The sequence below is a fragment of the Rhinoraja longicauda genome, chromosome 23 (genome assembly GCF_053455715.1).
Source record: "Rhinoraja longicauda isolate Sanriku21f chromosome 23, sRhiLon1.1, whole genome shotgun sequence".
Taxonomy (NCBI): Eukaryota; Metazoa; Chordata; class Chondrichthyes; order Rajiformes; family Arhynchobatidae; genus Rhinoraja; species Rhinoraja longicauda.
Window position 1 is genome coordinate 23,296,915 of NC_135975.1, and position 546,953 is coordinate 23,843,867.

The window sequence follows — 546,953 nt, forward strand, 5'->3', positions numbered from 1 at the left end:
CTGGCTTTCCACTTATCTTTGCTTTGTAATATGTCTTTTTTATTTTTATACTGTCCTTAACTTCCCTTGTCAGCCATGGTCACCTCTTACTCCCCTTAGAATCTTTCTTCCTCTTTGGAATGAAATTACCCTTCTGGATTATTCCCAGAAGCACCTGCCATTGCTGTTCCACCGTCATCCCTGCTAGGGTCCCTTTCCAGTCAACTTTGGCCAGCTCCTCCCTCATCCCTTTGTTCAACTGCAATACTGACATTTCCGATTTTACCTTCTTTCTCTCAAATTGCAGATTAAAACTTATCATGTTATGGTCATTACCTCCTAATGGTTCCTTTACCTTGAGTTCCCTTATCAAATCCGGTTCGTTACACAACACTAAATCCAGAATTGCCTTCTCCCTGGTGGGCTCCAGTACAAGCTGCTCTAAGAATCCATCTCGGAGGCACTCTACAAACTCCCTTTCTTGGGGTCTAGTACCAACTGATTTTCCCATTCTACCTGCATGTTGAAATCTCCCATAACCACCGTAGCATTACCTTTGTTACATGCTAATTTTAACTCCTGATGCAACTTGCACCCTATCTTCAGACTACTGTTTGGGAATCTGTAGATAACTCTCATTAGGGTCTTTTTACCCTTACAATTTCTCAGTTCTATCCACAATAGCTCTACATCTTCTGATTCTATGTCACCCCTCGCAAGGGACTGAATTTCATTCCTCACCAACAGAGCCACCCCACCCTCTCTGCCCACCTGTCTGTCTTTTCGATGGGACGTATACCCCTGAATATTCAGTTACCAGCTCCGATCCTCTTGCAGCCATGTCGCTGTAATTCTCACAACATCATACTTACCAACTTCTAACTGAGCCTCTAGCTCATATACTTTCTTATACTTTGCACATTCATATAAAACACTTTTGATTCGGTATTCACCTTCCCTCTCACGCCGGTTTCGCCTGACCTTACTCTCTTATCCCTTCTTGAACTTTCCATCCCATTAATTCAGGTGTCCTTCGTAACTTTTCCTGCACTCTCTTCCCCTTTAACTCCATCTTTATACTCCCAATTTGTCAACTCCTCCCCCCCCCCCCCCCCGCTATTCAGTTTAAACCCACCCGTGTAGCACTAGCAAACCTGCCTGTCAGTGTCATAGTGTCAAAGAACCAAGGATAGTCACTGAACCTGAAACATTAAACAGCAAACTATTGAGGTTACGTCATCTCATTAATTTATTTTGATCAATTCCCCCATTTTTTTCCCTCTGAACTCTTCAGTGTTCTCTCTATGCTCCTCTGAACCAGTTGCTAGGAGGCAGACAGCATGTGGTAGTAACCAGCCAATAACATGTGATTAATTTCTTTCCTGCCTATCCCTGTAGCTTTTCCTTCCAAGCAGTGTGGAGAGCAGAAAAAAAAGTGGTAAGAATCCAATCCCATGGTGTTGAATTCAGATAACATTTAGATGAATGAGGTGTTGCATATTAATTGTGAGTTGGTAAGAACCTATTTTCACCAAGTATGGGTCTGGCAATTGCTCTCTCATCAGTAATAATCAGTGACTATTTGATCTTTTGATATATTGGATCACACAGTGCCAAGAATATGTGAAACAAGGCTAGCCAATCAATGATTGCTCTTGGACTGAAGTAATTGGCTGTGATTATTGATCATTCACTTACATTATCCAGTCAATATGAGGCAAACATCTTACGATTACTCAATACAATCCAGTTTACTTCTGTGAAACTGATAAAAACACATTCTAAACATTCACCTGAATTTTCCTGTCATTAATACTATTCAGGTTCAAGGAGAGTGGGGCTGCTGGGGCTGTGGATAACTAGGTACTGGGTACAGAATGGGGTGGACATGAAAGAAACCCCCTGCCTGATATAAACGGACCTTTAACGGAATATAGTCAGGCAGTGATGTAATTCTTGTGTAAAGAAAGAGTACTCATCGGGTCAGGCAGCATCCCTGGAGAACATGGATAGGTTGACATTTCGGCGCAAGACCTTTCTTCAGACCAATTGGGCGTGGGGAGGAAACTGAAAGAGAGGAGGGGCAGGACATAGCTTGGCAGGTGTTTGATAGGCAGAGGTTTAGACAGAGGGGCAGGACATAGCTTGGCAGGTGTTTGATAGGCAGAGGTTTAGACAGAGGGGCAGGACATAGCTTGGCAGGTGTTTGATAGGCAGAGGTTTAGACAGAGGCCAGAGATGGAAAAAAACAGAAGGTGTGAGAAGAGGATTGAAGAGTTGCGACTTGGGAAGCTAGAGGAAGAAATGTAGTGGGAGGGGTGAAATTGGTGCAAGTTCAGGGGGGGACAAGGAAGAGGGGTCTTGGGTGAGAAATGGAAGGGGACATTGTTAGAGGTTACCTAAAATTGGATAATTCAACTGTCATACCGCTGGTTTGTTAGCTACCCAAGAAGAATATTAGATTATGTTCCTCCAGTTTGCTCGTGGCCTCACACCTGGCAGTGGAGGAGGCCAGGACAGAAATCTATATACTAAAACTCTCGTTTGTTTGTTCCTGAACTACAGCCAAATTGGTACACGATAGTGCGACAATTTTAGGCCCACCTTACTCACCGTCGCCCCTTTGGTGCTAATGGATGAAGTTTCATTGAAATCGGTGTTATAGTTTTAAAGTTATTCACATTTTAAAGTTTAAATCTATCTCCTAGGGAGGGAGGGGGAGGAAAGGTGGGGGGAGGAGGGAGGATAAGGGGGGTTGAGGGGGATGGAGTGGAGTGGGGGAGGAGGGAGCATGAAGGTGGGAGGAGGGAGGGTGGAGGGAGGAGGGAGGGAGGGGGTGGAAGGAGGGGATGGAAGGAGGGGGGTGGAGGGAGGGGGGAGGGGGAAGGGGGAGGGGGAAGGGGGAAGGGGGAGGGGAGGGGGGAGGAGAGGGTGTTGCACCAATGCAGGTTTGGGCCCAACTGGTCCACTTGGTCTAGTATGATTTTAAGAATAGGAAGGGGAGTTAAAATGGTTAGCAACTGGGAGATATGGTAGGCCTTGGCAGACTGAGTGCAAGTTTCCAGCACTTTGTGCCTTTTTATGGAAAACCAGCAACAGTTCCTTGTTTGTGTAATGCTGCTTTTTCAAACAAAATGATCATCTAAGATTGTGTGAAAATTGTAGACATAAATGTATTTAACTAGCAATTGAGGATAATTATTTTTCAATATTTTAAGTCATTTCTCAACTTATTTCCTTGTGTTTCTCTAATTATCACTCTTGTCCACTGCTGTTAATTGAGGATTGCCGGTTGAATCTCCTCCATAGAAATACATCATTTGTAGGGGCAGTTCCACTCCTTCCCTTTGAATGTTTGGCCATTTGCTATACATTACGGTCGATTAATCTGGAATGCTGTGCCTTAAAGGTGATAAAAAACAGATTCAGTGATAACAGTAAATGAAAAAGAAATTGTGGATACTAGACATCTGAAATAAAAACAATATACTGGAAGCTTTCAGTATATCCATGAAAAGATAAACTGAGTTAATGTCAGATTATATCAGATTGAAGACCCTTTATCAGAACTGGGAAAGCAAAAATAAGTATTAAATTGCAGAGGGGATAGATAGGACATGGAATATCTCCAATAGGTGGGGCCAGGGTGGTCATGATGTTAAGATGTTGATAAAGCCATCGGGTTGATTAGAAAATTATGGTGGTTAGAGTGATGTGGCACAGTGGCATAGCGGTAGAATTACTGCCTTACAGTGCCTGAGACCCAGGTTCAACCCTAATTATGGGTGATGTCGACAAGAGTTCGTACGTTCTCCCTGTAACCGCATGAGTTTTCTCCGGTTTCCTCCTATACTCCAAAGGCATACAGGTTTGTAGGTTAATAGGGCCCGTTTCTGCATTGTATCTCTGAAGTCTAATGTGACAATAAACTAAATGAAACTTTAAAAATGTAATTATTGAGGACATGTTAAAACGAGCACTGCTTATGAAGCAGCGGAAAAATCTTTAATAACTGCCAAAGCCTTAAAGTCCCTCAAAATTTGTCAGCAAAGCTATAAAAGATTATAAACAGTTAAACTCATTAATGGAACTCAAATAAATAAGAAGTGAATTATCTCACACTGTTGACAGCCATTCTTCTCGTTCAAACATATGGGTTCACAAGGCAGATTTCTTGGTGTACACAAAACAATAACTACAGATGTATGAAGCCCATTGCTGGATTATCAGAGGAGTCTAAAGTCAGAGTGGAATTTGGATCTGGCCAGTGATTGGCAGTGGATTTTTGGTCCATTCGTAGTTGCTCACGAGTCCTAAACTTCTGTGTGGTTTGGGATGTAGTTGTTGGAAGTTCCACTTGGAACGGTCTGCATTTCCCAGGCAGATTCAGAAATGTGTACAGATCTCTGGTGGCAGCTGCAGGCTGGAGAGAGATATGTTCCAAAGGGAGAGTAGATTTAATCAGGGAATTAATTTTTCACGTAGATTGGGATAAGGCAGTAAATTTCACGTGGGCATTCATATTAAATTTTGTATTAATTTATCATAGAACCAACAAAGGTGGAGAGCATATTCAATTTCCCAATGAGCCAGATTTAATAAACAGGCTAATGGTGCATGAAAATTTAATAAATTGTGACTAATGTGATTGATTTCATTGGAATACCCAAAGGGGAAAAATACAAAATGACCACCAAGATTTCAGATTAAAATTGGGCAGTTTTCTGTGTGATAACTCAGAGATTGTTCATGGAAAAATTGAGAAATTTGTTCAGGTGACAAAGGGACTGGAAAAAAAAGATGGGAGAAAATCAAGGATCATCTATAATCTCAGCAAATGTTGGAACTTGCAGGGCCAAATGAACTACTCCTATTGTCATGTTCATATATAAAAATACATATTAACTGTTTAATTATCACCAGCAGATTGGCAGAAAGTATAAACCCCTTTGGAACTTCTTATCTTAATTTTTTTGCACCCTACTGAAGGTGAGGGAGGTCTGAAAATGTTCATATATATTTTATTACACACTATTTAGATATATATTAAACTGTAATGCTATAGAAAATATTTCAGGCAGTTCACGTCATTAGTACAACTTGCAGATGAAACAGTGCCTCTCGATCTCTGGGTATTGGAAATGTGGATTGCAATTTGAAAATCCTCTGAAGAAAATTTGCATGCAATGACAATCATTCAGCTCCAACTGGAAACAGCAAATTCCTGCAATTCATTTACTATGACAGTGTGCTTAAATTCAAATGTTATGTAAGGAACTCTTTGACTCTAATTTACATTTCCAGACAAGATCACATTTACTGAGACAATTACTCAGAGATAAGGAGAGGCAGAAGTAGCAAGTGTAGATGAAAATATTATGAACGTTTGTACTGTGTGCCATAAAATAATGGACAGTTGCTATAAGTTAATAATATTGAATAATGATGTATGTACATTTTTGATTGGGTGTTATGAAGATGATGCTCAGGTTTCTGATTTACTATTTCTCAAGAAAATAAATTAACATTTGTGTTGTGAATAATGTATTATAACAAGCTGTTTATACAGGAACAAATTAAATTTATACCAGGATGCTGACACACATCTTCATAAATAAGTTATTTTAAACAGAAAATAGATACTTAAAGTTAAATTCTGTTTTCTAAGGGTTGTGAAATTGCCAGAGGTTGTATAAAATTCTCAGCTAAAACAATTAAAATATATCAATTTCAATCTGAACTGAAAAATTAGAATAAGTATGATAGAAGCTGAAATGTGAAATTATTTATAAATGTTGCTGACTCTAATCAGAATGGTACAGTGTTAAAGAGCTTAGGTTCCTTTTAAAAGAAACCGTGCCTCGATAAATTGAGAATTTCCATGAGCTGTCACATTTGTCAGTAGATACTATCAGCTTTTCATGCTGTCTATGCATGGCTTAGTTCATTTGCATTTTTCTCCATTCACATTTCCTGCACAATTTTTAACCTTACTGTCAATAAACTTCTGCAATAACAAATTCAATACATTTTTATTTTGCTCGGTGTGTGAAGGCTGAAAAAAGCACACAGAGCCTACATTACTTCTGTGTGTTTGGGATGCTAATCTTCATTTGATTAAATCAGATCTGATAACATGGCTATTGGATGCTTTATAATAGCTATTCCTTTCCATGTTCAATTAATAAATAGTGTTTTTGGAAATCGTAGGTGTTCATGGCATAAAGGGGCATTGTTTTCATGTCAGTCAAAAAAGAGCTATTGGAACCAACAGCTCCTTTCAGCCCTGGCCTATGGAATTGCAGGGTTTGGCATTTCAAGAGAACAAGCAATTATATTTTAAAGGCTTTTTTAGACCTTCATCACCTTTCAGCGAATGAGGTCCAAATCCCACCATTTAGGTAATGGTATCCCCTAGTTATTGACCACTATGCTGAGGCATATCCTATCTATCCCACTCTTAATATTTTACGTGCCATTCAATCTCCCCTCAGCTTTAACTGCCCTGAAGGAAATAACGCCAACATAGCCCATCTCTCCCCATTACTAAAACGTCCATAACCAGATAATATACTATTAAAAATCCCTTCTGCACTCTCTATGTTCTATCCTAGCCTACTTGTGATTTGATGACCATTGCAGCATTAATGGTATTTTCTGTGATGGTGTTAATGGAATGATCATTAACTTTTTATTGTCTAAATTCTTCAAATTTCTAAGGTGTACTGAGCTCTTATGTTTTTCGTTGTCTGTTGACTGCTTACAAATCAGCAATTACTGTGAAGTGTGCTGATTTACTTCATCTCAATGTTGCATTAATTTCTCTAAATTGAAACTACTACTGAAACACCACAGGGAACTAGCAATGATAAAAAGAGTATGAGGCAATCATACATCTTACCCAGAGAAGGTCAATAAACTCAGCACTGTAGGTGCTGACAGCGTATGCCTTTTTTAAGATGCTTTAATCTGGATAATGGGGTTCAACTTAAATTGAAATAGTATTATCAATATCAACACTCATTTTGGTGTAGAATGGTTGAGCGAGCAATATATTGTTCAGCCTTTGGCCAATTGAGCAAAAGAAATTTGAAGATTCAGGCCACGGCGTTGGAGTATCTTGTTCAGTTTTGGTCTCCCTGCTATAAGAAAAATGTCATTAAGCTGGAAAGTGTGCAGAGACAATTTATGAGGATGTTGCCAGGACTTGAGGGGCTGAGCTACAGGGAGAATTGGGCAGGCTAGGATTTTATTCCTTGGAGCACAGAGGTGAGGGGTGATCTTTAGAGGTGTATAAAATCATAAGGGGAGTAGATAGGGTGAACTTTTACCCAGGGTAGGGAAATAAAGAACAAAAGTACATAAGTTTAAGGTGAGAGGGTCAAGATTTAACACAAACCTGAGAGGCAGCTTTTTGACGTAGAAGATGGTGGGTATATGGAACAAGCTGCCAGAGGAGGTAATTGAGGTAAGTACTATGACAGCATTTAAAAGACATTTGACAGATATATCGATAGGAAGGTTTTAGAGGGATATGGACCAAACGTAGGCAAATGGCTTAGATGGAGCATCTTTTTTGGCATGGACAAGTAGAGCCATAGGGCCTGGTTCCATGCTGTATGACTCGTGTCCAATGGGCAGTAGTTACCCTTGCCCTCCAATATGCTGCTGAGACATGGACCACCTACAGGAACCATTACAGTAAAAATATATTCTCTGCAAAACCCTCAAATCATTTTCCTCTCCCAGACAAACATTACCAGCATTGAGGCCCTGATTCCTCTCAGTTGGCTACATTGACTGGCCATGCCATTTGCATGCCCAACACCACACCTTTGAAACAGGTGTTTCTATTCTAATCTCTGTCATGGGAGAAGATTACCAGGCAGACAGAAAAGAAGAGGAAAGAAGTCGGTCCCTGAAAACATTAAGAGACCATAAAATGTAGTGGGTGTCAGACGTGTTTAGCAATGTTCAAGAGATTCTGAGGAAGGAATATTAAATAATTGTATGGTTTGTGTGGGATGCAAAGAAAGGATCAACTAAAATCAGGAATTATCACAAATTAATAACAATCTTGTAATTCATGGCACACATGAATTTCAAAGCATCAAACATTTTGATAGATTAAGTGGATAGATTAAAATAAGTCCTTCCTGCAGCCTTGGGCACTATAAATGTTTAAGAGAGGTGAATGGCAGAGGATCACATTGAACGTTGAAAGAATCACGACAGTTAAGGAGAAATCTTAGGAGACCTGCAGATACACTGCCACCAAGCATTCAGATTGATCTGACCTGTTGACACCATTAATGCTTGGCTAGTAAACTTATTTTAAGTTTCCCTTAAGACGTTTGTTTGCACTGCAAATTATTTAAACCCATGCTGGATAAAGTCACCTCATGCTGCTCCCTCGGGAAGAGAAGGAACGTGCATTGGACCCAGACCCGCAGAAACATTTGCATGTATTTCATCAACATCTCAACCGAAAAAGTGTACATGGAGGCTCTACAAAGATACATAAACATGGGCGGCACGGTGGTGCAGCGGTAGAGTTGCTGCCTTACAGCGAATGCAGCGCCGGAGACTCGGGTTCGATCCTGACTACGGGTGCTGTCTGTACGGAGTTTGTACGTTCTCCTCGTGACTTTCGTGGGTTTTCTCCGAGATCTTTGGTTTCCTCCCACACTCCAAAGACGTTCAGGTATGTAGGTTAATTGGCTGGGCAAATGTTTTAAAAAATTGTCCCTATTGGGTGTAGGATAGTGTTAATGTGTGGGGATCGCTGGGCGGCGCGGACCCGGTGGGCTGAAGGGCCTGTTTCTGCGCTGTATCTCTAAATCTAAATAAACACTGACATTTGTCAGCTTCTAGATGACAATTACAAAGCAATATATAGCTGACACCTGCTTCACCTCTGTGCAGTATTGAGTGGTTATTTGGTGCCCCAGATGTATTCTCAGGCATGCAGGGAAATGTTTATGATATGAGCCTGCATAACAGTGTTTAATATCGGGATAGAGCAGCAGCTGTACTGGATAGTGCATTGTTTTCCAAGGATGGTGGTTGATCTCATGCACATGGCACGATTGATTCTAACAACAACATCAAAAGGTTTCCAGAAGAAAGCTCACAACATGAGTGAAGTAGGGCATTCTAAATTTAGTGTAATTGATGCTGGGTCACTTGGTTAATGCATTAGAAAAATCTGAGTTTGGGTTTAGTTTATTGCCACGCGTACTGCGAAAATGCTCTGTTTTGTACTAACCAGTCAGTGGAAAGACAGAATATGATTACAATCGAACCATCCACAGAGTACAGATACATGATAAGGATATAACGTGAATAACATTTAGTGCAAGTCCAGTAAAGTCCGATCAAGGATAGTCTGGCGGTCTCCATTGAAGTAGATAGTAGCTCAGAACTGCTCTCTAGTTGTTATAGGATGGTTCAGTTGCCTGATAACAGCTGGGAAGACACTGTCCCTGAATCTGGAGGTTTGCATTTTTCACACTTCTGTATCTCTTGCCTGATGGGAATGTGGAGAAGAGGGAATGGCTGGGGTGCAACTCGTCCTTGATTGTACTGGTGGCCTTGCCGAGGCACCGTGAGGTGTAAATTGAGTCAATGGAAGGGAGGTCAGTCTGTGTGATGGTCTGGGCCATGTCCACAATTCTCTGCAATTTCTTAGGATCTTGGATGTAGCTGTTACCAAACCTTGCTGTGATGCATAAGCAATTACATTTGTCAGCTCCTAGGTGACACTCCCAATCACAAAGCAATGTATAGCTGCCACCTGCTTTACCTCCTTCACCTCTGTACAGTATTGGGTGGTTACCTGGTCCCCCAAATCTGACTGATAACGTTCACCCTGAAATCGGAAGTAAAAATGCGTTAGACCTTTAACTTAAAACATTTCACTTGCTTCCATTGGTGCCTTACAGTTTGTATTTAATAGAGCATTATTAGTACAGAAAACATTTTATATTTCTAATGGGTTATGGTTTACTGAACAGTAGCACCCATCCTGGGAGCCTTTCTGAACTATAGGTTATCTGTATTTACAACATACAATCACCTACCTATTCCCAATTTTAAAGTAGCTTCTCCAAGAAGGCCTTGTGGTCAAATTACCAATGGCAATTCAATAAAGAGGCCATTGCTTGGACACTAAGTTGTGGAGTAACTCAGTGAGTCAGACAGCATCTCTGGAGAACATGGATAGGTGATATTTCGTGTCAGAACCCTTCTTCAAATTGATTGCGGGGGGGAGTGTAAAAAAGCTGGGAGAAAGGGGAGGCAAGGCAAAGCGTGGCAATTAATGGGTGGACACAGGCGAGGGGGGGGGGTTTGGATAGGCAGATGGTTGGAACAAGGCTCACAGATTAAAGCAGAAGGTGCACGTGAATCTCCTTTGACCTCATCTACTGCATCTGTTGTTCCTGATCTGGTCTCCTGTTCATCGGTGAGTCCAAGCATTAACTCGGCAACTCTTTTGTTGATTACTTGCTGTTGGTCCGCAAAGGTGTACAGGATCTCCTGGTTCCTAACCATTTTAACTCCCCTTCCCCTCACCCCATCTCCCTCCACCTCCCCTGCCCTGGACAGACAACTATTTCCTCCCTCCCCCTAAATTTCTTTTTCTGGCTTTACAATTTGCAACTCTTCAATCCTTCAGTATCATAACTTCTGCTTTATTCTCTGGCCTTTGTTCCAACCATCTACCCCCCCCCCCCTTCCCTGTGTCAATCTATTACCTAGCGCTCTCTGTCCTATAGCTCACACCCTATAGTCCTGGCAACATCCTCGTAAAATTTTTCTGAACCCTTTCAAGCTTGACAATATCTTTCTTATAACATGGTGCCCAGAACTGAACACAATATTCTAAATGCAGTCTCACCAACGTCTTATACAACTGCAACATGACCTCCCAACCTCTCTACTCAATACTCTGACTGAAGGCCACAGTGCCAAAAGCCTTTTTGATCATCCTATCTACCTGCGACTCATCCTTCAAGGAACCATGCATCTGTGCTCCTAGATCCCTTTGCTTTACAACACTACCCAGAGGCCTACCATTTACTGTGTAGGTCCTGCCCTTGTTCGAGGTCCAAAAATGCAACACCTCACACTTCTCTGTATTAAATCCCATCAACCATTCCTCCGCCCACCTATGGCCAATCGATCCAAATCCTGCTGCAATCTTTCACAACCGTCTTCACTATCTGCAAAACTACTCACTTTTGTATCATTAGCAAACTTGCTAATCTTGCCCTGTGTGGTCTCATCCAAATCATTGATGTAGATGACAAACAGTAACGGGCCCAGCACCGAACCCTGAGGCACACCATTAGTAACCTTCCACCATCACCCTCTGCTTCCTTCTATGGAGCCAATTTGCTATCCATTCAGCTATCTCTCCTTGGATCCCATGTGATCCAATGTTACAGAGCAGCCTACCATGCGGAACCTTGTCGGATGCCTTACTGAAAACCATGTACACAACATCGACAGCTCTGCCCTCATCGACCTTTTTGGTTACGTCTTCAAAAAAATCAACCCGATTTGGGAGACATGACCTCCCATGTACAAAACCATGCTGACCATCCCCAATCAGCCCTTGCCCATCAAAATGCCTGTATAACCTATCCCTCAGAATACTCTCCAGATAGTTCCAAGTATAGTGGAGAAAATAAGAAATTAAATTTTCACACCTAGATTGTGTCATTTATTTCCTCAGGAAATTGTTTTGAAGTGTGAGAAATTGAACAGACCTATTTGACTTCGAGGCAATCTTCTCCCATGTCCTCTTTCCATCTAATGCATGACTGTCAAAATATTTAATAGGGTGTTGATGAGGTACATTGATTTGTTATTCTTGAAAACATGATTTATTTTTTTCTTGTACATATCACCTTAAAACATCTCAACTGGCTTCACACAATTATATTTGATGTGTTGGTGGCAGCAATGTGAAGAAATTGTCCATTCTTGGAATATGTCATAAAAAATCTGAGACCCATCTCATTTCGACTAGTTCCTTTGTAAATACATCTCTGTATGGAACTTGTTCCTATAATGGCTGCTGATTCCATCTTAAGAGGTCAGAACGTGAATAGACAGGTGTCCTTCTGCATGCTATCTGTAAAATTCTCCTCACTCTCGGGCATCATATTTTTTAGTGTGCAGCACGGTGGCGCAGCGGTAGTGTTGCTGCCTTACAGCAAATGCCGGAGACCCAGGTTCGATTCCGACTATGGTTGCTGTCTGTACGGAGTTTGTACGTTTTCCCTGCGACTGCGTGGGTTTTCTCCGAGATCTTCGGTTTCCTCCCGCACTCCAAAGACATACAGGTTTGTAGGTTGATTGGCTTGGGTAAATGTGTTAAAAAAATTGTCCCTAGTGGGTATAGGATAATAATAATAATAATAATCCATTTATTTTATATAGCGCCTTATCACATGCTCAAAGCGCTTTACAAAAACAATTAACATAGAAACAAACAGACAAACTATCCTGACGGAAAAGCGGCGAATACTCATAGTGATAGTGTTAATGTGCGGGAATCGCTGGTCGGCGTGGACCCGGTGGGCCAAAAGGGCCTGTTTCCGCGCTGTATCTCTAAACTAAACTAAACTCAACTAATATTGTGTACCTGTTTTTTGGGCTTTAAAGGTTATTTCAGTGCTGTAGGCTTCAAGATAAACTCTCCAAAGTGATTCAAACACTTTAGCAAAGTGGGTACAGATTTATAAAACAAGTGTGTCAGAAAACTTAGGACAGGATGGTCGGTAAACGTCATTTGGCTATTGGTACGGCATTCTCGCAATCCCAGATGCAACACAAATCTACAGGTGCTAAAACCAATTACAAAGGCTGCGATCAGCTGACTTTGCAGAGACTGGTATTTCTGTTCCTTGTGGCTTAATGATGTACCAGGCCCACTCAGGCAACAAAGGAGTTCAAATGAGATGTCTGATTATAACAAAAAAAGTGTGTTCACTGCTGTGATAATGCATGGATAATGAACTCTGATGGATGGTAGAAGTATTTAATCTAAAATACCATGCATTTACTTTTAAAACTAAAAGTAACCAAAGGGGCTGAAAACAACATAAAAATTTAATAATTTCTTTTGTTAAAAAATAACCAAGTCTGAGTTGAAGTAACCTGCTTTGCAGCCTTCATTAAAATGTAATCAACCTCCACAATAAATAATCAAACTGTTATGTGAAGACACTTATAGCTGATTAAAGCATGGAGCAATGGAATGTTCATTCCCCGCATGCTCATTAGTGAAATCTGGTGCGGGATATCGGGAGCTAATTAATGAAAATTAGTTTTAAGGTTACATGTTCAGAGGGAGGCTGCATTTAACAGAAATCTTTCAAAATATCCCTCAGCCTTTCCTGAACATAAAGTGACAAACTTATACAAAACTTATTTCATTGCTATTGCAGTTTTAAAATAACCCAAGTTGATGTATATCATAGGTAATGAATTGATAATAATATCGAATTATGTAATTCAAATGAATTCCTCAAGTCAGTAAGTTTGAAAATGTTAGCTAATTCCCCCTCCCCCCCCAAATTTGTTTATTATTTGAGAATTCTTCATTCACAATTAAATGATTATGACTTTGCTTCTTGATTGACCGTAGAATTGTGAATGTTCTTGATATGACACCAAGTTTCAAAACTCCCACAAAATGTAGCATTGCAAAATTGTGCTCCAATATCAGTGCCCTCTCCCCAGGCAACAAAGCTCCAAATTACACTCATTCAGATCCACTGGCCTCAATGCTCACATCAAAACCCACAGAACTGGGGTGAAAGCAAGTCATGATAGATCCTAAGGGACCTCCTGACAAGAGGTATGCTGTAAGATTTGAGAAGTTTTCCCTCATTCTGAAAGCAACACCAAACCAAAGAGCTGCAGTTTGGACATTTTAAACGGGAGACTGGGGCTGATAGCGGAGAAAGGCTGCAGTCAGTTTACCAAGGGATGTCACAATCTGGGGTCCTAAAATGGCCGCAGGACCTCGTGAACAGCCACAAGAGCAAAAACCTTATAGCCCAGTCTCTAGGTTTCTGCAAAGCCACGGCCAGAACAATGGATGGGTATTGGCCATGCAGAAACCTGCGAAACCAGGTCGAAGTCCAGACACTGGGGCGCTGACATCAGCATACTCACAATGCCCCAAGCCGACCTACACAGTTAATCTCGTTAAGGGGGCACAATAGCCCATAGAAAACTACCTGGTAGGTGATGGGAAACCAGTTAAACCCATCACCTCGCAACGAAATACCAATTAACACCGTCTGGCCATCCCCGGTACCCCCGGACATAAGCGCAGATCAGAGAGAAAACTCAATACATATCTTTTAAACAAAGAGATCCCGAGATCTGGCGGGAGATAGGACGGGCCAGAATTAGTATAACTGGCCACGACTTTTGGGTTTTAAATGCAATGCAAGAAAGAAGTCAAACGGATGCAGGAGGAAGAAAAGACAGGCAAGAAGAAGCGAAGTGCAAGAGAGAGGAACCGGCACACAACTCGAGAAGAAATACTGCAAGAAAACCTGCAAGGAACGCAAGAAACGGAAGGAAGAAACTCAGGGGACAAGCACGACCCTCACGGAAAGCAGCGGAGAAGCAGCACGAACAGCCAGTAACCCCAGTAATAGCCCCATGGTGAGCATGTACTCCGATCCTGCATATCCTGGACATAGTTTAGTGTAGAGGGGAGGGTGGTTTGAATAAACGTGGGTGTGTAAAGGAATATGTGTTGGTCAATTTTGCGATGTGTCGTACGTTCCCCATCTTACAGTCGTGTATATGTCTTGTAGAACTGTGTGTTTTAGAATTCAGAGTAAAAGGTATTCATGTATATGTCTTGTAGAACTGTGCGTTTTATGATTCATAGTCAAAGGTATTCATGTAATATAGATATGTCTTATAGAACTGTATAAGTATTCATGGACAATAGTCCCAAGCGCTCAATAAAAGCCATTTCCATTTAAACCCTGGTCTTCAAATCTGGTCTGGTTGAATTTTTCTGCACTATAAACGCTCCTGCATCTAAGTCCAGTGTCTAGAACCGTAGGGGGTGAGTGGGTCGAACCACTCACGGGGAACCAGTGTGCGCGGCCTGGTCAAGGGATCAGAGCAAGGCACGGGGACCTTAGGTCGGGCGAAAGCTCGGTGCAGAAACCCCTTACAATGCTGAGCAACAACCAAAGAGATAGCTGCAACGTAATGGTCTAAAAGGTAAAATGTTACAATGAGAGAACTCTTTGAAAAAGCCAGCTCAATCACGATGGTCCAACAGGCCTCCATCAATGAGGTATAATTTTTTTTTAAATTTGGAATTAAGTTCCGAGCAGTAACCTTGACAGCTTGAGATCAAAAAACAATAAAATAATATTAAGAACAACAAATCTTGAAGAAATAAATTCACAGTTGATTCAAATAATTCCATAACATGTACAGCCTTGAAAATGAAGATTTTTTTTTAATCACAGAAGTGAATGAGAACACACAATAAATTTGGTCAATTGAGGTAAAAAACCCTCTTTAATGTTTGCATATACTCAACAATTTATCATCTAATTTGCCTTTCTTGTGCACTCCATGGTGACTGAAACTGTCTGTTAAGTGTTTGACTGATTAGCAACATAAAAGATGCATTTTGAATGTCTTTTGTTTCTGTTGTACAATAATCCTAGCAGTTAAACTCGTGCCTAGAGAGCCTGGAATTATTCCTCTACAGCAGAGTTGATTTCCTGTGTGGTTCTTTCTGCAGGTTTAACAGGAGGCCTATTTGACATTATATCTGAAAAATGATGAGGGTACATAATATCCAAACTGTACATTATAATAATGAGTTACAAAGTTAAGACCGGTGGAAGTAATTAGTGCAAGATGGGCTTCTATATTTGAATTTCCTTTATGTATCCAATTTGCAGACATTACAGTTCTTTAGCTCAGGGATTTCTTTAGAGCTGTTTGCTTCCCAACTACGCACCAAGCCCATACTTGCCTAGATTCCCCAGCAAGAACTTCCTCAAGGAAGCACACGGGGACCCAATCAGCAAGACTCTTGTAATTATGAAATGCATGGGTAAACCATCGACAGGTAGTGAAACCGCACCCCAGGCCAACATTGTTTTTAACCTTACTTTCAAAAGAATCGTAGCAGAATCTGGAGGATTGTGGTTAATTAAAATCAACACGTCAGCTAACACACGAGCCACAATTTAACTTACTCAGCTGAAGTTCACCAGGACCGTGATGTATTCGCCTACAGCCCTTTCCCTGCTGGCTAATATTTCAGAGTTCCTCCCTTCCAAATCTTAATTTAGATTTTTTTCCTAATATTAAGTAAACTGGAAAACATTCCATGCACTCTAGGTCTGCTGATTGATATAAATGGTTTTGTTCATGTTATTTATAATTTCAGGATGAAATACAAATATTACATATTTTCCCACATAATTAAAGCACATCAAACTCAGTACATTATGGTTCCTACTCCAAAGAGTAACGTGGTTTAATGGCCTGAATGATTTACAATTTTAAACATTTAAACCACTTTACTAGTTTAAAAGAACTCAACCAATCTTGTAGGATCTCACAACCTTTGAAAAATAGATATGACACCATTCCATGTAATGTTAAATCCAAATGCTGTAAGGTCATTGCCCCTAGTGATCCTAAAACTTATTTTTGAGCTGAATCAATTTAACTGCCTTAGTCATACAGCGTGGAAACAGGCCCTTCGGCCCAACTTGTCCATGCTGACCAACACGTCCATCTACTAATCTCACCTGCTTGTTTGGCCCGTATCCTTACAAACCTATCCTATCCAGGTATCTGTCCAAATGTTTTTTAAATGTTGTGATAGAACCTTCCTCAAGCAGCTCATTCTGTATACCTACCACCCTTTTTGGAAAAATGCTACCCCTCAGGTTCCAATGACATCTTTTCCCTCACACACGCTTGGTGTATATACCACCAAAATTGCCATATAAATACCAATGAATTGAACCTTGTGCATGATTAATTTGTTTAAAAAGAGGCCATACCAGAAATACCAACTGTGGAATCAGTTTCTTCCTTGCTTATCTACACGCAGGGAATCGGTATTTCATTGTGCTAATTTCAATTACGTATGTTCAGCCATGACATCTTATATGCACAGTTGTTTGGGAAGCAAGGGGAGGCGGTTTCTGGAATGCTTTGAGCATTTATGCCTGCAGTGACCCACCATACACAAGCTTCCATGGGGCAATGATGGGAAGGTGTCCAGTCTTTATGGCATGAGTGATCCAGAGTCAGTCCATTGTCCCTAATAAACTGATAGTTTCCAGAAATCTATGGTAATTCTCAAGTTTCAAGGTATCCTGAATTCTCCTGTACAATAAGCTTTTCCCATTAAGTACTGTAAAACATTAGACTGCCCCGACGGATGAGGGTCCCCTCAGACAGTACATGTGGTCAATTCTCCCAAACTCACCATTAATCCATATTAATCTCTACTTTGACAGCTCCATCTTGACAATTATTTTGTGCAACTGGTAAACTGAAAAGTTTGCAAGCCAGGTATGTGGGGGTTATAGACTTAGGCTATAATGTCACTCCAAAGACATACAGGTATGTAGGTTAATTGACTGGGTAAATGTAAAAATTGTCCCTAGTGTGTGTAGGATAGTGTTAATGTGCGGGGATCGCTGGGCGGCGCGTACTCGGTGGGCCGAAGGGCCCATTTCCACGCTGTATCTCTAAATCTAAATCTAAAAAGTCACACTGTAATGTCCCTTTCACCCAGAATCTACCATTCAGGCTAACACTAGATTGGGAAGACACTTCCCATCATCATATGATTTAATATACCAATGCACAAAAAGTACTAACCAGCTTAAACAATACTGATCTTCAGTATAGACAAAAATAAAAGCATAAAGTATTCTCTATAATATTTTCACAAATACAGAAAACAAATATTTTAAATAATCATGAAAATTTTAATAGCGTGAATTATGAAAATAAGAAATGGTAGAAAACAGAAACTGTACTTGAACATTTTTACAATCATAATTCTTCAACTAAGAATTTTGTTCATGTCTGGTCACACCTCATAACATGTTCGATCTGAACACTGTTCCTGAAATCTTCATTTTAAAAAATCTTAAGATATCAAATAGAATATCTTGCCTTATCAAATGAAAAGCTGCAACTTGAACAGCACCAAGTACATATTGCAAACGGATCAGGTAGTCTAGATCTTTATAACCTGGTCACGTACTTTAAGCCTCTGTAACTGCTCACTGTGCTTCAAATCTCAATGCGTTCAGCCACAGTGTCTCACAGCAATAAAATACCAGCAGTGGAGTCACTGGATGCAAGAGGTGTGAATAACAGAAAATATTATACACACTGTTTTGGCATGTGATACTCAGTCCCTGTGTTGGTGAAATCACTATTAAATTTCAATGGCTCAGTAACAATTTTTGTGTAAGAAAAAATTAGAAGATTTGCATAATGGCTCACATTCCATAGCTTGCTTTGTCCAAAGGTTCAAAGAAAGCAATTTTAATTGCAATAGATGTAACCACTCCCAGCAGCAACTGCAAAAGCTTTTTCTTGTTTCTTCACAGCAAGGAGTTTCAGTTTATCATTTTCAAGATATAGAGGATTCCAATATTGTCAATAGTCACATAGGTCTTGAAGTCAGATGAAACATGTATGGACTTCAAGTTTGTCCCATTGGTGTAGAATGTCTGCAGAGATTCTCCAGAATTCACATCCCACCACTGTAAAAGAAAAATAATGTCATTGTAGCTTTTACTATTCATTAATATCACCCCATGTTATCTCCAACTATCCAAACTTGTAAATTTGTGTTTCATTTTGATGTGAATACCTCTCATTGACATTGAGAAAGTGAGGTAAAAGGCTACATTCTACAGACCACAATGGCGTACCTGTCCCCATGCAGTAAGCTGTCCATAGTGCACCATGAGCAAAAGGAAAACCAACTTTAGAATCTCAATTTGATAACAGGCCAAAGAAAACATCATCACTACACGTACCTTGTCAAGTTCCCTCAGAACTCAATATGTTTCAGTACTTTTCAAACTCCAGAAAATATAGGCCTACTTTACTCAATCCTTTCTCATAATGTAATGCATCATTCCAAAAAATGTTGTAACACGCCGCTCATATCAAGTTACAATTCAGGCATACACAGTAAAGATTGTCCCTGCTAACAGCATAACACAGGAACACTTATCTTAATCCATAACAAAAACAATAAATGCTGGAAATACTCAGGTCAGGCCACATCTGATGATATAGAAACGTTATCAACATTTCAAGTCAGAGATCACTCTTAGAACTGAAAATGAGACAATACCAGCTTGCAAAGTGGCTGAGAGGAAGGGGGAATGGGATACATCTGTTCCTTTTGCCCACACTATCAGCGTGTTGTGTAGAAAGGAACTGCAGATGCTGGTATATATCGGAGATAGACTCAAAGTGCTGAAGTAATTCAGCGGGTCAGGCAGCATCTCTGGAGAAAAAGGATGGGTGGTGTTTCAGGTTGGGACCCTTCTTCAGACTGTCCAAAGAAGGATCCTGACCCGAAATGTCATCTGTCCTTTTTATCCAGAGATGCTGCCTGATCCGCTGAATTACTATAGCACTCTGTGTCTATACCCAGTGTGTTGCTAAATTAACACACACTGGTCTACTCTGGCTCCAGATTAAATATGTCTTGATTTTTAAATTGCTTTCAAATTCTTCCATGCATTTAGGTCTCTGAATTTCAATGGGAAATCCCATGTAATAATGCCAGGATAGGCAGTTCTTAAAAAAAGTATTCTTGCAGCAGGTAGGAATTGCTACAAAAAAGCTAATGTACATGTCATTTACAGTCCTGCCGAATCAGATGTTAAAGGAAACTAAAATTAGAATTGGACAGAGTAAAAGATGAGGAGACTGAATGTGAGTTGTAAGTTTGTAATGAACACTCTATATCATGTTCGCCATCTCTGTACTTATGAGTTTCTATTCAAACTGTTATGTTCATTGTCTTGCAGCGTCCACTGAAATTGAAGCATATGGAACCAGGTGCAGAGGAGGTAGTTGAGGCAGGTTCTATAACAGCATTGAAAAGATACTTGGATAGGTACATGAATAGGAAAAAAATAAGGGATATTGGCCAAAGGTAGGCAAGTGAGTAGCTTAATGGGGCATCCTGGTTAGCGTGAACAAGTTGGGCCGAAGATTCCGTTTCTGTGCTGTATGACTCTATAATCAGGATGGCCGTATATGCATACTTTCCATGAACTTTTCAAAAATTTGACTCATCCTAGAACAGACTGACAGTGAATTACAAAGTAGATTTCAGTAGTTTTTCAAATCCGACGTCTTTGTTAACTTCTGAGTTCCTGTACAAAACTATTAATTAATTTAGAACAATACATTGGTACATTATTTAGTTACCAATCTCACTCAGGCAGCGAGACGGGTATTCTGAAGGTTCAGGCTAAAGGATAATGCAGGTGCAGATTAAATGCAGCTTTGGCCTCAAGATGGTCAAATTAGATCTGACATGGGAATGCTTGATAGACAATAGACAATAGGTGCAGGAGTAGGCCATTCAGCCCTTCGAGCCAGCACTGCCATTCAATGCGATCATGGCTGATCACTCTCAATCAGTACCCCGTTCCTGCCTTCTCCCCATACCCCCTCACTCCGCTATCCTTAAGAGCTCTATCCAGCTCTCTCTTGAAAACATCCAACGAACTGGCCTCCACTGCCTTCTGAGGCAGAGAATTCCACACCTTCACCACTATCTGACTGAAAAAGTTCTTCCTCATCTCCGTTCTAAATGGCCTACCCCTTATTCTTAAACTGTGGCCCCTTGTTCTGGACTCCCCCAACATTGGGAACATGTTTCCTGCCTCTAATGTGTCCAATCCCCTAATTATCTTATATGTTTCAACAAGATCCCCCCTCATCCTTCTAAATTCCAGTGTATACAAGCCCAATCGCTCCAGCCTTTCAACATACGACAGTCCCGCCATTCCGGGAATTAACCTAGTGAACCTACGCTGCACGCCCTCCATAGCAAGAATATCCTTCCTCAAATTTGGAGACCAAAACTGCACACAGTACTCCAGGTGCGGTCTCACCAGGGCCCGGTACAACTGTAGAAGGACCTCTTTGCTCCTATACTCAACTCCTCTTGTTATGAAGGCCAACATTCCATTGGCTTTCTTCACTGCCTGCTGTACCTGCATGCTTCCTTTCATTGACTGATGCACTAGGACACCCAGATCTCGTTGAACTCCCCCTCCTCCTAACTTGACACCATTCAGATAATAATCTGCCTTTCTATTCTTACTTCCAAAGTGAATAACCTCACACTTATCTACATTAAACTGCATCTGCCATGTATCCGCCCACTCACACAACCTGTCCAAGTCACCCTGCAGCCTTATTGCATCTTCCTCACAATTCACACTACCCCCCCAGCTTAGTATCATCTGCAAATTTGCTAATGGTACTTTTAATCCCTTCGTCTAAGTCATTAATGTATATCGTAAATAGCTGTGGAGGAAAATATGTGCAAAATTATTCCATTATAAATAACTTCAAAAAAGTGACACAGTATGACAATTTCACACCTTAGTAAGTAGCCAACAATGCAAAAATGCAAATATCAGAAATTGGATGATTCTTTTTGCTTTAAGACGTAATAAAATGGGGTAATGCCCAATCATGAAAATTAGAATTGACATTATCCCTTTATTATTTAATTATGAAATGCCCTTTTCTCTGCCATAACTATAGCTGCATGATCATATCAACAGAGACTGTTGAGTTCCTTATAGTAAAAGGAATCTTCGAGTCCTGGAAAGTGTTTGATATTTTAAATTACTTATCGTAAAATATTTGTGTTCCTCTTATTCTCATGAGTGTAATATATACAGGTGCTGTAAATATAGCTGGGATACAACTTTGAATTATAATTGATTTAATTCCAAAAAATGCAGATGTTGGAAATCTGAAATAAAAACAGAGCACTCAACAAGTCAGAAATGAGAAACAGAGTTAATGTTAGAGGGATGAGACTCTTCATCAGAAATAGCAGTAGTTCTAACATTTTCTGTTTTTATAAAATGACTTTTAACACTATAAAATCAAGTTTGACATTATTAATGTCCACTCCCATGAAGGATTTTCAAAATTTATAGCTAATTTAGCATAACCGATGACAGAAGTTAGTCAGACCTACTGAAATGCATTAACATTAATGTTCTTTTAGGATTGGCTCCTTCAATCCAAAGATCATTTATCCAGAGAAGACAGAATCATCCTCTCAGAGTGAAAACTGCTCTACATGTCACAGTAGCCCAAGTCATCCATCAAAAAATATGCCAAACTGAATCTATCAAAACTCAAAAACTTGGCCATTATTTCCACAAACTCAACTGCTAGTTTCTTTTTACAGTGGTGGATGTCACACTTAGTGACCCAACGGATGCATCAACTTTGTGTGCAATTCCCTATTTAGCTGAGTGGGTTTCAAAAAAGACATTCTGTCTGCAGTATGGAACCAACATCGTACTAGGATCTTAAAGATTTCTATTTGTGACAGCGAATCCTTGGCCGGGTTATTCATTATTCGCTACCTTATAATGATATACAATAACATGACCACAGAAAGGGAGAAATATTGAGAGATAATTCACTCCCCCTATGAAACACTTATTGAGTATTATTCCAACATCTGGAAAAGCCAGAGGGATTCGTAATCATCATAATTTAACAAATTAAGAAACTGCACGCTGTGCAAAAAATATATAAACATTACTAAAATGCATTAATTATTGCGATCTATCAAAATCTTCCAGTTAAAAGGTGACTGAATGCTTTCTTTGCTGACTATTGTGCTTTCCCATGATTAAAGTCAGAGTCAGCAGAAAGAAATGTGGTATGAAGAACATCAGAAAATGAAACGTAAATTAGTAGGAAAGAACTACAGATGCTGGTTTAAATCGAAGGTAGACACTTCTTGAAGGGTCTCGACACAAAATGTCACCCATTCCTTCTCTCCGGAGATGCTGCCTGTCCTACTGAGTTACTCCAGCATTTTATGTCGACCTTAAATGAATGTAAACTACAGGCCAGTTGTTCAGGGTTCATTTTAGTACACTCACTGGACCTCAAGATCTATTATCATGCAACCAAGTAGTTAATATAGTACTGTACATCAAATAATAACATTCTATTTGAACTTTAACATAGTACAGGTGACACCCACATTACAGAGGTTGGGTTTACGTTCCTAAAAAAAGGTTTGCATCATCATTTTCGTAACTCAAAGCCACGTCACCCATGAAAGCTTGAAGAAAATCAATTTGAATAATAAAATTTGTTATTTATTTGCAATTTTATTCCCTATCTCAAATTATTAGGTAGTAATTTGGGAATTCTGAGAAGGTGAATTTATGTTACCCGAACAGCTGTAACATGGGGATCATCTTTATTTTTATAAACCATTTTGATACAATTTTGTAGAATTCTGCAGGTGAAGCCCTAAACAACTAAATTAAATTAGATAATTTTAACCACACAAAATTAGAGTACTAGTTTACAATGTAAAATTTAGTTACCATTCCTATTAACACCAACCACTGAGATTATTGATCACGATAAAAAAAATGATAGAACTATATACATGTATTTTCAAATTAGATTTGACAACATCCTTCATCATGTACTTCCGATAAAGGAAATGTTCTATTCTCAACTATTCTTTCTTTTTGAGTCACAGTTGTACAGCACAGTAATGGGCCTTTTTGGTTGGCATGGATGAGTTGGGCTGAAGGACCTGTTTCCATGCTGCATAACCTATGATTCTACTGTCTACCACATTCACACTGACTGTTTTGCCAACATTTAGAATAATGGCCCGCTGCGGACCTTTCACCGTCCGGCGCGGCCTGGAACGTGGCAACGACACCAGCCTGACCGCGGGAGAAGATGGCAGGGGAAAAGAAAAGACATTCTGGCCTTCCATCACAGTGAGGAGGTGACTGGAGGAGACTCACTGTGATGGATGTTTGTGTTTTTTGTTTTGTGTTGTGTAATTTGCTCATTTTACTGCTTTTATTGTTGGACTGTGGGTGACTAAATTTCGTCCAAAAAACTTGTTTTTTGACAAATAAAGATATCCTGAATCCTGAAAACCATCTGTCTGCTTTAGAACTATATGATTCTATGCCTTGCCTATGTCAAGATGTGCACTGTACAAGAAGGCAAGTATGATCTCTGCAAGTTTTTCAGGGATGCCAGGGGAGACCTCCAAAACAAAGAGGCTCAATTCAAACTAACTGGAAGCTCGATTCAATCAAACGGATGCCAATGTCAGGACCTGAATACCATCACGAGCTACATGCTGAAATCAGGGGTTCTCTCTGGTATGGATGCATCTCTACCGGATGAGGTTAGTGCCTTTCCACTTGTTTTGACAGGCAAACCCTGGCACAGTCCCCATGCCCCACAGGCTCTGTCCCATACTTCTCGGTCGCAGAAATTAAATTTGCTTTCACGAAGGTAAACTCTTGGACAACTGACAGCTGGGATGGAGTTGCTGGATGAGTTGTTTGGGTTTCAGAGATACAGCATGGAAACAAGCCCTTCAACCCACTGAGTCCCCCCAGACTCCTACACTCGTTATATCCTAATCCCAATTTACAGAAGCCAATTGACCTACAAACCTGTGCATCTTTGGAATGTGGGATGAAACTGAAGCATCTGGAGAAAATCCACGCGGTCACAGAGAGAACGTACAAACTCCATATGGACAGCACCCACAGTAAGGCTCGAAGCCGGGTCTTTGGCACTGGTAGGCAGCAACTCTGCTCTGAAATTGTGTGCCAATCAACTGCCACAGTCTTTACTAACATCTTCAATCTCTTACTTCAACAGTCTTCTGTTCAAATCTGTTTCAAGGAAACATCCATCATTCTAGTCCCCAAGAAAAGTGAAGTGACTAGTCTTAATGATTATGCCCAGTAGTTCTGACATCAGCCATACTGAAGTGCCTCGGTTGCCTGGCAATGGCCCAAATCCACGCAGTCTTTCTGACAAATTATGCCCCGTGCAATTTGCACACAGGAAAAATATGTCTACATAGGACCACATTCAGCCCAGGATCACCATGACAATAAGATCATCTATGTCAGCATGCTATTTGTTGATAACAGTTTGTTTCTTCCATTGAATTCAATTGTATTCCTGAACTGCTGAATCTTGGCCTTATGCCTCCATCCGCAATTCGTTGTGGGATTTATTGAGTGGCAGACCTCAGTCAGCTAGAATTAGTCATAATATTTCTCCCACCATGACCCTAAACACTGGTGCTCCTCAGGTTTCTGTGTTAAGGCCTTGTTCTTTTCCCTGTACACCCATGGCTGTGTGGCCAAGTGCAACGCCAACTCGATCTTTAAGTTTGCCAACTATTGTCGACCAGATCAACGATAATAGGAAGACAATAACTAAATTCTTTATATTAACAAGACAAAAGAGTTCTTCAGACTGAAGAAGGGTCTCGACCCGAAACGTCACCCATTCCTTCTCTCCTGAGATGCTGCCTGACCTGCTGAGTTACTCCAGCATTTTGTGAATAAATACTTTCGTTTTGCATATATGTATATATGCATACATATATATGGATATATACATATGTATATATACATATATATCCATAGGCAGATATACGTATATCTGCTATAGGCAGAATAAAGTAATCCTTTACTTTATAAGGAAATATAAAGTATTTTTTATATTTAGGCGGAATAAAGAAGTCCTTCTTAACAGCTTAATAAGAGCAGTGATCCAATTTACATAAAAGCAATTTTTTTGATAAAGAGCATTTGCCAAGAAGACAAAACTAAGAATTGCCATAAAAAAATGAAATTACTATGATTTAATTGAACAGACACTTTCATTTCTGGCAACTACAGGTAATAGCACTAATATGCGACACTTCACAGGGAGCAATTTCTCAGAGTGATGGGTCTCATACTATGGACTCAAATATGGATGAAATCAATAGATTAGCAACATTCACAACTATCCAAAAATTGATTTAAGTAATCTCTAAAGACATGGAAGATTACATGGGCCATCATTGAATTGATCGATATGCCTCTTGCATCTCTACAGACAAATAATCAATATTTAAGTTTTAAAAGGCTGATATGTTTGCTTCAGTCTTTTTCTGTACTTTCTAAGTAGTTACTAGGCTTTGCAAAGAATATCATGTGAAATTGGAAACAATATTCAAGCATTATGTTGAAGGTGAAAAATCTTGATGTTTATCAGGTTTTAAAATCAAAAGCCAAATACATTAATTGCACTAAATAACAGAAAATATGCAACAATACCTGAAAAACAAATGATAGGTTTCATCAGTACCACAGCAAGCAAAGCAAGTTAATAGCTTTTAAGGTATCACAAAATGCTGGAGTAATTCAGCGGGTCAGGCAGCATCTCTGGAGAGAAGGTATGGGTAACGTTTCGGGTTGAGACCCTTCTTCAGTCTGAGGAAAGGTCTCGACCCGAAACATCACCCATTCCTTCTCTCCAGAGATGCTGCCTGACCCGCTGAGTTACTCCAGCATTTTGTGATACCTTCGATTTGTACCAGCAACTGCAGTTATTTTCCTACACTCCTTAGTAGCTTTTAAGTTCATGAGCTATGTTTTACTTCTATTTACTTTCTCTGCCCTCTGCATTCCTGGACTGTTTTGTGTTAAACAATCAATTAGCAAATAAACGGCTAATTTGATTGCAGACCAAAAATACTGGATAATGAATTATCTCTTATTGATGAAATGAAACATAAAATAAATTTGTGAACTTATATAATTAAAATGTGATCCTTATCAAATAAAATTGGAATAAGCGGATAAAAATTGGGAATGCCCAGTTATTATCATCAACTTTATAAAGAGTTGATTCCCTAGATCAGACATAACATTAGAATCTCAAAGCACAGAAACAGCCCCTTGGCCCAACTCGTCCATGCTGACAAAGATGTCCCATCTAAGATAGTTACATTTGCCCTAGTTTGGCCTATATCCCTCCAAAACCATTCCTATCCATGTACTATCCAAATCTCTTTCCAATATTACTGTACCTGCCACAATTACTGGAAGGCCAATGTATCGAAAACCTTCGTGAACACCCTACCCACCTGCACGACTTTCAGGGAACTATCTACCTAGATTCCTCTACAACACTTCCAGGCACTGTGAAGATATCCCCCTGGTTTGACTTCCCAAAATGCAACACCACGCACCTATCTGCATTAAACTCCATCAGCCGTTCCTCAGCCCACTTGCCTGGCTGATCGAGATTCTGGTGCAAATTTCACTATCTACGATACCACGTACTTCAGTGTCAATCTGCAAACTTACTAATAATCATGCCTTGTGCATTCTCATCAAAATCGTTGATATATACCACAAACAGCCATGGGCCCAGCACTGATCTCAGAGGCACACGATTCGTCACAGGCCTCCAGTCTGAAAAACAACCTTCCACTATGGCATAGCAATTGAAAGAAAAGAAACTAAAGCAAATTGAAACATAGCAATATTTCTTTTTTTAAAGAAAGTCGAAACATCCCTATTTAATGTAAAGATTAAGACACAGGAGGTATAAAATATTTATAAATAATCATGATTTTTTCCCCAATAATTTTACTCTGTGATCATTTGTAAAGTACCTTCGTGTTTATAGCTTATTGCAGTCATTAGGTTTAGTAAAATTACTTTCATTTGCAAGAAAGCAAGTAAATTATGTTTGAAGTATAAATTACACATGATCAGAAATACCAACTTGAAATTAATAGACTTGAATCATTCTCAATTATAATACCATAATTGCAACTGCATGCCAGGGGATAAATAGAAAATTGATTTATAAACATGAATTAAATAATTTATTTGGTTACCCTACTGTGAAAATATCCCTCTAATTCAGCAGTGAGTGAGCAGTTGAGAGGAGCAGCAGTAGTCATTCGTGTCTGGCATTGACTGCTCCTCGTGGTTTTAAAAGGAAGGCAAGCACCAGCACGGCACCTATTGGGAGCGACCATGTTGGGAGAGACTTTGCATTGAGGTGCAAGTGATGAGGCAAAGTGTAGAGGCTCTAACTTGTGAGGCTTCCGCAAGGAGGCTGAGCGGTGGATGACGATAAGATAAGGAAAGATCTGTTTTTCTTTTTATGACTATTCCTTATTCTGGGTGCAGTATAGATGGCAGTTAGGGTACCTATTTGCTCCTCCTGCAGAATGTGGGAACTCAGGGAAATTTCCAGTGTCCCTGAGGATAAGATTCTATGTGAGATTCTAATTTTATGTCTGATCTAGGGCATCAACTCTTTATAAAGTTGATAATAATAACAGAGCATTCTCAGATTCTATCTGTGTTGAGCTGCAGCTGCAGACTGACTATGTGAGGGAACTCAAGCTGGATATCCTCAGTATAATTTGGGAGAATGAGAACATCATAGATAGAAGTTATAGAGAGGTGGTGACATCCAAGGTACAGGCAGAAAATAGATGGGTGACATCCAGGAAAGGGAGTAGGCAGACACTACTAAACTAAACATTTGTAAGGATATCACTAGAACTGTGAAGGTTGAACAAAACTAAGCAGAAAATGGCCCCTTCTCTGAAAAAAAGATTAAGGGTCCTGATGGGGACTTTCACAACTATCAGGCCATTTGGGGGCAGATACGGATAAATCATTTCCACTGGTGGATGAGTCCAGGCAAAGAGGCACAAATATTAGACAGTTACCATTACGTTACGCTTTGGACGAACCTACCATCATCACATGGAATGGTTGAAAGAGCAACACAAGAAGTTGATGCCAACAAGACAGAAAGAGGGTGGGGATAAACAGGCAAAAGATAGAAGAGATTAAAGTGAGAGGACACATGATTAGGAAAACACTAGCATTAATCAATTATGCTGACTACCTGTTCCTGTGTTGTCATTTTGTCATTCTATACACGCTAAACCACAGAAGTTAGAAGTTCACATATTCATTTGCTAACTGGGATTTTACTGTGAGAAAACTAGCTGCAACAGAATTAAAATAAGTATATTGTGATGTTTCTAAAACAATGCCATATATCAAAACATGATTTTTTTAAATGCATCTTAAGATTTGTTATTTAGAAGGGTGAGCTTTACCAGTTCTCAATGAACTCACCAGTTCACCGTGTATTGCCTATCTTCTAATTTCTCCTACCTCAACATATTTTAGAAAGCCTTCATTTCTCACTGTTAACTGGATAGGTAAAATATCATTCAAGATACCTCAGGTGGAAAAGAATGGCATCACTTCTATATCAGATCCAACATTAAATCAATGTTTACCAAGTTATGTGCTCAGGGATATTAAGATTCAGGGAGCAGTGGCACACACATCATTCTACTACAAATAAAGAACAACCACAAGTTAAAAATAAGTTGGTGAGTGAAGGTTCCTTGGCTGAATAGTTTCAAACTGATTTACAAGTACACCAACTGAGTAGCATCAATTGCATTGTCCAAAAATACTGTTCACAATAGTCAGAGCAAGACGCAAGCAACCCTTCTTTGTAACTGATGCCACTGGTTAAAGCAAACTCAAAACAGGGATCTCTGGGATGCTGTGAAATGAACAAATATTTTCTTTCATATTGTCGGTTTAATCCCTGGTGCTGAATGGTATGGCCACCTCCCTAGGCTTTCAGAACGTGGGGTCCTGCTGCTAGAAATCATGTGGTACACATTAGGTGAAAACAGAAATGCACTCAACTGCTGTGACACTGTGGTTGAAGAGCCTGACAGATCGATAACCTGTGCTGACAATAAAGGAAGGACTGCTTGGACAAGACACCAAAAATTAAATTTCAGGATGAGTCACGATACACATTTATGATTATACTAATGCTCAGTTCCAGCTGTATTCCAAGACTATGCCTTGGGCTTTACTTCTACAAAGATACCAGAATACACAAAAAAAACCCCAATGAACTCTAAAAAAAAAACTGCTTCCTTGAGCTACAGGTTTAATGCTTGAAACACAATCAATGATAAAACAATTGCATAAGTTAGTTAGAACTGTGGTTCATGTGTGTTCATATTTTATATTGTAGTAAGAGTGCAAGGACTAAAATAAATGACAAGATCATATAGGTAAAGAACTAATGAATGAGTTCATAAATATGTTTAAGCAGAGAGGCATGTTTAAAGACTGAGGCACTGTGTCTTTAAAGCTGCATGGAATGCTTGAAAGATTTTATATTCATAACTTGTAACTGAGAACTAGTTTCTTTCTGTCCCAGTGCAATACTAAATATAAATCATTAATTAGAGGTGACTTGGTTTTGCAGTCTTACAGAAGAAATTGTGCCCATTTAAAAACAGTGAAGTGGAATATTCTTTTGTCAGTCTCCAATAAATCTTGCTGAGTGCTGTGCTGTCCCCTGCATTAACTTATTTGAAAAGCTAAAAGCATCTACACAATATGATAAAAGAAACAAAGACTTCACCACTAAGCATGTTAGACTGTGTTATATGTGAAACCTGTAAAATTGCAGGAGATAGTATTGAACTGTGCCTTTCAACAGAAATGCATATGTACTTTTCCAAAATTAGCTTCAAGAAATTAGCTTACATTTAATTAAACAATAATATCAAATTCACAGAATGCTTCATTCTGGGTCACATTGCTGCACTTGCTAAAAAGAAGCAGCCTTAAGGATTAATTTAAACATTTTAATTTTCATTAGTCCTCATCTAAGTAGTACTGCAATAGATGCAACCAATAGAGAAACAATTCAACCATTATTACAATCACAACAGAAACAATTCAATCATTAATACTCTTTAATTCTTATTAGGGAACCAAAAGACGAGGAAATCATTCCACCTGATGTACCAGACTGAACAAAATGCACCTTTGAAACAGTATCCAAACAATTGTTATATTGTGCATCATAAAGTGATGTACATCATATAGCAAGGTAGACACAAAATGCTGGAGTAACTCAGCGGGTCAGGCAGCATCTCAGGAGAGAAGGAATGGGTGGCGTTTCGGGTCGAGACCCTTCTTTTCCTATACATCATATAGCATATTCTGATCTATTTCAAGCAACACGAGTTTAAGATATAAACATGACATTGTTGCTCACTGCAGTAAGAGAAAGTGAAAAACTGCCAAGGATTATTCCAAACCAAAATGGTGAGCTCAACAGTAATATTGTCATATGGGTGGGTTGGAACAAATTCCATCCCTCCCAAAAAAATCAGCTTGAGATTTACAATATAAATCAAGTAATATTACTGTCCTTTGCAGTTTACACAATAATTTATTCATTCACTTTCCCTCCATCTGTAAGAATACCAATGGTATTTAACCTTAAAACGACTGAATTGATCACATAACAAGGAATCACACTGTAAGAAATCTTGTTTCAACACTAAATATCTGTTTCTGCTGATTGACAACATACCTAACCACATCTTAAATTTGTTATTTAACCTGATACCAGACTAAGACAGACAGTATACTGCATGGCAGCACAGCTGTTTGTGCTACTGCCTTGCTACACCAGACACATGGGTTCCATCCTGACCTCAGTTGTTGAATGCATGAGGTTTGCATGTTCTCTCTGTGGTTGCATGGGTTTCCTCTTGGTACTTCGATTTCCTCCCACATCCCAAGGACATGAGGCTTTGTCGTTAATTGACCCCTGTGAATTGTCCCCATTTTGTAGACAAGTGGTAAATAGACAGTGGGTAAGATTATAGAAAAAAATTGGATTAACATGGAATTGGTGTAAAAGGGTGGTTGATGACAGGTGTGGACTCAGTGGACCCAGGGGCCCATTTCTTTAAAAGGACCCAAATTGCTGGAGTAACTCAGCAAGTCAAGCAGCACGTCTGGAGAACATGGATAGGCAACATTTTGGGTCGGGACTTCTTCAGAGTCTTGATCTGTTTGCATGCATGCACCAATATCAAATGATAAACTGGACAAATCTACTCTCTAGCTTCTGACTTGATCAAGCCTATGAACAATGCTTACAGCAATAAATCGCAACAGTCCCTTCAATAAACATTTCTTATCTATGAGGATCCAGGAAGTGGGTGGGGAAGCATTCAGATGATCCAATCCATTCTGGCTCCCATCAGTCCCATTTCTCTCTTAATTTCTGGTGGCTTGCAATTTATTTTCTTTCACATTTGCACAATACTGTATTAAAAAAAGGTTCAAGTTAACCTACTGCCTAAATGGAAACAGTTTTTTAGAGTAAGAAACAGGAGATGTTATTGGCGAATAACCTCCATTTAAAAAAACTTGCAAAATAATGATCTCATCTGGTGAAGATGACTACATAGTTCTGCAATGATACAATACTTTTGGCTGTTGTGGGTTTCAATGATTAGTGCAGCATATGCTTCATTTTTAAATAATGTTTTCATGCAAACAAATCATCTGATTTCATGACAATTATTATCCTCACTATCATATATCATTGGTAGATAATTGCAAAGCAAAGCTCATGTATTGAGCGCAAAAATTGCTTGGAAACGGTTCTATGTGGAACGACTAGGATTTCTCAGTGTAAGCCACCAGGTTTGAGATTCTCATGTGAAAGTGTAAGCCTTTTTCGAAAGGAGGCAATTTTCCACAATTTCTCCTACTTCCTATTCTGAAAAATTATGTCTACTATTAATGCAGCTGGTTATATTAAACGTTTTTGTACATTATCTTGTAAACTTGAGAGAAAATAAGTTGCAGGACCACAGGGAATTAAGCGAGAATAGGAGTGACCCAAACTTGCTGGCTGCCCTTCAATAGCAACTCCCTGGCTGCTCTCAGTGTTGCACTCCTCGTGGACCACTACCCAATGCAGCTCCTCAGCAAATCACTCCAGGGAATTTTCCTCCTGACCGGGTGCAAGAACAGCCAGTTCATGAATCAGGTTTGTGTATGTTCTGAAGCAATTTTAAAATTATTTTTGTGTTTTATTCCTTTAAATTTGTTGCAGTTTATTTTTTTTTAATAGTTTTGAAGGATTCTGAATATTGCCATTAAAAACATTCTAAATCATGGCTTAGAAGGCCGTCAAACTTTTTTTTCTGTGTTTCATGGCTTGTATGGGCCATTCTATTTGACAGCATTACTTGTACAAGAGCCTCCCCATCTTGGATCAAGACTTCAAAAGATGTGGATTGTTAAATATATACCTACAGTGTAGCTAATCAGAGAGTGTTGGTGTGTAATTGTTGATACAGACCAAGTCTAATAATTAACCAATTGTAATAATGCTTACTTAAGAACGTGTGGGATGTCCATCACATTATCCCTTCATCTTGGAGGACAGAAACTTGGCATGATATACACGGTGACGTTACCCGACTATCATTATTCTATGCAAAATAATCTGCAAAACCAGATTAACAAAGCAGTTAAGTACAATAATTACTCATGCATTTCATAAGAACTATACTGTGAGTTTAAAAAAAGGAGACTAGGCTACACTTTGAACAGATCATCTCTTTCATACGGTGTTTTTATTATCCCCTTACACCAAGGACAAATATGGATGAACAATAAACGTGGCCCTTATCAGCCATGCCCAAATATTTGCATCTAAAAAACAAGGCCTGATTAATCACACAGCTGTCCATAATTTCAAAATCACATCTGACTGTTCAATGAAAACAAGTTGAGTATTCTAATTCCTCTGCTTAATCTAATGAGTTCTTAATATTTTGGTACTGGCAGTTAAAATGCATAATCTTGTTATAGGCTCGCATCTGACTAAGTTATTCTCTTGGGTATAGTCAGGCTCACGGTTACTTCAATTGCTCCTATCCAGGAGCCTGCAGGATACAGAATTTAAATATGTACTATTATAATACATGTCACAGCGTGGCTATCTTAGAGACCAGACTAAAACACATTTTTGAGACCAAAACAGTTAGATGTTATCAAGTTGCCTTCGATCATACACAACAAACAAGCAGGGGAAGCATTAAAAACAAATTCCACTTACTGTGCTCAACATGAATGAATGAATGTTTGTTGGCCAAGTATGTACACATACAAGGAATGTGCCTTGGTACTCTGCTCACAAGTAACAACACGAACATACAGTAAACAATTAAGAATAAAGCATAAAACATTAAAACATTAAGAATACAACATTACGGTTTAAACATATGAGTGAAATAAACCAGAGCAAAAAGATACTACAGACTTTTGGTTATTAAGTAGAGCTACTATTCACGGGAAAAGTCTGTTTTTATGTCTGGCTGTGGCTGCTTTAACAGTCCGGAGTCGCCTTCCAGAGGGAAGTGCTTCAAAGAGTTAGTGGCCAGGGTGAGAGGGGTCAGAATGGCCAGGGTGAGAGAGGTCAGTGATCTTGCCCGCTCGCTTCCTGGCCCTTGCAGTGTACAGTTCATCAATGGGGGGAAGATTGCAGCCAACAACCTTCTCAGCTGATTGAACGATTCGGTGCAGCCTCCGGATGTTGTGCTTGGTGGCTGAGCCAAACCAGACCATGATGGAGAAGGTGAGGGCGGACTCAACGATGGCAGTATAGAATTGGACCATCATTGCCTGTGGCAGATTGTGTTTCCTCAGCTGCCGCAGGAAGTACATCCCCTGTTGGTCCTTTTTCTCTGTGGAGTCGATGGTGGCCCCCCATTTAAGGTCCTTGGAGATGATGGTTCCAAGGAACTTAAATGACTCCACAGATGTGACTGTGGTGTGGTTGATGGTGAGTGGGGGGAGGGGGAGCTCTCCTAGAGTGTACAATTAGTTCCACTGTCTTAAGAGCATTGAGCTCCAGGTTGTTGCCATGGCACCAGGACACCAGCTACATCACTTCCTGTCTGTAGGCAGATTCCACCCCATCCTGGATCAGTCCAATCAGGGTTGTGTCATCCGCAAACTTGAGAAGCTTGACAGGAGTCTGTGGAGGTGCAGTCGTTGGTGTAGAGAGAGCAGAGGGGAGAGTACGCAGTCTTGCGGTACTCCTATGCTGAGGGTCTGCGGGTCCGACATGTGCTTTCCCAGCCTCATATGCTGCTTCCTGTCTGTCAGGAAGTTGATGATCCACTGATGGAGGGGTTCAGGAAGAGTCAACTGGGAGAGTTAACATAAATTAACACTATGAAAATATGTCTGATCAGCCTCTTGTTGACATTATCTTTGAGTTCTGATTTTGAGCCCAGCTAAAGGAAAGATGTCGTTAAATTGGGAAAAGGGTGCAGAAAAGATTCATAAGAATATTATTGGGACTGGAGGGTATAAGTTATAAGGAGAAGCTGAATAGGCTGGGGCGCTTTTCCCTGGAGCAGAGGAAGCTATGGGGTGACCTTATAGAGGTACATAAAATTATGAGGGGCATAATCACAATCTTTTTCCCAGGATAGGGGAGTCCAAAATGAGAAGACATAAATTTAAAGTGAGAGGGGAAAAAGTTAACACAGTCCAGAGGGGTAACTTTTTCAGAAGGTGGTGGGTATATGGAACGAGCTACTCGAGAAAGCTGTAGAGGAGATACAACTACACTGTTTAAAAGGCTTTAGTTAGGTACATGGATAAAAATGGTTTCGAGGGATATGGGTAAAATGCAGCCAAATGTAACTAGCTTGGTTGACATGGACAAGTTTTGCTGAAAGGCCCATTTGTTGAAAGGCCCATTGTACTGTATATCTCCATGGCTGTTATTTCTGGCTGTAATGTTTAATCATAACAATAACTTAAGCAAACAATCTGCTCTACAAAAGGAAACATTAAAAATACCAGGCACACATCAGTTCACTAGTCTTCAACCAATGTTGTACCTCTTTTGATAGACAAAATGCTGGAGTAACAGTGGAACAGGCAGCATCTCTGGAGATAAGGAATCGGTGACATTTTGGGTCAAGACCCTTCTTCGGACTCTCTTTTGTTTACTTCCTTTACTGCTACTGTGTATTAATGTGCTCAGCGTGCTATCTGCAGATCACCAAGTCCTCCTTCAAATGGACCCTGCGGTCTACTCTACATTTTAACTTTCCATTGATATTTCCTCTCCATCTTTACAATTGTAATCATCTTTCAGCATGCATGTGGGATTATCTATTACTTGCTTAGATTTAGTCCTTTTCTGATCCAACCCATCTCAGGGAGATCAAAGTTAATTTTCCAACTACAGCATGCGCTTCCCTTTCAGATCCTAACTCAGTTCTCAAAGATCAAACAACCTAATTTATGAAGATGATGATCTTTAGAAAGTGCAGTGAAAATGTTCTTTTATAACTAGTGAAGTCGGTATCTGCAGCACTAATGATGCCATGATAAAAAACATCTTGAATTCCTTGATGAAATAAATGAACAGAGGCAAAAATACCCGTTTCCAGAGCTATGTGTATGGCTATCTCAGTTTAATGGGAAATGTGAAAAAACTCTCAGGAAGCCTGGTAAAATGGCAGATTATGCTGGACAAATAATGTAAACATATTATGCATGCAATTTGGATTGCTTGGGCACAGTATACACAAAGATAGCACAGAATTTAAACTTTGAATGCCAGATTCATTATTAATTTACAATCAAGTAGAAAAGCCAAAAAAAAACAAAGCTGTGAAATATTACTTCACTGGTTGATAAGCTTTTAGAGTCCAGTATTAAGGATGCGGTTTCTGTGTACTTAGAAGCATATGATAAAATAAGCCAATGTCAGCATGGTTTTGTGAACGGGATATCTTGCTTGACAAATCTGTTGGATTCTTTGAGGAAGTAAATGACAGGATAAACAAAGAGTCAGCGGATGTTGTTTACTTCGATTTTTAGAAGCCCTTTGATAAAGTGCCGCACGTGAGGCTTCCAGACAAGATGAGAGCCTATGGTATCAGGGAAGAGACTAGCATGGATAAAAGGTTGAATGGCAGAAGACAAAGATTGGGAATAAAAGGTTTTTTTTTTCTGGTTGGTTACCGTTGATTAATGTTGTTATGCAGGAGTCGGTGTTGGGTCCGCTGCACTTCACGTTGTAGATTAATGATTTGGATGATGGAATTGATAGCTTTGTGGTCAAGTTTGCGAATTATATGAAGATAGGTGGAGGGCAGCTAGCGTAGAGTAAGCAGGGAGTCTGCAGAAGGGCAGAGAGCGGGTAAAAAAGTGGCACTGCAATACAGCATAACAAAGTGTGCGGTCATGCACTTTGGTAGTAGGATACAGTTTTGTAAATCGGGAGAGGATTCAGAAATTGGATCTTGGGAGTACTAGTGCAAGATTCCCAAAAGGTTAATTTATTGATTGAATCAGTCGTAAGGAAAGCAAATGCAATATTGGCATTCATTTCGGTACAGAAGATATAACTTTCATAAATTGAAATTGCACTGAATTTTTATAAGTTCTCAAAGAGATAACCAAGTACAACCAAGCACAATAGGAAAGAAGAACACTGGACAGTGTCAAGGAAGGGGGAGAGCATTTTAGAGGCACCTTCATATTTCAGTTATGAAGTAGCACAGCTATTGGAAAGATGAGAGACAGGAGTAAAAGTTTTTAAATTGTACAAGGCAAATTTTATCTAGCTAAGTTGCAATGGACTTCAAATAGTTGCTTATTCACAAAATGCTGGAGTAACTCAGCAGGTCAGGCAGCATCTCAGGAGAGAAGGAATGGGTGACGTTTCGGGTCGAGACCCTTCTTCAGACTGATCAGAACAAGTTGTGACCAGACTTTCTAAAAGCTTTTAGCTATGGTCATGGTGGCTGAGGAATGGAAGACTACCAATCGGAAGAAAGAATTAGTAGATTAACAGAATTAGTAGTCAGCTTAGTACCAATAAAATTGTCCTGGTTATCACGGACAGTTATGCATCGATTTGTTAAGGGATGGCTGTGTTGGACAATTAATTGGCTGAATTTTCTGAAGATGACGAGTACTCTCCATGATTTTTGGTGTGATTTAAAAAAATGTCCGAAATGACAAATTAATCAGGAAGGCAATGGCCTTGAGATACAATGGATTGTGGCAAGTTGGATTTGAAATTGGCTCAGTGTGAAAAATCATAGGGAAGCACTTTAGAGGAGTTAAAGTTTCTGGGGGGTTGTATGCCCAGCAGAAATCCCTTGCTTTTGGTCGTTTGTATCAATCATCTGGCCTTAAATGTATGCACCATGATTGAGAAATCAGCAAAAGTTATCATATTCCGCAGAGTGGTTGATGGCAATGAAGAAAGATGCAGGCTATGTGAAGACATCAATGGGCTGGTTAGAAGGGTACAGAAATGGCAAATTATGTCAAGTCAAGTTTATTGTCAGATGCATAAGTACATTGAGCTACAGGTACAATTAAATATCTTGCTTGCAGTAGCACAGGCACACAGACTCAGAAAAACACACAATACAAAATATGCAGAAATTATCATAACATTTCTAAACGAAAGCTGTGCAAAACAAAAAAGACAATAGTGCAAAAATATAATTAGAACAAAAATGGTAGTGGACCATAGTGTTCCATTACCAATGTAAAATTAGTGTAGTGCAGGTTAGTTCAAAAAACCTGATGGTTGCAGGAAAGCAGCTGATCCTGGTTTACAAAAGAAGAGCTGGAGAAACTCAGAGGGTCAGGAAGCATCTCTGAAGAACATGGACAGATGGTGGCATGGATAGCTGACAGGCATCAGTCTGAAGAAGAGTCCCAACCTGAAAGGACTCCTCTCCATGTTCTCTAGAGATACTACCTGACCCGCTGGGTTATTCCAGCACATTGTCTCTTTTTTTTTTTAGCAGTTCCTGAACGAGGACCTGAATCAGAAGAGTGTGATAATGGGGAGGTCAAAAGAGGCAAGGGAACATACAATAAACCCAGAAGAATAGAGGAAAATAATGGGTTTGGAGTGCATAGCATCATAGAAAAATTTATAAAACTTGCCATTCAACTCATCAAGTCCACACTGGTGGAAGAGGAGAACTTGGCCTATTCCCAACTTCCATCACCTGATCCATAGCCTCATAGCTCAGCAAGTGCACAGCCATGTATTATTTAACTGTAAAGAAGCTTTCTGCCTCTACCATCTTCTCAGGCAACAAGTTCATAGAGCCTGGTCCCTGGTGCGGGGTGCTATAATCATCTTATCAATGAGCCCTGCTATAATTATCTTATCAATGTGGCCTGCCTTAATCATCTTATCAATGTGTGCAGTTACCTTTAAGGTTCTTTGGACATACATTATAAGTTCCTATTTCTCAGAATAATTGTGGATTTGCTTGCTTATTACACTTCCCCAAATGCATTCTCCACATGTCCCTGAATTAAATTCAATTTGCCACTTTTCCACCCAACTTCTCAGAGTCTGAAGCTTCTCTTCTCACCGTCAAGCAATGGAGTGCAAGATTGGATAAATCATGTTATAAAACCCCAGGCAGATGACAGCTAAACTGCCTTATACAGATCAGGTCGCCACGCCACATGAAAGATGTGAGGCATGAGGGGAGGCAGAGAACAGGCACAAGGATATAACAAGGCACTGAAGATTTTAATACAAGAAGGGATCGGCTTGGTTCAGGTTAGCAGAAGGATTAGAGAGGAGTTGAGAAAAAACATGCAAAGAGTTGTATGGGTCTGCCTGAAAGGGCAAAATCCCTCAACATTGAATAAGCCCTTAAAGAGCAGCAAACTACAAGATTGCAGACTAAAAGCTGGGTTAAGGCTACATTGATCCTTTCTTGGTTGACAAGGATATGATAGATGATTGGCCTCCTTTCACTGCTCAAGATTTCCATGATTTTATACACAGTTATTTCCAGTTGCCAGATCTCCCAAAGGGAAAACAGAATTGGATGCAGCACCTCTTGATCCTGCTTCCAATTACTGCCCTGCTAGATAGTGCAAGTACACGTGCAGCTGCAGGGAAGGGTTAGACTCCAGTAAGGATCCTTCATAGATGAATAACCTGGTGAAATATGGTTACTCTGGCAAATTTTAAGAATATGATTGATTACAAAGAGCCATGTCCATTAATAAAGGTATTGCCATTTTTTCCCCCGAAAATAATTGCAACAAAACATGAACATCTGGAGATTCAATGTTACTCAAAATCTGCAAACAGAATATTGAAAAAAATGCAAGCAGACTGCAGTTCCTTAATAAAAATTTGCATGCAAACGTTTTCTAGTCAGATTTTTCCTGGAGTGTTGCTATAGTAACGGTGATTACACAGTATCTGTCCAGACCACACTACTAGCATGATAACCACTGTTAGGATAATTCTCAGGCATGACTCCAGCAAAGTCTTAATTAAAATCTTAACAGGACATAAAGCAGTGTGCACAAATAGCATGGACTCTACAGGGTGGCCTGAGACCTTTACACAGGTTGACTGCCTCAATGCAAAGCATTTATTCAAAAGCTAATTAGGTGATTAATGGACAAGAATAGTCTATTAACAATATCCTATCCACAAAGTATTAATTATCCCAAAGGGCCATGTTTTACAATTGCCTGTTGTAGATTTAAGATTTCTCTTAATTGATATAAATTTTAATTCTTCCCACTGAAAAACAGGAATAGACAATGGATTACAATTTCTTTCAGGAAACAACTTTAATTTCCCTTCAAGCGTTTCGCGTTTAAAAATAACGAAGATGTTTCACAGAAGCCAGAGGTAAAGGAGAGAAGGAAGGGCAAATGAGAAGTAGACAAAGTAGAACATTTCAAGGAGAAAGAGAGGGGTTAAGAAGGAAGTTTGATGGAACTTTGATTATAAAAAGGAAGGCCACCAATGGTGAATCCGAAGAGGTGTGACGCACAAGAGACCAAAGCAAAAGAACAGTAATAATGGACTCAGAAACGGAATAGGGAGGGAGGGTGGGGGGTTGGTGGGTTATAGGCTGGAGGAAGATACTTGAATGTGTTTTCTTGGGTTGAGGCATGATGAAAAAAAAAATGGAAGTAATCAGAGTCAGAGAGCACAGAAACTGGCCCTTCAGCCCATCCCTACCATCAAGTCCCCATCTATACTAATTCCATTTGTCAGAACTCAATCTGAAGCCTTCTTTGCTGTGGCAATTGAAGTGCTTATGTCGATACTTTTTACAGTTGTCAGAGTGGCTGCCTCTATCACTTACTGAGGTAGTACATTCCAAACGCCAACTATCCTCTGGGTGAAAAAAAAAATCAGCTATCCTGTAAACCTCTCACACTTACCCTAAACCCACACACTTTAGCTAGGGGGAAATGTTTATTCTACCCTCAATGTTCCTTCATGATTTCATTTTTCTCTCTCCCCCCTCAGCCTTCAGCTCTCCAAGGAAAATAAAACTATATTATCCTGTCTCTCCTCATAATCAAAAACTTTCCACACTTGGCAACGTCCTGGTAACGCTCCTCTGCACCTTTTGAGTGCAATTATGTCCTTCCTAAAATTGGGGGGCTTTGTAGTTTATAGACGATGGCTGTTTGTGACACTAAAAACCATGGCAGTGATAATGCACCAGTAATAATACAGAACTACTGGTGCTAACTGATACCTAACATTTATGTGGAAATCACAAAATTGTTGTCTATTAACCAGCTTCTTCACAGGTTGCATTGTTTATAGCACTTCCATGCAATAAATGAAAATTGCTTGAAATTATGTGAATTTCAGATATTATGGAAGTAGTTCTGTCAAAGAAAATGCTGAAAAACTGACACCGTTGCATTTGGTGAAAATATGCTTTCAATTTTGTATTAAAGTCAAAGTGTTTGCTTTGTAAACAATTATGCTCTGAGGAATGAAGTTTCTGATGACATGAATAATTCAAAGTGGGGGATTTTGAGATAAATATATTATAATAAAAGTGATAATACTGCAGCTATTTTAATTCAATGGGTCGAGGCGAGAGTTGGCCAAGATAGGTTGGAGGACGTTACCTGTAGGGTTGGCGGTGGATTGGCAATTGCAAACTTTAAAGGAGTGCATGGATGAACCACAACAATAGCACAGTCTGACACATATGCTAAATAGGAAGAATGGCTCAACTATGGTTAACAAGGGAAATTTGGGATAATATCTGAATAGGCCTGGAAAAGCAGTGGACCTGAGGATTGTAAACAATTTGGACTATATGGTTTTTGTCTATACAAAGGAGAACCTTCCAGGAATGGTTGGAAATGTAACATCTACTGAAAGAGAAGAGCTAAAGAAAATCCACATTAATAAGGAAATAGGGTTAGAGAAATTAACGGGATTGAAAGGCACCAATTCCCCAGAATGCAAAATGCATTCCTGCGTACTAAAGGAAATGGCTCCAGAAATAGTGAATGGTTATTTTATAACGTTCTTTGCATTCTGTTATGGTTCCCACAGATTGGAAGGTTGTTAAGGTAACCTCACTGCACAAAAAAAAGGAGAACAAAGAAACAAGGAACTATAGACTGGTGATAGACACAAAAAGCTGGAGTAACTCAGCAGGACAGGCAGCATCTCTGGAGAGAAGGAATGGGTGACGTTTTGGGTCAAGACCCTTCTTCCTTCACAAAAAGCTGGAGTAACTCAACGGGACAGGCAGCATCTCTGGAGAGAGGGAATGGGTGACTTATCAGGTCTCGAAACGTCACCCATTCCTTCTCATCAGAGATGCTGCCTGTCCCGCTGCGTTACTCTAGCTTTTTGTGTCTATCTTCGGTTTAAACCAGCATCTGCAGTTCCTTCTTACACAATTATAGACTGGTGTTGGTTCATTGCTCGTGGAGAAAAATGTTAGAGGGCATTATTAAAGATGCAATAGCAGAATGTTTGTTAAACGGTGAGAATATTTTAGCCAATGTGGGCAGGAAGTTATAATAAGGAAATCGTGCTTGACAAATTTACTGAAAATGTTCAAGAATATAACCAATAGAGTGGATGGGGAGAACCAATAAATCTAGTTACAATGAATCTAGGACTATCGGAAGGTTTTTGTCAAGGTTCCCATTAACAGATTAATGTGCATATAGGATCAAGGGTAATGTATTGACATGATTAATGAACTGGTTGGCAAGACAGGAAACAAAGAACATGCATAAATAGGGTCTAGGCAGTGACTCATAGGATACTACAGGGATACGTTACATGGACTAGAGCCATTCACGATTATTTTTTAATATATTTTCTATATATTTTCTGTTAATTCTGTCTAAATCACCCACACACACACATATACAAATATATATTATATGTATGTAAGTGTGATTTAGATGGAATTAACAGAATACAAATTTTAGGTTTTAATTAACTATTTTCAAAAGTGCAAGCTCAAAATTCTAGAAAAAATGCATTTTCCAAAAGGAATCATGTATTTGACACTCATCGTAATTCATCAGTTTTGACAGTCACTTAAAGACTAAATTATTTTTGATTCCCCTTTTTCCTTCAATTCTTTTAGAGTATTTTGATTTGTTACTGCTTAGTTCTGATTGTATGAATGTGAGCATTTATCAGCAGTTTCTCTAGATTTCCTTCACATTGATTGGAACTTTTCCATCAGAACTAAATTAAAATGTATTAAAAAAATGTGATTAAGGTTTAAATCGACTGATGATACTGGTGCAGCCAAAGGCATGGACTGCATTGATGAATTTGCTTAGGGATTAATAGGGCAAGTAGTTTCATACGTAACCACTGCTCTTTAGAGGTACTATTAACAAGCTGCCAGAGATTATTGGCAGGATTTGTGATGTTGAAAAATCATCACATTATTAAGATTTATAAAGAGAAAGTTCAACAGATTTATGAACAACAATACAACAGACTTAAGTAATTAAAATAGTAGAGTTCTCAGTTTTGTACCATTGAAACCAAATATTAAACTTACCTCAGAATTTACCATCGGCTAATGAGGAAGTCTTTGCTTCTAAAGATCTTTTGAGATGCTTCGAAGCATCGCAAAATTCTTAAAACAGTGGCTATTTATTTGCGCTTACCTTTATGTAACCTCCAGTAGAGACCAAAATCTTGCTGTTGGGAGAGAAGCGAAGATCTGTGACCCAACCTCCATGTTTGGAATCCTTGATATCCACATCATTCGGACAAATATGAAGTACAGAACCATCTCTCACCCTCCAGATCTATTCAAAGAAAAATAAACCTTTTTGAATATGAACCAACTGTGGGTCTTCCACCAGCCAAGGCCGTTCCATGGGTAACTGAGATAATCTACTTTGCCACTCATTCTGCTTCAACACCTTTCACTGCACTTCCATTGAACATGTTTGGAATGAGTGTGATATGCACGTCAAACATTCAGTTCTACAGGGAGCTAGAGGATGGGGTGGAACAGATAATTAGGGGACCAGGATGGTGAAGTAGGCGACAGATGCAATAGATAATTGTGACCACTGTACATTACTGTGAGAGATGCATGGAATTGCTGGCAACAGTTTTTGTCCACAGACCTCGGAAGTGACCCAACATTGATTTAAATTAATAAAAATCAATGACTGCTGGAGATGGTCTTTTTGTGAATTAATGCAGACCGTGTACTAATGCCAAGAAATTACAAGACCAATCTATATGAAGTTATTCATCCTTTTGTTACAAAAATTCTGTCCTCCCAAATCCATCCAATCATTCCTGAAACTTGAAACTAATCAGTCAGGTCTCTTCCCATGCCAACATCAAGAAGGCAATCAAATTGTATATAATATGTTATAGAGTCATACAGCACAGAAACAGGTCCCATGGCCCAACTTGCCCATGTTGACAAAGATGCCCCATCTACACTAGTCCCACCAGCCCCCATGTGTCCCATATCCCTCAACCTTTTCGATCCATGTACCTGTCCAAATGTCTTAAATGTTGCAATACTACCTCCTCTGGCAGTTCATTCCACATAATCACTGCCGTCTGGGTGAAAATATTGCCCCTCAGGTTCTTATTCAATTTTTCCCCTCTCACTTTAAACCTATGTACCCTGGTTCTTGATTCCCCTACTCAAGGTAATGGAATGAAGTCTCAGCCTGTGCTCCTCTCCCTACAGCGCAGGCTCTCAGGCCCGGGCATCTTGTCCTTGTAAATCTTCTCTGCACTCTTTCCAGCTTAACAACATCCTTCCTATAGGAGGGTGACCAAAAATGAATGGAATACTCCAAATACAGCTTCACCAACATCTTGCACACTGTAACATAACATCCAACAAATGTTATGTGACCAACAAATGGGAATGAATTTTCTTTGCACTTCTTGACCAGTCTATTACCTTGAATTAAATTATCTAACCCAATACTTTCATGATTCATTCAGTCATTGTAAAAGACTTATGTGCAGTGCTTCTCTTCCCACTTCCATACCAGATATACTTCAAGTTTCCTTCATTGCCACCTCCTATTTCACATTTACATGCAGCTCCTCATCAGCATCATCGGGAAAGAGCTGACGGCCATTGACGACATTCAGTTCACCAAAACCACCATCTCATTCAACCTGTCCACTGCCCCTAAATAGTCACACCGTCTGCCAGATATCGAGTAAAAGATAATGAGAAACATCATTTGACTTAATAAATGGAAAACCAATACCTTTAATCCCCGTTTCAAATGGCTTTCCCAAGCCAATATCCTACCCACCCCCAGTCAAGTGTGAGACTAAATGTGATCATGGCTGATCATTCTCAATCAGTACCCCGTTCCTGCCTTCTCCCCATACCCCCTGACTCTGCTATCCTTAAGTGCTCTATCTAGCTCTCTCTTAAATGCATTCAGAGAATTGGCCTCCACTGCCTTCTGAGGCAGAGAATTCCACAGATTCACAACTCTCTGACTGAAAAAGTTTTCCCTCATCTCAGCTCTAAATGGTCTACCCCTTATTCTTAAACTGTGGCCCCTTGTTCTGGACTCCCCCAACATTGAGAACATGTTTCCTGCCTCTAACGTGTCCAACCCCTTAATAATCTTATACGTTTCGATAAGATCTCCTCACATCCTTCTAAATTCCAGTGTATACAAGCCTAGTCGCTCCAACATATGACAGTCCCGCCATTCCGGGAATTAACTTAGCAAACCTACGCTGCACGCCCTCAATAGCAAGAATATACTTCCTCAAATTTGGAGACCAAAACTGCACACAGTACTCCAGGTGCGGTCTCACTAGGGCCCTGTACAACTGCAGAAGGACCTCTTTGCTCCTATACTCAACTCCTCTTGTTATGAAGGCCAACATTCCATTGGCTTTCTTCACTGCCTGCTGTACCTGCATGCTTCCTTTCAGTGACTGATGCACTAGGACACCCAGATCTCGTTGTATGTCCCCTTTTCCTAACTTGACACCATTCAGATAATACTCTGCCTTCCTATTCTTACCACCAAAGTGGATAACCTCACACTTATCCACATTAAACTGCATCTGCCATGCATCCGCCCACTCACACAACCTGTCCAAGTCACCCTGCAACCTCATAGGATCTTCCTCACAGTTCACACTACCACCCAGCTTTGTATCATCTGCAAATTTGCTAATGATACTTTTAATCCCTTCATCCAAGTCATTAATGTATATTGTAAATAGCTGCGGTCCCAGCACCGAGCCTTGTGGTACCCCACTAGTTACTGCCTGCCATTCTGAAAAGGGCCCCATTTATCCCCACTCTTTGCTTTCTGTCTGTCAACCAATTTTCTATCCATGTCAGTACCCTACCTCCAATACCATGTGCTCTAATTTTGCCCACTAATCTCCTATGTGGAACCTTGTCAATGGCTTTCTGAAAGTCAAGGTACACCACATCCACCGGCTCTCCCCTGTCAATTTTCCTAGTTACATCCTCAAAGAATTCCAGAAGATTAGTCAAGCATGATTTCCCCTTCGTAAATCCATGCTGACTCGGAACAATCCTGTTACTGCTATCCAAATGCTCCGCAATTTCGTCTTTTATAATTGACTCCAGCATCTTCCCCACCACTGATGTACCATCAGATCACAGACTAGTCTGCTCCACCCAATATTTAAAAACAATCTTCTGGAGGAACTTAGCGTGTCAAGCAGCATCTGTGGAGGTAAATGGATAGGTGATGTTTCGGGACAAGATCCTGCACCGATTTGTCCTGTGACTCCAAAGTTGTAAATAACATGATATGATTGATATATATAAACTGTCCTGATGCAGAGTTTCAACTGAAATGTCAAACATGCTTTTGCTTCCGGAGATGCTGCCTGACGTGCTGAGTTCCTCCAGCAGTGTTTTGCTCCTGATTACAGCATATGTGACCTCATGTCTTGCCATACGATCACCTTCTCCAATCTCCTACTATTTACTCCTGGGTCTTCTACTTACCTGCAGCCGAAACTTTAAAAAAATTATTTGGTGTTACATTGTGAGCCAGATGCAACGGAATTTCGTTCAAATATGCACTCGTCTGGTGATAGTTTTGAATGACAATAAAGTGAAATTTGATTTTATTTGATTATATTCGAACTACAGATTTGCGTTGCCCACACACACCGTTTCATCCCTCGAGCAACTAGTGTACATATAAAACACTGTGACACTGCTGACACTTGTATCCTAACTCGAACCAAGTTCTGTTCATCTATTACCCCTGTTCTTGGTCGCATACACTAAATTCCTATTAAACCAGGTCTCAAATTTAAAAATCTCATGTTCGTTTTCATATCCCTTTATGGATTTGTCTCTTCCCAGCAACCTCCCACAGCCTTATAAATCTGCACCCTCAGCTTTCTATCTCTTCTTCCCCTTTCAAAGAGCTTCATGAAAGCTACTTCTAAAGTCAAAGAATTGCCCCAATATCTCCAAATGTGAGTATTTACCTCAGCAATGAACTTTGGACTAGCTGTAGGTTGCACTACGTACTTTGGTTTACATTGTTATGGTCTGGTTACCAAGTACAATTTATAAGTTATTGCATTATTGATTATTGATTTTTTTTGCTGTATTGTGCTGGTAAAGCTGCAGCAAGTAAGAATTTCAGTGCTCCTTTCCCAGTGTGTATGACAATTAAACACTCTTGACTCTTACATAGTAACCTAGAAAATAGGTGCAGGAGTAGGCCATTCGGCCCTTTAAGCCAGCACCGCCATTCAATATGATCATGGCTGATCATCCAGAATCAGTATCTCGTTCCTACTTTCTCCTCATATCCCTAGATTCCATTAGCCCTATGAGCGAAATCCAACTCTCTCTTGAATACATCCAGTGAATTGGCCTCCACTGCCTTCTATGGCAGAGAATTCCACAGATTCACAACACTCTGGGTGAAAAAGTTTTTCCTCATCTCAGTCCTAAATGGCCTACCCCTTATTCTTAAAGCATGACCTCTGGTTCTGGACTCCCCCAACATCGGGAACATTTTTCCTGCATCAAATATTATTACTTATTAAATATTGTTTCATTTACTTCCCTGTAAAGTGCATTGGAAAGTTTTATTGATTACAAGTGCACAATAAATGCAAGTAGTTGTCAGTGTTATAGGCTTTGCATTTTTCTGTTGCCGACCTGAATATGTTCATCTTTACTCATATACAGTATCTGTGCACCATTTATGAAGTGTGGTGACTGGCCAATTATACAAGTTCGGGAAACAATCTGATTTCCTTAAATATAACGATTTAATTTATCAAAGTAAACTTAGCAACCAAATAAAAAGATACTGGTACATTTTGAGTTAAGTGATGATTACCCTGATTTCACCATTGTCGTCTCCGGTTGCCAAGTATTCGTTATCCCAAGTGAATCTGCAGCTCCGAACACAGGCATTGTGGCCAGCCAGAACAAGAGGAGGCATGCTGTCCCTCAGACTCCAAATCTTAAAATAAAGGTCATATGATTAACAGTTAGGTAACACAATCTTTAAAAAAATGTACAAACAAAACAGAAAATATACTTCCCAGATTCATTCAAATAATACTTTCTGCATTTTGTCAAAAATGAATGCTACCAGAAAATGGTTGACATGGAGTTAGGATAGGTGATCAAAGCGTTGGGTTTGGAGAGCATACTTAAATAAAGACAGAGAGAGAGAAAGAGATAGGAATTAAATTCTAGAGCTGAATTAACTCTCCACAAGGTTCCAGTGGCACCTTTGTGTATGCTGTAAAGCATGGGCAGATCGCATCAGATAACATCACAGTGCTATTATGCAGTTGCTAAGCATGTACTCTGTTGTGAAGTGTAAGATGTAGATTTTCTACTTCACACCTCAACACGATGGAATAGTAAAAATTATCTACGCGAACAATATCAGATGCACAGTTAGATAATTTTTTAATCATCGGCTGTATTGCCGACAATAAAAGATAAAGATGCGTTTTATCATTTCTGAGTTGATTACAGAAGGCCAAGGAGAGATACTAGGGGAAACCAAAAGGGTAAGACCAGAACATTTATATTCAGTATGAGCCATCTTAAACTAGAGCCAAAGCCTGTAAATTTTGGCAAGGCATTTGAGGATTAAAGTATGAGATATGCATACATCTGCCATTCTCAGATTTAACATTAAGAATGCAAACGATGTTACGCAAATTCTTGACTTTAGATCTGAGGTTGGCAGATTTTTGTTAAAGAAGAATAGAAAGGAATATTGGTTAAAGGCAGTGTGCAGATAAGCTAATATCTTACTGAAGACAGAAAGGGTTCTAGGATCCAGGATCTGTTCCCATGCCCACATCAATAAGTTTTGTCACAGCAAAATTAAAAGAAAGAAAGTCAAGGCGTGGCATATTCCACATCAGTAATGGTTCTTGAAGGATTTTAAATGAATCTTATTCATTTTGAATTTGTACGATGGACAAGTTGTATTAACATATATAGCCAGAATATTTTTAACCCCAATTCTTCAACAGCTAATAATAGTTTAAATTTCTGATGCACATTGAAGATCTAAAAGATTAGAATAATTTTGCATATTTTAAAAAAACTATAACAATCCTCTCTGTGCAACTGCTGACTCTTGTAATGGTTCCAATTTATTTCAAGCAAATTGACACAATGCTATATTCTTCGTTGACTGTTTTTACGATAAAATGTTGTGACTTTGTTGCTTCCAAAGTGAATTTTCTGACATATAAAACAGAAGGCAGCAAGAAAAACTCCACTGGTCATCTCAGTTAAAACAAGTCATAAATGATAGAGGTCAAAGAAGAGGAAATACAAATTCTTTGTATCCTCAACACCTTCCAGAGCGAAGTAGCCTGTGTAAATGGCACACCATCCACCACACCAAACATTCAATCTCTCTAACACTAGCTTGCACCATTTACTTCCCAAGTATAACCAACATATCACAAACATGTAGCTTCCATGCTAAGAATGATAAAGTGAGTAGGAATTCATTGCCACAGAAGGCTGTGGAGTCCAAGTCAATAGATATTTTTAAGATGGAGATTGACAGATTCTTGATTAGTAAGGGTGTCAGGGGTTCTGGGGGGGGGGGAGGCAATGAATAGGGTTGAGAGGGAAAGATAGATCAGCCATGATTGAATGGCGGAGTATATTTGATGGCCCGAATGGCCTAATTCTGCTCGAACTTGTGAACACGAGTAAGAGTTTGAGGAAATCACCACCTGCAGATTCCCCTTCAAGTTGTACACCACCATACATATATCACTGGTCCTTCGTTGTCACCCTGGTCTTACTTCTGGCAACTCCCTGACCAAAAAAATGTGGGAGTACCAACTGGTGGTTCAGGACGACAACTCACCAACACCTTTTTAAAGGTAATAAAGGATGGGCAATAATTCTAGCCTTGTTGATGACGGTCATCACCACCTCCCCCCCCCCCCCCAAAAAAGACTGAAAAGGAGTCAGATACATGGATTATTCTATGTTCAATGAATGCACCATTTTTGAAGTTGCCTAAAACAAACGTATTGATCGTACAACATAATCTCAAACATTTTATAATGATTTCCCTCATTAAACTAAACAATGCAGAACAGATTTTTCCTGTTGTTCGACACTTGCCTCCAATGAGTATATAAATAGCCTTCACAAGGCTTCAGAAAAAGCTTCACAAGTAGGCACAGATCTGTCAATAGGTAAGAATAAGGAATATTTATCTTTAGGCATTGTAATTAATAAATCATTACAAGGGTAAGACAGTAATCAATAATGGCAGAAACACAAATGTCTTGGTAAAAGGATTTGGATGTGATCAAAGGGTTCATCCTATGAAAAAGGTCATGCTAAATAAATTGTTCCATCAATGCCACCTTTCGCACATACAGTTTGAGAGGCACGGTTGTGCGGCAATTAATAGCTCTGCCTCTCACATTCGGGAAACTGAACTCAATTCAGTTTTCACTCACATTGGCTATTTCAAATTATCCTTTGTCTAGATTGGTGGCAAAATAAGCAAAGAGGTGCTGCTGGCATGGGAAAGCGAATAGGCTGTGAGGGTATAAGGAAAGTATGATGGTGTGGGGGCGAGCAATTGGATTGATCGAACTGCTCTACTATGAGTTGGCACAGATTTAATGAGCCGCTTTCTGTGTCAGGGAAATAAGTAGGTTTAATTTATTTATTTATTCAAGCAACACGGCAGTTTTCCAATGAATTATAGTTCAACAGTTCAACAGAGCTTTATTTGTCATTCGGTACCAAGGTACCGAACGAAACTACATAGCAGTCATACACAAAAAAGAACATAAGACACATGACCTCAACACAAACGTCCATCACAGTGACTCCAAACACCCCCTCACTGTGATGGAGGCAACAAAACTTCCACTCTCTTCCCCACGCCCACGGACAGACAGCTCGACCGACCCGCACAGTCCCCGCAAGGGGATGGAAGTCCCCGCGGCCGAGTCGCACCAGGCGCTGAAACGTCTCGCGGCCGAGCCGGGCGATGGAAGTCCCGCGACCGAGCCTTGCGCAGCTAAGTCCCGCGGCCGAGCCGCACCGGGCGATGGAAGGCCCCGTGGCCAAGCCGCACCGGGCGATGTTAAGTCCAGCGGCCGAGCCGCACCAGCGATGAAAAGTCCCGCGGCCGAGCCGTGCCGGGCGATGTAAAGTCCCGCAGCCGAGCCGCACCGGGCGATGTAAAGTCCCGTGGCCGAGCCGCACCGGGCGATGTAAAGTCCCACGGCCGAGCCGCACCGGGCACTGTTAAGTCCAGCGGCCGAGCCGCACCAGCGATGTTAGGCCCCGCGGCCGAGCCGCACCGGGCGATGGAAGGCCCCGCGGCCAAGCCGGACCGGGCACTGTTAAGTCCAGCGGCCGAGCCGCACCGGGCGATGTTAAGTCCAGCGGCCGAGCCGCACCGGGCGATGGAAGGCCCCGCAGCCGAGCCGCACCCCGCGCCGTGAGGAAGAGACCTAAAAGAGAAAGGTTTCCCCACCCCCACCCACACCACCACCCCACACATACACAACCAAAAAAAACCAAAAACCATCCCAACACCGACACACAACAAAAAAAGGAAAAAAGACGAACAGACTGCTAGCGCCGTTAGGCGCCGCCACTTCCACCTTGGCTGTCAAGGGTTTTTAACCCTTGATAAATGAATTGAATTGAATCTAAATATTGTGAAAGGCAAGAAATCAATTTTACTCACATAATTGTGTGAATAAAAGACTATGGGTAATGATCAGACAAACAAGAAAAGATTAGGCAGGTTCTTCAATAGACTTAGAGCACACCTTGCTCTCCAATCAATGGTCACTGTGAATACTTATGCTGTATGGCCACTGTTTGGTTTTATTTCAAATTTCCAGCTTGTGCACTGCTCAATATCACAATTTTGGCATCTCTCACTTCAGTTCTCTTTGTCTACTATATACATCTCCCCACAACTGATCAGCAATACAGGAACCTTCACTACTCGCCTTCAGGTAGCTTCATCCCCCACTTATGTCATCTCCTGTGGTCTCCACAGACACTCCCTTAGTTCTCTCTGTCCCTCTCCTCTCCTGCAATTTGAAACATGTTTGATTTCTAATTTTTGCCAGTTCTGCTGAAAGGTCATTGGCCAGAAACATTGGCAGTTTCTTTTTCCACAGATGCTCCCTTAAAATAAATTTCCATGGCAACTAATCTGTAACAAGGCATGCAGTCAGAAAAGTCTGGGTTTGTGATTTGTCCCTCACTCAGATAAGTTAAATTCACAAATGGTCAAAAGTTGCCGGAAACTTTTAGCAAGTGAGGCAGAATATGTAGAATTGGAATCGTTAGGGAATTAGTTAGGAGATTAAACATATGGTTTATGATTTGAGGGCATCAAGTTGACAGGGTTAAGGGTGTCACTAAGTGGCTCTAGAAATGTGTGGAGAGCAGAGGGCTTAGCCCAAAGTGATGAAGTCTTACAGAGCAGAGCTAGGAAAATGAGTAGAAGCAGGACTTAGTTTAGTTTACAGAGCTCCATTATTATTTCAGAGGTAATAATTTCTAAATTACTCTTTGAGAGTTTAGAAATCGAAATGTACTGCAGATTAATTCATGATGGTGTAGATGGTTTATGCAGAGGGTTGAAGATCCTTATATTGGGACGGGTTCTGTGGAAGGTGTGACATAGTAGAGACTGATCAGATTGCACCTCCACAGATGTGAGAACAACATCTTCAAAAGAGAGGTTTACTCCTGCTACAGAAGAACTTTAAACTAGTTTGGCAGAGGGCAGACAAAGGGAAGTGGCAGTGAAGAGGGGAAAATAAGTGTGGCAGAACAGGAAACAAAGATTTTAGACAGGACCAGGTTAACAGAGAATGCAGAAAATCTAAGATAGGTTTACATATGTGCACTGTAAATCTAAGAAATGTATTTAACAATTTTGCTGTGCTCCAGTTACACTTAACCACATGGAATATAATGTTCATATCAACAATGGAGACCCATCTTAAAAAAGGACTAGGATGGATAGGATGGGGAATAGAAGAAAGGATGAGTAGTGGGAGCACTGAGTAAGGATAACATTGCTGTTCTGAAGAGAGAGGGTGCTCTGAAAGGTTGGAGGAAAACATGTGTCTGTTTTGAATTACTATTCAATCACACTGTGAATCTGGTGGGAAGAATGCTGAAGAATAAATTTACCAGAAAATTGCAGAGATGTACAAAAACCATATTGAGTAATAATGAGGGAAAACTATCCGCAACAGAATGGATCGCAATAAGATATGTGGCAAGAGGGGTTGAAGATCCTTCAGTGATCCAGGATAACGTTCTGGATCAGCACATTTCTGGCCCTGTGGATAGTAACAATTGTTTGACTTAATTCTAGGAAATAAGCCAAGCCAAATGAAGTATAAGTGGGGGAACATCAAGGAAACATCAGTCATATTACAATAAAATTAAAATATACTGAACAATCCAAGCAGAAAACAGTCAAATTAGAAGGGTCAAATTAAATGGACAAACACACATCAGCCTTGGTAAATTAGAATTCAAAAACATAATTGAACGTATTTAGAGGTGGCCTAACAGTAAATATTTCAGCTACATTCTCATGAGAAGGTAAAAAGTCTAAAGCTATGGTTGAGCAAAAATTTCAAACATATAAAGCAAAATAGAGCAGATTGCAGCAATAAAAGGTTGCCTTTGGGTCTGGAGAAGTGTGCAATGGTGTTTTCCAGGGATTCGTACAAAGACCACTTCTTTTCTAAAGAAATAAAAGCTGCTCCCAATGGAAGAGGCCAAAGAACATGGGGAGATGTAAAGGACTAGCAAAAGTAGCAGAAATGACCAAACAAAAAAGTTTGGACACAGCAAGTGATTAGCACTGCCAGAGATGGTATTGGGTGTAGACTCGATAAGCTCAATATGTATTTGACAGTAAGACTTTGTCTGCTTTCTAGGGAGTGGTATTTTCAGAACTGCTCTTACAGCAGGCCACAGGCTGAATTGGCACCTCGTTTGTCATCACCATTCCATAACTGTTATTGACTCCTTTTCTGAAAAGATGGCAAAGCCTCAATTTGCTTGAAAGAATTTTTAGGCAGTAGATGCATTAAATGTTTGTAAACTATGGATACCAAAATGATCCCATAGGGAACATTTTGATTACCCTTTGAGAGGATGTAGAAGAGATTTAGTGGAATAGTATAAGACATGGAAGTTATGTAAAATACTAAAAAAAAACGAAAATACATTTGAGTTGTGTGAAAAGACTAAAGAAACTGGAGGCATTACCTTCGGAAGGAATATAATATAAATGTTTAATAGAATGAATGATTTTCGTTAAATAATAGGACTAAACCATTTCAGTAATGCTGTAGGTGGAGAATTTAGATAACAGTCAATAAAAAACAGCAACAACATATGGAAAATATTTTTCAAGCAACAACTTAAGATCTGCAATGCATAGCCTGAAAAGGAACCAGATGGAATAGAAACTGTCAAAATAAATGTGGTATGTGGTAAGGAATTTAAAAAAACTTTGCTTGCAGAGTTATGGAACTCATTGGCATTTCTCACCAACGAGCCAGCTCTCTGTGCAGAGAGCCTTTCTGTATTGTGTCGGCCTATGTGACTACTCTAAAATCTTTCTTGTTCAAATATCTTTGCATTAAAATTGAACCAAAACAGACATATATTTCTGGAAAGTTTCCCAGTAAATTAAACTACAGACTGTTACTTCATAAAAAAATTCCATCTTCAACAATGTGTTCACCACATCAACTGGACAAATGTCTCGGTGATTTCACATTGAAACCTGAGGCACAAACCACCAAATCTTGTGGGTATGTTATCAAAGATCCATCAGACAAGTTCCCCTGCAGTTGAAATTCTGAAGATGTGAAATAGAGGAAATATTCAAAATCATAAAAGAGTTTCTGCTGACTACACTAGAACCTCCCAAAAACATAACTTTAGTCTGACCAACAAATGATTGAGAGGGATTTAATTCAGAAACTCAACATATGTTCAGTCCCAGGAATTCCAGTCTTGGATGCTAATAACTGAACTGTCACTTACTTAATGTACTTAATACTTAACGTGATCCCTGTTAATGGAGAATAATGAATATCCAATTAAGCTTAAATCCACCATGATGTTGAGTTCTTCTTCCATCACCTCTGCCTCCATGCCTTGTTCTCTGGCAAGGAGATGTCACCTCCCAGTGACAATCCTTCTGTCTTCAACACTCCTCCTGCTCATGACCTACCCCTGCCAGCCTTCTATTCTCTCTGGGCCTTTTTATTTCCAGCTGCCATTACAACATCAACTGTCTTGACTTCTCTGCACCCCTTACCTTCTCCAAACTCACCCCCTGAATGCAAGCTCGGTAACAACCCAAACATCGCCATCAAACCCACCGATAAGGAAGGTGCCTTTGTGGTTTGGCAGGCTGACCTCCACCATGCTGAGGCCATGCACCAGCTCTCACACTTCCACATACTTATTATATATATCATATCATATCTATACAGCCGGAAACAGGCCTTTTCGACCCACCAAGTCCGTGCCGCCCAGCGATCCCCGTACATTAACACTAGTCCTACACCCACTAGGGACAATTTTTACATTTACCCAGCCAATTAACCTACATACCTTATTGCTTGACCATGACCCCACAGCCGAACACCTGGCCACCATCTCTCACACCGATACTAATCTCATCTCCCCTCCACATCCTCCAACCTTATAGTTCCCCAACCCCGTGCTGCCCACAGCCATCTCCTTCCCAAAATCCACAAACAGAACTGTCCTGACAGACTCATTGTTTCTGCATGCCCTTGCCCCACAGAACTCACCCCCAAATACCTTGATTCCATCTTATCCTCTTGTCCAGTCCCTTCCAACCTTTATCTGAGACACCTCACACATCCTTCAACTCTTCACTGATTTTCACTTCTTAGGCCAATAAAGTCTCATCTCTGCCATGAACGTCCAGTCCCTTTACACCTCCATTCCCCACCAGGAAGATCTTAGGCCCTCCTGTTCTTCCTTGAACAGAGACCCAATCAATTTCCTTCTACTAACACTCTTTTCCGCCTGGCAGAACTTGTCCTCACCCTCAACAACCTTTCTTTTGACTCCTCTCACTTGCTTCTAATTAAAGGTTCAGCCATTGGCACTTGCATGGGCCCCAGCTATGTCCGCCTTTTTGTTGGTTAAGTCGAATTGCCATTGTTCCAAATGTACACTGGCACCATCCCCCAACTCTTTCTCCGCTACATCAACGACTGCATTGGAGCTGCCTCCTGCACCCATGCAGAACTTATTGATTTCATTAACTTCACTCTGCCCTCAAAGACACCTCTCTCCCCTTCCTTGATCACTGTCTCCGTCACAGGAGACAGACTATGGACTGACATCTACTATAAATCCACTGACTCCCACAATTATCTACACCTCCTCCTACACCATCTCTGACAAAGATGCCATCCCCTACTCTCAATTTCACTGTCTCCACCACATCTGCTCTCAAGTTGAGACTCTCCATTCTCGGAAACAGCTTTTCAGTTCATGTCAGTAGAAAACAGAAATCGTCATGTAGAGAACACTCAACCGCTGCCTAAATTGTCAAGTGCTTCTAAATATTTTGATGGTTCCAAAAGATGTACTTGCACCCTTAATTGCTAAATGTAAAAATCAATTTATATTTTAATTAAGATCAAATGTGTTATTATTTTTAACATGCAAGACAAATTGTAATGTTGGTATGTCACTGAAAATGCTTTAGCTGAAGGACAGATGGCAAGTGGAGAAAGGGCATGAGGCCCAATAATTCGCTGGCATTGTGACATGAACAAGCTCGGCAATCCTGGAAAAAGCATCTACAATTCAAGCTTTCAAGTACCTGCACCACTGACAACCAAGATTGGAGGTGATTTTTATTTTTAAGGACAGAGAGGAAGTCTGCACCCACGACAAAGAACAGTTCAAAGACCCCCTCAAAAGCTGCTCTGACTTTGACTACTTCATCCCATAGCAGCCTTTTTGGTACAGCCTCCCTGCCACTCCTGACCAACAAGTCATCAAAAAGCCACAGTCTAACTAAAGAAACAAGGCATTGAGGCAGACCCTCTCAGCAGTGTTGCTGCTGAAACTCCTCACTGCCATAACCTGGTGGTAAAAAGCTTCAATCACAAATCCAGTCTCATCGCCCAGCTCAGGCAAGAGGAGGATATACCAGGAGATCTCAGAGGCGCTGCAATCGTGACAATCTTCAAAAAAAGGAGTCAGCTCTGACTGTGATAACTGTAGGAGGGTCGTCTGCCAGGGTCATTGCCAGGGTTCTTCTCAACTGCCTCCCAGCAGCCAAGGAGCTGCTGCCTGAATTGTAATGTGTGTAGGAAAGAACTGAAGATGCTAGTTTAAATCGAAGATAAACACAAAATGCTGGAGTAACTCAATGGGAAAGGCAGCATCTCTGGAGAGAAGGAATGGTGATATTTCGGGTTGGGTCTGAAGAAGGGTCTCGACCCGAAACGTCACCATCTCTCCAGTGATGCTGCCTGTGCCGCTGAGTTACTTCATGTTCATTTCATCATCCAGGCATGACGTGATCAGGCATGATCTTCACTGCCAGATATCTTCAGGAGACATGCAGGGATCAGCACCAACCCTGGCCTTTTTCAACGCCACTCAAAGCTTTAACTCCATCAACCATGTGGAATATTGTCCTTAAATTTAGGTGCTTTACGATGCCATTCAGGACGTAGGTCAACAATAGAGCCAATCTCAGTGATGGAAGTATCAATTGAAGCTATGTCATTTTCAATCTCACCTCCAACATACACCTCACTTCCAACATACTTCCTGCAGACGTATTCCGAGGCTGAGCTCCAAGCCATTGTTGATTTGTTCACTGAAGTTAATGGAAGAATGGGTTCTACACGCAACATCTGCAAAGTAAGCACCTCTACATACAACATAACACAGAACAGCATTGGAACAGGCCCTTCAGCCCACCATGTCTCCGCTGATTACAATTCCGATATAATTTAATCCCATCAGCCTGCAACTGGACCATGTTCTTCTATCCCCTGCCTGTTCACATGTCTGTCTAAATGCGGCTGAAACATTGCCAGTGCATCTGATTCTTCTATCTCCTCTGGGAACGTCCTCCAGGCATGTAACACTGTGTAAAAATATCTGGTTTACAAATCTCCTTTGAACATTTCCCCCATCTATCCCCACCCAAAGTGGTATCTGACATTTCAACTTTGGAAGAAAAAAAACTGATTATGTATCCTACCTTTGCCTCTCATAATTTTATATACTTCTGTCAAATCGTCCCCCGGTTCCCTATGCTTCAGAGAAAACAAGACTAGTTTATCCAACCTCTCTTTATAGCAAAGAGCCAATATACTTCAATTAAGGTAACATCCTGGTAAACCTCTTTTATCCTTCCTATATAGTTTGGCAAGCAGAACTGCATGTTACCTCAAATGTAGCCCAACCAAAGTTTTACCAGTGGCAACAAGACACAGCAACCTTTACATTCAACATCCAACTGATGAAGACATTCTTTGCCATCCTATCCATGTGTTGTCACTTCCAAAGAACTATGTTGTACCTCATGATCCCACTGTACATCAATATTCTCAGGGGACCTGCTATTTACTGTATACTTTCCTCTTCCTTATAAAATGCATCACCTCACACTTTTTAATTCAGTTTAGATTAGAGATACAACATGGAAACAAGCCCTTCTTTAGTCACTGGGTGGCGAATCTGTGAAATTCATTGCAACAGACAGCTGTGGAGGCCAAGTTATTGGGTATATTTTAGTTGGAGATTGACAGATTCTTGATTAGTAAGGGTGTCAAGCTAAGGGGATAAAGCTGGAGAATGGGGTGAGAGAGAAAGATAGATTAGTCATAATTGAATGGTGGAGTAGACTTGATGGGCCAAATGGCCTACTTCTGCACCTATGCTTTATGAACATACAAAACAAATAGTATTGTGTGCACCAGTGATTTTTTTGCCTGTCAATGCCCAATTTCTTATTTATGAACATACAGAATATATCAATACAATTATGAATTGCTCATATTAAAATCTGTGAAAAAATGATTTTTGACCATAGTCAGATGATCTGATTAAGATAGCATCACACACAAATCAATAGATTTATTTCCCTTCTGAATTACAGTCCCAGCCTTACGAAGAAAGCAGATTCATTATTTTTTAGTACAATGATAGATATTTAGTTCACTGACTTGATGGCTCATGCTCGATTTAAGTCTGAATCAGCACAATTAAACTGCAACTTAGCTGAACCTCCTCAATTCAATAAAACCTGATATTAATGCTTTAAATATCAAACACCCACTTCATTTCAAAGAGGAAGACCAATTCATATTTTAGAAGGAAAATAGACACCAACCTTGGCACTTTTATCAGCAGAAGCAGAAACAACTTTACTGCCATCAGGTGACACATCGCACGATAGAACCGCTCCATCATGGCAATCAAAGTTCTTCACCAACTCGCCAGTTGCAAAGTTCCACACCTGAATTGTTAAAGCAATTTTTTTGGTGAGATTTAGGGCACGTCTGAACGAAGACTAAAGAAGAGAGTCATTGTAAAACTGTAACACCAAATGTGTATTGATCACATAATCTGTATTTGCATGAGCTATGATTGATTTTTCTTTATCAACACTTGATGTCTCAAGTTAGATTTAAGTCTGAATCAGCACAGTTAAACCCCAACTTAGCTGAACTTCCTTAATTCAATAAAACCTGAGATTAAAGCTTAAAATATCCAACACCCAATATATTTTAAACAGGAAGACCAATTCATAATTTGCAAGTATGCTGGTACCACACTGAGGATCACTTTGCAGAGCACTGATTCCTTACAGCATTCTTAGTTCTACTTTAAACACTCAAGTACATAAGTCCTTGAAGTTCAAAATAATGTATCCATTGTGCCAGGAATGAAATGTGAACCTCTGCCCTCCCTGCTTTTGCACCCTCATGTCTGGGAATCTGGGCATGATACCTGACCTTCACTGATGCTTTCACAACAATGATGGGACTGGTATGGAGAGACTGGTGTGAGGGCTGGTGTTAGATGAGCAGTTTGCCATTCAGAGCTAAGAGGCGAGGATGGGGCTGCACCCTGTCCAACACAGTAAGCCATGGCTGGGGTCTGGCAACATCTATTCCATGAGTTGACATGCCACTCTCTCCTCACCTCTCTGTTATTATGTTAGAAGCTGCTGTCTACCTCACACTGTTTGGCTGAACAGCTCCCCACAGCCCAGGCACTCCACTGTAGTAACAAGCTCAACAATGTTGCGAGAGAAATCTTCAGGCTAGGGAGAGCTGTGCAACCAAACAAATGTAGGGGAAGACAGCACTTGCGTGATGTGATGTCCAACAGGATGTGTCAATAGAGTGGATGTGGAGAGGATGTTTCCACTAGTGGGAGAGCCTAGGGCCTCAGAAGTAAAGGACGTTCCTTCAGCAAGGAGATGAGAAGGAATTTCTTTAGTCAGAGGGGAATCTGTGGAATTATTTGCCACAGAAAGCTGTGGTGGCTAAGTCAATGGATATTTTTTTAGTTACAGGTGTCAGGGGTTATGGGGAGAAGGCAGGAGAATGGGTTAGGAGGAGAGATACATCAGCCATGATTGAATGGCGGAGTAGACTTGATGGGCCTAATTCTGCTCCTATGAACGTATGAATGGGGCGCTGTGTCAACACCTGGAGCCAATCCCCATCATCCCCTTGGGCTGCGACCAAGGTGTAGTCTAGAGTCTCATATCGCAGTGCCTCATATCAGAGTCTCATATCTCAATATGGCTGTTCACATTGCTCACCCCAGACTGCCCAACAACAACCCTCACAACAAGCCCTGGGTTGATTCACAACTACATTTGCTTCAGGTTCTTGGCACAGCAGTACCACCAATAATACAAATGACCTAATTTAGACTGGATTTTGCACTGATTTGTGATGGCATCCTGAATGCTAAACAAAATGTCCATGTAAAACTTGTTAGAAATTATTACTAACACAGTAATTACATTGTTGTTATGAAGAATAAATAGAATTCTGATCCTGCAAAAAGGTCTCGAACAAATTAAAAAATGGGTAGTTAATTAATGCATCTATACACACAAGCAGAATTGATGGAGGCCAAAATCCAGTTTAGGTATCTGAAACCCAATATTCTTTATGAAGTTTAATGCTCCTTGAGCATTAAAATATTTTTCGTTGGTCAACGCGGTATTCAGAGATAAAGTTATTCACACCTTAGCTGAGGGTTAGCCTACAAACTGCAGCTAAATAATATTTGTTATACATTTATGCATGCACCTGAAAACTCTCAGTAAGAAATGAGACTTGTAATGATTCCAGAGAAGAATGACAATTTGAACATCATCTTTTTGCATTTAATGGAGGCTATGAAGACACTTGACGTTTAAGTCCGATTTATTTATTAGGTATAATGAATACTGATGATCACACCTACCTCAAAATCTGAGCACGAACTTATGAAACTAACCCAAATAGTACCCACCTAACCTGTCAGAAAAAGTTGGAGATCGACCATTTTCAAATGCCTTTTAACGCTTTATAGTGTGATGTCTTCATTAATGCAAACAATGCCCCTGGCACTGGAAAATTACTTTTACAAATATGGAGTCTCATTCCATCAAATTTTAATTATTGTTGGAGCTAATGAAGCAAAGGTTTTTTAAAAATAAATATTTTTCCCCTCTTGCATTTCTCTCTTTCAAGCCCATTCTTCCTTATCAATGTGCACGGTGCAGTTTTATATTGAATTCACCAATATAACTTACACATCCAGGTTGTCTCCATGCATTCCGCAGACCTTTAGAGGGAGCACCCAGCTGCTTGCCCTGTGTACACTGGTCCTAACTCTCCTCATTTTCGTGTGTTTGCAAGAATCGGCTGGTACTTTTTGTTCATCTCTAGCACCAAAATCTGAGCCAATTATACTGGGCATTCAAAACAAAAATCTTACATAGCCACAGATCCCCTCCCAAACATGGTTATTGGGTTTTTCCTAGATAGAAGCACGTTGCCAGCCAGTTTCAATTCCTGTTAATTAGCAGACCTCACCAATACCAAACTAGCATTTCAATTTGCTGCAACTCTGAGATGATAATCTACCAATTGGAATTCTATGTACCACTTCCACTTGAGTCATAGATTTCATATTTTAATTTAATGAATATAAGCAAGCCATTGTTGAGATGAATATTCCAGAAATTGCGTGTTATTTCTTTCTTAAGAAACAGATTCATGAAATTATCTTTAAAAGTCCTGATGCTAATGTACATAATTCTGGGCAGAGCTTTGCTATCTATAAAATGTCCTTAACTTTCTGTTTATGTTATCAGGATAACACATGCACTTTCAATATTTATCATTCATGAACACATTTTGAAATAATTTCTTTACTTTATTTACACATTCTAAGCTGACTTTTTCATAGCCAAGCACAACCCTTGACTTACAGGTGCCGAATAAAATCTTGTCCGGCAAATCAGAATAGAGCTGCTTGTTACAACCTTATGTCATCAGATATTATACACACATTGCTTACTCTAATATGTAAAATTATATATTCATGCAACTAATATGAAGCGAAGGAAATAAAGTGAAAAAATATAAATAATTAAGGATAAGAACATCCCAGTTGAACCGAATAAAGAAATGGGAGTTGCACATTTATCCTGATTAGCATTTCAGCACATCTATTTATCACATCTCCTCTGTTCTCTATAGTCAACCAACACATTCGTCCATATCAGATAGCAGCAAAGTAGCTTTACTCTCAAGGCCTTTGCTACTGCTGCTTTTGACAGTTAGTATTGCCTTTGCTGGTACTGGTCCCTCAAATATACAATAATAATACAATAATAAGTAAATAATAATGTGGAAATCTATTATAAAATATCAATTTGGTTTTGCATGGTGTTATCACCAGCAGTACACATCAGTTCTCAATCTGTTTGCCAATGATATGCAGAGCCAATATTCAGACAACAAAATTGTTGTCACCATCAAAAAGGTCATAGGCACTTGTGTTTTCTTTCTCTCTCTGCTCAAAGACAGAGTGCAAAATGGCCTAGAACTGCGTAACAAATAAAAAGGTTGTGCCGTTTACTTAAAAGATAGTAAAAAGTAACATTTATCTTCATAAATGATTCACTAAACTGGGAATTTTACTAAATGGTTTCGTAGAAATTAAATCATCTGTAAGATATTTACTTTGGAGAGTAAAATACTTGTGTGCCGAGCTTATAAAGACTACAAAGAAAAATGAGAACATAAAATGTGGATAACATTGAACAAATATCATTGCAAGGAAATGAGTGGATACCATTGTATCACTTATGCACATGAAGATAATCACAGAAATGTATTTTGTAGATTAAGGTGGTCTGCATAAAGGATTATGAATCACTGAGGGTTATTTCAATAATCCAGGAACAAAGAAAGTAAAACTACAGCAGAAAAATGGAAAATTGAGTTTTAACAGATGCTGTAAAATTGCTTCCTTTCTCAGTTTGCCAAGAGCTTATCTTTTGCAGTTGTCCTATTATTGTGCACAAGATAGCGGAGGGCTTTAGATTGAGTGATGGTATCTTGAAAATGGAACACTTATAGGGAGAAAGGCAAGAAATAATAATAACACATAAATATTGCAGTTTCACGGCAAACTTGGTAGGTTGGAAAAAATGGCACAGAATGTACCGAGTCGGGCCAGCCTGCCATCCATGCTCATCCTTCCATCTCCCCAACACTTACAAACTTGTAAAACAAAATGCTCAAAGAATTCAGAGGGTCAAGCAGCATCCGTGGAGGGAAAAGGTGTAAAGAGGGATGTTGTCAGAGCAGATATGTGGGAAATGGAGGAAATGAGTGTGAGGGCTCCATCAACAATGGCAAAGGGGAAGCTACACTTGGGGAAGCCGCATTTCTGGAGGGAGGAGTTCAGTGCAGAAAGCCTCAACTTAAGAACAGATATGATGCAGATGGGGAAATGAAGACATAGGAATGGCACCCTTACAAGATTCGGGTGGGAGATGGTATGGTGGATGAAATTGGTGAGTTCTCGAAAAGTGCAGGGGGCAGCATCAATGGGTCATCAATGTAGCAATGGGAGAGCTGGAGGGGTGGGATGACAGAATGGACTTGGAACAAGGACTGCTGCATACAACCAAAGGACAAACATACCCATGCGAATGCCCTTGGCTACCCCCTTGATCTGTGCAAAGTGAGAGGAATCAATAGTGATGTTGTTGAGGGTAAGGACAGGTTCTGCCAAGTGTTAGTGGGGAGAATTGGTTGGGTCTTTGTTCAAGAAAGAAACAGATGGTCCTGAGACCTCCCTGATGTAACGGAGGGGTATAGAGACTCGACGTCCATTATAAAGGTAAACCATTTGGAACCAGGGAATTGGAAGTTATCACAATGATGGAGGGCAAGAGAAATGTTCCACATGGAAGTGCGAAGGGACTGCACAAGGGAGATAGCATAGAGTCCAGATGTGAAGAAAATAGTTCACTGGGAAAAGAACAGGCAGAAACAATGAGCTTACCAGAGTAATCCTGTTTATATCTTTGGTAAGAGATGGAAACAGACAATGCAGAATTGGTGCACTATGAGATTGAAGGTTGTGGATGGGAGATCCCCTTATGTGATGTTATCTGTAAAGGTCAGAGAGGTGGTGGCCCAATGTTTTGTCCAGAGAGAGGCATGAGGAAGTGCCAGAAAGACGCCATCTGGCTTCTGCAAAGTAGAGGTCAGTGCACCAGAATATAACAGCGCTATTCTTATCTGCGGGGCTGATGTCGAAGTGGGGATTGGTCTGAATGAGTTTGTGTTTGGAGGAGTGAGGATGGAGTGGGTGAGGAGAGAAGTCAAGGTGGTCAACGTTGTGTTAGTAAATGTAATAGATAAAGAGAAGGTAAAAGGCCCGATGGGGACGTCTAAGAGGAAGGGGAGTGCTGAAGACTGGAGAAGGGGTTGTCAGTTAGGAGTGAGGAATCCCCACTGAGAAATCGGGCCTGGAGTTGGAAGAGGATGGATTCGACATCATGTGGACCACAGATCTCACTATGTTGCAGGCATAAGGGTCCAAGGTGAGACCTCTGCTGAAGACAGTCTGCTCAGCGTCAGAGAGGGTTCAGGAGGAATGGTAAAGACCCCGTGAGAGATAGATTTCAGCATCTTCCATCTTCTTGATACCCATATACACCGACCTGCCTCATCCAAATGTAGTAGACTGATGTTGCTGAACTGAATCCTCTTGGTGCCATGTGCTAAAGGCTTCAGTGACAAACTAGCCCAACAGCAAAAATATCTTGCTCAAAAACAAAAGTGACAGAGGGCCAGGACATCCTAAAGCCTGACTTGTCGGCATCAGCCCTGAATTTGCACATCATGGCTAACGTATCTGATTGTCCTATAGGAGAAACTATGAGACAAATCTGGAAACAGTGTATGTTTCACATCTGACGAGTGTCAGATTTACATACAACTCAGGGTTACATTAATGATTGTATCCAAAAATAGATACAGTTTAAGTTTATGTTTTACTACTTGCCCTTGTAGAGTTTCAAAAAACTCAGATTGCACTCTACAAAAATAAAACAATGATCTTTAATTCAAGTCTTCACAAAACAACTCTGCAGCATTCCATAGCTGAAAATTATTAGGTGCTGAAATTCTGAAACAAAGGCAGAACTTGTGGCAAAAACTCAAGAGATCAGGCAACAGCTCTGAAAAGAAAGACAGTCAACGAAGAACACAGAACAAAAGCATTGAGCATTTCTCTTTCCACTCAGCCTGACTTGCTGAATCTTTCTGTCTTTGTTTCCTGGAGCTGGTTTGGCTAGAATATGTCTTACATGACATTTGTTTCCTTCAAATGTTCACCATGGATTAAAAAACGCAGCTCCTCAGCTACAGATTTTTCACTCCTGGCTTTCTTTCAAATTGAACTTATCAGGAAGCCTGCCATTAGAATTATGGGAGTTTGATACGAGCCAAGAAACAACAAAGTCTCCCCTTGCTGCGTCACCCTGCTGACTGCACCAATGCTGCAGCTGCAGGTGGACCTAGGCCCAAAGGGAGGGCACTTCCTAACATCTGACACCCCACATCGCCACAGCGTGCATTCAGGCAGGCCTCAAAACCCCACTAAGCATTGCTAGAAGAAAAGCATGCTATTACTTTCTTTTGGAAAGTAATAGGTCATATTTTTTTGCAACAAGCAGATTTCAAAGATAGATGTGAGCATGTTTTATCTAACTTTCTGATACGATGGCATCATTGGGTTTAAAAAAACAAATACAAAAATCCTCCAAATGATGATGTTAGTTTCAAAAATAATCAAATTATATCAATTCAATTTATTTCTCCACACCTAACTTTTGTGTGTAATTTTGCCACAAACCAAAATTGCAAAATAACTATGACTTAATATATTCAACTCTAATTAAAATAACAAATTCCTTACCTTCATGGTGCCATCAAAGGACCAGGACAGAAGCTGGGATCCTCTCAACAGCTTAAAGTTTTTCACTTGTTCAGTGTGCCCTTCAAGGACTTTGCATTCTCCTGTGTGCCAATTCCAAACCTATGTTTAAAAAGCATGCAAAATTAAATATGAAATTTTCAGCATGCCTCCTGGTTTCCTGTGCTGCAATCTGATTCACAATTGGGTCACTTAAGAACTCTCTTGTGACATCCACAGAATACAGACAGTGCAATATAAATGCAGAAAAAAAATCCTTATTACCTCTGCAAAAACAAGAATCTAAAAATATAAGAACTAGGCACAGAAAGAGGCACTTTCACGTAATTTATGTGATAAGAAGTAATTAAACATTTTTTTTTTATAACCAAGTTTCTTGACACATGCACAGATGCTGAGGCTTCCTGGTACAGAAAATCAGGATGCAAACTGTTTCCTACAAACATAACCCATCCCTCCCTCATCAGGGGATGACTACTGTTTTCAATGCAAGAATATCATTTTTTAAATAATAACAAAACTGTGTACAATACTCCAGGTGCAATGTCATCACCACCTTGTAAAGTTGCATCCAAATATCCCTATTTGCACAGCTCATACCCCTTTCAACAAAGGCCAATATTCCACAGCCTTCCACAAATACCTGGTGTATCTGATGCTAACTTTTTTTTTGGTTCATTTACTAGGATCCCAAGATCACCACATTGTGCAACATTTTGTCATCTCACACAATTTAAATAATAGTTTTCTTTTTCATTCCAAAATCATAAATGGATAACCTCACATTTTCCAACATGATACTCTAAATGCCAATATTTTTGTGTTTATTTATTTACTTTTTTTACATGAATTCCATGAAAGTGAATCTTATTCCATGTCTCAAATTTTTGAGTATTGAATTCTGTAAAGGCAAATTTCTGTTAACTGAATAACCATAATGAACAAATTACTCTATTAATCTCTAATAGATTCAGATTGCTTCATTTGCGAAAAAAGATCGGTATTTGAAAGTCATAATCACTTTCAAAAGTGTACCTGATTGAGAACGTACAAAATTATTTTGAATTAACCTTGATAAAAACTCATGCTTGTACTTAAAATGCAATAAAGCCACTTTTGTGGATAATTAATCTAATTCAATGTTTGTGCACTCCGATTTGCAATGAATTGCATACATCCTTCAGATACCTGGCACACATGCATCATGCTAAGTTCTGATGCAGCAAATACTTTTGGCCAATATTAGTAAAAGTATGTTTTTACAGCTAATCTGGAGCCATAAATATACATTTATAACAGAAAACTACATTTACTTACACCAAATGACAATAGAAACAAATAAAATTGTATACAATGCAGGTTTTTTTTGGTAAATGTCATTTTCTTTCAATTAATCTGTGACCTAGGTCTATAATCCAGAATCAACACAGGCTACAATCTGCTAAATGCCTTATTTCTCTTTTTTTTTCTGGCACACGTGTATATTGTTCCTTTCAGCCACAGTGTATACATGCACAGGGGAATCTCACACATGTCAGGCCAGCTGTTGCTGAAGTGTATGCAGGGAGAAATATGCTGGCTCAAAAGAGATACAGTTGCCACTGCCAAATTACTCAGTTAGGCATCCACACCAGCAGCACTATGAAGTCATGTACATCGAATTTGCCCAGATGTTAATTCAAAAAGGTCCTAGTAGCAAGCAGCAGCTGGACTCTGAAATGAATCAGAGCTCCATCTGTTAATAACAAATACGTTTCTGTATCCTGAGGCAAGAGACACAAAAGCATAGATACATAGACAATAAGTGCAGGAGTAGGCCATTCGGCCCTTCGAGCCAGCACCGCCATTCAATGTGATCATGGCTGATCAACCAGAATCAGTACGCTGTTCCTGCCTTCTCCCCCTATCCCTTGATTCCACTAGCCCTAAGAGCTCTACCTAGCTCTCCAGTGAATCGGCCTCCATTGGCTTCTGAGGCTGAGAATTCCACAAATTCACAACTCTCTGGATGAAAAAGTTCTGCCTCATCTCAGTTCTAAATGGCCTACTCTTTATTCTTAAACTATGGGTCCTGGTTCTGGACTTCCCCAACATCGGAAACATGTTTCCTGCATCTAGCGCGTCCAATCCGTTAATAATTTTATATGTTTCTATAAGATCCCCTCTCATCCTTCTAAATTCCAGTGAATACAAGCCCAGTCGTTCCATTCTTTCATCATATGACAGTCCTGCCATCCCGGGAATTAACCTCGTGAATCTACGCTGCACTCCCTCACGAGCAAGAATGTCCTTCCTCGAATTAGGAGACCAAAACGGCACACAAGATGTCTCACCAGGGCCCTGTACAACTGCAGAAAGATCTCTTTGCTCCTCTACTAAACACCTCTCGTTATGAGCTTTCTTCACTGCCTGCTGTACCTGCATGCTTACATTCAGTGACTGATGTACAAGGACACCCAGGTCTCATTGTACATCCCATTTTCTGAAACTGACACCATTCAGATAATAATCTGCCTTCCTGTTCTTGCCACCAAAGTGGATAACCTCACATTTATCCACATTATACTGCATCTGTCATGCATCTGCCCACTCACCCAACCTGTCCAAGTCACCCTGCATCCTCATAGCATCCTCTTCACAGTTCACCCCGCCACCCAGCTTTGTGTCATCAGCAAATTTGCTAATGTTAATTTTAATTCCTTCATCTAAATCATTAATGTATATTGTAAATAGCTGGGTCCCAGCACTGAGCTTTGCAGCACCCCACTCGTCACTGCCTACCATTCTGAAAGGGAAACGTTAATCCCTACTCTTTGTTTCCTGTCTGCCAACCAATTCTCTATCCATGTCAATACCCTACCCCCAATACCATGTGCTCTAATTTTGTCCACTAATCTCCTGTGTGGGACCTTATCAAAGGCTTCTGAAAGTCGAGGTACACCACATCCACCATCCTTGGTCCATTTTACTTGTTACATCCTCAAATATTCCAGAAGAATAGTCAAGCATGATTTCCCCTTCATAAATCCATGTTGACTTGGACCAATCCTATTACTGCTATCCAAATGTGTCACCATTGCATCTTTAATAATTGACTCAAGCATCTTGACTGACTGATGTCAGGCTAACTGAACTATAATTCTCTGCTTTCTCTCTCCCTCCTTTCTTAAAAAGTGGGATAACTTTTCTGGAACTGATCCAGAATCTATAGAACATTGGAAAATGATCACCAATGTGTCCACAATTTCTAGAGCCACCTCCTTGAGTACCCTGGGATGCAAACCATCAGGCCCTGGGGATTTATCTGCCTTCAGTCCCATCAGTCTACCCAACACCATTTCCTGAATTCCCTTCAGATCCTCCATCACCCTAGGTCCTCTGTCCCCTAGTATATCTGGGAGATTATGTCTTCCTTAATGAAGACAGAACCAAAGTACCTGTACAACTCATCTGCCATTTCCTTGTTCCCCATAATAAATTCACCTGCTTCTGTCTTCAAGGGACCTACACTTGCCTTACCTAATTTTTTCCTCTTCACATATCTAAAGAAGCTTTTACTATCCCCCTTTATATTCTTGGCTAGCTTACCTTCATACTTCATCTTTTCTCCCCATATTGCCTTTTTAGTTACCTTCTGTTGATCTTTAAAAGTTTTCCAATCCTCAGGCTTCCCGCTCATCTTTGCTATGTTATACATCTGCTCTTTTATTTTGAAAAGCTCTTGACTTCACTTGTCAGCCACGGTCGCCCTTTACTCCCCTGAGAATCTTTCTTCTCTTTTAAATGAAATGATCCTGCATCTTCTGGATTATTCCCAGAAATACCTGCCATTGCTGTTGCACCGTCATCCCTGCTAGTGTCCCTTTCCAGTCAATTTTGGCCAGCTCCTCCCTCATGCCTCCATAGTCCCCTTTGTTCAACTGCGATACTGACACTTCCGATTTTACCTTCTCCCTCTCAAATTGCAGATTAAAACATCATATTATGGTCACTACCTCCTAATGGTTCCTTTACCTTGAGTTCCCTTATCAAATCTGATTAATTACACAACACTAAATCCAGAATTGCCTTCTCCCTGGTAGGCTCCAGTATAAGCTGCTCTAAGAATCCATCTTGGAGGCACTCTACAAACGCCCCTTCTTGGGGTCCAGTACCAACCTGATTTTTCCCAGTCTACCTGCATGTTGAAATTTCCCATAACCACTGTAGCATTACCTTTGTTAGATGCCAATTTTAACTCCTGATGCAACTTGCACCCTATATCCAGGCTACTGTTTGCGGGCCTGTAGATAACTCCCATTAGGGTCTTTTTACCCCTACAATTTCTCAGTTCTATCTACAATGACTCTACATGTTCTGATTCGATGTCAGTAAAGCTGAACTTCTTAGGCCACTCAGAAAATTATGAAATAGTTAATCAGGTATCACGGATCCTTGTTATAAGGAGGAATGTTAGCATGGTACATAAAGCAGAGCACTCATCGTTCATCTAAGGTTACTTTGAGTGTTTGTTCAGCTTCCCACTGCTTAGATTCTCATTCCACATGGCTGGAGGTCAATCTAGACAAAACACTTTTCGTGCCCTTTTTGGCAATAATCATTGAAATAGGGTTAGACATTTCCAGGAGTAGACTGGCGATGCAAATATAGATGTACACTTTGTAGTTTGGTGCCAATTTCTCCAAGTTATGGCTCATATAAGACTCGTACACAAAATCTCAGGTTGTGGTTTTCAAGTCCATGATTCTGGTGCGACTTGCATGAAGTGTTTCTGTGCCTCATAACGATGGGGATAACGACTTGATCGTCCCATCGCAGACACCCGTGACTCGTTGTAGAAACAAGGAACTGCAGATGCTTGCTTACACAAAAGGACATAAAGTGCTGGATTAACTCAGCAGGTCAGGCAGCATCTCTGGGGAACATGGAGAGGTGACATTTCGGGTAAGGACACTTTTTCAAACAGATTGTGTAGAGGGGAAGAAATCTGGAAGCGAGGAGAGGCAGGTCAAAGCGTGGCAGGTAATTGATGAACACATGGAAGTGGTCTTTTTTTAAAATAGGCAGATGGTTAGAACAAAGCCCAGAGATTAAAGCAGGTGGTATGAGACAGGTGGATTTGAAAAGTTGCAAATTGTGAAGCCAGAGGAAGAACTGATGGAAGGGGAGGAGAGAAATAGATGCAAGTCCAATTAGAGCACAGGAGAGGAGGGTGGGGGGGGGGGGGGAGGAAAGGGAGTGTGGAAGAGATGGGGGAGAAGATTATTAGAGGTTACCTAAAATTGGAGAACTCAATGATCATACTATTGGGTTGTAAGCCACCCTCGCAGAATAGGACTCATTGGAAGCTAAAATTGATGTATCCAGTGTTCTCGACATTGAATGGATCTAAGTGCCCCATCATCCAGCCAATCCACCAGGCCATGTCACCAGACCAGATCCATGTTTTGAGACACTCTATCCCAACTTGATTGCTCTACTGAAGTCGACCTGTTCATTCTGAGAAACTTCTTGCAAACCTCAATATCTTTCTGCTGGACGTAATTAAAGCAATGTTTTGATTGCAGGCATCTGTCAATTCCCTGTAACATCTGATTCACTGAAATATCCTGGGAGCTGAATATTTGAGAGCACCACAATGGATGTAGGCAGGTCTTCATGGACACACCTTTCTTCATATGCTTAGCCTGCTCTTCTGTCTGTGTTTTTAAAAAGTACAGGACTAAGCTTATTTTTCAGTACCAGGACTAGCACCCATTTCTCACCTCCCACTACATTGCTTCCTCTAGCTTCATAATTCACAACTCTTCGATCCTCTCATCTCACGCCTTCTGTTTTTAAAATCTCTGGCCTTATTCCAACCGTCTGCCTATACAAAAACCTCCCTCGCCTGTGTTCACCTTTTACTTGTCACGCTTTGTCCGGCCCCTCCTCTTTTCCAGCTTTCTCTCTTCTCCACCCCCCCCTTCCCCCCCCACCCTACAATGTCTGAAGAAGGGTACCGACCTGAAACGTTACCCAGGCTCGCCAGGTATGTCTGACCTGCTGAGTTACTCCAGCAGTTTGTGTCTTTTTCCAGTACATAACGTTAGAGTCCAATGAGGTTTTTAAAGTATTTTCTTCTCTAATAGGAATGCTAAAAAATGTCGGGATATCTAGCAATCAAGTTTGAGCTGGTGTTGACGCCTGGACGCAGGAGATTTCTCTCCATTTAATTTTACAGCCAATCCTTGCCAACTGACTAGATCATTCTGTAAATAATGTTAAACTAAGCGAGTTGGATCTTTCTCCTCTGATATTTTCTTGTGCTCTCCACTTTCTCTAGATTGTAGCTTATAAACGTGGTGTAGGAAATCTCATAGTTACATGTTAAAGTATCAGTACTAGGGATTCCAGCATATAATTCACCAGTCAGCAGCAAAGCCCACATGTTTGTATGTGCAGACCTCGCAACATTTGATTTTACAAATTCATCATTTTGATGTCCAAAATTCAGAATTTTACATCAAAATTCTAAATATGGCGCGTAATGTAGCTTTTCAGCAAAAAAAAGTATGCACGCCAAATGAGCATACGCGTTGCGCTACATTCATGTGTGAAAAACGACTATTATTTCCAATAGTCTGTAGGACTATATGTACAATGTCAGGCCTGTCATGAGTATATTCTGCTATTTATAGAAAGGTTATTGAGGTACCTTTTGCAGCACCAAGAAAAAATTGTTTTGTTTTATTTTTTCTATTTTGCTTTTTCCTTACACATCCCAATTCTCTTAGTATTGAATGATCATAACATGTATGACTAAGTTATGAAGAAAGAGTTGATATATGCGACTCGACTAAGCATACGGAAGTACTTGTTGAAGTAAATTTGCACATTAATTGATAATCAGCCCAAAAAGGTGGTAATTGGCTTTTCTGCTGTGTTTTATATTTTAATTCTGTCTTAATTAATTAATTTAGATATATAATCTTGCACTTAAATTTAATATTTACTCATTACAGTTCCACCACTGATTTTCTGGCACTCTTTGTTCCAGAGCTTTGCTGGTTTATCCAGCTGGCCAAGGAAGTCGGTTATGGGGATAGATGTGCTGGCTCCAGCTGGGCTAGAGTTCCAGAGCCCCGGCCACAGGTTGCAAATTCAACCCACCGATCAGCCATGGAAGTTCCGATGAGGTCGAGATTTGCTGCCTTGCCCAGCCTAGGTGCCACATTATCGGGGAGATTTCCAGGGCGGGGGGTATTTCCCACGGAACCCCTAGTGGCCGATTGACAAATTGCAATTACCGACTGTTTTGCTGAAAAATGTGAGGCGAAATCGGAATGGCGGAAATAAGAAAGCGGAAACTTTCCGCCAAATTCGGAGGGTTGGGAGGGGAATATGTACCTTGAGAATAACCTTCAACTTCACTATAAATAATCTATACACATACATAATGGACAGATTATTTCCAACAATAAAACAAATGATACTAAAAAAATGCAAGTCCCATTTATAAGAGTTTGGTCTGTTGCAAATTACTTCACTTCACAGAAAGGAGCGAGAAGATCATTCACATAATTCAATTCTCTGAACAATCTGTAACAGCACTTGTGACAGGAACATAGCTCATGTTCAGTCCAAGAGCATCTGCTGTTCAAATGAGGCAAGATGCAGTCTGTTACAAAATTTGATGCATAGGGGTCAATTCTTATTTGAATTTTGGTATGATCTGAAGGACAGAAAAGTGAAAGAATCCAAAGGATGACTACAAATTCCAAATAAGAAGAATTAAGGTATCAAAATTACAACCAAAAGGTCGATTAGTCACACACACAAGTAATATTTCATCTAAAAACCAGATTCAGATACAATGAAACAATTTGACACACATCTTGTAAGCAGCTAAGAAGCGTCACAACAATACAGAAAATGAGTGACAGTGAAAGCAATTAACTGCAGAAGCTGGAAATAATCAACGTAAGTAGCTATAAACATTACAAAATGTTCTTGTTTTGTTAATTTTTCCAAATCTTCAGGTATGCCTTCAAAATAGGAATTTTATCTCGTCAACCTACAATTATATTGTAAAAAAAGGATATAAATTTAGAAGCCAAAGCTCTCATTAGTGTCATAGGATACCTACACCAAGCCCAGCTTGTTAGCTGATGACTGCAATTTAAAAGAGCATGGGTAAAGATGAAGATACTATACTGAGCTGACTCCCTGAGATGCATCATTTGAGAATATCTCCTCACTGGAAGCAGACAATTGGTGACTTTATCTTACACAAGAGGAGGGAGACACAAGTCTTCCCGATGCTAAGAATATATTTCATATCAGTGCTTATGGAAAAGCCCCAGGATAGTAGGGAAAAATGTATTGAAGAATCAGGCAAAATCCAAGAGATTCTATCTCTACAAGGGCAGAGGAGTGTTCAAATACAGACTGCAATTTTTTTTTAAATACCCTGTATTTCTCCTGTGTGGAGATGTAATTTTCAGCAAACTATTTGTCTCTTTCTGTGAAGATCTTTACAAATCTCAAGATCTTTACAAACCTCATGTGACATTTTCTCAGCTGATTCGTTATGTCCTGATAATAGTTAATACTACAAGACCCACAGGATGAGGTATTCCCACAAAATATTAATAGCTAACTTGTTGACCTCCAAGGATCCATGGTCTCACTTCCTACCCCAGCCCGTACCAATCGTTTCACAACTTATTTACGGAATTGTAGTAAAACGGGCACAAACAGTACTTCTACCATCCCAAAGCATAATCAGCCAAGATGCGAATTGATAAACTGGTCTGAAACATTAACATCTCTCTGATGGTGAACAGCACCTCCCCAAGTTTCAAACTCTTGCATCGCACATGGAAATTAGAGCTGAGCGGAGTCAGAAATCAGGTGCACCTGACTCTCCCATTTTCCACATGCACATTTAATGTTGTTGGAACCAGAGTCTTCTGTACATAAAATATGCTTCATGAAAATTTAAAATATCTGTAATTTTCCAACATTCTCTTGAATTATCTAAGAATCTTTGCTGTACGTTTAGAAATATTAAAATTCCTCTGAGGTGAAAAACTAAATACTAGTCCCTGCATGAGATCATTTTCTCCTGTTCAGGAACACAATGTACTCATTTTTATTGTCTGGATAATAATCCAACTTCAGATAGATGTCTTTTTCTATTCAGTCTTTAAGTTCAATCCCTTTCTTTACCTGCTCTTTTCTCATCACGTAACCTGTCAGCCAGAAAATAGTCCAAATCAGGCTGTAAAACTCTGCACAATGGCACACATGACAACCAACAAACCATTTGAAAAACACTCAATTAAAATCACACTCATCAAAGACAAGGAAAGAAGGAATGATCATAGGCCTGCATCTGAACTTAAATCTGTAACCTTTAATTCAGGAAACAAATGTTTTGTTTTTTGTGTTTGATGGTAAGATCAAAATCAATTCTAAGTGTCATCCTAGCACTTTTCTCCATCAAAAGGTGGCAAATGGTGATGTTTGCTAAAGATAGTAAATTATCCCGCTTGTAACTCTTCAGATAAGAAGGAACCTCTGACTGCATGCAGTAAGATCCAAGCAAAATTCAGGCAAGGGCAGGTAAATGGCAAGGAGCATTCATGGCGTAGAGGTGTCAATATCAGAGTGTAATCAGGCTGGATATCCATCGTGCCCTAACTCTTCAAAGCTCTCCCATAATCTAGAAGGTACTATTCAGAAGAATGGTGAAATAATTTTCACTTGCTTGGTGGGTGAAACTCCATTGATGCTCAAAATTTCAATTCCACCCTGGACACTTGAATGACGCTGCATCCAAATCCTGCAAATTCCCACCCAACAGCACAGTATTTATATGTTCACTAGGCAGGCAGCAGAGGCTCAATGCAGCAGCTCTGTGTCGTTTTTGCAAGGACAATTAAGTTTGGGCAATGAAGCTGGCCTTGCCGGTGATGCCCATATCCCATTAACTGCAGTAATACAAATTCTTGGCAGACTGATTGCAAGGTACTTGTATGCATCTTGCAATATTTAAAACTAACATTCTAATTCACCTTTTTCAAGAGCACCTAAGTAGATTGCACGATTTATCGGGCTTATCCCATAAATCTCCACACGCAGTAAACTAATTGCCTCCTGAATTATCCTAAAGCTCCACTTTCACTACATTTTCCAAAATACTAATCCAAGTACTGATCACTTTATGTAAGGGACTGCTTGAACACATAATTTTCCACTGGAAGGCTAAGCAGCTACATGGGAGACAGAATGGTTTTTTTTTGTTACAGATCAGGAAAAGACTTCCAAGATAAACTTTACCCTTATTGTCGCATCATCAGAACTAGAAATAAGTGTCAGCTCATGATGTGTAAATTGACATCGTTGAACGCCTTTCGTGTGGCCTGTTAATGTCCTGATAATTTTACCACTGGGAAGTTCCAGGACCTAGATAGAAAGGAAAATAAATATGTCAGCACTTTTTAAATCACCAAATGAGAGAAGGCTTTGAAAAAACAATGACAAGTAGAACTCAGTGGGCCAAAGGGCCTCATTTTTTATTCCTCCAAATATTTAACATTATTTATGCTACGAGTGCTTTTGCTAGAGGTCTAAAAATGTTTAAAATCTACTTGAGTTTTGTAAATTATACCAGTGAGAAATTTATCCGCAAATCTGTTCAATTTCATATCCAGTGTTTCCTGATTTTAATCCTTTGTTATTCTTATTATTACTGACCTCACTGAATCGACTGAACTGTGTCGAGCAGCTTCACGGAAATGAACATTTGAACGTTAAGTTAACCCAAACCACTGAGATATCATTCTCAGCAACAGAAACTACACTAATGACGTTGCTTTTTGTAAAAATCCAGTGTTATTATAATTGTTAGGTGCTTAAATTAGACCTGCACCTTTACTATGCCTTTTTCTAGCCCTATCGCCATCAACAGGCTCTTCTGGACTTGTTGCCTCTTCCACCCAATGTTCTGTAGTACGAACTTGGCCGACTTCATGCCTACCTACAACATCAACAATATGAGAAAAACATTGAAACCATTAACAAAAACAACTCAACATTAAGTACCACTGTGCATGCAAAAATAAACATACACAAAGCTTAGGTACTGAACATTTTTGCATTCTGATATCACTCTACATCAATCCCATGTAAATTGATCATTGCTATGGCGGAATTAATTCTGCCTGCATTGAGTGGTGCTAGCTCATTATTCCCTTTGTTTGATCCGCTTTGATTTCCCAGGCTCTTGTGATACCTGGCAGCATTGTTGTTTTTTCTGCAAGCACTCTCGCCCACACATACTTTCTCACCAATTTGTTGCTGTTGCTAAAATCTTATGCGAATTACATATTAATTTCTATTTTTCTGTTGGATAGAAATGTAATCAATGCAGCTTTCAAAACCATTTTCAACAGTTCTATAACTCAAATATTCTTGGGCAAAACACGAAGTGCTAGAAGATCACAGCAGGTTAGACAGCGTACATGGACGGCTTGGATAGATGATGATTCAGGTCGGAACCGTTCAACAGATTGATAGAGTAGGGAGAAAGCTGGAAAAAAATGGATTGGGGCAAAGTTTGGCAAGTGATAGGTGGATACAGATGAAGTGGAGAAATTGATAGATGGGTGGAGATCCAATGGGGTGGCATTATTTGAAATTGGAGAATTCAATGATCATACTATTGCTACCCAAGTGGAATTTGGTGCTGTTCCTCCAGTTTGTGTGTTGCCTTACTCTGGAAATGAAGGAGGCCCAGGACAGAAAGATTGGTACGGGAATGAGAAGGCAAGTTAAAATGGTTAAATACCGGGAGTGCCAGTAGGCCTTGGCAGATAAAGCACAGGGGTTCAGCAAAACGCAAGAGTCACCGAAGGTTTTAAGTTATGAACGTTAGCTGCAATTTATCAGGCTATTAGATAATGTGGCTTTTTTTTAACTCCTTATTTAAGAAAATGACCAATAGAATATTCAAGATGCATGAACAGCACGGTTTCCTGTGCCAAAGAGGAGGAAAAGTTTTAATTCCAAATCTCAGAGAGAATACTTGTTATACATTTCTTCAATGCTTCTCCTAACTGTGCTGGTTTACATAAGCAAGAAAATCCATTTGCTTTCGAGTAATTTTCACTTAAAGGAAAATGTTTCACACCTCATTTACAGGATGTGAGCATTGCTGGCAAACCAGAATTTACTCTCCATCCATCTTCACCTTCAAGGAAGAGTGATATTGACAATTTGGATGAGAATATACACGGCATGATTAATATGTTTACAGATGACACTAAAGTGGGTTGAATCATCAACAGTGAAGTTGCTTATTAAAACTCACAGCAAGATCTTAATTAGCTGGGCACCTGGGCCGAGGAGTGGCTAAGGGAGTTTAATGCAGATAACCTTCACAATGAATGGTAGGGCTCTGGGAGTGTTGTAGAGCCAATGGATCTTGGAGTACAGATACATAGTTCCCTGAAAGTGGCGTTACGGGAAGATATTGGATGGTAGGGCGGCTTTTGATGCACTGACCTTCACTAGGTAAGGAATTGAGTATAGAAGTTGGGACGTTATGTAACAGTTGTACAAGACATTGGTGAGGCCACATTTGGAGTACTATGTTCAGTTTTGGTCACCCTGCTATGGGAAGGATGTCATTAAGGTGGAAAGAGTGCAGAGAAGAGTTATGAGGAGGTTGCCAGGACTTGAGGGGGTATGCTATTGGGAGAGGTTGGGCCGACTAGGTTGTCCTACAGTCTTACAGGTTGTCCGACTGTTGTCTTACACTCTTGACAACAATGTAATATTCTTCTTTTAAAATACTTTCCTTAACCTCCTCAATTAATTATTTGTGGAGTTTTTTGTAGAGTTTTTATTCAACAGAATACAATAATTCTGAATCTTTCTCCAACTGCTCCAACGTTTATCAACTGATAAATATTTTTATCTAATTTCCCAATGTACCATAGCCACGCACTGCTCACAGTTTTGTGGTCTTATTATGCAAAATAGCCTCCTGCCATTGTTTTTCAACGCACTATTCAAGAAAGCTTTCTGGAATGGATCTGCAAAGTACTTAAGGCAATTTGATTTGACCAGTGTTTACAAACCTTATTTCTTACTTCCCTCTGCGTTATGGAGGGAATGGATATGCAACATTTCAGGTTGGGATCCTTCTTCTGACTGGATCTAGAGAAGGGTCCTGATCCAAAACATTGCTTATCCATTCCCTCCATTGATGCTGCCTGACCCACTGAGTTACTCCAAGACTTTGTATTTTGCTCAAGATTCCAGCATCTGCAGTTCCTTGTGTCTCAATAGTTTGTCTTTAACTGATTAGATTTCTATAAAACTGAGTGACTTTTTATTCATTGCAACCACCTTTGTCAAGAGTCAGGAGTGTTTAAATGTATTGAAATGCAATAATGAAATTCGGACTTGTTTTTTATTAGGTTGTTGTAAGCCATTATAGGACAAAGTAAAGTTGGTTTTTCCCCTTGATCTGATTCTCTCACTACCTGCTGCAGATCCAGTTCATGACCGACATCATTCAGGAATCAGTCAGCTCAGTCAGTGATGACACTGCCGAGCAACTCCTGCTGAACTCCCATCCAGGATCCATTCTGTGCCTTTGCCACCCAGAGTGCTCCTTCCAAAAGCCACGACCAGGCTATTTCAGAGCCAAGAAAACTGCTGACAGTCTGTCATCCTTCTTGAACAATAAAATATTATTCACTCAAGGCCTTTACTGTGAAAGGGCAGTGGTCAGACATCTCATGTCACAGAAACGGACAAGCGACAAATTACACACCAACAACCACTCCTGGTGTTGTGCACTGAAGCTTCTGATATAAAGTTAGCTCCCAATGGCAATTACAGAATGCAAGACCAAATTTATTTTTATGCCTCTTGCATCGAGGTCCAGGGAGACATTTGCAAGGGACTTCAGCTGAGAACCATTTGACCATAAAACTATTTTAAGATCTAGTCCTGAAATTTAAGGTAACTTTTTCCATGAGAATAATAAAAGCCTCATATTTACATATCTGGCATAAATATTTACATTTTTATTTAGGTTTTATCACTTCATATTACAGATGTCATGGTGTTATATCTGGAAGCAAGTAGAACTAACAAAACAGCCAAAAGCTGAATTTGTAAAATCTATATTTACTAAATATTTACACTGAAAAATATTGAAAATTTACATTTCAAAAATATAGTTTTCCCCTTTGCTTTGTTCTGCTGCTATGTTTATGTTGAGTACATTGAAATGACAGCACGGCAAACCTGCCTTTAGAGCTCCAAGCCCTGAACACTTGACTATTCTATGTGTTGCCCTTGTGAGAATAATAGCAGGCTATTCAGTCTCTCACACCAGATCTGTCACTAAGCTGCTTTAGCTCCACATTGCTTGACACCCATAATAAAACATATTTGTACCCACCACAGCCTTACAAGATAGTTTAGTTTTTCCATATCTAACCAATCAGATTCCTTCATGTTTTAAAGAGCTTAATTAAATCACTGAATCTTTCATCTTTAAAACAATACAAGTTGGGTTTATGCAAACTGTTCTCACCACTTTAACTTTTAAGCTGCCAAATTCATGCTGCCACCTTGTCAAGTCCCATACATCCTTCCTGCTGTATACTGTCCAAAACAGAATTCAGTACTCGGAATGCGGTTTGATCAAGACTATATAGAACCAGTCCTGTCCAATGTATCTGCTTGAAATAATGGTCAACCTACCATAACCCTTTTTTTTTGCTTTTAGCACCTTGTTATAATTGGAATGAATGAAATCATTAAGGCTATCCCCACCCACCTTCAGAATATTGTCTAATCTTGTTCAGCCTCAGCTGACCTGCCACTTAAACTTAATTTGCTAGTGTCCCTTTACAACCTGCTCCCATTTGCTTTACTTATTACTAATTCTGTGTAAATCGCAAACTAGGATATATACTAATATTCTTTCATCTTAGTCATTAATAAATGGCATGAAAAAAACTGAGGTTCCAGAACAGATCTCTGGAGTAAACTACCCAAATTATTTTCCCATTCGTTATTGCCTTTCTCTGACTCCTCATTGCCAAGCCAAATCCAAAAATACAAAATTCACTGGAATTTTGAAGGATGAGAGGGGATCTTATAGAAACGTATAAAATTATAAAGGAACTGGACAAGCTAGATGCAGGAAAAATGTTCCCAATGTTGTGAGAGTCCAGAACCAGGGCCACAGTCTAAGAAAAAAGGGGAGGCCATTTAAAACTAAGATGAGAAAAAACTTTTTCAACCAGAGAGTTGTGAATTTATGGAATTCTCTGCCACAGCAGGCAGTGGAGGCCAATTCACTAGATGGAATTTAAAAGCGAGTTAGATAGAGCTCTACGGGCTAGCGGAATCAAGGGATATGGGGAGAAGGCAAGTACAGGTTACTGATTGTGGATGGTTAGCCACGATCACAATGAATGGCGGTGCTGGCTCAAAGGGCCAAATGGCCTCCTCCTGCACCTATTTTCTATGTCTATGTTTCTATGTTAAAAAAATCCTTTAATTCCATGCAGACACACTTTTGCCAATAATACTTGTGGAATATTACCAATTACCAACTACCACCTGGAAATCTATTTAGGTAAGTACCATCTGTGGATACATCTTTGCACTCACTGAAAGTAAATTCAAAATAATTATCTGTGCCAGATTGGTGTAACAGGGTTTGCTGGCTTTCTCTATTCAGCTCATATTATCCTAATGGCTCATTCACAATACGTTTACTGATAATGGCTTGACCACCACTGACACTAAAATTAAATCAATAGGTGACAGTTCAGTTCATTTACAGCCATAAAGTCACACAACATTGAAACAGCTTATTCGGCCCCAATTATCCATACCAATCAAGACGACCATTTATAGTAGTTTAAAGCCCATTTGCCTGCATTAGGCCCATATCCCTCAAAACCATTCCTATCCGTTTATGTGAGCAAATGTCTTTTTAAATGTTGTTATTATACTTGCCTCAACTTCTTTTTCTGACAGGTTGTTCCATATACATATCACTCTCTGTGTGAAAAAAATGCCCTTCTGGTCCCTTTTAAAACTTTCCCTTCTCACCTTAAACACTATACGTGTGTTTTTGATCCCCTTTCTCTGAAAATAAACTCTGCATTCACCACATCTATGCTCCTTATGGGTTTTTTCCACCTCTAGTCCCGGCCGGATTCTTGGTGATCTTCTCTGCACTCTTTCCAGCTTAAAGAAATATTTCCGATAGCAGGGTAACCAAAACAGTCCACAATATTCAAAGTATGGCCTCACCAATATCTTGTTGAGCTGCAACTTAAATGCCCAACTCCTGTACTCATTACCCCAACTGATGGAAGACCAGCATGCTTAATGCATACTTCACCACTGTCTTCCTGCAACACCACTTTTAGGGAACTATGTACTTCTAGGTCCCTCTGTTGTACAACAGTCCACTGGGCCCTACTGCTCACTGTGAAAGACCTACCTTGGTTTGACTTCCCAAAATGCAACAGCTTACACGAAGCTGACTTAAACACCATTTGCTATTCCTCAGCTCACTTATCTGGCTGATCCAAGATCCCACAGTAATTGTAGACAACCTTCTTAACTGTCTACCATACATCCTATTTAAGCATTACCTACAAACGTACCAATTTAATATGATAAGAAAATTACATAAATGCATATATGTGCATTCTCATCCAAATAGTTTAAATAACTGATGAACAACTTTGGGTCCCAACACCAATCCCTGTGGCAAACCACTACTCACAGGCCTTCCGTCTGAAAATTAACCTACTGCCATCACCCAGCCAATTATGCATCCATTTAGCTAGGTCTCTCTGGAACCCATGAGGTCCTATTAAAATGAGACAACTAGCCTCAAACCTACCTTTCCCACTACTTTGTACACGTAAACATGAACGGTTACATAACAGGAATGACAGAATGAAGACAACGTGCTCTGTTGTATTCTGTCATTCCTATTTGTAACACGAAGGGAAAAATATGATTCTAAAATAATTATATGAATTAATATTTAATTTGCACATAAAACTTTACAAAGTAGATTCTGTCTGTTGGATAATGTCGACTTTCACGGTACAGATGTGCATAAATATTCAATAAAGCTGTATAATTAATCAATACTGAGTTAACAGAAAAACATATTGGATGCAAGATTAAATTGTAAAAAATCAATCTGTGACTGTTACAGATTTAATGAAGGTGTTTTATTTGATTACACTGAATGATTGTTAATCAGTTAATGTTTTGGTGCCTGTCATCTGGTTTGTGACTTGTGTCCTACTGGTTTTATTTCTTATTTGGACAAAACATCTGTGGAAATTCATTTTATATTTTATTGATAGAATTCTGACTTAAACCAAAAAAAGACCACAATCCTGTTTTTTTTTTCTAAATCTAAATCAGTCTATCATTATGAGATCCAACAAAACAACAGGTCACCAAGCAGGCCTAAGAACTTCAATTCTAATTATAGGAGAATATGAACCATTTGGCACTGAACAAGTGTAAACACACTGGACCACATGGGGTGGGCTCACACTTATTTATCAGAGTAAACCCACAGAGAGGGTTTGGCATGTCAGCATCTTGCCCATTGGAGCAGAATGATGTCAACCTGGGTTGGTTATGAGCACATCTCAGCAGCTGGCAAAACAACAGGAGCAGATTGCTTGCCTCTCTTGTTGACAGGGGTATGGGAAGTAGAAGGAAAAGTCACAGGAGGCGATAAAATGTGGTTAAAAAATGAAAACTCATTATAAAGTAGAAAACAGCACAGTTAGCTTTTTTTTAATAAGCAAAACAACACATATTGCTTTAAAGCTTAAAATGTCTAGTCTCTTTTTGCTCTGGTTTATTTTCACCCACATGTTTAGACCGTAATGTTGTATCCTTATTGTTTTGATGTGGTTATGCTTTAGTCTTAATTGTTATCTGTATGTTTGTGTTGTCATTTGTAAGCGGAGCACCAAGGCACATTCCTTGTATATGCACAGACTTGGCCAATAAACTTATTCATTCATTCATTCATTGAGTGCCATGGTTATATGCATTTATGTCATTTTCTTATCATATTAAATGTTTTTAGAAAATAAGAATGTGGAGCGGAGGTCGCTCCGGAGCAGCAGCTAGACCAGCGAGGGAGTGGATTGGCTGAAGGAAGGCTTTCTCCTTTTGGTCGAGTAAAGTTCGGGAGCTTTAAAAAGAGCGCCAAATGTGCAATTACCTTGAAGGTCGCAATTACCTTGAAGGTCGCAGAGGAGCAGCAGCCAGACCAGCGAGGGAGAGGATTGGCTGAGGCATCCTAATTAGTTGAGTGGATAGTTGTCTTGATTAGATAAAATTAAGTGCAGGTGTAGCGGAGGGGCCTTGTTGAGGCACAGTGCCTTGGAGAGGTAATGTGTGAGTCTTTGTCTCAAGAGACATTGGCGAGGCGGCTACATTTATTCGGTTATAAATATTTAAACTTATTGACGTGATGGCAGGAATATTTCTGCAGTGCATTTGCTGCAGGATGTGGGAAGTCAGGGGCACTGCTGGTGTCACTGACCACTACACCTGCGGGAACTGTGTCCAGGTGCAGCTCCACAAGGACCGAGTTAGAGAACTGGAGCAGCATCTGGATGACTTGCTGTCCCATCTGGGAAGTACAATGACTTTGAATGTTATCAAATTTCCCGATTCACTCAGATCTAACATCATCATCTAGGACTTAAGGCCAGCCACATTGTACGTGTAAGTAAAGACACCAATATTAACGCCACACCTATGAATACAGAAGGCACATTTTCCAAAATTCAATAAAAAGGTTTTGACACTAAGTCTAGAATCATACCTTCAAGATTCCATCTCCACATCCAAATGCAGCCAAATTAACGTGTTGATTAAGGCAGCAACAATAGATACAAGAGTCCTGAACATTACTCTGGTGCATCACATTGCCAGTTTTTCCATTTATCAGCTGTTTTGAATGCAAAATAAGTGAATTAACACTATTATCTTGGCAAAGTTAAACATAAAATTACGTTATTAATTACACTCAAAATTATAAGAGGCATCAATAAAGTCGGAAAACAGAAGCCCCTAGCAAAATAAGAGCACTGCGACAGATTCTACAGACAGGTATTTAACGGGAAGCCTCCAACAGATTAGATTGCTGAAGTAAATAGTGACACAATACTAATTTTATATGACAGATTGTGATGGTAACATGACAGGAGAATGAAAAATAAAGATTGATGGACCTGACGGGCTTTAAAAGGATGGGAAAAATATCACACCATGCATCATGTGTTACAGACAGGTTTATTTACCATACTATTTTATATTCCCACTGACTGAAAGAATTCAAAAATGCTCATTTCGACTCGTATACAAGTTTTCTATCCTCAAGGCCCAAAAACTAGCTAATGTAAAATTCTTCTCCAATTTGTTGCAACATTGTGTTGAATATCCTTGATCTTCATACCTAGAGGTACCATAAATGATGCTGGGAATTAATATAGCCTCAGTAGCATGTTTCTGGCTTATGGACTCTTCTTTCCTCTAGAGCAGTGTCCTAGGTTCATAGACAACCTACTTTTACTACAGTTCTGTGGGTTCAGAGGTGCCTAATAAGTCATTTGCAGGATCTACAAACCCTATTGCAAGCAGGGTAGGTGGGGCTTGATTTGTTTGGGGGTAGAGGGCACTGGATTATTTATGTTACTTTTTGTTTTTGCACTCTGCCTCAGCGGGTCCCCAGTTTGAATTGATAATTCAGCCTGTTTGTAGGACAATTGGCTTTGGCAAGTTGTAAAATTGTCGCTACTGTGTGCAGATTAATGTATGGTGTGATCGCTGGTCAGCGCAGATTCGGTGGGCCGAAAGACATGTTTCTGCTCTGTATCTCTAAAACCTAAAGCAAGCATGTTGGATATTTTAAAGTATGCTTTGAAGGTCTTTAAAATTCCTTCCTAGAAAAGTTGAATGCAAGTTTTGCAGTCTGGTACGGATGCATTGAAACGAGGCCCGCCAACCAATGATTGTTGGGTATAATCAGAGCCTTGGTGCCAGGGAGGGTGGTCTGGTTTGTCTATTTGAGCAAAGGATTTGTGATGGTATACTTATGCACTGAAGTGCTGACTGTAAGCTGACCAGGTTTGCACAGCAAACAACAGAGCAGGGATCAACGTTGTCTGAATTTCAGCTCATTTCCTCAGATATCCAAGGAGCACTGTAAGCAGTACTAGATCTTCATCAATATCTACCCTCAGAGGTTGTTCCCCAGAAATGGGAAATAACCCATAATGACGAATGTCTTGATCATCTTTTTATGAGACCTTTATGATCCCTGCTTCCAGCCACCTCTTCCAGGGAAAATATTCCATTTACTCTGTCAGGCAAAGTAGGAATTTTGAATTTATCAAAGAGATCACTTCTCAGAGAACAAAGAATCCAAACCGCATCATCCAAATAATTAATGCAGTGAATCTTCAATGCACACCCTTCACCACAAATATACTCCAACTTCAGTGCAGAGACTTTGACACAGTGTTCCATATGTGGTCTTATGTGATCTATAATTCCAATGGAATCTTTTTATTCCTGCAATAAAAGCCTGCAGTCCATTTACCCTCCTGCATATATGCAATGCCTGTATGTCATCTATCAGTGATCCCTGCACAAGGATGACCAACACACTCTGAACACCAACACTATTCAACCTCTTACCCTTTGAAAAATACTCTGCATTTCTATTTATCCACCTTCTCATTCCATCAACCACGTCCGTGTCCATTCACTTTGCCTATCTATATTTCCCTTAAGTCTTACTGTATCCGCTTCACATTTAGCACTAACATCATTAGCAAATTTATGTACTATTTTACACCTTGCTTCCTCCCCCATCCAAAATGATATGGACCATCTGGAGCCCCAGCACCAATCTCTCTGGTATCCTATTAGTCACTGGCTTAAACATAAAACTGATCTATTTGGTCCTACTTTCAGTCCTCAATCCACGAACACTAACTTTGTACGTATTAAGTTTTCACCACTCTGGGATAACAAAACTCACCCCGATTATCTATAAATTTTGTCCCTCTGACCTTAGTGCTATTACCCCTAGTTTTTGACATTTCTATCCTGGTTTAATAATATCAAATGTGGCACCTTATTACTATCTCCATCCTGTACTCCGTCTCAACATTGTTTCCATCCAACGCATTATAGTGTCATCTGCAAACTTGTAGTTAGAGTAGAATTTAGCCACTCAACTGTGAGTGCATAGTAAGTTTAGCAAGGGGCTGAGAATGCAGTCACGTAGATGCAAGTTCAGAGGTCTTCTTAATGTCCAAACACATATCGGCTTTTTCTACCACATCTATCCCAACTCAAAAATCACAGATTTGTCATAAACAAAAGTCTCTTTCATAAATCCATGCTAACCTTTCACAATCAGATTACAGCCACCTCTTCGTTAGTAATAATGTCTGGCATTTTGCCTCCACCTGATGCCCAGGGTAACTTGTCCACAGTTCACCATTTTCTCTCTTCTTTCCTGTAAATATCCAGGTAAAGTTGCTCCCTTCTAACCTATGGGAACCATTTTAGGTCATATAGAATTTTGGAATGTAATAACCAATAAATTAATCCACCTCTTTCAAATCTTGAAATGCAGATTATTGAAATGTCCTGATCATTTAGTTTCTCCATTACATTCTTTTTTAACGCTAATTTCTTTCAGCACCTCGTTTACTCCTATCTGGTGTTCTCCATTACTGCTGTGTTTTTTTGTGAAAGGCAAAATGATTAATTTCACTACCATTTCCTTATTCCCTAATATAATTTTTCTTATTTCATCTTGTTACGGAGCCTCGTTGTCTTTTGGTAATCCTCTTCATATAAGCATAGAATCTATTACAATGTCTTTAGTTTCTCACTAAATTACTCTAATATTCTAGTTTTCCTTTCCTTCACAATTTTTGTTCCCATTTTGCTGAATGCCAAAAATGTTCTCAGAACCCTGGGGAATTTTTATAACATCATAAGCCTTTTCTGTTGATCTAATACAATCTTTCATCTTTATTTTAGTTTAGGGATACAGCATGGAAACTTGCCCTTCAGCCCAACGATTACTCGTACATTAGTTCCGCGTCATCCACTTTCACATCATACACACTAGGGACAATTGCAGAAGCCAAATAGCATGCAAACCTACACTTCATTGGAATGTGGGAGGAAACCGGAGCACCCGGAGAAAACCCACGCAGTCACAGGGAAAATGTACAAACTCCACACAGACAGCAGCCGTACTCAGGATTGAACCCGGGTCTCTGGCGCTGTGAGGTAGCAGCTCTTACAGCTGCACCACTGTGCTGCCTGCCCATTGATGAGGGAAGGGCAGTGGATCTTTGGCTACATGGACCTCAGTAAGGCATTTTATAAAGTTCCTCATGGTATGCTGATCAAGAAGACCAGATGCATGGGATTCAGAACTCGCTTCCTCTTCTTATGGGGTACCTCAAGATCAGGATCCTGCTTCATTCCAGTTTTTTTAGCTTTAAGGTGACTAATGAGGCCAGTGTAGGAACTGCAGACTCTTCCCACAGATCCACAGGACCGATGGAAGGATAGTTTATGAGGTGCTGAACTCCTATGCAATTACGCAAGGCTTCTGTGTGCTCTCCAAGCTAGAACTCAAGTATCTTAATACCACCCCAAATGCCGCATCTCCACTTTGAGAAGTCCTGGGTCAGGGATTCCAATAGTCAGTGGGGTTGCTGAGGTTTTTCCCAAGGAGGCTTCAAGCACACCCTTCAATGTCTTACTGTGTGTTCAATTGATAATCTCTTCCCGTTCCAGAGCTCAAAATACCTTAGACACATGGAACTGCCAATGCTGATTTACAAAAATAGATACAAAGTACTGGAGTGACTTAGCAGGTCAGCCAGCATCTCTGGAGAACATGGATAGATGATGTCTCAGGTCGGGAGCCTTCTTCAGACTGAATCTGATGCTGGGCAAGTGAACATGTCCTTCCCAATAAGATTGACCGGATATAATTTGGGCCTTCATGTTAGCCCGGGTGATGATAGACATGGGCTCATTTGTCTGCCAAGTAAATTTGAAGGATTTTGCAGAGGCAGCATTGGTGCTATTTTCCCTGTGCCTTGACCTGTTTTGCTGTAATTAATCCAAATCTCAAGAGCATAGAGAAGGGCATAGATCACAGCTGGTTTCAGATATTTGATATATGTATGTGTTTGATATAAATTTTATCACAGCATAATTTTTAAGTCAAATGTAAAGTTACATGACAAATATGAGCTGTCCAGATACAGTATCGATTTTATAGATTTGTAGCTTTGTGCATACGTCTAACATTCTGTACATCAGTCCTTAGAGCAAATCAAAATATGATCTGACCTTCACATTAACCTTGCTTATTTACACATCAGCTTTTCTTTCATGGCTTAAGTTTTTTCTGTTTTCCTAAAGTTTAAATGCCAACTAATTGAAGTGTACAGAGTGCAGAGAACAAAGCCACTGAAACACATGGAATTGGTTATTTTTGTTTGAAACTATGCTATGCTCGCTTTTCTTTTCAGCAAGTGGAAAACATCGCTCAATATGTAGAGTATCTGCTCAAATTTAATATAGTGCTTCCTTCCAATACGTGGTGCTACTGGAACACCAAAACATAACCTATCCATTAGAAAAAAAAGCTTACCTGTAAACATTTTTTATTATCAGATACGAGAACAACAATGTCACTCTGTTGGAAGATTGCATCCATGCACTGTACCAAAGAAACAGCAGAGGAACTGTGCACTTTATTGATCTCCCATAGCTGTCAAAACAAAATACAATATACAGTGCCCTCCATAATCATATCATATCATATATCATATATCATATATATACAGCGCGGAAACAGGCCTTTTCGGCCCACCAAGTCCGCGCCGCCCAGCGATCCCCGCACATTAACACTATCCTACACCCACTAGGGACAATTTTTTACATTTACCCAGTCAATTAACCTACATACCTGTACGTCTTTGGAGACAAAGTCTTTGGAGATAATGTTTGGGACAAAGACCCATCATTTATTTATTTGCCTCTGTACTCCACAATTTGCGATTTGTAATAGAAACAATCACATGTGGTTAAAGTGCACATTGTCAGATTTTAATAAAGGCCATTTTTATACATGTTGGTTTTACCATGTAGAAATTACAGCAGTGTTTGTACATAGTCCTTCCATTTCAGGGCACCATAATGTTTGGGAAACAGCAATGTCATGTAAATAATAGTAGTCATATTTAGTATTTTGTTGCATATCTTTTGCATGCAATGACTGCTTGAAGTCCGTGATTCATGGACATCACCAGTTGCTGGGTGTCTTTTCTGGTGATGCTCTGCCAGGCCTGTATTGCAGCCATCTTTAGCTTATGCTTGTTTGGGGGCTAGTCCCCTTCAGTTTTCTCTTCAGCATATAAAAGGCATGCTCAATTGGGTTCAGATCGGGTGATTGACTTGGCTACTCAAGATTTGACAATTTTTTAGCTTTGAAAAACTCCTTTGTTGCTTTAGCAGTATGTTTGGGATCATTGTCTTGCTGTAGAATGAACCGCCGGCCAATGAGTTTTGAGGCATTTGTTTGAACTTTAGCAGATAGGATGTGTCTATACACTTCAGAATTAATTATGCTACTACCATCAGCAGTTCTATCATCAATGAAGATAAGTGAGCCAGTACCGTCAGCAGCCATACATGCCCAGGCCATAACACCCCCACCACCGTGTTTCACAGATGAGGAGATATGCTTTGGATCTTGGGCAGTTCCTTCTCTCCTCCATACTTTGCTCTTGCCATCACTCTGATATAAGTTAATCTTCGTCTCATCTGTCCACAAGACCTTTTTCCAGAACTGTGGTTGCTCTTTTAAGTACTTCTTGGCAAACTGTAACCAGGCTGTCCTATTTTTGCAGCCAACCAGTGGTTTGTATCTAAAAGTGTAGCCTCTGGATTTCTGTTCATGAAGTCTTCTGCTGACAGTGGTCATTAACAAATCCACTCCTGACTCCTGAAGAGTGTTTCTGATCTGTCGGACAGGTGTTTGGGGATTTTTCTTTATTATAGAGAGAATTATTCTGTCATCAGCTGTGGAAGTCTTCCTTGGCCTGCCAGTCCCTTTGCGATTAGTAAGCTCACCAGTGCTCTTTCTTCTTAATGAGGTTCCATACAGTTGATTTTGGTAAGCCTAATGTTTGGCTGATGTCTCTAACAGTTTTATCCTTGTTTCTCAGTCTCATAATGACTTTCATTGGCACAGCCTTGGTCCTCATGATGATAAACAGCAATAAAAGTTTCCAAAGGTGATCGAAAGACTGGATGAAAGACTAGGTGCTGAGAGCTCTCTTATACCTGCATTAAGGAGGCAATTAAACACCACAGAGTAATTACAAACACCTGTGAAGCCATGTGTCCCAAACATTACGGTGCCCTGAAATGGGGGGACTATGTATAAACACAGCTGTAATCTCTACATGGTGAAACCAAAATGTATAAAAATACCCTTTAATCAAATCTGACAGTGCACTTTAACCACATGTGATATTTTCTATTACAAATCTCAAATTGTGGAGTACAGAGGCAAATAAATAAATGATGGGTCTTTGTCCCAAACATTATGGAGGGCACTGGAGGTGTCATAACCAGGAGATTTGTGCATTTTTCACTCCAATTGCCTATTATCCATACAATACAACCAATTCACCGAAACAAAATGATATTAAGTCTCACAACAAATCTCAAATGATATAAAAGTGATATTGCAAAGACTTAGCACCATCTCGCTGGTGTGTAATCTATTTCACATCAACAAAAGGTTTTTGTATTTTGTGTAATCTCAAAAGTTACAATGGCTCACCATGAAAAATATAGAAGGATGTATGCTGTTACGAGGAAATTAATGATGTACAAGAGTTCAAAACTGATGAATTTCTGTACTAAAAAAAACATCTGGAAACTAATTACAATGGTCATTTGAAGATTAGTGAACACTACCATTAATCAGCAAGTTTGAGCATTTTACTAACTTGGAAATATAAGAAGGAAGCTCATTCACTTAATTAAGTTGTTGCAAACTGTGTTCCCTCCCCACTCCTCCAATACTTTGAAATGTAAATATCTCATAATAAAATAATATCCATTAATGCTGATAATAAATTTAGTCCATCTATAACAAAGTACATGACTAGACCTGTCCACAATTTGTCAGAAGAGGAAAAAAAGTAGTCTTGACGTTGAATAGAATTTACTCAGTAACGAACGCCATTCAACGAGTTAACTTTTCTCAAAAAGTTAAACCAAGGTAGAGGAAATATAATGAAGTTGTCATCAGAATACAATCTTTCACAAAAAAAGCAGCAGCATCTATTATCACTGGAAATCTGCTGCATTGCAGATCCCCTTTCAGAAAAGATGAAGCGTTCATGCTTACAAGACTGAAAATGTAATAAGAATGCTGTCTCTTTTATCTTATAGTCAATATATTCAAAAGTCGAATGAGACAGTGTACATCTATGCAACTGAATAGTTTGCATAACCCTCCTTTTAAATTGATGTGTTAATTTAAATGAAGACAGTCAAAAATACCTTACATCATTGTCTTTGAAAGTCATGTGGAAATGAAGAGGGCAAGCACAATTTTTTTTTCTCTCTTCTGAAATACTGTGGACAGGTCTAGTCATAGACTTGAGATACAGGGGAGAAGGATTACCAGACAGATTTCTAAAGTGGAAACACAAGAGATTGCAGATGCTGCAAGTTTGAGCAAAAAAGCAAATTACTGGAGGAATTCAACAGACGAGGCAGCATCTGTGAAGGGGAATGGATAGACGATGTTTTGGCTCAGGACCCTTCATGCTCAGAGAGCAGGTTAGTCTAATGTGAAAGTAAACAGATTTGGACAATACTGTCTCAAGTTTGGAAGAATGCAAGGTGATCCCATTGAAATATACAAAATTCTTATAGGGGTCATCAGGGTAGATGTTGAGCTGATGTTTCTTCTGAAACATGGATCACTGAAGGGGAAAAAAAGAGGTCAGCCATTCTTAGCAACAGAGGAGAAACCTCTTCACTCATGGGGAACTGAATCGTTGAAATCCTCTACCTTAGAGAGTTGTGGCGATTCACCAGTTGTGTATATTCATCAGACCCTGATAGGTTTTTAGGTTATCGAGGGATCAAGGGTCAGTGTCAGAAAATAATGCTAAGGCAAGCTCATTCATCTTATTGCATGGGAGAGCAGGCACAATGAGGAATGAAAACTTCAACAATATTTGGCTAGAGGCAGGTGTAAAGAATGTATTTCTATTCCTGTGATATACAGGATTGATTGGAATCAATTGAATTGGACAGAGGGGCTGCAAACTCAACTTATTTAGTATGAGACAATGAGAGGGAAAGGACAACGATACATGGAGTAGGAGGGGAAGCTATTAATCTGAAAGGAGCAATTGATAGCGAATAGTCAATGTTCCATAGAAACAAAGTTTGAACTGCAAATTAATGGCAAAATCTAATACAATAATAAATAACATTTTAAAGTCATATCATATCCACAGATTTGATGCAACTGCAAAAATTGCATATCATTTACAAGTGATTGTAGTTTCGACTGATTAATATTGGACATTTTTCTTGTGGTTTCCCAATGCTAGTAAACGCTACATGGAGATCACTGTTTTCCTTAAAAAGAAAAAGAAAAATGTTTTGCCTCAAACTCACTAGGAGGGGCGGATTGTAAGTTGTACCATTTGATATGAATCTCTTTCCAAAATCTTTAAACCAGTGACAAATATAGCGGATTCTCTCATACATACCAGATAATAGATTAAACCACAGATTGATTTACTGCTCATCACTGGAAAACTGGAGCATTACATTAAAGGCAAGTGAAGCAAATAGTAATCAATCTGAGGGGATGTAGAGCAAGTGCCATTTGAAACATTTAAAAAATGTTAAAATATAGAGATATAGAACTCTTCGTTCTGTAATCTTGTTTCTGCAGTAACTGACATTATACAAAACAACTCTGTGTAGTTCTCACAGTGTCCTTTCATCCACAGAATAATTTCAGGAAACCATACATACCCTAACGGTTTGGTCATCTGAAGAAGACAATAATTTTGAACCTTCAGGCGAAAATTGAACACAATGAACCCAGCTTAGATGTCCACTGCAGTCAGCCACTCTCTTGTGCAATTCCATATCCCACAACTAGGAGAAATTGAACAAAAATCCAACTAAATTAATTGGTTGAATATTTTCATATCCCAAGTACATTAAATAGTAAGTTGTTGACAATGATCTGAATCTAAAAGTGGGATGTTGATGGGCTTCATTAAATCAGCTAAAGGATTGCAATTGGAATTCAGTTTTAAATTTCACTATAACACAGATCTCTCATCCCGATATCGGGATGCAAAGGGGAAGCAAGAGCAGACATTTCACACAGCAGTTGCCTTTTAGGGAGTGCAGGTACATGCCCCATGATCCCTCGGACAAACATGGCCTCTCCCTCGCTGTAATTGGCGACCTTTTCCCCCTCTTACTTACACATTAGTATCCCATCCCCAGCTCGCCAATCCCCTCCTGAGAGAATTGTTTCTAAGTATCCCCAGCCTTATGCTGCTGCTGGCTTTCCAGCAGGCAACTGACTGTTTGGTAGATGGAGGATGAGATCATGCCATTAACTTCAGGAGGGAATTTTGATGTTTGGCATTGATTACAGGACTGCTTTATGTGTGTACGTGTGAGTATGTGTATATCTACACACTGAACCTTTTTTCTCTCTCGTTTATCATATTGTTTACAGTGTACTATGTTTACATATTCTGTTGTGCTGCAGCAAGTAGGAATTTCATTGTTTTATCAGGGACACATGACAATAAAACACTCTTGACTCATTCCCCCTCCTCCACCTCTATCCTCTCCTTAAATGCTCAGTTTATTAGATTGAGAAATGCTGCTGACATCATATACATGTATTTACAGAAAATATTTTGATAGTTCGGTATGTGCTCTCATGAGAAATCATGGGATACAAGATAACAAACAGGTTCACTGCAAAAGTAGGTTAGGCAAAGGAATCGGAGTGCAGATCTAAACTAATAAATTATATAGACTGGAAAGCACATAAAAGAGGGGAACATCACGAGCCTTAATGAGGGAAAGTACAATGTAATTCAGAAGTATCTGGATATTTTAGGTATCATGATGACTAGAGGCAGATGATTTAAAGTAGAAAAGTAGGAAATTACTGAGCAGTGTGCAACAAAATAAAAGGAAGCATCGAATCATTACAGACAAAGAAAACTGGAGAGTTAATGTACAAATGTACTAAGCTATAAGCATGCTACTTACAATGTGGTAATGATGATGAGATACTGGGTTTTATTACAAAGGAATAATGGATCACGTGATGATCAGATGCAGTCAAAAAGATCTAAAAGTGGGATGTTCATTAACTTAATTAAATCAGCTACAGGATTGCAATTGGGATTCTGTTTTAAATTTAGCTGTAACACAGCTTGATCTTCCACTGTGTTGGGGACAGAGGGGCCACAATTGCCGGAGGGCTTCCTTGAGGGATGATGAAGTGTGCGCCTGCTATTCGTAATGATCTTATCATTTTAATATTTATTTACTTAGTTCATTGTGTTTAGTTTCGGTCATCCTCCAGCCATGAAGCTGGAGAAAAAAATGCAGAGATTTACGAGGATATTGCCAGGACTTGAGGGCCTGATCTAGAGGGGGTGATTGGACATACCAGGACTTAGTTGTTGGCGCGCAGGAGGCTGAGGGATGCTCTTATTGAGGTGTGTTAAATCATGAGGGGTAGGGTGAATGCATGGTCTTTTACCCAGGGCAGGAAAATCAAGATCGAGTGAGCACAGGTTTAAGTTGAGAGGGGAAAGATTTCATAGGAATCTAACCTCAGGAGCAACGTTTTCACACAGAGTGTTGGGATATGAAACAAGCTGCCAGAGATAGTAATTGAGGCAGGCACAATAATATTAAAAAAACATTTGGACAGGTAAATGAATAGCAAAGGTTTTGAGGGATATGATCCAAACACAAGCAAATGGGACTAGCTTCGATGGTGACATCTTGGTCAACATGGATGAGGAGCCAAAACGCCTGTTTCCATGTTGTATGATTCTATAACTATTATTTTTCTCGATACACATAATTTTTCTCTGATTCTATAAAAACACGCTTGGTGCAGAGGTCCTGCAGAGCTCCAGTGACTTAGTTTAATACCGACTTTCGATAGCTTCGATGTTGGATGCATGGAATTTCCATTCTCCCTATGACCCTGCTGGTATCACCTGTGTGCTGCCGTTTCCCCTCTCATCACATGGACATACTGGTTGGTACATTAATTGGTTGCTGTAAATTATCTCTACTGTTGGTGAACGATATAGGACTCAAGGGGTTTTGACAGACATGTGAGAGAGAAGAGGTGGGAAATAGGTGGGGGAATGGGATTGATCCAAAAATCAGCATAGTGTAGGGACATACGGATTGGCCAGGTAGTCTAGAATCCTCGGATTGGTTTACGGATCACGTGGTGCGGGAGCGCGAGGTATTTGAGTGTCTGGCGCCAAACTCGGGTTAGAGATTAGATTAGCGAGCGAAGTTAGTGTGTGTCCAAAAGTAAGTGCGTTGCGTTTGTCACGGGTTTTATCGACAATAAAGTCTTTGGATAATATCGCTCGTTTGGACTCAGTACATTGGTGACCTCGAACGTAGGAATTGAAGCAGCAGCATGTCGCAGGCGGGAGCGAGCGCGGGCGAGATTCATCCACCGCCGTTCTGGGCCCATCAGCCGCACCTGTGGTTTGTGCTGTCCTAGCGGACTTCCCGCAGCTCCTCGTTCAGCGGTTCGATGCACCTTCCGAGAAGCATGGGGTCGTGCATTTCATTCCGACCGAGGGGCCGCCGGTTTTTGCCCGGGCACGGCGCCTCCTACCCGACAAGCTGGCCATGGCTCGAGAGGAGTTCCTGAACTTGGAGAGGCTGGGAATTGTGCGGCCTTCGAGTAGTCCGTGGGCCTCCCCCTCGCATATGGTTTCCAAAGCATCTGGGGGGTGGAGACCATTTGGGGATTTCTGACGACTTAACGCGGCAACACGGCCGGACCGCTACCCGATTCCGCACATACAGGACTTCTCAGCCAGCCTGGAGGGGGCTACAATTTTTTCTAAGATCGATTTGGTGCGGGGATATCATCAGATCCCGGTCCACCCGCCGGACATCCCAAAGACGGCTACCATTACTCCGTTCGGGTTGTTTGAGTGGTTGCGCATGCCTTTCGGCCTTAAAAACGCAGCTCAGGCATTCGAGCGTCTGATGGACCGTGTGGGTCGAGGTTTGCCGTTCGTGTTTATTTACCTCGATGACATTTTGATTGCCAGCCGTTCGGTCCAGGAGCACTTAGTCCACCTCCGCACTGTATTCCAGAGGCTGCAAGACCACGGCCTGATTCTCCATCCGTCCAAATGCCAATTCGGCCTGTCGGCGGTAGATCTTTTGGGTCACCGGGTTACACCGGCCGGTGCCACTCCTTTGCCAGCTAAGGTGGACGCGGTCCGCTCTTTTCCACGCCCTACGACCATCAAGGGTTTACAGGAATTCGTGGGCATTTATCACCGGTTCGTGCCTGCAGCAGCTCGGGTCATGCGCCCCCTTTTTCAATGCCTCGTGGGTAACCCCGCTGAGTTGGTATGGTCCGCAGCTGCAGAGACGGCTTTTGTCGCGGTCAAACAGGCCCTCGCCAACGCCACCATGCTGGTGCACCCGCGCTCCTCCGCCCCCACGGCTCTGACGGTGGACGCCTCAGACGTGGCGGTGGGTGGGGTTTTGGAGCAGCAGGTCGAAGGTCGCTGGCAGCCCCTGGCGTTTTTCAGCCGGCAGCTCTCGCGAGCCGAGCTCAAATATAGTGCGTTTGATAGGGAGCTCCTGGCCCTCTATTTAGCAGTCCGCCACTTCCGTTATTTTTTGGAAGGCCGCTCTTTTGTGGCCTACACGGATCACAAACCTCTGACATTCGCTTTTGCTAAGGTTTCTGATCCGTGGTCGGCTCGCCAGCAGCGGCACCTCACCCTGATTTCGGAGTTTACCACCGATGTCCGTCATATTGCGGGTAGGCTTAATGCTGTTGCTGATGCCCTGTCCCGGCCGGCCATTCCCTCCGTAGCCGTGGTAGGCGGACAGGTGGATTTCCAGGAGCTAGCGGAGGCTCAGCGCCTGGAAGGAACTGCCGCGGTGTACGCCTCCACAGCCTCGGGACTGCGTTTGGAACAGGTGGCATGTGGCCCCACAGGTACCAAGTTGTGGTGTGACGTTTTCCTTCCACGCCCTTGCCCGGTGGTGCCTGCCGCCCTGCGGCATAAGGTTTTTGAGGCCATTCATGGCCTGGCACATCCGTCCATCAGGGCGACTTCAGCAATGGTGGCCGCCCGGTTTGTCTGGCACGGCCTGCGGAAGCAGGTGGCAGCCTGGGCACGTGCCTGCATTCCGTGCCAGACCTCCAAAGTTCATCGCCATGTCCAGCCCCCATACCAGAGATTCGAGGTTCCCCCCGTCCGTTTTTTCCACATCCATGTGGATTCGGTGGGTCCATTGCCCTATTCCAGGGGTTATACTCATCTGCTGACGGTGGTTGATCGGTTTACACGTTGGCCGGAGGCGCTCCTGTGGTCGGACACCTCGGCGGCCTCCTGTGCACGGGCCCTGGCGTTGCATTGGGTGGCCCGTTTCGGCGTCCCGGCTATCATCACCACGGATCGGGGGGCCCAGTTCACCTCGTCCCTCTGGGCCGCGTTGACACAGCTGTATGGGTCTCGCTTACAGCAGACCACCGCCTATCATCCCCAGGCCAACGGGATGGTTGAGCACTTCCATCGGCAGCTGAAGGCGTCCCTCTGTGCTCGCCTGACCGGCCACGATTGGGCTGACCAGCTGCCTTGTGTCCTCCTTGGCATTCGTACGGCACCAAAGGCTGAGCTAGGCACATCCTCAGCCGAGCTCGTCTACGGTTCGCCCCTGCGGGTGCCGGGTGACATTCTCCCTTCCGCTCCCGCCTTGCCGCCGTCCGTCACGTCGGTTTTGGGTTCCCTCCGGGCGCGGGTGGGTTCTCTGGCTCCAGTCCCGACCTCCAGGCACGGAAGTCCACGTCCCGTCGGACTTGCGGGACTGCGATTACGTGTTCCTTCGGAAAGATTCCCACCGCCCCCCTCTTCGGCCGGTTTACCAGGGCCCGTTCCAGGTGCTTAAAAGAGGGGCTGTCACCTTCACCTTGCAGGTGGGAAATCGCCAGGAGCTTGTTTCGGTATCCCGGCTCAAGCCGGCCCATTTGGACCAGGACCTCCCCATGTCGGTGGCTCAGCCTCCGCGCCGGGGCCGGCCTGTGGCTGCCCCACTGGTCCCGCCAGCGGCGCCCTGTTTGCCACCTCTCGGCCCCCCGCCGCCTATGGTTGGGCCGGGGCCGCCGTTGCCGATCAAGCGCTCTCCGTCACCTACACCCTCCGCTCCCGTGGCCCCTCCATCGCCTCTGGCGGCGGCGCCCTCCCCGCCTCCTGTCACGTTGGCGGTGTCGGTTTCCCCCCGTACGCGTTCCGGGAGGGAGGTCCGGGCGCCCGTGAGGTATGGTCTCGAGGGTTCTGGGTCATGTAGGGACATACGGATTGGCCAGGTAGTCTAGAACCCTCGGATTGGTTTACGGATCACGTGGTGCGGGAGCGCGAGGTATTTGAGTGTCTGGCGCCAAACTCGGGTTAGAGATTAGATTAGCGAGCGAAGTTAGTGTGTGTCCAAAAGTAAGTGCGTTGCGTTTGTCACGGGTTTTATCGACAATAAGGTCTTTGGATAATATCGCTCGTTTGGACTCACTACAATTGATTCCATGGTCCATTTGGCCTTCTATGCCAGTATAAAATATGAAACACATGTTGTTGTTGGGCAGGGAGTTTCAAGAGTTAAACCCAGCAATAATTCAGGAAAAGCAATATATTTTTGAGCAGGCAGTGTGACACTGAGGGTAATCTGCAGGTAATGCCCCTGGTATTGTGTGTAGTTCTAATCATCTAGTCAAGACGAATAGTATTGCCGCTCTAAAACAAGTGAAAGCCAATATAAAAGGCAATTCAAGGCAATAGAAATTTATATTGCAAGGAAATAGAAAGGACACAATGGGCCTGTCTTTAGAAATGGGAATCTGAGGTTACTTTCAAATTTACAATGGGTATTGTTAAAACTCTTTCGTGTATGTTGTGAAATAATTATGACTGAAATTGCAGAGGACTGAGCTAAAGTAAAATTAAGTTGCAGAAAATAAAATGATTTTCACCCTAAGAACTGGACCACAATGAGAAAGTGGATCAGTCAGGTTGATTCAGTAGGAAAATAAGAGATTTGCTGATGGAAATAATATTTTTCATGATATAGTGCTAGTTAGAATGATAGCAATAGATAGATAAAAAAGACAAGTTATAGAATTCTGCTCAATGATATCTAAAATGCCCCTTCCCAAGTTTGCAGCCCTTTCTTTCTGGTGCTGAGTCCATCTCTCTCCTCAATATGTGTCCAAGCCTTTCACTGCCTCTGACCTGCAACACCCTTCTGAACATTCATCCTATGGTCAACTCATGGTGGTGTTTAGTTCTTCAAGTTTTCAACCACCCAACTTAGTTTGGTGTCACTTTCTTCTATAAAAGCCGTGCGTGGATGCATGTTCCTCAGGGCCATCCACTTACCTCTACAGAATTGTGAGACAAAGCCACTGCCAGTAATGGTCTGGTAGGAGAAATATCACAAGACTGAATAGTGCTGTAGCGACTAATCGCTAATTCAGTTATCATGTCCCCAGTTGATACATCATAAATCTGAAAAATAAAATAAAATATTCTGGGAGCAACTTAGGGAAAATGTGTTAATATTAAAAGTAAAAATATATCATCATTTAGAAGGCAAGAGAGAAACCAAAATTCCACCACTCCAAAAATTCTTCAAACACATACATTGTGAGAAAGGGAAAGTAACAAAGCCAAGAAAATGGTACTTTAAATAAGGAGAGCACTCGTCAAAAAATATATTTCTAGTGCAGGACCAATTTCCCTTCAGTAGTTTTTCTTAAAAGAATGTGCAACAACCATGTCCAAATTTATGATTCTCCACAAAATGTTTTCAATCCCAGTTTAAAAATCTAATCTCACTGATTCACACACATATTTACTTGGAAACCAAAGTACAAAATATTATTGAAATAAATAGGTTAACAGTAATCAACCTTGAAACTGTGATCAACTGATGCTTCATCATACTCTCTGTGCATTGTCTACAATGATATGCACAGCCTCAATGCCAAGGGACTAGTTCTAGGTCTAGTTCTTTTATTTGAAAGCATGTTGCCTTTGTTTACCTTAATAATTCATTGGCTTAATTTAGATTGTCAAGCTCCTTTAGGCAGGTGTTTCAATGATTTTGATATTTAAGATGAATAAGTGCAGACTTGAAGCAAAGTATTTTGTTTGAATTTTTCTCACCATTAGAACCAAGGAAATGGGAGAAAGTAAATTTTGTGATAGGAAAAACTGGTTGGTTCAAATGAATTTCTGTGATTTTAGCTTACCATCAAAGGTCAGTATTTTAACATAGGAAAAATACATCATAAACACATTAGAAATTAATTATTAATCAGTTGCATTTTGCTTTTGAAATGAAATTAGGTGTGTTGCTTTACAAAAGGAGCAAATAATTTAAATGATGAGGGAAGAGCTGTTTAATTTCCAAGCCTTGATAGGTCTGTGTTCAATTCCATTGAATTTTGAATCTACCCAGAAGTTCCTTTGATTACTAATGACTTTTTTTCTATGCATCTTATATAACCCCATTTCTGCTGATAACATATTTCACGTACACAATTTTATATCATAACCCTTACTTTTTATATTGTGCAACCAATCAGCTGTTGAACACGCCGTATTTGCTTATTTATCAAGAAAGGTCTTTCGGCTCATGTTTGCTTGCCACAGATGATGGAATGAAACTGGGACTAAGTCTACTGGACTGGTGGAGAGTACATGAATTTATAGGGAACCCCAGGGGAAAGTGCAGCTCAAAAGAATTTGTGTCAATGGGAACACAAGGCCAAGAGAAGAAAATGAGTTTTGTGGAAATGAAGAAAAAAATGATAGTAAGCAGCAATAGTTCATGAAACCATTCTACTGTATTGAAAGGAAAGGATTTCATGTATGTTCAACATGTAGATGAGGGTGCCAAAGGAAATCAACTTAAAAAACATTACAATGCTAAACATTCTGCTTTTAATGAATTAATTGGACAACAATTCAAACAAAAGTCCGAAATATAAAACAGGAGTTATCTGTCCAGTAATTATGTTCCAGAAAGTCCAGAAACCAGAAATTGTGATGGAGGTAGGCAATGAGATTAATAATCAAAGCAGTAAATGCCAATGAAGATTATGAGGATGATTGTTTGTTATTAGCACAGAAATGTATTCCACTATAGTTCTGAACTTCCTAAAAAATAATAATTTTGAACTGTATAACTTAGTCATGCATGCCAGGTCTGAGAAGTCACATTTAATGACAACTGAAAGGAAAGAGGAAAAAGTTAATGTGCCGCCTGGTGTCATTTCAAACTTTTACTCAGCTAAGTAGGCAGGGCTTTTGTGTGGTGTGATAGATGTCTTTCAGGTTGATGATGAACTTGTGGTACTGGCATAATTCCATGGAAAAACATTATGCATGGAGTTATTTATCAACCCTGGAGATAAAGTTTAGTCTTTGTGATGGTAATGGATAATTGATGACATTTCAACAGATGGTCCACCAATAATGACACGGGAGCATAACACAATAATCATAGGTAGCAAGCAGCATCTGAAACTAAACAAAAAATGCTGGAAGGTCTCAGCAGGTAAGCAGCATCTGTGGAAAGAGAAAACTAGTTAATGTTTCAGGTTGAAAATCCTACATCAGTACTGAGAGCGGTATCTGGATGATTGAGGAATACCTTTCCTTGTTTCAATGCATTATGTAGCACCAAGACCTGTGTGTGACACATGATGGATGCTGTTGTCTCCTTGGTCAACTACATAACGTCTCTTAGACTCAGCTATTGTCAATGTAAAGTGCCTTCATGAGAAATGATTGTTGAGAGTGGTTATGCCTTTAGCACGCAGAAGGTGGGTGGCTCAGCTAGATATTGAGAAGGTTTGGAGCAATGCTGTTGGAATTCAATGTTTTCATTTGAAAAGAAATAATTTATGCATGGAGTCGCAATCTAAATCAGATCTTTCTGGTCTAATCTGAAACTGTTCTTAAAGCACTTGCTACGAGGTGATTTCTCTCAGTTATATATTTGACAAGTTATTATTTTGTGCACAATAGCATCTCACAGAAAACTTTGATATTCAATATCAATATTCTACATTCAGACAGAGAAATTGAAGTTATTTGATGTTCCATTTTCAGCCATCTCAGAGATAATAAAACTGGTCATTCTCATTGAAAATATCAACCAGCAATGATTCAGCAAATCCCAACAAAACCTATGCTATTTCTGCAATTGCCTGGATTTTATTATTTTCAAAAAACATTTCAAATAGTGCAAAGCATAAAGTCAAGTGTGTTCACACGCAAGTTACTGTTCTTTCTGTTGAGACTCAACAAATCAATGCAGTGCAATCATATTACAGATCCAAAGTCTGAGCGATATGTCCATTAAAATGGAAAATAAAACCTGATATTCCCAGGAAGGTCTCTAAGATGCAGTGCAACGCCTTATATTAATCCTTCGATGTAATCAACTGATTGTGTACTGCTTTCATTTAATTTGTAAAGTAATGAATATTTAAAAGTCTCAGATTCTCTATCAAAAACACACCTTGTCACCGAGACTCCAAGATTGATAAAGGATGTAAAAAAACTATTTCATGCAAATTAATATATCAAACATCCAACAGTGCCATTCATAATGCCCATCACTTTAAGCATCCAAACTGTTATTAGCTGTTTGTTGTTTGGTAGAAATCTTAACATACTTTTCAACGTACTATGTCTAGGAAGGAACTGCAGATGCTGGACTGAAGATAGACACAAAATGCTGGAGTAACTCAGGCAGCATCTCTGGATAGAAGGATCATGTCCTCATGTGCATGATCAAAAATATCAGATTCTGGTTACACATATATATATATTTTTTATGGTTTGTAAATGGCCCTCAATAGTGATTCAAAATTTCTGGTTCTCCTCCAAAAACATTGTGGATCCCTCATGCAATTGCTCAGTAGTTGTGACAACAAATACGCAATTTAAAGCGTATTGTGTATTATAATGTTAAACCAGCGTACAGACGTTAATCAATAAACTAAGGAACAAATTTTAGGTTGTATATGTTTCTCTCCTCTTAAAGAAACAATGGATTAAAATGGAAGCTGTTCATATAAATGTTTAGAGAGAATTGGGCCAATTGAGTACAAGTATACATTTATGTACAAAACAATGACTCCAAAATCTGGAATTTAAAAAAACCATTTTAGGTATAGTCCAGCTAAACACTATCACCCTTAAAGAAGATGGATTCTCTAATTAGCTAATTACTTTGTGAATTATAGATTGCCTACTTCCAACTGTAATTACAATTTAACCAATTCAGTGATTGATATCTTCTATATTCTAATACTCTCGTCTGTTCGCTTGTTCCTGAACTACTGCCAAAACAGTCACGATGGCGCAACAAATTTAGGCCCACCTTACTCACCGTCATCCCGTGGTCCTATGGAAGAAGTTTCATTGAAGTCGGTGTTATATTTTTTAAGTTATTCACATTTTAAAGTTTTAAAAACCGCTCTTGCGCAGTTGGGGCTCCATTGATCTGGTACTTACGTAAGATGGTCGCCGCATCCGCGCGTGCGCAGAACAAACGCGTCCGCGCCTGCGCAGTTGGGGCCCGTTGAGCAGGGCTGCCGGCTCCTTAGCGGCGGGAGAGCCAGGCCTGGTGCCGGAGGAAGCAGCAGGAGACTGGGCCTGGGCGCGACCAGGTAACCGCGAGCCTGAGGTGCGCCAAGGAGAAAGGTGGCAGCAGCCGCAGCGGTGAGGCCAGGCGTTGGTGGAGGCCGTGGACTGGGCCAGGCACTGGGCCTGCCCTCGACTCCCCATCCCCCCATCTCTCCCCAGCCGGATCAACGCCTTCGGCACGCCACCCAGAGTACAGCGGCTCAGCAACAGTGGGAGAGCCACCGCCGTCTACCACTGAACATCCCCACATGTGGACGGGACAGGACTCTTCTCCCCCCACCCACTCCACCAATGGTGGCTGCCCGGGCCGGGAGGCTGGTTGCTATGGCAACCACGGGTTGGTCCCGGGAGGGAGGGAAGGAGGGAGTGAGGGAGGGGAGTGGAAGAGGGGAGGGAAAGGGAGGAGGGCGGAGGGGAGGGGAAGGCGGAGGGGAAGGGGAGGGAGGAGGAGGAGAGTGGGGAGGAGGGGAGGGGTTAGGAGGGGAGAAGGGTAGGAGGGGGAGGGAGGGGTGAGGGAGGGGGGGAGAAGGAGAGGCGAGGGGGGAGTGGGGAGGAGAGGGGAGTGGTGTAGGAGAGTATGCTGCACTAATGCAGGAGAGGCAACACTAGGGGGGAGGGGGCAAGAGGGGGGGAGGGGGCAAGAGGGAGGGAGGGGGGAGGGGGAGGGGGTGGGGGGGGGTGGGGAGGGAGGGAGGTGAGGGGGAGTGGGAATGAGAGGAGGGGGAGGGGACGAGGGGAAGGGGAGGGGGCGAGAGGAAGGGGAGGGGGCGAGAGGAGGGGGAGGGGGCGAGGGGAGAGGGAAGGTCCACTTGGTCTAGTTTACCATTGAAATTGTTTAATAAGCTCAATAAGGGACTTGCATATGAGGAAAGACTGGATAGACTGGGCTTGTACTCGCTGGAATTTAGAAGACTGAGGGGGAATCTTATAGAAACATATAAAATTCTTAAGGGGTTGGAGAGGTTAGATGCGGGAAGATTGTTCCCGATGTTGGGGGAGTCCAGAACCAGGGGTCACAGCTTAAGGATAAGGGGGAAGTCTTTTAGGACCGAGATGAGAAAACATTTCTTCACACAGAGAGTGGTGAGTCTGTGGAATTCTCTGCCACAGAAGGTAGTTGAGGCCAGTTCATTGGTTATATTTAAGAGGGAGTTAGACGTGGCCCTTTTTGCTAAAGGGATCAGGGGGTATGGAGAGAAGGCAGGTACAGGCTACTGAGCTGGATGATCAGCCATGATCATATTGAATGGCGGTGCAGGCTCGAAGGGCCGAATGGCCTACTCCTGCACCTATTTTCTATGTTTCTATGTTTCTAACCTTCTATTAGACACTGTTTCTCTGTGTTAAACTCAAAACTACTTTTAAACAATTGCCTTATTACTAATCATTGTACGTCAAATGGCATGATGACATGAAACTAAGTTGTTTTGTTTGCTGCAAGAGATTTTTTTAAATCGTGACAGCTTTCCCTCATCTCCTATTTGGAGCTTACTGGTGTACAAAAGGAAGCAAAATGATACATCCCAAAATTAGGATAACATGAAAATAAAATAATATTTTTAAATGGTTACGTTCATTTTAGGAGCTCCACCCTCTCCCAATTTAAGATTGACATCAAAATGTAGATCAGGTTTACGTGAACCTGGCTCCATTCTCAGTCCTTACTGTGTCTATACTGGAGAGAAGCAGAGCTGTGCAAACTGCACACGGGAGATAACAAGCATGGGTGGTCTGTAGTGAAGGAAATGACAAAGCAAGTGATAGCTTTCTACAAGACAGGGTCACAGAATTAGTCATGGTGTTGTACAGTACAGAAATGAGTCTTCCCACCAACCACGCCCCTGCCAACCACTTTGCCCATCTGCGCTAATCTCATTTGCCCGTAGGTTTGTATTCCTCTACTATTTAACTGTCTGTCTAAATGTCTCTTAAATGTAGTAATTGTATCTGACTTCATCACCTCCTCTGGCAGTGAGTTCTAGGCATCAATCACTCTGTTTCAAACAACGTACTTGTCAAATCCCCTATAAAACTCCTTCCTCTCAACTATGTCCTCGTGTTTTTATACCACAGACATGGGAAAAGAATTCTGAGTGTCCACCCTATCTATTCTGAGTATCCACCCTCTCAACATTTCATCTCGCTCTATCTAGTCACCCCTCAGCCTGCTTTCTTCCAGAATAAACAAGTCCAGCCTATCTAATTTCTGTTCATCATCGAAGTCCTCCAATCCAGGACAATTTTTGGTGAATCTCCTCTGCACTCTCTTCAGCACAACTACATCCTTCCTATGATACACACAAAGTGCTGGAGTAACTCAGCGGGACAGGCAACATCACTGGAAAAAAAGGAATATGTAACGTTTCGGGTCGGAACCCTTCATCAGCCTATTCATCCTTCCTGTAGTGCGGTGACCAGAACAGCACATAAGCGTGATCTACAAGTGGAAACTACAGCTTGTAGATCACGCTTATGATTCATCAATGGATGAAATGCTGGAATCCATTCTTAAGGAGGTAACAGCAACATAGTTAGAAAAACATTAGGCAATCCAGTAGTCAGCATGGTTTTAGTTTAGTTTAGAGATACAGCACTGAAACAGGCCCTTTGGTCCACCGAGTCCATGCTGACCAGCAATCCCCGCACATTAACACTATCTGACACACACGAGGGACGATTTACACTTATACCAAGCCAATTAACCTACAAACATGTAGGTCTTTGGAGTGTGGGAAGAAACCAAAGATCTCAGAGAAAACCCACGCGGTCATGGGGAGAACGTACAAACACTGTACAGTCAGCACCCAGAGTCAGGATCAAACCAGGGTCTCCGGTGCTGCAAGTGCTGTAAGGCAACCACTCTACTGCTGGGCCACTGTGCCACCCTTTTTGCGGAAGGAAAACTAGTAGATACAGCATCTTAATCCTCGACACACTGTGGCTGCTAAAATTCAGATGAAATCCTTGTGCTTTGTGAAGAGATAATGGCTCTGTAGAAGTTCAGCAGCAGCTGAAATATAGTCCATCTGATCTCCAGGGCAAGTTCATTGCAATCTCCAGCAAAATACAGTCTCTCCTCACCACCAGCTCTAGTTCATGAGCTGACTCCATGTGCCCAGATATCAGGACTCACCCTCTCCTGATACACGCGTAAACTAATCAATTTACCCCGATACGTTGTGGTGCAGAAGTTTCCATACATTTACAAACCTACATTGGTAGGTTACAAAACATTTGGAAATTAGCCAATTAACTCTGTTTCGCATCTTATCGTTTTGTGGTGGGTATGTGGAATGAGCTGCCAGAGGAAGAGGTAAAGGTAAAATTACAACATTTAAAAGACATTTGGACAGGTACATGGATAGAGAAGGTTGAGAGGGACATGGGCCAAATGCAGGTAAATGGGATTAGCTCAGGTAGGCTTGGCCAGCATAAATAAGTCAGGCCTTATTCTTCACATAACTGTATGACTCTATTTTTTAAGGATGTTGTTGAAGGATCGGACAAAAAAAGCAGACAAACAAGGTAAAATTATGGAATTGTGGAGCAAATCTGCCCACACACCACTGTGGAACTATCGGTAAAGATAAATTACAAAGAAACAAACCAGAGAAAAAGGAGATTAATTCAAAAAACAAGAACATGATGCTGTGCTGGAAAGAGAAAACAGCTCCACCTCCCTTCCTGACATATTGAACAGCACACATCCTCAACTGGTAAGGTCTCCAACCCAGATATAATATCACAAAAGCCACTGAGTTTAGTCTCTTTAAACTTAGCAATATGTGTTGTCAAATTTTTAAAATCGCTTCAAATCTGATGAATCGCATCATTATTAGCAAACCTGACTTTTAGAAAACACTTACAAAGAGAGTACTTTTTGCAGCTGCCAGGATTTGGGCGCCATCAGATGACCACAAACAGTGCTTTACTAGGACCTCCTCATCATCATCTGATTTCTGGCATTGTTCATTTACATCAAAGGACTTCCACTCATTACCAGATCTTGTGTCCCATAGCTGTGACAAGAGAAAATAACATTACTTCATCAGTCATGGACATTGAACATAAACATGTATCGCCAGAATTAATGATAATTTGTAATACATTATTAAGAACAAAGGCGAGTTACTTTGCTACGCAATGAATTCCACAGTTCCACCACCCTCTGGCTGAAGACTTTCCTCCTCATCTCCTTCCTAAACATACGTCCACTTATTCTCAGGGTCTCCTTGACTATCTTAAAAATGTATACCCTGTTTTCAGTTTCCACCAATTACTCAGAGCATCAACGTTATATTTACAAACTGCCTATGAAACAGCAAAACATCCCAGTCCACTAGACTGCAAAAACAAAATATGACTTCAAGCTCCATAAAGAGAAATTAGGGCAAATTAACCAAAAGTTGTTCAATGAGGAAGGCTTTTAGGAATTTCTTGAAAGAGGAAACTGAGGCAGATTTAGAATTGAAACTGCTGAACTCAGGGGTTTGGTATCTGAAGGTGTAACTAACAATAGTGAAGAAATCAAGAATGTTCAAGAGACCTGGGATGTTATCCCTGCCGTCCCAGCAATCTGTCCAGTAGACAATACAATACAATACAAATTTATTGTCATTGTACAGGGGTACAACGAGATTGGGAATGTGACTTCCATTCGATGCAATAAATTAATTAGCTAATCAACAGAAATTTAGACAACCCAGAGAAACAAAATTAGAAACAGTTAAAACAGTATAAAGTGCAAATAGGTCTGTGCCGGGTCGATGTGCGACATGACCATCCGGAGGAGACAGTTCATGGGGGAGCCCTCAGCAGGACCGGTTCAGAGCAGCTATGGCTCTGGGGATGAAACTGTTCCTAAGTCTGGAGGTGCGGGCGTAGAAGGCCTTGTAACGTCTGCCGGATAATAGAAGTTCAAACAGACTATTGCAAGGGTGTGAGGAGTCTTTATGAATGCTGGTGGCTTTCCTGAGGCATCGTGTATTGTAGATGCCCTCCAAGGCTGGTAGCTGTGTCCCGATAAGCTTCTGAGATCTGTAGACTACCCGCTGAAGAACACTCCTCTCCGCCTCCATGCAGCTTAGATACCACACAGAGATGCCATATGTTAGGATGCTCTCTGTGGTGCAGCGGTAGAAGGTCATCAGCAGCTGTTGGGGCAGACCAGTCTTTTTCAGTGTTCTCAGGAAAAAACAGTCGTGCTGTGTCTTCGTGACCAGCGCAGCGGTGTTAGTGGACCATGTGAAGTCCTCCGAAATGCGTGTGCCCAGAAACCTGAAGCTGGACACTCTCTCCACACTGTCCCCGTTGATAAAAATCGGAGCGTATTCCCCATTATGTGACCTTCTGAAGTTGATGATCAGCTCCTTGGTCTTAGAAATGTTTGGGGACAGGTTGTTATCTGAGCACCAGTCTGCCAGGTTCTGCACCTCCGCTCTGTAGTGTGTTTCATCACCGTTGATGATCAGCCCAATCACCGTTTGTGTCGTCTGCAAACTTGACAATGGTGTTGGTGGTGAATGCAGGAACACAGTCGTGTGTGAAGAGGGAGTAGAGCATGGGGCTCAATACACAGCCCTGTGGTGTGCCGGTACTCAGGGTGATAGTGGAGGACAGGTGTGGGCCCAGTCTCACTGCCTGCTGTTGCTCCGTCAGGAAATTCAGGATCCAGTCGCATAACGACGAGCTGAGGCCTAGCTGGTAGAGTTTGGTGGTGAGCTTGGTGGGGATGACCGTGTTGAAGGCAGAGCTATAGTCTATGAATAGCATCCTCACGCATGTGCCCTGTCTCTCCAGGTGAGTCAGGACAGTGTGAGGAGCCAGAGAGATGGCGTCCTCTGTGGATCTGTTTGCCCTGTATGCGAATTGATGCGTCCAGTGAGGCAGGGATGCTGGATTTGATGTGTGAGAGGACCAGCCTATCAAAGCACTTCATGATTATTGGTGTTAGGGCAACCGGACGGTTATCGTTCAGATTGGTGATTTTTGTTTTTTTCGGCACGGGCACTATGGTAGCTGACTTTAGGCACTTGGAGACCGTTGCCAGAGATAAAGACAGGTTAAAGATCCTGGTGAATACCTCAGCCAGCTGTTCAGCACTGTCCCCAAGTACCCTTCCTTGAACTCCATCCGGGCCTGCAGCCTTCCTTGCGTGGGTTGACCCTTCGCAGAGCACGCTGTACATCCTGTGTGCTCAATGTTAAGACCTGTCCCTCCGCCATGGCCGGGGTTATTCCACTCATGGTGGTGTTGCCAGTTTCTAAGCGGGCAAAGAAGGTATTAAGCTCGTTGGCCAGTGTGGCATCACTGTGGGGGCTGGTAGGGCTGCTCTTGTAGTCAGTGATGTCCCTGTTGATTTGTTGATTTGTTGATTGTTGATTTCATCAATGTTAAGACATTTGTTGATTTCATCCCTGGGCAAAACTGAACACAAAACTCCAGATAAGTTCTCACCAAGGCCCTGTTCAACTACAGCAGTTGATTGACACACAATTTCAGAACCCTTCCAGAGTCTCCATCCCGACCAACAGCTTGCCATGAGTCCAACACCTGCATTGGGCAGGGAACATGCAGATGGTATTTGGGCAGTACCTTCCTGCCATAAATGTGCAGCATAGAAGGGAGAGTGGTTTAAGAGTATTGTCTGCAGTACCAGAACATGTTAGAGATTATTTTTCACTGCAGGATGTAGAGAATAGTGAGCAGCTTTGTGATATCGTTGATTTACCAGCCAAGAATGAGCTGGTAAAGAAGAAAATCATTAAATAACATTTTCCTGCAGCACCCCCCAGTGAAATGAACCGGGGAATTGAATGAAAATAAACAAAAACTGCAAAACAGTCTGCAGAGGCGAGAAGAAAAACAGAGCTAATGTTTCATATACCTTCACTGTCCCATCATTGGAGCAGCTGGCTACATACTGGTCATCAGGAGAAAACCTGCAATGGTTAACAGGTTCCGTGTGGCCAAATAGAGTGTTCTTACAGTTGCTTCCTTTCAGGTCCCATGTCTACAAAATACAGAACAGAATTACCAGTGATGGGATTGAACATGAAAAAAAAGTATATATAGGTCTCATTCGTACATGGCAGTACATCCCTCAATCTTGGAACAATGCCGAAATTGACATCCATTTTACCCTCAATCATTTTTCCTTGTTGAAATAAAATGGTCAGGCTTGCACATGACTCGAGGTAAATTTCATGACAGCTTTACAACTGCAGAATACAATTGCAGAAAATAAATGTAATGTAGCACACTACGATGACTCAAATGGCAAACTTCTCAATCCAAAATTAAATTTAATAACTTGAAAAATGTACAATGCGTTGGAAACACAATCTACTTTGAATAGCAAAGACTGCATGGTAACAGCTACAACTACAAGTCATATGCTTGCATTACATGTGAATATACAACCCACCATCTCCCATCCAAAAATTAACTTAAATAACCAACTGCAGACCATCTGATCACAAGGGCTGAATGTGGCAGGACCCTGCTGAAATAAACTCCATGAAAAGCTGAAGCGACAATGAACGAAGTAATTTAAATGTATGCTACTAAAATACTCTTTTGAGCATGATTTACCAAAGGTATTGCCCTATCAATCAAAGGCATTGTACTTCTTAATGCCTCTCTCTTGATCTATTAATTCAAACAAAAGCACTGCTGGCTTTTATGTCTTTCTATTACTCCATTTCAATTTGAATATCCATCTTGTCTGTTTAATGTCAACAGCAACTATAATAATGGAATACCTCAGGGCAAACTTAAGTCAAGGTTGATGACAACATAAAAACAGCTAGTCAAAACGAGTTTAGAATGGATAGATCCAAATGTAAATCTCTGATTATTTTTTGAAAAGTGATATCCCAAGGGGATGTCATTTGGTATATTCTGGGTCCTTCCGCTGCTGAACATTGAGGAGCTGAGTCGGATGGGGCTATCCCGCTGAGAAGGGAAGGGACATCACCACAGGGGGCCACAAGTGGCAAGGGTGTTATGTGTAAAGACAGGTCCTAACACCATTGAGTAGAACACTATGATATTTGATGCATAGACAAAAGACTAAGAATGTATTTGCACAGTTTTTGTTCTGTATATATTTTTGAGTAAAATAACGGGTTTTTTTTAAAAAAGAGGATGCACTCCAAGTCACACTGTGGTTTTGAGAAGCATCACAACAAGATTTGCACAGCCAAGCTGATCCTGGAAGCATTTCTAACACAGATGAAGTTGTACAGGGCCTTCACTTATTTGACCAAAGCACCTGATCTCTACAGATCCTCACGAAGATATCAGATTCTGGCTATCCATATGGATTTACCACTGCTGTAAAATTCCTCCAAGATGACTCTCCATCTTGGACAGTAAATTAACCTCAGTCATTTGTAACCTGAACAGGTACCAGATCGTGTTTTGGTACCCAACATTTTCTCTAGCTATGAAAACATTAATGCAAGACCATCTGTCATAGGGCAAAAGCATTCAAGAGCAACAATTTTCATCTCTATGCTAGAACTAAAGTAATCTTGGCAATAATAATAGAACACCAGGTTGTAAATGATTATACTGTTGTAGCACAAGGATGACCTACAAGCAACACATAACTACTGCTCAGAAGCTTATAAAAGCCCATGGCTAATACTGAACATCAGCAAAACAGAAATCCATGGTCGGCCTGTTCCATGTCAATCATCACATCCTAAAAAACAAGAATTGGAAAGTATAGATCACTTGGTCTATTCTTGCTACCATCACTCACCCAGGGCACTATTGACGTTGATATTCTGTTGCACCAACCTTGCCTTTAGCAGTGCCTCACGCCAAGCATTCAATAACTACACATACTGTACATCTGACTTTTAGTTTACAAGGATTCTCCCTGATGGCTGCAAGGCTTGGGTGACCGAAAGAACATACCTGAAAAACCTGGAATGTTAACTTCTTCAGAAGATCCTCAATAGGAACTGGAAGGATAGTGTGCATTGATGTCAGTGTGATCACAGAGCCCGACAACTACTGTGTTATGCCACTGATTACCATAAGATCATGTGATAGGAGCAGAATTCGGCCATTCAGCCCGTCAAGTCTACTCTGCCATTCAATCATGGCTGATCTATCTCCCTCCTAACCCCATTCTCCTGCCTTCTCCCCATAACCTCTGACACCTGTACTAAGGTTTTAAGATTATCCAGCATCTACTGAGATGGAGTCCCTAATGTCTGGTTGCCCACAACAACCGCTGTACACCCAACTGACCAATGGATAAAGGAAATAGAGAAGCCAATTGAGAAGCTCCCAAGATGAACTCCTGGAGCACAGACATTGCAAAATTGGAGACAGCAGCCTCTACATGTCAGATATGTCAGGAAAGGAGTGACTCACTCTGGTTGCAGATAAACATCAGAAAAGAAAGGAAAGATATCTAACTTCTGCCCTAATTCTGCCTTCTGACAACTTTTGCCAATGCGCCTACCTTTGTGACACCTTTAGGCCCGTAAAAAAATGCAAGAGAAATGATCCTCTGGCCCAACCGATTCATTGTTTGGTTGCAAATCAGTTGATTGTTGAGCAAGTGGTTCACAGAACAACATGAAACAACATATTACAATAGGGCAATGTTTGTGCATTCCATGTCAAAGTACTATTACTACAAATCAGTATCATTTGGCTTAGCATGAGTAATGCTATCAACAGCACAGGTATTTAAAGTATTTATGTGTCTTCTATGTAAAAAACACCAAATTCAGCAAAGACTTACTTTTACAAGAGTATCATTGGAGCATGTTACTAACATCACGTTATGCTGTGAATGTGAAAACTGACAACAATTGACTTGTTCTTCATGTTCACGGTATGTGTGAATCAGCTGCCCAGTTATGGAATTCCAGATCTACAGAGAAAGAACTTTCATTAGCTATTAAGTAGAGAAAATAACGGAATTAAGATTAATATGTGCCAATCTTATTGGCATTACTAATTGAAGATGTAACAGAGAAAACACATCACCCGGTTCTGCCAATACCTCCTACCTTAACTTTTGTATCTGATGAACATGTGACAACAAATTTGTCATCTGGTGAAAATGCACAGCACAGCACTTCATCATCATGTGCATTAATCTCCAAAAGTTTCTCGCCTGTCTCACTTTTGAAAATCTGTAAATAAAAAAGTTTGAAAAGTTTTGAAATAAAAGGTTCACTTCCCAGTACTTGTTTTAAGAACTTGAGTATTCATCGCCCAAATGATATTTAAAATATTCTTTGAACAACTTGTAGAAGGCAGTTTCAAATCGTTCCAAGAATAGTTTTGAATTTAAAATTACCAATATCTGACTGAAAGGATTAACGCTCCCTGAACTAGTCGTAGCTTTTGAGTACTCCTGTGGAAATGTGAAGTACTGTACTGATCTCACTGTAGACACAAAATGCTGGAGTAACCCAGTGGATCAGGCAGCATCTCTGGAGGAAAGGATTTTATTTTCCTTTTCTTACCTATTCCTTTTCTCCAGAGCCTGACCCACTGAGTTACTCCATGCATTTTGTCTGCTGTACTGTCTGTTCTCAGCAATGCAGCTGTGATGGGTTGCCTTTTATTCTGCTACCTCTTCATGAAGGCAAAAAAAAAATCTTTTTTAAAACTCGGTCAATGCTAAATCATCAGTGAGTTTGTTAGTTTGGTGGTACTAGTAATGTATGCAGAGTGATCCAACAAAACAGAAAAAATAAGATTATTTTTAAGAGCAGAATTGGAAGCGTAATTCCCTTTCTGCTTTTCTTTTCTATTCTGTCAGAGTTATAAATGTGGATGGTAATTACACTAAACGTGATCATGATTAAAACAGCACAAAATAATAACAGATTTAATATACTGCTATACTTTGCAGCACAATGCTGGCATAATTTATAGTTCTCGCATCTTTATTTACCTGTAATGTTTTGTCTGCTCCACAAGAAGCTATCTTCAAACCATCACGAGAAAAACAGGCATGAAAAACAGCATCACAATGCAGCTGAACAACAAGGCTTGATGAATTTTGCAAGGTGGTCTTGTTTCTATTATGTGAAAATACTTGTTAACCTACAGCCATGAAGAATAATGCTTAAACATATTGTTCCAGTTATATCTATATATTACAAAATTACAAACATTCAGCTCAGTAACAGAGAATAAATGCTTATGAAAGTTGGCTGGTTCGGATGCATATAAAAAAGGGTAAATGGCCAGCGAAGAATAACTCAGCATGTGCTCCAGAGTTTATAAAAATTCTGGATCTAAAGCAATGGAGATGGGGGATGAGGGAGAAGAATGTGAACATTTTGAAAAAGCAGAGGGTAGGTATCAGTACTGAGGATGAAGAGTGATTGCAGCGATGATCAGGAGTAACTGCACAGCAGATTTGTAGAAGAATGCTGTGTTGGAGAGAAGCTAATGGGGTTTGCCAAGGTTGGAGTAATGGGAGCAAGACCCAGGGTGAGACAAAACAATCGTGAAAGAGTTTTAGAAATTGGAATTTGAAAATCTGGCAAATGAAACATTGTAGACCTAGGAATTTCATGATTCAACAGTAAATGATTCTTTCTGGGGTTTTTTTCCAGGTGTGTTGGTATATTTTCATTGTTTAAAAAATATTCACATTGATTTCAACAATTTTTAAATACCAGGCATTTAAAAACTATTAAAATTGGTTAAGGTCTTTAACATGAGGCAGGATCCGTTCCAGATCCACCTTTTATCATTTGTCCATCTGTGGGGCTTTTGAGCTCAGCTGCCTGAGGTTTACTCATGGCGAGACCTGGCCACTCGGCTTGAAGACGCAGATGTTCAGCAAGTTTGGCCGAATGCATCGGGACCAGGTAAGCCAGTCCAGGAAGATTCAGTCCAATGTTAAGGCCAAAAAGCTGCAAAATTCCAGGAAAAAAGATAAAGTTCTCTGGGTGCTCAAAATGTAATTGAAACAGTGTATAAAGCCAGAAAGAGAATAAGAATAGTAGAACAGCAATCTTAAGTAATACACATCTGGGCTGAACATATCAACTAAAATACCTGATCCCTGTTACATGTACATCTACAGAGAAAATGCAGATTAAGCTACTTGTCCAGACAGTCATGTCAATGCTAATCTTTCATATGTGCAATTGTACTAATTTTGTTCAATGGGACTGTTCAATCAACCAGCTAATCTATTTTTAATTATTCACATATCTGTTTATTTCACCAAAAATGCATTATTCTCCACACATACTGTCCTATTCCCCCATATCTATCAAAACATCGTGTTCTTAGGCCCCCTCGGTCATGGCTGACCAAGGGTGATGCATCCTAGTTGGCTGCTTGCTCCACACCTCGGCTAGAGCAGCGTCGCTTGTGGCTGAAGAGACCAATGCGGGAGTGACAGTCCCTGTCGCAAAGGTCACATTTGTGTGTGGTCTCTGGTTTGTTGAAGTTGCTGCGCTCTCTTCTGCGTGCCCGCTTGTCTGCCGCTGCGTTCATCAGTTTCTCTTCCCCCGTTTTGAGATGTTGGTTCAGGCTACCTCCACCTTGTACGGTCAGCTGCAAGGCTCTCCCAGGACTCCACATCGATGTTGAGCGCCTTCAAATCTCTCTTGCAGACATCCTTGTAACGTAGGTGGGGGCGGCCGATGGTTCTCCTCCCGGATGTCAGCTCTCCATAGAGGATGTCTTTTGGAATACGGCCATCCTCCATGCGGTGGACATGGCCCAGCCACCGCAGCCTGCGCTGCCTGAGTAGAGTGTACATACTCGGAAGGCCAGTGCGAGACAGAATCTTGGCGTTGGACACTCTGTCTTGCCAGGATATACCCAGGATACGGCGGATGCTTCTAAGGTGGAAGGTGTTGAGTCTTCTCTCCAGTCTGGCATATGTAGTCCATGTCTCACTGCCGTACAGCAGTGTGCTGTTGACACAGGCGTTGTAGACTGCTATCTTTGTCTTCACTGTCAGCTTTGGATTGGTCTACACTCGAGTTGTGAGCCGAGCGAGAGTTGTAGCTGCTTTCCCGATCCTCTTGTCAATCTCTGTGCCCAAGGAGAGGTTGTCGGTGATGGTGGAGCCGAGGTACGTGAACTGATGGACGGCATCGAGTTTGTAGTCGTCGATGGTGATGACAGGCGGTGCCTCGGTATCCTGCCCCAGGACGTTCGTCTTCTTCAGGCTGATGGTCAGCCCAAAGTCCTTGCAAGCCCGATAGAAGCGGTCCATCAGTGACTGTAGTTCCTGCTAGGTGTGGGACACAACTGCTGCGTCATTTCTTTCACCAAAAATGCATTATTCTCCACACATACTGTCCTATTCCCCCACATCTATCAAAACATCGTGTAATCTCAAACTATTTGCTACAAAGTCAATTTGGCTGAGATCGTGCAATTCAATCATGGGAGATGATGATAAAGAACAGATGTCAGGTTCAACATATTACAACCACTTTAGGTCAGCTCTAGCAATATCCGATGACATATCAACACTCAATGTGTTACTGGGTTTAACACCCTCCAGCAAATGTGCTATTTATATAAACATACATGCCAGACAACAACTGTTGAATGGAAAGGTGCCAGTGTATTGTATCACAATTTTTCCAAATCGTAACAGCAGAGTCAAAAACTGCAGTATATTTAAAAATAATTGCAGAGATATCTGCAGATGATAAGATTTCAAAATTACAACTCATGGCAAAACTATTATATATATCAATAGAGAGGGTAATCGGTGTTTCCGATTCAGCAAATGGATTTCATAAATAGAATAGTTAACCTGATCTTAACCAAATTGAAAATGAATTATTTCCATTGACATTGTTTTACACTATTATATAATTTACAATAGATTAAAGAGGAATGACTCGATGTTTTAACGTTAATTGTAGACAAAATGTAATAAAATTAAAGTTGTGTTCGCTTATATGCATGTTAAAGATAAATAAGGAGCAAACAAATATAGTAAATTCAAATCCATTGGAAGAATACAAAGGTGAGATTACAATGATATTTATTCAGACTTTCTGACACGGTACCACTTCTGAATACTAACATCCATTCCAAGTATACAGCTCCATTCTGGGCTTTTTCCACAGCCTTCAGCTTTGCCTGTCGATATACTTCAGAGGAGTCTGGCTGACAAAGACCCAACTGCACAATATCTGGGAAGGGTTTCTGCACCAGGAGATGGCCTTTCAGAGACAGGAATTCTTGAAAATTCTCCCGCACTGTACTGTTCTGTAAAATAAATAGTACGACTTTCACTTGCAGTTCACATAGTGTTGGATGATAGACCTAGGAGCAGATAGCTACTATTGCAACTGCCCGCGCTTGCCCCTTCAGGTCATGAGGTATGGAGAGCAGCAAGATCCTTTGGTAATCACTGAACGATTGACTTACTGACTACCACTAAAGTGCCATGCTAATGGAACGGAATTTCCTGCTCCCTACGTCAGTAGGTAGCCTCCTCTTCAAGCCATCCCATGTTCACCGAGATTTGTCAGTGCACAAGTCACTGAGGCACCTCAGAACAGTAGGCACGGGTCTCCACCTGAAAGGATAAGCACTTGCACTGCAGAATGCAGGAGGCCAGTGCCAAAAGTTATTTTATAAAGCATTTTAAAAACTCAGCCAAAACATAAATTTGAGAGACCTTAAAGAGGCACAGTTGCACAATCTAATACGATTCCACACACATATCTTCAATTTTCATGAAGATGGACTACTACAAAAATACCTAAACATAACATTGACAAAGAACTTGAAATGTCAGTTATCTTATAGTGTATTTAAATGCGATCTTTTTTAATAGATGCACAGAATAATTTTCTACTAAGTTATCAATATACTGTTAAACTCTGAAAAACAGGCTAAATATATAGTTAAGAATGTGACTGGCATTTAAGTACTGCAAATACTGACTGCAGAGGAAAAGTGATCTCGTTAATTGATATATTAGTTTTCATCTTTCAGATCCTAGCTCAAATCCTGACAAGCCTGAGAAAATCTTTTATTTTATTATGTCATTGTGAAATAAATTAAGATTCTATTCAACTAAATTCTTAATGAGCTAGGGCCCACGTCATAACGTAACAGAAAATTACTCCCACCCGTCAGTGATAATCAATTATGAACTGGTCCTTTGGATCTGTCTTCACTAAGGAAGATACAAACAATCTCCCAGATAGTCTAGTGGCCAGAGATCCTAGGGTGACGGAGGAACTGAAGAAAATTCACATTAGGCAGGAAATGGTGTTGGGTAGACTGATGGGTCTGAAGGCTGATAAATCCCCAGGGCCTGGTGGTCTGCATCCCAGGGTACTAAGGAAGTGGCTCTAGAAATCGTGGTCGCATTGGTGATCATTTTCCAATGTTCTATAGATTCAGGATCAGTTCCTGTGGATTGGAGGGTAGCTAATGTTATCCCACTTTTTAAGAAAGGAGGGAGAGAGAAAACGGGAAATTATAGACCAGTTAGTCTGACATCAGTGGTGGGGAAGATGCTGGAGTCAATTATAAAAGACGAAATAGCAGAGCATTTGGATAGCAGTAACAGGATCGTTCCGAGTCAGCGTGGATTTACGAAGGGGAAATCATGCTTGACTAATCTTCTGGAATTTTTTGAGGATGTAACTAGGAAAATTGACAGGGGAGAGCTGGTGGATGTAGTGTACCTTGACATTCGGAAAGCCTTCAACAAGGTCCCACATAGGAGATTAGTGGGCAAAATTAGAGCACATGGTATTGGGGGTATGGTACTGACATGGATAGAAAATTGGTTGACAGACAGAAAGCAAAGAGTGGGGATAAATGGGTCCCTTTCAGTATGGCAGGCAGTGACTAGTGGGGTACTGCAAGGCTCGGTGATGGGACCGCAGCTATTTACAATATACATTAATGACCTGGATTAAGGGATTAAAAGTACCATTAGCAAATTTGCAGATGATACAAAGCTGGGTGGCAGTGTGAACTGTGAGGAAGATGCTATGAGGTTGCAGGGTGACTTGGACAGGTTGTGTGAGTGGGCGGATGCATGGCAGATGCAGTTTAATGTGGATAAGTGTGAGGTTATCCACTTTGGTGATAAGAATAGGAAGGCAGATTATTATCTGAATGGTGTCAGTTAGATTACTATCTGAATGGCCACAATTTAAGAATAAGGGGTAGGCCATTTAGAACGGATGAGGAAAAACGTTTTCAGTCAGAGAGTTGTGAATCTGTGGAATTCTCTGCCTCAGAAGGCAGTGGAGGCCAATTCTCTGAATGCATTCAAGAGAGAATTAGATAGAGCTCTTAAGGATAGTGGAGTCAGGGGGTATGGGGGAAGGCAGGAACGGGGTACTGATTGAGAATGATCAGCCATGATCACATTGAATGGCGGTGCTGGCTCGAAGGGCCGAATGGCCTACTCCTGCACCTATTGTCTATTGTGTCAAGTTAGGAAAAGGGGACGTACAACGAGATCTGGGTGTCCTAGTGCATCAGTCACTGAAAGGAAGCATGCAGGTACAGCAGACAGTGAAGAAGGCCAATGGAATGTTGGCCTTCATAACAAGAGGAGTTGAGTATAGGAGCAAAGAGGTCCTTCTGCAGTTGTACAGGGCCCTAGTGAGACCGCACCTGGAGTACTGTGTGCAGTTTTGGTCTCCAAATTTGAGGAAGGATATTCTTGCTATTGAGGGCGTGCAGCGTAGGTTTACTAGGTTAATTCCAGGAATGGCGGGACTGTCATATGTTAAAAGACTGGAGCGACTAGGCATGTATACACTGGAAATTATAAGGATGAGAGGGGATCTTATCAAAACATATAAGATTATTAAGGGGTTGGACACGTTAGAGGCAGGAAACATGTTCCCAATGTTGGGGGAGTCCAGAACCAGGGGCCACAGTTTAAGAATAAGGGGTAGGCCATTTAGAACGGAGATGAGGAAAAACTTTTTCAGTCAGAGTTGTAAATCTGCGGAATTCTTTGCCTCAGAAGGCAGTGGAGGCCAATTCTCTGAATGCATTCAAGAGAGAGCTAGATAGAGCTCAAGGATAGCGGAGTCAGGGGGTATGGGGAGAAGGCAGGAACGGGGTACTGATTGAGAATGATCAGCCATGATCACATTGAATGGTGGTGCTGGCTCGAAGGACCGAATGGCCTACTCCTGCACCTATTGTCTATTGTCTATAATTTCAGTCAGGAAAGCCAAAAGTCGTCACGAACAGAGAGAAAGAAAATACAGTTCATAAGGAAGTCTAATTTGGGTACCTATAGACAGAATACAAGAGATAAACTCACAATAACTGACAATAAAGCACTCGTGAATGGCAATAGGCGCAAATAAATGAGGAAACTATCTCAATACTAATATCTTAAATTTACACAAAATATACATCATTAAATGCTGTGTAGCAGTGGTGTTCAGCTTGCTCTTGAACCACTTGATATTCAAACTATCCGTATGGACCTTGAGACCAATTTATGCCAATACTTACTGGTTTGTTTGACTCATTTTGGATTTAAATGACATTACTCTTTGCTTTGCAGGCAAATAAATACCAAATCAAAACAGAGATGTATTAACATGTGCAATCTGGGAGTTAAGTAAATCTAGAGGAATATTGGTATATGCCATTCGTCTTGGGAGAGAGAGGGGGAGGGAGGGGGAGAGAGGGAGAGGGAGAGGGAGAGAGGGAGAGAGGGAGAGGGAGAGGGAGAGGGAGAGGGAGAGGGAGAGGGAGAGGGAGAGGGAGAGGGAGAGGGAGAGGGAGAGGGAGAGGGAGAGGGAGAGGGAGAGGGAGAGGGAGAGGGAGAGGGAGAGGGAGAGGGAGAGGGAGAGGGAGAGGGAGAGGGAGAGGGAGAGGGAGAAATGCAAATTCACAACAATTTTGGTTAATTGTGCTCAATGCTTTGGAAATAAAACCACACCATAGTTCCAGAAGCATTTGTTTGTGGTGGATTATCACTCTTCGGGCAGAAAAGGAACTAATTGAACATGACCCATGAGAGAATGCAATTGGATGGCTGAAATGTTTTCTTTGTTTCATATGTTATTCTTATTGTACAAATGATAAAGCAAATACTTCCCTAATTCTTGGATGAATGAGAAATGAAAGCATAATGCCGCCCATTCAATTAAGAATTAATGTTTTTAAATGACTAAGCCAGATCTTTAAAAAAAACATCTAGAGCAAGAGAGCCCCCCCTCAAATCCTCCACTGGGGAAGTAATCACAGACAAATGGCAGCAGATGGAGAGATGGGTGGAACACTACTCCGACCTCTACTTGAGAGAGAACACTGGGTCCTCCTCACCCCTTGACGCCATCGAGTGCCTGCCGACCATGGATGAGTTAGATGGAGAACCGACGGTAGAAGAGCTCAGCAAGGCCATTGACAGCTTGGCCTCAGGCAAGGCCCCAGGCAGCCACGGGATTCCCCCTGACCTGATCAAGCACTGCAAGACTACCTTACTGCTTCCTTTACATGAAGTCCTCTTCCAGTACTGGCAAGAAGGAGCTGTACCGCAGGACATGAGGGATGCCACGATCATTACCCTCTACAAGAACGAGGGCGAGAGAAGCGACTGCAACAACTACAGAGGCATCTCCCTCCTCAACATCGTCGGCAAGGTCTTTGCTCGGGTCATCTTGATCCGCCTGCAGAAGCTGGCAGAGCGCGTCTACCCAGAGTCACAGTGACCTTCCAAGCTGGAAGGTTACCAGTAGACATGGTCTTCTCCCTTCACCAGCTCCAGGAGAAGTGCAGAGAACAGCGGATGTCCCTGTATATGGGTTTCATTGACCTCACCAAGGCGTTTGACATCGTCAGTAGAGATGGCCTATTCAAGGTCTCTCCCAAAGATCGGCTGCCCACCAAAACTGCAGAGCATGATAGAATCCTTCCACATCAACACGAAGGGGACAGTCCCATTCAATGGCAGTTTCTCGGAGCCCTTCGACATCTGCAGTGGCATCAAACAAGGCTGTGTCCTTGCTCCCACACTCTTTGGAATTTTCTTCGCACCTGAAACATGCCTTCGGCACCGCAACAAAGGGGATCTACCTGCGTACTAGATCAGACGGCAAGCTCTTCAACCTCACCAGCCTCCGAGCCAAGACAAAATTACGTGAAGCTCTCATCAGAGACATGTTGTTCGCCGATGATGCAGCAGTTGTGTCCCACACCCAGCAGGAACTCCAGTCACTGATGGACCGCTTCTATCGGGCTTGCAAGGACTTTGGGCTGACCATCAGCCTGAAGAAGACGAACGTCCTGGGACAGGATACAGTGGCACCGCCTGTCATCACCATCGACGACTACAAACTCGATGCCGTCAATCAGTTCACGTACCTCGGCTCCACCATCACCGATAACCTCTCCTTGGACACAGAGATTGACAAGAGGATCGGGAAAGCAGCTACAACTCTCGCTCGCCTCACAACTCGAGTGTAGACCAATCCAAAGCTGGCAGTGAAGACAAAGATAGCAGTCTACAACGCCTGTGTCAACAGCACACTGCTGTACGGCAGTGAGACATGGACTACATATGCCAGACTGGAGAGAAGACTCAACACCTTCCACCTTAGAAGCATCCGCCGTATCCTGGGTATATCCTGGCAAGACAGAGTGTCCAACGCCAAGATTCTGTCTCGCGCTGGCCTTCCGAGTATGTACACTCTACTCAGGCAGCGCAGGCTGCGGTGGCTGGGCCATGTCCACTGCATGGAGGATGGCCGTATTCCAAAAGACATCCTCTATGGAGAGCTGACATCTGGGAGGAGAACCATTGGCCGCCCCCATCTACGTTACAAGGATGTCTGCAAGAGAGATTTGAAGGCGCTCGACATCGATGCGGAGTCCTGGGAGAGCCTTGCAGCTGACCGTACAAGGTGGAGAGGTACCCTGGACCAACATCTCAAAACGGGGGAAGAGAAACTGATGAACGCAGCGGCAGACAAGCGGGCACGCAGAAAGGAGCGCAGCAACTTCAACAAACCAGAGTCCACACACAAATGTGACCTTTGCGTCAGAGACTGTCACTCCTGCATTGGTCTCTTCAGCCACAAGCGACGCTGTTCTAGCCGAGGTGTGGAGCAAGCAGCCAACTAGGATGCATCACCCATGGTCAGCCATGGCCGAGGGGGCCTAAGAAGACAATCTACAAAATACAGGCAGCGCAGTGGCGCAGTGCCAGGACTGCTGCCTAACAGTGCCAGGACTGCTGCCTCACAGTGCCAGAGACCCGGGTTTGATCCTGTCCATATGGAATCTGCACATTCCCCCTGTGATTGAGTGGGTTCCTCCTTGTTATTTGATGTCATTTCATTACCGATCTCCCACCGATCTCAATGCCAGAGATGCGGCTTGGGAGGGGACGCTGATGCTGGTTTGCTTATCCTTCCAGTGAATCTCGATTTCGTGGAGATAGTACTGATGGTGTCTTCCCAGAGGCTTGAGGTATCTGCAATAAGTAGTCCAAGTCTCAGAAGCATGTCGGAAGACAGGTATTACTGCTTGCTGTAATACTACACCATGCTGCACCAAACGATTTGTGCCAGGTTTAAAGTCTTGATCATCAAACATCCTTTATCCATAGGGAACAAAAGAAACAAAATAGAAAGAAACTGCTGGACAAACTCAGTGGATTAAAGCAGCATCTGTGGAGGTACAGTCGTGGTTGACGCTCTGGGTCAAGACAAGAATCAGTTGTGAGAGTGTAAAGAGAAGATAGCCAGTATATAGAAGTGAGAAGGAGAGGTGAGGCAGAGGCTGGTCATGATAGTTGGAACCTAGATGTGGGGGGTGATGCAAAATAGGGTCAGGCAGGGGAAGAGGGTGAGCTGAAGCAAAGGCTAGAAGGCTAGAAGGTGATAGATGTATACACACAAAAGCATTTTTAGGCAGATGGAGCTGGGTGAGGGAGGGGAAGAGAAAGATAAAGACGTGATAGGTCAAAGCAGATGGGGAGGAGAGAGGAGAGGAAGGATGGAAAAGATGAACAATGTGTTCATTGAGGGAGAGAGACTCTGTGGAGAAGACAAGGACAGGTCAGTGTGGGAATGACATATAACCAGAAGCTCAAGATAGACCATTGCAGACTGAATACAAATACTCTACAAAATGGTTATCTCGTCTATGTTTTTATCTCGCCAATGTAGAGATCATACTGTGAGCACCAAGGACAATAGGCAAGGTTGTTAAGAGGTGCACATGAATTTGACTCAAATGGAAGAGGTGTTTAGATCCCTGGATAGTGATGATGGAGGTGGTGTTGGAAAAAATGTCACCTCCTACAGTTGCATAGGAAAGTGCCAGGAACAAAGAGAGGTGGGCTGGAACAGGTGAATGCACCCTGCAATCATGGATAAAATGGGCCCTGTAGAAAGTAGAGAGGGGAGCGAGATGCAACTGGTGGAAGTGGCAAAATGCTGGATATGGTGAGTAGTGGGCTGAAAGATGAAGAGCAGGGAAACTCTATCAGCGTTCTACCTAGGAAAGAGTCAGGGGAGGGGGTATTGAGAGCCAACATCCTTTTCCTTAGTTGGCCAAAGGCTGTGCTAGTACACTGAAGGCCATCATAAATTTCATCACCAATGTCCATCTCTGTTTAATGATAACTCCTGATACAGGGGAATGTCCACATTTGCCAGGATCTTATCGGGAAACTTTGTTGTCGGAGGACTACATTGTCCCACAAGGTTTAGGTTGAGGATGGAGTAATCCAAGTTCTTCAATAACGCCTGTTAAGCCAATGAAGTGCATGGAAATACAAATGTGATTTCAACGCCAAAACACACTCTTATTATTTAAAAATATATCTCTATTCCTTAGTCCTCATGAGCTAAAATCATGGAATTTAATACCATGGATTGTAGAAATACCTTCTCCAGGAGGGCTTCGGCAGTTCATTCAGTTAGCTCACCACCATATTCTCAAGAACAATAAATGATGGGCATCAAATGGCCTCCTTGCCAGCATATCTCACAGTCAATAAAAGAATATTAATGACTTAGACGAAGGGATTAAAAGTACCATTAGCAAATTTGCAGATGATACTAAGTTGGGGGGTAGTGTGAATTGTGAGGAAGATGCAATAAGGCTGCAGGGTGACTTGGACAGGTTGTGTGAGTGGGCGGATACATGGCAGATGCAGTTTAATGTAGATAAGTGTGAGGTTATTCACTTTGGAAGCAAGAATAGAAAGGCAGATTATTATCTGAATGGTGTCAAGTTAGGAGGAGGGGGAGTTCAACGAGATCTGGGTGTCCTAGTGCATCAGTCAATGAAAGGAAGCATGCAGGTACAGCAGGCAGTGAAGAAAGCCAATGGAATGTTGGCCTTCGTAACAAGAGGAGTTGAGTATAGGAGCAAAGAGGTCCTTCTACAGTTGTACCGGGCCCTGGTGAGACCGCACCTGGAGTACTGTGTGCAGTTTTGGTCTCCAAATTTGAGGAAGGATATTCTTGCTATGGAGGGCGTGCAGCGTAGGTTCACTAGGTTAATTCCCGGAATGGCGGGACTGTCGTATGTTGAAAGGCTGGAGCGATTGGGCTTGTATACACTGGAATTTAGAAGGATGAGGGGGGATCTTATTGAAACATATAAGATAATTAGGGGATTGGACACATTAGAGGCAGATAACATGTTCCCAATGTTGGGGGAGTCCAGAACAAGGGGCCACAGTTTAAGAATAAGGGGTAGGCCATTTAGAACGGAGATGAGGAAGAACTTTTTCAGTCAGAGGGTGGTGAAGGTGTGGAATTCTCTGCCTCAGAAGGCAGTGGAGGCCAGTTCGTTGGATGCTTTCAAGAGAGAGCTGGATAGAGCTCTTAAGGATAGCGGAGTTAGGGGGTATGGGGAGAAGGCAGGAACGGGGTACTGATTGAGAGTGATCAGCCATGATCGCATTGAATGGCGGTGCTGGCTCGAAGGGCTGAATGGCCTACTCCTGCACCTATTGTCTATTGTCTATTGTCTAATAAAGGTTTGAGGGTAAAGGTAAAAGATTGGTCTGGAGAACAATGGTGTAATCAAGCTGAGGGACAGCTTGGCCTAAATAGTAGCTCCTGAAACTGCCTGTCCTTCTCGATTGCATCATTTTATGTTTTCAATCAAAGTTCTCTTGGAATTTAATATAAGAAAGGAATCTGCTTCAATCTTTACAGCGACCTCAAATGCTTCTCTTGCTTAGGTGATATATGGTCAGAATTTCAAACCCCACTGTGTAAGGCTGCGAAAATAAAACCAATTACATGTGAGTTTGCACCAATAAAATAAGAAAAATGCAGGCACTCTGTCCTTTGGGAAAGGGAAGTCATCGCCCTCAATTGATCTACAAATGGCCATAGTCCACACTGCAAGGCTCATCCGCGACCTTTCTGAAGGAGTCTACCAAAGTGAGTTAATGTGCCTTTCCTGCTTGGACAATAAATATGGTGACATCAGTGCCATATACATCCTGAAAACATCAATAAGAAAAATGCTCCATGTGTAATTATTTCCTCTATCTTCTGCTGCTGAGAATTGCCCTCAAACAGTAAACTAAATTAACTGAAAGCCAATAAAAACACAGGTCCCAATGAACCCAGGTTCAAAAAACCCAGGTTCCACGTTTTTTGAAACAGCTGGCAAAGGAGCTAATGAATACACACGTTGTCATCCTCCAGAAAACCACAGATTGAAGATGGCAAATATACCCTCACTATTAAGAGAAGGAGCGAGAAAAGTAAAGAAACTAAACACCCAATAGCTTGACATCAGTAACATGGAAAATGCTAGAATATAACCGGATACTTGGAAAATAATTACTTGATTGGGGACACTATCATGGACTTATAAAAGAGAGATATTGTTTGATAAATCTATTAGAATTTTTGAAGTTGTTACAAACAGAATGTTTCAGGCTGAATGTCATAGAAGTCCTCAAGTAAAATTAAAATAAATGGAATTGAGAGTTATTCCTAGCGAGGACAGGTTAATAGACGTAAAATAGAGTAACAGAAGGTGGCAAAATGTAAAAAAAAACTGCAGGTACTGGGTACCTGAAAACAAAACAGAAATTGCTGGAAACTTAACAGTTCAGACTGGGACAAGAAACAGGGTCAACATTTCAGGTCAAAAACCACCAGAATTAAACTTCTCTGACTGCTGAATATTTCCAGCATTTTGTGTTTCGTTTTGGGAAGCTGTAATGATTTGGATGTCAGAGGAATCAATGTTTGGGCCCCAGCTATTCACAGAATGCACAATTGATTTGAATTCCCCATCAAGAGAGAACTGTGGGAGCTTTAAACATTCAGAATATTCATTGAAATTGACAGATTTTTGGATATTATCTTCCTCTACTAATGGGTTAGTAGAGAAAAATGGCAAGAGATGAAGGATAACATATGTAATTGAGTGGCAGAGCAGATGTGAAGGACCAAATGACCTACTAATCTTTCTTACCCTCTCTCAATGTTCATGTCTCTGCCTCGTCTACAGAGGTAATGAATAGGCTTGGTGTGTTGGATTGCAATCTAATATAGAAATCCAGACATCCTTGAAAAATCACCATGATGTAACCAATAATGTGTAGAACTATATCACATATTGCAATGCAGGTACTTGAGCATTACAAAAAATATTATATTAGAACATTTCTGTTTTTTAGTATGATTATTAAAATAGAAGAATATGGCAATGGTTTCAGGTTCAGATTTAAACCTGTGAAACTTATGAATATTTTACAGTAATATAAAAATTATATGGAAATATCCACATCCTAAGTTTAAGATCTTTTTAATTTAATACTAATGGTCTCATGATATGTTTGTTCCATTAAAGGGATCAAACACATTGTTGCTCTCTCAGCAAACTATTTATCTGTATATAGAACAATTAGCTGTGACCAAAAGCACACACATTGCACCTCACCAGCACAGTAGATTTCCCCATTTTTAATTAATTTGCCACTAAGATCGTTATTCTTGTTGCTAACTCTGAATTTAATAAGCAGGAAATGCCTTGAACATTACACCAAGTGACCAACGCAATCTGTATACTCAGTCATTGCACAATGCAAGTGAAGATGGAACATGAATGTAGTATCAAATATTTGTCAATAGTGTGATGATTGAATTGAATTGAATACATTTTATTAGCGAAGTATGTATACGTACAAGGAATTTGCCCTGGTGCTTTGCTTGCAAGTAACAACACGATATACAGTAAACAATTAAGAATAAAACATAATTTAAACATGTGCAGAATGAAATAAAATACCAGAGCAAAAGGAGGCTATAGACTTTTGGTTGTTTAGTGCCACTGCTCATGGAAAAAAGCACTAATAAACATTTGGTTGACTTGACTATCCCAAGGACTGTAAAATCACACTGGTTGAATTACTGTCATTGAAAACAAAGTTATTTGACTACTTCATATGGATACTTAATAACCAATATGCATCCTAGACATTTTTGTAAAATGCCCATAATTCAAGTATTACCACAGCACTTAATTTTGTGACTAAAATATTAAAAATTCAACCTAACAATACAGAGTGATCTTCATTCTAATATTTATACAATTATAAACATCAGAATTAAATTTAAATTTATGCATGTTTTAAACATAAATTTCAATTCCACATTCAGTTAGATGCAAGTTCTACTGGTAAATACATTTACCTGCATGTCAATAGTAGTAAGATCACAACTATTGCAAGTATAATTACTGTGGCCTTGTCAAACTGCACTGTTAGAATTGTTACAATCATCACAGTTTAAATGGAATCAAATCTGTGGTTGAAATATTTAGCTGCCTAATATTAAAGATTTCTTATTGAATGTTCAGGTAATGATTATCCCATATTCTGTGATATAATTTACCTTTCAACATTATACAAGGGCAAGTTTCATTACAACATAGCCCCAGGAGTTCTTTCCACTGACAACAACATTTTGTCTGTTCTCCCTAGTTACTGTACCAATTGTTGCAAGGAAAACTGCTTACAGGCAAAAGGAAGATGAAATATACGTACCAAAACTCTAATTAAGAAGGTTGGTTCTACAACAAATACATCATTCAATCTTTGCTGCTATCGATTTACTACGTGACGTTATTTCTGATGGGATTTTGGACTAGTTCACCATGTCTGAGAAACACAGAAATTTTAAGATCAAATGGCCATCCTGAAGCAACTCCAAATTTAACCACAATATTGAGCCACGGGCACCTGTCAAAGTTATGGCCACTTGGTAGTTCAACAAGTCTTAAATTACCACGACATTTAGAGAACACAAAGTCTTGTTAATCAATCGAATTAGGTCCAGAAAGGAAGGCAGCACTGACTTCATTAACAATTCACAAAGAATGTTGTTGATCCTAAATTTAAACTTTTGACAATCCCCAAATTCCACACTGCACAAGTGTCAATCCATCCTTTTTTGGTTGAATGCATTTACTGTATTAAATATCAATTGCAATCCCCACTCTCCCAGTCAGTCTGCCTCAAGGCAGCACCAAGCACTGCAGAGTCACGCTGATTACTCTGCCACAGACTTTGCTATGGTCTGTTCCTTAAAAAAATGACTTTTTGTCAATTCTTTCAAGAAAATAAATCAATAAGCAGCTATCTAACCTCCAAGAATCACAAAAGCATAGGGACAATGGTGTACTTAACCGCCCCCAGCATCAGTGCAGTCATTCCGTGGGATAATGAGTTAGAGTTAGCTGTTAGGACTAGAGGAATCAAGGGACATGGGGAAAAAGCAGGAACGGGGTACTGATTTTAAATGATGAGCCATGATCATATTGAATGGTGGTGCTAGCTCAAACTCAAAGGGCCGAACGGCCTACTTCTTCACTTCAAACTTGACAAATAATCTTTTGTGAAGAATGGTATTAAATATTTTTACTTGGAAATCCATTTAATGAACACCCTGGAATATTATTCGTCTACCTCTTTGAAAAAATCCAATCAGGAATGTCAGGCCTGACCCTCACTTCGGGAATTTTTTGCAAAACTGAAAATGTTTAAGGTGCTTTCTTCAATCATTGCATTATTAATTATGGACTGGAGTATTTGCCATATATTGCCAGTCATTAAACTAACTGGCCTACATTTCCTGGTTCCTCTCTCAACTTTCTTAAATTGCAGAGACGACCCACACAAATTTCACACTGAAACAGTGGCTGAATCAAGAGAACTTTGGAAAGTAATAACTGCGAGTAGTAACTGCGAGTAATAACTGCGAGTAATAACCGCGAGTAATAACTGCGAGCCACTGTCCTTCAGCCAGCAAAGTATAAGCTGTAACCTGCCATCAAGTGCAAATATGGGATTATGGCTAAGCATTTACTCATTTATTAAATTGTTGACATATTATAACAAAACTGATATAATGATCTACATATTTTACTTTAAAAAAAAGATTTGTGCATGTTTACTGAAAATAAACTTCCCCAGGCTTCTCCTAATACTCTCAAACTGTTTACTCACTGGACTTCATTATTCCACCCACCAACAAAAACGACTCCAGTAATGTAATTCATTTCTACTTGTTTGTCTCAGATAAATCTCCATTCTGTCCACATTTAAATTTGTGACAAATACAGAAAACCTGCAGAGCCCATGATCAATAAATAAGACGCACAAGAAACTAACCTTTAGAATCTATTGCAGATTATATTAGCATCCATGCAAATTCTATAATCTTTAATGCATAGATCATACCCATAACAAATGCCCTGGTATTCATACTTTGACCTTGATCTTAAATTTGGTCAATGTTAAGAGACCTCATCCTCCACAATGTTTTTGTTTAGTTTATTATTGTCAAGTGTACCGAAGTAGAGTGAAAATCTTTTGTTTGCAAGCTATCCAGTCAAAGAAAAGACTGTCCATGATTACAATCATGCCATCAACAGTGCACAGATAAAGCTAATGTCACAAACTGCATGAGGATGAAGTCACACACAATGAACCTATGGTGAAACCCCTCTGGCAGATAGCTCAATGTGAATTAACGTTTCATTGCAGATAAATTGAAAATACAATAAATTTAGGATCTGGTCTTGGCAACTAGTTCAACCTTATCAACACCAAAACCTGCAGTCTAGAAAACAATACCAATTAGGAATAAGATAACTGGCAAGGACCAGTATGGACAGCAATCCCTGCTAAAGGACCACTTCGTTTAATGTTTAAATAGGTTTGGTTTCCCAGAATGATGTGCATGTCATCCCAGCAAACATATTTTCTAAATGAACTGTCAAATGCAAAGAAAAATAAAAATCAGCATTTTGTTTTGCCCATTATCTTGGTGCCAAGTTACTGTCTTGAAGTTGCTGCCCCTGGGTACCCGGTTTAAAATAAACCAGAATCTGACAGGAAGAAGTCACTGATTAAATTCTGCAGAAATTCAACAAGGCATTTTAATTCTGTAAACAGAGAATGACGAAACTACCTTAACCCTTTGTAGCTTACTTCCCCGATGCCTCTCAAATCACTATTTTTAAACGGCAACATAATAGTACAAGTAAAACAAATTGGGGAATAATCCAATAAATCAGGAAGATTCATATCTTTCTGTATAATAATTACATTAATTGTATATATTCACAAAATGCTGGAGTAACTCAGCAGGTCAGGCAGCATCTCAGGAGAGAAGGAATGGGTGACGTTTCGGGTCGAGACCCTTCTTCAATCTGAAGAAGGGTCTCGACCCGAAAACGTCACCCATTCCTTTTCTCCTGAGATGCTGCCTGACCTGCTGAGATACTCCAGCATTTTGTGAATAAATACCTTCGATTTGTACCAGCATCTGCAGTTATTTTCTTATACATTCATTGTTAAATATCACAAAATAATAAAATTACTCCCAACCACACCAATTATATTTGAGAATGTATAATAATGCACCCCCATCTGGAACTGGATCCTCCACTTCCTAACCCATAGACCATAATGAGTAAGGATAGATGCTAACACCAGTTCCCTGCAAGGATGCGTTGTCAGCCATTTACTATACTCTCTCAACACTCCTAACTGTGCAGCCAAATTCTGCTCTAACTCCACCTGTAAGTTTGCAGATAACAGCACCATAGTGAGCAGTATCTGGAACAATTACGAAATGGAGCACAGGAAGGAGATAGAGAACTTAGTGACAGTGTCAAGACAACATCTTCTCCCTGAATGTCAGCAAAATGAAGGAGCGAGTCATTGACTTCAGGAAGTGGGGTGGAGCACATGCTCTAATCTGCATCAATGGTGCCGAAGTGAAGATGGTCAAGACAGTGCAGTTCATAGGTGTAAATATTACCAACGGGTTTGTGCTAGTCCAAACACATTGAAGCTACCGCCAAGAAAGCACACCGGCCTCTACTTCCTCAGAAGAATAACGATATTTGGCATATCCCAAATGACGTACAAATTTCTACAGATACACCACAGAAAGTATTTAGGCATCACAACTTGGATTGGCAACTGCTGTGTCCAAAACTGCGAGATATTTCTGGGCACATTGATCTTTGCAAATCAAGAAAAGCAACTGCATCCTGCGATGTTCTTATACCAGCAATGTTGCTTAATTTTTTTCAAATTAGGCATGAGATGGGCCTCACAGCAACAAGAAACAATTACATGTTAAACACTGCCTATGAAAGGGTAAAGGTGATAATATTAAGAAGCAAAATGAAGGACAAAAGAATGATGATGAATATAAGCCTTCTCACCAATATAAAGAAACATGGTACTGACAAACCTCCTCACTATATTCTCAGGCTTGTTAAGTCAACAACAAAATAGCGCTATAGAGTAATTGTCCAAAACAATGTCGTGATGAAGGCCAAAAATCTCAACTGCTGCTCTCTTACCATTGTAACCAAGTGAAAAAATAAGTATTCACAAATGCTCAGGCAAATCTCCAGATCCATGCAATATCATAAAATTACTAAGAAACCTGCAACAATGCAAATAATGCTAATTAGGGAATACTGTGTAGGGAATATCGTAATGAGTCAGAAAGATTCATAAGTGTGCAATAATTACATTAATGATATAAAACTACTTAACACGCTAAGAATTAAACAGCACCCCAAACCACGCCACTTATTTCAGAGAATATCATGTAATTAAGCTCAAGTCATTCAAATGAATGGAAAATCATTCCCGATGTGAACACATTTGTGAGTCTGCACTGTGACAATTCGCTGTGCGAGCTCTGCCACGTCTCCTTTTTATTGCAACACATTATCAATCATTTGTAAGAACCAATAATTTTCCATGGACCAATGCCGTGGAACATGAGTGCATCCCGACACACTCGGCAAAAGTCTGACTGAAACCAGAAACCACTGCGAATACAGCATGTCATTTAGGGTGGTGCTGTGCCCATCAGAAAGGGCAAAGAAACAGGCCATTCTACGCTGCCAGTCTACATTAGACAATAGACAATAGACAATAGGTGCAGGAGTAGGCCATTCAGCCCTTCGAGCCAGCACCGCCATTCAATGCGATCATGGCTGATCACTCTCAATCAGTACCCCGTTCCTGCCTTCTCCCCATACCCCCTCACTCCGCTATCCTTAAGAGCTCTATCCAGCTCTCTCTTGAAAGCATCCAACGAACTGGCCTCCACTGCCTTCTGAGGCAGAGAATTCCACACCTTCACCACTCTCTGACTGAAAAAGTTCTTCCTCATCTCCGTTCTAAATGGCCTACCCCTTATTCTTAAACTGTGGCCCCTTGTTCTGGACTCCCCCAACATTGGGAACATGTTTCCTGGCATGATCAAATCATAGTAACCACTTTATTGCCATCTATTCTTCAACTATCCAACCAAATCAATTTGGAATATTGTGACAATTTCTATTCCCTCCATTAACTCTTGAATTTAAAGGTTACTTATATCAGCAAATGTTATGATGTTCTGCCTTTTCATTTAGCACAAATGTACTCATCTTCTCAATCACACTCTTGCCTCCATCTCTGATTCTCTTGTGACTATTAAAACAATGACTCACCATCACCTTGGCATTTCTCATATAGCTTTCATCTCAAGCTATATTACAACTGGAGCAATTCAGCACTTCAGGCAGCATCTCTGGAAAACATAGACAATATTTTGAGTCAGGGCCCTTCTTCAGTCTCGAGAAGAAGAGTCCTAACCCAAAACGTCACCTATCCGGTCTGTATCAAAATTATTAACATACACCATATTAAAAGAATAGCACCCACAAATGAACCGCAGGGATACCACTATAATTTAAACTCAAACAGATTTTTAAAAACTTCCACTAAATAACTCATCCATTAACTGCTTTAGCCATGATCGACATCCAACATTATCCTTCACGAGAGGGGCAGGAAGTGCATCTCCCATGTCCCCAGTTCTGTTCTAGCACTGCAAGTCAATTACTTTTCTGTAACTTCATTAGTCAATTCCTCATAAATTTCAAGAAAGTGAAACATATTTATTCTATTTCTCATTGACAAATAATTTTGATATCATTCCTGGAAAGAAGGGTCTCGACCCGAAACGTCACCCATTCCTTCTCTCCCGAGATGCTGCCTGACCCGCTGAGTTACTCCAGCATTTTGTGTTTACCTTCGATTTTAACCAGCATCTGCAGTTTTTTTCCCTCGTCATTCAGCTGCTGATGTGTTAGATATTGATCGCAGCTAACCAACCATTAAAACTTAAGAGTTAAGATGTCATGGTTGCACTCTAAAGTCAAAATTGCATAGTGGAACATCAGAAGTAGTTCACGGTAAAAGTTCACAGTCCAATGATAAAAGTTATAAATCATAGAAATTTCAGCTCAGGAGATGGCTCATCGAGTCGGTCAATTCATCAGTTAGTGAATTCTACATGGAATAATACAAATACACATATTTTTTTTTACAATCAAAAATCTCTTAATGAGAAATGAATGTTCACTTTCAGTGTACCAGTAATAGTCATGATAACGTCCCTTCCTTCTTTTGTATCATGTGAATAGCTCTGATTTACATTTACATGACATTCCATTTGCTACAACCTAAATGGTTAAAATTTACCTGATCAGTAATATAGCTTATGCCTGTAGTTACAACTACAGCCATTAGCCTTAATGCCATGGTAATTTTATTTACTACAATTGCCAGTGCTTCCACTTGAAATATATATTGATGTAAAAGAAGCAAGAGGCCCAAACTAAACTTATACAAAACTCTTAGTTACAATCAAAGCTTTATTTGGGGTTTTTTAAAACACTTTAAAAACAAATTTGTGACTAATGGAAATACTGAAAGCAAAGGCCATTACACCTGTACTGATGCAGAGTTTCTTTCAGATGTTATTTACCCTAAATTTCTCCCCCTTTATCTCTTTTCAAAGATTTTGTTGAAAAAAAGAACTTGCACTTTTGTTTCTTTTCCTTTACAACCCCGAAACTTTCCAAGATACTGAAACACTTTTCAAATGTATTCATGGTCTTAACTGTATACATACAACATCTAATTTGTACACTTCAAGGTTCTACAAGTATCAATGAGGTAATCTGTTTAATAATATTGGTTGAAGGGCAAGTATTAGCCAGCATTCTGAAAGAATTGCAGTGCTATTCCTTATGTGTTGGGAGTTTTTCTGTTACAGCAGGGCTTTAATTTACTGCTTCATTTGAAATGTGGTACCTGACTGCAACATTCCTGTGGTATCAGTGTACATATGTGCTTACATCTTTAAAGTAGAACTCGAATGAAGTAAAAATATTTAAGAATGTTTTAGTTCAAACTTTCCAAATGTGTCCAATAAAGCCCCTGTTTTAAAACCGATCTTTTGTGACAACAGTTTATAAAATAAAGATTTCATAATTTAGTCCATAAACACAAATTTTACAAATATGCCACACATTAAGTCTCAAATGGTTGTTTCCCCATCTTCCATGCAAATGCTCAAACATAGAGGTGACCTTTTTAAGTCATTGTGAGACATACCTCCTCATCCAGCACCTGCCTATATTCCACAAAGTCATTTATTAAGTGGGCGGGACCCATCACTTCAGTCTTGGCCTTTATCCAATCCATTGAAAACATCAGTGAGCAGAGTTCCTATGAAAAATAATTTCGATGTTCAGTACTGAATTTTGAATTGAATTGTTGAAAGAGTAAATGTAAAATATAACCTGTCCATAAAACTAAAAGTTAAATTCATACTCTGGAAATTACAAGACAAGCAACAACATTCCTTCACAAGAATGTAACACATTAGCCACATGTTGCTATTGAAACTATCCAGAAAGTAAGTGTGCTCTTGACTAGAAGGGGTTAGAAGGAATTTGATACAGAATTGCTGCTCAAGCAGTACATTTATGCAATTAATTGAGTCTGCCTGTTTCATCTTCGGTGAGGTAAAAGCAGAGATTACAGACAAGTTTACCCAATCTTAGCCTGGCATATTACAACAATCTCAGAATGCTACTGACTTCAGTCATATACATTGCAGGTCATAGTCCAAGTGACTACATGCAAACAGTTAGAGAGTTACATGTGATGGCAAATGAAAAACAAAGATCGAAACAAAAGGTAAGCCACCAAGGTTGTATCCTATTCACTCATTATTTGCTATTTAAACTTGCCCTAATAAAAATACATATTCAAATTAATTAAACTAACTCTAAAGAACATGAAAAATGTTAGTAACATTCTACATTCTTACCCAATTTCAAAAGACTATCAGCCAGATCATATTCTTAATTATTTCAGTTATGGTTACTCGGGTAAAATTACAATGGTTCAACTGCATGTATTACATTTTAAGAGTGATGGGAAATGATGAAATATTTACAACGCAAGTCATTATGGACTCAACTCCTTTGTTGAAAAAAAACACATTATTAAATTCCTGATAATGAAAAAGCTAATTTATTAATCTATAAAATAAGAAATTTAATACACTGGCTTATCTGAAATACAAACTCAATTTCTAACAATTTTCTTACAAAAATTATTTTGTGATGTAATACTCATTACCATCCCTATGTGAAGCATGCAGATTAACTATTCCATTAGGAGATGGAATTTAAAAAGATTAATTATGTATAGAACGTAACTCAGTTAAAGATCCCACCCCCGATTAAATTACTTATTCTTTTCTTCAAAAGAAATATTTTATTCTTTCCTCGCCAAGTCACTCTGGCCATGAGAGAGAGGGAATGAAAATGTCACTTAGGAATATGTAAAAAATTGCTTGGCAGCACTTCATTATTTGATTATATCTATACCGGAAAGCAGAACAATTGCCTATGAATGAATGGAAGATTTAAATCCCAACTATTACTTTCAATAGTCAATAGTCAATAGTCAATTTATTTGTCACATACACATAAATGTGCAGTGAAATGAAAAATTACCCGCAGTTCAACAATAAGACCAATAAAAATAAGCAATAAAAATGCAATAACACATACAATCATAAACCAACATCAAACAAAAGAAGCATCCATCATAGTGAGTCGCCTCCAGTCACCTCCTCACTGTGATGGAAGGCCAGAATGTATTTTTCTCTTCTCTTGCCGTCTTCTCCCGTGGTCAGGCTGTTGGAGTTGCCACATCGGGGGGGGTCGGGGCTCCCGACATTGAAGCGCCGCGCCGGATGGTGAAAGGTTCGCAGCGGGCCGACCCAAGCCCCGCGATCCGGGGTGGGCGAAGACGCTGCCGCTGCTGGAGCTCCCGATGTCGGCCCCCACCCAGGGGCCTGCGGGCTTCCGACGTCCAGGCGTCCCGCGCCGAAGCCTCCGGAGACGAGTCGCAGCCGCTCCCGCAGCCTCTGAAGGCAGCCAACGCCGCAGGTGGTAAGTCCGGGCGCGGGCTCTGCGAACCAGAGCCCGGGTGGTCCCAGCTGGAGCCCGCCAGCTCCAGGTGCATGGCCGATGGTAGGCCGCAGCGGGAACGGAGACACGACACAGAAAACAAAGGTCGGGTCTCCGTTCGGGAGAGACAATGTTACAGTTCCCACCCCTCCCCCCCCCCCCCCCCACATAACACACAACCGCAAACACTATATCATATTTAAACTACTATTAAGACAAAAACAACAAAAAACACAAAAGACAACGGACTGCAGGCAAGCCGCAGCTGCGAGGGCAGCGCTGGCTCCAACTTTGTATCTTCATTTGTAATCAGCCGGAGATCTGAAAAGGTCAGTTGGTTTCCATATTCTCAACAATACAGCTATAATGAAATGTCTATTTACATGGTTGTTTTTGCAGCTAAACTGAATTTTACATAATTACAACTGTAACACACATCCATTAATTGTACAACATCCAAATATCTTTGCAATAAAATGGATTGGAACTTGTGAATGGAAAACAAAAAGCAACAGCTTTAACTTTCTTCTGTTAAATTTAAAACAATTCTTGAGATTAAATTCAGAGGTATCTCTGGTGCATTAATTCAAAGCCATCTGCATTCACGGGCCACCACCTCAAATGAATTAAAGGTATCACAAAATGCTGGAGTAACTCAGCAATCAGGCAGCATCTCAGGAGAGAAGGAATGGGTGACGTTTCGGGTCGAGACCCTTCTTCAGACCCATTCGTTCTCTCCTGAGATGCTGCCTGACCCGCTGAGTTACTCCAGCATTTTGTGATATCTTCGATTTGTCCCAGCATCTGCAGTTATTTTCCTACCTCAAATGAATTAATCACTACCGAGTGAAATTAATTTAAAAAAATCCAAGTTATTGTGCTACAAATTAAAAATACAAAAATATTACACAAAATCAATATCATCCATTTAAATATGCCCAAAATAGAAACAAAAATCCTTTTCCAGGATACTAACAGCAGAGTGCACAAAATCATGCAATTTTTAAAGTGATGCCACTGAAATATGTCTGGAACTAACTCATGAATCTACCATTTAAGAAATCCCAGATGACTTTGTCAAGCAAATGGCAACTAAAGCAAAACAAATTGAAAAGCAAGTAACAATTGGTAATTTGAATAGCAAGAGTCATGTTATAATGCAATAACTGTTTCATGACAAGGCTTAACCACCCACACAGTTAAAGCTATCTGCTTGTCAAATATAAAGTTTCTAATGCAATCAGGTAAAATAAATATCATCAGAATATTCAACCTTTCAAATGTATATAATGGAGTAATTAAACAAAGGAGACCTTATTAATTTATCTTCACCGCAGCATAAAAAAGAATTCCTAATAATAGCACAAGAAAAAAAATCTTAATTGTTTCTTCTGTGGTTACATTTATGGCTGCTTGAAAACTAAGTAAATATAAACGGTTTTTAAATATGACATTTTAAACATGAAATAGTTCATAAAATCAAGGAAGAAATGAACATTTATGGCCACACATAAGGTTATTAGCTCAATTGATCGAAAATTGTTTCTGGGTGTAAAAAAGCCATGATAACCTTGAGAGTGTTACACAATGGGCGGCACGGTAGCGCAGCGGTAGAGTTGCTGCTTTACAGCGAATGCAGCGCCGGAGACTCAGGTTCGATCCTGACTACGGGTGCTGCACTGTAAGGAGTTTGTACGTCCTCCCCGTGACCTGCGTGGGTTTTCTCCGAGATCTTCGGTTTCCTCCCACACTCCAAAGACGTACAGGTATGTAGGTTAATTGACTGGGTAAATATAAAAATTGTCCCTAGTGGGTGTAGGATAGTGTTAATGTGCGGGGATCGCTGGGCGGCGCGGACTTGGTGGGCCGAAAAGGCCTGTTTCTGCGCTGTATATATATGATATGATATGATAATTGTTTTCTTGCACTGTGGTCTTGGCAACAATAAATGGAAAGGCTATGACCAGATCAAGACAGGATTCTGTGGCCAGTATAAGTACATGTTCTACATGGTACAAGTACCAATAATTACATTTATTATGGTACAAGTACATTTTCTATTTCAATATAGTTATTTCAGCAATGGCAACCAGCATCTTTAAGGCAGGTTTTACTTTTTGAGACAATGTGTTCACAAAATGAGTACTGACCTTTTTCAAATTGGCTTTGGCCATGTGGTCTGCCAGAAAACTGTACCAATAAATACAATCCTCATCAGAAGGAGATGGAAACACATTTTTATATGTCTTCTGATACTGACGAACCATTTTGACATGTAAATCCTAAATAAAAAATAAAGTAATCCATTACTCTTCAAGTGTTCTAATAATATATAATGTGCATAAATTGGATAGTCTTGTACTCATTTATTTTTCTCAAATACACTGTTTAAAAATGAAAATTGGGAACTTGCTCCAATTGTAGGTCTCAACTACAATTTTGAAAATGGCAGAACATTCACTGCACATATTCTGACCATTGGTTTGTACATTGTGGGGATCTACAGATGGGTGGCGCAAAGGTACAGCTTGCTGAGCTTGGCATCAGCTCCAGTGACCAGCTTCAATCCAGACGTTGTGTGCCTATTTGTACATTCATTGTGTGGGTAATCCCTGGGAGTATTGGTCTATTCACACATCCTAAAGAGATTGGGATTGATAGATAAATAAGCCATTAAAAAATTGCCTTCGGTGAAGGTGAGGGGTGAAATCAAAGGAAGATTGTGGAGAATAGAATGCAGGAAAAATTATTGAGAATAGGATTAATCTATGAGCCTGCACAGATAGGCCAAAATACCATTGAAGATGATAATTCATTTGGAGTGTTCAGCGGATGCAGGGATTGAAGAGTATAAAGTAACTTCAGATGACCACCATTCAACAACACCCCACACACTATTGTATTCCAGACTTTACAAGAATTGTTAGCAAACAAGGCTCACACCAAGAGCACTCTGACCAGTACATGCTCGGTATAGATGGCACGGTATTTTTTTATTATTTTTCACCTTTGCTGCCTCTTGTCCATCAAACATAAATGATTGTAATCTCAAGTGACTTTGTAAACATTTTGTGAGTAATATCCAAAATATCTGGCACCTCTTTGGAAATGCAATATTTCTGTGCACATGCATTCGAATAGTTTAGTGATGCAGCATGAAAACAGGCCTTAGGCCCACTGAGTCCACGCCAACCATCACTAATCCCTTCAGACTAGTTCTATGTTATCCCACTTTACACTCTGGGGGCAATTTATGAAGGCCATTTAACCTACATCTGCATGTCATTGGGACGTGGGGGGATACCTTTACATCTGGAGGAAACCCATGTGGTCACAGGGAAAACAAGCAAACTCCCTGGTCACAGGGAGACAGCACCCGAGGTCACGATCGAACCTGGTTCTTTGGTGCTGAGGCAGCAACTCTAACAACTGTACAACAGTTCCACCCAGTTAGTTAATTAAAGTAAAACTAATGTAGACAAGAAGTCAAGCATGCAAAATGACGAACAGGACAAGATGTTTATAGAAATAAGATCTACCATAAGTTGATCTTGATTTTGTTCAGTCAGAAAGTCCAATTGTAAATCATGCAGGTAATACCGAAAGGATCTCTTGTTTCGGTCACAGAATAGTAAAGATTTGTTGACAAAAACTTGTAAAATATCTTCCACTTCTTCCACATCCATTTCCCACAGAATACACAGAACCTGTTCAAGATATGAAAGATCACAATAATAAATATCACAAGACATTTCAAAATTTTTATTCCTCTAAAGAAAATTAATTGCAAGCATCAATCAATATATATGCCCCACTTCCTTTGATCAAGACCTATACAAATTTTATCTGAAGTTCTAAGTGTTTAATATCCCAGATTCATACACCAAAATTCAAAACATCTTTGAAAACATATGGCAATATGTATTGTAAAGCAAAAAATGAGAACTCTTTGGCATTTGATTGGTATACTTGCAGGGATGGTTCTAGTTAGTTGAAAAACAAATTAAAAGGCAGACCTCACTCTAACAAATATAATGGATGAATCACGCTGAAAGATGTCAAAATATACAGCAAATTTGCATTCACCCAAGTCCACAAAAATGCAAGCAAAATGTATTTTGTCTTCTCGGTTCTTACTTTGATTGACCGCTATCAAACCACTTGCACACTGAGGCACCGCGCTAGAGTGAAAACGGTGTTATGTGAAAAGTTTTGATCCATCCAGGAGACAATTACTTCAGTTCAGTTAGATTATTGTAATATAAGGTGGCCAAATGTATCTCCACATCATCTTGACAGATTTATTGGTAATGTTTTATCAATGTATAAAATGAATCATATTATATGCAATTCCACAGTTTTCTTCAGAATAATTCATTTTCATTATGTTTAAGAACCAGTTTTCTTTGCACTATCCACAATTACCTATTTTCGAAAGGCTGTCAAAAGGATTGATGTAATCAAACTCCACTGCTCACTACAGGCAAGTTTCAAAATGGCCCATGACAGAAGTGATAAGTTTGAATAAATATAAACAGAAACTATTCTACAGATAATTCTGCTCATTCCACAATGCAGCAAATGAAATTACAATTAAATTTTCAGTGCGTCTTTTCAGTAACTTCATACCGCCATCTGTAAAGAACATTACAGAGTTTACTATTTACTCAGAGCTCCCAATTAAATAAACTTAATATCAGAAAGTGCCCTCCAGGTCACATAATAGAAATCAGCCGACTTATTCACATGTTTACACCTTGTCCAAAAGTGATAACTATCCATGGAAGTAGAGGGTCTGGTTTTCCAGCAGCATCTGCCAATTTACCAGTAGCTGAAAACCAACAAGACATGCTTGGCTGCATCACCACCCGTCTCCTTTTCTTGTGCCTACGGGATACTGGCATAACATACAATTGCCTGTAAACGTATATTAAAATGTCAATTATATTCTCCCACTTGCTTTGAATATAGTGGACCAAGAAGATGCATTATCTTATTTGGTACTAATAACACAAGATGCCATTCAACCCATGCCAGCTTCCAAAGAAGCTATCATCAGTACTATTTTCCCACTCTTTATTTCCCTATGACTTGTTCATACTTGTTCTCACGTGCTCATCAACTCACCTTTTTTCCTTTGACATTAATCCATATTACGGGATAATTTGTAGCAGCCAATTAACTTTTGGAACATGGAAGAGAAAATGCAGAATCTGAAGAATAGCAAAGGGGTCAAGATTGAACTCTGGAGCTGTGAGGCATTGGTGCTAACTAGCGTGCCATCTAAAATTCTAAGCCACTATAAGTGCCTTGAATGTTCATTTGCAGTCTGTGCACTCTCTCTGTGAGGAGATTTCAGGAACTGACTAGAATTTTATTTACAGCTTTAGAAATACTTAGATAGATCAAAGAATGTTCAGGCCTCTACGGCAAGTTTCCTGAGCCACTTTGGCCTAATAATTTGGCAAAGACCAAGAATCGCTTACAACTAGCAAATGATCCCAAGATGGATATAAACACAAGTCAACTCAATGCAGACTTCTCCCACATATTACCACCTGCTAATGAAAAATCACAGGTATCAAACTTTTAAATGCAAATTCACATATTATTAGAAGAGAGTAGAACTTGCCTTAGTTGGTACTTTCACATCTTTTTTAAGTATAGAGAGGTCCTTGTAGTATTCTCTATGGTCCTGCTCCAATACCTCAATGCTAATTGCCATAGCCTCATCGAGTGCCTCATAATCATAGGAGGATGACTTACGAATTCTTTTGAACTGTTTACTCTGCAGCTGTTTGAGGTAATAAGCCCAACGATTTGGAAATTCTCTCAACAAAGCACCAATAAGGGAGACAACCAGAGGAGAACCTGAAAAATATTAATACATGTTTCCAATTAAAGTATTTCCGAAAAATAGCTAGATTATTGGTATTGGTTTATTATTGCCACGTGCATCAAGATGCTGTGAAAAATTATGTTATATGTGCCATCCGGGCAAATAATACCGTAGGTGGTGCAAAATGGAAAATAAACAGAGAACAAAATGTGGTGTTATTTTATAAAGCTAGAGCCATGAAAAGGTCAGTTATTATGTTGGCAAACAATGTATCACATTATGATTAAAGCTAATTTTTAAACAAGCTCTGATCAATTAAATAATTTTTCCCATGATTATCAAAGCAAACTGAATCTTCCATGGCCTCTACTCCAAGTTTCCTAATCCAGTTTGGCTCAATAATTTGGCACAGACCAAGAATGCTTACGGCTAACAAAGGATTCCACGGAGAACAGAAATGCAAGAGCAACTCAAGCAGACTTCTCCCACATAGGGTTACCCACTGGGTTACCACAGCACTTTGTGTCTATTTTTGTATGCTGACCTTTAGCATTATGTTTTCTAATTGCGGATGGTGGGCATTTGGAATGAAATGACTACTAGATCTTAATCACTATATCTGGAAAAGACAATTTAAACTTTAATAATGTAAAATGCAGTTCTAGGAAAAACCATAACCAGCTTCAAAAAATTAAGGCCATTCAATCATTCATTCCCTTAATAGCCTATCCCCTTCCACATTATCTTCCTCCTCTGCTTCTCCAAACAATCTATTCAATAAACATTATAGCCCAGAAGTAAAATAATTTAAATCCCAACTCGTTCTCTAATCTCTGCTTAAACCTGCGATCCATGGTGATAATCTCAATCAGATCAGAATCTGTTTCATTTAGATTTCCGAATGTGAACACATACTCTGGCACTTCATCTCTTCAACCAAGCCATGACCTTTTACAAGATGCCAGCCAAGTTAACTTATCTTGAACCATTACCAAATACACCAGATAAAGTCTTACCCACACCCTTACTCAACAAGAATAGAGATTTAACACAATTCCCTTTCTTGATTCCACACTGTCGCCTGTACTGAGCTGCTAAAACCTCAAATTTAATATTATGCCCTGCAGTCCAAAAGTCTTTCCCTATTTGCCACGTAACGCAAACATCTGCTGTTCATTAATTTACCTGCCCAAACCATTCAGAGCTCCATGATTTTGATTTACCGTCTCCATTGCCTGAAATTCTCTCCTCCTTACTGCATCTCTGATACTTGAACCTCATCCCAAAACCTCAAGATGCCAAGAAGTTATAATAATTTGATTACAAACATAATGTAGACCAGCACTATGAAAGAAGCTTTACATTTTTAGTAGGAAAGAATGATTATTTTTGAATGAACCCGTTGACTGCAAAAGAGATTAGCACTGGGGCTGCAAAGTGTAAAAGGGAAGAGCAGTATAGGCAGGTACTTCTCTTTATAACTACATAAGAGCATTCAAGACTACAGTAAAACTCCGATAATCTGTCAAAGATTGTTCAAAATTCCCGATGGTTCAGCATCTGTTAACTGGGATCTAATTAGCATACTTCCTTTAAACTCCATTTTCCTCGCTACCTTTAAAATATACAGGTTCCGTATACCGTATTCCATTTAACGTCAATTGGCTCACTGGAAAACGTATTGTACATCAAAAAGTGAATTAAAAGTGTGTTGGGATTTTACTAAGAATAACATCCTACGTCTGGAAAATCTGCCCATTCAGTACCATTGAAGTGGTTAGGTGCTGTCTTATTGGAGTTTTACTGTAATTCGCTTCGGTGGTCATGTCACACATACTTCTAATTCAAATCCTTTTTTGGTGAACTTTACCTTGCATTTATCTCCCAATGTTATCTGGAGTCTCAACTCATTTTTTAAGTGAGAGTGTCTGCCACAATCGAATTTCAGTATTTGAGTCTTCAGCTCCTGAACTGTACTTCAGGAAAGAGTCATTGCCGATAGGAACAAGGCGAGGGAACAAGAGAAAATTGGAAAAGAGGGTGGGAAAATAATGTGAATCGTACTTCTTTGCAACAATCTGATTTTTGTTACAGGTGAATGATAGCCAAATGAAGGCTAGTGTGTTATTGCACATGTTTTTTTAAAAATTGTATATTTGTAAGCATTCCAATGTTAAAGGAAGAAAATAATTTGTGACATCTGAGTTTCTCAGGCTTAAAGCTTAAAGATGGATGCTCCAGGAAGCAGAGAATTTCCTGGAATTAACAACAACCAACAATTGAAACGAACAAATGTGAATAAATAAATCATACTCAGTGCCATAATTTAATATTGTTAGCTGAGCACTTTTACCATTTGTCCAGAAGAGTGTTTCTATTTAAAGAACTGGAATATGAACACATCGTAACATAATCTTCTCAAGGTGAAAATTATTATATTCACATCCAGAGAAAAAACTATGAAGGCCAAAACTCTGGCGTTCAATAATCTGAGGTGGCATTGGACACAATTCAAAGTGCCAAATTTCTTCATAGCTGGACCTCAAGGAAGAAAGAAAGGTATCACAAAAGTCCAATTAAATTATTGATTAAAACTCTGCAGCACCTCATCAAAATGTGTTTTACTCCAAGCAGTTTCACTTGTCAGTAAAAGATTTCAAACACATTGCCTTAGATATGTATCATAGTCCACAAAACAAATTCGATATTTTTATTGCCTTATTACTGACAGTAAAGACCACCACTGTCCTCAAGTTAATATCGCAAGAACTTTCTAATCATCCACAAGAGAGAGGCCCTTTGTTTTGCAGTTCTCCATTAAACATTGCTATGAAGCATTGCTATGTTCTCTGCATATACATCATGCTAAGCTCCTGCAGCACCATCTGTCACAAAAGGCTAGAAAACCGGTGCACTAGAATCTCATTGCTCCAGTTTATAGCTGTTTGAGAAAAGTCAAATGGACAAATTATGGAAGTGTGTCAAGGGCTATTTTCATTGTTGTTAACAAAATGGCTCTCAAATAAATAACAAACGAGAAAGTGAAATTGCTCCGGTGCTGTTTGATTCTGTTTTCTGTTCAGTGAACTGCTATTTGTTCCCCATGTGTAAGTGAAAATAAGAATGACATTACATGGCCTAGAGCAAGACTTTGGCGAGTTCTTGTATTTTCCTGGTCCTTTGACCTATTTTCAAACAATGCCAATTAATTCCAATTAGATGAAGTGGGAGAGAAAATATAGTACACGAAGGAATAAACAATTCCAATTACAATTCAAATCCTATTACAGCAATATTGAAAGATAATTTTTTTTGCCAAATTTGAATAAATGAGTCCATACGATGAAACAATAGTTTACTTGCTCAGGAGAGAGCAGTTAGAAATACTGCAACTGTCTCGGCAACCATTTGAAAGCTACTTCCTTCTACCTAGGGTAAAGCTTCTAAATGGAATGAAAATTAAAAATAATTTCAGATTATGAAAAGGCTGAAATAAAAACAGAAAATGCTGGAAAACCCAGCAGGTCAGGCAACATCTGTGGAAAAAAAGAAGTCAATGTTTCAGATCAGCAGTCTTTTGTCAGAACTGGGAAAGAGAGATGCATGGCAGTTTTCACTAGGAGAAAAGGTGGAGCAGATATATGAACGACAAGATGAATGGACTCAACAGATCAGTTAGCATCTGTGGAGGCAAAAGGTGTTGGTCAACGTTTCAGATTGAAATCTCTGCATCAGGGCTGCAATGAGATGAAAGGTTTATAGCACGGCAGTGTGTGTGTGCGTAGGCTGGTAACTGAGGGGACAATAGGTTGATAGAATCGAATTGGGGAGGGGATGGGAAAGTAAAACAACTACAGAAGAAAACAAGGTGGGCAGGTGAGTGTGTTTCGGAGAATGCCACGGCTGTGGGTTATGTGAAATTGGAAAATTCAATGTTCATACCATTAGGCAAGTGGAATGTGAGATGTTGTTCTTCCAATTTATATTTAAGAATGGAGAGGGCCGAGGATAGATAGCATGGTGTGGGAGTGGGAAGGAAAGTTAACAATGACATGTGATCGGTGGCTCAAGATGGCTACTGCTGAAGGAGTCCAGGCACTTTGCAAAAGAGTCACTTAGTCTACACTTGGTTTCATCAATGTGGAAGAGGCAACATCGCAACTACTGAATGTAATTGACCACGAAGAAGTGTAGGGATGGGTGTTGCATCCACTACAATTACTGGGATAAATGCCAGATGATAAGCAGCGGTGGTTGGGGAGCGATGAAGGGGTCACGAATAGAGTGGTGCCAGCGAAAAGCAGAAAGTGGGAGAAAGGGACAAGTGTGAACAATGGTGGGATCATGTTTGATAACCCGTATCACTTCCAACCTGGTCTACTGCGTTCAGTGCTTATAATGTGGCTTTCCAACATTGGAGAAACCAAGTATAGACTAGGCAACCACATTGCAGAGCACCAGCACATTCTGCCTCAGCCATCTTGAGCTTTTAACTCTCCATCCCAATCAGTCTGTCCTCGGCCTTCTCCATTGCTACAAAGAGGCCAAATACAAATTGGAAGAACAACATCTCATATTTCACTTGGGTAGCTTACAGCCCAATGGAATGAATATTGAATTTGCCAATTTGAAGTAACCCGCACCCCAGTCTTCTGCTCCCTAACACACTCACATGACCACCTTTTCTTGTTCACCTATCACATTCCCTTCCCCCACTGGATTCCATCTGTCCAACACCCCTCTCAGTCTGATTTCACTGATCACCTAACAATCTCCCACACACCCCTCCATCTAGTACTTCTATATATTAGCAATCGTTCTCCTTCCTGCTCAGACCTGACGCAGGGTCTCGGCCTAAAACTTGATTTATATCTTAGCCTCGAGAGATGCTGCTTAACCCACTGCATTCTTCCAGGATCTCATTTTTGGTCCAGATTCCAACATCTGCATTCTTTTTCATCTTCATACTTATGGTTTTCATCGTACTTCTTTTGAATTGTAACATGGAAATTTGAGTTTGTCAGCTTGAAGTGTGATTGGCAGAATATGTGGTATGAAGAATATTTTATATATACCAGAAAAGCAGGTCAGTGTTGATTAGCATAAAGTTGCACACTAGTTAATTATACACAAATTTACAAAGACAAGAACACGACATGACATAAAACATATTGGCCCAGTTTTTATTACAGATAGAAAGTTACTCACCATGGACCTCAATTAAAGCAATGCAAAATGTTTTAGCAGGCTCCAGAGCATAGATTTCCTTAAACACAATGTCACTTTGAGTTTGGAACTATTTTTAGGATATGTGTTGCATCTTGTACTGGGAGAGGCAGGAGGCAGGTGTGTCAGTCAACCATATTGAACATTTATCATCCACAGTAATGCAGCAGGTAAAAGGCGAGGATTATAATTCATACTATTAGAATTTGCAGAAATCCAAACAAAGATTGGAAATACGTATAGGATTAAGTGAGAAATTAAAATACCGCAAGCTTTGAAAAATGAAATCAACCAACTTTTAAAATCTTTTGAGAGAATGGTAGTCTTCACTTCAGCAGTAGGTTTTTTTAAAGACTAGTATATTGCTTAGCAGCACTTGGATTTAGTAAGCCACTAAAAACTCCTTTACTCATAATTGAGTAAAGCTTAACATTTTTTCTTTTTTTGATAGTGAAACAGTGCAGCTGATGGAAGAGATGGGTATCACTGACAGCATTTGCTGGATTCCAGGTTTAACTGCACAGATGTAAATACCAGATGTTGCTCTCAGTGAAAACTGGAGGTAAACATTTTCCAGTGTTACTCCACAAATTACAGGCCAGTATCTTTTTTCCCCAACTTACTTTAGAGATTGCTTCCTTTCTAACCCACAAAACCAAATGCATTTGTTTATAGTGCTCAATTAAGAAGCTGGAAAGATTCAGCTCCAGTAAATGTGATTCGATTACTTCTTTAAGCCCGCCCTGAACACGCGTTCAACACATAGGAAGTGTCTGTTCCGCATAACATTGTTATAATATTTGAAGTATGAATCAACTGACACTCCAAAGGTAGTATTCTGAATTTAACAATTTATTGCTTAAGTAAAAGGCACTTACATTATAAAGAAAATGGAATCGAGATGTATTCCTTAGAAAAATACATGAAACTAAATTCTCCTGCAAAATGCATTCAAATCATACAGCTGAAGTTATATAATTGGATCTCAATATCCATTAAACTGGCAATATTATTTGCCAAAGTTATAATGAAATTAAGAATGATAAGTTAATGCTAAAATTCAGTTTTTGATTGGCATGTATTTCAAAACTTCATCCTATGAGTGATTTAAATCATGCAACTTTGTCTTATGACACACAGTAGTTTCAATATTAATCTATATATATTATACTGATCTTCAGATACACAAGTACTGTGCAGGAAGTTATCATTTTACAATTCAACAAAATCCAACATTACCATAATTACGTATTGCTTTACGAAAAGAAACGAGCTTCAAAACTGTGTTACACTGCCATTCAGTGGTAAAGCTAAATACTGCAGCACCAATGCAAAATAACAACGTAGCAATGCAAGTAACTGAAGACAAACATAAACTGCTGGAGTAACTCAGCAGGACAGGCAGCATCTCTGGAGAGAAGGAATGGGGGACGTTTCGGGTCGGGACGTTTCGGGTCGGGACCCTTCGTCGGACTGCACCCGAAACATCCTTTCTATTCCTTTTCTCCAGACATGCTGCCTGTCCCACTGAGTTACTCCAGCATTTTGTGTCTATCTTCGGTGTAAACCAGCATCTGCAGTTCCTTCCTACACAATGCAAAATAACTGCTCCCATTTAGCTATTCTTGTAGCTAAAGAAAACGCAGGCATAATCTGTCTTTTTGGTTATAGCTTCTCTCCAATTCTATCCAGTGTTGTTTCTTACTTGCAAAGCAATCCATTTAGTTCCCATTCTCCTTTAGATGACTTACCTTTGCACTCCTGCACTATGGTGTGTGCTTCATCTGGCAAACAGGAGACCTTCAAATTAACAAAACGTGCTAGTATTTCCAATCCTTCATCATTGCTCAGGCCACTTTGCACCAAAATGAGGAATTTATTCCCTGCAAAACATTTTTTAAAGTTTAATGAGTGTTTATCTGTAGGATTTACTTATCTAATTCGTAAGGCTGATTGGAATCACGATTCAATAACAACCAAGATGATTTGAGATTTTCAGAGATAAACAGGAATCTGCCTATCCTATGTCATTTGAATGGTAATTGTCTGCTTGTATTCTCATTTCATCAGGCGAGAGAGGTACCTAATGGTGAGGCAGATTCGATCTTTGAATAGACTCTAGTCCTCAACAGAAAATCTTACCAAAAAACAGAAATAATAAATCAATTCCCCAAATACACCCACGGTAGTAGAAGATTGTGACTCTAATTTCACGTTCATGCAAGTTAACTGTATCTTTTATTTGCCAATTTTTAATTAACTTGAAATTCCTGCAAAGTAGTGCACAAAGTATCCACCTGCTTATTTCATTTGTACCTGTCGTGGGACCCAGCACAAACATCTGTGTCCTCTGGTCTTAGACCCTCCCACTAGTGGAAATACCTCTGCACATCCACTTTATCCAGTCCTTTCATTATTCAGTAAATGTCAATGAGGTCCCTCTCTCATCCTTCTAAACTCCAGCAAGTACAGGGCCAAAGCCGTCAAACATTAACCCAATCATCCCCGGGATAATTCTCGTAAACCTTCTCTGGGCCCTCTCCAATGCCAGCATAACCCTCCTCAGATATGTGGCCCAACACTGCCCACAATACAGCAAATATGGTCAGACCAGTACCCTATAAAGCCTCAACATTACATCCTTGCTTTTATATTCTAGTGCTAAAATGCTAAAATATAAAAGCAGGGATGTAATGCTGAGGCATTTTAGGGTATTGATCAGACAGCTTTTTGATTATTTGAAGTATACTCTCTCATGACCATAATTCTGTGCTGCATTACCTCCAAGCGGTTTGTTGCCCACATACTGAATATCTGAATAAAGTATCTCAAATGGAGTTTGATCACTAATAAATTCTAAATAGTTTGTTGTAATGGCTCAGAACTCATTGCTAAAATACATGACACTAACAGTATTTATAAATTTGAGGGCAACTCATTTTGGGTAAAAATAATAATTCAGACATTCTGATTTAAGATGCACGTTTTATTTGCTATACAATAACAAGTCGCTAAATGCTGGAGTAGCACAACAGGTGAAGCAACATGCCTGGAGAACATGGATAGATGATGTTTTGGGTCGGGACCCTTCGTCAGACTGATTGCAGGAGTGGGGAGTGGGGGGGGGGGAGAAGCTAGAACAATGGAGGGGTCTTCAGATTTCTTCCATTTAAGTATTTTAAACAAATAATACATTACAGCACTGAAAATTCTTAGAAATTTTGAGTTTCATCGATCAGGATTTAACTGCCGGAGACTTCTAAAAAATATTTTTAGTTGCTCGCTTTTAATCTCTCTGAACTCAACCTTCCATTCCTTTTTTGGACACAAATAGCTGGAGTAACTCAGCGGGTCGTACAACGTCTCTGGAGAAAAGGTGTCGTTTCGGGTCTGAGTTACTCAGCTACTCCAGCTTTTTGTGTCTATCTTCGGTGTAAAGCAGCATCTGCAGTTCCTTCCTGCACATTCCTTTTTTGGACTTGATTTCAGATTTCAAATCCACCACTTCAATACAAATTTTCTTGAACATCTCTGTGCAATTCACTTTTAAAAACATTAAAAAGACTAGACACTAGAAATCATTAACAGAAACATAAAGCGATGGAAACCATCAGCAGGTCAGGCAGCATCTAGGGAATGAAAATAAGAAAATTGTCACTTCGGATCAAAGACCCTTCATCAGAACTGCGAGAGAGATAAAAGCAAGTTCAGTGCAAGTTGAAGAGTGGGTGGGGAGGGGAGGGCAGTGGAGAACGATTAGAATCTCTGCTCTCATCCTCTCTCCTGGACAGAGCAAAGAGTTCCCCTTCCACTCCACCAGTCTCGGCAAAACATGGAACAATCTTTGACATTTCCACAAAGGATCCCCACCAGGGCAGCACAGTGCCGCAGCAATAGAGTTGCTGCTTCACAGCGCCAGTGACCCATGTTCGATCCCGACTACAGGAACTAACTGTGTGGAGTTTGTATGTTCTCCCTGTGATCATCTGGGTTTTCTCCGGGTGCTCCGATTTCCTGCGACATTCCAAAGATGTGCAGGTTAATTGACTTCTGCAAATTGCCCCAAGTGTGTAAAATAGAACTAGTGTATACTAGTGATCGCTAGTCGGCACGGATTTGATGGACTGAAGGGCCTGTTTCAACATTATATCTCCAAACTAAACTAAACATATGTGTACGAAGGAACTGCAGATGCTGGTTTAAACCGAAGATAGAACCAAAAAGTTGGATTAACTCAGCGGGTTAGGTAGCATCTCTGGAGAAAATCAATAGGTGACATTTTGGGTCGAGACCCTACTTCAGACTAAGAGTCAGGGTAAAGGTAAATAGAGATATGGATGGTGATATAAAGAGATATAGAACAAATCATTGAAAGATATGCAAAAAAATGTAACGATGATAAAGGGAACAGGCTGTGGCATAGGTGAAAACAAGTTACAGACAATGAGACTCAACAAGACAGCTTTGAAGCTAGTACAACGACTTGGGTGGGGTAGGGACGGAGAGAGGGAAGTTGCAAAGGTTATGTGAAGTTAGAGAAATCAATAGTCAGACTGCTGGGTTGTAAGCTGCCCAAACGAAATATGAGGTGCTGTTCATCCAAACTCAACATATCATCCCCCTAGGCATTCCCGGCGGACTGTTTCCATCACGTCTGCCTGGTTCACTCTTCTATCCCCATCAACTGTTAACCAACCACATTGATGCGAAGCCAAGATGGCACACCAATGCCTCAATTTCCTGAGGAGACTGAATAAATTTGGCATGTCTTCAATGACTCTTACAAGCTTCTACAGATGCACCACAAAAGGCATTCAGTTGGGTTGGATTACAGCTTGGTTTGGGAACAACTCTGCCCAATCCCGCAATAAATTGCAGAGAGTTGTAGATGTAGCCCAGTCCATCAAACACACCAGATTTCCCATCAATGAAACCATCGACATTTCACTCGCGCTCCCTCGGAAAAGCAGCCAACTAAATGACAGACTTGTCCCAACCTGATCATTCCTTCTGCTCTCTGCTCCCCTCCGGCAGAAGATACAGAAGCTTTAAATAATACAGCACCAGATTCACATGGTTACTCTTTTGTGGTGATCCATGGATTGCAGATTGGTGGAATGGAAGGAACTGCACCTATAATCCCTTAATCATAATTTCAACATTTTCTTTATTTAAACATTATCTTTAATCGTTGGAAATTTGGAGTGGACAAGCCAGAAGAAAAAGCGAGGCATTACATTTTTTTAATTTCTTAAAGGTTCCAGTTTAGAAGTGCTAGAAATTATAGGACACAAAAAACAATTACTTTAGGAATAAAATCTCATTACCTGCAACTGCTTCAGATATGCTCATATCTCTGCTGGTGATCAGAACACGACATTGAACATCAAAACACTTTAGCACCCAGTTGTCCCAAACATCATCAAGGACCAAAAGTGATCTGAATTAGAATAGAAATGGAGAACTTTAGGGCACGTAAAAGAGATTCATTGCCAATTAATTTCTTGAAGATGTGTCAATTATTAATTACAACATGAAAAGAGTTTTAACTAATGGACATTGACGTCTAGCTTCAGTAGTCGAAACAAAGAACTGCAGATGCTGGTTTACAAAAAAAGACACAAAGTGCTAGAGTGATGCAGGGGGCCAGGCAGCATCCCTGGAGGTGACACTTTGGGTCACAACCCTTCTTCAGACTGACCCATCGAACTGAAGAAGGGTCCCCCCCTGAAACATCACCAATCCAAGTGCTTGAGGGGTGCTGCCTGACTCGCTGAGTTACTCCAGCATGTTGTGCCTTGGTTTATATTTAATAACAGTATGAAACTGTTCTACATATTGAAATAGGCTAAGGCCACCCAATGCCCTGCAAAAAATCACATGCAACAAAAATTCAATATACTAAACCAAGAAAAGGCTTCCCAACTAAACCACAGAGACATGTTTACTTTTCATATGGTAATTTTCTAGGTCAGACTATTTCACACTGAGAATAAAAACTTTTACTTTGCTTACCGAGGATATTTACGTGCCATGAAGAAACGGAGTCGGTCCCTGGCTTCTTCGATGTTAAGAGGCGGATTTAGGTAAGTCTGGGATCCCTGATTAAATCGACTGCAAAGATTCTGTAGTTTAACCAGAATACCAGCGCGATCTTGCTTCCCAACTGCTACCCAGTGTACTCCTCCGGGAAAACATTCTGTCAAATTACAATCCAGAAAGAATGAATCAAACAGAGACACAGAGTCTACAGATGCTGTCAGTCCTGATGCAGGGTCTTGACCTGAAAAGTCGACCAAACCTTTGTCTCCACAGATGCTGCTTCCCAGCTGACTTCCTCATTCTACTTGCTTTTTGCTCAAAGTACTAACATATCAAAAAATCAATACAACAATGCTGAAGTATTGAAGTACAATTAATTAAAACTTCCATTTTGTATATTACAACAATTATAATGCATGTGTATTTAGCAAATAATTCTTCTTGCCGAAGTGTGATGCAACACTTCCCAGCATAACCAGCTATCCTGGGCCAGTGTGATGACATAGGCCAGGAGAAGCCAGCATGATAGTCCAACTGAAAAACATGTTGGCCCTGTCCTCACCCAGCACAACAAAGGCAGCTTTCTAAAAGTAAATAATACTTGAGCAGACTGTGGAACAAACTCCTCATCCCGGTAAATGATAGCTCCAGACTACAAACATCTACCAGTCAAGGCAGCTTCTGTCACATTTACTGACATTCAGAATTTGGGAGATCACATTGAGATAAAGATAGAGCCAAAGTTCAATTTACCCACAACAGTAGCTCAAAATGTTTAGAGGATACCGTAGTCATAGTTTCAGATAGCTCAAATAGACAATAGGTGCAGGAGGAGGCCATTCGGCCCTTCGAGCCAGCACCGCCATTCAATGTGATCATGGCTGATCATTCTCAATGTTCCTGCCTTCTCCCCATACCCCCTGACTCCGCTATCCCTAAGAGCTCTATCCAGCTCTCTCTTGAATGCATTCAGAGAATTGGCTTCCACTGCCTTCTGAGGCAGAGAATTCCACAGATTCACAACTCTCTGACTGAAAAATATTCCAGCACTACACAATGCAGCTTTCTGTACCCTGATAATCTCGCACTGGGTTAACAGGACAGTGCCTTAGTGGGCAGACAGAACCACAAGAGAAAAATTTGTGGTGATTTCATTCAGATGCCTGGAGAGGCGAGAGCAGGTGAGGAGAATCAGGTGGTTAAGGTGCAAAAATGCAGTCTCCTGAATCTGAGGCGCCATCAGATTTGAGAAAATGTTATCTTACAAGTGAACTATCAGCACAGGCATTCTGTGGCACTTAAAAGTGTAAAAAATGATAAAAGCAGAGCTAGAAATGTCCCTGGGATAACTGCCAAGGTGATATTTTTTTGTATTATATACCAGAACTTTATACACTTGTCAGAATCCATTAATCTGTATATTTTTCATCACTGTACAATAAACAGATAATAAAATTATTCATAAAATTATGAATATGTTTTGGTAGTTATAAACCTGAAGGACACAGCTTTAACAGAGGACCTGAAGGACACAGAGTCAAACAAAAGAACAGATATACCTGTGGGCACCAAGTGCCACATGAACAAATGTCGACAAGAAGTGAGCAGGTCTTTCTTGCAGTGTCCTGCTGATACAACTGCATCCTCCCTGTGTCCTTAGCCTCTGGCTCAATCATTTCACCACCTGCTATATCTCTTTCTCAATTAACAAAAAATTGTGGAAGAAACATACACTTAATCGAGCAGAGATAACTAGACACCAGAATCGGCCTTTCAATCTTCTTCTTTACTTCATTGATTCCTTCACAAAAATGAACGGAAATCCCCCTTTAGTGTTCTCTGGTTCATTAGTGTCAAGAGATGGGGAGCAATGACTAACCTTTAACATTAAAAAACATACCGTAATATAAAGGAATCATGGTAATTTCCACATACCTGGCATTAACACACGGTCTGCTCTTTTAATATACTGGAATATTCAAGAAATAAAATCATTTTGGATTAATTAAACAGCACGTATATAAATTTGGCTTGTTTTTACCACACGCATATTTTAAGTAAGCTTGGAAAACTTACAACTCTATCAAACATGTTCATTACCTGTTTGACAACATGGTTAAAGGAGATGAATTGAGTTTCTTTGATCAAAAAAGAACTGGTTATTTGCCTAATATAGCAATAACCACTAAATAAATTTCAGAACATTTTGAATACTTCTTATCCTGTCCTTAAGAGAGTATTAGAACAATTAACATCTCTTAATTTGAGATCTTCCATTGTCAAAACTATGAAATATGTAAATGAGGCTTCCATGCAGTCCCTCATTTTCATGGTGAAAAGGTTTTAAGTGACAAATTAAAATAATTGTCATTAACATGCCTCAGCTTGTACAGAACAAATTTGTGCATTAGTATCAATATATTAAAATCAATCTTGTACCAAGGAACCAATGTCAAAGCAAAGAATTGAACTTCCATTTCTAAGCTCTTTACTACTTGTGCGGGTATAAAGAACTGTATTTTTAACCACTCAATAATATGTGTTCGACCAATGCACAAGGACACAATGATCTAAGATTTGATGCATACATAATGTACAGGAGACTCAAAAAGGATGCTTACAATTTTGAATGTAAGATTAACCTACAGAGGAGAGTGACAAACAAAGAGTGTGAAAGTTCTCAGCAACAACAATACTGACCAGATATAACTCTGTGGTCCCGTAAAGATTCAGCTGCTAAGACTGACTTGCCACAACCTGCCATGCCACATAAGGTGATCCAGCCAGGCTCCACTTTCAAATTACACAATTCACTTCTGATAGTTTGCAGAAGCTCAGGACGATCAACAAACACCACAGGACGCTGGGGAACACCACCTTCACAAAGTACTGTTTGAACTGTGGGAAAAGAAAATTACAAGGCAATAAAAATTATTTGCATAAAATACTAATGAACAAAAATTAGCTGTTCAATTCAATCCATTGTTTTCACTTTTAGCAGTGGATAGAGTTTGCAAAATTAACCCCATAGTTACGTGGATAGTACAGATTCATAACACAATCTGGTTAATTAATAAATTACTTGAACAACAGAAATAGAAAGTCAGATGGTTACTTCTAAACCCAATATAAAAAGTATTATACGGAAGGTTCTAAAATAAAATTTCAGAAGCTTTATATGGGATTGTCAAGTCAAGTCAAGTCAATTTTATTTGTATAGCACATTTAAAAACAACCCACGTTGACCAAAGTGCTGTACATTTGATTAGGTTCCAATAGAAAAAAAAAAAAAAATGAAAACATACAGTAGTACGCAAACAGTTCACAGCGCCTCCTCAATGAGCCTCAAACGCTAGGGAGTAGAAATATGTTTTGAGCCTGGACTTAAAGGAGTCGATGGAGGGGGCAGTTCTGATCGGGAGAGGGATGCTGTTCCACAGTCTAGGAGCTGCAACCGCAAAAGCGCGGTCACCCCTGAGTTTAAGCCTAGACCGCGGGATAGTGAATAGCCCCAAGTCGGCCGATCTGAGGGACCTGGAGTTAGAGAGGGGGGTTAGAAGATTTTTGATGTAGGGGGGGGAGTGTCCATTTAGGGCTTTATACGTGAATAGGAGGAGCTTGAAGTTGATTCTGTACCGTACAGGGAGCCAGTGGAGAGAGGCCAGAATCGGGGTGATGTGGTCCCTTTTACGGGTACCCGTCAGGAGTCTCGCTGCGGCGTTTTGGACCAGTTGCAGGCGGGACAGGGAAGATTGGCTGATCCCAGTGTATAGGGAGTTGCAGTAGTCTAGGCGGGAGGAAATGAAAGCGTGAATGATTTTTTCTGTGTCGTCGAATTTGAGGAAAGGTTTGATTTTAGCTATGGTTCGAAGTTGGAAGAAGCTGGCTTTTACCACAGCGTTGACTGTGGTAACAAATCATTTAAGCTGAGAGGGATACTGATTCAAGGTACAATTTATTAAAGGTTAACTGACAGCGAAGAAAAGATGAATGAAAAATGAATGCAGGTAAAACTTTAAAGTTGGAAAGTGACACTGACATTATTTATCATGATGTTCAATGTACAAGTTGTTTCTTAAAAAGGAACCAAAATACATTTATGCAGAGTGCCTGCAGCCAAAAAAAAGTAGCAATAAAAATACCCAATATTGACTGATAAAACACTTTCACGTCAGAATATTTTTCTTCATTACATTTATATTTCCAAGACACCTTGGAGGCAATTGCTTCTGAGGCATGCAGACAAGTAATGTACCGGGGTTCAATCCTTGGTGTATAGAAAATTAAATAATTTCTACCAGGCTAACAGTGGGAGCACTGCAGTTGTACTTTTCTCTAAATCTACTCAGCCTTCAGGCAGAAATGGAAAAGCATCGCAGTTACTACAGATTCAAATGCATGACTCCCACTGAAGATCACCCGAGGACAGATCAGTCCACTGATTCTAATATTGTCGCTGATAATCACGGTTTCTACATGGATGCCTGCACATGAAACAAAGCACAGAAGAACTGGCTGCGTCAACAGATTAAGTCATAACTGCATAGTGCAAGGGAATGGGCCAGTCAGCCCTTCATGCGCGTGCAGACCAGCGTGTACCCATCCATATTAATCCTGTCTTCCAGCAATTGGCACTTTACATTCTATGCCTGGGCATGTGCTCATCTTCAATGCTCTCAGCAATTCTGCTTCTACCATCCTCCCAAGCAGTGTATTACAAGTACTCACACCCTCTGGGTAAAAAAGGTTCCCCTCCAATCTTCTCCAAATTTCTTAGCCCTTATCCTAAATCCATGTGCACTAGTTTTATCCAGCTCTGATATGGGAATGGTTTTCTGCTGTGAACCTATCTACACCCCTCAATTTTATGTACCTCAATCTAGTCCCCTCTAAACTCCTTCATTCTAGGGGAAAATGGCCCAGCCTCTCCTCATAATTGAAATGCTGTATCCCAGGCAACATCCAGGTGAACCTCCTCTGCACCCTATCCAGTGTCATCATATCTTTTCTCTGGTGTAGTGATTAGAACAACACATAGTATTCCAAGTGAAGTGTCAGGAAAGTTTTATAACATTGGAGCAGTACCTCCCTACCCTTGTAAGCAATGCCCAGACTTATGAAGACCAGAATTCCATATGCTATTTACTGTGCTGTCATCTTCAAGGATCTTTGGACGTAGACCAAAGACCCTCCAATTCTCAATATTCCTTAGAACCCTTCCATTATGGTATTTCCTAGCCTTATTAGTGCTCCTAGAAAACTATCACCTCATGTTTATCCCAATTAAACTGCATTATGCAATCTACTCTTCACGCTAATGCTAACGATCCTAGTTTCATCAGCGAACATACGGAATATACCTCCTACATCCACATCCAAATTATTCATGGATATTACAAACATAAAAATAACCCTCTACTTTCAATGATTTTGTAACATAATCCATTTTTAAGATACTAATTAAAAGTACACCACTCTTGGCCACTTGGAACGACCAAAGATAAAGAATTGTCAAAACAAGGCAAAAAAGGGCCCCTGCCAGTCAATTCTGTAAGTGCTGCACAATGGAATTCACCAAAAAATGAGAGACCCTGACATATAAGACATACTACACCCAAGTACAGTGAAGGAATGGCGAGAATAGCAAGCAATACAGATAGACTGTGAACCATGTTCCTTTCAGCACTTAATGCATATCCAAGACTAAAGCAACGCATTGCAGATTTCTCCTTCCACTACCCAGCGAGAAAACAATTTTCAATAACTTTCTAATCCACCTACACATCACTTAAAATCTATGGATATTAACCGATTGGTATTTTCCAAAACGTAAGGTTAGCACCCTAATGTAATAAAATTACTTGTTGCATGACCAAATTTAAAAGTAATACAATGCCCCGTTTGCATTTCACATTTTTCCTTTCTTTTACTTGTAGTTTCTCGACTGGTTTTTCCTTTTGTTTCTGACTCAAGCCATTGCTCACTATTTCCTGTTTTCTTGCGACTAACAATCTCTTAATGCAAACAAAAAAACCAAAGTCAAAAAAATTATGTTTGAATAACCTAACAAAATGTGGACTATTGTGTAGTGGCCACTGGTCAGATGCCATTTTATTTTCTCTGTAAGTCCACCTACCAGCCCAGCAGGGTGTCATTGTCATGGAGTGTAGAAAATAAAATTAAGTATTAAACAATGCTGGAATAGAAACCAACAATGACTGCAAAGCTGCAACTATATCCTCCAAGAGATGCCACTTTAGTGATAACTTCAGATCCATTTAGCAACTGCAATCATTAGCAAGTGCACTGAGAATTACATAGTCGTATTCAACGTAGCACTGAATATTAATCATCCTCCAAATAAATTGTGTTACCTCACCTCCTTGAAAGGATTGAGCAACTACAAGGTGGTTTCCAGAGATAAATATGTGGCCTAGCTAGGCAAACACAATTTTTAAATGTAACTGCACCACAGCAAAAGAATAATACAGGCAACTCCCACGTTGCAAGTGCTCAGGTAACAGAAATTTGACAATATAAAATTCACCGTCCACTACTCAATAGTTTGAGATATGGAATATAATTCACTCATGGAATTTATGTAAAAAAGAGTAAATAAATAAATATGAGTTTTCAACTCGCATCTCTTGATGCATATGCAGAAGATGTGGCTTTGTGTTACCAATAAATGTGATACGGAACATGTTCTAGTAATACAAGCCCCCCCCCCCCAACCCTTGTGACACAGGGGTCACCTGTAACTATTCAAGACACAAACTTTTACAAAAAATATGCTAACCATAAGGAGTCAAACCGTCTCTGGAACTTTTAATTGAGGTTGATATGATTGGAAGGCCATCTTGAAGAAGACCAGCAAGTTCCTTGTAGCCTTCATTCAGCAATGCATTGTAGAAAGATAAGACGGCATAATTATCCTTCTGAAGTATCAGGTCAATAAGCAAAGCAGCCCGTTCTTTCTGAGTGGCCTAAAAAAAAAGTGAAAATCATAACTAAGAATTTATACTCCATCAAAACATTTTCCATGGTCAGAGAAGCTTTAACTTACATCTCAGTATCAGTGCAACATTGATAAGGCACTTATTTATTGCCCATACAGAGTCACCTGAGATGGTGATGGGAACTGTACTTGAATAACTTTAGTCCATGTAGACAATCTGCTCCTACAAGTTGTTAGCTAAAGCATTCCAAGATCTTGACCATGCATCTATCATAGAATGATGATAGATGCCCGAGCTGAGGTCGCGGGAACCTGAGGTGATCGTATTCCATTGAAACAGAAATGCATAACAGCAGTCGTCCATTTGGGTTTGCTCTCCAATTCAACACAAACATGGCAGATCAATAGACAATAGGTGCAGGGATAGGCCATTTGGCCCTTCGAGCCAGCACCGCCATTCAATGTGATCATGGCTGATCATCCACAATCAGTACCCCGTTCCTGCCCTCTCCCCATACTCCGCTATCATTAAGAGCTCTATCTAACTCTCTCTTGAAAGCATCCAGAGAATTGGCCTACACTGCCTTCTGAGGCAGAGAATTCCACAGATTTACAATTATCTGAGTGAAAAAGTTTTTCCTCTTCTCCGTTGTAAATGGCTACCCCTTATTCTTAAACTGTGGCCCCTGTTTCTGGACTCCCCCAACATCAGGAACATGTTTCCTGCCTCAAGTGTGTCCAATCCCTTAAAAATCTTATATGTTTCAGTAAGATCCCCTCTCATCCTTCTAAATTCCAGTGTATACAAGGCCAGTCGCTCCTGTCTTTCAACATACGACAGTCCCGCCATTCCGGGAATTAACCTAGTGAACCTACGCTGCACTCCCTCAATAGCAAGAATGTCCTTCTCAAATCTGGAGACCAAAACCATGAATCAAGTCAATAATGTGCCAACCATGTGACTGCCATGTTCTCAACTTCTCTGCATATCCCTTCTTTCTTTTTGGTATTATGAAGTATATCTGTGTTCTTCTTGAAGTTATTTAATGATTTGATCTCCATGGCCTTCTGTGGTACAGTATTTCACAGGTTTATGAAATTTCTCCTGACCGAATTCTAAATGGTACACCCGTTTCCTGCAGCCGTGGTCTCTAATTCTGGACTTTTCAGCCATTGGGAGCGTCTTCCCTGTATCAGGTCTTTCCAGTTCTATTAGAATTTAATAGCTTTCTATGAGATCCCTTTCATTCTTCTAAACTCCAGTGCAATAATCAAACATTGGACACACCAGTGGGCAAATCCCTCAAGAACTTCTCTTTTAACTCCTCTCACTTTCTTCAAGTTAAAGGTATAGCCATGGATAGTCGCAAGAGCCCCAGTCCTTGTTCTATTTGAACACTGGCACGAAGTGCCAACTCTTTCTCCGCTACTTCAACAACTGCATCTGAGCTGTCTCCTGCATCCATGAGGAACTCATTGATTTCATTATTTTTACTTCCATCCTGCCCTCAAATTTACTTGGACTTTTTATTCATCTCTGATCCCTCTCTCCCCTTTCTTGGTCTGTCTGTCTCCATCATAGGGGAGACTATTGACTGATGTCTACTACAAACCCACTGACTCCCACAGTTATCTGGACTACACCTCCTCTCACCCTGCCTCTTGCAAAGGTACCATCCCCTACTCTTAATTTCTTAATCGCTGCTGCTCCCAAGATGAGATATCCAAAATGTACTTTTTTTTAGTTAACACGGTTTCTCCACTGCTGTCGTAGATGGATCCCTCATTTGTGTTTCCTCTGTGTCCCATAGTTCAATTCTCACTCCTCCTCCCCTCCCATTATGGAACAAGGAGAGTTCCCTGGTCCTTACCTTTCATCCATGAGCCTCTGTATCCAACACATCATTCTCCGACATTTCTATCTTCAACATGATCCCATCCCCGTCCCTTTACATATTCCCATCCCCACCCCTTTCTGCTTTTCTCCGCAAACCCTTGGTTCACTCATCACTTTCCACCTAAATCACCCACCGCCTTCCCTGGTACTTTCCCCTGCAATCACAGATGATGTAATACCCGTTCCTGTACCTCCTCCCTCACATCCATCCAGGGACACCAGCAGTTTTCCAGGTGAGAAAGAGATTCATGTGCACCTCCTCTAACCTTATCTGATGCATTCACTGCAATCGATGTGGTTCCTTAACATTGGCAAGACCAAGTGTAGAATTGGCAATCGTTTTGCCGAATACTTGCACTCCGTTCATAAAGGCCTCCTAGATCTCCCTGTTACTAACCATTTTAACTCCCTTTCCCATCCTGAGCTGGACTTCCTCCATTGCCAGTGTGAGGACACACACAATCTGGAGGAGCAATACATCATATTCTGCCAGGGTAACTTACAACCCAACAGTATGCATTGTCCAATTTTCGATAACCTAGAAACAAACATGACCCCTCCTTTCCCCCCTCTTTTGCCTGTGCCCCACTTGGATGAAAACTAATTTCTCCCTTTCACCTTCCCCCTGCCCACTTCCATCTACATTCCTTCCTCTGGCTTCACATTTCACGCATCTTGTATCTTTGTCTCACGTTTTTGTCTTTTCATCTCTAGCCTTTGCCCAACCATCTGCTATGAACCCCCCCCCCCCCTTCGCTGTATCCACCTATCACTTGCCAGGCTTTGTCCCACCCCCACTTCTCTCCAGCTTACTCACCCCTGCTAAAATCAGTTTGAAAAGGCTTCCCTAACTAATACTTCACCTATCCGTGTTTTCCAGAGATGCTGCCTGACCCACTGAATTACTTTCGCACTTTGTGTCTTTTAATGGCTAACATATCAGGCCCATCATTGAATACATCAGTGTACAGGCAATCACCTGAACTTTAACGTTCTGTTCATCTTCAAGATTCAAAACCTCTTCACTTATTAGGTGGTCCATAATGTACGAGGTCTTGATATCTTGCTCAAGTGCAGAGCGATTTCTTAACAAACAACTGCGGGTCCGTTCCTCCATGCTTGCTGGCTGGAACAGATTTAATGAAATCATGAATATTAAAATAGAAATGCTGAAATCTTCAATATTAAAATGAAACTTGGCAAATGGCAAATGGCAAATGTAATAATGTGTTATCTGCTAAAAAGATTGAACTATTTAATTAGTATTTTTCATGTTTCGTTTGAAGATTATTTCCTGAAAACGATGACACAATCATTAAGAGTCAGAAATATTCTTGGATTTTATTTTTTTATTTTTCCATTTAAAATGGAACTGGAACAAACTTTAGCGCCTTCTAACCGTCGTTTGAATGTGATTGTCAACTGTCGTTAAAAATGAAACTTTACACAGGATGTGAAACACACAGCATAGGAAAAGGCTCTTCTGCCCACCAAGTCTGTACCACAAATGATGTCTACTTAAATATATCCCTTCTGCCTGCATGTGCTCCATATTGCTCAATTTCCTGCATATTCCTAAGTCTATCTAAAAGCCTTTTCAATGCCACAATTGTATCTGCTTCCACCACCACCCCTGCAGCACGTTCCCGCACCCACCACTCACTGTGTAAAATAAAAACGCCTCACACATTTCCTTTGAAATCTTACCCTTTTGGCTTCATTGCCACACCCTCGAGTATGGGACAATTCCTTCTAAATTCCAGTGAATACAAGCCCAGTCGACCTATTCTTTCTTCATATGTCAGACCCGCCATCCCGGGAATTAACCTGGTGAACTTATGCTGCACTCCCTCAATAGCAAGAATGTCAAATTAGGGGACCAAAACTGCACACAATACTCCAGTGTTGTCTCACCAGGCTCCTGTCCAACTGCAGTTGGATCTCCTTGCTCCCAAACTAAAATCCTCTCACAATGAAGGCCAACATGCCATTAGCTTTCTTGAGTGCCCGCTGTACCTGCATGCTTACTTTCAGTGACTGAGGTAATGAGAAAAATAGCCAATTAACATTATGGAAAAATTTGGAAATAAAAGGAAGTTACAATATCAGTCTATTGGAAGTGGATAGAAAGGGTACTGAGTTACATCCATATCAGGAGTTCTCATGAAATTACCCCATTAATGTTGCCACAGATAACTGAACTGATCCACAACTAATGTATTCCAGTGGTCTGAGTGTTCCATAAGAGAGATATGTAGCACAATGACCCCAGACCAGTATTTGATGCTACTCATAATTAATCCTATAAACAATTCAGGAGAGGCTGAATTACTCACTCATTAGAACAGAGCAGCTGGATGCAGATGTCCAGTTACATTAACGATGTAGTCATTGGGAGGCTGTACAAGTACACAAGGAGAAATGTAAAGAGGGAATTACAGACAAAGTAAATGGCCGCTTACGTGAAGTAGCAAGTGAAGAAGTTAAAAAGCAGAAATATCCACATTAACCATAAGGCCAAATGGCCAGATTCTGTTCCATAAGTCCTGAGAAAGACTAAATCTATTTAAAGATACAAGTTGGGAATAGGAATAGGCCCTTTGAGCTCCTCCGACATTGAATAAGTACATGGCTGATTTGTCTGCAATTTCAACACCACATTCCTGCCTAACAACCTGTCACCATTTTGCTTATCGAGAAACTAAAGGGCCTGTCCCACTTAGCCGATTTTTTAAGCGTCTGTCGGCGACTATCGTAGTCGTAGCAGGTCGCTGAAAAATTGGCGACTGGACCCCCCCTATGACAATGTCTACGCAAGCTACAACAACCGACCACCTAGTCGACGTCAAGCTGCGGCATGCTGACAACCGGCGACCCAATCGTCGCCACTGGATGTCCACCTACGACAACCTACAACGACACCTACGACAACCTAGGACCACACAGGCGACAACCTAAGACAACCGAAGTCAACCTACGACCACCCGCGACAAGCTACGACAAGCCACGATCCTGTAGGCGACAACTGAAGACAATTCGCATCATTTTGGCCTTCAAAACAATGGAATCACCCAGTTTCTCTATAAAAGGGGATGTAGGGTAGGGTTTCCAATCATTCTGCATCTGCAACATCAGAGGCCATTGCTCTCACAAGAGGAAGAAGCCCTACTGCTTGCAGCGGCCCTCATGCTTAAAGATCAGCAAGACGGAAGGACAAGAAGAATGGGGAAGAAGAAGACCAAGAAGTGGTCTGTGTGGTTGAAGCCCTTGTCCGTGAAGAGTTCCAGGTTGGGCCAGTATGACAACCTGATGACTGAGCTCCAGCAAGAAGATACGGCTGCCTTCATAAACTTCACTAGGCTCCCCTCTGAGCTATTTCACGAGCTGAAGGAACGGGTGGGCCCTCTCCTGGAGAAAAAGGAGACCTTCATGAGGAGCCATGGAACCAGGCCTGCGCCTAGCCATCACCCTGGCTAGGCATCTTCCTACCTGGCATCAGGAGACTCTAAATCTGTCCAACCTTTCGTCATAGCCAATACCTTCTAATCCTGGCAACATTCTGGTAAACCTCTTCCGCACCCACTCCAAAGCCTACACCTCCTACCTGTAATAGGACGACCAGAATTGGACACAACACTCCAAATGTGGCCAAATCAAAATCGAATAAAGCCGCAACATGAGTGCCTGACCCTTGTACTCAATGCTCTAACCACATAGCTCCCTGAAAGTGGCAATTAGAGCAATGGGCTTCGACCCCAAGATCCCACTGTACATTTTTACTCTTCTAAACACCAGTGCATACAAGTCCACCCTTTTTACCCTTTTCTCAGAAGACAACCTAACCCTTCTGAGTAGCAACCTGGTAAACCAATTGTGAACTCTATCCAATGCATTAACATCCTACCTTCTGTAAGCAGACCATTACTGTACACAGTACTCTTAATATGGTCTCACTAACGTCCCATATAGTCAAAGCACAACTGCACTCATTTTGTATTCGTTTCCTCTAATAAAAGTAATATGCTGTTAGCTTTCCTATTTACTTGCTGAAATATAAATACCATTCCTTGCAAATCGTGCTCTGGAACGCACAGAACCCTCTTCATTCTCTCACCATTTAGACAATGTGTTTTTTAAATTCCTCGCTAATACATAAAACTTCACAATTTTCCACATTGTACTCCATTTACCAGATTTGTAGGAAAGAGCTGCAGATGCTGGGTTAAATCGAAGGTAGACGCAAAAAGCTGGAGTAACTCAGCGGGACAGGCAGCATCCCTGGAGAGAAGGAATGGCTGACGTTTCGGGTCGAGACCCTCTGAAGTAGGGAGCTGTGGGCTTCGACCGGTGAGAAGGGTCTCGACCCGAAACGTCACCCATTCCTTCTCTCCAGAGATGCTGCCTATCCGCTGGGTTACTCCAGCTTTTGGTGTCTACCTTCCATTTACCAGATCTTTGTCCACTCATTTATCTGTATCCCTTTGTAGCAAGATATGTGTGCTGTGATATTTATGGTGCGATATCTGATCTGACAGGATTGGACCCACGGTGTATTTGTGAACCTGCCATTTTTTACTTTAAAACTAAGAATTGGGAAAATCTCCCATTATTTAAATCATGTGGTAGACACAAAATGCTGGAGTAACTCAGCAGGACAGACAACATCTCTGGAGAGAAGGAATGAGTGACATTTCGGGTCGAGACCTTCTCATAGGTTCTTTATGTTCATCATTTTTAACATATCATCCAAATTTCCAACAGAGCAGCATTCTCTCACCATAACCGGTGGGTCATCCGTGACTATGGGATGTACAGCTGTCAAGCTTAATCCCTTAGCAAGCCAAATGAGAAGAAAGAGCTTAATTTAGTTTGTTGTCACATGTACCGAGGTACAGTGGAAAGATTTTCTGTTGCATGCTATGCAGTAAGGGAAAAGACTATACATGATTACAATCGAGCCGTCAACAGTGCACAGACACAGGATAGAGGGAAGCCAAGCTGTGTATTTTAAAGTCTCCATACTTGCATTAAAAGCCATAACATTCTAACAATGTTAATGCTGAAGCAACTTCTGTTCAAGTTTATCCACTAAAGCCACAGGTCTTTCCAATGACAGACATAATTTTATTCAGGGAAGAATAACAACAGAATTGGCTGTCAAAAAAGTTGTCTTCAACAGAGTCCCTGCTATGGTTCCTATCATTGAATAATGCGGCAACAGCTATAAGAATGTAAACCAATGTAGGTGCCTGATCTTGAGGCAGGAAAGTCCTTGATGACTACTTAAGCTACTATTCCCCAGTTGCAATAACTACTCAACTCTCTTAGTTGTTAGATCAAGTGAATAACTGTTCCAGAACCTGCTGTCTGTACAGAGCTTGTACATTCTCCCTGTGACCATATGGGATTTCTCCTGGTTCTAAAGACGTTCAGGTTTGTAGGTTAATTGGCTTCTGTAAATTGTCCCCTAGTGTGCAGGATGATCACTAATCGGAGTAGACTAGGTGGGCCGAAGGGCCTGTTTCTATGCTGTCTAAACTAAACTAAACATGATTTTCCACTGGAAGGCCAGCTCCCAGTCAACAACAAGCCTCGCTGAATATATGGCTGACAACAATGCCAGGAAGATTGCTGACTGTTGTGAGGTCTTGAATAATGTATCACCCTGACCTTATCTGTCTCCATGGCTTTCAAATCTACCTGTTCGCACTGCCTCCATAAGATCATAAAAAGACAGCACAAAACACCAATAGCTGCCCTTTGCTGAATACTGCAACCTCTGCGTATCATGAACTAGTTCTGAGCACAGGCAGGTGAATTGGGGGTAGAGGTTGAAGGATGATTTTCTGACTGAAGGTTTGTGACTAGTGATGTGCCTCAAAGATCAGTCTGGGATCTCCATTTCTGTATAATATAGATGAATGATTTGGATGAAAATGTCTGATTTGGTAATATTGCAGAGGAAACAAAAATTGGTGGACTTGAAGAAAGCCAGGAAGGTTGTCAAAGGATACAGCAGAATATATAAATCAGTTGTAAATTTGGGCAGAGAAATGGCAATTGGAGACAAATGTGAGGTGAAGCATTTTTGAATGTCAAACATAAGGAAAAAGCTACAGTAAATGGCAAGACACATGAGCATTAATGTACAGAGGGATCATGAGTGCAAGGTGTCTGAACGCAGAAGCACAAGTAACAAAGGTGGACGTATAAAAGTTGGGAACTCGTATTGCCTCTGTATAAAACTTTGGCTCGGTCATATATGGAGTACTGTGTGGTCACCACATTATAGCAAGTGGAGGTTTTTAAAGAGGATGCAAAAGAGGTTTACCTGGATGTTGCCCTGATGGAGTATATTAGTTACAAAAGGTGGCTAGAAAATTTTGGATTGTTTTCTCTGAAGCATTGGAGGCTTGATAGGGGTAGACAAGTTTATGAGAGGCATAAATAGGTGAATAGCTTGAGTCTTTTCTCCAAACTGGAAATGGGAAATGCTGCAAATCACATGTTTAAGGTGGGGTGGGCAAGTTAAGGATTTACAAGACAAGTTTTTGTTTTTACACGACAAGTTTTTGTTTTTACACAGAGTGGTAGACACTTGCTGCCAAGGGAAGTGGTAGGAGCAGATATAATAATGTTTAAGAGGCATTTTGCCATACACGTGAACAAGCAGGGAATAGAGAGGCATGGACGATGTGCAACCTGATGGGATTAGTTGAGATTGGCATAATGATTTGTGCTGATACTAGCATGCTGTGCTGATGCTGTGCTGTACGTTTTAAATAAAATGTACTTCAAAAAAGTTGGGGAAAGAATAACAGGAACGCAACTCTGGCATGACACCTGCATCCAAATTCAACATTCCGGAATGATCTAGGTCACCCCAAACAAAACAATACCCAGGAGGTTGCTTGAGAAGTGACAAAGATACAATCTGAAGAAGGGTCTCGACCTGAAACATCACCTATTCCTTTTCTCTGAAGATGCTGTCTGACCCACTGAGTTACTCTAGCTTTTTGTGTATAGGGGGATTGCACGGCAGGTGAGGTCACGGCCCCTGACCCGTACTGTTGCCACGCAAACCCAACTGGAGGGCACGCTGTGTACTGCAGGAAAGCACCCACTAGGGCTTTCAGTGCAGCGGGCCCGGCTGGTCTTCTCCCATCAGCGGGTCTCCGGCTCCCTCCCGGCGCTCCGAGTGTCCCGACACCTCTCCCCGTTCCTGCGCTCCTCCAGGCTCGGCGCCCCTGCTCCGCGCCTCACTTCCTGCGGCTCTATGGCCTCTTGCCGCTCCTGCTGGTCCTCCAGCCCCTTCTCCCCGATCGCCATCTCCATCAGCCGGGCTCCGCTTCCACCTGGCTGGCACTCAACACCTCGAGGCTGGGGCCGCCGAACAGAGCCGTGGCCTGGTCTGCCTTAGCACACAGCACCCGGCCCAGCTCTCGCTGCTGCTCCCAGCAATCGGCTTCCGCTGCCGATCGGCCTCTTCCCGGTCCTCTTCGGGCTCAACACCTCCTCGTCTTCCACCACCTCCTCCTCCAAGGCCGTCGAGCATTTCCTCCCTGGGCCCTTCGCCCTCAGGCGGGTCGCTGACCTCCAGCGCTCGCTGCTTCTGCCCCTGCAGACCCCTCGCTCAGGTTCTTCCTGCTGCTCCTCTCCCAGCTTGCTCAACCCAGTCCTTTCCTCCTCCTCCTTCTCCCCCCGCCGGCCGGTCGGCGGCCATCTGCTTCTCAGCCTTGCTCTCCTACCTCCCTTCTCCCGCCGGCTGGCCAGACGTCTTCCCAGCTGCTTCTTGGGTCCGCGGGCTTGGCAGCCCTTCTCCCGGTTCCTCCGCCGGATCCTCCAGCTTCTTCCCCATTTTTTACAGCACAAAAATTGGCCTTTCGGTGGCTTTTTTGAAGGTAAGAATGTACCTGTTGCATGTATTGATAGTGTATGCTGTAAACTGCCATGTCCTCCAGATGGCTTGAGCGACTCCGTGTGTCACGCACTTTGACCGTACAACCTTACGTCCAATTCCCTAATATCTTCGATGTAAACCAGCATCTGCCGTTCCTTCGTACATGCATTAGTAGTGGCTTTTTGTGCTCTGCCAACAACAATGGTGTATACTGACATCATAACACATCCAAAGGCAAGGTACTGATTGTGGATGATCAGCCATAATCACAATGAATGGCGGTGCTGGCTCGAAGGACCGAATGGCCTCCTCTTGCACCTATTTTCTATGTTTCTATGTAACTGCAAATCTCTCTGCCCTCCAAGCTGTTTGTGCCCGTCAATAATGTTGTGGGCATGGACTATACTTATAGACTTTGCCACATTATTGGAGTCTTCCAGGAAAAACACTAACATCCTCTTCATTCAGTATTACAAGATTATTCAATAAGAAAATAACTGCAGATGCTGGTACAAATCGAAGGTATTTATTCATAAAATGCTGGAGTAACTCAGCAGGTCAGGCAGCATCTCGGGAGAGAAAGAATGGGTGACGTTTCGGGTCGAGACCCTTCTTCAGACTGATTATTCTATGTTCACACACAACTCCAAACATTTAAATACTAATTCCGGGCACTCCACACTGCAGCACCAAAACAGGTTTGTATCATCACTAAAGAAACTCTCCGAGTGTTGTTTGCAAATGACCCGCGAGAGGCGACATTTAAAAGAACAGGCAGCTGGTTCAAATGCAAGTTTTCCTTGAATAAGGAGGTGGAGGAGGTTCCTCCCTTCCTACCGGGAGCAGCCCAGGCCCACGCTCACGCTGACCCTCCTCGTGATGCAATGCAAGAGGTGAATCCCGGGGTCGGGAAACTGACCCTCGGTGAGAGTCTCCCCACCAGGCGGGAGTGGCCTAGGGTAGCTTCAGCCCGAGCCGCGCCCAACCGACCCTGGTTCTTCCTGGTGCGTCCGTCTCTCCGCGCGCGTGCACGGGGCAGGGCGCGTCCCCTCTGAGACAGCGCGGGGGCGCGCACCCCGACCCGGTGCTGGCGCGTTGGGTACCGCGACCGAGACCAAAGATACTAGAGGAGCAAGATAGACCACTCGACTCTGAAAGCCGTAGTGGGGCATGGGTACATCTCAGCGCCATTTTAGTAGGCAGACTCTGTGTGCTGGACTGGGCATTGTGAGTGTTCACAACTCTCTGCGATTTCTTTGTGTATAAAATGTTTGCAAACAATTATTTTTGTTCAACTTCTTGGATAAGTTGGCAGTTGACATTTAAAACTATTTCTTGAAGAGTTGTTGTTTCGTGATCTTTAAACTTTGGATGTTACTGATTGAATATTTGCACCAGAGATCCACTCTGGCCAATTGATCATATTTAATGAACTGTTCTTCTTTGGTTTCTCTTTTAATTTTAATTTCACCTCCACGAGCTGTATCTCTTTTTGTTCTATTTTTAAAAGTCATGGAAGCAGAGATTAGGCATTTGCAAACAATAGAACTCTACTGTATCCACAATATAATTGAAAAGACATTTAACTATAGAGCCAAGAAAATTTCAATTGGTGAATTGATTAGTTTAAAACCCTTGACAGCCACTAAAATGACCAATGCTGCCTGACGTGGTGTAGAAGCATGAATCCAATTCAAATAGACAGTGTTGGAGTACTTCTACACCACGTCAGGCAGCACTTCCCTTGCCATTCACTCTAACAGGAACATAGAGAATTGAATTCTCATTGAGGCCCTTTTGTTGCATCATTGACTTTTGTTTTAGTGTGGAATTGTCAATCTTCCATTTGTTCTAAATGTTATCATCTTGACACCTCTTGTACCACAGGTTACTATTGATGCATAGACCCCTGCTATCGGATGAATGTGAAATCTCCCCACTTCACACCAATTGAAGTCTACAACCAGAACAGACCGTTCAATGCACAGGCCAGAGTTCAGTTGATTTAAAGTTTGCAACCAGATCTTGGACTAATTTGGATTTTTATGAGGGCTCCGTGTACATGACAATTTCTCTCGCATGGAAGTTCATAGCTCCCTGAAAATAGTGATATAGATGGATCTGGTGGCGAAGGCAACATTGAGCATGCTTGTCTTCATCAGGCAAAGAGATAGGATGTGTAAGAAGGAACTGCAGATGCTGATTTAAACCGAAGATAATACACAAAAAGCTGGAGTAACTCAGCGGGACAGGCAGCATCTCTGGAGAGAAGAATGGGTGATGTTTCGAGTCGAGACCCTTCTTCCAAACGTCACCCATTCTTTCTCTCCAGAGATGCTGCCTGTCCCGCTGAGTTACCCCATTTTGTGTGTCTATCAAAGAGATAGGATGTCTCATTTGAACTGTACAGAGGGATGATCGTACCAAGATTTACAAAAGCATGAGCAGTATATATATTGTAAATAGTTGGAGCCTTTTTCCTAGGCTGGTGGAGCCTAAATCTGAAATTTAAAGGCAGTGTTAGGGGCAATATTTTCACAAAGAGGGTGGTGATTGTATGGGATGAGCTGCTAGAGGAAGTTGAAGAGGCAGATACAATAATTATCTTTAAGAGGCATTTGGATAGATACTTGGATATGGAAGTAGAGAGATATTGACCAAATGTAGGCAAATGGGATTAGCATTGATGGGCATCAGGATTGGCACTGACAAGTTGGGTCGAGGGCCCAACTCTGTGCTGCATAACTTTATGACTCTTGGCAACTCATGGACAAACCTTTGATCTGAAGTTAGGATACATTTCTTCTGAACGAGTCTATTCCTGAACACTTCAAATTATCTTCTGTTATTTGTGACGAGACTTAAACCCCTGTCCCACTTAGGTGATTTTTTTAGGCGACTACAGGCGACTATGCTGTCGCCTGTATGGTCATGAATAGTCTCCAAAGTGTCGTAGCATCTTTCTGGTTTCCGCTGGATTTTCAGAATGTTGAAAAAATTTCAGCGATAGTGGGTTTGAAGCCAATGAGCCTAGCTTGACGTATCCTGATGTAGATGCTGTCGTAGGTTGTCACCAGGTGACGTAGGTTGTCACCGGTGCTGACTTCGGTGAATTCCATTGCCGACTACCTATGTCAACCTACGTCAACCAGCGACAGGGACCGGCGTCAAAACCGGAGGCCAAAATTACGTGAATTGTCTTTAGTTGTCTCTGACAGGGTCGTAGCTTGCCGCGGGTGGACGTAGGTTGACTTCGGTTGTCGCCTGTGTGGTCGTAGGTGCGGTCATAGGTGGACATCCGACTCGCGACGATTGGCTTGACGTCGACTAGGTGGTAGATTGTTGTAGCTTGTCGTAGACATGGTCATAGGGGGGTCCACTCGCCGGTTTTTCGGCGACCTGTTACAACTATGACAGTCGCTGGCAGTCGCCTAAAAGAATCGCCTATGTGGGACAGGGCCTTTAGTAATGCATTTTTTTTTTCTTGAGTATTGCCTACAGGAAGACTGTTTTTTTAAACTTGATATTGAAGTATCAGAAAATTCATAAATCACAAAGGTATGTCAGTGAATCTGAACAGTGTTCATTTCTGAAGAATGGTTATGTGAATGATCATAAAATGATGGCTGTGATGCATTTTATCAGAAAAGGTATGGAAAGTAGGTCAACAGGCAAATATCCCAGAGAGTGGAATGAACACAGAAGTGACCCTTATGGGCTGCGCAGGTAAAGCTTTACCTGTATTTGAAATTCTTGTTGAATGTTCAGGATAATGGCCAAGCAGTGATGTCTAAAGACCGGAAGAATGGAGTCATGCCGGATAGTAAGAAGGCAACGTAGAAATAGGGGTAAAAACTACTTGAAAAGAACCTGAACTAATGAAAGAGCTTCTGCCAGTGAAAGCAGAAGGCCTAGCTATAAATAATGCTTATGGACAAAGAAGTGTAAGTAGGGGGCATAATTTGATTAGGTTATGCAGTGGAGCAATGATCACAGAACAGTCGCCTAACAGAACAAGGATCAGAATTCCTCAGCATCAGGACAATTTAGTGGCAACTGGGAAAGAAAAAATAAATCAGTAAGGCAAAACAACTAATCCTTTCTGGTATGTTTTCAAATCTTTCATTCATTGCCAGCTCATGAAGCAATATATAGTGTAAAATCTAATGCAGGAGGAGTGTTAATTCAGTGCCAGTCAAACAAAAGTATGGTTGTCATTCAATATGTTCAAATTTAATTGGTTATGCCCTAGATATTAAATTCATTTATATCTATATACTAGGATTGAATGTTCTGTGACACAGCCTTATACATTTGTGTGCAGCAGCTATTATTTTATTGCACCAATTCATAAAAATAGTTTTCTTCTCACATACAGTCACTTGGCTGCTATGGGGGACATAGATATTGAATAGGATCAGTAGTAGCATTGGAAGAAGCAGAGGCCATACAAAAAACTTCCAAAGGTGATTACTCTTCTAAAGTAATGGACTTTAACAGAAGGCACATTTCAGATACCATTCAAAGCTGATGCTGGGAGGTTAATAGCAACATATTTATCTGATATCACAATGAAGAAGGGAATTATAATAAGATTCAGTTACAGCTTAAAATAACAATAAAAGATTATAGAAAATTTGGCAAAAAACAGAAACAAAAAATAACCTTAGAACATTTACTATGAAAATCATATTTTGTAAAAAGACAACTTAAAAGAAATTAACATAGTTAGAATTATTTTATATAGTATGTGGAATTAAAATATATTTCATTTATCAATCCATACAAAGATATGTGCTGGAGTTAACAATTGTACCTCAAAAACTGAAGAGGTAGATATAAAGGTTCCTTCAAAAGGTAACTAAGTTAACTGAAAATAAACCTTCATTACAAAATCTTAAAACGGCTCCTTCAGCGAATGACAGCTTGCTACAAGGATTAGGAAGAAAACACAGAATACAACAATAATTGACTCTCCCCTGTTTTCATGGCACCTCCATTTTATACCTTTCTGCAAGTTTTTTGGGGAAACTTTAAGACATTTTTAATAAACTATCAACGGAAGGGGTGGTGGATGGGGATAACTTTTCTCGAACATCAGATTTTTTTTCATATATCTGATGAGGCGCAGGAGTGAAGGACAGAACCTTTAGGTGTTACAGGTTCATCAGCTGAGATTTTCTGCAGAATACATTTCCGTCTTTCCTGCTGCAGCCAGAAGAGCATTTCCACTTTATCCCGTTGCATTTTCTCTACATACGGCCGGCCCTGTAAGCAAAGGTTGCATTGTTTGGTTGCAAATCATAGGCAAGTACACTCCTCACAAATTAGCAGGCAGCTCTAAAACGGAATAAAAACTAAGCAAAAGAATTTGTCTGCCCTATTTTATCAACTTGATGAGTTGCAAAGCACCAATTTGATATGGTGTTCTTGGTCCTAACATCCATTCACTCACAGATATGTAGCCCCCTTATACTTTAATGAAGACATTTGCTTGGGATACACACTGCAGTGATGGGAACGACCATTCTTTTGGTTGGTCCAGGAAACTGCACAAAACCATAATCTCCTCCAGGCACACCCACGGCATTAAAGTGTGGGGGCTGATGCTGGGCTGGGCGTGGTGAATGGTGCTGCTGCTTAATGCTGAGATGTGAGGCTCCGAGCTGCACCTGCTGTATAGAGTGATTGTGGGTCATTGCTGAGGACTGGTAACATGCGTGGACAGACTGCACATATCCTACAGTACCTGTTGGAGGTGATGAAACCTGTCATCTCTTCCGCTCTCCCAAATCTCAAGACATCAGTCTAGTAACAATTTAAATGGGGGTTGTTGACCTTTGCACTGTAGAAAAGTCTTCAGGTTGGAGAAAGATGTGTACCCACAAATAGAAAGGTTCAGCAGCTTCCATTGTGGAAAAGACAGAGCAGCCACTGCAGAAATGTTCTGCACTCACCGTGACAGCTGGGGTGCATCTATGACCCCCACATCCCAGGGCTGAACAACTGCACCACATTCCTCAGTCTAATCAATACCAGGTCTCACAGGTAGCCTTTCTACGACACCGAGCCATGGGTGATTGATTGATACAGGTGCTGTAGCAGAGGGTAGGAGGGATACATGCTCAGTTCCCAGCTCAGCAGCAAGAAGGGGAGGAGTCTACACCAGGTTCCTAGTGCACCAGCACTTCAGGAGAGAATCTTTCACGAAAGAATGCTAAAATGACCCCTGTTAGTTCCGATTCCATTTGCACTCTCAACATCCTGAGTGTTAAACAAAGTATCAGTACACATAAAATGCAGCCAAAACATTATGACCACCTGCCTAATATGCTGTTGGTCCTCTGTGTGCAACCCCATATGCAGCAGGGTGCGATGCACTGTGCATTGTGACACATTCCTCCCGTGACCACCATTAAAATTTTCTGTGACTTGTGCCACAGTAGACCTTCTGTCGCTTCGGACCAGACGGGATAGCCTTCGTTGCCCTCGCGCATCGATGACCAACACTCTGTTGCCGGTTTGTGATTTGTCCCTCCTTGGACCACTATCTGCTTACCGGCGAGCACCCCACAAGCCTTGCCGTTTCAGAGATGCTCTGACCCAGTCGTCTGGCCATAACAATTTGGCCCTTTCAAAGTCGCTCAGGTCTTTACTCCTGCCCATTTCTCCTGCATCCAACACATCAACTTCAAGAATTGACTGTTCACTTGCTGCCTAATATATCCCACCTCTTGACAGGTGCCATTGTAACAAGATAATCAATGTTATTCACTTCGCCTGTCAATGGTCATAATGTTTTTGCTGATCACTGTATCTAACCATATTGACAAAAGGTTGTGGCATTTCATGTACAAACATTCACATTCCCACAAAAATCACACTGGGAGCACAAATTTTACTACGATTGAACACCCTCACCTTGAAAGTAACAACATCCTTAAAACTGACTTTGATCTCCTTTATAATTTTAGACAATTGATTTTCAAGTTTTGTTAAGTCGGAATAAAACTTATCCCTCTTTCTGGACTCCTTTAATCTCACTGTTGAGGTACCCAAGTGACCTGTGAAACAAAACACAAAATATAGGATCACCACCAGTTTTCTCCAGGAAATTAGAAAATATTCCACATCCAAGGGAAGAGTTAATGTCATAAACAATATCCATGGACTTTCCCAGAACAGTAGGAAGATCAGTCAGCCAACACGTCTATGTTCACTGTTAGAACGATTTAAAATTAGTCACTACCACCTCCACCAGCCCTCTGCCAAGCCTAGCTCTGCCAGAGCCTCCTTTCTTCCTTGGCTTGAAATATTTATCCAATTAATTACATAAAAAGCGCAACAAATTCTGAATGGCTTTTCACGGGAACAAAGAATCCTTCAAAACTGTGTTTGTAATACACACGTGGGATGAATCCTATGTATAATGAACCTTCTTTATTTCCTTATCCCCATTTTTTCATCCTTAGTAAACATTCCAAATAATTGATCTTATCTTATAGATGTTCAATTCATGGTAAAATATTATTTTGTGAAAGTACCAGCTAACAAAAATCGTGTTAATTACTGAGACTGAAGAATCATTTTTGTTAAGCATATATAGGCACTAATTTTCAACATGCTGCCCTTAAGGGAAAAACTGTCCATGTAGAAATAATGTGATTTTCAGTTGCATTGATTGCATTAGCAAGCTGAAGAGGCCTCTGAAATTAGTAAAAGGTGTTTATGGTGAGAAACTGCCATTATTGCACGTATTTTTAATGTCCTATAAGCACCGAAGACCTTCAAAGTGATGTTTGTAATGCACACTCATGGAATGAATCAGACTAAAGGCCATGCTTCCAGAGATCCATTTAACTTCGTAATCCATTATTCACAAAACAATATTTCATCATTTAAAAGCAGAAACTGGAGCAAAGACGAAAAGCACTCAAGCTATCACACAGCATGCGATACTGACCTCATGTTAGCACAGACTTTTCAGGGCTCAGTTAAACAGGGCATAACTAAACATAACTTTCAGCCCCAGAGAAGATACCCAACTCACATCCTCTGCTAATAGCACTATTTAAAGGAATCATCCCACTCACAGGCAAAATGGCAGGCAAATTTTTCTACCTATTGTTAAAATTTGACAAGTATTTGATCCACTCTAGCTGTAAGAATTAGAAAACCAATAATAAATGTTCATGGACTTCTCACTGACTTCAAAGCTAATGACGCAACTTTGAAGGAATAGTAGGAAAATAACTGCAGATGCTGGTACAAATCAAAGGTATCACAAAAAGTTGGAGTAACTCAGCGGGTCAGGCAGCATCTCAGGAGAGAAGGAATGGGTGATGTTTCGGGTCGAGACCCTTCTTCAGACTGATGTCAGGGGAGGGGGCAGGACAAAGAAAGGATGTAGTTGGAGACAGGAAGACAATGGGAGAACTGGGAAGGAAGGGGGAGGGGAAAGAGAGGGACGGAGGAGCTATCTATTTTGAGGCCCACCGCAAATTGGAGGAACAGCACCTCATATTTCGCTTGGGCAGCTTATACCCCAGCAGTATGAACATTGATTTCTCTAACTTTAGATAGCTCCTCTGTCCCTCTCTTTCCCCTCCTCCTTCCTTCCCAGTTCTCCCACTGTCTTCCTGTCTCCAACTACATCCTTTCCTTGTCCCGCCCCCTCCCCTGACATCAGTCTGAAGAAGGGTCTACCCGAAATGTCACCCATTCCTTCTCTCCTGAGATGCTGCCTGACCCGCTGAGTTACTCCAGTTTTTTGTGATACCAACTTTGAAGGAATGATCGTTTATAGATTTGTCTATTTCCAGGTGAAAGTTGCATTATTGCAATCTCACAATTTGCTCATCAAAACTCAAATCAGCTACATTTCACTCTTGCCAGGAAGAGTAAATAGATTTAATTGGACTTGGAGTTCCCCCATGGTGCAAGGTGCCATTTATTGCACACGCAACACTGTCATTTTTGTCAAAATGGCTCTATAATGATATAAAAAGGGATTCCATAATGTCCTGATTGCTTAATACCTGTGTAAATACAGGCAAGAAATAATACAAGACCCTTCTTCAAAATTCCACAACAGGCCTTTGTTGCCAACAAGTGACTTCCTCATTCACTTACCTTTTTCAAAGAACCGGTTAGGGTCGGATGCAAATCTTTCAAAATTTTCAAGTTTGAACAAAACACATTCTCTTTCTTGAATCAGCGAAACAGCACTTTCCCAACTATCCAGAGCCTGAGGAGAACAGAAGAAATATTTTTCTGTTCTCACTATAACATTCCAGATGAACTTGATCTAAAAAATGTTTGGGCAATAAATGCATGCGTGTAGTCAAAAAGTCACTATGCAGAAAAAAACATTAGATCATCTTCATCACAAGGTAATCTAATAACTTCTACCATTTCCTACTATTAATTTAATTCACTCTTGTCAGTGAAGGGACTTTAAGGGTCTTATTCCAAGTGGCCTACTGAAGTTCAATAACAATCAAGTCTGTCCCTGGATTACTCTTCATCGTCTTGGCATGGTAATAATGATTTATGATGTTTGATAGAAGAGGAAGAGTTTCATAGAAATAGAGGCTGGGATGGAGAAGGGAAAAGGGAGAAAGAAGAGAATTAGAGACAGGGTGAAGAAACAGAAGGATTAGTAATCATAATTAGATGGGAGAGCACCGTCAGAAGTATCATGAGATAAGGAAATAGTGAGGCCACAGGTTGTTGATTTCTGAGTGGAATGCAGCAGCTGATTGGAAATGGAAAAGAAGTCAGGTCGTTTATGGAAAAGCAAGTCAAAGCTTTTGGATTTCAATAAACCAGCAAAGGGCCACTAGAGGCAGGCCTGTCCCACTTGCGAATCAAAAAGGATGACGAGATGAGACCACGCTAGGCAGGTGTGGGGAGAGATGTCAAACAAGGCATCCAGATCAGGGTCCTGGTTTGACTTGTAATCTCAAGGGGCAAGACTGAAGAAAGGCTTGATTTATGAAAGGGAATCTCCAGGAAACCAAATAAAGCAGCAAAACAATAAAATAATGTGTGTGAGTGTGAGTAATAGGTAGAGACAGAAAAGGGGGGGGGGGGGAGGCTGGTAGACAGATGGTTGGAACAAACGCCAGGAGAGCAGGTGTGAGACAGACTGATTCAAGAATTGAAAATTGTGAAGCCAGAGGAAGGAATGTAGGAGGGGGAATGGGGGGGGGGGGGGGAGAGAAAGGGGATGTATTAAAGATTATTAAAGATTATGTAAAATTGGAGAATTCAATGTTAATACCGAAGATATACACAAAAAGCTGGAGTAACTCAGTGGATCAGACAACATCATCTGGAGAAAAGGAATAGGTGATGCTTCGGATCAAGACCCTTCTTCAGACGTTCATACCGTTGGGTTAAAACGGTTGCTGAGTCCGCGTTTAGTCTTCCCAATGTACAAGAAGCGAGACCAAGCAAAATCTCCTCTACATTGGCAAGACCAAGCCTGGTCACCGAACATTTGTGCTGAGTCTGCCAGGGCCTTCTGGATCTCTCGGTGGCCAAATATTTAACTCCCCTTCCCATTCCCATATTGACATTATTGACCTGGGCCGCCTCCAATGCCTGAGTGAGGCGACATGCAAATTAGAGGAACAGTACCTCAATTCTACTTGGGTAGCTTACAACGCAACGGTATGAACATTGAATTCTCCAATTTTCGGTAAGCTCTAACAACCCCCCACTCCCTCCTTTTTCTCCCACACACTGTCCCTTTCTCCCCACTCCCTCCTTTGTGCCCCACCTGGACTCGCACCTATTCCTCTCTTTCCCCCTCCCACTACATTCTTTCCTCTGGCTTCACGATTTCCAACTCTTCAATCAGTCTGTTACACACATCTTGCTTTAATCTATGGCTTTTGTTCCACCCATCAGCCTATCAAATACCTTTTCAATTGTGCCCACCTATTACTGCCACGCTTTGTCTTCTCGTCCAGCTTTTTCTCCCCCCACTCCCTTTCAATCAGTCGGAGAAAGGCTCCCGATCCAAAATGTCACATATCCATGTTCTCCAGTGATGCTGTCTGACTCCCCAAGTTACTCCAGCACTTTGTGCAAACCAGCAACTGCAGTTCCTTGTTTCAACAAATAGTTTAACCTATTATTTTACAGAAAGCAAACATGGAAGTTTAAACTGCTCAAAAGTTTGGAGCTAGAGCTAGCAACTGCAATCAAATCCAATGCATTTATTTATTAATGGGTTGGAATGTTTTAGATAGACTGATAGTTCCTTCAATAGCAAAGTTATATTTGGTACAGTGTGATTCTTATGTCACAGGTATGTCTAAAGTCCTGGTCGAATTCAGCAACATATTTTATATACATACCATGTAAACTTGGTGCCAGTGTTTTTGTGAGCTGTACTTAATGGCCATATCAAGTCGTTCTTTATCAGGGACATGCAGTATAATCCAAATTCGTTGAAGTCTATCTTGTAGTTCCTCTATATCTTCCAAGTCCAGTCTTTTCCCAAGCAGTTTCTGAATCTTTATTTTTTCCTAATATCAGTGTTGGACAGTGAATAAACAAAAATATATGTATATTGTATGTGCTTTGTACAGATTTAAAATATATTACTTTCTAAAAAGGTGCATAGACTAGATCTACATTTAACCCTCCTTTCCAATCTATCAAGTTTTCTTCTACTTCCACACTGCTTGATTTTCTTCAAAAGGCTCCTGTGTGAATTTTTTACCATTTTCACATGATTTCCCACATCCATTGTTTGAGAAGGGCACATCAAAAGTTATGGCAGATGGGAAGAAAATAAAGTAGAAAACAAGATCAGATTAGCCATGATTTTATTAAATCTCAAAGAAGGTTCGAGAAGTTATATCACTTACTACTGCTCCTACATCCTCATTCTTATGTATGTTCTAATTTTCTCTTTCCCTTAGCCAGTTGACATGGTTTACCATTTCTCAAAAATCTCAATATAAATCTTGGCTATTCATTAAGAAAGATCCAACATCACTTAGGCAAGGACTCAAAGCTCTTGTGTTTCTCTCCTTCCAGCGAGGAAACACTCACACCAATTTGATCATAATTTGAACAAGTGACGGCAGAAACTAAGTTACCAACATCAAAATGACTGGGCAAGTTGGGCCGAAGGGCCTGTATCATTCTAAGACTCATAATTTGATTTTTTTTTTAAATCAATTCAATGGGTGAAAGAAATCCAATGTTTATGTGGAACTCTGTTGAAAAGCACTGACAGTTTAGGATTAGCAAATTGAAGAAATGCAGGTTGGAATGGAGAAAACTATTTTTCAATGTGCAAGATCACTGTAGTCCAAAAGATTATTTTCCAGACCACTTCTCATCGCTGTTTTATTAGAAACAATTTGGTGAGGTCATCCAAATTCGCAAGTCATAAAAACATACGAGATATTGTAAATATTTGTGAAAAGAATTGAAACACTAAGGTAATTTCATATGCTTGTGTTCTGGTTCAAATATTGTAGATGCAATGTAATTTCACTCAGAGTCAAGTGAATAATTTGGATTGAAAAGTAATAGCTGACTAACGTGGAAGAGCAGAATAATGTGTTTCATGTTTTCACAATTAAAATCAGATTTTTTTTTGTGGATAAGCCCTTAAGAAAAAAAACAAAGACATTACTGGGATTTACTGCAAACTATTGAAAAGATAAAAGTTGTGGTGCAAATCTGTAGATTACCTTGGATGTCTTGGTTGAAGGAATATGGGCTTCTTGTTAAAGGGATGATATTTATTCAATAGATTACAGTGCTGATTTAATTTATAATTGCTCAGTATTAAGAAAAATACTAAGACAGGCTTGAAACATTTATGCCATTTTTAACAGGATAAAAATTAATGAGTTTGTTGTAGATACTTTAAAATTACAAAAGACATGAGAAGGAGAATATAAAGACCGGCCACTTATAATGATTGAGCAGTTTAAAATAATGGGATGTAAATACAAGATTAAATGTAAAGTTTTCAGGACAGAGAGCACAAAAGCCTTTGGGTTGGTGATTGAAGCAATGATCTGACAAAATGCAATTGAAGGAAAGGGCAGTAAAATGATGTTAACAGAACAAAACTTTGCTATTTGGACAAGCCCTCACAATGATAATAAACATCAACAAGTATATGAACCAAGTTGTCTGTGGTATAATTTCCATATAAATAAAAAAGCACATAGACACACTGCAAAGATGATAATGGTGTTACAGGGTCATGAGAAACTTTTATCAAGTATGAAACATGAACAAAATTATTTTAACCTTTCTTGATTGTTTAAAACAATTGTTCCAGAAACTGAGTCCCTACAGAATCTGGCGTATACATTCAGCAATTAGATTAACTGATAACATTTTCAATTATCACTGAGTATAAGTTCATAAATTTATAAGATATAGGAGGAGAATTAGGCCATTTGGCCCATCAAGTCTACTCCGCCATTCAATAATGGCTGATCTATCTTTCCCTCTCAACCCCATTCAAAGGTTTCTAAGATCAGATAGGTTTAGGCGGACTGAGCGGAGGTGTTCAGCGAAACGATCGTCGAGCTTGCGCTTGGTCTCGCTGATATACAGGAGTTGACACCTGGAACAGCGGATATAGTAGATGAGGTACTGTAATGAGGCCTAGACCTACCTGATCTTCCGGTTGCTCAGCACTTTAATTCCCACTCCAATTCCAAATCTGACCTTTTTGTCCTGGGCCTCCTCTGTCGCCAGAGCAAATTGGAGGAACAGCACCTCACATTTCACTTGGGCAGCTTACACCCCAGCAGTATGAACATTGACTTCTCTAACTTCAAGTAGCCCTTGCTTTCTCTCTCTCCATCCCCTCCCCAGTTCTCCCACCAGTCTTACTGTCTCCGACTACATTTTATCTCTGTCCCGCCCACTCCTCTGACATCAGTCTGAAGAAGGGTCTCGACCCGAAACGTCACCCATTCCTTCTCTCCAGAGATGCTGGCTGGTCCGCTGAGTTACTCCAGCATTTTATGTCTACCTACAACTTTTTTTGGATTTTCCATTAACTGATCACAAACTTTAATGACCCTGCCTCCCCACAAATGCCAGACTGAATTAGAGAACGCATTCCATCCTGGAGGTTTCATTCAGCCATAAACTCCTGCCAGTCAACAGTCCAGGTGCACAAAGAAATTCACGGATGTCTGATTCACCACCAATGGAGACTTTCTCGTAACATAAGACTCAGGAGATTTCAAGCTCCAAGGGGATTCAGTGATGGACCAATTTGAACTATTTAGTTACAAAGATTGCTTTTCAATAATTGGCATGCATCTCAACCAAGTGACAACTACCTGTTGGTAAATTGTTTTTTGAGAAACCAAACCAAGATCAACCAATTTCACACAGATCAATATAAACCATGACATTGTGATCATCGATACAATCACAACAATCCCATGTCATTTCTGTACATATATGAAACAGTTCTTCAAATGCCACAGCTAATTAATATTTCATGTTTGTTCTGATTGTAATAAAGGCATCAATATCTAAAAGATGGTTGCAATATCAATAGCATACATTTCTAGATATGTTACTTCAAGGTGCTCAGATATTATAACAGAACCCAAAATATTACTTCATTACCTTTTCATCAGTCATCTTACCTGAGCAGCTGCAAAATATAAACAAAAGTACACCATTATTAATATAGGGAAATTACAATGAAAAAATGACAGCATTATTAAATATTACATTGAGGCAATAAGAAACAGATGTATCAGAACGTGTACCAAAATTGTCTGCAGTTTGGAAATACTCTCCAGAAATAAGCTGTTAATCATATTAAAAGTTTTAAAAAGGACTGAATTTGCAATTAAAATCATATTAATAAAAGCAGGCAATAATGCAAACTAGAGGAAAGTCTGGAAAGAAAATCGAAGCATGTTTCTGTTATAGCTTTAATATCCCAGTCCTGTGTATCTACCCATGCCCTGAATTCATCTGCCTTACCCATCAGACATTTTCCAATAAATGAATGCAGTTTAGGCTATCAGACCTTCCTCACTCTCTGTCCTGCTCCTGCCTGTCCTACCAACTGAATTTAAAGAGAAAGTACAAAATGGGTGGGATTGGTGGTATGGTTCAAACCAGAGGTATTTGCAGATTGACTGTAGGTGTGGCAGACCATGGGTGGGAGCCAGGAAACTGATATTTTGGCACAGCTCTGGACGAGATCCTCCACCCACAGTGGGAAAACTACTGAAGCAGGCACGTGGTAGTGTGATCATGAAAGAAAGAGCATTTGAAGTGAATCAGAGAAAGTACGTTTCCAACACAGATGCAATGTTGCAATAAAGTTTATTGTTCATTCTCGTCTGATCAAGATCAGTGAATACATCAACCAATCACGCCCTCCACTGCCAAACTTACAGACTGTAATATACTTCAAACATTTACCTACCAACAACTTTGTATGTCAGGATAATGATTTAGTATTGGAATGCCATGTGGCCTGCCTGTATTCACCATTCACCAGGCCACAAATGGCATCAGCCATGGACCTGTTGTGCTGGTAGGCTGGATTTAATGTACTCCATAACCAGCCCCTCAAAGCACTTCATGATGGTGGATGCCAAGGCCACTGGACGGTAGTCATTAAGGCATGATCTTGCTTTTCTTTGGCACCGGGATGGTAGTGGTCTTTTGAAGCAGGTGGGTACCTCAGAATAGAATAGGGAGAGATTAAAGGTGTCCGTGAACACTCCTGCTAGTTGGTCCACGCAGTTCCTAAAGTTGTGGCCAGGGACCCCGTCCAGGCCAATTGCATTCCATGGGTTCACTCTCATGAAAGCCGATCTAACTTCTGCAAGTGACCCTGGAAAAAAGGTACACCCGAGTCTGACGGGACGGATGCATCGCTCTGCTGGCCTTCTGCTCAAAACGAGCATAGAAGGCATTATGTTCATGAGAGGGCTGCACTATAGAAGGCATTATGCTTGAGCATAGAAGGCATTATGTTCACGAGAGAGCGATGCTGCCTGACTTTGCTTTGCAGCCAGTTATTGTATTCAGTCCTTGCCACAGTCTGCGGGTGTCCGAATGTTTATACTGGGACTGAAGTTTGTCCCAGCCTTGTCTCTTGGCATTCCTGATGGCTTTGCAAAGATCGTACCAAGCTTCCTAATACCAGTCGGGATGATTTGACTTGTATACAGTCCTGGCCTTCACCTGGATCTTCACAGTTCATCCGTGGTTTCCATTTGGGGAACACTCGGATTGTCTTCTTCAGCAAACAGTCCTCTATGAACTTGCTGATGAAGTCAGTCACGCCAGTAGCATACTAATTCAGGTTGGCCGCAGATTTTCTTAATATGGACCCGTGTCTCAGAGGCACAGTGGATCATCATGGAACGAATGATACCCACCTGCTTCGCTGATATCAAGCATTGACCATCACTGTTTTCTGCATATGGTTTAATGCACACAATTGATTGGTCCCTGCACTGCTGGAAATTCCTGGGATTTATAATAATTCACGTTCATGTGACCAATTGGCAGGTGCTCGTTTCCATGTGTGATGAATCTAGTCTTCTGAAGAGTGTTCACTCACTGTCTAATACACACGTGTTCTACATATTGAAACATATTGTTGATGAAGTACCCAGCAGCATCCCGGAGGTGAGAGAGAAATGTCTGCCCCGCATCACCTTCAAGTCTGTGTTGTGTCTGAGTGAGCATATCCTTAGAGAATCAAAGTTGTTTTACATTGTGTGTCACTGTGTTGCATATAGCACAGCTGTAACTAGAAGATCCTCAGTGGATAGGATCTCCTGCTTGACAGCAGCATAAAAAGAGAGAATGAGCAGGAAAAGATTTAGTGAGTGATAATCTCTCCATGGAAGAATGCTCCACGGAGTTTATTTCCCTCTTCCAATATACTCAAACTCTGCACTAGTTATCTTCTAACATAATCTAATTGCCTTCATATTGTTCAGATTAATACGCTACACCCAAACTGCAAAGGTGAACACTCACACCAAATGCAAAGTAACAAAATATCTCAGAAGTATTATTTGGGAGGAATGATTTCCAGGCTCCGTGCAAAGGTCTGAGTGGCTGGAAATGTATTCCTTTATACTTTGAGCATGGTACAGACTGCCCACTCCATCTATCACTTTCTAATATATATTAATCAGTTTTCTTTGGAAACCGAGACTTCATGTAAGATTTATCAGCACCAGGGAAATAATGTGATCTTCATGAGGTCCATGAATGATATTAATGAGGTCTGTGAGAAATGTGCACACAGGACACTCCAATTCCCATGTATTCAATTATTCAGGTTATTCTAGGAAGATAACTTTCAGGGTGTGTTAGCTAATTTAAAAAAAATAATAATTTAGTAAATAAAATGTTTTGTATAGATAGCAATATCACCTTCTGTAAGAGGTTCCTTTCCTAAGCCTCCAAGCATTATAGTATTGATATTCCAAGAACCAATGACAAATTCTTCTTTTATAGAGCGAATTTCTGCACGTTCCTCTTCTTCTTTCCTAGTCACGGAAAATAAATGATCAGATTGGATCTTTATTGATTGGAAAAACAAAATATAATTTGAACTATAATTTTTTTTTTTAAATTCTATTTAAGTTTACTGTTTCAGTTTGAATTCTTGAGCAACAAGTTCTCTTCTTTCCTCTTCATTCTCATCCTCACTCTCATAGAAGTGATAAATAACTCCCAAGTAGTCAGATCCCTGGGGACACAAAAACAAAAGTGAAAGCTCTGACCAAATCCTGAATTCCCGAATCTTAGCTGTGCTATATTTTACAAAAATAGAAAGTTCTTAAAATGCTCAGCAGGTCAAACATCACCTTTGCAGACAGAAACAAAGTTGATGATTTGGGATCTGTGGCCCAATAGCGGAACAATAATAACTGATTTATGTCATTCCTTTAACAAAGTATGCCAAGCTGCTTCAAAGAAATATTAGAAACTAATACAGGGATATTAGGACACATGACCAAAAGCTTGAACAGAAATGGGCTTTAAGGAGCATATTCAAAATGGAAAGAGAGGACAGGAAGAGGTAATGAGATGTAAAATTCCAAAGTTTAGAGCTTCAACAGCTAATGGCACAACAGCCAAAAGTGGAGCAATTGAACATAGAACTAATCATCAGAACAGAATCAGATGAGCACAAGTATGTCAGGGGATTGTACGGCTGGAAACAGGGAATGTTCAGATCATGGAGTATTTTAAAGACAATGGTGAGGATTTTAAATGAAAGCTGCTTCTTAACGAGGAGTTGTTATACCTCAGCAGACTCTTTGGGTAATAAGTGAATGGGAATTGGTACAATTTGAACATTACTCATATTCACAGAGTAGAATAGAAACATAGAAAATAGGTGCAGGAGTAGGCCATTCGGCCCTTCGAGCCTGCACCGCCATTCAATATGATCATGGCTGATCATCCAGCTCAGTCGCCTGTACCTGCCTTCTCTCCATACCCCCTGATCCCTTTAGCAAAAAGGGCCACATCTAACTCCCTCTTAAATATAGCCAATGAACTGGCCTCAACTACCTTCTGTGGCAGAGAATTCCACAGACTCACCACTCTCTGTGTGAAGAAATGTTTTCTCATCTCGGTCCTAAAAGACTTCCCCCTTATCCTTAAGCTGTGACCCCTGGTTCTGGACCCCCAACATCGGGAACAATCTTCCCGCATCTAGCCTCTCCAACCCCTTAAGAATTTTATATGTTTCTATAAGATCCCCCCTCAGTCTTCTAAATTCCAGCGAGTACAAGCCCAGTCTATCCAGTCTTTTCTCATATGAAAGTCCCGCCATCCCAGGGATCAATCTGGTGAACCTTCTCTGTACTCCCTCTAAGGCAAGAACGTCTTTCCTCAGGTTAGGAGACCAAAATTGCACACAATACTCCAGGTGCGGTCTCACCAAGGCCCTGTACAACTGCAGCAGAACCTCCCTGCTCCTAAACTCAAATCCTCTTGCTATGAATGCCAACATACCATTGGCTTTCTTCACTGCCTGCTGCACCTGCATGCTTGCTTTCAATGACTGGTGCACCATGACACCCAGGTCACGTTGCATCTCCCCTTCTCCCAATCGGTCACCATTCAGGTAATACTCTGCTTTCCTGTTCTTGCCGCCAAAGTGGATAACCTCACATTTATCCACATTATATTGCATCTGCCATGCATTTGCCCACTCGCCTAATCTATCCAAGTCACTCTGCAGCCTCCTAGCATCCCCCTCGCAGCTAACACTGCCACCCAGCTTCGTGTCATCCGCAAACTTAGAGATGTTGCATTCAATTCCCTCGTCCAAATCATTAATATACACTGTAAATAACTGGGGTCCCAACACTGAGCCTTGCGGTACCCCACTAGTCACTGCCTGCCATTCCGAAAAGGACCTGTTTATTCCTACTCTTTGCTTCCTGTCCGCCAACCAATTTTCTATCCACCTCAACACTGAACCCTCAATACCGTGTGCTTTAAGTTTGTACACCAATCTCCTATGTGGGACCTTGTCGAAGGCCTTCTGAAAGTCCAGATATAACACATCGACTGGTTCTCCCTTATCCACTCTACTAGTTACATCCTCGAAAAATTCTATAAGATTCGTCAGACATGATTTGCCTTTGGTAAATCCATGCTGACTTTGTCCGATGATTTCACCACTTTCCAAATGTGATGCTATCACATCTTTAATAACTGACTCTAGCATTTTCCCCATGAGGCCGGTTGACCAGTGCACTCTAGAGGTAACAAGTAATACTACAGGTGAAGGACATATTAAATCAACAGGGTATGCAGTAACAAGAGCACTATTATGCAGATGCTGAAATATCAGAAATAGAAAATGTTGGAAATAATTAGCTTGTTCAGCAGCCCCTGTGAAAAGAGAGTTTCTGTATCAGCAAAATGACCACATTACACATCTAATCAAAATGCAGGGGCAAAGAAAATGGGAAGGAGAAGGATGAACAGAAGGAAGGAACTTAGATTCAGTGAATGACACTTGCATTTCCGACTGATCCATATTTATTGTCTTCACTTGTTTAATTGCCACTTTCTGATCTTACATTCTATCCTCCTTTGCTGTCCCTTTTGCCTTTCCTTTTCATTCTGCACCTCCCTCCGTTTCTGCCTCTGCACTTGTTCTTTGCTCAAATCTTCAGTCTGAAATGTCATGTGTTTCTTTCTCCACAGTTGCTGCATGAACACTGATTATTTTCATAATTTTCGGGGTGTTACTTTAGATTTCCAACATCCAGAATGTTCTGCTTTTGTAAATGAGCACATACATTTCTGTTGTTTGCCTCTTCCTTGAGATTCCATGCCTGTGGGTTGGCAGTGGAAGGGGGGGGGGGACAGAGGGGGAGTTTATTTAGCCATGTGTTTGAACACCATGCTCCAAGAACTCTACGAATTAGATAGATGGGGATGGTGAGTAATCAGATATCTTTTCAGTTTGTGCTTTTCTTACATTTTCACAGTTCTCAAAGTATGAAATCAGATTCTAAAATGATGCTCCAACAATTCTTGGGCTCTTTCCTTCATTCCTAAGTAAAATCAATTACAGTAAACCCTCGTTATAATGGACCATCGGGGGGGGGGGGGGGAAGGGAGGAAGGGGTGGGGGGGGAGGTGGTGTCTGTTATTGCCGATTGTCCACTATAACCGAGTAATGGGTTATCATTATTTGTAGCAAAAACAAAGAACTGCAGATGCTGGTTAATGCACAAAAGGACACAAAGTGCTGGAGTAACTCAGCGGGTCAGGCACCATGGTTTTGGCCAGGAGTCTTCTTCAGCCTGATTTAGTCTGCTGAATTACTCAAGCATTTTGTATCATTTTGCATTAAAACTGGGCACCTTTGCTGCTGGTGTGCATTTGCACCAGCTGCCGCACGGTCCCATTGATGTGTGGCTCATGTTGTGGCCCCTTGCTGGCAGCATTTTCTTCAGGCCACCAACAGGAGTGATTGGCCACCCTGGGGCTCCCTCCCCTCTCACCAGCTACTGCTTCTTCCTGTCGACCCTAAACTAAACAGTGAGGGCGAGGGGGGGGGGGGGGGGGGAGTCAACAACGTGGAAGCGTATCCATGCAGCTAACGGGAAAGAGAGTGTAGGAAAGGTCATGTTTAAACTAACAGGGCAGGGGATGGGACCCAATGCAAGGAAGACAGAAGCAAAAGGTAGAAGGGAGATAAGAAAAACTAACCTGAAAGCTTTGTGCGTTAATGCGAGGAGCTTTCGAAATAAGGTGGATGAATTGAATACGCAGTTAGTAGTTAAGGGATATGATACGGTTGGAATTACAGAGACATGGCTCCAGGGTGACCAAGGATGGGAGCTAAACATACAGGGGTATTCAATATTCAGGAAGGATAGACAGAAAGGAAGAGGAGGTGGGGTGGCATTGCTGGTTAAAGAGGAGATTAATGCAATAGCAAGGAAAGACATTAGCTTGGAACCTGTAGATCGGTAAGGGTAGAACTGAGAAACAGCCAAGGGCAGAAAACACTTGGAGTTGTATACAGACCACAAAGCAGCAGTAGGGAGGTTGGGGATGGCATCACGCAGGAAATTAGGGATGCGTGTAGCAAAGGTACAGTGGTTATCATGGGTGACTTTAATCTACCTATAGATTGGGCCAACCAAATGGGTAACAGTGCTGAGGAGGATTTCCTGGAATGTATGCAGGATGGGTTTTTAAACCAATATAGCGAGGAACTGACTAGAGGGCAGGCCATCCTAGACTGGGTATTGTGTCATGAGGAAGGATTAGTTAGCGATCCTATTGTACAAGGCCCCTTGGGCAACAGTGACCATAATATGGTGAAATTCCGCATTTAGATGGAGAGTGACACAGTTAAGACACTAGGTTCCTAAACTTGAATAAAGGAGACTTTGAAGGTATGAAACAGGAATTGGCTGGGATAAACTGGAAAATTATACTTAAAGGGCTGACAGTGGAGATGCAATGTCAAAGATTTAAAGACCACATGGATGAATTCCAAAAATTGTTCATCCCTGTCTGGCGAAAAAATAAAACTGGGAAGACGGCTCAACCGTGGCTGACGAGGGAAGTCAAGGATAGTGTTAAATCCAAGAAAGAGGCAGATAAATTGGCCACAAGAAGTGGCAAACTGGAGGACTGGGAGAAATTTAGAACTCAGAGGAGGACAAAGAGGTTAATTAAGAGGGGGGTAAAAAAGAGCATGAAAGCTTGCGGGGAATATAAAAACTGACTAAAAGTTTCTTTAGGTGTGTAAAAAAGGAAAAGATTAGTGAAGACGAATGTAGGTCCTTTACACTCAGAGACAGGTGAATTTATAATGGGAGACAAGGAAATGGCAGAACAGTTAAATGACTACTTTGGTTCTATCTTCACTAAGGAAGACACAACCAATCTCTCCAAAATACTAGGGGACCGCGGATCTAGTGGAAGGGAGGAACTGAAGGGAATCCATATTAGTCATAAAATGGTGTTAGGTAAACTATTGTGACTAAAGGCAGATAAATCCCCAGGGCCTGATGATCTGCATCCTAGAGTACTCAAGGAGGTGGCCCGAGAAATCGTGGATGCATTGGTGATCATTTTCCAATGTGCTCCAGACTCTGGATCAGTTCCTGTGGACTTGAGGGTAGCAAATGTAACTCCACTTTAAGAAAGGAGGGAGAGAGAAAACAGCAAATTATAGACCAGTTAGCCTTACATCGGAGTGGGGAAGATGCTGGAGTTGATTATTAAAGATGGTATAGCAGCACATTTGGAAACCAGTGATGGGATCGGTCAAAGTCAGCATGGATTTATGAAGGGGCCATCATGCTTGACTAATTTTGGGGACATTTTTGAGGATGTAACAAGTAGAATGGATAAGGGAGAGCCAGTGAATGTGGTGTATCTGGACTTTCAAAAAGCCTTTGACAAGGTCCCACACAAGAGATTAGTGTGCAAAATTAGAGCACATGGTATTGGGGGTAGGGTATTGACATGGATAGAGAACTGGTTGGCAGACAGTAAGCAAAGAGTAGGAATTAATGGGTCCTTTTCAGAATAGCAGGCAGTGACTAGTGGGGTGCCGCAAGGCTCGGTGCTGGGACCCCAGTTGTTTACAATATATATTAATGATTTAGACGAGGGAATTAAATGTAACATCCCTAAGTTTGCAGATGACACAAAGCTGGGTGGCAGTGTGAGCTGCGAGGAGGATGCTATGAGGCTGCAGGTGATTTAGATAGGTTGGGTTAGTGGGCAGAAGCATGACAGATGCAGTATAATATGGATACATGTGAGGTTATCCTCTTCGGTGGCAAGAACAGGAAGGCAGATTATTGTCTGAATGGTGTCAGATTAGAAGGGGAAGGTGCAATAAGACCTGGGTGTGCTTGTACATCAGTCACTGAAAGTAAGCGTGCAGGTACAGCAGGCAGTGAGGAAACTCATGGCATATAGGCCTTCATTGCGAGAGGATTTCAGTTTAGGAGCAAGGAGGTTTTACCTACAGGGCCCTGGTGAGACCGCACCTGGAGTATTGTGTGTAATTTTGGTCTCCTAATTTGAGGAAGGACATTATTGTTATTGAGGGAGTGCAGCATAGGTTCACCAGGTTAATTCCAGGGGTGGCGGGACTTACATATGATGAAAGAATGAGTCGACTGGGCTTGTATTTGCTGGAATTTAGAAGGATAAGAGGGGATCTTACAGAAACATATAAAATTCTCAGAGGATTGGACAGGGTAGATGCAGGAAAGATATTTCAGATGTTGGGGAAGTCCTGAACCAGAGGTCACAGTTTAAGAATAAGGGGTAGGCCTTTTAGGACTGAGATGAGGAAAAACATTTTTCACCCAGAGAATTATGAATCTGTGGAATTCTTTGCCACAGAAGGCAGTGGAGGCCAAGTCATTGGATGTTTTTAAGAGAGAGTTCAATTTAGCTCTTAGGGCAAAGGGAATCAAGGGATATGGGGGAAAAAGCCAGAGCCGGGTACTGATTTTGGATGATCAGCCATGATCATATTGAATGGTGGTGGTGGCACGAAGGGCTGAATGTCCTACTGCTGCACCTATTTTCTATGTTTCTATGTCACTTTTTCCACTCCAGCCTCCACCGCTGCCTTCTTCTCCTTCTCTCGTTGCTTTGTCCACTCTGCCGCTCCCTCCTCCGTTGTCACTACCTCCTTCTCTCCCACAGCCGCCAACATCTCCCAAGGTGGAGTATGTTGGCGACTCCAGGGGAGAATGAAATGGTGGCGGCAGTGGAGGGGGAGGGGGCAAAGGTAATTCATTGGCTTCTCCTAAAGAATTAGAAAAAGGCTGCACAAATTGTACTGCATCTTTCTTCAGTATTATGTCTCATAGGGATGAATAAATAAATATAACCCAGGGAAATGATTCATTTTACTGAATGTCAAAGCAAACATCTGGCATTATTTTACCTTTTACCTAATTCTCACTGGGTAGATGAACAAGTTTCATGCATACCATCTTTACTGTAATGCTGCATATAAAGATGAAATTCCAATGTCATTTCATTATTATATCTACCGAACTTAAATAGCAATACTGAAATGTTGAGAATGCTTGGAAACAGAGCAAAAATTATCTATGAAAACACTCAATGCTTCATCATTAAAGACTTTTGACAACACAATCAGCATTCCAGCAACACACCTCCTGAAAGACATATTGTAGATAATCATCTAGATTTATATTTGAATCCTGTCGTGAAATATCATTTTGGAATAGATTCTTTGGTTCAGAATTTACTTCAATTTCTTTTGTCATCGATAAATATCTGCAAAACATTGAAAATCATGTTCAAATACGATTTTTCTCAAATGTGACTGCACTTTTATTCTATAATTTATTAACACATCAAACATATTTTTGTTCACATCATCTCTGGATCTTATGCTAATCACTTTCAACTTACTCCCTCTCATCCTTGACAGCCCCACCCCCCACCCACACTACAATTTCTCTCTAGTTACCCTATTCAAATCAGTCATCGTTTTGAACATCATGTTGAATCTCCTCCCAAATTTATCTTTTTAAGAAAACCAGACATCCTCGTCTCTCCTGGGAAAATAAATGCCTCACTCCTGTAGCCATTTTGGTAAATGCTTTAAAGATCTCTATAAGGCATCCATATCCGTAGTAAATTTTATACCAAATCAAGCTTGTAAGGACAACTGTACAAAGTCTACATATATGCTTTTAAGGTCATAAGGAATAGGAGTAGAAATAGGCCATTCGGCCCATCAAGTCTACTCCGCCATTCAATCATGGCTGATCTATCTCTTCCTCCTAACCCCATTCTCCTGCCTTCTCCCCATAACCTCTGACACCTGTACTAATCAAGAATCTATCTATCCCTGCCTTAAAAATATCCACTGACTTGGCCTCTACAGCCTTCTGTGGCAGAGAATTCCACAGATTCACCACCCTCTGACTAAATAAATTTCTCCTCATCTCCTTCATAAATGAACGTCCTTTAATTCTGAGGCTATGACCTCTAGTTCTAGACTCTCCCACTAATGGAAACATCCTCTCCACATCCACTCTATCCAAGCCTTTCACTATTCTGTATGTTTCAATGAGGTCCACTCCCCATTCTTCTAAACTCCAGCGAGTACAGGCCCAGTGCTGACAAATGCTCATCATAGGTTAACCTACTCATTCCTGGGATCATTCTTGTAAACCTCCTCGGGACCTTCTCCAGAGCCAGCACATCCTTCCTCAGATATGGTGCCCTAAATTGCTCACAATATTCCAAATGCTGCCTTACCATCGCCTGATAGAGCATCAACATTACATCCCTCTTTTTGTATACAAATCCTCTTGAAATAAATGCTAGCATTGAGTTTGCTTTCTTTACTACCGATTCGACTTGCAGATTAACTTTTTGGGAATTCTGCACCAGCACTCACAAGTCCCTTTGCACCTCCGATTTCTGGATTCTCACCCCATTTAGAATATTAATTTGAAATTATTCTTTTGTAAAACAACCTTGCAATCAAGAACACAACAGTGGGCCAGAATTTGCTGCAAGGAATGGGTCAATAGCACTTGCAACTGACATGCTTGGGTTTTCTGGACCCAATAACGGAGACTTGTGCTACTATACTGACCTTGGACAATGTGGAGGAAGATATCCACAAATGTCAGGCAGTTAGAGAAACCTCAACACCAACAAAGTCACGCAGTGCACCTCCGCTCAGTGTACCCACTCCCAGACATACACACACCAACTCTATCAATCTGTCAAAGCTACATAGGCCCTTCAGAAATCGCCAAACCTATAATCCAATTTACTCCAAAAAACTCTCTTAAAACATTTAAATTGGAAAAACATGAATGCAAACTTGATTTTAAAATGTCCATTACCTTATGCTTAGTCTTCTCTCTCACAGCCATTCCCTTCCATTCAAATCAATAACCTTGCTATAGTTACACCATGTCCATCAGGTAGAGTCCTCAGGTGCACTAGGTTTGTTCTGCACTATTGCACTGTACCTGATGTTTAACACGAGAGCACGGATGGAAAAACATGCTAGCAAAGCCAAGCTTGCAAATTTGGGAATTACATGTTCACACGAACATTCTGAACTTATTGACAGCTTTGGGAGGTAAATATTGACAAGTTTCTTTGCAACCTCTGGTCCATTCCTAAAATCATTCCCATGCCAATCTTCAAAGCCAACCCACGGCTTACCTTTCGGTCCCAAAGTCCGATTCCAATAATTTCAGATCAGGGTTAATAACACGGTACTTTAACCTCAGAGACAAAGTATCAGATGGAAAACATCCAGAAAGATCCACATCTGTTGCTGGAGGAGCTATTATTGGATCCTAACAAAAAGGAGTTCATAGTTAGAACATTATGTATTTTTGACCTGAATCCATTTTTTAAACTTCAAACTTCAAAACAGTTGACTTCTTACAAAGGAAGTATTAAGCCATATTAACAAACTACTGAGAATATAAATGTCCCCAGAAAGATTCAACCTTTCAACCACTATTCTAAGATACAACCGTGTGGTATAATTGAGCCCGAGGCAAATTTCCATGTGGTTTGTAGCTGGCTGCTTGAGAAATACTTTCTTCTGCACCTATGCCTCTCTCCCTCAACTTCTAATTCATGCCTATTTTAGTTTAGAGATACAGCGTGGAAACAGGCCCTTCAGACCAGTGATCCCTGCACACTAACACTATCCTACACATACTAGGGACAATTTCCAACGACACCAAGCCAATTAACCCGCAAACCTGTACGTCTTTGGAGTGTGGGAGGAAACCGGAGCCCCCGGAATAAAACCCCACACAGGTCACGGGGAGAATGTACAAACTCTGTGCAGACAGCACCCGCAGTCAAGATTGAAATCGGTCTCTGGCGCTAGAAGGCAGCAACTCTACTGCTGCACCATCATTATTATGGAGACAGGGTGATAGGAAGGCATGATCTTATTTCTCTCCTGATAATTAAAGAAATGAAGCCAAGGAGTGAATTGTGATAGCGTGGAACCAAGGTGGCAGAACAATACCAGTCTGTAGAGTGGAACACTGGGAAGGGAAAGGGAAGGAGCAGGAGAGCAGGATATAGCCGTAATGATCAGCAGATTAAAGAACTGACTCATTTAATGTATTGAGCAATCACACAGCTGGGATAGGAAAAATTAGTTTGTACTACTCCAAAAACATATACCAAAGCAGCAACTTGCAGTGTGTAGGAAGGAACTGCAGATGGTTTAAACTGAAGATAGAAATAAAATGCTGGAGTAACTCAGCAGGACAGGCAGCATCTCTGGATAGAAGGAATGGGTGATGTTTCGGGTCGAGACCCTTCTTCAGACTGAGAGGCAGGGGAGAGGGAGATACATAGATAAGGAGGTGTAAGGTGTGAAAATGAGCCATCAAAGGGGGTGCAGATCAAGGAAAATGTAGAATAGATCATTGTTAGCTAGGAGAAGGTAACAAAGCAAACAGATTCTCAACCCCCTTTGATGTCTCGTTTTTCCCACATTTTACTTCCTTATCTCTGTATCTGTATACAAAGACCACAATTGTGTAGTTCACAACAATTTAGAGCATTGTTTTAATTTACTGGTTAACACCTAAATAAAATGTTGTCTATGGACAAGTAAATAGAAAATCACATTAATGACATTGAAGGGATGTTGTGGGACATGGAGTGGAACCGCGGGTGGCATTGTTGTATACACTTGATCCCGTAGTCTTTCTTGGCACTGCAAGCTGCCGAAGATATACACAATATGCAGGAGTGACTTAGCAGGAGAGGTGGCATCTCTGGATAGGAATGGGTGACGTTTTGGGTCGAGACCCTTCTTCAGACTAAGTCAGGAGAGAGGGAAATCATAAGGTCATGTCATAAGTGATAGGGGTAGAATTAGGCCATTCAGCCCTTCAAATCTACTCTGCCGTTCAATCATGGCTGATCTATCTTTTTCTCCTTCCCATTCTCCTACCTTCTCCCCATAACGTCTGACACCTGCACTATTCAAAAATCTACAGTGCCTATCTCTGCCTTAAAAATATCCACTGACTTGGCCTCCACAGCCTTCTGTGGCAAAGAATTCCACGATTCACTACCCTCTGACTAAGGAAATTTCTCCTCATCTCCTTCCTAAAAAAACATCCTTTAATTCTGACCTCTAGTCCTAGACTCTCCTACTAGTGGAAACATCCTCTCCACATCGACTCTATCCAAGCCTTTCACTAGACTGTATGTTTCAATGAGGTCCCCACCCTCATTCTTCAGTGAGTACGGGCCCAGTGCCGACAAATGCTCTTCATAGGTTAACCTACTCATAAGCTAGCTCGTTCCCAAAACCTTAAATGTGCAATCACCTCAGTACCAATTTCTAGAAATGTTTTGGGTTGAAATGAACTGAGACTTTCACCAGTGTGCTGGTTGTAAATGAAACTAGTATAAAACTAGTCTGAGACAAGTATTATTTAACCATGAGATTATATACCTAGGCCATGTTCTGTCCTGGGAGTGGAGTTAGATTCATGGGAGGTGGTCTTGGAGGGGAGAATGCTCCTCAAACTGCAGAGCTTCTTAGACAATACAGCTCACCCTCTCCATGACACACTGGTCAACCTGAGGAGCACCTTGAGCAACAGATGTTCCACCAAAATGCAGCACAGAACGCCACAGGAGATCCTTTTTCCCTGTGCCTGTCAAGCTGTACAACTACTCTGCGTTCCGTCATGGGGTAGACTGACTCCTCGTCCCCCTCACCCCAATCTTTGCACATGCCCAGTCCTGGACTTCCCATTCGTCACTTTAATTTCATGTTTCATTTATCTTGTGTTTTATGACTGTGGCAGATCAATTTCGCTCCTGGGATAAATAAAGTTCTATCGTATCGTATCATAAATGTGCACAACAAAAGATGACTCGCAACACAAAATTATAATCTATTAACATATACTTTGATGCATTTACAGATAATTCCACAGAAGTCAACAAATACTACAAAATGATGCTTATGAATACTCAATAAGTAATCTATTCTAAACTAATCAAAAAATCCCAAATGTTAGCAATTTTTAACGGGGTTAAAACAGAAATTGGACGGTGACATTTTGTATCTCATTCTGGATGTTTCCGGTACTTTTTTATCCTTAGAAAGAGATAGGCTAGGGCTTTGCTTACCATCGGTTTTGAGGGGAAAAAAATCTTCAGCCTCTGGAACAAACATCATAACAAGCAAAGGTAGACACAAAATGCTGGAGTAACTCAGTGGGTCAGGCAGCATCTCTGGAGAGAAGGAATGGGTGACGTTTCATGTCGAGCTCCTTCATCAGACTGAAGAAGGGTCTCGACCCAAAACGTCACCCATTCCTTCTCTCCGGAAATGCTGCCTGACCCGCTGAGTTACTCCAGCATTTTATGTCTACCTTCGATTTAAACCAGCATCTGCAGTTTATTTTCCAACACATCATAACAAACAATGTAATTTGCCATCAAATTGCCAACTAGGCAGTGTTAGACTAGTACATTTCCTGTCAAATTGTTACTAGTAACACAAGATTATTTTATATTTTTCTGTACAATTACTTATTACTAACATAAACACAAATAAAAACAAATAAACTTCATTTCTTTAGCAAGAGCTTTGTATTGTAGCATGTGTATCTGTATAAAACTGCCAAAGTTTGAGAAAGCAACTTTAATAAATTAGTAAACATGAAGTTGCCTTTCAATTTTATTTTATTAGAAACCTAATTTTTCAAAACTATTTGAAAATGTTTCCACATATGAGAAATAATGCTTCTTACATCATCAAATACCAGGTGATCAATTGAAATCGTTTTCAGAAGGTGCTTGTAAATCCCGTGTAACTCTTCTTCAAAGGATAAGTTTTTATCCATTGTTTGTATCATTTCCTGGTCAACCTTCAACCAAATTACAAGAAATATAATTGTGTTAATTAACTCATCTTTCTTATTCTTTCAGCTTTAAACACAAAAGTCAAGGTATGTTCATCGGGGACAATGCACTGAGTTTCAATTTTGTTGAGTTGGAAGGTAACAATGTTTGTAACAGTTCAAGTGATGCTGCAACAGTATGAAAACTTTACTGACTGAAATTATAAATTTACAAGTTTTACTGGTTGTAAAACTATTTTAATATCGTAAATTTATCTTAACATAACATATGTGCATGCAATGCCAATGAGCACTCTCATGCCTCTGAAATAGAAGGTCCTGGATTCAAAACTTAGCTTGATAGTGTCTTTATAGGTGCACTGTACTCTCAAATATAGTCTTTCATACGAGATTTTAATCTAAAGAACCTTCTAACCTTAACTGGATGTAAAAAAGCAGAGAACCTCTTTCCCTATTAATAGTCATCTCTGCAAAATTATTTGTTTATTATCACATTGCCATTTGTGGGAATTTAAAGTGGGCAAATTGGACACTACATATTTTCTCTACAACAATGACTAAAGTTCAAAAATGGTTCATTGGTGATAAAGTACTTCGGCCGCAGGTATTGTAAACAAATGCAAATATTTATTCACAAAATAGGAAATTATTTTAAACCATAGAATAGATGCTATTGGAGCAGGAGATCTGACAGCAAAGACCATTGGTTAGACTCACATCTTTAACCTTCAGCTCAAAAATCATTAGCAACAGCTGGGGCCTTAGTGCTTAATAGGAACAACAACAAATCCCCTCGAACAATATGATTTAAGAAATGGAAAAGTAACATAGGTACAATGAGGAAGATGGCGAATTAGAGTAAAATCAGCAAAGGCGGAAGAGAGGGAAATAAATATTGGAATTAGAAAGGGAAAAATAATGTTGAAACAACAGGTTTCAAGTCTCTCCATAATTTGAAGAAACGAGATTTAAGAGCTTCAACTATTCATTTGGATCTGGCAGCTTAATTAACTTTGCATTTACAATCATCATAGTGAGGCAGTTCTGCTGTTCAATTCTAGAGATGAACTCAGCAGGAAACAACATGCAATTATTGTGCGAATCCAGCAAGCTCTCAAACATATTAGGGATGCCCAGGACAAATGATCATTTGTGCACACAGTAGAGCAGTGTAAACGCACCAGCACATCATGGAACCAAAACAGAAAAGCTGGAAGAACTCAGCCAGTTTAGCAACATCTGTGAAAAGAGAAACCTGTTGATGTTTGAAGTTGAAGACCCTTCATCAGAACTGAGGCCATACTTCTCCTTCCACAGATACTGCTTGACTGAGTTCTTCCAGCATTTTCTGTTTTTCCTTCAGATTCCAGCATCTGCAATATTGTGCATTTTCCAGCACATTGTGGTAATTTGCATCTCACACTAATCACTTCAATCGATAAAAATTGTTAAATAATTTGGCCATTAATGATGTCATGAATTGTTACCACATTAATATTTGTTGCCAGGAAGATCACGCCATGCTTTGGCTAAAGCCAACAATATTCTTACTATATTACAATACCTCTTCCTCTTGGGGATCATATATTGCTGGGTATATTTTGAGATAGACACAGTCAAAAAATTGTCTATCTGAAACTCGAACATCAGCTGTTCGTGCCATCAACCTGTGGGACAATCTGATGCTGACTGTAGCTGGCTGTGCATGTTCTGGCTTCTTTGGTTGTAATCTCTTCTTTAGCACTTTTTCCTCTTCTTCCTCAAGTTGCTAAAAAAAAAAAAACATTCCTTATGTACATTTTTTGAGATGCAAATCAGTCTTAGAAAATTTCAAAACACAGAGTTCAGTTTTGTTTAGCATTCGTTCACTCTAATTTGATCCCAGTTATTTATGCATATGGTTTAGTTAAGAAGTGCAAATATTTCCTGGGCAACCAACAGACAGCTGATGTACAAAGTATTACAAAGCTTGATGCAGGATCATTTATTGGAAATATAAACACAGAATATTAAAACCTTACTCAGTTTAAACCTTGATTTTGAAACATATATTTGAAACAGCACTTTGATGACTGAGAATCCATCTATAAAGATGCCTTATTAAATAACTCTGCTTTGCAGTTATTTTGCACATGGTTTGAATTTATTTTATTGCCAGAGACAATTGAAAATTTTACAAACCACAATAATTCTGTGATGCCAACATCTTTAAAAGTGGATAAGGTACAAGGACTGCGTAATGAAGTGTTAAATTTAATTTATTGTACTTAGTTAATTGGGTGTGCTGGCCAAAAGGGCTTCTCTCAATGATGATGGTTATTAATTCAGGGGAGCATGACACTTTAATCTTTCAATGTCAAGGTGAAACACAAAACGAGGCAAAACCCTCTACATTCCATGCCAACCTATCTCATCACAAATATACCACTATTATATCATTGACCCCTTCCTGAGAAAACATTGTCCAGAAAAATATACTAGTTGTCTTATTATAAACACAACTGCAGGAGGCGAAAAGCTCATATTTAATTCACTCTACCACTCAGTGTCCATTACGCCAGTCGTGCAATTGACTCATTTTGGCAATAAGTAAAAATCTGCCACAAAATGTCATGCAACGTGGTACACAGGATCTTATCACTTCTAAGCACTCCATTTTCAGTTCAACTCCAACCAGCACTGGTTGAATGAAACACTGATGCTTGCAAAAGCCCAATTAAACATAAGATAGACACAAAATGCTGGAGCAACTCAGCATGACAGGCAGCATCTCTGGAGAGAAGGAACGGGTGACGTTTCAGGTTGAGACCCTTCTTCCAATTAAACATGACTGTTGGTAGTCTCATCAATTTCCAGCCAACACAAGTATATGTTAAAATGTACTCCCTAACCTGCCACTTACTATTAATGTACATCGGGATGACCATTATAAACAAATGAGAAAAGAACAAATTATTCTTTTGAAACAAGAATCAAGCTACATTGAATCAGAATAGTGGAAACTTTATTATCCCTCTGGCCCCAGATTGGAGACCAATGTTAGCACGCGATAACATGTGATAAAATGTAATGGTTTATCTATTAATAAGGTACAGTAATATCATTGTTAGGATTAAAAAGTAAATTTCATTATTTGTAATAAATTGGTTCAAGCACGAAAGTAGACTAAATAAAGATAATAATGTCTAGTTGAGAAGTAGGCACTTTTCAATGGCTATTTATATAATCATGTTCGCCCAAATAATGGAAGAAACTATCCACTGAATCAGATCAGATTTTTTTTCACGCAAACTTAATGGGATTTATTCATTATGGACATGTGCATAATGAAATAGTCAAAGAAGTAAATCAGTCTGCTCTGCAACCTGGTGCAAGATTTAAAATAACAGAAAACACTGGAAACACTCAGCAGGTCAGCCGGCAAAGAGAAAAAGCAATAAGGTTTAGATCCAAGACTCTTCATCAGAAATGGGTAGGTGAGAGAACAAGTTAATTTTTAGTTGTAGAGAAGGTAGGAGATGCATGAGTAGAGCAAAGTGAATATTTCTGATCGGGCAAGAACAAATGGATTAATGAAACAAATCATTTTCTTCTGAAAAGTGCACGCATATTGAGAAATTTGATTGATGCATTTAAAATAATGAAGGAACTAAACCTGCTTTTTTTACATCCTTAATTGGACAAGGGCTTTTTTTCATAATAAAATATGATTTTTTTTTGGCTTCTTCTCGACTGTACGAATGCAGATGGATTGGAAGGCATTAACATTCATTTTTTCTCACAGCATCAATAAATGCAACAGGCTCTACTACAAATCATATCAAAAGGATATTTGGACAAGCATTTAATCAAAGAAAGTACCATTCAAAATATCCATTTGTAATTGTCGATGAAAGCGTTTCATTAGTTTTCATTAAGGGCAGATAATATAATGTTAATTTCTTTCACACTATGTACCTTCAGCATTTTCTTTATTTGCTGATTTTTAATTTCATTGCTCCTATCATACGTGATGGCTTCAATCAGGGGGGGAAGAGTTGCTTCAGGATCAGCATCGTACCCGTGATCAACAGTAGAAGTTTGCGACAAGCTAAAAACAAAAACATCATTGCTTTTCTGAGTGATGCAGGAAGTTTTGACAATTATGAAGATGAGTAGTTTGTAATCTGTTTAACCCAATACCTTACATACTGGGGATGCATGATGGGGAAAAATATCCAACAAAGAGAACATAAGGCTGTTAGTGAGGCAATAAATAGATTTATCATGGTATTTAGGTTACACAGCATTTAGTTAAAATGAACATTGGGAGTTGTAAACTTAGCTGAGGGCAATTAACACAAACCAGGGAGTAGTGAGTTTTATTGTGCCTATTTGTTAAACAAATGGGAGAGTGGTTTTCTAAATAACAGGGAACATAAGGTTGAAGATAACTCTGGGGAAAGACAAAGATGAACGGTTACAACGACATTGATCAATGATGAATTATTTTTAAAATGTAGAATCCACATGTAACCATTATGTCGTGAGAATATAAAAAAGCTGTGGGTGTTATGATTTGCTGAAAGACTTTGGGTTCTCTCAGTGTTTCTGAGTGCATACTGTTAAGGTGGAGTAAAATTATTTCTCTAACCTTGTACTACACAGGATGATTGACCATATTCTTGATGTCCTCACCCACAATTTTGCAATGTAAGTCTAACCATTTTTTTCTTGTGCAGAATTATCAAGGCAATATTTTGTGCCTCACCACTATCCCATCTAAAATTGAACTCTCAGCTCAGACCTGCATTTGCTTTACTCCCATACAGCAAAATCTGTATTCCAGTCATGTTCATTCATTGGTTAAATAATTCAAATGTCAACTGCAAAAACATAATTTATCAATTTAAACTATAAACTTCATAAAATGTTTAACATTCAGGGTTTTGATATTGCTCAACTTTAAACCGATTTAATGAGTTTTGTGGTGCTTACATCTGGAGATCATCAGCAATTGAAGGTTTATTTCCTTCATCTTGTGGAGCCTTGTACAAATCAAGCAAGGATTTCCATTTAGAAGTTACGGTGGAAGAATACCTCTGTTGCTTTGGTAATGAAAGAGTTTCCCCACTCAACATTTGACTTTGGCCTTTCTGAAATGGAGAAAACATAATTAATCATTCAAATTCCAGCAGACCCATTGAAGTATTTTTGCCCTGCTTACGTTCAAACTTGCAATCATGATGATTACGTCACTATGAGACACCAATTATACAACAAGATCAAGATCACACCTGAGCCCAACATGCAGTAACAGTCAAAGTGCTTCTGTCAAATCCTCAGCATGGAAATACAAGCCTACATGGAAATTTCCCTGTTTCTAACTAAGAGGGATCGCAAATATGATTTTGAAAAAGCCCTTCCCATTATTAACATTATCTTTATACTTACTGATAAAGATAACTCTGACTGTTGGCGTTTGTTTATGGCAACTTCTACAATTTGTTGTGCTTGTTGAAGGTTGAGATTTGGCACTGCAACAACTGAAGACAAAAGAGAATATTAAATACCTGTAAAGACTTATTTATAAACCATGTTTTCTTTAGTCCGTGAAGTTCTATCAGTCTGATACGGATCGAAATGATAGTCAATTTTCATACCATTGTTATTTCCCTCTAGATGTTGATTTCTTTAACTTGGACCTACAAATTTGTATAGAAACATAGAAAATAGGTGCAGGAGTAGGCCATTCGGCCCTTCGAGCCTGCACCCCCATTCAATATGATCATGGCTGATCATCCAACTCAGTATCCCGTACCTGCCTTCTCTCCATACCCCCTGATCCCTTTAGCCACAAGGGCCACATCTAACTCCCTCTTAAATATAGCCAATGAACTGGCCTCAACTACCCTCTGTGGCAGAGAATTCCACAGATTCACCACTCTCTGTGTGAAAAAAAACTTTCTCATCTCGGTCCTAAAAGACTTCCCCCTTATCCTTAAACTGTGACCCCTTGTTCTGGACTTCCCCAACATCGGGAACAATCTTCCTGCATCTAGCCTGTCCAACCCCTTAAGAATTTTGTACGTTTCTATAAGATCCCCCCTCAATCTTCTAAATTCCAGCGAGTACAAACCGAGTCTATCCAGTCTTTCTTCATATGAAAGTCCTGCCATCCCAGGAATCAATCTGATGAACCTTCTCTGTACTCCCTCTAAGGCAAGAATGTCTTTCCTCAGATTAGGAGACTAAAACTGTACGCAATATTCCAGGTGTGGTCTGCAGCAGAACCTCCCTGCTCCTATACTCAAATCCCCTCGCTATGAATGCCAACATACCATTCGCTTTCTTCACTGCCTGCTGCACCTGCATGCCTACTTTCAATGACTGGTGTACCACGACACCCAGGTCTCGTTGCATCTCCCCTTCTCCTAATCGGCACCATTCAGGTAATAGTCTGCTTTCCTGTTCTTGCCACCAAAGTGGATAACCTCACATTTATCCACATTATACTGCATCTGCCATGCCTTTGCCCACTCACCTAACCTATCCAAGTCACCTTGCAGCCTCCTAGCATCCTCCTCACAGCTAACACTGCCCCCCAGCTTCGTGTCATCCGCAAACTTGGAGATGTTGCATTCAATTCCCTCGTCCAAATCATTAATATATATTGTATATAGCTGGGGTCCCAGCACTGAGCCTTGCGGTACCCCACTAGTCACTGCCTGCCATTCTGAAAAGGACCCGTTTATTCCTACTCTTTGCTTCCTGTCTGCCAGCCAGTTCTCTATCCACATCAATACTGAACCCACAATACCGTGTGCTTTAAGTTTGCATACTAATCTCTTATGTGGGACCTTGTCGAAAGCCTTCTGGAAGTCCAGATGTAACACATCCACTGGTTCTCCCTTATCCACTCTACTAGTTACATCCTCGAAAAATTCTATAAGGTTCGTCAGACATGATTTACCTTTCATAAATGTATATAAGACTATCCTTATTCTACCTGATATAGATATTTAGTTTGCTGAATGCTTTGGCAATCTGGTCTGCACATTAAAGTGTATGTTGAGTTTTTCAAAATAATTTTATGGCTTCGGATGATGCCCTTCAAGAGGCATCATCCTTTAGCAAACTGCTGGTAAATCTGGACCCAAGGCAATGATTTATGACAATGGTTCAATTTAGCTTTCATAACCAGAGTAAAATGCAGAAGTAGATCATTATTTTCCAACCATGGAGGAAGTGGCAATTGGTACATCAATTGGAGCATATTCACTCACTAGCATCATGTGCGTTAAAGCATGTAATTAATAAAATATGCAGGTAGAATAATATCTTACTCTGCATTGGTTTGTGATCTTCAGCTGATTCATCTTCATGAAGTAACATCTTAAAACGCTGCGCTAGATGCAGATGTGGCATATTGTCATAGATCTACAAAGAAACATTCCACAACTGCTTGAGAAACAAAAAATCATCCATCATTCCTAAAGAGCAAATCTGTAGTTCACATTTTAAGATTTGACCAACCTCTTGAAGGTCACTTCCTATTGTTCTCAACTTTGGTTTTGGTGCTTTCTTGGGTCTGCTCAGGTTGATGAGTTGGTTAAATGTAAATGGAGCTCCAGGACACATTGATTTGCTGCCCAAAGGTTTATATTTGCCTAAATTTTCCAACTCAGAAATTCCATCATCAGCTTCTCCTGGTTTGCGTAAAGCCTTAATATCGGTAGAAACTTCACGTTTTATAGCTGGAATGTTCAAACTTTAAAAAAGCAACAAAAAAACATAACTAACCACTGATAATTCATTCACCCCTTCCACTCCTTCATTATTTCTCAGTTAACATCCATTTTTATATTCCTCTTCTCATAGGATTCTGTGTCCTTATTTCTAAACTAACCAGGTTAAGGCCTGCTGTCAAAATGTGAAGTTCTTGTTATTTCCGAGGCATAGATGGGATTCTTTCACCCCAGGATTTAGCCTGAAGTAAAATTTAGTTTAACTATGAGAATATTTAAAAGGTACAAATGGATTACATCATTTATACATGTTAACCCAAGGTATGGGAAAAATCACAGCATGTCAGTCAGCATCTGTGGAAAGGGAAATAGTGATAGTCAATCTTTTGAGTTTCATCAGAACTGGAGAGGGGTACAAGTTAGTTTTCAGTAGAAAAGGAGGGGAAGGGATATGTAGAACAAAGGGGATGTCTGTGCTAGTCCCAGTCACAATGGGTTTACAGCACATTCAGTTTCTTGATAGTGGGACCTGTCTGACAAGCCAAGCATATGAGTGAGACAAGAAGAACTGGACAACATGATATAAAAACAGAAAATGAAAAATTATGGAAAATCTAAGCAGGTCAAGCAGTATGTGTGGAGAAACAACCAGTTAACACCATTTAGTCTAGGTAGTGGTAAAGGTGGGGAAGGTGACAGGTGGAACAAATGATATATTTCTAATAAACCCAAGTCACGTGACAGGTGGAATCAGGTTAACATTGGGCAGTGGGCCAATGAATGGCAAATGGAGTTTAGTTCAGATAAGTGTGAGGTGTTTCATTTTGGGAAGTCAAACTGGGCCAGGACCTTCGCCGTGAATAGAAAGCCCCTGGAGTACATGCAGCGTCATAAGTAGATAGGGTGATGAAGTTGGCTTTTGGCTTATAGACCTTCATCAGTCAGGGAATTAAGTATAGAAGTCGGGACAGTTTTTCAAGACATTGACGAGGCTACACTTGAAGCATTGTATTCCAATAAAGCCAAGTCATGTGACAGGTGGAATCCTGAAGGCATATGCTATGCTAGCATTTATTTCAAGAAGGCTAGAATACAAAAACACGGGTGTAATGCTGAGGCTCTATAAGGCACTGGTCTAGCCACATTGTCTAGCCACATTTGAAGTATTGTGAGCAATTTTGGGCACCATATCTGAGAAGGATGTGTTGGCTCTGGAGAGGTCCAGAGGAGGTTTACAAGAATGATCCCAGGAATGAGAGTTAACATATGATGAGCGTTTGACGGCACTGGGCCTGTACTCGGTGGAATTCAGAAGGATGGGGTTGGACCTTATTGAAACTTAACGAATAGTGAAAGGCTTGGATAGAATAGATGTAGGGAGGATGTTTCCACTAGTGGGAGAGTCTAGGACTAGAGCTCATAGCCTCAGAATTAAAGGATGTTCCTTTAGGAAGGAATTTTGTTAGGTGATGAATCTGTGGAATTTTGTTAGGTGATGAATCTGTGGAATTCTTGGCCACAGAAGGCTGTGAAGACCGTCAATGGATATTTTAAAAGCAGAGATAGATAGATTCTTGATTAGTACGGGTGTCAGGAGTTATGGGGAAAAGTCAGGAGAATGGGGTTAGGAGGGAGAGATAGATCAACCATGATTGAATAGCGGAGCAGACTTGATGGGCCAAATGGCGTATTTCTACTCTAATCACTTATGACCTTAAAGACTAACTAGATTTCGAATTCTGTTGTTATCATCCACAACATGCAGAATTGCTAGTGAAAGTTAAGGGTTCTATTGTAACTCTTACTTATTTGAATTTTCACATAATGAAACGTTGTTTGGGAACCTAAACACTTCAACAACTGAAGAAGACCTGGAGTCATCAAGAAATTCATTTTGAAATTTAGAAGAAATGGCTTTACTCAGAGCATGAGTGAGAATGTGGAGGTTGTTACCAAGGAATGGTTATTGCAAATATTATGTACGTATTAAGAGAGGAGACTGGACAAGGAGGAAAAAGAAATTAACACTGTGTAGAAAGGAACTGCAGATGCTGGTATATATTGACAATAGACAAAAAACAAACTCAGCGGGTCAGGCAGCATCTCTGGAGAAAAAGGATGGGTGACGTTTCAGGTTGGGACCTCCTTCAGACACACTGATAGGCTTAGAGAGAGAAGTGATTGAGCACAGCACAAACCTCAGCATGGGACTGATTAGGCTGAATAGCTTGTTTCCATGCTGCATTTGCCTTGCAATTTAATACAAATCTATTGATTATGCACCTATTTTATATCAATCCATGTTGTTAACTTAATTTCCATAGACAGTTTCTTGAAAGAAAACTGAGAAGCAGAAAGGGATATTGCAAAACTTACAACTTCATGCAGTCATGAGTAAGCTGGGCCTTCAGTCTACTTAGGTTAGCCTCATCAGTGTAAACAGAGCGCTGTCTCACTCTGTCCACCATACGAAGATAGTGAAGGAATAGCTTTTCACACACTGTGATGATGTACGCTGTCATTCGTCGGTTAAGCTCTTTGTTCTCCGTTTTTGTCAAAGTTCTGTCATGAGAATGAAGTTTAAACTCCTCCCAGAGCATCTTAACGTCTGCTATAATGATTCCTCCCTAAAAATAGCAATTCCAGCTCAAAATTAGTAGACATAGAAATTAACCATTTTCCCATAAATAATACTGTACACAATTCAAATGGTTTTATTTTAAGTTATATTAAAAGTAGTTCCTTTCCAAAAGAGCAGTGAGTAGTTTTAGGTGCATTGTACTGACAGGTCCAACATTTTATCCTTGCACAATAATTTATTTATTTACAGATCTCAGTCACATAATCAGCTTTGCATTCTCTGCAGTGGCAGATTCTCAAACAAAACATTAAGTTTCTTCTCCTAAACATAAACAATGTTACGAGGAATTCATTTTGGGTTCAGCCTTGAGGCTCTCGAGTGGTCCATAGGCCTACCAACACTCACAATCTTGGAACTACCTCAAGCAACAATGGTATCATTTTTGATTAGGTCAGAGAGGTGAGGAGCTAAAGTTAGAAAACCAAAACACACTGATAAATGAAATCTTACATAATATCAAACATTAAGAAGTATGACGGGAGGATTGGTTCCATTATTTAAAAAGGGCGGCAGGGATAGGCTAGGTAGCTACTGCCAATCAGCATTGTGTTTGTGTTCGGGAAATTCTGCAGGATAAGATTTATGTGCATTTGAAAATGTAGGGCAATATCACCAATAATCCTGCTTGCTAACTTGATTATGTTTTTTGGCTAAGAAACCTGATGAAGGAAAGTGGTCTTAGGAATGAGCTTAGGGGGGGGGGGGGGGGGGCACTTGACAACATCCCACATGGCTGGTTGGCCCAAAAGATTAAGGCACATGATCTAAATGTGTCCAAAATTGGTTTACTGATAGGAGGCTGAAGGTAATGGTGGAACATTGCTTTCCGTTTGGAAGTCTTTGACCAGCGCTATACCACAGAGATCAGTGCTGGGATCTTTACTGTTTGTGATATATGTTGGATAGGAACACAGGGAGAATGTTTACTAAGTTTGCAGATGAGTTCACTAAAGTGGCAACACAGACAGATGTGCAGGTAAATGGGATGTGGAGATGGGCAAGAGGTTGGCATATGTACAGGGGGCTGAAGGGTCCATTTCTGTGCTGTGTGACTATGAAAATGAAAAATACTGAAAATCTGAAACTTATTGTGGATGGGAAACATACAACATGTTAATCATCACAAACAAGGACATTACACATCACATATCAGGCTCAATCTACTTCAGGGTTCTGATGGAAAGTAGTAGCCAAAAACATTTGGTGTTGTTAATTATCAGCCCTTTCACAAATTAAGTAAAACATCTCTTTAAAATAATTTACCTACCAGTTCTTGTTGGGCTTCTATAGAGACGGTTTCAACTTCTGATTTGGCAGCAATTCTTCTCTGAATCAATTGACAAAGATCTGAGACGGTTGTTGGGGCTATCTTCACGTCCTGATCAATAGGTGTTATTGGACGCTCCAGCTTTATTGCTTACAAACATAATTAATAATACATTCAGCTCAATTACCAAATCACTATGTACATTTTATATATATCCTTTTTTTTCATTTCAAATACTCGTATTACATCGTATTATTTTGAAGGTACTATGAAACAATGACATATTGTACTGCAGTTAGACACAAAATGCTGGAGTAACACAGTGGGACAGGCAACATTTCTGGAGAGAAGGAATGGGTGACATTTCGGGTCGAGACCCTTCTTCAGAGTGATGTCAGGGGAGTGGGCAGGACAAAGATAGAATGTAGTCAGAGACAGTAAGACTGATGGGAGAACTGGGGAGGGGGAGGGGATGGAGAGAGAGGGAAAGCAAGGGCTATTTGAAGTTAAAGAAGTCAAATGTTCATACCCCTGGGGTGTAGGCTACCCAAGCGAAATATGAGGTGCTGTTCCTCCAATTTACGCTGGGCCTCACTCTGACAATGGAGGAGGCCCAGGACAGAAAGGTCAGATTGGGAATGGGAGGGGGAGCTAAAGTGTTTAGCAACCGGGCGATCAGGTAGGTTAAGGCGGACTGAGCGGAGGTGTTCAGCGAAACAATCGTCGAGCCATATTATATAACATATTATACCGCCTTAACTAAACTGTTTTTTATTCAAGAAAAGAACTCTGCATACAAACATAGGACCCGATTTACCATACAAGAATGCAACTTAAACTTTGACATCCCTTTTCACTCGTTCTTTTCTAACATCTTCAAAACTTGATTCACAGTGGTCCCGGGTACCCCTTCTAATAAATCATTTCCTTTGAACAAGGAAAAAACATCACGGCATTCAGAAATGAATGCATACTCTCAGTTGGCCTGCAATTCATTTTAAAAAAAATATTGCTAACAATGTTAGTCATTGATTGGGCATTTTCCTAGACATTTCATCATTCAATCTCATATCTTCAACCCTGCTGAATTGCTGTCATGTTTTCAATATTACAGTGGCCACAGTACGCAAGATTTTCATTGGCCACAAAATGCTTTGGGATAGGTCAAAATCAAGAAAGGTGGTATATAAATGAAAATTGTTCATTTCCTGTCTCCTTCCTTCCTGCTGGATGAGGTTTTCTTCGTGTACTTCCAAAATATACTTCAAACACAATCACACACACTACTTTAATACAATTTTGATGCAATTCAATTATGAATTAACCACAACAAAAAAACATTATCGATGGTGCACAGAATTTTGTTTTGGAGGTACCTGGAATGTTCACAGCTTTGGTTTTGGGTGTGAACAAACTGATGGGATCAAGGAGGTCATTGTATCGCTGGTGTAGTTCCTTAGCTACTACAGTGCTTCTCATCGTAGAACATAAACCATTTCTATTTGGTAATCCGCTGCTTTCATTTTCCATAACTGCTATGTTAAAACCTTTAGTCATCATGGTAGGAAGTCACTGTAGAGAGGAAACATAACCAAAAAGTGCATTTCACATATAGCACAAATTCTACAAATTTAAAAATAATATTATACTGGACAAATAAATAATGGTTCAAATAACTTTGCATTCCCAAGAAATAACCAAAGCATCAAGGTGCACGAAGGCAGCTCACAAATGCAGAGACCTAGGTTTGCTCCGGACCTCAGGTGCTGTCTGTGTGAAGTTTGTATGTTCTCTCTGCAATTGCTTGGGTTTCCTGTGGGTGTTGCAGTTTCTTCCCTCATCCCAAAAAAAACATGCAGGTTTGTAGATGAATTGATCCCTGTCAAATTGGCCCTAGTGTGTAGGGAGTGGATGCGAAAGTCAGATAACATAAAGCTAGCGTGAGTGGATGATCAATGCTCAGGATGGAATCGGTGGGCCACAGCATTCATTTCCATCCTCTGCCTTTCAATCAATCAATTAACCTGTTTGATGCCAAATTATGATTCTTGCCTCTCCTCCCATTGGTCCAGATGGAAAGGGCAAGGGGGTAAGAGAGTGGAAGGAAAAGAAGGGCAGGATAGTGAGAGAAATGGGTGCACGTCAGGGTGGATGGGGCACAGGAAAGAGAGTGCAGGGAGGAAAGGTATGTGTTCAGTTTTGGTTACCCTGTTATGGGAAACATATTTTTAAACTAGAAAGGATACACAGAAGCTTTGAGGATGTTGCCAGGACTCGAGGGCCTGAGGTATAGAGAGAGGTTGAGCAGGCTAACACTTTATTCCTTGGAGTGCAGGAGGATGAGGGGATAACCCTATAGTGGTTTCCAAGATCATGAGAGAATTAGATAGAGTAAATGCAGTCTTTTACCCAGAATAGAGAAATCAAGAACCAGAGGACAAAGGTTTAAGGTGGGGGGAAAGATTTAATAGGAACCCGTGGGGTGACTTTTTTTCCCCCCACAAAGGGTAGTAGGTACATATCACAACATTTAAGAAACATTTGGACAGTCACATGAAAAAGAAAGGTTTGGTGGGATATGGGCCTAATGGAGGCAGGTGGACACAAAGAGTTGGGGCAATTCAGCTGGTCAGGCAGTATCTCTGGAGAAAAAGGGTAGGTGAGGTTTCGTGTTGGGAAACCTTCTTCAGGCAGGTGGGACTAGTGTAGAAGGGGCAAGCTGTGTGGCTGGGCAATTTGGGGCCAAATGCCTGGTTTCCACACTGAACAACACTTATGACTCCATTACAGAAGAAGGCAGCTGTGCGTGTCTTTGGATTTATTTAAACAGTCATTCCTAATGAGGCAGATTGACATGTACCTTCTCCAATCTGGTCTATTGCATTTGATGCTTATGTTGAGGCCTCCTCTGCATTGGTGAGACCAAGCATAGACTAAGTGATCACACATGCACTGTCTGCAACAGCCCCATCCTGAACTTCCAGTTACATGTTATTTCAACTCCCCTTCCCATTCCAAACAGCCAGTCCTGCCACTTTTCCACTGTCATGGTGAGAACAAAAGCAAACTACAAGAGCAACACCTCAAATCCACTTGGGTATCTAAATCAAATGATTAATATCACTAAATTTTCTGATTTCAGGTAACCCACCCCATGTTCTTTTCCCACTCTCACGAGCTCACCCAGATTCTCTCTACTGTTGTTCAACTTTTCTATTCCTCTCACCTTGTTAACAAGACTCCTTACCATCCCTACCTGGTTCGATCAGCTCATCACCCTTACACCTTAGTTCACTCATCATCTTTTCAAGAGAGAGTTAGACATAGCTCTTAGGACTAACGAAATCAAGGGATATGGGGACAAAGCAGGAACCGGGTACTGATTTTGGATGATCAGCCATGATCATATTGAATGGCAGTGCTGGTTCGAAGGGCTGAATGGCCTACTCCTGCACCTATATTCTGTGTTTCTATACACCCTATATCTAGCTCTGCCTATCACTTACCAGCATTGGTCTCACCCCACCCTCTCCCTTCGATATGCTGGATATCTTCCCTGGACACTTACAATCCTGATACAGGATTTCCAACTGAAAGGTTGAGCATTCCTTTGCCCCGCCCACAGGTGCTGTTCCAAGGTGAGTTCTTCCAGTTGCTTGTTTTTGGCTCCACATTCCAGCAACTGCAGTCTCTGGTGTCTTTCTCAATTGAGGATTCCGTGATGTGAATAATATACACAGGCTTCATTATCACCATTGACAAGTCATGAGTAAAAACGCTGCACAACGATGCTGGTTAATTCCCCCACCTGAGCAATAAAACAAGAAACATTAGCTCTGATTTCAAAACAAACCTTCCAATTACCACACAGAGTAACAGATAGAGAAGGTTGCCCGGCTTCCAGCTTGCTGTCCCTACACCAGAGCCAAAGAGGGTACCCAGGTTGCAGCGAGTTGAGCAGCAACATCCCCTCCCCATGCACATCTCCCCCGCCGTACTTCTTCAGATTACTCACACCGCTTTCAGGCACATCTTCCTCCGCACCCCATTGTCCGCAGAACGGCGGAAGGATCCCGGCGCGCCGCCAAGCCTGGTTGCCGGGAGACCGCGATACACGGAACTCGGCGAGGGCGTGGCAGCTCCCACCGCGCCCGCGTCGTGCATCAGCCCCCACCGCGTCCGCGTCCACGTCGTGCATCAGCCCCCACCGCGTCCGCATCTTGCATCAGCCCCCACCGCGTCCGCATTTGCATCAGCCCCCACCGCGTCCGCGTGACTCAGTCAATGCAAACCTGGACCCAATTGGTGGAGCCCAGATGCTCCACACTCTCAGTCTCCTCCACATTGAGGAGCCGCCTCCTCCTCCTCCTTCCCAATGCCCAGGCATCTCCACCCCCCTGGTCCAGAGCAAGATCCAAGACAGTTCTTTAAATCGCACAGCGCTGAAACGACCCCCCTTTGGCTCACCTGGTCTCTGCTGATTGCCTACATTAATCCCTTATCCCTCTACTCCTTTCCAGCTGTCCAAATTACATTCTTCCCTGCTCTGGCATCTCGTTTTATAATCTCACCACCCTTGTGTGGAAAAGCATGCTCAGATCCCTCATATTCCCTTTAAATTTCTCACCTTACACCAGTGCAAGGAACTGCAGATGCAGAATGACACAAAGTGCTGGAGTAACTCAGCAAGTTAGGCAGCATCTCTGAAGAACATAGATAGGCGATGTTTCTGGTTGAGACCCTTCTCAAATTGACCTAAAGGTGGGCAGATTTGTTCCTTTGCCGAGGTAGGATTAGGGTTGTGCAGAACCTGATGATTGCAGGGAAGTAGGTGCTCCTGAACCTGGTGGTGTGGTACTTAAGGCTTCTGTACCTCCTGTCAGTGCCAGCGAGAAGCGGGCACAGCCCAGACGATGGGGATCCTTGATGTTAGATCCCACCTTCTTTTAATTTTAGTTTTAGAGATACAGAGCAGAAACAAGTCCGCACCGACCAGCGATCCCCGCATATTAACACTATCCTCCACACTAGGAACATTTTGCCAAGCCAATTAACCTACAAACCTGTACGTCTTTGGAGTGTGGGGGAAATTAAAGATCTCAGGGAAAACCCATGCAGGTCACAAGGAGAACGTACAAACTCCGTACACAGATAGCACCCGTAGTTTTTTTTAAAGCTTTTTTTGTTTGTTGGAGTATTCGGTGCCATGCTGAATTCCATTATCCTGAGAAATCAGAGGCATCGATGCACCTTTTTGATTACTGTTAGGCCCAGGACAGGACAACTGAGAGATTACTGCCCAAAAATTTGAAGCTGCTCTCTCCACTACCAACCCATCAATGAACACCCTCTTTCATTTTGCCATTTTGGCCCACTGAACCCAAGCTAGCTCACAGAGCAAACCAATTCCACCCACTAATTTTCCCTGTAACCTAATCTCCACCCATTTTTTAAAAATCATTTTCCCCCTACTACCCCCTTTTCCCCAAGATACAACTATTCACCCACACACATACTGCAATCTATAGTGTCCAATTTGTCTACCAGCATAACTTTAGGATGTAACATACAGGAGGAATCCTATGTTGTCACTGGAACAAAGTGTAAATCCCACACTGATTCAATCCTGAAATCTGGGCCCCTAAATGTCTAGTGGATTCAGGATTCAAGATTCAAGATAGCTTTATTGTCATCCAAATTGGACGAAATTCAGTCACCCACAGTCCAACAACAAAAGCATCAAAATAGGCATTAAAATTACACAACCCCCAAAAGAAACATCCATCAAGAAAACATCCATCACAGTGAGTCTCCTCCAGTCCTCTCCTCACTGTGATGGAAGGCCACAATGTCTTTTCCCTTCTCCTGCTGTCCTCTCCCGCGGTCAGGTTGTTGTGGTTGCAGGCCGCGCTACTGTGCCCCCTATTTCCCCTTCTAGATACTATCTCACATCAACATTAACCAGAAATGGACATCAATTTTCACAAAGTGTACTGATGATACTCCACCACCATCTCTCTTTGCACTTGTAGTATCCCTCAATTGTCAGGTTAGGGTTGTCAACATCCAGCATTAGATTAGCATATGTCTACTGAATAATTATTTGGAAGAGCAAAGCAAACTTCTTCAATATCAATCACAACCTCTCTTCTCTCCATCTCCATCGACTCCATCTCTCTGTTAAAGACTATTCATAACTGTCATCTTGGATAGAATTCCACACCTTCTAACCATGCTGATGTCACAAATAAAGTGGATTTAATTTTAATCTTCCATACAGGGGATGTTCTATTATTGATGAATAATACTTCTGGTCTTGCTGGGCCCTGTTAAAATAATGTATTTAATATGTAATAATATTTACACATTCAATTCTTCAAAGGTTCTGTGAAATTTCGACAAGCAGGTAAACAAAGAGAATAAAAATGAAACCAATACCCACCCCCGAGTATTTTCTGAACTATATGAAATAAATTATAGCCACTGTATTTTGAGTTGCTTTGTTTGTGGTCTTTCTATCATAAACAGTTCTATGGGCACCAAGATCTCAGTTCACATTTAAGTGCATCTCAATTCTGTTCTGTAAGATTTGAGAAGTTTTCCCTCATTTGGAAAGCAACACAAAACCAAAGAGCTGCAGTTTGGACATTTTAAACGAGAGACTGGGGCTGATAGCGGAGAAAGGCTGCGGTCAGATTAACAAAGGATGTCACAATCCGTGGGTCCTAAAATGGCCGCAGGACCTCGTGACAAGCCACAAAAAGTAAAAACCTTACAACCCAGTCTCTAGGTTTCTGCAAAGCCACGGCCAGAACAAAGGATGGGTATTGGCCATGCAGAAACCTACGAAACCAGGTCGGAGTCCAGACACTGGGGCGCTGACATCAGCATACTCACAATGCCCCAAGCCGACCTAAACAGTTCATCTCGTTGAGGGGGCACAATAGCCCATAGAAAACTACCTGGTAGGTGATGGGAAACCAGTTAACACCCATCACCTCACAACGAAATACCAATTAGCACCGTCTGGCCATCCCCGGTATCCCCGAACATAAGCGCAGATCAGAAGAAAAACTCATACATATCTTTTTGAACAAAGAGATTCCAAGATCTGGCGGGAGATAGGACGGGTCAGAAATAGTATAACTGGCCACTATTTTTGGGTGAAAAAGTTAAGTCAAGAAGCGCAGAGAAAACTGGGTTCGAAGTCAATTGAAGTCGAGAAGAGAGTCGGAAGGAAGTCAAACGAATACAGGAGGAAGAAACGATTAGGAAAGACCCTCCAGATGGAGGGAGAACCCCCAAGAGTTTTTGCGGCGCGACTGTGGACAGTATATCAGAGCAGTTGCCCGCACGTCCCCGCGCGGGATGACCTGGCCGGGAATGGGAGAGCACAGTGGCTCCGATGCTTGGTGTCAAACAGCCTGGCAGCCGTCAGGAAACAGGCGAAAGCCTGGTTTGATCCCACAAATAGCACGGAGGAGGCAGTTTTAGACCGTCTCACGGTAGGGTATAGAAATACCCGGAGTACGACCACCCGGTTAGTAAAAGGGAAGGTGCACGTAGCGGAGGCTACTGCACCGGCCCAAAAGGGGTGGCGACAGGAGGGTAACCCTACCACACAGTCCAAGTGTTTTAAGTGCGGTAAGGTGGGGCACTGGCGAAAAGATTGCAGGGTCCACATTAAGGAAGATAGGGTTGGCACCACCCAGCGAGCCGATGTCCCAGTTAAGCCCGAGATCATCGAGATGATGATCGAGGTGATGCGGTCCCTCATGACAGCACAGGGGAAGGTGGCAGTCGCTACCGGCTCCCCGGGTACGGGAGGGACACTGGACATTCCCCAATGACATCAGCCCGCACAGCCCGCCTATCTGTGTCCTCTCCGCTACGATGCGTGGAAGAGGCCGCTTGTGGAGATGGTAGTGGAGAGGCAAAGGGGCAATTATCTGTTGGACACGGGGGCTTCATGCACCGTGGTCCACACAGAGGAACCCTTTGACTCTCCCCTGTCCACAGGGGTCCCTTTCGCACTGGCGGGGTTCACGGGGAAGGAACAGGCTGGCGCGTGTTCCATCCCGCTGTCCGTTCATTTGGGGACACTCCATACCACATGGGAGTGTATCCTGATGAAGTGGACAGAAGGGGGTGGGATGGGGGTCATTGGTTCCGATTTTCTAGTAAGCCATGGGATCCTCATGGACTTACGGAACCACTGCCTTTGGGTGGACAAGGGCGGTAAAGGGGAAATAATAGTGATTAGGGGAAAGGAGGGGAAAGGGACTCTGTGCACCATGAAGCCGCCCGAGGGTTACGATCTCGAGCGCATGGTGGCAGAGGTCCCGGCCGAACTACAAGAGTGTGTGGGAAGCAACCTGAACGCGTTTGCGACCCACAAACACGATTGTGGTAGGGTAGTGGGGTTCGAGGTCAGAATAGACGGGGACCCCATGATCAGACCCCAGAGGCAGTACAATTTCCCCAAGGAGGCAGAACCCGATTTGGAGATAGCCATATCTTCACTGGTGCAGCAGGGCGTACTGAGGCCGATAGCCACACACGTAAACTCTCCATTGTGGCCGGTTAGGAAACCGGATAACTCATGGAGGGCTATGGTGGACTACCGGGTCCTCAACAGTAACATCCCCGCCTGCGCACCCACGGTGGCAGCAGTTGCTGACCTCATCGGAAGTATCCCAGCATCCGCGACCACGTTCACGGTGCTGGATATTTCAAATGGGTTTTGGTCCATTCCGCTACGGCGGGAGGACCAGTACAAGTTTGCCTTTACTTTTAAAGGGCAACAGTATACCTGGAACTGCTTACCACAGGGTTTCCACAACAGCCCCAGCATTTTTCACCAATGTATGGCGGATAGCCTGAGGGAGTTTAGCCAGCGCCACCAGGTCGTGCAGTATGTGGACGACCTCCTTTTGTTCACAGACACAAAGGAGGAGCACGGTCCACTGCTGACCGAGTTGTTGGAGCTGCTGGCTAGGAAGAGTTTTAAAATAAATCCGAAAAAGGCACGGATCGGTCTGCCAGAAGTAAAATTCTTGGGTCTGACCATCCGCGCCGGGGAAAGGGCCATAGATCAGGCTAGGAGGGAGTCTGTGCAGGAGTTGCCAATTCCCTTTACAATCACGGGTGTGAGGTCTTTCCTGGGACTGACCGGGTATTGCAGAGACTTCATCGAGGACTACGCGGCCACCGCAGCCCCGCTACTCCGACTCCTACACAAGGGAGTGGAGTGGGCTTGGGATGAGGGTTGCCAGGCCGCGTTCGAGAAGTTGAAGGGGGATCTGCAAACCGCACCAGCCTTAGGAGCCATAGATGGGGAGAAAGGGTTTTCTCTGGAGGTGGCAGCCAGTGGGGACAGCCTGAGTGCCGTGCTGCTGCAGGAACGGCACGGTAGGCTGCGACCAGTGGTGTACTCCTCCAGGGTGCTTACCGATGTGGAGAGGAGTTTCTCCAATTGCGAGAGGCACCTTTTAGCCACGCATTAGGCTGTGAAGAGGGCTTTAATCTTCACAGGAACCTCTCCAATCACTCTCCTCACCCATCACACACCCACCCAGATGCTTTTGGATGGAAGGATCAAGGATGGGACTGTCAGCAGCGCCCGCATCGCGCGCTGGACCCTCCTCCTTACACAGATGAATCTAAAAATTGAAAGTCTGTGCGAGCCAAAGCTCGCGGCAAATTTAATATATCCCGGAACGGCCCATCGGTGTTCCGTGGAGGGGGTCTGGGACGTCGACATAGGTCTACGGGCTGGGATCCATCCCACAGGCCAGGAGATCTATGTGGACGGCTCCAGTACAGTGTCAGCTGGCGAACGACTCACGGGGTGTGGAGTTTATGACCCCAAGGCAGGCATTGCCTTGGCAATTAAGCTCCCCAGTCTCATGAGCGCACAGCAGGCCGAGCTGTCCGCGGTGGCGTACGTTATCACCCACCCAGAGAGGTTCCCAACCCCGTACACGATCTGCTCGGACAGTATGTTCACCTGCAATTCGTGTACAGAGTACCTGGCCATCTGGTCCCGTCGCGGATACACTTCCTCAGACGGGAGGCCTTTAACTGTTAAACCCCTGCTAGAGCAGATTTTAGCAGCAGTAGGGAAGAAAGGGGAGGTTTACATCCATAAGGTAAAGGCTCATTCCGCCACAGAGCCCCAGTGGGAGGGCAACAAGCAGGCGGACGCCCTGGCCAAGGAGGGCGCCCGCAGTGGCATTTTTTGGGACCCCTATGGGCACAGGCAGATAGCAGCGATCCAGGGTAAGGAGGGTAACGTCGGGACCCCAAAGGTCACATTGCCTCTGGACCTGAGGACCGTCCAAGCTCAGGATCCTGCTTTAAAAGCCGTCCTCAGAGCAGTTAGCGAGGGCAAGCAGGTAGAGGGTCTCTACGGTAAGGAGACCCTCTCTGTAAAAGAAGGCATGCTCTTCCATGCCGAACAGTGGGTTGTGCCACAGCAGCACAGGAGGGAGTTCCTCCAGCTGGCACATGAGGGTCCAGGGGCAGGGCACCCCGGACCGGAGGTTACGTGGCAGCGGGTAGAGCAGGCGGGATGGTGGCCGGGGCTTAGGGACGAGGTCCGTGAGTTCTGTGCCAGCTGCCTCGTCTGTGCTGCCAATAACCCAGACCCCCAGAAAAGGAAAGTGCCCATGGGACACGTCAGGAGGGTGGAGGGACCATGGCAGTCGATCCAGATCGACTACATCGGGCCCTTGCCCACCACCCAAGGAGGCTATAAGTACTGCCTCGTCCTCATTGACGTGTTCACAAAGTGGGTGGAGGCTTTCCCCTGTAAAGCAGCTACGGCACTGGGTACTGCTAAGATCCTGGTCCGGGAGGTGTTCTCACGGTGGGGGCTCCCTCGTTTTGTGGAGTCCAACCAAGGGAGTCATTTCACAGGGCAGGTAATGCAGAACACCCTCATGCTCCTGGGCATTGAGGGGAAGTGGCACGTAGCCCACAATCCCCAGTCATCAGGGATTGTGGAGCGCATGAACAGGACACTGAAAGAAAGGCTGAGGAAGGAGGCTACGGGCTCGCCCCAAAAATGGGCGGAGGTCCTGCCTCTAGTCCTCATGGGGATCAGGGCCAGCCAGTCTAAGAGCACGGGATATTCCCCGCACGAGCTGATGACTGGCAGGGTTATGCGCACTCCCACCCATGTTCTGGCCCCGGTGCTCACGGAGGATCAGCTCGAAGAGGTTAAGAGGGACAGGTTTGTCCAGAACCTCTTCGAACATCTAAAGCAGGTCCACAGGCAGGCGGCTGGGAACATGGGAAGGCAGCACCTGGGCAACAAGCTGTTGCTGGAGCCGCGCAAGCTGCAGGAGCGGGAGGTAGGAGAACTAGTGATGGTTCGGAACTACGCTAGGGTAGGTAGTTTCGAACCACTCTACACGGAGCCCTACAGCATTGTAGATAAAGCCAGCCCCATGGTCTACGCCGTGAAGATGCCCCGGCGGAGTAAGTGGTTCCATGTCAATCAATGTAAATTGTACAGGCCGGGAGCACAGGGGTCAACCACAGGGGCCAGCCCTGTGAGTGGGGACTCAGAGCCACGAATGAGGCAGGCCACGCAGACAGGTAAGGTTGCCTGCGTGAGGGGGGAGGACATTCTCCAGGAATGGAGAGTCTCGCGTTTTGGGTGGGATTCGGACGAGGAAGAGCCTGATCAGCTCGACCAGGGGCTGGATCCCATTATGGAGGAAGAGGAGTCGGAGGGGGACGACAGTAACGTCCCCGACTCAAGCACCAGGAAGGCGGGGGTAGCGAGCGAAGGCTCACCACCTGTAGATACAGGTAGAGTGAGGCCGGATGCCGCGGGTATACCCAGCACCAAGGGGGCAGAGCTGGATGAGGCGGGGCCAGGGTCGGCAGCTGCGGGGGGTACCCGAGCTGCGGCACGGCAGGAACCGGTCCTCAGCCAGGCTGTCCAGGGGGCAGTGTCTAAGGTGATCCTCCGTAGGTCCAGCAGGAAACCCCAACTTAGGAAGTTTTGGCCAGAGGTCAATCACGCCCCGAGGTACGGGAGCCAAGTAGGGAGGAGGGAGCTTACGTCCCGGAGGGGACCTAGCCCCCGCCAGGCAGCGACAGGCTGCGGAGGATCAAAGGTGGGAGACAGCGTGGTGCAGCCGCAGGAGATGAACCGCTGCAGCCCTGACAGGGATTAGCTGAGCCGCCCTGGGAAGGCGGCGCTGTATTATATTTTAGATAATATAAATAAGGATAGGTATTTTAGATAAGGATAAGCTATTTTAGATAAGGATAAGCTATTTAAGATACTTTAGGTAATATAGATAAGGATAGGTATTTTAGATAAGGATAAGCTATTTTTGATAAGGATAAGCTATTTAAGATAAGTTTTGTGGGGATAGTTAGCGTTTAAATAAAGTTGATGCGTCCAGGATGTGTGGGTGTGGGGTGCAGGCTGGGGGTCAAGAGACCCGCCCGCAGAGGCGTTTAACAAAGCCAAGCGCTCCCCAAGAGGCTGGTTATACCATTCTTCTTTATCTGTTTTCTGGAGTGGAAGGAGGCACTCGTATGGTGGATCTTTGCCACGGCGATCGGATGTGGGTGGGCCTATCGGGGCCACACCAAGGACATCATCGTCTACGGCTGCTCCGGGGACACGGCTCCCATCGCGACCGATGGGACTGGAAGGAGAGAAGCGGAGGAGACCGCAGTTTACTTCCATGAAGGCCGGTGGCCGGGGTGGCTGGGATCGAACTCTTCAGAGTATTCCAGCGCCCCAGGTTTTGCTTATCGGGACGCTTCATTATTGTGCCCGAGAATCAAGATCATCGCCCAAAAGATCAGCGCCACCGTTGGCAAAAGGATCTGCCTGGTATGCACGGGGAAGGTCCCCCCGCGAGCAGGCGGTGGTGGCTGAGGAAAACGAGCCGGACAATGGCCAACTCCACTGTAGAGTGGGAGAGACTTAACAACGACACTCACAGAACTATTTCTGGGACTAAAGAACAGTTGAGTGTGTGTTGGGACAAATGGTGGGAACCGGATGAGGGGATTTATATGTGTATGTGGGGTTCGAGGTATCGCTGCCCCATGGGCAACAGCATATCTTTTCCAGAGACAGTGGCAGGATGACGGTAAGGGGATGAGGTGGGATGTTAGCTCGCGGGCTTGTGGGGTCCCCCTTTCCCCGATCCCGGTAAACGCCACTGAACTCATCACACGATCACGCATAACACCTCCCACAGTTCCACTGGCAGTAGCACAGGAGGGTGAGTGCCCAAAAACCACTAAGGGGCCCGGGAATGGCCTGGTACTGATACCGACTGACCAGGTATTGTACCAGGGGGTGCACTACGCGGTAGCCTCGGTGATCTTAAACTTCACCGAGGTGCGATTGCCGGGGTGGTGCCCCAGGGAAACTGAAAGATTGTACCAGGTGCTACTGACCAACATGTTCCGGCAATTTTACGAGTTCGACCTTGCCAGTGTGGACAAGGAGAGCTTGTATAGCCAAGAGCCGGAGGACTGGGGTCAGACGGGAAGGCATAGGAGGGGTGTAGTAAATGATGTATTTATATCAAGGAGAATGGAGAGACCGTTACGTGCGGGTGGGCGAGCAGGACCCAGCCGCAAGCTGCTAGGAGGACGTGCCCCCTCCGCACCGAGTAGACTGTGTTTTATATTGTCCCCTTCAAATTTGTATAAACTGTGTTTTTGTATTGTCCTCTTCGAATTCTTATCAAGAGTGATTGTGTAGGAATGTACAAAATGTATCGTTTTGCTGTTGTGTTGTTTTCATGTCCTACATTAAAGCTGACACCAGTAGGAGGATGGCGGAGGCATCGGCCTGGGATGAGGTGTAGGTTTATATGTCTGACATGAAAATGTACATACTTGTAATATAGTTTTGCCCGGGACACGGGCAGTAAAGGTCAGCCTAAAAGATGGGGACTGTACGTTCGCAATGAAACACTAGTTTAGTTAAAACCTCAGGGGTCTGGATATGGAGAATCGGGAAAACATTGCTCAACCACATTATTTAATTGATTCGATAAGCTGGGGTTATGCAAATCAACAGGAGGGACTGTAAGATTTGAGAAGTTTTCCCTCATTTGGAAAGCAACACAAAACCAAAGAGCTGCAGTTTGGACATTTTAAACGAGAGACTGGGGCTGATAGCGGAGAAAGGCTGCGGTCAGATTAACAAAGGATGTCACAATCCGTGGGTCCTAAAATGGCCGCAGGACCTCGTGACCAGCCACAAAAAGTAAAAACCTTACAACCCAGTCTCTAGGTTTCTGCAAAGCCACGGCCAGAACAAAGGATGGGTATTGGCCATGCAGAAACCTACGAAACCAGGTCGGAGTCCAGACACTGGGGCGCTGACATCAGCATACTCACAATGCCCCAAGCCGACCTAAACAGTTCATCTCGTTGAGGGGGCACAATAGCCCATAGAAAACTACCTGGTAGGTGATGGGAAACCAGTTAACACCCATCACCTCACAACGAAATACCAATTAGCACCGTCTGGCCATCCCCGGTATCCCCGAACATAAGCGCAGATCAGAAGAAAAACTCATACATATCTTTTTGAACAAAGAGATTCCAAGATCTGGCGGGAGATAGGACGGGTCAGAAATAGTATAACTGGCCACTATTTTTGGGTGAAAAAGTTAAGTCAAGAAGCGCAGAGAAAACTGGGTTCGACGTCAATTGAAGTCGAGAAGAGAGTCGGAAGGAAGTCAAACGAATACAGGAGGAAGAAACGACAGGCAAGAAGAACGGATGCAAGAGAGAGAAACAGGCACGCAACTCGAGAAGAAATACTGCAAAACGAACAGCCAGTAACCCCAGTATAGCCCCATGGTGAGCATGTACTCCAAATCCTACATATCCTGGACATAGTTTAGTGTAGAGGGGAGGGTGGTTGTGAATAAACGTTGGGTGTGTATTAAAATATGTGTTGGTCAAGGTTGCGATGCGTCGTACGTTCCCCATCTTACAGTCGTGTGTATGTCTTGTAGAACTGTGTGTTTAAGAATTCATAAGTAAAAGGGTATTCGTGTATATGTTTTGTGGAACTGTGTGTTTCAAGAAATCAGTGAAAAAGGCATTCGGGCATCTGTCCTGTGGAACTGTGTGTGTTTAATGATTCATAGGTATAAGTATTCGTGTGATTCGGTACGTATTTAATAAGTATGTCATACAGCAATGTATAAATATTCGTGGACAATAGTCCCAAGCGCTGAATAAAAGCCTTTTCCATTTAAACCCTGGTTTTCAAATCTGGTCTGGTTGAATTTTTCTGCACTATAAGAGCTCCTGCATCTAAGTCCAGTGTCTAGAACCGTAAGGGGTGAGTGGGTCGAACCACTCACGGGGAACCAGTGTGCACGGCCTGGTCAAGGGATCAGAGCAAGGCACGGGGACCTTAGGTCGGGCGAAAGCTCGGCGCAGAAACCCCTTACAGTTCAGCAATGGGGAGTGGGAACTTTTAACAACTATGTAGGGTGACATTACTGAAACTGGGGTCTTGAGCAAAACACAAAGTGATGGAGGAACTCAGCGGGTTAGGTGTAGCATCCATAGATGGGATAAAGCTGGATAAGAGTGGTGGGGCTGTTCAAAGCAAGTAATACTTGCATGCAGGTGAGGGGGTGTGTGTGATAGAAACATAGAAAATAGGTGCCGGAGTAGGCCATTCAGCTGATCATCACCCCATTCCTGCTTTCTCCCCATATCCCTTAATTTGGTAGATGGTCCCATTTTCTCTTTTCCCCTCCCCCCCTAAATAGTAGGAGCTGAGATAAATTCTGGGAGTTTTGGGGGAATCGCTGGTTGGCGCGGGCCTGAAGGGCAGAAGGGCCTGTTTCCGCGCTGTATCTCTAAACTAAACTAAATGTAGAAAAACAAAATCTCCCAGTCTACGTCTATTTCAAAAATGGGCAAGAATGTCACTTTCAAGACGCTGAAATAAAAATAAAACAAGGACTTAATTCAGGATTTTATTTTACAAAACTTGAAACAAGACTTTTTAAAATACAGAATCTGAATGACAATTAAAGTATGGCAATTAGAATGGCAAAAACAAAAAAACTTTCCTCCCTTGCATTCAGAGTCAGATTTAGAATTGGTTTTATTTTTGTTCTCAATTTGGCCAAGGTTCAATGGTAACTTTCTTCCCCATTCACAGTATCCTCTAGATTAAACACATATTGCATTACCAATACAAATATCCACTTTACCCAGTCAACTTAATATCACGATCATCCAGAATATTCTCAGCTTCAAATGAGCAATAATGGATCATCCCATAGGAGCATAGGTCTCCAAAATGGACAGAAAGTCTGGGATACAATAGACAAAGCATATTTGTCCCCCCAACCCAGTATTTAGATTATTCAGGGAGAGTCTCAATTACTCAGAATAAAAAGTAATGTTGTTTTGGGACAAAGGGTGAGTATTAAAAATAGATGGATATGTCTGAATGCTATAATGAGATCATTATTCCAGTACAGCCATGCAATCTTGCAACCTAATTTTAATGTCTATATATTCCATAATGTTACTGCTTAATTTCCGAACAGTAAAGCTGAAAATGTGGCCAGTACAAACTGAAATGACTTCTAAATTGATTTGAACTTGCAAAACACAAAACTCCCTTCCCCATTCAAAGCACACTTTTTCAATGAATTGAGTAGCATGTATGTAGGGATGGAAAGCACACACACATTGTGCACTTTTTTGGAAAGTTAAGAAAAGCCACAGGTGAACAGCAGAAAAGTATTCTTCCAAATTATGTCAAATTAAGTATTTCAATATCTAAAGCTAGAAGCGGCAGATATTTTCTAAAGCTAGAAAATTACTGGCTTACAAACCTGCTACTTTAAAATTACAAAATAATTATTTTGATTTGAATACTACTATTCATGTCAATTAACATTAAACTTAACTCCAGTACACGTCAGCAGGCCTACAATGTAAATGTCAAGATACACATGTACAAAATACAGTTCTAACATGCTTAGGTCTCATGTTTAACAAATTAAGGAATCATCCTCCAACCTACTGAAATGATGAAAATGAAATACATGCAATTGGATTACAAACCCTCTTCCATGAAAATTAAACTAGAAACCATTTTATGCAGAATAAAAGTTTACACAATGAACCCAAACCAATTACATCTAACAATTAGCACCACTTTTTATGTTGAAACTACAATAGAATGGTGTTAACTAATAGAACCATTAGTTTCTAATGGTCATATAATACTTGCAAAAAAACCCCAGGTAAGTGAGCTGCTGATGACATATCAATAAACCCCAAATAAAAAAACAGAAAAAGAATGATACTAAATCACTCACAGATATACCGAGGATCACAAAAATGTTAAAGATTTTTGAAGGTGAGTGCGGAAAACAACCTAAGAATTTTCTTAGACTCCAAAGTTATCTCAACATAGATTCTTCTCAATATCAATACAATTAAAATATATTTACTTTTCTTCTTGTGTAAACTAAGGTCGCAACCAATCTGGTTCATCCTCAGATAATTAAAACCGATTCCATCCGGTTTTTTTTGTGTCACTGACTAAAGTGGAGTTTATTTTCAGTTTTTACAAACACCATATTACCGTTGGCATCACACGAGTATTAATGTACCTACCAAAAAGAGCTTTTGAATCTTAAATACTTAATAGAAAAATACTAAACAGCTTTATGATCAGGCTACAAGGTCAGACTTACAAACACAATGTATAAATTTAGGGTTCAAGTGATTTTATTATATATAAATTTATATAATTTGGTGACTTTGCGAAAGAATAATAAATGTTATATATATATGCAATTAGCCAAATATATTTAAGTAATATGCAGATAACACCATTCAATACAGCCAACGATGAAGATGCAATACAAAACACTACAAACCACACAGGCGTGCTCTCTTTTATTAACCCCCTTTCAAGGAGAATCCGATGATGTTGTGCCGGTTGTTGCAAGATTACTGAACAGTAATTTTCGCAGAATGCCAGAGTAAAATGGTCCATACACCTGTCTGTTGTATTTAATAATACAGACATACTGGGCTCCAATCTCTTCCAGTTCAGCTTGAATGGGTTCCAGACCTCCCAGAACAGGTACAGACTTCTGCTGATTCTCTACACTGAGCACGTTTTTCATGTATAGCTCAATCCGGTTATCTGAAAATTAAAGCATTTACATTAAATAGCTAAAATCTCAGTGGATCAATATCCCCTCACTGTTAGTGTGCAAGCACACAAACAGAAAGTCTCCAAACTCTCAACAACAGAACTAATTTTTGCCCATCTTCCCTCTCTCAATCCATCATTTTTTTCATCGCCGACTCTACCAAATGGCTTTAAAGCTATGTTCTATTATGAAAATCTACATATAAAGTATAAGCAACTTGTTATGCTTATTTTTTTAATCAATCTGCATCTTATTTGCTGTGCTAATTAATGCACCTTAAAACTGTTAATTGTCCAGAAAGATACCCGAGAATGGGCATTTACCAGGGGCTTTTTAGATGGCCCTTCAGATTCCACCATAGATTTCTTTGGACACCTATAACTCCCAGTGTCAAATAATTTTATGTTTAATTTCCATTCTTTGTGCAGTCTCTGTCACTGATATCCCTATTGACCTTGGAAAGCCATAAACAAATAGAGGAAAAATATTCCAAATGTTTACCAGGCAGGTAGTAAGGTGCATGCAATTGTTTTATTTCGTTGAATATTACCAAATTCTTTCAGGCATGTGTGAAGGTGAAGGAGTGATTTAAAAAAGCTTTTAAAATGATTAAAAGTATTGACAATTAAGGAGTCATGGTTTTTGAACCTTCTGCCAGTGGAATTTTGTTGTTTAAAATAGGAACTGTTTTTATCTGGAATATGGTGATTTAAAGCATGGTGGAAGTGAACTTAAAACAAATCTTCAGAGAACTGGATAAACAGATAAGGAAGAAAATTGCATGACTCTGCATCCAAGGAATGATAATTAGATAATTTTTCATGCTGACACTGCCATGAATCAAACTGTTGTCTTCAAATTTTATTTGTGCACTCCCTCATTGCACTATGGAAAGTTACCTTTAGTGAACCGGGTAGAGATATAAATTCAAAATGATTAAAAGTAGCAGCTAACTTAGTCAAATGTGTTAATGAAATTGATCTTCCCCAATCACAAAATGTGCTTTTGTTTTATCTGTTACCTTTTATGCTTCCATTAATACTAGGACACAACAAAGCTGGCTTGAAGGGAAAAGGCCATTTTAAACATTTCATAAAAAATCTTAACTTATTTTGCATAAATAAGCAGAAATAATAAATGACATAACAAGTCTAAATTTTCCACTTACTGATTAAGGTGCGGACAGGATTTCCCACCTCCTTTATGCTGCAAATTTGTCCTGTGAGGTTCCCTTGATTTTCATTATTAAGCTCAGGGTAACCACGTTCAACTAAGGCTTGGCTTATCTCAGAACAGACCTTTACACTTATGGTTTTAAGTGTTTCTTCGAGGTTGAAATTTCTTCATAGTATTATTAATAAAGAAAACAGTCAAATTAGGGCTTAGTGCATTGGATATCAAAATGAACCAACGATTTTGTATAGGAAAAATCGAAGGTAGACACAAAATGTTGGAGTAACTCAGTGGGACAGGCAGCATCTCTGGAGAGAAGGAATGGGTGGCGTTTCGGGTCGAGTCTGAAAAAGGGTCTTGATCTGAAATGTCACCCATTCCTTCTCTCCAGAGATGCTGCCTGTCTCGTTGAGTTACTCCAGCATTTTGTGTCTACCAACGATTTTGCATCGTGTAAAAAGTCAGATTAAAATATTATTTCAAGTGAAAATTAGTTATAAAGACCAGAGAATTATTGAAAGAAGGGGATAAGCGAATATAATTCAGTCTAATAATTGACCATAAAAAATAGAGAGAGCAATTGGCATGCAGCCTTTCATGTCTGGGCCACCATTCAAATGAAAGAGGCAAATATACAGTAAATGGCAGGAGCACTCATGTTAGAGGAATCTTGGGGTGCAAGTCCAGAGCAATGCAAGTAGATAGGGTAGTAAACAAGGAGTACATTACACATGCTTTCAATAGTCTGGTTATTGAGTACCAAGTCATTGCAGCTGTATAAAATTTTATTCGGGCATATTTTGAGGTGTTGTATGCAGTTCTGATCACCACATTACAGGAAGGATGTGGAGGCTTTGGAGAGGGCACAGAAGAGATTCACAAAGATGTTGCCTAGATTAGATAGTATTAGCTACAAAGGAGAGGATGGACAAAGTTGGATTGTTTTCTCTCGAGCACTGGAAGCCGAGGGGAGAACTGATAAAAAATAAAATTATGGGGGACATAATAAGGTAGATAGTCAAAGTCTCCCCCTCCTCCCTCCTCCCTCCTCCCTCCTCCCTCCTCCCTCCTCCCTCCTCCCTCCTCCCTCCTCCCTCCTCCCTGCCCCCCCCCCCCCGCCCCCGATAGAAATGTCAAATGAGAAATCAGCACAAAGACATGCACACAACCTGTCCCCCCCCCCCCCTCCCCCCCACCCACAGTCAGAAGTCAGTGCTGGAACACACTGCCCAAAAAAATGGAAGTAGAGAGCAACATTTAAGAGGTATTTAGGCAGACACATTTACAGTCTGCCTAAATACACGTGTTTTACAGACACATTTGTGAAGTAACGTTCTATGTTCTGATGGAGATAAAGTCATTATCTAGTGGATACTGTGCACTTTTTCAACATCCAACTCAAAAATGCAGAATGAGCTGAGACTCAGAAGTGTCTGACCCACAATAACAGAAGTCAAGCTTTTCCGATCTTTCAAATTTTTCCAATGTTTATTTTAAAGATCTGAATTTCAGATTTTGATTTGAATTTAATTCCAATGGTTTGCAAGCAGAGTGCAACCTGATAAACTAGTACCACTTCCTGATTGTGGTACCCTCTCTTAACTTTAACATCTCAAATTCCAAAACTATTACTACTTTAGCATGACAGAAAGGAAATCAAACTCACTTGTCGTTCATGCCTTCAAGCAGGACCATTATAACTCGCTTTACTTTGTCACAGAAGTCTGGTAGGCTTGAGAGAGTTGCACCCCCAATGTTGCAGATGATCAGCATTAGATATGCGACAAGTCTTTGCTGGTTAAGTCTTTGTTGGAGTTTTTGGAGACGTGATTGATCAGTCAAAAGAGTCTGAAAGGGAATTATAATTATAATTATAATTTGATAATGAAAGACGCTCAGTTTTTTTCCTTTGAAAAAAAGCATGTCTATTGTAGACATTTTGTCCATTAAAGATACATTCAAAAGAAACTCCAGTTTTCTTTCCCATGCACACAGCGCAATAGAAATCACCCCTTAACTCTTATCCACATCAAAGTCAATAGAACCCAAAGATGTTTAGATTGAACAAGTCAGATATCCATATTTCTTCAACTTTAGTTTAGTGAACTTGGAAAAAATATCTCCTTTATATACAAATTTACCTCAGGTATGGGCTTATTGTTGTAGTTCCACTGCAACAATTTCAAATAACCATTGTTTAATACAGAAGATGGGCTCAGAGAAAGACTGGAACTTCCATTGGTGCCAGAGGACGATGGTTCTGAGGAGGGCCACAATGCTGAAACATCGGCAACAGATTCCTTTAGCCACTGAGTTGTGTGATCAAGGGCATCTACAAACAGAAGCATTCATGTTTATCCAAGAGCTAAATGCAATCCTCCAGGAAAGCTCATTACAAAAGTGTTAATTTTCTGCAAAGATAGTCATCTTTTGATGCAAAAGTGATAACTCCAAATTCAGCCAGGACAATGATTATAATTAACATGGGATAAGGATGCAACCATCTTTACTGGACTACTGCAATGCATCAACAAAAAGGTACACAACAAGGAACAAAACACATTACATATTGTCCAAAAACAAACACATTACATATTGTTAGAATTAACCCCATTATTATCCTCGAATTTCCTTGATTCCCACACCATTAATAAAACTTGTTTTGCCATCCCTACCTCCTGGTCGCACATAAACCCATTTTATTGCACATCTTCCATTCCGATGATTATAAACTGACTAAAGCAGAGATATTTTTTTATACGATTCTGCATTCCTCAAAATGGCTATAAGAAATTAACTGCATTCCATTAGAGGGAGGTATCAAATATTTTGCTGAGGATTGCCTCCAGCTACATCAGAATCTCAGTCAAACAAACCTCTTCTCAGCCTCCCATGCAATGGAATATAAATTCTATATTCAACTAGACCAAACCTCTCCTGCAGCACCCTCTCCTCCCCCCCTCCCCTCTTCCCTCACCTCCTCCCCCCACCCTCCCCATTCATCCCCTCCCCTCCCCACTCCCTTTCCCCTCCACTCCATCCCCCTCAACCCCCCTTATCCTCCCTCCTTCCCCTCTCGCTCCCCCTCCCTCTCCCTCCCTAGGAGATAGATTTAAACTTTAAAATGTGAATAACTAAAAATATAACACCGATTTCAATGAAACTTCTTCCATTAGCACCAAAGGGATGACGGTGAGTAAGGTGGGCCTAAAATTGTCGCGCTATCATGCACCGTTTTGGCTGTAGTTCAGGAACAAACAAACGTTTTAGTATATAGATGTGCAATGATTAAAGGGGTAAACTGGAAGCCTTCTGACTTACAGCTTCGAAATAAAATTTTTGAATATGCACTTAGTCATCACATATCTATCAACTTACTGGGCTGTTTGTTCAGAAAATCCTGAAATTTGCTTCGTTCATAGTCTACAGAACATTGTTGAACGTGCGGCCGAATATATTGAATGGTGAAGTTGACCATATCCATAGTCATCAAATCAAGGACATGAAATATCTCTCTAACAAAGAAATACAAACCTCATTAAAGTTTTACTAGTGAAATATGCAAGAAATAGTAATGTTATGTATGTTCACAAAGATATAAAGAGTTATTCCTCATTTTAAAATCAGCTTCTAATATAAAGAGTAAAGTTGGTGTCCAAATTAAACAAAAACTTTAAAAGCAGCACCCTGTAACTGTCGCTCATCTCGACAAAGAATACTTATTTACCTGAAAAGTGGCACTATTTCTGTAAGCGATTTTAATTTTTTGACTTCATCATCCCGAACTGGGGCGCAAAACTTGCCCATTAGTGTGATTATATAGTCAGCCAGTTTATGAATATCAATAGCATTGTGTTCAGCCTGTTGTTGAATTAGATCCAAATCAAGGACCTCAGATATCTGGTTTCGAAGTCTATTTTGGCCAGGTATCAAAAATGATAGCAGTATCTAATAACAAGAAAAATAGTTACATAAATCAATGACCCTGCATTTAGTAACTGAATACATACAACATTGTATTCAATGGAGCGTTACATTTTAATAGTAATTTTGGAATAACATTTACAATATTTTTCCCCTTCACTTGGAGTATAGTTATTTATAATCCTCAACTAATTTACCACAGTACATTTTAAATTGTGCCCGATGAAAAAATTCTAAACTGTTCAGAACAAAATGAAAGCAGGTCAATGTGCAGATTAAATGGGTGATGAGGTCAGAGGATGTGTTACCGAACTGTAATATGGAGTTAACGGCTTATTTTAAAAAATGCATTAAAAAAGAGACGAGAATTCTGAAAATTCAGGGCAATGCATTAAACTGCTTCATCATATGGATCGCAAATAATTGAGTTACCGTCAATATTTTTCTTCTCAATGCCTTGTCACTGCATATAACTAATTATACTTGATCTTTTAAAAAAACAACATATTTTTCTCACTAAAATGAAACAGAAGAAAATTAGATCAGGGCAGTAGCTATCAGAAGTGCTGCCAGAACCTCTTACATATGAAACTTTTTTTTAATTTTCAAAAGTGAAAAATTCATTTAGAATGATGGGAATACTAAATGACAAACATATGGTAAACAACTCATTTATGCAAGAGTTATTTTACATATCAAAACTAAACACAGAAAAAACATTTAAAAATCACACTTCTTTGAAATTTTCCTCATCTTTAAACAGGACAATCCCCCAGACTAATTATAGTCAGAAAATATAACTCGGCTGATGATCTGAAGAAAATGAAACAGACGTTTCTTTACCTCTTTAATTTCTCCCAAAAGCAAGAGGGCATGATCATATTCAGGGGGGTCCTTGTTCAGCTGAGCCTCCAAGCAATCCCAGAATGCTCTGTGAACTATTTCTTTTACTCTCCTCTGTAAACTGTACACAGAATATGGTCCTGGGTGAATTAGTTAACACTGACAGTTTAATTATTCAATATTTCAAATATTTTGGGGGTTATAGTAAAAGGACTAAGGCTTTAATACTCAGTGTAAAATCTACACAAATTTAAAAAAAGAATGGGTCAGAAATTGGATAAGATAACATTAGAAGACAATCTGGCTCCAGTCCATATTGCTTAGAGAGAGTGTATGTGTGTGTAGGCGAGCACGAGAGATTGTGTACAAGCATGCTTTCTCACTTCCCATTCTCAACTGCTTTTAAGTAATAATGAATTGAAGAGTAAGCAGATGCTATCCAAAAGCAGGCATTGTAACCAATATCAGAAAGGAGACAATAATACATGGGTTTTTTTAAAGCACAGAAATATAATTAGAGCTATATTGAAAATAACTAAAATGAGGGGTGCATATCCTTCCTCTTTGTCAAGCACACAATTACAAGTTTTCATCTATCATGTGATCAGTAATCATGCCAGAGATGGTTTCTTTTTAAAAAACAAAACAGAATGCTATTACAGGAGGCATTAAAAGACAAAATAAATACACATTCTGGCAAGGAATTATTACACAATAATCAATATAATAAAATCCTATACCATATATATTTTTTAAAGTAAAGTTCATCTTGGAGGCTCGAGGGCATCTGAATGCCATCAAGAAACATCAATTCAATATTCTGGTATAATGCACAACTGTATTCAATTATCAGACAAATGTACTCACTAATATTTGAAGTTCTCTTCAATTGAGACTCAACTGAGCATTTGCCCCTTAAAAACATCTACGCAGCTCAGAATTTGATAGGCTTACATCTCTAGTCAAAACTGAAGTGGCATCAGTTCCCATGAAAAATAGACCACTTATTTAATGTCTTTAATTACACAGTGACTTACAATGAAGCATGATCATCTACTGCTCTTCACAATTTTCTGTAAAAACTCTGGATCAAACCACAAGGAGTCAAACCATACAAGATTAAAAAGGACAATTAAAATCCCAAGCAAAATTTGCCTATGGACATGGCAAAGGAAAACATTTTAAAGAGAGATATCTGAATTCTCAGTGTATTTACATTCTAATGAGAAATAAAATCTCTACAGAGCTATTCATCCACATTTGTGGAAAACCATAGATGTTCCATATGATATTGATTTTATTATAATGTTGTCAAGCACAGTATTAATCTTTGGGATTGGGAGGAGTTTTAGGAACCAAGAACAAAAAAAGAAAATATCATAAAGAAGGTATGCAAAATTTAGCTATCAAGAATATGAAAACAATGACAGCAAGAGCAATGTTTAAGAGGAAATTAAATGTATGAACAGGCAGGGAATTGATGGATATGAATTATGTACAGGCAAATAAGATTGATTTGATCTGGCATTAGGAATCCGACTGTCAGTAACTAATGTCTTAATTCCTCAGAAATGTCCATCATCTGCAAGGCTCAAGTCACAAGCATGGTGGAAAATTGAGTACTATCTACTTGCCTGAATGTGTGCAGTTTCAACAACAGTCGAGAAGATCGACACCATTCAAGGCGGCACCCCAATACAATCTTTCACTCACTCCAGCACAGAAGCAGCAGATTGTACCATTTGGAGTAAGCACTGCAGTAAACTCACCAACAATCCCCAAACAGTATCTTCCAAACAGACACGTTCCACCAGGTAGGAGGACAAGGGAGCAAAAACCTGGGAACACTTCCAGCTCAATGTTACTTTCATAATTGAAAATATCACTGTCCTTTCACTGTGATTGGATCAACATTCTGAAGCTCCCTCCCCATCAGCATTGTCGCTTTCTCAAACCCAATTAGGGGTGGGCAATTAATTGCTGGCTCAATCTACAAAACCCATATCCTTTGATTAAGTAATTATAAAAGCATCTTAAAGACTGAAGGAAATACAGAAGCATAGCACATCCATGTTTGTTGATGATATAAAGCCAAGTGGAAAAGTAAGTTCTTAGGACGTGGAGCAAAAAAAGCCAGGTTAAGTAAATGTCAAGGTGGTGATTTACATATTATAATGTATAAAATTTGAATATATTCACTGATAGGAAGAAGAAAAGAAACATAAATGTTATTAAATGGCAAGAAACTAAAATACATTGGTGTAAAACAAGATCTTGTCATGTAAACAATTAATTTTCAGGGATAGTGTGCCATTTGTAAGTAGGATTGTGTTTTTCTCTTTATTGCGAGAAGTTTTGTTTAAAAAAAACAAGTTTCAATTTCACAGTACATTTTGACACCATCTGACTTATTAAAATACTGCAGAAGAAAAAGGTACCAGAAAGAAATGCTACAACCAATAAATGAAACAAATCTTGATTTCTTTTAAATTCAGAAGATACTGAAAATGTTAAGCAGGTCTGATTGGCAATGTTAATTGGCAATGTTAATTGTGAATCCTGTTAACACATATTTTGCCAATAGTTCCAGATTTACAGTACTTATTCTTTTTCTAGATTTATTAAAAAACTGGTCAAGCCTGAAAGGAATAATTTGCGGTCCTATTAATAGTAAAGTCTGTTTCCTGTGATATTGTGTTCATTAGCTGAAAACAAAGTGAAATTTAATGAAAGATCTGTTTATTAATGCAAGACTCTTGGGATACACTCCAAGGAGTGAAAGTGCACAAATGCAAGAACAAGCAACAGCAGCACATGGGGATAGTGGACAGTTAAAAGAATAAACCAATCTCGGGATGATTCAACTCCTGCAATGTAACGAATTCCTGTGATTAAGTCTAATCATCTCAGCAACATTTCCAATAATTTTATCAGTGGTATTTCAACCAAAAGAAACAGATAGATTGCAGCTGGTCATAATCCATTGACAGGGAGAATAGCCCTATATTTATTCATCTAATTCTAATTATTTTAACTTTCTGGACACCCTGCTACATACCAGAAAAATGTTGCAGAGACTGTATGCCAATGAAACTTCTTCCATTAGCACCAAAGGGACGACGGTGAGTAAGGTACCAAGCCCAAAAAGGTCATCAGAAAGAGGAGATATTTAATCCTCAGCCTCTGCTGGCTGTGTACCAAGTAAAACTTATTTGCGTAAGCTTCTATAAAAAGGATTGATATACTATAAATACAGTCAACTCTCTTTTTAATGGTCTAAATTAAGAGACCACTGATTGGATAGTGTAGCAGTGTAGCAGGTACTAAATTAACAAACAGGAGGCACTTAGCAAATGCATTAAATCTGCTAAATCTGCTAAATAATCTCGGGCCATACAAAAAATAACCAAGCTTCTACAGATTTGCAGCAATTCTCACCATAAACTCTGGATTCCAGGAAGTTTCTGGGCTTCATATCAACGATGTCCAAAGCAACTTCTCACGAATTTGCATCTATTCTAATTTTATTTCTCATGTTCAATCTAAACTTCGTTGTGCCTTTTTGGAAGAAGTATTGAAGGAATCAAGGGATGTTAGAGATACTGTTGTCTCAATGATCTTACGAAATGATTTTGTCATTGCTGGTTGTTGAAGCGGCTGATGGGGAGATTTTTTCAATACAAGCCTATTGATCTAGAGCTTTGCATCTTGTGGACAGCAGACATTGTAATCCAAGCCCTGCTGATCAGAGGTAGCTTTTAAGTCTTCAACACCAATCATTGAACTGTTTTCTTCCAAACTGTGTCAGATTGTGAAATATCTTCCGGTCTTACACATGTACATGATTGGGGTACATTTAATCATGCTTTTGACTAACAGTAATAAGTTCTTGGGTGTTCAGAGGATGAGATACACATCCTCTTCCTAACTCGTCTTAGTTTTAATACTGTATAGGGGAAATCATTTCTCACCGTCCATATTCAGAATGAGGAGTCAAATCATAATGTGGCCATTATTTTGAGATTTTAGAGAGAAAAGAGTGCAGAAGTATCTTTTCATGTTTAATTTTTAAACCAGCTGAGGTGCATCAAAGGGAAATCTAAACACAAAACTGATTTTCTGGAATGAGGCTTTAGATTTATATTCTACTAGACCAAGTGGACCCGTTGGGCCCAAACCTCTCCTGCATTGGTGTAGCACCCTCTCCTCCACCTCCCTCCCCTCCCCCTCCCTCCCCTCCCCTCCCCTCCCCCTCCCCCACTCCATCCCCCTCAACTCCCCTTATCCTCATTCCTCCCCGTCCCTCCCTCCACCCCTCCCTCCCCCCACCCTCCCTAGGAGATAGATTTAAACTTTAAAATATGAATAACTTTAAAAATATAACACCGATTTCAATGAAACTTCTTCCATTAGCACCAAAGGGACGACAGTGAGTAAGGTACCATTTTGGCTGTAGTTCAGGAACAAACGAGAGTTTCAGTATATAGATTCTTTAACAAAAATTAATGGTGAATAAAGTGAACAGGCTTCATTCTCATTATGTGAAATAGTACTTAGCTCCAGCAAAGATTACAGTTCAAAATGAAGTCACTTTTAAAATAAACTAAATTTCTTTTAATAAAAAAATGAATTATAGTTTTTTATGCATAAAGTATTCAAGCTGCTATTTCTACAACCTGTGGTCTTATCCAGTCAAATTGCAAGCCAAATGCAAACCTAATATGCCATCCCAAACTCAAATATCAAGTGATCTTAGCTTATTGTAGCATCTTGGATCATGAATGCCAGAGGGCACTTATTTTTAGCAATAGGCTTCAATCTATTTCCAAATGATCTTATCATCTGAGATACAATCATTATCTCTGTCAACTCATTTTAGTCTCGAAATATCACTTCACATCTTTTATGTTTTTGAAAGTATTATGTATTATTTAGGGGATAGGTGTACTCAAAGAAATTATTAACCCATGAAAACTAAAATGTGATTCTTGCCTAGTTCACAGGGAATCCAATGTACCATCAATTGATCTGTCGATAATACAGCAATCCAGTTATAAAGCAAATACGGCACAAATATATTTCTGATCTTGAATGAAGAAAAATATCTGTCTTGGAACAACAGAAAAGTTCACTATTTCTTTCACAACTGTTAAATACTTAGCAACATTTGAGATCACGATCAATGACATTGCAAACTGAAATTTATGGCATATTTTTACGGAAGCTTTTTTTAAATCATGACATTTTAAAACCATAAATGATTTTTGTCATCAAGCTGCGCTGACTCTCAAAAGTTCATTTGCATCTGAAAAGATTTATCACTGTAGGCAAAAGTGGCAGATGTTTATTAAAAGAAATCACTGTGAACAAAGATAATCTATATCTTAGGTGCGACATGTCGGTCATATGCTTATACACCAATCTAACTGAATGAATGAATGATACTTTATTATCATATCTTAGAAACTTATCTTACCTTTGTGGAGGAAGATCAATTGATTTCATTTGAAAGTTGCTGTTCATAACTATTTCATGAGCCAGAGTTAATTTTGACAATCCATTTGCAGTCTCTATTAGATCATCAAAAGAAACCATTTTGGGAGGGCTTGCTGCGGGAATAAACAAAACAACGTCTTAACTGTCTGTATGCAGGCTATTTTTCAGTATAAGCACACAACCTCTTAATTATAATTCTATGTAGGAAAAGTTTTCTCGCACCATCGATTCAATATAAATTTAACATACATGGTTGAAGACTGAAGTAATCAAGGGAATGAGGAAGCAAAGTTCAAGCTCATACTGGCAATATCAATGGTTTTCCATCAATTATAAAGAGACCTTGTGATAAATGAATAAGAAAATTCAACCTATCACATAATTACCAATCATTGATGTTGGAAAAATTCTGTTACATTTCACAAAATTAATAATTCTATTCAGTGAGACAAGCACACACACAAGGAGAAACAAATGTCATATACAAGATGCTCTTTTGAAGCCATGGTTAAAGCTGAAAGGCATTTCTATTAAAATATTTTCATTTCATTTAAATAACTTGCTTACTCATAAAAAGACAGATATTTGTCCACTCTCTGGTATGCACTGTTATCACATTAAGCAGAAGGAAAATAAGCGAGTTCGGTATTACAACTGTGCATGCCCAGGTCATTCGGGATAAACATTCTCCCCAGCTGAGCTACTGTGTGCATACAGATCTGCATTTCATACGTATTTTCCAGTTTTGCTTCTTCGAGGTAAGAAAATACTGCGTTCAAAACTATTAACTAGGTGTATTTATGGTTCATTTGTACAAACCTACGATGATTTTGATGGTTTCATTGGCTTTTCCTTGGTCGCTTGCTGGCCCGCTTCGGTGAGTGAGCGAGATTGTGACAATTAATAACAACCATTTTTTATTGTTTTTGTTTTGGAGGGGGGAGGGAGAATGAAATTAAATGTATGATTTCTATAACTATCAATAGATAATATGGAAAGTATTTGTGGGGTTTTCACTTCTTACTGTTCTAGTCCAGAGCCACGGGCTGGATGCACGTTTGTTGACTTCTGATTGAGTTCTGTATGTACATGTGTAAGTAAAGTTGTATAGTACAAAACTTAGTCACGAGTCTCCCGACAATCAAATCTCTTCTGATTCCCATTACATTAGATCATTTTAATCAGTATTTGACATTCTAATTTTCAGTTATAATCTTGTGATGGTATAAATTAGTTCAATATACTTGCACCATTTTCTTTTGTATTGCAACTTGTACCGGTATGTAATGGACATGCTTATAGATCGTGATTTGATAAGGTACACGCAACAGGTAATAAATAAATGCCCAGCACTGAAATGCATTCTCGACTGCACAGAGATATTTATAAAATGACCATGGCATCCACAATTGCAGGCTTTGACATGGTCAGACTACAAGAAACACAACACTGTGAAATTATTGGTTGGAATTGCCCCAAACGGCATGTTCACATTCTTATCAAAAGCTTGGGGTGGGCGATCATCTGATACACACATTGTTAGGAAAAGTGGATTTTTGAACTTAATTGATCCTGGGGATTGCATAATGGCAGATAGAGGATTTCCCATTCAAGAAGACTTGATGTTTCGCCAAGCCTATTTAGAGATCCCCCTCCCAGCAGTGGTTATCAGCAAATGACCAGAGAAAAAGTACACAAAACCAAGAAGGTTGCCAATGTCTGTATTCATGTTGAACATCTAAAGTGGTTTAACATCCTGAGAAACACTTTACCCATCACTTTAGTTCCGCATATTGATGATATTTTCACCGTCTGCGCAGCATTATGTAATTTACTGCCTCCACTGGTGTGTAAATGAGATGTTGTTGCACTGGAGCAGATCATTTTGATCAGAAGTTCAACTTTATGTTCAACCAGATTTGATATGAACTGAAATCCAGAACTCAATCAGCAAATGTACAGAAGTTCATACAACTGTTAATGTCTTTCATTTCATTTGATCATTTATCAACCATTGTTTCAGTGTACATTAGCCATTAAGTTCACTAGCAACGCTCTTTGTTTATCCCGAATGACTGTTGACAAATCCCATGATTCCTTGCTTTTATCGAGATACCAAACTCGCTTATTGACTCAATTGTTCAGGTATCACCTTGGACTCAAATTTCAGAAGGTATAATGAAAATAGCCTTACAGAATGAAGAGATAGTATTTTAAACTTGAGAATAATGGGCAACAGAAATCGTTCCAATTGCTGGTCCTCTTTCCTCCATCTATATTGATTCAGCATCTGAACTCTTCAATTATCAGTTTTTTTCAAATGTTTTTTATGACTCTCATTTCGTGATAAAATGGTTGATAGCTTATTGACATTTTCAAATTTTTCAATTTTGTTTAAGAGCATATCTGCGCACTGACTTTCAAATTCACAGTGCAGAAGTACAGCTAGTACTTTACAGAAGACCATCTTATATATGATATTGTTTCTCCGTGTGTGTGTGTGTGTGTGTGTGTGTGTGTGTGTGTGTGTGTGTGCGCGCGCGCGCGCGCGCGCATGTCCCACTGAAGTTATTAATTTTGTGAAATGTAACAGCATTCTTCCAGCATTAATGATTGGTAATTATGAGATAGGATAAATAAATAAGAAAAAAATAACCTAAGTCTCTTCATAATTGGTGGAAAACCATTGATTTTGCTACGATGGACTTGAACATTGCTCTGTCATTCCCTTGGTTATTTCATTTGACATGGAAGGTGAACAAGTGAAATTATGATAGCAACGCTGGTTTCTGGAACCTCTGGTAAAGTGTGACATACTCGTCCTCTGTTAATAAAGTCTTTCCTTGTAATTAGAAGTTCCTAACTGAATGACCAGCATCCTCAGAACAATAAACAGTAGTTTATATTGAAAGAATTACAGTAATTTCTGTTAAATATTCACATTTAATAGGATATTCTCTGTAATGATGCCATTAGCCATGCGCATAGGCCTTTGATAAAGACTATTCACCTCACAATATAAGAAGCAAGGGAAAATCAAATCATTTTAAACAAACATTGAAGGTTAAATTACCATCAGTGCAATGATAACATCCCATCAATAATGCTGAGCATCATCCATTCAGTCAACTGAACACTGAAGAATGGGCATGGCAGAAGAATACAGATCTCAAAACAATCCAAAATTATTAAATTATTTCTTTAGTCCCAGTATCTTAATAGGAGTTAAAATAACTCAACTGCCCTGCTCCTGGATTCATTATAATCTAAACCCTCATGTCTAATTGTATTGATCAAAATAACAGAGCCCTGTCCAACAGTGGGAACATAAGAACATGCCAATTGATTATTTTGGTAACTTTTGTAGACACTCGACTGATGTCTTGTACTTGACAACACTATTCAGACATGAACACAATGAAACACGTTTTAAGCTTGTCATGCACAGCAAATATACTTTAAACCCAGTAATACGAAGGATGTTGACTTCAGAAATATTACTGTCCATCACAGATTACATTTGAAAATTTAAAAAACCTACAGGCTGGTGAGCTGGGCTTGCTGGAAGAGTCACTGCTGAAGCTTTGTCGAGCATTTTCATAGTCACTGGAAGAATTGACACTATCTGACCGCTCACAAGATTCAGCATCACTGTTCAATGATTCATCATTCAAGGAATGTTTCTCATTACTGAAAGGCATCTTCACTCTGTGAAAATAAAATGTGCCAACATGGAAATCCATTTACCACCAAACAGATCATGTGATTTTTGGAATCATCTTTTCCTGTTTAAATAGGATTTTGTGAACACAAACATTCCGTCATTCAAATAGGCATTTAAATGACCATATAGGCAAGCGGTGCAGAAGAGACAAATGCCAGGAGTTAATTGTACACTGCTCAACCAGAAATAATGCTTATTTTAGGAAATTAGGAGAATAAATCCAAAAGCATTAAAATAGTAAACTGAGTAAATAGGGGGAGAACATAAGGAAGGAATTGTGGAGAATACCAGAAAAAAAGTTGCAATGAAAAAGCAGTGTAAAAATGCAAAACAATACTTTCTTTGACAAACTAATTAAATTCCTAAGGTGGTGCTCATATGGAAAAATAGAGGTGTCGTATCAGAATCTCTAACTGTAGCATTCTCATTGTCACTTTATCTGTCAATATTTATTTTCATCACTTCTTCCTTGTTTTGTTCCATTGCCAACCCCTACCCCCTCCCCTCACCCTCAAGACTTATTGCATAAACCTCTAGTTTGCAGGTGACACACTGTGCTGAATCACCGACGATGACAAGAAGGACTACAGGAAGGAGATGGAGAACTTCATGACATGGTGTCAGGAATAACCTCTCGCCCAATGTCAGCAAGATGAAGGAGCTGGTTAGCGACTTCAGGGAGCAAGGTGAAGTACATGCCCCAATCAGCGGCAAGGGTACGGAAGTGGGAATGGTTGAGAGCTTCAGGTTCCTTGGCATTAATATTACCAATGATCTGTAATGGCCCAACCACATTGAAGCACCAGCCAAGGCAGCATACCAACACCTTCCTGAGGATAATGAGGAAATTTGGTTCATCTTCAGTGACTCTTACAAACTTCTACACAGGCATGATGTCTGGTTCACCTCTATCTACCCCATTGTGAACACTGGACTTTGTCTATGGTACTGATGCACTACAATGCTGAGAACTATATTCTGCATGCAGTATCTTCCTTTTTCCAGACTTAAACCAGACTTGCGACCCTTTAAAGCATTGTAGAACCAAATTCTTACTAGATGACAGTACATTTCATGAATTCAAACCTCAAAAGTAAGAATTTCATTGTTCTATCTGGGACATATGCCAATGCCAATAAAACTCTTGACTTGACAATATTAAATTTTCTTCAAATTTCATCTACCATGTATAGTTCATCAAGCATCAGTCACGCACAAACATTATCACTAAACAATAATCCTAGAAGGATCAAAACAAATCAGACTGTATTCTCAATTAAACCATTTTGTCATCATAATTGTATGCCATTGTGTGCGTGATCAAAATCTGCATATGCAAAGAGGATCAATGAACAGCAATCAGAAATTGACCCCGACAAATCTTTCTCTGTCAAGCTCACAGGCATGGAGTACAAATTGAACTTAATAGGACAAAAAGTAGAGATATCAGCAAGCAGACATTGAATGTTATGGCTTTTTATGCTAGCTACTGACTTTTTTGCCCATCTTTTATAAGACCACCTCATAACTCAATCAAATAGCCACAATGCTTTATGCAATAGGGTTTAAATGCAGGTCACGATGAAAAATATTAACCCATTGTTAAAACTAGATCAACAGTTTATCATTTTAATCTTACAATCGGCAAGCTAGTGGAGTGGCGATTTGGGGTTTAAACTTCCCCATTAATATCCCAAACAGTTGTGGAAAGTTTTCCCAGGGAGGAATGTTTTCACATTTCATCTTTATTCGTTTAAATTACACAAGTCTGAAGACAATTGAGTTAAACAGTAAAGATTCAACTGAACAAAAAGTGAATTAGGGATGGCAAATTAAACATTTAGAGCACCCTGATCGGATTATCCCTCTCCCCGCTGATCATGACCATGACCGGGGGGTTATTCGACACTTGATCCCAATTGTCATTACATTTAACTGAAATCCTAATAACCCGAATAAAACCTTCCGATTTAAACTCTGATCAGAGTAATTGTACGTAGTGTTGATACGGTAAATGCACTTAACACTGAATTGCACCGCTCTCTATGTCAGGCAATAGGATTGATTTCACAGGATCATGCATAACATTTATAGTTAACACTTAAAAACACAAGTTCAGACAACTGCAACTCGCCGAAATTAAGCGCCGACAAACTGCCTCAAGGAGTTTATTATCGAGAAGCCAACTTGTGATTGCAGCGATAACTCCCAAGCCGGAAGTATAAACAGCATCGGAATATTCCGTATGGAAGTTAGTGACCTCCCTATAAATCAGTACTAAGAAAGCTATTCTTGCACTCAGTGCATGACCGCCATAGATGGGTCGCTCCGGAGAGTTGTTCAGCTTGAAGCTCCCTTCTCACGTCACGCAGGCACACATGTGATCAGTGCGATCAAAACATGACCTCCAAGCCCCCCCCTCCCCCGCGGAAAAAAACAACCACAACTATACAAACAGCCCAGGAAGGGCAAATCAACCAGTGAAACTTCACAGGGGTGAAGGGGCCAATTTGGAGGACTCCCTCCTTCCAAAGAAGACCCACCTTAGGAGCTAGCTCCTGGCCCGAATGTTTTTTTTAATTTTTCGAGCAATCGAAAAAGGGCAGCCCATGCAAAAACACTTCGAAGCTACAGAGACTGGAGGTAGCGGGTGAATAATGTTGTTGGCGGATTTCAGCAGCGACGGGCCGATGCTGTGTTGGATGCAGCGGGGTTGTACACTGGCTGGCTGGGCTGCGGCTGTCACACACAGTTTAAAGGTCTCTGCCAGCAGCTGGAGAGGCAGCGGCCGCACTGCTACTTATCAACAGCCCGGGAGCCGGCGTGTCCACCCCGCTCGTAGGGAGGCTGCCAGTCACTCCGTTGTCCGTCTCGGCATGTTCAATGTCACCACGCGGCTAGAAGGTCCGTCGGTCACTTGCATTGGTTTTGCATTGCGTAAACCGATGCATCGTCCCCGCGAACACCGTCTCCTGTCCGGACAGAGCGGTTGTTGTGCAGCAACCCCCCCTCTCCCGCGGCACAAGGGGTTGTGAGCTCTGCCTGTTTGTTTACGGACATGACGCGCTGTTAAAACGTTACATTGTCACATGACGGGAGCGGCAGCTCCATAGTAACCACCAAACTCTGCGGTAGTGTATGGTTCAATTACTTTTGAACAGAGAAGAGGTTAGCAACCAGCAGGCAGTCACGCTTGCCAGCGTCTGGTGCCTTAAGCGTCTCTGCTGTTTTGCACTTCTCCTCTCCGCCCACCGACGCTTCCAAACTGTCGAATCCATGCACCCAGCTGTAACAAACGTGTGTCATTCTGACGTTTCACTAACGATTATTGCCCACTCCCCAGTTTTGAGCCCTACATCGTGTACAACCCTCCAGTAAAACCTTCGTCTGAATGTCATAATTGTACTAATGCGGAAACGAGTCCGTGATAAATATGAAAAATCTACATACTCATCCACGGAACTCCATAATGTGTACTCCTTCGCTCAGGAAGTATTCTAGTTGTTTTCGCTGTATTCTGAGCAATACCATTCGTTCAGAATCAGAATCAGAATCAGAATCAATTCGAGCACATCTATTTTTAATTGTTTCAAATGCTTTTTCGGATGAGACATATTGCACTCCACCATTTGAAGGCACTGGGATACAAAAGCCACACAATACATCCACTGTTTAACTAAAAATAACGTTTACACACACTTCCGTCTGCATTGATTCTTTACTTTTTTTAACGTTTGCGACATTTTTATGTCATTATTTTTGAGATGGCACTAAGCCAATAGCAGCATGGTGGATTCTTCGGAAAAACATTGGCTTCAGGGCATTTCCAGTAGCCACTCGAATCTTGGTCATGTGGACTTTGAGTGCAAGGCCCATCCCCTTGAAATGGTACATCTACGGATTGGAATTCCACTAGACCAGGGGTGGCCAAACTTGCTTAATGTAAGAGCCACATACGATAAAGTTCAGATGTTTGAGAGCCGCAAGACATGAACAAAAGAGCCGCAAGACATGAACTTAAATATTTTTACTAACCATGAACATTAAACTTACGTTTTATTCCAATGGGGTCTCAATTCATACCCAGTAAATAATTATAAAGCTTGAAATTTTTTCTTATTTACCTTTTATATTAACTGTGATGAAAAAAGGAGCTCAGCCAACATAATTCCACGAGCCGCATATTAAAGGTCAAAGAGCCGCATGTAGCTCGCGAGCTTTGGCCACCCCTGCACTAGACAATAGGCCATTCGGCCCTTCGAGCCAGCACCACCCATTCAATGTGATCATGGCTGATCATTCTCAATCAGTACCCCGTTCCTGCCTTCTCCCCATATCCCCTGACTCCACCATCCTTAAGAGCTCTATCTAGCTCTCCCTTGAATGCATTCAGAGAATTGGCCTCCACTGCCTTCTGAGGCAGAGAATTCCACAGATTTACAACTCTCTGATTGAAAAGGTTTTTCCTCAACTCCGTTCTAAATGGCCTACCCCTTATTCTTAAACTGTGGCCCCTTGTTCTGGACTCCCCCAACATTGGGAACATGTTTCCTGCCTCTAATGTGTCCAACCCCTTAATAATCTTATATGTTTCGATAAGATCCCCTCTCATCCTTCTAAATTCCAGTGTATACAAGCCTAGTCGCTCCAGAACAAGGGGCCACAGTTTAAGAATAAGCGGTAGGCCATTTAGAACTGAGATGAGGAAAAACTTTTTCAGTCAGAGAGTTGTGAATCTGTGGAATTCTCTGCCTCAGAAGACAGTGGAGGCCAATTCTCTGAATGTATTCAAGAGAAAGCTAGATAGAGCTCTTAAGGATAGCGAAGTCAGGGGGTATGGGGAGAAGGCAGGAATGGGGTACTGATTGAGAATGATCAGCCATGATCACATTGAATGGCGGTGCTGGCTCAAAGGGCCAAATGGCCTCCTCCTGCACCTATTGTCTATTATCTACAGCCAGGAGTCCTGCATTCAATAATGGAGAACAGCATTCTGACGGCACAATCCTGGCTCTGTTCTGGTATCCTACCAGCCTTGAATTCTTCCTCTCATATTATATTACATATCTGAATCTTGACCACATCTAGAATGAATTCCAAAGCTCTTGCCTTGTCATGTTTCTGATTTAGATTCCCTCACTTCCAGTTTGGTATCGGTGTTCTGTAATTGCAGCAAGTCACGCTAAATCTTCAGCTGCGATAGCTTGGTTAATTGCTTCTTGATTTGCTGATTGTGTTACGGAATTACTGGCTTCCATTTTTGCATCACTGATTGCATAATAATGGCAGCATTAGAATAACGTTCTAAATCATTGATCAGCAAGAGAAGCATCAGAGGAGGAGTTGGTGGTGTTTTAGGCAGGCAACGTCAGCGCAAATGAGCCAGGAGACAGCAACAGATTAGAATTGTTTCAATGTTGGAACCTAATTTGCTGACTGTCCAACCTTGCCCTGATAAAAATCCTGGTAATTGCAAGAAACTAATGAGAAAAGCCACATGGGTTTCAAAATTTGTGTTATTGTCATTTTATTCAAACATTTTTGATTATTAATTGTAAAAGGTGTGATAGTCATGGAGTAATAAAGATGCATGGTGCAGAAATGGGCCCTTTGGCTTAACACATCCATGCCAATCCTTTTGACCATCTACTCTAATCCCATTTGGGGATTAACCACTGACCATTGGCTATTTGACTGCAATCTGTATATCTTCATATGCCTTGTCTCTTCAAGTGCCTGTCTAATAAACATAGTAATTGTATCTGATTGTACAATCCCGTTTTGAAAGAAATACAACCCTAGCCTACATAATCTCTCCCTATTGTTCATAACCTCGTGTCCTGACAAAATCCTCGTAAATCTTCTCTGCATTACTTCCAGTTTAATGGTACCTTTGCCATAACAGGGTACATAAAACTGAAAACACTCAAGTGTGGCTTCACCAGCATCCTGCACAACTATAACATAACTTCTAAACTCTATACTCTCAACTTCTATACTCAATGTCTTGATTGATAAAGGCCATTGTGCCATATATAATCTTATAATCTCATATATCTCAAGTCATCCCTTCTCCAGAAAAAGTGGTGTCTGACTAAGAGTTGAGAATCATCCAGGAGGAGTCCAGCATGATTCAATAAAGCAATAAAGAGTCCAGCATGAAATATAATTTTTACAATCTTAGGTGTCCGGACCCAGCAGTCTAAAAGTGAAGAAGGGTTCTTGCAGCTCGTGTGATAGTATACCAATGAATATCTCCAAACATTAATGTCAAACCTTGAACCACTTCGATTGAACCACCACTCACCTCAGCATAATTCATGATAAGGTTGTAAGGAAGTTTCAGAGCTTCAAAACATGGTTGTTATAACTCAGTCATTTATACTAATATGATATCTTTGCAAAACATCCCAGTAACAGAAAATATTTAAGCAACTTTCTCCATTTAATTACAATACATGCTAGCTGGGTGGCACATAGGTTTAGCTAAGAGGACTGCTGCTTCACAACTCCAGTGACCCAGGGTAAATCCTGACCTTGGATCTGTGGTGTTTACACGTTCTCTTTGCGATTAAGTGGGTTTCCCCTGGGTGCCCTGGTTTTTCCCCACACCTTAAAGACACATAGATTAGTTGTTCATATAAGAAAATAACTACAGATGTTGGTACAAATCGAAGGTATTTATTCACAAAGTGCTGGAGTAACTCAGCAGGTCGGGCAGCATCTCGGGAGAGAAGGAATGGGTGACGTTTCGGGTCGAGACCCTTCTTCAGACTGATGTCACGGGGGGCGGGACAAAGGAAGCCCTAGATTAGTTGTTCAACTGGCAATGGGAAGGGAATCTGAAAGGACTTGAGGGAAATGTGGGAAAGTAAGATTAGATTTAGATTTAGAGATACAGCGTGGAAACAGGCCCTTCAGCCCACCGAGTCCGCGCCGCCCAGCGATCCCCGCACATTAACACTATCCTACACACACTAGGGACAATTTTTTAAAACATTTACCCAGTCAATTAACCTACATACCTGTACGTCTTTGGAGTGTGGGAGGAAACCGAAGATCTTGGAGAAAACCCACGCAGGTCACGGGGAGAACGTACAAACTCCGGACAGACAGCGCCCGTAGTCAGGATCAAACCTGAGTCTCCAGTGCATTTGCTGTAAGGCAGCAACTCTACCGCTGCGCCACCATGCCGCCGGTGAACTGGATTAGTTGGATGGTGGCTTGGTGGTTGACAAGGACACAGTAGGCTAAAGGACCTGTTTTTGTTTGGATCTATGAAGTAAATTCTATCAATACAAAAAAAAACTTCATAATAAGAACACTTTGCTGATGAAACTCATAGCACCCATACCATTCCCCCAACCTCACACCATTATCAGCCTGAAGAAAGACCTGAAACATCAGCTATCCATGTTCTCCACAGTTACTGCCTGACCTGCTAACATACCCTAGCACTTTGTGTCTTTTCTGTGTCCGGTTAGCAAGCTCTTTCTGGATCCCTTGCAATCTAACCTTCCAGAGCAGCCTAGCATGCGGAACTTTATCAAAGCCTTGCTGAAGTTCATATAGATGATGTCTATGGGCTTGCTATCTTCCACCTTCTTGATTACTTCTTCAAAATCTCAATCCAATTTGTAAAATATAATCTCCCTTGTACAAAACCTTGCTGACCATACCTATTCAGCTACTGTATTTCCGAAAGGATATATATCTTATCCCTCGGAATCCTCACCAGATCTTAGCTACCACAAAATCATCACAGGCTGTATGTCAAGATTTTCTTCTGTAGTGGGAGAGTCTCAAATGAAGGAGTCTGAATTCCCTATCCCGGTGTATGTAAACACTGATCATTATGTATTTAAAGCAGAGGGAGGTAAATTTTTGTAAGACCAGGGAAATGAGGGCTATGAGTATCTAGCACACAGGAAGAATTGAGATCTGGGACAGATCAGCCATGACTATGTTGAATGGTAGGACAAGTTTGAGGGGCCTGGTGACGTATTCCTGCTCCATTTTCCTTGTGTTCTTGTATACAAGAGTAAGAAATATTACTCCAACTGTGGAATCATATCTGGTAGGTAGAAACAAGGACTGCAGATGAAGGTTTATATCAAAGATAGACACAAAGTGCTGGAGTAGCTCAGCGGGTCAGGCAGGATCTCTGGAGAAAAAAGATGGGTGACATTTCAGGTTGGGACTCTTCTTCAGACTGAAAGTAGAGGGTGGGGAGGAATGGGTGATGAAGAACTGGAGACAAGTGGGGAGTACCTTAGGACCAGTAATCTTAGTTCTAATAGTTTTAAAGTTATTAAGACAGAAATGGTATTGTTAAAGTTTTACATTGGCGAAAAGGAAATTTTGAGTGTTAAAACAGGAATGACATGCAGATTTGTAGGTAAATCGGCCTCTGTATATTGCCCCAGGATGTAAGGAGTGGGATAGCACAGAACTAGCGTGAATGGATGATTGATGGTCAGCATGGACTTGGAGAGCCGAAGGGCCTGTTTCCATTCTGTATTTCTAAAGCTAAAACTACATGGACTTCAACAAGGCCTTTGAGGTTCCACATAGTAGGCTGCTCTGGAAGGTTAAATGACATGGGATCCAGACAGCTAGCTAATTGTATATATAATTGGCTTGATATTAGGAAGCAGAGGATGAGAGTGGGAGATTATTTATTGAACTGGAGGCCCTTGTTTAATGGTATACCTCAGGGGTTGGTACTGGGCCCATTGCTGTTTATCATCTGTATCAAAGATTTGGATGAGAATGTATAGGGCATGGTTAGTAAGTTTGCAGAAAACACTGAAAGAGGTGGCATCTTCAACAGTGAATAAGATTATCAAGAATTACAGTGTGATCTTGATCTGTAAGGCAAGTAGGCTGAGGAATGCCAAATGGGGTTTAATTCAGCTTAGTGCAAGGTGTCGCATTTTGGAAAGTCAAAGCAAGGTAGGACTTTCACAGTGAATGTTAGGGCCCTGGGAATACTGATAGACAGAGAACTTCGGAGTACAAGCACATAGTTGAAAGAGTGCCCCTCGTTCGGTAGGCAGGGTGGCTAAGAATTTTTTTTGGTATGCTGGTCTTCATCTGTACATGAGTACAGAACATCTGTAATGTTGCAGTTTTACAATGGTGAGGCCGCACTTGAAGTATTGTGTTCATTTTTGGTCACCTTGCTAGAGGAAAGTTGCCATTAAGCTGGAAGTAATGCAGAAAAGATTTACGAGGATGTTGCCAGGACTTGAGGGACTGAGCTATTGGAAGAGTTTGGGCTTTATTCCTTGGGGTGTAGGAGACTAATTTTACAGAGGTGTACAAAATCATGAAGGGAATAAAATGGGTGAATGGACAGAATTATTTTCCCAAGGTATAGAATATAGAACAATGCAGCACAAGCACAGCACTGAATGTTCAGCCTACATAATCCATGTCACTCTATTCCTCGCAGTTCCATGTGCCTGTCTAAAAGTCTCTTAAACGTCACTATCATATCTCCTTGCACCACCACACCTGGCAATGTGCTCCAGGCCCCACCACCCTGTGTAAAAAAACTTCCCTTGCACGCCTCCATTAAATTTCCCCTCTCTCGCCTTATAGCTATGCCCTCTAGTGTTGGATATTTCCACCCTGAGAAAAAGATTCTGTCTACTCTATCGATGCGTCTCATAATTTTAAATACTTCTATCGAGTCTACCCTCGCCTTCCGATGTTCCAGAGAAACGTAGAGCAATCAAGAACTAGATGCACAGGTTTAAGTTGAGAGGGGAAAGATTTAATAGGAAGCTGAGGGGCAACTCTTTCACACAGAAGGTGGTATGTATATAAAATAAGCTGCTTGGGAAGTGATAGAGGAAGGTACAATAATAATAATAATAATAAACATTTATTTTTTATAACGCTTTTCCAAATGCTCAAAGACGCTTTACAAAAATAGTCAAGACATAAAAACAAACAAACGAACTGTCCTGACGGAGAAGCGGCAAACAAATAGTGCCAGCGTCCTCTCACGTCAGGGTCCGGCAGTAGACAATAAAGAACACAAGACACACAATTACAATTTTAACACAAACAGCCACCACAGTGATTGCTCCAGGCACACCCTCACTGTGATGGAAGGCAAAGAAAAGTCTTATCTCCTCCTCATTCTTCCCCCGTAGTGCCACGAGGCGATCGAGGCTCCCAACTTTTGAAGCCCCCACCGGGCGAAGGAAAGTCCCAGGGCCGAGCCGAGCAGGCCGATGAAGGTCCTGAGCCCCCACCGGGCGATGGAAAGTGCCGCGGCCGAGCCACGCAGGGCGATGAAGGGCCTGCGAGCGGGTCGATCAAGCCTCGCGCTCCGGGGCGGTCGAAGCTGCTACGGCTGGAGCTCCCGAAAGCCGGTCGCCAGCCAGGGACCTGCGAGCTCCCGATGTTGCGGTCTGCAGGGCCCACGGCCGAAGCCTCCGAGATGGTAAGTCCAGGCCCTGCGACCGGAGTCTTCAAGGTCGATCCCAGCTGGAGGCCGCCGACTCCACGGTGTTAGGCCGTAGCGCGAACGGAGATACGACACGGTAAAGGTCGCATCTCCGTTGAGGAGGAGATTGTATGACAAATTAGGCTCTAAAAGGTTGTTATGGATGAGCTGCTTTTAATTTTCAAATTCTTATCATCAACTTTATCCAATTCACCTACATTCAGCAGCATTTGCAGATATCATTATCCTCTTGATTTCACTTTAATTTGTTAATTCATATAATTTGTTTTAATCTCGTTCATCATGCTTCCTCAATAGCACCTGGTTGGCACTTGAAGAGCCATCACATAAATTGTTTGTCTTGAATATGATGGGCCAAACGGCTTCCTCCTGTGCTGTAATTCTTTACGATTGTTTGGGATAGGCTCACCATCGGTGGTTGAACATATTCCTGGAGATCGTATCCTCCCTTCAAATGCCCTACTGAACTCCACATATGACCGCATGAACTACCACCTACCCAAAACAATCTGAATGTGGAAAACTCTTCATTCAGTCATGCTTGATTAGATGATTCCTCTCTGTCATACAAGCAGGATGTATCCTCCTCACTAATGTTTTATACTTTGAGGATGTAACTAGGATGTGGTGTACCTTGACTTTTAGAAAGCCTTCGACAAGGTTCCACATAGGAGATTAGTGGGCAAAATTAGAGCACATGGTATTGGAGGTAGGGTACTGACATGGATAGAAAATTGGTTGACAGACAGAAAGCAAAGAGTGGGGATAAAAGGGTCCCTTTCAGAATGGCAGGCAGTAACTAGTGGGGTACCGCAAGGCTCGGTGCTGGGACCGCAGCTATTTATAATATACATTAATGACTTGGATGAAGGGATTAAAAGTACCATTAGCAAATTTGCAGATGATACAAAGCTGGTAGATGATACAAGGGTGGTAGTGTGAACTATGACGAAGATGCTATGAGGTTGCAGGGTGACTTGGACAGGTTGTGTGAGTGGGCGGATGCATGGCAGATGCAGTTTAATGTGGATAAGTGTGAGGTTATCCACTTTGGTGGTAAGAATAGGAAGGCAGAGTATTATCTGAATGGTGTCAAGTTAGGAAAAGGGGACGTACAACGAGATCTGGGTGTCCTAGTGCATCAGTCACTGAAAGGAAGCATGCAGGTACAGCAGGCAGTGAAGAAAGCCAATGGAATGTTGGCCTTCATAACAAGAGGAGTTGAGTATAGGAACAAAGAGGTCCTTCTGCAGTTGTACAGGGCCCTAGTGAGACCGCACCTGGAGTACTGTGTGCAGTTTTGGTCTCCAAATTTGAGGAAGGATATTCTTGCTATTGAGGGCGTGCAGCATAGGTTTACTAGGTTAATTCCCGGAATGGCTGGACTGTCGTATGTTGAAAGACTGGATCGACTAGGCTTGTATACACTGAAATTTAGAAGGATGAGAGGAGATCTTACCGAAACGTATAAGATTATTAAGGGGTTGGACACGTTTGAGGCAGGCAACATGTTCCCAATGTTGGGGGAGTCCAGAACAAGGGGCCACAGTTTAAGAATAAGGGGTAGGCCATTTAGAACTGAGATGAGGAAAAACTTTTTCAGTCAGAGAGTTGTAAATCTGTGGAATTCTCTGCCTCAGAAGGCAGTGGAGACCAATTCTCTGAATGCATTCAAGAGAGAGCCAGATAGAGCTCTTAAGGATAGCGGAGTCAGGGGGTATGGGGAGAAGGCAGGAACGGGGTACTGATTGAGAATGATCACCCATGATCACATTGAATGGCGGTGCTGGCTCGAAGGGCCGAATGGCCTCCTCCTGCACCTATTGACTATAATGAATAAACTGGTGCTCAAAGAACATGACAACACAAGTCTCTCCTGTGATTTTTTTTTTGTTCGAATCTAGCTCATCACAATGGTCCTTGAGATTAAGCTTCGCATTTGGTATTGTGGTCGGTATGGACATGGTGGGCCGAAGGGCCTGTTTCTGTGCTGGGTGACACAATGATTCTATGACCATGAATTGATTAATACTCCAAGTTAATTCTGGAGGATTGACATTCCTACTCTCCGTGTCTACAGAAACTATTTTTTAAAGTAACCTGCCAAATAAGTTACAAATCACACTTTAAAGGTACTTCTCGTTCTACAATCGTGACCTACCTTTATGTGTGAGTGTTTTGTTTTTGTTTTAAACGTCGTTACCCCAGCTTTACCACCCGCCTCACTCATTCGCTCTCTTGCTCGGGGGGGGGGGGCTTTCCGAAGTGCGGAACTTTGGCGTCGGGATTGAACGCCGGGGGACGGCGGTGCGGGCGGACAGGTCGCATAGTGACGGCGGACATGGCGACCCTGGTGCTGGACAACGGCGCGAGCACGGCCAAGATGGGCTTCAGCGAGGGAGGCGTGAGGTGCGTCCTGTCCTGTCCCGGTGCAAGGGGCCGCTGCCGTCCACACACCTCCCTCCTCCAGCTCCGACTAATGCAATTCTTCCCCCTTGCAGCATTTTGCCCAACTGCCAGTTCCGATCCAGGACTGCTCGCCTCAAAACCTTCACCGCCAACCAGATCGATGAGATCAAGGACCCCTCCGGCCTGTATTTCATTCTTCCCTTCCAGAAGGTGGGTGCCTGCCCTGACCCCTCCTCGGCCCTTGTGCCCGGCGGCGATGGGTTGTACTGGCCAAGGTTTAGTAACAAAAGAAAACATGCAAGGGCCACAATGAGATAGGTTAGGAGAATGGAACTGCATCTTTAGTTTATGTGAAGATAGACACAAAATGCTGGAGTAACTCAGCGGGTCAGGCAACATTTCTGGAGAGATGGGATGGGTGGCATTTCGGGTCGAGACCCTTCTTCAGACTAGTGAGGTCTGTTAACGGTGGGTGGGGGGGGGGGGGGGGGGGGAGAAGTTGTTTCTGAATCTAGTGGTATGTGCTTTCAAGGTTTTGTATCTTCTGCAATATGGGAGAGGAGAGAAGAGAGACTGGCTGCCGTTCTGAGGCAGCGTGCATTGCAGAAGGACTCATGGTTGAGGGTAATGGACTGGGCTCCATCTACAACTCTGCAATTTCTTGTGGTCTTGGGCAGAACAGTTGCTAAACCAAGAGTTGTAATGTATTCCAATAGGATGCTTTCTATAGTACATCTTATAGAAATTGGTAAGCATTGTTGGAGACGTGACAAATTTTCGTAGTCTTCTGAAGATGTTGAGACATTGATGTGCTTTCTTTACCATAGCATTGATGCGATTGGACCAGGACAAATTATAGGTGATATTTACGCACAGGAACTTGAAACTCTCGACCATCTCCACTTTAACACCATTGATGCCAACCAGGGTGTGACACCATCTTATTTCCTCCTGTCATAATGACTAACTCCTTTGTCTTTCTGACACTGAGAGAGTGGTTATTGTCTTGACACCATGTTACTAAGCTCTCTATCTCCTTGTACTCCGTCTCAGTGTTGTTGGAGATCTGGTCCACTATGGTGGTGTCATGTACAAACTTGTAAATGTCCCCGCACATTAACACTATCCTGCACCCACTAAGAACATTTTTTTAAACATTTACCAAGCCAATTAACCAACAAACCTGTACATCTTTGGAGTGTGGGAGGAAACCAAAGACCTCGGAGATAACCCACGCAGGTCACCAGGAGAATGTACAAACTCCGTACAGACAGCACCCGTAGTCGGGATTGTACCTGGGTCCCCGGCACTGCAAGCGCTGTAAGGAAGCAACTCTACCCCTGCGCCACGGTGTCTGCCCTAGTTAGAACAGAATTTGGCCATACAATTGTGAGTGCATAGGGAGTATAGCAAGAGGCTGAGAACGCTTCCTTGCAGTGCATGTGTATGGAGAATTATCATGGAGGATGTTTTGTTGCCTATCTCTACTGATGGGTGTCTATGGGTCAGGAGCTAGAAGATCCAATTGTGGAGCCTACTAGTTCCAGGAGTTTGAAGATGAGTTTGGTTGAGATTATGTTGTTGAAGGCAGGACTATGGTCAATCAATAGGAGTCTGACGTAAGTGTCCTTGTTATCCAGATGATCCAGGGATGCATGAAGGGCTGGGAGATGGCAAATTGTCAATGTGCCGATTCAAAATGTCGATATTTACATTCCCACACCGCTGCTGCTTGAACCGCTGAATTCCTCTAGCAGCTTATTTTCTTCTACCCCATGATTCATTTGCTTCTCTACTCCAGTTAGGTTCCTATCTTTCTAGTTATATGTGACTTCATTTATTGTCAAAGTGTACACTTACTTATGTTGAAACTTATTTTTCAAATACTATAATATTGTACAAGTGTAAATTAAGATATTCTGTTTTGATTTTGTTTTCCAAATAATTAACATAAATAATGGACAACCGAGATCCCGCTCTTGCTGGAACCGATATTTCACCACCTGCTGTGAAGAGCAACTCTAACCCCACTGACTGCATTCTGCTACTTCACTGACTTTACAGTTTTTTACCTCATACATTTAATCTGTCCTGTGGCATATTATTGAATATACGCTTCAATACTCATGTCTACTCAGCCACTTTTATAAATACATGCATTTCAGAAATAGATATTGAACAGGAAAATAAGAGTGGCTATAAATTGATTCTTCTCAGGTTAGAGGTGTTGGTGGGTCATCATAAAGGTCAGTGCATGGGCTTGGGCTATTTGCAATTTGTATCAACAATTAGGCAGAGCGAATTATGTTTCCAAATTACTAAATTAATAAGAAAGGATATGGCAGATTGAATGTAATGTGGGAAAATGTGGGTTTGCTCTAGTTATTAAATGGTGATAACATTTAAATTATTGTGGGAAAAAATAGAAGATGAAGGTGAGGCAGTATGTTCTATAGGTTGTTAATTTACTTCATTTTCATTTTTTCACATCCTTATTCTGAGTAAACTTCTAATTTCACACTAACAAATGTTACACTTTCAGTATGGAAAAGTCTGCTTAAAACGGCAATTGACTGTTTTTTTGTTTCTTTGAATGTGGTTATATTATGCTGAATAACATTTCTCACTTTAGGGATATTTGGTGAACTGGGATGTTCAGCGGCAAGTATGGGATCACCTGTTTGGGAAAGAAATGTATAAGGTAAGCTCTATTGTTTCGCATGTAAAGGCGTGTTGTTTTTATCAGTGTGAATGCAAATTGTTATATTTTGTGATCCACCATTCCAGAAGAAGCACATCAAATCTAAACTATTAAAGTTCTAGATCATTTGTGATGCTATTGCATTGGCTATTTCTAATTTGCATCATATTTTCTAGATTTGGAGTAAACAGCAGTTATGGAAACAAAGTAATGGAAAAAATACCAGGAAAAAAATATAAACAAATGAAGCAACCTTAAAATGTTTCTTTTTGATGGAGCCACTCCACGAAGAGCTATTTAGTAGTTGTGAATATGTTCTTGAAACTTTGGAATTCCATTAACTGCTGTGTTTTGTTGATAACACAGCTGTCTCTGAATCAGGAGGTGATCATTTTTGCTTCCCCAGGGGCTGAAGCTTCTTTGCAGTACTGCTACATTGTTTGGGAGGTCACTTATGTTGGTGTTGTCATAAGGAACTGCAGATGTTGGAATCTTGAGCAAAACACAGAATGCTGGAGTAACTTAGTGTAGAGTAACTTAATATAATTTGATATATCTATGGGAAGCTTGATGAAGCAATATAAATGTTATTTTCTTTGCATTGATTAAGATTCAATCTGAGTGCTAACTGAATTGGGTCCAATCTACTTAAGGATATTCAGCGCACAGTAATGTTTCTGATTTGTTTTGATATAATATTTTCTGATTAATGGTATTTGCTTGGCAGAAAAGCTCAAGATGGGTATTAGCTACTAATTGTGCACCAAATAACAAATGAGGATTGATTTGAGATAGACCCAAAGTTTTTTGGTTGACAGATATGATGCCTCAAGTACTATTACAATTTTCAGCATTGAAACAAACCACTTGATTTGAGATCAATCCTTGCATTTAAATTTCAACTGAACCTCATCACATCTTCTTTATCTAATCTATCAACATGTTTCCATTACCTTTTACTAATCTAGATTTTTATCAAATGCATATATGCACCTTAGTAAGTTCTATCTTCTAACCAAGCTCTGGGTAAAGCTGCTTACTAATGGAATATTGGTAAGTAAGGCAGTGAAAGGCTACTGCAGGTGGAAAGGATTGCAGAATTGAGTTTATAATCAGACCATCTATGATCTTATTAAATAAAGGAGACATGAGGGGTCAAATACCTGTTCCTGTTGTGTTGCTGAGTTTATGTTAGTACATTATGCTGAGTGATGGTTGCTTGAAAGCACTGTTACTGACATTTTCCCGCATTTTCATAACTAGTAGATGGATAGGGTGATAATTGAACAATTTGGTTTTGGTGTTTTGATGAACAAGCCAATATTTGGTATTTTGCTCAATTGTTTGGTAAATCCAAATTTTGTAATTGTGCTGGAATAGTTCTGGAGCACTGATTTTCAGTGCAATAAGTCTGATGGTACAAGGACCCACCAATTTTGCTGAAAGCAGTGTGCACAACTATCTTGAAATTATGTGGTGTGATCCATGTTGGCTGAAGTCAAGCTTTTGTGATGGGAACCTCAGAAGGAGGCTGAGATTAATCATCCACTGGGCTATTCCAGCAGAAGATGGTCGCAGCAACATGGGGCTTTTATGCTCTCATGCTGGGTCAAGCACTGCTAGGGTTGGGCATTTTGTTCGAAGCAGTCTGATTGTAGTTTAATTTTTCACCTCTATCCCTGGACCTGGTGGACATACAGAACTTGGATCTAATCCATTTGTTGTAAAACTGTTATAGAATTATTTTATTGAAGATATTTGACTTGAAAGTAGACTAATCTTTTAACTTCTGACCTGCTGAGTTACTCCAGCATTTTGTGAAAAAAATCTTTTAATTTCACCAGGTTAATGGCTCGTTTGAGGTTTATTTGTGGTTAAAGGCTTGGATAGAGAGGATGTGGAGAGGATGTTCTAACTAGTGGGAGAGTCTAAGACTAGAGGTCATAACCTCAGAATTAAAGGACGTTCTTTTAGGAAGGAGATGAGGAGGAATTGGTTTAGTCAGAGGGTGGTGAATCTATGGAATTCTTTGCCACAGAAGGCTGTGGAGGCCAAGTCAATGGATATATTTAAGGCAGAGGTGGATAGATTCTTGATTCGTATGTGTGTCAGAGGTTATGGGGAGCAGACAGGAGAATGGGGGTAAGAGGGAGAGATAGATCAGCCACGATTGGCAGAGAAGACTTGATGGGCCAAATAACCTAATTCTGCTCCAATCACTTATGATCTTATGAACTTCTCTAGTGTGGTGTTTGGCACTCTCCTCAACATCTCTTGCTGAATTAGATGTTGCTGCCCATATTAATGTTAAAATGATGAAGGATGAGGCTATGATTTCTGTTTTTGCTGTTAACTGAAACTTCCTCTTAGAAGCCGTTTGAGTTGCAAGATCCTATTCTATTTAGCTTAATCCTAATTTATTTGTTATCTTGCCTGTAGATTTTTCAAAATTACTCTTAACAGTTTTTATAAATGGTTCCTTAGTGCATCAGTAACCTTCCTCTCCTACCATAATGGTTATACATTCAAACCATCTAAATTATAGCTAAGTACTTACTTGATAGGAAAAATAATCAAATCTTATCAAAATGTATCTTAACTGTTTAAAAATTTGCATTTAGGTGGATTTCCCTGAAACCAATATAATCATCACTGAACCGTATTTCAATTTTAACTCCATCCAAGAATCAATGAATGAAATCTTATTTGAAGAATATCAATTTCAAGCAGTCTACAGGACAAATGGTGACTGAACACACTTAACTTTGTTTCTAATGAAGTCGGCCAACTGCAATTATGGATTATTTGCTGGACATAAAATCAGGAAAATGATTTGGATATTTTAAATGTATTTTTCAGCTGGTTCATTGAGTGCTTTCAAGTATTTTCAAGAAAATGGTTCAGAACTCTGCTGTCTTGTGGTTGACAGTGGCTACTCTTTTACACACATTGTTCCTTACTGTAAGGATAAAAAGATGAATGAGGGTATTTGCAGGTAAATTATAATATGTTTCCACATGTTCTTCAATATTGCTAAATATTACATCAAGTTTTAAAATTATCTAGTTAATGCTAACAAGTGTATTTTGATTGAGGTCTACTATTAAAGTTTTGATTGTAAAACATTCTTGCAATAACAACTTTATTCTGGGGGATTAACAGATTCCACTGTGCTATTGTAGGTCAATTGATCACTATATTATCAAAGATGTATCTCTGGACTCGGATTGTTTTGCAATTGCTTGAGAATATCTAGCAGCTAGAATTTGCCTGCTAGGACGATGATTCTTGCAAACTTGAAGATTGTTTTTATTAGTGAGATGTATATTTTTGGCTTGTTAAATTCCAACATTATCCCTTTGTACACTTGAACCTGGGCCATTGCTGCACTATACTTTATTAGTATCTCACCTAAATGATGTAAATATCTGCTAGGATAGTTTGCATGTTCTCTTTAAGCCAAATTGAACTTCTCATTTGATATTCACAGTTTTTAGATTCAGGCATTATTTATTGGCTGTTCTACAAGAGAGGCACAAAATAATTATATGCCCTTTCTCTTCAGGATTAACGTTGGAGGGAAGCTGCTTACGAACCATCTGAAGGAAATCATATCCTACAGGTAAACCTTCTAGAGATTCAGCCGATCGGGAAGTAATTGTAGCTGACTATTTGTTATGGGGGATTCTTTGATTTAGCAAGGGATTTGTATCAATAGTTGTCACAAATTATTTTTGCTGGAGATTGGTTTGTTTTAAATAATAGTTATTGTACTTGTTATAGATAATTAACAAAATTATTGTTTTCTTTACACCTTGCTAAATCTATTATTCACCAAAGCAATATTACATTTTGGGTAATTTAGATATACCAACAATTTGGTTACTAGATTTACTCCACCCATTCTCGATTCTATATGTAAACGAATGCACTGGTTTGGAAGGGAACAAATTAGTTGATCAAATTACAGGCAAAACTATTTTAGAGTATGTTGTTTAATCAAACCCATACACAGGAGTAACAACTCGTAGTCTTTATTGTAACACAAGCGGAGGAAACATTACATGCTATCGTCTCCATAGTCAGCATCAAGTCTGCTGTGAGACGGTGGAAGGCAGCTTACATAGTCCAGGTAGGGATGAAGATACGGACTGGACCACGTGTGGAATGTGCAGCATGCATAATACGTGTGGCGATAGATATAGTGAAGGCGATCTAATATGGTTGATCTACATCCTTCCTCTTAAGGAGTTAACCCATAATAAAATAGATATGGATATGGTTATCTATATACTAAAACTCTTGTTTGTTTGTTTATTCCTGAACTACAGCCAAATTTTAGACCCACCTTACTCACCGTTGTCCCTTTGGTGCTAATGGAAGAAGTTTCATTGAAATCAGTGTTATATTTTTTAAGTTATTCACATTTTAAAGTTTAAATCTACCTCCTAGGGAGGGAGGATAAGGGGGGTTTAGGGGGATGGAGGGGAGGAGGGAGGGGGGATGAGAAGAGGCGGCGGGGAGAGGGAGGGGGGGGAGGAGAGGGTGCTGCACCAATGCAGGAGAGGTTTGGGCCCAATGGGTCCACTTGGTCTAGTATATGATATATGGCAAAATATATGTACCACCGCGTATGTGTGGCTGATAGAGAATGACACCAAAGGCAGTTCAAACGTTGCCCTGGTACTTTATGTTTGACCTGGGACTTTATGGTAGGCCGGCAGGTGCGACCTGCACGTGTATGGTACAGTCCTGCATTTCTTTCTTTCACCTGAGATAAGAATGGTGGTAGAACAGGTTTTTAACTGTACAGGTTGAAAAGGCAGGTGACAAAACCAAGGTCCTTTAGCACTACCACTGGCAACAGGGGGTAATTGCAGACAAATATCCCAGTTGTAACAACAGAAATTTCAAGGATAAGCAGACAGTATTAAGAGACATGAATTTTTTAAGATTCGGTCAAGGATAGATTTTAAAAAAATTAGTCAAGGATAGATTTTTTAAAAAATCTTTAGGAATTTGCAGTGATTTTGTGGAAAACACAATCATTGTACAATCAGTGTGAATTAATAGAAGAAAATTAATGGGGGGAAAAACTAACATAATTCAGGTTTTAAAATCTTTTTGACCTTTAAGTGAAATTTATTGTTCATCTCTTTTTGCCCCTGAAGTGGGACAATTAAGAGACACCATATTGGGTGGTTGGGAGTCAGATCATATAAGGATGGCAGATTACTGATTTGTTCCCCTGAAGGACTTTAGTAAGCGAGGTGGACTTTCTTATGACTGTTTGGGATTTACGGATGTTTTTGATGTTAGGTTTATAATTCCCAGGTTTATTCGGTTACTCGAATTCAAATTCACCAGCTGCTGAAGTGAAATTTAAAGTGGTTCCTCTTGATCAATGGTCTGGACTTCTGGATACTTGTCCAGTCACTTAATAACTAAGCTACATACCCAAGATGGATGCCAAACCGTTGAGAGGATTACTAAAGATTAACTATTAAAACCAATAAACTACTAATATCTTTACAGTTGTAGAATCTCAGTCAGCAGGTTTAGGCCCACCTGACATTGGTATTTCAGTGATTTGGCATATTGTTTTAATCATTTTGTCAGCACACTTTATGAATATTTTGGATTATAATACAATCCCAAATGCGATTAATTTCTTATGTTTGTTTATTCACATTTTTTATTTGATTCAAACTAGAATGCGTGAGGACATTATCAGGAGACTGATTGCAATCTCCATCTCTTTCAGACAATTACATGTCATGGATGAGACTCATGTCATGAATCAAGTGAAAGAAGATATATGTTATGTATCACAAGACTTCTACAAAGACATGGAAATAGCCCAGTAAGTAAATACTTGGTTGGAACTTTCAATTGATTTCCTTTTAACCTTCACAGTTGAGATTGCTATTGATGTAAGTTTGACTATTTGGGAGATGGAGATTAGTGAAAGACTAGCTCTATATTCCTTGGGTACATTTCTTGAAGCAATAATTTAATATGTCTCCATTGATATTATCTCTATATATCTTTTCTGGATCACCTCATTGTTCCATCTAAGAAAGTATATGGGGGAAGTCAGAAACGGGCCAGATGAGAGGAGTGTTCATGTGGAATGGGATATTTTCTCATAGGTGACCCTTTTCCTTGTGCACCCGAGGAAGGCTTTGTTTACTGGTGTGTTTTTTGGGGGGAACCCGACTTGATTTCTACTTTTGCTTTACTAGTAGGTGTTCTAGTTTCCAATAGTAAACACACTACCTCGGAACTCTTGACTGGGTCTGTAAAATTGAATGGAGATCTGTCGAATTTCTCACCGTTAGATTATAGTTTGATTATTCAAGTTTGAATTTGAAAGGGGGAAGAACAAAGAAGGTCCGGCATGGGGGGGACAGCTGTGACAGAGGGAGAAGGGGTGGGGGTGTGGAGGGGGGAGACAAAGGTGGATCTGCAGCGAGGAGGAACCGCTGTGAGGGGGAGGGAAGAACAACAAAGGACCTGGCGAGGGATACTTTGTAACTTTGTCAGCGCCCTTTGTGTGGCGATTATTTGCATACCTCTGATATGCATGCAAATTTTTTTACTGTGACTTGTCACAATTGACAATGAAGTATTCAATTCAATTTGAATTGGGTTTGCATATTTATATACTTTAATTAGTTTTAAGTTTCTTGCAGGGAGAAAGAAAGGAATCTACCTGAGAATATCAGAGAGCAGAAAACATCATAGATTCCATTGGGATGCTACAATAATAGTGAGCTAGCTGGTGGGCAATTCTTGTCCTCTGAATGGTAAAGCCATTGATAATTATGGTCTAAGGTTCTACATTCAGGCTTATTGTAACTTACTGCAAGATGGATCATTAAAAATTAAATAACTTCTATGTCTTCACCAACACATGAACTGACTCAATTTTCCTGTAAGAAAACAGCAAATGACTGAAAAAAGTAAAATTTTCCAGTAGATGTAAATCCATAGTTTTCCATTCTACTTTATAACATTTGGGGTTTTACAACATTTTTTCACTTTCTGTAGGCTGAAAGGAGAAGCAAACACTGTGATGAGAGATTATGTGCTTCCAGACTTCAGCACCATTAAGAAGGGTTTTTGTAAGGTAAATCATCTGGAAATGTTCTTGTTTTAATTGTTACTTTATATAAGCACTGAACAGTAGCTTTTCATCTGAAAACTTTTATTGCAATATAGATGTATTGCTCATACTATTGACTGTAATGTACTACTGCAGATATGCTTAACGTATTGTATAACATCATTGAAGATTATCATTGTAAAGCATGAGGTGCTTTTATAATTTAGATTAATGTTCTGGAACAGCAATGCAAAATATGCAATGTTGTAAGTGGCACAGTTAGTAGAACTGCTGCCTGACAGAGCCAGAGACTCTGGCTCTGTCCTGGCATCTCTACCCAAAATCCAGACTTGCACCATATGAGTGCAGAGGCGCTTGATGTGCTGTGAGCTCCAGCATTCTTTTCTTTGCAACATTCTTGTATCCTTCTCAAGCTCCAAAACCAGTCTAAATCATAATTTTTTTCTTTAAGGTCAGTTTTGTCATTTGAAACCACAGTTCTATTAAATATACTTGATTTTTTGCAGCTGTACATTCATAATTGATGTTGCCTTGTTGCAGCAGCCAGTTCTGCCTCAGGATATTTCTTCTGATTACTTCACTTGAATGGAAAGTCGATTCTGTGACCTATAAATTGCAAGACATGGGCATTAACACACAATAACTCAATGGCACAGGCAGACATACATAAAGATAGCAACCCTGTAAGAAAATAGAACATGGGTAAGTATAGCACAGGAACAGGCCCACCATGTCTGCCCTGACCGTGAAGCCACATTAACCTTATCCCAACGGCATGCACAATGTCCATATCTCTATTGCCTGCCTGATTGAGAGCTGGTGTCTGTACTGCTAATGGGACCTTTGTCTGAGTGGTATATATTTGCTATTGACACCGTTCTCGTGATAAACATGCCTCGTGTTATAAAGTTGCAAGATATCCTGATTTATGAGGAATAGATTGCAAGTGATCATTGAACTAAATCAGTGTGAACAGATAATCATGTGGCTTCTCTGAATGACAGCCCATCTAAGTTTAAGATTTCTGAAAATATGTTTTTTACTCAAGTTACTTGGAATCTGATCTGTTTAGAGAGGAATTATTAGTTTTAAAAAAAATTATGTTTATGCTTAATAAAACAAGGGATGATAAAGTTAAAGGGGATCATGGTGTAAATTCTCACTGGATCAATCTGGAAAGAGAAAATTCAATTATATCAATTCTATGACCTTTCATGTGAGTACTTCCCGTATTTTTTGAATTGCAGCAGCTCTCGGCCACTCCTTATACCTTCCCTTTGTCCATGACCCCACAGACAAATGCCAGGCAATCATCTCCCAGACCTCTACCGACCATATCACCTCTGGCAATCTCTCCTTCACAGCCTCCATCCTTATAGGTCTGCAACCCCGTATGCCCGTTTCTATTTACTTCCCAAAATCCACGTACATTATTATATGGATAGGCAAGGTTCAGAGAGACATGGGCCAAATGCGGGCAAATGGGACTAGCTTAGTTGGAGCCTCTTAATCAGCATAGACAAGTTGGGCTGTAGGGGCTGATTCCATTCTGTATGACTAGGACTGCCCCGGAAGACCCATTGTTTCTCCCTGTAACTGCCCCACCACAACTTGTCTCCAAATACCTCAATTCTATCTTGTCCTACCTTCTGACCTATCTCTGAGACACCTCGCGTGCTCTGCAACACGTCAATAACTTTCAATTCTGTAGTCCCCATTTTCTCATCTTTACCATGGACTTCCAAACCCTTTACATCTCCATCCCCTACCAAGAAAGTCTGCTGTCACGATAGGAATTTCTTTTTGTAAGCATTTTAACTTTATGATCTTGGGAATTCCAAATACATTCTATTTCTCGTAATATCAAGAAGAAGCCAACAAAAACACTTGAGAGCTCTGCGCAGGAATAGGCCATAAAGCTATTGCAGCCTACTCCGCATTCAACACGATCATGGACGATCTTTTATTTCGGTATCACTTTCCAGCATTATCCCTAAATTCCTACATTCCTTTAATGCACAGAAATGTATCAATCTCTGCTTTGAAAGAACACAGCTACTCAATTCCCACATGCATCTAGAATAGCAAGTTCTGTAGGTTCATCATTTGGGTGGAGAATATTATCCTCTTTTCAGCCCTAAATGGCCTGCTGCATGTTCTCAAACTATGCCCACTAAAAATATAATTTCAGAATGTATACGTCGGTGTTCGAAGGAAAGAGGATGTTTGTTTCTTTGATGTAGGGCATTATAAGGATTCTCCTGTGGCCAACAAGTTCAGGATACATCAGTAATCAAATTACCTAATCAAGTTATCAGTAATCAAATTACTTAATCAAATGAAGACCAGTAATCAAACATAAATCCTCTATACAATTTACCCATTATCAATCAGGATATCATTAAGTTAAATACCAGCTTTCCTTCAACCCATTCTCCTGTCTTATTTTTGGTTGGTTTCAAGGATAGATCATGGTTCTGATTAACATCCCCGTGATATCTTTCAATGGTTACTTCTGCCTTCTCGCATTGTATGAGGTGTCTTTATACTTATTTAATTTTTTTGAAATTCTGGTTAAGAATTAGAGGCAAGAATTTAGCAGTTAATCGTTAATCATAATCTCTTCTGTGTTCTTTCACCATTCCCTATTTATCCTGCAAACTAGTATGTTCCATTGCATCTGCCATTTGGTGGTAAATGTGTTTGTGCAGCTTAAGAATGAGACTTATTTTCCCTCTCTTGTTCAAAGTCGTCTTTATTAATCTATTCAGTGGTCAGGACACAATGGTATTGTGGAATTGGACATATTGTACTTTTTACTTCATATTCCTTTAGAATATTGACAATTTGGCAACCTGAATTAATTCTCTAACTCAATGGTTCACAATCATTTTGAATGAAAACCTTACTTGTTCATGGCAGGTAAAATACTTCTCCCCCATTTCCCTTCCACCAATGTCTCCTCACTTCTGCCCCACCTGAACATCTGATGAAGTGTTATTGCAGGGAGTGGTCACCTTTTAATTTTCTCAACTCCACGGAGACCATTTGCAATTTAACCAACTTTCATCAACATTTAAATTCTTAAGTCCTCAAGATTTTGGTAACCACAGTATCGTTCAGTAACGCATTTACATTTTCCACAACATTTCCTTATAGCTCACAAATGTTTCACACCATATGCATGGCAATAGTATATATTTTTAGTTTCTTCTATCTCTTCTGCCTTTAGTGTGCAGTCCTGGACAGCCTTCACATACTATCTCTCCTCTGATTTATGCACACTTGATGCCTCTCCATCCCAGACCTCCTGCGTCTGTTGACTTGATTGCTTCTCTATGGGCCCCTTCCTACACTCTCATTCTCATCACGTAATTCAAAGAATTTTGATAACTTGCCAGAATTATTGATTGTTTCCACAATATTCAAACTCATTTAGTTGTTGACATAAACTTTGGGGCCTCTTTGGGAAGGGAGATTATGCTGTCATCTGTCTTGTTGTGCCTGTTTTTTTTAAATCTCTCAATTGTGTTTGTTTTGCTGATCTTTTCTAATTTAGCCTCTAGAGGAAATGGTTTTTAGTGGAAAATACAAGACAAGTGAACAGATTCTTCGGCTAGCGAATGAGAGATTTGCTGTTCCTGAAATCCTTTTTCATCCTTCTGACATTGGCATTCAGGAGATGGGAATACCAGAAGCAATTGTTCATTCTGTGCAAAGTTTACCTGAAGGTGAGGAGCTGCAGAGTGGAATCCATTTTTCAAACAGTTCTTTGTGAATACATAAGAAGAAACTGCAGGTGCTGGTTTAAACCGAAGATAGACACAAAAAGCTGGAGTAACTCAACGGGACAGGCAGCATCAGACTGAAGAAGGGTCTCAACCCGAAACATCACCCGTTTCTTCTCTCCAGGGATGCTGCCTGTCCCGCTGAGTTACTCCAGCTTTTTGTGTCTATCTTTGTGAATATACGTTATTTATGAAGCGTCTTTTGTGCCCTTTTTTGTAAATCTGTATCTGCATTTCTGTGTGCTTAAATTACTATCACCTGCATCACAAACAGCTATTGCATGCATTTATATAGCAACTTTACTGTAGGGAAATGTTCCTTGCATACCACAGGATTATCATCAACAGAATGTTAACACCAAGCATCTTAAGAGGTACTCTGATAGGTGTCAAAGAGATGGTTTTAAGAATAATTGAAAGGTGAATGTAGCAGAAGACTTTGGGGAGGGTGATCCAGCGTTGAAGTCACAGTCATAGTGCTGTGCTGCTAAAAATCAAATGATGACAATAGAGACTGTGCAAGAGGCTGGAATTTGAAGTATAGAATTCTTGGTATGGCTGTGCGGCTAGAAGCTGGAGAAAGGGAGCAGCAAAGGTATGGAAGGTTGTGAAAAAAATGATAATTTTAATATTGGTATTGGTTTATTATTATGTGTAACAAGGTACAGTGAAAAGCTTTTGTTTGCATGCTATTCATTTAAATCAGATAATATTATACATGTATACTATCAAGCCATTCATAATTACAACAGGAAAGAGAAAAATACAAGAGTTATTTATACCATAATATATAATCTTCAGCATTTTAATGTAATAGTTCCAGATAAAAGTCCAATGTCTGCATTGACGTAGGTTGAAAAAAATGGGGCTGTACCCCAGCTTATGGGAGTCTGATAACAGAAGGGAAGAAGCTGTTCCTGACTCTGGTGGTATGTGCTTTCAAGCTTTTGTATCTTCTGCCTGACAAGAGTGGTGAGGAGTGGAAATGACTGGGGTGGAAAAGATCCTTGATTTTTGCTGGCTGTTTTCCAGAGGCATTGTGAAATGCAGAGGGGTCAGTTGTGGGAGGTCTGGTCTGGGCGATTGATTGAGCTACACCCACAATTCCTTGCTTCAAATCAAGACCGTCTTACAATGTGCTCATTTTTTGAACTTATTTAAACCTAACTTTTATTTATTTTTTAACTAGAGATGCACCCACATTTCTATAAGAACATTGTCCTGACTGGTGGTAACTTGCTCTTGCCAGGGTTTAGAGATCGTGTTTATGCTGAAGTCCGATCTCTTACCCCAAGTGATTATGATGTATCGGTTATACTACCTGAGAAGTAAGTCTGTTCACACTTCACTTCAAAATGTATTTGATGAACTTAAACTTTATTTTGGAATATATGTGTAGGAGCCATTTTGCGTTTATTAGTTATTTTTGCATATTAATATTATTACCTTGTATCCTGCTGTAGTTTGGACACTATAGAGTTAATGCGATGCTGACGTAGGGGCGGGGCGGAGCTAGAGTGCGGGCAGTCGGGTACGTGCTGCCAGTGTGTGTGAGTCAAGAAGTTGCTGACAGGTTCAGCCAAAGGCTCTGCCAAAAGATTCATTAGCCAAGATGTAATCGGTTGTAGATCTTATTGACAAGAAGATTAATACAGATTTCCGCCGAAGTTATATCTGGCAATTCATATCGATCACGTAGACTGTGGTAAGATATGGAATTTTAACTAGCAAATCAATAACCAGTCGGTGACAAGAGATATGCCAATATGTTTATTGCACCTTCAAATAAAGATGACTAACTATTCAAATGTCGAGGAGGGTCTCTGTTATTGATTGATTGCTCGAGTCATTAAGCTTATCGTTTCACCCAGTCTATGCAAGTGGCAGCTTGGGAGCTAATTGATAGACGAGAAGCTGGCCGCTACAATATTATTTCCTTATTTTTGCTGTTTCAATCTATGCATTCTGCATTGCAGGTGGAGAATGAGCAGATAACCCCAGGATTTCCTACTGTGCCTGCCAGCAGCTTATCTGAAATGCTCCCAGCATGAACTCTTGCTTGTCATTTTAAATGTTATTTCCATTGCAATAGTCTGAAGGAACAGTAGGCAGAGGATGCTCTTCCATCTATAGGCCCAAAGGTGACCATTGCAAAAACTTGCCCAGTCAGTTCCATTTGCCCCCAACCCCCACCTTTTTCCTGAAGCTTTCCTTTCAACTTTGAATGTTTATCCAAGTCCTAATTGATAACTGCTCATAAAACAGTATTGCCCTACAAAACAGCAAATCCCAAATCACTAAAATATTTTCCCTGCTGTTGCCATATATAACAGGTATAACAGAGCTTTATTTGTCGTTCGGTACCGAAGTACCGAACGAAACTACATAGCAGTCATAGAAAAGAAAAAAAAGAACACAAGACACATAACCCCAACACAAACGTCCATCACAGTGACTCCAAACACCCCCTCACTGTGATGGAGGCAACAAAACTTCCACTCTCTTCCCCACGCCCACGGACAGACAGCTCGTCCCCGACCGACCCGCAGTCCCCGCTCCGGGCGCTGAAACGTCTCGCGGCCGAACCGGGCGATGAAAGGCCCGCGACCAAGCTTTGTGCAGCTAAGTCCCGTGGTCGAGCCGCACCGGGCGATGTCAAGTCCGCAGCCGAGCCGCACCAGCGATGAAAAGCCCCGCAGCCGAGCTGCACCGGGCGATGTTAAGCCCCGCAGCCGAGCTGCACCGGGCGATGTTAAGCACCGCAGCCGAGCTGCACCGGGCGATGTTAAGCCCCGCAACCGAGCTGCACCGGGCACTGTTAAGTCCAGCGGCCAAGCCGCACCGGGATGGAAAGTCCAGCGGCCAAGCCGCACCGGGATGTAAAGTCCAGCGGCCAAGCCGCACCGGGATGTAAAGTCCAGCGGCCAAGCCGCACTGGGATGTAAAGTCCAGCGGCCGAGCCGCAGCGGGCGATGTTAGGCCCCGCAGCCGAGCCGCACCCCGCGCCGTGAGGAAGAGAAAAGTGTCCCCCCCCCCCCCCCACCCACCCACACCACCACCCCCTCCCACACATACACAACCAAAAAAAAAATATAAAAACCATCCCAACCCCGACACACAACAAAAAAAGGGGAAAAAAAAGACGGACAGACTGCTATATATCCATATATGCACCCAATACCTCTGTGATTTGTTGAAGCTTCCTTACAATATTGTATTATTAACAAGAGAGCCTGGCAGATGTTTTTTTTTCTTGAGGTGGTTACTGGAGTATCTCACCCCCTGATGCTATAAGTGTAGAGGAAGATAGGAAAATAGCAGCTTGGGGATCTGGAACAGAGATGGGAAGCACACACTGCCATAGCGGTGGTGAGGGCGGCACGGTAGCACAGCGGTAGAGTTGCTGCTTTACAGCGAATGCAGCGCCGGAGACTCAGGTTCGATCCTGACTACGGGTGCTGTACTGTAAGGAGTTTGTACGTTCTCCCCGTGACCTGCGTGGGTTTTCTCCGAGATCTTCGGTTTCCTCCCACACTCAAGACGTACAGGTATGTAGGTTAATTGACTGGGTAAATGTAAAAAATTGTCCCTAGTGTGTGTAGGATAGTGTTAATGTGCGGGGATCACTGGGCGGTGCGGACTTGGTGGGCCGAAAAGGCCTGTTTCCGTGCTGTATCTGAAATATGAAATATATGAAATACATGGAAGCAGAGGAAAGGGTACTTGGTCCATTCCAGACATGCTTTGTTCCAGCAGAACATTTTGTGCATTTATGTGGTGAAGAGTCGGATGTCCTTCCAGCACTGAAATGAGTCAACTTAGATTTTGGCAAGTGGAGAATCCTCCCTTTCATGTTGCTTGGTTGATGCGTTATGTTGTGCCAGGCTTGGTGTGAAATAATGGACATCTTTTACAGAATTTCTTTTGACTTTCCCATGTAATTCAGATCTTTAATGAAGGAGTAATGTTGGTTTCTTTTTGTTTCAGTCCTATTACGTATTCGTGGGAAGGGGGAAAGCTGCTTTCTGAACATGATGATTTCATGGACATGGTGGTTACCAGAGATGAATATGAAGAAAATGGGCATTGCATCTGTGAAGACAAATTTGACATCTGATGCCAAAAACTGTTGAAATGAGAGAAATTATTACTTTTAAGAAAACAATCAAGATCCTATAGATGCGGTAGTGACACTCTTCGAATGGAAGAACGCATTTTATTTATAGGTGCAGTTGTTGTGAAATGTTTTATAATAAATCTAATAACTGCCATAGCGGTGGTGAGAAGCCCTGCATCATCGATGAAGCAGCTCATTTCCCATGGTTTTATCGGAGGCAGTCTGAGTTTGTTATGAAAAAGCAAAATCTGTATGTACTGTAAATCTGATATCCTTATTGAGAATGCTGGAATTCAGACAGCATTTAAGAAAGAAATTGAATTAATTCTGATGAACATTTGATCAGAACTAGAAAAGGTTAGTAGTCTAGCATATTTCAGACCTACATGAGGCTGCCCTTCACCTTTCTCTGGTATTTGTTGACTGTATTGATGCTGCTGCCTGCTATCTTCAGTTTTGATGCCACATTCCACCCTGCTGGTCTGCCTCTGGCTTTTTCTTTTTCTTTCTCATTTTAATTTCTATTTCAGCAGATAGTTAAACAACCAATATCCATTACAAAGCCCACAGACCTCAGGTATCCAGATAACACCCCCTCTCACCCTGTTTTTGCCAGTCAGAAATAATTCCAAATATATTCCCTTCCAGCACCAGGTCCATAGTCCTGCTGTTTACAGCTCTTCAAATATACATCCAACAAATGAGTTGTGTGATTCTTTCTCTACCAATATTTCAGGCAGCAAATTCAGACTTTGTGTCTAAGTATGTGGCAAATGCTGCAGTTTAGGCTTGTTGATGTGGGTTTTTTTTAACTACTGCTGAGGTCTCCTTGCATCTTTACATTACCAGCAAGAGTGTCTGGCAGAGAACCTACATTTTTTTTCCATTGTGGTCAGTGGAGTACCCCAACTGCTGATACAATGAGTGAGTGCAGAGGAAGGTAACAAAATGGCTGCTTGGGAGTTGGAATGGAGATAGAAAATGGACACAATGGTTGCAGGCAGTGATTTCCAGATCACAACCCCCTCTGGGTGGAAAAAAACTAATCTCCCTTCTAGTCCATCTACCAGTTATTTTAAAACTATGGCTTCTGCTTTTAAACCCCTCTGCTGAAGGGAAATGGGTGGGTCCTTCCTATTTATTTAGGCTCCTCAATTTCATACACGTCAATTAAATTTTACTGGTGCTCTCTCTGTTCCCAAGAAAACAATCCAGCTTACACCATCTTTCCTCTTAATTAGAATTTTCCAGAACGGGAAATATTCTTGTAAATGTACTTTGGTCCCTTTTTATTCTAATGTGGTAACCTAATTTGCATTCAGATTTCAAGTTGTGGTCTAACCAGTATCATGTGTAATTCTAGTCTACAGTATTTCCTGTGCCTGATGTTCTACGATCTGGCTAGTAAAGGAAAGAATCCCTTTTGCCTTTATAAACATTTTGCCGGCTTAACCTGATAGCTTTAAGGATCTGTGATTCATACTCCCATGTCCCTATGTTCTTCAACATCATTCAGTATACTCCCATTTACTCCATTTTATTCTGCTGTGTTTCACCTCCTCTGCATGGATTAAATTCCAATCGCCATTTTCTTGCCCATCTAACCAGATTATCTGTTTCATTCTGTGGTTTAAAGCTTTCCTCTTCACTATCACCATGTGGTTACTGTAAGGCCAATTTTGGTATAATCTGCAATGTTCTTTATTGGGCCTGTTACATTTGTTTCTACATCATTAAAATGTATTAAAAGAACAAGGGGTTTGTGTGCTGAACCTGCTAGGAGTCCAGTTCCTGTCAAAAAAACATCTGTTAACCATTGACCTGTGTGAAGGGTCCCGAATCAAAACGTCATCAATCGATGTTCTCCAGAGATGCTGCCTGACCCGATGAGTTACTGCAGCATTTGTCTTTTGTTTTTGTAAACCAGCATCTGTAGATCCTGGTTTCTACATTAGCCTTTGTTTCCTGTCTCTGAGTCAACTTTGGGTCCAATTAGTAACTTATTGGATCACATAAGGTTTTACTTTGTTTAACCTTGTTAAAAGGCTTGACAAGATCCATGCACAAATGATCCATGTATATGTTGAATATTGTGTCCTGATCAACTCTCCTTGTTGGTTTCTCAATGAACTAGGCTGAAATGCCTTTTCCTGTTCTTCATTCTATGTGGTCAATGGGTTTGTGCCAGTTCACTTTATTTCCTATTTTAACGTACATGGAGCAATGCCTTTCTTAAAATAGTAGCAATTTGTTTAGATGTATAAAACTAAGGGGCATACTTTCTGACAATTTTACCTTGGATTCTTCATTAGACAGGCAAGTCTGGTCAGAGCAATTAGGAAATTGGGAGTTTATCTAGTGTACAAAGGAGTTAATAGTCTCACTTTAACCTGTAGATCTTTATATATTTGTATTAAAAAATGTACACATCAAAAAATGAATATAAACCTGATGGAGCTGGAATTTTCTTACGATAGCCAAAAGCCTGGGTTCTCCAGTGTTTGAGTTTGCTTAACTTTCCTCTCAAGTCAATTTTTAGTTCACATCTCTGCAAATTTGAATGTAAAATTCTAAGATAATCTAAGCAATTTGAGCTGAATTATTGGAACTGCTCTCTTTCAGATGAGATGTCTGTTTGCTTGGGCAGGAGTTAAAGATTTGAAGGCACTATATAGAAAAAGCAGGAGAGTTATGTTCTGGGCACCATCTGAGATGATCACTGTCACAATAAAATATCAGATTGTCATTAACAGCTTTGTTTGCAGATGCTTGTTTGACTGTTGTATTTCTTATGACTGACAATATTACATGAATGCAAGTTACTTCAGGATGTTCAGAGGTCACGATCCTGTGTAAATTCAAGTCCATCTGTAAATTTGAGTCTTATTTGATAGTGTGAGTCCCTAAAGAAGATCTTGCAATTGTCCAGCAGGTGGCAGTATTTCTTAAATTGACAAAGATAGTCAGAAGGAGTGGTTTGGGAGTTTATCTAGTTAGCAGAGTATCGTCGTTTCAGCATGAAAACATTTGTAATGATTGAAAGTAAAAATCAATGTTACTTTGAACCTCAGAGGCCACATGTGTCCAGCATATCAGTGAAGCAAAATTAATCTTTCGAGTTGTTCCAAAACACGAGATAAAGGTAAGCATTTATATTTTTGCAGATTTGAGAGGATTTCACAAAGTTAATATTCAAACTCCAATCTTGCAAATACCTGAGGCTTTCTATAATTCTGAACAATAGTCCTGTTAACTTAAAATTATGCCATAAAAATAGGTTAGCAATTGGTAACAAAAAAAATACTTGGACGAATTACATCTCTGGTACTTTTCAGGTTACATGGGATTTAAGAATATCAGTACTTCAATTGTTCTTTTCATAACATATGGGAGGAGCAATATTCCCAGATGTTTCCCATTCAGGACTTGGCGCAGTTAGTATCTGGCATGTGTGGAAGAATGTCAATGGTGTGGTCCGCATTTACTCAGCCTGGGACCCACTGAGAGCATGAAAAAAGGATCTTGAACAGGCATTCAGAAAATTCTGATAACTTCAACACTATAGTTCAAACTTATAGAGCTTTTATGGCAGAATAATACTTCATTCATTGAAAAGAATTCTGAACAAAGTTGTGTATTAAGTTCCAATGTAAATCATTTTGGTGTATGCAATGATCCAAATCATATTTATATGTGAAATTAACAAAGCAACTTTCACAGTCCTGCGTTCACTTATGAAGCTAGGAGCCCATTGATGCTCTAGTCCTCAATGTACACAAAGGCATTTGTGAAACTATGGTATTGATAGCTTTCTAATTGTGCCATCATATCTACACTTGGATACTTGTGCAATCCAATTAAACCCACCTTTTTGGGAACTTATCATGAAACTATTGATAGCTCTTGTGTAGTCAGTTGATGAAATACTTGAAAGTGGAACTCATTGGCTAACAAATTGCACCAGTTTCCTAATTTGCTTCGTTGGTTATTAAAGTAAAAAAGATTGAATTTTCTAAACATGTTTGAAACAAATTATCATTGCTTTATTCTTAAAATATCAGTGATGAACACAAGAATGTTAAATTTGCAAACTAAAAATGTTGTTATTAAAAAGTACAAGGGGACTGAGGATCTAGTGGGAGGAGCTGAAGGGAATCCACATTAGTCAGGAAATGGTGTTAGGTAAACTGTTGGGACTGAAGGCAGATAAATCCCCAGGGTCTGATGGTCTGCATCCCAGAGTACTGAAGGAGGTGGCTCTAGAAATCATGGATGCATTGTTGATCATTTTCCAATGTTCTATAGATTCTGGATTAGTTCCTGTGAACTGGAGGGTAGTTCATGTAACCCCACTTTTTAAGAAAGGAGGGAGAAGGAAAACAAGGAATTATAAACCAGTTAGCCCTACATTGGTAGTAGAGAAGATGCTTGAGCCAATTATTAAAGATGTAATAGCAGTGCATTTGGAAAGCAGTGAGGATCGGTCAAAGTCAGCATGGATTTATCAAGGGGAAATCATGCTCGACTAATCTGGAATTTTTTGAGGATGTAACAAGTAGAATGGATAAGGGAGAGCTAGTGGATGTGGTATATCTGGCCTTTCAAAAAGCCTTTGACAAGGTCCCACACAAGAGATTAGTGTGCAAAATTAGAGCACATGGTATTGACATGGATAGAGAACTGGTTGGCAGACGGGAGGCAAAGAGTAGGAATTAACGGATCCCTTTCAGAATGGCAGGCAGTGACTAGTGGGGTGCCGCAAAGCTCAGTGCTGGGACCCCAGTTATTTACAATATATATTAACGAAGTAGATGAGGGAATTAAATGTAACATCTCCAAGTATGCGGACGACCACACAAAGCTGGGTGGTAGTGTGAGCATGCTATGAGGCTGGAGGGTGACTTGGATAGGTTGGGTGAGTGGGCAGATGCAGTATAATGTGGATAAATGTGAGGTTATCCACTTTGGTGGCAAGAACAGGATGGCAGATTATTATCTAAATGGTGGCAGATTAGGAAAAGGGGAGGTGCAACAAGACCTGCCTGTCCTTGTACATCAGTCACTGAAAGTAAGAATGCAGGTACAGCAGGCAGTGAACAAAGCTAATGGCATGTTAACCTTCATTGAGAGAGGATTTGAGTTTAGGAGCAAGGTGGTCTAACTGCAGTTGTACAGACTGCACCTGGAGCATTGTGTGCAGTTTTGGTCTCCTAATTTGAGGAAGAACATTATTGCAATTGAGAGAATGCAGCATAAGTTCACCAGGTTAATTCCCAGGATGGCGGGACTGACATATGTTGGTTGACTGGGCTTGTATTCACTGGAATTTAGGAGGAGAGGGGATCTTATAGAAACATAAAATTCTTAAAGGATTGGACAGGCCAGATGCAGGAAAAATGTTCCTGACATTGGGAGAAGTCCAGAACCAGGGGTCACTGTTTAAGAAGAACGGGTAGCACATTTATGACAGATGAGGAAAAACGTTTTCACCCAGAGAGTTGCGAATCTGTGGACTTCTCTGCCACAGAAGGCAGTAGAGGCCAATTCACTGGATGTTTTCAAGAGTTAGATTTAGCTCTTAGGGCTAAAGGAGTCAAGGGATATGGGGAAAAAGCAGGAACGGGGTGCTGATTTTGGATGATCAGCCATGATCATATTGAATGGCAGTGCTGGCTCAAGGGCCAAAAGGCCTTCTGCACCTATTTTCTATGTTTCTAAAAGCAATTCTTGCTGCTTTTTTATTTTGGATTACTTTTTCTAATTTGGCTTCTATTAAACTTGAACTCGCCTGCATTTAAAAATGTAAGTGAAATTCTGTGTACTTTTATTTCTGCATTGGTCAGAACTCACTATTTTTGAGAGTAATTGGGATTTATTTTTTCTGGAATATGATCCAATATTTGTAATTGGGCTTGAATAAGTTAAGCTTTTTGACATCTGAGCCAAACCATGACAGAGTAATTGTTCGGTTTATTGAGAACTGCATCTTTGGAGTAATTAAATCACACTTTGAACTGAATGGTTCATTTCCATCAGTCATCAATGTACTTCGCTCTTAAAGCACCTACTTTGTCGTAGTTTAGAGAATAGCTAAACCATCGATTTTAGACAACTCCGCCAAATTTCTTGCAAAATTTCAGCATGACCCAATTTGAGACACGAGGAACTGTGTAAAAACTGTCCCCCCCCCTTGTTGTGGATGGATCTTTTACACATGTCTCCTGTACCCTGCAGTTGTTTTTACACCCCATCCCCCTGATGGAACAAGGATAGTTTTGTTGGTCCTTGCCTTACATCAGGCTCCACATCCAAAACATCATTCCCTGACATTCCCGCCATCTCAATTATGATCACACGAGCTATTTACATCTTCCTGTCCCACTGCTTTTTGTAGAGACTACACCTTCCACGACTCCTTTGTTCACTGCCCCTCAGGAGATGTAACGCATGTCCCTATATAAACATAGCACAAAAAGTAAGGAAATTTGTGTTTGTTAGATTATTTCTTTGTTGTAACAATGCTTCTTGGCAATAAATCTTATACCGTTGGAAAACCTGTTTATTTCCCTTTTAAATGGTGCCACATTTGTAAGGAACATGCATTTGTGGGATGAGCAGCAGAGCTGAGTATATGGGTTGCACCCATGAAAAATTTGCCAAATCTTCTCTGCCAATGCCAAACAGCTTATTCTGCTGTTGCTATTGACTTGTTTTGAGCTTCTGGTACCCCCAGGTGCTGACAATCTGGATAGGGCCCGTGCGATAGGGCAACTTCAAGCTGGTGTTCCGCAAAACCAAGTTGCGGCATTATTTGGAGTGAGCCCTAGTACCATCTCCAAAGTGAAGGCCAAGTTCCATATAACGGGGGATGTCAGAGACAGGCCGCGAAGTGGGCGTCCCAAGAAGACGACACCCGAAGAAGATCGTTTCCTCACCCTGTCAGCACTTAGGAACCGTAGGCTGTCTTCTACAGATTTGCAGTCAAGGTTTGCAGGACGATATGGCCGACGGCTCTCTGCCCAGACAATTCGGAACAGACTGCACGCAGCCGGTCTCATAGGGCTGCCAGGAGGCCTGCCATGACTGCCCTTCACCGTCAGGCCCGTTTGCGCTGGTGTCGGCAACACGTGCACTGGAACCTGAACATGTGGAGGAACGTTATGTTCAGCGATGAGTCCAGATTCTGCCTACGGCAGTTGGATCATAGGGTCAAAGTGTGGAGAAGACGCGGAGAACGCTATGCTGATTGCTGCACCGATAGAATAACATCTTTTGGTGGAGGCAGTGTGATGGTGTGGGGCGGCATCTCCCTCACTAGAAAAACGAGGCTTGTCATCATTGGAGGCAATCTCAATGCAGAGAGATATCGAGATGAGATTCTGCAACCAGTGGCAATCCCATATCTCCAGTCTGGGACCGAACTCTATCCTCCAAGATGACAATGCTCGCCCCCACAGAGCAGGGTTTCTCAGAGACTACCTCCAGAATTTGGGAGTGGAGAGGATGGAATGGCCTGCCAGCAGTCCTGACCTCAACCCCATTGAACACTTATGGGATCAGCTTGGGCGTGCTGTTCGTCCCAGAGTAACCATCATAACCGCGTTGGCTGACTTGCGACAAATGCTGGTTGAAGAATGGGATGCCATCCCACAACAGTGTGTGACCAGGCTGGTGACCAGCATAAGGAGGAGGTGCTGTTGGGGCTGTGTATGGATCTTCCACACGCTACTGAGGCTCCTGTTTATTAAATGAATAAATTGTTAAATTGCCAATATGTCTTGTTTCTTCAGACTTCAATCATCCAATCCACCAAACAACACCGAACAAGAGTCAATGGCAGAATAAGCTGTTTGGCATTGGCAGAGAAGATTTGGCAGATTTTTCATGGGCGCAACCCACATACTCAGCTCTGCTGCTCATCCCACAAGTGCATGTTCCTTACAAATGTGGCACCATTTAAAAGGGAAATAAACAGGCTTTCCAACGGTATAAGATTTATTGCCAAGAAGCATTGTTACAACAAAGAAATAATCTACCAAACACAAATTTCCTTACTTTTTGTGCTATGTTTATCTCCTCCATCTCCATCCAGGGAACCCTGCAGTCCTTCCAGGTAAGACAGGTTCACGAGCACCTCTTCAAAACACAGTTTGCTGCATTTGGTGCTTCAGATGAGGCCATTGATCAAATCAGGTAACCTGCTGGATCTCCTGGTTGCCAACCATTTTGCCTTCCCTTTCCATACCAACCTTGCTGTTTTGGACCTCTTGCATTGCCAAAGAGGCACTAGGTGCAAACTGCAGAAACAGCACCTTATATTTTGTTTTCAGCCTGCTGGATTGTAATTAAATTGGAATCAAGCTGTGACTAGAAAATTAAAATCATCTATGACTTCAGTCTTTCCAGCAGATGGTGTCAAAGATGCAAACAGTAGATAGGCCAGGGCATAAAAAAAAGCTCGAGATTAGAGGGCAGCTGTAGTAGTACAAGGGGCAGGAAAGAGAATGGGCTACATGAGAAAGCAAGTACAGGGGTAGACAATTGAGTGGGGAACCAAGACCATAGAGGCATTTGAGAAAATATACATTTGTAGAGGGATGAGGGGAGCCAAGGGAAAAGGTGTGAAAGTGTGTGCCTGTGCTTGTAGAGAATGGGTGATTATAGTGCATGTCTGTGTGTACACACGCATGCAACATACAAACAGCTAATGTTTCCGTTCAATAATTAGTAAGGGTTAATTCTTTGGTGATCTTAACTGACTGCTAAATGCTATTAACCAAAACTTTGTGTGGCAGCTTGCCTCTGAGAACAGTAAATCTGAGGCATCTGTAAATTTAATTAACACACTGACTATTTCTCTGGAGAAATTCCTGCTGGAGAACATGCTGACATTTCACATGCCTGTATGTAGGTACCTGGAGATGCAGTGTTTTTCTTGTGTATAGCATAAATAATCTTACTCCTAATTTAAACTGGATTGGTATAGATAATTTGCAGAATCCACCTATTCTTAAAAATTACTATTTCCTATGTATACAAGTATGGGTAAAGTTATTCTTCAATATTCTTGGTGTTTCCCAATTTGCCAGGCAAAGATTGTTTTTAATCTGTTCCCAAACATAGGACCTCTTTGAAATAATTAGTTTAAAAATAATTTTGCCCCAACACTGGCCCGACGACTTGCTTAGATTTACTGCAGTGGTAGTTAAGATAGAACAGTTTTAGTACAACAATAATTTAGCCCATGTCCTATTGCTAGTGAAAGGTGCAGCTCCATTGAAATTTTTTCAGAAAACTTGCTTCTCTCTTGACAACGAGTAGTTTTGCCAGTGGATATCAATGAATCTGTCAGTGAGTTAATTCCTACACAAACTATTTTTTTTAAACAAAGCATTTATTGCTGTATAAATGGTTACTAAATCCATGTCATGTTTAGTGTGATTGCGATAAATGGGTTAAACATTTGCTACAAAAATCTGCTACGCCTTCAGAGATTTTTTTTTTAAACCATTGAATTGTCTCTGAACAATAATACAAAAATACTGAGTTTAGATTGGATTTTATATCTTAAACATTGGCTTCTACTGGAAATATTAAACTGGAGTGCATTAAATAAAAGATGCACTTTTTATTAATTCATTCAATTTATTTAAAAAAATTAAGCTTGGAGTTGATTGTTCTTCAGCATTAGTAAAGCATGGACAGACTGCTTTACGTTTCCAGATGTTAGTGAAATGATCCTCATTATAAACAAGTGCTATAGATAGCAACTTTCTGGCTGATTGTCTGTAGCAATGTGCGTACATCTTCTTCCAGTTTTACCAACTGTTGTGCTTTTTCCTCCAAGGCCTTCTGGTTTTCTTCATAGTTTTTCTCCAGTTCTGTTGAAGACAAGGTAGTTGAAAATTACAAATCATGGACAGTTTGATAATTTAGGGATATATCAGTCCTGCCACACATCGGCTATAGTATTGTATTTTCTATTAGATAGAAATTGTGGTACGATCATTAATACCATTATGCAGTGGAGAGACTGACATTCAATTTTGTCCAGCTCTGTTCAATATTCCATTCTCCTCTGTCTACAATTGGTACTCAGCAGTGACTGAAATATTCAGTTTGGATAAGCTTAATTCTTTTTTGAGGATCACTATGAAAAAAAACACGTATTTTGTCAAGCTGAGATTTTGGCTGTGTAACGTGCTTTTTCTCCCAGGAATTACCACAGTTTTAGTTCCCAATTAAACAGCTGGACTGCATTCTATTCTACTCAAACAGTTTACAATATCAGGAATGAGTATTTTACAAACTAAATTTAAATAATAAATATTTTTGTGTAACTTTTAGTTTCGGTCTGCATTGGTCTCTCACACATCATATTCAGTACAGTACTTACTCTTCAATAACTCCAGCTTCCGGCTTGCATCTAATAACAAAGATTCAGCTTCATTTTGTAACATCTTTGCTTTCTTTTGAGCATCAGAAGCCATATCTGATTTTCTCTCAATGGAGTCTTCTACCATATTGTACTTTTCTTTAAGGACAGTGTCAAGGACCTAGGTTTTGTTAAAAGAAAGTCTTGTAAATAACAGTCTAAATCAGACAACTGATTGGCCATTGCTGATCATCGGGGCAGTTTAGGAAATTATGCTAAATGCTAACCATTGTCTGTCAGGTGCCCATAGCAGAAATAATTCACAATTTGCAACAAATATACATTAATAAGGCATACAAATACAATTGGGAAAAACTGATAAACCATGGATGAAAGGGAAAAAAGGGCTTTAGTAAATTATGGGAAAAGGTTTTAAGCTTATCAGAAAATCAGTAAGCCTAAAGACTGGGAATGTTTTAGAACTCAGCAAGAAATTGATAAAAGGGAAAATAGAATGAGAGAAACAATCCTTAAAACTGACGGCAAGATTTTCGATAGGAATGTCAAAAAGGAAAGGAACAGCAAAGACAAATGCATGTCCCTCAGAGCCTGAATTAAGAGTTGGGAATTAATGAGGAAATGACAGAGGAATTAAATATACTTTGTATCTTTTTATGGAATTGAGAATGGAGACAAGGAACTGCAGATGGTGAAATCTTGAGCAAAAACCAAAGTGCTGGAGGAACTCAGCGACTCAAGCAGCATCCGTGGAGGGAACGGACGTTACACATGATCAGCACCCTTTTTCAGATGCTCTTCAGACGTCAATTAGCCATTCCCTCCACAGATGCAGCAAAACCTGCTGAGTTCCTCCAGCATTTCCTTTTGTTTTTAAACCTTGAAGAGGTGACATGGAACCAGTAGGTACAAGTGTATTTCGCTTTCTAGGCTTTCAAGGAGGTGATGGAACAACTTCTAATCACACAAAGTTGAGGGTGCACATTGTAATGTGAGGAATGAACAGGCAAATAGAAAAGTGGGTTTAAATGGACCAACAGTCAGGGGAAGCAGTGAGAGCAGGAGGCTTATCGGTGAGAGTACAGGAAATAATGGCTAGCACAAAGTGATGTGGGGCCACAGTGAAGCCTACACAATGGCAGCAGCAAGAGAGCCTACCTGCAAGCTCATCAGCTCAAGGAGAGCACTGGCAGAGTTAGGGGAAGCTGCTTGTTAATAGGACCATGTGAATATTTATACTAATATAGTTTCATCGATTAGGACAAAAACAAGGCAATCACCAACGTGATGGGTATTTGTTCAGAGCATAATGAGATTCTTTCCTTTTACTTGTAAGGGCCTTTTTAATCGCTTCTCTCGTTTCATGTTCTTTTCAACTTCCTTTCCCAAGGAAGTTGGTTTGTGTAAGCTACTTTCCAACCAATCTTTAAAAAGGAAACTTGGACACTCCCAGAGAAAGGAAAACAGAGAGCTTATTATTTTTGTGAGCTATTGGGTTTCCCCTCCTACACAAAGGAGGAGAAAAATCAAGTAAAAAGAAAAGGACTTCCATTAATTCAACATTTCTGGAAGTTCAAGGGACGTCAGTAATGATACCTCATTGGCCGCACACTACACTTTCTGTTGCAATGTAGGAGGTTTGTATCGGGGGTTTGTTAAAAACCCCTTTGCTTTAAATGTAATTGAAATAGGACAGAATCTCATTTAGCTATTAAATAATACTTGTCACATAAATGATCACTAGTTTTACCTTAATCGATGAAACCATAAAAAAAAGTAGTGAAAATATTTACTTGGTCCTTAGCAGGCACAACTCTGCCTGTAGTTTCCTTGAGGACAACACATTTTCTTCAGAGTAAAGATCCACAAACAATGAGATACACGATTAGATTTTTAAAAAGTGACTGAGGAACTCAGTGGTCCAGACAGCATGTGTAGAGACTGATAGTTTGAAGAAGAGTTCTGATCCAAAACATCACTTGTCCGTTCCCTTCACAGATGTTGCCTGACCAACTGAGTTCCTCCAGTACTCTGTTTATTGCTCAATATTCTAGCACCTGCAGTCTCATGATTTTACATGATCAGATAATTTGTTTGATGTCAACTGAAGAACGATTATTCGCCAAAAAATCCACAAATACCCATGGTCCACTTCATGTAGTATTATTGGATCAATCATATCCATTTCAAGGGAGTCACAAACTCAGTTTAACACCCCAATGTATGCAATGTTTGCATCAAAACTGACTAAAACACATGTATGGTGCTGAGCTCGGAGGGTTTGGACTGGAATGCACATTTGTTTCACTCGAGGTGAAAGTGCTCGACCTTTGCTAGTAATATCCAGGCAGATACCAGAAAGATCAACCAAACTGAAAAACACTATAATCACATCATTGTAGCTATAATCATTTTGCTTTAGGAGAAGAATGCTTTAGGATAAAGCCATTCAACAATGACGTAGAGAGTTAAAGGGAATGTGAATTTATTCCAAGAAGAACTGAGTAGACTATTTAGTCTGCAATCACAAATTTGATACTTTAGTTTTAAACTAATACATATATTTAGATAAAATTCAAATTTCAGAAAGAAAATTAGGCAACAAATAGAAATAGCATGCAAATATTTGTTCTGAAACACTAACAACTCAACCCTAGAATTAGAAAGAACATAATGCAGAGTCAGTAATATTGTTTTTATATAGTTTGCCACATAACTAGCAAAGAATTAAAAACAGTACAGCACCAAAAATGTGCAGGGTAGTAAAGTATTTTCTAGTTTAAATGTTGAATCTAGTTTAATGAAAACACTCATGTTATATTAATTAAGGTATTTCATAAGATTCAAGACTAGATCTTGATAAGCAAACAGAAAACAATTGGTAATAAAATTGGATTAGTGAAGGCAATTCAATTTCCTCGTCAACCTTCCTCTCAATTAATGAATACTCAAGACAAAAATTGGCTCTTGTTTTTGGTTACAAAGGAATTTGGGATATCCTGCTGTGCTTCTCGAAGGAGAACTTCATTTCCATGACATAAATCAGTGCCTACCTGTTTAGCCTCTGTTGCAGCCTGCTTTACTCTTTCTGTTGTTTCTTCAATGTTTTCTGCAGCATTTGTATTATCTGTAGTCTTTTGCTTTAGTTCATCGATATCTTTTTCAATCTGTGCTAAGCGCACCGTTGCATTGTTGAGACTTTGTTCTGATGCTACAGTTTCAGATACAATCTAAAATGTATTCAAAAAAGGGCAAAATTTTACACTGTAGAACAAACACAATGCAGGCACAATTCACTCTCTGCAGTTGTAACATCAAAGCAACAGTTCAACACAAGAGAGATACCACACTTATAATCAACACAGTTTCATTCAGATAACACCAGGTGTGTGGAAATCTAGTTGAATTTTAATATGACAGATTTCCCAACAGTGACTGGAACCCTCAAGTCCTATCCAATTGCCGCAGGCACAAACCCATTACCCCAGGTGGGAACGAACTGTGGGACATCCAATGCAGCAAAGAAAAACTCATCACTACAGTAAGAGGTTCCTGGATTTACTCTTTCCCAAAGACAATATACAACTCTCCACAAGACTGTGGATGCTACTCCAATAATGACAATGTATTATGATCCAAAATGTTACTGTGGCCATGAGTCCCAAGCCAAGGAACGCACCATTTCAACCTGTACATCGAGGTGTACATAATGGCACCACAGTTCCCAGGCAATCATAAAGACTAGGCAGATTCAACATCTGAGTCAGAGGCTTTTAATGTCATATGAAAGAAGAAAGTAACTGCTAGAATATATAAAGATACAGAAAATTTAGCAACGTCAAGTGAATACAAATTCTGGGCAAATCAGAAATTGAATATACGTGAGACTACATTCAGTATGAACAATATGGAGCTAATCAATCTTCTTTAATGTAGCTAACCCAAGTGTAACAAAATTCTATTAACCCTGTAACATGTTATGATTTCTTATGCATGTAAGGTGTCAGGAGATTTCAGTGCAATACCCATGAACTTTTCAATTCTTTGCTATTTTCTTTGTCATCAGTTAGATTTACTTTACATTTTGCCGAGATAAGAAGTTAACAAACGGGTGTCTGTCTGCAAGCCTGAATGGATTATTGAAACAGACAAAAGCCACATGCTACAACTGAAGATGAGACAGAGATAAAAGACTGTTTTAATTGGATTAGATTATGCTATGCATTTGCTGTCAAACAAATATGCACTTAGGAGCCCGTAATAGTTAACCTTGCTCTTGTTCTTTGATCTGATCACAGAAGTTACAGTGACTTAGACTGAGCATGGACTATTCTGTTGATACAAATGGCAAAGCAGCTGCAGGCAATGGATGAAATGCTGGTATTTTATCAGGAAACATGAACCTACAAAGGGCAGTTCAAAGACTCTTCAGACGACAACATTGGCACCCAGATGTTTTACTGCTCTGGGGTTAGCTGTAAATTAACAAGAATCAGATTTGTTTTAAACATGGCTATATGACAAACTTAATTCATTCTGACAGGGAAGAGTTGTTATTTGATAAACATTTCAGTCAGCTCAAAGGATAAATTCCTCAATGCTTCCCATGGGTTGGTGGGTAGGTACAGTGCCTTGTGTAATGCTATCCAGATAATGAAAGTCTCAGATTCCTGGTACGTGCGGAGTTGCCAGTTCAGCTGGGGCATTGCAAATACCCTTAACATGTCTGGAATATGGATAACCACAGTAACTCCTGTACTGATCATTGTTGTACACGGTTCACGTACCTGATGGAGCAGCTAACTACATGCTCCATCTCCTGACCAGGAGCAGCCATCTTCAGAGGACACATGGGAGACGAGCTGGATTGCAGGCGAGACTGAAACGACAAGGTTTCAAGTGCTCCCTCTCTAGCATTCTGCTGGTAAATGTATAGGCTACCTCGAACAAACTGGATGAACTTAAAGCTAGACTTGTGTAAGAAGGAACTGCAGATGCTAGTTTAAACCGAAGATAGACACAAAAAGCTGGAGTAACTCAGCGGGAAAGGCAGCATCTTTGGAGAGAAGGAATGGGTGACGTTTCGGGTCGAGACTGAAGAAGTGTCTCAACCCGAAACGACACCCATTCCATCTCTCCAGAAATGCTGCCTGTCCCGTTGAGTTACGCCAGCTTTGTGTGTTTAAAGCTAGACTTACCCACCTAAGAGAACTGAAGGACTGCTGTATGCTCTGTGGCTCACCCTTCCTCACTTAACTGTGCCATTCAATCAGAGGGCTTCTCACTACACCAGATGGACTGCAGAGCATCCTCGGGCAAGGTTAGAGTACTTTATAATTAACTCCACATGATGGTCCTGGCGAGCTCCTGGAATATCTTAGTGAAGTGTCGTTTTCCCTTCCACCGGCCATGGGAATGCCCTTTGTCTATCCTGACAACAGTCCACATTCCACTCCAGGCTGATGCTAAGCTTACACTTGAGGAACTACACACCATCACCAATAACCTTGAAATTAAGTACCCCGAGGCCCCAGTCATAATAAGCAGGGACTCAATCAGGCTAACCTCAGGTGTGTCCTGCACATCTCCTGCTCAATCAGAGACCCAAACATCCTCGTCCACTGCTACACAACCACCAGGAACAAATGCTGCTGCAATCCCAGACCACACTTTGGTAAATCTGATCACTGGCCTGTGCTTTTAATCCCTGCTTACTAGCAGTAACTGGAGCGGGAGGATCTGTCTGGTTCAGAAAGTCAAACAGTTTTGGTCCGAGGAAACAGATGAGATACTTTGTGACTGCACTGAGTCGGTGGACTGGTCCTTATTCAAGGACTCACCAGCTAAGCTAGATGAATGAACCTAGATAAACCTGCTGTCACAGACTTGATCAGCAAGTGTGTAAAGGACCGTGTACCAAAGACGACAATACATGTTCCCCAACTGGAAACGATGAATGAACCACAAGTTCCACTCCCAGGTGAAGTCGAAGTCTGCAGCATTCAAGTCAAACAATCCCGACCAGCACAAGAAATCTATAACCACCTTGACAGACCCATTAAGGATGCAGAGGGGGAATTTTGGGCCAAGCTGGTCCCAAAGCAATGATATGGACATCCACAGATTGTAGCGATCTGTGACAGGATAACAGGCTAAAACAGCCAGCAGTATAATTGGCGACAACAGATTGCTCCCAATGAACTCAATCCATCTACGCTCACTTTCAACAGAAGGTTGGTTGGGGAGGAACGTCACCCATCCTGCCAGTCTCAGGTACACCCGTGCCAACAGTTACCGTGGCAGATGCGATGGTGAATCCGTAGAAAGTAACTGGTCTGGCTGGAGTCCCTGACCCTGTCCTCATGACACGTGTGGATCAGCTGGCAGATGTATTCAGAGACATCGTTAACCTCTGACCGCTCCATTCCGAGATGCCCACATGCTCCAAGAAGACCACTATTATTCCAGTAGCAAAGAAAAGTAAGGTAGCAGGTCTGAATGACTACCATACAATGGCTTTGATATCCACCATTGTTTAGTGCTTCAAAGTGATGGCGCACATTAACCCCAGCCAACAAAGCTTTTCACTGTACTTCAGTGCACACGATAATAACTGAACCTAAATCTATCAAGATTGCTGAATCAGATTTGTCCAAACCCAGCTGAGACATCCAGACAACTCACTGGCACCACTAAATCTGTATCCGTGGCAAAATGATCTAAATGATATTATCAATAATTGTATCAAGAGAACAGTAAAACCAAGAGGAATACAATTGTTTGGAGTGTTGAAGGAGAGGAATGACTGAATTACTACACAGCATTCATTTCTTGCAGATTAGCACCAATATCCTCGTGTATGGTTTGACCCAACAAGACAAAAACTAGCAGTACAACGTGGGCGTGAGGAAAAGTCAAATGTTAGATTTCACAGAAATCATTCACTAATTATATATATTATTTAGGTGCACAGCATAATGGTGAAAATATTAATAAGGTGACAAGAGCAGATGCCTGCAGTTACTTAGGATGATGAATGAACATTTAGATTACAGTAGAACCGAGATCTGATTTCATGTTTCAAGGATATCAGAAGCTATACAACTAGCATTTTAACTGTGGGTCTGTTGCCTAAATAGTAACTTACTGAAGTCAGCAGGTTCTGTGTTCCCTCAATGTCTTCATTGGCTTGTTTGATGGCTTTTGTTGCTGAATTCTGTGCCCTTTCAGCTTCATGCAAGGCCTCCTTTACATGATCAGCTGTGACTTTAAGATCTGTTGCATGAATTCTGCAAGAGTTATGGAGACATCATGTTTAAAAAATAAATCAGCTTCTATTGCAGGGTGTATAATGCATCTGGATGAGCTCTTGAAGGTTTGAGCCATTAAAATGGGGAACGTCAAACAACATGCCAGTAGTTTATAGTGTGGATTTAATATGAATATTACTGGGAACTGAGTTTTCAATGACAGGTGGCAGCAACAGTAAAAATTAGAATTGATACATTACAGTATTATTCTGCATTTAGAAAATGTTGACTTTGAGTATAATTAATACACTTAAAATGAGCGAACAGGTAGAAAATATTAATTTTAAGCAAATCTTCAGAGACATAGCTGGTAGATAAAGCAATGAAGATTTACCTGGATTTCCTGGCCTCATCCAGCAGCAGTTCTGCTCGTTCAATATCTGCTGCACTCTGGTTTAGGATCATCTCCACATCTGACAGACTCTCTACCCGGACGCGAATATCATTGGTCAGATTCTGCAGCTGCTCAGGAGTAGTTGGCATTTCTAGTTTCAATACTTCGTTGGCAACTGCTTCAATGCTCTCCAAGTCAGCACCATCCTCTACACGAGAAGCAAAATAAAGCTGATGAAATACTTTCAGATTAAGTCATTAATGTTCCAACGTAAAATGGTGTGTGATGCATAGCCACGGAAAAATAAAATACATTAACTCAAATTATAATAGATAATTCCAAACTGATCATAAAGGACATCACTGAGGAAAGACCAAAATACTGCTCCTTGTGGCTGATTTTGAGTAAACTGCAATTGATCTGTGTTATGAAAAATAAATCTATTTGTTTGAACTTCTAACAAAATTTCTACACTAAATGGAAGTTTGATTGAAAATGCTGCACCAAAGGAATTTGCCTCAGATGAAGTTTCATAATGTAAACTTTTATGTATGGATCTCTTAGATTTCTCAACTGTACTCTGATGTCATGATCAATTTTCTAAATATATAAAGTTATTAGTACAAATCTCGTTCTATTATCTTACTAAGAATCCAGCTTGAATGTTGACTGTTCCTGTCTAATGGGCACAGAAGAAACACTATATGAATAAGTGTCAGAAAGATCTAAGTGGTTCCAGTCTGTTTCCAAGATGCTGTGTTTTGTACAACTAAAGAACAGCAACGCCACAGCATTGCATATTCTCCTGTGTTGATGCCAGTTTTCTCAAGACAAACAGGCTTGTAGATTAATGATCAGTGCAGCTTATCCAGAGTAAGATCTAGGAACAGGGAGAGGAGGGCTTGGGTAAATGGAGGAAGAATGCAAGGTTCCAGGGAAAATTAACAGAGAAATGGGTTTGCTCTGTGAAATGGCATAGACTCAATATGCAGAAATGCCTGCCTATGTTACAAAGGCAATATGGGAAAATACAATCCATTAATTTTAAAACAAATCTTTGATAAGAGAAGCCTAACTCTAGAAATATAGTTGATTTAACTATATTATAGATCATCAACTCAAATTGGAAGTATTTCTTGTTCGGTCTCTTGGATGTCAGAACATGCAGTAGACAAGTTAGTGAAAAGAGAAAAAGAGCAGCAGTGGTTCAGGCTGGCTTTATAACAGAAAAATGATGAGCATTTGACAGCACTGGGCCTCTACTCACTGGAGTTTAGAAGGTTGAGGGGGGACCTCATTGAAACTTACCGAACAATGAAAGGCCTGGATTGAGTGGATGTGGAGAGGATATTTCCACCAGTGGGAGAGTCCAGGACCAGAGGTCATAGCCTCAGAATTAAAGGACATTCCTTTAGGAAGGAGATGAGGAGGAATTTCTTTAGTCAGAGGGTGGTGAATCTGTGGAATTCATTTCTACAGAAGGCTGTGGAGGTCAAGTCAATGGATATTTTTACAGCAGTGATAGATTCTTGATTAGTATGGGTGTCTGGGGTTATGGAAAGAAGGCAGGAGAATGGGGTTAAAAGGGAAAGATAGGTCAGCCATGATTGAATGGCGGAGTAGACGATGGGTCGAATGGACTAATTCGGCTCCTATCACTTATGAACATGAAAAATACACTGTTCATTTATTGAAATGAATGATCAAATGGGTGTGTTGTGGACACAAGGAACTGCAGATGCTGGCTTACAAAGTGTACTGTTGGATTGACCCTTCTGGAGCAGTGGAAATACAGCAGTAGGTGATATAGACGGGGCAGTCTACAAACAAATTATACAAAGCAATGGTGAAGGATGCAAAATGTCTCAATAGAATAAAGACATTACAATTTTGATTTATATGGAGTGCTCTGAGATTATGCAAATAAGCATATTTTACAGACAGGTTTTGTTTTCAGGACAGGAATACAAATTTAACACCAAACTCAATGAGCATTTTGGACTCCATGATCATTTGGCTCATTCCTTATCTGGTTATGAGGACACCGACTTTAAATAATCATGCCTAGATAAATGCAAGATAACATTAAAAAGGATTAATTTCAATACTTACGTGTAAGAAATTCTCTGATTTGTTTGATTAGATTTCGCAAATCTTCATTGCTCTTATCCACTTTTTCTTTCGTTGCATTTGTTTTTAACAGTACTTTTTGTGCATTTAGCTTAGCCTCATCTGCTTTAACTTTTGCATCAGTGACCTGCAGGGATATAGAATTACCACCTATTAATGCTCCATGTATTATATGTAAACAGTTAATGAAACCTGTTAAATTGCAGCCGCGCAAAGATTGTGACAGACTTGTAACTTATCATATCATCATATCATATATATACAGCGCGGAAACAGGCCTTTTCGGCCCACCAAGTCCGCGCCGCCCAGCGATCCCCGTACATTAACACTATCCTACACCCACTAGGGACAATTTTTACATTTACCCAGCCAATTAACCTACAAACCTGTACGTCTTTGGAGTGTGGGAGGAAACCGAAGGTCTCGGATAAAACCCACGCAGGTCACGGGGAGAACATACAAACTCCTTACAGTGCAGCACCCGTAGTCAGGATCGAACCTGAGTCTCCGGCGCTGCATTCGCTGTAAAGCAGCAACTCTACCGCTGCGCTACCGTGCCGCCCAATATAAGTGGATAACAACAAAACATACTTTCCTTGGCAAATGACCAGTATCTAAACTTGGTATAATTTTATAGAAATTACAACAAAATGTACTTAGCTTACTTCTAACGTGATAAAAAGGCAGGGTACTGTTAACCTCAGCAAAGAACGCAATTAGAACTGCATCATCCCTTAGTCGCTGTGCAGACTTATCCCACCTTAATCAGCATGTGCTGTTATTGCCAAGTACTGCGGTCAACTGTTTGCCTACTTTGTTCTCTTTAATTTCCTATGTGTCCTATAATTTTTTTATGCATTTGAAGGAACTGGCTTGCAATCACTGTCCACTGTCATATCCTGCAGCACATTTCAGCCAAAGTACCTTTGAAACAGTTCCAGAAGGAAACGCAAAATCTAATTTGCATGCAACAAACGGCAATTGCGCTAAAATGTTTTAGATTTCCACCAACAGCTCCTGCCAATAGCGATAGCACTAAAACGTTTTAGACACTTGTTTCAAGAATCAACCCATATCTGAATGCTAGGAGCAACTCCTCTGTTCTTCTCTGAAATAGTAATATGGAATGCTTTTATGTAGGGTGGAAGTGCAGAAAGGGGCTTCGATTAATGTCTCATCTTACATGTAGTCTCTCTGACAGTGCTGTATTCCAGTCAAAAAGGACTGGAATATCAGCCTAGATTTTACTGCTCAAATCTCAGGTGGGTCTAATACCTGGCATCCTTTGACTCACTGGGCAGATTGTTGTTTGCCACAGATACCAACTGATGTGTGGAAAGAACAGTTACAGAAACACCTTCTCACCAATGGATGCATAAACTCAACTGTCCTTGCTTCCTATCCTGGCCCTGTGGACAAGCTTTGCTATCCTTCATCCTTTGCTTAATGAAAAACACAGATTTCTGGTTCAGTGAATTTTAAAATTTATACCATTGCTTTCAAACTCTCCCCATCTTCCGCTGAAACATTCAAATTTTTAAGCTTCTCCAAATCTGGCTTCATACACATTTGCAGTTTTCATAAATCAATCATTTGTGATCATGTATATCTCTCTGGCTTCCGTTCTAAAGCTACCCTTCAAAAGTCTGCCTTTTCCCATTTTAAGCCTGAAACTCCTTAGCACACCCATTGAACAATTTTTAGTTTTTGATTCCCAACATCTTTGTATCTCTGCATCAAATTTTGTTTGCTAATGCCTTTGAAATACGTACAGATATTTTACATGTGTCAGAGATTGTTGTTGTTGAGGTAGCTTCAGATTTTAGAGATACAGCGTGGAAACAGACCCTTCAGTCCACCGAGTCCGTGGCAACCAACAATCGCCCATACACTAGTTCTATTCTACACACTAGAGAAAATTTACATAAGCCAATTAACCTACAAGTCTTTGGAATGTGGGAGATAACTGGAGCACCCGGAGAAAACCTACGCATTCACAGGAGAATGTACAAACTCCGTACAGACAGCATCCCGTAGTCAGGATCAAACTCAGGTGTCTGGTGCTCTGAGGCAGCGACTCTACTACCGTGCCACCCCTAAATCACCCTGCATTGCAGAGGAAATCCCACTGGAATGAGTTGTCCAGCTAAACCTGCCCAAAGCACTCAGATGTTTAATGCAGAATAAACAGTACTTCTGATGTGGCCATCTGTGGGAATTGGGACGCTTATCTTTTATCAGATTCTATTGAAAGGTCAGTAGTCTGAAATAGTGCCTGTATCTCCCCATCAAATTTACAGGACACCCCCCCCCCCCACCCCATCCCACAGAGTATATATAACATTTTCATTTTTTATTTCAAATCTCTTGGATCTGTAGTGCATTGCTTCTGTATTAAAAACATCACCCATCATGAAGACGGTGAGTTCCTGAATTACTGAAAGCTGTTCATATATAAAGTTCGTCATTGTATTAAAATTAAATGGCACAATGTGAGCTCATACAAAAACTAATCCAAACAATCCAGATATTTATACCAAAGGCAAATTAATTATTACTCTTCTTGGTCAACTAACAAATAAAGTTGATGTTGTATAATGCAGATAACTGCAAGAGATTAATGTTTTCGTACGTGATGCACAAATTAAATATTATCTTATTCCAAACATTCTGCAGAATGGTGTTGGTGGCCTTGATTTTGGAATCAGTACCAACTAATGTGTTAGCAAATGCTATCTTACTGACTGCTGTGGCAGGATTTGCTGTCAAAAGGGTTTGTGTTTTTGGAGTGGCAAAACAAAGCTACAACTTACTTTAAAAATTAACTTTAAATTTCTTCCAACCAGGTCTCTGAAAAGGAACTTACCATTTTGGAGAGCTGATCCACTTCTGCCAGAGCGTTAAGGATATCTGTATCAAAATCCATAGAATTCTGCCATGCATTGTGTGCTAAAGTTACGAGTCCATCACAGCCTGGCCCTCCGCACTTCCTAGTTTTGTCATCAGCTCGACAATTTGGACCTCCGCACTTTGCCTCATCGCAAGGTATACCGGCAGGACTCCCGCAAACCTGGACAAGCACACAAGTGTAGTTTAAACAAATTAGGCTTTGCACAACGTATTTTCCTTTAATCAAGAAAGGCTGGAGTGATTTAAAGAAAGATTTATAAAATTAGGATTGAGAGTGTAACTAGGTCAATTTCACATTCACAATGTTGAAAGGCTAAACCACAATTTAGATGGAGTGCATGCATTTTGAAAGTTATTATTAACAATCAGCATTAACTGGCAAATGTGCGTTTCTATCACTGAAAATGTCTACACATCTTTTTTCACTGCATCACCAGAAATGGTTGGTTAGAGCAGAACATAAGAATTCCTCTAATGCTTTATAATGTTAAAATTAGCCATGAAGGTGTAGAAACAAAAACTGTACCTTTTCACTTAATGGTGAAAGGTCTAGGCTCTCCAACTTATCCGCCAATTCTTCCAGGCTCTGTGAATGTTCCTTTTGCTGTTCCCCAAACTGACCCTCACTCTCTGTAATCATTTCATCCACCTTTTCTCGTATGGTGGACGATTCCAGCAGTATATTGTCAGGATCAGTGGTGGAAGCATTAACTTTTACTTCAGCTTCTACAGATTGCTTATAGTATTTCTGGACACTGTCCAAGGCGCCTATAATTGTAAAGATTAGAAAGCACCAAATCATACTTTGTCTTTAGTACTGTAAAAATGAATTCTGCAGAACAGAAAATTTGGTCTACTGTTTATAAATGATATATCTAACCTCAACGATTTAGGATCACGCAAAATAAACTTTTTGTACTGGTAAAGTCAACTGGTAAAGTGCGACCCAAAATAGAAATTAACACCGTGATACATTAAACTGAAATACTTAGAACAAATTATGGCTTTTACATCAAAAGACAACATGGAGAATTGTTTAGATATAATAGTCATGGAATCTTATAGCATGGAAACAGGCCTAACTTACTCACACTGGTCAACATGTCCCATGTACACTAGTCCCACCTGCCCGTGTTTGGCCCATATATATATCCCTATAAACCTGTCCTATCCATGTCTGAAGAAGGGTCTCGACCCGAAACGTCACCCATTCCTTCTCTCCCGAGATGCTGCCTGACCTGCTGAGTTACTCCAGCATTGTGAATAAATCGATTTGTACCAGCATCTGCAGTTATTTTCTTATACTATCCATGTACCTGTCTAAATATTTCTTAAATGTTATGATAGTACCTGCCTCAACTACCTCCTCTGGCTGCTCGTTCCATACACACACTACCCTTTGTGTGAAAATGTTACCGCTCAGGTTCCTATTAAATTATCCCCCCCCCTCACCTTAAAACTATATCCTCTAGTCCTCGATTCCCTTACTCTGGTCAAGAAACTCGTCTCTTACTCTGGGCAAGAGACTGCTTCAACGCGATCTATTCGTCTCATGATTTTGTACTCATCCTCCTGTGCTCCAAGGAATAAGTCCTAGCCTGCTCAACATCTCCCCATAGCTCAGGCCCTCGAGTCCTGGCAACAGCCTCAGCAATGCCTTATACAACTGCACATGATCTCCTAACTTCTATACTCAATGCTCTGATTGAGGAAGACCAAAGTGCCAAAAGCCTTTTTGACCACCCTATCCACTTTCAACAAAACATGCAGCTGTACTCCTAGATCCCTCTGCTCTACAACACTCCTCAACCATTCACTGTTTAGGTTCTGCCCATGTTAGTGCTCCCAAACTACAACACCTCACATTTCTCTGTATTAAATTCCATCAAACATTCCTCAGCCCACCTGCCCAACTGATCAAGATCCTGCTGCAATTTTTGACAATATGTTGAGAAAAGCAGTTACATTTTGAAATAATCTAAATACCTAAACATTCTTTAGAATGTTGCAATGCGATTTGCATTTCTAAATTATACTCTCGCACCATTTGAAATTCAGTGCAAACCAACCACAGATGTGCAGGGCAGGTTATTTTTCATTTGAAGTTATAATTACAACTTCATTAAATAGAATTCTATACTTGCCGTGGATATCAGAGTTCTTAATGTATTCCAGTCGCTCTGCTAGCTCAGTTACAATAGCTTTTAAACCCTCAGTGTCACTCTGAAGGTCACTTAGTTCTGTGGCAGTCACATTATTTTGGTCTTCTGTTGCTGCAAGATCTGATTCCATTGCATTCACCTTTTTTGCAAGATCAGCTACTTTCTTCCTGAAATATCAAGGGTTTGAGAGCTTAGAACCATTATTTTATTTAGGGATGGCACTTGTGAAAGTTCTTAATTCAACACTTTTAACTGGTGTTCATAGGAATTTGGACATCCTTGTACATGACTATTCACAAAAAGAGAGAGGTATGGGTGTGCTGGATCAACAGGTTGGGCTCGTTTCTGTGCTGCAGGCCTATGGATCTGAGCATGGGGAATTGTTCAAGGTATAAAATAAAGTATTTTACAATTCCCTTTAATTTCAACACTATCTTGGACGAAGCAGCTTCCAAGGGGTTGGAGGTTAGACTACATTTAAAGGAGTTGGGATGGCTATGCAGTGCAAAATTCACAATATTCTTCCTTTGACCTATTATTTTTTAAACTCAAGGTAGAAATAACCCAAGGAACTTAACAGAGATGTCCTGCGATTTTAAAGAAATCCTGGAGCAACACCAAACATGAGCCTCGATTGTTAAACCGAGCCAAAAAATGTTTGTACAGCATGAAAATTACTTTACAGCTGCGTTGCAGATGGTTTCTTTCAATAAACATTTCCAGATTGAACAAACATGCTGCCAGACCACAAGTAGAACAAGCTAAGACTAACATAATGAAACCAACAGAAAGAGGGCTGTGTATCAATCAAGATTTCAAAATTTAAAATGTTGGCTGGCTCATGTTTTGTTTCATCCAAGCAATTCCCAAAACAATCTTTAATCATCTTCTTTTCAGAGCATGCAATACAAGAACAAATAGTACAATGGCCAGAAAAATAATCTCCATTACAGTTTTGATGTACAATATAGTGATTTTATAATAAATCCATGGGTGTTTGGATTCTTCAGTTAATTACATTTTAGTTTCACGTTAATTGATGCCAAATGGTCCCAGACATGTTCCTTCCTACTAAAAGCAAACTTACCGACATTGGACCCATACCTCATTTTTTTTTAAAGTTCAAACAATAGATACAGCATATTATCAGGAAAAAACTTGTACAAGTCGACAACATCTCATTTGTCCCTGTAAAAGTCTGTGTTCAGGGAAAGGTGCACTGATAAGCTGGATCTTGCCAGTACTAAGGTGGTGGTAGTGTTAGACGTCTTGGAAAGCATGAGTGGATAAACCCCCAGGACCAGATGAAGTCTACTCCAGTGTGCTATGAGAAGGGAGGAGATGGCTCCTTCAGGTTAGCTCATGTTGTCCCTTTTTTTAAGAAGAGCAGCAGGAATAAGACGGGTAACTACAGGTTGATGAGCCTTGTGTCAGCAGTTAGGAATTTATTAGAGAAAACTCTAAGGGATAGGTTTTATATACATCAGTGGTAGTCAGCAAAGCTTTGTGTGGGGAAACCACGCATCACTAATTTTACTGAGAAGCAGGACAGTAGATGTTGTCTATATGGACTTTAAGACATCTGGCAAGGTCCCACATGGTAAGCTATTCCAGAAGGTTGGGGTGCATGGCACCCAAGACCAACTGACTAATCACATCCAAATTAGGCTGAGCGGTAGGAGACAGAGGATACAGGTGAAGAGATGTTTTTCTGATCGGAAGTCTAAACGGTGCACTAGAGATTGGTGCTGGGACCCTTTTTGTTTGTAAATACTAATGACTTAAATGTAAACGTAGGAGAAATGATTAGCAAGTTTAAGGATGACAAAAAAAATTGGGAGGTTGTCGATAGCGAGGAAGGTTGTCCATATTACAGCATCATATAGATTAATTGAAAAGTTGGGCAGAACATTAAAGATGGAATTTAATCCTAATAAGTGCAAGGCGATGCATTTTGGAAAGTCAAATGAGTGGTAGGACATGGGCAGTAAATGGTAGGGCACGCGGGTATATTCTTGCCTGGAAGGGACTTTGGGGTTTAAATCCATGGTTCCTAGAACGTGGTGATCCGGGTAGATGGGAGGTGAAGGCTGTACATTGGGCATGCTGTGTCAAGAGTCAGGCCACAGAATACGAGAATTGGGCCATCACGATGCAACTTTATGGTTTGGCAATTCTTAGAATATTCTGTGCAGATCTTGTCATCACATCAGGAGGATGTAGTCGCACTTAGAGTGCAGAGAAAATTCATCAAGATGTTGCCTGGATTGGAAAAAGTTATGGGATTGAATAGGCTAGGTACATTCCCCTCGTGTGAAGGAGGCCGAGGAGTGATCTGATAGAGGTAGATAGAAATGCAAGAGGCATAGATAAGGTAGCTAGACAAATATTTTTTTCGTTGTAGACGTATCAAAAACAAGACAAGGAGGAGTTTTAGAAGTTTTGAAAGGATTCTTTTTTTTAAAAAGTGGTTGATATTCTGGAATGCAGAGGTGGTGCTGGAATCAGATATAATCACTACATTCAGAAGACATTTAGAAGGGTCCTGTAAAACACAAGATACACCATATAGACCTATTGTGGCAAATGGGCAGAAGGGCCAATTTCATTGCTGTCCAACTCAAACTCTAAAATGGAGACTACACTTCATTGACTATGGGGCTTTGGGAAATTTTGAAATGGATGCTAAAGACAATATTAATATCATTCCTGCTTTCTCATTCTTTTCAGGTTTACGGCCAATGTTTCATTCAGTGACAACCCTCTGTGTCACATGCCGGTTTCAGCCTGTATACATAAAACGGTAAGAAAGTTAGCATGAACCCAGCCTACTTACTTGGCTTCTTCCAAAAGATCCTCAATATTGTCAAGTGGTTGTGTTGCAGGATTTGCAGCAAGCAGAGATTGTATCTCATTAATCTTTTCCTGGATGGTGTTAACAGTTTCTTGGTATGGACCAATAACTCCATTGGCTTTGACTACATCAGCTTGCTCCACAAGTTGTCTGCTTTGAGTGGTCAGCTCGTCAATTATTTTATCCCAGAGACTGAAGCAAGCATGGCACTGTTCACAATGAGAGAATGTTCCAAAGTAGCCTCGGGCACATCTATCGCACCGTTCACCTGCAATTCCTTTTCGACAGACACAGCGTCCATTTGTCTGGTTACATTGCTGTGTCTCGATGCCAAGGTCGTTGCAGTCACATTCTTAAAGTAAAACAAAATTGAACAAGCACATTCATTTCATGAAAAAAAAAAATCACAATCTAATGATGCACTTTCCATATGATAAAATTGAAGGGATTGGTCCAAACATCTGATGTACAAGAACAAAACGTTTTTTGTCCACACCTTCTCCTCCTGGCTCAAACATCTTTTACTGTTTGGCACCCACATTGTGGCAACAGATCTCAAATCTCATAATATAAATAGCTCCGAGGTCCCCGCATAACTGGGAGTCAAGACAATTGTTTTCCAGACAACTGAATTTTGTTTGAAGGCCTTGGAAGAGCAAGACTCCATACTTAGTGGAAGGCCCCAGTACTGGCAAACTAGCACCGCCAGTAACACAAGAACTACACCGTTTAACCTACGAGAGGAATCCCAGCTTCCACGGAAGGTATACCAATGCCAATCACAAGATTGGAATGCAAGTGGCACCAGGGATTAAAGTCAAACAACAAAGTAAAATTAAATAATTACAGAATTTTGCTTTCCCTTTCTTGAAAAGATCATTTACAAATTTAGTTTAGTCATGTCCCACCCAACCACCCAAAGCTTTGATGTTCCAAAAGCAATGTGTTTTATTGGCAGCATTATATCCACATATTGACTTCATTAGGGTGATGTTTCTTCACAATGCCGCAACATCTTGCATCCCATTCATCCAGTCCTGGCTGGATCAACTTCTGAGATGCACTCAGTCACAAGATTAAATGTATTTTCTTGTATCTTTCTGGCAAATATTGTGATTAGAGTTATAATCTTATCTCCCATTGCTACAAGATACCCGTTGCATATTTCAACAACCACGCCAACATTCCAACATTCCCTTTTTAAGAGTCAGATTTCCTCGTGTGTTTCCACAAACAGCAGCTATCATGCAGTTTGAATGTTTTTCTGTTGGCAATACTGAATGGCCAGTTCCACTCATGCAGAGTCTTCGCCAGCAATCCTTACAGGCAGGACACTCATCTACTCTCTGCCAGTAAACAAATTCATTTTATCCCAATGTCTTTGCCAACTCCATTGCTGTAGTGCATTTTCTGCTTTTGGCAATGCATCGAAGTTGAAAATTATTTCAACACTTTTGCATTTCGATTATGTAATCACTTTTAAGTAAGACCGTGGCCTTCATTGCATCAGTGTCAGATCTAGAACCACAAATCACTAATAAAATGTTTGTGATATCTGAACAAAGCAAAAGGTATATCCAATAGTAATTTATAAAATCTTTTATCTACAGACGCAATGCTCTACTCTAAATTTAAGATTACAATAACAATGGCAAAAATCTATACTTTGTCTGAAGTCTTGACCCGAAACGTCACCCAATTCATCTCTCCAGAGATGCTGCCTGCCCTGCTGAGTTACTCCAGCTTTTTGTGTCTATCTTCTATACTTTAAACTGACTTGTCCACTGTAGCTTGAGAGATCTTTAGTGATTATTTCACACCTGTAAGGCATTTAGTAAAAACCCAAGCAAGCATTATCTCTCAAAATACAATGTCCTGATTATTTGTGATGGAAAGGAGCATGGATTTTCATGGATAACATCTAAAAATGTGAGTACCACCAAGACATTTGGCAAGGACATACAAAAAACAAGTGTCAATCCCTCCATGCAACAAGCTTCTATTTCAGCTTTTGTGCAAAGTTAACCATGATCCTGACCAATGTTTCCAATCCTAGCCACCCACCTGACTTGCACGCTGGGCTCTAACCCTGGCCCCAACCATATGCTTGACCTGACCCCCTCAACCCAAATCACCCCCAGCCCCCACATGTTCCCAAACTCAGTGAGTGAATCCACAGGTGGTAAATGAGCAGATGAGGATTTTGTGCATTACAGTGTTTCTTATCTGCTTTCAACTGCACACAAGCACATGCCTGTTATAGTCCATCTCCTTTTAACTCTGCCCACATCACAGGATCTACAGGCAATGGATGCACCTCCCCAGCTGCCTGGTTCAAGATCATTTCCAACAGTTTTGTTCACTTTAGATACAACCAATGCCCAATCACTCAGGTTCAATCATCATCAGAACTTAACTTTATTTTAATTTATCCAACTCTTCCTTCACCTGGCTGTTGATGCACATGGAACAGGTAAAGGCTTGTAATGTGCAAGAGGGAATTGCAGATGCTGGTTTACACCAAAGATAGACACAAAACACTGGAGTAACTCAGCGGGACCAGCAGCATCTGTGTTTCTGAAGTCTGAAGAACGGTCTTGACCCAAAAAGTCACCCATCCCTTCTCTCCAGAAAGGCTTGTAATGATTGCTTTTGCATCCGATTTGTGTTTGATATGAACAGGTACTGAGAATTGTAATACTGAAGTACTATGGAACCTTTCTGCATACTTTTCTAATAGTATACCCAAGTACAAGTTTGAAGCATTCATGCTAAATGCAGTATAGCATCAATTTTCATCGAGATTGTTTACCCAATATCAGTCTTAATAATATACAATCACAACCATTGGTAGTTCTCTTTGCCTACTGTGACTCACTAAACTTCCGGTTTAAGTCTTCAAAACGTCATAAATATCTTTTGAAATTTGTTCTATTCTGTGTCTATTAATTTGGCCACACTTTGTTTTCAAAGCTTGCCCATAAATGATTGATCACCTGCCCCACAAACACTCATGATCTTGTATTGACCAGTGAACCCTGATTTAGTCTTGAAGTCAATCTAATTTATGCAATCATAATTCTCCTTTGTTCTAATGAACCAAACAGTACAGAATTCCTGAAGGATCACAACCAAAAATGTCACCTATCCATTTTCTCTAGAGATGATGCCTGACCCACTGAGTTACTCCAGCACTTTGTCTTTGTTTTTGTTAAGCCAGCATCTGCAGTTTCCTTGCACTGAAGACCTTCCTCTGAAAAAAACAACTGAAAGTTACAATTCCTAGATTAACTGCAGCAGCTTTGGTTTGTATGCCAAGGATACAAGTCCTTTTCCCGAAAATTTGCCGCTGTAACAACATGATAGCTTCTTCATAACAGCAACAGCATAAAAGCCATTCCTACCCATTTGCTTCAGATTGCTCTTAAATGCAAGTCTATGCACTTCTCTATGAATGTAAACTGTCTGGCACCATTTCCTGCCATCTCCAGATAGGTTGTAATTTCTCCAAACATAGATCAAAAGTGAAAACAGCTACTTTTGATTAAAGCAGAAACTGGTCATAACAGTGTTGTGACAGGACTTTCAATGTAATATAGAAAATCTTACCAATTTCTGATTCCTAATCCTAAATTTCTAGGTCTCGACAATTTAAAGTTTAGACTGTGACAACCTTTGAACTACAGCACTAGACATTTTCCTGTGGCAATAACCATGTTACAATAACATTTTTCAGAAACCATTCAATTAAAGTCTCGTTTTTGCACTCCCATAACAATATTCTGTGCAGGCAGGCTCACAATTTCTTTCAACTTTCACTGTTATTTGTTCTAAAAAAAACAACCATTTCCACACCTTCTAATAAGACAAAGTCTCATGGACTGACAACATACACCAATGTGTACGTGATTCCAAGGTAAACGAATCTCCTCTGCTTGCACGTGATCAATATCCCTCCATATCCCTGTGCCCATCTAAAAGCCTCGTAAACATCAGCATGACATTTGCTTCCACCAGCACATTCTAAACAGCCACCACTGTATTAAAAAAACGCCCTGTATATCTTTAAACTTTCCCCCTCTGACCTTAAAGCTATGCCATCTGGTTTTAGACTTTTGCACCCTGTCAACCCCATGTATACCTCCCAATTTTACATATTTCTGTCAGGTCTCCCCTCAACCTACACTCCCACAACAAAAAACAATCCAAGTTTGACAACCGCTCCTTATAGCCAATAGCCTCTAATCCAGCCAGCGTTCTGGTAAATATCTCTCCAAAACCTCCACATTCTTCTTGTAATTGGTACATTTGAGACTAAAAATATTATGAAAAATGCTCATCTTTTTTATTCTGAATCCCTTAGGCTCAACAATCTGCAAAAACTTGGACTTTGTAAACAGCAAACGAATTGCATTCACTAGTAAACTATAAAAGCTGGCATCAAAACGCTTCAGATCTTGTTTTCCTAATCAAAACCAAATAGTGCTAATTATAGGTACACTGGCATCCATTAACAATGATTGAAACAGGCAGACTCACCATTAAAACAGAAGAATCTTCAGACAGCAATCCAGAAAGTTGAGTTTAAATTACAATTGACTACGTCATTTGACTGAAATCAGATTGAAAAATTGAAATACAGCCTTTGCCTTAATTATCCATCATGGAATTTCAATTGGATTACGCAGCTCATCTCTGAATGTTCACGTTTCTTCCCTTTGAACCATTGAATTTGTACAATAACAGTTGCTGCCTTAATACTGATACATCCACCAATAATTCTACCAATATATTATTTCTCCTCTGGTCTTTCCCTGTGGGTCAGAGATGACTTGGTTCCATTCCGTTCTTTTGTCTACCCGCCACTAGCCACGCCAACCCCCAACATAAATCCTCAGCCAAACTGCAAATATTTACACCAAATTCAATAATTTGCTTGAATTTCCTATTATATTGTATTTGAAATAAATGCATCATTATTTCTGAAACTTGCTATGCAATATTCCATAACTGCATCTAACATGCTTGAAAAAAAAGAACATTTTCTGGGCAGTGCATGGGGATATGCAAAATGATGGGATGAAAGAAAAAGCAAAAGAATCAATGTGTTGGAAGGAATTGCAGATGCTGGTTTAAATCGAAGATGGACACAAAATGCTGGAGTAACTCAGCGGGACAGGCAGCATCTCTGGATAGAAGGAATAAGTGACGTTTTGGGTCGAGCAAAATAAACAAGTTCTGTTTCCCTGAATTATGAATTACTGCTGACCAGTTCAATCACATGCAAGATGGTTGTATAAAGAAAGTAGTGTGGCTGTTTGGTAAAAGTCCTCAAATCTAATTTAAACAAGACGTTTGATGTGAATCAGTCAGTTGATCTAGAAATGAGCTGCAGCGGATGCAACTAAAACAGGAAATTACTGACCTCAAAAGACAGATGTTTTAACGATGGAAAGCAATCCGATAAACAAAGGAAGAAATTACAGTCTGGAAGTTCACACAGTTAACCAAGTTTACACAGATCATTAAGATCATGTTGTGGCATTATGTTTGATAGAATAGACCCTCGGTGTTCAACAGATCAAAGGTTGCTGCAGGATATCACATCTGACTGTGACAGGCCATCAATTTAACAAACTTTATGAAAGCCCTTACACAGAGCCATTTTACATGCTCATGCTATGATATGAAGTGGACTCTGAAATTACATAGTCCATTAACTACCACAGTTATCAAACTTGCTCACCCTTTGAGAATGAGTTGCAATCAATGATGCTTTAGCAAACCTGACTGGTGTTCCAAAGTAGGCAATGCATATAATGTCAAAATATTAGGTGATAAAACTACAAACATAGTTTAATTAAAAAATATTAAGCAACAGTATTTCCAAAATATAGTCAACATTAATTATACATTGAAAGTTTTTTGCTAGTTAAACATTAATTGACAGAGTTAAACTATAGTTGCTTATTAACTTCTACAACAGGGACTGACCATAGTTTATTTCCAAAATTGTGACATGTTTGAGTGCAAACTACAAGGTAGTTTGAAAGCCAGATATTCAATGGTTGGGTATAGAATATTTTTTCATCGGTAATGGCATTCAGAGATATTCCAATAGATGGATGGTTTGGGAAAGTAAATACGTTTTGTTTACCCAAAGACTTTAACTTGTAAACCTCAGTGACCCAAAGAAATAAATAACCCAGTCAAGAAATTGCTTATAACTAATTCTTCAGCAACATCATCAAAACCATGCACCCGGCATTGTACATATGGTTTAAATTTTACAGTTTCAGCATTATCTGCTTACTCTCATATTCCATGCCAGAATCTATATATGCATGAGTCTCATTATGAATTTTAAGTTTATCTGTCAATCTACACCAGTTTTGCTATCCTCAGAGTGGCGGGGTTTATGAAGCAGTTCAGTTCCCTGCTCAAAAGTCACAAGATTCAAAAAAGTTTGAGACCAAATACTACAGCCATTAGTTGCACATGATGATCGCATGATTCTGTAGTGTAACACAGTCCAGCTGTTTCTGTCACGGATGAAAGACATCTCCACCTTAAAAGTAGAGTTTGCCCATTAATCCACTCCACATTTATTGCGTACAAGAGCAATTTTCACTTTTGTCAATGATTAAGTGAATTTAACAACCCATGAACCATCACCTTTCTCTTTAAGTTATTGATCAATTCCATTTCTAGATTTAGAAGTGCTATAGTTCTTCTGAGGCAGTCTCTTGGGATTAAGGAAAATTGACTACTGCTCTGATTTTTGTAACTTCCGAGGTGGCTACTGCAGATACTTCCAGAGATGAAGCAGGTGAGTGGGTAGTTTGAGAGTTGCTGTCCAGCATTGGCAGGGCTTGTGTGTGTTTGACACGGACTCAGGATTCTAAATATTATACTCTCCACTTTGTGTGGCCATTTCTAGGATAAGTAAGGATACTGCATTCTTCAAAGAGCCAAATACATCTCTCCCTCTCTCTCTATACCCATGACTACTGCTAGACACAGCTCCAAGTCCATTTTTAAGTTTGCAGACAATACCAACATAGTTGAAGGAATAAAGGGGAAACAATTAGGCAGAATACAGGAGGAGGATTGAAAATCTTATTGAATTATGCTCTCAACATTAGCAGAACAAAGGGGATAATTATTCACTTTGGGAGGGGAAAACGGAGGATCCATGAACCAGTGTTCATCAAGGGGACGATGGTGGAGAGTAACAGCTTCAAGTTCCTGGGTGTACATACCTCTGAAGATCTGTCCTGGGCATAGCACATTGATGAATTGATAAATAAATTGCATCAATGCCTCCATTTCCTTGGAAGATTGAGGAGATTTGGTATGTTAAGGAATACGCCATTAAACTTCGACAGATCTATAGCACACTGACTGGTTGCATTACTGCCTGGTTTGGGAACTTGAATGCCCCAGGAATGAAGGTGGCTGCAGAAAATGGTAGATATTGTCTAATCTATCATGGGTGCTGATCTCCCCACCATCAAAGCCACCTCAAAGGCCACAAAAGCAGAAGGTGACGTTGCCACAAAAAGGCAACTATAATGAAAGACCTGGACCACCCTGGCCATGCTTTCATCTTGTCATTAACATCAGGAAAAAAAATACAGAAGCCTGAAGACTATAATCTCCAGTTTCAAAAACAGTTTCATTCCAGCAACCATCTGGTTCTTGAACACAGACAACACTAACCACAATCCTACCTCAGCAACTGTGATCTACAATAGACTTTGTTTTGGTTGCATTGCAGACTTTCATTTTGCACTATAAATGGGCCAATTACCTAGCAGTACTGATTATTAATTTATTATTGATTTTTGAATTTAATGGAACTCCAAAGCTGCAGCAAGTCAGAATTTCATTGTTTCATTGCTGGTACTTAAGACAATTAAATATGATTCCTGACATCCTTAAATCTTTTCAGCTATCTGCTTGATAATTTCTTTCCAAAGCAGAGCATGGCATCAGGTTTGGGACTTTCATGCTGGGCATGTGAATGAGATCACTGGGGATCTAAAATGAAAATGATGGAAAAACCTAGTGGTCAGGCTGCAGCTATGGAAAGAGAATGTGGCATTTCAGATTTTGTGACTCTTTGTCAGAACTCATGAGGATTCTATAACCTGCAGTATTGACTTTGTGTCGCTTCCCACAGATACAAACCAGCCTGTTCTTATCTCAGTATTTTTTGGTTTTGATTTTTTTGGCTTAGATTTCTAGCATCTGCAATATTTTGATTTTCAGTGCTGGGGATGTTGACATTGGAAAGGAGAATGATGCTGGTTTGGCCATTCCTCAATGTATAAACTGCATTGGTGCCCACTCTATGTCGCCCTGCTCTCACAACAAAAAAAATGCAGGAATCTCCACTGACTGGTACACCACAAATTCCACCCCAGGTCCATGATCTTGATGTTCAAATCCAGTTTTCTTTAAGTAATCAAAGGCTTGGTTGACACTTGGAGGTGCCAGTAAATTTCATTTCCAAGATTATCATAACCATTATTGGTGAGCAACAAAATGTCATGGGCACTGGTTGTTGCTTCATTTTTCTTGGAGTTGGTATGTGGTGAAGATCATGTCCACTGTTTCACTGGATGGATGTAATATTCACACGGGGAAAAGATAATTGTGGAAGACCTATATTTGGCACCATTTGAAGGTGAATAGCAGGCAGCAGAAACCACCACTTCCCTGTTCTCATTTTGTTGTTACCATCTCAGGCTAGTCTTCCTTCCTGGAAATTATGATCCCAGCAATGGAGCTCCAGACATATCATCCTCCTCCAATGTGGAAAATGAGATTGTGGTTTTGTGTATGAAGCTTTTCATTTCTGCTCCAGTGTAGCAACCCATGAACTAATGGAATTAACTATTTGGTATATTTGCTGATATCAATGATATGAACTAATTCACAAAAAAAATATTGCATTTAAATAAAACATATCAATTTACTTCAAATTCATTTTCTCCAAAATCACTGACTTTAAATTCCATTCTATGTTAAACAAGGCTGCATCATTGCCTCGATACATTCCACAAACTTTCCAAATTAGCATCATGGTTAAGTTCTACAGTGTGTACATTATACATGGACTTAATACTTCTTATGTCTTGAAATAGAATCTCACTTTGCAAATTTCAACAGGAAATCCCCCAACAACTTTAGTCCAAGCAGTGGACTGAAAAAGAGTTAATTTTAAAGCCTTATTAAAAAGTTTAAAGTTGAACGTCGAGTTCTACAACTAATTCTCTACAAATCAAGTTAGCAATTCATGCTATTTTTTAAAATTAAACTCTATGAACTTGTAATGCACCATCCCAACTTCATGTGCAAAAAAAAAATAAGCAAAATATTGATGTAGTTAGATTGCACTTGATAAAATGTACTATTCAGAAAGACACTAATGGTTAGTTGATGGTATTTAAAAAAAAGGAGTTACAACATTTATAATACAGCACATAATGTAAAATTATTTATTGGTGGCAAAGGAAACCCACATAATCTATCTATCTATCTATCTATCTATCTATCTATATACTACTAAAACTCAGATCTTGTGTTATATATATATATAACACTGATGTCGGCTGAATACGGCAATTCCGGCAAAACGGTGAACCGTAGCGCCACGATTTTTGTACCGCCTTAATCAGCATGCGGTTCGCTGCTGGAAAATGATATTTTTATTTAATTCGGACGCATATTTTTTAAGTTACAGAGGTTTAAAAGTGCTGCCCCCCTGATTTATCGAAGTTTTGACAGAAGGGGGGCGCTGCGGTGCGGATTGTGATGTCACAATGCCCCTGTGAGATGGACTCGAGCTGACCCCCCTTCCCCCCCCCCAGCGGTATTCAGCGTGTGACGTCACAATGCCCCTGTGCTACATTGTTGCGAAGAGCTGTCAAGTCAAGTCCATTTTATTTGTATAGCACATTTAAAAACAACCCACGTTGACCAAAGTGCTGTACATCTGATTAGGTACTAAGGAAAAAATGAAACATACAGTGGCACGCAAACAGTTCACAGCGCCTCCTCAATGAGCCTCAAACGCTAGGGAGTAGAAATAGGTTTTGAGCCTGGACTTAAAGGAGTCGATGGAGGGGGCAGTTCTGATGGGGAGAGGGATGCTCTTTCCACCCTCCCCCTCTCTCCCTCCCCCCTCCCCCCTTTCCCCCCTCCCCCCTTTCCGCCCTCCCCTTCCACCCTCCCCTCCCCTCCCCCCTCCCTCCCCCTTCCCTCCCCCCACTCCCCTTCCCCCTTCCCCCTCCCCTCCTCCCTCCACACCTCCCTCCTCCCCCCCTCCCCCTTCCCTCCCTCCCCTTCTCCCGGTTACAATGTAAACCCTACGAGGACGGGCACAATGGGGAAAGAGGGGTACTGGGAAAAGGGGAGGTCCCCCTCCCTCCGCCCTTCCCCTCCCCCCTCCCTCCCCCTCCCCCTCTCTCCCTCCCCCTCCCCCTCTCTCCCTCCCCCCTTCCCCCCCTCCCCTTCCCCCCCTCCCCTCCCCTACCCCCTCCCTCCCCCTCCCCTCCTCCCTCCACACCTCTCTCTCTCCCCCTTCCCTCCCTCCCCTCCTCCCGGTTACAATGGAAACCCTACGAGGACGGGCCCAACGGGCACACTTGAGATGGGTGCTACAGTGAGAAGCACTATGTGACCGCGAATGTTTCAAAACAAGCACTTAAAAAGCACTTATCTCTTTTTAAAGTATATTTTTTTATTGCAAGTCACTTAACATACACAGATCAGCATTGGGCCCATATGCTCGTGGGCCACCGGGGCAAGTGTTTCGAAAAAAGCACTGAGAGTGTGTATGGGGAGAGAGAGAATGGGGGGGGGGGGGCCTGTGAATGGGGACTGGGGACAACAGGGGTCGTTGCGGAGGGGGCTTGGTGGTGGGGGAAAGAGGGGTACTGGGAAAAGGGGAGGTCCCACTTCCCCCATCAACCCCTTCCTCCCCCCTCCTTCCCACCTCCATCCCCACTCCCTCCCCCCCTCCCTCCCCCCTCAATCCCAACCTCCATCACCACTCAGCCCCTAACTCCCCCCCTCCCTCCTTCCCTCCATCCCACCCTCCCCCACTCCCTCCCCCCTCCCTCCACCATTCCATCCCTCTCCCCCTCCCCCCTCCTTCCACCATCCCTCCACCCCTCCCGGTTACAATGGAAACCCTACAGGGACGGGCCCAACGGGGAAAGAGGGGTACTGGGAAAAGGGGAGATCCCCCTCCCTCCCTCCCCCCCCTCTCCCCCTCCCTCCCCCTACCCCTTCACTCCCCCCTTCCCCCCTCCCCTCCCTCCCCCCTCCTCCCTCCCTCCCCCTTCCCTCCCTCCCCTCCTCCCGGTTACAATGGAAACCCTACGAGGACGGGCCCAACGGGGAAAGAGGGGTACTGGGAAAAGGGGAGATCCCCCTCCCTCCCTCCCCCCTCACTCCCCCTTACCTCCCCCCTACCCCCCTCCCTCCCCTCTCCCTCCCTCCTCCCCCCTTCCCCCCCTCCCCCTCCCCCCCCTCCCCTCCCCCTCCCCTCCCCTCCTCCCTCCACACCTCCCTCCCTCCCCCTCCCCTCCTCCCGGTTACAATGGAAACCCTACGAGCACGGGCCCAATGGGGAAAGAGGGGTACTGGGAAAAGGGGAGGTCCCCCTCCCTCCCCCCTCACTCCCTTCTCCCTCCCCCCTCCCTCCCCCTCCCCTTCCCCCCTCCCTCCCCTTCCCCCCTCCCCTCCCTCCCCCTCCCCCCTACCCCCTTCCCTCCCCTCTCCCTCCCTCCCTTCCCCCCTCCCCTCCCCCCCTCCCTCCCCCCCTCCCTCCCCCTCCCCTCCCCCCTCCACACCTCCCTACTCCCTCCCTCCCCCTTCCCTACCCCCACTCCCCTCCCGGTTACAATGGAAACCCTACGAGGACGGGCCCAACGGGCACACTTGTTCTAGTATACTATTAAAACTCAGATCTTGTGAATATATATATATATATTTTTTGGGTTTGACCTGAATATATCGTATGTTTATTTATTCGTAACAGCGATTGCGGCAAAACGGTGAACCGTAACGCGACGGTTTTCGCACCGCCTTAATCGCCAACCTCCCGAACGATCGGCCGTGATATTTTCATTTATTTTGGTCGCGTGTTTTTTAAGTTACAGAGGTTTTAAAGCGCTGACCCCCCCCTTTTCAGGGGGGCGCTGCGGTGCAGATTCAGTCTTCAGCTTGTGACGGCTACATTGTTTCGAAAAGTTTCCAAGTAGTCTTTTTTGTTATTGCAAGTCAAGTCAAGTCAAGTCAAGTCAGTTTTATTTGTATAGCACATTTAAAAACAACCCACGTTGACCAAAGTGCTGCACATCTGATTAGGAAAAAAAAAAAAAGACAGTTATAGTGGTCACTTGACAGACACAGATCAGGAGGACGGGCCCAACGGGCACACTTGGAGAGTAAGAGTGGGGCTGGGGGAGGAGAGAATGGGGGGTGTGGGGACGGGCCCAACGGGCCCGCTTTGCAGGTTACAGAGGTTTTAAAGCGCTGCCCCCCCCCCCCTTTTCAGGGGGGCGCTGCGGTGCGGATTTAGTCTTCAGCCTGTGATGTCACAATGCCCCTGTGAGATGAGCTCGAGCTGACCCCCCTTCCCCCCCCCACCGCGGTATTCAGCGTGTGACGTCACAATGGACAAGCAGCTGCTATTGGGTGTTTAATCTTTACAGAGGTTTTAAATTTACTTTTTTTTTTCTGGCCTTTTTTTTTCAAGGTCGTGAGAAGCACTAAATGACCGCGAATGTAGCAAAAACAGCACTTTAAACCACTGTTTTCAAGTAGTCTTTTTTATTGCAAGTCACTTAACATACACAGATCAGCATGGGGCCTCTATGCTCGTGGGCCACCGGGGCAAGTGTTGCGAAACAGCACTTGGAGTGTGTCTGGGGGAGAGAGAGAATGGGGGGGGGGTCTGAGAATGGGGACTGGGGAGGGGGACAACAGGGGTCGTTGCGGAGGGGGCTTGGTGGTGGGGGAAAGAGGGGTACTGGGAAAATGGGAGGTCCCCCTTCACCCCTCAACCCCTTCCTTCCCACCTCCATCCCCAATCCCTCCCCCCCTCCTCCCCCTCCCTCCCCCCTCCCTCCCCACCTCCCTCAACCCTCCCCCCTAACTCCCCCCCTCCCTCCTTCCCTCCATCCCTCCCTCCCCCAATCCCTCCACCCTTCCATCCCTCTCCCCCTCCCCCCTCCTTCCACCCTCCCTCCCCCCTCCCGGTTACAATAGAAACCCAACGGGGGAAAAGGGGTACTGGGAAAAGGGGAGGTCCCCCTCCCTCCCCCTTCCACCCTCCCTCCCTCCCTCCCCCTTCCACCCTCCCTCCCCCTTCCACCCTCCCTCCCCCTTCCACCCTCCCTCCCCCTTCCACCCTCCCTCCCCGTTCCACCCTCCCTCCCCCTCCCCCCCCCCCTATACCGCTCCCTCCCCTCTCCCCCCTTCCCCCCTCCACTCCCCCCTCCCTCCCCCTCCCCTCCTCACCTCCCTCCTCCTTCCCTCCCTCCCCTCCTCCCGGTTACAATGGAAACCCTACGAGGACGGGCCCAACGGGCACACTTGTGCTAGTATAGATTAAAATTCATACATTTGAAAAAAAAGGAATGCAAATTATAAACAGGAAGTGTCTATGTGTGCAGTCGATTCATAATCTGGATCTTAATGTCTCGTTTCCTTTCCCAAAGGACCTCCACTGCAGTACAATTTCATTATATATTGTTAATGCTCTGGTTGACTCTGCTGGGGATCACCATAAAACCCAATGGTCTCTATGTATACTTTCCAGCAGGAAATTGCACAACAGTGATTAGCAATAGGAATGCAAGCAGATGTTTATCAAGCTTAAACATCTCAAGTTAAACTATGCATCCCACTCAGTGGATTTTAAGTTTGGCAACAGCATATATTCAGTATCATTTGTTCCATGGTATGACCCCAATGAACCTGTACAGATGGGATGCAGTTACCAGTTTCCGTCCACATATTTTAACCATTTATGGTCAAATTATCTTTCGACTGTCCTCCAGATTCAAGGACAGTCCATTTCACTCCAGTTCAATGGGTTCCAGGGTGATTGATAAGGCCAAAGTGGCACTAGAAACTGCCTTCAATGAGGTAGGTTATCCATAATAGAGTAGATAGTTTATAGAAGGTGGTACACCATTTCTTCAGCCTTTATGATGCATGATTCAAATGAATGAACTTCAATGTCATCCCAAATATTCCCCCTCCTTGGGCCAGAGATTCCCATAAGTCAGTGAGGATATGATATTTGTTCAAGGCTTTGAGAACATCCTTGAACCATTTCCTGTCCACCTGGTAATCTGTGTTTTGGGAATCTGGCATGGAAATGACATGGTCTGTTCACTGGAGCCATCTGTATGAAACAATGCTTTGATTATTCTTCCAGTGCACAAATAGCAGTGGAAGTAGCACTCTTGCGATTTGAGAGCCACCTGCTATGTAGTCCATGATTCAGAAGTGTTCCGGAAGACAGGGAGACCATGCGTTTTGTCTGAAGCCTTTACTCTATAGTTTAGTTTATTAGTGTCAGTGCATTTTAAATAGAAGCATACAATGATGAAACAGTCCCTTTTGCCTATCAAGTTAACACTGACCCTCAATCACCCATTTTACAATAATTCTACATTAATTGCTTCTTTAAATTTCCCCACATCCTCTTAAGGTCCTTTCAGATTCTACTACTCAAACTTGTGGCAATTTACTGGCCAATCTTTGGGATTTAAGGAAACCAAAGCACCCAGAGGAAACCAACACTGTCACAGGGAGAATTTACAAACTACACACAGACAGACTCCTCTCAAGACCAGAGTGAAAGAACATAAATAAAAGACATCAATAAAAACATTAATGCTACAGGAAGAGCATTCTTTGTGCTTGAAATGATTAGAAAATGAAATTCATGACAGTGAGATGACAGTAAGAACATTAAACAAATTTCCTTGACAAAAGTTGTTTTGATACAGTTTGAGAGCTAAATGGTGATGTAGGGTCAGGAGGGATAGTTAAAGTCTGCTGAAGCAGCGTGATTCATGACATTCAGAAACAAAGGATTACAGGGGGAAAATGCCCACTTAAAGTTACATTCTTAATTCTTTGGTATTTTGAAAGGTGCAACAAACCCATTATAAATTATCATTCATACATTTTCAATGACCACCACAGAAGGTAGTCGGATTCACTCCACATAGTATCAAGATCAACATCAAAGAATATAGCAATGCTATAGGACTGGACAACAGCCATTACAGTAAAAAAAAATTAAATGCTGAAAGTACTCAGTAGATCAAACAGCATCTGTGGAGACAAAAGGGATGTGTCGATGCTTTGGGCCAAGACCCTGTGCACCATTCTGCTGAATACTAGCAAGCCAGAATCTTTCCACTTATTGCCCAAGTTGTACTAACATATTCCCTTACTAGGAATTCCACCAGCACCGTACATGTGTGATCCACATTAGATGTCGTACAAAGTAACAAACTACTCACGATAAATGTCAGAATTCAATAAAAATACCTCCAGTAATGTCCAAGAAAAGCCATTTGGAGAATCAAATGTATTTTGCATTTATTTCTCCCTTTATTATATTTGAAAACTTGAAACAGAAGATATTAACTAGAATGGGGCATATAAAAACATGTCCCACTGAGTCCACGGCCCACAGTTCACACCGACCAGCGATCCCTACACACTTACACTATCCTACACACACTAGGGACAATTTACAACGATACCAAGACAATTAACCTACAAGCCTTTACGTCTTTGGTGTGTGGGAGGAAACCGGAGATCCCGGAGAAAACCCACGCTGGTCATGGGGAGAACATATAAACTCCATACAGACAAGCACCCGTAGTCAGGATTGAATCCGGGTCTCTGGCGTTGTAAGGCAGCAACGCTACCACTGTGCTACTGGGCTGCCCTCTAACAAAATTTCATGTAAAGAAATTCTTACATGTGCCTCAATTACACCAAGCTCCACTTTTTAGAATATGGAAAAACAAATTAAGATGGACAACAATGAAATTTAATCCATATTATAGCACCATCACGAAGCCCATAGCTAAACAGCTCAATATGATTTCTTTGTGATGCTCAAGTTACCAATATATACTGAACCAACAAGTCTGGTCATTGTAATCTTGCGAAACAATTGATAACCTCCAACATTCCATACACAGCTACTTACTCATACATTCCACATCGGGATCTCCCCAGAAAAATTCTTGGCAGTCACTGCAAGTCCGTCCTCCAAATCCAGCCAGGCATTGACACTGCCCTGTAAACTGGGGAAAATATACCATATTCAATTGATATTCATTATTTTTAATTAATGGAAGACAAGGAGATCAAAATGTAAACTGTGCAAACAACCCTCCAATTTTATCTAACACTTAAGATGAACAAAATAAACTTTCAATGGTGGGCGCATTCTTTGGAGCAAATCTTGCTGATTGAAACAGACCTTTAGCTTACATGTTAACAAAATAAGAGATCAGCCATTTAATAATGAAAAGAAGAATTTCTTCTGACTGGCTTCCAAATCTTTGGAATTCTCTAAATGAGGGAGCTATTGGGGCATAAACATTAAATATGCCTCATGAAATAGATTTCTCACACTAAACAGGAATTCGGCCTCTTGATTATGGAGCATGAAGAGGTGAAGTCACAGAAAATTCCTATCCTTGGATCTTGTCCTGTATTCATTTCAAGATATTTGCCAATAAAAGTTGTTTTTCCAAAAGCACTTGGAATTCCAGGCTTGAAAGAGGCACAGAATGCAAGAATAACTTAGTCATGACAAACCTTTACAGCTCATTGGTTTGTGACCAATTGACTTTTCTACCTTGTATCTTTGCTAAACAGTAACATCCAGAAGGAGGTGTAAAGAGGGGCATGAAGATACTAAACATGATTCCAGGGATGAGGGTTATTAAGTGGATAGAAGTGAGGAGACATACATTATCTATTTGTAACAGAGAAGGCTGTACAAGGGATCTAAAATAGGTATTTAAAATCAGTTTGGATGTGAGCCAAGAGAAACTGTTACAATTGACAGAGGGGTCAAGAACAATGAAAGTAACATCAATAGGTCCGACATTACTTCTTTCAAAATAAATACAGAGAATGATTGAAGCCTTGGATGGTATGGGTGGTGGCTTAAACTGAGACGTTGAAATGCTATTTCATCAAATATCTGAAATCAAAGAATTTGCAGCGATGGGGAAGAGAATGTTGAAGCGTGGTGAGTACTTGGATTGCCTTTGGACCAAGGGAGTAAGGACTTCATGGTCAAAATCTTGCGCTTCTGTGTCACAAACATTCCATGACCATTGAAGCAGCAAATTTTCTACAATAAACTGGAGTTTTACAATTAGTTCTTAAGCTTTCCTTCTCTTCAATCCCGCTCCCAATCATTGGGCAGCACCATAAATGACCAATTACTTTAGCTTACATTTTACAACTTAGCACAGGAATCCCATGCTGGCTTGGGTTTCTCCATGCAAAGGAAACCGACTAAGCTGCCACATGGATGTGGATAGTTTGGCCAGTGATCAACCCAAACTCCCCTCTTAAAGACAGATGGAGTAAACAAAAAACCTTGCATTTATTTGGAACCTGCACATCCCTTTCAGGATGTCATAGTGCCTGAGAACCAATTAAGTCCGTTTTCAATACATACACACGTAAAAGATTTGCAAAATATACTTTATGGCCTAACTTTAAATATTTACTATTTTTGTTAGAAAATTGTATCAATGACATTTAAGTGTATTTGTTCTGTGGCCCCTCAAGAGACAGATAATGAAAAAATAATGACCTTTTTCATAAAGTACTTTCTAAGGTCCCAAAGGAAATTGTGATCGACTTCAGGAAGCGAAACAGCACACACACACACACACACATGTACACATTGACAGCATTGAAGTCGAGGTGGTCAAAAGCTTCAAATTCTTAGGAATAAAAAGGCTCCTTAGAATGCTTAGAAAGTTCGGCATAGAAAGCATTTTATCAGGATAAATCACTGCATGGTTTGGGAATAGCTCCATCCAAGACTGCAAGAAAATGCAGAGAGTTGTGGATGTAGCTGAGGCATCATGCAAATCACCCTCTCTTCCATGGAATCCATCTACACTTCACCCAGCCTTGGCAAGGCCACTAGCATAATCAAGGACTAGTTTTACCCTGGTCACTCCCTCTCCCTCCCCCTCTCTCTTCAGGCAAGAAGTACAGAGGTTTGTAAGCACACACCAGTTTCTTCCCAGCTGTTGTCAGGTCACTAAACTCTCACCAGCTAGAGTGTGATCTTTACTTCCCGTCTAACTCATTAGAGCCTTTTAAACTTCTTTAATCGGGTTTTATCTAGCACCAAATGTTATACCTTTTATCCTTTACCTGTACACGGCTTCATTGTAATTATATGTAGTCTTTGTTGGCTGGATAGCACACAAACAAAAGCTTTTCTCAGTACCACAGTACACGTGACAATAATAAGCTAAATAGTTTTTTTCAATAAAGAAATGCTCTCACCTCATTACAAGATGCTGCACGCGAGTGAACTTCATTGCAATTGCAGAGATCACAGCCTGTTCCACTTGCCAGCTTCCAGGTATTAGGTGCGCAGTGATCACATGTCAAACCAACCACATTGGAAAGACAAGGACATTGACCAGTGGTTTGATTGCAATGGCATTCATCTGCAGATGGGCACTGGGCCTGTATTGTGCCCAAGTTATTACAGACACACTCTAAAAATTAAATAAGACACACACTTATTACTTAAAATCATATAAACTATACACAACTATGCTAATGAGTTAATATTCTGAATATTAAAAAAATATATCATCAGGCTCAATGAAAATAAAGCATACTTTGCATAAGTTTTTTTTGACAATGTGGTGGTAAATTCAACTTGGCAATGGAAATCTGCACCTTGAAGTTCTATTCCAGATTTGATGAAATAATACAAACTTACGTCCCATGCAGATTAGCAAATGATATTAAATGGCAGTACTAATCATAATCATACTTCATTAGTCAAGTATGTTTTGCAATATACGAGGAATTTGATTTGCCATACAGTTGTTTATTTTACCAATAAAAAGCACCAAGACACACAAAATACATTTTAACATAAACATCCACCACAGCGACTCCTCCATATTCCTCACTGTGATGGAAGGCGAAAAAAAAAGTTCAATCTCTTCCCTTCATTGTTCTCCCGTTGTCAGGGGCCTCGAGCCTTCCGTTGACAGGGCGATCTTGGCTCCCGTAGCCGGGGAGCGGGCCCTCTGCGTCGGGGCGATCATGCTCCCGCATCGGGGGGGATCTCAGCTCCCCCGCGCCGGGTGATTGGACCCCGGGTCGGGGCCGGTCGAACCTGCTGCGACTTGAGCTTCCCGACATCAATCTCTACCCGAGACTGCAAGCTCCTCCATGGTGAAATCCGCAGACCGCTTGGAGCGTCGATCCTAGGCAAGGGATTGCAGGCTCCGATGTTAAGTCCACGGCCCCGCAGTGGGGCTCAAAGTCAGTCTCGAGCAAGGCCGTCAGCTCCATGATGTTGGGCCGCAGAGCGACTGGAGATACAATCTTGAAAACAATCGCATCTCCGGCAAGGTAAGAGATTGAAAAAAAAAAATCCCCTAGCGCCCCCACCCCACATAAAACAAACCAGAACATTAACACATACTTTTTAAAACGCACTGAAAATAACAAAAAAGACAAAAAGACGGACAGACTCTTGGCGAAGCTGCCATTGCTGATGGCACCAGTAGAGCATAAATAATACCCATCATTCAATAATCAGCAAAAACAAAGTGACACTATTCAACTGAGGAGTCCTTTGTGCAAAGACCGTACTTCAAAAGTAGTTGACACAATGTGAAATTCTATCTTGTAAACTGATATTATTTGGGAAAAAGAACAAAGACCCATAATGGAGTGAAATCATTCATTATTCTGCAGAGAAAGTCAGGGTTAATACAGAGCTATAAAGCCAACGGCTACTTTTTTAAAAATAAATCCAAAATACTGATCCACCTTAAAATCCCAAACAAATTACGACCAATTTGTTATTGAGGCTAGTTAAACTGACACATAAAAACCATTTGCTTGAGTGGTTTCATCTCATTCTAATGTTACAACCTCCTTCCGCTCTACTCCCTAGTTTATATCCTGGGGGTTTTAGTTGGTGCACTGTGGCCCCTTTGCTCTTTTCCCACAATGGTCACAGATCCTGTCGTCCATTCTGCTCTGAATTACAGATTGCAATTCTATGTTCATTCAGATTCTTACCGTGCAACTCCGCTTTAAAGGAAAGAGAATGGACACACAAATAGAAATTAATTTAATCTGAAAAATGACTAAATCTCAATTGCTGCTGGTGAACAGTAACTCCAGCTATTCATTTTAATTACTTTGTTCTTGAATCAAAGGATGCCCAGAAATCCCTCAATTGCCTTTGACTAGTTAAACAAAAACAATCAATTACTGCAGAATTATCGGCAGGAGGGCCACTGCCCAGGAATGCTTTCAAATATTTTACCATTGTACTGAGATTTTAAAATCATCGATGTTTATTGTCAACCAAGTTAACATTTGCCAAGGAATGTGCAATCCCAGGGAACAAACATATTGATCAGGTGATAAAAATCAAAGGAATGCTGTGAATCTGACCTAAGGGGGTGAAAAGTTATCCTCACACCATTGGGAAATTCAGATGAATTTAACAAGGATAATTAAAAACACCGTTATAAAAAGATATCAAAAGATGATAAAACTACAAGAGGTACATATTTGGAGCATCTTCACGGCTAGTTTTTGTTTAATTAATGAGGGTGGTTTTATTACGTCAATTTTAACAGCAAGAACTACTAAATGTTAACTATCAGGCGAGCTGATTCCCCCCCATGCCATTTATTCTAACACCTGCTGTGTTGAAGATTATCCAGAGAACAAAGGACAGGATATCAAAAACACAAGACTGGGTGTTACCTTACATTTCACTCAAGAGAAAAAGACTAGCATTTAAAAGGAGTTTCTCTCAATCTCTGAACGCTTAATGTGCATTGTAGGTAAGGAAAGGCAGCAGGCAGCTAGCAAACCAACACTGCGATGTAATCATCAAATGGAAATTCAATTTTAAGTGATGTTTAACTGAAAGAATTCACACATTCCTTAAAGGAGAAGCTTGGGATCTTTTATCTTCTATCTTCATCTCAGAGGGTAAATGAAAAGCCTCTATTTACCATCTTAAATGAAAGACGAAACATCTCGCAATGCTGCATTCTCAGCACAGCACTATTTTTTTGTGTTTATGCCTCAGGACTAGAGCATGTGAACAACCTTCAAAAGATTGATATAGCTGTGAAGCATACCAAGTGAAGGAAAATCAACATCTAAAAGAGAAGTATTATTGGAAACCATATTTAGTTCCTAGCCATCCACAACCTGAACTCAAGTGATGAAATAATCAATTGTTTTCAGATCGTTTTTCCTTTAATACTAAGATTGCCAAATTGTCACTGACTAGTGCTTTTTTGCCAATGCAGCAAACCTCTATTCATATCCAAAATTAGAGCATGGATGTACATTTTAAAAAAACACACTGATGTTAATCTGCCACACATGCTCCAGGTGCTGTTAAATCTTCCAAAGTATAAACAAACCAAAAAGTTAGCCACGCATTATACCAACAGGTGACAAAACATAAAAGGTTGAGAATGGATGAGAAGGCATACAAAAGATCAGAATGCCAAAAACAGATATTGTGAGCCAAAATAAAGCAGAAGGATGTTGCAAATACTGAAAAACCATTGACCTGAACTTCTAACATCTTTCCCATCAGAGATGCTGTGGAGACAAGTATTTTCCATTTCAGAACATATTGGAGCCTTTAAAAGTAGTGTAAATATACAAGAGATGAAATGCAAAATCTATTCCATAATTATCAATTTTGTGGGGTTTACAAAATATTTTGCATATCTTACTTATGCAGTTCTGTTGCACTGCGTTCCCATAATAGCCAGGCTTGCAGAGGTTGCAGTGTTCCCCCTCGGTATGATACAGACATTTTAGACACTCTCCAGTTTGCTTGTCACAGGACAGGGGGTCAGTCACATCGATGTTGTTGTTGCATTGACACCCCTGACAATACCCTCTGGTCTCATTAGGGTTACCATAAAACCCAGATGCACATTCATCACATCTAGCACCTGTCAAGGTAAAGGCATTAGATAGTAAAAAAATGGGAAATAATGGCCATATGAATTGCATGCTTTGTAGCTACATGGAAACAGACAGCTGATGTTAATCCTCAACAGTACAATTTGCAATTTAGCATATTCTGTTTCCATCTCTTGCTACCATTTCATGAAGTTTAATGTGATACTTGTTACAATCATTATTAACCCTAATTCTTCATTTCATCACCCCTTCAAATCCCCATCTGGTAGAAAAGAATACTCCTGCTCTCTAACCCAAATCTCTTGCATTTAGTCATGTATCTGTGTTCTTCACCGAACCTGGACCAATAACCAGACATCCAAGATGTCCGAATTCTTTAGGGAATGGGGGTTCCCCTCTCCCATCATAGATGAGGCGCTCACTCGTGTCTCCTCGGTACCCCAGAGCTCCGCCCTTGCTCCCACTCCCCCTCATCGCAACAGACAGAGTCCCCCTAGTCCTTACCTTTCACATCAGCCATCAACACATAATCCTCTGAAATGTCCGCCACCTCCAACAGGATTCCATTACTAGACACTATTTTCCCATCCCCACCCCATTCCGCTATCCACAGAGACCATTCCATCCGCAACTCCCTGGTTAACTCATCCCTTCCCACCCAAACTACATTTGTCTTTACTAATCTTTTTCTAACATACCTCAAGAAGCTTTTACTATCCTTAAAATTCTTGGCGAGCTTACCTTTGTACTTCATCTTTTCATCCCGTATTGGCCTTTTTGTTACCTTCTGATGTCCTTTTAAAGTTTCTCAATCCTCTGGCTTCCCGCTACTCTTTGCTATGTTATACACTTCTTTTTTGTTTTATACCGTTCCTAACTTCCCTTGTCAGCCACGGTTGCCTCTTACTCCCCTTAGAATCTTTCTTCCTCTTTGGAATCCTGCATCTTCTGGATTATGCCCCAGAAATTCCAGTTCCACCGTCATTCCTGCTAGGATCCTTTTCCAGTCGACCTTGACCAGCTCCTCTTTCATGCCTTCATATCCCCCTTTGTTCAACTGCAACACTGACACTTCTGATTTAACCTTCTCCCTCTCAAGTTGCAGATTAAAACTTATCATATTATGGTCACTACCTCCTAGCGGTTCCTATACCTTGAGTTCCCTTATTAAATCTGGTTCATTAGACAACACAACATCCAGAATTGCCTTCTCACTGATAGGCTCCAATACAAGCTGCTCTAAGAATCCATCTCGGAGGCACTCTGCAAACTCCCTTTTTGGGGGTCCAGAACCAACCAGATTTTCCCAGTCTACTTGCATATTGAAATCTCCCATAACCACAGTGGCATTACCTTTATTACATGTCAATTTTAACTCCTGCTGCAACTTGCACCCTATATCTAGGGTACTGTTTGGGGGCCTGTCGATAACTCCCATTAGTGTCTTCTTACATTTACAATTCCTCAATTCTTTGATGACATAACTTTAAAACCAACTTTAATAACATAAATCAAAGGAAAAGGCATCTTAGTCACGATGGTGAAATGGCCTTAAATACTGGGCTTGTTTGATTCTATGATTATGCACAGCAGTACAACCACAAATGTTTAGGCACATTTTAGGCGAATTCAACAACTTCAAACTTCTATCGCAGTCAACAACACAACTGTGAATGGTTTTCCCTCTCTCTCTATCCCTCCCCCACCCAATTCACACTAGCTTCTCATTTTCACCCTACAAACAGCTTACAATGGCCTGTTTCCTTTATCATCGTTACTTTTTTGCAATTCTTTCATTCATTGTTCTTTATCTCTCCACATCACCGTCTATATCCCTCGTATCCCTTACCCCTAACCAGTCTGAAGAGGGGTCTTGACCCCAAATGTTACCCATTCCTTCTCTTCAGAGATGCTGCCTGTCCCGCTGAGTTACTCCAGCTTTTTGTGTCTATCAATGGTTTTAAACACTTGGATATTGAAATATTAACATCCAATGGGTTCGACGTTATACAACATCAGTATTAGAATGGATGACCAACATCAACCAACAAACACCTTTTTTAAAAAAACATACCTGTGTATCCATTTTGACAAAGGCAAACAATATTGAGGGCATAAGGATCCTGGTAACAGCCAGTGGCAAACTGCCGTTGACTATCTGGCCCATCTGGGCAGGGGCATGGGCGGCAATGGTCACCTGACCCAAGTACAGCGTCCCCGTAATAACCTGTCACACAGCTGCAAGAGACAACACAATTTTACCGAGAGCTGTTCAGTTACATGAGCTGCAAGAAATTTCACCCAAGGTGATGAAAGCCAGTAAAAATAAGAGACCGTCAATACCTCTCACAATTCTGTCCACTGGTATGATCTCTGCAGTTCAGACATTCACCGGTTTCCAAGTCGCAATGATCTGCATGACCATTGCAATGGCATGGGTGGCAAATAGGAAATCCCCAAAACCCAGGCTGACACTGGTCACATCTTCGACCATAGACTCCTTCCTTACACTGACACTGGCCAGTGGCATGATGGCAAAATGCATTGACAGAACCTTCTGGATTACAGTCACATGCTAAAAATAAAAAAGGTACAATTACAGATGGATAACTGTTCATTTGAACTGAACAGCAAATGCATTTTAATGAACTAAAATTCACAATGAAATGCTCCTTTAGCAAAGTGTAATAATAGAAATCTCAGATTTCTATTATTACACTTTGCGAAAGGGGCATTTCATTGTGAATTGTGAATCTACTTGGGCGGGCTGTTACAGTCTACATTTTTCCACTGTTATATGGCTTTAATCCACTTCTCCAGGGGATGGTCCCCAAAAGACCCGGTTAAATCCTTGGAATGGTGGAGGTAAAGACAAAATTGTGAAAATAACAGAAATAATAAGATTTAAAAAACTCAAATATTTGGTCTTAAATAGAATCATTATATTTGCTTCAAAGCATAAAACAATTGATCCTATGCCAAATTAGAACTTTGCAGTTGTAACCAAAATAATGGTCAAGGGAACAAGTTTCTAACTTTATAAAGAGAGGGGGAATTAGAGAAGAATTACACAAAGCTGTCTGAGAGAACATCTGCCAGTAAAGATGAGAAGGAGGGATGAGTTCCTATGTTGGAACAATGAAAACTTCTTGGAGAGATGAATAGCTCAAAGGGAAGGTGAAAATTTAGCATATGAATTGGAGGCAATGTATGGCAGAGTAACGCAAATTAGACACGAGAGCAGTAAAAGGTGAATCGGAACCCAATTTGGAAATATGTCACTGGATGGCAAATATTGTATAAGATACAATAGCAGCATTTGAGAGGCTTTTAGAAAGGTACATGGCAAGCAATTGAAATTAGTTTATCCTGGCCCGTTCCTGTGCTGTCCTGTTCTACGTTTTATGTTCTTAATGGGGAAAATTAAATAGGTTTTTATTCAATAAAATATGCATTTGTGCCCACTGCTGCCATGGACACCCATGTAACGGCCATCAATGATTTTGCTTGAACTAAATGGCTTGCGAGAACACATAAAAGTTAAGAATTGATCAGCAGCTGAAATTAAAAAGAATAGCAGTTGTTCGAAATCCAAAACACAAAGCATATTGGAAGTGTTCAGCTGTTCAGGCAGCATCAGTAGAGAGAGAACAATTTTAAAACATCAGCTCCATGTGCCTGACTGATGCTGCTCCACTTCACAGCACTTCCAGCATTGTTTGTATTAAGAATTGACAATATTGGCGAGAGTTTGGGGTGAAATACCTGGCTCCAGGGCAGAATTATCTTTCTGAAATGGCAACAATTTACAAGAAGAATTCACCTGACAGTTTCATCGCCTCACTGCTGATAGTAGTGTTTTTTTCAAAATTGCATTCAATTAGCAATACACCAGCTGTGAATCTAAACATGGCTCCAGTCCAGGCATCTAGCCTTCTTGCCCAGTTGTTTAATCACTATCCACCTCACTTCTGATATTGGTGAATAGGTGATCAAAAACAATCACGGTATTAGACTTGGCCAATGCCTTTTTCTATTCCATTCTTCAAATTAACTAGGATCAAATACAAAGCTTGGCTTATGGAACAAAAGGAAAACAAAGATTTAAAAAAATATATCCAACTTTAATCCACACTGGACTTCCAATTTTCTGGAAACTGAACAGATCAAATGCTGGTTGACAGCAGGAACGGAATTCTCACATTGTAAAGCTGCCTTTGATTCCAACATTTTGAGAAAAAAGATAAATAGCTCATCTTTGAGATAATTCACGAGAAAAAATATTCAGCTTTTCATTGGTGAATTCACTTGTACATGGTCTCATTGCCAAATTGCCTTCTCCATTATGCATACAGAAATTAGTTTAATGGTGCAAATTATTCATGTTCAGAGGCAGATTATTTTAGATGTAGATCTCCATTTTAGCATTTTCTGATTTTTACAGGCATAAGAATTAAGAGTTGAGAAGCTGGCCCTTAGAACGTGCTCTGCCACTCATCAAGAAAATGGTTGATTTTCTATCTCAGCACCATTTTCCTGCACTATCCCCACATCCAGTGGAGGCCAATTCACTGGTGTTTTCAAGAGAGAGTTAGATTTAGCTCTTAGGGCTAAAGGAATCAAGGGATATGGGGAAAAAACAGGAACGGGATACTGATTTTAGATGATCAGCCATGAGAACCAGAGGACATAGGTTAATGGTGACGGGGGAAAAATTTCACCCAAAGTGTGGTGGGTTTATAGAACAAGCTGCCGGAGGAGGTGGCTGAGAAAGGGACTTTTGCAATGTTTAAGAAACAATTAGACGGCTACATGGATAGGACAGGTTTGGAGGGATATGAGCCAATCGCGGGTAGGTGGGACTAGTGCAAATGGGACATGTTGGCCGGTGCGGGCAAGTTGGGCCAAAGGGCCTGTTTCCACACTGTATGACTCTATGACTATGAGTGAGGACATTTTTCCTCATCTCCAATTGGTCTCTCCAGATTTGTGACTTCGAGACACCTCAGCCTGGTGAAAGATTCTTGTTTTTACTAGTCTGTAAAACACCATGGATTTTTAAAGTTTAATTGAAATCTCGGCTGTTTCTTTAAAAAAAAGGCCCATCAAGTCAGTCTCTCATTAAGCTCATCAACCCTAGAACTTGTCCAGTGAACCTATGGTATACTCCCTCTATGATTTGCATATCTTTGATGCCAACAGAATAAATCCATACACAAAGTTTCGCCTAAATTTCTATACAACTGAAGTAGTATTTCCTTACTCCTGCTTTCAAATCTTGTTGCCACATAGGCTAACACACTATTTACTTTCTCACCACTTACTGCATCAGCACTGTGGACTTTTGTGACTTGTGTACAAGCAGACCTAGAAACATCTATAATATTAAGGTTTCTCTGATTAAAAAACATTTTGCTTATTCTTATTTATGTATCGTACTCCATTTTAAATACACAGGAGCCAGTAGCAAACTTAATAAACATTACAAAAATACACTCCCTCAACTTCCTTAAACTAAGAAAGGCAAGTGCCCGGGACTTCTCTTATTCAATCGGTTTATAATGTATCCGTCACTGTCTTTTAATGAAGTAATTAACTAACCTTTTAAATATTTGCTGTATTTTGATCATGGGTTTTCCTTGTAACTCTTTGAATGTATTTTTAAAGAGGTTCTTTGCTTTAAAATAAACTTTTGATGGTAGACTTCCATCAAGCCCTACATTGCCTTCATCTCATGAACCAAAAGTGTGGGGGTCAGTAGACACTGACAAGAATAAAATATCATATAACTTGAATGAACATGTAATACCCAAATGGTCACTAAAACGGTTTCCAGAAATTTTGGAAGTACCATTTCTCTTCACAGCAAGAGCAAAACGGCAGCAAAAAGTGAATAAAAGCCATCAATAATATTTTTCCAAACATACAAGAAAATATTAAAGTGTAGAAGAACTAAATACCGAATGTAGCACTTTGGTAAGCCCTACTTACGTCTGCAGCCACTCGGGCCAAATCCATAAGTGGTAGGAGCACATCGATCACAGTTTCGGCCGACTACATTGGAACGACATTGGCACTGTCCACCATTTGAATTACAGACAGAACTGAGGGAGCCTTGTGGGTCACAATTGCATGCTGAGGAGACACCAAACATTAGAATCTGACAGCACAAGAAAATTATCTCATCAAATCCAAATCCCCAATTAAACACACTGTTTGAAATGGAGCAGCTCCAATCTATACCACTGTGTCTTGATCCCAAGTTAATAACCTCCAAACCAATTCAAAACCCAGAAGGAAACAAAAGATTCCCTTAGAACCCAGATGACGAGTCTTGCATTAGCCAGCTTTACAGTAGTACGGAACAGTAGAGACCTTTATGGGCTTCTGAGCAAATGTATCACTCTTCTCTTTCCCTTCCCATTATTTCAATCAAATTTTACTTGGCCTCAGGCATGGAATTTGAAGTGCTACTTGAAAAGCTAAGTATTTAAACAAAAGCCTTTACAGACCAAATTTACATACCTCCTCAAAGCATTCCTCAAAAGTCATGACCCATAACCTTTAAGCTATGCTCTTTCATTGAACACTGATAGCGTCCCATTAAAACATCTGAATATTTCCTCATGAATGATGTCAGGGTATCTGGCCACGTCCTCAAGTTTAACTTCTTGTTAACTACACAAATCATTGACAACTTTCAATTTAAGTGATGACATAAAACTAACAGCCATGCTGACAAAATCTTTTTAGAATTCAAAATGGCTCCCAACAGCACTAACATAAAAAAAATAAACACAACCAAAAACATGTTTATTCTGCATCAACACAGAATAAAATTCTGCTGCAAAACTCCTTGAACATATTGGCGAGAATTTGCAAAATACTTTTACAGAATCATGGAATTTTCACAAAGGGATGCCCACCTTAAATTTCCATCTTCAAACATTGACCCAATTTTCTTCTTTATACAAGCACTGACTAGCAATCTGCAGTGATACATTTCACAACATTGCAACCCATTGAAAATAATTTGGTCTAGACCCTTTTCATTTCCAGTACCAACATCATAACTTAATTGTCTGACCACAGATTCAGTGACCAACTGAAATAAATCTTACATTACTTGCTCTTTCTCACCTTTAAACAATTTTCAAGTCTTAATGACATCATCTGCTCTAATCCACAGAGTTTTGTACAGGCTAAATTTACACTACTAACACATCTTATGTTAAATTAGATATCAGAGATATCTTTTCAATGTTCAAGCATCCTTTCTATGATAGCATTGCCCAAACTTCATTCGCTGCTCTAGCTGCAATTTAACCAAACTGGATAATTCGTAAGGCTATTCCCACCACCCCAAATGCAAGCGCTGTTCCAACACTGTTTAGATGATCTTTCTTTTATACGAGCAGTCCACCATATCCCTCATGAAGTTTAAATAGGCTTACGCAAAGCTCCTTCATGGATTATAGAAGAAATGCTGGAAAGAATGCCTCTACAGATATCAGTCATTGGAGTCTTGGTAACACTTTGACTGTTCTCCAGGCAGCGGTACCGCTGGAAGGTATCCCATATGCTATTTGTGATAATCTCGCCCGATTCTCCTGCAGAGAATATATCCAATGACCTGCAGTGGGGCATGAGTACGAGCTGGGGAGAAAAACATTGTCAGTTGGTGAGAAAACATGAAATCATCCACCTTTGCAGGAAGCATCAAAGGTGCATATTATTATCTAAAGTGACAAGAGTGCAGAACTCTTGAGATGCAGAGATCTGTGTGCCTTGGTGCATGATTTAGAGGAAACAGTGGAGCTACAGCAATTATGAAAGCTAAAAAAAATCTTTAATTTAATGAGCAAAAAACTCGTGTTCCAATTACATGAGGCAACAGTGAGACCTCCTCTTGAATACTATGTATTGTATTGGTCTACTTATTTTAAGCATTTCATGTGTTTTTTTTAGTTGACACTTGGAATTAGCAGCATGTCTTATGACGGAAGCCTATCATGCCCAGTCTTCCATTTGCTGGAATTTTTCAGTGAAAGGGAAATTGTCTAAAACACAAAATTCTGATGGGTCTTGACTAGGAGGAAGCGAGGAAATGTTTCTCCACCAGGAGAATCCAGAACTGTGAATCGCTGTTTATGTTATGTTAAATTTTATTTTATGTGGCTGTGTGTCTTGTTGTTTTTCACTTAGTATGGCAACTCAAATTTCACTGCACCTTAATTGGTACAAGTAACAATAACCTGACCTTGAAAAATGAGGTCACTCATTGAAAATAGCAGAGGCAAATTTTTCAAAAACTGGAAAAAAAAGTATTTGAATAGTTTATAATGCAGATATAGATTCTAGAATTAAGGTCAGTGGGTGAAGGCAGAAATGTGGAGTTAACGTTACTATCAGCCAGTACTCTGCACAGCAAGTTCTTGGGCTGAGTAATCTTCTCCTAATTCACATCTTAGCTCTCAAAATCTATTTTTTTTAAGACTACAAAGCAACAAAAAAAAACCCAAAACTTTTACTTCTTGCAGTTAGAAGCTAAAGCAACATTAATCTCCATGTAATGATGTTTAAAATGAAAAAGCAGAATATGGGCATGCAAATTTTAAAATCTATTTATTTCAGTAATATCCACATCAGTGAATACTATCAATAATTGCACAAAATTGTGTTTGTAATTCATGGCTCACTTCCAAAGATAGTGAGACCCAAACATTGAAGTATTATATTAATTAGACTTGAACTCTATTGAATAGATGTTTCCAATGATGTAATCTTAGTTATACATACCGAATCAATGAAAATATAAGGAGTCTCCATTTCATCACCCGAGGCGTATTTTGTTAATTCTAGCCGAATGGTGTAGTTTAGTCCTTTTTCAAAGCATACAGGTCGAGGTAGAACCACATACCTAGAAGAACATTAATACCAATGCATATAGTTGGCTTAACCCATAGATTACAGATCTTTCCTTATAAATGTATACATCCTTCCTCGTGCCCTCCTTCCTCGTAACATGGACCCACTACAGTTCGCATACTGTCCGAACAGGTCCACGGATGATGCGGTCTCCCAGGTTCTGCACACCGCTCTCTCTCATCTGGACAGCCCGAAGGGGGGCTATGTGAGGATGCTGTTCATTGACTTTAGTTCAGCTTTCAATACCAGACTGGCTGAGAAGCTGCTGGAACTGGGACTTAGCACCCCTCTGTGTGCCTGGGTCCTGGACTTTCTCACCGCCAGGCCCCAAGTGGTCAGGATGGGAGAACACACATCTAGCCCCCTCACCCTGAACATAGGATTCCCCCAAGGTTGCGTCCGTAGCCCCCTACTGTACTCCCTGTACACACATGATTGTGTGGCCAGGTTCAGCTCAAACTCCATCATCAAGTTTGCTGATGACACTGTGATGGTGGGCCGGATCTCCAACAATGATGAGAAGGCGAGGAGGTGGCTGATCTGGCACTCTGGTGTCAGGACAATAGCCTCCTCTTGAATGTCAAAAAAACTAAGGAGCTGATTGTGGACTTTAGAAGGGCTCAACATCCAAGGACATACACGCCACACCTTACTGTGGATAGGGTGAGCAGTTTTAAATACTTGGGAGTCCACATCAAAGAGGATCTGACATGGGCAACGCACATTGCCGCACTGGTGGGTAAGCCAAAGCAGCGCCTTTATCACCTTAAGACAGCTGAAGAAATTCAGAGTGTCTCCGAGGATCCTTCAATGCTTCTACTCTGGGGCTGTAGAGAGCATCCTGTTCGGCAACTTCACAGTCTGGTTTGGGAACAGCTCTGCCCAGGTCAGGAAGGCCCTGCAGAGATTAGTGCGTTCGGCAGAACGCACCATGGGAACTACACTCGCCCCCCTGCAGACCTATACATCAGGAGGTGTAGATCGGGAGCAAGCAAGATTATGAGGGACCCCTGCCTCCCCAGCAACAGACTGTTCCAGCTGCTAAGGTCAGGCAAACGCCTCCGCTGTCACGCTGTGAAAACGGAGAGGATGAGACGGAGTTTCTTCAGGGACTAAATTTTGTCTTCTCTGTATTAACTTTAATTTATATGCTGTAACTGTAATTCTTTTTTTTTGTTGCACAATCCGCAGGCATTGCCACTTTCATTTCACTGCACATCGTGTATGTGTACGTGACAAATAAACTTGACTTGACATCAATTTAGCCACTTTCCAAATCCATTGTTTATCACCTCAACTCAAAGAATATATGAAATGAAAGCAATGAACAAGAAAATATATTTTATCTATCCCAACCTTGATCCTGATGGTAGAGAGAACACTTGGTTATCATCATCAGGAATAGTATTCACACATCGACTGCCAGTATGAATTTCACCAGGTCGCAGCACCATTATTTTTGCCTCTTCCCAGTTCTTTGGCAGCTGAACAAAAAGAATCACATTCCATTCATGCACATTTTTCTTTTAAAAAACTATTAAGAGGATGCATCTTGTTAAATGAAGATTACTAACCTGTGGCTCATACCGAATCAACAGGTCATATTCCATGGAATGTGGAATGGCATTTATATGAAATTCTAGATATGCTCCTTGAGGAACACGTCCAAATCCAATTCCTGTCCAGGTTGGGGAACGATCCTGTGGATATTGTCGTTGGATAATCGTAACTCCCTGCAAAGAATGAAAATCATGGCATTAGTCTAAAGTAATGGTCATAATTTAACATCTTGCCTCTGTCCACAAAACAAACTTACAGGTCCCAGGTCAGCTTCCTCTGCCTCGTGTGTGTAATGGTCCAGTGCAATAAAGTAAAACCCAGACTCAACCTCGTTGCAGCGACGCCCAACCATATGCCCTTTGCATTGACACTGGCCTGTCTCCGCCGAACAGCTGCAGAGGGGAGAGAAAACAAATCCTATTTACTTTTTATAACCAAATCTTTGTGCAAGAGATCAAATCATTTAGTTAACAGGCTACATGAACACCTCATTTTTAAACTGTCAATTAGCAAATAAAATTCTGTGCATATTTCCACCAGCTGTAACAGAGAGATCATTCGCAAAGTGTCAAACAGTTTGTCTGCACAGGTAGGTTCTGCTATAATACGATAGTTGTGCTCCGAAGAAACCTCATGTGCAACACAGCTTTTTTCCTCCTTGCCAATTTCCAAAATAATTTTTAAGTGGCTCTCCAAGTTCCTGACTGAAATCATGTAACAAATTAGGCCAGTATAATAAAAAAGGTGTCCCCTGATTAATTGATGGCATTATATCTAATTTGCATTATGGAACGACATGTTATATTAGAACGATTTGTAGGTGTTTAATACTGAATTTACTGACATTCAACATTCCTTCAGCAGCATTAACACCAAAACAGACATATTTTGTCAAATCTTAACCACTCACTTAATTTGCTATTAAACAATTAGTAAATGTAATTCACTTTTTAAGATTGTGGGCGGCACGGTGGCACAGTGGTAGAGTTGCTACCTTACAGCACCAGAGACCCGGGTTCAATCCTGGCTACGGGTGCTGTCTGTACAGAGTTTGTACTTTCTCTCCATGATTGCGAGGGTTTTCCCTGGGTGCTCCAGTTTCCTTCCATACTCCAAAGATGTACAGGTTTGTAGGTTAATTGGCTCTGGTAAAGATTTTAAATTGTCCCTAATGTGTAGGATAGTGCTAGTGTACAGGGATTGCTGGTCGGCGTAGACTTAGTTGCTGAAGGTCCGGTTTCCGCGTTGTATCTCCAAGCTAACCTAATTAGGTATGAAATGCTCATTTGAATACTGTATCAGAGTATTATGATACTATCTCCACTGGGGCACATGTATGAGCAGGAAAACACAGATGATACTTATATAAATTTCAGCAGGAGCAAGTCACTTCCAAAAAAATTTTGGAGTGATATAATTTATTTGCTTAAATGGTTTGAGAAACTAAATTAAGCTTTAACCTGTGTGGCACATATCACAATTATTGGATTTAGATAACAAATTAGAATGACTTAGTTACTGTTCAACTATGAAATGCAAATAACCAGATAATACTTCAGCAGTTTGAGATGCCTGCTTCTTGTACAAATTACCGCAATATTTACTTATTAGCTGTGAACTCAAATTTAGTGTCAGAAGTCGAGAAGCCAGTCTTACTCGTTATTGTAGGCACCCCCAAGGTCACAATCGCAAGAGCGACATCCGTCTAGATCATTGCTTAGTCCCCAGTGTTGAGACTGCAAAACAATAAACCCCAAATGTAAACCATGTGAATGGCATATCTTTGTTGAACAGTTTAAATCTTCTGGCAAAAACAAAGGGTAAAAGTGAAAGTTAACATGATGTGGAAAGAGTTTTTAAATATCATGCCATTACAAGCTACATTTCAGGCATCTGGATGTATGGTTTGATGCCCATGCTCTCCTTTAACAATGGGTGCATCCTGAAAATATACAGCATAAAAAAAAGGGGGGGGGGAAACCAAATTTGTTTTCTAAACATTTTACAATATTAAACCAAACTGAAAACGTTTGAGTCCACCTTTTAAATCTTAATCAGCAATTCTTAGGGGGTTTTAAACTTAGCATTTTCGTGTTTTGTTTGCAGTGGTTTTCCACTTCTGCATTAACAATTCACTCACCAGACACTGATCACAGTTCTTGCCCACCACCAGACGTTTACAGAAGCAGCTTCCTGTTACATCATCACATGGAGATCCTCCTGGATGAGTTCCCAAATGGTTACAGGCACAGGCTAAATGACCAAACAAAGCAATAAGTGTAGGAAAATAACTGCAGATGCTGGTACAAATTGAAGGTATTTATTCACAAAATGCTGGAGTAACTCAGCAGGTCAGGCAGCATCTCAGGAGAGAAGGAATGGGTGACGTTTCAGGTCGAGACCCTTCTTCAGACTGATCTCAATTTTCATACAATTATCACCAATTACAATTAGGAGTAAACTGATTACTGAGGCAGAGGCGAAAATTCCACCTCCCAGCTGGATTCATCTCATGCATGATTGAGGAAAGAAAATATCTCGGACACAATGAACATTCCTTACCTTTTTCAACTTCTGGATAGTTTCTATTCACATGCAAACAAAGCGGAGGCTTAAATAAACATGCCATTTATCACTCCATCTAGTTGTGGGCCTCTGATTGTGATGTCTACTCCATCACACTAGCTGTGGAGCAGTCCAACACTAAAGCAAGTGACAGAGGTCTTTCCAGAAGTAAACTCACACTAAGAGAGATTATTTTCATCCTCCATTTCTCCCGACTGTCATCCCAACCCACCTGCCCTCCATCACCCCTCCTCACCCATTCCCACCACCACCTCTGACCACCCACTTTGCTGCACCACCTGCCAGAAGGCACAAACAAGTGAGCAGTTACAGAACTTTTACCAAATGATTGAGATCACCACTGATACGCAAATCAAGCTCATGCAGTTCAAGTCTTTGCAAATGATAGGCTTGGCCAGCAACAGTAGACACAACATCCACTTAAAGAAACTTAATTTACAAATTAAAAAATCAATTTCACTGAATCATTCTCCACTATAATTTGTTCTGCTTAGCCCATTTTAACTGCATTCACAATTCTATGTTTTATCATGCAGCCTTCACACCAAATTAAAGCAATGTTCCAAGGAAAGGAAACCAGCATTCAAAAAAATCTGAGGAAGTTCCGAATCAGTGGATCTGGAAGAAGTTATTAACACAATACGGAAAAGATGTTAGTTTACTTCAAGAGTAATCAAAAAAGATTCATTTTACAGTTCTTTTCGATGTGGAAAAATTACATATTGGACACATTTGAAATCAATGGATTATAGAAGCAGAGTTGCCGAGTGTAGCAAATATTTCCTCCCACAGGATATTCAGCATTGTATAATTGCAGCTCCTAAAAACCTTTTTGTGACAATTACAAGGTTTACAACAAAACTCTCACCGTTACTCACATCTGCACAAAAGGAACATCCCTATACAGCAGTCCAGTGCCTACTGAAACTGAATGTGAAATATGCCAGCACAAAAGTTTGATTGGACCTGCTGATAATGCCAATTTTTGAAAATGTTGTAGAATTGTAGATTTTCAAATGAGTACAATCCAGCACTGAACATGACCATGTTTAACTAAAGCATTCTGAAATTTTGGAATCAAAAGGTACGGTGCAAAATTAAAATACGAAAAATGAACTTTGCGAAATTTTCAAGAACAAGCAAATACTTACGTTGACAACCTAGCGGATCATTTGCGCTTAATCCAAAGAAACCCTCTTTGCACAGATCGCAGCGCTCCCCCTCAACATTCATCTTGCAACGGCATTGCCCAGCTATAAGATTAACTGTCAAATCGGTGTAACTATCACAAATCCCACCATTCAATGATCCAGCGGGGTCACAGTTACAAGCTGCAATAAAAAGATTAGAGCAATATTACACCTGCATTGCAATAAAATACGTTGGATTTTTCATCTAAAGTTAACATTTTGTAGCTCCAACCTTTTTTGAGCCACTTTCACAAGACGTAATAGAGCAGTTTTGAGTTCAAATTGAAATGACAAACCCTTTAGGCTTATATTAATGAAATCAGAACATACGCTACATATCAAAACCTCATCTTCAAAAATTAAATATGTAGTTTAACATTTCTGAATGACTTTTAAAACACTGGATAATCAGTGTACAAAAAAAGGTATCAGGATATCTTATGGCAAACATTCTCTTTAAAATTCTTGAAACAACCCACCACCAAAAATAATTCAAGTGGATCAGTGTCATTCACTTCTTGGTCATGGTGTATCAAATGGCAGTACTTACGCTCACAGATGTCAGTGGCACGAATACCTCGTTCTGGATGCTGGTAGTAGAAAGGTTTGCATTGTTCACAGTGCTGCCCCATTGTATTATTCTGACAGCCATCACACACACCACCACTGACATTACCAGAGGCTAAATACACAGCCATGTCAAAGTGACATTTATGAGCATGTCCATTGCAGTTACATCCTGAAATTTAAAACAGAGAAAGCCTAATTTTATAAATATATACACATATATATGAGAAGTTCAAAATACAACTTACTTTTAATATTGAAATACAAAACATTCAATGGACACAAAGGATAAATGGTCTCCTCCACCCAGTGTTGGTTTTTGGCCCTACAGAGAAGATCCTTACATTCCAGTTATACCCCACCTTCTAGCATCTGTAAGTTTAGGAGACCTTAGTTTTACCTGAAATAACTTTCTTTGAAATTCCTTGGATAATTTTAAGAAGTCTCTACATGTACCAACATGCCAAGATTTAGGTTGTTACAGATTTTAATGCACAATTGTAATAGAATCTGCCCTGGCTGCAGTACAATATATTTAATCAGATAGAAGATGCAATGGGAAGACTAGTGGTGGAATAAAACAGGATTGAATGAATCATTATTAAATCTATTTTCAAACTTCACCAATATAAAAATAAACATTCTTGCATCCCACAAAACATTGTTCATAGTGGTTTTTATTAGCATTTTCTTAGTTAGGTACTAACCTAGGAGGCACTACTTTACGCTGGCACATTATCCAAGCATTTAGTATTCATCCATGTTCATCCACAACAAAACATGCCAGCAAGATATATTGCAGCAAGGGAGACATGACACTGGCGATTTTACAAATGTATTTCCACCAATGGTTCATTGGTTAAGAAAAGGGACCAGGAATTAAATACAATACATTGCACCATTTTGCTACAAAATCTCTCATTTTAAAAGAAACATAATAAAAACAAACACTTATCTGCTAACTTCTAATTTAGCAATCAGAGTATTGCTTTCTTGGGGTAAAGTCTACTTTGTACAAATATTGCTATGATTTCACTATTCTGCATTCTACGAGTTTATGCAAAAGCATCATTGAAGTATCAGTCAAAACATTACAAGAGGCCATAGGTTTGAACATTTCATAAAATTCAAGCAGACTATATTTTATTGACTTGTTTTTTAAAATTAGTAACAAAATAGGGATTGTTTTATTACTATGAAAGCAATTAAGTTATGCAACAGTGCTATGTTTTCTGTTAAAATGGAAGACATTGAAAATTGTTTAATCCTTCCCTCAATTTGGGCATAGCAATTTACAATCATTCTTACTATTACTTCAACCGAGAACAATGAGCACATATTGGAACACAAAAGGTTGCTTTTGTCAATGGTCCAGGGATAAATGTCAGCCTGGAATCCTACCTGTTTTGTGTTTTAAAGCTATTTATATTGCCTGCATACACATATAACCTGAAATGAAGATATTCATTATCAAGAGCAAAATATTTTAACCCAAAACCCACTTTGGCAAGCATTGCTGTTGCGTCCTTCAGCTGGTTTCCAAGGCACATCCTGGTGGAACTCTTGACACAGCTCACAGTTTAGACCTTTCGTGTTGTGCCGGCAGACACATCGACCGTGTACCTGGAAAACAATGCGTCAAAATCATTTCATTTTCTGCAGGACTACATCTGCAACTTTTCTACACCCAAGAAAACTGGTCAATATTGGTCTGTTTAACCTCGATTTCAACAGATTCATTCATTATCATTTAGTATTATATACAAATGAAATAGGCACAAGAATAATTGGAGTGGTGAGACTTGAATTTTCTAGCAACTATCCAAAATTGTAAGTACTAAACTACTTACACCAAAAATTAAAATTTCTGAATTCCTGTGCAATTCCTGGTACAAAACCACTTTCTCAAATAACTCAAAATACAAACAGAAATAGATAAGAATGTGTACATAATCAATAATGACGTTGATTCACTGGAGATCTTAGATGAGGTTGCAATTTTGACATTTTAATCTAGAAATGTTCTCTTTTTATTGAATACAATTTGTTTTCTACTTGTAACAAAAGGGTAAGTACTAAACAAAAAAATGATGAGGGTGGAGAGGAAAGAAATACAATTTCTCAAATTGAAGGTTTAAGATTAAGCTTTCACAAGTATTCCTCCAATTTTGCTTTTCATCTTGAAATGATTCTCATAAGAATAAAGATAGAAGCAACTATTAAAGTAATACATCAGAATAGGATCACAAGAATTCCACTTTCAGTTAAAACAAATGAATTATTGACCTCAGGCACAAAACAGCTGGGGAACTGGAATCAGAGGCACCAAGAGGGAAACAAGGAATTATTGCCTCAGTTATTCTTGCTCACATCTTTCAGCTGGTTCAGAATATTAACACAACTGCCATTCATATCTTACAGCTGAGGTGCAACCCAGTGAACAGAAAAAGTAGAATTAAAAAAGTGTTAAGAAAATAACTGCTTGAGAATCAAGTATTTTCAGACTGCAGTCAGACCACTGCAACAGGAAGCTGAAAGTCTACGACAATCGCTGAGAATATGTGAAGTCAAATTTTGTCTTAAGACCTAAAACAGGAAATGGCAGAGCCAGGTCAGAAAAGTTTTGTCTGGGTTCAATTAAGCTCCAAAGCAAACTCCATTGTGAGTCAGCCACATTTCAACTCACGACTGGAGAGAAAAAACCATTGTGACCAGTTTGTAGCCAGATTGTCCAATACTACAGAAGTACTTTTTGCTGTTTTGTTTAACATGGGTCAAAGGCAATGAAAGACATTGAACATTATTCAAGGCAAAACTTATTTTTAAAAATATACTACTTACCTTCCCTTCTGCATTCTGATTGTTAGATTCATGAACGGGAGCACACTCACTAGCATGTCCATAGCAGAAACAATTGCCCCGAACCACCATGTCATAGATAGCAAAGTAATATTTTTCTTTGATTTCTTCTCGTGAGTCCAGTAAATTGTCACCCAGAGTATGGAGTTTAGTAAACCTTATCCTCAGGTTTGTGATCTTCAGCATATCTTCAAAACAAAAGACACAAGTGAATTAGAATTTGTTATAGTAATTCAGAAAATTAGGATGTTTTTCTTCAAGTGCAAAGTTTCCATTAATATTAATTGTCAATTCCACGAAAGTAGTAAAAACCACTCAGCTTCAATTTTTTCAGCTAAAATGTTTCCCGAAAGAGTTGAGAGAAATTAATATAAAAATAGCTGCTCATCTAATTAAATGACTGTTACAAAATGTAGGATTTTTTTGGCATAAGATACTATTAAAGTTGCAAAATTTCTTGAAATAGGATTCGAGTCAAAATACTTCACTGTCCTTAGAGTAAATTGAGAATACAAAATTAACAAAGTTTAGATCTGCATCCATTTTACAAATAATCAACATTTCTAGATGTGTTTCACCTGCAAGAGTTCATTTACCCAAAAGAAGAACTTTAATGGAGCTTCATTGCAATGACACGAGCCCATAGAAATAAATTGAAGAGATTTAACATGCAGATAAAGAAAAAGGGGAAACTGGTGCCATAATAAAAATAATCAACTCCTTGGAGGCAGGTGTAGACCTTTTATGCCAGTTTCTGAATTACCCCGTGTTACTGTCCCTTGATCTCCTGTTCATTGGAAATTGCCAGAGTAAATTTAAATGCAAATCTGGATGGTGCCTTTGCCCATTGTTTTTAAAACGTACAATGACAACCCCAAACGTTATTAACAAGAGTTAATAGAAAGATGTTTTAGTAGTAAAGAAAAATTCTGCCCCTCTCCCTCCTCCTTCCCTATTTTCCTTCAACCAAACAGAATGTGACTGTTATTTCATCAGGAACGTAACATTAGCAGGCAAAATTGAACAAAGGCTGGAAGTTAAGATCTCTTTAAAAATGTCTACATTTTCCAATCTTCTGCCAAAAAATACATCCTGAAAAAGGAACACTCTACACTTATTAACAGCAAACAAGTTTTAGTCAACAGGAAGCATGCAGGCCACATGGGAAACTAGGTCTAACTCAAATCTATTTGAGTAATTGTTACAGTGTCAATACAGAAAGAATCAGAAAAACAATGACAACGTCTCAATTGGTCCAGGCTAGCACTGGCAGCAAATAAAAATTATAAGCCCAGATATAACAATTACTTTGTATTCTTCGGCTGTACGGATCATCGATTTTAAACGCTGGGTCCAACACACGATAGATAACCTAAAGGTAAAGAGGAAGTTATTTCTTTACATAATAATATAAAAGACAATATGTGCATATCATACAAGTTTGCTTAATTCACAAATAACCTCCATGGATGTCCTGGGCCCAGCATTTTGCGGCAATCTAAGAAGAAAGCTCACCAATGTCTCTACTTCCTCAGAGGTTCGAGGAGATTTGGCATGTTGTCTAATACTCTGTTGAACTTCACCAGGTGTACAGTTGAGCGTGTACTGACTGATTGCATCATGACCTGGTTCAGAAATTCTAACTCAAGAATGCCAGAGGCTGCAGAAAATGCCTGGTCATCGGTAGTGATCGCCCCACCAAAGGAACCTAGAGGAAGCACTGCCTCAAGAAAGCAGCTAACATCAAAGACGCACACCAACCTGGCCATGCCCTCTTCTCACTGTTACCATTGGAAAGGCAATACAGCTGGTTGAGAACTATTACCTCCTGGTTCAAGATCAGCTTCTTCCCATCAACATTCAGGTTTTGAACCAGCCTGAATAACCGTAATCACAACCCTACCTCAGCCTGACTGAACCACTTCAGTCTTTGCGCTACTGCAGTTCTTTGGTTTTGTACTATTATGATTTCACTTACTTAGAAATAACTGATAATTTATCGATATTTATTTTTGTTGTTGTTCCATCTAACGTGCCTGTAAAGCTGCAGCAAGCTATTCCATTCTGGTGTATGTGACAAAAGAAAACACTCGACTTCGGACAAATGACTTAGATTTATGAATGCATTATAATAGTTCTTAGATTTGCACCAAGTTTTGAGCCAAGCAGAAATTAGGCATTTGTCACAAACCTCTCCTTTTGTAGAAGGTTCAATATCAGAGTATCGAGAATCGCAGATTATGTCATCCACTTTCTTCAATGATCCTGTTGAAATGCCAGGAAAGGATGATTCACAGTCATAAGCGTAATACCGATACACCTGCCAGGTCTTTCCAGAATCTGAAGATCGTTCAATCATCATAGCAGCTGGACGAAATGACTGAGCACAAAAGAAAGAATCTTTGACTTAGTAGTGAACAAGTTTTCACGACGTTTCGTTAGTCATATGCGTAAAGCCAGACTCCATTCAAGCAAAAGACCAAAACAAAACAGAAAAAGATTGAAAGCAACCATTTCGCCAGCATGCGTTTTGTTTTTTGTGCATATAGCTTCAGCAAATAGACCCGACTGGCTGACCACTGTCAGACGTTCAAAGTGTATACAAGTAAAAATGCTTTACAGCTTCAGAAGGAGTAGTAGAGCCAGTTTACAATGCTACTGTACTCGTGACCAAGAGATCACTCTCCTACAAAGTAGCTTGAGAATGGGAATTTTATTATGCAAAATGTGAAAATACGTGGCCATAAAGCTGCAACTTTGTCCAAAACCACTAACACTCTCCTCTTGAAGAAACACTAAATTTTAGTATATATGTCTGCAATTTTCACATCAATGTAGATGCACCTAATAATTCTCTGAAATATCCAAACGTGCAAGGTCAACTAAGGATAGGTATTCAATGGTGGTTATCATTGCTGGCCACATCCAAAAGTCAATAATTTTGATAGATGTTGCAGTAAAACCAAACAAAGTTGTTCACATTATGGTGTCATAGCATTATACTCATGTCATAATTATCACACAAATAACACCTGCACTCCTAAAAACATTCCTATTTCTTTACTGTGGCTCTTTATAAAATAGACTTCATTGGCAGAGCTCTTTCAAATGCAGGAAGGCCTTTGCAGATGAGCAGGATGTACAACAATGCTTGCACATCATATTCGTAAATGTGCTAGTTTTATTAAAGCTAAAAACAGTTTTCAAGCTTCAATGTCCTCAGGAAATGTGACTGAATGCAAGTTCTAGAGTCTGACAAACCCACAATAAACTCACAAGCCCTATACACATATGTTTAAACATTTCCATGACCCGAAAAAGGGACAATAACCTGCACATAAAATATTCACGAGTGATAATAAAATTGGGAAGCTCACATTTTCAAAGGTCAGTTACATAGCAAGCCTCACTTCCTGTAATAAAAATTTCATTAATGAAAGGTCATTCCAAAGTATCCCATCACGCATCAAGATTAAGACTTCAAAACATTGTATTAGTGTATATTTTTTTACCTTGAAGGTCATGATGAGGTGGGTAAAATGGAATTCAGCCTCCAGATCCAATTGAAGCGAAACATTTTCAATGCCTAAAATAGTGGAAGAAAAAATGTTAAATTGGATAAAATGGGTTAAAAAAATACTAGAATAGTTTAAACTGATTCAATGCATGAAACATGCATCAGAGACATAACATGAAATAAATTATATTGACAAAACATGAAAATGACACATATAGACCACGTATCCCTGCTAATATCTGCACTCCAAACAACCTCACACAACATTTGTTGTTACATTCTAAAAAGTGCAATTGTGCATAATTTGTAGTGCTAGAAAGGAAGCAAAGTATTGTAACGAAGGGCAGAGTCTAGAAGGAACACTATTTGTGAACATGCAATTTCCCATACTTTTCTGCAGATACTGATTTTAACAATTCTTGCAAGATGCCTAATGTGTGGAACTTGCTATTCTGTATTGAGCAGACAACGCATCACACTTTAATAAGTACAGTAAACCCTCGTTATAACAGACCATGGTGTGAAAGAATGGTGTCCGTTATTACTGCTTATCCACAATAAGCGAGTAAGGGATTACCAAGTAATAGGGTATCATTGCACAACTTGTGGAAACAAAGAATTGCCAATGCTAGTTAATACACAAAAGGACCATCTGGGAACAAACCATTAACAGAACTGCAAATAAATCAGTATTCTGGCTATCATGTCTTAGTAGCCCATGAGGTATTTAAATCAATGTCATTACATTGAAAGGCTTAAGTTAATGACGTGAGAGGATGCTGGCGCTATTTGTTCGCCGCTTCTCCGTCAGGATAGTTCGTTTGTTTGTTTTTATGTCTTGACTGTATTGTAAAGCGTCTTTGAGCATCTGGAAAAGCGCTATAAAAAATAAATGTTTATTATTATTATTATTATGTAATCATATTGAGCTTTCGAGATCACTTTGAACTGAAAGCTTGTTAGTCTAAACCAATCCGATTCTAATTACCTATACAAAAAGCACCCTGTTGGAGGCACTTAGCAAATCAATCAACATCTCTGGAAGGTAGACATAAAATGCTGGAGTAACTCAACGGGACAGGCAGCATCTCTGGAGAGAAAGAATGGGTGACGTTTCGGGTTGAGACCCTTCTTAACATCTCTGGTGGGAATGGACAGACTGCAATTTGGGTTGTGCCTCTTCTTCTACTCCAGTCTGAAGAAGGATCCTGACCCGAAACGTCATCCATCCATTACTATCTACAAATGCTGCCTGACCCGTTGCGTTCCTCCAGCATAGTGTCTCTGGCTCAAGGTTCCAGCATCTGCAGTCTCATATCTCCTGAATACATGTACAATCAGTTCTTAATGATCGATGGATGAATTTAATTCACACTTACCATTTTCAGACTGCCACCAGGTAGTCAGTCGGTTGAATGCAAAAGTTGTGACCACATTCTCAATTCTGTGACTGTTTGAATTTTCAGCAAAAGGAGTCTGGGATTCGCATGAAAAGCATTTATTTTCTTCCTGAAAGATCAAATGTAAAATGTTATGTATATTTTCTATTTTTCTAATTCTGAGTGCAATCTGGATCAGTGATGATGAGATGTTTTGTGACAGTTAATCTTGCATCTTACTCATTTCCACAAAACCTTTCCAACCACTTTTACAAAATAAAATGAAGGACTTTTGGAAATAACTGCTTTAAATAACTGGCTCATGAGTTTGATTGTTTATATTTGCAATAACATTCAAACTACCAAAAACACGCAAACTAATATGAAGATCAGTAATTCATCATTCCTAATAAATTAGGTAGCACAGGTGCTGTCTGCAAAGTTTGCACGTTCTCCCTGCGCGGTTGTTTGGGTTTTCTCCGGATGTTTCAGTTTCCTCCCAAATTCCAAAGACTTGGAGCATTGTAGGTTAATTGACCTCTGTAAATTGCCACTTCTGTGAAGGATGCGAAAGTGTGATTGCATACAACTAGTCTATGGGTAATCGAAGATCGGCATGGATTTGGTGGGCCGAAGGGCCCGTTTCCACGCTGTATCTCTTAAAGCACAGGCACAGCATCAGCTGTCATCGGAGCCATACAGCCCAGAAATATGCCCTTCGGCCCAACTTGCCCATGCCGACCAAGATTCACCATCTACGCTAGTCCCACTTGTCTTCATTTTCCCCTTATCCCTCCAAACCTTTCCCATCTATGTACCTCTTCAAATGACTTTTAAAGTGTTATTGTACCTGCCTCAACTACCTTCGCTGACAACTCATGCCATTTACCTGTCAGCCTCCCTATGAAAAGGTTGCCCCCAGGATCCTATTAAATCTTTCCCCTCTCACTGTAAACCTACATCTCCTTGTTCTTCTATTCTTGGTAAAAGACTGTACATTTACCCTATCTATTCCTGTCATGATCTTATACAGCATTATAACATCACCCGTCATCCTCCTGCACTCCAAGTAATACATTCCTAACCTGCCCAACCTCTTCCTATAGCCAAGGCCAAGTTCTGGCAACATTCTCATAAATCTCCTCTGCACTCTTTCCAGCTTAACACCATTCTTCCTATACCAGGGTGCCCAGCAAGCTGTCTACTACACACATTTATTTTCCAAGGATTTTGAAGCATTAAACAAAATTTCTACCCTTAAGAAGCAATTTAACATCGGTTGGCCATGAAATTTGATAAATTTTGGCAAAAAGTCCAAAGCTTTTGTACATTAGGGAGTATCATACTTTTCAAATGTTTACAAATAACATCCTCAGCAACTTTAAACAGTTGGCCTGTACTTGGAAATATATATAAGTTTCCAAAGAACATTTAGAGTGATAATCTATAACTGAAGTTTAAGACATTGACAGATAAGAAATGGCATGGCAAGGATTAGCTATTTTGCTCACAGGGAGCATCAAAATGTAATCAATTAACAAGAAGGTCACACTCTCAAGGTATCAGTATTTGCAGAAATTCTTGAATAAATGGTTTAGATAAGAAGTGGCACCACTCAAAGCAAACTGTTGGACACAGCTTGCAAAATGAAGACAAAACAGGACTTCTGATTGTAGGCAATTATCTCACAAAGCAGCTGTCAGACTACAATTAATTAGGCCGATTTAAAGGATGGTTCTACTATGCAACTGTGACAAAATCAATTATTTAAGTAACTTATTTATTCTGTCTGAGGAAGGGTCTCGACCCGAAATGTCACCCATTCCTTCTCTCCTGAGATGCCGTCTGACGCGTTGAGTTACTTCAGCATTTTATGTCTATATTCCATGCAGCTATTCACTTTAAAATATTAATTATACTGCTTTTAGTGTTACCTTGCCTGAGAAAAAAAACAAAACCTCAAAGCATGAAAATACTCTGATGAGCGATTTCAGCATTCCTTCTCTCCTGAGATGCTGAGAACGCTGAGTTACTCCAGCATTTTGTGATGCCTTCAGCATTCAGAATGTAAAACTGCAGACCGAACAGAATCCTTACGTAAAAAAACTCAAACTAGCACTGATTTAGCTGCAGCTGATCCATACTTGAGCTAGGATTGGGAAAATATTCCAATCTTTTTCACTTTGTTGAACAAAGAAAAAGCAGAATGTAGGTAAAAACTGTTCAACTCTACTCGAAACATGCAAAGAAAGATGATGCACTGGATGATTGAGTTTTTGCTGTCTCACTGTTGATCAGTATAGATAAAAATTAACAACATAGAACAGTGCAGCACAAGAACAAGCCCTTCGGCCCACAATATCTGTGCTGAACATGATGCCAAGACCATCTCATCTGTCTGCACATAACGCATATCCCTTCATTCCCTGCATATCCATGTTTCTTAAATGCCATCATCATATCTGCTTAAACCACAACCCCCAGCAGCACATTTCACCACCATCTAATTTTTTTTTAAACTTGCCCTGCACATTTCCTTTAAACGTTGCCCCTCTTACATTAAATTTATGACCTCCAGCATTTGATTTGTCCATCCTGGGAAAAAGGATCTGACTGCTTATCCTATCAATGCCTCTCATAATTTTATATACTTCTCTTAGGTCACCCCACAAATTCTGGCTTTCCGAAGAAAGCAATCCAAGTCTATCCAACTGTTTCCTGTAGTTAATACCCCCTAATCCAGGCATAATTTTGGTAAACCTCTGCACCCTTTCCAAAGCCTCCACATCCTACTGTAATGGGGTGACCAAAACTGCACACAGTACATCAAATATATATTTTTTAATTGCCAAGTCCCCACCTTTGGACAAAGATTTACTTCTGAGTGTTGGCTGCTAATGGTACTGTTACTGGTTCAGTTACTGAAGCACCTTTGCAAGGTATCATGACGAAGTTCAAACCACTCTCTGATCTCATCACATCTATTTTCATCCGAGCCAGTTAAGCTAGCAAACTGCACCTGGACTGAATGAAACACTGCTCAGTTTTTTGGCTTCTGTCAGGGGAGTGTAATTTCCATCTATTGCTCTCCCCTTTACCATACTGTCAATTGCAAGTTCCACTGCAGTAAGTAATACACGTACGGATGGTAATTAGATTGTTGGTACTCAACACCTTGATTTGCAGGAACCAGTCACTTTAACCAGTTGGAAAATGTGCATGCTCACATTTTTGTGAAATTATGCTGCATTCAGATCCAGGTAGTCAGGCTATATATATTAAGCAGTGCAGATGACAGGGAGAATGTTGTTTGCCACTGGCTACATTTTCATGATGCAAAGGCATTTGATGTAGTAAATTTCAGAAACAAATGCCCTATAAATTGCAACTACAAAGTTAAGAACAAACTGTGATAGCAGAATCCTAGGGCTTCAAAGCTTCGGAAACTTGCTGCGTTCTCTTTTCTTCACATCAAATTTGTTATAATCATCAGCAATACTTGCATCCGCCTCCAAAATGTTGTTCACCTCTGACTCCCCAATGAAATCATGGTTTAATGTCTCATAATTTCCCTCTTGGCTTCCCTGCCGCTCAACTACATTTACGTTTATTCCTCTCCTGTACAACACTTTGTACATCATCCACCTCCACACCTGCCAGACAAACATACCTGTGCACTCTACTGACCTTTATACTTCCAATCTTAAAATCTTACCTGGTTTATACCTCCATTATCAATTGATTTTTCACAGTACCTCGGTACAAGTGACAATAAACTAAACTGAACTGATTTGAATCCAGATTTTTACTTTCAGGGGAACAGACAGAAGAGTCTTATTTAATGTTGCATGCCTATCAATGTTACTAAAATGCAGCATTTGCACAGTGATGCAATGTAATAACATTGCCAAAATCATATTAACATGAAGAAATTAAGTTGCTTTTGCTGTAATTTCATTGGTGATACAAATTTAACTGCAGTTGATGCAAATACTTTAAATAAATCAAATAGTTATTGATCTTAAACAGACTTATGAACACCCAAGTGTTGTTATCGAAAGTTTGACTAACCCCAGAATAGTAATGCAGTAATTCTACAAATTGCTTAAAAAAAATAATGATCTGTCTTGGGACAAGTTCCTTCACTGATGAAAACCTCAATATACAAATCATGACACTAATATTCGTCTCCTCCAAACAACCCAGCCAAACAACCTTTTGGCTTTGTCTTGACAAACCTCCCCAATTACAAATAAAGAAACACAAAAATAAATCTTCAGATCACATGTTAAAAAGTTGTGTTGGCTATTTCAAATTAAACTGAAGATGTGCACTGCAACAATCCCAGGCAATAACATTATACAACTTTAAACCACTGTAAAAACTCAATTTGAACAAGTATACACCTGCATAATTATTTTTAAGGAGTGCAATTTGCCCCACAGTAGAATTGGAACAGTTGCCATCATTGGGTGCCTTGGGAAATTTTGTAAAGCTGCTTTTTATTGCGAGATACAAACAGTTTAAATAGTTCCCATCAAGATATACTTGAATTATCCTGGGTTATCTAGTACAGGTGTTCAGGCCACGCCCTCATGTAGGACATCACTGTAGGCAGCTGAGGACTAAGCAGTTTATGTGAATGAAGCAGGTAGTTAATCTAAGCACAAAAGCAAACCATAAGGCAGGCTTAATGCAGAATTGATCATACAAGTATGGTTCCATTTTTCACACATACTCAATGAAGCATGCATCCTACCTGGAGGTGGCTGACAATGCAGAAGGGCTGAGGTTTATTCAAACCACAAGTGGAAGTGGCAGAAATCTTATCTGCTCGCCCAATCAATAGATCTCCTGTGGCAGGATAACAGCTCCCCTCAGCGCAACCATAACTGAACTCTGGCTCTTGAGAGAGGGCACTGTGCCAAAGGATGACTGGAAGAGAAAGCATAGATGAGAGTACAAAGCAGCTTCAAAGAAACATGAGATGCCATTCTGTCCATCCTGCCACCACTTTCAATGTATCCAGTGAGACCCACTCCCTTGCTCTTCCTACCCAAAGTAAAGCAGTATTCCCTTTCAAAAGCAAATCCAATTTTAAATAAGACTAGACCAAGTTGGGCCCAAACCTTTCCTGCATTGGTGCAGCACCCTCTCCTCCCCATCCCCACTCCTCCCCACTCCTCCCCTCCTCTCTCCCTTCCCCTTCCCCATACTCCACTCCATCCCCTCCACTCCATCCCCTCCACTCCATTCCCTATCTTCCCCCTACCAAGTTTTTTTGTGAATAACTTTTAAAATATAACACTGATTTCAATGAAACTTCTTCCATTAGCACCAAAGGGACGACGGTAAGGTGGGCCTAAAATTGCTATGCTATCGTGTACCGTTTTGGCTGTAGTTCAGGAACAAACAAACAAGAGTTTTAGTATATAGATAGAAGATAGATGGTCTGAAGAGTGGTCCCCATCCAAAATAGCACTTGTCCATTCCCTCCCGAGATGCAGCCTGACTCACTGAGTTCCTCCAACAAGTTTTGTTTTACTCAAGATGCCAGCAAATCTGCAATTTCTTGTGCCTTTCTTAATGGCAAGATTTCTATTTTGTGAACAAGCATAAAATGTACCGAAGATATTTGTCAAGTATTTTGCTCAAAACTCACAGGAAGATTCTGCTGAAGATCTGTTAATAAAAATACACTAGAATCTTTAGACAGATCAAAAATTAAGAGTCAGACTAAATTGAAACCAGGAGACAGGATTCATGCTTTATTTCATGGTTACCAAACTCATTGACGGCTTCTTCCAAACTGTTCTAACCCAACAAGATGCGTATACACGCATTCTTTCAAGCTTTGAAATGTTGGTAACATTGCCAATTGTATTAGTTTGGCTGGAATAGGGGAAGTTCGCTTTGATTCATGCTGTTGTTGGCATGTAAAGTGCGAGGGCCCGCTCTGTGTAAAGCAACCTTTCACTCAGCTGGGAATCAGATTACCAATCTGCCTCCAGTGCCGAAGGACAAACGTGACTTGATGCACTTAGATGAGCATTTTAGACAAACTAAAATACTGGTATTGACAATGAAGCACGTTTTAAGCTGAGTTGGTAAACTTGTAAAGTGCCAAACACACAGCTTTGTTTAAATTCGGATTCCAGCAACCACCCCCCCTCTCTCTCCCCCTCTCCCTCTCCCCCCTCTCCCTCTCTCCCCCCTCTCCCTCTCCCTCTCTCTCTCTCTCTCTCTCTCTCCCCCTCTCTCTCTCTCCCCCTCTCCCTCTTCTCTCCCTCTCCCCCCCCTCTCTCCCCCCCCTCTCTCTCCCCCCCTCTCTCCCCCCCTCTCCCCCCCCTCTCTCCCCCCCCTCTCTCTCCCCCCCTCTCTCTCCCCCCCTCTCTCTCCCCCCCCCTCTCTCTCTCCCCCCCCCTCTCTCTCCCCCCCCTCTCTCCCCCCCCCTCTCTCTCCCCCCCCCCTCTCTCTCCCCCCCCCCTCTCTCTCCCCCCCCCCTCTCTCTCCCCCCCCCCTCTCTCTCCCCCCCCCCTCTCTCTCCCCCCCCTCTCTCTCCCCCCCCCTCTCTCTCCCCCCCCTCACCAAAAAAAGAAAATCAGGGTGATAAATCAACATTTAAGGTGTACCCCTTTCAGTTTAATAAGCGTCTTATTGAATTAACCTACAGCCTGTGAGGTAAATGTGCGATTAATTAGGGGTTGAGAACAGCTCTCGGGTTGAGAACCCCTTTGAAGAACTGAATGTTACAGCTGGCTTTGCTGGAATTAATTACACTGCTGCGATTCTGAGCGAGACTCCAAGAACCGGAGCGAACTCCTTCATTGCGGACAAGTTTGTGAAGTCAGGTCAAGGGTTCGAACCACAATCTAGGTAATTACTAACGGATCTCCAACAAAGCATCAGTGCTGAGAGAGAGGTAGAAGAAGAAGAAAAAAAAATTCAGTGTTAAGGACCATGGAATCTTTGCAATTAAGATCAAAATTGCGAGGGCGTTTCCTACGAATGAAAGAGTTGTAAATTTGTCCCACTTTAAACTTTTTTTTCCCCCAAAACGTATTTCGCATGCGGAGTGAACGGAATGATAACAGTTGTTATGTTATTTCTTTAAATTTCGACCATGCCTTGTTAAATTAAAAGTTAAATTTGTTGGGGGGAGAGGAAATAATAATTATTCTCTTAAAAATTAAACTTACCCAGAACACTTAAACTGGCGAAGATCAACATTGCCCTATTACTGCCCACTCGGCAACTGATAAAACTTTAGAATAAATTTTCAGGTAATAAACGGTGGCAAGAAGCGCACTTCATTCGTGGGACGGGTTGGGTTGACGCGACTCTACTCTCCTCTCCTCTCCTGACGCCGCTCCGACTCCAGGGCAAGGCAGACTCCGCCCGCCCATAGACAGACGCCCGCCTCCCTCCCTGGACCACCTCCTTCCCGCCTCGCTCACCGTGTTCCCCTGCAAGGGGAGGGGGGGAGGGGGGACTTCAAGCCATGGGAAACGTCCCATACTGAAGTAAACTACTTTAATTCAAAACAAAAAAAACACTCCGACTTTTGAGGCTCTGTTTTATGGATTCGTAATTGGCAGAAGAAGGAAACTAGCAAAAGCCGCGCAGAGATTAAAGGGTGAGAAGAAAGACTAGCGAGCGAAAGGAAGTAGTAAAGGATCAAGAGGTAATTAATTACAGACAAGAGAGGCATCCAGAAGCCCCCCCAGGGATCCCAGTCGTGACATCCATTGATGTCAGGGATTTTTATCTCCTCGTTTGTCATTGTTGAATTATAGAAGTGTGTTAATAATTGTCCAATTTATCGCAGATATTTTCAGTGTTTACTATGTTCGTTCTGAAACTGAGGAGTCTAAAGTGGTAGCATAAATAATGATCAGTCTTGGTCTGGCCCAGATCTGCTGCAGAACAACACTTATATCTTTGGCGAACTATCATTTTTAAACCTAGTTTAACCTACAGTCCGTCCTGCCACACTCCGCACTCCGTTAATCGAAAATCAACTGATTGCTTGTAGTAAGTAATTTGTCAAAAAATAAAGTGAGCAGATTTTGGTTATTCTACATCAATCTCCATATCAGTCATGTAATTTTGTTTGTTTAATATCACCTTGTGGACATCTTGGGACCCCCCCCCCGCTGCATAAAAGGGAAGAAATGGGTGAAAACATTTTGAAAATGTATTCCATTTACAACTTAATTAAAATCCACAGTTTGGTCGTGCATGACCTTATGTCATCCTTGTTCCACTACCTTTTGCAAATTCCAAATATCTAATTCCATCTCTTGGTGAGGATTCTATTGTCAACTATATTAAGATAACTGGTTTGTAGCTCTCTGGGATTCTCTCTCCTTTTTTGAATGTGGGAGTACCATTTCCTGCCTCCTATTCCCCTGGCCCTATTCCCTTTCCTAAATACTTTTTGCATGTTGTCATCATAATGTAGGCAAAAGCTCATGCACATTGTTGCTCAGTGTGTAGTTATTTTTCTGCAATAACCAGAACTTTCCATTCCATCACTTGTTTTACTTTGAAGCAGAAAATGTTGGCAGGTTAAAAAAACCCGGAAAGCATCAGTCACCATCGAGTTTCATAACTCATTAAACATAATAAGGATTATTTTAATGTGGTAATCATTCAAGTTTATTGGGTTGAAAAGGAAATCTGCTTTTCCTTAGCAGATAGCTCTGTCCTGCACATTTTCATGGGAACAACAATTTTTCTGCCCTCCTCCTATAATGATTCAGCATCTTATTTGGAAATGCATTGATGTTCATTCATCGTAACCGGGTCAATTACCTGAAATGGACCTGCATCACAAGGTGCTGAAGGCTCGCGTCTTCCTCAAGGGCAATTGGAGATGGGGTAGCATATTCTGACAGTTCACTGACACCCACAACCCATAAAGGAATTTTGTTTAACAATTTCTTTGGACTTGGATTACACTGGTAAGGCACCATTTCTTAATCATTCATTTGAGCAACAAGAGACAACTGTTGATAGACACAAAAGGCTGGAGTAACTCAGCAGGACAGGCAGCATCTCTGGAGAGAAGGAATGGGTGACATTTTGGATCGAGACCCTTCTTCAGACTGGTTAGGGATAAAGGAAACGAGAGATGTAGACGGTGAAGCGGAGAGATAAAGAACAATGAATGAAAGATATGCAAAACAGTAACGATGATAAAGGAAGAAACAGGCCATTGTAAGCTGTTTGTAGGGTGAAAATGAGAAGCTAGTGCGACTTGGGTGGGGGAGGGATAGTAAGAGAGGTAATGCCAAGGGCTACCTGAAGTGATAGAAATCAATAATCATACCACTGAGCTGCAAGTTGCCCAAGTGAAATATGAGATGCTGCTCCTCCAATTTGCGTTTAGCCTCACTCTGACAATGGAGGAGACCGAGGACAGAAAGATCTGTGTCGGAATGGGAAGGAGAATGAAAGTGTTCAGCAACTGGGAGATCAGGTTGGTTCAGGCGGGCTGAGCGAAGGTGTTCCGTGAAACGATCGCCCAGTCTGCGTTTGGTCTCGCCGATGTATAAGAGTCCACATCTTGAACAACGGATACAGTAGATGAGGTTGGAGGAGGTGCAAGTGAACTTCTTCCTAACCTGAATGGACTTTTGGGGTCCCTGGACAGAGTCGAGGGAGGAGGTATAGCGATAAGTGTTGCATCTTCTGCGGTTGCAGGGAAAGATATCTGGGGAGGGGGTGGTGGTTCCTATGGTATAAAGGTCCTCTTCCCCTGTTGATTACAATAAGATGCCTACTTGTAAGAAGGAAGTTTTCAGAGTTAATTTCAGGGTCATTACAATCCATTCCCTACCAACCTTTGGTAAGGTCATAAAGATGACTGCAGATTTAGTGACTTTTTCACCAAACTATGAGAATAAAACAATAAATTTGTCAAAACATTAAGTTGTCAAGAGCAAGATAGAATTACTGTATTCAAGAAATAAAAGCCAATTGGCAGAAATCCAAAATAAAATCGAAGTGCTGAAATATGCAGATCAGGCAGCATCTGCAAAATGGTCAGGGCATTTCATGGGGATTTACCCAGAGTGCCAAATGGTTGAGAACTACTTGACTGGGATGAGAAATATCAGAATTCGGATCCAGCTCCACCTGTTAGTGGAGTTAGTTGATTCGCATATAGACTAAAGATAATAAAGCAGAGCAAGATAGACCATCGACCCTAAAAACCGTAGTATGTCATGGTGCCATTTTAGTAGGCAGAAACATGTTAAAAGAAAAATAACAAAAATCCGTGAATTGATAGATGAGATATATTCTGCATTTTTATGGTATCATCACACATACTGTTCCCCCACAACACTGATTACACTGCGAGAGGCATAGCGAACGGCCGGTTTTGCCTACTAAAATGGCGGCCGTTCCGCTCCTTTGCGTACTACACTTCACTATATGCGATTTTGATGGAGTGGTTCATCGTGCTCCTCTAGTATCTTTGATATAGACCTCCCAGCCTATTGAGTTAGTAAAGTGACCACCATCTCCAAGGAAGGAATACTGCCATATATATCTAGTTAGATCCAGTTATCCTCTTGAGTGGATATCGGGGGTCAACAACAGGTTAACATGCAGGACCTTGAGTGGAGTCATCTCCCGATCACTCCCGGTGTCACATGCAAGTGGGGGTAGGAGTAGGAATGATGAATGAGTGGCTGAGGTATTGGTGCAAGGAGCAGGGATTCAGATTTTTGGACCACCCCCGAGCAGATGTGACATGTACAAAAGGGACGGGTTGCACATGAACTGGAGGGGGATCCAATCCCCTTGCGGGGAGGTTTGCAAATGCTACTCAGAAGGGTTTAAACTGGAGTGGGAGGGGGGTGGGAAACAGGGTAGAAATTCAGCAAATGGAGTGACTAATCAGTAATTCTCGAAGGACAGACAGGATGAGGTTAACAAATGCAGTGAACTGACAGGCTGAAGTGCGTTTATTTCAATGCAAGGAGGATATTATAGAAACATATACAATTCTTAAAGGGTTAGACAGGCTAGATGCAGGAAAAATGTCCTGGATATTGGGGGAGTCTGGAACCAGGGGTCACGGTTTAAGAATAAGGTGTAGGTCATTTAGGACTGAGATGAGAAAAAACTTTTTCACCCAGAGAGTTGTGAATCTGTGGAATTCTCTGCCACAGAAGGCACTGGAGGCCAATTCACTGCTGTATTCAAGAGATAGATATAGCTCTTAAGGCTAATGGAATCAAGGGATATGGGGAGAAAGCAGGAACGGGGTACTGATTTTGGATAATCAGCCTTGAACCTATTGATGGCGGAGCTGTCTCGAAGAGTTGAATGGCATATTTTCCATGTTTCTATGTTTCCATGTTTCCATGTTTCTATCATGGGTAAAGCAGTTAAACTTAAAGCCTGGATCAATACTTGAAACAATGATGTTGTGGCCATTACAGAGACTTGGTTGAGAGAGAGACAGGCTAGGGAGCTAAATGTTGCTGGGTTTCAATGTTCAGACTTGATAGAGAGGGAGGTAAAAGAGGTGGAGGTGTTGATTGACTAATCAGGGAGAAAGTAACAGCGATAGACAGCACCCCCAGGCTGTCCTGGATTTTCTCACTCCTATAAGTAAAATAAATCATGTGACTTCACCCAACTGTGAGTGTTGGTGTGATCACTGCTGAATCCGGCATCGGCCCCATTGCCACAGTTTGCAGACAACACCAAAATGGGTGGAGTTGTGGGCAGTGAGGAAGGCTTTCAAAGTATACAGCCAGATATAGATCAGTTATTGAAGTGGGTGGAAAAATGGAAGAGGGTGTTTATTCAGAGGACGTGTGAGATATTGCACTTTTGTAGGTTGCATGTAAGGGGAAAGTATACAGTTAATGCCAAGACCCTTAGCAGCATTGATGTATAGTGGGATCTTAACGTCCGACGCCATAGGTCTCTGAAAATGGTGACACACGTAGGTAGAATGGTAAAGAAGGTGCATGGTATGCTTACCTTCATCGGTCAGTGCAGAGTCAGGAAGTCGCGTTGCAGCTTTATAGGACTTTAGGCCACAGTATTTGTGCAGTTTTGGTTGCCTCATTACAGGAAGGATGTGGAAGCTTTGAAGTGGGTACAGAGCTTTACCAGAACACTGCCTGGGTTAGAGGGTTTAAGCTTTGAGGTGAGTCTGGACAAACATGGGTTTGTTTCTCTGTGTTTGGAGACATGTTTTCAATATATGGAACACCCGTGCATGCGTGGACTTTATTAAGTCGTTCAATCTCTCGTAGAATACATTACCTGCATATGATATATCATAACACCCCCCCTTTTTCCAAAAGAGAAAAACTGCCAGATGCACAATGTATGCTCACTTGGCATATATCTGTCCAGTAAAAGTACCTTTCCTTTTCCGTGACCATTTCATTTAGTCATTTATAAAAACAATTTTTTTTTTAATCAAAAAATACTTTATTCCAGAAATAAATATTTACAAAACATTTTCCTTTCAAACCTCCATCCGACATTCCCGGTTGTTATACATTCATTCAATACAGATATTCGTTGCCAAATTTATACGAAATTATACAGAATCCCTTCCCTTATTTGGAGGGGCGTCTCCACCACATCCTGCCCCCCATGTCCAGCAGCGGAAGGCCCCTAGACTGCGGTCCTCCCCCACAGAGCCTTGGCGTTGGCTGCACCAAGCTTCAGTGCGTCCCTCAGCACGTACTCCTGCAGTCTGCAGCGTGCCAGTCGGCAACATTCCCCGATGGACAGCTCGTTCCGCTGGGAGGTCAACAAAGCTCGGGCAGACCAAAGAGCGTCTTTCACCGAGTTGATGACCTTCCAGCAGCACTTGATGTCAGTCTCTGAATGCGTCCCTGGGAACAGTCCGTAGATCACAGTCCTCTGTGACGGAGCTGCTCGGAATAAATCGTTACAGGGACCCCTGTAAACCTCTCCAGACTCTCTTGGCAAATCCACACTCTGTGAAGAGGTGGGCAACCGTCTCCTCTCCATAGCAGCCGTCCCGAGGGCAGGCATCATCAAATATAACAATTGATAATGACAAAATCAATGTGCCTCAAAGTCTCTGAGATACTTTGGCAGTCTCGCTGTGCGACCTGAACGAGTTTTCATTGTTTTGTTCATGTCAATGTCATTGTTTTTGTCAGCTTGCTTTGTAGTTGTTTTCCCTTCAGTCGGCGCTGGCTGTTGTTCAAACGCCTGTGTCTTTCTATTCTTACTTCCAAAGTGAATAACCTCACACTTATCTACATTAAACTGCATCTGCCATGTATCCGCCCATTCACACAACCTGTCCAAGTCACCCTGCAGCCTTATTGCATCTTCCTCACAATTCACACTACCCCCCAGCTTAGTATCATCTGCAAATTTGCTAATGGTACTTTTAATCCCTTCATCTAAGTCATTAATGTATATCGTAAATAGCTGGGGTCCCAGCACCGAACCTTGCGGTACCCCACTGGTCACTGCCTGCCATTCCGAAAGGGACCCATTTATCCCCACTCTTTGCTTTCTGTCTGTCAACCAATTTTCTATCCATGTCAGTACCCTACCCCCAATACCATGTGCTCTAATTTTGCCCACTAATCTCCTATGTGGGACCTTGTCGAAGGCTTTCTGAAAGTCGAGGTACACCACATCCACTGACTCCCCTGTCAATTTTCCTAGTTACATCCTCAAAAAATTCCAGTAGATTTGTCAAGCATGATTTCCCCTTCGTAAATCCATGCTGACTCGGAATGATCCTGTTACTACTATCCAAATGCTCAGCAATTTCGTCTTTTATAATTGACTCCAGCATCTTCCCCACCACTGATGTCAGACTAACTGGTCTATAATTACCCGTTTTCTCTCTCCATCCTTTCTTAAAAAGTGGGATAACATTTGCTATCCTCCAATCCACAGGAACTGATCCTGAATCTATAGAACATTGAAAAATGATCTCCAATGCTTCCACTATTTCTAGAGCCACCTCCTTAAGTACCCTGGGATGCAGACCATCAGGCCCTGGGGATTTATCAGCCTTCAGTCCCATCAGTCTACCCAAAACCATTTCCTGCCTAATGTGGATTTCCTTCAGTTCCTCCATCACCCTAGGTTCTCCGGCCCCTAGAACATTTGGGAGATTGTGTGTATCTTCCTCAGTGAAGACAGATCCAAAGTAACGGTTTAACTCGTCTGCCATTTCTTTGTTCCCCATAATAAATTCCCCTGCTTCTGTCTTCAAGGGACCCACATTTGCCTTGACTATTTCTTTCCTCTTCACGTACCTAAAAAAACTTTTGCTATCCTCCTTTATATTATTGGCTAGTTTACCCTCGTACCTCATCTTTTCTCCCCGTATTGCCTTTTTAGTTAACTTTTGTTGCTCTTTAAAAGAGTCCCAATCCTCTGTCTTCCCACTCTTCTTTGCTATGTTATACTTCCTCTCCTTAATTTGTGTGCTGTCCTTGACTTCCCTTGTCAGCCACAGGTGTGTCTTACTCCCCTTAGAGTCTTTCCGCCTCTTTGGGATAAATTGATCCTGCAACCTCTGCATTATTCCCAGGAATACCTGCCATTGCTGTTCTACCGTCTTCCCTGCTAGGGCCTCCTTCCAGTCAATTTTGGCCAGCTCCTGCCTCATGCCTCTGTAATCCCCTTTGCTATACTGTAATACTGACGCTTCCGATTTTCCCTTCTGCCTTTCCATTTGCAGAGTAAAACTTATCATGTTGTGATCACTGCCTCCTAATGGCTCTTTTACCTCTAGTCCCCTTATCAGATCAGGATCATTACACAACACTAAATCCAGAATTGCCTTCTCCCTGGTAGGCTCCAGTACAAGCTGTTCTAAGAATCCATCTCGAAGGCACTCTACAAACTCTCTTTCCTGGGGTCCATTTCCAGTAGTCGGTAGCTCATGACTCATAGGCGACTCTTTATGCTGGCTGGCTTCATAGGTGCGGCACACATCACATGTGACGATATACTGCTTGATGTCGTTGCTCATGCCAGGCCAGAATAGGCAATCGTGTGCTCGTCGTAGGCAGCCTTCGATGTCCAGATGTGGAGAGTGTATATTTTCTTTCATGTCTCTGCGTAAGCTTAGTGCTGTGATCACGCGCTCGCCCTTGAAGATCAAACCATCTTGTGCTGCGAGTTCATCTCCTAAGCTGTAATAAGGCGTGATCTGCTCTGGTAGCGTATCGCTTTCGCTCGGCCAACCACTGATGGTGACACGTTTCAGCATCAGTAGCGTGTCCTCTTTCACTGTTTCATCGCAAATTTGCTCGAGATGCTCATTGTGAATTGGCAAGTGCGACACCATGGTGACCTCCTCGAATGCTTGCTCTCTGCTCGGAGTACCGCTAACTGCATGCGACAGTGTATCTGCAAGATGCATGAGATTCCCCTGACAGCAGCTGATGTGGGAATCATAGCTCTGTAGGTGGAGTAGCATTCCTTGGTGACGCTTTGGTGCTTTCACCCCCGGCTTCTTCGCTATCATTTCAAGCGGCTTGTGATTGCTGATCACGCTGGGGAAACGACCAAATGTGTATTGGTGTAAACGCTCCATTACGAATACCACAGCGAGCATCTCCTTCTCGATCAAAGCATATCGCGATTCGGTGTCGGTTATTGCTCTGCTCGCATACATGATGGGACAATCCTTTTGGAGCAAGGCTGCCCTCAGTCCTTTGTTGCTCGCGTCACATTGAATCGTCAGCTCCTCCTTGGGATTGTAGTGCGCTAAGATCGGTGCTTCAGACACTATCTGTCTGATCTTGAACATCGCATTGTCCCGCTCAGCAGACCAGTCCCACACTAGGTCTGGTCTCACCAGCTGTCTGATGGGCTCTAGGGTATCAGACAGGCTGCGTAGAAAACAGCTCAGGTAGTTGACGAATCCAACCAGCCTCTGCACACCCTGCACATCTGAGGGTGCTGGCACATTGACGACATTGGCGACCTGTTTGGGATGAGGTTGCAGTCCTGTGCTGGTGATCACGTGTTCTAAGAAGGGTATCTCGGTTCCTCTGAAGACGGGCTTGTCTCTGTTGAGTTTGCTGTACGCATCGCTGAAGCAAGTGCTCGAGCTTCGCGTTGTGTTTGATGATCACGTCTTCCATCGCCTCTCCTTTACCATAGACGAAGATGTCGTCTGTGATGCAGATCACTCCAGGTAACCCTTCGAGCGCTTGATGTAATCTTCGCTGCAAGATGTCAGATGATATGTTTGCACCGAAAGGTAGTCGGCGCCACCGAAAGGCGTGTTGAACGTCAATAGATTGCTAGACTCTTCGTCCATTTCACCTGCCAGAAAGCTGAGCTCATGTCTAGCTTACTGAAGATCTTCGCTTCTCCGCTCACCTGACCTCGCCGCTCGCCTGGCCTCGCCGCTCACCTGGCCTTGCCTCGCCGTTCGCCTGGCCTCGCCGCTCGCCTGGCCTGGCCCCACTTCTCTGCTGGTCTGAACTCACCGCTCGCCTGGTGTTGCCTCGCTGCTCCCCTGGCCCCGCCTCTCTGCTAGCCTGACCTCGCCGTTCGTCTGGCCTGGCCTCGCTGCTTGCCTGACCTCTCCGCTCGCCTGACCTCTCCACTCGCTTGACCTCGCCGTTCGCCTGGCCTGGCCTCGCCGCTCGCCTGGCCGCTCACCTGGCCTGGCCTCGCCGCTCGCCTGGCCTGGCCTCGCCACTCGCCTGACTTCGCCGCTCGCCACTCGCCTGACCGCCGCTCGCCTGGCCCCGCCTCTTCGCTCTCCTGGCCTGGCCTCACCTTGCCATGGGTGGGGGACATGGACCGTTGTGATTTGCTGTTGAAGACCACTGGAACAAGTATTCTTCAATGAAATTAGCTATATGTGCAGTTTTAAATGAAACTCTTTCTTCATAACTTAGTCATACATTTTATGACCATTGTTCTTTTATTCAATGCCAAGAGGATTGGGATGTATAAGGAAAAAACAAAATAGAAAAAACAAATCAAATTTTTTTTTCTTTGTGTTGTAAAAAGTATTTCTGTCCAATAACCTTTCTATAAATAGCAGAATATATTCATGATAGGCCTGACATTGTACATGTAGTTTTAAGAACTACAGACTATTGGAAATAATGGTCGTTTTTCACACATGAATGTAGCGCAACACATATGCGCATATTTTGTTTGCTGAAAAGTTGCATTAAGCGCCATATTATGAATTTTGTTGTAAAATTCTGAATTTTGGACAATAAAATTATGAATTTGTAAAATCAAATGTTGGGAAGTCTGGCATAGCATTCTTCAGCCTTACACACTTTCTCCTTTACCACAGACGATGTGTGTACACGGTGAAAATTGTCCTCATTCACAGTGATCAAATTCAATCGCTGACTAGCATTGCTTCCTAGCAGCAGTGTGAAGTCATCACTGCCCACGATGAACTCAACGGAATACTTGCGGTTTGTCCTGGGGTTGAGCAGCTTAACCCGGCAAGCCTTCCACATCCATTGTTGTCTTATTCCACATCCGCCCCGCCGCTCGCCTGACCTTGCCGCTCACCTGGCCTGACCTCGCCGCTCGCCTGGCCTGGCCCGGCCCCACCTCTCCGCTCGCCTGACCTTGCCGCTCGCCTGACCTTGCCGCTCACCTGGCCTGACCTCGCCGCTCGCCTGGCCTGGCCCCGCCTCTCCGCTCGCGTGACCTTGCCGCTCACCTGTCCTGACCTCGCCGCTCGCCTGGCCTGGCCCCGCCTCTCCGCTCGCCTGACCTTGCCGCTCGCTTGACCTTGCCGCTCACCTGGCCTGACCTTGCCGCTCGCCTGGCCTGGCCCCGCCTCTCCGCTCGCCTGACTTTGCCGCTCGCCTGGCATGTAAGGAAAAAGCAAAATAGAAAAAACAAATTAAAACAATTTTTTCTTTGTGTTGTAAGAACTATTTCTGTTCAATAACCTTTCTATAAATAACAGAATATATTCATGATAGGCCTGACATTGTACATACAGTATTAAGAACTACAGACTGTTGGAAATAATAGTCGTTTTTCACACATGAATGTAGCGCGATGCGTACGTACACACTTTTTTTTCTGAAAAGTTGCATTAAGCGCCATATTATGAACTTTGATGTAAAATTCTGAATTTTGGACATCAAAATTCTGAATTTGTAAAATCAAATGTTGGGAGGTCTGGCATAGTGTTTTTCAGCCTTACACACTTTCTCCTTTACGACAGACGATGTGTGTACACGGTGAAAACTGTCGTCATTCACAGTGATCAAATTCAATCGCTGACTAGCTTTGCTCCCGAGCAGCAGTGTGAAGTTATCACTGACCACGATAAACTCAACAGAATATTTGCGGTTTGTCCTGGGGTTGAGCAGCTTAACCAGGCAAACCTTCCGCATCCGTCGTGGTCTTATTCCACATCATGAGCTTCTTTTGACATGGGGCAAGTGTGTGGTCTACGCCGTGGAAATATCTGCATGGCAAGATGTTCACGCTCGCTGCCCATTGACAAGCATCGATGCGTGGACATCATCTCTTGGCTGCACAGTGTTAATTGTGAGAGTGATATTATCGATGAACTCAGTGCTCGTGTCACTGCCAGACTCCTCTCTTACAGCAAACCTTTCCTCGTCTGCGAGTCGCTAATGCCAAGCACGATCTTGTCACGGTGCAAGCTGTCTGTCATGCACTGGCAGAAGTTACAGGAGTTTGCTCGTGATCTCAGGGTAGCGAGAAAAGATTCAAAGTTCTCACCTGCTTCGTGCTGTCTCTTGTTGAAGAGGTACCGCTCACAAGTCTCATTCTTCTCGCCAATGGCGTAGATCTCGAACGCGCGAATGATCTCAGCCAGTTCATGGTTCTCCTTGTCACTGGTGTATATGAAACTGTTGTAAATCTCAAGTCCTGATGGGCCATTTGTATGGAGAAACTATGCCGTTTGGTAGGCTGGAGTTTGCCTGCCTGGCTGTGCGACCATGCTGCAGTTTGTCTACATCTGTCGCCATGTTTTCCAACCCTCAATCACTCCGCGATTGATGGCCAATGGGGTCGGTGGTCGTACACCGCTCACGGGAGGCGGACCGGTAGCGTGTTAATATACTTTCCGCAGCAAAAGAAGTATAGTGATGCTAAGTGAAATTCAACGCTGTTTTCATATGATTCACTCACGTGTTTCTGTGCATGTGTGGCCTGTAAAACCAACAACTGATAGAAACACTAATCCTTTTCCAATAGATCTGTTCCCCCAAGAGTGTGCAAGGCTGATGCAATTGCATGTGATGCCATGGGCTTGATATGTAATACAATATCACTTTGGTTTGCAGGGAGGGGGAGATGGGGGAATGCTGATATCCAAAGTAAACACTGACCCCGATGCATCTCTGCTTAAATCCATATTTAAGGGTTCGTAAAAGCCTTCATCTATTTATTTTTTAACAATGCTTCATATAGCCTTTATCTAAATAAATGTTTTGGAACGTTACTGAAAAACCATTCAGGCATATATTTGTGCAAGCAAAATGGAAGCATTCTGTTACTTGGGATAGCTACATGGTTTGCATGCATCTTGAGAACTTGAACACACTCCATATGTTTGTTCAGAGTGCATTTAGGAAACCAAGTTGTACACTTTAGCACAATTAGCTTAAATATTATACCAAAAATGTGATCATAAAACAGACAACACAAAGTGAATGTAAATTTGCAAGATCTTTAATGTTTACACCCATGCATGTTTGTGATTTTTGTTCTTTAAACTACTTTTAAAATTCAGATTCTTTGATTTGAAGAGGTTATAAGATGGATGCATTATCCATGCTACTGCAGTTCAGATACATCTAAATCATTTTGGATTTTTAGTAAGCTATCGTAAGTAATATTCCCATGGTCTTATGCAAAAGGTCCGCACATACTAAAGACAATAATTAAACAGCAAGAATATCAATAACTCAACAAGGAATGGAATCAATTAAAACTGAATTAACTGTGCTACTACTGTGACCTGAAATCAGTTTAGATAGCGTACGAATTCTCCCCTACTGAGAATAAATATGGCTGTGTGCCACATACCAAGGTTTAATTTCCCAAGACTCCAACTCCCTGTGTTACTAATCAATTCATGATATGGATTAGGCATGCATGCACAGTTCAACTACGTCATTAATATTGTTTAAACGGACAGCACCAGCAGTAAAAGGCAATGCCACCCATATAGAAACAGTTATGTGTAACATGCAATCTATAATTGAACCTTGAATATAATTGAAGAAGGGTCTCGACCCGAAACGTCACCCATTCCTTCTCTCCCGAGATGCTGCCTGACCTGCTGAGTTACTCCAGCATTTTGTGAATAAAAACCTTCGATTTGTACCAGCATCTGCAGTTATCTTCTTATACTATAATTGAAGCTCACTCCCGATCATGTGATGTCTTGGCACAAAATATCATTAGCTGGGAATGTCTGAAATATTTACCTGCATGATCTATTTAAGTGCGGCTCATGAACTTTTGTAGTCCACATATCTTACTCGTAGATCTAGTAGTTCTAATTTAATCATCAATGTGGATAGCACTAATGGTGCATTCCTAACTTTTAAGACCAGAATTCAAAAAGGGTACAGAGGAATATGGAATTACTGCAAGCAACTGGGATTCATCCAGAGAGGCCTGGAGCTGGGCAGAGACGTGGTGAGATGAAAAGCCTGCTTCTATGCTGTGCAATTCTATGAGTCTACAGCAGATCATCAAGCAAGAAATACAACCACCAAAATTTGATTGCATAGTTCTTGTTTTGTTTTTGAGCATTGCAAAACCCTGCTTCAACTTTACCAGAGTAGATTGTGCTGGAGATCATTTGCAGAAACAAAATTGGGCTGGGCACTTGTTCATGGCAATCATGTTCCCAGGCCTGATGTTTTCCAGGCACCAAATGGCATCATTATTCAAGAAATGCACATTTCTCCCCATTACAGTGTAAATTCGAGCAGAAAATTCCTACTGTGACCTCTTGTAGAACAATCCTGGTGGAACAAAAAACACATTGTCCTAGTTTTTTTCATGTCATTTAAAGGGACATTGCACTGGCATTGGGAAATCTGATTGGGGATCTTTAGAACTTGCTGCAGTTTGCTCGAACACTTTCCAAAACTCAGGGTATATGCTGAATAAACGTAGGGAATGTTTTATTTTGTTCTGAGATATGTGTTGAATGGGGTTTCAGTGATATTGCTGTTGGTAGCAGTTTATTAGCAGAGGCATTGTTTGGTCAGTGTGAGTCAGAGTTCTTGACCACAAGGCACAGATGTTCCTGTCAGCAAAGATTTCCTCCAGCAGTCTTACTGCATCCTACCTGGGCCTCTCCAATGAACAATATGTTCTATTCACAGTTCAGTTTCTCCAAAATTGTCTTCTTTGAGATATGTAACACATTCTATGGGAAATCCATTCAGCCATTGTATTGTGCCTGGAGTGCTCTTTCTTTAGAGATCATGTTCATGTTGATCATGCTCAAGGTACAGGAGGCTGAAAACTGTAACGTCCAGGTTCAGGAACAGCTTCTTTCCTACAGCCATTCGGCTTTTAAACACCACAATCTCAAATAAGCTCTGAACTACATAGACTATTATTGCACTGTTATTGCCTGTTATTTTGTGTGGATGTATGTGTGCGTTTGTGAGTATGTGTATATATACACACACTGAACTTTTTTCCTTGTTTATTATGTGTAATCAGTGTACTATGTTTACATATTCTGTTGTGCTGCTGCAAGTAAGAATTTCATTGTTCTAACCGAGACATATGACAATAAAACACTGACTTGACAGTCATTGCCATCTTTCTTCTTTGACAGCATTGAAGGAGGGACTGGTCTGTGCTATCTAAAGCACTTGTGACTATCATCCCATTTAAACAACAGCGCCAAGAGAAGTGCAGGAAACAGCGCAGACAATATACATAATCTTTTTCAAAGTCATTAAACTCTTTGACTCCATCAATGGGAGAGACTATGGAGAGTCCTGCTCAAGTTTGGCTACCCACAGAAATTGCTTATTTCACTGAAACAGCTCCTGTATTTGCTTCATGCTGTTATGTAAGCCATGATTCTAAACAACAGTCAATCTCAGTGAAATCAAGGCTGCATCGTTGTCATTCACGGCAGCATAATTTCAATCTTTCCCTTCTTAATGCTGCATTTCACTTCCAACAAACCTCCTGCAAAATGGAGCCACTCTTTAGAACTGATGAGAAACCGTTCAACGTGTAGTGATTACCTACCCGAATCAAGATCAGCCACATTTCTGCATTTGTTGCAACTTGCAGATGATACTTGCATTTGTATACACACAGAGGCCAAACTCCAAACCGTCACTGGCTTGTTCACTGAAGCACAAGCGAGGATCGGAATGATCTTCGTGGCGGCGGCGATGCCTTGCGGGTCGACTCATGGTCGACGATCGATGAGAGCGTGAGGGAAGGAGGGGAAGAACAATGGAGGACCCGGCGTGGGGGGGAAGAACAATGGAGGACCCAGCATTGGGGAACCCCTGTGAGGGCGGGGAAAGAACAATGGACAATGGGGAAGGGGGGGAGAACAATGGACAATGGGGAGGGGGGGAGAACAAAGGACAATGAGGATCTGGCATGGGGGAACCGATGTGGTGGGGGGGGGGGGGGGAGGAAGGGGGGGTGGGAAGAACAAATGGAGGAGCCGGCGTGCTTTGTAACTTTGTCAGCACCGTAGGTGGCCACTATTTGTATACATTGGGTATGAAAGCAAAGAATTTCACTGTGCCTTTTCACACGTGACAATAAAGCATTCTATTCCATCTACAAGACAAATGCCCTCTCCCATTCCTGAATTGAAATTGACGGGTTAAAATATGGTCAAATAAAAGATTGGAATCCCAACACTAAGTAGCATTGATTTGCAAGACAAATTCACCAAATTGAGTTATCGGTCTTAAACAGGCCTTTGGTATTGGTATTTGTTAGGGTTTGTTGTCACCCTTCGCAGTCTATGGCCGGAGACGTTGCTGGTCCCTACTGTTGCAGGAAATCTCTCCGCCTTTGCATCTCATCATCAGGGACTACTGTGCTGAGTCTGAGAATAGTATTGCTTGTTATCACTCAATCTGTACCATTCCAATGTCTTCAGGTCAAAAGGAATTCTGAAGCCTGCTGGCACCTGACATGGCAACAAAGGACCTCCTTTAAGTGTGGTGTGTGAACATGTGGGTTCTTGTTGTCTTAAAGTTACAGACTCAAGTTTCACATTAAGGTGAGCTTTATTATGTTCTTCAAGTACAAAGAAAATACTTAACCAATGCACAATGCAACCAATTAAGTTTGGCATGGGAATCACTGCTCCTGATCTTGAATGGTTGTGCAGCCTTTAAGGGGGTTGAGTGGCCTGCTCTTATTCCCAATTAGTATGTTTACTTTTTAAAATTCTTATATTCAGAACCAGTTTTTCCTGCATACTTCTGATATCATGACTCTTGGTCTCTGCCAAAAGAACGACCACACAGGTTTGGTCTGGCTTGTCTTTGCTTAAGTCTTTCTTTATAATAAAGAGGCAATTAATTGCATGAACAGTTACTGCACAGAAGGGTTATTTTAACAAAAGGTACTTGCATATTTTCTCAGTTTTGCAGCATTTCCTCAGATAATTACAAAACCAAAAGTCCTTATCACATTGAACAAAAACACCCCCCACATTAAAGTTACACACAATTCTTTGATCTAAATCTCTGCTTATTTAGAGACACAAGGGATTGCAGATGCCTCATTCTTGAGCAAAAAATAAACTACTGGAATAATTCAGCAGGTCAGGCAGCACCTGTGGAGAGAAATGGACAGACGATGTGTTGGGGAGGAACCCTTCCTCAAAATGAGTAGAGAGGAGACAGCTGGCAGAAATAGATAAGAGTCAAGAGAGAATCAAGAGTGTTTTATTGCCATATTGTCCCATATAGAACAACGAAAACCTTACTTGCAGCAGCACAATAAAACATAGCACACTGTAAACAATATAATGAACACATACCAAACAAACAACCAATAATAGTGCAATAATAATTCAACAAGTTTCCTCATTGGGCGGCACGGTGGCGCAGCGGTAGAGTTGCTGCCTTACAGCGAATGCAGCGCCGGAGACTCAGGTTCGATCCTGACTACGGGCGCCGTCTGTATGAAGTTTGTACGTTCTCCCCGTGACCTGCGTGGGTTTTCTCCAAGATCTTCGGTTTCCTCCCACACTCCAAAGACGTGCAGGTTTGTAGGTTAATTGACTGGGTAAATGTAAAAATTGTCCCTGGTGTGTGTAGGATAGTGTTAATGTGCGGGGATCGCTGGGCGGCGCGAACTCGGTGGAGTCGCAGTGGTCAATAAGATCGGGTGGTCAAAAAGGTTTTTGGCACATTGGCCTTCAGCCAGAGTATGGAGTGTAGAAGTTGGGAGGTCATGTTGCAGTTGTGCAAGACGTTGGTGAGACTGCATTTAAAGTATTGTGTTCAGTTCTGGGTGTTATAGGAAAGATGTTGTCAAGCTGGAAAGGGCATGGAGAAGATTTATGAGGATGTTGCCAGGACTAGAGGATCTGAGCTATAGGCAGAGGTTGAATAGGCTGGGACTCTATTCCTTGGAGCGCAGGAGGATGAGGAGTGATCTTATAGAGGTGTATAAGATCATGAGAGGAATAGATCAGGTAGATGTAGAAAGTCTCTTGCCCAGAGTAGATGAATTGAGGACTAGAGGACACAGGTTTATGGTGAAGGGGAAAGGATTTAACAGGAATCTGAGGGATACCTTTTTCACACAAAGGATGGTGAATGTATGGAACAAGCCGCCAGAGGAGGTAGTTGAGGCAGGGAAAATTTACATTTATACCAAACCAATTAACCTGCAAACCTGTACGTCTTTGGAATGTGGGAGGGAACCAAAAATCTTGGAGTTTGCACACGCAGGTCACGGGGAGAACATACAAGCTCTGTACGGACAAGCACCCATAGTCAGGATCAAACCCAGGTCTCTGTGGCTAAAAGGCAGTAGCTCTACCGCTACGCCACCATGCTGCCCTAGCTTGTTCATAGGACGATGAGGAAACCAAATTTGTGCTGGTGCCGAAGGCATGTCTTCAATCTTTACGTTTATCTGGGAAGGTAGCAGATCGTAAAGAAAACGAAAGCAGAGAAAAGAATATCAATTATAAAGTTTGAAGTATGCCTTGAGGTATTCTTTGAATATTTAGTTTCTCTTATTAATTTCTGTGTGGGCGGAGAAACAATGGAAGTACTGTGTTTTGCCTAATGTGTTCCATAATTACTTCAGTTGTACACTCCACTCAATAGCTTTCTATGTTTTGTGATTAATATGTATTTCACTTTCAATATACAAACTCATTACTGAGACCATAAACCATCTTTATCATGTTTCTAGTGTAACTGATCATTCTTCAGAAATAGATATTTTTCATTTGTATAACTCACAGCTTTCTTCAGTAGCTTCAGCAATGCTATGCATTGCTCCTTTGCCAAAGCCAAATAACTATGATAAGCCACAATCTTTGTAGTCCTTACTATGCAAAAGGTAGCCGTTAGATTGGCAAACTGAATGTATTTCACTATCGGATCAACAGCAGGAGATTTCAAAACATAGCCATTAGATTTATTGATTGAGTGGCTAATAAATTGTATAATTGCGCAGCCAATAAAAAGAAGAAAAGGTGTAGTGGACTGGTCTGTAGGGAGAGAGGCTGTACTGAGGTGCAGGTTCTGTGTTGAGAGTAAGTGTGAGGGTTGGGCTCAAGAGAGTGTGGAAGTCCAACTAGTTTAATGCAACGAATACACTGTATTGCAGAGTCTAATTTAACAAAAACTATTTCGAGAGTTACAATGCAAAGACAAATTGAAAATTTACAAAGTTGCTTTGTAAGGTATAATTTTGACCTAAGTGCAGCGCCAGATGATTTTTACTCAGTGATTGTACTTCTGATGAAATGTGTTCCTGCAGTACACAAAGGAACATGATATTCTGACATGGAAATTCAGGGTCCCTATCTCCAAAGTTATTCTGCCCTCTTGTGGCAGTGTATCAACTTGCATAGTTCCAGATCTGTCACATCCGAGGTATAATGGATGCAGTTCCTCGAAAGGTGTTGAAAAATCACCTTTCCATACCTGGAAAGGCAGAATAGCTTAGAAAAAAAAATGTACTAGCGATGTCGACCAGGACAATTGTAGTCTCTTCAATTTCAATTCTTTTAGTCATTTAAAATAATTAAAAATAATTATTTTGCTTTAATTGTACTCTTCCCAAATTGAAGTACAGTACAATCAATATATGTCTTTCTTTATGTTTGTCGTGTCTTTCTGCCATTGAACATACATTCTATTGACAATGCATCAAAACCGTTCATGTTTCCTCCTTCAGCAGTACACCTACGAGAAGCATTGTGTCCAGTGGTAGCACAAGGTTGCAATCCTTCCTTATAAAGACTGCATAGATCTTATAGGCATCTCTTAGCACACATTCCTGGAGCCTGGAATGTGCCAGGCAGCAAAATTCAATTATGGACATATCCTTAAACTGTGATGATCTTCCAGCAGCAATTGATGGGTTGTATCTCTGAGAAATAACCCTTAAATCAAAGAGTGTAGGAAGGAACTGCTGTACGATAGATAAAAGGAAGAGGTGCAAAGCTATCAGCAATATTTTGCAAAGAGAAAGAGCGCAGTGCAGGACAGGGATATTTGAACAAGAGTATATAGTATTATAAGAAAATAACTGCAGATGCTGGTACAAATCGATTTATTCACAAAATGCTGGAGTAACTCAGCAGGTCAGGCAGCATCTCGGGAGAGAAGGAATGGGTGACGTTTCGGGTCGAGACCCTTCTTCAGACTGATGTCGGGGGTGGGACAAAGGAAGGATATAGGTGGAGACAGGAAGATAGAGGGAGATCTGGGAAGGAGGAGGGGAAGGGAGGGACAGAGGAGCTATCTGAAGTTGGAGAAGTCGATGTTCATACCACCGGGCCGCAAACTGCCCAGGCGAAATATGAGGTGCTGCTCCTCCAATTTCCGGCGGGCCTCACTATGGCACTGGAGGAGGCCCATGACAGAGAGGTCAGACTGGGAATGGGAGGGGGAGTTAAAGTGCTGGGCCACCGGGAGATCAGTTCCGTTAATGCGGACCGAGCGCAGGTGTTCAGCGAAGCGATCGCCGAGCCTGCGCTTGGTTTCGCCGATATAAATAAGTTGACATCTAGAGCAGCGGATGTAATAGATGAGGTTGGAGGAGGTGCAGGTGAACCTCTGTCTCACCTGGAAAGACTGTTTGGGTCCGTTGATGGAGTTGAGGGGGGAGGTAAAGGGACAGGTGTTACATCTCGTGCGGTTGCAAGGGAAAGTGCCCGGGGTTAGGGTGGTTTGGGTAGGAAGGGACGAGTGGACCAGGGAGTTGCGGAGGGAACGGTCTCTGCGGAACGCAGAGAGGGGAGGGGATAGGAAGATATGGCCAGTGGTGGGGTCCTGTTGTAGGTGACGGAAATGTTGGTGGATGATATGTTGGATCCGCTGGCTGGTGGGGTGGAAGGTGAGAACGAGGGGGATCCTGTCCTTGTTGCGAGTGGGGGGAGGGGGAGCAAGAGCGGAGCTGCGGGATGTAGAAGAGACCCTAGTGAGAGCCTCATCTATAATGGAGGAGGGGAAGCCCCGTTTTCTGAAAAACGAGGACATCTCGGAAGCCCTAGTCTGAAACACCTCATCCCGGGCGCAGATGCGGCGTAGACGGAGGAATTGGGAGTAGGGGATAGACTTTTTGCAGGGGACCGGGTGGGAAGAAGTGTAGTCCAGATAGCTGTGCGAGTCGGTGGGCTTGTAGTAAATGTCCGTCACTAGTTTTTCTCCTGTGATGGAGATGGTGAGGTCCAGAAACGGGAGGGAGATGTCAGAGATAGTCCAAGTATATTTAAGGGCAGGATGGAAATTGGAGGTGAAGTGTATGAAGTCAGTGAGTTCTGCATGGGTGCAAGAGGTAGCACCAATGCAGTCGTCGATGTAGCGGAGGTAGAGTTCGGGGATGGGGCCAGTGTACGTCTGGAACAGGGATTGTTCGACGTACCCGACAAAGAGGCAGGCATAGCTAGGGCCCATGCGAGTGCCCATAGCTACGCCTCTGGTTTGGAGGAAGTGGGAGGAGTCAAAGGAGAAGTTATTGAGGGTAAGAACCAGCTCTGCTAGGCGGAGGAGAGTGTTGGTCGATGGGGATTGGCTGGTTCTACGGTCGAGGAAGAAATGGAGGGCTTCGAGACCATCCTTGTGGGGGATGGAAGTGTAGAGTGACTGGACATCCATGGTGAAAATGAGGGAGTGGGGGCCTGGGAACCGGAAGTTATCCAGGAGATGGAGAGCGTGTGAGGTGTCTTGGACGTAGGTGGGGAGGGATTTAACCAGGGGGGATAGGATGGAGTCGAGGTAGGTAGAGATAAGTTCGGTGGGGCATGAGCAGGCAGAGACAATGGGTCTGCCGGGACAGTTGTGTTTGTGGATTTTGGGGTGGAGGTAGAATCGGGCCGTGCGGGGCTGGGGAACTATGAGATTGGAGGCACTGAGGGGTAGATCGCCGGAGTTGGTGAGGTCGGTGATGGTGCTGCTGATGAAGGTCTGGTGTTTATCGGTGGGGTCATGGTCCAGGGATAGGTAGGAAGAGGTGTCTGATAGTTGTCGTCTGGCCTCGGTGCGGTAGAGGTCAGCACGCCAGACTACCACAGCCCCTCCCTTGTCAGCGGGTTTAATTATTAAGTCCGGGTTGTTGCGGAGTGAGTGGAGGGCTGCACGTTCAGGAGGGGAGAGGTTGGAGTTAGTCAGGGGAGTGGAAAATTTGAGGCGGCTGATGTCACGCCGGCAGTTTGAGATAAAAAGTTCTAGTGAGGGTAGTAGGCCATACTGGGGGGTAAAAGTGGAGGGGGTCCGTTGGAGACGGGAGAAGGGGTCATCAGTGCGGGGTCAGGACTCCTTGCCATGGTAAAAGGCTCGGAGGCGGAGGCGGCGGAAGAAGAGCTCCACGTCATAGCGGACGCGGAACTCGTTGATGTGGGGGCGGAGGGGAACAAAGGTAAGGCCTCTGCTGAGGACCGACCGTTCGGTGTCTGAAAGGGGGAGATCAGGGGGGATGGTGAACACCCGGCAATGGTGGGGGTTGGGGTCGGATGGAGGCAGGGGGGCAGGTGGAGGGGATGTATGGTGGGGGGGTGGTGGGTTAGCTGGGCAGAGGGGGGCATGAGGACCGATGTGGGGAGTACTGGGGGTCAACTGGCTGGAGGGGGAAGGGGGAGACCCAGTGGAACCCCTGCTGCAGTTACCTGTAGTAGAATGTGGGCAGTAGGACCCAGCAGTGCTGAGGGGCTCTGCCTGGTGGGGGCTGTGGGCCCAGCTATTATACTAGGTTAGTGAGTAATGTTAGCGATCTTGCTGGTCAAATGGATGTCCATTGTTTCAAGGTTAATGTGACTTGCTACTTTATTTATGTTGGAAAAGATCTATAACTAAAAATTGCAGGTTCTCAATCATTTATTTGATTTTAAATTTGTTAAATTTCAACCTAGAACAAATTTTGGATGAATAATCAAGGAGGCAACAGATATATCAATGGTTTGTATATAATGGTTTATGTAGCGTTTGTAATTCAAATGCAGAGAACAGAATATGACAATTCTTATGAAATATCACGTTGTTAGCATTCAAATTTTAATGCAATATTTTGTAAAACTTTAATTAAAAAAATTACAAAGGGTAAGTGACAATGAAAAGCTGCATTACTAGTTTATTATGCTTGACACTTATTGTAAAAGCTGATTTTATCGTCAATAAATTCTTTAATGCTTGTCACGTTGGATTCTAGCTCAAACAAATAATCTGATTTTTCCTTTAGTTTCCTATTTCCAACTTTTATCTTCTTTTCCAGTTCTATAAATGCAAAAGAAAAACAAAATTTATTATTATTTATTATTCTCGCTGTCAGATTATTATACAATATTTTTTCTCTTCATCAGCTGCTGACATCATTGACATGCTTCCTGGTATCACACTGACCACAGACCACACAATATTGAGAGAGTGCCCAGATAAATTTCAGACTGTGTCTGTCTGCATCTTTGCAAAAGAAAACAAGCCTGTATTTCAATCTTGGACATTTTGACAAATGAATCTACTGATTAGTTCAGTTTAGTGTCATGTGGATCGCGGAAGATTAAAAAGCTTTTGTCACATGCCATTCACGTACAGAAAAGCATATACATAATTATAATCAGCTGTCCCCCGTGTACAGATAAAGGGTAAAACATTTATTGCAAGATAAAGTCCCACTCGAGACAGTTCAATGGTCTCCGATTAGATAGATGGGAGATCAGGACCGCAATTTAGTTGGTGAGAGGATAGTTCAGTAGCCTGATAATAGCTGTCTCTGAACCTAGAGGTATGTGCTTTCAAACCTATGTATCTCTTGCCTGATGGGAGAGGGGTAAAAAAGGGAGTGACCAGGGTGAGACTGGGCATTAATTATGCTGGTGGCCTTGCCGAGGCAGCGTGAAGTGTAGATGGAGTCAATGGATGAGAGTGTGAAGGAAAGAACTGCAGATGCTGGTTTAAACCGAAGATAAACACAAAAAGCTGGAGTAACTCAGCGGGTCAGACAGCGCCTCTGGACAAAAGGAATAGGTGACGTTTCAGCTCAAGACCCTTCTTCAGTCTGACCCACTGGGTTACTCCAGCTTTTTGTGTCTATCAATGGAAGGGAGGTTGGTTTGCGTGATGTGTAGTTGGGATCAAACCCCGGTCTCTGGTGCTGTAAGGCAGCAACTCCACCATCTGCCTTAAAAATTGACCTTGCCCCAATTTAGGATCTTAACGTGTGAGCCAGTTCTGTTCTTCACCATGACTGTATTAAAAGTAATAGAATTACTGTATGGTCACTGGTACTAAAGTCCTCCCACTCTGACAGTCATTTGTCCCACCCCTGTTCCCTAAAAGGAGATCCATTATGACCTCTCTGATAGGGCTCTCTATATATTATTTATGGAAGCTTTCTTGGACACATTTAATAAATTCCATCCAGTCCATGCCCTGTATATTATTGGAGACCTGGCATAGAGTTGTACAGCATGGAAACAGGCCCTTTGGGGTCATCCATTCATGCCAACCTAGATGCCCAAGCAAGTCACATTTACCCACATTTTGGCACACATTCCTCTAAACGATTCCTATCCATTTACCTATCCAAATGACTCTTAAATGATACCTGCCTCAACTACATCTCCTGGCAGCTCATTCCATATACTAACCACCCTCTGTGTGAAGAAGTTGTCCCTCACAGGCAATTCCTATTAAATATTGCCTCTCTTATCTTAAACCTATGTCCTTTGGTTCTTGATTCCCTTATTTTGAGCAAAAGACAGTGCATTCACCTATTTATTTCCCTCATGATTTTATACACCTCCATAAGATCACCCCTCAGTTCCCTACATTCCAAAGAATAAAGTACTAGCCTGACTAAACTCTCCCTATAGATCAGACCCTTGAGTCCTGGCAAATCTTCGTAAATCTTCTTTGCAATTTTTCCAATTTAATGACACCTTTCCTGAACACTGAACACAATACTCAAAGTGCGTCCTCACCAACATAGTCTACAAATGTAACATAACTTCTCAACTTCAGTACTCAATTTCCTGACTGACGGAGACCAATGTGTCAAAAGTCTTCTTCACCACCCTATCTATCTGCAATGCTACTTTCAGGCAACTATGTACTTGTATTCCTAGATCCATCTGCCCTAGAACACTCCCCATGCCCTTATTGTTCACTGTAAAGGTCCTGTCCTTATAAGAAAATAACTGCAGATGCTGGTACAAATCGATTTATTCACAAAATGCTGGAGTAACTCAGCAGGTCAGGCAGCATCTCGGGAGAGAAGGAATGGGTGACTGAAGGGTCTCGACCCGAAACGTCACCCATTCCTTCTCTCCCGAGATGCTGCCTGACCTGCTGAGTTACTCCAGCATTTTGTGAATAAAAAGGTCCTGTCCTTGTTTGATTTTGCAAAATGCCACACCTCACACTTATCTAAATTAAATTCCATTTGTGATTCCTTAGCCCACTTTCCCAGCTGATCGAAATCCTACAGTAATTCAATTACTATCTTCATTGTCTATGTTATCACCTGTTTTAGTGTCAACTGCAAACTTAATAATCATGCCTTGCGCATTCTCACCCCTTTGTTTGGTATAAATGACAAAGAGCAATGGGCCCAGCACTGATCCTTGAGGCACACTACCCATAATGGACTTCCAGTCTGAAATACAAACTTCCACCATTTCGTACCATTAGGCCAATTCTGTATCCAGTTAGCTAGTTCTCCATTGATCCCAAAAGTTAAATGAGTTGAATATTTCTACCTCTATCACTCACTCAGATGCAAGTTGTAAACCATTATCACTTCATTTTCTTCCATCTTCCCTTAATCTTTCCAGCAATGACTTTAAATCCATTTCACCTCAGCCAAGGCCAATAGATCCTTCCTATTTGTTCTGTCTAGGTCATTAATAATTTTTGTTCCTCTCAATTAAGTCTCCACTGAGTTTCTGTTGCAAAGAAAATAATTCCATCTTTTCCAATCTTCCTTCAAAAAATCATGTAAGTCTTCTCTGCAAACTCTCCAGTGCGATCTTTGATCTCCTCTTTAACATTATGACCAGAACTGTATGCAGTATTCAAACCTTAAGGAGATGTTTCGGGTTGGGACCCTCCTTCAGTCTAAAGACATGTTACCTGTCCATGTTCTCCAGAGATGCTGCCTGATGCACCGAGTTATTTAATACTTTGTGTCCTTTTTTGTAATCAGCATCAGCAGTTCCTTGTTTCTTCATTCAATCTTTAAGCTTCTATGGAACATCCACAGAATGCTCTGAAATCCACAGAGCTATGAACATTTCCTTCTCACAACCCGCTAATCCTCTCATTTTATCCGGTTCCCTTTTGTCTTGGGCATCCCACCAGGGATAAAAGATTCTTACTATTTATTCTATTCATAACCAAATAATTTTGTATACCTCTATCGGGTCATTCTTTCCAGGAAAAACAAACCCAGCCTACGTAATTCTCCTTATGTCTGAAATACCCAAATATAGGCAATGTTTTTGTGAATCCTCTACATCTTGCACCTTAAAGCTGCAGGGTTTCAAGCTGCAAGGCATGAAGAGGGATCCCAACCCAAAACATCACCTATTATTTTTCTCCAGAGATGCTGCCTGACCCGCTGAGTTACTCCAGCATATTGTGTCTATCTTTGGTATAAACCAGCTTCTGCAGTTCTATGTTTCTGCAAGCTGCAAGTTGTGTCAGCTGTACAATATGTGCCTGAGTGATATAGTGGTGTGCAAGTGTAATAGTGAGTAGATAGGGCTTGTTGTTACTTCCACTGACATTGACAAAGAATGTGAAACTTTCTCCAACATTAACACCATGTCCTTGAGGCATTAGGGATTTATCTCTCTCGGTACCCCCTGCCATTACTGCTTTTTCCCTTATATCTGTCTAAGCTCCCTAAATTGTTGGAACTCTCTTAAGGAACCACCTCTTCCACTAAAATCACAGAGATCCAAGCAATATTCATAATATAAACATAAATAAATTGCCATCCCTGGTTGCACTTGCAGAAGTTTGCCCTAAAAGTACTAATTTTAAAAACAATACCAACATTATATGAAATCTTGACAAAGCATATGTTATACAATTCGATGCTTTAAAAAAAGATTGACAGATTAATAAAATGCCAGTGCATTATGCAGAGGCATAACTCCAAACAAATCATCCAAGCATATTTGAAGTACTATTGCATTCACGGTGCCCACTTACCTGTAATCCTCCTCATTTTTTCTTCCAAGTCTTTTACCAGATCATTTGCCTCTTGTTGTAATTGTTCTGCTTTTTGTTTTCCATCGACAGGAATCTCTTGTATTTTCAGTTTGGTTAATTTTCCGTACATCTCATTCATTGCGTTAAAGTCCTTCAATGATCAAAACATGAAAACAACTTTTTAAAAAATCAGTTTGCAAAACCCAGATGAAAGAACGATAATTGTGGGGGAAAGAATCATTGTATTAGTAGAATATTTCATATAAATATAGATTGCTCAGTGCTAGCTCACTGCTGAAGCAGTCCAAAATGAATTCCACATTGGATTGGTACATGGATAGGGAAGGTTTACAGGGGCATGAGCCAAGCACTGTTGAGACTAGTGTGGGTGGGGCATCTTGATCGGCGAGATCAGGTTGGGCCAAGGGGCCTGTTTCAGTGCGAGATAACTCTATGGTCATAAAGCATGGACACACACACCCTTCAGACTACTGCATCCATGCCGGCTATTGGGCCCCTGAAATATCCATATACCATTTTCCAGCACTTGACGCACCTGTATAGTCCTTTATGCTATTGTTTCGCATACTTATCTAAGTACGTAAATGCAAGTACCAAATGTTTTGTGAGGGGACCTCTATCAACCCCTCAGGCAGATTTCAGCCACCCTCGGGAAAAAAAACCCATTTGTTTTCGTGCAGTTGCTTGTGACATCACTTTGTTAGCAAGTGTTGGTGAAATGGTCTCTCCCCAATCACCTTTCTGAATGCTTCTCAATCTTTCCCAAGAGTCACACTTTCCAGTTTCCTTCTGTTCCCAAACTAGGCAGCGCCCTTTCCTTTGGTGACATTTTGGTTTTCCACCTAACCTACCAATCTAGTACCGATGCCAGCTGAGAAGTAGTAGAAAAATCATGATAATGAATTCTTGCTGCTTTAACTATGGCACCACCTCCATGTCTCTGGCATTTCTAGATTTCCCCCATCCCTGACCATACTTCTATGTTCTGGTCACCCTCTACTTCCCAGGAACTATCTGGGGACAAATTTTGAGGGAAAGACTGGATGGACCGAAGGGTCATTATTAACACCTTCACAGCTCACTTTTTTTTCCTGTGTTGCATGTCACCACTGAGGAAAATGCAGGCCTTTACATCAGGCAGAGCCAGAGATCTATTTCACAAAGTTTCAGCTTGAAAATAGCCCAGAAATAAAATAGTATCTCTTGGCCTGCCCATGGCCATATCAATTGTTGGGGACATTCTTAGGATACCATTGGTGGTTCAAACGAGGAGCACATTTGCTCATAAAGTTAGTTCTTATTCACTCCATGCATTGTATCATTTCAAAAGAAAATAAATAGGGGCAGCAGTAGGCCATTTGAGCCCTAGAACTCTTGATGAGTTATTCATCAAGATCAAGGCTAATCTAAAAACGACACATATTGCTGGAGTTAGTGGGTCAGGCAGCATCTCTGTAGAACATGGATAGACGACATCGCGGTCAGAATCCTTTTTCAGTTTGAAGTAAAAATGTCTTTTATCCATGTTCTCCAGACCTACTGCCAGACCTGCTGAATTATTCCAGCATTTTGTATCCTTTTTTTGTAAACCAGCATCTGTAGATTCTTATTTCTACATCAAGACTAACCTACCTTGCCACGATTTTCCTGTGCAGTCCCTATATCACTTCATTCCCATATTATTCAGAAATCTATTGATCTTACGTTTTGAATGAACAATGTAATTGCAGAAAATTAAAAAGATTCACTTATTTTTAAGGAACTAAACCTTTCATCACAGTCTAACCCTAACCCTTAGCCCATAGGGTTAACCCATAGCCTAACCCTATTCTGCGATTGTGACCCTGGTACCAGATTCCTAATGGGGGAAACATTGTCCCTACATCACGCCTGTCAAAATCTGCAGGGATTTTGTAAACTTAAATTAGATCTTTTCTCATTCTTATTAAATCCTAATCTGTTCATCTCTCCTTATACAGTACATCCAACATCTCTGGAACCATTCCTGTGATTCATCATTGTACTCCCACAATGGCAATTGTATCCCTTATTGGCAAGATCAAACAGTTGCACAATACTCCACAGGGGCAGGCTCATCAAGGTGCCATACAATTGAAGTTGGACTTCTTCACCTCTATAAAGGGTAATTTTCCTTATTTGTGTACAAGCACACCTAAGTCCCTTTGAACATTAACTCTGCCTAATCTTACACCATTTAAAATCAATACTGTATCTTGTGTCTTATGCATCGAAGTGAAAGACTTCACATTTTTACCCATTATTATCCATCTGTCTTTTTCTTTCCACCTCACACCTCTTGTCTATATCTTCTGGAAGTCTTTTCACATCCGCAATCCTACCTACTTTACTATCAGCAGCAAATAAGACGGCTGGTCAAGTCAACAATGTCATGATTTAAAATCGTGATAAGCTAGAGCTCAAGTACTGATTCTTGAGGTGCTCCTCTACTTCGAGCTAGCCTGGGAAGGATCCTGGAACTTACTGCACAAAAACATCTCATTCAGCTCAACAGCTCCATGATGGGATTTGCAAGCCTCTTCCTAATTTACCTATTATTAAAATATTCTTTGATTCCATTCTTGCTCTTTTGTTTATGCCATTAAATGCATTATTAATGGTCAACTAGATTACTCCTCGGAGAATGAAGGACTTAATAGGTAGCACAGTAATAGAACTTCAGAAAAGTAAGATTAAAACATTTACTTGTTCCGCTTCATTAGCATGAATCCAGGCTTCATTTGCATTTTCCATTGCCTTTTCAGTTGATATCTTGTTGTTTTGGGTCTTGTTCTTCAATTCTTCAATTTCATTTTGAAATGTTCTTATATTGTTCATGACATGCATGAGGTTGTCCGAAATTGATTTTATTTTGTCATCAAACTGTTAAGAAGTGATTAAAATACAAAAGACAAAACATTTTGATTTTCAGAAAAATGGAAAATTAGCAATATTTTTATTAACTAGCATGGGTTTTAGTAATGGAGAAGTTATACAATATTGGGTCTGATAAGCCCCTCCCTTCAAGCATAACAAGGATTGATGACCACTTTGGATAGAGGATTTAGAATGGAAACAACACCATTCAATATGCTGAGGGTGGGTCATGACATAATACTGGCACATAAACCAACATGAAATTATAAAGTATTTTTTGTAAAGTAAGAGGACAGTTAAAAAATACAGAAATACCTACAAATGACAAATATCCAAATACGGGATAAAGGAATGGCAAATATTAAATGAGTATTTTGCTTCTACTTTCAAAGAATAATATAGAAATGGAAAGTGGGGTTGAGCATTTGGACAACATAACGACAGATGACGAATATTAATAGAATTCAAACTGGAAAAGGAATTGATCCTAGTGTTATACATTTTATAATTTTGACTCAAAGAAGAAACTAGGGAGGTTATGGCCATAAGCTATCAAACATCCTTGCTGCCAGAGGATGACATGGCTCCCAGTGAAATATCTATGTGCAAGAAGGCCCATCATTTAGGAATTGATGGTTATATTGAAACCATGAAATTTCAGATTGATCTGTTTGGAGGGATTAGTAGAATTAGTGAATAACAACATTTCTAAATGCAATTGAAAAGGAGTTGTTCCAGAGCACCTACATTTGGCAAACCAGCAAGGGTTTCCTTGAGGTCTATACAGAGTTGCTACAAGATTATTATCTGAATGGTGTCAAGTTAGGAACAGGGGACGTACAACGAGATCTGGGTGTCCTAGTGCATCAGTCACTGAAAAGAAGCATGCAGGTACAGCAGGCAGTGAAGAAAGCCAATGGAATGTTGGCCTTCATAACAAGAGGAGTTGAGTATAGGAGCAAAGAGGTCCTTCTGCAGTTGTACAGGACCCTAGTGAGACCGCACCTGGAGTACTGTGTGCAGTTTTGGTCTCCAAATTTGAGGAAGGATTTTCTTGCTATTGAGGGCGTGCAGCGTAGGTTCACTAGGTTAATTCCCGGAATGGCGGGACTGTCGTATGTTAAAAGACTGGAGCGACTAGGCTTGTATACACTGGAATTTAGAAGGATGAGAGGGGATCTTATTGAAACATATAAGATTATTAAGGGGTTGGACACGTTAGAGGCAGGAAACATGTTCCCAATGTTGGAGGAGTCCAGAACCAGGGGCCACAGTTTAAGAATAAGGGGTAGGCCATTTAGAACGGAGATGAGGAAAGACCTTTTCAGTCAGAGAGTTGTAAACCTGTGGAATTTACAAAACTTGGGCACTCTCAATTGATCAATGAACTCAATGCCAAGAGTGGTACTTTCCCTATACATCCCTCAGCTTCTCAAAACAAAAATAGGTGTCAGTTTCGACTTCTATTTTGTTGTTTAAAAAGATCATTTTTTTGCTTGGAATTCATAACCACACAATGGATCATTGTGGAACTTAATGGATGTATTTCCAGAAAAATAGATGGCTATGCATGTGTGTAAGTGTATATTGGGTAAAAGGCTGTTGATAGATCGCCCCACAATTCTCCAGGTCATCATTTTTCATTGCAATAGACCATAGACAATAGGTGCAGGAGTAGGCCATTCGGCCCTTCGAGCCAGCACCACCATTCAATGTGATCATGACTGATCATTCTCAATCAGTACCCTGTTCCTGCCTTCTCCCCATACCCCCTGATTCCACTATCCTTAAGAGCTCTATCTAGCTCTCTCTTGAAAGCATTCAGAGAATTGGCCTTCACTGCCTTTTGAGGCAGAGAATTCCACAGGTTTACAACTCTCTGACTGAAAAGGTCTTTCCTTAAAACTTTCACAGGTAAATATTAAGCTAATGGTACTCTAACATCTCTATCATCTCGATAAATCTCTTGATGTGACAACGGAAAGAAAATCTATTGTATAGTTTAAAGTTGCACATTTGGACATACACATATTCAACTTTCCTGAAACTGATATAAAGAAAACAAACATCTCCCTGTGAATATCTGAGTTATAATATTGTAAATTAATCTTACTCAGAATTGGCATCCTTTCAATTTACCTGTGAAAGTTTTGTCTTGGAATTGTTTAGATCACTGGTGATCTTTCTCAGGGTGTCCACAACTTTGAGGTGTACTTTTTTTACTTTATCCAGTTCTTTCAGCACTTCTGCAGGGCTTGGAATCTCTTGAGCTGCTTTCCTAAGAATACACATAAAATTTACTACTATGTACAACAGAAGAGTAATATAAGAGTAACGTACAGCATGGAAATAGGCCCTTCAGCCAACCAAGTTTGTGCTGACCATCAGCTAACATTTAAATCCATCCCTCATTAATTCCAGCCCTCCCCCCCCCCCATATTTTCACCATCCCCTCCCTTCTCCCACCTGACCCCTTCTCTACCCAATTCACCTGCGTACAACCTGTGCCCCAATTGGAACTCCCTCACCTTTGGTTGTAAATACTTGAAAAAAAATATTTGTGAAAAAGTCCACACATTTCTTGAAGTCAAACAGGTGTGTAAATCAATGTTTTGGCCACTCACTCAACCTGTTTACATCCTCATTGCAAATATTCTCATTGCAGCATGCCCTGCCACCTATTTTTGTCATCAGCAAACCTAGATACACTTAGTTTGCTCCATCAAGTTATTAATATGAATAAATAGTTGAGGGTCAAGAACATATTATTCCCACTCTGTCTACTATGTGATTTACACTATTCAATGCATGTTAATGCACTTCCTCTAATACCACGTTTTTATTTCTTGCTCCTTAAGCATAGTTTTTGTATTAGTTGTCAAAAACAGAGTGCCATCGCAGTTTGGGCTCCCGTATTTTTTCTTTCCAGCCTTTCATATGGCATTGCATGGAATTGAAAATGCAACATACTCGGTTTTTAGTGCACGGTTCAATAGTATCCTGGCTTCTTGAGAACGGTTGTTTAGTCTTTCCAACTCTTTATCAATGCCTTTAATTTCAGAAAGAATGTCCTGAATTTGCTTGCTTTTGTTCTTCACTTCCTCGGGAGTAATGGGTATCTTGATAGAAAGAACATAGTTCGCAATTGCTTCCAGATCCTCAGAAGAAACATCATCAGCTTGAATTAGAGAAAAAATGTGTAAAAATCTTGTTACCTTTACAAAAAAAAAAAATCAAATGGCATATTTCTCAAAAAACCTGGAGCATATACATTATCTTTATGGAATAAATCCATAATGTCACAGGTTTTACTGAATAAATAGTATAAAAGGTATGTTAATTTAATAAATAATTGCAGGGCAGGCCTGCTGAAAATAAAGTATTTTGAAATTTTCCAAACATTCTGCAATTTTATTAACATTTGGGAGCAGAGTTTAATACCTTTCAAAACATCCTTCAAAGTGCTAAACCAAAGTAAAATATGCTATCAGGCCACAATTTTTCTCAAACATGTGTAATATCAGAAGTGCATGAGACTTTCCAAAGGCCCTGCTCAAATAAGCTTACATAAACTCCAGCATAACTGTCATCTTGTCAGTTCAAACCAGTTACTTTTTAAGAATGACCCAATCATAATTTGGTTTATGATATTTGATATCTTAAATTATCTGAAATCCTCTGGATTTATTTTTCTTTACCTCTTAAATTCAGCTTATTTATCCTTTTTTTCCCAAAGAATACTTTCTTTCCAACTTTTCCATTATCCCTCTTTCTCCAATTGCTTGATCATTTTCTGTGGAACAGTTGCCCTGTGATACCAAAGGTGTCTTTCCTGGATCCATGTGATAGGAGATGTAAATAGGAATGGGAGTATGTACCTGTGAGAAACTCTTTCACCTTTCTGATGATATCTTTAGTTTCTTCCTTATCCTTTTCAAGTTCGTCCTTGGTCTTAGCTAACTGATCTGACAACTTGGTTGCCTTCTCCTTAGTTTCTAGTGTTATGTTTCTGATAGAATCAATCTAGGGGGAAGAAAAGAGGAAACCTGATTTATTAGTGCAAGAAATTAATTTCATGACATAACAATCTAATTAGAAAAAGATTTGTACAAATGAAATATTAGAACGTGGATACCTTGTGAATTGTATAATGCAGTTTGTTAAGGAGCTGGGCCATCTGATCGTTTGTTTCCTCAGCACGTTTTTTTGCATCACTTGCCATAAACAATGAGCTGTTACAGTTTGGGCCGCCACACCTTTTATTCCCAGCTTCATCATGACATAAAGCTCCTCCGCATGGATCATTGTCACAGGATAGATTCCCCTGTGCTCCACAAATCTACAGAGGTTCATTAAAAAAAACACCACATTTACCATGACAAACAAAAAGTAATGAAATTTGGTTGATTGGAGCAAATAATCTGTTTGGTGTGGGCAGAGCAGAGAACCATTCGGATTACATTGGAAGAAGTCTCGAAATGTTTCAACCAAATAAGGATACAGATGTTGCAAACAACAATAAATGCCCATGCTTACCACCAAGCTAAAAAATGGATTTGTTGACAAAAAACTTAAGAGGCTCCAAATTGTTAATTTCCTGCAGGTTGTAGTTGCGTGTTAAATCAAGGGAATCAATGGCACTAGGAAAGTGAAGTTGAGATGCTTCCCAAGTTATCAATCAGATTGAAATATTCTTAAAGGCAGCAAACCAAGCAGTAAGGAACACCGCTAATATTTCAATTTTCAAAGCAGCATATGATTAAGACAGAGACCGAAATTTCATGAGTAAAATTTTTTGAAGTCGAAAAAATAAATTACAGGGAATTTTTAATATTGATTGGTAGGCATGGCATTCTACATATTATAAAGCTTTCAGGACTGGAGATCTATTTGACATATTGTGACATAGCACACAATTCAAAACGATGTTGCGCAGCATTTTAAAAGGCCAGTTTTTAAAAATAGGTTTTCTGGCAATAATTGTGAATAAAAATTGAAGTTCATGTCAAACTACTGATTATATATTGACTGAATCTGTGCAAATATGAGAACAATATTACTGGCATCTGGATTTCCATGCTTTAATGATGCATGTAGATAATAAATTGTTATCATTTTTACTGAGAAAGCGAATGCTCTTAGCTTTGTCACCATTACAGTTTAAATTCTGAGCCATTATGTTATTCAGATATTGGTGAAATTGCTACCTATTCAACATTATTACAAACATTTATCTATTCACGTGCAAATCTTACGAAACCATTTATTTATTAATTTTGCATCTTAGAAGTGTTTATCCATTTTTTCCCTTTAATTTGTACAGTAATTGAAATGTTATCTTAGTATTGTGTGGTCTTGATTTAGCTCATTTGACCCGAGACATTTTGGAGTTGGGTCATTAACAAGCACGGTTAGATTTGTATGTCTTTTGCTTATTCTTATCAGGGAAGATAAATTGTTTTTTTTTGCTACATTGTCAACCAGTGTAAATTGGAAAATGGTTCAATGTTGAAAGGAATTACATATTTTCAAATTTGGCCTGACAATTCACAATGCTATCTCTACCATGAGATTTTAAAGACAGAAGAGCTAAAGAACTTTGGAGGAGTTTGGCAATAAAAAATGTTCCCAGCTATTTTAAAGCTCTGGGGAATGAAATACAAGATAAACTTTGAACAGATACAACAGTGGTTGACATGCATAAATCAATGAGTCATGTTGAATGAATTAAATCAGATGACAGGATTCAGGGCATTAGCTGGACCTTCGATTGAGATTGATTATTATTATTTCTACTCTACATAAACAACCTGGATTCAAAAACCAGTTGCAAAGTTGTGAAGCCTACACAGGATGTCAAACTAGGTGCTGTAGTGCATTTAAAGAAACAGGTTAGAAACAGTGGTGTGTAGGAAGGAACTGTAGATGCTGGCTTAAACTGAAGATGAACACAAAATGCTGGAGTAACAGTGGGACAGGCAGCATCTCTGGAGGGAAAGAATGGGTGACGAATTGGGTCGAGACCCAAGAAGGGGTCTTGGGACTCAGAGATGCTGCCTGTCCCGCTGAGTTCCTCCAGCATTTTGTGTTTATCTTAGAAACAGTACTATTAATGGAATAAAACACATAAGGAATGCAATAACAAAACTATTTGGGATGAATGTTAATGCAGGCACCTGAACAAATGATGTCAAGGAAACGATACATCATACATAAAAAAATGTTTTTTTTGTCATTAGCCTAGTTGCTCAGCCATGTGTCATTATGAGAGCGAGATGTGTGATTGCAGGATAATGTTGAAATTACAAATAACATGGCATAAAGAATGCCAGAAAGAATAGCAAAATTGATTTGAAATACATGTAAGAAGGAACTGCAGATGCTGGTTTCAACCGTAGATAGACGCAAAAAGCTGGAGAGAAGGAATGGGTAATGTTTTGGGTTGAGACCCTTCTTCTGAAGAGGATCTCGAACTGAAATGTCACCCATTCCTTCTCTCCAGAGATGCTGCCTGTCCCGTTGAGTTATTCCAGCTTTTTGTGTCTATCTTTGGTTTGAAATACTTTCCCATCAGACCAGTGGAGGAAAGAAATAAAGAGATGGCATGAATTTTATACCAAGATTTACAGCTGCAGAATGTATTATTGCCAATGGGGGTACTTTTGAAGTTTTGGATCTGTTGTAATGTTAACAGTGGTGCTATCAATTTGAATGATGCCAACATTATTCAGTGTTTTCCCTCTGCATCTCTCCAGACAGCTGTTAGCAGTCAAAGAGTGCTCCTGATCTGAACTTGGTGGAGAGGCTCAGAAGGTCAGGAGGTGAGTCACACATGCCTGAGTATTTGGATCTTATCATGTTCTTGTAATAACATGGCTGACATATCTGGTCCAGTTCAGGTTTGTAAGCAGAGGTGACCACTCAGCATTGTGACAAAATACATTTCTTAGTTTTATATATATTTTAACAGTACATTCTTGATCAGCCTGACTGTATTTGAGTCATTTAAGAGTTAGGTATTAAATGTATATACCAGGAGGGCTCTTATGTTGCATAAGTATCATACTTAATACTTTGGCCATTTTTGAATGGATTATTTTGTGATTGAGGCTCCTTTAAAATCAGTGAATGGAACAATGTCTGGTGTTTCAAATGCATCTGTTTGAAGGGATTTTGATCTACATTTCAGAACTTCAGGGAGTCATAGCAACAGGTCCTTCAAACAGGCGGCACGGTGGCGCAGGGGTAGAGTTGCTGCCTTACAGCGAATGCAGCGCCGGAGACTCAGGTTCGATCCTGACTACGGGCGCCGTCTGTACGGAGTTTGCACGTTCTCCCCATGACCTGCGTGGGTTTTCTCCGAGATCTTCGGTTTCCTCCCACACTCCAAAGACGTACAGGTATGCAGGTTAATTGGCTGGGCAAATGTAAAAATTATCCCTAGTGGGTGTAGGATAGTGTTAGCGTGCGGGGATCGCTGGGCGGCACGGACCTGGTGGGCCGAAGGGCCTGTTTCTGCGCTGTATCTCTAAATCTAAAAATCTAAAACCCAACTTGTCCATGCCGAGCAAGATGGTTCATTTAAGCAAGTCCCATTTACCTGCCTTTGCCCCATATCCCTTTAACATTTCCCATTTGTCCAAATGTCTTTTAAATGTTGTTATTGTACCTACCTCAACCACATCCTCTGGCAGCTCTTTCCACGTATCCACAACATCTGTGTGAAAAAGATTTCCCTAATTTTCCTATTAAACCTCTCCCCTTTCTCTTAAATCTATGCTCTGGGAAAAGGACCTTGTGCATCCACCCCATCTATTCCCGGCATGATTTTACTTCTAAATCCCTCTGCTCTACCACACTCCCCAGGGCCTTACCACGCACTTAAGTCCTGGTTTGACTTCTCAAAATGCAACACCTACACTTATCTAAATTAAACTCTGTTAGCCAAAAATTCCCCTCGTAATTTTAAATACCTCTATAAGATCACTACTCAGTCTCCTGTGCTCCAAGCAATAAAGTGCCGGTCTGCCCAACCCCTTCTTATAGCTCAGGCTCTTAAATCCTGACACATTCTCGTGAATCTTCTCCGCATTCTTTCCAGATTAGTGACATCTTTCCTATAGCAGGCTGACCAAAACTGAACATAATGCTTCAAGTGTGGCCTCACCAATCTCTTGTTTAAATGTAACATAATCTCCCAATTTCTGCACTCAATTTCCCCACCAATAAACCTTCTTCACCACCCTGTTTCCCAGCGATGCCAGACCTTTGTCACTGTCTATGATATCACTTATTTTAGTGTCATCTGAAAACTTATTAATGTTGCCTTGTATGTTCTATCCAAATCGTTGATATAGATACCAAAGAGAAATGGATCTAACACCAATACCTGGGATGCACCACTCTTCACAGGTCTCCAGTTTGTAAAACTGTCTTCCACCACCATCCACTACTTCCTACCATGAAGCAAATTCTATATCCAATTAGTTAGCTCTCCCTGGATTCCATGAGATCTAACCTTCCAGAGCAACCAACCATGTGGAACCTATCAAAGGCCTTGGTGAAGTCCATATAGACTATGTGTATGACGCAGGCTATGTCAAACTTCTTCAAAATATTTAAATTTGTGAGACACAATCTCTCACGCCCTAAACTATGCTGACTATCCCTAACCTGTTTATCCCTAATGCATGCATATCTTATTCAGAATTCTCTTCAGTAATTTTCCCACCACACATGTTAGGCGTACTGGTCTATAGTTCCCCATGTTTTTATTTCTAGCTCTTCTTAACTAGAAGAGATCAAAGGAATACAAAGAAAAGAGTTTGAAAAAAGTTGCCTTCTTATCCAGAGAAGTGGATGAGGAATAGAACATTATTATCTCACAAAACAGTGGACAAAGTTTGAAGAATTTGTGTGGTTCACTATCTCTATTCTTCATGTTCTTCTATTTTCGAGTTTGTTGTAAACTGGATCCAATTATTACAAAATATTGTAAACCAACCCCCGTTTACTTAAAATGGTTTAATAGATATAAAACTTACCAGATTATTTGCCACTCTCAAATCCAATGATTTAGTATTTTGCTTCAGTTCATTAAGTTTATCGTTATCAGTAAACGTTGCATTGTCGAACAAGGCAGATGCTTTTTCTCTTATAGATTCTGAAATATTTAGTAATTCTGAAACATTTGCTTTCTCTTGAGCGGCTTTTGAAATCTGGTAAAACATTTCAATATCTTCAATGCTTCCTGTGAACAATAGTAAAACAATGACACTGTTATCCCTTGAACTGAAGATGATCTTTGATTAGTATTGTAAATCATAACAGAAAAAGAGTCAGAAACTCTTTGATGATTGAATTAAAATATCTTTATAAACTATTAAAACGATTTTTAAAAAATCATCCCAAAACTCTGATGTTTACTCCCCCAATGATCAACATTTCCAACCCCACTCTCAGGAATCTGATACTAATTCCTCTTTGTGTCAATCTTTGTACCTCCAAACCTCAATTAACTGATATAATCAGCTCATTTATCAGTTTGCTATGCCATAATAACTCACTTGCAGTAGAAATTCAAAAAGCACATAAATCTTTGTACTAGTCTTTTGCACTTAATAGCTTTCTTCACCAAACCTATGGCCGACAATTCCCCAGAGGTTGTCCTTTATTAAAGAACATAAGATAACTTGGAAAGAGGAAGACTGATGCATGGCTCATTTATGTGGAAGGTAACGCCAAAGGTCAGCACATCCTCAGCTCCAACTTGTGTTACAAACATAAATTCAACCAAACCAGATCCCAGAGGTACTTAATTTGTGGTATTTAAGTTAGGGTCATATTTATTGTGCTTGAAAACCTATCTCGTATTCGTTTTTTCTGACTAGCGTATCCAAATCCAAACTATAATAAATGCAGAGTACTTTGAAAATGTTACTACATCACACTATAAATTATCAAAGAAATACAGGATGAAAAACATGAAGGGAACAGTAACTATTGATTTATAAACAAATTTAATTCCATTCTGTCAATCCTGTTGCATTATTTCTCATTTCTCATTAAACCAACCATTCCTATCATGGGGTGTAAAACTAATATTGCTGCTAGGAGTCATGCACGGAACTGGGATCACTAATCATGCTCTTTTACCTCTGAAGGATGTTTAGGCTTATAACCGTGGTGGTGGAAGATTTGGTTTTGCTCCACATTGTCAAAGTTAAAGGATGTTTAAATATCCAATTATGGAGCAAAGGATTTCTTTAATGAATCATGTTTTAAAATATACTTTTAAAAACATAATTTTGATCGACTGATTTCAGTCTTTATTTACACATACACGAGAGAAATGTTGGGTTTATGGCGAGTCCGAAACTTGCTAGTTGTAGACGAAGTTTATTGCAGCCGCAATACACGAATACAGAGTCAAAACAACAAGTTACAGGACAACCAATATAAACTTACTGTCTTCCTTGAAGACTTCGCCGAACTGGCTAAAACGGGCGCCAAACGCGCACCTGACATCGCTGGCCAATCAGCGATGTCGTTTCCTGGACCAATCCCCATGGTCGCGTTCCCACGTGACCTCGCTGGCCAATCCGAGGGTTCGACTACCTGGACCATTCTCTATGGTCGCTACATGACCCCCCCCAGAACCCGAGGTGCGGAACCTAGCAGGGAGCCGGATTTCGCGACCATAACGAGTACGGAGAGGGACAGCCTGAACCACAGGAGCCGGAGGTTCCGGACTTGGTGGAACAGCCGGAACGGGAGGTTCTGGAGGAACTACCGGAACGGGGGGTCCTGGAGGAACTGCCGAAACGGGGGGTCCCAGGGGAACTGCCGAAACTGGGGGTCCCGGAGGAACTGTCGGAATGGGGGTTTGTGGACTGGGCGGAACTAACGGAGGTCGGCCTCTTCTAGGGGTTTGACCGACCAGGACTGGTTGAGCCGGGTCCAAATGGGCAGGTTTGAGCCGGGACACCGAGACGAGTTCACTCTTGCCGCCCATGTCTAAGGTGAAAGTAGCCGTTCCCTTACGTAAAACCCGAAACGGCCCTTGATAGACCCTCTGCAACGGGGCGCGATGGGCATCTTTACGCAAAAAAACAAACTCACAGTCCTTCAGGGAAGACGGTTCATGTACCATGGAACACCCATGACGTGAAGTCGGCACTGGAGCCAGGGAACCCACCCGTTCCCGGAGAGCTGCTAACGCTGCTGGGACTGTAGGGAGCAGTGCTGAAGTGTCCGGAAACAGATCTCCAGGTACTCGAAGGGTCGAGCCATATACCAGCTCTGCGGACGACGCACCGAGATCTGGCTTAGGAGCCGTCCGGATGCCCAAAAGAACCCAAGGGAGTTGGTCTACCCAGTCCGGGCCTTCAAGCCTTGCACTGAGGGACGCCTTTAGTTGGCGGTGGAACCTCTCTACGAGTCCATTTGCCTGGGGGTGATATGCAGTTGTGGGTTGTAATTTGGACCCGTACAGTTCCGCCAGCGCGGCCCAGAGGGACGAAGTGAACTGTGGTCCTCTGTCAGTTGTAATAACTGCCGGGACCCCGAAACGAGCTACCCAATGAAGGGCCAAAGTCCTAGCACAAGACGCTGACGAGATGTCAAACAATGGGAAAGCCTCTGGCCACCGGGTGAACCGATCCACCACCGTGAGGAGGTGGGTGTAGCCCCGGGAGGAAGGCAAAGGCCCGACCAAATCCACGTGGATGTGGAAAAAACGAAAAGCCGGGACTTCGAAATCCTGTACGGGGGGCTGGACGTGGCGCTGGACCTTAGCGGTCTGACAAGGCACGCAGGAACGTGCCCACCCCGCTACCTGTTTCCGCAGGCCATGCCAGACAAACCTCGCTGCCACCAAGGCAGAGGTGGAGCGGATGGACGGGTGCGCCAGCCCATGAATGGCATCGAAAACCCGGCGCTGAAGGGAGGGCGGTACTACCGGCCTGGGGCGAGGAAGAGAAACATCGCACCAGACTTTCGTGCCCTCCGACCCACAAGCTACCTGGGCCAACTTCAATCCCGAAGTGGTGGACTGGTACGTCGAAACGGTATCCGCCAGGAGCTGTGCCTCCGCAAGCTCCTGGGGATCCACTTCGCAGTCCACCGCCGAAATAGGGGGAAAAGCAGGTCTAGACAGGGCGTCAGCAATGGCATTCAGCTTACCCGCGATATGACGGACATCTGTGGTAAATTCTGAGATGGCAGTCAGGTGCCGCTGCTGGCGGGCCGACCATGGGTCAGACAATTTCAAAAAAGCAAATGTTAATGGCTTGTGGTCCGTAAATGCCACAAATGGGCGGCCCTCGAGGAAATACCTGAAATGACGGACAGCTAAATGGAGAGCTAGAAGCTCTCGGTCAAATGCGCTATATTTCAGCTCGGCCGAATTTAGTTGCCGGCTGAAAAACGCTAAAGGCTGCCAACGGCCACCAACCTGCTGCTCCAGAACTCCACCCACCGCCACGTCAGAGGCGTCAACCGTCAGGGCCGTGGGGGCGGAGGGGCTCGGATGGACCAGCATGGTGGCGTCTGCCAAGGCTGCCTTAGCTGCCGTAAAAGCCGACTCTGCGGCCGGGGACCACAACAACTCTACCGGATTACCTGCAAGGCATTGGAAAAGCGGGCGCAGGACTCGCGCCGCTGCCGGAACGAATCTATGGTAGAAATTAACCATGCCAACGAACTCCTGCAGCCCTTTTACTGTGGTAGGCCTGGGGAAAGCCCGGATAGCCTCCACCTTCTCTGGCAAAGGGACAGCGCCGGCAGGGGTAATTCTATGTCCTAGAAAATCGAGAGCAGGCTGGCCGAATTGACATTTGGAGGGTTGAATAATGAGCCCGTGGTCTTGGAGCCGCTGGAACACGGTCCGCAAATGGGCCTGGTGCTCTTGCACTGAGGGGCTGGCTACCAGGATGTCGTCTAAATAAATAAACACAAAGGGTAAACCCCTGCCCACGCGGTCCATCAGTCGCTGGAAAGCCTGTGCCGCGTTCTTTAAACCGAAAGGCATACGCAACCATTCAAACAACCCGAACGGAGTAATAGTTGCAGTTTTTTGTATGTCCTCCGGTCGCACCGGAATCTGATGGTATCCTCGCACCAAATCGATTTTGGAAAACACTACCGCTCCTTCCAGTCCAGATGAAAAGTCCTGTAGGTGCGGTATGGGGTAGCGATCAGCCGTGGTGACAGCATTGAGACGCCGATAATCGCCACATGGCCTCCACCCCCCAGATGCCTTGGAGACCATGTGTAACGGCGAGGCCCACGGGCTGTCAGACTGACGAACAATTCCCATTTCCTCCATCTTCCTGAACTCCGCCCGTGCCACCACCAGTTTGTCTGGCGGTAGTCTCCTGGCCCGAGCGAAAACGGGAGGGCCTTCGGTGCGGATGTGATGGACCACACCGTGCTTAGCTGAAGGTGCGTCAAAACGTTGGACGAGCAGCTCTGGGAACTCTGCCAGAATCGCAGCATACGAGTCGGGGGCCGCGACGATGGCCTGGACAGTAGGGCTGGGCGAGGAGGCGATTGCCGGAGCGACGTGCTCGTCTTCAGCAGCGGGTCGGAGGTCGTTACCGCGGACATCAGGAACCAGTGAAAAAGCCCAGAGAAAATCTGCGCCCAGGATCGCTTGTTTGACGTCGGCTATGATGAATGGCCATTCGTACGTGCGGAGGCCTAACGCAAGGGACATCTTCCGTGTGCCGAAAGTGCGAATAGGGCTGCCATTAACCGCGATGAGGGTGGGACCTGTCTTACCCGATCTGGTTTCGAGGTCGGTCGGCGGCACTATGCTGACGATGGCTCCGGTGTCTACCAAAAATTCTGTGTCCGTGAATCGATCATGGACATAGAGGCGCCGGTTCTGGCCAATCGTAACTGCCCCTATGTACGATCGGCCGAGGCATTTCCCGCGAAGGTACAAGGCAAACGACAGTTGCGGGATTCGTTACCCCATCGTAGGTGATAGTAGCACCAGCCGCGCTTGTGCGGATCTTTTTGGCGGGCTTTCGGAGAATTGGCGGGAGACGTGGCGCCATCTTGCCGTCGCTGTGGCGTGGTCACCGATGTCGAGACTTTGTTGATGGAATCCCCTGTCTTGTTTTTTCCCGCTATGAGCGCGTCCGCTTTAGCTGCATATGCTTCGGGGTCCTTAAAAGAACAATCCGTAAGCAGCAGTCGGACATCCTCGGGAAGTTTCTCGCGGAATGCCTGTTCAAACATCGGGCAATCCGTGTGCTCACCGGCTAGCACCATCATTTCGGCCATGCGGACGGAAGGCAGTTGGTCTCCAAGATCCGGTAGGTGCAGAAGTTTTGCCGCACCACCATGCTTATTTAACCCGAAGGTTCGCAGTAATGCCTTCTTCATGGTTTCATATTTGTCTTCCGCAGGTGAAGTTATGATAAACCGCATCATGCGCTTGGTTGTGTCCGGCGATAGAGCGCTGACGAGGTAGAAGTACTTCGTTGCATCGTCCGACACCTTCTTTATGTGGAATTGAGCCTCGGCGTGGATAAACCAAGCTTGCGGTGCGTACGTCCAAAATAACGGAAGATGCACGCCTCCCGCGCTTGACTCCGGTGCGCCCTGCTCGGTCATCGTCAACGAGGCGTTGATTCCTGTTCAGTTGGTGATCGTCCAGATCACGTTCGGGGTCACCAATATGGCGAGTCCGAAACTTGCTAGTTGTAGACGAAGTTTATTGCAGCCGCAATACACGAATACAGAGTCAAAACAACAAGTTACAGGACAACCAATATAAACTTACTGTCTTCCTTGAAGACTTCGCCGAACTGGCTAAAACGGGCGCCAAACGCGCACCTGACATCGCTGGCCAATCAGCGATGTCGTTTCCTGGACCAATCCCCATGGTCGCGTTCCCACGTGACCTCGCTGGCCAATCCGAGGGTTCGACTACCTGGACCATTCTCTATGGTCGCTACAGGTTTATGATTTTTCCACTTACCGTTCAAGTTGATTTTTACTGCGGGCTTCTCTTTGAAATGATTCACATCCTTTATGAGCTTGTCAAGTTCCTTGTTAAGATCATCAATCACTCTGTTGAGCTCCTTCGGGTCTTTGGAGACATTTACATTTGGATCAATCTGCATTTTGTTTTTCCTGTGCAATGGTGAAGTTAGGAAGATATTTAATTCACTCTATATGAGTTCTACGTGATCAGTTACGGGATTGGATGGTGGTTCTATTATTTATAGGAAGGAACTGCAGATGCTGGTTTACACCGAAGATAGACACAAAAAGCTGGAGTAACTCAGCAGGACAAGCAGCACCTCTGGGTAAAAGGAATGGGTGACGTTTCGGGTTGTGTCTGAAGAAGGGTTCCGTCACCTATTCCTCTTCTCCAGAGATGCTGCCTGACCCACTGAATGGCTCTATTATGTATAGGATAGAACTGCAGATGCTGGTTTAAATCGAAGGTAGACACAAAATTCTGGAGTAACTCAGCGGGTCGGGCAACATCTCTGGAGAGAAAGAATGGGTGGCGTTTCGGGTCAAGACCCTTCTTCAGACGGATCTTGGCTAAAGAAGGGTCTTGACCCGAAACGTCACCCATCCCTTCTCTCCAGAGATGCTTCCTGACCCGCTGAGTTACTCCAGTATTTTGGCTCTATTGCAGTATGTAGTTGGGAGCTTGCCATGCCTTGGGGTTAGATGCAGAACACCTGCTAGCAATTACTTTATAATCTTGTTAAGGCTGTCCCCAACCACAAATCATTGCACCCTTTCCATGTGCGATCCCCAGAGATTTAGAAATAGAAATTGTTGTCATGATCAGAAATATTTTAATAACATGCTTTGGACAGTCAGGAGATCAATTGTTTTCCATCAAAGACAGACACAAAATGCTGGAGTAACTCAGTGGGACAGGCAGCCTCTCTGGATAGAAGGAATGGGTGATGTTTCGGGTCGAGACCCTTCTTCAGACTGCAGGTCTGAAGAAGGGTCTCGACCCAAAATGTCACCCATTCCTTCTATCCAGAGATGATGCCTGCCCCGCTGAGTTACTCCAGCATTTGTGTCTATCTTCGGTGCATAGCATCTGCAGTTCCTTCCTACACAATTGCTTTCCATCTTTTATTCCCTGTGGTTCCAACAAGATGTCAAATGAACCATCTGCAAGAGGCTCAAGAAAATCCATTGGCATTGTTTTTACGGATTACTTGGGCAGTTTCTCTGCATGTTGCAATTATCAAGATGTCTTTAGTGTCATTAGAAACTTAATTTCAGTTGATATATGGAGTTAGAGTTTGGAATACAACTGTGACAAGGCCAGTGGAGCATAGGCAGTAAGCTTGGGTAATGCGTGCTTGTGTAGGAGTCTTGAAACTTAATGGCATTTAGGCGGAGAAGTACAAGAAGTTCCACGGTCTTTAATTAATTAATTTTCTGACCAGGAAGTTGCTTAACTGAGGTTGATTTGTCTGGGTCATAACCATTTAGAAGATGTCTCCACTGTGTGAATTATCTGCCAGCTTATGCAATTGATACACATTCATTATGATGCAGTTATACAGTGATTCATTGTTAAATTTTGGTTCACAGCTGTTTACAGCCGGTTCATAGCAGGCTTTCATATAATGTCATAACAGAGAATGCAGTCTTTTATCTGGGCAAATTAATTGATCAGATATACTGTAGAAATAACTCCATTATGCATATATTATCAGTTTGTTCTTCTTTAACTGTGACATAACTTTTACTAGTTCAAATTAAAACATTTGTATCTTAAAACCCAAGTTTAAAATGTGCCAAGATTCCTTCTGTTTCAAAGACAAATTACAGCTGATGTTGGAATCTAAAATAAAGTTAGCAAACACTGCACAAACTTTTTAAGTCAGGCCCCCCTGGAGCGATAAGTAGATTTAATGTAACTGCATTAAAATTAATTAGCTGGTATTTAGACTAATTTACGGAAAATGCACAGGAATTTGTTCTCTGGTTGAGGAATATAGAGCATTTAAAATAAGTTTTCCATGGTGTTTCTCAGACGTTGGCCTGAAACAATATAACTAAATTAATATATAAACAGGATAGAGATTCTATAGATTAGAACCCTGTACATTTACAGCTGTTTTATGGTTACATTTTTCTCAAAATATCTTTCATTGAGGGATCCATATTGGAAGAAAAGTTTGCCATTTGGAAAAAGATACAGTTAGCCTAAAGACTTATGGCCCTTTGACTTTTGTTGCCTTCATTCTCCATTGATGTTGATCCTGTCTAGGTTGGTGGTCCTGGGTGTGAGGTCCAGCAATTTAGTTCAACTAGACATCCAAATGTGACCCTTTCAGATAGCAGGCCGCTGTGGCGGCCTTCTGCAGCTAGTGATATCTACCCAAGCCAATAAATGAAAAACTAATGACTGGGGCTTTTGTATAATTGTGACACATTAACCCTGTTTGGGCTAGCCTGTGATCTAGGCCTTATTGAGTGTGGGCAAGGCCAGGTCTCACTATGACTGGATTCTCAGCTTAATGTGCGAATCTTCCACTGCACTGCCTGGGGTCCAAGAAACATCGTGGATTACTGGAATGTGGCAATAACAAAAATAAGTCAATTTTGAAATAAAACAAGAGGAATTCAATGTAAAGAAAGCCAGATTAACCAAGAAATACTTTAACATTTAAAAAAATATCGGTTCATATTTAAATGGTTTGTATATGCAAAGATGCAATTGCCAGTTTCTGTTATCTGGATCGATTAAAATATATATTTCATAAGCTAAATGCTGGCGGCCAAGGTTTGACTTTACAGATCTTCACTGTGTTATCAGAAAATGCCAGAAACGTTTAGGTCAAGCAGCATCTGTAGAAGGAGAAACAGAGTTAACATTTCAGATATTTCCCTTCCCTTTGCACACATGCTGCATGACATGTGCCATGGTGCCAGTACTTTCTGTCTTTATTTCAGATTACCTGCAATGTATTACAGTCTGATAATAAGCAAGATTCCTACAGGGAAATCAGAAATATTTAGTATGTGTATAACACAATATGCTGGAGTAAATCAGCAGGACAGGCAGCATCTCTGGAGAGAAGGAATGGGTGATGTTTTGGGTCGAGACCCTTTTTCAGTCTAAACGTCACCCATTACTTCTCTTCAGAGATGCTGCCTGTCCCGCTGAATTACTCCAGCAATTTGTGCCTATCTCCGGTGTGAACCAGCACCTGCAGTTCCTTCCTATGTATAATGTAAATACTATGATGTTGCAAACTGACACTGTCATAGTAAGATATTGGCTAGAGATCACATTATGGGGTGTATTCCAAGCAAAGAAGTGACAAGATTGGAACTATCCAAAAACAAAACATATCCATTCCCCATCATTCACTAAAAGTAAACCCATAATGTTTTTTTACCTACAGCTATATTTTGCGGAGTAATTAAATGGATGGTGTATTTAAGAAAGCGTTAATTATATAGTCAACTGAAATGAAGGGAGTTACCTGATCTCTTCAAAGTAATCATTTGTCTTTTGGAATGCCTCGGGGGAAGCAATAGAACCGTTCAGGATTTTGGCGATCTCAGCAATTTTTTTTTCGAGTTCTTTAAACCGTTCATCGTCGAGAGGCCCCAGCTTTCCACTGACTGTGGTGGTCTTATTGGACAGTCGTTCAATTGCTGGGATTAGTGCACAAATCTCTTCATCTAGCAACTTAAAGCAAGGGTGACACTCCATGCATTTTGGAAACTCCTTGCAGTGACCCCAGGCACATTTGTTGCAGTGTTGTCCCGTCACCCCTTCACGACATTTACAGACCCCTGTTGTCTTGTTACAGGCTGGCCTTTCAGTTCCTCCAAAACTGCAGTTACATGCTGCCAGGGAATATTGAAACAACGGTCAATTTAACAACCTTTGCATGTGAAAGAGTGTTGAAAAATATTGTGTGACAGAAATGTGGAACAGATTGTATATTTTCTGTGACAGTTAAACCCCAACATTTCAATTGAGGGAGACACAGTGATATCATTTAGCTTGGAAAATTAAATAGCAAACAAACATGAGATTAAGTTTACTTGTTAATAATAATAATAATAATAATACATTACATTTATATAGCGCTTTTCATATACAAAGACGCTTTACAGGTATTTAGAGAACATAGGGAAATGAATAAATAGATAAATAAGTAAATAAGTAAACAAACAGAGAAAGGAGACAGAAGGTGAGGTACAATAGCCACAATGTGCATAATCAGTATGACGAACTGTATTCTCTGTGGAACATTTCACAATTTTCTTTTTCTAATATTACTTCACCATGATTTCACCATACATGTTCACCGGGATACTGCAATGATATTGAAAAAAAGAAAGTAGAAAAAAAATTGCCTTTTCCATCCATAAGGAAATGCATTTGAAAGTAGAAGGAACAGACTAGTGACGACTACCACGGGGAATAAATCAGGAGAGCCGCAGCCTTGAACTGTGAATGGTTTACTGGACCACATCAGAAACAAATGTTGCAACTTTAACTGTTGCCATCGAGCCATAGAGCACAGAAACAGGCCCACCCGTACCCATGCCAATTACGAAGCACCTATCCACAGCAACCCCATTTACCAGCACATGGTCCATAGCCTACTAAGCCATGGCATAGTATGCCACTGAGATGTTTGAAGAAAACCATCAACTTCTAAAAATAAATATACTCTGCAGTTGTGTGCGACCAGTATGTCACAACATGAGAGGAACGCTACTTGGAAGTGAGCTGCTGGAATGAATAGCATGCAAAATAACCATGCCCAGTGCTTGCTGACTTTCTATTGGATTTTAACTAGTCACAGATGAATCGATGTATTGCAGTCCCTGTGACCTGGCATGTGAATGTTTGTCATGTTGTGTAGAGACAGTACAGAACAGTACTCCTCAGTGATGCTCAACTATCACTTCAGGTTTCTGACACCTAACCTGCAGCTCTTCCTATGTGAACCCACAGTGGACAGCCCTACTGTGAGGGGTTATTTTTATTGGGATGTGTGGGGATTTTGATGCTGTAAACTTCTACGCATTCAGAAGGCTTTGGATTTGAATCACTTCTGATTAAATCTTTCTCTGCCTATATATAGATGGGCAACCTACATACACGCATGGAACAGTGCAGCACAGAAACAAGCCCTTCAACCCACAATGTCTGTGCCTAACATGCTTCCAAGTTAAACTAATCTCCTCTGCCTGCACGTGATCTATATCCCTCCATTCCCTGCATATCTATGTGCCTGTCTAAAAGCCTCTTAAATGCCTCTGTCGTATCTGCCATCACCACCACCCCGGCAGTGTTCCAGTGTTACACACCACTCGCTGTGTAAAAAAAAAACTTGCCCCACACATGTCCTTTAAACCTTGCTACTCTCACCTTAAAGCTACTGTATGCCCTCTAGTCTTTAACATTTCCATCCTGGGAAATAGGTTCTAATTGTCACCCTATCTATGCCCTTTCATTATTTTATATACTTCTATCAGGTCTTTCTTCCCTCAACCTCTGATATTCTAGAGAAAACAGTGCAAGGTTGTTCACTCTTCTTGTAGTTAATCCCCTCTAATTCAGGCAGCATCCTGGCCAATCAGTTTTACAACCACTCCAAAGCCTCTACAATCCTCATGTAATGGGATGATCAGGACTGCATACAGTCCTCCAAATGGGGACTAACCAAAGTCCTACAAAGCTGCAACATGACTTCCTGATTCTCATACCGTACATATGCCTTCTTCAGCCCTCTATGTACCTGTGTTGCTACTTTCAGTGAGCTATAGACTGCGATTCAAAGATCCCTCTGTACATCAATGCCGCTGAGGGTCTTGCTATTAATAGTATACTCTCCTTAAATTCAACTTCATAAAGTGCCTCATTCATCACCTGCTTCTCTGCGATTATCAAACATGACTTTAAGAAAAAGTGTTGAAGGGGACAGAAATAAATATAGACAATAGACAATAGGTGCAGGATGAGGCCATTCGGCCATTCGAGCCAGCACCGCCATTCAATGTGATTATGGCTGATCATTCTCAATCAGTACCCCGTTCCTGCCTTCTCCCCATACCCCCTGACTCTGCTATCCTTAAGAGCTCTATCTAGCTCTCTCTTGAATGCATTCAGAGAATTGGCCTCCACTGCCTTCTGAGGCAGAGAATTCCACAGATTCACAACTCTCTGACTGAAAAAGTTTTTCCTCATCTCAGTTCTAAATTGCCTACCCCTTATTCTTAAACTGTGGCCCCCGGTTCTGGGCTCCCCCAACATTGGGAACATGTTTCCTGCCTCTAACGTGTCCAACCCCTTAATAATCTTATATGTTTCGATAAGATCCCCTCTCATCCTTCTAAATTCCAGTGTATTAAATATTAGATGTTTATGTTAGTTGTAATGATCACTATTTAGTTTTTCAAAGACTTTGTAATGGAACTCTTTCTCTCGTTGGTGCAGCCATGAGAATATGGAGACTTTAGTTTACATGTGCGACAGGTTTGATCACACTGGCATTCACTCTAAAGGTGTTAGTTACCCTGAACCTAACCTGACCTGCTGTGGGATTACTGCATACACTTGCTCTGATCTAACTTCTGCACAAATGCATCCTGTGAGCTCAATTTCTGTTACTGGAAACAAAATCATTTCAACATTTCATTTTGTGCGGATATACTTTTTTGTCCCAGAAATGTACTGTACTGCATTGCTGAGCAGATAGAACCTTTTGTGAATAAGTATTGTGCTATAATTAGATACTCACGGTTACACTGCACCTCTGGATCACCATAATAATTATCCCGGCATTCAGAACATGTGCTTCCCCCATAGCCATCCTTGCATTGGCATCGCCCAGTAAACTGCAAATGTACAATTTTAAGAGCTACATTAGTATCAAAGGAAAAATCTAACAATAGACAATAGACAATAGACAATAGGTGCAGGAGTAGGCCATTCAGCCCTTCGAGCCAGCACCGCCATTCAATGCGATCATGGCTGATCACTCTCAATCAGTACCCCGTTCCTGCCTTCTCCCCATACCCCCTCACTCCGCTATCCTTAAGAGCTATATCCAGCTCTCTCTTGAAAGCATCCAACGAACTGGCCTCCACTGCCTTCTGAGGCAGAGAATTCCACACCTTCACCACTCTCTGACTGAAAAAGTTCTTCCTCATCTCCGTTCTAAATGGCCTACCCCTTATTCTTAAACTGTGGCCCCTTGTTCTGGACTCCCCCAACATTGGGAACATGTTTCCTGCCTCTAATGTGTCCAATCCCCTAATTATCTTATATGTTTCAATAAGATCCCTCCTCATCCTTCTAAATTCCAGTGTATACAAGCCCAATCGCTCCAGCCTTTCAACATACGACAGTCCCGCCATTCCGGGAATTAACCTAGTGAACCTACGCTGCACGCCCTCCATAGCAAGAATATCCTTCCTCAAATTTGGAGACCAAAACTGCACACAGTACTCCAGGTGCGGTCTCACCAGGGCCCGGTACAACAGTAGAAGGACCTCTTTGCTCCTATACTCAACTCCTCTTGTTACGAAGGCCAACATTCCATTGGCTTTCTTCACTGCCTGCTGTACCTGCATGCTTCCTTTCATTGACTGATGCACTAGGACACCCAGATCTCGTTGAACTCCCCCTCCTCCTAACTTGACACCATTCAGATAATAATCTGCCTTTCTATTCTTACTTCCAAAGTGAATAACCTCACACTTATCTACATTAAACTGCATCTGCCATGTATCCGCCCATTCACACAACCCGCCCACTAACATTTTTCATTGCCAAATAAATAAGTATTTATGATGTGCTACTAAGCAGTACAGGTATGTAGGTTAATTGGCTGGGTAAATGTAAAAATTGTCCCTAGTGGGTGTAGGATAGTGTTAATGTATGGGGATCGCTGGGCGGCACGGACTTGGTGGGCCGAAAAGGCCTGTTTCCGGCTGTATATATATGATATGATATATGATATAAGCAGGATAAATTATTCCAGCATTTATAAATGGTAATTTCTCTCCCTGTTGGATTGGACAGTTGTGCCCAATCTACTTCCTTCCTTTATTGTTATGTCTGTGAGATATTCAGCATTTACAGATTTTGGACATGAACTGGAGTTCTATCTTTGATTCAGAATGCTACTCCCCATCTTACCTCATCACACTGCGTGCTGTCAGAATTCTGTGGGTCACAATGACATGGTTCACACCCTCTTCCACTGGACATATTCCAGAAACCCGGAGCACATTTTTCGCAATTTCTCCCGATCATATGAGGCAAGCACGGGCAGTGACCAGTGTCGTGATCACATATACATAAACCATTGGAAAGACACTGCCTCGCATCAACTCCAATGCCATTGCAAGAACACTCTGAAAGGTAGTTTACACAACATGTTAAATTACTCTTTTGAGGAATTACTTGCACTAAGACAGAAAGAAAATATCTGCAACGTCTTTATGTGCTTCAGGGAGTGGGCTTCACATCTGAATTTCATTTGTCTTTTGACAATGCCATTATGTAGCGAGCAGAGGTGATAATACCTGTATAATTTCAATCTTGTTAGTATCAATGTCAAAAAAGTTGCTGGAAGAAAGCTTTATTTCTTAAATGACTTCTGCTGATTCCCTGACCTATCTATCACACTGTCTGGTGTTGACAATGGACAATGCGCCTTGTGATAATTTGACCCGAAATAGCTTTATTTCCAGTTGTCCGAGTAGATATAAAAGCAGAAAATACTAGAAATATTCAACAGGTCAGACAGCAAATGTGGAAAGAGAAATAGGGAAGACCCTTTGTAAGAACTGGTAGAAGAAAACCAATTGAAGAGAGGTTGCGGAGAAGTGGATAAGACAGGAGACCATTTCTGAGAAGACGAGGCCAGAGTTGTCATGGGAATAAGCCGCAGCCAAGGTTGTGCGTTCATCTGGCTAATTGGCACGGTTAAAAGAGAGAGCATCTGAATAAAACAATGTGAAATTAGGGTAGTTTGAAGTGAGAACACAAAAAGGGAATCTACAAGTGGCAAAATGCAGAGCAGTAGGAAGCACGGAGAGAGCTGTAGGACACAAATGGAGGGAGAAAAATTGCATCAGTAGCACAGATGGATACAATTTCTGATTTGGATAGAGAAAGCAGTTTGCTTGAAAACATAGAATTTGATATTGTGGCCAGAAGGCTGCAACCTGCCCTGTGTTGTTCCACATGTTTCCGCTGGACCTCCTTATAACAGGCCGAATGGCCTAATTCTGCTCCTCTGACTTATGAACTTATGAACAGGTGCAGGTGACCACAGAATAGGATGGCAAATTAAAGCGCCAGGTAAGAGGAGATCAGGGTCACCTTGGCAGACTGAACACAAGTACTCAAAGCAGTCCCTCTGCTTGGTCTTCTCCAGTGGAGAGTCTACATTGTGAACACCGAATGCAATACACTATATTGTAGGAAAGCAAATGAATCACTGCTCTACCTGTAAGGACTGTTTGACTTCCAAGAAGGTGGAAAAGGAAGACGTGAAATTTCTGATGTTTATTTCATGCGACTGCATGTTAAAGTGGCATAAAAGGAGGGTGACCATTAGATATAGGAGCAGAATTAGGCCATTCAGCTCATTGAGTCTACCAGTTTCTTCTACCAGTTCTTACAAAGGGTCATTCAATCATGGCATTATTCCCTCTCAACCCCATTCTCCTGCCTTCTCCCTGTAACCTTTGACATCCTTCCTAACCAAGAACCTCTCAATCTTTGCCTTAAAAAATACTCAATGTCTTGGCCTCCACAGCCGTCTGAAGCAATGAATTCCACAGTTTCATCGCCCTCTGCAGAAATTCCTCCTCACCTACATCTCCTTTTATTCTGACGCTGTAGCCTCTGGTTCTAGACTCTTTTATTGTTTAAAACATCCTTTCCACATTCACTCTATCAAGGCCTTTCATTATCCAGTAGGTTGTAATTAGATCCCTCCTCATCTTTCTAAACATCAGAGACTTCAAACGCCCCTCGTATGTTAACCAAATCATACCCTGGATCATTCTCGTACACTGCCTGTGGACCTACTCCAAAACCAGCACATTCTTCTTCAGATATGGGGCCCAAAACTATATAGTATCTGTCTCTTCCCACTACCTTTCGTATGTGGTTGGCGTGATTGTATTCATGTATAATATTTTCTGATCTGTGTGGATAGAATGGAAACAAAAGCTTTTTTCTGTTCCGCGGTACATGTGACAATAACAAACCTAAACCTGGTTAATGGAGCACAAGAGTAGATGAGGGAATTGGAATGGTATAATTTCCAACTATGAAGGTTTTTAATTTTCATGCGTAAGCAGAGGTTTATAGACTAACCAACCACTATTAATAATGTAAACAAAATGTTAGTTTTATCTATCCTGTATACGGAAAGTGCAATGACAACATTCAGTGATGTGCCTGTCCCTTCCTGCAGGCATTCAAAGCATTAAATAATGAGCAATAAAATAAATCATTAGATCTCTTCATTGAACATGTCTACATTTCACAGGGCAATAATTTGAACTAAGCTTAACATTTGTGATTGTTGATACTTAACCCTGTCCAAAACTGTTACAACTGTTTCGTTTCGTTGGGTTGCTGCTGTCTAAATTACTTAAATTATTGCATCGTATGGGAGGCGCATTCCCAATCTCGTTGTACCCCTGGGTACAATGACAATAAAGATATATTGTATTGTATTGTATTGTATTTCATTCTAAGCCCAGTAGGTTGAGGCTACATGACACATAGATAGGTCATTTGTTTTACCAGTCCACAGTTCCTCCCTCTCCAGACTCCTTCTCTAGACTTCCTCTCCCCTGACTCTGTCTGAAGAAGGGTCTCGACCCGAAACATCACCCATTCTTTCTCTCCAGAGATGTTGCCTGTCCTGCATTTTGTGTCTATCCACAGTTCTCCAATTGTTTTCCTCCTGAGATCACACCTTCCCGAGCCAACAATGGGCTTACCAGACACTGCCTGCCTGAGGTCATTTGTGGCTAGCCCCGATTGGTCCTGGTCTTTTCACGCCTCCAGCTCTTCCTATTTCCCCATTATTTGGTGTTTGGCTCAGTTTATGACTCTAGCGATCATGACAATCTCCTTAGATTTGTTTGTATGATGAATGAAGTCTTCTGTGTTGAGTTACCAGGAAAACATTGCGATATGTGTAGTATTTGGTAATGATACAAGGACTGAAGAAGTAATCTGAACAGTACTTTTGACGGATTAATAACCTTACCACTGGGTACATTATCATCTTAATATTGAAAAGGACTGATAAATCAATCCTGCGTCTAGCCTGGATGTGATACACATCTGCATGTTAGAATTTAAACTCTCATTGAGCAAGCATGCAGTGTTTGTTTGTTGTTGGTCACACAGCAACCAGTTACCTGTACTCTCTCATGGACAAGTTACTACGACACTAATGAAATTCTACCCTGGAATTTACTTTAGAATGTATTGGACTATAACAGGGATAATCTAGATAAAGTGTTTTACATGCTCCAAGTCTTACCTCTGCATTCCTTGGTCACTGCCGATCCATAATACCCTGGCCTGCAAATCTGGCAGTTTTCACCAAAGGTATCATACAGGCATTTCAAGCACTCGCCCGTGCGATGGTCACAAGCATCTGGATCTCTCTCATCTATGTTACCATTACAGCTGCAAGGCAGACAGCGATCAACAATCCCAGATAGAGAGCCATAGAAACCAGGGGAACATCTCTCACAGTGGAGTCCTGAATGGAATATAAACATGAATATGAACACAGCCGCATTGGGATATTTGAATATAAGCAATCAAACATAGTGATATAAATGCCAACAGTGAGATTTTTATGTGTCACACAACTCACAGACTAAACATCTTGCTTCAACAAATGGAAATGCCACCCATTTATTGTTAATGAAAAAAATAATGTTTGCTATCAGTCTCAAATAGGAAACTGAAGAGTTGTGGATGTTGCCCAGACCATCGCATAAACCAACCTCCCTTCCATTGACTCCATTGACACTTCATGCTGCCTCAGCAAGGCCACCAGCATAATTAAGGACCAGTTTCACCCTGGTCACTCTCGTTCTCCCCTATCCCTTCAGGCAAGAGGTACAGAGTTTGAAATCACATACCTCCAGATTCAGGGACAATTTCTTCCCATCTGTATTCAGGCAACTGAACTGTCCTCTCACCAGCTAGAGTGCAGCCCTGAGCTCTCATCTACCTTATTTGAACTACCTTCAACGAACTTTGTTAGACTTTATCATGCACTAAATGTAAATCGGTACTAAATGTATATCTGTACACCAGAGATGACATGTCTGCAATCATCCATAGTCTTTTCATTGACTGGATAACATGCAACAAAAAATCTTTTCACCCTACCTTGGTACATGTGACAATATAAAACTAAACTGAACTAAGCTGACCCAGTGAGTTCTTCCAACAAATTAATTTTTGGAATTAAAAAGTATTTCTCGTTTCTTTAATAGATACATTTTACCCATTCATCTTAGCCATGAGAAAAATTATCATAAATTGAAAATTATATGTTTCCTTTTGGTCACTGATGATATCCACTCTGATCAGGGTCCAGGAAGCACATTGTAGCAATCTGAGACCACCCCCTCTCCCGGTATTTTCCCCTTCAACCGCAGGAGATGTAACACCTGTCCCTATACCTCCTCTACAATGGTCCCCTTGGGGGAGTCCAGAACCAGGGGTCATAGTTTAAGAATAAGGGGTAGGCCATTTAGGACTGAGATGAGGAAAAACTTTTTTACCCAGAGAGTTGTGAATCTGTGGAATTCTCTGCCACAGAAGGCAGTGGAGGCCAATTCACTGGATGTATTCAACATAGAGTTCAATATAGCTCTTGGGGCTAATGTAATCAAGGATATGGGAAGAAAGCAGGAGCTGGGTATTGATTCTGGATGATCAGCCATGATCATATTGAATGGCGGTGCTGGCTCGAAGGGCCAAGTGACCTACTCCTGCACCTATTTTCTATGTTTCTATACCTAGACCTACCCAGCAGTCCTTCCAGGTGTGACAGAGGTTCACGTGCACCTCCTTGAACCTCATCTACTCCATCTGGTGTTCCCGATGTGGCCTTCTGTACATTAGCAGCTCTCACACTAAGTATTTGTAGAATTACTATTATTAGCCTCAATGTGGACAGATCAAAATCAGACAGGACACCTGGCATGAATCAGTAATACCCGATCAACACTGAAAAGTAATCAGGGGATCCAGTTTTACTCTGACAAACTGCTAGCCTGATATTTCACGGTTACCTGCAAATAATACCACCTGCTCACTAGAGATTGATAAGATGTGGCATCCAGAATGAATCCTCGTAAATAGAGGAAAGTATATCTGAAAACTGGCTTTTAAAGCAGGAGTCAACCCACCTGTGTAGCCCTCCAGGCAGTTACAGATCTGTTCTTTATTTTGAGTGTCTTCATAACAAGAATGGGCAAAATAAAGTCCACTGTTTGGAATATCGGGGCACCTACAGGACTGGCAGGGTTCATTTAATGTTGGGTTGCCATAGAATCCATCTGCGCATCTATAAAATATAAATATAATATTTCAATCACAAATCCTAAAGATAACAGTTGGAACATTAAACACATCTACTTAACAATTAAAGTTAATATTTTATCTTTTATACATACTCTTAGACTGTTGAATAGGAATAGCTTTAAAACTATATATTTATCCTCATAGAAGTTGTGTTGTATCTGTACCTCAATGAGGGTATTGTGACCATTTTTGTCCATCTATCTTTGGGAAGAATCTGAAGTTCCAAGTTTGCTAGAACATTCCAGAAATGATAGATTTCAGTTAAATTGGAGAAGCTGAGGTTTTCCTGAAGCAAATAATGTTTTGAGATGTTTCAGTCTGAAGAAGGGTCTCGACCCAAACCGTCACTCCTTCCTTCTCTCCTGTGATGCTGCTTGACCCGCTGAGTTACTCCAGCATTTTGTGTCTCCCTTCGATTTAAACCTGCATCTGTAGTTTTTTTTTCCTTATCCATGTACCTGTCTAACTGTTTGTTAATTGATGGGATAGTCCCAGCTTCAACTATCTCCTCTGGCAGCTTGTTCAATACACCCACCACCCTTTGTGTGACAAAGTTACCCCTTGGATTCCTATTAAATCTTTCCTCTTCACCTTGAACCTATGTCCTCTGGTCCTCGATTCCCATGCACTGGTCAACAGACTCTGCGCATCTACCCAATCTATTCCTCTCATGATTTCGTACACCTCTATAAGATCACCCCTCATCCTCCTGCGCTCCATGGAATAGAGACCCGCCTACTCAACCTCTCCCCATAGCTCACACCCTCTAATCCTGGCAACATCCTCGTAAATCCTTTCTGAACCCTTTCATGCTTGACAATATCTTTCCTATAACATGGTGCTCAGAACTGAACACAATATTCCAAATGCGGTCTCACCAACATCATGTACAACTGCAACATGACCTCCCAACTACTATACACAATACTCTGACTGATGAAGGCCAAAATGCCAAAAGCCTTTTTGACCACCTTATCTACGACATGTTGAACTTGTCCTAAGTGACTCATTTTACAAATGGTGTGGGGAAAAGCAGAAATATTCTCAATATGGGGAGGCAAGAAACTGCAGATGCTGAAATTCTGAGCATAACACAAAGTTTGAAGAAGGGTGCCGAACCAAAATGTTGTCTGTCCTTTCTTGTCACGGATGCTGGCTGAGCACCTGCGTTGCTCCAGCACTTTGTAGTTTGCTCAATATTTTCTATCAGCAGAAAGGACATGAATGTCCAGTGCTTTTAGAGTTAGTTTTGGTCCAGCTAAGAGCACAACTCTCTCTTTGACAGTAATATAAACAATATTGACATCATTTGCAGACATAATGCATAAAAGTCTGAAAATCAGTGTCCTTAATGATATTGATAGGAAACACCATTTACAGTCTATGTTTATGCCTATTCTAGGCATCATTGGAATGATATTTCTAATGTTGAGTATATTAATCGCTAAATTAAAACAATCCCCTTACAAAAGCTCTCATGTATAGTCATAGATGAGATTTACTACAATGCTATCATCATTACTGCTCGCACAAACATTTAGAAAACCATCAATGGTAAAGTAATGGTAAATGGTAATATTAACAAAGTTAAGTTTAAAATGCTTGGCATCCCTACCGTTCGCAATTGTTTCCAGTGGTAAATGCTCCACAGTTCTGGCAGACGCCTGTCCAAGAATCACAGTGCTCAGAATAGCCATTGCACTGACATGGCAGACAAGTGGGAAACGCATAATGATCAGGTAGGCAACGGTCACAAGCACGATCAACAATATTCCTGTGGCAACCACATTGTCCAGTTATCTGATCACAGACAGAATCAACAGATCCTTGGCTGTCACAGTTACAGGCTGAAAAAGGAAACAAACAAAAAGTTGTAGTAACTTCCAATCCATGAAAGGAAAAGCTGCATCTGTTTGAAGTTTGTACGTTCTCCCCGTGTCCGCGTGGGTTTTCTCCATGTGCTCCAGTTTCCTCCCACATTCCAAATACATACAGGTTTGTAGGTTAATTGGCTTCGGTAAAAATTGTCAATTGTCCTGAGTATGTAGGATAGTGCTAGTGTACGGGGATTGCTGGTCGTTGCGGACTCGGTGGGACGAAGGGCCTGTTTCCACCCAGTATCTCTAAATCAAACTAAACTAATCAAGGAGCTCACACCTCATATAAAAGCACTCACGGTACTTTGTCCTGCTAACCTTAATCCAATAAATTTTGCAAACTGACACGTAATTTTATTTTATGGGGCATTAACTTTTGGTCATTCAATCACAGAAATAAAACACTATTTATATATTGGTTGTACTGACGTTACTGAAACACGCCACTTCAGAAATCAGATGATACATTACAGATGTTACTGCTGTAAGGAGCAGCCATGGATCAATATCCTCAACATTTTCCCTGTGAGCACTCAAGCCTGTCAATACTTGCATAAGGAATAGCGGGTGCAGTAAGAATGGAGAAACAAATGGTCCAACCAGCATACTGAATTCAACAGGAATCTCAGTCCATTTGCACTGCAAATATTGGACAAATTAGTACAAGAAAATGCAGGATTTATTTTCTGCAGATGCCTTAATGTCAAGTTTTATAATAAGGTTGGTCAGTTTTAAATGAACCTTGGCTGCCTTCGTTGATTTCCAAAATAAAGTTTTGTGAAAGGGACAAAGATAAGAAAAGTAAAAGAATGAGAGGATTATCAGAAAATCAAGTGCAGCAAATCATAAGTAAATGGTACAAGGAGACTAGGAGAGCAATAGGTTGCATCCAAATGGAATATACAAAATTGCCTGTGGTAAAGCATCTTATAACAACTAGCCACAGTGTTAGTTGCACTCCTCAAAAATCACATATAAATTGCTATAGAAGTAAAAAATGGAGAATTGTTGTAAAGCAAGGACGTTGATGTAAAAATATTAAATAACTTGGAGCTGATCTTTGATAGTACAGGAAATGTATGTCCAAAGACGTACAGGTATGTAGGTTAATTGGCTGGGTAAATGTAAAAATTGTCCCTAGTGGGTGTAGGATAGTGTTAATGTACGGGGATCGCTGGGCGGCGCGGACTTGGAGGGCCGAAAAGGCCTGTTTCTGGCTGTATATATATGATATGATGATATGATAAATGCTTGCAAGTTGAAAGCAGCTCAGCAGTTTAAGACCATTTTAATTTTTAACCACTCCTGAATGCAATATAGAAACAAGCTAAAACAGGACAAACAGTATCCTGCCTCAAACACCTATTAATTCAGTATGTTTCAATAGATTTAACAAATATACAAACATACTTATGCCAAATGGTTTTGAAGTTCTGATTATACTCGCCTTGTATTAACCTCCTATGATTGTGGAGGCCTTACCTGAACAGCCATTGGCCCCAAATCCATAAAACGTTGGTGCGCAGGAGTCACAACATCGCCCGATCACACCATGCTTACACTGGCACTGACCACCAAATGTACTGCATGTGGGACTGACTGACCCCTCAGGGTTACAGCGGCAGGCTGCAGGGTCATGGAAAGAAAATCAGTTTCGTTCAGGAAACGATCAGAGTGCAAGAGTCGGGTACATTTCAGCTTTATTCAGAAAGTACAGATCAAGAACTAGTGCTTCATGATTTTCATGCTTTTCTCCTATTTTTCTTTTCTCTTTTTAAAGCCCAGAACCATTTATAAACGACCCTGGAATTTAGGAAATTCACTGAATTCGGTTCTGATTTGCATCGCACCTGACTTTCCTTTTTGTCAAATTAGCTAGTTGAGTTTATTTCCACAGTCTTTCTGAGTGGAAACAAGACCTCTTGTATTTGAACCTTGAGTCCATTCTTTAGGGATGATTTTGGATCAGAGTGAATTGTTGTTACTGTGGAATTGACAATTATTCACAATAACATGCCTTCCAGCTGGATCCATGGAACCATGTGTAACCTTTTCCAGTAGCACCTGCATTCTAATTTAACAGAGGTTCAATGCACTGCTAATCTTCACCCTCAGTGGCAAATCCATTGGGAGCTGTGCATTCTCAATTGTAATTTAACATCCAATTCAACATTTCATCAATAGGCTGGGGAATGTCACTCTTTTCACCCAGGTATTCATTTATGTAAATTGTTTGGCAGGAAACGTAATTTACGACTGGAAAAGTGTTGGACAAAAGGATTCAAGATAATGAGGGATGGCAGGGAACTCCTGCAGAAAGATTTCTCCAGAATTTGCAGATGGACTGTAGGTTATCACCCAACAGACATGGATTGGGGAAAACTAAGATATAAATTAATAGGGTTCAACCGTCGGAGGTGCTTTTGAGCAGTGGGAAAGACAGCCTTGGATGCTGAGGTCATAGAAAATAGAACAAAAGAGTTTTGAATGCAACTTTGAAAGACTGAGATCTGAAAGTTTCATCTTCACTGAAAGGAGCAATTCTCTCTGTGGGCACAGGATTTAGTCTGCCAATGACAATGAGGTAACCTCAACAAGAGACCTGGTTGGTGTTGGTACTGATCAGCCTCTGGAGGAGTGCTGGAACTGAATCTGATCATTTCCATGGATAGATCACTCAGTATTAACTGGTACCACCACTTATCGTGAATGCCATTAAACAATTCAAAGATGTTGTTTATTAAGGATTTTTCTTTGTGAACATCGCTGTACTCACCAACGGCTCCACCATGGATCCGAGCAGACATGCTGGTTATCAGCTTCTCACACACTTCTGGCAGTGTCTGGGCTCCGATTTGAGAAGCAATCTCAACACATTGGTATCGACCGTACTCATCCAGGTCTGTTTTGGTGCAGAAATTCTCCAGGGATTCAATCTTTGGAATCAAACCTAACTAAGAATGGAAGGGAGAAAAAGATTTTCATTCATCATTTTTGTTGAATGACATGTTGTGCTGTTTGGGGCTGGAGACCCAAATCAAGAGAGTAGATGTTTATAATACGGTCTTAGTGCATGCCCACAGTGCTTGCCACTGATTCCAAATGCTGGGCTGGTATCTTGGTAGTTGAGGGCAAGTGCAGGAGGCAAATCTTGGGGTCACTCTGTGAGCTGAGCAATGATATGAGGTGTGAAAGGCTCCCTCCCTGTGTGATCTACCTGCCTCCATCAGCTGGGATATCGCACACAGGGACCGATCAACCTGCCTGCAGCAGAACACTGGAACCTGTCCTGCCCCAGGCACCTTACGTTACTTAGGCAGCTTCAGGCAGATGTGTTTTCTGGGTTCTGGGAGCGGTCGAGGGGTTGTCTCACCCTTGGAGAAACCAAGCAATGGGCAGTTGGATAGTGGAGGGAGAGCAAAGGTACAAAGGGAGAAAGGAAGAAAGATAGCAATGATGGGAAAAGGTGAATGAAGGGGTAGGAAAGTAGATTGAGGGAGAGTGGCTTAGGGAGACGGTTAGAGGAAGGGAACAAAGAGAAGGAATTAATGAATGGACTGGGACTTTGAAAAATTGATGGGATCAAGTAGAGGAAACAATGGAGGGGATTGGAGGGAAGAGGAATGGACAAGATGGTGTGCTTTACCAGAGCGCACATAAATGCACTTAGGGAGTGTTTGTGTGGGAGGAAGGGAGGGAAGAGCAGGGGAGAGGGAGGGGGAGAGGGTAGGGTGAGAGGGAAAGGTGAGAGGGAAAGGGAGGGAGAGAGAGAGCGAGGGGGAGAGAAAGAGAGGGAGGGGGAGAGGGAGAGAGAGAGAGAGAGAGATTCTATGTGTGAAAGTGATTACAGGCTGGATAGAGAGACAGTGAGTGTTTGCACATGTGTCTTCCACATTTGCACTAGTACCTTTCCCTTCTCAGAACTGGAGTGAAAGCAAGTACCTCCTCCCCCACCTCCCTACTGCTCAAACCTGAGGGACTGCTCAAGAAGAGGTAAACATTGAAAGATCTGAAGATGCCGAAAATCTGAGTTAGAAATATAAAGTGGTTGACCAGTCAGGCCCAGAGATAGAACGGGTATGAAGGAGCCTTTCAGAATCAAATGAGTAATGCAGATGTGGGCAACATAATGAAATGGCAGTTGTAACGTTATGAATAGTTGTACTTGAAATTCATCCTGGGATGTTTGAAGATCATAAACAGCCTGGTTCTGTCACATCAGCTTCCAGAGACAGGGAGAATGCCTTGGGCAGTGGACAGATGATCTGACGGGGACTGAAGACAATGGCTTTGACCTTTTCAATATTTAGTTGTCGAAAGTTTCTGCTTAAAAGATGCTGAACAACAAGCACACAAGCTGACAATGTAGAGACAACCAAGAAGTCGAAAAAGATTGTGTTGAGATTGCCATGTACAGTAGAGGTTATGGTGCGAAGGAATGGTGATCAAACGACGGATTTTGTGGTTCCAGACCATAGTTCCGTGAGAGTGGCAACATAGGTAGAGAGAGGATAGTGAAGGCATGTAGCATGCCTTCCTTGATAGATCAGAGCATAGAATATAAAAGTTGCGATATTATGTTGCAATGTTGATAAATACTGATAGACCATGCTTGGAGTATTGTGTGAATTTCTAGTTGCCACACTTATAGGAAGGTTATTCTGCACTGTAGAGAGTGCAGAGGAGAGTCACCATGGTTTTGGCTGGATTGGAAAACTTTAGTTATGAGGAGAGATTAAATAGGCTGCATTTATTTTCTCTGGAGCAAAAGGGGTTGAAGAATGACTTGAGCTACAGGAAATAAAAAATTATTAGAGGTATAGATGGGGTAGACAGAATCTTTTTTCCCTATGTCAGGGTATCAAAAACATAAGTTTAAAAAAAGGTGCTTTAAGGGAATATGAGGAGAAAGTTTATTTTTACACAAGATTGGTTGATATCTGCAACTTGTCAGCAGATGAGGTGGTGGAGTCAGACAGAATCACCAAGTTTAAGAGACATTAGATAGCATTTGATTAGGCAAGGCATAGAAGGATATGGAATTAATGCGTCAAATAGGATTTTAGTGTGTTGTATTATAGACAATAGACAATAGGTGCAAGAGGAGGCCATTCGGCCCTTCGTGCCAGAACCACCATTCAATGTGATCATGGCTGATCATTCTCAATCAGTACCCCATTCCTGCCTTCTCCCCATACCCCCTGACTCCACTATCCTTAAGAGCTCTATCTAGCTCTCGAATGCATTCAGAGAACTGGCCTCCACTGCCTTCTGAGGCAGAGAATTCCACAGATTTACAATTCTCTGACTGAAAAAGATTTTCATCATCTCCGTTCTAAATGGCCCACCCCTTATTCTCAAACTGTGGCCCCTGGTTCTGGACTCCCCAACATTGGGAACATGTTTCCTGCCTCTAACGTGTCCAACCCCTTAATAATCTTATATGTTTCGATAAGATCCCCTCTCATCCTTCTAAATTCCAGTGTATACAAGTGCCACAGGACTCAATTCTGTGTTGTACAACTATGACTCTGAGGCTTGAGAAATGGCAATATTCACGGACTTTGGGCAGGAAAGAGTTGGAGATGGAGAGATGATTTATAAACACAAAAGAGTATTTTTTTTGAGGAATGCTTTGATTTGAAAGAGAAGAGTACAGTGCCTCAGGCAGGAGGGAACCATAAACAAATTGAGTTAGCATGGGATCTAAAAGCGAAATGTGTTATGTGTTAACCTTGTCACAGAGTAATTCTATTGGCAATCTATATTTTCGATAACGTTTTCAGCACCATCTGAAATTGGAAACACCTGGTACTGCGATATTGCCATTTGTTGAACACTTTATAAACTGGTGAGACAAGAAGATCTCGCTCTGAACTTACAGAATCGATCAAGATGTAATTGACGGGCTGGTTGTTCTGAGCAGGAGAACGATTGAAATAAATGTCTACCGTGTACTGTACATATGGCTCCAGACAGATGGGGGCTTGAAGAATTGCCATTCTATTTATAGAGAAACACAAAGCAACAATTCACTTACAGTGTCCTTTGTAAAAGTGCTCATTATTTAACATATTAACCACACAGCTTAAGTAACTCTAGTTTAGTTTATTAGTGTCATGTGTACTGAGCTACAGAGAAAATCTTTTGGTGTGTACTATCCAGTCAACGAAAAGACTGTACATGATTACAATCTGCCTGATCTGCTGAGTTAGTCGAGCATTGTGTGTCCTCGATGTGAAAGTCGGTGGTTAAGTCTACAAGAGGTGAGACATAAAGACATGGTGAGAGAGAATCGGCAGCACGTGGAACTTTGATTACGGACAGTTTTATTTACTCATCTAGAAGATGTGGATGTTGCTGGACACTTGTCTGTTTGTAATTGCCCTCTATTCTGAGCGGCTAGTTCAGCTGTCATGGTCGGTAGCTGTGAGTCAATCACACTGCTAAGTTTAAGAAAATAACTGCAGATGCTGGTACAAATCGAAGGTATTTATTCACAAAATGCTGGAGTAACTCAGCAGGTCAGGCAGCATCTCAGGAGAGAAGGAATGGGTGACGTTTCGGGTCGAGACCCTTCTTCAGACTGATGTCAGGCAGGCGGGACAAAGGAAGGATATAGGTGGAGACAGGAAGATAGAGGGAGATCTGGGAAGGAGGAGGGGAAGAGAGGGACAGAGGAACTATCTAAAGTTGGAGGTCAAATACTGGGCAGCTTGCAGTCCAGTGGTATGAACATCGACCTCCAACTTTAGATAGTTCCACTGTCCCTCTCTTCCCCTCCTCCTTCCCAGATCTCCCTCTATCTTCCTGTCTCCACCTATATCCTTCCTTTGTCCCGCCCCCCTGACATCAGTCTGAAGAAGGGTCTCGACCTGAAACGTCACCCATTCCTTCTCTCCTGAGATGCTGCCTGACCTGCTGAGTTACTCCAGCATTTTGTGAATAAATACACTGCTAAGTTTGATGTTAGTTTTTGGCCACACCAGGTAAGAATGGCAGATTTCTCACTAAAGGAATTTTGTTTTATAATATTGTGTTTTTATAGTCACTATTACTGATACTGGATTTTCATTCTAAATCTGTTACTCTGATAAAAAGTATATTTTTCTGGATAAATAGTCCAATGACTTCACAATTACACAACGGTATCCATCTGCTTACTAATATACTTGAACAATAAAATATCATTGGCAACTTTTACTGAAAGGACAATCTTCATACTGATTGATCTGCATTATCTATCTTTGATTTTAATTATAGTCCTCCATCTAGTCATTGACCAAAGATTTTATTCAACTCTTGGTCAGTGAGATCCAGTCCCCCTGATCAAACCTGTCTGAAGCAAAATACAACTGATATTAGACGTTGAACAAGATGGCACCCAAGCTAGGTGACTCTTTGAGTCCTGTTCCCAGAGGTGGATTTGCCATCATTCATTACAACCGCTCCACTCTTTTAAATCTTTACTTCAAAAGCAGCATTTCTTACACTAACTATGCTATCTTGCACTAAACATTATACCCTTTATCCCGTATCTGTACACTGTGGACGGCTTGATTGTAATCATGTCTAGTCTTTTTGCAGACTGGATAGCATGCAACAAAATCTTATCGCTGTACCTCGGTGCACGTGACAATAATAAACTAAACTAGAAACGAACAAAGCGGGAGCTTGGAAAGCAGGAGCATGGACAAATAATGTAGATCATTTTAGCATCAACGAGTCGAAGACATGCAACACAGAAGCAGGTCCCTCTGCTCAGCAAATACATGCTGATCACCAAGCATCCATTTACATTAACCCTACACTGATCACCTTTTTATTTTCTGCACATTCTCTTCAGCTCTTCCCAGATTCTACCACTCACCTACACCCTGGAGCAATTTACAGTGGCCTATTAACCTAGCAACCCGTTCATATTTGGGAAGTTAATGGAAACTGGACCACCTGGAGGAAACCACTCAGTTATAGGGATAATGTGCAAGCTCCATGCAGGCAGCATCCAAGATCAGGATTGATTCTGGGCCACTGGAACTGTGAGTCAGCAGTTCTGCCAGCAGTCCCACTGTCCCGCCCTTACTTACCTGTGTAACATAGCCATAGATTTTACCCATTATTGTGCACGTTGACAACACATGCCCAAACTCAGCAGGCTGCTTTGTTGTACACATTTGACTCCACTGGCTTTCATTTTAACTAGCACAGTGACCCTGAGGAAGCCATTGCAGCTTTACTGTCTGAGGTAATCAGAACCGGGGCCAGAAGAGACCACAAGGGTCAGTTTTAGCATTTTCCCCTCTGACCTGGAAGGTTCCAGGCCCCACCAGAAGAGCTTGGACTTCCTCATGTGCAAAACCAGTAGCACCTTGTGAAACTACCAAACAACTTTCAGCCACATAAACATCCATCACTAGCCAGAGAATAGACACAAAATACTGGAGTAACTCAACGGGTCAGGCAGCATCTCTATAGAAAAGGAACAGGTGACATTTCAGGTCGAGACCCTTCTTTCCATGCCCTAAGTTTTTCGCAACAGTCCTTCTTCCTAAAACTCCTCTCTCCATCACTAGCCAGCTTGCTCACCCATTAAAATCAGCCCTATCCCATTACAAGAAGTCAAGAAACAAACTGCTTGGTATAATTTCAAAATGTTTTTATAGATAGAAATCTTTTCTCTATGGAAAAGCAATAGGATTCACTGTCTTGATTTTAGCTATAGGCACCATTTCAATAGGAAACCAGACTGCAGGTGTTTGATAAGGGAAGGGTATTGATAGTCAGTTGATATTTAAAAAGAATACAATGTAATTTCTAAAATCACCCAGCTGTTTGATGTGCAGTATGTTCTCACCTGGCTGCGGCTGGCAAGGTGAGAGTATAAGCTGAGGGCAAGTTATTTCTGCACTGGCTCTCACGCTGATTTAATGGCTGGACCCGAACATGAGCTGTCCAATCCTCAGACGTCTGTGTTCGTCAAGAAGAAACATACATAATTATATTACAGATATATCTTTGTTCAAGAAAATTTAAAAGGAAGAATAGTCAGGTAACCCTAAGTTTTTCAAAGCTTGTACGTTCTCCCCGTGACTGCGTGGGTTTTCTCCGAGATCTTAGGTTTCCTCCCACACTCCAAAGACATACAGGTTTGTAGGTTAATTGCCTTCGGTAAAATTGTAAATTGTCCCTTGTGCGTGTGGGATAGTGTTAATGTGCGGGGATCACTGGTCAGTGCGGACTTGATGGGCCGAAGGGCCTGTTTCCACGCTGTATCTCTAAAACTAAAATTGAAACTAAAAGCTTGAGGTTTGTAACAGGAGCAAAGACTGAGGGAGGTCAGAACTAATAGGGTTTTGACACATTTGATGGTGGGAAAATGGAACAAACCGCCATTCCAGGAAACTACAGTAAATGTATAAGGTTTAAAAGGCACTTAGACAGGTACAACGATAGTAAATGTTTAGAGGGATACCAGCAAAATATAGGCAAATGGGACTAGCTCAAGTAGAAATGGAAAGTTGGAACAAAGGGCCCGTTTCTACACTGCATAACTTGATGAGTCTACAGCTCTATGTTAGTGGCTCGGAGTGTGGGGAATAAGATGATCCGAGTACTATAAACAGACATCATTTAGAAATAGGCAGGGAAGAGGAAAACATACTAGTTTTGTGTAAATATCTATGATTCTTGAGAAGGGGCAGAAGGAACGTGAACAACTTTCTTTGTTTTCCCAAATGTAGAAGAATTGGGAGCAGATTCAAGGTTTGGGTAGATGTGGATCTGATCAGCAAAGAATAATGTTGGATACAACTGGGTATGTGTAAGCTGAAGCACATTGTTCTCTGCTTACCTCTGTCTCGTAGCGAATGGCAGCTGTGAAATCCACTGGGTGTGGAATGTTGTCCACTATAAACTGCAGACCTGTTCCCTGGGGTACACGGGCAAATCCCAGGCCGGTCCAGGTAGCAGGTCGGTCAGGTGTAGCTTCCCTGGGAATAATCTGCACCTGGAAATCTGGATTCACTGTTTGCTAAAGGAAAACAGAAACATTACCAAAATAGATTCAATATTCCCTATAATTTCCTGAGAGAGCACCTCCCAGATTTTAAAAACAAAGTGTACCTTCAAACATTCTCCACAAAGCCTTGACCTTAAGTATAAATTAAAGGGAACTGCAAATAGTTTGACCAGATACTGATGTTCTGCAAGTGGTCAGTCAGATCTGATAGACCCTTGCATCTTGATAGACCACTGCACTCCTCACAGATGGGATGATGCAAAGAAAATGCCTGTACATGGAATCAGGGGAGGAGATTGTGCATGGAATCAGGGGAGGAGTTTGTGCATGGAATCAGGGGAGGAGATTGTGCATGGAATCAGGGGAGGAGATTGTGCATGGAATCAGGGGAGGAGATTGTGCATGGAATCAGGGGAGGAAAATGCCTGCGCATGGAATCAGGGGAGGAGATTGTAAAACATTGGATGTGAAATGAAATATGTGGTAACAGAGGAGGAATTTGAAGAGGATTTTGAAAGAGAGAATGGTGACAAGATAGAGAACTCTAGGGCAGAAATATCCATTAGGGCCATGAAGAGGCACCTTGTTCTTGGATCACAAATTTCCTCATGACAGTCTCCTGAGGAGGTCCAGACATTGGTGTCTTGACTGTCATTTTGATGTAATTGGTCCATGAAAGATCATAGGTAGCATTAACTCCAAGGAACTTGAAGTTCTCAACTAAATCCACTTCAACACCACTGATGCTGATGAGGGTAAGTACTACACTACGCTTCCTGAAATCGATAACTACCTCCTTCATCTTGCTGACATTGAGGAAAAGGTCGTTGTTCTGACACCATGTTACTAAGTTGACAATCTCCTTTCTGTACTCCCTCTCGTCAACGTTTGTGATCCGGCCCACCACAGCATTGTTACCTGCAAACTTGTAGATGGGGTTAGGTCGCACAGTCGTGAGGGTTCAGTGAGTATAGTCGTGGCCTGTAAATGCATCCTTGTGGGGCACAGGTGTTGAGAATTATTGTGGAGGATGTGTTCCACCGTTCCTCACTGAATGTGGCATGTGGGTCAAAAAGTCGAGGATCCAGTGTGAGAGGTGGTGCTGATTCCTAGGTCCAGCAGTTTGGAGATGTGTTTGAATGGGATTATGCTGTAGAAGGCAGAATTGCAGCCAATAAATAGGAGTCTAAGGTAGGTGTCCTTCCCTAGATGTTCCAGGGATGAGCTTAGGGCCATGGAGACAGCATCTGCTGTGGACCTGTTGCAATGGTCAGCAAACTGTAGTGGATAAAGGCTGTCAGGGAGATTGGCGTTATTGTACACCATCACAAATGTCTTGAAGCACTTCGATGGTGGATGAAAGAACCAATGGACGGTAGTCATGAAGGCACGGTACCTGAGAAGGTATCTGCTCCTTAATGAAGAAGGCTCAACAACACCTGTACTTCCTAAGGAGGCTAAAGGGAGTTGGTCTGGGTACATCCCTTCTCTCCAAGTTCTACAGATGCACCATCGAGTCCATTCTGACCTGCTGCATCACTGTCTAGCATGGGACCTGTTCAGCTGCAGACAGGAAGACCCTGCAGCGTGTCGTGAAGACAGCCCAGCACATCACTGGGACCAGATTCCCTGCCATCAGTGACATTTACAGAGGAAGGTGCAAAAGTAAAGCCTGCAGAATCATGAGGGACTCCTCTCACCTCTTCCAAGGTCTATTTGACCCGCTGCCTTCCGGAAGAAGGCTGAGGAGCATTAGCTGCAGAACCACCAGGTTCAGGAACAGCTTTTTCCCTCAGGCTGTTCGTCTATTGAACTGGCCCACCTGACTCGGGGGGTAGCACCTCACCTAGCACTCTGCACTTTATAATATCATTTAATGTGTAATCAATAATTTACCTGCTCTCATTAATGGTTTTAAATTCACCGATTACATGCTTTAAACTCTAGGTTAAATGCTTTACCTTTTACCGTTTACATGCTTTAGTCCCCTGTCTATATGTATTGTATTGCACTGTCTAATTGTATTGCACTGTCTAATTGTATTGTGCTGCACTGTCATCCCCTGTCTATATGTTTTGCATTTGTATTGCACTATGGCCCCCGGAGACACTCTGTTTCGTCCCATTCATTGCATGATCTGTAAGGAGTTGAACGACAAATAATCTAACTATTATTATTATTATGACTGTTATATTATTATATTTTTCTTTGTCACTGGATGATGGTGAACTTCTGGAAGCAGGTGGGCTCCTCAGAATTGAAAGGTGAGAGGTTAAAGTTGCCTGTGAATACCTCTGCCAACTCAATTTTAATTTTGATAAATCCTTGAATTTGTCTCTTGTGGCTTATGAAGTAATTTGAACTATTTAACTGTGACCAGTTGGCTAGTCAGAAAAGTGGAAACCAGACAGGCAATCTGAATCCTACATTTTTCCATAAAAACACTGCTGAGGGTATTTACAATACAATACAATACAATATATCTTTATTGTCATTGTACCCAGGGGTACAACGAGATTGGGAATGCGCCTCCCATACGATGCAATAATATGGGATTACATTATTGTGTTATCATCTGTGAGATTTTTACAGCAGGAAAGCTATTGAAACTCAGCATACCCTCTTCCTCTGACTCCGCAAATGCCGTTTAGCAATCCTTTGGAGTATCAGTCTGCCTTCATCCACCCGATAGTTGTAGCCTTGCTGCCGTAAATACTCTTCACATAACGGCACAGATGTTGGCCTCACCTGAGAAAAGAAACTCATTTCATCATCTGGGGAACTAAAGAGTTTTGACCACTAGATGAATTCACTCAGAGAAATGTTTTATTGCCACTGCTACTGGGGCGGCACGGTGGCGCAGCGGTAGAGTTGCTGCCTTACAGCGCCAGAGACCCGGGTTCGATCCCGACTACAGTATGTATGTTCTCCTTGTGACCTCCTGGGTTTTCCCCGTGTGCTCCGGCTTCCTTCCACACTCCAAAGACGTGCAGATGTGTAGGTTAACTGGGATTGGTAAAAAATTGTAAATTGTCACTGGAGCGCAGGAGAGGGCTAGTGGATGGAGATCACTGATCGGCACGGATTCGGTGGGTTGAAGGGCCGATATCCGCGTTGTACCTCTAAACTAAACCAGAGATAACTATCAAAACATGAGGTCAAATGATTGTGAATGGAATTTGCCCTCCACAACATGTGCACTTTTAATGTGCTTTGTACTAATAGAGCAACACTCAAATCCATATTATATAATTATTACAATTACTATGTCAAAATGTTGTAATTCACATCTGATGAACCCATGCAAGTGTAGTTTCATTCTAATTCTGGATGTACAGAATGCCCTGCATTAATAACAGAGGAGAATGACATGAGAAGCAAACAGGTAAGGTAAAACCTGGGGGGGGGGGGGGGGGGGGGGGCAAAGAGATAAAATGCAGCACAGACAAATGGGAATTAATTATCTTTTTTTTGATATTTACCAAAAAATGACACCCATTAAAATGAAATATATAATTTCCTTACCCATCAAAACCTTCAAAAGAGGCACAAGAGACGACAGGTGCTGTAATCTGGAGCAAAAAAACAAACTGCTAGAGGAACTCAGTGGGTCAAGCAGCATGTGTGGGGGCAGAGGGATGGCCAATGTGTGAGGACCAATGTTTCAGGCAGGGAAGATCTATTTGCCCTCGGGGTAGTTTTATTCTCTCAATGGAAGTCCAGGAACCTAATTGGATGGTGTTAGAATAAAGCATGTGCCATTATTTTATGGCCCCTCTAGTTGGGTACAGTGCAAGGAGTCAAGATGGTGCAGAACTAAGATTAAGTTTCATTGCAGCTGCTTGACACAGATATTATCCAAAAATCAGAGTAAGAGGTTTCAGAGGTACAAACCAAGAAGGAAGCGCTGTTGCCTAATTGCTGTGCAAACTCAGCTTCGTACAAGTAGTAATCCAACCGAGGGAAAAAGTAACCAGGTGCTGGTTCATTACACTGGAGGCTGATAATGTTGGGTAGACACCGACATTGTCCATCTTGTTGGGAACAACTGCAAAACACAAACAATATGTTTCAGCTAACAGCACCAGACTACACAGACCAATGCTATATCCTTTTCAGCTGCTTCAACTATTCGTGCAAAAATCTGTATTATGAAGTTTGCTACAAATTTCTTTATTATTACAATTTCAGACATCAAAGGAAGATTAAATCCTATTTCTGAAAATATCTATTCTAGTCAAATAAACACATCTCAAAACTCCTGGACTGGGAGTCACCACCCCTCTCAGCAAATGCAACTTTGTAATCCTGACCCATGGACTACAATCTATGAAGATAAACATCAAAACATCAACCACAATAATTCTCGCACCAGTGCCCCGCAAGGATGCATTTTTATTCATGCCTCTGTGCCCCTTATAATTTCATGTGCTTCCATCATGATCACAAGCCTCTTCACTGGCACCTTATCAAATGACTTTGGATGTCTACATGTACCATATCACTCCATTTCTCTCATTGCTCCTCTCTGTACTTCATCAAACAGTTAATAGGATGCAATTTACCTTTAGCATGCTCAAATCAATGTACAATTGTGACCAGAGGTTCAATCTCTGATCAAGCTTTACTTCAGCTTGGCTAGTCTGTAACAACTGGAAACATTGGCAAGAATTATACTTACATATTATCATAGGCCCCTCCAATGTCACAGTCACAGGAAGAACAACCATAGACACTATTGCCAAGTCCCCAGTAGTTTGGCTATAACAAAATACAAAAGTACATGAGAAGTTGCTTTGAACAAACTTTTGCATGATAATATAAGTACTTATTATAAGCCTGATATTTCAATCATCCTCTATTGTGAACCTGGATCTCCTCCATGGAGTTATTGTGTTCATATAAAGCAGTCCATTACGTAATTTTCTGTAGCATCAACCTTTGACAAAAATTGAGAACATTTGTTGTTTCTTACACATTTAGTGTTATGTTATTGTTTTCCTCACATATATTCCTTGAGAGCAAATTTTTATTCCATATCTCAGATTTGTTGGGCAGCTTGCAGCCCAACGGTATGAACATTGACTTCTCCAACTTTAGATAGTTCCTCTGTGTCTCTCTTTTCCCCCCCTCCCCACCCCTCCCCCTTCCCAGTTCTCCCACTCTCTTCGTGTCTCCACCTATATCCTTTCTTTATCCCGCCCCCCTGACATCAGTCTGATGAAGGGTCTCGACCCGAAACGTCACCCATTCCCTCTCTGCTAGATGCTGCCTGACCTGCTGAGTTACTCCAGCATTTTGTGATACCTTGGATTTGTACCAGCATCTGCAGTTATTTTCCTACTCAGATTTGTTGGTGGTGATTTGTGAATTGTGTATTGTGATTTGTGCCAATATCATTACCCAATCTGCTGTAGTGTGGGAATGCACCAGATGAGGATTGCTTGCCAGAGCTTTGCTTGTACTAAAACAACAAATGTTTGGAGGCATTTGGTGATGTAATGAATTATATTGCAATGCACCAGAAGATTGCTTCCAAAGGTTTCACTTATGGTATCACAACGAATGATTGGAAACATTTGGTAAGACGAAAGATTATATTGTCACGTACCAGACACTGTTCACAATGCCTTCCAGTGACGGTTCGTTGACACTGGCACTCTCCAGTGACTAGGTCACAGGCCGGGTGTGTTAACACACTGCCCCTGGAATCACACCCACAATCTGAAAACAGAGTCAAAACCCCTTTCCTGTTAAACTCCAATTATCCATTTGCATCAAAGATCTAAACAAAACCCCCAAAGATTTTACTTTTATAAGAGTTCTGGCAATGAGGTGTATTACCGAATGACAGTCAATTTGCTTGGAGAATCATTCAACAAGAGCCAAAGTCTCTTTTCCCCACAGGGCCAAAGGACATTCCCTGCATTAATGTCTTATGTTTAGAAGTGCTTTTCTCTAGTTTTATTATCAGGGATAGATGTTGTGACATTGTCCAACTGAATAGAATGTGCCATGGCAACAAGGCTGCGCTCACCCTTCACCAACTAGGAGACAGGTAGAGCCTGTCCACGTCTTAGAACCTCACCACCTTCAGCAACATGGTCAACTCTACACCCCTGTTGACGAGGTTATTTCGTGCAAGAAAGAGGGTGAACCACTCCCATTTACAATTTCTGGTTCATCTTGGCTGAGCCTTTCACCCAGTCACAAGCTGCATGATGCTTTAAGAAACATTATTTGCAGATTACCACACCGGTACCTCGCTTAGCGCTGAGGGCATGTGCCAGGATCAAAGGCCCCAATAGTCAGTGTTAAAGTGGTCATTGTGGCATTATGTAGAGAGAGATGTTTTACTGGCAGCACTGGCAAGGGCCTCTGCCCTCCCTGGTGGTTGCCAAGCATTGCTCTGCAAGGAAGATGACATGAATCCCTGCCCTCCACTCACACTCCCAGTGGATCACCCATGGGTTGGTGTTTAGAGATTGGCTGCAAGGGATGGTTTTGGGTGGGCTGAGGCGAGTGTTTCCTCTTCCCACCTAGGACCACCCGCACAGGCAGTCTCCACACACCATGCCATGGGTTATTTTGTGCTGTTGGAGCAAGGGAGTCACAATAGATTCCTGGCACAGTGCTACATCACCCAAGCAGATGTCTTTTTAATAATACAATAGATGTACTTAACTGTGAATGTTCATACTCAAGGATCAAGAACGATGTACTGAATGAGCACTGAGGAGTGGTCTAAGTAGGGTGCTAGTGCAAGTAAAGCTCCTGTCCATCATTACTCCCTTACTTAGAAACTCCCCCTACTGCCACACACACTTGGTCAACGCATAAATTGTTAAGCAACCTGTCTTCCACCTCCAACGCATCTATTGAACATTTGTTTCCATTCTGATTATTCTACTTCTACTTTCTAAATTTGCAACAAACTGGCCTGACTTTGGGCAGAGATTTGTGGTGTGTGCATGTGTATGTGCATGTGTGTGTGATGTGTATGTGTGTGCATGCATGTGTGTGTGTGTGTGTGTGTGTGTGTGTGTGTGTGTGTGTGCTTGTCTGTTTATGTGCACAGTTGGAAGGACTGCACATATTCAATATTTTAATCTAAGATTAGCTGACTGTACAGTTTGTTAAAGAGAAGAAATGCTTGGGGTCAAGAAGATTTTAATCAATTTCTTTCTATGGAAATACAGTGGTCTCAAGATAGTCATTTATAATTTGACTGGATATCCCAATGTAAATAATATCAGCACATGATGGAATGAAGATTCCCAAAGTGGCCACGAGGTGGTGCTGACAACAAGCTGTCCAACAAAATGCTCAAGAAGAGTGGAACAAATTTTGACATCTTAAGATGGTCATCACATCAGACTCTGCTCTCGAAATAGACTGAAAATTTATATCTGTTAAACAGTTCCAGCAGACATCAATTCTGATGACCAAAGCCTTGTGTTCCAAGGGGCTATTTTCCTGTGTGCCAGCTCACTTTAATTTTTAAATTAAGTACACAAAGCTACAAAACGTTGGAAAATTGGGCAGTCCTATTGTGGACTGTGCACCTTGCTCTGTTTTCCTCTAGGTAGATGTGGCTGGATTGGAGATTAAATTTAATGCTGAAACTGGAGGAGCAGGAAAATACCATGGCGACTTGTGAGCCATTGACATCCCAACTCCCCTCCACCACCCACTGGCACCCACCTGTAGGCCACTGCTGGTCCACAACCTGCTTCTTCAGTCAGGTGGCAGCGATGTGGAGCATTCGCTGTTACTAAGACCAGGCCCAGGTATAATTGCTTTTGTTTCGTGAGCTTTTGTCTATGGGCACAATTAATGTCCGATAACATTTTGAAGAATCTCCAGCTGAAATGCTCACAAGAACACAATAATATAAAGCCATAGGATCCCAGAGCACAGAAACAGACTTGTACTTGTCTCAACTACTTTCTTTGGCATATACCCACCTATGTAACAAAAGTTGCCCCTCAGGTTCCTATTAACCCTCTACCCTAGGAAAAAGAGTCTGTGCATTAGAAATACTGAGGAAACAAGCCCTACAGCCCATCGAGTCCACGTCGACCAACAATCACCCTGTACACTAACACTATCCTAGACAATTTTACAATTTAACAAGGCCAATTAACCTACAAACCTTTGGAGTGTGGGGGAAACCAGAGCACCTGGCAAAAACCCATGTGGTCACAGGGAGAACGTACAAATTGTACAGATAGCACCTCTTGGATCGAACCCGAGTCTCTGACACTATGAGGCAACAACTTTACAGCTGTGCCACTGTGCCGCCCAAAGTCATTCACTCGTGCCAATAGAGGTTTAACAGTATGTTTAGGAAACAAGCATTGATAGAGCACTGTCAAATTTCTGGGCCTTCTACAATGAGCAGGATGTTTACATTGCAGTCACTGATGACATCAAATCATTTCAAAAGTAAGTGTTATTTGAACTCATGGGCAGGTTTGAACGGATCACAGCTGCCTTGGAACTAGTCTAAGTTATGTGCCCAGATTGAGACTGGGACCAAATTCACAATTTCCTGTTGTAGATCAGAGAATGTTACCTGAACCATGGCTGACATTATGCATATATTACATTCACCCAAGGAAACACTAAAAGTATTTAATGAATCGAACATGGAAGATTGAAATAGTTCTTTAGCTCACACTTACCCTCACATCCTTCAACATTGGCAGCGTTCAGGCCAAAATACCCAGAGCGACAATGATCACATCTTATTCCTTCAACATTTTTTTTACAAATGCAGCGGCCAGCAACTGTACGAAGATGCAGATCTGAGTGACCTTCACACATCCCATTGTTCACTGAGCCTTCAGGATCACAGTTGCAAGCTGTGGAGCAAAGAATATGCACCAGACTGAAGTACTTGTAGGCACTTATACAAAATCGCTTTGCCCTCCTTCAGATAGCAGCAGACAGCAACTTTTAGTATCTTTCGGGTTATTTTGAGTATCTCACCGCCAGGCCCCAGGTGGTCAGGATGGGAGAACACACATCTAGCCCCCTCACCCTGAACATAGGATCCCCCCAGGGTTGTGTCCTTAGCCCCCTACTGTACTCCCTGTACACACATGGTTGTGTGGCCAGGTTCAGCTCAAACTCCATCATCAAGTTTGCTGATGACACTGTCTGTGGTGGTGGGCCGGATCTCCGACAACAATGAGAAGGCCTACCGGGAGGAGGTGGCTGATCTGGCACTCTGGTGTCAGGACAATAGCCTCCTCTTAAATGTCAAAAAAACTAAGGAGCTGATTGTGGACTTTAGAAGGGCTCAACATCCAAGCACGTACACACCACTGGAAATAAATGGGTCTACTGTCGATAGGGTGAGCAGTTTTAAATACCTGGGAGTCCACATCAAAAAGGATCTGACATGGACAACGCACATTGCCGCACTGGTGGGTAAGGCAAAGCAACGCCTTTACCACCTTAGACAGCTGAGGAAATTCAGAGTGTCTCTGAGGATCCTTCAATGCTTCTACTCTGGGGCTGTAGAGAGCATCCTGTCCGGCAACATCACAGTCTGGTTTGGGAACAGCTCTGCCCAGGACAGAAAGGCCCTGCAGAGAGTAGTGCGTTCGGCAGAACGCACCATGGGAACTACACTCGCCCCCCTGCAGGACCTATACATCAGAGGTGTAGATCGAGAGCAAGCAAGATTATGAGGGACCCCTGCCTCCCCAGCAACGGACTGTTCCAGCTGCTATGGTCAGGCAAACGCCTCCGCTGTCACGGTGTTAAAACGGAGAGGACGAGACGGAGTTTCTTCCCACAGGCCACCAGGACTGTTAACTTTTATAACTCCAGGGACTAAATTTTGTCTTCTCTGTATTAACTTTAATTTATATGCTGTAACTGTAATTCTTTTTTTGCACAATCCGCAGGCATTGCCACTTTCATTTCACTGCACATCGTGTATGTGTATGTGATAAATAAACTTGACTTGACTTGACTTGACTTGACTTTAAGGTTATTATTGCTGCAGTTTAACTGGTTACCTCAAAAGTGGTTTGATAATCTAATTAAAATCCTTTGCAATGTTTTGTGGGGGAAATAATTATCCTCAATTATCTTCCCTGTAGAGTGCTTCGTAAATTTCACACATATCAGCTCTGAGGCTTTTGCTTAATTAATCTCTTTTTACATAGCATCACGCACAGTGAGAGTTTATTTGAAATGCAATAGAAATAAAGCAAACCTACGGACACATGCATATGGGTCAGAAATTGTTCTTCCAGGGTCCTGATAGAAGAAGGGCCTGCACTGGTCACAGTTTTGCCCCATTGTATTGTGTTGACATTCCCCACAGACCCCACCACTGACCATTCCACTGGCCAAGTATACAGCAATGTCAAAATGACATATTTCCGAATGTCCATTGCAGTTACATCCTGAAAAAGGAATGGCAAAAATGAAATGATTTGGACAAGTGAAACGAGAACAATGAAGTAGAATGATGCAATTGGTGATCAACTTACATTCAAATAATTGCATGAAAAACCTTTCTATCGTAAAAACAATTAAATGTATAGGAATAGCAAATCCCACTTGCGCATCTGAAGATAAACATCTTGGGAGTTTCCATATAATTGAGTGAATTGTTGTGCCTTTGAGAAGTTTACACAAGTATAATAAGGAATAGTTTTAATACAATACTTTTTTGATTAGAAATAGATCCAGATTTTGTAAGATTCAGCAAAATGCCAGCAGTGCTTGATGCTGATGTCAAAGAAGATGGCCCCACAAGGATCGTGATTTTGTGAAGCCATCTTGAATGAATTTTGTTCTGTTAATAACAAAAGGCAGCTTTATCAATGTCATGGACATCATTCAACAGGCTGAGCAGCCAGTGAGTGCTTGTCTTCAGCATTCCTAATGCAACACAAAATGCTGTAAATATCAGTCACACAGCTGCTGTGAAGAGAAGCTGTTAAAGAACACTGCATAAAAACAAGGGTGTCAAAGTTTACAGGGAGAAGGCAGAAGAATGAGGTTGAGAGGGAAAGATAGATCAGCCATGATTGAATAATAATAATAATAATGCATTACATTTATATAGCGCTTTTCATATACTCAAAGACGCTTTACAGAGATTTAGAGAACATAGGGAAATGAATAAATAGATAAATAAGTAAATAAGTAAACGAACAGAGAAAGGAGACAGAAGGTGAGGTGACCTTCATTGGTTGAAGGCAGTACTGAACAGGTGAGACTTCAGCGATGTTTTGAATGTGGTGAGTGAGGAGGAGTCTCTAACGGTTTGGGGTAGTGAGTTCCATAGGGTGGGAGCAGCGATGGAGAAAGCCCTGTCCCCCCAGGATCTGAGTTTGGTCCGGATGTGGGGGGATAGGAGATTGGCAGCAGCAGAGCGGAGGGTGCAGGTGGGAGTGTGCCTGTGGAGGAGGTCGTTCAGGTAGGATGGGGCCAGGTTATGGAGGGCTTTGTAGGTTATGAGGAGGATTTTGTACTGGATTCTCTGGGGGATGGGGAGCCAGTCGAGTGAATGGCAGTGCAGAGTGGATGGGTTGAATGGCCTAATACTGCTCCGATGTCTAATTAACATGAACAATCACACTGAAGCCAGCAAACCAGGAAGAAATAGGCAGGATGCATCATAATCTTTCTATAATTTAATTGAAAGAATAAATACTGGGTCATGTTCTTGGAATTAAGCTAAAGAGATAAACTTTCCTAAACAAAAAAAAGGACACATTTTATTTTAAATATCACAGAATTCTGTTCTAAATCACAGAATTGAGAAACCTAACTTCATAAAAGATAAACCTTACTTTTTCACAGTTCTGCTGTAGTTTTGGCTCATTATACCACAAAAGCCACAGTTATATTTCACTTAAGAAAACTTTTTCCCAGAGTTTTTTACAATGAACGTCGTACTGAATTCTCTATGATGCAGGATGTGACAGCCAGCAACCTCTCAATTGCTACAGTTCACTGCAAATGACACAAAGTCACTGTCAGCTTCACGGTGTAATTGCCTGAATTCTGACAGCTTGGCTATTCATTAAAGCTTGACACTCTGGGCCATTACTTCTTAAAAGTTGTCAGGTTGCATTAGAGTCATAGAGTCATACAATGTGGAAACAAACCCTTCAGCCCAATTTGCCCACACTGACCAACATGTTCCATCTACACAAGTCCCACCTGCCTGCGTTTGGCCCATATCCTTCTAAACCTGTTTACCTGGTTAAATATTTCTTAAACTTTGCGATAGTACCTGCCTCAACTGCCTCCTCCGGCAGCTTGTTCCATACATCCACTACCCTTTGTGAAAAAGTTACCTCCCAGGTTCCTATTAAATCTTTTCTCCCTCACCTTAAACCAAGTTCTTGAAATGATTTCCTTTGGCAAAATGCAAACTTAATTGGCCAGAAACTTGAACAAATATACAATGAGTTGCTTTTAGATTTTCACTCAATGAATGTTCAGACTAGAACAGCAATCCTTGGTCTCTGCATTTATCTAACAGGTCAGCACCATTATAAATGTAAAAATACTTGTAATTTAAAAACAATCCAGTACAGTTTAACAGCTGAATCTTTAGGATTTAAGTGACAAGTTAAACAAATTGAAAAAAACCCCAGACCATACAGTCCTTACTTTTACATTCATTTGCCTCTGTTTCTCTAGCTGGTTGCCATGGTGAATCGTTGAACATGTCCTTACACCTCTCACAGTTTATACCATCTGTGTTGTGCTGACAGACGCATTTTCCCTGAACCTGTAATAGAAACAAACTTCAATCTTTGAGACCTGGGTAAACACTGCGACATCATGCGTGGTTGAGGCTTTGTTGAAACTGAGGTCCCCAGAGAGAAAAAAATAGTGAATACAGCAACATGTCAAATTCAAAATCCACCCCTAAAACTCTTTCTGCTCTCTTGGCCTGCTTCAACCTTGCATCCCATTCTATGTCCTTCTGTATGATTCCGGCCTCCTTCGTCCAGCAGATTGTCCTCAGTAACAATCTTCTGCCGCCTTGCGTTTGATCATTCTTGCCCCAATTTTACCTGTTCCCAAGCCCCTCGAACCTCACTAAGCTTCCCTTTATGAAACATAAAGGATATATCATATTCTGACGATAGACACAAAATGCTGGAATAACTCATCAGGTCAGGAAGCATCTCGGGAGTAAAGAAATAGGTGCCGTTTCGGGTCGAGACCCTTCTTCAAACCCTTCTTCTATCATTTTTTATATCTTATTAGACAGTCTAGAGACAGACTAGTAGAAGACTTTAGAGAGACTAGATTTTATCATCCAGTAGATCACCTGATTTTCCTCAGTATATCCTTTGCACTCAAAGGTAAAAATAAAAGTTGGTAAATTAAACTATCAACAAAGATACTTTCTTCATGGAACTGTTTTCAAAGCAAGAAGGCATCCATTCAGTTGCATTGTTTTTGCCAAGCTTCCTCTGGAACCTTCTATCCAAAAACGCTATTCCATCGCAGAATCACATCATGTCAGTTGCGTGAAACTAGTCTTAAAGTGCTTAAAGGGAGTGGCAGCAATAAAGAAACAATTATTGTCCACAGACTATTATTAGGAGTAACACAATGGTGCAGCAGGTAGTGCTTCTGTCGCATGGCTCCAGTAACTTGAGTTGATCCTGATTGCCTGTGCTGTAGATTGCACATTCTCTCTGTGACCATGTAGGTTTTTCACTGGATTTTCACACATCGCAAACACGTGCTGGTCGGCAGGGCTGTTGTATGGCTGCTGTAAATGACCTCCAATGCAAGTGGGTGGTAGGAAAATTACAGTGGATTGATGGGCTTGTGAGAGAGCACAGGTTAGATGGAAAAAAGTAGAGGAAAGGGACTAATGGAATTGCTCCAACATAGACTCAATGGGTCGAATGTTATAGAAAAATATGACAAAATTAAATATGATGCACATGAGCAAAGAGGTCCTTCTACAGTTGTACCGGGCCCTGGTGAGACCGCACCTGGAGTACTGTGTGCAGTTTTGGTCTCCAAATTTGAGGAAGGATATTCTTGCTATGGAGGGCGTACAGCGTAGGTTCACTAGATTAATTCCCGGAATGGCGGGACTGTCGTATGTTGAAAGGCTGGAGCGATTGGGCTTGTATACACTGGAATTTAGAAGGATGAGGGGGGATCTTATTGAAACATATAAGATAATTAGGGGATTGGACACATTAGAGGCAGATAACATGTTCCCAATGTTGGGGGAGTCCAGAACAAGGGGCCACAGTTTGAGAATAAGGGGTAGGCCATTTAGAACGGAGATGAGGAAGAACTTTTTCAGTCAGAGGGTGGTGAAGGTGTGGAATTCTCTGCCTCAGAAGGCAGTGGAGGCCAGTTCGTTGGATGCTTTCAAGAGAGAGCTGGATAGAGCTCTTAAGGATAGCGGAGTGAGGGGGTATGGGGAGAAGGCAGGAACGGGGTACTGATTGATAGTGATCAGCCATGATCGCATTGAATGGCGGTGCTGGCTCGAAGGGCTGAATGGCCTACTCCTGCACCTATTGTCTATTGTCTATTGTCTATTGATACATGATTGGTCAACAATTTTGCATGTCATTTATTAATCTCAATTACAAAATGACTTCCTTTGTTTTACCATGTAATAGGGTTATTGCTCCACTCAACCAAGAAGGTTTTTACAAGGCATTCCAGTCATTTTGTGATGTGTTATTTAATATATTTTGTTTGTAACTTATTGGTTAGATCATAGACAGAGTAACATGTCTAATTACAGACCCACACTGAACAGAGGATGCCAATTACAACAGAATAAAGATGATTTATGACAATGTTTCATGGTTTAAGCAAAGGGACCGTTTACTTAAGCAAAGGAATTGTTTTACTTGAAGTAAATCAATCAAGAATGAATGGTGCCAAGTTAGGAGGAGGGGGAGTTCAACGAGATCTGGGTGTCCTAGTGCATCAGTCAATGAAAGGAAGCATGCAGGTACAGCAGGCAGTGAAGAAAGCCAATGGAATGTTGGCCTTCGTAACAAGAGGAGTTGAGTATAGGAGCAAAGAGGTCCTTCTACTGTTGTACCGGGCCCTGGTGAGACCGCACCTGGAGTACTGTGTGCAGTTTTGGTCTCCAAATTTGAGGAAGGATATTCTTGCTATGGAGGGCGTGCAGCGTAGGTTCACTAGGTTAATTCCTGGAATGGCGGGACTGTCGTATGTTGAAAGGCTGGAGCGATTGGGCTTGTATACACTGGAATTTAGAAGGATGAGGGGGGATCTTATTGAAACATATAAGATAATTAGGGGATTGGACACATTAGAGGCAGGAAACATGTTCCCAATGTTGGGGGAGTCCAGAACAAGGGGCCACAGTTTAAGAATAAGGGGTAGGCCATTTAGAACGGAGATGAGGAAGAACTTTTTCAGTCAGAGAGTGGTGAAGGTGTGGAATTCTCTGCCTCAGAAGGCAGTGGAGGCCAGTTCGTTGGATGCTTTCAAGAGAGAGCTGGATAGAGCTCTTAAGGATAGTGGAGTGAGGGGTAGGGGGAGAAGGCAGGAACGGGGTACTGATTGAGAGTGATCAGCCATGATCGCATTGAATGGCGGTGCTGGCTCGAAGGGCTGAATGGCCTACTCCTGCACCTTTTGTCTATTGTCTAAGAGGAAATGTAATAGAAGTGTTCAAAATTGTTGCTCAAGCAGATGGCCAATAATTACTTTAAGTGGTGGCAGGTTTGGTAAAGATTCAAGCCTATCGTATGAGTAGAAATGGATGGTGAGGGTGGGAAGATAAATTTCTCTTTTTATACTTTTGTTGCAATCTGAATATACTCCACCAGAGTGAGGTGGGAATGTATAGGATGGTATCTTTTAAAAGGAAAATAAATACTCTTAAAAAGAAAAGTAGTAGCAGAGCAACAGGGAAAAAGAATGGGAATGGGGTTACTTGAATACAGATGGTCCCCTGCTTACGTAAGGGTTATGTCCCGCCGACCCTTGCCTAAGTCATATGTTACATTAAATTGGAAACAGAAGTGCTACCGCGCATGCGTAAATTGACTATTTGACGCAGAGACCACGTGGGAGCTTCCACGAGAACAGCTGGCTGGCTTGCAGAAATAATAGCCACCAAGGCTACTGAGATGCGTAACGTAAATAAAGCAGTGACCTTAAAGAATTGCTTATGTAAGTGGGAGTTTAGATCAGCCAGCTATTGTTGTGATATTGCTGGGACTACTTTGTGTATCCAAGGACTACTTTGTGTGCCTGTGTATATAAGTGATTGGTGTGATTAGGCGGTCACTCTGGATCCAGGCGGCATTGGAATAAACAGCCTGGAGTTAAGCTCCACCATGATAACATCGTAAACATGTGTACTCGTGGTCCTTCCAGAGTCACAACAAAGGTACAACAGGTACTGGACCACGAAGTACAACAGCTATTACATAAGGCAGGGAGTGCCTAACTCCTTTAAAGTGCTGCATTGAGCATGATGATGTGAGCAGCCTCCTCTTATGCTTCTATGTAAAGTCTTATAGTTACTGTATGAAGAATGCCCCTACAAGACATTGCAGAGATGGCTGATAGGACTGTTCTTGTTCTGTTCTATTTGGGCCCTAATATCTCTCCTGCAGACCTTGCGGAGTGTACCACTTTACTAGCTCCAGGACAGGCAGGTGTCATCAACCTGTTGGAGATGAAACACACCATTGGGAATTACAATAAAGAGCTTACCCTTGCCAAAGGATCCACAGAGGTTTAGTTTAGTTTAGTTTAGAGATGCAGTGCGGGAACAGGCCCACCTGTCCACCGAGTCCGCACAGACCAGCGATCCCCGCACATTAGTGCTACTCTACAGACACTAGGGCTAAATTGACATTTACACCAAGCCAATTAACCTACAAACCTGTACATCTTTGGAGTGAAGGAGGTAACTGAAGATCTTCGAGAAAACCCACTCAGGTCATGGGGAGAACGTATAAACTCCATACAGACAGAGCCCGTGGTCAGGATCGAACCAGGGTCTCTGGCGCTGTAAGACAGCAACTCTACCACTATGCCACCGTTCCGCCCAACGGTGGTCTTGGGTAAAATTATAAAGACTTATTTCTGTCACCCATGATTCACATTAAGCATCTATTTATGAATTTTTAAACATTAGAAGCGACGTTTGAAGTTACAGTGAGACCCCAAACGTTAGGGAGATTCTCACCATTCCTTGTTGGCTAAAAACATCACCCCTTATATTATCAACTGGAATACAGTGGCTGGCATGTCCATAGCAGAAGCAGCTTCCTCGAACAACCATCTCATACAGAGCATAATAATACTTCTCATCCGGTCTAGCTTGTCTTCGCCGCAATCGTGTATCACCCAGAGTGTGCAGTTGAGTGAAATTTATCCGCAGATTGGTAAATGATATTTGAGCTGAGGAAGACAAGAGACAGAAATTTAGCTTGACGGCAAAGTATGACGGAAACATTAAGGGTGTGAGGGCTACCAACTGCTTGATTAGCACCCCATCATTAACTACGTATTCACACTACTCTTCACTGCCAATGTAGATGGGAAGATGTCACATGAGAGCACTCACCAATAGGGATGTGAAGCAGGGAATCTTACTCATAGGAATCCCTGGCTCATGATCACACAATGTGGAGAAGGAGCATTCAGGTTAGCAATGGGAACATTGGCTTCTCCTGTCAGATGCATGCAGAAGCCTAACCAAAACGGCAGCAGGGACACACCACTTTTCAGAATGACCAAGCTGCCCACCCAAAAACCACCCCCTGCCACACCCGTGGCCAGTCTGCAGATACCATATTGGCCTCATCAGCCACCTGAGAACCAGAGAACCAGAGTAGAAACAAGTCTTCAGCAAGGCATTTGATAAAGTTCCGCATACATAGTACACATACACATACATAGTTCCATACATAGTACACATACATATGTATCATGGGTACATAGGGTGATCAAGAAGGCTTTTGGTAAATTGGCCTTCATCAGTCAGGTATTCATTGAGTATAGAAGTTGGGAGGTTATGTTACAGTTGGGCAAGACATTGGTGAGACCGCATTTTGAGTATTGTGTTCAGTTTTATTCAACCTGCAATAGGAAGGATATTGTTAAACTACAAAGATTGCAGAGAAAATTTATGCATTTGTTGCAAGGACTTGAAGCCCTGAACTATTGGGAAAGTTTGAGGAAGCTAGGACTTTGTTCCTTGGAATGAAGGAGGCTGAGGGGTGATCTTATAGAGATGTGTAAGATCATAAGGGGAATAGATAGGGCAAATGTACAGTCTTTTACCCAGAGTAGAGGAATCAACAACCAGAGGAGATAGGTTTAACGTGAGAGGGGAAAAAATTAATGGGAACATGAGTGGCAATTTTTTAACATAGAGGTTGGTGGCTATATGGAATGAGCTGCCAGAGGAGGGAGTTGGCACAGGTACTATAACAACAATTAAAAAACATTTGGGCAGGTGCATGGGTAGGAACGATTTAGAAGGATATGGGCTAAACATGAGCATGTGGGACTAGTGTCGATGGGGCATCTTGGTCAGCGATGGTAATTTGGGATGAAGGGCCTGTTTTCATGCTGTATGACTCGATGACTCTAAGTCATCATTGGTCTTGGGTGACTGTCTATGTAGACAATTTTGTACATCTTGTTTCAGCTCAAGGCACTTGAATTCATCTTAATAAATATATCAGTCAGAAGGCCACCATGAAGAAAGAATGGTTCAGGTTCACTCTTTGGTGTTGCAAGCACTGCAAATATCAGTTTTGTTAAAACACTTGAGAATCGCTTACCTTGTATCTCAGGGCTGTATGGATTATGGATTTCGAAATGTGGATCCAATGCTTTCAGTACAATCTGTAAATGTAAAGTTCTTTTAAACTAAGGCTTTTTGTTCCACTAATTTGTGCAGTGGCATTAATTTGTGCAAAAGCACTGCAATTATAGAAGGTCAATCATTAAAATATCTGCATGAAAGATTTATGTACAGGGCAGTAAATTCTGAAGCGGCTGTATTATGTTAATAGACAATAGACAATAGACAATAGGTGCAGGAGGAGGCCATTCGGCCCTTCGAGCCAGCACCGCCATTCAATGTGATCATGGCTGATCATTCTCAATCAGTACCCCGTTCCTGCCTTCTCCCCATACCCCTGATTCAACTATCCTTAAGAGCTCTATCTAGTTAATGGGGGATGTTTTGTTTGAATGTAAATCATTCCAAGTGCCAGAAAGTACAAGCCACTGGTAAAGATAACTGTGCCAACTGTGGACAGGAATAGCGAAGTTATCCATTTACTAAAATTGTATGTCCATGAATCTGTAATAATAGACAATAGACAATAGACAATAGGTGCAGGAGTAGGCCATTCGGCCCTTCGAGCCAACACCGCCATTCAATGTGATCATGGCTGATCATTCCCAATAATAACCCATTTGGATAATTATGAAGAAGATCCACATGGATGAAAACATGGTAAGGAAATTAATTTTGACGGCTTACCTCTCCATCTGTCGAGGGTTCAAGGTCAGAGTATTTTGAATCACATATTATGTCATCCACTTTCTGCGCAGGGGCAGTGTGGATATTTGGGAAGGAGCGCGCACAGTCATAGGCAAAGTATCGCAGGGCTTTCCATGTGTTACCGTAATCTGATGATTTTTCCACGAGCATCGCTGCCGGACGGAAGGTCTGAGTGATGAAAGAGTAGATGGTCAGAATGCTTCATTGAAATGGAGGAACGGGTCTGTCAATTGACTTACTATCCCCATCAAAAATGTTCACAAGATCTCCGCAGAAGTTGAAATGAATGCGGTGGGATTTCAAATTGTCAAATGTTTTTGTAAGGGGTTCACTTTGGGAATGTTGTCTGTGACTGAACTTCCTCTGGGATTTCTCCTGGTCTGGCAGTGGGAGGGATGTTGGATGTGTAGCTGGCCACCAAGCGGTGGGTCATTGAAGTTAGTGCATTGAGACAGTGCGGGACTCGGACTGGTTTCATCCAAACCTTCAACTTTCTTCTTGAAGGTATTTTTGGTATTTGGATTGCAATAGGGGAAATGCAAAGGAAAAATAGAAAGCCAAGTCTTTCCCTCCAAAATCATGTTTCATATGGAAAAATTACCAGCCAGTCATTTTATTGCTCTGTATTGGATATTAGTACATGGCAACTATGTTTTGTTCCTGCGAGTTAATTAGCTTGGTACTTGGAATGGGTTCTGAGACTTGAATGAAGTGTGTGAGAAAAGACCAATGGCCACTGATGTTGGGGCACACATGTTGTAATTCCATGACCACACCCTCAAAATAAAGAGTTTTGCCACACACCGGGGTTAAGGCTAGGTTAGAATATTGTTTCAAGGTCAACAACAACTTTTTTTATAACATTACCAATGAACAGCAGTTGAGAGAAGCATCAGCAAACAAAGATTATGTATCAAAATAGTGATTTCAGGAGCGGTGACCATGGACTTGGTCAAGGTAGTACATCTTAAGGAATACCTTAAGAAAGAGAGACAGGTGCATAGACTTAAGGAGCACATTTGAGTAACGAAGGTGAAAGCAGCAGAAAGCAAGGGTGTCAATAATCAAGCAATTTAAAGCAACAGAACTCAAGGAGGGAAGAAATCTCAGATTGTAGGGCTGAAAGTGTTTGTAGTTATATTGTGAGTGAGGTCACTGGGACTCCAAAATAAGAATAAGGACATTAAAAGAAAGATATTGAGATTTTGAATTTGTGAGTCAGCAGTAAAAATGATATACAAAATTAGATAACGTACAGTCAGCAGATTACACATCTACTTAATCTAGATATGTAGGTGCATTGAGGAGGAATTAGATGGAATTGGTGTTTTGTTATTTTCATCTGGGATGTGGGCAATATTGATAAGCCCAGCAGTTATCACCCATCCCCAATAGTCTTTAAAAGGAGCTACATCCAGTGCAGGCACTTCCACTGTGCATTTGGGTAGGAAGTTCCAAATAAGAAAGAATCAAAATTGGTAACAAAATGTAACTTAAATTGGCCCATCATTATTAGAGATGTGGGAAATAGCCACCACTTTGTGTTAATATATTGTTTAGATATTTTATCAATATCACTTTCCAAATACTCATAAATAACCAGTAAATTACACTAACAATCTGCTTTGTCAAATGGAAGAACTTACAGTGAAACTCAGAAGCAAGCAGCAGATTCTAGAGAGATAAACGTTCTTGAAGATTCTCTTATGTGAGCAGTTGTCACATGATACAATCCTTATAGAGGAATATGCACAATGTTACATAATCCATAAATATTACAGATACGAAGAGAATGTTTCATGTCATTCTGGCACAGTTGAAAATTAAATATTTAATAAATGGCAGATATTAAAGGTAAATAGATAAAGCAATTTGGAAAAGCAGCATGCCTGATTACATATGAATACAGATTTATCAACATAAGGAAAAGCTGCCCTTTCCCATAGCTGAATAGTTGAGTAGGAATAGACAACGCTTTAATGTGTTACCTTGAAGGAAAGAATCAGATGACTGAATTGAAAAAGTGTCTCCAGATCCAGCTGGATACTAACATGATGCACACCTGCAACAGCAGAGAAAATCATTGGAATTCAGAAACATGACAGGCTGTAAATTGTTGATCTGAACAGACAAGAATAATTGCTGGAAGCAGCTGCAACAGCCAACGTATGATTATTGTGCTTTGAATTATGTTCTTCCTTCTGTTATTTTAAGAGGTATTTTCAGAGATTCTTCCGTCCTCTCTCTGTGATGGGCTCCCACATTCCCTAATTCTTTCCCAATTCCTCTCACCAAATTCATTTCAGCATATTTTTGATTCCTTCGCACTTACACTTCCTGGAGCTTTTTGCCACCATCTATTTGACCTGGGACCTTCTTGTTCCACCTACAGTAAATTCAATGTCATTTTCTATGGATTTTATGGATCTGCTTTGCTCAGCCACTTCAGGTAATTGAGAGTAAAACACATTGGTTTGTGACTGCTCACATACAAGAGAAACTAGATAAAGATTATGCACCTCTTTCCAACAGATCATTTATGCTTTATTAGGATTTTAAAACCAAGCTTATAAAAGTGATTCGAAATAGCAAAACCTTTATTTCAGGATTTCAGCTCATTCACTATAAATTAATAGCCCAATAACTGGCTGCCATACTCGAGCATTCAATTGAAAGAATCAAAGTAGATAAAAAAATTGATACATATTCAATTATTTTTTACATTTCCTTTCCTGTTCTTGTGCCCCTGGGTTTCTGTTAAAATAATTACTTTATTGTGAAGTTTATTTTTCTTATCTTTGCTTTCATTTGCTTATTTACATTTAATTCAATAAAACATGCTGGTGTCTCATTATCCTCTGCTTTACATTATTTGACAAAGTTAAGATCCACCTAATTACTTTTCAGGTTTAATGCTTATTTCCAATAAATAGTGCTGAAAACATCCCATCCAAGAATTAAATGCCCACAAGCTTATTTGGTGTGGGTGTCAAGTTTCAGCTGTCAATAGTTATATCTATCTGCATCCAGGATGACTTCATAAACAACTTGACAATGTCATTTCAGACTTGGTGATTGTTGCTTAGTGCAGATGCCTGCCTCATTGCTCAAAAAGTAAAGATCAAAGTTGCGTTTATTTGAAGTTTTAAATGTAAAATGTGGTGCTGTGTTTTTACCAAACCACTCGGATTCAAAGGTTATTTAAAAAAAATATTGTTCATAAAATGATGAACTTTGCATTGAACCTTTGATCCCTGTACCTTATCTTTCTGCAAACATACCATTTTTTGACTGCCACCATTTCTTTTTCCGATCAGGTTCAAAAGCTGTGATAACATTTTCGATGCAATGGCTGAAGGCAGATCTGACAGGATTGAAAGGTAATCTTGAATCGCATGTAAAACACTTTTTATCATCCTAATTTTGGGAAAAAAAGGAGATTATTCAGTCTATCTTAAACCAGTGCATGACGTCTCGTTTCGTGTACATTGATTAACAATTTTAATTAAAGCTTTGCTATCTGATCTGCTGAACAATCTTGTGTAGGAAAATAACTGCAGATGCTGGTTCAAATTGAAGGTAGACACAAAATCCTGGAGTAACTCAGCGTATCGGGCAGCATCTCAGGAGAGAAGGAATGGGAGACTTTTCGGGTCGAGACCCTTCTGAAGACCCTTCTCTCCTGAGATGCTGCGTGACCCGCTGAGTTACTCCAGCATTTTGTGTCTACCTTCTGAACTATCTTGATCTGTAAAAATCCAGGCAGTGGCTATGGCATTGATAATCACCACAGGTTCCGGTTCAGATTTCCGACAAAGACTTCTGACTCTTAGCAGCATTGTATTTGTAAGGCAGTGTTCCCAGGGCAAGTGTAAACCACCTCAACAAATGACATCGAATCAGAACGGGTGGACCTTATTAAGCCAATAAAGTTGTTTTCTTTGTTGACATTTGTTGGAATCATGGCCTCTACTTTATGCTGGATTTCCTCATTTCCTCATTGGGTCGGCCCGCTGCGGACCTTTCACCGTCCGGCGCCGCCTGGAACGTGGCAACTACAACAGCCTGACCGCGGGAGAAGACGGCAGGGGAAGAGAAAATACATTCTGGCCTTCCATCACAGTGAGGAGGTGACTGGAGGAGACTCACTGTGATGGATGTTTCTTTTTTTGTTTTGTGTTGGTTTGTGGTTGTGTGTGTAATTGCTTATTTTATTGCTTTTATCGTTGGACTATGGGTGACAAAATCTCGCCAAAAGACTTTGGATGACAATAAAGGTGATTCTGATTCTGATTTCTCCGAGGTAAATTTGATCTGATACCAAACCACCCATTCCATTAGTACACTTGTTACACTTTAGTAATCCAGAAACTACAGCTGCCAGTAACCTGAAATAAAAACAGGAAATTCTGCAATCACTCAAAACATCCAACAGCATCTGTGTATAAAGTAATAGAATTAATGTTTTGGTCAAAAACCCTTCATCAGAATCTTTTGAAATTCAATACTATCCTCCACATAGTTTATTGTGCATCAAAGTCTATATCATATGGAAATGTGGAAATTGTGTCCTCTACGCTCCCTGTTTGTGAATAGTTTCCAGCTTCAAACTTGACGAAAAGGCTTTAATATGGCACCTTATCAAATGCCTTTTAAGAATGTATATATACTGTTTCAGACTCATTTCCTTCATCAATCCTCCCTGTGACAAGAAAAATAAAATCTGGTCAATTAGACACAATTTATCGTTAGCACAAAACCCCACAAAATGCTGATGTAATTTGTCAGGTCACTCAGCATCTCTGGAAGACATGGATAGGAGATGTTTCAGGTTGGGACCCTTCATGCTGTTTTCTCCAATTCATCCAAATTTGGTCAAGAAGTTAATTCTGTCTCTGAGAGACATGTGAGCAGAATGGGGGTGACACAAAACTGATCCCATTGACTTTACATTGAAGAATCCTGTCACCAATAATCTAACCATACATTATGTGTTTGGATTAGTAGGTTTGTGACCTTCATAAACCATCAAGAGTTTGATGCATGGATTATTGTATCTGAGAAACATGATTTCAGATCTGTTAATTAAAAACAAACCATTTTCCATTAAAATAATTATTTTGAGTTTGTTCACATACTGTAAAAGCGAACCTATGAAAATAAAGTGACCAGCTTTATTTTATTACTTTTCAGCCGTTACTTCCTGCAAAAATGCTTATGCTTGGCTGGATCTGACTGGTAATTTACAGAGCTCAGGGGAACAGCAATAAATAAATATGATTTATTACATCCTCTCTTCCAGAAATAAACCCTAATCTGCATTGACAGTTTCTTCCCTGCTGTTATCTGTTACAACTGAATCATCCTACCACAACCAGAGAGCAGTGCTGAACTACTATCTATCTCTTTGATGTTCCTTGGACTATCCTTGATTGGATTTTGCTGGCTTTACCATGATCATGTATCTATAACACTGTAAATGGATTGATTATAATCATGTAGGGTCTTTCTGCTGACCGGTTAGCACGCAACAAAAAGCTTTTCACTGTACCTCGGTACACGTGACAATATACTAAACTAAACTGAATACTACATCACAGTGCTATGACTGTGGTGCATTCTGATTCCACACTGCATCTTAAAGTACAAAAGACTTTTGATTCTGCAAAATGCTCAGAGCATTAAATTCATCTGCTCACTGATGTGACAATTAGTGACATAATCAGTGTTGATTTTTACTAATGGTGAAGCGATGGAATGCAGCTACTGGATATAATCACTAAATGATTCATCACCGACATATCCTTTTAATTGAAGATAGACACAAAAAGCTGGGGTAACTCAGCAGGACAGACAGCATCTCTGGAGAGAAGGAACGAGACCCTTCTTTAGACTAGTTAGGGATGATGTAGAGAGATAAAGATAAATGAATGAAAGATATGCAAAATCACAGTTTATGTCGTCAAACGTTCAAATACCCCTTACTGGGTGAAACAAAATTCCAATCAGGTTTGCAGGAAGTAGTCATAGTTTGATAATATGAGTTTATTTGACCTCAATGTGGATTTGTGGCAGTGTGCTGCATATCCTGGCTTGTCCGTTCAGGAGCCTCCATTACTACAGCACACTACTTAATAAAGACATGAACTAACTTGTGCATGGATAATAAAAGAAACTTTGACAAAGCACAAACATCTACATTGAGCATGCAGTTAAGAATTTGTTATTGAACATTGCCTTATTAATGATAGCTTATAGAATATTTGTTTTGCATCTGAAAGACCTCCGTGAATTGCTCTTCCTCCAATACAATATCTTGCACGGGCAGAAAAGATGGAAATATTTTTAAACCACAAAAAAAGAAGTTCTTCTTCGGCACCTTTATTCTAATATTTGTAACTTTAATGCTCAACAACCTGTTCCTGCATGATTATTACCAAATTATCTTGGCAGAATATTCTTCAGTTTTGGAACTGAAAAAATGTAGCATGTTTTGTCATGTCTGCTTGGACTCTTTGATTATATTCAGTAGATCATACTGCACCATGATTCTAAGCAGCAGGTAACATATCATCGATACTGCATTGCATGATATTTAACATTCTATTTCATTTGATGTAAGTAAGCATTAAAGGAAACATGAAAGGTGGATCAAAATAAAAGAAGTGGCCAAGTTCTGGCAATTACTCCATTTGCTGTGCTGTACTTTTTTAAAGCACTCACAGTGATCAAACAAATAAATTGCCTGAGAACCTGGAAACATCAGTCATAGGAAATATTCAGTGGAATTGGCTTGATGCACCACAAGGTAAAACTCCTCGTCTGAGAGTTGGGGGCTTTTTGATGTCATTATTTAGAAACAGAATGGGGACTTCCTTTCTGTTTTACACACCCTATGAGTTTCTGAAATCTGCTTTCCAAAATCAGACTTAAGATACCACTAAAGTATCAGTCGATATTCTAACAACCCGGGAGGTCACCTGACTCTGGAAACAATAACAAGAGCCCCGGTTCATTCGTAGCCTGACAAGCAAAGAGTACGAACTCTCATCTAAACTTCAGTCCATGTGGTTCTTCAATAGACCGCAGAGCATTGTTGTGCACAGCTCAGGTCCATGCTGACTACCTGCCCCTGTTCATTTCCCAACATTGTACAGCAGTAGAATGTATCCGAAGCGTTAGCCACTGCTGTTCAACCTATTAAAGTGCACAAAGGTGCATTAGAATGTTCTCTTTGTACATCCAACTAACATTGAAAATGATACTCTAGTAATGTGAGCTGGTCCATTATCATCTGGATCAAGGCCATCAACTGTAATGAAGATACAAGGAACTGCAGATGCTGTAATCCTGAGCAAAACATAAAGTGCTGAAGGAACTCAGCAGATCAGGCAGTATCTGTGGAGGGAATGGATATGCGATGTTTTGAGTCCGACTTCAATCTGATTGTTTTGAGTGTGGGTGAGGGTGACAGTTGGAAAAGAGAGGTGGGGTGGGACAAAGCCTAGCAAGTGATAGGTAGATACAGATGAGGGGGGGTTGTAGTGAAATGGCTGAAGTTGATCAAACACTAATAGAATTACACCTTTCTTGACTAATTTAAAATGCTAATCAAATAAATGGCTTCATTCAATGAACATAATTATTGGTTATAGATGCTGCGTGAACTGGGAAGCTCTTATAGCTATCTCTGTTTTTGATTTTCAACATTCCTTTTCCAAAACTAGCCTTATCCCCATCCTATTGTGAGACAATTGTGAGACAAGTTCAGGCCTCATGGGTAAAGTTGCTCCTGCACTTCATCCTATAAACTGAATCAATTTATACATCCAAAAAGTGCCTGTGTTGAGTGAAATATATTGTTCATATTAATTACAATATTTTAGCAGATTCAAAAGATATTCAGCATTAGAATATTATTCATATTATTTACAATATTTTACCAGATTCAAAAGATATTCAGCATTCCTCCTCTCTGTATTTACTGCAGCCGACTTAGGTTATTGGCAATCCTGCTTAAAGGATTCAGGCAGCATATCTGGAGGACATGGAATTATAGAACATTGAATAAACACAGCGCAGGATTAGGCCCTTCAGCCCACAATGTTTGTGCCAAACGTGCTGCCATGACCAACTCTAACCAACCATTGCCAAAACGTTGATATGTCACATAGTCTCGACATTAACATTGTAGAATAAGGTGGAATAAAACAATGGATATTTTTTTCTCTCTTAACCAAGAACTAACCTGTAAGTGGCTTAGGATGCAATATGTTTCAGGTCCATTCTGGCCACAGGTGGAGGAGGCAGAGAGCCGACTGTTGCGACCCACAAGCAAGTCTCCAAGAGGTGGGTAACATGAGCCAATATTGCAATCGTCTTGAGAGTACGCAAAGCCTACCACCACTGCAATAGAGATACGGATAAAATTAATTAAACTTGCTGTTCGCCTGATTCCTAATCAAGTTGTAAACCGACGTCCATATAAATGGAAACATCAAGTTATTCCTCGTGCCACAGTCTGATTTTACATTTCCTCTCCTCCTATGTTAGCAGTCACTTTTTAGATTTGTATCTATGTTTTCAACCCCCTCTGTGGCCTTCCCCCTCTCTGTCTTTACTGCAGCTCACGTTATTGGCAGTCCTGCTTAAAAGGGCAGAAAATGCTGGAGTAACTCAGCGGTCCTGGCAGCCTTTCTGGAGGACATGGAGAGGTGACGTTGCAGTTCGGGACCCTTCTTGGCAAACCTGCAATTTTTGAAAGTTGTGAATCCCCAATCCTCAAGGATGTGGACTCATAAATATAAAGGACCATCCCACCAGCAGTGAGCAGGAATTGGTTGCTCTTACTCCTTGGTGTCCTGATTAAAATCTTAAATAGGCTCATTGGCATTGGATTTGAATTTTAAATATATTTAGATGTAACTTGACCCAAACCATCAGTTTTCTGGGGGTTAAAATTGCTCCCCTGCCTAAAGTTTCTAATGCTATACTAAAACATCATTCAGGACAGCGTGGATGTAATTAAATCTGAGTGACAAGTTTCATAAAGCAAAGAGTTAGGCAAGCAGCCTACACAATAAAACATGGCCCAGCTTGTTCAGAACACAGCTATTTTCCAGCCAACAAACGTTAATGGAGGATTGTGAAAATTCTCTTATAATTAACTGCATTACTGTCTCAGAAATTAATCAGCTTTGTTTTGAGTTCTGTAGTTCCATGTTAAGTTAACTGATCATATTAGAATAATTTTACTGACATGTAACAATGAATCTTGCCAGTTAGTCGTGCGAGTCTGGAACAGGAATTAACACATTAACACATAACAGTTGGCTTGTACTCTGTTTTTTTCCTGCTGTGGCAACTACATGGTGACATTCTGAATCCTACAACAGAAATGTAAACTTTAAAGACTGTAATTTTTTAATGATGTTACAACAGTGTTTGCACCACAAAAACACTTCATTGGCTAAAAAGCAATTTGGTGCAGTATAAAAGTAATAAAAACATTATATAGCCCCAAGTGTTTTTTCTCCCTACTTTAACACCATTGGAGAGAGGGGGGGAAAACTTTATTTTGACCATTAAAAAAAAGGATTCTGCAGCTGAATGATGGCTTAATCCAGAGGAGCAACGTACAGAATTCGTAAAGTCTCAGTAGCTGTCAAGAAGCTTTCACTTTGGACTTTAGAGCAGGATTTTTGTTCTTCCTCACATTTAGTTTTTCAGTGTCGAACTTTAATTGATGTCAACAATTGTGTAACATGCAGATTTGTCTACAGTGAGATTTTTAACCTTAAAACAGTTCCTGTGTATTTAGAGAATAACCAGGTTTTACTGATCTCTGAAACCATGATACTTAAGGAGCCAACTTGTGAACTGCTTTTCCTCAGGCTTGGATCTCCCACAACCTCAACATTAATCACCAACGTGTAACCTGACTGCTTTGTCCATTGAGGTAACTCTTGGTTTCCTGGCCTCAAGATTACCCCAGAATGCTGCTGCTGATCTCTGCTACATCTCACAGTTTAATGCTTACATTAAGGAGGCCATCCAAACTGTATCATCAAGGAGAGAAATATTTTGTTTAATGTTTCCTTCAGGTTGCATTTTAGATGAATTAAACTATAACTGAGCTATGAAAGAATGTGGTTCAATGTCTGCAAACATCTATGAAGGAATGTGGTTCAATCTCTGCAAACTCTCGTTTGTTTGTTTGTTTGTTTGTTCCTGAACTACAGCCAAAACGGTGCACGATAGCGCAACAATTTTAGGCCCACCTTACTCGCCGTCGTCCCTTTGGTGCTAATGGAAGAAGTTTCATTGAAATCAGTGTTATATTTTTAAAGTTACTCACATTTTAAAGTTTAAATCTATCTCCTGGGTGAGGAGGGGGAGGGAGGGACGATAAAGGGGGTTGGAGTGGGGGGGGAGGGGAAGTGGGGGAGGGGGAGGGGGAGAGGGAGGGGGAGGAGGGGGAGGGAGAGGAGGGAGTGGAGGAGGGAGAGGGGGGAGGGGGGGGAGGGAGGGGGTGGGAGGGTGAGGGGGGAGGGAGGGGGGAGGGGGGCCGGGAGGGTGGAGGGAGGGAGGGGTTGAGGGAGGGGGAGGGAGGAGGGAGGGGCAGGGAGGGAGGAGGGAAGGAGGGGAGGAGGGAAGGAGGGGAGGAGGGAGGGAGGGGTTCGAGGGAGGGGGATGGGGAGAGGGGAAGGTGCTGCACCAATGCAGGAGAGGTTTGGGCCCAAAGGGTCCACTTGGTCTAGTTATTTTTAAATACATGAGAAGTTATTTGTCACCACCAATTTTCTGGCACACTTGGTCTCAGAACCTTTCTGGATTATCTGTTTTGCGGGGCCAACAGAGTTCATGGCCTCCTCATGGAGTCGATCGATACTGGAACAGTCCACCAAGGCCACCGAGGGACCGAGATACTGGCCTGCAAAGTCGGCTTCGGAACTTGGATATGGGAACAGATCTACCAGCTCTGGCCTGGCTGAAGTTCCATATTCCTGGCCACAGGGGGCAAATTCGACTGGCCGAACAGCCGCGGAAATCCCGATGAGGTCGAGATTGAACGCCTCATGCAGCCTATGTGTATTTTTTTGGGGGGGGGGGGTTGTCTTCTGGGGGTCAATTTCAAGTGCGCTCTCATAAATTTGGATTAAAGGAGATGCAAAAAATAAATTTCTGAGGTACAGATTCACTGCAGGTCACAAAGTGATTATTGAAAATCACGTAGTCTTTTCAAGTATACTCACCAAGCAAAGCCACAGCCTCCAGTCTCATCCTGTAGAGTTTAATCAGGAACAGTGCTGTTACTTCTGAAAGAAAGTTATGAAACTAAACAGCATTATTGAAAAGGAGTCATGCCATATTTCATAGGCGAGAAATACTTGAATATGCAAATTATACCTGTGTTCAGGCATGCACGAAGTACAAAGTTTAGATGTGCGTGATGGAGAATTGAATTGATGGTTTAGTGCAGAAAACACAGTGGTCACCTCCGTAACTGTAATGGGAACTGAAATTACCTGCAAGCTTTGGTGAAAGCCTATCCTGATAGTGTTGTGCACTGTTCGCTGCTGTCAATGTCACTGCACTCTAAAGCTGGACTTCTCATGATGTTAATTAGTGGAATGAGAATTGCCTGGAGTTTCCTAGGTAAGGTCTGCTTTAGTGGGTGGGTAAGTGGGAAGTACTGGCAGTCAACCACTTACTGAAGACATTCTGGGCACTTCTCCCTCCTTTCCTTGCTTTTCATCCTTACTTCTCTGAAGGTGGCATTCCTGCCTTTAAATCGCCTCAGTCCAGAGATTTCAGTGTAAAATCTATCCTGATCCTCCAGTCTTTTATTGAGCATCTTCAGAGATGCCGTTCTTGGCAATTTCCGATGGAGAACAGGAACATTATTTTGGTATTCCAGCCAATGTTTATCCCTCAACCACTTTCAACAAAATGGGGTTTCTGATGATTATTATAATGCTGTTTGTATGCATTGTTGCTGCTAGTTGGTGAATTCCCTGCAGTATCTTATTGTACATTATTACCATATCACTGTCAAAATATTTCCTTGGCCAGAAAGAGCTTTGGAGATGGTTGAATGCAAAGGAAGATGTGCAATCTTGTGTTAGTGGTGTCGCTGCCTAACAGAGCCAACAACTCTGGACGGCACGGTGATGCAGTGATAGAGTTGCTGCCTTACAGCGCCAGAGACCCCTTATGCTTTGCTTATTTGTAAATATTGAGTTAAAATATACTAAAATCAAACATAGAAGAATCACTCAATTATTACTTTTCTCTACTGTATTGCAATGTTGGAAGCCACTATTTCCCACCACAATTATTAAAGGATTGATTTGTTTGTGCCCAATTCCTCAAATTCCTGTTGTTTAAAACATTTACATCAGAAAGTCTAGCGGGAGACGACAAGTGCGAACTACGATCTTCTCAAGGGCAACTTGCTGTCATCTCAGCAAGGTCAACATCTCGCACAATGATTACAATAAAGGTGGGATGGATAACTTACATTACTCAATCAACTGGCCAAAGTAAGATCAAAAATGCAATCTGAGGGAATTGAACTAGACTAGCCGATAAGCAATTTTAACTTTCCAGTTTCGTGATTTCTGCAGGAGGAACATGGTGAAAATCAGTCTGGCTAACTTTGCTAGTATTGTAAAATTCATAGCAACTCCCCTAAATAATGCTAAATACAAATATTTTTTGACCAACATTACATAGCTAATCAGCCTTCTCTCTATTTTGGAGAAAATATATATTTTAATTGATATTGCAAGCTAAACTCAAAATTAAGGGTTGGATATGCTTTACACTGTAAATACTAATCTCTCCAGTTTGCATGAAGCACGGACATTTTAAAGCTAAAACTGCTATTGCAACATTTTCGTAGTGAATGTTTGGTAGGAGTCAATTTCAATAAAGGAATAATCATTTCAGCATGCTGTTCTGGCATTTTTATTTTGTATCATATTTTTTGAGCAATTGCATCTTTTGCTCTGCATTGCTGTTATCTACGAAGAGCAAAAGGATTTTTATGTAACTTGAGCTCCATGAGTAAGTAGCCAGCCAGCTGTTCAACATCCAAACAGTGATTATGGCAGCAATTCAGAAACACTTATGCAACTTTACAAAGTTTCATAACAACTATGAATTTATAGCACAACAATATTTGATTTGCTATTATTCCATTTTATAGAGAAATGCAAGCAAATGTAAGTGATCATTTTGATTTGAGTTATTGAACAGTTATAGTGCCTTGTATGAAATAACTAGAGGTACTATGAAGGAACGCTGCAGCAAGTACAGTTTGAGAAAGCGCAAAATATTCACGAAAAAGGTTCAGAAACGTCCATTTAATTTAAAGAGGCTAAAAAATATAATTTTTTTCGCCTACCTTGCCTCTTCTGAGCTCTTGTAAAGCATATGGCTTAACCGGGAGAATGATGTACAACAAGTAAAAGCACACCTGAGATGCATTCAATTAAAACATAAAATGCTGCCCTCGGGCAACTAGGTGGGGAGGTAAAGGTATTTGATATCAGAATGTGGATGTGAAGAATTCTGCTGCATGCTGTCTCTTGTGGTGGTAGTTGCCAGCAACACTTAGGAACTTTGAATCACACATTTTAGATCAGCTACTTATTCATGAAACTAAAGCAATGAATTCACTTCATAAATTTCATTTGGTTTCTGTATCAAGAACAATGATTTCATGTCACATTTTACAGGAGGATCAGCAAACAGAATTTGATAAGAAGCTTGATAATGCAATATTGAAGCAAATGAGCTAAAACATGTTGAAAGTGCTAGGTTTTAAGAGTTGTCGTAAAGCAAGGCAGGGGGACTAATAAACAGAAGGAGAGGTTCATGAGGGAATCCCAGCGCATAGGACATTGGCTGCTGAAGACTGTCACCAATGCTGGAGTCATGAAATGTATAGGAAGGAACTGCAGATGGTGGTTTGCAGTGAAGATAGACCTAAAATGCTGGAGTGACTCAGCAGGTCAGGCAGTATCTCTGGAGAAAAGGTGCTTACAACCCAGTGATATGAATATTGATTTCTCTAATTTTAAGTAACCCTTGCATTCCCTCTCTCTCCGTCCCTCCCCCACCCTAGTCCTCCGACTAGTTAAACTGTCAACCTGCTTCATTTCACTGTTCGTACCCCCTCGTAATTCGAACAGGATGTGATGCAACAAATCAGTCTATGGCTGGAATTCTGGTTGCAATGAAGATCCAGTTTTATTGACATCATCCTGACAGAAATGTAGGTAGCTCAACTGCTCTTCCATGTTGAGTCCATATTGGAATTACACTCTGAAAACCCTGGTGGATATAATCTCCACCTACATGCCTCTACTCCCTCTTCTTCCCCATTTGATCATGGGGAAGACTGTTATCCATTAAACTACATCTAGTGGTGGTGGGTGGTGCACTCGTTCCTACTGCTGAATGTCTTGTTCCTTCATGTGTAGTTAATGTGTGGCACGAGCTGGAATATTCACTCCAAACTGGCAGCACTAACATCGCACGAGGTTACATGTAAATTGAAGCCCAAGCATCATAATTGGGTGTTATAAATGGATGCACTAATGCCCTTCTCAATGTTGTGCCTGTCACAGTTTGCACTGCAAAGTATATAGTGCAGCGGCATGCTCTCGCCAAGTCTTGATGCCCAATCCATTAAATCAACAGCTCTGATCATACTTTACTTGTATTAAAATCATTGAGTGGATTGTGATCCAACCTTGGAATTGTGTTTGTGCTTGTTACTGTGAGATTAGTTGTTAAATTACATTATGATGTGAACCATGGAATATTCTGAAACACTTTGGATAAATGCTGACCGTTCATGTGCAGTTGACAGTCTTTTTCAAATGAGGTTGTAACAAGTGTTGGATTTCTACACAGGCATACATGAATGTGTGAGCCCAGAACCTATTGACAACAGTCCGTGGACATTTTGACCACTGCAATTTTACACTGAGACAAAGGTGAAGGGGCGGTGACTGACTAGCTGTCACTCTATCAGTCCATCAGTGCAGAGAGTTCTCCTTCAATGATCTCAATGGGCTGGAACAAATGCAAAAAATTAAGATGTTAATAGTTATATATTTTTAAAACTTGAAATTTTTTGAATGATATTAATTGTTTTTATAAAACCTCTAAAAAAAAAAGACAAAATGCTGGAAGAACTCTTGGAAGGGTCAGGTAGCATTTAACATTGGTAGGTAATATTTAGGGTTGGGATCCTTCTTCAGATTTATTGTAGTGGGGATGGGGGGGGGGGGGGGTGGGGGCGGAGAGAAAGCCGGAAGAGAGGTTGGGCGGGGCAAAGCCTGGTAGGTGATCGGATTCTGAAGAACTTGCAGGCTTTATTCCGCCCCACCTCTCTTCCAGCTTTCCCCTCCCTACTACAATCAGTCTGAAGAAAAGTTCCCAGAAATCTTCATCTATTCATGTTCTCCAGAGATGCTGCCTAACCTGCTGTGCTACCCCAGCACTCTGTGTCCTTTTTTTGTAAACCACCATCTGCAGTTCCATGTATCTAAAAAATAACTTCTAGTTGTTTTGACATCTTTGACTGCAAGCTAAGCCAGAGAACATGTTTTAGCTGTTTGTTAGTTTTTCAGCAGTCAGTGGAGTTCATTTTGCCCGTCTACTCACCCACACCCCGATCCGTGACCATATCACCCCCGTCCTTTATAAACTCCACTGGCTCCCCATCCCCCAGAGAATCCAGTACAAAATCCTCCTCATAACCTACAAAGCCCTCCATAACCTGGCCCCATCCTACCTGACCGACCTCCTCCACAGGCACACTCCCACCTGCACCCTCCGCTCTGCTGCTGCCAATCTCCTATCCCCCCACATCCGGACCAAACTGGGGGGGACAGGGCTTTCTCCATCGCTGCTCCCACCCTATGGAACTCACTACCCCAAAACGTTAGAGACTCCTCCACACTCACCACATTCAAAACATCGCTGAAGTCTCACCTGTTCAGTACTGCCTTCAACCACTGAAGGTCACCTCACCTTCTGTCTCCTTTCTCTGTTCGTTTATTTATTTACTTATTTATCTATTTATTAATTTCCCTATGTTCTCTAAATCTCTGTAAAGCGTCTTTGAGTATATGAAAAGCGCTATATAAATAAAATACATTATTATTATTATTATAAGCTCATCACTACACCTGATATTCTGTTCTGGAGATGTAGTCAGAAGTCCCTGTCACTGGTCAAGGAGCAGCCAGTAAAGTTGGAGCCATATTGTCCAGTATGTTCCTCTTGCATGATCTATATTGGATCCTGATGAACATAAAACATTTACCCCACCTCTCTCTCCACAGATGCTACCTGACTGACTGAATATTTCCAACATGTTTTTGTTTTCTCTCTCAGCAAAGGGGCGGCACAGTGGCGCAGCAGTAGAGTTGCTGCCTTACAGCGAATGCAGCACCGGAGACTCAGGTTCGATCCTGACTACGGGCGCCGTCTGTACGGAGTTTTGTACGTTCTCCCCGTGACCTGCGTGGGTTTTCTCCGAGATCTTCGGTTTCCTCCCACACTCCAAAGACATATAGGTTTGTAGGTTAATTGACTGGGTAAATGTTTAAAAAAATTGTCCCTAGTGTGTGTGGGATAGTGTTAATGTGCGGGGATGGCTGGGCGGCGCGGACTCGGTGGGCCGAAGGGCCTGTTTCCGCGCTGTATCTCTAAATCTAAAATCTAATGTGATTTACAGGGCAGCGGAAAACACAATTTTTCAGTTGTTTTGCTATTTCTGCCCTTTTTCACCAGAGGGAGCTCCAAGATTGCTGATATACAGAGCACTTAAGTATTTTGTCTGTAGAAATGAAATTAATGTTGAGTCTGAAGAAAGGTGAACAGCTTGCTCCTCTACACACATATCAGGCTTTATTCACTGAAATGTGTCAATGACAAAGCATCATCAATTTAGAGTTGTTTCCTCATTGCTCCAGACTACTGCTGATACCTGAGCCTCCTTTAGCTCTGCTAACTTATCCCAAAATACCTGATTCCCATCATTCCTCTTTAGGACAGGCATTTCATTTAAATCATCTGATTCTCTGAGACTGTAAAAGGTTCCTCATATTCTGTCTGCGTAGGTCCTCCCCTGTCGTCCTGACTACTTTTAATTTAGTTTAGAGGTACAGCATGAAAACTGGCCCTTTGGCCCACATGTCCACACCAACCGCTGACCACCTATTCACGTTAATTCTACATTATCTATATTATCCCACTTTCTCAACTCCCGACAGACTAGGCTCAATTTTACAGAGACCAATTAACCGACAAACACGCACATCTTTGGGACATGGGAGGAAACCCGAGCACCGGAGGAAACCCATGGGGTCACAGGGAGAACGTGCAAACTCTGCACAGACAGCATCCGAGGTCAGGATTGAACCTGGGTCTCTGCCGCTGTGAGGCATCAGTTCCACTAGCTGCGTCACTTTCCTGCCCATTCTGTTCAGTCACTGTAAAAATGGGAGCTATTGGGACTGCAGCTAATTTCCTCACGTCCTTTTCATAGGGTTGGGGTAGCCAATAGTCCTCATCATACCCGTATCTATATGGCTCATTGTCTAAACTTCCCCAGTCAACGTCATCTCCACCCACTGGCAGGGCGGTAGGTGACACAGCCACCACCATTCTCCCACATGGTTTCGAATATTACTCATCCTACGCGCGCTCTACTGCTGCTAGTTTTACCTTTTCGTGTTGGTTCTTCACCATGGCTGCGAGTAAATTTACTCCAGTTTAATATTTACCCTTTCTTTATCTCCACCACCACGATTTTTAGTCAGCAAAGGGTAACTCCGGTATTTTTCTCTTAATTCTCTGAGTTAATTTTTTATTATGATCCACAATTTTTTTGTACAATGGATCAATTGGGTCCTCATTTGATGTCAGCGGTTTTCTTATCAGTAGCCATCATCAATACGTCAAGTACCCTACTGATACTTAATATTATTTTAAACCACCTTCAGGTTTCTCCCCAGTACAAGCTGCCTTTGTGTTTTATTTCACCACACCAATACTCGTCGTCATATATATACATCATTGGGATAAAGACGGTTCCGAGTCAGATTCAATACTTTCAGTTTAGGCTTTTGAATAGCCTTAATTCATATGTTTACCCTTTGCCTCTCTCAGTATTCCAAAACTGCTATGTAGGAATTGACAGGAAATTGATAACACTCACACAGTTCAATTCAAACTTGCCCCAAAAGGTCTTGAGTGATAAATCCATCATATTGGATGTCTAATCCATCATATTATTTGTGTGAAAGTCACTCTGTTTTTTTCCCTCCTCCTCTGCATAAACTTTAACTTGTTTCCATCTAATGATAGCACCTAATGTCTTATATATTTCATTGTAGGAAAATAACTGCAGATGCTGGTACAAATTGAAGGTATCACAAAATGCTGGAGTAACTCAACAGGTCAGGCAGCATCTAGGATGTTTCCAAATACACAGGACAAGATGGTAGAAATCCAAAGTGCCAAATGTCAACTTGCTCCCGGTGGTGATGGGAGGCTTATGCACTCACCTATGCTCATCCGATGTTGAGAAAGGCTAGGCAGACACGTCATTGGGGTTATCAAGTGGGCACCTACTTTCATCGACGTTTCGCTGATTGGACCCACGACGTCTCCAGTAGGCTCAGCAGTGCATTCTGGCGTCCCAGAACCACCCCCCTCTACATCTGCCTAGCCGGCTTATTTGGGAGACCAGATTGGATCTTTCCTCTTCAGCCAGAGCCACTGGCTACTCCGCTCTGCCACCTGTGATGTCTCCTTGATAGCCTGGCATAGGGCTTGTCCGCTGATCCCCAGGTCCTTCATCAGTCTTACGGTAGATGTTGCCACAAATCCTCAACATCCAACTTCTACCGGGCAGATCTTTGCTCTCCAGCCCCGCTGTTCTGCCTCCGCTGCAAGGTCTGTGTAGCGCAGTTTCTTTCTTTCAAAGGCTTCCTGCACAGCATCCTCCCAAGGGACTGTGAGCTCCACAAAATACACCATGCGCTGAGAGTTGGACCAGAGGACAAGATCAGGCCTGAAGAAAGGTCTCGACACAAAACATCACCCATTCCCTCTCTCCTAGATGCTGTCTGACCTGCTGAGTTACTCCAGCATTTTGTGATACTATATATTTCATTGGATCAATACTTTTCATCTTTTAACTTTTCATCGCTTTTCATCTTATACTTTTCATCTTGACAGTATCTAACGTCTTACATCACCATGTTTTAACACTCTACCCATCTTGCCCAGCAAAATCATCCATGCTTTCTTTTTCCTCAAAATTGTTCTGTAAGTACCACAATTTTTGGTTGTCTGACAACAGTATGGGATCTACTCCTCTAAATATGGGCGGTAAAATTAAACATAATCACCCGATACGGAGCCACATCGTTGACAGTCGCCCTGCTCGCTGCGCCATTTGTTGGAGGGTATTATGTGTTTGACCTGTACCCTTTCACTTGAGCTCCAGTCACCCTCTTTATTACAGCTTAGATCGGGACAGCACACAAAGAAAATCTTGTAGAGCAGCGGTGAATTTCTCAAACGAGTCGGTTTATTCAAGGCTTTAACAGTATATACGGGGAGACACTCTGAGAGAACCCAAAGTGCCTCACTGTCTCAAGGCGCCCACAGCCTTTTAATATTCTGCAACACAATGGTTACATGCTGATTTTATATATTTTAAAGTAATTCAACAGTGATCAACCATTATGTTCTCTCTTAATTAGAAAATCATTGACCCATTTGTCTTGGAAATGGATGTCAAAAAGTCACTTCTCTTATCTCATGATTAGTTATATTGCCCTCAGCCTGCCTCGTTTACAACCCACTGGGTTTACTTCCGCGCCTTGATAACGAAATACTTCATAAATCTAGTTATTGCCTCTCCTAATGACCTTTAACTTTCCCACACTATGTTGGCCTCCTCCATGCTACTCCAGTATGTAAACTCTTGGGTGTAATATATTACGTACTTGCCCAATTTCTCACAGTGTCCAGAATTTCCTCTATCACAAGGCAATCTGTATTCACCTTTCACATTTCCAGGCATGTATGGAAAAAATATCCACATAATGAAGAGGGTGCAGCCAAGTTATTTTTTAAAAATATTTTGTGATGCTTTAAAGTGTTAGTGATGAATGGAAACACGAAAATCAAGAAATTCTGGAAATTTGTGACTGAAGGTGCTGAAAAAATAGACTGATCGAAGAACTCAGTGGGTCAATCAGCATCTGTGGAGGCAAGGGGATGCTGTACATCTCAGGTGGAGACCCTGGAGCAGGACAGAGTGTAGAGAGAAGATAGTTTATAGAAGGGAGAGGGAGGTGGGTAGGTGATAGATGGAACCATATGAGGGAGCCTGATGTGCAGATAGAGCAGGTGGGCGACGGATGAACAAAGGGAAAAGAAAACCCAGATAGGTAGTTATGTGGGTGATGGGCAGATTAAATCAGGTGTGTGTGGGGGGGGGGGGGGAGAATGAGGCTGTAGGTTACCGAAGCAGAATATGAGGTGCTGCATTTCTACCTTGTACTTGGCTTCACCCTGGAGAAAGCAGAGGACAGGCAGGCTAGTGTGGGAATGGAAGGTGAAGTTGAAATGATAAGCAGCTGGAAGCTCGGGATGGCCACTGTGTGTAGTACACAACTGCTTCCAGGGATCACTTTCTGGTGTTTGATTAGATCATAACACGGATTATAAAAAACATCTAAAAAGGATAGGAGTGAAAAAAGAGGAAGGAAAGAGACAACACACACACACTCTCACATCCAAGTACAAACACATTGACTTCTAAAGTCTCAAGTGGAAATTGTAGGTTATTAAATCAGAAAACTAAAATGAGCGTCAGTCAATTGGATGGACAATTGCAGCAATCAAAAAATAAATACTATTTCTAGAAATGATCATTGATATAGAGGGGGAAACGTGAAATTCTGAAAACCATGAATAGGCACAAGAAAAGTGCAATGGTATAAAAGTAAGATACTGCTTCCTTTGAAGACAGGGGCTTTTCTCAGAAAACTTATTTGGCTGTTCAAGATTATTGACCCTTTATGTGTTTCTGTTTATTCTGTGTTCTCTGTTTAAATCTTGTTTCTTTCCTGGCTTGAAGCTTTTGAAGGTTGAATGTCAGTGAGAGAGAACCTGAGTGGACTGGTCGGAAAGGAACACAGTGGGAATGCATATTTAGGCAACCTTTTTGATCTAAAAATGGACAGCATTCATTTATAGATATCTAAATGACTTGGAAGTTAATGTAAGTTAATGTTGGTGAGTAAGTTTGCAGATGACACCAGCATTGCTGGAGTCTTGGACTGTGAGGAAGGCTGTCAAAGTATACTGCAGGATATAGATCAGCTACAGAAACCGGCGTAGAAATGTCAGATAGAGTTTAATCTGAACAAATGTGAAGTGTTGCACTTTGGGAGGTCACATGTAAGCAAAATGTATCCAATTAATGGGAAGACTCTTTGATGCACAGTGGGATCTCGGGATCCAAGTTCATAGCTCCCTGATGCCTTTCTTCCTCAAATCCACTGCTCTTCAATCTCTAAGTAGTATAAGAAAATAACTGCAGGTGCTGGTACAAATCGATTTATTCACAAAATGCTGGAGTAACTCAGCAGGTCAGGCAGCATCTCGGGAGAGAAGGAATGGGTGACGTTTCAGGTCGAGACCCTTCTTCAGACTGATGTCAGGGGGGCAGGACAAAGGAAGGATATAGGTGGAGACAGGAAGATAGAGGGAGATCTTGGAAGGAGGAGGGGAAGGGAGGGACAGAGGAACTATCTAAAGTTGGAGAAGTCGATGTTCATACCACTGGGCTGCAAACTGCCCAGGCGAAATATGAGGTGCTGCTCCTCCAATTTCCGGTGGGCCTCACTATGGCACTGGAGGAGGCCCATGACAGAAAGGTCAGACTGGGAATGGGAGGGGGAGTTGAAGTGCTCGGCCACCGGGAGATCAGTTTGGTTAATGCGGACCGAGCGCAGGTGTTCAGCGAAGCGATCGCCGAGCCTGCGCTTGGTTTCGCCGATGTAAATAAGTTGACATCTAGAGCAGCGGATGCAATAGATGAGGTTGGAGGAGGTGCAGGTGAACCTTTGTCTCACCTGGAAAGACTGTTTGGGTCCTTGAATGGAGTTGAGGGGGGAGGTAAAGGGACAGGTGTTGCATCTCGTGCGGTTGCAGGGGAAAGTGCCCGGGGTTGGGGTGGTTTGGGTAGGAAGGGACGAGTAGACCAGGGAGTTACGGAGGGAACGGTCTCTGCAGAACGCAGAGAGGGGAGGGGATGGGAAGATATGGCCAGTGGTGGGGTCCCGTTGTAGGTGATGGAAATGTCTCCTGATCTTCAATCTCTCCTGATCTGCAAGCTGCAAGCATGGATTTTTTGTTTAATTAACTTTAACCCAATCTTTGTACTTTTTGCATTTCATATATTCAACAACTGGAACGTGTCTTGACACCGAAAAAATGTGTGAATGGATGTGAAAAGGATCTAGTGCCACTAGATTTCGCAGTTTCAGGGACTGACAATGCATCTGACTTAGACCATAGTTAGAGATAAGATGTACACATTTTGTGGGAATAAGAGAATAAGGGAACTGGGATCAAGGGAGAAGGTAGGCTAGGCATCAGCTCACCAAACCTTTCTCTCAGAAATGTTTCTGCTTTCTTCTAATAAGTTACTGTCACTGTTGCCCTCATCCTCCTGATCATACTTAATGCCATGAGAAAGCATCACCAGCAGCAAGGCGACAAATGCCTGGGTTTGTGCAGAAAGCTTGCAGCCATTAAAGGTAATTTACCACCTCCAGCCATAGCACTCCCACTAGGTGACTGAAACTAAACAGGTTTGATGGTCACACCCAAATTTGTCATCATCACTGCACATTTTAGAAGAAATTATTCATCAGCTAAACTGAAGGGAGCTCATGATCTCTTCAACTGCAACTATTCAGGCGTGGGAGGATAGGTGTGGCAATGAATTCCACAGATTAACTACCTTCTGACTAAAGAAGTTTAATAGACAATAGACAATAGGTGCAGGAGTAGGCCATTTGGCCCTTCGAGCCAGCACTGCCATTCAATGTGATCATGGCTGATCATTCTCAATCAGTACCCTGTTCCTGCCTTCTCCCCATACACCCTGACTCCGCTATCCTTAAGAGCTCTATCCAGCTCTCTCTTGAATGCATTCAGAGAATTGGCCTCCACTGCCTTCTGAGGCAGAGAATTCCACAGATTCACAACTCTCTGACTGAAAAAGTTTTTCCTCATCTCCGTTCTAAATGGCCTACCCCTTATTCTTAAACTGTGGCCCCTGGTTCTGGACTCCCCCAACATTGGGAACATGTTTCCTGCCTCTAATGTGTACAACCCCTTAATAATCTTATACGTTTCGATAAGATCCCCTCTCATCCTTCTAAATTCCAGTGTATACAAGCCTAGTCGCTCCAATCTTTCAACATATGGCAGTCCCGCCATTCCGGGAATTAATCTAGTAAACCTACGCTGCACACCCTCAATAGCAAGAATATCCTTCCTCAAATTTGGAGACCAAAACTGCACACAGTACTCCAGGTGCGGTCAACTGCAGAAGGACCTCTTTGCTCCTATACTCAACTCCTCTTGTTATGACGGCTAACATTCCATTGGCTTTCTTCACTGCCTGCTGTACCTGCATGCTTCCTTTCAGTGACTGATGCACTAGGACACCCAGATCTCGTTGTACGTCCCCTTTTCCTAACTTGACACTATTCAGATAATAATCTGCCTTCCTATTTTTACCACCAAAGTGGATAACCTCACACTTATCCACATTAAACTGCATCTGCCATGCATCCGCCCACTCACACAACCTGTCCAAGTCACCCTGCAACCTCATAGCATCTTCGTCACAGTTCACACTGCCACCCAGCTTTGTATCATCTGCAAATTTGCTAATGGTACTTTTAATCCCTTCATCCAAGTCATTGATGTATATTGTAAATAGCTGCGGTCCCAGCACTGAGCCTTGCGGTACCCCACTAGTCACTGCCTGCCATTCTGAAAGGGACCCATTTATCCCCACTCTTTGCTTTCTATCTGTCAACCAATTTTCTATCCATGTCAGTACCCTACCTCCAATACCATGTGCTCTAATTTTTCCCACCAATCTCCTATGTGGGACCTTGTCGAAGGCTTTCTGAAAGTCAAGGTACACCACATCCACCAGCTCTCTCCTGTCAATTTTCCTAGTTACATCCTCAAAAAATTCCGGTAGATTAGTCACGCATGATTTCCCCTTCGTAAATTCATTCTGACCTTCTCAACTCCTTTCTAAAAGAGCGCCCTTTCATTCTGAGGCTATGAACTCTGGTTCTAGACTCTCCCATCAGTGGAAACATCCTTTGCACATCCACTCTATCTATGCCTTTCATTTTTCTGTAAGTTTCAACGAGGTTCCCCCTTATTAGAGGAGATGACCAAAAGGTTTGTGAAATAGCTACATTTTAAGATTATCCTGAAGAGGGGCGGAGACTGAGGAAGTGAATTTCACAGTTTAAGTATTTATTCTGGGAAAACACATTATATTCAGTGTATTCTCTGAAAACCCAATGCTAGGACAATTAAAATTGGGAATTCTCAAGAGGCTAGAATCAGAAAAATACAAATTTCTCAGAAGGTTAAAGAAGCAGAGGAGATTACAACCGGTCGTTTTTAATCATTGAAGGGATGGGGACTTCTTTGATCCAGTGATGGTGAAAGAATGATGATATATTTCCAAGTAAGGATGCTACACCACTTGGAGGACAGCTTCCAGGTGCTGTCTTTTACCGTCCCACAACTCTCTCCACTTCAACTGTGTTACTGGGGTAAGAGCTTCTGGATTTTGAATTAAAGACACAATAATTCACTCCTTTAAAAATGTTAATGTTTCAGCGCCTTGCTATATAATAAGGCACAAAGTACTGGAGTAAGTTAGCTAGTCAGGCAGGATCTCTGGGGACTGACTCTCAATCTGAAGAAAGCACACAACAAAAGCTTTTCACTGTGCCTTGGTACACATGACAATAAGCTTAACTGAACTGAAGAAGGGTCTTGACCCGGAAACGTCATCTATTCCTATGCAACCATGGACCATCTGAGGTACGGGATGGAGATAATGATCAAGTAACATTATGCCTAACGATGCTACAAATGGTGAATTATATTGGAGGTTTTGTGCATTGCTCACCTACATGGAATTGAATATCCCCTGGTATGTTTCTGGGTTACTTCCTTAAGGTGTAACTGTGACACAGGATTACTGAAGAATTTAAACCACAAGAATATTTTGTCTATCACAAATCACAAAACATGATAACATGCATTTTGATACCCGTCAGGTTGATTCTCAAAGTATACAGGGCACAGATTTAAGTAAGTGAAAACTTAATTAGTGTAACCACAGTTGGCAAGGAGATAATACAATGCCCAGGTTACAAATTATGACATTTCTATTTGTAAGCCTGTGCTTTCATAGATAGTTGTTTTGTTTTTCAGCTTGGACAGGTTGACCACAGGGGTAATAGAGAGATAATGGCATGTCGACAATCTTGCAAAGGTCTTCCCAGTGACTAAGTTATGGGTCCTATCAGCAAGGACTCTGACACCTGTACCATCTCTCAATCGACCCTGAATTCCTGAGGCTTTTTTTTAGAGATGCAGCATGCAAGCAGCCCCTTTGGGGGATGGCGAAGGAAGATATTAAGTGGAGAATTTAATGTTCTAGAGGGGTCGGATAGGAGTACGTGAAACCATCTAGTTTGTGCCTCTCATAGATAGCAATGGGGGTCACAACAAAATGTTCCCCAATGTGTCCCACTCTGAACCTGAGGTTGATGATGTTGCTTGACCACTATCTCCATTCCCTGGGTAACATCAATTGCCTTTTTGAAGATACTTCTCACTGACCTGTCTCCTTTGACCATGCACATCAAAGATTACATAAACTCTGTAATTTTGGAATATCTCCCCCAGACTTGAACAATATTTCATTATCTTTCGCTATCCATCTCAAAAGTGTGACCAGGCCTGCTATGCTTCCATCTATGTGCTGTTAAACACCGACAGTTGGAATATAAGACATAGGGTGAGACACTCATGCTGTTCAGTAGGTCTAACTGACTCTTCAAATGTCTTATCTCCTGCTTGTTTTAAATCAAGGTGTTAACAGCTATGACAAAGGGAACTGGATATTTTCCCTTCTGTGGCATCACTCACAATTAAACAATGCTTCTTTCTTTCCATCTACCTGGTCCATGACTCATTCAAACTATTGTATTGAAAGAATGTAAAGAACCATTTGTAACCATCTTGACAAACAAACTAACACAAAGACAAGAGATTAAAACCATGAAATCCAACTTATTTTCTTTAAATCATGCTTCTTCAGGGACAAACACCTCAAAATCTCACTAAAGGTAAGTTGCACTTCTTCCTGTAACCATCCATCCTCACCATCAATTATCATAAAGTCACTGTTCAAAGGATTCAAACATTGAATAAATCTTTCTGTAAATATGAAATAAAAATAGAAACTGCTGGATACGCCTAGCTGGTCTGACAGGGTTTTGAAAAGAGAAACGAAGAGAAACTCAACAGAGAGAGGAAACACAAGGCTTGATTTTCTTAATTAAATCTGTAAAATGGAGGTCAGAGTTGTTCCTGAGACCTGAAACCAAGAGCAGAATGTTGGTAATGCCCACAAATCAGGCCATGCCACTGGAGAGAGAAAAGCTGATTGATATTAGAAATGGATAACCTTACAGCAGAGCTGGTCAATTTTTATATCAACAAGATTATTGAGTTATCTGAAATTGTGGATTTCAATATGGAGTTTCAATGACTGAAATGTATCTCGGTTCAAACAAAAGATGAGGCACAGTTCCTCAAGCTTACATTGTGCTTCACTGGAACATAGACAGAGTGGAAGTGGGACAGAGAATTGAGGTGGCAGGTTATCAGATATTCAGGGTCTCCCTCACAGACTAAAGGGAAGGTGGTGCAAAATGCTCACCATTCTGTGTTTGGTTTCTCCAGTGTAGAAGGGAATACGTTGCGAGGACCAAATGCAGTACACTAGTTTGAAAGAAGTGCAAATGAATTGTTGCTTCACCTCGAAAGATGGAAGGCAGGACCGAGGTAGAAGGGCTGGTGTTGCAGTTGCATGGGAAAGTGCTGCAAGAAGGAAAACATTTGATGGAAGCAGAAGAGTGGACTGGAAAGTCGTGAAACTCACAGTCTCTTCAGAAAGCTTAAAGGCAGGAAAGGAGTGGTGTACCAGGAATGAGTAGGATACCTATGATGAGCATTTGTCGGCACTGGGCCTGGCTCGCCGGAGTTTAGAAAAATGAGGGGGGACCTCATTGAAACGCACGGAATAGTGAACGGCTTGGATAGAGTGGATGTGGAGAGGATGTTTCCGCTAGGAGGAGAGTCTAGGACTAGAGGTCATAGCCTCAGAATAAAAGGATGTTTTGTTAGGAAGGAGATGAGGAGGAATTTCTTTAGTCAGAGGTGGTGAATCTGTAGAATACTTTACCACAGAAGGCTGTGGAGGCAAAGTCAGTGGATATATTGAAGGCAGAAATTGATAGATTCTTGATTAGTACAGATGTCAGAGGTTATGGGGAGAAGGCAGGAGAATGGGGTTAGGAGGACGAGATAGATCGGCCATGATTGAATGGCGGAGTAGACTTAATGGGCCAAATGGCCTAATACTGCTCCTATTATTTATGATATTATGATCTTTTGAGACAACATGTCGAGTGGTGGAATCTCATTGAAGGATGCAGAACTTGTGAAAGATGATTTAATTAATTTGTTGGCTGGTGCATACCGTCCGAACAGGTCCACGGATTATGCGGTCTCCCAGGTTCTACACACCGATCTCTCTCATCTGGACAACCAGAGAGGCTATGTGAGGATGCTGTTCATTGACTTTAGTTCAGCATTCGACACAATAGTCCCCAGCAGACTGGTTGAGAAGCTGCTGGAACTGGGGCTTAGCACCCCTCTGTGTGCCTGGGTCCTGGACTTTCTCACCGCCAGGCCCCAAGTGGTCAGGATGGGGGAACACACATCTAGCTCCCTCACCCTGAACATAGGATCCCCCCAGGGTTGCATCCTTAGCCCACTACTGTACTCCCTGTACACACATGACTGTGGGGCCAAGTTCAGCTCAAACTCCATCATCAAGTTTGCTGATGACACTGTGGTGGTGGGCCGGATCTCCAACAACGATGAGAAGGCCTACCGGGAGGAGGTGGCTGATCTGGCACTCTGGTGTCAGGACAATAGCCTCCTCTTGAATGTCACTAAAACGAAGGAGCTGATTGAGGACTTCAGAAGGGCTAAACATCCAAGGACGTACACACCACTGGAGATAAATGTGGATAGGGTGAGCAGTTTTAAATACTTGGGAGTCCGCATCACAGAGGATCTGACGTGGGCAAATCACATTGCCACACTGTTGGGTAAGGCAAAGCAGCGCCTTTACCACCTTAGACAACTGAGGAAATTCAGAGTGTCTCTGAGGATCCTTCATTGCTTCTACTCTGGGGCTGTAGAGAGCATCCTGTCTGGCAACATTACAGTCTGGTTTGGGAACAGCTCTGCCCAGGACAGGATGGCCCTGCAGAGAGTAGTGCGTTCGGCAGAACGCACCATGGGAACTACACTCGTCCCCCTGCAGGACCTATACATCAGGAGGTGCAGATCCAGAGCAAGCAAGATCATGAGGGACCCCTGCCACCCCAGTAACGGACAGTTCCAGATGCTACGATCAGACAAACGCCTCCGCTGTTACGCTGTGAAAACGGAGAGGATGAGACGGAGTTTCTTCCCACAGGCCATCAGGACTGTCAACTTTTATAACCCCAGAGACTAAATTTTTGTCTACACTATAGTAACTTATTAACTTTATTTATATGCTGTAACTGTAATTCTTTTTTGTGCACAACCCGCAGGCATTGCCACTTTCATTTCACTGCACATCGTGTATGTGTATGTGACAAATAAACTTGACTTGACTTTGACTTGGTGGATAGGGGTGAAGATGAGAACCAAAGTAACCGTAACCATGTAGTGGCTGCAAGGATAATTGTCTGTAGCTGAGTGCGGGAAATAGATGGGAAACAGTCCAGGACTCTTTGTAAATGCAGTTAAAAGGAATGTCACTCTTAAGGAGAAAATCATGTTAAGGATCAGATTCCAGAGGGACAAAAAGAACTGTAACATCCTTTGTCTGACTGAAACATGGCTGACCCCGCTGGTGCCTGACCAGGTGATTTGCCCATCCGAGTCCTTCACTGTTTTCCGGGCGGACAGAACGGAAGAATCCGGGAAATCCAAGGGCGGAGGAGTCTGCTTCTTGACGAATAATAACTGGTGCAATCCTGGAAATATTAAGACGCTTTCTCGTTCCTGCTCGCCGGACCTGGAACATCTAACTATCTCATGCCGACTATTCTACCTACCCCGGGAGTTCAGCTCGGTGATCATCACAGCCGTCTATATCCCACCGCATGCGGACACCGACGTGGCACTGTCCACCCTACACGATGTGTTGTGTCAACACCAAAACAAGAACCCTGATGCGGCTGTGCTGGTGGCTGGAGACTTCAATAGGGGAAATCTCAAAAAGGTCATGCCCAACTTCTACCAACACATCACGTGTGTCACCAGGGGGGAAAGAACTTTGGACCACTGCTACTCGCCGTTCAGGAAAGGCTACAAGGCCGTTTCTCTCCCTCCTTTTGGGAAATCTGACCACGCTGCCATTTTCCTGCTGCCGGAGTACAAACAACGGATAGTACGGGAAGCGACAGTGACGAGGGACGTAAAGCGTTGGGCTGACCATTCAGAGGCCATGCTGCAGGATGCACTGAGCGAAGTCGACTGGAACATGTTCCAAGCAAGTTCCAGAGACGTAAATGAGTTTGCGGAAGCGGTTACGGACTTCATTGCCACAATAGCCGATACCATCATCCCCACGGTAAGGGTCAGTATCTTCCCTAACCAAAAACCCTGGGTGGACAGGTCTATTCGCGTGGCCTTGAATGCTCGCACCGCTGCTTACAACTCTGGTCTGGCATCCGGCAACATGGACGACTACAAGGGAGAGTCCTACCGACGGCGAAGGGCAGTGAAGGATGCAAAAAGGAGGTACCGGGACATGATGGAGTCACAGATGGAGCAGCAGGACACCAGGCGCCTTTGGCAGGGGCTACGGACTATAACTAGCTACAGGTCCAGCACCCCCTCAACCGGAAGTGCCGGCTCCTCCTTAGCTGATGACCTGAACTCTTTTTATGCACGGTTTGAGACGGGTAACACCACCAGCTCGCCGTCTAAAAACAGCACCAAAGGGGCGCTGGCTAGCGAGGCTGGAGGGGGATCCACCGCCGGGGATGTGCACACATTCTCGGTGTCCGAGCATGAGGTGAGGTGGGCTCTGACTCGTGTGAACACGAGGAAAGCTGGAGGCCCAGATGGTATATCTGGGCGAGTACTAAAGTCTTGTGCTACTCAGCTTGCTCCAGTGCTCACCACAATATTCAACCTCTCCTTGGCAAAGTCCGTGGTCCCTGCATGCTTCAAAAGATCCATCATTGTACCGGTGCCAAAGAATGCCTCTCCAGCGTGTTTAAATGACTACCGACCGGTGGCCCTCACCTCGGTTGTCATGAAATGCTTTGAGAGGCTGGTCAAGAAGCACATCTGCGCCCTCCTTCCTCGCAACATGGACCCACTACAGTTCGCATACCGTCCGAACAGGTCCACGGATGATGCGGTCTCCCAGGTTCTACACACCACTCTCTCTCATCTGGACAGCCAGGGGGGCTATGTGAGGATGCTGTTCATTGACTTTAGTTCAGCATTCAACACAATAGTCCCCAGCAGACTGGTTGAGAAGCTGCTGGAACTGGGGCTCAGCACCCCTCTGTGTGCCTGGGTCCTGGACTTTCTCACTGCCAGGCCCCAAGTGGTCAGGATGGGGGAACACACATCTAGCTCCCTCACCCTGAACATAGGATCCCCCCTGGGCTGCGTCCTTAGCCCCCTACTGTACTCCCTGTACACACATGACTGTGGGGCCAGGTTCAGCTCAAACTCCATCATCAAGTTTACTAATGACACTGTGGTGGTGGGCCGGATCTCCAACAACGATGAGAAGGCCTACCGGGAGGAGGTGGCTGATCTGGCACTCTGGTGTCAGGACAATAGCCTCCTCTTGAATGTCACTAAAACAAAGGAGCTGATTGTGGACTTCAGAAGGGCTAAACATCCAAGGACGTACACGCCACTGGAGATAAATGGGTCTATTGTGGATAGGGTGAGCAGTTTTAAATACTTGGGAGTCCGCATCGCAGAGGATCTGACGTGGGCAACGCACATTGCCGCACTGGTGGGTAAGGCTAAGCAGCGCCTTTACCACCTTAGACAACTGAGGAAATTCAGAGTGTCTCTGAGGATCCTTCATTGCTTCTATTCTGGGGCTGTAGAGAGCATCCTGCCGGCAACATTACAGTCTGGTTTGGGAACAGCTCTGCCCAGGACAGGATGGCCCTGCAGAGAGTAGTGCGTTCGGCAGAACGCACCATGGGAACTACACTCGTCCCCCTGCAGGACCTATACATCAGGAGGTGCAGATCCAGAGCAAGCAAGATCATGAGGGACCCCTGCCACCCCAGTAACGGACTGTTCCAGATGCTACGATCAGGCAAACGCCTCCGCTGTCACGCTGTGAAAACGGAGAGGATGAGACGGAGCTTCTTCCCACAGGCCATCAGGACTGTCAACTTTTATAACCCCAGACACTAAATTTTTGTCGACACTAATTAACTTTATTTATATGCTGTAACTGTAATTCTTTTTGTGCACAACCCGCAGGCATTGCCACTTTCATTTCACTGCACATCGTGTATGTGTATGTGACAAATAAATTTGACTTGACTTGAAAATAAGAAATTTCAGAGGTATGAAACATCTTAACATCAGAACAAATGTAATAGGACAACAATTTGCTAGGCGACCGCAGGAAATCAACATTTATGCCTTTACTTCACGCCTTCCACCCTCCAGGGACCAGACATTTCTATCGGGTGAAGCAGCAGTTCATTACAATCAACACTTTCAGTCTTCACCGTGTAGTCTCCTCCAAGTTAGGGCCGAGAGAGGAACCCTGAGTTTCCAGTTGTCTGTGAGTTGAATGCTCCATCCCATACCGACACTGTCCTGAGTGTGGCCTGCTATATTGTTCCAACAAAGACCAAAAAAAAACCTTGAGAAACAACACCTCATCTTGGTGATTTCTGTAACCTGGGAAGAGAAGGGGGATAAACTGTTGAAAGATTAGGGAGTGGAGGGAAAGGGGGAACTGGCAACAAGTGAAGTTGATAAGCCATGAAGTTGAAGGCAGATAAGCCATGATCTTATTGACTGACGAGGAAGGCTTGAGGGACCGGGTGACCTACTCCAGCTCCTATTTACTTGCGTTCCATCAAGCCACACTTCAGGCTTCAGGACTCACTACCGAATACAACAATTACAGATAATTCATTTTTCCTGTTTGTATCAAAGCGGGCTAGTTCTGCTGTAAGTTTATCCGCCTGTAATAATAACTACGTTTTCTCTCTCCACAGACACTGCACGATCTGCTGGGTAGCGTCTGAATCCTCTAGGTGAATACAGGTTTGAACAAGCTGCATTTCATAGCTTTAACATGCCCTTTGATTGTTTCCTTTCTCTGTACTTTTCCTTTTTGATGTATTAACTCTGTGTAAGATTTGAGAAGTTTTCCCTCATTTGAAAAGCAACGCAATACCAAAGAGCTGCAGTTTGGACATTTTAAACGAGAGACTGGGGCTGATAGCGGAGAAAGGCTGCGGTCAGATTAACAAAGGATGTCACAATCTGTGGGTCCTAAAATGGCTGCAGGACCTCGTGACCAGCCACAAAAGGTAAAAACCTTACATCCCAGTCTCTAGGTTTTCTGCAAAGCCATGGCCAGAACAAAGGATGGGTATTGGCCATGCAGAAACCTACGAAACCAGGTCGGAGTCCAGACACTGGGGCGCTGACATCAGCATACTCACAATGCCCCAAGCCGACCTAAACAGTTCATCTCAGTGAGGGGGCACAATAGCCCATAGAAAACTACCTGGTAGGTGATGGGAAACCAGTTAACACCCATCACCTCACAATGAAATCCCAATTTACACCTTCTGGCCATCCCCGGTATCCCCGAACATAAGCGCAGATCAGAAGAAAACCTCATACATATCTTTTTGAACAAAGAGATTCCAAGATCTGGCGGGAGATAGGACGGGTCAGAAACAGTATAACTGGCCACTACTTTTGGGTTTTAAAGAAGAAGAAATACTGGAAGAAGAAGCTGAAGCTAGAAGAAAACCTGCAGGAAACGCAAGCAGGCAAGAAAACGAATGCAGGAGGAAGAAAAGACAGGCAAGAAAAACGGATGCAAGAGAGAGGAACAGGCACGCAACTCGAGGAGAAATACTGCCAAACGATCAGCCAGTAACCCCAGTAATAGCCCCATGGTGAGCATGCATTCCAAATCCTACATATCCTGGACATAGTTTAGTGTAGAGGGGAGGGTGGTTGTGAATAAACGTTGGGTGTGTACTAAAATATGTGTTGGTCAAGGTTGCGATGCGTCGTGCGTTCCCCATCTTACAGTCGTGTATGTGTCTTGCAGAACTGTGTTTTTTGTATTGTTTTCTTCAAATTTGTATCAAGAGTGATTGTGAAGAAATGTACAAAATGTATCGTTTTGCTGTTGTGTTGTTTTCGTGTCCTACATTACAGCTGACACCAGTAGGAGGATGGCGGAGGCATCGGCCTGGGACAAGGTGTAGGTGTATATGTCCGACATGAAAATGTACATACTTGTAATATAGTTTTGCCCGGGACACGGGCAGTAAAGGTCAGCCTAAGAGATGGGGACTGTACGTTCGCAATGAAACACTAGTTTAGTTAAAACCTCAGGGGTCTGGATATGGAGAATCGGGAAAACATTGCTCAACCACATTATTTAATTGATTCGATAAGCTGGGGTTATGCAAATCAACAGGAGGGACTGTAAGATTTGAGAAGTTTTCCCTCATTCTGAAATCAACACAAAACCAAAGAGCTGCAGTTTGGGCATTTTAAACGGGAGACTGGGGCTGATAGCGGAGAAAGGCTGCAGTCAGTTTACCAAAGGATGTCACAATCTGTGGGTCCTAAAATGGCTGCAGGACCTCGTGACCAGCCACAAAAAAAAGGTAAAAACCTTACATCCCAGTCTCTAGGTTTTCTGCAAAGCCATGGCCAGAACAAAGGATGGGTATTGGCCATGCAGAAACCTACGAAACCAGGTCGGAGTCCAGACACTGGGGCGCTGACATCAGCATACTCACAATGCCCCAAGCCGACCCAAACAGTTCATCTCAGTGAGGGGGCACAATAGCCCATAGAAAACTACCTGGTAGGTGATGGGAAACCAGTTAACACCCATCACCTCACAATGAAATCCCAATTTACACCTTCTGGCCATCCCCGGTATCCCCGAACATAAGCGCAGATCAGAAGAAAACCTCATACATATCTTTTTGAACAAAGAGATTCCAAGATCTGGCGGGAGATAGGACGGGTCAGAAACAGTATAACTGGCCACTACTTTTGGGTTTTAAAACTCGAAGAAGAAATACTGGAGGAAGAAGCTGAAGCTAGAAGAAAACCTGCAAGAAACGCAAGCAGGCAAGAAAACGAATGCAGGAGGAAGAAAAGACAGGCAAGAAAAACGGATGCAAGAGAGAGGAACAGGCACGCAACTCGAGGAGAAATACTGCCAAACGAACAGCCAGTAACCCCAGTAATAGCCCCATGGTGAGCATGCATTCCAAATCCTACATATCCTGGACATAGTTTAGTGTAGAGGGGAGGGTGGTTGTGAATAAACGTTGGGTGTGTACTAAAATATGTGTTGGTCAAGGTTGCGATGCGTCGTGCGTTCCCCATCTTACAGTCGTGTATATGTCTTGCAGAACTGTGTTTAAGAATTCATAAGTAAAAGGTATTCGTGTATGTGTCTTGCAGAACTGTGTGTGTTTTATGATTCATAGTTATAAGTATTCGTGTGATTCGGTATGTGTTTCATAGACATGTATTATAGAACTGTATAAGTATTCATGGACAATAGTCCCAAGTGCTGAATAAAAGCCTTTTTCATTTAAACCCTGGTTTTAAAATCTGGTCTGGTTGAATTTTTTCTGCACTATAAGAGCTCCTGCATCTAAGCCCAGTGTCTAGAACCGTAAGGGGTGAGTGGGTCGAACCACTCACGGGGAACCAGTGTGCACGGCCTGGTCAAGGGATCAGAGCAAGGCACGGGGACCTTAGGTCGGGCGAAAGCTCGGCGCAGAAACCCCTTACAGATAATGGCGACCACGAAGGGACACTGGCAGCAGGATGATAGTATACCAGAAAAGGATTTTAAAACTAGGGACCTAATGGACGAGCGCATTGCGGACTATGTTTTTAGTAAGGTGAATATCACCAAACAATGGATGTGTGCGTTACTAGATGACAAGCGCCCACTGGAAGCAGCAATCCGGTGGACGGCCAGTAAAGCCCATAAGAAATCTGTAGAGAAGGCGGTCTGGCTGACCTGCTATAAAAAGCAGGTCCAGCTTTTGGACCGCGTGGTTGTGGCACAGGCAGCCCAGATCAGGGACCTTCAGGAGGAGGTAGAGGAGAAGGCTGCGGGTGGGAACCAGTTGATTGAGGCTCTGGACTCTTTAAACAAAGAGCGCCGGGTCGTGACCAACCGCCACAAAGCCAGGGTAGAGCTGATGGAGTGCCAGATCACAGAGGCTATGCGCAGTAAGGGCAGGCTCCGGGAGCAGTGCGCTTCCCTGAGCCACCAGCTGGAGACCCAGGAAGAGAAACTTAAGGGAGTTAGGGCAGCCTATAAAATGGTTTTGGAGGACAGGTCGGAAGGGGCCGACCACGGGGCCTGCCTGCAGGAGATAGAGGGTCTGCGGGGTGCTTTAAATAAAGCAAGTGGGCTGGTTTGTTTAATGAACCCCCCAGCGGGCCAGTCACTAGCGGGTGTGAAGGTCCCGGTTCCGATCCCTAGAAAGACCATGGTAGCTTCAGCCCCCAAACTCCGCGATCCCCCTAGCTACGAGGCATCCTGGGAAAGGGGTAGTGTAGGGGAAAGAGAGAGAGAGGAGCTCCCGGTAGAATACTCGGCACCGGCACCCATGTGCCCGGTCCTGGAAACCAGACGGGGACCCCCCATGGAGAATGGGGACACAGGACCCATTCAGAGCGAGATCATGGTGCCCCACAACTCCCAGCATTTAAGAGCTATGATCGGACATGTAACAAAATTGTCCGGATCAGGGGACCCCTCAATACATTTCAGGGAGATCGAGCAAACCGCCGCAATCAACGGTTGCGACGAGGGAGAACGGGTAAAAATGTTGCTGTTCTCCCTGGACAGCTCGATCCTCCAATGCCTCTCAGACGAGAGTAAAAGAGGGACCAGGACCTACGATCTCCTGCGGGACGAGGTCCTGGAAGTCTTGGGGGTGGGGGATGAGGGTCCTTTTGCCCGATTAGGGAAGACCCTCCAGATGGAGGGAGAACCCCCAAGAGTTTTTGCGGCGCGACTATGGACAGTATATCAGAGTAGTTGCCCGCACGTCCCCGCGCGGGATGACCTGGCCGGGAATGGGAGAGCCCAGTGGCTCCGATGTTTGGTATCAAACAGCCTGGCGGCCGTCAGGGAACAGGCGAAAGCCTGGTTTGATCCCACAAATAGCACGGAGGAGGCGGTTTTGGACCATCTCACGGTTGGGTATAGGAATACCCGGAGTACGACCACCCGGTTAGTAAAAGGGAAGGTGCACGTAGCGGAGGCTACTGCACCGGCCCAAAAGGAGTGGCGACAGGAGGGTAACCCTACCGCACAGTCCAAGTGTTTCAGGTGCGGTAAGGTGGGACACTGGCGGAAGGATTGCAGGGCCCACACCAAGGAAGATAGGGTTGGCACCACCCAGCGCACCGAGGTCCCAGTTAAGCCCGAGATCATCGAAACGATGATCGAGGTGATGCAGTCCCTCAGGGCCGCACAGGGGAAGGTGGCAGTCGCTACCGGCTCACCGGGTGCGAGGGGGGCACTGGACATTCCCCAATGACATCAGCCCACGCAGCCTGCCTATCTGTGTCCTCTCCGCTATGATGCGTGGAAGAGGCCGCTTGTGGAGATGGTAGTGGAGAGGCAAAGGGGCAGTTATCTGTTGGACACGGGGGCTTCATGCACCGTGGTCCACACAGAGGAACCCTTTGACTCTCCCCTGTCCACGGGGGTCCCTTTCGCACTGGCGGGGTTCACAGGGAAGGAACAGGCTGGCGCGCGTTCACAGCCAAGGATGAGGCAGGTCACGCAGACAGGCAAGGTTGCCTGCGTGAGGGGGGAGGACATTCTCCAGGAATGGAGGGTCTCCCGTTTTGGGTGGGATTCAGGTGAGGAAGAGCCTGATCAGCTCGACCAGGGGCTGGATCCCATTACGGAGGAAGAGGAGTCGGAGGGGGACGACAGTAACGTCCCCGACTCATGCACCAGGATGGCGGGGGTAGCGAGCGAAGGCTCACCACCTGTAGATACAGGTAGAGTGAGGCCGGATGCCGCGGGTATACCCAGCACCAAGGGGGCAGAGCTGGATGAGGCGGGGCCAGGGTCGGCAGCTGCGGGGGGTACCCGAGCTGCGGCACGGCAGGAACCGGTCCTCAGCCAGGCTGTCCAGGGGGCAGTGTCTAAGGTGATCCTCCGTAGGTCCAGCAGGAAACCCCAACTTAGGAAGTTTTGGCCAGAGGTCAATCACGCCCCGAGGTACGGGAGCCAAGTAGGGAGGAGGGAGCTTACGTCCCGGAGGGGACCTAGCCCCCGCCAGGCAGCGACAGGCTGCGGAGGATCAAAGGTGGGAGACAGCGTGGTGCAGCCGCAGGAGACGACCCGCTGCAGCCCTGACAGGGATTAGCTGAGCCGCCCTGGGAAGGCGGCACTGTATTATATTTTAGGTAAATTTAGATAAGGATAAGCTATTATAGATATGGATATTTTAGGTAATATAGATAAGGATAGGTATTTTAGATAAGTTTAAGTATTTTAGATAAGTTTTGTGGGGATAGTTAGCGTTTAAATAAAGTTGATGCGTCCAGGATGTGTGGGTGTGGGGTGCAGGCTGGGGGTCAAGAGACCCGCCCGCAGAGGCGTTTAACAAAGCCAAGCGCTCCCCAAGAGGCTGGCTATACCATTCTTCTTTATCTGTTTTCTGGAGTGGAAGGAGGCACTCGTATGGTGGATCTTTGCCACGGCGATCGGATGTGGGTGGACCTATCGGGGCCACACCAAGGACATCATCATCTACGGCTGCTCCGGGGACACGGCTCCCATCGCGACCGATGGGACTGGAAGGAGAGAAGCGGAGGAGACCGCAGTTTACTTCCATGAAGGCCGGTGGCCGGGGTGGCTGGGATCGAACTCTTCAGAGTATTCCAGCGCCCCAGGTTTTGCTTATCGGGACTCTTCATTATTGTGCCCGAGAATCAAGATCATCGCCCAAAAGATCAGCGCCACCGTTGGCAAAAGGATCTGCCTGGTATGCACGGGGAAGGTCCCCGCGAGCAGGCGGTGGTGGCTGAGGAAAATGAGCAGGACAATGGCCAACTCCACTGTTGAGTGGGAGAGACTTAACAACAACACTCACAGAACTATTTCTGGGACTAAAGAACAGTTGAGTGTGTGTTGGGACAAATGGTGGGAACCGGATGAGGGGATTTATATGTGTATGTGGGGTTCAAGGTATCGTTGCCCCACGGGCAACAGCATATTTTTTTCAGAGACAGTGGCAGGATGACGGTAAGGGGATGAGGTGGGATGATAGCTCGCGGGCTTGTGGGGTCCCCCTTTCCCCGATCCCGGTAAACGCCACTGAACTCATCACCAGACCACGCATGACACCTCCCACAGTTCCACTGGCAGTAGCACAGGAGGGTGAGTGCCCAAAAACCACTAAGGGGCCCGGGAATGGCCTGGTACTGATACTGACTGACCAGGTATTGTACCAGGGGGTGCACTACGCGGTAGCCTCGGTGATTTTAAACCTCACCGAGGTGCGGTTGCCGGAGTGGTGCCCCAGGGAAACTGAAAGACTTACCGGGTATATCAAGGAGAATGGAGAGACCGTTACGTGCGGGTGGGCGAGCAGGACCCAGCCGCAAGCTGCTAGGAGGACGTGCCCCCCTCCACACCGAGTAGACTGTGTTTTATATTGTCCCCTTTTAAAATTTGTATAAACTAGGTTTTTGTATTCGAATTTGTATCAAGAGTGATTGTGAAGGAGTGTAAAAAAATGTATCGTTTTACTGTTGCATTGTTTTCATGTCCTACATTGCAGCTGACACCAGTAGGAGGATGGCGGAGGCATCGGCCTGGGACAAGGTGTAGGTGTATATGTCCGATATGAAAATGTACATGTAATATAGTTTTGCCCGGGACACGGGCAGTAAAGATCAGCCTAAGAGATGGGGACTGTACGTTCGCAATGAAACACTAGTTTAGTTAAAACCTCAGGGGTCTGGATATGGAGAATCGGGAAAACATTGCTCAACCACATTATTTAATTGATTCGATAAGCTGGGGTTATGCAAATCAACAGGAGGGACTGTAAGATTTGAGAAGTTTTCCCTCATTTGAAAAGCAACGCAATACCAAAGAGCTGCAGTTTGGACATTTTAAACGAGAGACTGGGGCTGATAGCGGAGAAAGGCTGCGGTCAGATTAACAAAGGATGTCACAATCTGTGGGTCCTAAAATGGCTGCAGGACCTCGTGACCAGCCACAAAAGGTAAAAACCTTACATCCCAGTCTCTAGGTTTTCTGCAAAGCCATGGCCAGAACAAAGGATGGGTATTGGCCATGCAGAAACCTACGAAACCAGGTCGGAGTCCAGACACTGGGGCGCTGACATCAGCATACTCACAATGCCCCAAGCCGACCTAAACAGTTCATCTCAGTGAGGGGGCACAATAGCCCATAGAAAACTACCTGGTAGGTGATGGGAAACCAGTTAACACCCATCACCTCACAATGAAATCCCAATTTACACCTTCTGGCCATCCCCGGTATCCCCGAACATAAGCGCAGATCAGAAGAAAACCTCATACATATCTTTTTGAACAAAGAGATTCCAAGATCTGGCGGGAGATAGGACGGGTCAGAAACAGTATAACTGGCCACTACTTTTGGGTTTTAAAGAAGAAGAAATACTGGAAGAAGAAGCTGAAGCTAGAAGAAAACCTGCAGGAAACGCAAGCAGGCAAGAAAACGAATGCAGGAGGAAGAAAAGACAGGCAAGAAAAACGGATGCAAGAGAGAGGAACAGGCACGCAACTCGAGGAGAAATACTGCCAAACGATCAGCCAGTAACCCCAGTAATAGCCCCATGGTGAGCATGCATTCCAAATCCTACATATCCTGGACATAGTTTAGTGTAGAGGGGAGGGTGGTTGTGAATAAACGTTGGGTGTGTACTAAAATATGTGTTGGTCAAGGTTGCGATGCGTCGTGCGTTCCCCATCTTACAGTCGTGTATGTGTCTTGCAGAACTGTGTTTAAGAATTCATAAGTAAAAGGTATTCGTGTATGTGTCTTGCAGAACTGTGTTTAAGAATTCATAAGTAAAAGGTATTCGTGTATATGCCTTATAGAACTGTGTGTGTTTTATGATTCATAGTTATAAGTATTCGTGTGATTCGGTATGTGTTTCATAGTCATGTATTATAGAACTGTATAATAAGTATTCATGGACAATAGTCCCAAGTGCTGAATAAAAGCCTTTTTCATTTAAACCCTGGTTTTAAAATCTGGTCTGGTTGAATTTTTTCTGCACTATAAGAGCTCCTGCATCTAAGCCCAGTGTCTAGAACCGTAAGGGGTGAGTGGGTCGAACCACTCACGGGGAACCAGTGTGCACGGCCTGGTCAAGGGATCAGAGCAAGGCACGGGGACCTTAGGTCGGGCGAAAGCTCGGCGCAGAAACCCCTTACATCTGTAAGTATTGGGATCGGCTGGGCAACCCTGGCTTCACGCTGTCAGAAACATTTCCTTCGTAATATCTACCTTACTCACTGCTGTAAGAGGTTTCTGCGCCGAGCTTTCGCCCGACCTAAGGTCCCCGTGCCTTGCTCTGATCCCTTGACCAGGCCGCGCACACTGGTTCCCCGTGAGTGGTTCGACCCACTCACCCCTTACGGTTCTAGACACTGGACTTAGATGCAGGAGTGTTGATAGTGCAGAAAAAAACTCAACCAGACCAGATTTGAAGACCAGGGTTTAAATGGAAAAGGCTTTTATTGAGCGCTTGGGACTATTGTCCATGAATACTTATACAGTTCTACAAGACATATCTATAAGACACATACCGAATTACATGAATACTTTTGACTATGAATCATAAAACGCACAGTTCTACAAGACATATACATGAATACCTTTTACTCTGAATTCTAAAACGTACAGTTCTACAAGACATATACACGACTGTAAGATGGGGAACGTACGACACATCGCAAAATTGACCAACACATAGTCCTTTACACACCCACGTTTATTCAAACCACCCTCCCCTCTACACTAAACTATGTCCAGGATATGCAGGATTGGGGTACATGCTCACCATGGGGCTATTACTGGGGTTACTGGCTGTTCGTGCTGCTTCTCCGCTGCTTTCCGTGAGGGTCGTGCTTGTCCCCTGAGTTTCTTCCTTGCGTTCCTTGCAGGTTTTCTTGCAGTATTTCTTCTCGAGTTGCGTGCCGGTTCCTCTCTCTTGCATCCGTTCTTCTTGCCTGTCTTTTCTTCCTCCTGCATCCGTTTGACTTCTGCCTTGCATCCCCTTTAAAACCCAAAAGTCGTGGCCAGTTATACTATTCTGACCCGTCCTATCTCCCGCCAGATCTTGGGATCTCTTTGTTTAAAAGATATGTATGAGTTTTCTCTCTGATCTGCGCTTATGTCCGGGGGTACCGGGGATGGCCAGACGGTGTTAATTGGTATTTCGTTGCGAGGTGATGGGTTTAACTGGTTTCCCATCACCTACCAGATAGTTTTCTATGGGCTATTGTGCCCCCTTAACGAGATTAACTGTGTAGGTCGGCTTGGGGCATTGTGAGTATGCTGATGTCAGCGCCCCAGTGTCTGGACTTCGACCTGGTTTCGCAGGTTTCTGCATGGCCAATACCCATCCATTGTTCTGGCCATGGCTTTGCAGAATCTTACAGTCCCTCCTGTTGATTTCCATAACCCCAGCTTATCGAATCAATTAAATAATGTGGTTGAGCAATGTTTTCCCGATTCTCCATATCCAGACCCCTGAGGTTTTAACTAACTAGTGTTCCATTGCGAACGTACAGTCCCCATCTTTTAGGCTGACCTTTACTGCCCGTGTCCCGGGCAAAACTATATTACAAGTATGTACATTTTCATGTCAGACATATACACCTACACCTTGTCCCAGGCCGATGCCTCCGCCATCCTCCTACTGGTGTCAGCTTTAATGTAGGACATGAAAACAACATAACAGCAAAACGATGCATTTTTTTACATTCCTTCAACACAATCATTCTTTATATAATTTTGAAAAAGGACAATGCAAAACACAGTTCACTCGATGCGGAGGGAGCCCGTCCTCCTAGCAGCTTGCGGCTGGGTCCTGCTCGCCCACCCGCACGTAACGGTCTCTCCATTCTCCTTGATATACCCGGTTAGTCTTTCAGTTTCCCTGGGGCACCACTCCGGCAACCGCACCTCGGTGAGGTTTAAAATCACCGAGGCTACCGCGTAGTGCACCCCCTGGTACAATACCTGGTCAGTCGGTATCAGTACCAGGCCATTCCCGGGTCCCTTAGTGGTTTTAGGGCACTCACCCTCCTGTGCTACTGCCAGCGGAACTGTGGGAGGTGTCGTGCGTGGCCGTGTGATGAGTTCAGTGGCGTTTACCGGGATCGGGAAAAAGGGGGACCCCACAAGCCCGCGAGCTAACATCCCACCTCATCCCCTTACCGTCATCCTGCCACTGTCTCTGGAAAAATATGCTGTTGCCCGTGGGGCAGCGATACCTCGAACCCCACATACACATATAAATCCCCTCATCCGGTTCCCACCATTTGTCCCAACACACACTCAACTGTTCATTAGTCCCAGAAATAGTTCTGTGAGTGTTGTTGTCAAGTCTCTCCCACTCAACAGTGGAGTTGGCCATTGTCCGGCTCGTTTTCCTCAGCCACCACCGCCTGCTCGCGGGGGGACCTTCCCCGTGCACACCAGGCAGATCCTTTTGCCAACGGTGGCGCTTACCCTTTGGGCGATGATCTTGACTCTCGGGCACAATAACGAAGTGTCCCGATAAGCAAAGCCTGAGGCGCTGGAATACTCTGAAGAGTTCGATCCCAGCCACCCCGGCCACCGGCCTTCATGGAAGTGAACTGCGGTCTCCTCCGCTTCTCTCCTTCCAGTCCCATCGGTCGCGATGGGAGCCGTGTCCCCAGAGCAGCCGTAAATGATGATGTCCTTGGTGCGGCCCCGATAGGCCCACCCACATCCGATCGCCGTGACAATGATCCACCATACGAGTGCCTCCTTCCACTCCAGAAAAACAGATAAAGAAATATGGTATAGCCAGCCTCTTGGGGATTGCTTGGCTTTGTTAACGCCTCTGCGGGCGGGTCTCTTGACCCCCAGCCTGCACCCCACACCCACACATCCTGGACGCATCAACTTTATTTACAACTATCCCCACAAAACTTATCTAAATTACTTATCCTTATCTAATTACCTAATCCTTATCTATATTACCTAATCCTTATCTATCTAAAATATAATACAGCGCCGCCTTCCCAGGGCGGCTCAGCTAATCCCTGTCAGGGCTGCAGCGGTTCATCTCCTGCGGCTGCACCATGCTGTCTCCCACCTTTGATCCTCCACAGCCTGTTGCTGCCTGTCAGGGGCTAAACCTCCTCTGAAACGTTAGCTCCCTCCTCCTTACTTGGCTCCCGTACCTCGGGGCGTGATTGACCTCTGGCCAAAACTTTCTACGTTGGGGTTCCCTGCTGGACCTACGGAGGGTCACCTTAGGCACTGCCCCCTGGACAGCCTGGCTGAGGACCGGTGCCTCTAAAACTCACAAACTAACTTGTTTTCTCATGTTCCCAGTTCTCATGGAGGGTCTTCAACATGAAACATTAAAGTTGATTTTCTTTTTTTCGGTTTAAGATTATTTCTGTCTTTAATTTTTAGTTGGTAAGCAACTCAAACAATATGTGATTGTGCATTATATAAAGAAACAGATAAGGCATATTTTACCACACCTACCAAACTAAATCTGGTCAGAACAATAAATACCTTTATGCTAGTCAATATCCGCCAGCTCTAAAAGCATATTTTCTTGCCTTTGCATTATATCAGGAATGCATCTTTCACCAGTATGCATGAGCAAGTTTCTATAACTAATACATAATAAACACAAGGCCATGATAAATATTGGCAACAGAACTCATTTGGAAATATTTCAAGGATACGTAATAGTATGAAATATAACAATGCAATACTTACTGATTTATTTTGCAAAGGTTGCTGTGATTTTGAGTCAACAATGAATTTCTGTCTGAAAACACCATAGAAATAGGTAAGGCTTCAATTACAGTGATGCACAGTAGTTGAATTAAAATAACATATCTTTTACAGATATAGTGATATATGACAATGGAAAAAAATGTCAAAGAATCAGCTACTTAGATCAATGTTTCATGTATTTCTTCAATTCGTTTTTAAGTGGAGTTGCTCACAATGATTCCCTTATCAATCTAATACTTTACTCTTTGAGTCTGCTTCAAGGCCTCTGTCCAACCATATTATTTTATCTTCAAGGCTACTGTCCAACCATATTTTTTATCTCCTCCCTTCCAATATTTGGACTTGATCACCTAACACAACAATCCTACATGAGGGTGAACCCTGGGAAAGCGTCTGGACCTGATGGTATCTGGTCCCGTTCTGGAAACCTGTGCAGACCAACTGACTGGAGATTTTGTAGACATCTTCAACCTCTCATTATTGAAGTCTGAGGTTCCCACATGCTTTAAAAAGGCATCTATAATACCGGTGCCCAAGAAGAGTAAGGTGATGTGCCTCAATGACTACCTACCAGTGGCACTAACATCCGCAGTGCTGAAGTGTTTTGAGAGGGTTATAGTGCATATCAACTCCCTTAGCAAGAACCTGGACTCACTGCAATTTGTTAAACACCACAATAGATCAAGGGAGGGATGTGATCTCGCTGGCCCTTCTGCGCTGGATCTCATGGACGGTAAAAATATATATGTCAGGCTGTTGTTTATCGACTTAGCTCGGCATTCAACATCATCATCCCCTCCAAATGTGTTTCCCTGCTCAGGGAACTGGGTCTCTGCGCATCCCTATACAACTTGATCCTCGTCTTCCTCATCAACAGGCCACAATCGGTACGAATTGGCAACAACACTTCCTCCCCAATAACCATCAGCACAGAGGCCCCTCAAGGCAGTTTGCACGGTCGCTTGCTCTACTCACTCTACACACGTGACTGTGTAACTGGATACAAATCCAACTCCATCGTTAAATTCGCCAATGTTATTGGACGAGTTACGGGTACTGATGAGTCAGAGTATAGGAGAAAGGTCAATCCTCTGATTGAATGGTGCCAGAACCAACCTTGCTCTCAACGTCAGTAAGGCCAAAGAGCTGAATGTCGAGGATCCACAAACCTGTCTTCATTGACAGGGTAGTGGTGGGAAGAGTCAATAACTTTAGTTTCCTGGGCATACAAATCCTGGGTCCAGCACATTGAAGCAATCATAAAGAAAGTCCATCAACGCCTCTACTTCCTTAGAAGATTGTGGAGATTCGGTGATCAATGAATACTCTCTTGATCTTCTAGGTACGGTAGAGAACATATTGACTGGTTGCATCACGGCCTGTTTTGTAACTTGAACACCAAGGAACAAAAGAGATTACAAAACGTGATGGACATTGCCCGTTACTAACCTCCCCACCATCAAATGGATCGATAAAATGCTGCCCAAAAAATGCAGCCAGCATCATCAAGGATCTACCCCACCCTGACCATACTCTTATTTCACTCCTGCCATCGGGAAGAATGTATAGGAATTTGAAAACTGTGATCTCCAGGAACAGCTTTTTTCCAACAACCATCAAGAAACAGTTTAAGAAACATTTTAAGAAACAGTTAGACAGGTACATGGATAGGACAGATTAATGGAGGGATGTGGAACAAATGCAGGCAGGTGGGACTGGTGTGGCTGGGACATGATGGCAGGTGTGGGCAAGTTGGGCCGAAGGGCCTATTTCCACGCTGTATCACTCTATGACTCTATGACTCTATAACCATCAGGCTATTGAACATTACAAACACCAACTAAATTTCGAACTACGAACTGTCTTTGCCGTACCAGCGACTTTGGGCTTTTGTTTTGTTTTGCACTAATATTGGATTTTAAAAAAAATTATTGAACCTTTTGTTTGTTTTATCAATAGAACTAACACAGTTCTATTGAGTACTGTGTTTACTGGCCTGTTATGCTGCTGCAAGTAGAATTTAATTTTTCCATTTGGTACAAAGGATAATTAAATACTCTTGACTCAAGGCTAATCAATCCACTTTGGATTCCAACCTCTTTCCAAATGAAATGACCCTATTTCTGAAAGCTGATCTATTCTGTGTTGATATAGGATGTGACTTATGACTAACCTTTATTGCCAACAGCACTATCGATTGTTGGAATAGATTGTAGAATACATTAAACATCAAAGTAATACAGTGAATTATGTTCTTCAAATATTGCAACATTTAGCAAACTGACAGCGCAATTCTCTGAAAACCCTTTTAAAGATTTTCCAATCCAAGTGCTATTCAACACATGAAAGACGTCGGTTAAAATTCAACCTGATTCCATTTCTGAGCTTTAGCTCATGAGATTCAAGGGCCCCACTTAAACAAATGGGAGAGATACTTACTTATTGTGAATTAATTTGTCACACTGAGTCCATTGGGGCTTTAGAGCCCTGATGAAATTATTCAGGTGCCTAATGTTAGTTGTGGCCTATTGCCATTTTACCTCTGAAAGAAACATACGACACATGCATGACGTATCTCTCCTTTGCTGGACTGCTGGGTGAAATAGAGACATTTCAGTTGTGGTTGTAGAGGATAAGAAATGCCTACTTGGAAAATATACATGCTCACATTTCTAATCGCTTCATTATTTCAATGTAATATCTCTGCGAATTGAGAAACGCAAAGTCGCGTGCATCTATGTGAATTATCGCATTTGCTGTCTAACGTGTGAAAAGCTGTTACACAAGGAAATTATGGCTGCTTTTCAAATCTAATTTGAAATGTGTAGTGAGGTGACTTTGTCAACGGTAGAGCAAAGCTACTAGTAGAGACACAAAAGACTGAAGATGCAAACATGAGCAATACAGAAACAAACTGTTGGAGGAACTCAGCTAAACAAGCAGCATCTGTGGAGACAAATGAACAGATGGCATTTCAGGTCGAGGTCCTTCTTCCCTCAGGGATAATGGAAAGAATCTGATTCTCAGAAACTGGGGGTCATGGTGACCTCCCTGGTTACATAATTCTCCCTGGTTTCATGAATTGATGGTGAACTAGGTTCCAGAAACCAGAGATCACTCACCACTTCCTGATGAAGCTCTAACTATTACAACATAAGAAATGGTTGCTAGAGCAGAGTTCATGACCCCTTAAGTCTGAGTTTACAATTCAATATACGATACGATACAATAGAACTTTATTTATTCACTGGATGAATTTAAAAGAGAGTTAGATAGAGCTCTAGGAGCTAGTGGAATCAAGGGATATGGGGGGAAGGCAGGCACAGGTTACTAATTGTGGATGATCAGCCATGATCACAATGAATGGCCTCCTCCTGCACCTATTTTCTCTGTTTCTATGTTTATTCCAGGAGGGAAATTGGTCTGCCAACAGTCATAAAACAAGTTTAATGAAACATGGAATTAAAGTGACGAGTGGAAAGGATTGGGGATGTGCAAAGATTGTCGAGGGGGGGGAGTCAGTCTCAGTCTACCCCACGACAGAAGGGGAGGAGTTGTATAGTTTGAAAGCCACAGGGAAAAAGGTGCGTTCTGTACTGCATCTTGGAGGAACCAGTCTGTTGAAGGTACTCCTCAGGTTAACCTGTGTGCCATGGAAGGGGTGAGCTGTATTGTCCAAGATACTGTGCAGTTTAAGGAGCATCCTCCCCTCCAAGACCACCTCCCATAAATCCAACTCTGCCCCCAGGATGTAGCCAGCCTTCCTGGTGAGCTTGTTAATCTTGTTGGCATCCACAGCCTTTGCCCTGCTGCCCCAGCACACGACAGCGAAGAAGATGGCACTGGCCACCACTGATGGGTAGAACATCTGCAGCATCTGACTGCAGATGTTGAAGGAGAGGAGCCTTCTGAAAAAGTACAACCGGCTCTGTCTCTTCTTGTACAGGGCCTCAGCAATTCTAGACGTGCAGTTTACTGTCCAGGTACACTCCAGGGTATTTTCAATTAAATATAAATTTGGTGGGAAGTTAGGGGTTTACAACAAGTTCCACAATATCTGTGATGTTCTTCCATATTTCCATATTTTTAATGGAAAGAATAATTTAAGTCTTCCATATTTTTAATGGAAAGAATATTTAGTGAAGCCCGTTTCATTGTCATTTAAAGGGAACCATGGACCCTGCTCATCAGGAAGGTCCCATTGAGTAATGACCTTACCCTAATTTTCCTTAGGATTCCTCACCATATCTGGAAGAATTTCTGTGGTGGCAAGCTCACTACACTCACCTGACCTTACCTATTTATTGATCTGTAAACTCGACTCCTAGTCTAGTCAAGCTTCTCATCAACTTACCCCCCTCTCAATTATTGACCATTCCCTCTCAGCCTTCTTAATCCACCACTCTGAGGATGAACATCCCACCTTCCTTCCCATCCTTAACAATCCAGAGATTCATACTTGCCACATCGCTCTTCCAACCACAGGCTTGACCTCTTTACAGCTCCTGTATACCAACCACCTTGTTGCAGATCTTCTGACCTCCCCACCCCTACTGCATGCCGTGCTTTGCCCTCCCTGTCTGGGAATACCCAGACACAGAGCCGATTGTTTTCCGGATCGTGTCTCCGGTCGCTCTGCGGCCTAACATCATGGAGCTGGAGGCCTTGCCCGGTACTGACTTTGAGCCCAATCATGGGGCGTGGACTTGCCATCAGAGCATGCGATCCCTTGCCTGGGATCGACTCTCCAACTGCGGCCTGCGGACTTTAACCTCGAGGAGCTCGCAGTCTCGGGTGGAGACCAACGTCGGGAGCTCCAATTCGCAGAAGGTTTTCGACCAACCCCGACCCGGGGTGGATCGCCCGTCGTGGGGGAGCTGAGATCCCCCCGATGCGGGAGCTTGATCGCCCTGACGAGAGGGCCTGACCGACGGCTACAGGAGTGAAGATCATCCCGTCAATAGAAGGCTCGAGGCCAAACTGGCTGGCTGATGGGTGAACAAAGAAGGGAAGAGATTGAACTTTTTTTCGCCTTCCATCACAGTGAGGAATGTGGAATCCGCTGTGGTGGATGTCTATGTTACATTTTATTTTACGTGGCTGTGTGTCTTGTTGCTTTTTACTTAGTATGGCTGTATGGTAACTGAAATTTCACTGTATCTTAAATGGTACATGTGACAATAAATTGAATCTTGAATCTTGAATCAATTGTTGGAAGCATAGGACCAATCATTGAAATGGGATGTGGGGTAGAGAGAAGGGATAGATGAAAGAAAGTCTTAGTGGGAAAAATTAGTGTACATCTGCCAGGGCAACAAAATCAGGTGTGGAAAGCTGACGGCGAGTCAGACAAATCAGCGATCAATCTCCTGGTCTTAAATAAACCACAAACTGATCTCAAATAAACCACAAAAGTGCTGGAGATAAGAAGCAATTTAGGCGACGATATGTAGAGAGAGAAACGGAGTCCATGTTCCAGGTCATTGTTCTAATATCAGAACTGTTTTAGTTCCAGTGTTTATAATAGCAACTGTGCAGAGGAAAATCTTCCTCTGGTGTAAATCCTGTACAGTAGGGTGGGATGGGCCTTGCGTACTTCTGAATGCAAGAAGTAGGGATCTCTGGATAAGAGTGGCTGCTGGCTCTTATTATATTTTATGCAAATGTGCACATGAGCTCACTGGACAGTTTGGAAGAAGTGCCAAAAAGTAAGAAGGAGAGAACCATCATATACAACAAGGAATAGCTGCTGCCTGATTTCGTTGCCTGGGCAGATGTACAGCCATTTTTCCCACTATCTCGTCCTTCTTTCCACCTTTCCACTTATTCCCTTCCATCCATAGGTGTCCCTCTAGCTTTCCCCCCTCTTCTCTCCTTATCTGACACCCTTTTGTCTCCTTTTCACCTCTAGCCTTTGTCACTTACCCCACCCATCAGCCAGTCAATCCCCCACCTGTATACACTTAACACTTGTCAGGGTTTGGCCTGCCCCACATCTCTTGTCCAGATTTCTCCCTTCTACTATGATCAATCTGAAATGGTGTCTATCTATTTCCTCCACAGATACTCCCTGACCCACTGAGATGCTCCAGCACTTAGTGATTTGCTCAAGATTCCAGCATCTGCAATTCCTTGTGTTTACTTTTCTGTTGGTTAAGCACAATACAAAGAGAAAGGTGGGGTGCAGCCTAGTCATGTTCAGATATATGCGGTGGGTGGATTAAGTTACTTAATCTTTACAAGCTGTGACTCAGTCGCATATTTTGTCTCAGATGCCAGATAACGATTGGATTAACTTGAATGTTGTAGGATAATTATCTAAATAGTTGAGTCTTTGTGCGATCAATGGCACAAATCAATATCACCGACCATAATGTCAAGGCCTCATATCCACAAGTTCTTATATTTGCATACAAATGAGGCATTGTGAATGGAAAATTAATTTTGAATGAAATAGTTCAATGGCAGTAGGGTTACACATGGTTGTCTGGGGTAATGGGGAGAAGGCAGGAGAATGGGGTTAGGAGGGAGAGATAGATCAGCCATGATTGAATGGCGGAGTAGACTTGATGGGCTGAATGGTGTAATTCTGCTCCTATCACTTATGACCTTACACACTCATAGGTACCATCTAAAGAAAGTGTGAAGCAACAAATCCTTGGCCCATATCCAGTGTAAACTCCAAGCTGCATGTATGTGATTGCACAGGAAACCATTTACCCGTTGATTTGTTTAATTTTGTTTTTTCTTTAGTTTATTATTGTCATGTGTCCCAAAGGTGGTTTTGTTTGCCTGCTCTCCAGTCAGAGAAAAGACTATACATGAATACAATCAAACCGTCCACAGTACGCAGATAAAGAACAATGGGTACAACATTCAGTGCAAAATACAACATTGAAGTACGATAAAGTATAATTAAAGGTAGTTCAAAGGTGCCCATTGAGGTAGATAGAAGGTGAAACCGCACTCTAGCTGATGAAAGGACCATTCAATTACCTGATAACAGCTGAACTGGGAAGAAACAGTTCCTAAATCTGGAGGTATGTGTTTTCAAACTTCTGCACCTCTTTCCTGATGGAAAGGGGAGAAAGAGAGTGACCAGGGTGAGACTGGTCCTTGATTATGTTGCTGGCCTTGCCGAGGCAGCGTGATGTGTAGATGGAGTCAATGTAAGGGAGGCTGGTTTGTGTGATGGACTGGGCTAAGTCCACAACTCTTAATGGTCTTGGATGGAACTGTTCCTATACCAGGCTGTGATGCATCTTGAAAAGATGTTTTCCACAGCACAACTGTGGAAGGTAGTGAAGGTAATTGCGAACATGTCAAACTTACTAAACCTTCTAAGGAAGTAGAGGTGTTGACATGCTTTCTTGGTCATAACTTCAAAACGGCTAGTCCTGGACAAATTGCTGGTGATATTTATTCCAAAGAACTTGAAGCTTTTGACCACCTCTACTTTGGCTCTATCAATGTAAACTGGAGTGTGTGTACTGCTTCGCTTCGTGAAGTCGATCACAATCTCCTTTGTCTTGCTGACATTGAGGGAGAGGTTGTTGCCTTGGCACCAACTTACAGGGTTCCCATTCGCCTTCCTGTACACTGTCTCATCGTTATTTGATATCCAGCCCACTATGATGGTGTTATTGCCGATATACAGTTTGAGTTGGATTGGTATTTGGGTGCACAGTCATGAGTGGTTAAGGAGCATAGTAAGAGCATAGTAGGGGGCTGAGAATGTTTTTTTGTGGGGCACCAGTGTTGAGGATTATGGTAGAGGAAGATTTGTCACCTATCCTCACTGATTGCGGTCTGTTGGTCAGGAAGTTGAGGATCCATTTCATCATCATCATCATATATATACAGCCGGAAACAGGCCTTTTCGGCCCTCCAAGTCCGTGCCGCCCAGTGATCCCCGTACATTAACACTATCCTACACCCACTAGGGACAATTTTTACATTTACATTTACCCAGCCAATTAACCTACATACCTGTACGCATTTGCAGGGGGGAATACTGACTCTGTTCCATGCGTTTGGAGATGAGCTTAGTTGGGATAATGGTATTGAAAGCTGAGCTACAGTATAGTCGATGACTAGGAGTTTGATGTAGGAGTCATAGGGCCAGACAGCGTGGAAGCAAACCCTTTGGCCCAACTTGCGTACGTCGACCAACATGCCCCATCTGCACTCGTCCCACCTGACTGCGTTTGGCCCATTCCCCTCTAAACCTATCCTTTCCATGTACCTGCCCAAATGTTTCTTAAATGCTGTGATAGTATCTGCCTCAACTACCTCCTCCGATAGCTTGTTCCAGACACCTACCAACCTTTGTGCAAAAAGGTTGCCCCACAGGTTCCTACAAAATCTTTTCCTCCTTAAATTGGAGCTGGGGGTCACAACCTCCAACTTTCATGAGCAGTCACAGTTCAATTAGATGTCTTTTACTACCTGCTGAAGGATCTGAAGAAGAGTCGGCACGGTAGCGCAGCGGTAGAGTTGCTGCTTTACAGCGAATGCAGCGCCGGAGACACAGGTTCGATCCTGACTACGGGTGCTGCACTGTAAGGAGTTTGTACGTTCTCCCCGTGACCTGCGTGGGTTTTCTCCGAGATCTTCGGTTTCCTCCCACACTCCAAAGACGTACAGGTATGTAGGTTAATTGGCTGGGTAAATGTAAAAATTGTCCCTAGTGGGTGTAGGATAGTGTTAATGTACGGGGATCACTGGGCGGCACGGACTTGGAGGGCCGAAAAGGCCTGTTTCCGGCTGTAGATATATGATATGATATATATGATATAAGAGTCCCAACACAAAAACCATGTGATCCAGAAATGCTACCTGATTCACTGAGTAACTCCAGCACTTTGTGTATTTATTTTGTAAACCAGCATCTGCAGTTCCTTGTGTCTCCTTCACTACCTTGTTGATTTGTTCGTGATTTGAAGAGACAAGAGAGAGCTGAATTGTTCTTAGATACATGGAAATAGGAGCTGAAATAGGGGCGTGCAATAGTGCAGCTTGTAGAGCTGTTGTGCCAATGATCAAGGTTCAATCCTGACCCACAGTGCTGTTGATGTGGAATTTGCATGTTTTCCCTATGATTGGGTGGGTTTCTGAGTGCTCTGATTTTCTCCCATGTCCCAAGGAAATGCAGGTTGATAGATAAACTGGCCACTGTAAATTGCCCCAAGTGAATAGTGTACAACGATCTGGAGGCAATCGACGGGAACGTGGGGTGAATAAATATAAGGGACTAATGTAAGATCAGTGTAAATGAGTCATTGGCCTGGCCACAGTATGGTGAAGTGCCTGTTTATGTGCTCTAAACTTTTTGACTCTAGGGATAACAATAATATATAATAATAATAATATATGCCTTTATTCGTCCCACACCTAGGAAATTTACAGTGTTACAGCAGGACAGAGCAGGCCTTCCTGACCAGCTTGTCGAGTCTCTTCCTCTCTGCCGCTGAGATGCTGCTGCTCCAGCAGACCACTCCAAAGAAAATGGCTGATGCAACCACCGTGTTGTAGAAGGTCCTTAGGAGTGCCCCCTGCATGGCACACTGACGTAGCATAGAGCTGTTGCCTTACAGCACCAGAGACACGGGTTCATTCCTAACTGTGGGTGCTGGCTGTACGGAGTTTGTATATTCTCCCTGTGACCGCGTGGGTTTTCTCCAGGTGCTCTGGTTTCCTCCCACATTCCAAAGATGTGCAGGTTTGTAGATTATTTGGCTTTGGTAAAAATTCTCCCTAGTACGTAGGATAGTGTAAATGTATGGGGTGAAGTAGGCTGAAGGGCTTGTTTCCTCACTGTATCTCTGAAGACTCAAGTCTAAAGAATCTTAATAGGCCATTCAGCCTTTTGAGCCTGTCCCACTGTTCAGAGAGATCTTGGATGTCCTCCGTCTCAACAGCATATCCTCACTCTTTCCTGCTACTGCTGATGCCTTCAGAAAGTGACTGCCACTGTCCAACACCTTCTAAAGTCCACCACTGACAGAGAATGCTTTCTCCAGCATTTACCTGCTGAGCTACTCATTCAATGGGTGTCCCAGCAGAAAAAACAACTGGTAGCATTCCACTACTGGAGGCATTGCTATTGATATCAGACCTCGGGGCATGAGGCAGTGAATATTGAGCTCACTGCGGGTGGCATAGTTACTCAGCTGGTAGAACTGCTGCGGGTTTCCTCAGAGTGCTCTGGTTTCTTCCCACATAGCAAACACGTGTGGATTTGTAGATTAATTGACTCTGTAAATTGCCCCTAGTGTGTAGTGAGTGGATGAGAAAGTAGGATTACATGAACCAGCATGAACGCGTGATTGGTGATTGGCACAATGATACTTTATTTGTCACAAGTACTGAGGATGTGTAGATGATCTGGACTGAGTTGCTTTATCTGTATGCGAGTGTGAGTTTAGAACAGTCAGCCTAATGGAGAAGTATTTGTAGAGCGCAGCTTCATTTATTTTGTTAGATCATGAAATATATATTTTGGTTTTACTCTGTCTGGAGAATCTCATTGTGGGAGTCAGTATGTCTTCACCTCCTCCTGACAGTCTCCGAGTCTGCTGGTCCTACCAGATGTCCTGCCCCTCTCCTTCCTCCATGCATTCAGCTCAGCCGAATGAACTCAGTCGCATCTGTGTGAACCTGTGAGCTCTTTCCTTCTCCGTCATGGAATGAACCTTCAAGGCCTGAAGTCGTTTCGTAATTGGTGTGACGGAATGTTCTCTCAATTGAGTTAAATTTGGAACAGTTTAAACCCTTGTTTTTGGCATGTAAACTGATGTAACAACATTTTAAAGGTATTTTGGCAAATCTTGTCAAGGATTTGCAAATGACGCTATCGGACACGTTCATTTAGCACAGCAAAAAAGAGTGACATACAATTTCTAGCCATTTGTTTTGACATAAGTTCCATACTTTACTGTCAAATGCACTGATTGCTGATCTAATGTAAAATCTCTCCATATAGTTGACCACTGGCTGGCTGCAGCTGTGCGGGCCCCTGCATTTATGACAATCCACTCTGTTGTTCACATGACTTCCTTTGCCATTTTCACGCTGGCTTTTGCAGCATCTCCTGCTGACAACATACAGTGTATTCAGAAAGTATTCAGACCCCTTCACTTTTCCACATTTTGCTACGTTACAGCCTTATTTTAAAATGGATTGAATTCATTTTTAAAAATCATCAATCTACACACAATACACCACAATAAAAAAGCAAAAACAAGTATTTAGAAATTTTTGCAAAGTAATTGAAAGTAAATAATTGAAATATCACATTTACATAGGTATTCAGACCCTTTGCTATGACCCTCAAAATTGAGCTTATGTTCATCCTGCTTCCATTGATTATCCTTGAGATGTTTCTACAACTTGATTGGAGTCCACCAATGGTAAGTTAAATTGATTGGACATGATTTGGATAGGTATACACCTGTCTATACAAGGTCCTACAGTTGACAGTGCATGTCAGTGCAAAACCAAGTCATGAAGACGAAGAAATTGTCCGTAGACCTCTGAGACAGGATTGTGTCGAGACACAGATTTACGGAAGGGGATAAAACAATTTCTGCAGCATTGCAGGTCCGAAGAGCACAGTAGCATCCGTCATTCTTAAATGGAAGAACTTTGGAGCCACCAAGACTCTTCATACAGCTGGCCGCCCAGCCAAACTGAGCAATCGGGGGAGAAGGGCCTTGGTCAGGGAGGTGACCAAGAACCCGATGGTCACTCTGACAGAGCTCCAGAGTTCCTCTGTGAAGATGGGAGAACCTTCCAGAAGGACAACTATATCTGCAGCTCTCCACCAATCAGGCCTTTATGGTAGAGTGGCCAGATGGAAGGCACTCCTCAGTCAAAGGCACATGATAGCCTGCTTGGAGTTTGCCAAAAGGCACCTAATGGACTCTCAGACCATGAGAAACAAGATTCTCTGGTCTGATGAAACCAAGATTGAACTCTTTGGCCTGAATGTCAAGCGGCACCGCTCATCACCTGGCCAATACCATAACTATGGTGAAGCATGGTGGTGGCAGCCTCATGCTGTGGGGATGTTTTTCAGTGGCAGGAACTGGGAGACTAGTCAGGATCGAGGGAAAGATGAACAGAGAGATCCTTGATGAAAACCTGCTCCAGAGCGTTCTGGACCTCAGACTGGGGTGGAGGTTCACCTTCCAATAGGACAACGACCCTAAGCACACAGCCAAGACAACGCAGAAGTGGCTTCGTGATTAGTCTGTGAATGTCCTTGAGTGGCCCAGCCAGAGCCCGGTCTTGAATCCGATCGAACATCTTTGGAGAGGACCTCAAAATAGCTGTGCATGGACGCTCCCCATCCAACCTGACAGAGCTTGAGAGGATCTGCAGAGAAGAATGGGAGAAATTACCCAAACGCAGGTATGCCAAGCTTGTAGCGTCATACCCAAGAAGATTTGAGGCTGTAATCGCTGCCAAAGGTGCCTCAACAAAGTACTGAGTAAAGGGTCTGAATACGTATGTAAATGTGATATTTCAGTCTTTTTAATTACTTTGCAAAAATTTCTAAACATCTGTTTTTGCTTTTTTATTATGGGGTATTGTGTGTAGATTGATGATTAAAAAAATGAATTTAATCCATTTTAAAATAAGGCTGTAACGTAGCAGAATGTGGAAAAAGTGAAGGGGTCTGAATACTTCCTGAATGCACGATATATCAAGTCAAGTCAAGTCAATTTTATTTGTATAGCACATTTAAAAACAACCCACGTTGACCAAAGTGCTGTACATTTGATTAGGTTCCAATAGAAAAAAAAATGAAAACATACAGTAGCACGCAAACAGTTCACAGCGCCTCCTCAATGAGCCTCAAACGCTAGGGAGTAGAAATATGTTTTGAGCCTGGACTTAAAGGAGTCGATGGAGGGGGCAGTTCTGATCGGGAGAGGGATGCTGTTCCACAGTCTAGGAGCTGCAACCGCAAAAGCGCGGTCACCCCTGAGTTTAAGCCTAGACCGCGGGATAGTGAATAGCCCCAAGTCGGCCGATCTGAGGGACCTGGAGTTAGAGAGGGGGGTTAGAAGATTTTTGATGTAGGGGGGGGAGTGTCCATTTAGGGCTTTATACGTGAATAGGAGGAGCTTGAAGTTGATTCTGTACCGTACAGGGAGCCAGTGGAGAGAGGCCAGAATCGGGGTGATGTGGTCCCTTTTACGGGTACCCGTCAGGAGTCTCGCTGCGGCGTTTTGGACCAGTTGCAGGCGGGACAGGGAAGATTGGCTGATCCCAGTGTATAGGGAGTTGCAGTAGTCTAGGCGGGAGGAAATGAAAGCGTGAATGATTTTTTCTGTGTCGTCGAATTTGAGGAAAGGTTTGATTTTAGCTATGGTTCGAAGTTGGAAGAAGCTGGCTTTTACCACAGCGTTGACTTGCTTATCAAATTTTAATGCAGAGTCAAATATATGACATGTGAAAGGCTGTACAAACACTTCATTGCAGACGCTGACATATACCACGACTATTCTGAATTGTACTGCACAAAGCAGAAAGGTTAAAAATGCCTGGAATCAAAAAATGACACATTTGCACCAATTTATAAAGGTTATATTTTAATTATACCTTGGAGAGTCATAGACAATGAGAATTTGAAGTGAAATTGTTATCATTTTTTGTCTTTACTATGAATGGTTGGTGGTGAAAATTGTGTTTTTGGGTGAAGTGTGATTCAGTAGCCTTGCATTCACTACACATACATTACTGTGATAGGCACAAAATGCTGGAGTAACTTAGTGGGTAAGGCAGCATCTCTGGAGAAACAAAAAGGTGATGTTTTGGGTCTGAACCCATCTTCAGAGTCTGAAAAGGAGTGTCACCTATTATTTTTCTCTAGAGCTGCTGCCTGACCCGCTGAGTTACTCCAGCATTTGTGTCTATTTTTGGTATAAATCAGCATCTGCAGTTCCTTCCTACACATTCATTCCTGTATTGGGGCGATAGATTCATGTAGCAATGGAGCTTTCAGATTATCCTGTTCAGGGTGACATCTGAGGCATACTTATTACAACACATAAGGAGACCAGATCATGGCCAGCTCCAACACACCATCCTCATCAGATCCATTTCCCGTCTCTTTGCTTCCTATGGGGCCCTGCAACTAATTTGCTCAACTCCTCTGATTGCTTTCCCACATTCTTACACAGGAGGCAGTTTACCGTTGCCAATTTTACCCACAAGCATACCTTTGAGATGTGGCAGGAAACCCATGTAGTCACTGGGAGAACAGGCAAAACCCCACACAGACATCGCCTGAGGTCAGGAACGAACCCTGGCTCACGAGGCAACAGCACTATCTCTGCACACAATGTCACTCTTCATTGGGGGAGTGGGTGGGGGGGGGGGGGGGGGGGGGGGAAGGGGGGTTGCGTAAAAATTGGTGCTTGATTGCCAGTGTGGATGATAGGCACACAGACCCACTTCTGTGTTGTATCTCTCTATGGCTTTGTGTTATTTTGGAGACTAAACTGGACAGTTCCTGAAAGTGTGCATGGAGATACAGATCACAGGCACTATTTTAATCGGATACATCATGCTTCCCCCCCCCCCCCCATAAATGGCACTAATAGATCCAATCCCATATTCCTATAACTTTATTCTTATTATTTCAGCAGAGTGGGTCTTAAGTTATCAACACATTGATCTTGCATGTTTGCAGCAGAGGAGCCCAAAAGAGAGTCCAAGGTAAAACTGCTGGTCACTTTAAAACATACGCAATGTTTCCAAAAACATCCAACGTGATTAATTAGGAGGGTTAGTAAATTGAATCCCCCGCCATATCATTGTTGGCCTTGTGGTGACTGTTGTACTTCGTGGTCCGGTACTTGTTGTACCTTTGTTGTGACTCTGGAAGGACCACGAGTACACATGTTTAAGATGTTATCATGGTGGAGCTTAACTCCAGGCTGTTTATTCCAAGGCCGCCTGGATCCAGAGTGACCGCCTAATCACACCAATCACTTATATACACAGGCATACAAAGTAGTCCTTGGATATACAAAGTAGTCCCAGCAATATCACAACATCCCCCTTGTCTTATATATTACAACATCCCCCTTGTCTTATATAAAATTGTTTTCTTTACCATTCGAGGGCTAAAATATATTTAACAAACAAAACCAAAACACCATTGCTTTTTGCAAACAAAACCAATAACACAACTAAACACAATTAAACACAATTGCTTTTTTTCGCCATCATGGTGGTCACTCCTCTGCGGAATTTCACTCATCGCCGGGTGGTCACTCATCTCTGTGTGGTCACTCATCTCCGGGTGGTCACTCACTCAGTGTGGTCACTCATCTCCGGGTGGTCACTCATCTCCGTGTGGTCACTCACTCCGTGTGGTCACTCACTCCGTGTGGTCACTCCACAGATATATACATTTATACAAAAGCATCAAATATAATACATTAAGCTTTCATTACACAGATCACTACACAGGTCATTAAACACAAAATATTCATTTTGTTCCATATCTTCCCCTGAAGAAGACGTGCTGTGTAGATCAAACGTAGTGTAGGCTCTAGATGCTCCACCACCATGATTTGCCTGCCACTGCTGGCCTCCCACTGCTGGGCTGGCACTGCTGGGCTCCCACTGCTGGGTTGGCACTGCTGGGCTCTCACTGCTGGGCTCCCACTGCTGGGTTGGCACTGCTGGGTTGGCACTGCTGGGTTGGCACTGCTGGGCTGGCACTACTGGGCTCCCACTACTGGGCTCCCACTACTGGGCTGGCACTGCTGTAAATTGCGGTGCGCTGGCCCCGCCCACAAGTGCTCCCCGGCTCCACCCACAGGACCTCCCGGCAGCTGCCGCTCAAATTCGAACGCGCTGCCGCTGCCTCGGGACGTCCCGACCCTACGGTCGACGCGCCTGGGTGAGTATGTAGTGCCTCGGCCTTACCGGCCGCTGCACCTCCGCGGGTGGTCGGTCCCTCCGCTCGCCGACCCCCTCCGGTCGCCACACACCTCCGTGGGTGTCGGTCTCCTCCAGGGCTCTCCCGGTCGCCGCACACCTCCGTGGGTGTCGGTCTCCTCCAGGGCTCTCCCGGTCGCCGCACACCTCCGTGGGTGTCAGCCTCCCCCGGTCGCCGCACACCTCCGTGGGTGTCGGTCTTACCGGTCGCCGCACACCTCCGTGGGTGTCGGTCTTCCCCGGTCACCGCACACCTCCGTGGGTGTCGGGTCTCCCGGTCTTTCCGGTCACCGCACACCTCCGTGGGTGTCGGGTCTCCCGGTCGCCGCACACCTCCATGGGTGTCAGCCTCTTCCGGGGCTCTCCCGGTCGCCGCACACCTCCATGGGTGTCGGTCTTCCCCGGTCACCGCACATCTCCGTGTGTGTCGGGTCTCCCGGTCTTCCCCGGTCACCGCACATCTCCGTGTGTGTCGGGTCTCCCGGTCTTCCCCGGTCACCGCACATCTCCGTGTGTGTCGGGTCTCCCGGTCTCTCCCCCGCGAAGCAGTCGCAGGCTTCTAATCTCGGGCCTACACAGGTGCTGGGGCGCGACGTGGGCCTACACGCACCTCCCCCAGCAGCTTGCAGCGTCACGTCGGCAACTCGGCGCCGACTACTGAGCAGGTAACTATACCAACTCACACTGGCCCTGTCGGGATGCACTCCAAACGTCCTGTACCGAGCTGGAAACTTTTCTTTTGTTTTGTTTCCCTTCAGTGCTTTTTCTTCTTCTTTTTTTTCTTCTTTTTAACCTTTTCTGCTCGGGCATGCTTCATTCCCTCCCTAGGCGAAACACCAAGCCGCTGCCACCATGTTGTTCTTCGTGGTCCGGTACCTGTTGTACCTTTGTTGTGACTCTGGACGGACCACGAGTGCACATGTTTAAGATGTTATCATGGTGCAGCTTGTACTCCAGGCTGTTTATTCCAAGGCCGCCTGGATCCAGAGTGACCGCCTAATCACACCAATCACTTATATACACAGGCATACAAAGTAGTCCTTGGATACACAAAGTAGTCCCAGCAATATCACAACAGTGACCATTGTGTAGGCTTCATACATATAGATTGGAGTTCCAGCAGGCCTTGGTGGATAGAGCACAAACAAAACAGTCGCCTGGTCTATGCTTGATGTCGCCGATGTAAAGGAGGCCTCATCAAGTCAAGTCAAGTCAATTTTATTTGTATAGCACATTTAAAAACAACCCACGTTGACCAAAGTGCTGTACATCTGATTAGGTACTAAGGAAAAAAATGAAACATACAGTAGCACGCAAACAGTTCACAGCGCCTCCTCAATGAGCCTCAAACGCTAGGGAGTAGAAATAGGTTTTGAGCCTGGACTTAAAGGAGTCGATGGAGGGGGCAGTTCTGATGGGGAGAGGGATGCTGTTCCACAGTCTAGGAGCTGCAAACGCAAAAGCGCGGTCACCCCTGAGCTTAAGCCTAGACCGCGGGATAGTGAGTAGCCCCAAGTCGGCCGACCTGAGGGACCTGGAGTTAGAGAGGGGGGTTAGAAGATTTTTGATGTAGGGGGGGAATGTCCATTTAGGGCTTTATACGTGAATTAGGAGGAGCTTGAAGTTGATTCTGTACCGTACAGGGAGCCAGTGGAGAGAGGCCAGAATCGGGGTGATGTGGTCCCTTTTACGGGTACCCGTTAGGAGTCTCGCTGCGGCGTTTTGGACCAGTTGCAGGCGGGACAGGGAAGATTGGCTGATCCCAGTGTATAGGGAGTTGCAGTAGTCTAGGCGGGAGGAAATGAAAGCGTGAATGATTTTTTCTGTGTCGTCGAATTGGAGGAAAGGTTTGATTTTAGCTATGGTTCGAAGTTGGAAGAAGCTGGCTTTTACCACAGCGTTGACTTGCTTATCAAATTTTAATGCAGAGTCAAATATCATGCCGAGGTTTTTGACATGCGGTTTGACTAGGCAGGATAGACTTCCAAGACTGCCTGTTATCGATTTGATGGAGTCGGGGGGGGGGGGCGAATAGGATGACCTCAGACTTGCTCTCATTTAATTGGAGGAAGTTCTGTGCCATCCAACATTTTATGTCCTCAAGGCAGTGTAAGAGGCTGTTTAAATTTGACTGGTTGTTGGGTTTCAGGGGGAGGTAAAGCTGAGTGTCATCGGCATAGCAGTGGAAAGAAATGCCGTGCCTTTGAATGATTTGGCCAAGGGGGAGCATGTATAGAGAGAGAGAATGGGGCCTAGGATGGAGCCTTGTGGAACTCCGCAGGAGAGGCTAGCTGGAGCAGAGGAATAACTGCCTATGTTGATGGCGAAACTCCTATCTTTGAGGTACGAAGCGAACCAGCTCAGGGCAGTGCCATCAATGCCAACCGCGTACCGGAGACGGTCAATAAGGATGGTGTGGTCCACTGTATCGAACGCTGCGCTGAGGTCGAGAAGGAGCAGGATTGCACAGTCGCCGGTGTCGATGGCGAGAAGCAGGTCGTTGTGTACCTTCAACAAGGCAGACTCTGTGCTGTGGTGGGCTCTGAAACCTGACTGGAAACTTTCCAGGATGGTGTATTGGTGCAGGTAGGGCACTAATTGGTTTAGAATTGCCTTTTCAAGGACTTTTGACAGGAATGGCAGTTTGGAAATGGGTCTGTAGTTGCTAGGCAAGGTGGGGTCTAGGTTAGGTTTTTTCAGTAGGGGCTGGACCACCGCGTGCTTGAAACTGGAGCACCAAATGCAGTAGACGAGCTTGGAAGAGATATACGTGGATATCTGACACCTAGTAGGACTACAGGGCACCTCAGATGGAAGTGTGAGGGCACGTGTAAGGACAGGATGACAGAACACTGGTTGTATGCTGTGTCATGAAGGCACTCCAGCACCTCTATGTTCTTCGGCACAAACATTGTGGCCAAAGGCTTCTTTCCTGTGCAGCAGTGTTCTATGTTCTATAAATATACATAACTCTAATCCTATCTTAACAATGGAACACTATGAACTACCTCTTACACTGCCAAGCACTTGTTCTCTAATTGTGTTTTGCATGAATATGCAGTCTTTTTCTCTTTACTGCCTTGCAGAATGTATGTGTCATTTATGTATAAGTTATATTTTTGTGTGTTGTCTGCATCTGTGTGCCTATGATACTGCTACAAGCAAGATTTCCATTGTACTTATACCTCACTGTAAGTGTGCATATGAACTCAACTTGACTTGACTTGTTTAATGTTACTCCACATGCCGAGTGACTGAAAATCTGCAAGTGTGCTACTGGCGCATGAGCTGATCATGTTCGGCAAGCTGGTTATTAAAATAATCCCAACCTACAACACGTCAAAATGCTGCACTGCAGGGTGGAATTTCTGATCTGTGTTGCTTCCTTCCTAATAATTTACCAAAAGTGCCCAGAGGTGTGAGTTTCAAATTATATCTGGTATTTGTTGAATGGGAACGGCAGGAATAGAGCAAGCAGGAAGGAACCCAGATTAGAATTAATATTGGATTATTGAGCACTGATTTACAATTGATTAAGGAAAAGGATGTAATTAGCAAATTTCTTATTTCCAGTCGCCCGACACAAGATTAACCCAGATCTTGTTAGGAATGAAACTGCCTGGACAGTTTTTTCCCAACTGTTCTCAGGCAACTGAACCATCCAAATAACAATTAGAGAGCAGTCCTGAGCTACTATCTACCTCATTGGAGACCATCAGAACATATTTAAGGTAGATACAAAATGCTGGAGTAACTCAGCGGGTCAGGCAGCGTCTCAGGAGAGAAGGAGTGAGTGACGTTTCGGGTCGAGACCCTTCTTCAGACTGAACATATTTAATCAGAATCTACTGGTCTTTATGTTACACTGAACATTATTCCCTTAATCATGTATCTGTACACTGTGAATGGCTTGATTGTAATCATGAAAAGTCTTTCCGCTGACTGGTTTGCATGCAACAAAAGCTTTTCACTGTAACTCGGTGCACGTGACAATAAACTAAACATCTTGTGGAAATTAGCCTGGCAGGAAGTTTCTGGACCCCCCCCGGGGAAAGCCATAGATTGCTGTCAGCTTTCCATGGAAGGCATGCTGCAGGCTGAGGAGCAGAGACAGGGACAAACCGCATGCATCCAGTGCCTCCTGAAGAATCCTCGCGAGGGTAAGGAGGCAAAGCTAGATTTTGCCTATTAGCTTGAATGGAAAGGAAGTGGTAATAGGTGCAAAACATCCAGGAGTTCCACACTTCCCTGCCTACCCAGAAACTTCTTAAATGCCATTATCATATCTGCCTCCACCACCTACACATTGCTATGGTTTTGTTTATAAATTCCAATGAATTGCAAATTTAGGATTTAAAATTATTTTAAAGTGCTCCAGGCAGTTTAATGATTTTGGTGGTTTCAAAACCTTTTACATTTATTTACGTTCTTTGGTGGGGTTTTTTTGTCTTTTGTTTTTCCCCATTTTCCATTATTGCAGGTTCTGGTCACTGACATCATGCCTTGCCCTGCAACCTCTCAAATGTTCTGTCTGTCCCCACCGCAGGGGTCGCCAGAGGTGATTTGTGTCTCATTGTTCACAGACAACTGTTGTTTCATTCTATTCTATCCATTTACCAGGATTTCTGCCTCTTCTGGAAACTGAAGATAGCCACGGGCTGACTGTGAAGAACATGGAGGAGCAGTGAAGCCTGTGGTAAGCCAGCTCTGTTAATTCGGGCAGCCTTCACTCCACCCGTTTCTTTACACCTAAGGCTCTGTGGAGTGGACCATACTCGCATCCTTCAACAGGGGGAGAGATATCACTCCAGGGGGGCACATATGTGACTTGGGTGTTTTCTTTAAAAATATGTGCGAACACTGAGAATGTAGAGTGTTTTTGCATTGTTTTTATTTTGAATATGTTTTTATTCTGAATAAAGTTTATTTTTATATTTTAAAAAATTACACCTACTCTGCCATGGAATAAACTTTGTTTTCTACCTGCACGTTGATAACAGCAGCTCTGCTTCATCCCAGCTTTCTCCACAGTGTTATAAATTGTCAGATATTCAATACCTCATGAATAAAATCAGCAAAGAATGCCAAAGCCATGGACTGGACTATATCAGGACTGCACTGTATTACTGGGACTGGATTTGGTCGGGACTGAACTGATGTGAACCGTCTTACTGGGACTGGACTGGACTGGACTGTACTACTGGGATTAGATTTGGTCGGGACTGGATTGTACTGTACTACTGGGATTAGACGGTCAGATTGGACTGGACTGTACTACTGGAATTAGATTTGGTCAGGACTGTACTGGACTGTACCACTGGGATTAGATTTGGTCGGGACTGGACTGTACTACTGGGATTAGATTTGGTCGGGACTGTACTGGACTGTACTACTGGGATTGGACTTGGTCGGGATTGGGCTGCACCGTACTACAGGGATTGAACTTGGTCGGGATTGGACTGGACTGTACTACTGGGATTGGACTTGGCCAGGACTGGAGGGACTAGACTGTGCTGCAGAGAGTGAAGGGAGCTGCCTGGGACTACAGGCCTCTGCAGCACAGAGGTACATAAGGCGCATGGTGCCGCAATTGACTTCTTGCCCAGCTCCTGGACTCAGCACTAAGTTGTGGGTAGCTCCTGTACTCTGAATCATCACGCATGTAAAAAATAAACCCTTGCTTTGCTATCAGGCTACATATTAAGTAAAGCTCATCCGCTGCGTGGATTACACCATCTTCCTAAACCCCCACTTTTTTTTAATGCCAAAGATGTTTCATATTTAACTAAATAAACCTGATATGTCTGTTGGCACTACCAAAGGAAAACTATGGACTTTACTAAGAACTGGGTATGATGCCAAATATTAGATAGATTGACTCTCAGTGTTGGGAATGATACAAGATACTGGAAGTACTGAGATATGGTGACTTTCAGGTGAGTCACAAGGCTACAGAAACATTGGCAGGAACAATTATTGGAAAAAAAGAATCAGGTTAAATCTGGAAAAAAAAAGATCTTTAGACCTTGGGCATCGAGGTGGGGATTCTAATACTTGTAGAACTTGAGGATATGTTTGAATGTTAAAAATATTTTGGAACGTGGATGGACATATGCCATTTGTTCCAAGTTGTCCATGCTGACCAGGAATAATATGTAAATGATATTCTATAAAGCAAGAAATTGTGAAACCAAGCTACATCCTGGTGAGTTTAGTGAATGCGTAGTGAAATTTATGGAAGGTGAAATGTGGAAGGAATGATGAGAGGAGTTAGTGGCTGATTTAGTGGCAATGGACAGTGAAGGATGATGGTGCAGTTTGAAGGGATTGTCAAGAGTTGTCTGATTGCAACAAGAAATAGAGATGCATGTCCTTTGTGATTGAGAAAATAGAATTGGGTAAAGATATGGGTAAAAATATGTTGACAGATGCAAGTGATAAAAGGTATACTTAGCATCGTTACCCTTGAGTGGTCACAAAACCTTATCTCACGAGGGAGGCCCTGAGAGTGTTGTTGGGCACAATGCCCCCTTCAGCTGACTCTGTCCACAACTACTTCAAATAGGCTTTGTAGAAACCTTGTAGATCACGGGTGTAAAGGAGTGTTCTCTGACACACTGTAACCTTTACTGGTAGTTTATTATAGCACATGGCGCACACGTCCCAGCACTGACTGCATCCAGCCTTCAGACGTACCGGGACCTAAAAGGGTGGAACAAAGGGAGGAGACTACAGTTGTACTAATAGGATGGGGCGTGGTTAGTGGTGATAAGGTAGCTACAGTATAGGTTGCATGCATAACCATCTACATCCTTCCCCTTACAATTCAAACAAGTTACTACAGTAGCAGGATTATTATACAGTACCTGCAAAGCTAGACATATTCTCCGTAGCGAGCCGGAGGTTTTACAATCCGACCCGAGCGAGTGCGCACAGCACCTTCACCCTCCCCGCCCGAAAGAGTAGGAGGGGGGACAAGAACAGAAACAGGAGGAGAGAAGCTGGGTGGAGAACCCAGCTTGCAGGGGGAACGGAGAGACACAGGAGAGCCAGGCGAAAATGAAGGGGTAGAACGAGTTGAAGTTGGAGAGAGAGAAGATTTTGCAGGGGACAACAGAGCCTGGGGAGCAAGCCCGGGAGGAGCAGGGGGGGCTACCCGAGGCAAAAGGACCGACCGTGGCATGCAGGGAGCAGAGGGTACGTTAGTGGAGGAAGGCTCGACACGCGATGGAGGGGTATACGGAACCGCAGGAGGTGGTTTGGGCTCGTTAACCGCCAACAGGTGCTGGCGGCTGCGTCTGTAGACAGTCCCTTCGAAATCCACGAGGTAGGAACGTGGCGCGGTGTCAAACCCGACGACGGTGGCAAGTCGGGAATAGCCGGTGGACGTCTGCAAACGGACGACCTGTCCCGGCATCAGTGGAGAAAGAGGGCGGCAGGATTTATCATGCGACCGGCGCTGGATCTCGTGTTTTTTGGCAATACGTTTCTGGACATCAGCAGGCTGCAGGACTTTAGGCATCAGGGACTGCTGGGCAATAGGCATCGGAGGGCGGACAACTCGGGACATGAGTCGCTGGGCAGGGGATCCCATGGAAATGTCTCGAGAAATGTTGCGAAGGTTCAGGAGACACTGATAGAAATCCCCGTTCGAGAGGCGGGTTTGTTCAAGCAGGTGCTTAGCGCTCCGGACCGCCCGTTCCGCTAGACCATTGCTTTGAGGGTACTCCGGGCTGCTAGTGAAATGATTAAAGTTCCACTTTGTGGCAAACGCTCGAAACTCAGCGCTGGTGAACTGGCGACCGTTGTCTGTCTGCAGCCGGACAGGGGAACCAAACGTGGCAAAGTGGCGGCGAAGCTTGCTGATCACCATCTCGGAGGTGATGGCAGGGAGGAAGTCCACCTCGAACCAATTCGAGTAAGAGTCTACTAGCACAAGGTATTGCTTACCACGCCAGTCGAAAATGTCGGCAGCCAGAGAAGTCCAGGGCATTTCAGGTGCAGGCTGCTGCAAAAGTGGCTGTCTTTGCTGATGCGGGGCAAGCGAGTGACAGTCCGGACAGGAATCGACTCGGGCTTGGATGTATTTAGCCATGGCCGGCCAGTAGTACTGGTCCTGGGCATGTGAGATGGTGGCATCTGCACCGGGATGTCCCATGTGGGCGGCATCAAAATACAAGCCACGCAGTGATTCCGGGATGACAACCTTGTGCCCTTTGATAATAATACCATCCCGGAGGACTAACTCATCGCGGACCAAAAAATAGGGGTGGACGCTGGCAGGCAACGAATTCCGCTTGGTGGGCCACCCGCGCTTGATGACAGCAGCAAGCTGCTGCAGGTCGGGGTCGTTTGCGGTGTGTTCAACCAGGCATTTCAGCTGGTGAGAAGGGACGAAGTTGACGTTCAGTACCTGTAAGTCCGACTGCTCGAAGGGGTGCTGGTCGCAGGAGGTCCGGGGGGCCCGGGACAGTGCATCAGCCACATGCATCTCGGTGCCCCTCTTATATACGATCTTAAAGTCAAAGCGCTGTAGCTGCAGCATCATCCGCTGTAGTCTGGCAGGAGCGCAGTGTATCGGTTTATTAAGTATTGTCACCAGTGGCTGGTGATCCGTTTCAATGGTGAACCTGGTGCCGAATAAGAAGTCTCTAAACTTCGAACACGCGAAAACCACCGCCAGCAGCTCCTTCTCTATCTGAGCATAGCGTTGCTCTGTGGCCGTCATTGTCCTAGAGGCATAGGAGATAGGCTGCAGCGAGTCGTCAGCGTGGAGTTGCAGGCAGGCAGCACCCAGTCCAAATCGGGAGGCGTCGCAGGTGACCACGATTGGAAGCAGCAGATCAAAAAACCTTAGTGTTGGTGTGCTGACCAGCCTCGTCTTCAGCAGGTCGAACGCCTGCTGGTGGTGTGGAAACCATGCCCAGGCAATGTCCTTCTTTGTGAGTTGTCTCAGGGGTGCGCTCAACTCGCTGAGGTCGGGGATAAACTTCCCCAGGTAGTTCACCATGCCCAGGAAGCGCTGCAGACTGACAGCGTCAGTCGGGGCCGGCAGCTCAGAGATGGCGCTGGTCTTTTGCGGGTCTGGCTTTAACCCTTGGGCTGTGAAGATGTGTCCGACGTATGTGACCTCAGGCACCCGGAACTTGCACTTTGACCGATTGAGCTTCAAATTTATCTGCCGGGCACGGTCCAAAATCCGCCGGAGGTTGTGGTCATGTTCGGCCACGTCCCTCCCATAGACCAGAATGTCATCCACAATAATCGCGCAGGGCAGACCTGCAAATAGTTGTTCCATAGAACGCTGAAATACCTCGCTGGCAGAGTTGATGCCGAACGGCATCCGTAAAAACTTAAACCTGCCGAAGGGCGTGCTGAACGTGGTCAGATCCGTGGAGCGTTTGTCCAGGGGTATCTGCCAAAACGAGCTCCTTGCATCGAGGACGGAGAACACAGTAGCTTGTCCCACCTGGGCGGCAACATCTTCGACAGTCCTCATGGGGTAGTGGGGCCGTTTAATTGCCATATTTAAGTCCTTGGGGTTAATGCACACCCGTATCTCATTTTTTCCTTTCTTCAACGTGGCGACCATGGTGGAGACCCATACGGTTGGATCGCTGACAGCCTCCAGCACTCCCATGTTGACCATGTCCTTGAGCATATTCTCCACTTTGCCCTTCATGGCAAAAGACACCCTGTGGGGTGGACGGATCACGGGCTCCACAGATGGGTCTGTCGCGATCTTGTACACCACCGGCAGCTTCCCCAGCTTGTCGTCAAACAGGTCTGGGTACTCACATAGTGGATCCATCACAGGTTGCACCTTGTGGACCGTATGGTTAAACGACACCAGCCCAAGATCCTGGCATGCCCGGTTGCTAAGCAACGTCACACAGTCACTGTCCAGAATGAAGAAAGACAGGTCCTGGGAACCTTCCTGCAGCACGCAGTGGAAGGTCGCCCTCCCCACAGGTGTTAGTTCCTCTCCCCCATAGGCACGCAAAACAGAGCGGTCGGCAATCAGCAGCTCATTATTCCTTATCCGGTGGAACAGCTTTGTTGACATTACGTTCACCTTCGCCCCCGTGTCAAGTTTAGCAGAGAAACACTTATTGTTGACAGTTATGTTCACAGAAGGATCGGGGAGGCGAGATCGGCTGTGGAGGAGAGTGTAAATACTTACATCTCCCGTGGAAAAGCTGGGCTCAGAGTCCATCTCGCTATCAACCTGCAAAAGATTGTCTAGGAGTTGTCTGGGAGCTGAGGGAACTTTCCCACGGGATCGGCAGGCAGCTGCAAAATGGTTTCTTCTCCCGCAGAAATTGCATGTCTTCCCAAGGGCTGGGCACTGTGATTCTGAGGAGTGTACGTAGCTGCAGTTAGGACACTTGTTAGATCTTGGGTCCCGGGGTGTGCGAACGGGCCGCTGTGGAGGGCGAAAGTTCTCCCTCATCCGTCGTTGTCCAGCAACTCCAGTTAAATTTACGGCTCGGTTGTCAGACCCCCTCTGTCCGTGAGGATGGTGGACCACTTCGGCAATGCGGCACGCATGCATTGCTTGAGTCAGGGTTAGGTCAGGCCGTTGCAGCAGGTCGGCACGCAGCTTCTGATCGACCATACCGGTAACGAGAATGTCTCTGACGAGCTGGTCGCGCATGGTTTCGAATCGGCACCGCTGGGCAAGGTGTCGCAGGTCGGCAATGAAGCATTCAACAGGTTCATCCGGCTGTTGCTTGCGTGAGAAGAACCTGGCCCGCTCCAGTATACGGTTGGAGGGCAGGTCGCATAGCTCCGCGAATTTGCGCAAAAGACATACCGGGTCGTCGGCCGATTCAGCTGGCTCGACCGGCTGGTCGTTGTCATCCAGGACCGCTGGTGCATAGACAAAGGCTTGAGCTCTCTTCATTGCGTCGGGACCGGCCAGGTTGAGCAAAAGTGATGCTTTGACCGCGGCTGGGTCGTTCCGGTTCGCAATATTGACGTAGTGAGTGTAGTCCATCACAAAAGTCGACCATCGTTCCGCAATGTCGGCATCGAAGACAAGGGGAGATGGCTTTCGGCATGAGGACGCCATATCGAGGGAAACCCGAAACTGGGCACTAACGGGAACAAAATAAATGAAAACCGGTAAACGGGAAACGCTCGCATCCCACTTCTGACACCATGTAAAGGAGTGTTCTCTGACACACTGTAACCTTTACTGGTAGTTTATTATAGCACATGGCGCACACGTCCCAGCACTGACTGCATCCAGCCTTCAGACGTACCGGGACCTAAAAGGGTGGAACAAAGGGAGGAGACTACAGTTGTACTAATAGGATGGGGCGTGGTTAGTGGTGATAAGGTAGCTACAGTATAGGTTGCATGCATAACCATCTACAACGGGGAAGGATTTCTCCCTACTTCCATTGATTTTCTCACTTAAAGCCTCCATGGTGATAAACAGAGAAATCACAGAATTGTTGTACACCCTTTCAGTTTTCAAGAATGGTAGAGCAACATATCAGGTCTTATTTCCAGGAAATTAATTTTACAAATGATGATCAAGGGATTCTCCAGGCAGGTTTCCTTTTACCCCTGAAAGTTTAGGAAAAATAATAAGCACTGATTTGGAAATTGCATTTTCAGGTATTTGTGGTTGGAATTTCCTCTCCTATGAAGGTGTCTTTGACCCTGGCCCATTGAATTACTTTGGATGGCTAATCATTTCATTTTATGTACAACTAGGGTACATGCTGTTAGATGAAGGTGGAATAATGTTGTAGCATCTTGCTCCAGGGTAAGTAAGCTAGTTGTACCTAACAATAATTATTCACTTAATCTTTCAAAACATATCCCAGTGAAAGTCTTTCCAGTGACAACCAATAAGGAATGTTTATGCTGAGATATATGTTTCATTGTGGCTGGGATTACGAGCACATGCCTGATGGAAATTGTCTCTATTTATATCTAAACTATACAAAGACACTGGAGGCATAAACAGGTGCAAGAAAATTTCCGACATATGTAGGTGTGCCCAAAGGTATTTTTGCTTTCAACAAAGGTTAATTGATTCATTGCAAATATTGAGGATGTATATTGCTGATAAACAACATACCTTACAGTGGGTAGGTACATACCTCATGAGTTTATACAATGCTACAATATTCTTTCTATTGCAAACTTCATAATCACAGAACAGTACAACACAAAAGAAGGCCATTTAGTCCATTATGCTTGAGCCTGAACAAGAGGACAATTTAATCTGCCCAGCAGATAAAACCTTGTTCAACGCTTTTGGAAAAGTAGCACATCTAATCAAAGCAGTACATTCTGAACAGTCACCAGATTTTCCCCCCACCCTCAAATCCCAATGAGTCACCCACTATTGTTTCCAGCTTCACTAACACTGCTACCTTTCCTGTGGTGCCAGCAGAGATATTATGGAATGTCTTTGAATAGGTTTGAAGCTGCTGCCATTTATAGAGAAGCCATGGCAACGACAAATAGGGTGAGGAGCAGATTGGCCACTCAGATAGAAAAATATTACATGGATAGCAAGGCAGGCAATGAAAGTACATAAAACATAGTTCACATTTTAATTAAAGTACTGAATCAAAACCTATCATGGGGACATACTGATGGATTAATTTGAAAGAAACATAAGTAACATTTATAAGAAAATGTTATTGTTTTATATTTTGTGATTCCAAATGTGAAATGGGTTTGCAAAGGGTTGTGATCTCCTTCACTTCATCTTCCAACCCTCATTCCCCAGACTCCTTTTGCTTAGGGTTTCTTGCCCCACACCTGGTTGCTCAGTGGTAATTATAATTTAGTCGGCTGTTGGAAACAGTTTTTCCTGATGGAATGACATTCAGCAATTCCAATAGCGTGATCAGTGGGATTTATATGCAAAAAGTTGAAATTCATGTCAAATCACTGAGTCTGTGTTGACTATATTTGGGACATTGGCAACAGGGCACCCTATGGAGATGCCCGTTATCGTTACTAGAATCTTTTTGTACGGGTGTCAGAATCTCGATGTGACATTTCCACAGTGTTGCACACTAACGAGGAAAGGTGCTGAAGTTTGTCATAACAATTGTGAATTTTACACCTCTATTAAATACTTCAGGAAAGGCCATTTGCTAGATGGAAGTTTCAGATAGTGCAGGTATTTGTTTGGCTTAGATGTGCTGCTGTGCATCTCTCATTCATCCTCTAAGAAACCAGAAATAGTTGATAATCCAAACTAAGAATAAAAGAATCCAATTAACCAAAAGCTTACGAGACCAGATAGCCTGCTTATTGTGGCTGTCTTGCTGACTGCCTCAGGAATTTTACACAGCATACTGTTACACCACAGAGTGCAGTTAATCCCATGACACAATCCTTAAAGGGGTTTCAGGATGAAGGCAGCAATTACTGTTGATGAACCAATGATACATTTAATTTATATATTTTAAGAAGCAACAAAAGAGTTGTTCATAAGTGATAAGAGCAGAATTAGGCCATTCAGCCCATCAAGTCCACTCCGCCATTCAACCATGGTCGATCAAACCTCCCTCTCAATCTCACTCTCCCACCATCTCCCCATAACCCCTGACACCTGAACCAAGCAAGAAACTATCTATCTCTGCCTTAAAAATATCAATTGACTTGGCCTCCACTGCCTTCGGCGGGTGTAGGCCCAGAAATTCCAACGTACAGCGCGGTTCCCTCAGCAGCTTGCGGCTGAACATGGAGTCACTTTCAGAGTGATGTGGACAAAGCATGGCTGTTCCAGGAGTGACTGCGGACCATCGACTAACGATTGTTCCTGGAACAGAGTGATTCCGTTTTACTTGCAGCGTTGAGCATTGCAGGAATGTCACAGCTGGCATTCTGTCAGCGCAAATCATTTTGCTGAAAAAAGCTGCGTGCTGGGTCTGGGGTTCAGACCTTTACACTTCTCGTGGCATCATGTACAGGTCCCTGGGATTACACTGCTGGTATTGGTCTCCAGGGGGATCAGCTTGCCGTATACAGAGGTTTGTGAGCTACCTAGTTTAGTTTGGTTTAGTTTAGAGATATGACGCGGAAACAGGCCCTTCGGCCCACCGAATCCGCACCAACCCAGCGATCCCCGCACATTAACACTTTCCTACACACGCTGGGGTCAATTTACATTTTATACCAAGCCAATTAACCTACAAACCTGTATGTCTTTGGAGTGTGGGAGGAAACCGAAAATCTCGGAAAAAACCCACATGGTCACAGGGAGAATCTACAAAAATCCGTACAGACAGCACCCCTAGTCAGGATTGAACCTGGGTCTCCGATGCTGTAAGCGCTGTAAAGCAGCAACTCTACCACTGCGCCACCGTGCCACCTAGATCCACCACATACCTTATAGTATCAAAAAACTGGATGAAAATGAACAAAAGGCTGTGGATGCTGAAATAAAAATAGAAAAATACTGGAAACATTCAGCAGGTCAGGTTGCAATTGTGAAAAGGGAAGCAGAATTAATGTTTCAGGATATTGTTAAATGAAGGTTATTTGACTTGAAGGTTATGTGATTTGCTGAGTGTCTCCAGCATCAAAAATGGGTTGGATTAACTTGTCAAATGACTGTCGACACTTGTTATTGCCACAGTGTACCTAACCTTTAAGGGATACAGGCCTCCTGGCTTTCATCATTGTCGGCTCACTCCAACCGATGCCAAGTACGCATAGTAGTTGTTTTCTGTTTACATTTCCAGTTGACGAACAATGTGTTTAGTACTGGCTTGATGCTGTAATGATTATAATAAACAGCATGACAACGGCACATTGACAGCAATACAATGAAAAAGTCTAAACGAAACATGCATACTAATCACCGCGTCCATTTGCAGGTGCTATCAAATTTAGTCCCCAGCTAATTCCAATGGGTTGCACCTGTACTGGAGGTTTGGTTTGCTAGTCCTACTCGGGAGGGTTTAAACTAAGTGGCAGGGAACCAGAGTAGAAGGCCAGCAAATGGAAGGACTGTTGGGAAAATAGAGGCTAGGACCAATAAGTCTCAAAGGAAAGACAGGCAGGTAAAACTGATGGGCTGAAGTATTTCAATGCAAGGAGTATTGTGGATAAAGCAGTTGAACATAGAGCCTGGAGAAGGCTTGGGACTGTGATGTTGTGGCCATTAAAGATACTTGATTTTGAGAGAGATAGAACTGGCACATCAACATTCCAAGGCTTTAGACATGATAGAGAGGTAGGTAAAAGAGGTAGAGGGAGAATGTCACGGTAGCACTCAGAGAGGATACACTGGAGAGTTCATCCTCTGAGGCAATATGGGTAGAATCACGGGATTCAACTATACTACTCCCAATAGCCAGCGGGCAATAGAGGAACGGATATGTAGACAGATTATGAAAGGATGCAAATGCAACACGGTTGTTGTAGTGAGCGACTTAAACGTCCCCATTGTGGGCTGGGACATTTTCAAGGCACCAGGCTTAGATGGGGCGGAATTTGTTATCAATATCCAAGAGAGTTTCCCAAAGCAGAACATGGAAAGCAGAACAGAACAGAACAGTAAAACCAAAGAAATGACTGTAGACACAGAATGCTGGAGCAGAGACAGGCAGCATCTCTGGAGAGAAGGAATTGGTGACGTTTCGGGTCGAGACCCTTCTTCAGACATTGTAGACTTTGGAAGAGGAAGGATGAGGATCCGCAAACCTATCCTCGTCGACGGGACGGTGGAGGAGAGAGTTAGAAGCTCAAAGTCCTGGGCATACATATCTTCGAAGATCTGTCCTGGACCTAGCACATTGATGCAATCATAAAGAAACCAGATCAATGCTCTATTTCCTTCGAAGTTTGAGGAGATTCGGGATGTCAATGAATACTCTCGTGATCTTCGACAGGTGCACAGTGGAGAGCATATTGACTGGTTGCATCACCGCCTGGCTCGGCAACTGGACGAACAAAGGAGCAAAGAAAATTGCAAAAAGTGGTAAGCACTGCCCAGTCCATCCTGGGTTCTGACCTCCCCATCATTGAATGGATCTACAGGAGTCGCTGCCTCAAAAATGCAGCCAGCATCATCAGAGCCCCACACCACCCTGGTCACACACTCATTTTACTCCTGAGATCGGGACGAAGGTATAAGAACCTGAAAACTGTAAAGTCCAGGTTCAGGAGCAAATTCTGCCCTACCACCATCAGACTATTAAACAGTACACCTCCAAACAAGCTCTGAACTACATAGATTTGGGGGCATTTTTTTGTCGTGGCACTGTAATTGTTTGTTTATTTGTTTGGTTGCTTTTATAGTTGCTTCATTTCGCCACCACCACCTCCTCCTTCTCCCCCAGAGTTGCCGACATACTCCATCTTGGAAGGTGCCGGCGACCGCAGGGGAGAAGGAGGAGGAGGAGGAGGCAGCGGTGGAGCAGGGAGTGGACAAAGCAACGGGTGAGAGTGGAAGGAGCCCGCAGTGACCGAGCAAGTCTTTTCTCTGATTATATGATATCTATCTCTGCCTCATTTCCTAATGTACTGTTCAGAGATTCACCCAAAGACTGGTTCTAATTAAAGGATTTCCTCTCTTTTGACTTCCAGTCCCAATTATCATTGATTAAAGAGGTAACCCCTGAAGTTAACCTCGCCTTATTATTGGAGAAGTGAGAGTCCTCTCAATTTAACACCTGTTCAACTTGCTACCATTGTGTGGAGGGAAATCAAAACCACTTCTGTCAAAGCAAATAGATTAAAATTGAGATGTTGTACCCTCCACCAGAAATCTAAAAGGTGGTGCAGGGTGGTACAGCCTCTCCTTTTATCCATCTCTATTGGATGTTTGGTTTAGAGAAACTACATGGAAACAGAACCCTTTGGCCCATCAAGTCCACACTGACCATCATCATCACCCATTCACACGACTTCTATGTTATCCCACTTTTTCAACCGTTCCCTGCACACTAGAGGCAATTTACAGAGACCCATTCACCTACAGATGCACATGTCTAAGGGATGGGGCAGGGAAGTGGAAAACCCGGAAGAAGCCCTTATGGTCACAGGGAGTACATGCAAACTCCACACAGATAGCACCCAAGGTCAGGATTAAGCCCAGGTCTTTGATGCTGTGAGGCAGCAGTTCTACCACCACCCAATGTCACATCAGCACTTGTTCTCCCTCTCACTCAGAGTCCCCTCCTTTTGAGAAGATTGGGAGCATACCTTCATACAACTCAATCCAGTTTAACACAAAGTCGCTGATCTCCATCCTATAGAGGACAGTAACTGCTTATCATCCTGAAATTGATCAGATGCCCATTTTGTTTGGGTGGAGGAATTAAGCATACAAGAGCACTGACTGCTTTATGTATTTCTCAGTTGACTCGACATGACAAGGAAGAATAGATGTCAGATCAGCTGGCAGCAACAAGGGTCTGATTGTCTGAAGCTGCACTCCCACCTTGAAACATATTCAAAGCCATGATTTTGTGGGCTGGCTACAAATTGAGAAGAAAAGCTCACTTTCCCAAAAAGCCAAGAGCATGGTTGCACAGAGCTTAGAGATTGTAATGATCACAGCCCGGTGATTCTGGGAATATATCCAGCTTAGCTATGGCATGTAATTAATTTAAGTTTAGAGTATTGTGTTCAGTTCTGGGCACCATGTTGTAGGAAAGGTGTTGTCAAGTTGGAAAGGGTGCAGAAAAGGATATTGCCTGGACTCGAGGGTCAAAGTTACAGGGAATGGGTTGAGCAGGCTGGGACTCTATTCCCTGGAGTACAGGAGGATGAGGGGTGATCTTATGGAAGTGAATAAAATTATGAGAGAAATAGATTGGGTAGACACACAGAGTCTCTTGCCCAGAGTAGGGGAATCGAGGACCAGAGGGCATAGGTTTAAGGTGAAGGGGGAAAGATTTTATAGGAATCTGAGGTGTAACTTTTTCACACAAAGGGTGGGTGTTGGTAGTTGAGGCAGAGACTATCGCAATATTTAAGAAGAAATGAGACAGATATATAGATAGGACAGGTTTAGAGGGATATGGGGCAAATGCAGGCAAGTGGGACGAGTGTAGATGGGACATGTTGGTCATTGTGGGCGTTGGGCCGAAGGGCCTGTTTCCACACTGGACGACTCTATGTCTTTGTCTCTCTAAGAAAAGAAGAGAGTAAAGGAAAATTCCTACATAGGTAATCTGGTCCAAAAATAGTAAAAGATTCTGCAAAGTTTATCTATACTTTATCACAAATAAACAATTGAACCACGCCTTCCTTTTCAACATCATTCTCATGAATAGTTGAGAAATATCAACGGTGTTTATTTTGCAGAACATATGTCAGTAAAAAATTCTGTGATCTGGAACAGCTAGTCAAATACATAACTGAAACATGGTTCAATGAAATTCAGTTAGTATTGAAAATATACCCCTGCCTACACTGCTGTTAACATTTATGGTAAATTTCTGGCTAAATATGAAAATCAACAATTTTAATTAAAAAATGCACAGATTCTCCAGGCTGCTGCACTGTTGGATGAGATATTAAGCCAAACCTTTCCTGGTGGAGGTCAATTACCCCTATTTGAAGAAGAGCAGAATTTTCAATGGGACAAAGGGAACTGCAAATGCTGGTTTAGAAAAAAATGCTGGAGTAACTCAGTGGGTCAGGCAGCATCTTGGACGGACATGGATAGGCAATGTTTTGGGTCGGGAGCCTTATTCAGGCTGATTGTAGTAGGGGGTAAAGCTGGAAAAAAGTTGGGGGTGGGACAAAGCCTAGTAAGTGATAGGTTGGTACAGATGAGGGCAGGGGGGAAATGATTGTCAGATGGGGGGACAATGGCTAGAGAGGAAAAGCGGACAAAAGGGTGTCAGATAAGGAGAGAAGAGGAGTGAAATGTAAAGCCAGAGGGAGAGATATATATGGAAGGGCATGGAGGGGGGATGGGGGAATGGGGGCTATATAGTGGGAGAAATGGCTATGCACCAGGATGGGACACAGGAAAGAGAAGGGAAAAAATGTTGTTGGGAGGGGAGTATCTAAAATTGGAGAATTCAATGTTCATACTGTTGGATTATAAACAATCCAAGCAGAAAATGAGGTGATGCTCCTCCAATTTGCATGTGGCCTCACACTGACAATAGATTAGGCCCAGGTCATAAAGGTTGATATGGGAATGGGAAGGGGAGTTAAAATGATTAACAGCCTTGAGATGCAGCTGGCCGAGGCAGACCAAGCACAAGTATTCAGCAAAACGGCCACCTAGTCTGTGCTTGGTCTCGCAGATGTAAAGCACACATTGAGAGCACCAAATGCAGTGGATGAGGTTAGAAGCGGTGCATATGAATCTCTTCTCACCTGGAAAGGCAGCCGGGTCCCTGGATGGCTGTGAGAGAGGAAGTGTAGGGACTGGTGTTACATTTCCAGCAGTTGCAGGGGTATGTACCCAGGGGAGGGCAGGTTTGGGTGGGAAGAGATGAGTGAACGAAGGAATTGCAGAGGGATATTCCTCTTAGGTAGCTTCCAATCCAATGGTATGAGCATTGTCTTCTCCAATTTTAGGTAACGCACTTTTGTTTCCATCTCTCTTTTGTGTGCCCCGCCCTTGTGTACATCCATTGCTACCACTAACCCCCCTCCCTCCTATTCCCATTGCCTCCTTCCACCTATATCCCTTTACATTTCACGTCTACTCCGCCATTCAATCATGGCTGATCTATCTCTCCCTTCTAACCCCCTTCTCCTGCCTTCTCCCCATCACCTCTGACACGTGTACTAATCAAGAATCTATCTATCTCTGCCTTAAAAATATCCACTGACTTGGCCTCCACAGCCTTCTGTGGCAGAGAACTCCACAGATTCACCACCATCTGATTAAAGACATTTCTCCTCATCTTCCTAAAAGAACATCCTTTAATTCTGAGGCTATGACCTCTACTCCTAGACTCTCCCACTAGTGGAAACATCCTCTCCACATCCACTCTATCCAAGCCTTTCACTATTCTGTATGTTTCAATGAGGTCCCCCTTCATTCTTTTAAACTCCAGCAACAACAGTCCCAGTGCCGACAAATGATCACAATAGGTTAACCTACTCGTTCCTGGGATCAGTTTTGTAAACCTCTTCTGGACGCACTCCAGAGCCAGCACATCCTTCCTCAGATATGGTGCCCAAAATTGCTCACAATATTCCAAATGCTGCCTTACCAGCACCTTATAGAGCCTCAACATTACATCCCTGTTTTTGTTTACAAGCCCTCTTGAAATAAATGCTAGTATTGAGTTTGCTTTCTTCACTACCGATTCAACTTGTAGATTAACTTTTGGGGAATCCTGTACCAGCACTCCCAAGTCCCTTTGCACCTCCGATTTCTGGATTCTCACCCCATTTAGAAAATAGTCTATGCCTTTGTTCCTACCACCGAAATGCATGACTCCACACTTTGCGACACTATATTCCATCTGCCACTTCTCTGCCCACTCTCCCAACCTGTCCAAGTCCTTCTGCAGAGTCCCTGCTTTCCCTACACTACCTGCCCCTCCACCTATTTTTGTATCATCCGCAAACTTTGCCACAAGGCCTTCATGTCCTCCAGAGATGCGGCTGAGTTAGACCAGAACTCTGAGTTTCTATGGTATCTTGGCAATTGCATATCACTCAAATCACTCAAGTGGATTCTTGACTCATTAACTCATAGAACATAGAACAGTATAGTACAAGAACAGGCACTTCGGTGCACAATGTTTGTGCCAAACATGATGTTTAATTAAACTGATCTCATCTGCTTGCACCTGATCAACACCCCTCTATTCCATGCACTCCATGTGATTATTCTGTTAAATGCCACAATCTGCCTCCACCACTACCCATGTACCCACCACCATACCTGCCTCCACCACTACCCATGGCAATGCGTTCTAGGCCCCACCGCCCTCTGTATAAAAAAAATTGCCCTGTACGTCTTCAGTAAAATTTCCCCCTCTCATCTTAGAGCTATGCCCTCTAGTGTTGGACATTTCCACTCTGGGAAACAGGTTCTAAATGTCTACTCTATCTATGCTTCTCATAATTTTATATACTTCATTTAAGTATTCATCCTCTGACGTTCCAGAGAAAACAATCCATCTTTCCAACTTCTCTCTGTAGCTGAAACCCTCTAATCCAGGCAGCATTCTAGTAAACCTCCTCTGTACCATCTCCAAAACCTTAACAACCTTCTGGGGAACTAGTGCTGCATGAAATACTCCAAATGCAGCCTGATCAAAATCCTATAGATGTGCATCTTGACTTCCTGATTCTTATATTCAATGCCCCTAGCAATGAAGGCAAGCTTACCTTCTGCCTTCTTTACCACCCTATTAACTTGTGCTGCTCCCGGTGAGCTATGTCCTTGGACCCCAAGATCCCTCTGCACATCAGTGCTGTTAAGGGTCTTGCCATTAACTGTATCCTCTCTCCTTACATTTAACCTCCCTAAATGCAACTCATTGTTGTTTCGCTAAATAGTTAGGTTGTGAAAGATGGTATATAAATTTTCTTTTTTTTCACAAAGCTACTTTTTGTGTTGTATCTCTTCAGACTATTGAAATATTTTTTTTCAATACTTGAGTCAGATCGAATCTCTTCCATTAAATGACTGATCTGTTTTAAGAACCTCTTCCCAAAAAGCCTGTTAATTTATTCATGGTATAAATAATTCATATTTTGAGTACAGTTTTACAAACGCTCAACAGTAATTGCTGCCAACCAAAGTACTTTGGGGAAACAGTTTGAAGAATGAAATTCATTTGTGAGAACCAGTGACAGCTGAAATATTTGGTAGAATCCGTAAGTTATTTAATTTTGGTGTTATAAAAAATATATCTGTACTCATTTACAGCAATTCCTCCCTACTCAAGGCCCATTAAGCATTAACAATGGGAAACTTGCATAGATTGTGTAACAGTTACTCAATGATAAAGAGAGCTAATGGCATGTTGGCCTTTACGACAAGAGGAGTTGAGTATAGGAGCAAAGAGGTCCTTCTGCAGTTGTACAGGGCCCTAGTGAGACCGCACCTGGAGTACTGTGTGCAGTTTTGGCCTCCAAATTTGAGGAAGGTCATCTTGCTATTGAGGGAGTGCAGCGTAGGTTCACTAGGTTAATTCCCGGAATGGTGGGACTGTCACCAAAGTAATGAAAGACTGGAGCGACTAGGCTTGTATACACTGGAATTTAGGATGAGAGGGGATCTTATTGAAACATATAAGATTATTAAGGGATTGGACACACTAGAGGCAGGAAACATGTTCCCAATGTTGGGGGAGTCCAGAACCAAGGGCCACAGTTTAAGAATAAGGGGTGGGCCATTTAGATCGGCGATGAGGAAAAACCTTTTCACTCAGAGTTGTAAATCTGTGGAATTCTCTGCCTCAGAAGGCAGCAGAGGCCAATTCTCTCGATGCTTTCAAGAGAGAGCCAGACAGAGCTCTTAATGATAGCGGAATCAGGGGGTATGGGGAGAAGACAAGAACATGGTACTGATTGTGAATGATCAGCCATGATCACATTGAATGGCGGTGCTGACTCGAAGGGCTGAATGGCCTACTCCTGCACCTATGGTCTATTGTCTAATACAGATAGATGCTTCCTTTTGGGACGTTCACCTCAAGCTACCTGATTAATAATATTTTTTTTTGTGTTTGAGTTTGTTAGTATATGTAGATGAGCTGCAAGGTCTACGTAACAGTTGATGTGATACTGTCGGGTTTGCATCCTCTTTCCTCTTCCTGCCTCTCCTTCTCTACACAGCCTCCATCTCCTCAGCTGCTCATCTTATTGCTGATGGGGTCTGGCCATTTTACCACAGTGACATTGTGCAACAAGGATAATGGCAACTGCTTTGTTGAACACTCCAGGCCTCCTCCTGTGCAGAGGCTTTGTTTTGTTAAGGCAGTGACTTGTTTCACTGGATTTTGTGCAGCAGCATGGTTTTCACCTTATGCATGCTATTCATGTATCTGTGGGCTGTGCATTTACATCAACAATATAGTTGAACTTTGTCGTCCAGGAGCTATTATTGTTTTTTCCAGGTCTCCTGGCGCTGCTGCCACACGGACTAACTTAGATAAAGCCAGCATGACACTAGCCATTAACCCACATACCTCTCACCTGAAAGCACCTACTAGTTGGGCACTGAGGGGTGGGAGTGGGGTGGACTCCCTTTTGTTTCCAAAATGGGACAGAATTGATATCTAGCATCCCAAGAGCAACATTCTCTCAATGTGAACCTGCAAAGCTGGGAAGTCTACATCAATAAAAATAACCTTTGGGTCTTTTATAAGAGAAAATGAAATATCATGGAATGTAGACAGACGCTGGTGAGCTGGTCTTTGCTTTGTTTTAATTAAAGTTGTGCTTCTGACTGGTGCAAGTGCCAGATCTCATTGAGGACAATTTTGCATGTTGATGTTCAAATTGAAAAATTAGTCCTAGAACACATTGGATTTACTGTTGAAGTCTTTATCTTGCTCTCCCTCCTTCTGCCTCTTTCCCTTCAGCAGATTCAGGGAGCTCATTATTCCTTCTCCTTGGGATGCTCTCTTACAAAGGGGAAAGCCTACAACAGCAGCCATGTCTGAGAGCAGCAGATGTTTGCAGGTAACAAAATGTCCCTCAGTACCTGCCTTATAACACAGGTTGTATAACTATTCAGCCCAAGCATAGCAACCCATTGATCTCATTTCTCTTTAACCGATCTTCCTTCTAACCTGTAAACTCTCCCGACGTGGCAACTCCAACAGCCTGACCGCGGGAGAAGACGGCAGGGAAGAGAAAAAGACATTCAGGTCTTCCATCACAGTGAGGAGGTGACTGGAGGAGACTCACTGTGATGGATGTTTCTTTTGTTTGGTGTTGGTTTATGATTGTAAGTGTTATTGCATTTTTATTGATTATTCTTATTGGTCTTATTGTTGAACTGCGGGTAATTTTTCATTTCACTGCACATTTATGTGTATGTGACAAATAAATTGACTATTGACTATTGACTACTATTGACTTCCCTTTGATTAAATTGGCACTTATCTGCACTAAGGAGTAATTTACAGAAACCAATTAACCTAATAGGACATCTATGTGATGTGGTCAGAAATTGGATTATCTGGGTGAAGAAAAAACAAACAAACTGTACGTAGATAGCACCAGAGATCAGGTTCAACCCCCTGGTACAAAGGTCAGGTCATGTCATAGGAGCAGAATTAGGCCATTTGGCCCATCAAGTATATTCCACTATTCAATCATGGCTGATCTATCTCTCACTCCTAACCCCATTCTCCTGCTTCTCCCATAACCCCTGACCTCCATACTAATCAAGAATCTATCTATCCCTGCCTTAAAAATATCCATTGACGTCCTCCACAGCCTTCCGTGGCAAAGAATTCCACAGATTCAGCACACTCTGACTAAAGAAATTCCTCCTCATCTCCATCTTAAAGGAACATCCTTTAATTCTGAGGCGATGACCTCTCGTCCTAAACTCTCCCATGAGTGGAAACATCCTCTCCACATCCACTCTGTCCAAGCCTTTCACTATTCGATAAGTTTCGGGTCCCTGGAGGCAGAAGGACGATCCATTGTAGCACCATGACACTCAAGATTATGCGTGCACAGGCACACACACAGACACCCATATACACCCAGGTTACTGCGGAAGAACTTGTTATTCCTGTTGTGAGCATGCTTCACATCAATTCAGGGAAGCCCTATGAATTTCTAGTCTGCTTCCTTAACCTGCGCCCACGACTATTGTGTTGGTGTGGTGCAACTGAACCACCCACTCCCATCAGAATTTAATGATTTGAAAGGACAAATAGCTTACAGTAACGCAGCAATGGCCTGAAGTAACCAATCTGTCGGTAGTTAATGGTAGGTAGACACAAAATTCTGGAGTAACTCAGCGGGTCAGGCAGCATCTCTGGAGAGAAGGAATTGTGACCATTTCGGGTCGAGACCCTTCTTCATTTAATGCATTGTGTTTAAACCATGGTAAATCAGCGTTCATTAATTAAAACATAGATATCCAATAGTTGGCGTTAGGAAAAATATGGTGAAAGGCAGCTGGGAAGCAAGAGCTGCCTGCCTGGGAAGGGTGAATGGGCAGAGGAGGAAAGGCTGCAGACTTCATCCCAAGAGACTTCCGGGATGCACATCCATCTGCCCGTCTCCCTCAGGAGCAATGCATCCAGAGGAGCAGGATTTCCCAGACAGTGGTGACGGTGACCTGCATTAGAACTGCACCACACCCCAAGGACTGGACCGTCCTATCTCCAGAGGTGAAGGTTACTCACACCCTCGGACATATTATTCTCTGGAGCAATTAAGAAGGAGACAGCTAATGGTGCCTGATAATTTGCGCATACAGATTTACCAGAAATGCAGTTTGTACAAAGATTTAGGGAGTGACAGGCTGCCTCAAAGTGGCATTCCAAATTCCACGTGTTAAACCTGAGTTCAAAGGCCAACCTTCCCTCAGTGCAGCTGCTTTTTTACATCAGCACAAAACACAGGTGGCCAATGCTCACAGAAAACGTCCACCTTCAGCAGGTTGCTCAACCTATCATACTTTGGTCACTGTATGGGTTGGCGGGATATATACAGTGTATGAGTGTATGTATCCCGCCATACGTATCCCGCCATTACAGGCCTGTCTGTTAAGGGATAACAGTTGCCCACTCCTTCCTTGACTACTGCTGTAGGGTAAACAGTAGTGAGGGCTAATAATTTGTAAATAGGGATGTGGATTGTTATAATGCAGTGACAGGAAACTGCAGACAAAGCCTAACAGGAATTGTATTGATTGTATGTGCGCCCATCGTTGTAGCAGAAATATGGATCTCCCTGTTAATTAATTTAGACTTGTGGATAATCATTTCATTCTGTTTGTCAGCTAATTAGGTCTTTGTGAGTTGCAATTTATAATTAAGACCTCGTTTTATTGTTACTCAAGTCTCTGTGCAAAACCTTGTTTTATTGCCAGTCAAGTTTCTGTAATTAAGACCTCGATTTACCATTAATCAAGTTTCTGAGTAATCTTGTCATCTGAGAGTATAAAAAATGTGCCAAAGTCACACTTGACAGATCAGCTTTGACTGGTCTCCTGGGTTACACCAATTTAGATAAATCGCCCATTACGTCAAACACGTGGCCTTTCCATTTTGCTCCTACAGCTACTCACACAAATCCAACTTGGATATTGTTTAAACAATACAGAAGGTTGGGATGGGGAATCCTTGCAAACATCAGCAAAAAATAGCGAGCCATCAAATACTGAGCTCCACATGCATCAATGCCAGAGAACAAACCAAAGTCAGAATCCTTAATAAAAACAGAAAACACTGGAAATACCCAGCGGGTGACAGAATATCTGTGGAAAGAGAAACAGCGTTCAGAGAAACAGACTCTGACCCTTTGTCAGAATTGGGAAAGGGAAAATACAAATTAATTTTAACTTGTAGAGAGGTTGAGAAAGGGTTGGATAGGGCTAAGGGAACGGTCTGTGAAAGGGTGAGACCTGGATTACTGTGAAGGTTAAGCAATAGATGAAGTCATCAAAATGATAGGATAAAGGAAGTAGTTAAAGAGAGAGAGAACAATTACAAAAGAAGGTAAAATCTATGAAATGAATGGGCAGAGTAAATGCTCATCAGGTCAAGCTGTGTTGATGGAAAAAATAAAACTCAGTCAATATCACAGATAGATGACATACAGCAGAAATGGCAAGTTCTGAACCAAATGGAGCAGGTAAGTCACCTGAAGTTGTAGAATTCTATACCGAGCCCAGAAGGCTACAATGTGGTCCAATTGAAGCTGAGGTGGCATTTCTCATGCTTACATTGGTCCGCATCACAACAGTGTAGGAGACCACAAGTTAACAGGTCAATATGGGAATGAAAAAAATGAAAGTAGCAGACAACAGAAGGCTCCCATTCTAATCTGCAAACTAACCCCAGGTGCTCTGCCAAGGGTCACCCAATCCCTCACTTTTATCTGCTTGTTGTGATCTGCTTGCAGCTGATCCATATCGCTACAATTGCTGCACATCAATGTGCCTAGCCAATGGCCTCTTTAATGCCACAATTCAATCTGCCTCCACCACCACTCCTGGCAGTGCGTTCCGGACTTCACCACCCTCTGTGTAAAAAAAACCATGCACATCTCTTCTTTGTCCCTCAGCTTGTAAAGCTAGTATATGATCTTTCCATTCTGGTAAAAAGTTTTCGACTGTCTACTCTGTCTATGCCTCTCAATAGACAATAGACAATAGAAAATAGGTGCAGGAGAAGGCCATTCGGCCCTTCGAGCCAGCACCGCCATTCAATGTGATCATGGCTGATCATTCTCTCATAATTCTATATACTTCTATCAGGCTACCCCTTACTCTCTGGTCTGTCCAATCTCTCCTTGTAGCTAATACCCACTAATCCAGGCATAATTGTGGTAAATGTTGTGTGTACCCTTTCCAAAGCCTCCACGCACATCCTGTATTGAGGTGACCAGAACTGCATGCAATACTCCAAATGCAGCCTAACCAAAGTCCTGAAAAGCTGTCTCATGACTTCCAGACTCGTACTCTCAATGCCTCAACCAATGAAGGTAAGCATACCATGCAACCTCTTTACATGCTATCTGCTTGTGTAGTCACTTTCAGGGAGTTATAGTCTTGGACCACAAGGTCCCTCTGTACATCATTGCTGTTAAGGGTTTTGTGATTAATTGTATATCTCAGAAACACTTTTTAAAGTCTCATTTTCAGGACAGGTGATAGAGATGGAGGGAAGTGGGCGAACAGATTAGAGTCGAATGGAAGTTTAGTCAAGATAGCTGTGGACTTGTAATGGATGTTTGTTGCAGGCATATCCATGAAATGGAGACAGAGAAAGATCCAGAAGCAGAAGGGAAGAGTCTTAGATAGTCTGTGTAAAAGTGAAAATGGCGGGATTTGGCAGCAAACATGGTGAAATATTCAAGATCTGTATGCGTGCACGATTCAGTTGCTGATGTACCTGAAGAAGTGATGAGGGAGAGGACTGGAATCTGACCAAAACAAAGAGAATTCCACAGACACCACAGAAAGACAGGCATAACTTCAACTTAAATCAAAATCATGACATTTTGCTTTGGCACTCCCCAATAAAAGTAATGAAAGCCAAAACCACAATGTGTAAATAAAGGATTGAAGACAAATACAAAGAGAACGTGCAAAGGTGATCTGTGAATAAATGTATTGTTACGTTAATGAGTGTATGTACATTGCTGGTAAATGAGTTGGTTTTGGCTTTCATGCTTGGTGAAAGACAATGAATGAGTTTGTAGGTTGATGGATGAGATGCCAGTCAGTGGTGTCAAACATCTTTAAGTGTTGATGGCTCTGCACTAAGTGCAGAGTATTGCACAATGCTCTCGTCAAAGGCCTTGGGTATGATGGAGAGGTTTAAGGACTTCTGGAGCTAAGTCAACTGCTGCTGGATACATCGTCTCCCTTCTTTCATCATTGCAGAGGGAGTGCAGTGTGTGAAAGGACAGCCTTCACTGCGTATATGGAAGAGATGGCCGTCTGCTAGAGTGTGTGAGATTAGTGCAAGTAGCAGTGTTAAGTATATAAGTGCAGTAGTGCTTGTTGTGGTAGCTACGGTATGCAAGTTGAATCAAGAGCTAAAATTGGCATGTCGCAAATGTAATGCTACGGTGGTTATGGGAGATTTCAACATGCAGGTAGACTGGGAAAATCAGGTTGGTAATGAACCCCAGGAAAGAGAGTTTGTGGAGTGCCTCCGAGATGGATTCTTAGAACAGCTTGTACTGGAGCCTACCAGGAAGAAGGCAATTCTGGATTTAGTGTTGTGTAATGAACCTGATCTGATAAGGGAATTCAAGGTAAAAGAGCCATTAGGAGGCAGTGATCATAATATGATAAGTTTTACTCTACAAATTGAGAGGGAGAAGGGAAAATCGGAAGTGTCAGTATTACAGTATAGAAAAGGGGATTACAGAGGCATGAGGCAGGAGCTGGCCAGATTTGACTGGAAGGAGGCCCTAGCAGGGAAGACGGTGGAACAGCAATGGCAGGTATTTCTGGGAATAATGCAGAAGTTGCAGGATCAATTTATCCCAAAGAGGAGGAAAGACTCTAAGGGGAGTAAGAGGCACCCGTGGCTGACAAGGCAAGTCAAGGACAGCATAAAAATAAAAGAGAAGAAGTATAACATAGCAAAGAAGAGTGGGAAGCCAGAGGATTGGGACTCTTTTAAAGAGCAACAGAAGAAAACTAAAAAGGCAATACGGGGAGAAAAGATGATGTACGAGGGTAAGCTAGCCAATAATATAAAGAATGATAGTAAAAGCTTTTTTAGGTATGTGAAGAGGAAAAAAATAGTCAAGGCAAATGTGGGTCCCTTGAAGACAGAAGCAGGGGAATTTATTACGGGGAACAAGGAAATGGCAGACGAGTTGATCTTTGGATCTGTCTTCACTAAGGAAGATACAAACAATCTCCCAGATGTTCTAGTGGCCAGAGATCCTAGGGTAACGGAGGAACTGAAGGAAATTCACATTAGGCAGGAAATGGTGTTGGGTAGACTGATGGGACTGAAGGCTGATAAATCCCCAGAGCCTGATGGTCTGCATCCCAGGGTACTTAAGGAGGTGGCTCTAGAAATCGTGGATGCTTTGGTGATCATTTTCCAATGTTCTATAGATTCTATAGATTCTCTGATCTATAACTGGTTCTCTGATTCTATAGATTCAGGATCAGTTTCTGTGGATTGGAGGGTAGCTAATGTTATCCCACTTTTTAAGAAAGGAGGGAGAGAGAAAACGGGAAATTATAGAACCAGTTAGTCTGACATCAGTGGTGGGGAAGATGCTGGAGTCAATTATAAAGGATGAAATTGCGGAGCATTTGGATAGCAGTAACAGGATCGTTCCGATTCAGCATGGATTTACGAAGTGGAAATCATGATTGACTAATCTTCTGGAATTTTTTGAGGATGTAACGAGGAAAATTGACAGGGGAGAGCTGGTGGATGTGGTGTACCTTGACTTTCAGAAAGCTTTCGACAAGGTCCCACATTGGAGATTAGTGGGCAAAATTAGAGCACATGGTATTGGGGGTGGGGTACTGACATGGATAGAAAATTGGTTGGCAAACAGAAAGCAAAGAGTGGGGATAAATGGGTCCCTTTCAGAATGGCAGGCAGTGATTAGTGGGGTAGCACAAGGCTCGGTGCTGGGACCGCAGCTATTTACAATATACATTAATGACTCGGATGAAGGGATTAAAAGTACCATTAGCAAATTTGCAGATGATACAAAACTGGGTGGCAGTGTGAACTGTGAGGAAGATGCTATGAGGTTGCAGGGTGACTTGGACAGGTTGTGTGAGTGGGCGGATGCATGGTATATGCAGTTTAATGTGGATAAGTGTGAGGTTATCCACTTTGGTGGTAAGAATAGGAAGGCAGATTATTATCTGAATGGTGTCAAGTTAGGAAAAGGGGACGTACAACGAGATCTGGGTGTCCTAGTGCATCAGTCACTGAAAGGAAGCATGCAGGTACAGCAGGCAGTGAAGAAAGCCAATGGAATGTTGGCCTTCATAACAAAAGGAGTTGAGTATAGGAGCAAAGAGGTCCTTCTGCAGTTGTACAGGGCCCTAGTGAGACCGCACCTGGAGTACTGTGTGCAGTTTTGGTCTCCAAATTTGAGGAAGGATATTCTTGCTATTGAGGGTGTGCAGCTTAGGTTTACTAGGTTAATTCCCAGAATGGCGGGACTGTCATATGTTAAAAGACTGGAGCGACTAGGCTTGTATACACTGGAATTTAGAAGGATGAGAGGGGATCTTATCAAAACATGATTATTAAGAGGTTGGACACGTTAGAGGCAGGAAACACGTTCCCAATGTTGGAGGAGTCCAGAACCAGGGGCCACCGTTTAAGAATAAGAGGTAGGCCATTTAGAACGGAGATGAGGAAAAACTTTTTCAGTCAGAGAATTGTAAATCTGTGGAATTCTCTGCCTCAGAAGGCAGTGGAGGCCAATTCTCTGAATGCATTCAAGAGAGAGCTGGATAGATAGCGGAGTGAGGGGGTATGGGGAGAAGGCAGGAACGGGGTACTGATTGAGAATGATCAGCCATGATCACATTGAATGGTGGTGCTGGCTCGAAGGGCTGAATGGCCTGCTCCTGCACCTATTGTCTATTGTCTATTGGTATGTGGTTGTCTCACTAACTTTCACTTAAGTGTTGGAGTGAATTGTGTGTTTGATCTTTACACTGAATCTACTTCCACCTACAGCCCAGTCACACTCTTAGTTACAGCTCAGATCGGGAGAGCGCACAAAGAAAATCCCATAGAGCAGTGGTGAGTTTCTCAAAGAAGTCGGTTTATCCAAGGATTAAACAATATTTACTGAGCAACACTCTAAGAGAACCCAAGCTATTTCAATGATTCACAGCATTAGCAGACTTTATATACTCAGTGATACAATGGTAACATTTTACATTTTTCATTTTTGAAATAATTTATCAGTAATGAAGGTTTCTTTGTAATCCTTCATTCTTCAATTTCATCTGCTGGAGTTACCTTTAGTATTCTGTTTCCTGTTATTTAGAAAACCATTCTCCCATTTGTCTGACAAATCAGTGCAATGAAATGTGTTCCCTTTTGGCTTGATCAGTTTTATTGCCCTCAGCGCAGTTTACAACCTCCTATGTTTATCTTTACTCCAGCTAGCTATGCCTTGTACACTAAACACTTTCAAAAATCTATTTATTGCCAGTCCTAACGTGTCCTTTAAATTACCTTCACTATGTTGGCATCTTTTCCCAAAATGCTTTTCCACTACATAAGCTCTTGGGTTAAATAAATTACAAACCAGCCCAATTTTCTTACAATTTCCTACATTTCCTCGATCATAAGAAAGATCATTAAACTCCTTATGCATCACCATCAGATTGCAGGGGCCTCATTCCTGACATTAATGAATCTATTTATTCACAAAATGCTGGAGTAACTCAGCAGGTCAGGCAGCATCTCGGGAGAGAAGGAATGGGTGACGTTTCGGGTCGAGACCCTTCATTCCTTCTCTCCCGAGATGCTGCCTGACCTGCTGAGTTACTCCAGCATTTTGTGAATAAATACCTTCGATTTGTACCAGCATCTGCAGTTATCTTCTTATACCATTAATGAATCTAGTTCTTTTTCATTTTCACATCATCTTGAACTGGCAGGGATTTGCAAGTTGGCTTCCAGTGTTCGCTTGATTGATTGATTAATTTGCTTGCAAAAATTCAGCATGGAAACAGGCATTTTTGGCTCTCTGAGTCCATGTCAACCATTGATCACTTTCAGTCGGAAGAAGGGTCTCAACCCGAAATACCGCCCATTCCTTCTCTCCAGATATGCTGCCTGTCCTGCTGAGTTAGTCCAGCAGTTTGTGTCAATCTTAGGTGTAAACCAGTTCTTTCCTACACCTTAATTGTATATTATCCCACTTTTGTATCTGCTCCCGACACACTGGGAGCATTTTGACAAAGGCCAATTGACCAACAATCCCACATGTCTTGTGGGAGGAAACCAGCACACCTGGAGGAAACCCTGGGAGACCGTGCAGACTCCACGTAGGCAGCATCCAAGGTCAAGATTAAACTTGAGTCCTCGGTGCTGTGAGGCAGCAGCTCTACTGGTTGTGCCACTGCTGTGGCAGGTCAACATTAGGATGTGAAACTCTTTGGCCTCAGGTCAACATTAGGATGTGAAACTCTTTGGCCTCAGCTCTGCACTTGAGAAGCAGGAGGGAACAACTGCATTGTATCCTGGGCCTCACTTTGTGAAGTGCTGTTTAAGATAACTAAGCAGTGGAGGGATTCAGTGGCCAGCTTCCTTTTTAGATCACAGACTTTGATGTCACGCAGCTAGTTGAATTTGTATTCATCAAATTACTCAAACTTAACACAGAGTGGTGGGAAAAATCAACGTGGTTCATGAATCCAATGTGCAGGAGGTCTTGAACATGATAATCACTAAACCACTGTGGACAAATGCATGGGTTTCTCAAGCAGATCATACAGGTTTATAGGCTTATAAGCATCTCGCCACGAATCTCTGGTAATTTATGAAAATGACTGGAACTGTGGGGACTTTGCAGCAAATTCCAGGTCACTGTAGCTGAAGGACCTGCATGTGGACATATAAATGTGTAGGAAGGAACTGCAGATGCTGGAAGAAGGGTCTCGACCCAAAGCGTCACCCATTTTGTGTCGACCTTGTGGATATATAAAGTCAGGCATGTGCACAAAGCATGTTGAGCTTGTATCTGGTGCCTGACATATCTTGGGAACAAATCACGTTAGAAGTCATTTGATTACCTGGCAGACCAATCAAGCCTAACTGAATATACCTGGCATATTATCAAGATTGATACACAGCCAAAAACGTTTACATTTTGTTTCCCGGTGGAGCTTTATCCATTGTGGGAAATATTAGACTTTCTGGATGAGAATGTAAGAGAATGCAAGAGAAAATGATGGACCAAATGGAGGGGTTTCAAACAAATGGCATGTTGCTTGAAGAGTAGCATGTTTTATCTTTCAGCTGTAAGTGGGTATATTCTGCTGACCAGTACTACCCAGTGAGGAATATGAATATTCTCACTGTAACACGACATGCTGCTATTAATTTCCCTGTGGTCCCGAATTGCCACTGTCTGTGTGGTGTCTGTGCTCGAACAGTACTTTCAGACCGGGAGTTCGAGGCAACTTGGACAGCAGTCATGAACGGACAGCATGATCTGCTATATACTGTGTGGGTATGGAATGCCCATTCGCCCCATTATTTATGGTGCATTTTACCTCTGACTTTATACATTAATGGGATGTGATGGGTTTATTTTGTCCTTTTGCCTTTCAGTCAAAAGTGAAAAAAAGAAGTTAATTTCCTTACATAACAAGCACAAGAAGTGTGAAATTAATGCTGCGTGTTAATTCATGGGTTATTTCAGTAAGGCATTCAACAAGGTTCCTTATAGTAGGTTGCTCTGGAAGGTTAGATCGCATGGGATCCAAGGAAAGATAGCTGAATGGATAGCAAATTGGCTTCATGGAAGAAAGCAGAGGGTGATGGTGGAAGGTTGCTTCTCGGACTGGAGGCCTGTGACTAATGGTGTGCCTCAGGATTCGGTGCTGGGCCTGTTACTGTTTGTCATCTACATCAATAATTTGGATGAGAACATACCGAGGAATGGTTGATGAAATTTAATCCAGAAAAATGTGGGGTGTTGCATTTTGGGACGTCTAACAACGGCAGGACCTACACAGTGAATGGTAGGCCTCTGGGGAGTGTTGTAAAGCAGAGGGATCTCGGAGTGCAGGTGCATGTTTCCTTGAAGGTTGAGTCGCAGGTAGATAAGGTGATCAAAAGAGCTTTTGGCACATTGGGCTTCATCAGTCAGAGTATTGAGTATAGAAATTGGGAGGTCATGTTGTAGATGTATAAGACGTTGGTGAGACCGCATTTAAGGTATTGTGTTCAGTTCTGGGCACCATGATATAGGAAAGATATTGTCAAGCTTGAAAGGGTTCAGAGAAGATTTACGAGGATGTTGTCACATTGCCAGGACTGAGCTAAAGGTAGAGGTTGAGTAGGCTGGGGCTCCTTGGAGCGCATAAGGATGAGGGTTGATCTTATAGAAGAGTATAAAATCACGAGAGGAATAAATCGGGTAGATGCACAGAATCTTTTGCCCAGAGTAGGGCAATCAAGGACCAGAGGACATAGGTTCAAGGTGAAGGGGAAAAGATTTAATTAGAATCTGAGAGGTAATTTTTTCACACAAAGGATGGTGGGTGTATGGAACAAGCTGCCAGAAGAGGTAGTTGAGGCAAGGACTATCCCAATGTTTAAGAAACAGTTAGACAGGTACATGGA

At 41.9% G+C, this 546,953-nt stretch overlaps 6 protein-coding genes across 14 annotated transcripts; 1 reads left to right on the top strand and 5 right to left on the bottom strand.

Moving 5' to 3' along the window:
• Positions 1 to 17,483: 17,483 nt before the first annotated feature.
• apaf1 (apoptotic peptidase activating factor 1) lies at positions 17,484 to 176,361 on the bottom strand. 8 transcript variants are annotated; one of them, XM_078419845.1, is made up of 29 exons: positions 176,244 to 176,274; positions 169,761 to 169,823; positions 168,404 to 168,550; positions 165,369 to 165,555; positions 161,270 to 161,467; positions 158,543 to 158,726; positions 157,855 to 157,967; positions 154,279 to 154,410; positions 147,095 to 147,333; positions 145,002 to 145,169; positions 143,613 to 143,744; positions 139,589 to 139,702; positions 120,695 to 120,879; positions 117,572 to 117,698; positions 116,676 to 116,801; positions 116,405 to 116,536; positions 113,522 to 113,647; positions 110,502 to 110,654; positions 102,349 to 102,477; positions 95,681 to 95,806; positions 91,251 to 91,370; positions 86,373 to 86,498; positions 78,381 to 78,488; positions 77,789 to 77,914; positions 67,445 to 67,564; positions 60,321 to 60,446; positions 48,729 to 48,854; positions 44,025 to 44,168; positions 17,484 to 18,794 (listed from the first exon to the last, which is right to left on the bottom strand). In XM_078419845.1, exons 3-29 carry the CDS (start codon positions 168,539 to 168,541, stop codon positions 18,648 to 18,650), a joined length of 3,852 nt encoding a protein of 1,283 aa, XP_078275971.1. In that variant the 5' UTR covers positions 168,542 to 168,550; positions 169,761 to 169,823; positions 176,244 to 176,274; the 3' UTR covers positions 17,484 to 18,647. The 8 variants fall into 8 exon arrangements, with proteins under 8 accessions (XP_078275971.1, XP_078275973.1, XP_078275969.1 ...); XM_078419847.1 differs by lacking the exon at positions 169,761 to 169,823 and having other exon boundaries at positions 165,384 to 165,555; positions 176,162 to 176,361; XM_078419843.1 differs by lacking the exon at positions 169,761 to 169,823 and having other exon boundaries at positions 176,162 to 176,361.
• Positions 176,362 to 180,079: 3,718 nt separating this feature from the next.
• On the bottom strand, positions 180,080 to 221,615 carry ccdc87 (coiled-coil domain containing 87). Its single transcript, XM_078419854.1, has 21 exons — positions 221,430 to 221,615; positions 220,983 to 221,222; positions 218,791 to 218,986; positions 217,415 to 217,563; positions 215,883 to 216,133; positions 213,295 to 213,529; positions 213,105 to 213,198; positions 211,213 to 211,304; positions 210,757 to 210,914; positions 209,737 to 209,869; positions 207,344 to 207,547; positions 205,669 to 205,785; positions 202,076 to 202,212; positions 200,032 to 200,155; positions 192,976 to 193,076; positions 192,758 to 192,873; positions 189,985 to 189,992; positions 186,694 to 186,864; positions 184,457 to 184,571; positions 182,246 to 182,388; positions 180,080 to 180,592 (listed from the first exon to the last, which is right to left on the bottom strand). The coding sequence occupies exons 3-21, from the start codon at positions 218,972 to 218,974 to the stop codon at positions 180,434 to 180,436; spliced, it is 2,691 nt and encodes an 896-aa protein (XP_078275980.1). The 5' UTR covers positions 218,975 to 218,986; positions 220,983 to 221,222; positions 221,430 to 221,615; the 3' UTR covers positions 180,080 to 180,433.
• An 11,841-nt stretch (positions 221,616 to 233,456) lies between these two features.
• tcp11l2 (t-complex 11, testis-specific-like 2) lies at positions 233,457 to 253,977 on the bottom strand. Of its 2 annotated transcripts, XM_078419853.1 has the most exons (10): positions 253,330 to 253,977; positions 250,604 to 250,770; positions 247,043 to 247,175; positions 241,567 to 241,687; positions 240,527 to 240,747; positions 240,178 to 240,314; positions 238,941 to 239,131; positions 238,466 to 238,647; positions 236,795 to 236,967; positions 233,457 to 235,616 (listed from the first exon to the last, which is right to left on the bottom strand). In XM_078419853.1, exons 2-10 carry the CDS (start codon positions 250,761 to 250,763, stop codon positions 235,378 to 235,380), a joined length of 1,557 nt encoding a protein of 518 aa, XP_078275979.1. In that variant the 5' UTR covers positions 250,764 to 250,770; positions 253,330 to 253,977; the 3' UTR covers positions 233,457 to 235,377. The 2 variants fall into 2 exon arrangements, with proteins under 2 accessions (XP_078275979.1, XP_078275978.1); XM_078419852.1 differs by lacking the exon at positions 253,330 to 253,977 and having other exon boundaries at positions 250,604 to 251,256.
• Positions 253,978 to 263,595: 9,618 nt separating this feature from the next.
• On the top strand, positions 263,596 to 283,454 carry actr6 (actin related protein 6). Its single transcript, XM_078420169.1, has 11 exons — positions 263,596 to 263,678; positions 263,771 to 263,888; positions 266,311 to 266,379; positions 269,001 to 269,124; positions 269,239 to 269,374; positions 269,945 to 270,001; positions 272,144 to 272,242; positions 273,433 to 273,511; positions 277,068 to 277,239; positions 278,486 to 278,624; positions 281,284 to 283,454. Exons 1-11 carry the CDS (start codon positions 263,611 to 263,613, stop codon positions 281,411 to 281,413), a joined length of 1,191 nt encoding a protein of 396 aa, XP_078276295.1. The 5' UTR covers positions 263,596 to 263,610; the 3' UTR covers positions 281,414 to 283,454.
• Positions 283,455 to 290,828: 7,374 nt separating this feature from the next.
• lamb1a (laminin, beta 1a) lies at positions 290,829 to 361,718 on the bottom strand. Its single transcript, XM_078419855.1, has 33 exons — positions 361,558 to 361,718; positions 359,118 to 359,293; positions 354,359 to 354,488; positions 352,975 to 353,048; positions 351,654 to 351,842; positions 350,771 to 350,834; positions 349,445 to 349,650; positions 348,106 to 348,226; positions 346,587 to 346,775; positions 345,998 to 346,177; positions 344,401 to 344,513; positions 343,917 to 343,996; positions 342,517 to 342,652; positions 342,275 to 342,433; positions 342,057 to 342,184; positions 340,572 to 340,692; positions 339,227 to 339,428; positions 337,764 to 337,907; positions 334,116 to 334,347; positions 333,847 to 334,010; positions 331,577 to 331,801; positions 328,113 to 328,330; positions 325,771 to 325,867; positions 309,489 to 309,858; positions 306,635 to 306,819; positions 305,017 to 305,258; positions 304,447 to 304,650; positions 301,563 to 301,707; positions 299,451 to 299,658; positions 298,954 to 299,095; positions 294,860 to 295,036; positions 291,810 to 291,969; positions 290,829 to 291,294 (listed from the first exon to the last, which is right to left on the bottom strand). Exons 1-33 carry the CDS (start codon positions 361,586 to 361,588, stop codon positions 291,158 to 291,160), a joined length of 5,349 nt encoding a protein of 1,782 aa, XP_078275981.1. The 5' UTR covers positions 361,589 to 361,718; the 3' UTR covers positions 290,829 to 291,157.
• Positions 361,719 to 384,172: 22,454 nt separating this feature from the next.
• lamb4 (laminin, beta 4) lies at positions 384,173 to 462,530 on the bottom strand. The gene is made up of 34 exons (XM_078419444.1): positions 462,503 to 462,530; positions 459,496 to 459,653; positions 454,529 to 454,664; positions 453,236 to 453,309; positions 451,227 to 451,415; positions 450,517 to 450,580; positions 448,911 to 449,125; positions 444,350 to 444,470; positions 441,934 to 442,122; positions 440,383 to 440,562; positions 437,307 to 437,419; positions 436,377 to 436,456; positions 435,590 to 435,743; positions 434,315 to 434,443; positions 431,528 to 431,707; positions 430,532 to 430,644; positions 427,560 to 427,680; positions 424,454 to 424,631; positions 423,160 to 423,303; positions 421,416 to 421,647; positions 419,626 to 419,783; positions 417,732 to 417,956; positions 414,350 to 414,567; positions 412,947 to 413,043; positions 409,665 to 410,034; positions 406,163 to 406,317; positions 400,215 to 400,420; positions 395,306 to 395,509; positions 395,049 to 395,193; positions 394,141 to 394,348; positions 393,310 to 393,448; positions 391,000 to 391,176; positions 388,255 to 388,405; positions 384,173 to 384,312 (listed from the first exon to the last, which is right to left on the bottom strand). Exons 1-34 carry the CDS (start codon positions 462,528 to 462,530, stop codon positions 384,173 to 384,175), a joined length of 5,391 nt encoding a protein of 1,796 aa, XP_078275570.1.
• Positions 462,531 to 546,953: the final 84,423 nt, after the last annotated feature.

Excerpts from the sequence above, each read along its gene's own strand:
- apaf1 (XM_078419843.1), bottom strand. The coding sequence starts at position 168,541 with ATGGAGGAACGGACCCGCAGTTGTTTGTTAAGAAATCGCTCTGCACTT. Across the intron at positions 158,727-161,269 it reads GGACCACAGAGTTATATCTG|AATGTTTTCCCGGAGGAGTA; the intron begins GTCAGTATTGTT and ends GTAATTTGACAG. Across the intron at positions 86,499-91,250 it reads ATAATAAAAAATGTTTACAG|CTGATAAATGGAAAAACTGG; the intron begins GTAAGCTTTTTT and ends CATTCAAAACAG.
- lamb4 (XM_078419444.1), bottom strand. The coding sequence starts at position 462,530 with ATGAGACTGGAGGCTGTGGCTTTGCTTG. Across the intron at positions 454,665-459,495 it reads GCATCCTAAGCCACTTACAG|GATGATAAAAAGTGTTTTAC; the intron begins GTTAGTTCTTGG and ends TCCCAAAATTAG. Across the intron at positions 430,645-431,527 it reads CCATTCGCTACGAGACAGAG|ACGTCTGAGGATTGGACAGC; the intron begins GTAAGCAGAGAA and ends TGACGAACACAG.
- lamb1a (XM_078419855.1), bottom strand. The coding sequence starts at position 361,588 with ATGTTGATCTTCGCCAGTTTAAGTGTTCTGG. Across the intron at positions 342,653-343,916 it reads GGGGGTGCCTACAATAACGA|CTGTTCGGCGGAGACAGGCC; the intron begins GTAAGACTGGCT and ends TCCCCTCTGCAG. Across the intron at positions 305,259-306,634 it reads TAAGAACTCTGATATCCACG|GCGCCTTGGACAGTGTCCAG; the intron begins GCAAGTATAGAA and ends TTACAATTATAG.
- tcp11l2 (XM_078419852.1), bottom strand. The coding sequence starts at position 250,805 with ATGGATTTCCATGTTGGCACATTTTATTTTCACAGAGTGAAGATGCCT. Across the intron at positions 240,748-241,566 it reads TTTTGGGAGAAATTAAAGAG|ATACTGCTATCATTTTTGAT; the intron begins GTAAAGAAACGT and ends TCTTGTTATTAG. Across the intron at positions 238,648-238,940 it reads ACAATAAGCCCATACCTGAG|ACTCTTTTGACTGATCAATC; the intron begins GTAAATTTGTAT and ends ATTCCCTTTCAG.
- actr6 (XM_078420169.1), top strand. The coding sequence starts at position 263,611 with ATGGCGACCCTGGTGCTGGACAACGGCGCGAGCACGGCCAAGATGGGC. Across the intron at positions 269,375-269,944 it reads ATGAATGAGGGTATTTGCAG|GATTAACGTTGGAGGGAAGC; the intron begins GTAAATTATAAT and ends CTTTCTCTTCAG. Across the intron at positions 273,512-277,067 it reads TTAAGAAGGGTTTTTGTAAG|CCTCTAGAGGAAATGGTTTT; the intron begins GTAAATCATCTG and ends TTTCTAATTTAG.
- ccdc87 (XM_078419854.1), bottom strand. The coding sequence starts at position 218,974 with ATGATGACTAAAGGTTTTAACATAGCAGTTATGGAAAATGAAAGCAGC. Across the intron at positions 211,305-213,104 it reads AGATCACAAACCAATGCAGA|TTGTTGCAGTGCCAAATCTC; the intron begins GTAAGATATTAT and ends TTTTGTCTTCAG. Across the intron at positions 200,156-202,075 it reads TCGGACTTTGGGACCGAAAG|ATATTTATCGATGACAAAAG; the intron begins GTAAGCCGTGGG and ends AATGTTTTGCAG.